Here is a 503,566-nt window from a genome sequence, read left to right as displayed (position 1 = left end):
GGTCTTCAGGGGTTTACTGTGGAGTTTGCCATGTCAAGCCTCACTTACTGTCTCCCTCTGGCTCCATTTCATTGAGTCACGTGTCCAGCATAAGGTCATCTCACAGAAATGACTGAGTTTTTTTTTTTTTTTTTTTTTTTTTTTTTTGCTTTGGGTTCTCTAGCAGGTGGGCAGTTGGAAAGGGCTGACGGGAATGAGTTACGTCCTTGAGGCTAATTGCATGGAGAGCTTTAAACAGATCCTGGCATTGGAGAAAGATTCATGTTCTCTGACTTTCCTGTGACTTGGGGCAGGAAATGCAGTTGAGTGTTGGTAAGGAAAGATAACAGGCAAGACAAGGGTTGTATTAGGGCTCAGTGGCACAAAGCCACAGGGGACAAGAAATAGTGGGCATGGAGCCATTGACAAGAATTGTAGAATCCTTGTCTCCCAGGCTCTGATCTCTCAATGCCCTGGGGGAAGTGATACACTCAGTAGGAAACAGTGCTGACAAATGCCCAGAGATTTCACTTTCAAGCGAATGGTGTCTGGGGTGAATTAATAGAACACACAATACCCATTCCCTTCCCTCCCCTCAGTTAATTTTCTAGAAAATCTTTCTGGAGAATGAAATGCCCAGACACTCAGTAGCTTAAAAAAGTAAAAATATGAGTGTTAAGCCAACATCCTGGGGAGGAGGCATCTCCATTAGAAGAGCAGACATTTCGAGAGGGTTCCAGCTGTGCCCAGCCAAATGAACAGGCCATGAACTTCCCGGCAGCCCAGCCAGAGGCATCACCAGTTCTTTTGTTCAACGAAATTAAAGGGTGCAATTAACAATTTCCATGACTTGGGCCTCATTGCCTTCAAATTACAAGAGGGTGAACAAGTAAGGAAGAGAAGGGAGGCACCAACATTTCAGAAATTATGACCTTCAAAGGAGGAAGGATAAATCCAACCGCAGGGAAAGAGGGTAGAAATGTGATACCCTTTGTGAGAGCCCAAGGAGACCCCAAATTGCCAAACCACTGTATCTGAGGAGGCATTGCTGGGGTCGAAGCTTCCAAAAACCCATGAATGGATCGTTTATTTTACTGAGGCTGAGGCTGATGGGGTAATTGTCAGGGGAGTCTGTGGGTCTGACTGATGCTCAGGCAGGCAGGCTTTCACCATCAACCAGAAAGCCCTCGGTAATTACCCACTGCTGTGTGCCGTGCTGGGGTGTGTGTGTGTGTGTGTGTGTGTGTGTGCACACGCTTGCAGACATGTGTATGGGTTTGCACGGGGGGAAGGATGGCCCTTCTGTGCTTTTAAATCCAGGCCAAGATTTTTCTCTGCTTGGTGTTTATGCCACAGAGACATCAGAGAGTGGTGAAATCAAAATTTTCAACATGCTAAACCTTATGCTAAAAATAATTTCCATTCTTCCTGTAACTCAAGCTTCCCCAGGCCTTGCTGGTCTAACAGGATTAGATGACGAGTCTAAGCTACACAGCCTTCTTCCCTCCTTCTCTCCCTCCCCCTGCTGCATGTCGCAGAAGCTCCCGCTCCATGGAAGTCTCACCTGTTTCCGCTACTCCCTTGTGGCATCGCACGTGACCTCAGAAACAGCTGTTGTATGCTCCTCTGTTCAAGGCTTCCTAGCCAGGGATCCCATGCCTCTCCTCACCTCCGCCCAGCTTCGGGAATCTTCCTGATAGACCAGAGTCCACGCCAGGAGGGGTACCTGCTTCCAGTGGCCCAAATCAGCAACGCATGGGGTGCTACGAAATGACTATACTTTCTAGAATTCTCACCAGGCTGAAGCTGCCTGACTCCCCCGTTCTGCCACTCGTGCCTACTAGGTAGCTATGACCTTGTTGCCGGATCATGCATAACTTTGTGAGACCTTCTCTTTCATCTGTTACCTGGAGCTCCCTCTTTTCACGCAGTGCAGGTATACCTTCAGGAGGCTGGGTTCAAGGACCAACATTCTAGAATTATGCTTCTCAGACTTTCACATTTATTAGAATCACCTGAAGGCTTTGTTAAAAGTTTCTCGGTTTTAACACCAGATTTTCAGATTTAGTAAGTCTGGAGTAGGATGCAAGAGTTTACATTTCTCATGAGTTCCCAGGTGCTGCTGATGCTGCTATCTGGGGATTACATTTCAAGAACCACATTCTAGATCAGCATTATGCTGTTCCTGGGCTCCTATCCAACATAGTCTTGGAGCTCCTACCCACTGATAGGACGAACATAACTAGCCGTGTAAGGATCTTAGCAAAAGGCCCAATTTAGGTTTAAGGTGGCACTTCATTATTATCATAGAAGGTGAGAAAATACTGATCCTTCCATAGTTTGCATTTAAAGCAGAGTTTACTTGCCTGCATTCTTGCCATATAGGATCTGGCTCAGGAGCTTCAAACATGCACATCCCTTATGTATGAATAGTTGACCAACCTAATTTTGGGGGTAGGGATGGGTCTCCACGAAATGCTGAAGAATGGCATTTATGTAGCTTTCTTCCTTTGACTATAGAAACCATTATACTTAGAGGACACACGTTTTCTTTCCTTGATGAACTGGTAAAGTTAGTTATGGGTGGGAGGTCTGGAGGATGAAATAAGAGGGGCTGTAAAGGTAGGGGGAGGAAATGGGGGAGATGGATGTCTTCCATGCTTAGCCTTTGAGGAGTACTCTCAGAATTAGAGTTTCACTGTGGATTAAATGGGGTTTCAGCCAGGGGCCTTCCTGGGGGTCTAAACCATGTGAAACATTTCTGTGGGAAATGTGTTATGAGAGGATACAAACTACCTTAACCCACCAACTGGAACTCAACTTGTTGCAAATGAGTAAATGTGCTAAAGGTCCGGGCCCCTGGCAGCTCAGTCATTAAGTGACTGCCTTTGGCTCAGGTCATGATCCCAGGGTCCTGGAATCGAGCCCCACATTGGGATCCCTGTTCAGCGGAAGTCTCCTTCTCCCTCTCTTGCTCCCTCCCGCTGATTGTGTTCTCTCTCTCTCTGTATTTCTCTCTGTCAAATAAATAAATAAAATCTTAAAAAAAAAAGAGTGCTAAAGGTCTTTTGTCATAGATGAACATTCTTTTGCTCTCATATATTTATCATCTGTCATGCAAGTACAATTACATACAAGTATAATTATATCTGGCATTTGCTAGACTATTGAATTATTGCTGTTATACTTGGGCTTTCCATGTCTTTCTCATGGAATTACAGAGATCATCACTATGGCATCTGCTGGGCCTGAAATGGATCAAAGTTGAGGTTAAGCTGGAGAAGCCAGGCTCCTGGGGACAGCTCACGCACAGAGTGAGGTTTGAGGTCTTGGTTTGGCCCAACTTCTGAGTTTGGCTGGACGTGGTTCTTGGCAATAATGGGACAAAAGCAGAGCTCTGGGGGAAGGGAAGCGTGCGAAAACTGACTCTCCCAGATTCCAGGAACTCTCGGGACCTTCCAGCGACTTTCATTCAACTCTTTTACTCTAGAAACTGAGGTCCAGAGAGTCTGACGAAGGACGTCACCTGAGTGTGGCCACCTGGGATTGGCTCAGAGCTTCAGTATTAGGGTTGCCTTAAGCCATCCTCCTGCAGAACATTCAGTAGACCAGCAGCGCTTGAGAAAAGCAGCAGGTGCTAGCTGAAATGAGTTTGAGAGATACTATCATTCATCAATCATTAAATGGAGAGCTCGTGAAATAGCAACTGAAAACCCAGACCGCAGTCATTTACTTAGTCAAAGGATGCATGTGCTAAGCACTATTCTAAGTGCTGAGGATCCAGGTGTAAAGAGATAGGAAAAGTCCCTGCCCTCATGAAGTCTACCTTCTAGCTGGTTCCTTCTGCTAAGCAGTATATTTCTAATTTTCATTATTTCCTTGAAGCTACCACTCCCCCCAACCCCCCTTATTTTTGCGTAGAGAAACTGGAAACGATTTGCCCAGATAGACACTACCTCCTCTCACCTTCACTAAGCTCTCCTCCACTGCCACTCAAGGTAGAACCCTCCCTCCTCAGGTACCCTGCCAGTCCGTCCTCCCAGGCTCTGGGTCCCACCTTCTTCTCATTGTGTCTCTGGCATCTTTGTCCCCTTGAGCTCCATCCTTCATAATGTAAACAGAGTCAGTCTCTTCCATTAAAAAAAACAAACAAACAAAAACTCCTTGTTAACCTTATATTCTCCCTCCTTACTCTGCCCTCTCTTTTTCTCTTCACAATCAAGTTTCTAGAAATTACAGTCTTCTCACTTTTTTTCTCCATTTTCTCATTTTCCAGCCTCTTCATTTCCTTAACCCACTGCATCCAGCTTCAGTTCCATGGAAACTACTCTCAGCAAAGTCACTATGTATTTATTGAGCGCCTCCTATGTGCCAGATGGTGAGGGGATCACTGAGGAGATGCAGGGGAACGAGATAGGCATGGTCCTTGCTCTCTGGCAGCATGCAGTCTAGATTTCTGTCCCAAGAGAGATAAACTTCAAACCAATTAACATGCAAATAGAGACACAATTCCAAATGGGGGTGAGTGCTTTGAATACCAATGGGAAATGTTCTTGAGTAGAATGTTAAGGAAGGTCTCTAAGAGGGGTGACATTTCATCTGATAAAATAACTATTTCTAAATTCCTTATGTTGCTTGACCTCCCAGCACCCTTTAGGACTCCTAACCATTCTTTTCTTCGTCAACTGCACTCCAGGATCTCCATCTCTTTGCCCAACCCATCCGTCTTCATCCCCTCTCTCTGCTCATCCTTCATGAGGTATTGTTCAGGGTCCAGCATTCAGTTTTCTCATCTCACTAACATCCTCCCTCGCCAACATCATCCACATCCACAGCTTCAACCCTGACCGGTGTGCTAAAGCTCCCGAACCTGGATGCCCAGCCTACATTGTATCCCAAGCCCTTGGCTCACTTAGCTGGTTTCCTTCCAAGTAACTCCATTTGGGTTTCCCCTAGGAAGTTGGAGTCCAAAGGTGAAGCCAATCTCCTCTTCCTCCCACTCCACGTCTTGGTTAGCATTACTTCTAGATGAAGCCCCAAACCGGGTCACCAACCTAGATTTCTCTATCTTCCTTACTGCTTCCTCACCCACCACACAGACATTTTTCTAAAAATTACTCAGTCCTGATGATTCTATATCCTTGATATCTTCTTTCTTTCTTCTTCCATTTCAATCCCCCCTGTTCTTCCTTTTGTTCAGACACCTAGGCCCCTCAACTTGCCATCTTTCCCTCTGCCACAGGACAGAAGCCTTACTGGACTGCCTGCCCCCAGGTCTTTCCTCCTCCAATCAACTCTCGTCTTTCCTGTAGGAATGACATGTCTAACATTTGCAGTCAATCAGATTATGCTGCTGGTCAGAATTCTCTAATGGCCCCTGCTCTGGCTCCTGCTCCGTGCTTTAGTCCATGCTTCCCCCACTCACATCCCCTCAGCCCTCCCACTTCTGGTCTTTCCCTGAGGACCAGAAGGATATACAGAACTTGTGCTTATGTCCTACCCACCCCCTTGGCCCCCATCTAGAAAGCCAGAAGCCTGGGATTCTGTGTACACACAGCTCAGAACAAGGGCTTCCATTTGTGTTCTTGCACAGGCCCTGGAAGTATTGGGAAGGGCCATTTGCCTCCTCATACCTTCTCCACTACTTTTACCTCCCCTGAATTTCTGCTTCCTCTCCTCTTTACTTTCTGGTATCTGAAACGCCCTCCTGCTCTTCAACCCAGAGTAAAAGTCCTACTCCTCATCAGGTTTTAGCTAAAGGGTCTCCCAGCCACCCCAGCCAACCTGGGTGTGCTTCCCTTTGCATCGTGACTCACCCCTCTGTGGTCATCCTCTAATTTCTCCAGAACACAGCTGGCAGCTTCTCCATTTTCTTTGTATTTCCCGGCCCATCCTGGACCTAAGACACGATGAATAAAGGAAGCTATCTCTACTAGCCAAGAAATGCATCTTGCTTGCCTCATTTCACCATTGCTTGCCTTTCAATGGCACAAGAATTTTAAAAAGGCAGGCTGCAGCATGGGAGAGGGCGTTTGATATAATTAGTAATATTAGCTGGTTCATGGGTTGAGTCTTCCCTGTGTGCCAGGCACTGTGATAGTGTTTTACATACATTATCCTGTTTATCTTCACTATAGCCCTGTGACGCGCACATGATTATGATACCCACTTTACAGATATGGATGCCAAGGCTCAGCGAGTCAAACTGAATGTCTCAGGTCACACAACTAGGAAGGGAAATGCCAAGTCCACAACTAAAGACTCTCTGCGGCCCCCCATGCTGTTCTAACACGCCCCATTAGAGAAAACTCTCAGGGCAAAATGCGCGGTCACCCCGCTTCCAACAGTACAAAGGCATTGAAACATATAGAAAAGTGTTCTAGGGACGGCGAAGTTGCTATACGATCACTCGGGAATTTCCCTTAAGGAAAAAATACAGAGCAGCAGTAAAAAATAAAGATGAGCCATCAACCTGCTAAGTTTTAATCCTAATTTTATTTAGTGCGGGTGTTTATTTAGTGTGGGTGACACATTTAAGGTAGTTTTTAAAATTAAAAGTCCTAATAGGAAACTTGTTCTAAGGAATTATTGTTTTTTCCTCCCCCCACTTGTTTTTAGGTTAAGTAATTAGGCTGCTTCTAGAAGAGACACAGAAAGGGGAGCCACACTCTCGAATTAGAATTTCCTTCTTCTCCTCTGAGGCCATGAATCCTCAGATAGTTCAAGTCACTCATTACTAAAATCGATCATTAACCATCAGAGGACAGATTATCGTGCCATTGTGTGCTCAGCGGCGTCAGAGCCACATCCTCGTCTGTGCATCAAGATCAAACCCCCCCTCGGAGGGGAAGCCTGCCATCACCACAGGCCGCCGCAGAACGAGCTTGCTGTGCTTTCAGGAAATGGATGCACGTTAAGGACAAAGGCAAGAGAATATGTTGGCGACAGACAGAGGCTTAAAGGAGATCTCAGCTTGCCGCTCTGTACAACTGACTCAAAATAGAACCTTTGAAAATGAAGAAGTCAGAGCGAGGGCGGTAGCTCATCAGGGCGGGATTGCACGATGTCACAGCGTTGGGTCGATTTTCTGTAAAGGTTCAGTGGGGGTGGCAGCAGCAGTTGGCTCCTGCTGTGTTTCTTCCCGTGCCTGCTGGCTCTAGGGACATTTGGCACATAATCCAAGCAAACAGGTGCCATTTCCCTAAAGATCAGCAAGAATGGCTCCAAATTCCATAGCACCCAGCTCATGGCTGTTACACGGTCATGGCCCTCCCCGTGGCCCTCGTTTTAGGGTTAGCTTCCAAAGGGAAGGGCTCTGTGCCCTTCTTCCTCTCTGACTCTTCATCTGGCCTGCTGCAAGTCTTAGAGCTTTTTCTGTCTTGGCTAGTTAATTCCCACGTAATGGGTGGAAAAAGACCTCAAGCATGGAGACATTATGAGATTGACTGTGGTTTTAAGGGCAAACCAATAGCAAGGTGAAAAGCTCTCTTCTGGTAGGTTAACAATAAAAAGTATAAAAATAGCTGCCTCTATTTTTATGTGCTCTGTATGCTAAACATTATATGCCTTAAAATGATTTTTGTCTTTGGTTCTCATACCGACCCTGCAAAGCAGGCACTGGCCAATCCTGTTTAAGAAATAAGGAAACTGGGGCTGGAGGAAGCAGAGTAACTTGTCCAAGGTGACACATGCCATAGGTGGCAAGGTGTCTTGGTCCAAAGCGCAAAAGCCCCCACCTTGAGAAGTGGTCTTACCACCAGGTCCAGCTCCTGCTGACCTCACAGAACGGTTGTAGCCTGTGTCACACAGTTATATCATTGTTCCCTTTTTAAATTCCTTCGTGTGCACCAACCCTTTTAACAGAGCTGTCATACCGTGTGCTATCTCTTTAATATCACCCACGGCATATCCCACCGTCTGGGCACCTCCCTGGCTCTTCACCATTGTTGATTAACGCTGTGTATGCTGTGAACAGTCATTCTCTTCATTCGGTCAGTAAACTCTCCTTGAAGCCCACTTCTCTGCTGAAGGTGACCTAGTTTCTGTGGGAAATAGCAAAATGAAAATGCTACTCATCTTGTCCTCAGAGAAATCTAGAAAGGGGATAGAGTTCTAAATGCAGGAAAGGAAAACCCTACTCACATTTTGTCTGGTTTCCTTCCTTGCTCCTTTGCACAAAAGGAGGGAATACTAATCTGATACATCTGGCCCAAGAACATTGACTTGGGCTACACTACTGATGGGCAGGTGTGATGATTAATTGTATGTGTCCACTGGACTGGGTCACAGGGTGCCCAGATATTTAGTGAAACATTATCCTGGGTGTGTCTGTGAGGCTGTTTCAGGATGAAATCAACATTTGAACTGGTAGGAAGATTGCCTTCCGGAATGTGCTGAATCCAATCCATTGAATGCAATCAGTTGAAGGTGTGAATAGAACAAAAGACTGACCCTCTCCCAATGTTTAATGGCCTTCAGAACTAGGACATCGACATTTTCCTGTCTTTGGACTTGCGCCGAGCTGGCTCTTTCTGGATCTGGAAGCTGCTGGTCTTTGGACTAGAACCACACCTTCAGCTCTCCTGGGTCTCCATACCGCCAACTGACCCTGCAGATGCTGGGGCTCACCAGCCTCCAAGACTGTGGGAGCCAGCCCCTGATATAAATCCATATATACATATTGATTCTGTTTCTCTGGAAAGCCCTGCCAAATGGGGCAGGGTTACTCTATTTTAAGAGTTTGTCCTTCTTTTCCTTCCATTGCGAGTGGTTGCAATTGGTAAGCTGAGATAATGCCCCTTTATGTAGCTGGCCTTTTTTGTTGTTCTTATCTGTTTACATGCATACTTTTTTTTTTTAAGATTTATTTATTTGTCAGAGAGAGAGCACAAGTATGGGGAGCGGCAGGCAGAGGGAGAAGCAGACTTCCTGCTGAGCAGGGAGCCCAATGAGGGACTTGATCCTGGGACCCTGGAATCATGACCTGAGCCAAAGGCAGATGCTTAACTGACTGAGCCACCCAGGCATCCCTTAACCTTACTGGTCTTTTGTCTTAGTTTCCATAACCATGTAATAAATTAGAAAACGGGATCCTAAGATTCAGATTCTTTTTTTTCAAAGATTATTTATTTGTTTGTTTATTTATTTATTTGAGAGAGAATGAGATAGAGCACAAGTGGGATAGGGGGAGGTAGCAGAGGGAGAGGGAGAAGCAGACTCTGCTAAGCAGGGAGCCCAACATGGGGGTCCAACTCAGGACGCTGGGATCCTGACCTGAACTGAAGGCAGATGCTTAACCGACTGAGCCACCCAGGTGTCCCTAAGATTTAGATTCTGCCTTGGAGCACAGAAGATGCTCCATAGGTCTTGAGTTTAAGCTGTGCACTTTAACTCAGCTTTACAAAAGCTCTGAAGTAGTGGTCACTGGCCCAGCCATAAATTGTTACTTTGTTTTGCACTTGTTGCTATCCCTGGTATGTAAATTTTATTCTGGAGCTTGGTGGGGAGGGGGTGACCAGCAGGAATTTTTAGGTCCCCGGCTTTAATACCATCAAAGAATACCACAGCTTTACTATCTGACATCACCCACGAGCTACATCACAGACCAACAAAGTGTTGTCTTGGAAGCATGAGCCCTCCACTCTGGGACCTCAGAGCACACTTGGACTTGAGAGCCTCAGGGAATGTATGAGGTTTTTTTTTTTGTTTTGTTTTAAGGTCTCTTTTCCCAAGAGAAGATGTTCAAGAAACATCTTTGGAATATAAAGAACATCGGGAGCAAGCAATGCATATGATAGGGTTAGGTTAGAGTGTATCGTCACTGTTTGAAAAGAGACTGTTGAATGATGTACAAGTTGGCTAAGCCGGGACAACAGCTCTGGCCATATCTACAGGAGGGAAACAATGCTTCTACTTATTTATGCACAAACACCCACATTCCTTGATTAATGTTCTTCATTAGTCACGTCCTTAAAGCCTGCTGAATTCAAGTTACTTCTCAGGTGCCTATTAGAGAATGGGATAAACTACATAGTTTTGTCCCCCACAATACATCCACACATAGTTAAAAAGAAAAATCAGAGTCACATCTAAATTTATACCAGTACTCCCAAACGCTCCTTCCTATTTTGAATACATTTGTGTTTTGATGTGATCTTACCCATTTAAAATGGGCACCGCTCTCCTCTTATACTGGTTTCTGGGTATCATCTATTTGCATCTCTCCTCTGCAAGGGAAAGTCGCTCCCACACAGATGCTACCGGAGGAAAATGACCTTCCGGAGGCAGAGATAAACAAGGCTGCTTTTCATCTCCCAGCCATTGATTTTCTGCAAGGCAAACCACAAAGCTGCTTTGAAGTCCAAGGGAGAGAGGCAAGGGAAGAGGGAGATAAAACTGAAGGAAAGAGAGGATTTGAAATCAAGTTAGTCTCTGTCATTTAGGTGTAGATAGCTATTGGCAGAGCTGAAACTACCAGATTTTATCAAGAGAGAATTTAGATTATTGTAAAAAAAGAGGGCATTTTAAGTTGGTAAAACTGGGTTAGGGGAAGGTAGGGTGTAAAACAAAGAGAAATCTGAAAGATCTTGGATAAAAGTGTATCCATTTAGCAGAAATAGTTGCTTTTGATCAAACAGTGGCCAGTGTGTAGTGTATAATCTATTTTTAACACTGCTCAGGAAGGCTTCCCTCCTGTTTATGTTGCAGAATAGGACCAAAGTATACAATTGTAAGAGCACTTTTTATATCAAAATTTCTTCTTAAAAACCACACAATAGATAAAAATTTTGGCTTAATAGTTTGGCTAGATCAGTTATGACTTTTATAAAAACTGTAAGCATATTACATGTGTTTTTCAGATTTTATTTATTTGAGATTGTGTGTGTGTGTGTGTGTGTGTGTGTGTGTGTGTGTGTGTGGTGGGGGAAGCAACAGAAGGGGAGGGAGAGAATCTCCAGCGGACCCAGTGCTGAGTGGGGAGCCTGACTGGGGGCTGGGTCTCAGGACCCTGAGATCATGACCTGAGTCTAAAGCGAGAGTCTAACGCTTAACCAACTGAGCCACCAGGCGCCCCAAGCATATTACATTTGCACAATACCTTCCTTTTACAAAATGCTCTTCCATGAGCTTCAACATAAGCCTGGGAGTTAGACTGGATAAATGCTATTATCCCGTTTTATGCAGGAGGAACGAGAGTCTTAGAAACCCCTCGGCAATTGCATGGGGGCACACAGAGGGGCAGCAGAGAGGCCAGAAGAGCCTGCTTCTTGGATTCTTGCTCTCCCTCTTCCTGCAGGCTCCCTCTAATTCGTGGTTTCTTAAGGGAGAGAACCTCTAACTCTCGCTTCTTTCTCCTCTTTCATCCTCATTTCATCCTCCTCATCATTTTTCTCTGCGTCTTCTGGTAACTTATTTTCAATGTGTTAGTGTTGGGATTTTGACATATATTTTTCATTCTCGAGGTGTCTGGAGGTTAAATTCTGACCCAGGAGGTCAGGAGGCCCGCTCTGAAGACAGCCCCGGGGGAGGCTGAGCTTCCTGAACAGTGCTGCGACAAGGGGGATTGACCATGATTCTGGTGGGTGTAAGGGTGCTTAGCACTGTGAAATGAAAGATCCTTGAGAAAGTTCAGCGCCTCTCTCAACCATGAATACAACAGTTGCCAGCCAACCAGAAACCCCAGCCCACAGTTCTTCCTCATTCCAGCCCTCTAAGACCTGGGTGAGCAAAAACACACATGGCATTTGAGGGGAAAGCCATCATGGAGGAGTTAAGGTTTGAGCCCTTGAGATCGCTGAATCACTCATGCGGGTCTAGGTTGGGAATGACAGCTTTGGGATTCCAGTAGAACCTTTTTAAAATCGACTGTTTTCATTTGGTTGTTTTTATACAACTCGTTTGTACCAGATACTTAATTTAGGATTTTTTTTTAAGATCCTACAAATCATCTTTGTGTTCTAGCTGGTAAGTAATAAGAGTACATGCCCAATAATCTACTCATATAAAATTTCAATCAGGCTTTACAGGAAATGCCTAGCTGCTTTTAAAAAGGATCTTTAATATTCTGAGCAGGACTAGCTAATTAAAAGAACTAAATAACTACAACAATTAATTTCCTCATTAATTTATCCTTTAATAAAGACTATTCTACTGATTTAATAGAATTAATTTGGCTGACAATAATGACCTTTAATATGAATTTTGATATTACATCACTTAATCAAAAGGGGCAGTTTTAAATTCATTTCAGAATGTCATACAATTAATTATTTATAGGGCACTTAACATAGCTTCTGCTTGAGCTATTGTCATCTTATGGAGTAGTTTCTGTACAAGTATATATCATCTTGCTTTACGTAAGTTATATAAGTCACCACTGAAATTTTAAATAGTTGTTATCTTGCTGCCTAGGATTCATGCTAAAATGACTTTGTCAGAATTTATATTGAAATGAGTGGATTAAGAAGTAAATTACTTTTTAAAACCATCTCTTTTAATTATTTCATTCACCTCTACATTTATACTTTAAAAAATATGTGATTTATAAATAAACATATTTTGAAATGTGTGCTTCAATGTCTAATCAACACATTTCATCTCCAACAGGTTTTGTAAAATATTAGTTAACCAGTAGCTAGGTAAGTATCTATATATTTATTTCTGAAATCTGATCAAATCCTTTTCTATTACCTGGGATGTTGTTAGCCTTACTCTGCTTAGAATTGTTAATTTAATATAAAATGGGGGAGGGGTGTTTTAAAAAATTTCCTTGCTACCCAGAAAATGCTCGTTTTATACCTCTTTTCAGGCACCAGATGATGGCATAAATCAAAATGATTATCTGATATTACAATAAGGCATGTTGATAAGAAAAAAAAAAGTCTTGTTACAAACCAAACATAGATAAACCACAGTTTAAGGGGACTATACAGTCATTGAGTTGTATTAGCCCCAAAGGAGGGTTGAAAACTTTTTAACACCGTTCAGCTGCTATCAGACTAATTTAGGAAAGTAAATAGCTCAAACCGACCTCCAACCTCTGAATTGATATTGTGTGATAACTTTGTTTTTGTTACATAGAAGTAAATGGAGAGGTCCCTGAAACTGAATTCTGCCTGTTTACACTAGTTGCTCAGGGCAGGCCTTCATCCCAAGGCAAAGCTCAGTCATGAGCAGAACACAGTCATTCTAGGGCAGATGGGGGACAGAGTGGCAAACACTTCTGGGACAAGAACCTCTTGAAATCTTTGTAAACAGGAAATAGGCTCAGAATAAGGAGTTAAAATGGTCACACTGGGCAGTGCATTTAGATGCTTTATCCTGTCATTTATATTGCCATATATAATTAATGATAATGTGTGAATGCAGAGATTGTTTTTAATCTTCATTATCCATTAAAAAAAACCAATTCTTCTTCTTGGTGGCACAACACTATGCAAATGCGACTCTGTGTCATTTGGCCTCAATCCAGTAGTCATATTCCTCACATGCCTTTCAGATCCTTAATGACCCTATATGGAGTCCATAGCAATGAATACATGGTCCATGGGATTATTAATGATTTTAAAGATAATTTTAGAAAAGATACTTTATCTGACAAGTAATAAATTATCAAGATAGTTTATCTTAGTGCATAAAAATAATTTTTTAAGTTAGCAAATGACCTAAATGACCTGTTTCTTCTCTTTTATGATTAATAGGCCTAAAAACTAGTTATCTTTCTCCCTCCCCTGATAATCCTCTTCTTTGGCTTTCCACACACGACTTGAAGGCTGATATAAGCATTTTCCAATCCTTTGAGCCTAGTCCCTAGCTAAGGTATAGAAGACAATGATTGAAGCCTAACTTTGACCCTATGTATAAAGGATTTGACTGTAGACAGAGACAATGTGGTTCTCTACCAGGGATATTTTCTGGGTTATGTTGTCCTGGAGGTGAAGAGATAACATACATAGCAAGAGTTCCTCACGTTCTATCTTCAGCTTGAAGACTTACACACACTTTTGGTGGGGGAAGTCTTCACTTTTGAATGGTGAATATACGGGGCAGCAGAGGGGCATCTGCTAGGAGCTGAAGCTAAGTGGCACTTCTATGTCATATAGTCAACGTGAGTTTAGCCAACACTTAGTTTTCATTTCTCTATCCCATGTATCACCTAACAGAGAGCCTGACCTAAGGCTGATCTGTAATGAGTGTATAGTGGGTTGAAATTGGGGTCCTTTTACCTTCTCTATCTATATGTGATGGACAGAGAAATCAATCTGGATTAGGATTCAATCAGGAAAGCAGAATTACAATTTTGGGTCTGTCTTTTACTGGCTATGTGATTTTTACAAAATCATTTCACTGTTCTTATTGTTTGAAACAATGATGGTTGGATTGGATGATCTTTACAATTCCTTTTACCTTTTGATTTTAAACTACAGACAACATAATGACCATAGGATGGTTAAAACCTATGGTTTGCTGGTAAATATAACTGGCTTAAAAAAAAAAAGAATAAAAGGAAAGCCATGATTTGTGATGTTTGCCATTTCTATGCTGTAAATACTCCTGCTGTGGCCAATTTTAAGCTACCAGTGTGAGAACACTGAACATAGAGTTGGAAAGAAATGGGTATATTCAGCTGTCCCAAGCCACTAGGAGTCAGTTCCAACACACTATACGCCTTAAAATAATGTTATTCTACCTTAAAGGACTGAAAAGTATGTTAGTAAAGTTGAGAAAAAAGTAGTAAGAATGGGAAACAAGAATAAATTTCCAGAGTTAATGAGAAAATTAATGCATGGATTGTCAGTTTTTAATGCTTTACCTAGTGATCACACTATTACGGTCTTTCAAAAGAACGGTAAGACATGCACTGTTTTTAAAAAAAAAATCACATTTCTATATAAAGATAGTAGTATTTTCAAAAGCTGTATCTTTTAGAGTGGCAGGATGCAATATTTAGAATCTGATCTAATGCTTTAAATGCATTTGTTATAGCTCTAAGATTAGTCTTAAGCCAAGACAGGACAGTGTTTTAATCTCCACCACCCAGAGGATTAATATATAATATCCAGGAATGTTGGCAATATGGTGCCTTGGTACTCATCCATGCACTGTTTACTGGTGACAGTGAGCATTAGAACAGAACAGTATTATTGCAATGCTGCAGAGAATGCAAACTAAAAATGTGACCTTTGAAGGGAGAAGAAAAAAATATTAAGGAATGTCAATCCAAGGAGACATGAGGCCTGGAAGTCATGTTAGAAGCTACAAATATCACAGTCTATCTAAAGAATACGGAATTTGCCGAGATCCAAGTTTAGTCTACATGTGACAAGCCTGTCTCATAAGACAGTAACAAAAAAATTACTCAGAAAAGATATAAACACATGCAACATAAAAAAAAATACGGCAAACTTTAAAAATGGCTTATTTATAAGATGTATTATTTCCAACATTAAATGAGATAAAACTGGATTGCAAAACCTAAAGTTTGTGTGTGAGCAAATGCTAGTGTCGGAGACACTGAAGGTTTGTAACACTTCTCCGTTATTTCGCCACATAAAAGCTAAGTTGTGAAGGGTACTTGATCTTGAGATTGAACACCCAAACAAAAACGTAAAAATCTGTCATAAATATTCTTGTTCATTTCCACTCTTTGGCTTCATGAATGTTTACCAAGGAAAATGAATTATTTGGTTAACATTAGGCATATAGGGAGCCATCACACATACCCTTGAGGGGACTGTTTGTGACTCTGAAATAGTACAACATCCACCAACTCCACAGCACTCAAGCCAGCCATTCCATCTACTCAGAGTGGGTTTTACCAGATAAAACTACTGCAAAAGATCTTTTAGAGAGGCTGTACCATACTTTTGATATTAATCTACAAAGAAGTACAAATGACCCTTGAACAACACAAGTTTGAACTCTGCAGGTCCACTGAAATGTGGATTTTTTTCAGTAACTACTGTACAGTACTGTAAGTGTATTTTCCCTTCCTTATGATTTCCTTGATGTTTTCTTTTCTCTAGCTTACACTATTGTAACAATATAACATTTAATACATATAATGTACAAAATATGTGTTACTTGATTGTTACTGGTAGGGCTTATGGTCAATGACAGGCAGTCACAGTTATACCAGAATATTTGACTGTGTAGGGATTGTTGCCTCTAACCCCTGTGTTGTTCAAGGGTCCACTGTATTTTTATGGAACTATTTGGAGGAGGAATCAAACAAAGATCTGGTATTATCTATGCTTTCCAAAAGTTTGATTTAATGTATTGTTCTCATTTTTCTTTTTCTTTTCTAAAGATTTTTAAATATATTTACTTGGCAGAGAGTAAGAGACACAGTGGGAGATGGAACACAAGTAGGGGAATGGGAGAGAGAGAAGCAGACTCCCCACTGAGCAGGGAGCCCCATGCGGGGCTCGATCCCAGGACCCCGGGATCATAATCTGAGCTGAAGGCAGACACTTAACAACTGAGCCACCCAGGTGCCTCATGTTCTCATTTTTAAATAGTCAGATGAACACATGCCTTAAAACCTGTTCTAATTTGGGGACTTACTGCAGCCTTTCCACTGAACACCTCCTTCTGTCTACAACAGATTTGTCTTTCTTCACTCAGAATACCAGGACAATCTCTCCTGTGCCTTTCTTGATTTGGTGGGGTTATTTCTAGTCATTTCATGGAACGAAGAGTTCTTTGAGACTGTTACTGTGTAAAGTAGTGATACAAACTCCCCACCAGAAGGCCCAAGGCTGTGTCTTTTAACCCTATGGGCATGTTAAAAGCACAGTTCCCAGGGCCTATATTGATATCTGATATCCCATGGGCCTGACAGTGGTTCAGTTCCTCTTCATATCTGACATCAAGGAATTGATTTCTTACAAACTTGATTAAGTATTAAGACATTTTTAAATTAGCATTTTTATGCTTTGGGAAGGGGATGCAATTAGTTCAGTTTACTTTGTTGTTGGAAAATATTTGTTTCAACTGATAGGATTATAGAATTTTAGAGCTAGGTAGAACATTAGAGATTTTTTCTTCACTCAGTGAATTAAGATTTTGATTTATTTATAAATTGCCAGGTACCAGATAAGTTGGCATTTGAAAAAAACTACATTTCCCCCGCCCCCATCCATTTAGATTCTAAAATCCCTAAGTAAGAGATCCAATTCAGTTTTATACTTAACAAACATCTCCAGTGTAGTGGGTTGTTGAATACAAAAAGCAGTATAAATTATGGTCTTTGACCTCAAGAAGCTCATATGTTAATATGGGTCTCAAATGTGAGCAGATAATTGCAAAATGATGTAATAAGTCTATTATTAGAAGTATGAATGGAATGCTTTGGTAGTTGAGGCTTTTATTTATTTATTTTTTAAAGATTTTATTTATTTATTTGACAGAGATCACAAGTAGGCAGAGAGGCGAGGAAGCAGGCACCCCGTTGAGCAGAGAGCCTGATGTGGGGCTCGATCCCAGGACCCTGGGATCATGACCTGAGTCGAAGGCAGAGGCTTTAACCCACTGAGCCACCCAGGCGCCCCAGGAGCTGAGGCTTTTAATGCATCATGGGGAAGACTGAGATGACTGGAGATGCTTAATGGTGCTGGAGTATAAAGGATTTATAAGTGTGTGTGTGTGTGTATTTGTGGGGCTGGTGGCGGTAGTAAGGGCATTTCAGATAGAGAGGAAGAGACTGCTAATGCCAGAAACAAACAGTGCTGATAGTGATAATGTAGGAGTCAATGATGTATTCCCAAGGACTTCTACTGCCATGAGTTGTATAGGTTTAGTGCAACAAACAGTTGTCAAGGTTAACTTTGTTCAAACTATCTGCCACCGAATACCATAACCAGCATGTCAACATGGCACTGATGGTGTGCTCTTTCTTCTTTTACTGTTGAGAATATTAAATATTCATAATTTGAATGGTTAAAAACTCATTTAAAAAAATAAGCCTAAATATATTGTTTTAAGAAAGATCAAATGCAAAATTCTGATGGAGGTTGGCTACTGTTATCTTCTCACGCAGCTCTCCCCAAGACCCAGTTCTTCATCTTCCCCTACTGCTGTACCAATCCATTCAAATCAAATCTTAACCCCTCATCCTCCTCTGCTTTCTCAGTAAGGCAAACTTAAAACTCAGAACCACTCGTTTCAAGTGATCACCAGTGTTGTATTAGGACTATGAAGTCAGATAAGTAACCAAAGGTTAAAGGATCATGGCAGATGATGACCTCAAAATACTATAGGGAAACAGTTGTAAAATTTTCTTATTAATCTCACATTTTTTCCTTGTATATTATTTAGGGGTCACAGAATGCTATAATTACTAGTTATGTCACTGTCTTGTATCTAATAGGTCTTTGAGACATATTTGGTGAATGAATGACTAAATATAATTCAATTAAGCAAAACAAATAAGATGACACAGCCTCTGGGACAGCTTGAAATCCACATGCAAGAATGAGGTTGGATACTTAACTCACATCACATGTAAACAGTAAATCAAAGACCTTAGGAGGGATTAATGGGGAATGACTGCTAATAGTTATAGGATTTTTTTTTTTTTTTGGAGAATAAAAATGTTCTGGAATTAGGCAGTAGTGATGATTGCACTATTTTCTGAATATACTAAAAACCACTGAATTGTATGTTTTAAAAGGATAAATTTTATGGTATATAAATTGTATCTCAATAAAAAAGTAGATGCAAAAAACCAAAACAAATAGCAACAATAAAACCACAGCCAGAGAGTTGAATTGAGGCTCTTATTGAAATGTTCTACACCTCGGTAGTTCCTAACACTGAAGAGAAATATAAGTTAAAGAAGAAAACAACAACAACAACACTGTTCAGTTAAAATCGAAGATAATTAAGAAAGATACTATAGTCCAATAATTCTAAGATACGTTATCTTTTCACATTTCTGAAATGGGAATGCATCTTATAATTGATGGTATGTCCAGTTGATTGGGTTGAATTGTTGTGATATGTGTTAGATTCAATGAAGTACTTTATTTTTAGAATAATGTGGCAGAGGCTGCTAGTTATCCTACAATATGTGTTCTCCTCTTCCCACACAGTAATAATAAATTTAATAATCTTAATAATAATGTTTCAATAATTTTTTTAAATAATTAAAACTTAAAAAAAATAAAATTTTTACCTGGGTAAATGACCTCCCAGCCAAAGATTATATTCCCAGTTTTTCTTATAGTTAAGTGTGGCCACATGTCTAAGTTCTGGCTGATGGTATATAAGCAGAAGTAATATGTGCAACTTCTGGTTTGTGCCCTTAAAGAGAAAGAGCATTTTCTTCCTTCTCTCCTTTCTTATTTGCTCCTTCCCTATTTCTTTCTTCACCCCCCAACCTCCCCCTCCTCCTTCATTCCCATCCTTCTAAATGGCATATATGGTGTGAGATGAGCAACCATCTTGATCCATGAGCTAGAAACCATGTATTGAGGGTGATAAAGCAATAGGAAGATACCTCAGTTCTTAATGATTATGAAAACAGTATACTAGCCCTAGACCTATTATGCAGACTTTTATGTGAGAAATACAGTTCTAGTTTGTGTAAGTCACTCCTTTTTTGGGTTTCTCTGCCACAGGAGCTGAACAAATGTTCTAATGTGAATGGTTTCTGACTTTCATTTTCCTGGAAGTAAATTATTATTACTTTTTTCAGTGGGCTACATTCTTCTAAACAACCCCCCCCCCCCATCTGCCTGGGTCAAAAATGAGTTGCCAAATATAGCATTTACTTTAAGGAATATATTGCGAATAGCTTTTTACTTTTCACTATCATGGAAAGATTATTCCAACCCCCATTCAGTCTATGTTTCTAAACAATATCTTTGTTAGGACGGTCTGGTCAGTGCAGTTGGAGACAACTTTTCAGTGCAATTGAGATTTCTTGATAATGCTAAATCTGCCTTGTCAGCTGAATTCCTCTGGCTTTGTGTTGCACTGTGGTAAAAATACATGATCAGATTTCACTGTTAAGGACATTCTTTCAGCAATACATGTACAGTCAAGTTTGTGCCTGGATAGCTGAACATGTGGGTTATGAGATTTAAAAAAAAATCTTCTGTGATAAAACTTTATGGAAATACAACAATCTGGAAGTCTAGCTCTGTCTTAGAGTAGCGAGACCGTGAAGAGTTGGGCTGTTGGGAGCTGATATCACTCTGTCCTTTTCATAGTCACAGTTTTGGTTCTTCATATTTGAGGAGATGGGATGGTGAGGAGGCCTGTTGGCTTGATCTTATTAATGCCACCATCTAGAATGCAGATTCTTGGATATTTCATCTTCACAAGATGTGCTGCAAACTGAAAAAAAACGGGGGGAGGCAAATTTATAGAGGATATACAAAATCTGTATTTCTCCAATCCCATTTTTTTTTCCTCAAGCTGTGAAAGATAAAACTTCTTTAATAATACTATTACTATCATTGTTGTATCAGTGAATCACTATTTTGGGTTTTTGACATAAATCAAATCACCATTTAACATGTTGACAGGTTCTTTACACTATAGAATAAATGTGTCTCTTTAGTTCTCTTTTAAGCTTGTTGGAAGAGGCAATAAGTATACATGGTATGTATAATTTTTGAATATATATATTCTATATAATATTTCATAATATATAATATATAATATTTGAATGTAATATTCAAACAGTACAAAAAGTATACAGTGAGATGTAAATTCCTCCTACCTCTCCTCTCAGTTTCCCTCTCCAGAGATCATTACTATTTTTCACGTATCTTTCCAGTGATAGTTAAAACATTCTCAAATCTATATGGAACGATTTTTTATATTACTCTCCCTTTATTAGTTGTTGCAATTCTCGTGTAATGTCCCAGAGAGGGCCATAAACTTGTAACATGCTTCTGGAGCAACTATAATGAACAGTTTGAGACCATAAACTTGGAATGAATTTGAAGGATTCCAAGAGGTCATCCAAGGACATCGAAGAGGTCTTCTGGATGGCTAGCAAAATAGGACTTTGAAAAGTTAATAAGACATACATATATCTTCCTGACTTGGCCCATGTCTACCTATCTAGGATCATTGGTTATCTTTCTCAACTCCTTTGACCTTATGATAAAGCAGTCCTGAACTGCTTGTCAATCCCAACATGAATGAGATCACTTTAGGATGCAAAGCATTTTGGTTGTGCAGGTTGCCCTTTGTTGGGAACATGTACTATTTCTTACCAGCTCCTGGATAGCCTTTAGTTCCTCCTCAAAAGCACCCCCTCCCATCCCCATTTGCCTAATTTCTATTTATTTCCCTATTCATGCAATTTCTTCTCTACATGCTAAGTCTCCATTACAAACCTCTCTTCTTAGCCCCTAAAATTCCTTGGGCAAATCTCTGTCTTTTGCTTACCATGCTTATTTAAATTTAAGAGCCTGCTTCCCTAGGACAGTGAGACTGTTCTCTTTCTTTTTATCCCTAGTGCCTGGTGTATGACAGGGGCTCAATATATGCTTTTTGGACTGAACTAAACCAAGACATAGGACATATAACCTGGGACAAAAGGATGAAGGAAAGAAGGGTTTTCTTGGACTCTGGCGTTCTAATTCTATTCCCTCCCGTTGGGGGTGTTTGTTCTCTTCCTCCTCCTTGGGTACTTGCGCCCTCACATTCTTTTCAATTACTTTGTCAAACTTGATCTCCGGTCCCTCAAGAAAAATAAATACCTGCTGATACTGCTATTGGGAGTGTGTGAAGCTTAACAGATGGTGAAGTCTCAAGCAAGCGGTCTACACTGCATGGTTCAAAAGCTGAATGTTTCGCTCAGGATAAGTTCAAGGCCTCGACCCCAGGGATTCTGCTTTATTGATCTAGGGCTCAAGAAAGAGTTTTTTATTGCGGTGGTGGTAGTCGTTTTAAACAAACACCACTAGATGATATTAAAGCGGGTAGTCTGAGGACAATATTTTGAAACATACCGCCTAGAGCCAACAAGATAAAGATATTAGTAACTAGATGCAATAGACATTGCGGGACTGGGGTCTTTAACAATCCTCAAAATGACTCACAGAAATGGACCTTAATACTGCTGACCCCACTGATCTTTTCCATCATTCTCTGCAGTGCCTTAATAGATTCAATGGCCATTTACATTGCAGAGCCTATACTCTTTTAGCCACCTGGAAGTATCTTTAATAGTAATCAATGTTGAAGAAAGACAATGCATCCGTATTTCAAAAGCTATCAAGTGAGATAGATTATTACTGTGAACTGGTCTTCATGCTGTTCTTGCTTCTTTCTCTTTGAACCTCAGTCCTTAACAGCAGAGGAGCTAGATTCATCTGCTCTGAGTCAAGCGCAGGCAGCACAGTCCCTGGTACCATATGATTACTGAAACATCTTTGCTTCATTCTCCCACATGTAGCAATACAATTAACGCAGAACCAGAACTCTAAGATAAACTACCATTACTGAAAAAAAATCTTGTGGATAAGCAGTCTTAGCATTGAGTACTTCAAAACACTGTAGAAGTCAGAAAGCAAGTAAGGAAGGACTTCCTACTGTACATTTAACTTAATCTCTCTGACACTATGCTGTAGAGCTAGAAAGAGTTCCCATGATTATTTTAAGGAGGGACATAACAACTAGTCTTCCATTAAGCTGGAAATGGTAGAGGCAAAGCAGGCAGAATAGAGCACTTTGGAACAATTAGGGTGGTGCTATGTGGGAGGTCTAAGAAGAAAAGTAGAAGCAGAATACAAGGAGATGGCAAATGTTTTGGTGCCTTGAAAAGCAAGGCTGTGCTTAAGTAAAGACAAAGAGCCAATGTTGAGTTTTCAGTTTAGGATTTTGAGTTCTGCTCTGCTTGTGGTTGCAAGTACCCATGTTAAATAGGGGGCCTAACAGTGAAGGCATAACTGGATCTTTTCCACTCCTACCATGGCAGCGTTTCCTCTTCATTCATTCATTGATCAAACATTTTAGTGAGTACTTACTGAGTACCATGCACTGTTCCAGTTTTTGTGGTGCTTATAGATCAGTGGAGGAGATAGGAACAAAGAACTTCAAGTAGTAGACGATTATACAAGTAGAAGTTTGGGGTACCTCTGAATTTAACAGGGGTTAAAGGAAGCTGTTCCTCCCTCCCATCCCTCTTTTATTGACTCCTGAAGGGAGTGGGTACCCAGATGTGATGGTCACAATTGTGTTCTCTGTGGCTATAGCCTGACAGGTTAGGGAGGGAGGAAAGGGCTGTGAATGTCCAGGGGTGGTTTCCCTGTGAAAAAAGGCACATCACTCATGGAGAAGACAAGTGGTGGAGTAGAGGAGAACCAGGCACGTAGAATTCTGGGTTTCATCCATCTTTCACTCTTCATCTGGCAGGGCTCTGGCAGCTTTAGGGTGTTAACATACAGGGTACTGGACTTTGGTGATTAAGAATCTAGAGTAGCCTGCAGATGCAGCTTTGGGAGAGGCCGAACTTCAAACAGAAGTCACAAACCTAGACTCATTGAGCAATATCCCTGGCAGAAGTGGCAGGATGTCATATTGGACCAGTGGTTATGGAGCTGTCAGACTCATCTGGGTGCTTTTTTAGTCAACAATGATACCCAGACCCACTCCAGATCAGTTATAAGTAGAATTTTTGGGGGCTATCGCTCCCACATCAGGTTCTTTATCTGCTGGTTTTGAAGTCTCCTGGGTTATTCTATTGTGTAGCTAGCATTGAGAATAATTTTACTAGATAATGGGATTCATTTGCTGGTCAGGTTTGTCTGAGACCTCAGGCTTCAATTTTAGTAAGTATAGTCCCATGTGGAGAGCAAGTCATCTTGCGCTAAAGAGGCTAGCATGTTTGGAGGGCTGGAATTTGTGAGACCAAGTCCTACGTGTAGAGAATGGGGTTCTTCCAACTGCACAACCAGCTGAGATCTATAGGTCAACATCCCATGTGGAGCTGGCAGGATCTGATATTGGCTGGGATAGGATTTTGGAACTCAGAGATGGCAGGGACAGTTGCATTTCTTGTGGGAAGTATTCCATGTGGAAAAGGCAAAGCTCTTGCATTTTTGTCATTCCTCTGGTTAGGAGAATCTGGTGTTCTTTTCATTTCTAGGGCTTAGGTAGACACACATCAAAAGAGCACTGTCTGAAAGTGGCAGGCTCTTGTGGGTGGCACTCCTTTTTGTTTTTCTCTGTCTTTTATCTTAACTTGGATTAAGAGGCTGGCATGTTTGTCCAGTGGAAGTCAAGATCTGTTATAGGAGGAGAATGAGTGGAGGAAAGGGATATTTTGATCTGCCACAGAGTGGTATAGCATAACTAAGGCCAAGAAATTAAGGCTGAGTATGGGTAAGATTTAAGAAAGACAGAGAACAGGATCATGTTGTTTCTCACTGGGTGTCCTGGGTCACAGGCTTGGGTAGAACCCACAGGCAGCTAAGAAAATTTGGCTTCTGCAAGATTCTGAAAGGAGCACATTGCAGGACAATTAAATTTCTTGATGGGAAACTTTGGCCTCATGAGTTTTAAGTTTGTACTGGGAACTGGACAATTACCATGAACTAACACACACTCTGGTAAAGCTCAAACGGAGGTCCTTTTCCCTCTTCCATTCTATTTGTCCATTCCTTTCCCTCCAAATATTGCTAAACTTGGGACATGGATATATTACTTTTGGTTGGACACAGAATTGAATAAGGGAACTGGCAAATTATCCTGTAATGAATAGCTGTAGTAATTTTATTTTCTTGGTTTTATGGTTGTGAGGCTGATGTTGTATTAGTCCTATGTATCCTCTTGAGCCCCCGCAATTCTGAAAATATGGTGTCCATTTAATATTTCTGGCACTATGTGGTTGGGGCTGGACTGGTACCTCACACAAATTATTATTCTAAGCTTGGCTTGACAACTCTGTAAGTGTGGGATGAGATAAGATGAGAAACAGAATATGGGATTATTTCCACATCTAGAGTACAGTGTGGCCTTGGGTTAAAAATAACCAAAGTGCTGTCTTGTCCTGATTATTTCAGAAATTCTGAGGTCATTAATAAATCTGAGGTCTTGATCACTTGAAGGGGTCATCTCAGTGCTCCCAGTTAGAAACATGAGAGCTGTGACAAGGAGTACTAGGAAAAGTTAAGAATGATTTACCCAATATGCCACTGATCTTTTCCCTTGCTTATATAGTCAAGTATAATTTTGAAATGTCATTTTTGTTTCAATCTTTGTTGTGTTCTTTCCATAACTGAGATAAGTGTTCCATCTTCTGCTAGTCTTCTGTATTTATTTTATAATTAATACACTAATGTTTATTTTCTTTAAAGTATTACATAAGTTTACTTTCTTAAATAAGTTACTTAAGGGAGCCCTTGTATGCATTTAGTAGGAATGTATATTGGTTTGGCCATTATGGAAAACAGTGTGGAGGTTCTTTAAAAAACTAAAAATAGAACTACCATATGATCCAGCAATCCAACTTCTAAGTATGTATCCAAAGGATATGAAATCTGGATTTTGGTATCTATACTCCCATGTTCATTGCAAAACTGGTCACAGTAGTCAAGATAAGGAAATAACCTATACCCATCAATGGATAATGGATACACACCCATGAACACACATGGGAATATTATTGAGCCATAAAAAAGGAACTCCTGCCATTTGGGATAACATGGGTATAGCTAGAGAACATTATGCTATATGAAATAAACCAGACACATAAGGACAAATACTGCATGATTTTGCTGATATGTGGAATCAAAAATAGAGTCATAGAAGCAGAGAGTAGAATGGTGGTTGCTAGGGTGAAGGGGTTTGAGAGAGGAGATGGACAGATATTGGTCAAAGGGTACAAAGGTCCAGTTATGCAAGATGAAGTCCTAGAGACCTAATGTACAACATGGAAATTACAGTTACAAGTATAATAATACTATACTGTTTGCTGAAAATTTGCTAAGAAGAAAAAGAAAGAAAATGGTGGTTATGTGAGGTGATGATATGTTAATTTGTTTGATTGTGGTGATTATTTTATAATGCATACATATACCAAAACATCAAGTTGTATACTTTTAATATATATATATATAATTCCTATGTATCAGTTATATCTCATTAATGCTGAAAAGAGAGTACTAAATAAGGTGCAAAACTGGTTTTCATAGTAATAACATCTAATAATAATTAAGCAATAACATCTAATAAAAATTAAGCAGTGATTACACTCTCATTTGACTCACAAAAGTAAAGTCTGCAGCAGAGTAAAAGCAAGAAGGTGAACATAAGGTCAGCAATCATCTTACACCTTACCATAGGCACTTGTGACAAGTAAGGAGCAGAACTGTTAATTCCAAGGTATTAATGTAGAATGTTATATATTGTAAGATGGTTATTTATGCAATAAGAAAAAAAATGGGAGCATGTATATAAACAGCCAATATATGGCCTAGGATTAAATTAATTAAATTTTATTAAATCCATGTTTATTTTGTTAAGGATAGCTATCCTAATGGTGTGTGGGATATCCACAATCCATACTATGTTGTATATAAGACTGTATCTTAAAAAATTTTTTTAATAGCTTGTGTTACATAAGTAGATATATAAATAATTGTTTTTTTCTAAATAGTTGTAGTTTTATTGAATTTTCTGTTGCCTATATAGTTTCTATCTCCATCTTATGTCTTCCCATTCTCTCTCTCTTTACCTTTTTTATTAAAAAATGTCAAAAAATATATATAAAAATAGACAAGAATGGCATAATGAGCCCCTAGGTACCCAAAACCCAGTTTCAGTAATTACAGCTCAGATAGTTTATTTCATTTGTTCCTTCCATTCACTCCTCTTGACTACAACCATTATTTTGAGGTAAGTCTCATATATCATTTTGTACACAAATATGTATCACTGAAACAAAAATACTTAAAAATATAACCACAGTATCATTATACATCTAGAAAATATTAACAATAATCCTTTAATTATTTAGTAAGTGTTCACATTTCCAATTACTTCATAAATGTCATCTTTGCATTCATTCATCCATCCATCCATCCATCATCCACTTATCTATATTTACAATCTGTTTATTTGCATCAGGATCCAAACAAGATTCACACATTATGACTGAAGGATGGCTTTTAAGTCTCCTGTAATCTATACATTTGTTTTATCTCTTCATTTCTTTGCGGAAAGCCTATTCTCTCTTGAATCTACTCCAATCAGACTTTTGTCTCCATCACTCCCCTAAAATACTCTTACAAAGGTCAGTAACAATCTCCACTTTGTCACACTGCCACATCCAATTTTTAAGACTCAACTTGAATCTTACTTGACCCATCAGCATCATCTGACATATTTAATTATACCTTCCCCTTTAAAAACTCTCAACTCAGGTCATGATCTCAGGGCAGTGAGATAAAGTCCTGAGTTGGGCTCTGTGCTTAGCAGTGAGTCTGCTTGAGATTCTCTCTCTCTCCCTCTTTCATTTGCCCCACCCACCCACCCACTAGTGCTCTCTCTCTCTCTTTCTCAAATAAATAAACAAATTTTTAAAAACAACTTTCTGAAGGCCCATGGTGCACATGTCAAATGGTGTTTTCCTTCCTTCCCCTTCCATCTTCCTTTGATCTCTTGTTTTCTTTGTTGATCTTTTCTACCAATCATGTGCACTAAAGCAATTTTTTAAAAAAAAATGTATAAGCTAGTTTATAATGGAGACAATGGATTTTTACAATTTCCTGAAATAAATTTTAGTTGTATCTTTTAATGGTCTTTTGACAGTCTGTTGTTGAGCCCATCAGCTGGAATTTGTCTTCCATTCTGGAATAATGCATTCATAAGCTATTATATTTAATTATAAGAAAGAAAACCCTACTTTTTTTCTGTATTGTAAAATACTAAATGCTTATTTCATAAGTGGAAGGATTCTATGTGTTTACACATCCTGTTTTAATTCTCCAAATTCTAGTCTAAACCTCTAAACCCTTAATTGATGTTTTAGTCCTCATTTCCCATTAGCACTTCAAACTCAGTATGTCCAAAATTCAACAGACTCCCTCCAAATCGACTTTCTCTCTTCCTTATCTCTACTAAAGGTATCAGCAACCTCCTCAAAAAAACCCAATCTGGAAATTTTAAGGTTATCTTTGACTTAAAAAAAACCTTTTAAAAAAGTTTAAATTCAATTAGCCAAGGCATATTTTTGACTTTTGACTTTGGCTCCATGTTCATTTAGGTACAAAGCTGTGTCAGTTCTCTCAGCGATTGTTTTGGATTCATTCCTTCTTTTCCATTCCTCGGCTCCTACTCCATTTTAGATCCTAATTACTCTTGGATTAGTTCCTAAATGGTTCTTGTGCTTTTAATTTTTTCTTTTCCATTTGCTTGGCACTCTGCTGCCTACACAGAGCAATATGGAGGCCCTCAGGAAATCCTGAGACCCCTAACACTATTGTGTAGAGATGTTTTCCTTCCTAAGGGGGATTACCATTAAGCAAGGTGACTCAAGATCTATGGATCCTTTCCAAGGAATAGCTTGCTTCTCTAAAGTCAAAAAGGACAACACATAGTACCCAAAAAGTCCTTACTGAAAATTTCATTTTGATAATATTAAGTCTAAAATTTCTTTATATTTCAAGGACAAAAGAAATTCTTCATTTTAGATTTATGCTTATTTACTCATTTTATAAATACATGCATTTATTAACATGTAAGTTAAAGATTTTTTTTTTAACATCTAAGTTAAAGATTAATGAGAAGACTGTCTCTTAGTGTCCTAAATAAAGTAAGAAAAGATAGTGACAGACTGTTACCAGATGCCTTGAATCACATAACAAAAGCAGCAAGGCCATTTCCCCAATGTCCTTTTGAAAGTTGCAGGACTTTGGCTATCAGTCTCAGACAAACTCCATTTCCTTTTCTCAGAGCCATAAGAGCTTTGCTAAATGGGGGCTTATAAACTATTTAGACAGGAGATTGCAAGCTTGAGACAAGATTGGTATAAAGGTAGAATCTGGGAAGAACCTAGCATTGGAATATACTGGGAATACAGAGAGAGTGAAATTCTTTAACTGGTCTCTGGTTTTTGGTGTTTAAAATTTCTATTTACTGGGATCAAGGGCAAAGGAGAGGGAAGACACTAAAAGTAATTTGCCAAATAACTTTCTAAAATACAGCTGTTAGTATCACTTTCCTTCTTAAAAACCTTTAATAGTGCCTCACTATTACATGTAAACTCCTTGGTATAGCATTCAAGGCCATTTACTTCCAGACTCTGCTCCTAGCTTTCCAGCTTGTCTATAGCTAGAATGCTCTTCAAAGAAGCTCTGTGCTTTCCAATAAGCATGTGCTATTTCCTTTGCCTGGAATGTTCCTGAGCATGGCCCTCCTCCCAATACATTTCTCCATGAAGATTTAGGAAACCTTCATTTAACTGGAAGAAATTGCTTCCTTCTCATTGATTTTCTAGAACTTTAATTATAAAGTTCACATAGCACATGCTGCATTCTGCTTTGAGTTTTAATTGGTTGCATACACGTCTTATCTTCCTAACTAAATTGTAAGTTTTTTGAGGGCAAAGGACTATGCCTTTCTCCTTTCTGTTTTCTCATAATAGTTCCATCATGTAAGCACTTAATGTTTGTTGTCTTGAATTAAACTAGTAGCTGATATTAGTATTTTTTCTTTTGCCTTTCTCTTTTCACTAATTTCTGCAAATGTGCACTCAACAGCAAACAATTATTTTTCATGTGTTCATTCATTAACTTAGTCATTAATTCAAACATCAAATATTTATTAAGTGCTTTCTACTTCAAAGGCACGATGCTGGGAGCCAGGGGGTACAACAATGAATATAATATAATCCTTGTCCTCAATGAGCTTGAAGTTTAGTTGGAGATGCAGAGAAGGGAAGAGGCAATTAAAATACCATTTGATAAATGCTATATAGAGCCATCATACATGGTTGGATAAATTGTGCACTGCATGAGAGAACCTGGAAAAGGGGTAAGTGGAGCATGAAATGTAGCCCATCCTCTCCTCTCCAAACTTTGTGCCCTTATGTTGTACTGTATTCACTAAAGGAAGGATGGGTTCTTATCTAATGCACACAGAAATTCTATATATTATAATCGTCCCAATGTTATTATAAAACTAAAAGATATGAGCACTTGGGAAGGATATTTAGTACAAGATCTGAGGAGTTAAGAAATAGTTCTTTATATAAACAGCTATTTAAGACAAATGGGAATTACCCAGGTGAACAGAATTGGGAAGAATGCTCCAAATAGAAGTACAAAAAGACAACAGATAGGAACTACAGGCTGGAATCTAAGAGGCTGAGGAAAGAGCAGCAAGGGATGAACTTGGAACACAAAGCAGAGCCCTGATCATGAAGGGTCTTACAGATGGTGAGTAGGATTTGAATTTTATTTTGAAGGCAACAAAAAGTCACAGAGGCATTTTGACAATGATCCGATTTACATTTCAAAAAACTCACCTTAGTTGTGGGGTAAAACTGGGGGAAGGGGATTGCAGTTAGAGACATTGGAAGTTGTGGTAAGTCAGGCATGAGGTACAGTGATACGACTTAAGATAGGTGGGTAGTAGGGATAAGAGAATTCCAGACCTAGCTAGCAGGGTGATTGGACAAATAATAATTCTCTATATAATTTGTTGTCACTAGTCAACAATGTGAAATAACTCATCAGTTCATTCAAACAGACTGGGTGGTATGGAGAAAAGTGTAGGAACTTCGTAGTTAGCACAGTTTGAATCAGGGTTCTGCCACTGGTTAGCTATGGGAACTTGGGTCAATAACTCAGCATTTTTGGCCTTAGTGTCCTCACCTGTTAAATATGTAACAATAATACACTTGAATAGCATACATACAGTGTTGTTGGGAGGTTTAAATTAGATATCGTATGTATAAGTGCTTGATTCATATTAAATACTATAAGCTAGTTTCCTTCTTTCCTCTCTTCCTCTTCCCCCTATTGATCCATTAATAGGAGAGCCATTTATGACACCTCATAATTGTACAGATTTAAACTTAAACAGCATATTTGTCCCCAGATGGACTGTAAGGTAGGGTTCACAGTGTTTATGATGAACTGTTTATAACAGTGCAGTAATGTATACTAGTAACTTTTACTGTTTACTGGGTTACATACACTTTCAGCAATTAGATGAAAGGTAGGGATCTAGTCTCTTTCAAAAAATGACACACTTGTATAACATTTTACAGGTAATTTTAATTAGTTAAAAGACTTTCTAAAACTCATGATGGACTCTTGGTTTAGAAGTTTTCCTTTATACTAATCTATTTAATTTTTAATTTATGAGAGTTGATAGTGTTTATCTATATGGTAATTGGAATCTAGTGTTTATCCATATGGTACCTGGGGTCTTCCTCTAGATTTACAGATTAGGTTTAACAATAGCTTATAATTTCAAACAAGCCCTTTTAGGAATGGCTTTGTGGAACGTTTTTTTGAAGTTGATAGTAAGAAAACAGGAGAAAATGTTTTTAGACATGACATAAAGTTGTTTTGTTTTGTTTTTTGAAAACAGTTCTAATTCTAGCAGAAAAAAAGCATACTGACTCATATCAAACGCTAAGCCTCTTCTGATAAAATTCCACCATCTAATACCACCATGTGTCAGGAGCTCTAATGAGCCTTGTGGTACCTTTTCCTTTGAGCTGCGATATTTGGGACCAGAATTTCAGCAACAATCATTTATCAACTTACATTTACACTAGGCAACTGAGAACAGTAAACCCATACTGTGTCACAACCACTGGCCATATTACACACAGTATACTATGCTCTGAAAAGAATGTATACAATAAAAACTCAGATTCAAAACAGTTAGAGCTCTGATGGATCATGGCCAAGTTCCAACCTCTGTAGGTCAAGTGGGAGGGCAACTATGGTTAGTTTGTTATTCAGCTAGAACATTCCTGTGGTAAGGAGTAATTAATTAAACGGTGGGCTGTGGAGGACCGGGTGGGTACGTAGAATAACACATACTGAGACAAGATAACTTTAATCTTGTGACAGGTCATGAATATAGGTGCCAGAGATCACAAGAGTCAGATGATGACTTGGCAGTTTTTCCTAAAAACTTGAAATGAGTTCCCTCTGTCTTTTTAAAAACTGCTTGTACACATAATACATCCAGTGGAGATGTTTAAAAAACAAAGTCTGGTTAAGAGCATAAAGGCTCTCTTTACTACAACTTCCACACTGCTTTTTACTTCACAAAACCTTTGAAAAGCTATGAGAACTGGGACTCTATTGGGCAGGTTGTGGCTGGGTGGTCTTTTAGAGTAAGTTATCCCCTAACATTTAATAAATGCAGAGCTATACAGAAGACGTTTCACTGTTACTTGTAAGCATCATATTATGTCTAGTGTGTTCAAGCCACATTAATATCTAAAATGTTTCTTTATAATCTGATGTAAACCCATAGACCAAAACATTTGCTGACAAGAAGGTGAAGAATAAGCCAGGAAGAAAGCCAAGTTTAATGATAGCCAGAGCTTATGTGTCTAACAAGACCAAGAAAGAATTCCTTGCATATTTGGAACTCATAAAAGAAATTCACTTTCCATTCTTCACCAGAATGCTTAAGGTAAGGTACAATATAAAGAGGCCTAATACATTTTCTGACAGGTAAGAGATCTCATACAAAGTGGTTTAAAATTATTATATTAATCTGAAAAACTAGGTAGATATCATCTGGAGCCAGAAAGGTTTACTATGGGGACAACACATACTGAATTGGCTGAAAGTGTTTTCAGAGTCACCTGGTCCCCTGTGAGCACTCTTTTTTTTTTTTTTTTAAAGATTTTATTTATTTATTTGACAGAGAGACAAATCACAAGTAGGCAGAGAGGCAGGTAGAGAGAGAGGAGTAAGCAGGCTCCCTGCAGGGCAGAGAGCCTGATGCGGGGCTTGATCCCAGGACCCTGAGATCATGACCTGAGCTGAAGGCAGTGGCTTAATCCACTGAGCCACCCAGGCACCCCCCCTGTGAGCACTCTTGCCATGGGCTGAGAGTGTGGAAGCTTCCTATCACTGCAGTACAGACTGACTTCCAACCTAACATTCCCAAACCAAGTAACACTGGCCTACAGGGAAGGCTGAATAAATACAATTGGACTGTTCTCTTATATAAAAACATAGCTACAATGGGATGGTTTCCTATCACAAATCTGATTATCTGCAGTTGATAACAGATGCCGTATTATAAATTTAATTCCTACATGCCACATGTAGAAAGTATCAGGCACTCACATTGTTCGGTCATAGAACCTTCACAAAAGTCATCTCTCATCTATGTTTCGGAATCAACTGTTACTCAGAAATATATGTTTGGTTCTTTTCTATTTCGTTTTGTTTTATTTGGCTTTGTTTTGTTTTAAAGGAAAGAATAATATCAATAATAGCACACATGGCTTATTATTGCCACTGGCTCTTGTGTTCTCAGATGAATAATTTTTTTTTTAAGATTTTATTTATTTATTTGACAGAGAGAGACACAGCGAAAGAGGGAACACCAGCAGGGGGAGTGGGAAAGGAAGAAGCAGGCTCCCCGCCTAGCAGAGAGCCCAATGCGGGGCTCAATCCCATGACCTTGGGATCATGACCTGAGCCAAAGGCAGACACTTAACGACTGAGCCACCCAGGCACCCCTGAATATTTCTTTTGATGACAAAAGAAAAACACTGATATTATGCCAAGAGTATACCATTTTAAGGGAAAGACAAGATGTTCCTAATATTTTCCAAAGGGTTGACAAGACTAAGTGAAATGCAAAGATTCCTTCAGTTTTTACTTAGATAACCTTTTGAATGTGGTACACTGGCAGGGATGAAATTTTAGTGGTCTTATAAGCACAAAATAGAATCCAGCCAGGGTAATTATTTATAAAGTCTTACGCATTTCAGTGACTAACACAGCAATATGATGTTTACAGTTTTTCTTAAGAACTTTCTAAAGATAGAGAAACACCAACTTTCATTTTGTTCTGGTCCCTGTTGTTGGCCATTTTCTAGTCTGATAGTCATCACTAGCCTTAGAGTTGGATCTCAGTACATTCTTGCCCCACAGGGAAGAAAAAAAGTAACCACTAACACATTAAAGCATGCCACTGTGGTGTTAACATTCTCCTTAAATATTATAATTTACTTCTGGGAAAGAGGTGTATGCATGATGGTATTTTGTCCAGCGGAGATACATGGGACGTTGACCTTGGGTTGGGAGTGGGGTAGTGAAATGGTTGCTGTATCAAAATAACCCATACATTTTTCCTTAGGTAATATCTGTTAATGTTAAAAATAAAAATTTCCTTTAATCTGAGTAATCTGCTCAAGGATATAACAATGCTCCTTCTTGTGGGTTCATTTAATCTGTAATTTGAATGATGGACTTATCTCGCCTCCCCCTATTGATCTGAATATATACAGATTTGTACATGAGCTCTCTGAGATTAATTAAGCACATGTCAGTTTCGTAAGAGTTGTCCTTTATGGTACTTTCTGTACTGATCATGCTGGTATGTTTTCCTTCTATGCCCAAGAAAGCGAATTCAGGTTTAGTAATCAAAGATGCAGTTTCTCATGCGAGTTTTATTTTTTATTTTTAAATTTTCATTTATTTATTTATTAAATATTTTATTTATTTATTTGACGCAGAGACAGAGATCACGAGTAGGCAGACAGAGAGGGGGAAGCAGGCTCCCCGCTGAGCAGAGAGCCCGAATGTGGGGCTCGATCCCAGGACATTGAGATCATGACCTGAGCCAAAGGCAGAGGCCTAACCCACTGAGCCACCCAGGCGCCCCTCTCATGTGAGTTTTTTTTTTTTTTTAAGATTTTATTTATTTATTTGACAGAGAGAGATCACAAGTAGATAGAGAGGCAGGCAGAGAGAGAGAGAGGGAAGCAGGCTCCCTGCTGAGCAGAGAGCCCGATGTGGGACTCGATCCCAGGATCCCGAGATCATGACCCGAGCCGAAGGCAGCGGCTTAACCCACTGAGCCACCCAGGCGCCCCTCTCATGTGAGTTTTAAAAAGATGATTATTTCTGCAGTGAGATAAGAATGAGACCTTGCCATCTTTTTCATTTCAAATGTTACATGAAGCCTGAATTGACTTTACACTTGTTTTGATAGAGTGGTCTTCATATTCCCATTAACCCTACCAATACATTCAGTCTGCATTTGTTTAGCTTGTCAAATTAAACTTAGTCACACAGCAGCAAGGATCAGGACAAAATCTGACCCACCCTTGGAGCAGTAGTATACAACTCAGAGACTTAGGACTGCACTTAACTCACTTGAGACTACCTGACATTCTTTGATGCTGACATGATATTGTTCTCAGAATATCTGGATGTGCTTGATTATATAATAGCTCACTTCTTTATTTAACCTGTAGTATAAGGTGAGTTAAAGATTATCTGGCAAGTGAGATTCAGTATGACTTAGAGAAGTCCTATGTGGTACTCTAATTAAATTAGGATCTTTGTAGTCCTTTTTTGCCCTGTTCAGGGGAAAGCAATGTTTTAGCTAGCTAAGAAATGGCAGGTTCTAAAGGTTTCCTACTGTAATTAGTGTGGTAGCTAGGCCAAATACAAGAGACTTATGAAGTGGTAATTACAAAGAAACCAATAAATTGCTAATCAGTTGTAATTACAGGAAATAGTGAATACATAAGTAAAATGGGATCATGTATCTTCCAATTATAGTTAGTCAGGTACACAAATAAGCTATAATTCTCAGATCTATTTTGTTTTCTCCTATGTCATTTTAGAAAATATATTCAATACACTTGGCCATTATAGAGTAAATCTTTCATATTTGTATTACAAAAGACACTCTGGTTCTAATTTGTATGTCAAACAGATGATTTTAATACTGTCACACACTAGATAAGTGGCTCATTTTTTCCTTTCTTGCAGTTGCTCAATGATATTTTGCTACTTGTTAAATTAAATATTAAGGACCCTTTTCTTTTTTTGAGCTATAGTCTATTTTACTTAATATTTTTATTTGTTGGATTTTCAGTCTAGCTCTTTTATTAGATTGTAACAGAAGATGTAAAATTGGGAAAATTACAATCAGCATCTACTGTTTCGTGAGTAAAAAATTCCCTAGTCCATTTATAGCAGCAATGTCTACAATAGCCAAACTATGGAAAGAACCTAGATGTCCATCAACAGATGAATGGATAAACATGTGGTTTATATACACAATGGAATACTATGCAGCCATCAAAAGAAATGGAATCTTGCCATTTGCAATAACGTGGATGGAACTGGAGGGTATCATGCTTAGTGAAATAAGTCAATCGGCGAAAGACAACTATCATATGATCTCCCTGATATGAGGAAGTGGAGATGCAACATGGGGGATTAGGGGGATAGGAGAAGAATAAATGAAACAAGATGGGATTGGGAGGGAGACACACCATATGTGACTCTTAATCTCACAAAACAAACTGAGGGTTGCTGAAGGGAGGTGGGGTTGGGAGAGGGGGAGGGGGATTATGGACATTGGGGAGGGTATGTGCTATGGTGAGTGCTGTGAAGTGTGTAAACCTGGGGATAAAAATACATTATATGTTTATAAAAAAATAAGAAATAAAAGTTTTACTGTCTGTAAAAAAAAAAAGAAAAAAAATTCCCTAGTCCAAATATGGGTTTGGCACAGAAACCATAAACTTTTGCAAAGATAATCTGTAACTCTGCTAACTAGAATTGGCACCTCCACTTCCTTTTCACAGCATTCAACTGGGACTCTCTTAATCTTTTCAAAATCGGACTCTGCCAGCGGCAGTGCACTGATTTCAACTCAGAAGAAACCTTACTTGCTTGGAAATCACTGTGTGTGTGTGTGTGTGTGTGTGTGTGTGAGCGCGCGCGCGTGTGCGCACGTGCGTGTTTCAATACTAACAAGGGGAAAAGATGAGCCCTGATCAGAAGAGCTCTTATGAAAGAATCTATACTACTGTGTGACCGAAAATTGTAGGGCTCAGATGAACTGTTGTCAGTAGGATAGTCTGAACATATCAAACCCTCGTACTTTTCAAAAACTGCTATTTTAACCATTTTTAGGTGTACAATTCAGTGGCATTAGGTACATTCACAATAGTGTACAATTGTCACCAGTAGTTATTTCCAAAATTTCTTATCATCCCAAAGAGAAACTCTGTACGCATTAAGAAAAACTCCGATTCTCTCCTCTCTCAGCCCATTAGAACACTAATTTACTTTCTGTCTCCATGAATTTGCCTATTCTAGATGGTCCATTTAAGTGGAATCAAAGAATATTTGTCCTTTAGTGTTTGGCTTATTCCAACTTACCGTGATGTTTTTACGGTTCATCCATGTTGTAGCATGTATCAGAACTTCATTCCTTTTTAAGGCTGAATAATATTACACTATATGTATATACCACATTCTGTTTATTCATTCATCTGTTGATAGATACTTGGGTTGTTTCCACCTTTTGGCTATAGTGGTGCTATAGACACTGGCATACAAGTACAATCTGTTTGAGCTCTTGTTTTCTATTCTTTTGGGTATTTACATAAGAATGGAATTGCTGGTTATAATGTAATACTACATTTAAGTTTTGAAGGAATTGACAAACTCCTAAAGTGATTTCTATAGAAGGTGCATCATTTTACATTCCTACCAGCCTTGAGCTAGAGTAACTTTCCAACTTCTCCATATCCTTGCCAACAGTTGGGTGGTATCTCACTGTGGTTTTGATTTGCGTTTCACTAAAGACTAATGATGTCAAGTATCTTTTCATGGGCTTACTGGTCATTTGCATATTTTCTTCATCTTTAGAGCCAAAGAAATTAGCAGCTGGAAAAAGGGAGTAGTTAGAGAAGGCTTTCTGGAGACAAGTGTTAACTTTCAGTAAAAGAATATAGCAAACTTGAGATAATTTTTGAGTGAAGAGTACAGAGGGATAAATATTCTTGACTCTTTCCCTCTGGTAACTTGTCAGAACTCCCCATTAGCTCAACAGCTTAAAGCCAGAGAACATGGAAGCAAGCCTCCTAAGGCAGAGAACAGGGTGAAGAAGTGTAGAGAATGGATCTAGAATGAAAGGTGGAGCAAATAAAGGCTATCCACAACTATGGATACATAGAATTCCAGTAAACAGATTTTAAATTGAGATGCTTCTATGGTGGTGGTGGGGAAGCATTAGTAAAGTCATACAGATCTGGACAGTAGATAAAAAGATGATGGAACAGCATAAGCAAATAAATAACTGAAGTTCTTTTTAGTTCCGTGGTGAGAAAAATTTTTAAGATACATCTCTATACAAATACTTAATTTGTTTCTCAAAAATAATTTCCTGATGTTGGACTGAAGCGTGAATAGCTGAGTATACAATTTGTTCAGTCATTGTTGTCTATAAGCACTAATGACCATGCAGTTTGAAGACATTGGCTAATTTATTCATAATGTGATGGCTCTTCATGTATTACTTTTCTTATCATATATTGTTATTACTTAACTATATTCATGCTTCCAGATTTCCTTCATATTTTGAAATTTTAAATTTATTTGCACTATGATAGATTATAGCATGTTATGGATTTTGCATATAACAAATGACAGATGCTTTGTAATTGATTATTTATTCATTTTAAAAAGATTTTATTTATTTATTTGCCAGAGAGATTGAAAGAGAACAAGTGGGGGGGATGGCAGGCTGAGGGAAAATCAGGCTCCCCAGTGAGCAAGGAGCCCGATGTGGGACTCAATCCAGGACCCTAGGATCATGACCTGAGCTGAAGACAGACACTTAATCAACTGAGCCACACAGGCATCCCTATAATTGGTTATTTAATGAAATAAATTAGTTATCTATTTATTTAAATATATTTTTTAACCTTTGTGGTAAAATTAAGACACAATTCTAGAGATTTGTACAATGAGTAGGATGCTTGAAAATATCTGGCATATTTAAGAAGATTAAATCATAGGGTCTATTACTAGATAACCATCTTTCAAATGGTGAATGCTTTATAAAAATAGAGTCATAAGCTTGTTAGCCTGAAGAGCATAAAAGTTTATTTCAGGTCTTGGTTTCATACGGAAAGAACTATTGGGATCAGTAAAAAGTCAGAACAAGCCTACCTAAAAAAATAAAGATAAAAAACAGGACCAATGGCAGCATTCAGACTCAAAAGCCTTAAGAATTCACTGAGTTACGGGGGTGACCTGTAGAGTTCATATGGATTCATGTTTCAATCATGGCATATTAAACTTTGAGTCTAAGTTTTTCTCAAATTAACTTTGAGTCTAAGATTTTCTCATGTGTAAAATGCATAGAATAATGTCTCCCTAATAGAAGAATGTTGAGAAGAATGAAATGACATATGAAAAGTACTTGCTACTTATAAAGACCAGTCAATAACTGGGATTATTATCATTGTAAGGATTTCTTCCTAAGGCTGTCTATTACTTGGAACCCAGAAATATGTGCTTTTCCATACTATTTATGTGGCTTGAATGTATTGATATGCATTATAATTGAAAATTGATATTTTTCATTGGAATGCTGTGACAATATAGATTAATGTAGCAACCACAGTATTATGTAGCAAAATAAGAGTAGTAATTATTGTCTAACAACTTACATAAAAACAATTTAGATACCGTGACGATTTTAGTTCTAAAATGTTCTGTTTTACTAAAAATTGCACATTTGTCATTTAGTATACTGACTTTCTCTGAAATAGGTGTATTTAAATTATTCCCTGTCAGATACCAGTTATAATATATAAAAGAGGGGGTAAATGATATATGACATAACTAATATTCACTCAGATACTTCTTTGGTATGTTCAATTTAACTTTTTCATCAAGGATGACCTTCATTTAGTGTCAAAAACTATTGTTACCATTAGCCCTATACTTCTGAGACAAGGATTATTGGATGCTTAGAATAGTCTATGACCAAAAGTTTTATATTAATATTCTCATCTGACTATATTTCTAGATTATTCAGTATATATAGACATTAAAGAATATATATATTAGAGGGGAATACTTTATTTCCACTGGTGATTTCTTTGAAAAAGAATTTTTCTAAGTATATTCCTAACTTTCTTTTTGTCCCTCTATTCACTCTGCCCAGGGTATTGGACGACTGATTGATTTGATTGGTAAATTTGGGAAGGCTGTGCCTTGCCCTTCTTCCTTTTGGGAATAAGTTACCTGCAGGGAGCAAACCACGTCTGCTACTTTTCCAGGAGCAGATTCTTCCCTCCCCTTAGAAAAAGGGCCTGTCCTGGTTCAATGTTGCCTACATCTGGGTATGTTCACCAATTCTGGGGGGATTTATGAGGAAACCCATTCGGCTCTCATCTTAAACTATATTCTCCAATTTGTCTTTTATAAAAAATAACTGATATTTTTGACCTCCATAAGCTACTCTTTGTTTTATCCTCAATTTGCTAAGAACATACTTAGGGAAGAGGGAAGACTTTTTATTTTTTCATATACTCTTCATATCTGAAAGTTGCTATCCTTCCTGAATTCTCTGTCATCAAAAAGCTTTGAAGCTATAGTAAACAAAATCCCCAGATCCAATAAATTCTATCATGATCAGCTTTCAGAGCCCCCAATCAAGCCCCAGTGTGCTTCTCCCATGGAAGGAATTGAAGCTACTTCTGTGCAATTTCAGAAAGAAGTTCAAAAACAAAAACAAAAAAAATGTCTTAGGCTATCATTTGGCTCTTTCTAAGTTTATTACTGATCTTGATGTTGCACACTGAGGAAAAGTGTTAATTCTTTTACTGGGAAAAGGTGAACAAACTCTTCAGTGTAAGAATATAGTCAGAACTTCAAAGCTCATTTGATTTGTGACCAACTCCTAAAGAAATATACTCTTAGACAAACCATTATGATAGACAGGCAGATAATACATCATTATGTTCATATGCCGCTTCTAAGTCCACTTACCTCTGCTGTGTGCTTTGCCACATGCCCCACGATGACAATGACCTTCCCTTTGAAGCTCTGGAGCACAGCAGTGAAAGGGCCCTGGGTAAGCTCCCCTTCTGCAGTGAAGGCAGAACTAAATGGAATGTTGATGCTGCCCGAAATATGACCCCGAATAAAACTGAGAAGGAAAGATTAAGGAAAACATTTATTTGTGTGTAGACTTGAGTGTGTGAGGGGAAACTCACAGAGGGAATTGATTCGCAGAAGATAGTAGGTTAAAATCAAACACAGAGACCAGATTTAAAAATTCCCTGAGCAGGCAAAACTAGTTTAGTCATACAAGCAAAGTTTAGTTTGGCTTATTTTGCAAGACAAGTGAAGCTAACTTAACATTGGTCACTCCTTGCTTATGCCTCTGAAAATTATAAACAAAACATAAATTGTTGCCCCAAATTGATATGAGATAACCCCTAACCAATTCGCTTTCATTTAGGAAAATCCTAATATTGTAACCAAACTGAAAAATAGTTATTACCTCCACATGATATAAGCTTCTTTATAACAATATACCCTTGAGGCTCAGTCCATCTTTTTGTTTTGAGTGCTCCTACTTGTAGACTGTGTTTTTTAGTATGCAGATAATAAGCTTTTACTAATTATTACTTCAGTAATTCATTTGGTTTACTTCTGGTTTTTGTTTTCCCCCCCCTGAATTTTTGATGATTTTTAACATCTTGAATGCTCATGTGAGTATTTTATCTAAATGAAGCAAGATACTGCTAAGAAAAAAAAAAGTTAAATATGAAAACAGAATGGAAAAAGGAAAGGAAGAAGATGAGTGGAAAATTTAAAGAAGACTTTCCTGAGGGGCGCCTGGGTGGCTCAGTTGGTTAGACATATGCCTTGGGCTCCGGTCATGATCTCTGGGTCATGGGACTGAGCCCCACATCAGGCTCCTCACTTGGGAAGAACCTACTTCTCCCTCTCCCTCCCCCTGCTTTGGCTCTCTCTCTCTGTGTCAAATAAATAAATAAATCTTAAAAAAAAAAGAAGACATTTTTGATTAAATGAAGTATTGTAAAAGGGATCAGGATGCAGGAAATCAATGTCAGTCCTGGGGGTTGCACAATATTTATGGCTTTTAGTTCATTACTAAAACCATGATTATTTTACAGCTCTGAGAGTAATATAGTCAGTCAGCAGTTCTCTGATCTAAGTTGATAACTGCAAAACCTATCAACTTTGGGCAAGTGACTGCTAAACAGGACTCTCTCTAGAGTTGTTAGATCATTAGCATTGATTGGAAACCCTTTTGTTGTGGGCTATTTCTCAAGTGAACTTAGCTGACATTTCCATTCTTTCCAACTTCATGCTTTCTAAAGGGGTCGTGTGTTCTTATATTTGCACTTTAGAAGGGTTCTTATGGTTTCATTGAGTATTTTAGTTTTGGAATTAAAATCATAAATTAATTTAAAATATTTAGTAATATCATATGATCTTAAAGAAAAAATATATGCCTCTTATTAAGCCATAGTATATTTCAAGAAGTGGTAGATGATAAAACCAGAGAGGTAGATTAAATAATAATTATGAACTTAGTCTTCTAATTATTCTCAAGGTATTTAAATTTGTTTGAAATGTGAGATCCCATTTAATGTTATTATTTATTATCTGTCATTAATATCTGTTCCTGCCAATAAATGCCATGATGTTTAATACATTGTGCTTCCTGAACTCTCCAGGTTTGCCACAGTAAATTTTGAAAATAAAGGCCCATATATCTTTTTTTTTTTCTCAAGATTTTATTTATTTATTTGACAGAGAGAGATCACAGGTAGGCAGAGAGGCAGCCAGAGAGAGAGGAAGGGAAGCAGGCTCCCCGCCGAGCAGAGAGCCAGATGCGGGGGGGCACCTGGGTGGCTCAGTGGGTTGGGGCCTCTGCTTTCAGCTCGGGTCATGATCCTAGGGTCTAAGGCCCATATATCTTTAAAAAAAAAAAAAAGAAAAAATATACACACACCCCTACCCCCCACCAAATAATTTCACAGTACAATTAAAAAGATGATTCTTCATATACAGTCTACAGAGGAAGACTTTTTTTTTTTTTTTAGATTTTTATTTATTTATTTTAGACAGATTGCGGGGTGGGGCAGTGAGAGTGAACGTGCACACAAGTAGTGCAGAGAGGCAGAGGGAAAGGGAGAAGTAGGTTCTCTGCTGAGCAGGGAGCCCAAGGTAGGCTCCATCCTGGGACCCTGAAATCATGACCTGTGCCAAAGGCAGGTCTTAAACAAATGAGGTCTTAACCAACTTAACCAACTGAGCCACCCAGGTGTCCTGAGGAAGACATTCTTAAATGTTACTATTAATCAAATAACTCTTCAAATAAACATAAAAGAACTGTGAAAACTATTCTGAAAGAGATGGATAGAATACTCTGATAGATTATATCAACTTACGGAGGACAGGGAAGGTTTTCACTGAGAAAGCAAGTGATAGCTGAGTTAAAATCAGAATTAACAAAACTTAATTAGGCAAAGGGATGGAATGGAGGTGGGACAGGGTGGTTGAAGAGATAAACATTTCAAGCAGAATGTTAGGCTAATAGAAGTGAGGCACATGGTCCATAAGGAGAAATAATGAAAGGCCAATGTCAGCAGAATTTATAGGTCAAAGTATACTATGAGATAAGATGAGCTTGGAAATCAATGCAGAGGCCAGACCAAGCAGAACCTTGATAATATTAGTCTTTATAGTAGAACAATAAAAATCAGAAATTATTTTAAGCAGAGAAGTAATAAATCACATTTGTACTTTGGTAACAATGTGAAGAAAGGTTAGAAGGAGAGTGAATGTGAAGACTAGTTTGTAAGAAGTCCAGGCAATCTGTCTTCCCTTCCTTGACAGTCACTAACTGATGACCATAGAAGGGATATTTATGTGCTCAATAGAGGCATTTCCCCTAGACTTTTTTTTTTTTTTTAAGAAAATGGAAGAGTCATAGGGTTTTAAAGGGTTATGCCACAAGCAACTAATATCCTCCCCCCCCAACTGATTAGTCATCACTGTAGGAGGGGGAAAATAGAATTATTTATTGACATAACAGTTTCTCAATTGTCCCAGTTTGTAGTTTCATCTTTAGAATTCTACTTCTCTCTTTCTGTTTCTCTGCCTGTCTCTCTTTCTCTCTCATTAATGATGAGAGGAGAAACTTGAGTGTCCTACTCTCAAGAATGATGGTGAAGATTGACCACATATCTTACGTTTGAAATTTTCTAGTCATTTGCTGCTTCATCATGTTTTTTTTTTTTTTTAAAGGAAAGCATTTGGCATTAATAACAAAGGAAGGAACTACAAAAAGTTTCAAAAAATCAAAAAGAGACGTAAAGTAAACATTAGCATCCCAGTGTACATAGTTTAATTAAAGTCTTCTAGAATGGACAAAGAATTTATGATCATGGGCACATCACCCCTAGATTTCATCAGCACTAGTTTCTCAAACATTTATAATTATTTAATATTCTCAACTGCAGTTTTCATGACCTGTCAGGGCTTTGTTCTCAGCATGTTATTACTCTGATAGTACTTTTATCTTCAGTTAGGACATACCTTAAAATGAAAAATTTGGATACCACAAACTAGAACCTAACAACTCAAAATATTCTCAGCAAATTATTCTACATCTCTCAGGCTGAATCAGTTGCCAGAGAAAATTTCTGTGTTTATCAAACAGCCCTTATTGACTGTGAACATTTTTTTCTTTCCAGAGTTTTTATAGTAGCAAAAATAATACAAGTCTATCCTAGAAATATTTAGGTGGTTTGCCCACTTCCCACTCTCCTGTTTTAGAGTGCTTCAACTACCACTCCCAAGAAAGGGTGAGCACAGATTGTCATATCTGTATCAGATGATCCTTCTACAATCATGCCTGACAGGACAATAGGGAAAGGAAGGGTGCAGGTAGATATCTGATGGAGGCAGAGCCAATCAGATTCTCTCCCTTGAAAATCAGAAATAAAAGTTAAAAGACAGTGCTTAGACTGTGTTAAGCATTACAATGTAAGTTACATTTGTGTACCTGTTATATGAAATTTGTTCAGCTACATATTAGAAAATTGGTAACTCTGAAAGTAATATTTATTTTACAAGATAAAGTCTATAAATATTTAGTTTTAAAAAGCACTCATTTGTACCCAAAAATCCAATATCTAAAATCTGTACCTAAATCATTGAGGAACATCTAGATGATTTTGTGGATCCAGCATCACCAATTTCTTATGCACTTTTAAAGATTTCAGTCCAAATTTCTTTTTAGTCACTAGACATAAGTCATAAGCTTGCTACTATCCTACAATTTTCTGTTGGCTGTGCTTTATAGTTTATGTGCTCAATAGAGGCATTTCCTCTAGACTTTTTTTAAAAAGTGGAAGAGTCAGAGGGTTTTAAAGTGTTATGCCACAAGCAACTAATATTCCCCCCCAAATTCATTAGATTTAAAAAATATATATAGATTTAAAAATCTATATTAAATGTTAAAATGCTTGACAAAAATATGATGGCAGCAGAGACTTTTTGGGAATAAGAAAGTTATAATCCAAAGTGCAAAAACTATTCCAATCCCTTTTTAGGCTATCTTAACGTTTTGAAAGATAAGGGACAACAGAAATAAAACTTTAAGCCATACATCCCCTCTCCTTACTTTAGTTCAATCAAAAAGTCTTGGAAAACATTTAAAAGCACTCATCCAAGAACATGCTTGTTGTAAAATTCTAGTGCAAATAAGATTAGGTAAGCATGAATGCTCTTTGTGTGGTCAAACCTCTAAATAGCTATCCTTAACTCTGTTACTGGCAAATAGCAGAGAAAAATGAGATTGACAAAAGGATTTAATAATTGCTTTAAAATATCCAACAGCTCAAAATTGAACACAGAAACAATCTCATATTTTTCTAAACCCTACAAGAGCAGGGCATTTTTGTTGGGTACCACACTTGGTGACTTCATACCTCTATATACGAAGTACACCAGCATTTCATCAGACCACTTTGTGGGCTTGTTTGGTTGCTATGTTAACTAATTATAATTAATGCTATAGAGTCCAAAGTAAAGGCTATGCATTTAGTATATCAATAGCCAAAAGAGAGTATGGAATTAAGTCCACAGTTTCCTCATATATAATGTAACTAAATAGATAAATTAATATAAAACTATATCTTTAGGGATCACTATTTCTTCTTGCTAAATCTATTGCTGCTTTCTTTGAATAGCATCACCATCCACCAAAATCAGTTTAAACCACATCAGTGGCAACATCCAACACTCTAGAGCACTAATAAATCCCATTCTCCTATCTCTATTCCCATGACCACTTATCTATTTTACACACTAATTCTTTTAGTGCAGACTATTGTGGTAGTTTTTTGTTTTCTTCAACTCTTATCTTTTCTCTTGGAAATCCAGTCTATCCACAATATTGTTAGATTAAAAATTTAAAAACCAAGTTCTGATTATTCACGTCCTTACTGAGAAACCTTTTATGGCTGCCCAATTTTCTCAGTTGAGACCTTATGACTAAGCACTAACTACTTCACTACCAACCAAACCAAGTCAAACACTGTTTCCTGTATATGTGCTGCCTTGCTCCTGCAGCTTTCTCTGCCTAAATATCCTTTCGCCATTTTTTTTGAGTGTTCAAAAGTTATCCATCCTTTAAGTATTTCCTCCATGAAAATTTCCCTTCCTATAGTATCTGCATATCTCTCATGATAGCAATTTGACCTTGTATAAAACACACTAATGCTAATGTACTTGACTTCCATCAAGACTTTAAACAATTTACAGGATCTGTATTTATCTCATCTATGGACTCTTATAATGCTTCAATACAGTGCTTATGTGTTTGCTGAGTAAATGAATTTCAAAATTGTGTCAAACCTAGAATAACTTGTGTCAGTGTCAAATATGTTAAATATATCCTGGCTTCCTAGCTAATGGAACCAGCACCTACCAATACACCGAGTGGCATAATTATCTTTTTTAAATACATAGTATGAGAAAAGGGAAAGAAACAACAATAAAAGGCATTTCTCTGGACTTTTCTCCAGCATGGGTATTTACCCAAAGGGTTTACTAAAACTGATGTATTTTAGGGCAAAGCTAGAGATCCCACCCTTTGTGACTACAAATATAGAGAAATTTTTATGCATATCAAATCTCTGGGTGATTCCATCCTTCTGGTCCTGCTTGCACCATTACCTCCACTCTTATCTTGTTTCATACTGCACTAATCCCTACAAAGTACAAATGTGAGCATGCTACTTATCTGATTAAAATTCTTTAATACTTTCTCAGTCTTTGGAATAAAACCCAAATTTCTTAGCATGTTATATTCTCCATGAAGCTGCCTTTGCCTACTGTAGTGTCATTTTCTACCCGCATATATTCTAGCCATGCATATCCAGAGTACTTGAAATTTCCTCAATGTGTCCTTCTCACCCTCTCTGTGCAATCATACAGTATGGTTTTTTTTTTTTTTCTTTTTCGGTCTAAAATGTCCTTTTCCTCTTCATTCCTGGGGTAACTTCTATTTCTCTTTCAAGACCCATCTCAGGTATTACCTAGTTTGGGTCACCATCCTTATATTCCATGGCCTTCTGGGGGAGCCTCAAACATAGACCATTTCACACTGTGTTGCAATTATCTATTTAATGGTCTCAGCCATAAGACTGTGAACTCCTGGTCAGCAAGGGTTCTGACTTAAATCTGTTTCCTCATTGCCTGGCAAAGTAAGTCATTATGACTTAATTCAGGATTGACTGGTTGATTGAATAAGACTACATGATACTCCAGAACTGGGGCAATGGGTGGGTCTCAGAACAAATGGGAGCTCTTCAACAGTTAATGTACCTTCACAACTCACTGTTAATCCAGACAGTAGAGACATTCCAACAGTGACGACCATATACTCCCATATTATACAAGGTCTATTGACATATAGGAATACAACTAGCTAGAAATTTTAATTCAGGTAGCTTGAACCTAGACCCAAATAGGATGAAAAAAAAATCTTACTAAACTTCTTTAATATCTATTCTGTTCTGAACACAAGTATCTCTAAATTATTTTGAAGAAATTTTAGAAACTAATTCTTCAGGACATAGAGACAAGAGCAATACATTTACGAAGGATGAATAATGTGGTATAATAATAAAAACAACTGAGTTTATGTGTTTTTTAAATTAAAAAATTTAAGCCTGAAGTTGTTTTTCCAATAGATTTGGATATTAAAAAAATGTAAGTGCTTTACAAATAAGGCTGCAAAAAACTCAGTCTTGAGTTCAAGGATATGAGAAGAATATTCCTTCAAAGTATTTCCATTTACAGATAGTATCAGTTGGTGCTACATTTACATGACTGAGACCACTCTTAATATGAACTCTAGAAAATTTGAAACTCTATTTAGAACCATTAAAGAAAACAACAGTTTAGCTTGTGTATTATCTTTGAAGTTATTAACATTATTTATGAAATTTATGCCATTATATGAGAAACACTTTCTATTGCCCCTTTAAAATCTGCACTTACTGGGTTTGCTCAGTGCCTCACAGGGCAACTTGTGTTGGTCATCGTGCGGCTGAACCTGAGTTTCATGATGCCAGGTGCAGGGAAGGCCCAGAGGCAAGGAGAGCATTAAAGGACAGGAGGAAGTGAATTTCCACTGAGCGGGCAGGTTTTCAGGCCCCGAGCCCTGCAGTTCGCAAGACTCTGGCGCTCCTGGATGTTCTGTGAACATTGATGATGTTCCTTGATTCAATCCAGCACATGTGTGATTATTTAGATTATCTGGATTGTGACCTTTGTTGGTGTGGCTGTGGATTGCACCTTGGAGGAGTGGACTTTCTGGATTCCTCTTAGAGAAACTTATACAGAGATGCAATACTGGAGACTATAAGAGCCTGAGCATAATGGGTTATTAACTCTTTAAACCCAGCTGGATCTCATGTTGGAACAAGAAGAGTGAAGACCGTGGAGAGAGGTTGTCTTAAGGCTCCACACCCACATGGAACCCAAGGCAGGGCTTGAATTCCCTGATCCTGAGATCAATACCTAGACTGAGATCAAGAGTGAGAGGCTTAACCAACTGAGCCTCCTAGGTTCCCCTGTGTTTATTATTCTTTTCCTATCTCAAACCAAATGCATAGCCCAGTGGTGCCTGGATGGAACAACTGGTTCAGCTTGGAACTCTTGGTTTCTGCTCAGGTGGTGATCTCAGGGTGGTAAGACTGAGCCCTGCATTGGGCTCTGCAGTTAGCATGGAGTCAACTTGAGATTCTCTCTCTCTCCATCTCCCACTGCCCCTCCTGCTCATGCTCTCTCTCTCTGAATTACATAAATAAATCTTTTTAAAAATGCACAGCCCATTTCTAAGATTTTCTTCTATTATAGAAGCTTTGGCTATCTCTTTATTATTATAGTTGAATCTCTAACAAAGTTTGGATAATTAGTCATTTTGTTAGTTTTCAATCATAAATATTTAATTTGCACTACAGTATGTAGTTTGACATTGTTTCAAATGTGTTTATATATTTCCACTATATGTTGTATTTTTAATGTTTTTGTTATTGATCATAACCAAGCTTCATTATCTTTATAGAATTATATTAAACTTTTGAAATATTTAGATATGCTTTCTGGTCCTGCATGTGGTCAATTTTCAGAAGTGTTCCATGCAAGCTTGAAAAGAATGTTTGCAGCCAGCAGTGCTCTGTGTCTCTGGGTGCAGCTCATTAACTGTTTTGCTCAAGCCTTTGTGGTTATTGAATGTTCCTCTAGTATGTTCCAGAGAGTTGTGTATAAAAAATGTTCCACTCTAATGATAGCTTTTAGAATGCTCTTTTAATTTGATCCATTTTTGTTTTCTATTTTTGAAAGCTGTGTTATATTAGCTGAATACCATTTTGGAATGGTATTCCAAAAGCTGTAGTTTTTTGGTGAATTAACTTTTAAGTATTATGAGTAACATTTATCTCTACAAATGCTCATTTCATTAAAATATCTCTTGTCAAAAAATATGCAATTATTGTTTGATCTGAAATCCCTGTAATTTATTAGAACAATACAACTGACTTAAATCTTTGGCTAGATTTACATTTCATGTTTCTTTCTTATAAAAACAAAATACAATTTCAACATAAACTTAGCTGTTTAGCTTCTCTGACATAAATTGTTCAGCTCTAATAATAAGAACTTAGATTAGATTATCTCTAAGTTTCCCTCTTATTTGTAAGTTGGGATTATGTCTTTATTGTCACGTGGGTAAAGTCTGTCTTCATGTTCTCCAGCTTTCCTTTTCTATATTCCTTACTTGTACTACTGGGCCCTACTGAAGTTAGGGGTAGTTCCCTCAGACTGTTGATATGCTTCTCCTTACCCACTATCACAAAAACTGATAATAGATTAAAGTATTACCTCTTACAGGGTATTTGTATTTTAACTGAGAATACTTATAAGCTAAATAACTAAAGCGTTAGCAGAATTTCAGGTAATGGGGTTCAGGGTATAATATCCCCAAAAATGGCATCTCGGTATACTAAATATTTTAAGCTGAAGGAATGTGAGAAATGGCATGTGCAGAAAAGACTTTCTGACCTTTCCCTGAATCAAGAAATAAAACTGTCAACTGAGGGATGCCCTCCCTATTCTCAGGGGATGGGGACATCCTTATCTCTAAGACAGAGGGACACTAAAAGGAATCTGAACAAACAGGCCTTGCTAAGTTTCCCTTAGCTTAACTAAATTTAGCTCCTATGTTCTTGCCCTATCATGTGTTCTTGCCACTGTCTACTCCTCATCAAGCCTAGCATAAAAATTCTCAGGTTTAACCACTTCTCCAGATCTTCATTTCCTTATGAAGGCTCCCATGTCATGTAAAACTTATATAAAATAAGTTTGTATGCTTTTCTCTTGTCAATTTGTCTTCTCTTACAGAATCCCAGCAAGAACTGAGAAGGGTAGAAGAAAAAGATGTTTTTACTCCCTTATATACATAGGAGGGTTCTAGAGGGTGCTAAGGCTAACTCTTAAATTCATTGGTAGACAGTAAATTAATTTGCTGGAAAGTAAATTCTTCCCTCTCTTTCATAAATAATCATTTCAATTATTTTACAAAGGTAAATGAGGTGAGATAAAACTTAATTTTAGATTCTTCTCCTGAAAGAACAAATTACAAAAAAATTTTCATCATATGAAGACATAAGAATTGTGTTAGTCAAATTTTCCTATCTAAATGATCTTATTATAAAAGCAAAATAGAGGATATAAATTATATACAGAGACTATAAACAATTTGAAAAATATTATAAATGACACTTCAAAAATAACTTTCTTTGGAAGAAGGAAAAGGTATTAGAGTTTCTTTGTTGTTTTTGTTTTTCTCTCTACTGTATAGTACTACATTTTGTTGGCAAGGAAAAATTAAATTATTTTAAAAGTACACTAGTATTAAATACTTATTAATTTAATAAACAGAGAGATAAAGTCACATAAATCCCAGAGTTTAATTGCAAATATTTACCTTGGTCAGAATTAAGAACTACCCTACAAAAATAATTCTTTTAAAAAATATTATAAGGAGGGGCACCTGGGTGGCTCAGTGGGTTAAGCCTCTGCCTTCAGCTCGGGTCATGATCTCGGGGTCCTGGAATTGAGTCCCGTGTTGGGCTCTTTGCTCAGCAGGGAGCCTGCTTCCCTCTCTTTCTCTGCCTGCCTCTCTATCTACTTGTGATCTCTCTCTGTCAAATAAATAAATAAAATCTTTAAAAAAATATTATAAGGAATATAATAGGCTTTCATTTGTTAAGTTTTTTTTTTTTAAGATTTTATTTATTTATTTGACAGACAGAGATCACAAGCAGGCAGAGAGGCAGGCAGAGAGAGAGAGAGGAGGAAGCAGGCTCCCTGCTGAGCAGAGAGCCCGATGCGGGGGCCCGATGCGGGGCCCCGATGCGGGGCTAGATCCCAGGACTCTGGGATCATGACCTGAGCTGAAGGCAGAGGCTTTAACCCACTGAGCCACCCAGGCACCCCCATTTGTTAAGTTTTAAAACACCAGAATCTAATGATAGTTTTTGGGAAAAATTAACAGAAGAATTTTTTAAAAAGATTTATTTTAGAGAGGGAGAGAGGGAGGGGGAGAGAATGAGAGAGCAAGCACAAATGTGTTGGGGGGAGGGCAGAGGGAGAGAATCTCAAGCAGACTTCCTGAGGAGCTGAATGTGGAGCCCTGTGGGGGTCTTGATCTCACAACCCATGAGATCATGACTTGAGCCAAAATCAAGAGTCAGATGCTTAACTGACTGAGCCACCCAGGTGCCCCAATAGAAGAATGTTTTTAAGGCATTAAATTAAGTCATTTGGTAGAAAAAAAGCCTTTCTAACATGATTCCCTCAAAATATTCTAACTTTGCTTTCCAATATTCAAAATAGTTCCATTTTCTCAAGTGGGATTTATTCTGGGAATGCAAGGGTCATTCAATAACCGCAAAATCTATCAACATGATACACTACATCAACAAAACGAAGGATAAAAATCATTTGATTTTCTCAAGAGATGCAGAAAAAGCATTTGATAAAATTCAACACCATTCATGATTAAAAACTCAACAACGTGGGTTTAAAGGAAACGTGTCAATATAACAAACGCTATTTATTGGTTGCTATTAATGATGACATCTAAATAAAATCAACCAGCACATTCTAATATATTAATTTGAAGTACTAAATTAATGAATCTCTTAATTACCATGAAACACACTTTTCCCTTGCCTTTAATTCCTTGAGAACAGAATTTAAGATTAGTAGAAAAAATGTTATTTATTTCCTCATAATATAATCAAATGCATCATTAGAGATTATAAAAGGTTTTTTAGCCTTGGAAGGTGATAGGCAGGTAGTTTAGATACTTCACTGAAAAGGATTCTTAGAACCCACAGCTCTCCATTCTTCACTGTGTTCTTGGTACTAGAAGAGACCTAATGATACCCAATGACTTTTGGAAGAGCTTATCTTGTGGTTCTCCTCAAAGCACTGTGATTGATACACAGGGGCCAACATTTGGTATTTAGAGGTGAGATAAAGCAGCTATGGGATAAAATAAGAGGATACTGGAAAAAAAAAACCCTACATCTTAGGAATGTTGTGAGGATAAATAACACAACTTAAGAACACTTTGGTTTTAAAGTAGGCTTTCAAAAGGGGGCTTAGAGAATTTCACAATTTGAGTCCTTTGGGAGGATTATAAATGATGGGTGACTTTATTTTTCTTTCTTCATTCCCTTGGGACTCCCCCCAAATAGCACAAAGCACTACTGATTCTCTTCATCCTGCCTGTGATTATAAAGACTAAAACAATCAACCCAGGTCTCTATCCAGTTGTAACTATGAGCCATGTATTGTCAGATGACATAAAGGCATTCCTATGTTAGGCAACTCATCCATACTCATCAGAGAACAATGATCAGGCTAGATTCTCTGCTTTCTGGTGTTCTATATATATTTATCCTGAAGAAAATAAAAGAGAGTAGCAATTTAAAAATCAGCCTATGAGGTTTGAAAAACTTTGGACTGAATGTCACTCTCATATTGTGTGTATTTTAAAATTTCAACTAGCTTTTAAAATTATTTGAAAGGAAGTTAAGTGGTGTGTATATAAGCTATTTAATTATTTTAGAAGTAGTCTTTAAAATTAAAACAGGGTGGGGAGCCTGGATGGCTCAGTCAGTTGAGTATCTGACTCTTGGTTTTGGCTCAGGTTGTGATCTCATGGATTCTGAGATGGAGTACTACCTCAGGCTGCACACTCAGTGGGGAGTCCATTTGGAGATCTTTCGCTCTGCCCCTCCCTTCTCTCTCTGTCTCTAAAATAAATAAATCTTTAAAAAATAAAATTAAAATAGGGCAGTATAATGTTACACTTTTTGATGGTTTTACGAGACTACGACTAAAGTTTCAACCGAAAGAAACAAGCTAAAAAGTTAAAAAATTAAATGTATTTTAAACCCTTGAAATAATAGATAAAAATGTTTACAGCAGGAGTTCCTGGACCTGCCAACTGGAATTTAATGCTTCTTTTGGGAATCCACTCATCTCTTCTAAGGAACTTCCACTATCCCTGAAGACCTAACAACGAGGGACATAAACATTTAGGCTCTCTCCAAACTCAGTAGTCTTTCACAAGTGAGGGAAAATAAAGAGTAGTAAATTTTAACAAAAAGGTGGGGATGTATCCTTTGAAATATCAGGCTCCCAAACTATATTCTTAGTAATCTAAGATTCTATGGATTGCTTCAGGAGTTCAGTAAATGTACAGTTTAAATTTCATTTTAAAGTTTCATTTCAAAAATTGTGACTACAAATAGGCACATGAAAACTCATGTGCCAATTTAGGATAAAAGAAACCACTAGTATATTAACACTTATTTTCATATAACTCTCATTTATAGTTAGTAAATGATATAAATATTAACTTATGGAGAAAATCACTTAAAACTTATTCATTTATATTTTATACAATTAATTTCTGAGAAAGTATTTATTTTAAAAGGAGTTACCCTGTTAAAAATTTTTGAAAATCATTTACCTAGATTCTAGAGTATAGAGAATCAAGGCATGCTTCACAAGAATCTGACAGATGAAGAGATAAGCAGAAAGATTAAACTACTATTTTGTAACTGTTTATACTTTAATCCCAAGCAAAATCCCAAGAAGTTACGGTACATTTAACAGTAAAATGTCAGTAAAAAATACTTTAATATATACCCTAAAGACAAATTAAGAAAATTATAATAAATATAAGTTCAAATTTGAGATCTATCAATCTCTTTTTCTACGGTATGAAATAGACCAGTTAAATACTCTTCATTTTTCCCCAAATTTTATCTATAGCAAGAAGGATTCAAATACCCCCAAGAACACTGGAGAAACTGAAAACCAAGAAAATGTCCCAATATTCTGGTGTTATTTGAAAAGCATTTTAAGGTCATGCAATGTTACTATGAATTATGCGAGTCTATTCTGACATCTACTTTGAGAGTTACTTAGCTATTTGAATTAAGAGGAATCCCAGATATGTTCATTGTTTTTACCATACACCCTCAAAATGGAAAGGAAACAGTATGAGTAAGGCAGTACCATCATTTAAAACCACATGTGAAAAGGATACTCTTCACTATTCCGGATGTCAACTACCAGGAGCTTTGGTTTACTGGACTTTGTCTTCTTGGGGGGTGTTTTGAAATGGCCTGTCACAGTGAGTTCACACAAGTCAATCAGGTCCTCTGCTGAAATCCGGGGCGATACTTCTGACTTTAGGTCACTTAATGGGATAGATTCTCTTGACTGAAAAAAATATACAAACAACACAAATATTGAGAATAATACAGAGAAAAAAACTATAGCCAATACAGATTATTTGTAGGCTCTTGATATCAATCATTATAGCATACAGGAGAACAGGAAACTGAATCTCACTTTAGTGGTCTACTGTGTAACTGTATTCCTTACTATTGAGGTTTACTTATTCACAGAGGAAAGAACTGTTCTTGAGCTCCTGGCTCAAATTTGATACAATGAGATGAGGCAGACTTTTCCTTATGAGAGTACTGTGTATCTTTAAAGACAGTTCCTTTAAGTACATTTCACTTTTCTTCAAGTATAATTACTATTGTTGTGATTCACATTAATTAAAACTCTGGTAATATAAGAAATTGCATTGTAACTCAGTATACATACTAATTAAAGAACCTGGTACTAATATACATATTCGATTTTATAACATAATTTATGTCCCATATGGATAGTTGAGCAGAAATTAGATTTTCAGAGATGAATGCAAGGAACATAACACTTTCTTAGATAGTAAACAAAAATGGCAATGTATCTTAATTGTTAAGGAGTTAAAATCAGACTCCAGACAATCAAACCAGTGCTTTGGTCCATGTGACTATTATATGGTGTAAGACTGATTCAGACTAAGGGCTGTTTACAACTGTTCTCTCCATTACTTAGTAGGGAGAGGGAATTTCCTACCTCCATAAAAGGCAATGCAATACAAATCAACTCAATTCAAACTAAATTTATGGAGCACTAGTAGTCACTCCTGAAAACTTATTTACCGTAACTTGAGAATTTAAGAACTTTCAAAATTCACTTGATTGAAAACATTGGGATTGAAAAGAAAAAACATTTATATGCTTAAGTTTTCAAAACTGAGTCTACTATCTCATTTACTCATTTTCTCTGTTTTCACAGTTTCATTGTGGGATTCATTTATAATTTCCAATTCAAAATTTCTAGGCAGGAGAGAGCAAAGCATATAGATCGTTTATCAGACAGACTTTTTTTTTTTAAAGCTTTTATTTAAATTCTAGTTAGTTAACATACAGTGTAATATTAGTTTCAGGTGTAGAATATAGTGATTCAACACTTCTATACAACACCCAGGGATCATCACTACAAGGGCACTCCTTAATGCCCATCGCTTATTTAACCCATCCTGTGCTCCACCCCCCCTGCCCCAGCCCTCCCCCACCACAAACCAGCAATTCAGACAGACTTATTTTGAAAAAAATTGTTTTCAGTTGTAGTTTCAATGTGAGCTCTCAACCTTTGGGTTTCCCTGACTATGCCATAAATTCTTCAGTGGTAAAACACATTTTCTCCCACTTCATTAGTTTTTAAATAGAAATGGAAATTGCTAAGCTTTGTGGGTTTATGGCTCTTAATAAAAGACAGACATCAGACATTCTATTTTTTTAATATTAAGAATTAAATCTACTTAAATATTCTGAAATTAAAAATGCTTCAGAAAGATAAAAGAACTTTAAAATCAGCTAGCCTTACAATCAATGCTTCAATCTCCTTTTCTGTTAGATTGCAATCTCAGTATTTTTCCTAGTCGTCACATGAAGTTGCACATTTATGAAGATAAAATAAAGAACTTTTGATTACCCTAGTTCTGCTTTTAGTCATTTAGTGATGAATGCAGCATTTCAAGCAGAGGTTTCGTCTGAATGAAATATGTGCCCTGCCTGATGAAGAAGAGAATCTGACAGAGAATTTGACCAGCGTATTCTCTATGAAGAACTGATTTAAGAAAGATGTGACCTTAGCATTAGTTCCAATCAAACATATCACGTATAAGGAGTTTCTCAAAGGAAAGAGCAATTGTTACATGTAATGGTAAGAGCAGCAGAAGAGAGGAATCACTGACAAATTCATAACCTTCTGAACTTTTGAGAGTGTATATATCAGTGAAGAACTTTAAAGATTTTATTTATTTGACAGATAGAGATCACGAGTAGGCAGAGAGAGAGGAGTAGGCTCCCTGCTGAGCAGAGAGCCCGATGTGGGGCTCGATCTCAGGACCCTGAGATCATGACCGGAGCCGAAGGCAGAGGCTTTAACCCCCTGAGCCACCCAGGTGCCCCTGTCAGTGAAGAACTTCAATAAGACATGCAAATTCCTCTGCAAATTAATTTTAAGAGATTAATAAATCAGATTTAGGATAAATTGTACTACTTTGCTTTACGAAGAAAAAAAATACCAAAAATTATAGAACCTAGTTCTCTTCTATTAAGACAATCTTATATGCAATTTTACTATTCATTGTGCAATTTCTATTTCGAGGTATAAAAATAAAACCTCTGTACTTTTGTCTCATTTAGAATTATTGACATTGGGATTTTCCTGTGTGACTGGGTTTCAAATTCATGGGACTTTGTTTATGGTCAGCAGACAAAAATCTATTTATTTATTTATAGATTTTTTATTTATTTATTGGAGAGAGAGAGACAGAGATATGGGTCCTCAGGTCAGTAAGACTAGTCTATACATTGTCTTATTCACATCTATTGATTATAAGTTCTATAAGAACAAGTGTCTTTGTTTTGTTCATTACCGTATCCCACTTACAATGTGTGGTACTTAGTAAGTACTCAATAATTATTTATGGAACATTTCCTTGTTCATTCACACTTGAGAACTCTTAGAGTTATACACTTAACACACCACTCTTCTCTTTTCTACTTATCTAAACCCTACTGATTTGAGAAAAAAATCTGATCATGCAACTTTTATAATTAAAAACACCTCAATGGCTTCCAGACATTGATAGAATGAACCTAGAATTCCTTAGTATAGCATGTAAAGCCCTTTATGAATTAAACCCTGTCTATAGGCAGGAGACCACAGACCTTGGAGTTAGACTCCCACACTGAGCTGAGCACCCATGCTGGGAATGAGAAGGAAACAGTATTGAATAGGTGGGTAGGAAACAGATCATGAAGGCTCTGAAAGATGAAGAAGCTTGAGGCTATAACAAATAGGTAATTGCTGTAGGATTTCTGGATGAATGTGTTACATTAACAGCAATATCTCAGGAAGACTAATTTGGCTGTATTTTGAAGGATGAAATAAAGATGGGAAAAATGACAACCAGCAAGACTTGTTAGAAAGTGAATTTTATGATTATTTAGAGTGATGACACTGTAAATAGAGAGCTTTGCTTTATCCACTCTCCTCTATTTTCCTTTAGTCTTTCCCTTTCTACTATTTTTTCTTGGCCAATTCTCTCTCATCCACAGTGAAAGATATGTTAAAACAACATATAATAAATAATAAAATTACTCTCCAAGGGTGAGTCCTTGTTTAGCTACTATCCTTGCCATTCACTCCTGAAATCACTGAAACTTGGTTTCTGTCATGATACAGAGGAAGAAATGATTCATTTGTCTAGGCGAAAGTAGACAATTTGGCAACACTTCTTCGAAAAGGTAACATTTGGGTTGAGAATAAAAAAGGATGACTAGGAGTTGGCCAAGTGAAGAACTGGGGTTTTCACGCAATTCTGTGTAAAGACATTCTAGCACACACATTGGAAAGGTGTTTTGATTCTATTTCTAGGATTTTGGTTCTACCTTGAGGAGAAATGCTGAATAAAGCTAGTTTCATTTAAAAATCCATTATTTCTTCAATTCAGTCTGGAATAAATGGAGCAGAAATGTTAGTCAGGATGCTATTTTCATTTTGAAAGAATTTTTAACAGTTGAGTTCACAAGTATCTAACCAGAATTTCTCAGGTTTACAGTTCCTGCCTCATTTTGATGATGGTCTCTTCCATATGCCATGAACTCTGAAAGCAGGGAGCAGAACTAGTTTGTTTTTATACTTCTACTACCTAGCAGAGAGCTTAGAACCCAGTCATTACTCAGTAAACTTGGGTGTATTCATGAAAGGCTAAATAATAAAAAAAAAAGACATGAAAAACACGATGAGAAAATACAGAGAAAATAAAGGAGGGGTGTCAGGGTGGCTCAGTTGATTAAGTGACTGCCTTTGGCTCAGGTCATGATCCTGGAGTCTAGGGATCCAGTCCTGCATCTGGCTCCCAGCTCCACAGGGAGTCTGCTTCTCCCTCTGAACTTCTTCTCTTTCATGCTTTCTCTCAATCTCTCACTCAAATGGGTAAATAAAATCTTAAAAAAAAAAAAAAGAAAGGAAAGGAAAGGGATGAGTAAATGGTGGCTCTTAAATTTTGAATATGGGTGAGTAGGGAAAAATGGTTAACAGTGGCAAACAGTAAATAAGATAAAGAAAAGTTCTGACTTGGGTATGTGAAATTGAGGCTGTAAAGGGTCTACGAAAGATGAAGCATTGAGAAGGCACTTAGAGATAGAAACTGGTGTTTGAGAGAAGTCATGGCTATAGTTATATTTCTGGAATCATCAACATAAAAATTATAGTTCATGTTATGAGAAAAGATAAACAATTTGAAGAAAAAGGAAAAATGGCAGGAAAAAAATCCTAGTTTTAGTAGGCACATCTATACACTGCTGAAAAAATTAAATTATATAAACTATTACTAAGGCTTAGAAATACCTGAAGTTGAGATTTTTTTTAGGGTAATACCCATCAATTCTTATTATTGCATATGTCTACAATAAAGAGATGCTTGCTTTCATAGTGTTAGATATTTTGAACTTTTGTATGAAGAGGGACAGGTTTTTACAAATGGCACGGGCAGACATTAACTATCATTCTCAAAGGAATTTTAACAAAGAAAAATGACCTTTGAAAACATTATCAATCTACAAAGATATTTTTGTCTATATATTTAAGCAATACATTGTTTCTGTGGCATTTTGGTGTTTCTGTTTCTCTTTCATGTTTTTAGAGAGAAAAGGGAGGGGTTATTATTTCTAAGATACAGAAATACAGTATCTGAAATGGAGTTTGAAATAAAACTGTCACGCTCCGGAAGCTGCATAATATAGCTCTCACACTAGATAGAATATTTTTTCTCCCTCAAATAAAAGAGAGATAATGTATATGAATATGAAACACAAAGAAGAGTAGAGATAGAAATTTTTTCAGTGATTAGAGATTTTTTGCTAAAATTTTCCCAGATGTGCTCCTGGAAAATTACATGTAAGCTAAATTTCTAGAAAGAGAGTGATTCTTCCTTTTATATGTAGTTTCATTTTGGAGATATTTCATTTCTCTTGGCCACAGTTTTCTTGTGTATAAAATAAAGGAGCAGATATCTTATGCTTCTATTAGCTCTAGGACCCTATGACCTTATTTCTGATAGATTTTCAACCGGCAATGTGTCCTAAAACTTTTACTTACCTTTTGGGACAAAAGTTAGGCATCTGTAGGTAATACTTAATTACATCTGAGGAGTTTCTACTTAAAGAGATTCAGCAATGATTCTAATTGGGAGGCTTAGTAAAGTGTTGTTCGTACAGCGTGACTTGCTTTTGCAAATGTAGATGAGTGAGGACTTAAGCATTTCATAGATAGGTGGGAAATATTTTATATTTCACATTGGTTGAAGTGAAGGCAGAGAGATGGAAGTTACAGTAACAGAACTCTAACATCAGTGAATTACAGGGAAAAACAAGGTCAATGAGGCAATGTGTGGGAGATGGTGGTGCTGGTGCTGTTGTAAATGTTTCTAAAATCTTCTGGAAATAATTTTTTAAAAAATTTTATTTACTTACTTGACATAGGGAGAAAGATCACAAGTAGGCAGAGAGGCAGGCAGAGAGAGGAGGGGAAGCAGGCTCCCTGCTGAGCAGAGAGCCCGATGAGGGGCTGGATCCCAGGACCCTGAGATCATGACCTGAGCTGAAGGCAGAGGCTTAACCCACTAAAGCCACCCAAGCGCCCCTGGAAATAATTTTTGAAATAAAACCAGAACCTGGTAAATTTCCCAGGCTGAGGTAAACAAGATGAAAGTTAAACCAGACAGTGGTTTCACTCAGTCGAACTCCTAAAAGTGGAACTTATGACACCTTCCTTCTGGAATGTGATTGAGCTGCTATTCCACATAGGATGTTAAGGTCAGCTTCAATGGCAGCAGAGCTTCGGGAAGTAGAGCTAGCTGGTGACTAAGAGGTCACAGTATTTTAGTTAGTACAATAGATATTTTCACCTCAAACTCTAATGTCAAGGCAGCCGTCATTTGAACTAGGTTGCTGATTTCATCACCCTACTCTTTCATTCTTACCCTTTTCCTTATACACTAAAGTGATCAGCATGGCTATTTTTGCTTAGTGTTCCTTGTGACTTGGGAAATTTCCCCATCATTCTCCTCACTATACAATGAACACATGTCAAATAAATGCCCAAACAATACTCTCTGGCTGGAAGCTTCAGTAAATCCCTGTGGAAGAAAGTCTTCCAGACTGCCTTTCTCATCGTTATTGCTGTGCCAAGGACAAGGTAAATGAGCTCTCTAAAGTGCTTGTGGTATAAACATTTATTACCATGATTAATATCTAGTGGATTGTACAGCTAATATCATGCATCAGCCAACCATTTTTATCTTAATATAATTGAGATGTCCAAGTGAAGGGAAATCAGTTTTCCCTGTGAAGACAGAAGACTCTCAAAAATCTTATGATGAAGAAAGGATACTCTTTTGTCTCTAATCTCAAACCATTTATTTTGACATACTACAAACTATCCAAGATAATTCTTATGAGAATATAGATACAGAAATACCAATGCCCATAATATGCTTACTGTATTTCAAACTTCTAATTTAATGAATTCAGAAAGTTTACATACATGTCCCAACCAATCTAATGCCAGGGGTCATGGAGATGTACTTTAGGTTTATAGTATATAATACTTATTTTGGAATATGAACTGATAAGTTCAAATGGTTCCTTTCCAGGTTAAATTGGTTAGAGCCCATTTTTTTTCATATTTTCTGACAGAAAATAAAAGCGTTTCAGGGGTAAACTAATTTTTCAATTCATTAAAGATCTGACCAGAGTTCTAGATTCTGAAACATAAATTGGACATAAATGAACAGAATTTTAGAAGAAAGTCTAATAAATTACTTGATGTACAAAGTCTATATAAATAAAACAAAAGTCTGTTGAATGTAACAGCGAAAGTCTGTTAAATGTGACAACTAACCAAAATTACCAGCAATAGTGGAATATATAAATTACTGAATATTTATTCTAGATATAATCTATTTTGAAGTATTAACTTAGAAAGTCTTCATAGCCTCCATTTGGCTTAATACAAAATGATACGCAGTTAAAAAGTTATCTAAGAATGGGCGCCTGGGTGGCTCAGTGGGTTAAGCACCTGACTTGATTTTGGCTCACGTCACGATCTTGGAGTCATGAGATTGAGCCCCACTGAGTGTGAGCCTACCTGGGTGGCTCATTGGGTTGGGCCTCTGCCTTTGGCTCAAGTCGTGATTTCGGGGTTCTGGGATCAAGTGCTAGGTTGGGCTCTCTGCTCTTCAGGGAGCCTGCTTCCCCCTCTCTGTCTGCCTCTCTGCCTACTTGTGGTCTCTCTCTATGTCGGGTAAATAAATAAAATCTTAAAAAAAAAAAAAAGAGTCTCTCTTCCTCTCCTTTTACACCTCCCTTCTGCTTTCTCTCTCAATCTAAAAGAAAAGAAAAAAGAAGGTTACTTGGGGCACTTGGTTAGCTGTCAGTTAAGCACCTGCCTTCAGCTCAGGTCATGATCTCAGGGTCCTGGGATTGAGCCCTGCATCAGGCTTCCTGCTCAGCAGAGAGCTTATTTCTCTCTCTGCTTCTCCCCCTCACTCATGCTCTCTCTATCTCAAATAAATAAGATAAAAAAAATAAAGTTATCTAAGAAAATGGAAAATATTTCATAAAGGAGTTCCAGGCAATATTTCTTGTGGTGAAGTACCTCTTCAAAAAACTATAATGACTATCAATGTGCAGATAAATTTCAACAATTATATACCCTATTAATTTTTAAAAAATCTTTGGTACGTCTGGCCATAGTGACAGCCATCTAAATGTGTTCACAAGTATTTTTTAATAGAAAAAAACAGATACTCTATTGTAAAATCAAATGACAAATTTATCATTAAAACACATGAGGTGGGGCACCTGGGTGGCTCAGTGGGTTAAGCCGCTGCCTTCGGCTCAGGTCATGATCTCAGGGTCCTGGGATCGAGTCCCGCATCGGGCTCTCTGCTCAGTGGGGAGCCTGTTTCCCTCTCTCTCTCTCTCTCTGCCTGCCTCTCTGCCTTGTTGTGATTTCTCTCTGTCAAAAAATAAATAAAATCTTTAAAAAAACAAAAACAAAAAAAACACATGAGGTTACTTTAATTGAAATGATAATAATGCTATAAATGGTAAGAATACCACATAGGATCAAGAATTAACTAACAAATGACAAATGGACATACAAATACACAAGTTGGTAATAGCCTTTTAGGAAAGATAATTTAAAATTACTTATTATCACATACTATGAGAAATAACTATTTCCTTTCCAGTCAAACAAGATACAAATAATTTCTTGGTATCTTAAATTTAACTGAAATTTATGTTTTAGCTTTGGCTGGTGAATTTTCAGTAAGTTTTCATTGCTCTTTAATCTAGTTAATTTGTTTTTTCCAAATACCTCTCAAAATCACAGGATTTTGCATTCCATGACTTCTTACAGTATTTCCACCCAATCATGAACAAGGACTTTAAAATATCTCTGGCTTAAACTAAAGGTTTCTGATAGAACTGATAGAGCCTTTACATTAGCAGAAATTAGGACAGACTTAAATTTAGAATGGACTCCAAAAGCTGAAACATTATAAAAAGACAAAGCTCAGGAGTCAATAGTCATGGGCTATCTTTGCTTCCTACTGAATATCAGGACAACATGTTGAAAGACATTTGATAATATTTTTAAGATAATATTTTAAATCAGAATGCATAATTGTATACCACAATGAAATTTATCTCTCAAGCCAAAAGATAATGAGATATTAGAAACACTGCCATTAAATCTAGGTGTAAGATAAAAATACTATTATCACTGTTGTTTAAGACTGTTCTGGAGAATTAGGTGAAGTAACTAAGTAATAGAAAGGTAGAAGATGTATAAAATTGAAAGAGAGGTAAAATTATCATAATTTGAAGATGACATATAAATGGAAAATCTGACTAATCCAAAACTATTACAATGAGAGAACATTACCGTTATCAAATAAATGATAATAATAGTGAAAACTTATAGGTGCTTACTATGTACAGCAATTACATATATTAACTCATTTAATCCTCTCAACAATTCTATATAATATCATCATCTCTATTTTACAGACAATAAGTAAACAGGTCACATAGCTGGTGTGGCAAAGGTGGGATTAAAAAAATTTGAAGCTGTATTCTTTTTTTTTTTTTACCATTTTATTTATTTTTTCAGCGTCAAACAGTATTCATTGTTTTTGCAAAACACCCAGTGCTCCATGCAAAACGTGCCCTCCCTAATACCCTCCACCTGTTCCCCCAACCTCCCACCCCTGACCCTTCAAACCCTCAGGTTGTTTTTCAGAGTCCATAGTCTCTTATGGTTCGCCTCCCCTTCCAAATTTTTTTTTTATAAACATATAATGTATTTTTATCCCCAGGGGTACAGGTCTGTGAATCGCCAGGTTTACACACTTCACAGTGAAGCTGTATTCTTAATCACTACACCAAACTGTTTAAAAAATCAGTACTGCTCATAAAATCTTTCTACTGGTATTTAAAAAATAGCTAGAAAATATAATATAATGAAAAAATATCCCAATTATAATAGCAACAGAAAGGTTAACACAGAAATAATCCTATCGGAAATATGCAAGAAAACTTGAATATACCATAGAGGATCTTCAAAAGACGACAGAATGGTATAACTTGTTTTTGTAAAAAATAAAACTCAATATCATATGCTAGGTTTTCCTATTGTAATTTTAATTCAATGATAATATAAATATCAAAATGATTTTTTTCCCAACAAATCTGTGATATAATTATAACTTTAATAACCATTTGGTATTGGAAAATAAATAACCTGAATGAAATGAATACAACTGAAAAAAGATTCAGAAATTCACATAAATTCATGTGAGAACTACCATAAGGGCATTTGGAATCAATGGGAACCATTTATTTAAGTAAACAAACATGTTAGTAACCTTATTCAAATATTTATTTGATAAGTATAAAAGTTTAAAATCTATTAAATCAAGTCTGTCTGGACTCTATTCTTTGCTAAGTATTTATTTTACTTAATTTCTTTAGGATTTCTGAACACTAATCTTTAATTCAGATACATGTATTCTGGAATAATAACAGCTTAACAGGGGTTTCTAGGTCATTTTGGCTTTGGGGGGAATGAAGAAAGAAATAATCTTTAGCAATGATTCTCTAGCAGAGGGGAGAATGCTGCAGATAAAAGCTGCCTTTTCTTTTTTCATTATGCACCTCACTTTCTTAAATTCTGTGCTAGCATCTGTATAAACCAGGTTAACAAGCTGAATTTTTAGCAGATTTACTTCTAATATGTCTTGTTTATTTATTTTGCATATTTTATAGGATATCCTGGAAGAAAAGCCAGGAAAAACAAGGACAATGGTATTTTGGGATCATGAAAATGATTAGCATCACTGAATCCTGTATATAACAACTGGGCCTGTTGTTGCTAGTCCTTTGACAGAATTGTGCCAGAATCCATTTCTCTTTAAATACCATGGAATGTCACTGATACATGAAATGACATCCTTGAACTTTGAGGTTGCATAAGGAAGACCTCAGTGCAGGACCCCAGATATTCATTAGCAAGTTGGAATTGTGCCATCTGTGCCCATCACTCTTTGTGAAGAAAATATGTTCTATAGACTTACTGGTGGAAAAACATTGCTACAGGAGCTGTCTCAAATCAATACTGAATTAAATCAGGCTGCAAAGGAATAAATACTGTCACCAGTGTACTTTCCAAGTAACTGCAATGTGGATATGTTAATGTTGTGTCAAAGCATCGCCTGTCCCGATGTCTGTAGGGAACTGTGCCATTGTCTCAGATCAGATCAGCTGCCAGCTTGGGCCAACCCTAAATGGGATACTCTACCCTATATCATAAGAACTGTTATTTTCACCAAAGGGCAGAATAATTCATATTTATTTTCTTTTTGTGTTTCTCACCAAGAAATCCACATCCAATACCCTCTTACTCACAACTTCTAAAGATCTCTCTTTTCCTTCTTAAGAACCTTCCCCTCCACCCTGGTTCCTCAATCTTCCTTAATATAAGATACTCTAGAACTCTGTTAGTGTTCATTCAGTCATTGTATGATTCTTTTTTGTCTGGCTCTGGAAATTTTTTTTTGTTCTTATTTCACTTGCTGTGTTTACAGGGCACTGCTCCATTCACAACATGTGCATACTGAAATCTTGTGTGAATCGAAATCTCCACATCTGAGAGGTAGCATTTATTAATTTGATGATTTAGTATGAGGAGACCCATGAATTTCTGTAACTCAGAGGAAACAAATATTTTTAATATGTAACTATGAATTTTCATTTCCTGGGATAACTACAAAAAAAGGATAATAGTAAATGTTTAAAAATACAGTGACAAAAAAATAAATAAAAATAAAAATGCAGTGACAAGATATGTAATCATGTAAACATTTCATGCTTCAGAGAGCTGCAGTGAAATACTCAGATTTTTTTTTTAAAGATTTTATTTATTTATTTGACAGACAGAGATCACAAGTAGACAGAGAGGCAGGCAGAGAGAGAGGAAGGGAAGCAGGCTCCCTATTGAGCAGAGACCCCGACACGGGGCTCAATCCCAAGACCCTGAGATCATGACCTGAGCCGAAGGCAGAGGCTTTAACCCACTGAGCCACCCAGGCACCCCGAAATAATCAGATTTTTTTAAATGAGAAAAATAGGAAGGGTCACCGAGAAAAAACAATGATAAACATGTATCACTAATTTAGTTTCTTGACCTGCAAATAAAGAATTATCCTTGAGTTATTTTATTACATCTATTCATTTATTCTGTTTCATTCTGCAAAACATTTGAGAGTTTGGTTCAGTTTACCCTTCTAAACAACCTAATACATGTTTTTATCCCTTCCTGATATATTATTTACAACTGCCAAAATAGTTTTCCAGTGTGCTGAATTAAATTACACCCAAAATTTGGAACCAATATACTATGGGAAAAGAAGTTTGGATAAACTGATAACAATCTTGCTAACTCTGGAATTAAGATTGTCTTAAATAATACTTGAGACTGGAAAATGAACAGCGTGGTTGTAATGGGGGCAAGGCTGGGGCATTGCTGATCTTTCCCTTCATCTGAACTAAGTATTCTCAGGCACCTTTCAGCATGCACCCTCAATCAGTAAACTGTTTTGAAAAGATGCAGTATACACTACTATGAAACAAAGAAAACTTCTCTGTAACTGCAAAAGAAAACTTCTCTGTAACTTTGTAACAAATTAAGTCATCAAGTCCTTGGGATGTACTAGGTGCTCAATAAGTGTTTACTGAATGAATAAAACTTAGTCAAAAGTCTCTTAAAATGGAGAAGAAAAAAGGAAGAATAAAATTAAAGTTTTTTAAAATTATTACTTTTTTTAAAAAAAGATTTTATTTATTTATTTGTCAGAGAGAGTGGCAGAGTGGCAGGCAGAGGCAGAGGAGGAAGCAGGCTCCCCACCGAGCAAGGAGCCTGATGTGGGACTCGATCCCAGGACGCTGGGATCATGACCCAAGCCGAAGGCAGCTGCTTAACCAACTGAGCCACTCAGGCACCTCTATTACTTTTGATCTTGGCCTTTCCTTTATCCCTTCCAACCTTTCTCTTGGTTCTTTACATTTATTCTCTTGAAGAAAAACTGTTCATACTTTTCAGTTTTCAGGGCAGATAACATTTTGTAACTTTCAATTCCTGAAGCTGTCCATGTGGTATTATTACAATTGTGTTTCTGTGTTTATGCTCATATATACTCATGTGGTGGTACTCTCTAATTATTACTTCAATCATGACACATTTTCTCAGTTGATTTAATAGGGTTTTCTTTTACTGATTTCAAGGGGGAAAAATACCAAAAAGTATTAGTAGGAAACATAGGATTTTTGGGTCCTGGATGAATTTCTTACTCTAATTTATTTCCACATGATGGCCTTTGAAATTTCACTGTTGTAGGTCAGTATCTCTGATTAGGAACTGCTTTCACAAAGCAGAACAAGAAGGGGTGGAGGAGACAGACAGATTTTTAAGCAGTAAAGAAAACAAAAAGAAGTTAAAAGAATGGATAGGCTGAGATTGTGGAGTAATGAAAACAGGTGGTGGTTTTGGTTCATGAAAGGTAAGTTAACTTGCCAAAAGAGGTTAGACACAAATAACTAAGACATCAGTAGAGTAATATAAAAAATACACAAAGAAATCAATACAAAAAATAATACCATAACCACAGATATGAATTTTTATCATAGAGATTTTTTTCCCATTATGAATGAACACTCCTGTTTACCCTCAAAGTCATGAAAAAATTGTATGCACATATTATGTTAAGAATCACTTACAGACTTTAGTAAAAGCAGATTCCAGAAGCCAACCTTCAGAGAAATTATTTAGTAGATATTTGTGAAGTCTCAAATATGCACTTTCAATAAGTATAGAGGGTTTTGGAGACCACTCTTCAGATATGTTGTCTTATAGGAAATAAAGTAAAACACTGGTTAATTTGAATTAACCTTTGTTAATTCACTTAAAAAATAATGATTATTAGATAAATAATTACTAATGATTATTTATTGATATACCAGGTATGACAGGCATTGGAGATATAGTCAAAAATAAGAGATAAACATATAATATATAAATATGTAATTAGAAATACAATGCATCCTATGAAGGAAAATTAGAATGCTTGATGAATAAGGAGCTGTGACTAAGCAATTGAGGGCTTTGTTCAACTGAGAGATAACTGGTGTAAACTTATTTGCGGTAATTAATTCAACTAAATACACATATGTTGAGAACACAGCATTTCCCAGGCACTGAATTAGGCCCTGGGGGTTGAGAGATAAGAATGGTTCTTTCCAGAACCAAGATGCCCTTCAATGGAGGAATGGATAAAGAAGATGTGGTCCATATATACAATGGAGTATTATGCCTCCATCAGAAAGGATAAATACCCAACTTTTATATCAACATGGATGGGACTGGAAGACATTATGCTGAGTGAAATAAGTCAGGCAGAGAGAATCAATTATCGTATGGTTTCATTTACTTGTGGAGCATACGGAATAACATGGAGGACATTGGGAAATGGAGAGGAGAAGAGAGTTGGGGGAAATCGGAGGGAGACACAAACCATGAGAGACTGTGGACTCTGAGAGACAAACTGAGGGCTTTGGAGGAAGGGGGGGAGCCTGGTGGTGGGTATTGTGGAGGGCACATATTGCATGGAGAACTGGGTGTGGTACATAAACAATGAATCTTGGAACACTGAAAAAAAATTAAATTAAATTAAATTTAAAAAAAAGAATGAGAGATTCTTTCCTCAATGTATCCATAAACTATTAGAGAAGAAAATATGTTATCATTTTATTTATTAAGAAGTTACAATACATCAACCATATGCTAAGCAATGAGGACACAAAAATGAATAAGACACAGTCCTTACTCTTCAGGATTTCTTCTAATAAAGGAAATGGAAGGCAAATATAGAGAATTTAAGTAGAAGTATGTATGCGCTATTCCTAGAACTAAAAGAAATCTAAAGCATAGAAAAATATGAGGGCACAATACTGATGGAAGAACGTAGCAAAGTTGGCAAGGGAAAAGATCATGCAGGGCCTTGTAGCTAGGAGTCTTGGTAAGAATTTTGGTTAAAAAAGATTATGTTGAGGGTTGGCCAGAATCCAATATAGCTGGTGTCCTAAAAGGGAAATCAGAAATTTGGATACACAGACATTCAGAGGGAAGTTGATGAGGGACAAGATGGCCATGTGACTGGAACGATGCATTTACAAGACAAGAAACACCAAGGATTATTGGCAAATACTAGAAGCTAGAAGAGGCAAAGAAAGATTCTCCTCATGAGCCATCAGAGAGTACATGGATCTTCCAAAAACTTGATTTTGGACGTTTAGTCTCCAGAATGTGTGAGATGATGAATTACTGTTGCTTTAAGTAAAATTAATAATAACAATAATAATAATAATATTATGCTAGTTTAAGTGTGAAGAATAGAGAGGAACAAGAATGGATGCAGGAAATTATTGTAGGAAAGAAGGTAAAAGATGGCAAACTTGACTAAAATGATGCCATGAGAGAGAGAAGTGAACAATATTTACGAATAGGGCTTTTTGACTGATTGCATTTGGAAGAAAAGGCAGGAGTTAAGTATGAATCTTGCTAATGACTTGAATAAGTGGGGGAATGATAATAGTGATTACTGATATAGAGATTGCTGGAGGAGGAGCAGCTTTAAGGGGGAAAAATTCAGTTTTCAATTAGAGGATATGTTCAATTAGAGGTTACTTGTAAAACATCCAAGTGGAGTGTTGAGTAAGTACTGGATATGTAGGTCTTCTAGAGCTAATGAGAGAAGCTTGAGCTGGAGCTAAAAACTGGAAGCCATGGTAACTACATGATATAAATATAAAATACCGTGTAATATTTTTCTTGTGCGGGAACAGAAGGAGGCCTACACAAAACCTGAGGAATGCCATATTTAATGACATAAAAGGACAGGTGGAGACAGCGAAAGATAATGAGTAGAGATAACAGGAAGAAAACAGGAGATTGGGGTGTATGAAAAAAACTCAGGAAAAATAATGTTTGAAAACTGGGAAGAGTTAATGGTACTGAAGGTTCTTAAGAGATCAAGTAAGATCAGGGCTGAAAAAAATAATTTGTGATTTTTGTCAGGGGGATGGAGAAGGTAGAGCGCAAAGTGAAGTGAATATAAGAATAAGATAGGTGTTGGGGTGCCTGGGTGGCTCAGTTGGTCAAGCGTCTGCCTTTAGCTCAGGTCATGATCTCAGGGTCCTAGGCCTGAGCCCCACGTGGGGCTCCCTGTTCAGTTGGGAGCCTGCCTCTCCTTCTCCCTCTGCTGCTTCCCCCCTCCTGCTTATCCTCTCTCTCTCTCAAATAAATAAAATCTTTAAAAAAAGAAGAAGAAGATAGGTGTCATTGAAGGTAAGATACATAAATTTGGTGTGTCTATATAATGGAATAATTAAGTCATAAATAAAAAACTATTGAAGAATGGTGATTATCTTTAGATCTACATGCATGTAATTGAGACAATAATAAGATTAATCTTGCAATCATCATTCCTTTTTTAAGAATGTGAGGAATTTATCACCAAGAACTTAAGAATTTGCCCAGGCATCTTATTTATTTTTTAAGATTTTATTTATTTATTTGACAGAGAGATCGTAAGTAGGCAGAGAGGCAGGCGGGGGGCGGGGTGGAGCAGGCTCCCTGCTGAGCAGAGAGCCCCATGTGGGACTCGATCCCAGGACCCTGAGATCATGACCTGAGCCGAAGGCAGTGGCTTAACCCACTGAGCTACCCGGGTGCCCTGCCCAGGCATTCTAATTCAATGGTCAGGTATAAAGAACTAATTGAATAATAACTGAATAAATATGGTAATTTCCTGATAAATGGCAATCTCCTGGTAAATGGATTAAAATATAATGACACATTTTTATAAATGAAAAACAGAAGATTAATTGTATGTAAAGAAAACAACCAGCTATACTATTAAATACTGAGAAATAACAAATAGCATAGATTTCAAAAACAGCAAGCCTTTATCCATTAAACTTTTTCTTTAATATGATGGTAATAAATATAGCTTTTCTATGTAGTTTTAACCCAAACGGTCCTTGATGAAGTGTCAGATTCGGACAGACTACTCAATGTCAGTTGTTCACTTCCTTAACTTGAGAAACAAGTTCTCATTAGCTCTATCCAACTTGGAGGAGTTCTCTCTTTGACTAACAGAAATAAAACCTGACTTAGTTTAGAGAGAGATCAAAGAAATTCTCTCTCTAATGATTAGCTCTGCTTAGGGATGACTGTTCATATCAAGATTCTCTTTTAAACATTAGACAGACTTCAGGAATCTTGCTGGTGGAATTACTGTCCTCTTAACCAACGAAGGCATTTCTTGCCAAAGAGTAGGAGCTTCCACTAACACCATTCTTCTCAGTATAAGGGGTCAAAATTAGTTAATATATAGAACTAATAAAATCAACTGAAGTTCATAGAGTGCAAGGATATGTTTCCCTGGCTTTGCCCTTTCTTTTGATCTTCACTCTTCCTTCAGCAACTTATATAGCTTTATTTTATAAATATGAAGTTATATACTTTTCCCTATATTTATGACAGAGTAGAGCACATTTTTGAAATGCCAAAGCTCATCATTTAAGTAAAATGTAATAGAAATTATATACAACTTGCACACATACTACAATGATGTCAATAACAAGGAGGAAGGATTTCTGGTAGGCTTAGACTATAGAATTCAGGAAAGGTATATTCACAGGAAAAGATAGTTAGATACATGACTACAGTAACTACATTAAGTTATTAAAATATAATTTCAGGTCTGCATATTTAAGAACTCCTTTATTATAAATAATTACAACTACCCAGATTCTTTAAGCTCTTAAAAACTTAATATTCATAAAGTTACAAATTTTGTATTGTAAAATCTTGGCCCCTATATACCAAAAACACCAGAACAGTAACAGAGCTCCATGTGTTGCAAATTCTCTTGTTAGCAGAGGAAATGGGACCTATTCCAGTGATTGGGCTTTTTACCAAAGTTCAGTATGCATTAGAAAGAATAAATAAAATAATATTAGATAAATATAAACCCTATTATATAGGGTTTATTACATAAATTCTATCTTTCAAAGGCTAATTGAAATTAAATGAGTTGATAAGGAAAACTGATAAATATCTAGTATGTGTAAGGCATCATATGTTAAGAAAAATGCCCACTTTAGCTTTACCCCATAGGTTCTGATTTGTAGGGTTCTCATATTATTTTCTAGCTACTCTAGAACTTTCAATTGGAATTTTTTCCTTACCTGAAGAATTAAGAACTTGTTTAATTTTGGGGGGTTTATTTTTAGTTTCTAAGTCATAAGAAGTTACTTTTATTTTTATTGCTTTCTAGTTTCACAAATAATGATTTAAGGAATGTTGTTATTATTATTATTATTGGTCAAAGAATCATGATCACTTGAACAGATTTATTTTTGAGTACAGATGTATAATATCTTAAAAATAACTTCTGTCCAGGGGCGCCTGGGTGGCTCAGTAGGTTAAAGCCTTTGCCTTCCGCTCAGGTCATGATCTCAGGTCCTGGGATTGAGCCCCACATCAGGCTCTCTGCTCAGCAGGGAGCCTGCTTCCTCCTTTCTCTCTCTGCCTGCCTCTCTGCCTACTTGTGATCTCTGTCAAATAAATAAATAAAATCTTAAAAAAAAATAACATTTGTCCAATAAGTATTATACAGATACAGCAACAGGAATGTCTTTTCATTACATGAAGACTTAAGAGGAACTGGACTCAGATCTATTTTGTAAAAGCTGCTGATTCTATGACATTTTGAATCTCAAAATGATAATGGAAGACAGTAGTTAAAAGTACAATGTAGTAGCTTTCACTGTGGTGATGTTTGTACTCTCAAAAGTAATCTAAATCTGACAAAAAAGTATAAGTAACTAAACAGAAAACAACAAATTAAGTGATGAAAGTGGCCTTGGAAAACACACAGTCACTCACATTCACAATACTTCTCTCGGATTCAAGAGACCTAACGTCTCTGATATACTTTTTCTTTAGTATGTCTATAAATTTCCTGAACAGTTGAAAATCGCACATGTAATCATATTGTTTTTTAGAGTTAATCCTGAGATTGAATCAGTAGCAATTCTTTTTCCCCCCAAATAAATCATCAATAATTCAATGGTGGTGAGGAGGCATGGCCAAATACGTCAGTGGAAGAATTCCAAGAATTTCCCACCTCCCCCAAATCTTATACTCAAAGCACTAAGTTATAATGGTGACTTCCGATCATTCCACTTAATGTTTAAACATTTATCTGAATAGATGAGAGCATAAATATATATATATATATATACACATATATATACATACACACACACATATGTGTATATATATGTACATGGAACACAGCAGAGCCTTAAATAATTCATCTCAGAATAAGTAAAGGAAAAAAAAAATTCAGCTGGCTCAACTATGCTTCACTTTCACTTGGGTGTATATCTTCAAGCATGGACATATTGAAAATAGAGATCAGAGAACAACTAAAGAATGAAATCTGCTCTTTTAAAATGTAGACTAGGGAAAGGATAAGAAGAGGTTGGTAAAGTATATTAATAATTACATAAATTATCTATATACCCCCCCAAAAATTATCCATATACCCTACAGAGACTTTGGTGGTGAGAGACAAAAGTTTTGTTACAAATTGAAAATCACTATCTCTATCTCTATATCTGTATCTATATAACCTCTACTAGCAGAGAAAATAATTATTGAGATTAACTTTCATAGCTTATACCACAAAAATTTTCCCTCAATAAAGAAAATTATTAATTTAATGCAGAGTATATATCTTCCAAACTTAAATTTCCCTTGAGTGTGTAATTTTCCATTCCTTTCCCATTGTTCTCCCCATCCCAATCCCTTAGAGTTTAAGCTTATTTTCAATCTAACATGTCATTAATCCATCTATTTTCAACCTACTAGTTCATTTATCTATTATAAGTAGGAATTTCAAAATAGATTGTTTTAATAAACCCATTTCATTCTATTCATCAGTTATATACCTTTATATATACATACCTTTATACAAATATATATGTATGTATCTATGTGTGCATATATATGTATATACATATTTTTACACATAAATCTATCTACCTATATATTTTTTAAATTAAGCTGTGGTTGGAAATGTAAAACAGAATTTTAGCTATTTAAGGAAAAGCTGATGGGAAAGACATTGGCACTAGATGAAATGATTCTTTTGGCAATTCTTTAGTATTTTCCAGATCAAAATAGTATTAAAACTAAGAAGTAAAGGTCAAAGTGAAATCTTAAACTTAAATTACTGAGATAAAACTGCCAGAAAGATTCCATCTTTGGAGAGCCAGTCTCCATCTCCCTCACTCCTCTTACTGTTTGTAGTGACTTCTAAATATAAAGTGATAGTAATAAAGCTAGCATAGCTGAGCAGAAATGAAATACCAGGACATCTCTTCTTTTGTATATATTATTTAGATATAGAAGACTGTCCTAAAATTCTTGAGTAGTTTCCAAAGTTGAAACCTTTAATCTTTAATTATTAAACATATAATAATAATTCTTACCATTTTTGACTGCTAATTACATATCAGAGACTGAACAAGGTACTTTACAGATATCATTCTTGACATAATTCTGCAAGGTAGGAATTATAATTATGCCTGCTTTTACAAACAGGAAACTAGAGCAGTTATGAAGATTATAAGATTATTAAACCAAAGGAGCAGGGTGAAATTTAAAACCAAGTCCATGTAACAGCATACTTTTTCTACTACAATGGGTCTGCTTCAGGGAATAAATATGATACATGCATGTATAAATGTTAATTAGAATTCTCCTCTCATAGTTGTTTTCAAGCTTCCATTCTACTCGTCAGAGTGCAGCTTATGTTTCAATTTTAAAAAGCCATTTTTTATCTGAATTGTGATTATCCTAAATGTAATGAATATGCTTTTATAGTACATGCACACATTCTTTTTTTGTATCTGCTTTATATTATATTAAACATTTAAATATGAACCAAGAAGACTCCAAATAAACAGAAGGACAGAAAAAGGGGGAAAATTTCAGATAAAATGCAAAAAAAATTATTTTGAAAAAAGAATTCTATAAATACAAAATTCTAACAAAACAGATATTTTAAAAGAGAATTCTGATAAATGAGTATGGTATTTACATGGATAATTTTAAGAAAACCATAAAGTTATAAAAATTGACTTGAGAAGAATGATCAAATATCTCCCTAATTAAAAAACAATAGACTCAGATGGTTTTATAGACAAGTTTTACACAATCTATAAGAAACAGACAATTCCTCTTATACAAACTGATTGGACACCAGAAAAATGAAATGAGAAATGCAATCTGTTTTCTTTTTTAAAGATTTTATTTATTTGAGAGAGAGAGCACACAAGTGGGGGAAGGGGCGGGGGAGGAGGAAGAGGGAGAAGCAGACTCCCCACTAAGCAGAAAGTCTGCTCTTGAGCTTGATCCCAGAACCCTGGGATCATGACCCAAGCCAAAGGCAGATGCTTAACCCACTGAGCCACCCAGGCACCCCAGAGAAATACAAGAAGAGACTGACAAATATATAGGAAAGATTGACAAGGACAGATAAGAAAATTATAAATTTATTTCACCTATAAATGCAGATGCAGAAATTCACTATTAGCAAATATTAGCAAATCAAATATAGTCAATATTTCTTTTTTTGTAGTGACCTAGAAGAGTTGATGTCAGGACTGCAAGGACCACTTAACATTAGAAATTTTAATAATGTTACACATTATCATATTAAAGGAGGAAAATGGATGATCCTAATCAATCCTTACTAGTTGAATAAGTATTTGATAAAATTCAACACTCATTCATGATAATCATTCTACTAAGAGAAAAAGAAGGGAAAAATTTCTATGTAAAAAATTACCCATCACAGGGGGAGGGAGGAGTCAAGATGGCGGAGAAGTAGCAGGCTGAGACTACATCAGGTAGCAGGAGATCAGCTAGATAGCTTATCTAAACATTGCAAACACCTACAAATCCAACAGGAGATTGAAGAGAAGAAGAAAAGCAATTCTAGAAATAGAAAATCAACCACTTTCTGAAAGGTAGGACTGGCACAGAAGTGAATCCAAAACAACAGGAAGATAGACCGCAGGGGGAGGGGCGGGCTCCCGGCAAGCAGCGGAGCAACGGAGCACAAAATCAGGACTTTTAAAATCTGTTCCACTGAGGGACATTGCTACAGAGGCTAAACTGGGGTGAAGCCCACGAGAGGTCAGCGTGGTCCCAGGTCCCGCAGAGTCACAGAAGGATCGGGGGTGTCGGAGTGTCGCAGAGCTCGCAGGTATTAGAACGGAGAAGCCGGCTACAGAGACAGAGCCAAGGACTGAGCTCTCAGCTTGGGGTTACCTTAAACCGGTCACAGGCTGGGTGAGCCTGGAGCGCAGCCGGAGGCCGGGGATACGGGAGTGATTGGGCGCTGTTCTCTGGGGGTGCGCTGAGGAGTGGGGCCCTGGGCTCGCGGTTCCTCCAGGCCGGAGACTGGGAGGCCACCATTTTCATTCCCGTACTCCGGAACTCTAAGGAAAGCGTTCAGGGAACAAAAGCTCCCGAAAGCGAACCCGAGCAGATTACTTAGTCCGGCCCTGGTAAGGGCGGTACAATTCTGCCTCGGGCAAAGACACTCGAGAGTCACTACAACAGGCCCCTCCCCCAGAAGATCAACAAGAAATCCAGCCAGGACGAAGTTCATATACCAAGGAAAGCAGGTTCAATACCAAGGACAGCAGTGGAATTCCAGAGGAGGAGAAAGCAAAGCACGGAACTCATGGCTTTCTCCTCTTGATTCTTTAGTCTTGTGGTTAATTTAATTTTTTTTTCAAATTTCTTTTTCTTCTTCTGCTAATTTTTTTAAATTTTATCCTTTTCTTTTTAACCGTTTTTTAACTAGTTTATCAAATATGTATATTTTTCTATCTTTTTTATATTTTTTCTTTATTTGTTTTCTTTTTTTAATTTTCTTTTTTTTTCTGAACCTCTTTTTTTTTTTTTAAAGATTTTATTTATTTATTTGACAGAGAGATAATAAGTAGGCAGAGGCAGGCAGAGAGAGAGGAGGAAGCAGGCTCCCTGTTGAGCAGAGAGCCTGATGCGGGGCTCAATCCTAGGACCTTAGATCATGACCTGAGCCGAAGGCAGAGGCTTAACCCACTGAGCCACCCAGGTGCCCCCTGAACCTTTTTTTATCCCCTTTGTCCCCCCCACGATTTGGGGTCTCTTCTGATTTGGTTAAAGCGCACTTTTCTGGGATCTTTGCCATCCATCTAGTATTTTACTTGCTCCTTCATATACTTTTATCTGGACAAAATGACAAGGTGGAAAAATTCACCACAAAAAAAAAAAAAAAAAAAAAAAGAACAAGAGGCAGTACCGAAGGCTAGGGACCTAATCAATACAGACATTGGCAATATGTCAGATCTAGAGTTCAGAATGACGATTCTGAAGGTTCTAGCAGGGCTCGAAAAAGGCATGGAAGATATTAGAGAAACCTCTCTGGAGATATAAAAGCTATTTCTGGAGAAATGAAAGAACTAAAGTCCAACCAAGTTGAAATTAAAAAAGCTATTAACAAGGTGCAATAAAAAATGGAGGCTCTCACTCCTAGCATAAATGAGGCAGAAGAAAGAATTAGTGATATAGAAGACCAAATGACAGAGAATGAAGAAGCTGAACACAAGAGGGACAAACAGCTACTGAACCACGGGGGGAGAATTCGAGAGATAAGTGACACCATAAGACAAAACAACATTAGAATAATTGGGATTCCAGAAGAAGAAGAAAGAGAGAGGGGAGCTGAAGGTCTATTGGAGAGAATTATTGGAGAGAATTTCCCTAATATGGCAAAGGGAACAAGCATCAAAATCAAGGAGGTGCAGAGAATCCCCCTCAAAGTCAACAAGAATAGGTCCACAGCCGTCACCTAATAGTAAAATTTACAAGTCTTAGTGACAAAGAGAAAATCCTGAAAGCAGCCCGGGACAAGAAGTCTGTAACATACAATGGTAAAAATATTAGATTGGCAGCAGACTTATCCACAGAGACCTGGCAGGCCAGAAAGAGCTGGCATGATATATTCAGAGCACTAAACAAGAAAAACATGCAGCCAAGAATACTATATCCAGCTAGGCTATCACTGAAAATAGAAGGAGAGATAAAAAGCTGCCAGGACAAACAAAAACTGAAAGAATTTGCAAACACCAAACCAGCTCTACAGGAAATATTGAAAGGGGTCCTTTAAGCAAAGAGAGAGCCTAAAAGTAGTAGATCAGAAAGGAACAGAGACAATATACAGTAACAGTCACCTTACAGGCAATGCAATGCACTAAATTCATATCTCTCAATAGTTACCCTGAATGTTAATGGGCTAAATGCCCCAATCAAAAGACACAGGGTATCAGAATGGATTAAAAAACAAAACCCATCTATATGTTGCCTACAAGAAACTCATTTTAGACGCGAAGACACCTCCAGATTTAAAGTGAGGGGGTGGAAAACAATTTACCATGTTAATGGGCATCAGAAGAAAGCTGGGGTGGCAATCCTTATATCAGATCAATTAGATTTTAAGCCAAAGACTACACTAAGAGATGAGGAAGGACACCGTATCATACTCAAAGGGTCTGTCCAACAAGAAGATCTAACAATTTTAAATATCTATGCCCCTAATGTGGGATTAGCCAACTATATAAACCAATTAATAACAAAATCAAAGAAACACATCAATAATAATACAATAATAGTAGGGGACTTGAACACTCCCCTCACTGAAATGGACAGATCATCCAAGCAAAAGATCAACAAGGAAATAAAGGCCTTAAATGACACACTGGACCAGATGGACATCACAGATATATTCAGAACATTTCATCCCAAAGCAACAGAATACACATTCTTCTCTAGTGCACATGGGACATTCTCCAGAATAGATCACATCCTGGGTCCTAAAACAGGTCACAACAGGTATCAAATGATTCGGATAATTCCCTGCATATTTGCAGACCAAAATGCTCTGAAGTTAGAACTCAATCACAAGAGGGAATTTGGAAAGAACCCAAATACATGGAGACTAAACAGCATCCTTCTAAAGAATGAATGGGTCAACCAGGAAATTAAAGAAGAATTGAAAAAATTCATGGAAACAAATGATAATGAAAACACAATGGTTCAAAAATCTGTGGGACACAGCAAAGGCAGTCCTGAGAGGAAAATATATAGTGGTACAGGCTTTCTCAAGAAACAAGAAAGGTCTCAAGTACACAACCTAACCCTACACCTAAAGGAGCTGGAGAAAGAAAAAGAAAGAAACCTTAACCCAGCAGGAGAAGAGAAATCATAAAGATCAGAGCAGAAATCAATGAAATAGAAACAACAACAAAAAAATAGAACAAATCAATGAAACTAGGAGCTGGTTCTTTGAAAGAATTAATAAGATTGATAAACGTCTGGCCAGACTTATCAAAAAGAAAAGAGAAAGGACTCAAAGAAATAAAATCATGAATGAAAGAGGAGAGAGCACAACTAACACCAAAGAAATACAGACAATTATAAGAACATTCTATGAGCAACTCTACGCCAACAAATTTGACAATATGGAAGAAATAGATGCATTCCTAGAGACATATAAACTACCACAACTAAACCAGAAAGAAATAGAAAACCTGATCAGACCCATAACCAGTAAGGAGATTGAGACAGTCATCAAAAATCTCCAAACAAACAAAAGCCCAGGGCCAGACGGCTTCCCAGGGGAATTCTACCAAACATTTAAAGAAGAACTAATTCCTATTCTCCTGAAACTGTTCCAGAAAATAGAAATGGAAGGAAAACTTCCAAACTCATTTTATGAGGCCAGCATCACCTTGATCCCAAAACCAGACAAGGATCCCACCAAAAAAGAGAACTACAGACCCATATCCTTGATGAACACAGATGCAAAAATTCTCACCAAAATACTAGCCAATAGCATTCAACAGTACATTAAAAGGATTATTCACCACGACCAAGTGGGATTTACTCCAGGGCTGCAAGCTTGGTTCAACATCCGCAAATCAATCAATGTGATACAACACATTAATAAAAGAAAGAACAAGAACCATATGACATTCTCAATAGATGCTGAAAAAGCGTTTGACAAAGTACAGCATCCCTTCCTGATCAAAACTCTTCAAAGTGTAGGGATAGAGGGCACATACCTCAATATCATCAAAGCCATCTATGAAAAACCCACCGAAAATATCATTCTCAATGGAGAAAAATGGAAAGCTTTTCCGTTAAGGTCAGGAACACGGCAGGGATATCAATTATCACCACTGCTATTCAACATAGTACTAGAAGTCCTAGCTTCAGCAATCAGACAACAAAAGGAAATTAAAGGCATCCAAATCAGCAAAGAAGAAGTCAAACTATCACTCTTCGCAGATGATATGATACTATATGTGGAAAACCCAAAAGACTCCTCTCCAAGACTGCTAGAACTTGTACAGGAATTCAGTAAAGTGTCAGGATATAAAATCAGTGCACAGAAATCAGTTGCATTTCTGTACACCAACAACAAGACAGAAGAAAGAGAAATTAAGGAGTCAATCCTATTTACAATTGCACCCAAAACTATAAGATTCCTAGAATAAACCTAACCAAAGAAGCTAAGAATCTATATGCAGAAAACTATAAAATACTCATGAAAGAAATTGAGGAAGACACAAAGAAATGGAAAAATGTTCCATGCTTCTGGATTGGAAGAATAAATATTGTGAAAATGTCTATGCTACCTAAGGCAATCTACACATTTAATGCAATCCCTATCAAAATACCACCCAATTTTTTCAAAGAAATGGAACAAATAATCCTAAAATTTATATGGAACCAGAAAAGACCTCGTATAGCCAAAGGAATATTGAAAAAGAAAGCCAAAGTTGGTGGCATCCCAATTCCGGACTTCAAGCTCTATTACAAAGCTGTCATCATCAAGACAGCATGGTACTGGCACAAAAACAGACACATCGATCAATGGAACAGAATAGAGAGCCCAGAAATAGACCCTCAATTCTATGGTCAACTAATCTTTGACAAAGCAGGAAAGAATGTCCAATGGAAAAAAGACAGCCTCTTCAATAAATGGTGCTGGGAAAATTGGACAGCCACATGCAGAAAAATGAAATTGGACCACTTCCTTACACGACACACGAAAACAGACTCAAAATGGATGAAAGACCTCAATGTGAGAAAGGAATCCATCAAAATCGTTGAGGAGAACACAGGCAGCAACTTCTTCAACCTCAGCCACAGCAACATCTTTCTTGCAACATCGCCAAAGGCAAGGGAAGCAAGGGCAAAAATGAACTATTGGGATTTCATTAAGATCAAAAGCTTTTGCACAGCAAAGGAAACAGTTAACAAAACCAAAGACAACTGACAGAATGGGAGAAGATATTTGCAAACGACATATCAGATAAAGGGCTAGTGTCCAAAATCTATAAGGAACTTAAAAACTCAACACCCAAAGAAGAAACAATCCAATCAAGAAATGGGCAGAGGACATGAACAGACATTTCTGCAAAGAAGACATCCATATGGCCAACAGACACATGAAAAAGTGCTCCACATCACTCGGCATTAGGGAAATACAAATCAAAACCACAATGAGATATTACCTCACACCAGTCAGAATAGCTAAAATTAACAAGTCAGGAAACGACAGATGCTGGCGAGGATGCAGAAGAAGGGGAACCCTATTCCACTGTTGGTGGGAATGCAAGCTGGTGCAACCACTCTGGAAAACAGCATGGAGGTTCCCCAAAATGTTGAAAATAGAACTACCCTATGACCCAGCAATTGCACTACTGGGTATTTACCCTAAAGATACAAACACAGTGATCCGAAGGGGCACGTGCAACCGAATGTTTATAGCAGCAATGTCTACGATAGCCAAACTATGGAAAGAACCTAGATGTCCATCAACAGGTGAATGGATAAAGAAGAAGTGGTATATATACACAATGGAATACTATGCAGCCATCAAAAGAAATGAAATCTTGCCATTTGCGATGACGTGGATGGAACTAGAGGGTGTCATGCTTAGTGAAATAAGTCAATCGGAGAAAGACAACTATCATATGATCTCCCTGATATGAGGACGTGGAGATGCAACATGGGTTGGGAGGGTAGGAGAAGAATAAATGAAACGAGATGGGATTGGGAGGGAGACAATCCATAAGTGACTCTTAATCTCACAAAACAAACTGAGGGTTGCTGGGGGAGTGGGGGTTGGGAGAGGGGGAGGGGGTTATGGACATTGGGGAGGGTATGTGCTATGGTGAGTGCTGTGAAGTGTGTAAACCTGGCGATTCACAGACCTGTACCCTTGGGGATAAAAGTACATTATATGTTTATAAAAAATGAGAAATAAATAAAAATTAAAAAAAAATTACCCATCACCCAAATAGAGAATTTATCAAATATATCAAACCTAGTGGTGAAACTAGAAGCATTTTCATTAAACTTAGGTACCAACAAATCTATCCACTTTCCCAACTTCTAGTCTATTTTATACTAGGGGTCTTGTCCAATGCAATAAGACAAAAAAAAAAAAATAAAGAAGTAATCATAAGGGGAGCCTGGATGCCTTAGTGGGTTGGGCCTCTGCCTTTGGCTCAGGTCATGATCTCAGGGTAGTGGGATTGAGTCCCGCATTGGGCTCTCTGCTCAGTGGGGAGCCTGCTTCCTCTCTCTCCCTCTCTCTCTCTCTGACTGCCTCTGCCTACTTGTGATCTCTTTCTGTCAAATAAATAAATAAATTCTTTAAAAAAGAAGAAGTAATCATAAAAGTAGTAACTAGAAAGATATTTTAAATATATTTATATGATTGAATTAGCTTCACAAAATCCAAGAGAATCCACAATCTATTATATTTAAAGAGAGAATCAAGTTCAAAATAGTTGGTGTTTACTCAAAGGAGTTTTCCACACAACAATTGCACATGAATGTTAGTGAAGTTTTATTTATAAATGCTAAAATTTAGAAGAACTAAGATGTCCCTCAGGAGGTAAATGTTTAAAAAACTGGTATGTCCAGACAATGAATCCTTATTCAGCACTAAGAAATGAGCTATCAAGACACGAAAAGACACAGAGGAAACCTAAATATATATTATCAAGTAAAAAGTCAATCTGAGAAGGTTGTACACTGTATGATTCCAACTCTATGCCATCCTAGAAAAGGAAAAAACTATGGAAATAGTAAACAGATCTGTGTTCCTAGTGTTTGGGAGAGAGGACAGGATGAATAGGTAGACCACACTGAATTTTTAGGGCTGTGGAACTACTCTGTAGACCAAAATGGTGCATAAATGTCATTATTTATTTGTTCAAACCCAGACAATGTACACCACCAAGAAACAGAAGGTCAAACAAGTTTGTTAACTATAAAATGAATCTTAAATACATAATAATAATAATCTTTCTATTATACCAGTAATAATCAACTAGAAAACACAATATCATAAAAGATATTATGCATAAAACTAATGTATTTATTCTTTGTTATAGACAACTAATAATTGCTAAATCCACATGCTCAAATTAATTTCTACCTTCCAACCTGTTCCTCCTATGGTCTTCTTTAATTAGTAAATGAAAACACCAAAACACCATCCTTCTAGCCTGGGCCAAAAACTTTGGACTTATCCTTGATTCCTCTCCTTTATACCTCACATTTAATCAGTCGGCAGCATATTTTAGATTTCTTTTCAAAATATATCTACTTCTCATCCCCTCCACTGTTAGACTCTTGGATCCAAACCACCATATGGTCTCTCCTTAGTTTCTGTTTTGACTTTGTCCTTCTCTAGTATCCTTTCCATGTAGCAGACAAAATAATCCTTTCACATGTAAGTCAGATGATGTCATTACTCTGCTCAAAATCTTACAATAGCTTTTCATTATTATTTGGCATAAAGTCAAAGTCTTAAGGTTTATACAAGATCTTACCCATTGACATGTCTTTACATTTATCACTTTCTACTCCCCTCTCCACTCATCCCATTCTATACATAGCCTCCTGACTTGTTCCCTACAAAGTGTGCTAACATTGTTGCACTTGCAAGATGGAACATATTTCCTCAAGAAATCTATACAACTCACTCTTTCAATTCCTTTAGGTTCTCTTCTTAAATCTCTCATTATTAGCTAGACCTTCTTTAAGTCCCTCACATAAAATAGTAATTCTTCTTAAATGTTCTCCCAACTCCTCCTCCTTGGCATACTCTATCTCCCTTATAGCTCTTTATTTTCCTCAGTGGAACCTATTCCCAAGTAACACACAAAGTGTTTATTTATTTATTGTCTGTATATACTCCATTAAATGGAAATTCTATGAGGGCAGGTATTTTTTTTTAACTCCATTGCTATATTCCCAGCAACTACAATACAATAATATCTGTTTTGTAGTATGTATTAAAAAACAATATTAAAATATAATGTATTGGTTTTTATGTCATTCATTATATCTTCCTTTATGGCTGAAACACATAAAGAAGGAATAAAATAAATTCTAAACAAAGGTGAACTAAAACTTGAATATTCTCCAGGTAGAACATTTCATGTAAATAATGTAGTATATTTTTCTCTTCTGTTTCTCAGCATTGCTCTTGAAGGGGATAACATATCTGATTGAAGAGTACATACAAAAGTTTGTTTTGCATCACAAAGCTTTAGCAAATTGACTTACCATCATTAGGAATACAAAAAGGAATTTGTGTTTAGTCAGATTCAGCTATTAAACCATTTAAACAAAAATCTCATTTCACTGAAGGATGTAGGGGAAAAGATTTATTTAAACTTCCTCAAGATTAAAATAAAAAGCAACTTTTCTTAGTAAAATTTTACTTTATCACAAAATGAAAGTGCCATATTTTTTGAACTGCTAATATTCATATCTGATCTTTAAAAATCAACACTCTCCCAAACACTTTGTTTCATTCAAGAATTAGAATGCAGTAGACAAATAGCATAGAATATGGTTGACGTCAGTAAGAATGGCAGAAAAAAAATCTCATAAAAACTGCTCCTCCAACATTCCTGAACTTCATAAAATCTATCTATGAAAGACCCACAGCAAATATCATCCTCAATGGGAAAAAGCTTGCAGCCTTCCCGTTGAGATCAGGAACATGACAAGGATGCTCACTCTCACCACTCTTGTTCAACATAGTATTAGAAGTTCTAGCAATGGCAATCAGAAAACAAAGAGAAATAAAAGGTATCCAAATTGGCAAGGAAGAAGTCAAACTCTCTCTCTTCGCAGATGACATGATTCTTTATATGGAAAACCCCAAAGACTCCACCCCCAAACTACCAGAACTCATACAGCAATTCAGTAACGTGGCAGGATACAAAGTCAATGTACAGAAATCAGTGGCTTTCTTATACACTAACAATGAAAATACAGAAAGGGAAATTAGAGAATCGATTCCATTTACTATAGCACCAAGAACCATAAGATATCTGGGAATAAACCTAACCAAAGAGGTAAAGGACCTGTACTCGAGGAACTACAGAACACTCATGAAAGAAATTGAAGAAGACACAAAAAGATGGAAGACTGTTCCATGCTCTTGGATTGGAAGAATAAACATTGTTAAAATGTCTATACTGCCTAGAGCAATCTATACTTTTAATGCCATTCTGATCAAAATTCCACTGGTATTTCTCAAAGAGCTGGAGCAAATAATCCTAAAATTTGTATGGAATCAGAAGAGACCCCGAATTGCTAAGGAAATGTTGAAAAACAAAAACAAAACTGGCGGCATCACGTTACCCGATTTCAAGCTTTACTACAAAGCTGTGATCACCAAGACAGCGTGGTACTGGCATAAAAACAGACACATAGACCAGTGGAACAGAGTGGAGAGCCCAGATACGGACCCTCAACTCTATGGTGAAATAATCTTCGACAAAACAGGAAAAAATATTCAATGGAAAAAAGACAGTCTCTTCAATAAATGGTGCTGGGAAAACTGGACAGCGATATGTAGAAGAATGAAACTCGACCATTCTCTTACACCATATACAAAGATAAACTCGAAATGGATAAAAGACCTCAATGTGAGACAGGAATCTATCAGAATCCTAGAGGAGAACATAGGCAGTAACCTCTTCGATATCAGCCACAGCAACTTCTTTCAAGATATGTCTCCAAAGGCCAAGGAAACAAAAGCAAAAATGAAATTTTGGGACTTCATCAAGATCAAAAGTTTCTGCACAGCAAAGGAAACAGTCAACAAAACAAAAAGGCAACCCACGGAATGGGAGAAGATATTTGCAAATGACAGTACAGACAAAAGGTTGATATCCAGGATCTATAAAGAACTTCTCAAACTCAACACACACAAAACAGATAATCATATCAAAAAATGGGCAGAAGATATGAACAGACACTTCTCCAACGAAGACATACAAATGGCTATCAGACACATGAAAAAATGTTTATCATCACTAGCCATCAGGGAGATTCAAATTAAAACAACATTGAGATACCACCTGACACCAGTTAGAATGGCCAAAATTAGCAAGACAGGAAACAACGTGTGTTGGAGAGGATGTGGAGAAAGGGGAACCCTCTTACACTGTTGGTGGGAATGCAAGTTAGTGCAGCCACTTTGGAGAACAGTGTGGAGACTCCTGAAGAAATTAAGAATACAGCTTTCCTATGACCCTGCAATTGCACTGCTGGGTATTTACCCCAAAGATACAGATGTAGTGAAAAGAAGGGCCATCTGTACCCCAATGTTTATTGCAGCAATGGCTACGGTCGCCAAACTGTGGAAAGAACCAAGATGCCCTTCAACGGATGAATGGATAAGGAAGATGTGGTCCATATACACAATGGAGTATTATGCCTCCATCAGAAAGTTTGAATACCCAACTTTTGTAGCAACATGGACGGGACTGGAAGAGATTATGCTGAGCGAAACAAGTCAAGCAGAGAGAGTCAAGTATCATATGGTCTCACTTATTTGTGGAGCATAACAAAGAACACGGAGGACATGGGGAGATGGAGAGAAGAGGGAGTTGAGGGAAACTGGAAGGGGAGATGAACCATGAGAGACTATGGACTCTGAAAAACAACCAGAGGGTTTTGAAGGGGGTGGGGTGGGAGGTTGAGGAACCAGGTGGTGGGTAATAGGGAGGGCACGTACTGCATGGAGCACTGGGTGTGATGCCAAAACAATGAACACTGTTATGCTGTAAATAAACAAATGAACGAATAAAAAAAAAAAAAACAACTGCTCCTCCAGAAAAACAATGAGGCAACTGGCAAAGATTATCAAAATAAATGTTTTCAGAAATTAGGGAAATTAAAAAAAAAAACTATAGCAATGTGAGGAGTGCATATTTAAGAAAAATATCTGAATCTTAGTAAGAATATGAGCTTTGTTTTAATTTGCCCTACTCTCATTCCCCTCTTCTCAGCTCCACAGTCACCTTGAAAACCAGGAGTTCCATAAACGAGCAGACTAGCAACCTCTGGAAGAGGCAAAAATGTTTTAGATGTTTAGAAGCACCATTTCAAGGAATTGTGGTTATTTGGCCTGTCTGCCAGTTCCCTAAAAACCTTTCTTCACCATGCTTATCTTTATTGGATCTGATTCAGAGCTGTCTTAAGCAGCCTTTTTGGTCAAAAACAGTCAGCAGTGACTGTTTAACATTGCAGCTGTCTGCGGGGGCCATAACCATAAAAACTGGGGTAGTTAACAACAAAAGTTAAAAATTAAAGTTAAAAGCTGAAGAAGGCAATGTCCACATGGGTCTTTAAAAACTCTGACATGTTCCTGGAAATTTAGAAGGCTATCCACTCATATGTAAAACTCTTTGCATTGTCTAGAAAGATCTGAGAAAGCCTTAATCTCTCATCTTTGGCTAAACTCAAGGCTCTGAGCATGTGGGAAGCAAAGGCTAAGGCAATGTAGACTGTTGCCTGAATATTAAATATGTGCCCCAACATGCATACACAGCTCATCACCAAAGGTTGGAAGTCTTACTGAGTACAGAAATTAAGGGTATCTTTGTCTAAAAATTAGATGACCATTAAGATGACTAAGCAGGGATCAGAGTTGACAAAGAATACAAACTATACAGGTTTAGTTCAGAAAAGTCACTAAACAAATACCAACAACAATGACCACCATCAAAACAAACAGCAACAAAAACCCCTGTGGTGGGGGCAGAATCTGATTTCCAAAGTTGCCACATCATATTCTTTAACATGTAAAGTTTTCAACCAAAACAAGTATGAGATGTTGGACTTATTGGACAAAGACTCTAAATCAGCTCCTTTAAATATGCTCAAAGAACTAAAAGAACCATGTCTAAAGAAATTAAGGAAAAATGTCTCATTAAATACAGTATACTATTAAAGACAATTAATGAAAATGAACCAAATAGAAATTATGGGGGTGAAAAGTACAATAAATACAATAAAGTGAAAAATTCACTAGAGGGGCTTAAAAGCAGATATGAGCCAGCAGAAGAATGATCAGTGAACAAGAAGATCGGTCAAGTGAAATTATCCAGTTTAGAGAGCAGAAAGAAAAAAGAATGTATAAAAATGAACAGAGCCTAAGCAACTCTGGGGCACCATCAACCACAGCAATAAGCAGATAATGAGAATCCCAGAAGAAGAGAAGAGAAGAGAAAGGAAGAGGAAAAAATATGTGAAGAAATAATGGGTGAAAACTTTTAAAATCCACTGTAAAACAATCTACACATCCAAGAAACTTAATTAACTCCAACTAGGATAAAGAAAAAAAAATCCCCATTTAGACACACTATAATCAAACTATCAAAAATCAAAGACAGAGAACCTTGAAAGTTGCAAGAGAAAAACAACTCATAAATTGGACATCACCAAAATCAAAAACTATGTGCTTCAAAGGACATTATCATAAAAGTAGTACGATAATGCATAGAATGGAAAATAATAAGTACAAGTCATTTACCTGATAAGGGGACCTGTATAGAGAATATGTAAAAAAATTCTACAGTTCAACAATTAAAGATAACTCAAATAATGGGCAAAGGATGTAGACAGACATTTTTGCAAATGATTAATAAATATATTATTTATTATTATATAATAATATATAATATAAATATAAATAATAAATATATAAATAATAATGTAATTTATTATTATTATATAATAAATATATGAAAAAATGTACAACATGATTAGGGAAATGTTAATCAAAAGCACAATGACATGACAATTCAACACTCACTAAGATGGCCATGATCTAAAATAGTGACAGGTATTGGCAACATGAGGAGAAATTGGAACACTCAGACACTGCTAAGGGGAAGGTAATTAGTATAGGCACTTCACAGAAAAATTTTTCAGTTCTTCAAAAAGTTGAAAACATATGACCCAGAAAATCTATTCCTAAGTATATATTTAAAGAACTGAAAACAAGTACCCAAATACTTACACAAATGAATGTTTGCAGCAGGATTATTCATAATAGCTAATAAGCAGAAATAACCAAATATCCATTAACTAATGAACTGTTAAATAAAATGCAGTATATCTACACAATGTAATATTATTCAGCCATAAATCATCCAGAACAATCCTTAGCTGATAAGTGAGTTTTTGTACCAAAATCCATTACGTAGTAATAACATTTGGTTGTTTGATATTAGTAATATCTGGTGGTAGAACATTTCCACTGTTCAAGAATTTATTTCTCCTTGTGAGGCCTCATCTACTTTTGGGAAACTATAATGCAAATATTTATTTACTAGTGTAGGTACTTATTCTAGTTTTGTTTTTTAAGATGTCCAAAATATCTTACCATTTTTCATGCAGCTGCTTTCCTCTTTACCATCAATATTTCTGCAGGGACTGCAATTACTAAAACTACATCGTATTCAACTACAGAGTCATGTTCATAACTACCTTTAATAAATATAATTTGATCATAATGGGATAATGGGATAATGAGCATGCTCTCATATTTTGGTAACATGAAAAAGCACAGAAAGAACAAAGGGGTGAAAATTGCAAATTCTTGCAAAACATCTAGTTTCAAAAAAGCAAATAGCAGCATAATCTATTGTTTTACATATATAAGAGAAAATTTGAAAAAGTTTTATCATTACAAGTTAGAGCCTATCCTATTAAATTGAAGATATCTAAAGTGCAAACTCTCTCTCTCTCTCTCTATATATATATTAAATTTCCATATATATGGAAATTATTAAGATATTGTGGTAATATTGGAATATTTGAAATATATGAATTATTATAGTTGAAAGATTAGTCAACTCATATTTATAAAGCCAAGTATTTAGAAAGAATAAATAATGTTAAAAAACCTGACTGGCATAGATTTTCAAAATGCATTTTTTTTTTTTTTGGTCAATCAGCACTCAGTAAGTATATATTCTTATTCTTATGTATTAAGAACTCTGAGAGAGAAGAATCCAAGATGACAGAGGAGGAGACCTTAGTTTAGTCTGATCCTAGGAATTCAGCTAGATAGCTATCATTTTGAACATCTGCAAACTCAACTGGAGATCTAAGAAAAGAATTGCTGCAATTCTACAAATAGAAAAGCAACTACTTTTTGCAAGGTAGTAGGTGCAGAGAAATGAATCTGAGGTGATCTATGGAAAAATAAATTGTAAATTGGGGGAGAGAGCCTCCATAAGCTGGCTCTCTGGAAAGTGATATAGTGATATAGTGGAGCACAAAATCAGAACGTTTAGAAGTCTACTCCAGTGAGGGACATCCCTGTGCCTGAAAGGCTCTCAGGTGGCCAAGCAGGGTGGAATCCTGGGTGGGACAGTATGGTCTCAGGACTGCCAGGGTCACAGAAAGAATGTGGGTGCCTGACAGCAGCAGAGTTCACAGGCATTGGGGTGGGGAAGCCCTTTCCAATCATCAAGCCCAGGAGTGGTCTTTCAGCTTGGTGTTGCCATAAACCAGGAACTGTGGCCTTGTCAGGTGACCACTCTCCCAGCAGGGGACCCAAAAAATGGCAGAACCATGGGGAGACCCTCTGCCCTCTCCCAGGAGCAGCAGTGTGTATGCGTGCCACAGAAGTCTACAGGATCTGGGGACTCTAAGTGGAATCATGTGTCCGCGTTGGAAAGTGCTTGGTCACAGGCTGGGTGAGCACAAAGTGTGGATGGAAACCAGGAAGATAGGAGTGATTGACTGCTTTTCCCTGAGGACTCACTGAGGAGTAGGGAGCATGAGCTTTTAGCTTGGGAGATGGGAGGTAGCCATTTTCATTCTTATCCTCTAAAGTGGGTGTTAAGTCTTCAAGGAACAAAAGCCATACAGAGCAATCAGAGCTGCTTACTTAGCCCGAGCCCCTGGGAAGGGCAGTACAATTTGCCCAAAGACACCAGAGAATCAGCACAACAGTCTCGCTTGCCTGACCCAAAGATCAGCAAGAATATCCCACTAAGACTAAGTTTACTGGTCATACAGAACTACAAAACTCCAGAGTTGCAGGAAAATAGTATATAGAACTCATGTCTTTTTTTTTTCCTCATGATTCTTTAGTCTCAATTTTAATTTTTTTCTCTTTCCTTTTCAACCAATTTCTTATTTTATCAACTCTTTTTTTTAAGTCTTAATTTTTCATTTTTATAATTATGTTATATCCTTTCATTGTATTTAATTTTATTTTTGTACATATATTTTTCTTTCTTTACAATTTTGGTAACTCGTTTCTAACAAACAGACCAAAATACACACAGGATCTAGTGTATTTCTCTGCTCTGTTCACCTGTTTGATTATATTCTCGCTTTTTTTTTTTTAAAGATTTTATTTATTTATTTGACAGGGATCACAAGCAGGCAGAGAGGCAGACAGAGAGAGAGGAGGAAGCAGGCTCCCCGCCAAGCAGAGAGCCCGGTGCGGGGCTCAATCCCAGGATCCTGGGATCATGACCTGAGCTGAAGGCAGAGGCTTTAACCCACTGAGCCACCCAGGCGCCCCATGCTCTCTTTTTTTAATTTTAATTTTTTTTTTTCAGTTTTGGGTCTCTTCTGATTTCTTTAGAGTATATTTCTCTGGGGGCCTTGTTGAAATTTTAGACACTAGAGAATCCACTTCTGGAAAAGTAAAAAAACCTAAAATCTAATCAAAGTTGAAATCACAAAGGCTATTAATGAGTTGCAATTAAAAATGGAGGATCCAGCCCCTCAGTGGGGAGCCTGCTTCTCTCTCTTCCTCTGTCACTCCCCCTGCTTGTGTGTAATCTCTTTCTCTCTCTGTCAAATAAATAAAATCTTAAGCAAATTTAAAAAAATACTTAATCCCTCCCCACCCCCTCCAAAATGCAGGCTCTGACTGCTAGGATAAATGAAGAAAGAATTAGTGATGTAGAAGACAAAATGATGGAGAAAAAGAAATTGAGAAAAAGAGAGATAAACACTACTGGGGAGACTTTGACAGATAAGTGATACCATAAAGCAAAACAATATTAGAATAATAGGGGTCCCAAAAGGAAGGAGAGAGAGAGAAGAAGAAGGTATACTGGAGCCAATTGTAACTGAGAACTTCCATAATCTGGGGAAGGAAACAAGCATTCAAGTCCAGGAGGCACAGAAAATCCCCCTCAAAATCAATAAAAATAGGTAAAAACCTCAACATGTATAGTAAAGCTTGCAAATCTCAGGGACAAAGAAAATCCTGAAAGCAGCCTGGGATAAGAGGTCCATAACCTACAAGAGTAGAAACATCAGACTGGCAGAGACCTATTCACAGAGACCTGGTAGTCCAGAAAGCAGAAAGGGGTGTTAACTGAAAAAAATATGCAGCCCAGAATGCTTTATCCAGTATGGCTGTCATCCAAATAGAAGGAGAGATAAAGGACCAACAGAAACCAAAAAAATTTGTGGTCACTAAACCAGCCTTGCAAGAAATATTAAAGGCGATCCTTTAAGCAAAGAGAGCCCAAAAGTAACACAGACAAGAAAGGAACAGGGACAATATACAGAAGCAGTGACTTTACGGGTAATACAATGGCATAATTCATATCTTTCAATAGTTACTCTGAATGTAATGTAAACTATATGTCCCAATCAAAAGACACATGTATCAGATTGGATAAAAAAGCGAGACCCATCAAAATGCTGTCTGTAAGAGACTCATTTTAGACCCAAAGACATATCCAGATTGAAAGTCAGGGGGAGGAAAATCATATGCTAATGAATATCAAAAAAAAGTTGGGGTAGCAATCCTTATCTCAGACAAATTAGATTTCAAATCAAAGACTGTAATAAGAGATGAGGAAGGACACAATATCATAATTAAAGGGTTTATCCAACAAGAAGATCTAATAATTATAAATATTTATGCCCCAAAGATGCGAAGAGCCAATTACATAAACCAATTAATAATAAAATTAAAGAAACACATTGATAATATAGTAATAGCAGAGGACTTTAATACTACACTCACTGCAATGGACAGATCATCTAAGCAGAAGATCAAGGAAACAAGGGTTTTGGATAACAGATTAGACCAAATGGACTTCACAGATATATTCAGAGCATTCCATCCTAAAGCAACAGAACACACATTCTTCTCGAGTGTACATGTAACATGCTCCAGAATAAATCACATATTAACTTACAAATCAGGTCTCATTTGGTACCAAAAGACTGGGATCATTCTTTGCATATTTTCAGACCACAATGCTTTGAAACTGGAACTCATTCACAAGAGAAAATTTGGAAAGAACTCAAATACATGGAGGTTAAAGAGCATTCCACTAAAGAATGAAAGGGTCAACCAGGAAATTAAAAAGAATTTTTTAAAAGTCATGGAAAGAAATGAAATGAAAAAACAACTGTTCAACATCTTTGGGATGCAGCAAAGGCGGTCCTAAGAGGAAAGTATATAGCAATACAAGCTTTTCTCAAGAAACAAAAAAGGGCTCAAATACACATCCTAACCTTACACTTAAAGGAGCTGGAGAAAGAACAGCCAATAAAGCCAGTAGAACAAGAGACATAATAAAGATCAGAACAGAAATTAATGAGATAGAAACCAAAAGAACAGTAGAACAGATCAACAAAACTAGGAGTTGGTTCTTTGATGAAAGAATTAATAAGTTTGATAAACCCCTGGCCAGACTTATCAAAAAGAAAAGAGAAAGGACTCAAATTAATAAAATTAAATTAAATTAATAAAAGGACCCAAATTAATAAAATCATGAATGAAAGAGGAGAGATCATAAACAACTCCCAAGAAATACAAACAATTATAAGAACATATTATGAGGAAGTATATGCCAACAAATTAGGCAATCTGGAAGAAATAGATACATTCCTAGCAACATATAAACTACCAAAAGTGAAACAAAACAAACAAACAAACAAACAAAAAACAGAAAACCTGAACAGACCCATAACCAATAAAGAAACTGAAGCAGTAATCAAAAATCTCCTAATAAGATTCCAGGGCCTGATGGCTTCCCAGAGGAATTACGTATTCTTCTGAAGCTGTTTCAAAAAACAGAAATGGAAGGAAACTTCCTCTTTCTATGAGGCCAGCATTTCCTTTATACCAAAATCAGACACAACGCCACCCAAAAGGAGGATTACAAACCAATATCCCTGATGAATATGGATGCTAAAATTCTCACCAAGACACTAATCAATAGGATCCAACATTACATTAAAAGGATTATTCACCATGACCAGCTGGGATTTATTCCTGTGAGGATGGTTCAACATCTGTGAATTAATCAATGTGATACACTACATTAAGAAAAGAAAAGACAAGAACTATACAATCATCTCAACAGATATAGAAAAAGCATTTGTTGGGGCACCTGGGTGGTTCAGTTGCTTAGGTGGCTGCCTTCGGCTTGAGTCGTGGGATGGAGCCCCATGTCGAGCTTTCTGCTCAGTGGAGAGCCTGTTTCTCCCTTTCCCTCTGCTTGCTACTCTGCCTACTTGTGCTCTCTATCTCTCTGTCAAATAAATAAATAACATCTCTCACAGAGCTAGAACAAACAATCCTAAAATTTGTATGGAACCAGAAAAGACCCCAAATAGCCAAAGTAATCTTGAAAAAGAAAACCAAAGCTGGTGGCATCACCATTCTGGACTTCAAGATCTGCTACAAAGCTGTAATCATCAAGACAGTATGGTACAGGCATAAAAACAGAGACAAAGATCAATGGAACAGAACAGAGAACATAGAAATGGGCCCTCAATTCTATGGTCAACTAGTAGGAAAGCTAGTTTGACAAAGCAGGAAAGAATATCCAATGGAAAAGACTGTTCAACAAATGGTATTTGGAAAATTGGACAGCCATGCGCAGAAGAATGAAACTGGACCATTTCCTTACACCATACACAAAAATAGACTCAAAGTGGTTGAAAGACCTCAATGTGACAGACATTTGATAGACAGGAATCTATCAAAATCCTAAAGAAGAACACAGACAACAAACTCTGTGACCTTGCCCAATGCAACTTCTTGCTAGACATGTTTCCAAAGACAAGGGCAACAAAGGCAAAAATGAACTATTGGGACTTCACCAAGATAAAAAACTTTTGCACAGCAAACAAAACAGTCAATAAAACCAAAAGACAACCGACAAAATAGGAGAAGATATTTGCAAATGACGTATCAGATTAAGGGCTACAATCTGAGAAACAAACTGGGGGGGTGGTTGGGTGAGCATGTTGGTGGGTATTATGGAGGGCACGTATTGCATGGAGCACTGGGTGTGGTGCATAAACAAAGAATTTTGGAACACTGAAAAAAAATTTAATAAATTAAAAAAAAAGAACTTATCAAAACACCCAAAGAACAAGTAATCCAATCAAGAAATGGGCAAAAGACATGAACAAACATTTCTCCATAGAAGACATACAAATGGCCAACAGACACATGAAAAAAATGCTCAACATTAGTCGGCATCAGGGAAATACAAATCAAAACCACAATGAAATGCCACCTCACACCAGTCAGAATAGCTAAAATTAACAAGTCAGGAAATGACAGATGTTGATAAGCATGCAGAGAAAGGGGAACCCTCTCACACTGTTGGTGGGAATGCAAGCTGATACAGCCACTCTGGAAAACAATATTGAGGTTCCTCAAAAAGTTGAAAATAGAGGTACCCTATGACCCAGCAATTATATTACTGGGTATTTAACCCAAAGATACAAATGATCTGAAGGGGCACCTGTACCCCAATGTTTATAGCAGCAATTGTCCACAATAGCCAAACTATGGAGAGAGCTCAGATGTCCATTGACAGATGAATGGATAAAGAAGATGTGGATATATAGAATGGAATACTACTCAGCTATCAAAAAATGAAATCTTGCCGTTTGCAATAACACAGACGGAACTAGAGGGATTTCTGCTAAGTGAAATAAGTAAATCAGTAAAAGACAATTAGTATATGCTCTCACTTATATGTGGAATTTAAGAAAGAAAACAGGATCATAGGGGAAGGGAGGGAAAAATAAGACATAAAGAGGGGAATGAGGAGTTGGAATAACTGGATGATGGGCCTTGAGGAGGGCATGTGATGTAATGAGTACTGGATGTTATACAAAACTAATGAATCTGAACTCTACCTCTAACTGAACTCTACCTCTTAAACTAATAATACATTATGTTAATTAATTTAAATTAAAAACTCAGAGACAAAAATAATAAAATAAATAAGTGTAAAAAAAGATGTCTTTATTTATTTATTTGAGAGGGACAGAGAAAGAATGAGCACAGGAGCAGGAGAGGGGCAGAGGGAGCAGCTGACTCCACCTGCTCCCCTCCCCTAGCAGGGAACCTAACTTGGGTCTTGATCCCAGGACCCTGGGATCATGACCTGAGTCTAAGGCAGGCAGACAGACACTTAAACAACGGAGCCACTGAAGTTCCCCATCTTTCTCTATTTTTGTAATTCTTCCTTTGCTTCTGTAACTCTTTTAGCATATGACAAGTTGAGATACTACAATTATATAGACAAAATGTGAAGCTTGCTACCTGAAGGAATATATCAAACAATATTCTTAACTGTAAAACTAAGTACACATAAAGGTTTTCTAAAGTTGCATAAATATAATCCTATATTAGAAAATAGTTAAAAAGACATAAGTGATAACATTATTATGAGCAAAAATTATGCTACACTACATTTTTAACAACTGTCTGCCTTCAGAGTTTGTAAATTAAATCTGTAGATACATACCAAATCTGTTTTTGGAGGATCTGGACACTCAGTGGAGAAAAAAGGTGTCGAACTTCTGACTCCACTGCTATCAGGAATTGGCTTTGGAGGTTGAGCATGCTGTCTGTAAGTAGCACTTTTAGGAGTCCAGCAAAACAGGTTGATTGATTCCCGCACACAGCGTTCAATGTCAATTTCTAGATAGGAAATTTTTTTTAAAAAAGCAAACATTTAGAATTTGAATTGGTATGTTCATTAAAAAGCACAATCTTTCCTAAATGCATGCATCCAATATGGCTAAGATGATAACCAATTAGAAAAGACATCAGTGAAGATACAGTGTAGATATTAATCAGCATATATGATTATAATGTGGGAGTATTTTATGTTATTATATACCTTCAGATATATATACATTTACATATGTGAATATATACATATATTTTATGTGGATTTTGTTATCACCTATATCTATACATATATACGCATATATACATACATATATACATATACACAGTAGACATGTTTGGATCGTTCAGTATATCATTATTTAAACATCATGGAATTTAACACATCTTATTTAAGAATCTTCCTCATTTACTCTGATAATAGTTTACTTTTTCAAAGTAGAATAGATATTGGGAATTTCATTTTAGAAAAATTCCAATTAATATAGTTAAGATAAAAATTTGAAGCTAAAGTGAGAAAACCCTGTCGTTTAAAACAAAGTTGATCCATTTAACACTGTTAATTTCCAAAGGAAGAATTTCAGACCATAGGTTTTGCATCTGCAGGGCTCAACTCAGTCTGACACATCTGTCATCCAGTAAAAGCTTGGTCAAGTCAATGATCCAGATCACAGGTTGTAGTTCAGTCGTTAAATCACTAGCAATAGAAAAGCCAGTTGTATCTGCTTCCAAAACACCCTACCAATACCATAAAAGGTTTACAATGAATCTTGAGAATTTACTGGCATCACCTCAATTCTACCCCGATGATTAGTACTGGCAGATACCCCATTCTCATTCACTTGACCCATGTCACCGCTCCATCTCAAAATCCTTCCAAAGTCCTTTATTATAACCAAAATATTATGCAAAAAGTATTTTGTAAACTGTACATCAAAATAGCAATTATTCTTAAAAAGTCATCTCTTATCCTAAGGCACTACTGTTTTTTTTATTTTGCATTATAATTTTGATTAATGCATTATGAATAAATCATGTACCCTGGACTATGGTTTCTTAGGTTTGATTTCAAGCTCCATGAAGAACTTTGTGATTCTGAAAAAAATAACTTCTCTAAATTCTGATTTATCCTCATACATTACTATCATATCTCTCAGGAAGAGTGAACTATTTCCAAAATAATAAAATACATCTCATATTTCATTTGGGCCAGAATAGGTGGAAAATACATCTCTCCTGAAGACTTCTGTTCTTTTGCTCTAATGCTTCCAAGATCTAGTACTTCCAAGATCTAGTGAACAGCTGTTGTCCTGGCACTTCTCTTTTCTAGCATCCATTCGCTTTGGCTTGCCCCTATATTTGATCCCTAATTTGAGAGACAAGACATTATTTACCCCTTGATTTACTCCATCACTTTGGTGGAACACATTTTCCAGCAGCTTCTATGAAAGGATGCACAGAAACCAAATTATTTTGAAATCTCCATGTCTTTTAATATATTTATTCTGCCCTTGACTAAGAGTTAGAGTAGGCATAGCATTCTAGGGTTAAATTTTTTCAGTTTAGAGTTATGCAAAACAGTGCTCCATTGTCAACGATTCTCAGTTGAAATCATTTGTATGTGATTTTCCCATTTTCTGTAAGCTTTTAGGATCTCTGGTGTTCTAAAATTTCATAATGACATATGTAAATATGTTACTTCATTATACAAGGTATTTGGTGGTCCTTTTGTAATCCTCCACCTAACAGAGAAAGTTCTTGCTTGATGTCTGTAGTAATTTGCTTTTTCCTCTTCTCTCTAATTAAAAAAAAAATCCTGAACATCCTGAATTTATTTTCTAATAATTTTGCATTTTCTTTACTTTTCATCTGTATTTTTGTTTTATTTTCTGAGACTTTTCCTAGATTGTATCATCTAACTCTTATTAGAAAGCTCACTGCATTTCCAGATTTTTAATTTCCAGTAAATCTTTTTTGTTCTTTGTTACTTAAAAAAATCTGATTTGTCATAGTTGCAATAACTTCTCATAATTATCTTCTGAGGATATTCCTCTATTCAGCTTGTGTTTGTCTGTGTTTTAGTTCAGGAGATTTTCTTTAGAGGTTTGGCAATCTATGACTCTACCTATTTAAAAGAACAGCACTAAAAATGAGATTGGAAGTATTGTGTATGTGGCAGGTATTAGTGACAAGTAGATTCACTACTGGGTAGCTTGAAGACATGGTCATTTGTTAAAAGGCTGCTAAGTAAGTACTATCTGTTCAATTTTTTCTGTAAACTTAAAACAGTTCCCTCAAAGTCTATTAACTAAAAAACCAAAGAGCAGTGACAGAAGTGACATCAGTAAATAGCATAGTAGAATAGTAGATAACTCTAAGGACATTTCTTCTCCATGGAGGTTTTTTTTTTTTTTTTTTTTTTTTTTAAGAACTAATATGGCTCCTGGGTAACTTAGTCCCTTACGCCTCTGACTCAGGTCATGATCTCATGGGGTTGTGGGATCCAGTCCCAGTTCTCTGTGTTCAGCGGGGATTCTGCTTGAAGATTCTCTCCCTCTGCTCCTCTCCCCACTCACCAGCCCCCAACATGCCCTCTCTCAAATAAATAATCTTTTAAAAAGTTAAAAAAAGAGAAAGAACTAATGAAAGAAGTTAAAAATGTGTAATCATGTCATCTCTGTATTATATTTATTTCTTGACTACAGTAAAAAATTGAACTTTTCATCCACATGCAAAACAAATGCCGGTGCCAGAAAACATTAAGAAAAATCCCCTTGCATGTTACTGGACATAAAACAGAAACTGGATTTGCAAGAGTTAAAATATTAATAATTTTTTCCTAACCCTGCAAGAGGGGCCACTGAAGCTATTTCAGAATACCTTGATTCACACAGGATATTTAACATACTGGGCAATTTGAACCATTTCTCTCTCCACTCTGAAATCCTCATCTGTAGTTAACAACAGTATGGTTATTATTTCATCCCAACCTGTGTTTGAGATAAATTCTCAATTGTCTCTGTGAGGCAGCTAGAAAATTAAGTAGCCAGGAAAACTGCTAAGGATAGGAAATAAATAATATTTTATATCCAAACCACTATTGTAAAACATGCTTGCTTAAATAAGAGCAGATAAATTGTAGAGATAATGTTTAACTCATATTTAAAATGAGTTAAAAATTTTATGAAGTTGAGTTTTTATTTGCTGTTCTCTGAGAAAGGACTAACATGAAGGAAAAAAAAGAAGAAATGGACAGTAGTTTATCTAACAACAGGTTTTTAATCTAACACCAGGTACCGTCATTACTGTAGTTAAAAATAAGCTTCCTAAAAAGTTAGAAGTAAACTTCTGAAGATACTAGATTGGACCATTTGAAATTGCTGATATGGAAACCTACATGGTAAACAAGTAACATATTCCCCTGTAATAGTAAAAAGTCTAGATTTGGACTCCAAATGCCAGTTACTAACTTATACGATAATGAGCATTGCATAACATCATCATGCCTCAGTTATTTCAAGAGCAAAATGAAGATAATAAGAAAATCTACTTAACATACTGTGATATTTATACAAGATAAAAAATTTTTAAAACTTTGTAAACCCTAAATGATTCACAGCCATTATAGGGATTATTTATACTGTCAAATGTACAAATGTACAAATTTTCTATTCACAATTTTGCTTCATAAATGAAGCTTACTATAGGAGAATTAAAAATGTACAAAGAGGTTTTGGTTTGAATAATGTTTCTCTGTGCCATTGTGTCCATAAAGGCCACTCTGTTGTTTGTTTAGTTGAACTGAACTAAAACTGAATTCTTACTACGTTTAAAGTATGGTATTAAGTTCTGAGGCATCATAAAGATGAGTAGTTTTGGAGAAGTGGCCCAGTCAGGGTGAGAGTTTCCACTGAACATCTTGAGTATTCATTCAGTTAAGGACCTTGACATGTCACATTCTTGGACTAAATAAAAGGTAAAAAGACCTGCATTAATAAATTAAAAAATTTAATATAGGCAAAAGGACCCACCAGTTATTTAACTGTCTAGCAAAACAAAACTCAACACTGTTTAAAGGAAGATAACAAAATCCAGACTCTTTTCAATGTATCTTCATCAATATCCACTGTATAATAAATAACTACACATGCAAAGCAGAAAATTGTGACCTATAATCAAGAAAAACAGAAGTTCAAGCAAATAGACCTATAAGATGATCCAGAATTAGAACTGTTAGATAAGATTTTAAGGAATTACTATAAATATATTCAATGACTTAAAAGAAAATACTGTAAAGTGAATGGACAGAGAAATGCAAACAATAAAAAAGCCTGAAATACTAGAACAGAAAAACTCATTATTTGAAGTGGAAATTTACTGAAAGTTCTTAAAAGCAAAATAAATAAAAAGAACTATATTGGGGCACAGCACAGTCAACCCACTATAAAACAAAATAAAGAGGAAGTACAAATCTATAAAAAGGACTGAAGAGCACTGATAATGGAAAAATATGGTGGTAAAATACAAAAAAATTATATGTTAGCTTCTTTTAATATGGTTAAAAAGTAACTACTTAAAATCAGAATAACAATAATTTATCAAGGAGTTTATTATAAATATAGATGTAAACTTCCAAAAAGAACAAGCCCTCCCAACACCTTGACTTTTGTCCAGTCAGATGGATTTTTAACTTCTGACCTGAATGTATAAATCACAAATCTGTGTTGTTTGTGATAGTTTTTTATAGGAGCAATAGGAAACTAATAAACAAGGGTATACCCTAGGTGTAAACTGTTTTTCTATTCACAATATTTCTTTCTTTTTTATTTTATTACTGTTTTCCACATTGGCTGTACCAGTTTACATTCCTAGCAGCAGTGCATAAGGGATCCTTTTTCTCTATATCCTTGCCAACACTTCTTAATTTCCTGTCTTTCTGATTGCAGCCATTCTGACAGTGTAAGGTGATCATCTCATTGTGGTTTCAATTTCAATAGGAATTGATTTGCATTTCCCTGATGATTAGTGATGTTGAACATCTTTTCATGCACTTACTTGCCATTTGTATGTCTTCTTTGGAGAAATGTCAATTCAGGTCTTTGGCCATTTGTTAATCCGATTATTATTATTATTATTATTATTATTGATGTTGCTTTGTATAAACATTCTTTATATACTTTGCATATCAACCCCTTATTGGATATATCATTTGCAAATATCTTCTCCCATTCAGTAGCTTGCATTTCAGTTTTGTTGATGGTTTTCTTTGCCGTGCAAAAGCTTTTTATTTTGGTAGTCCCAATAGTTTTTGCTTTTGTTTCCCTTGCCTGAGGAGACATTATCTAAAAAATGTTTTTATGGCCTATGTCAAAGAAATTATTGCCTATGTTTTCTTCTGGGTGTTTTATGGTTTCAGGTCTTACATTTAGGTCTTTAATCCATTTGGAGTTTGTTTTTGTGTATGATGTAACAAAGTGGCCCAGTTTTATTCTTTTGCATGTAGCTGTCCAGTTTTCCCAGCACCACTTATTGAAAGGACTGCCTTTTCCCCACTGTATACTCTTGCCCCTTTTGTGTAGATTAATTGGCCATATAAGCATATGGCCATATAAGCATATGGCCAATTAATCCCATATAAGCATATGGGTTTGTTTCTGGGCTCTCTATTCTGTTACATTGATCTATATGTCTATTTCTGTGCCAGTACCATGCTGTTTTGATTATTACAGCTTTATAGCAGCATATCTTGAAATCTGGGACTGTTACACCTCTGGCTTTGTTCTCTCTTAAGATTGCCTTAGCTATTTGAAGTCTTTCATGGTTGCATATAAATTTCAGGATTATCTGTCCTAGCTCTGTGAAAAATGCTGTTGGTATTTTGATAGGGATTGCATTAAATCTGTAGAGTGCCTTGGGTATTTTTAACAAATTTTAACCATATTAATCCTTCCAATTCACGAGCAGGAAATATCTTTCCCTTTGTTTGTGTCATCTTCAATTTCTTTAATCGATATTTATCAGAGTACAGTTCTTTCACCTTCTTGGTTAAGTTTATTCCTAGGTATTTTACTCTCTTTGGTGTAACTGTAAATGGGATTTTTTTTCTTAATTTATCTTTCTGCTCCTTCCTTATTAGTGTATAGAAGTGCAATGGAGTTCTGTATATTAATTTTGTGTCCTGCAGCTTTACTGAATTCACTTATTACTTCTAATAGTTTTTTGGTGGAGTCTTTAAGATTTTCTGAGTATAATAACATGTTGTCTGCAAATAGTGAATGTTTAACTTCTTCCTTACCAATACAGATGTCTCTTATATTTGTTTTTCTTGTCTCATTGCTGTTTCTAGGACTTCTAGTACTATGCTGAATAGAAGTGGTAAGAGTGGACATCCCTGTCTTTTTCTTGATGTCAAAGGAAAAGCTCTGTTTTTAATCATTGAATATGGTATTAGCTGTAGGCTTTTCACAAATGGCCTTTATTATGTTGAGGTATGTTCCCTCTAAAACTACTCTGTTGAAATTTTTATCATGAATGGATGTTGAATTTTGTCAAATGCTGTTTCTGCATGTATTGAGATGATCAGATTTTTATCCTTCATTTTGCTAATGTAACATGTTGAATGATTTGTGAATACTAAACCATCTTTGCATCCCTGAAATAAATCCCATTTGATCACAGTGAATGATCCTTTTAGTATATTGCTGAATGTGGTTTTTTAATATTTTGTTGAGGATTTTTGTTCACCAGGGCTATTATTCTGTAGTTTTCTTCTCTCTCTCTCTCTCTCTCTCTCTCTCTTTCTTTCTTGGTGTCTTTGTCTACTTTTGACACCAGGGTAATGGTGGCCTTGTAGAATGTAAAAAAGGCCTTACTTTTCTAATTTTTTTGGATAGTTTGAGGAGAATAGGTATTAAACTCTTCTTTAAATGTTTGGTAGAATTCATCTGTGAATTTACCTGGTTCTGGACTTCTGTTGTTGATAGTTCTTTAGTTCTTTCTTGTTTTATTTTTTTGTTTTGAGAGAGAGAGAATCTTAAGCAGGCTGTACACTTAATGCAGAGCCTGACATGGGGCTCGATCTCATGACCTCTAGGTCAATACCTGAGCCCAAATCAAGCATCAGACACTTAACTGACTGAGCCACCCAGGTGCCTCTGTTGGTAGTTTTTGCATTAGTAATTCAATTAATTTTGTTACTAGTAACTAGTTTGTTCAGATATTCTACTTCTCCCTGATTCGGTTTTAAAAGATCCAGTTTTTAGAAGTTTATCTCTATTCATAGTATTTTTGATACATCAAATGTGAGGGATTTTCTCTTAAACCCACAACCAATTCTCCAACTCTCTGGATACCAGCTGGATGTCCTACAATTTAATTCAATTCTGAACAGTAACTAGCCAGAATTTGCACAGACCCGACAAGTTAAGGGCTCAGTCTCATAAGACTGCCTCCATTTCAGATGCCAGTCACAAGTCCCAGGTTGTCACCTATACTCCTGACCTACTGGCTATAAACTGTGGGTCTCATAATCCATTTCTCAGTTTAGTTTGCTGTAACAGTTCACAGAACTTAGGGAAACACTTTACTTAAGTTTACCAGTTTATTATAACGGCTACAAATGAACAACCAGAAGAAGAGTAGGGCAATGTCTAGAAGGATCCTGTGTGGGAGCTTCTATCCCTGTGAAGATGAGGTGAATCTCCCAGCAAGCGGATATGTTCACCAATCAAGAATCTTCTCTGAACTCTTTACATACTTCTATAAAGAATTCATAATATAGGCATGAGTGATTACTAACTCAATTAGCAGTTCCTCTCCTATCCTAAGAGGATAGGCCAAGTTTCCAACCATGGTTTGGTCTTTCTGATTACCAGATCTTATCCTGAATCTCTCTAAGAGCCCACAAAGATTTATCTCATTAAAACAAACATTGCTCCTATCACCTAGAAATTACAAGGGACTTAGGACCTTTGAGTCAGGAACCAAAATCAAATACCAAATATTAGAGTAAAAGATGCTCCTAGAGTCCCTGTCATCCAGGTAATTAAAAGTGTTTTAGGAACTCATCTCAGGAAGTAGGGGAAGAAACCAAATATATAGTTCTTACTCTGTCACACCTGGGAATTTGAGGTTGGTTTAACAAAATGGGCTATTAATTAATGTAATTCTTCAGATTAACAGAATAAGAGAAGAACACTATATGGTTAACATAATAAATGCTGAAAAAAATGTGACAAAAATTCAAAACCTATTAATGATAAAAACTCTCAACAAACTAGGAGAATAAGGGAACTTCCTTAATCTGATAAAGGGCATTTATAAAAAAAAATCTACAGCTAACATAAAGCTTAATGGTGAAACATCAAAAAAAGTTTTTTTCTCTCCTAAGAGTGAACCAAGACAAGGATGTGTTTTCATCAGTTCTATTCAATGTGAACTGAAGGTCCTAGTCAGTGCAACGAAGCAAGAAAAATAAAAGAAAGGCATAAAAATGGGAAAGGAAGACATACAGCTATCTTTTTTCTCAGAGAATATGGATTTTTACACTTAGGAAAAAAACCCCTAAGGAATATGCAAAACTATTAGAATGAGTAAATGAGTTTAGCAGCTTTGAAGGATATCATGGTTCAAAACTCAATTGAATTTCTATATATTATTGATAAATAATTGGATAATAAATTTTAAAATTTGATGTACAATAGAATGAAAAGCACAAAATACCTAGGAATACATTTAATAAAAAATAAGCAAAATGTGACAATAAAAACTATAAGCATTGCTGAGAGAAATTAAAGAAGACCTAAATAAATGGAGATATACCATGTTCGTGGATTGAACGATTTAATATTGATAAAGCTGCAGTTACATCTAAATCTGATCTATTGATGGTGGTCAAAATACCACCAGCTTTGTCACAGACTTAACAAATTGTTGAACACTACACCAAAAACTAATGATGTATTATATGTTGGCTAACTGAACATAAAAACAAAACAAAACAAAAACACCAGGTAATTCAATGGGGAAAGGAAAGCCTTTTTAACAAAAGGAACTGAAATAACTGAATAAATATATGAGACAATAAATGAACCTCCATAACAAAATCATACCACATAATGAATTCAACTGGATCATAGACCAAGAAATGAAAACTAAAATAAGCTTCTGGAAGAAAACTTAGGAGAATACTTTAATGATTTTTGGAGCAGGCAAACATTTCCTAGGGAGGGCACACTATCTGAGGATTCTGGCTCCAGGATAAAAATCCATAAATGACTTTTCAGGCTCAGCCATAGGCAATTACAAATGCTTTACCTGGAGGCTTCATGGGAGAAGGCGGCCCTCGTCATACCAGACTTTGTAAATAGCCAGTGCATTGTAGTCTCTGAAGGCAGTTGCTGTCAAGGACTCAGATCTCCCTGGCTGACCACACTGTTACACATATCTACATTTGTTATCCAGACCCCCAAACAGATGTCTTTTATCAGTTGCCTTTAGCAGAGGTCTTCTTCAGATACCTTTCAAAGACTTCATTTTTAGAGGAAGACGAACATGGAGATATTTCCTCCACTCTAGTTGAGTACTAAGTACTTTCTTCCATTCATTCATTCATTCATTCATTCATTTATTTATTTATTTATTCTAACTACTTTTCTACTCCAGTCTGTTTCCACTCTGCCCTTCCTGGGCTTCCAGTTCCATTAGACTGAAGGAACTTTTACTCCACGCTTCCTTGGTAGTTAGACTTCCATGTTTGTGCTGATCCACCTGAGCCTCCACTATTCCATGCGGAAAAATAAAACATGGAGGAGTTGGTTCTTTCTTCTCTTTAGCCTCTTTCATATTCTATGGCACTAAGTAATTATAGACTTGACTGTTAGTTTAATTTTGGCTTGTTGTCTTTTTTTTAAAAATTTATTTATTTGACAGAGATTACAAGTAGGCAGAGAGGCAGGCAGAGAGAGAGAGGAGGAAGCAGGCTCCCCGTTGAGCAGAGAGCCCGATGTGGGGCTCGATCCCAGGACCCTGAGATCATGACCTGAGCCGAAGGCAGAGGCTTTAACCCACTGAGCCACCCAGGCGCCCCTTGGCTTGTTGTCTTAATTGACTACTATTACAACAAGTGGTTATCAGCCCACTTCAGCTCAGTCCATCCCCTGACAATATCCATAAAAGAAAAAATTGATAAACTTTATTAAAATCAAAAGTGTCAACTTATCAAAAGATATAGTTGAGAAAACAGAAAGGCCAAGAACAGATAAAACTCATACACATTAATAGAACAGCAGTTGCTAAGAGGGGAGTAGAGATTGACAGGGAAGTGACATGAAGAAATTTTCTGGGGTAATTCAAATATTCTACATCTTGATTACGGTGTTGTTTACATAGATATTTATTACTGTCAGGTGTATTGAATTGTGTAATTGAGGTCTATACATTTAACTGTCTATAAACCTTTTATCAATTAAAAATATGTTAAATATTGAGAGAAACAAACAAAAAGAAGAAGCACAAGGTCTTTGTATCATCTATACATGCAAGGTTTTTTTGTGTAAAATTTTCAGTTGGACTAGAATGGAGAGGCTAAATATAGAGTTATATTCCATTTGTTCAATTACACAGAATTATTTATTATCTATTAAACATTTTAGAACATTTGAATAATTTTCTTAACATCCAAAACCGTAAGGGTGATCTGCAACTTATTTATCTATCTCAACCACAGATATTTTTGACACAAATTATTTATAAGAAGATGAGAATTATTCTAAGTATTGATGTTCTAAGACATGAAAACATTCGCTGAACAAAACAGCTATGAAGTTGCTTATCTTACTAACAAAAAAAAGGGTGAATGGAATAAAATATGCTTATTATGAAGCATTCTCTACAAGGTAAATCACAAGAACACCCTGACATCCTTAGGCTCATGGAACTGTTACCACCATTTAATTTACTGAGAGGAATTATATTTTAGTGGGTAAAGCAGCACAGACTCAAGACTCAATAATTTTGAGTAACTCATCTCACATTTTAACATTGTTTGTAATGAGTATCATCTGTAGTCCAAGTAACACACAGATAGAATGTTATTACTAGATAAGAGGATTCCAAAATGTGCAGTTAGAGACCAATTTACTAAGATTTTGTCATTGCTAAGGAGAGATAGCATGGGAAAATTCCCCGGGGACTTTGCCATATAAATTCTTGTTGTAAAGATCAATAGGTACACTTTACCATATTCTTGAACTTATTGCTGGCCAGTTGTTCTTTTTCCATTCTTTGGAATCATAGCATTTTAGAAGTGTCCAATCCATTTTGCACATTACAAACATAATAATTTTTCTAAAATATAAATCTAAGCATGCCATTTTTCTGTTTAAAACTTTTGAATTGCATATGGAATAAAGCCAAAATTCCTCAGCATATCATATAAGGTCCTCATACTCAGGACTACATTTCATCAATTTTTATCACCATTATCACTGAGATCACGCCAGTCCATTCACTCCAATATCTTTATCTCTCATTCTATCCTCTAGTCACTCAATTAGTACCCTACTTAGAGTCAGATGGTCATACAGTTGCATACCTCTGTGTCATCCTTATGGTATGTTTTAAGCTTCCAGTGCTTTTTCCTCATCTGCCTGTGGGGCTGGTATTGTCTTATCCTTATGTTTATGGCCTCAGTGCATAAAACTGTATCTGTCATATAATTGTTTTTTTAGACACGTGTTGAATGAATGACTTAACTTATCCTAAGTTCTCACAGGAAGTGGTCAAAATTTTCCAACTACCAGTTCATCCACTTTAGGTGATTTCACAGCTCAGAAACATTAAAGCAAAGTTGCTAAGTCTCATTGATCAATATTATTGGATGTTTTCCAAAAGTAAGTCACTCTTGCCTTGACTTTTTGTTCTAAACATGGTATTTTTAACAAGCCTACATTTACTGGGGTTTAGCTTTACTGACACCATTATGTATCTATATAATATTTCTGGATGATTTGTCCTTGTTTTATGCTCCTTTCACATTTCTTAGTTCAATTCAGATGGACACTATAGCAGAATAATATTAGACAGGGCAGAGGAAATCTGACAGACATCATCCTGTAATTGAGCTTAAAAGGTGGTGACATTGGAAGCTGTCCTCATAACACCAGTAGCCAATATCTAGTACTGGATGGTACCATGAAAAACTCAGTATTTCTTCTAAAAATACCTTGCCACTATTTTTAGATTGTATGAGAAATGGCAAATATACTGCTTTCATATTTATTTCAACTAGTACTAAAATGGCACACATAACAATACATGTCAAGAACTTTTAGCAACATTTTCTAGCATCATTTGCACTTCCTCAGAAGGTAACATCCCACTATATAATCTATTACAAGGGAATAGAATTTGGGAGCAATTTTTGGCAAAAACAACATCTTTCTGCTATGTTCTCTCTTCAAGAATTAAAGAGTTAGTATAAAGTGATGGAAAGGAGGGAGAAAGGAGAGGGAACTTACAGAGATTGAATGTTACATGTTCTTTATGTATTTTTCAAATACTAAATGCTACATATACTTTAAAGGAATAGTTACACATACTGCATACTCAGTACCAGATTTTGTGTCAGGTGCATTATGTATATTATCTTTGGTGCTTGTCATAACACTAAAGCAGAAATTAATGTGCCAGAACTGGGATGTGAGCTTACATCTATGTTACCTAAGATAGTTTGTTCCAGTAGGAGTACCACACTGAAAGCTTCCCAGTTCACACAGGCAGTGTGTGGTGGAGCTAGGACTTAATCTGTCTTGACCACAAAGCCTGTGCTATCTACTATACTACACCGTCTCTCAGCAATGAAAGGAAATATTCTTCTTAGTCATAATATGTACTTAACACAGAAAGCTTACTTGACTTCTAAAGTAATTCCTCAATTGCTTTCGCTAACAAGGAAACCTATATGATTGATATCTATTTTAATAGTTTATAGAAAGAGCCAAATGGGGGTGATTGCTGCATTTATAACACCAATAGGAAAGCCTGTCATGATAGAATGGAAAAGTGAGAAAAAGCAGAGTATTGATGACAACAATGTTAATAAAAATAATCACATCTTATTTGCTCTGTGCCAGGTACTGCTTTAAGTTATTTAGATATATTTATTTAACACAACAACTCTATGAGGCACGTACTATTATCATTTTCATGTAATAGAGTTAAGGAAACAAGGAGGTTCAGTCATGACCCTAAGGTCACACAGCTGTAATTGGTAGAGTCACACACCTGAAACCCAGGGGATTTGGTTCCACATTCCACGCTCTTTAAACTAAAGCTACTGAATGTCTCTTTGTAGACAGAAACCACTAGGGATGTCTGGGTGGCTCGGTTGGTTAAGCATCTGCTTCAGGTCAGGTCACGATCCCAGGGTCCTGGGATGGAGTACAGCATCGGGCTCCCCGCTCAGCCGGGAGCCTGCTTCTTCCTCTGCCTGCCACTCCCCTGCTCCCCTTGCTTATGTGCTCGCTCTATCTCACTGGCGTATAAATAAATAGAATCTTAAAAAGCAAACCAAAAAACTAGCAAAAACTCAAAAAAATTGCAACCCTATTTTGTTCCCAAGGTTACCAACTGAGCAGTGTTTCCATCATGTTACTGCCAATTGATATTCTGAAGCCATCTGCGCCAGCAAAGAATTTAGTTAAATTTGCTCTTTGCTTATGCTTTTAAATGCAGATGAATGGGGATTTCAGTAAAGTACAATGTATTAATGAGTTCAAATCGATGTTTGATTCTATCCTGTCTTTATCTACAGTCTGTCTCAAGAATTAAAGTGAAATATAGAGTTAGTCTATCTATCCTTTTTCTGTAGACTTAAAAAGATTGTTTCTTTTAAATATGTTCCAAGCTTATGTCACGTAATATTTTGCTTAGAAAACACACATTCAGTGTGTTTGTGTGTGTATTAATTTGGATTCACTTCTTAGGATTTCCCAGGATCACTTCCAGTTCCTCTAAGCATCAAGTACAGTTAGGAAAAGCTCAGCATGATGGAAAAAGAGATCTCTTTAGATCTATTTAGGAAAGACATCCCAAGTAAGTGTTCTTTGATTAAAAACAAAACACAGGTACACTTTAGAGCAAGGTCTATATTGAGATCCCTTCTGGGCTTTTATAAGTCATATTTTATTATAATATCTTTCTTCCCCAGCAGGAATTATATACAGTGACCAAGGAAATGATGAGCCAGAATAATGGCACAAAGGATCAAGGCAATTCACATCAATAGAAGGCATCCTATTTTCAAAGTAGGCAGAGTTCACCTTTTCAATGAGTCAGTTCTAACGAATGTTTTCTTTCTTTCTGATTTCAGAAAAAATGATTTTACTTTAATGGACAAGCAGAGTTACTGTTAATATAGGCATATTAATATAATGTATAATTAATATACATTATTATATTATATTATATTATTATATATTATATATATATAATATATATATTATATTATATTATATTATATATTATATTATATTAATATAATGTATAATTAATATAATGTATAATGCCTATACAATCTGACAACAGATTCTTTCACCAGTGTTTAACGATACTTTTATGTATGAAATTGAAAAGGTATTAAGTTTGCTTGATTTCAAAATGCACAATCAGCATTTCCTATTTTTTTTTTTAGAACTGACCGGAAAAAGTCTTTTTTTTTTTTTTTTTTTTTTTCGGAAAAAGTCTTTTAATCCTAATTAACCATCCTCCATTTACTTTGGCCTCTGTTTAAGTTGGGAGTGAGAGGAAAACATCTACAGGGTACAGACAGTATTCCTAGTTTGTGAAACCTGCTTCTTTTTTGCTATTCAATGCCAAAAGAAAAAATTTAATTTGATTTTCAAAAGGAATCTCCCAGAAGCAAATATAAGAACTAAACTACTATTTGCTCTTATAAAAAAATTATTTAAGTTTGGTAAGTTAGATGATGGTGATGCTTTGAATTTGGGGGAAAGAAGGAAAGAGAAGTTTTAAATAAATCTAAGCATTTTTGTTATTATTTACTCAAAAGGATGAAGATTTTTCAACAACAGACAGATAGTGAAGTACCAAATACAGACATCCACTAAAGATAAAAATCAGGGTAGGTAACAGTTTGCTTATTCTTCTTGAGAGTGCTTAATAAATGCATAATCTTAAGGTAACTTTTCTTTTTTTTTTTTGAGGATTTATTTTTTTCTCATTTTTTAAAAATTTAAATTCAATTAATTAACATACAATGTATTATTAGTTTCAAGGAGAGGTCAGTGATTCACCAGTCTTATATAATACCCAGTGCTGATTACAACACATGCTCTCCTTTCTTTTGTTCTTCGTATTTAGGCAAATTCATCTCTTGGATAACTCTAAGTGTATTTATTACCAGCAGTCACTTGTGCCTGCCTAAAAGTATGAACAACAATAAACTCAGCAGAAGGGTTGGAGCCAATGAAATGCTGTTTTATCCTAGGTAATCACATTATATTCATCTTTGCAACCACAGCAGCAAAGCTTAGACCATAGTTGAATTCCCTATTTCCACACTTATAATTTAACACCTAGATTTACAAACTCTTCGCTTGTGAATATAATATATAACTTAACCTCCTATCCCACACTACATGGCATGGAATTTCCCAGGAGTGTTATGTGCTCTCCCAAGGGCACTGTGTTTCCTTTCCTCAAACTGTCAAATGGTTAGTAAGCAGCTATGGATAGGAGAGAGCAAAGTTCCACATGGACTACATCTTTGTGAAAATACAGATTCTCAAACAGCTAACCAAGTAGCCCATATTGACTTTCTAGCAACTGAAGATAAACAGGCCTGTCCCCAGATTGAAGGCAAATATGTTACTGCCCCCAGCTCATTTGCCCTTTTGGTGGTATTACTGACTTAAAAGTAAACACAGCCATCTAGTATGACCCAGGTGTGTATACCTACAATACTGGAACAGCAGTTGTGGCAGTGTATGAGTGACAGAATCCAGAGAAGGAAGTCAGGGCTCAAGAAGAGATTTTGAAAGCTTAGATGATTATTTTTGCAAATTACTATAAGACTGTCTCGTTATCTTATAATTACATTTCATTGAGTGATTCTATTTATTTATTCCTGTACCTGGTAAATCAGAGAAGAGAAGAATGCACTCATTAAAGCCATTAGCCAAAAGCCGGTCCCGTAGCTGCTGGAGAATTGCTACTCCAATACAGAATGGGAAAGAGGAATTCCCAAGGAGTAAGGTATCCCAGAGGTGGAAAATTTTGTGCAGTGGAAATACATCTGTAATACAACAACATATAAATACATTAATTACAATAAAAAAACAAAATAACAGAAATTAAAACAATAACAAGTTGTTTTACTAGACATGGCAAATGCCTTATGGTCAAAACTGTTTAAGAACACATAGTACCAAACTGTTTTTAGAAAATGTTTATAAATGCTATTTTTGGTTTGGTTTCATAAAATGTTTATATAATTCTTTTTATACAATATTTATTGTTTCCTAAGGCATCTTTAAAAATTGATAATCAGATTGGTCAAATAGATGACATTTTCTAACCTCTACCATCAATCCTGGTATAGTTGTTCCATCCATTATATTTCTTCCTGGAATTTTCTTGTTATACTATTTTCACAAGTTTACTTACCTAGATGAAATTTATTCTTATTTTAGATTGAGTGCTATTACATTTTCATTATGCATTCTAAATAATTGCTTTATTAAATTCCCATAAAAAGTTTGTCCCATTTTTTGCAACTTTATTTTTTTACATTTAATGATAGTGCAGCTATCTTTTCAGACTAATGCATATAGACCTACTCTAACTATGGTATTCCATATATCATTTGTATGCATTTAAGCATAATGTCCTCCATATTAATATCTGCAATTGATTAAACTATTACACATCCACATAATCTGCTTAATTTCTAGAGGAATTCTAGGTTTAGAAATAGCAAAAATATTAGTTACTAGAGGAGCTCTAAAAATTGAGTCTCATTTGGTTTGTAAAAGTTGCCGTCCCAAAAACTCTATATAAATACTATAGTTATTGTTAATTTCTTTTTCAATAGAGGACAGAGATTGTATGGATGTCATGACATGTCAGATAGGCATCCTATGCATCACTATGCAACACTCATCCTTTGCAATACTCTTTTTGATATTCACCCTCAAAACAATTCACATTTCTCCCTACCCAACTCTATCACATTAGAATTACATACGGATGCTTATATAAATATATCTTTTAATATAACTATAGCTATAATATACCAGGAAAAAATGGAACTGTCCTTTTACTAATACGATATTGAAAGAAAAGGGAAAATGATACTTACGAGTAAACATGGTGAGAAACCAAGGGATGGCATAGAGCTATGGGTGGAAGAGGACAGGGGTGCCAGGGATGGATAAAAAAGAAAAAAAATATAATTCAATGATTATCAATAGCTGAATGGTAAAAAATATTCGATGCTTTGGCCTACCCCACTGATTAAAATATGAGTGAATGTTGATAATTATAATTATTACCACAAATACTCTTTTAAATAATATTATCTCTTACAAATGCTGCAGATAACACTTCTGCCAAGGATTATTCCACAGAATGTCTTCATTTCATCAAAGAAAATACTCAAGACAATGTCTAACCCAAACACAATACTAGCAAGCCAATTCCAAGGGTGTACTTTCAGATTGTACAAAAACATTTCTGGGATTTCAATGGTCCTTATCAGTGTGAAGTTACCCTTAGTATTTTTGAGAATTGATAAGATGGTATTTGAAAAATGTCCAAAATGTCTTACAAAAAGCTGCTATGAAGCATATGCTTTCTATAACCACTCTCTAAATTAATACGAAGTTTCATAACAAACTAAAAGTAATAAGATCTAGAAATGAAATAATTTGGGTCAATAATTTGGGTCTATAGCTGAGTGACAAATTTATTTTCCTAAGTTTACTGCCTAGGATGAAAATAAATACACACACACGTACACATACTTTCAATTAATTTTTTGACATTTTGAAAGTTAGAAATCACTCCTAATTTCTAAAAATAGAGTAAAATCACCTTTGTCAGTATAGTATCAAAAATCAGTAATAATTTATAGAAAAATATGAAAAAGCTCTAGTTTTATTTTACTTTCTGTATGAATGCTGTCTACCATTAGATAAAGATTTCTGCACTACCTATAGGGTTTAAATAAATATTCTTTCAGTACCTATCATTTACGATTTTATCAGTAGAGTTGCATACGTCTTTGCATAGCACACGACTGAATATTTATGCTATTAAAATGCTGGTCAAGAATCCTAGGTATAATTATACACTACATCAAAAATCTAAGTACTGTATGTGGAATAAAACTCATTGCTCTCCACAAGATCATTTATATACATTGACACAGAGAGAGTTCTTTCAAGTGACATTATAAAAGGAAAAACTGAAGAGTACCAAGGTATGTGACTTCACTGTAAAGAATATGGATTGTAGAAAACAAAATACAACAAAATTAAATATTAGTTTCATTATTATTGTTTATCTTTTCTTTCTTTAAAGGACATGACATAAATTAAATTATAATACCTCTATCCTCCTGATCAAAACCAATTATTTGCCATTGGGAATCTTAACTGAATTACTTCAGCAACACGCTAGTTATCTGTTTTCCCACATAGGGAAGAGGGTATCATTGTATGAGGAATCTACACAAAGTAGGGAAGGAATCACTTCAAAAGATCAGAGGGAAAACTTGCCAGGCTCACACAAAGCCAGGAAAAGTTCATCTTACCACCAGTCAGAATAAAGAAACAAATTAATAAACAAACAAAAAACCTGTAATAAACAAGTAATTCGGTAGAGTACTCAAAAGAGAATATTGCCTTAGTAATATTAGCAAAATTATGGTCCCAAATTATGCTGTTATGGTCTTATTTAATAAACTGTAAAAGCAAGCTTTGAAAGGATCAAATTATTTAAATGTTAGTTAGCTACATCCCAAAATAAAGCTCAAGAATATTTATAAGAACATATAAATATCCAATATTCAACAAGGTAAAATTCACAATGACTGGGACCTAATAAAAAATAAATACTGATAGTAAAAAGTAGCAGAAAAAAGTGATCCATAATGAAGAGAAAAATAATTCAATCAAAACACACACAGAACTGATATAAATGTTTGTAATACCAGGCAATGATGTTAAGATACTTTTTATAATGGTATTTCATATGTTCAAAAAGTTAAGGATATTTATATTAAGGAGAGACATGGCAGATAAAAAAAATCAAACTTTTAGAGATGAAAAGTACAATGTTTGAGATAAACATATACATACTGGATGGGATTAAGAGCAGATCAGACACTGCAGATGAAAAAATTAGTAAACTTGAAAACCTCGAAATAAAAAGTACCCAAAATGAAACCAAATCAGGAAAAAAAGGACCGGGGGAAAAAAAAAAGCCCTAAGCATCAGTGAGCAACTCCAATCAGCTAAATATATATGTAATTAGAGATATGAAAAGAGAGAGAGAAAAGATGAGGGAACAGAAAAAAATATTTCAAGAAACAATAGCTCGAACATTTTTCAAATTTGATGAAAACTATTAGCTAATAGATCCAATAATCTCAAGATCCCCCTAAAAAGAACCATGAAGAAAACCACATCAACGCACATCATATTCAAATTTCTCAAAATCAGTGGTAAAGAGAAAAATCTTACACCGTAACTAGAGAAAACACACACACACACACACAGACACACACACACACACACACACAAACACACACACACTATGTAAGAGTATCAATTGAGAAGGTTCTTCTCAAAAAATATTTTCTTGTCAGTGCCCACCAAATGACAGTGTAGTAACATTTTTAAAGTATAAACATTTTAAAGTATTAAAAAAATCTGACTATGTAGAATTGTATGCTCAGCAAAAATCTCTTTCAAAGACAAAAGGTAAAATAAGGACTCTTCCACACATACACGAACTGAAAAAGTTGATCACTACCAGAAATGCCAAAGAAGTCTTTCAGGCAGAAGGGAAATGATACCAGAGGGAAACCTAGATCTAGAGAAAATGAACAGATACAGGAACTGTAAATGGTGTATGTGGTTGAATATAAGACTTTATTAAAAAATATTTAAAATAGTTGGCTCTTTAAAGCAAAAATGTAATTTATTGTGGGGTTTATAATATATGTAGAAATAAAATTTAGGAAACTATAACATAAACACTGGGAGGGGAAAATGGAAGTACATACTATCTCTGAAGTGATATAATATTACTTGAAAGCAAACTGTGGAAAGTTAAAGAATTATAATATAAACCAGAATTTCTTAACTTCACCACTATTCCCATTTTAGGTTAGATAACTTTTGGTTGGGAATGTCCTTTGCATTTTCAGATAATGCAGCAATCCAGCCTCCACTCACTAGATCCCAGTAGCATTCGCCCAGTTTCATCAAAAATGTCTTCAGACATTGCCAAAAATCCTCTGGGAGGCAAAACTGTCTGTTTGAGGACCACTGTATCAATCCTAAGGAAACCAATTAGAAAACACAACAGAGTCATAGCTAATAGAAGACAGAGTAAGGGAGAACTCACTCTCTGCCTGACAGACAGGAAATAGCAGTGAATAAAACATAGCCCCAGCCTGTAAGGAATTCACTGTTCATTACATATTCTCTCAATTCATTTCATTTAGGTTCTTATCTCCACCTCACTACCAAAACTGTTCTTATCTTTGTCATAAAAGATTTGCACATTGCTAAATCTATAGCCAATTCTATTCTCAATTCCTTTTTACCAATCATCAGGGTCTGCCAGTTAACAACTCTTCCCTTCTCAACCAGCCTCTCCCATTTGACTTCCAAGATCACATTCATCTCCTTTTCTTCTCACCTTTTTGACTGTTGCTCCATCTCCTTTGCTGGTTCTTCTTCATCTCCCTGACTTAAATATTGGTGTGCCCTATTTTCAGTCCTTGGACTTTTCCTCTTTTCTACTTTTCTCCAAATGATTATATAGTGTGAGGACTCTCCCATTTTTGTAGCTCCATCCCAGACCTCTACCCTGAATTCCAAACCCACATGTCTAAACCCACATGCCAGCTTGACATTTCCACTTGTGTGTCTAACAGATATACATTTAACATATCCCAAACTGAACTCCTGAGACTACTTCAAAAATCTGTGCCTCCAAGCATAGTCTTCCAAATCTCAGTGAAGAGCAACTCTGTTCTAATTGCCCAGGTAAAAAATTCTGGAATCATTCTTAACTTCTCTTTCTCCTACACTGTACATCTATCATCAGCAATCCTGCTGGCTCTACCTTCAAAATTTATCCAGAATGTAAAAACTGCTTACCACCCCTACCACGAATTTCCCGATTCAAGCTACTCTTGCCTAGATTATTACAATAGTGCATGATTAACTTTTTAAATTCCATCTTTGTTCCTCCTTGGGTTTCTCTTATCCTAACAGCCGAATGATCTTGTTAAAATGTCTAAATCAGAACATGGCATTCCTTTGGTCAACAGTATCCAGTTGCTTTCCACCACTGTAAAAGTTTAAGTCAAAACTATGCAGTCTGGTTTGATGTAAAACCTGGTCCTCTTTGACTCTCATCTTCTTGTTCATCAAGTTCCTGTCACATGGGTCTCCTGGCTGCTTCTCCGACATCCCTGACTGACATGCTTATACCTCAGAGCTTTAGCACTTGCTGTTGCTTCTGCTTCGATTGCTCTTTCACTCAGTTCCTTAAGGCATTTATGTAAAAGTCACTTTTCTCATGAGGCTTTCCCTGACTTCCTTCCTTTCTCCTTTCTTTCTCTCTTCCCTTCCCATCCCTTCCCTTCGTCCTTTTCTGTTCTCCTTCCTTCTTCCCTCCCTTCCTTCTTTCTGTCCCCACTTCCTTTTTCTCCTCTCTCTCTCCCCCTCGAGTTTTAAATTCCAGTTTACAGTGTTATATTAGTTTCTGGTGTACAATACAGTGATTCAGCACGTCCATACATCACTGGGTGTTCATCACAAGTGTGCTCCTTAATCCCTTAACCCCCAACCCATCCCCCCAACTCCCTTGTCTGACTATGTTATTTAAAAATTCACTTTCTTCTTCATCTGAGCACTTCACATTCATGTCCCTACTTTAGTTTTTTTTTTCTCTTTAGTACTTACCACTACCCAACATATCACACAGTATATTTATCTTTTTTATTATCTATCCCCCACTAGAATATGAATTTAATGAGGGCAGAGATTTTGCCCGTTTTTTTTTTTTTTTTCCCATTGACATACCTACAGCCTAGGAAAATGGCACTCAAATATTTGCTGAAAGAAAGAATAAAATATATAATGAGAATAACTGAAAGGGATAGATTAAAAGATCCAAATATGAGATTATATACTTTCTTGAGAAGTTTTCAATAAATATGAAATAATAAGAGAATGAGCAAATCTTCTTTGATAACAATTACAAAAAGAGTTATTAGAAATAAGTGAAATGAAGCATATTCTAATAATATTGAAAAGTAAAAATTCAAGTTGAAAACATTTCTTTAATATATAACAACTCCTAAGTGCTCACCAGCACCAGTCACCTCTTACCAACTAAATCCAGGCAAATAAGTAGGTAATATATTCTGTGAAATGGTAGTACCTGTTATTTATTCTTTCTTTATTTCTTCCTTCTAAAATTTTAACTGACATCTTGATCTTAAGTAATTTCTTAGGATATTGGTACATCTTCATAATATAGTCTAATACATGAGAAAGACAGCAGTATAACATAATTTTGAATACTAGGCTAGTTCAGATTTTATTTAAAAAAATAAATAATGAAATATTTCATTTCAAATACTAAAAATATACAAAATTAGTTTTATTAGGTTAGAGATATTATTCTCTCTTCCTGATTAAAGATGGAAACTGAAACCCAATGGAAAAAACAAACAAACAAACATGCTTTAGCTATTTCCTCCAGATCATTAAATTATTTTGCTCTGTTTGGCCTAGTGGTAGTCTACTTAAGAGTCAGCTGAGTAAATACTGCCCCCTAGCTACATCAAGAAAGAACAGTGATATTTAGCATTTCAGGACATCTTTCCAAATGGTTTGGTAATATCAAAATTACAAATATCAATAGGAAAAACAAAGGTCGGAAGCTCACTACCTTGATTTTAAAAAGTAGAAAATTATGGCCTAAATAACTGTAAATTTACACAAATGTAAAAGCTTAAAAAAAGGAAATATTTCTTATAAACTCTGGATGAATCTTTTTGTCAAATGTGTATTTATTTACATATTACATATTCTCTCTTTATTAATATTAATAACAATAAAATTGTTATTTTCATTATCATAGTGTATGTAATATAATTGTTATTATAAAAGGGAATCCTTTTAGTTGACTTTCTTAATCTACCTTCTTATGAGCATATAGGGTACTTTCTGTTTGCCTCAAGTAAGAAGTATGTTTACATTTAAGTTACCTCTATAAAATACACATTGACCATTAGTCATGCCTCATACTGACTCTGCATTAGGGAAATAAATATCCACCCACTCACAAAAGAATGCTTAAGAACTAACAGGTTTTTGGTGGTGATTTTGTTTAGCAGGGATAGAGACTCTCACATATTTTCTTGATACTTTAGACTTAGTGATCTCTTTATACCTTTATGATAGTTGTGAAGATTAGTTAATGGACCTAAAACACCTGGCAGAGAATGTATCAGACATCAGTATAGGAATTACAATGATCATTCTTAATAACAGTCCAGAAACTCTTGTAATAAAAAATGTATTTTAAGAACCCAAAGGGCTGAGGTCTCACAAAGCCATCTAACTAAAGATTCACACACTCTGGAATAAGGAGTGCAGGAGTGGAAGGTAAGGAGAAGGAACTCTAAGCACTGGGAATTGTACATGTTTTACAGGTTGGGGTAGATTCAATAAAGGCGAAGCATAACCTAAGAAGGCTAAAGTATTTACCCTCCTGCTGGCTTGCAGAATCAACATTCCTCAGTCCCATGACACCTACTCTGAGTAAAAAAATATGTCAAATTTCCTTACATTAGTTCTGTTTCTTTTACTTTACAAATTCTCCATCCTTTATTTTGTCTATGTCTGACTTATTATCATCCTCTTAGCTACATATAGTATAACAAAGGTTGCTACAAAAGAAAATATTTGAAAATCAAGAAAATGCTCTATAAGACTTAACCGTTGTATTATGCCACTCATGTTCAAAAGACCATCATCTCCTTCAATGATGAATACAATGATGCTTTATGTTAAATCAGAGTAAATTCAGTAAAACAGGAAATTCAGTGGAATGGGAAAGGGTTTCACATGAACAACAAAAAATATATAGTAAAAGCAAAAGCAGTACTAAACAGCTCTCCTTCTTTAGCAGTACTCCCCATTTTTTATTTTTTAGAATTGTGGGGAAATACCTTATACTTCTAAGAACAAAACCCACCTTCACTTCCATAACTGCCTTTATGGAATAATAATCCAGAGATGAAAATTATAAATCTATTAAGATAACAGAGTGATTCACAGAGCAACTCTTTAGGATATTTTAAATAGAAAAAAAAATTACATTCTGGTATTTTTGTAAACCAGTAATCTTTAAGCAAAAGACTGTTCTAAAATAAAGCAACCAGTATTACTGCCTTCTTATACAGGAAAACAACTGTGCTAGGTACTGTGGCAGATCCAAAGAAATGTAAACACTTGGCTCATATATATGAAAAGATAGATGAAATAAAGTAGTATGGAACATGGTGCTATTGAATCAATACCATTTGACTCCTTGCTAGGGTATGAAGTCAAACTTAAATTTCCAGGATATGTATTCCCTGTTCTCTGACAATAAGAAAATTTTACCTATATCCAAATCATCTGACATTCTTTGACAGATTATTGATGGTGGATTCCCTCAATGATAATGCAAGTTTACTTATTTATTTTTAACTATTATGATAATTTGTTTGGTTTGAGGCTTGAAACTTCCTAAGAATCCAAATCTTTTTTCTCTATCTAACATGTGCTCACACTGCATCATCACCATTTTTTATAAAGCATTTTCATAGATTTCAACTTTTTTTTTTTAATTTCTTTTCAGCGTAACAGTATTCACTGTTTAGATTTCAACTTATTTAAGGCTCACAAGAGTCCTGTGGCTAGTCAAGGTAGACATCATTTATTTTTTCTAATTTACTAATCAGCCACCTGAGGCTCAAGTGAGTCACTATGCCAAAATCACAGGTATATAACTTTTAAAGCAGGCACTAGACTCCAGGGCTTCTAACTGCCAGTCTATTGTTCTTTATACTACACAAGGATAGTAGAGAAGATAAAATTAAGTTGAGTTATAGGGCTTTTTTTCGACATAACTTATTATGTATAATAAGTTTATATACTCATACATATACTCTTAATATATATATTAATCACATATAATTATAATTATATATAATACTCTTCATTGTGTATACTCTTAATTGTATACTCTCATATACTCTTTTTATTTATTTATTTATTTATTTATTTTTTATTTATTTATTTGACAGAGAGAGATCACAAGTAGATAGAGAGGCAGGCAGAGAGAGAGAGAGAGGGAAGCAGGCTCCCTGCTGAGCAGAGAGCCCGATGTGGGACTCGATCCCAGGACCCCGAGATCATGACCTGAGCCGAAGGCAGCGGCTTAACCCACTGAGCCACCCAGGCGCCCCTATACTCTTTTTTTTTAAAAGATTTTATTTACTTATTTGAAAGAGAGAGATCACAAGTGGGCAGAGAGTCAGGCAGAGAGAGAAGGAAGCGAGCTCCTTGCTGAGCAGAGAGCCTGATGCGGGACTTGAACCCAGGACCCAGAGATCATGACCTGAGCTGAAGGCAGAGGCTTAACTCACTGAGCCACCCAGGTGCCCCATTATATTCTGTATACTCTTATATATTATTTTTACATCATTTAAAATTTATAACATTTTAAATTCTATATCATTACATAATTAACAAAGTTGTTTAATCTTAATCTTTCATTTAAATGGAGTAAACAGTTCCTCAGAGAGAAAGTTTTAATTTTTAAAATGATATTTCTACACCAAAGTTTCATACAACTTAAGTGGATAAATGCTAAAGGTAGGTGTGTTACAACACAACTGGAAGGAAACAGATAATTAGAAAGAAAAAATCATTATATTTATTTATCTAATTTGTATTTATTCATCTAAAATGAAACTATATTGCAATTATTGAATAAAAAGGATAGCTGTTCTCCAACAAAGTTATGAGGTTTATTAATGTTTTGTTTAGATAACTGTGCTTTATGTTTTTTATTTTTTATTTATTTTTATTTTTTTTTTATAACTGTGCTTTAAACATGCAGGTACAAGAAGAACCAGGAATTAGCTAGAATCAACTGGAGATGTATTTGAAATCTAGAACCACTATTTACAAGATAGATATCTTCTAGATTCATGCATAAGCAGTAAGTTCAAACCACATAGCACACTTCACAAATATATACTTTCAAAATAAGGAATATATAGATTAAAATTTTGAGTTGCTATGTTCATATTCTTACTGAAATTTTAATAATTTTCTGCTATGTCTTCATTCTACTTCTACAAATTACTACAAAATGATTTAAACATATAAAAACAATTAAAAAGGTCCATTGGACTCAGATGGTAAATGATTTTCTTTTGTATACAAAAGGTTATATTACATCTTTTGCAAGTATTTATTTCCCTAATTCTAAAAAAAAGAAAATCAAATTAAAAAATAAGTAACTGTATAATCATTTCTTTCTCTATTTTTACTTGACTTAAAATATTGAATTGAAAAACTACAAAGTAGAAGTTAGTAATAAAATCAGTTGGATAATTTAACAGTTCTGAGATCCACAGTATTATTTTAGGGAAGGATTAGGTACTTTTCAATTTCAGAGTGCCATTCCAATTATCTCAGTACTAAAAAACTTTTTAAAAATTTCAAACAAAATTAATTTACCTTAAGTAAAAGACTATAAGACCTGTTATGTAGCACTTTCTGGGAGATAGAAAAACACCTTAAAACTCAAGCAAATTAAAAAAAAAATCAAGCAAATAAAAACGGTTACAATTCAAAGTGATGAGTGGCAATCTCTCCAAGTAAGGCGAGCAAGAAAGTCTTTATTGTTATTAATACCATGCTGCCTTTGACAAAGTATTTATTCATTAACTGATGTAGCAAAATAATACATATAGTACAATTTGTAATAACATGCTTTTCTAAACGTAAATCATATTAATCTAACCAAAGAATTAGTATGTGATCAGACTTTAACAGTAAGTAGAACAAGAATAGTTTATATGTATTATCTCATTTAATCATCACAATGATCCTTTGAGGTAAGAGTTATTATAATCAACATTAATAGCAATAGGACTATGAACAAAAAACTAACAAGTATTTAGCTAGTAAGTTGAAGAGTCAGGATTAGAACCCTGGCCCATTTGATGCCAGTGTCAGAATGTCTTCTCTCTATACCAGTTTTCTCAAGTTGTGGTCACAGACTTCTGGGGAACTTCAAGACCCTTTAGGGGTACACATACTCAAAGCTGCTTTCACGATAATACTAAGGTACTTTTTTGTTCTTTGCAAAGCCACTGGTGGATAAAATTGCTGGTACCTTATTAAAAATCAAGGTCATGGCACTAATGTGTAACAGATTCTTGTGAAAAGATTAAAATTAATAATTTTATTAAGTACCTTTTTAAATGTTTCATGAGACAAAATGGGAAGTATGCCTAAAACACATACTATATTGAATTATAAAGATTGTTTTGAGAAAAAGCACTTGCGCAATCATTTGAGATGTGAGTTAAGGCAGGTGCTTTTTTCCCCCCCAAGAATACAATTTTTTTCCTTGCAAGCATGACATATAAACAATTATTTTTTCCAGGCTTTTATATTAGGCAACTATTCCTCAAAAATGAATGAAGTGAGCCTGTCACTTCAAGAAAAAATTCTAGCAGTCAGGTGAATATTAAAATTTTAGAAAACTTGTTTCTGCCACTGTGAGCTTGGCAGCCTTCCAATACTTAATGATTTTTTTGGATGAGATCAATGGTCATATTAATGAATGTGATTTTTAAAAAATATTGTATAATGAAATGTTTCATAGTTAGATTTGCATAATTCAGTGAACTAGTATTTTAAATGACCAACACATGACATAACAAAATCATATGTGGGTAAAAGTCAAAGTGCAAGATACAATGATCAATTTGAATGAAACAGAGTATTAAAAGTTCATTGGTATGGTTTTAGATTGTACCTTGCAACTAGGCTTTTAAGAAACTACCACTGTCTGAAAAAGACCTTTGCCAATTACATGTCTGTATAAGTCCTAATTTTCTTCATACATTTCAACCAAAACAATGATTCACAACAGACTAAATTCAGAAGCAGATATGAGAATCTAGCTTTTTTCTATTAAACAGAGACTGCAAAAATGTAAAATAATACCACTCCTCCATTATTTATTTATTTATTTATTTATTTATTTATTTATTTTGGAAAGCAATTATTTTTCAGAAAAATACATTATTGTGGTTAACATGCAGTGGCTTTGCTGCCACTTTAAAACAAATTAATACATAAATATTTTTTAAATGTCTTAGTAAATATTGGTAGATATAACCCACATAAACAAAACTCTTTGGTATCCTTGATCCCTAAGAGGTCTCAAGATCAAAAAGTTTGAAAATCACCACATTATGCCATACTTCCTTTCACTTGTCTCTCAACCAGTAGAAAGATACGTTAGATTGGCAACAGACTGAGGGAGATTCAAGAGAGGATTTACTAAGAGAAACTTCCTGGGTATTTAACTTGTGTATATGTGTTCTTAGCAAGAAGTTACCAAAATATTACTTTATCATGTCCTGTGAAATTAATGTCTTTGATTTCTAAGAAGAGAGCCATTTCTGAAAGGTCATTAAACTCTTGGGAGAAAAGTGGCTCAATAAGCCATTTGTATTCAGGGGCCTTAATGAATCCAAAGTCAGTAGAATGTGATTAGGACTAATATTGGGTACTTCATAGCAGTAGCCAGATTTTGTCTGGCTGGACTAGAACATTTTGTCTAGATGGACTAGAACAGGTCAGTGGGGACGCCTGTAATGGGAGATCCTAAATAAGGTACACTTTCCTAATTTATCCTGTAACCATATCTTGATAAAATCTAAAAAGCTCATTACCAGTAGTCTCTTTAGATTAAAATCTAAAATTTCTTTCTGTAGCATTAACAACATGAAGACCAGGAATAAATCAAAGAACAAACAAACAAAATAAACAAATAAATACATAAATATCTTTGAACAATCCTTTCATGCTTTCTGTTAGTACAAACTCAGCTGAATATACATTTTGAAAAGGAAGGAGAAAATCAGTATTAGGATAGCATCCATTAAGACTGCAGTTAAATGACCATGGTTTTGCCAGCATACTTGCTTATAACTGAATTGTTAGCTTAATCTTTAGCAGTGACAGTAGGTTCAAAAGGCACATATAGTACTGAGATACAGCCCTTAACATTAATGGCCACCCGATAACTTTTCATAATTTTCAAGCTGAATGCTATTCATAGCATTTTAGAAAGTAGTTTCCTTAAGAATGAAGAAACACTTCCATGTTATCATTTCAAAGTCCACATATATTTTCAGAAGCAGAAACATACATCAAGACAAAAATGATAAAAATCACCCTGGCCCCAATTTTGCCAAATACACATTACTCACCCTATTTATATGGAAATAACATAACTCCCGTGACATATATAATCTAAGCATCACATCAGTGCACAATATTCCTAACTATTCACGCTACTACAGTGCTCAATATTCAGAGTTCTGTGACCCACAGCAAATGGAAAGGAGACAGAAATCACAATCTTTCCCTGCAATGGGAGCCTGCATTTCAATGATGGAAGATTAATGAAGGCTTACTTTGATAGGATTAGTTACTGAGTAGGAAACTCTGTTCACGATCTTATTACAAAAGTGCCCACCCCTGCCCTTGATGAACCTAGCCTGCATTTTTAGAGGTGCAGAAAGTCACCTAGGTAATTATTTTAAAGGTAGAACACTGAAGATAGTAATTCAAGGAAAAAGACAAAAACAAAAACACACTGCATATACAAACTACTAAATGCAACTAAAAATATGTGATTATTAATAGAGTAAGAAAAATGTTAGAAAAGTCCTTCATTTCATCACATGCCTTCCACCACTATCCACTGTCAACAATCTCTATATTAAAAATATCAAATCTGTTTTCAAAACTAAATTTAAAAATAGTCTTAACATTATCTACAGACTTGAGAAATAGGCCAACAAAATACATCAAACCAAAAAGAAACAAGATGAAATATTTCCAAAATAACAATCTTCTATTAACATTTTAACTTTATTAAATACCTTTCATTTTGCTTATTCGTTGAGACCAGAGAATAGTTGAACAAAGCAAATTTTCTCCAGGTTAAGATATATCCTCCTTTCCCTCATTTTTCTTTGTTTACTCTAGGATTCTAAGTAGTGAAGGACCTATTCTCTAGAGGATGCTTGGAAATATAATGTTGAGTCACTTTTTAGAAATACATGCCCAGCTTTAGTTGTCACCATAATTAGGGGATTACTACAGGCAATCAGTGGATAGGGGCCAGCGAGGTTCAGCATTTGCCATGTGCTAGACATTCTCATCACACAAGGAACTGTCCCCTATCCCACATGACTTATAAATATCTCATAAGATTAATCACAGTACATAAATAAATCAATATTACTTCATAATAAAACCAGTATTAAAGAATTTTTATAAGAAATTACAGAAAATGCCCCATTAATTATAGGAGGGGATCATAATAAAGAGGGCAACATAAATCAAAGATAGCTTATATAAAGTATTGAATTATTGAATAATTAACTCACTCTATATAGAAGCACATTTAACATACTCCAATGTACTGTCCACTCAGACTTAACAAAGATTAACATCTTGTGACAATTGTTCTGGAAATTTAAAAAATCAAAATAATGCATAATCAATAGAACGGAAGGCCTCTTTGTACCACTCCTCAATTGTAATTCTTTCTTTTTTAAATATCATGTTTTGTATTTTCTGTAACTTCTGTAAAAATTCCTTCCTAGATGTAAATAATGAATATGACACTCCATATTCAGGTCTTCTAGTTGATCTAGAACTTACTTTTACGTACTGTATGAACTTGGATTTGATTCCCACCTCCCCTCCATGTAGTTACCCAATTGTATCAGGGCCATTTATTCAACAATCCATTCTTTTTAATTTATTTATAGAGCCATCTCTGTCACATACCAAAACTATTTATGGGTAGGTCTGTTTTGTGGGGGGTTTTTGTTTTGTTTTTGTTTTACTGGTTTATATCACTGCATTAGTTTTCTTTTGGTTAATATGTGCCTGACTTAAGTTTTTTTATCTACTTTTTTGACTAATATCCTTAAATTTTTATTTCATAAATAGCATACAGATAGATTTTTTTAATGACTAAAAATTTCCTTTATTAGGCAATCTAATTAGCTCCCATTCTATGATCTTTTTATGTTTTTACAGGATTGGCTGACTTTTCTTTACTGCATATCCCCATATTCCCCATTGATTTAGAAGTTCTACATTCTCTTTCTATTTTCTTAATGATTACCATTAAAATTTTAATATGCATCCTATACTTCTACATTTCCGGTGAGTGGAGACCGTGACTACTCTTTGTTCTGGATTATATTTTCCAAGGCTGTTGTTATACAAACATATTGGAAAACGTATGTATGGTTAGAAAACCAAAGCAAAGATGCTAACGCTCCTGCTGCTTGTTATGCTATGAGTGATAATGTCCTTTGTCTCTGACCCAGGAGTCCCGGGTTTTCTGCCAGTGCCCATGAAACCGCAACAGGCTCAATCACTAGCTTTAGAGTAGTAAACAAATCCAGATCTGAAAAGATCTCTGACTTAATGCCCAAGTATAATGAGTATTTTTATTTTCCCCTCATACAACACAAAACATTACAATACTTTTAAGCTGAGTTCTCATCTGCTCTTATCTTTTATAATATTGCTAGCTAAAATTTTATTTCTATTCATCTTTTAGCCTTTTTAAAATTAATTTTAAGTATAAATATTCAATAGTAATTGTTAATTAGATTTATAAGCTTGTGAGGATTAGATGAGTAGTTTATTTAAAGAGGGTGGAGCAGTGCTTGGCACAGAGTAAGCACTTAGTATATGTTTGCATTATTATGTTTTAACAATGTTTTTTGCTCACCCTTTTATACCATACTCATTCAGAGTTTAATTTTTCTGATTAACTAAAGCAAATACAAATTATATATTTCCTTTTGTGAGCCCTTTCTTAATACTCTATATTCATGAATATGTCTAAAATTTTTAATCAGGCTGTCTTGGTAATTCCACACATGATTTTCTACATAAATGTTTGTCAATTTACAACTTTGCCTGACCAATGTCATTTTCTGTTTTACTACTGAGAACAATTAGGTCCTTTCAAGAGAGTTCTTTGAAAATAATTATCTCTTCTTTTAGTCTATGTCTTAGCTATTAGTAGTTTTTTCCCTCAAATATCTTATTCCATTACCAACTTGGCAGTCAGCTCCTCTATAATTTTTTCAACTCCTGCCATAATATTTAATGTAGTTTTGTATTATATTTTCCATAATGTGAAGTAAGAAAGGTGGGGTTATAAAAAAATAAATACTTAATATGATAATATGTATACTGGTTAATTTTTTTACAAGGTCTTCTATCTCCATTTAATTATAGAGCTTGCCCTTATTTTATTTGTTTCCTAATCTGTATATGTTCTTTTTGGAGCCTTCACTGAACAAACCATGTACTCAAATAAAAGGTATTTCTCCAGAAGCCTAGAAGCAAATGACACTGTAAATGTTGAGGATAGTTACTAAAGGCCTGATCACATCACACAGTTATATACAGCACAATACAAAGAGCAATGAACTAGAAGTAAGTATGTCTATGTTTTAGTTCCTATTCTCCAATGGAAGATGAACTAGACTATGGGCAGAGGGTTGTCAAATGATGTAAGTTAAAATTTTAGTTCTGTGACTAATTAGTTTTGTTATCTTCTCAAACACTGTATTTCTTCAATTAAAAACGCTGAAATTATCTGCTTCATATGCCTTGCAGGTTTATTTTGAGACTCAAGTGAAATAATGTTTATGAAAGTATTTTTAAACTTCAAAGCACTCTGCAAGTATTTATACTAAAAGTATTATTGTTAACACTTCAAATAGATTAGTCGAGTGTTAATATAAACATTTTTCATCTGTAATCTTACCATCAATAAACTGGTCCCTTAATATGAGACGTAAGAGGAAAGGCATGATCAGGAAACAAAGATAAGTTAAGATGGAATAAGAAGAACTCTATCTCAAAAATGTTTTTTTTGAGGTTAATAAAAAGCTATGATACTATACTCCAAAACACTTCCTATAGAGGTTTGACTGCATATCACACACCACAGATGAGTAACAGGCTAATCATGGCTAACCTTTAAGAGTCAACTCTGACTTTTGCGTTGATATGGACTATTAAGAAGCTAATGAAGTAAGCTAAAATCTGGCAAAGCTTCTGAGGTTAATACACAGAAGCAGCTGCTTAAAAATTCACTAAAGTTCAAATTTCTTACTTCTTCAAAAGCAGGCCTGACTATCATAAAATCCATGTGAAAACCCTTACAGCACAGTTTAAAACAACACTCAAACTAAAAGGTTTTTCAAAAAAATTTGATAGTGCCAAAAAAATATAAAATAACATACTTTCCCTTTACTTAAAGTGAGAATATGGAAGGTAATCACACAAACTTTATAAAAGAAGGCTTTAATTAGTAACAGAAACTTGTTCAGCTACACGGATTTCTTATGACAACACAACTTTAAAACCAGTACTCTTTTGTGTTACCAGTGTTTGCTTTATTTTTTACCTAGGATCTATTAATGTCCCAAGTACTTACATCTGGGATAAATCCAATCTCATTGAGATGATTGCTCAGCTCTGGATCATGGAATGCAATCATCTGTGAGAACACAGTCAGATACTCTGAAATAAAAATAAAGTTTAAGACAAGCACCATTTTTACAGAATACTATTAAATTCATATAAATTTGTTTTATTTACATTTTGAACAATATTTAATTTTTTCTATGAAGAAAATATATTTTAGTAAGCTAATTTTGTTTTATCACCATTTTAATTACTTACTGCCAATTATTAAACACACCAAAAACTATGGCACAACTTACTTTCTACCTTCTGAACTACTGGTTCATTTCTTAAATCCAGATTACACACGTGGTATTTTCCTACTAAATTCATCATACGTTTTTGCTCAAAATATTAAATCTGTCTTGTATTTATTGTATATTCAGAAAGTGGAATAGATACTTAAATAAGGAACAACACTTTATAAGCAATCACAAGTAGAACAATTATGCTTTAATTTTTTTACATACAGAGATATAGGCATTTGTTCCAGTTCTAATGTATTTCCATCTAAGGCTCTACATTACCCTATTTAGGAATAAGAATTGGCAAAATCTTAATCCGAAAATAGGCACACAATACACAATTAAAAATACCTGTTGCCGATTCTAATCCTATTGTAATTCATAAATTTCAGTTAAAATATGAGGAATATTTGCTTATTTTCTCCATTCCTTCAACAAATTGCTTTTCTTGTCAATTTACTCACTATGTTCTAACCTGAAAAAGATTCTGGCAACCCTCAACTCAAGGGCAAATAAACCATACTTTTACAAGGCAAAAAGATAAAATTAACACATATTTTAGGAAGCTCAACTTTTTTTTCTTTTTGAAATTAAATGACAATAACTCCATAAAATGAATAGAATTCTGCCTTACTTAAATCTAATGGTTACTATGAAGACAAATAATAATAAAGGACTAAATAAATATGACTTATTTTCGGTAGTTAAGAACAGAGGGCTCAGGGAGGTTTCATGACGTATTTAGTATTATTCTCTATGACAGAGCCAGGCTCCTAATTCCTAGTAGTGTTTTCCTGCTGTGCCATAAGGAGGCATTATTTCAAAAGAGCAGAAAGTGTGAATTGTAGGAATATTGGAGAATGTGGTAAGAAAAATTCCAGGTTATCTCTGTCTTTCTGAAGGAAGACAGACATTCACTATTTCCCAGGGATTCCCCTGGATATGGTATGAAAGATGCTGAGGAATTCAGCATGATGATGGATGATACATTTGTAATGCAGAGAAGAGAAAAAGACTGAGATCGGAAATATTTAAGCTTGTTTTCAACTGCAGTTTCATTATGTGAATAAACTGTACCTTGTTATATTTGGTTCAAAACAATAGTTCTTTTAAGGAAACAAGAGCTATATAAAATTATATTTTAAAACTCTGGCAAATCAATAATCAAAACTGTTATCCTTTATCAAATAAGGTCAATACTTGAACTACTAGTATTGTTCTTTCTGAGCCATCTCCCATATTCAAATCTACATGCAGTTAGATGCCTGTAAATATGGCTCTTACATGCTGTCACATGATAAAATAAAGTACTTCCCATATCTTTAAAAAAACTACAATAACTCAATGAATCTTTTCTCTTAATAACTTCAACTCCTTCTTCCAATAAAGTAGATCAAACCAATTATTTGGTAAAAATAACCTACAAAAACAATGCCTGCTTTGAAACTCAAACTCAATCACAGGAAGAAAGTTGGAAAGAATTCAAATACATGGAGGCTAAAGAATGAATAGGTCAACAAGGAAATTAAAGAAGAATTGAAAAACTTCATGGAAAAAATGAAAATGAAAACATGACTGTTCAAAGTCTTTGGGACACAGCAAAGGTGGTCCTAATAGGAATATAGAAAGCCTTTCTCAAGAAACAAGAAAGGGCTCAAATACACACCCTAACCCTACACCTAAAGGAGCTGGACAAAGAACAGCAAATAAAGCCTAAACCCAGCAGGAGAAAATAAATAATAAAGATCAGAGCAGAATTCAATGAAATAGAAACCAAAAGAACAGTAAAACATATTAATGTAACTAGGAGCTGGTTCTTTGAAAGAATTAATGAAACTGATAAACCCCTGGCCAGACTTACCAAAAAGAAAAGAGAAAGGACCCAAATGAATAAAATGAATGAAAGAGGAGAGATCACAACCAACACCAAAGAAATAACGATAAGAACATATTATGAACAACTATATGAACAACATCCATAAGAACAACTATTCGCCAGCAGATTAGACAATCTGGAAGAAATGGATGCATTCCTAGAGACATAGAAACTATCAAAACTGAACCAGGAAGAAATGGAAAATTTGAACAGACCCATAACCAGTAAGGAAATTGAAACAGTAATCAAAAATCTTCCAGCAAAAAAGAGCCCAGGGCCAGATGGCTTCCCAGGGGGAATTCTACCAAGCATTTAAAGAAGAATTAATACCTATTCTTTTGAAACTGTACCAAAAAATAGAAATGGAAGGAAAACTTCCAAACTCATTCTATGAGGCCAGCATTACCTTGATCCCCAAACCAGACAAACACCCCATCAAAAAGGAGAATTATAGACCAATATCCCTGATGACTACTGATGCAAAAATTCTCACCAAAATACTAGCTAGTAGGATTCAACAGTACATTAAAAGGATTATTCGCCACAACCAAGTGGGATTTATTCCTGGGCTGCAAGGTGGGTTTAACTTCTGCAAATCAATCAGTGTGATACAATACATTAATTAAAAAAAGAACAAAAACCATATGATACTGTCAATAGATAAAGAAAGAGCATCTGACAAAGTACAGCACTCTTTCTTGATCAAAACTCTTCACAGTATAGGGATAGAGGGTACATACCACAATGTCATAAAAGCCATCCACAGCAAGCATCATTCTCAATTGGGAAAAACTGAGAGCTTTTCCCCTAAGGTCAGGAACATGGCAGGGATATCCACTATCACCAATGCTATTCAACATAGTACTAGAAGTCCTAGCCTCAGCAATCAGACAACAAAGGAATGAATGGCAACTGAACCAGCAAAGAAGTCAAACTCTCACTCTTTGGATGATATGTTTCTTTATGTGGAAAACCCAAAAGACTCCAACTCAAAACTGCTAGAACTCCTTTAGGAATAAATCTAACCAAAGATGCAAAGAATCTGTACTCAGAAAACTACAGAGTACTCATGAAAGAAATTGAGGAAGACATAAGGAAATGGAAAAATATTCCATGCTCATGGATTCAATGAACAAATATTGTGAAAATGTCTATGCTACCTAGAGCAATCTATACATTTAATGCAATCTCTATAAAATGCAATCATCTATCTATCTATATAAATAAAACTTTTTTTCAAAGAAATGGAACAAATAATCCTAAAATTTGTATGGAACCAGAAAAGACCAGAATAGCCAGAGGAATGTTGGGAAAAGAAAACGAAAGCTGGTGGCATCACAATTCTGGACATCAAGCTCTATTACAAAGCTATAATCATCAAGACAGTATGGTACTGGCACAAAAATAGACATACAGATCAATGGAACAGAATAGAGAACGCAGAAATGGACCCTAAACTCTAATTGTCAACTAATCTTTGACAAAGTAGGAAAGAATGCCCAATGGAAAAAAGACAGCTTCTTCAACAAATGGTGTTGGGGAAATTGAGACAGCTACATGCAGAAGACTGAAACTGGACTCCTTCCTTACACCACACAGAAAAATAGACTGAAAATGGATGAAAGATCTAAATGTGAGATAGGAATCTATCAAAATCCTTGAGGAGAACACAGACAGCAATCTCTTTGACCTCAGCTGCAGCAACTTCTTCCTAGAAACATTGCCAAAGGCAAGGGAAGCAAGGGCAAAAATGACTATTGGGACTTCATCGAGATAAAAAGCTTTTGTGCAGCAAAGGAAACAGTTAACAAAACCAAAAGATAACTGACAGAACGGGAGAAGATATTTGCAAATGACATAACAGATAAAGGGCTAGTATTCAAAATCTATAAAGAATTTATCAAACTCAATACCAGAAGAACAAATAATCCAATCAAGAAATGGGCAGAAGACATGAACAGATATTTCTGCAAAGAAGACATCCAAATGGCCAACAGACACATGAAAAAATGCTCAGCATCACTTGGCATCAAGGAAATACAAATCAAAACTACAATTAGATATCACCTCACACCAGTCAGCATGGCTAAAATTAACAAGACAGGAAATGACACATGTTGGCAAGAATGTGGAGGAAGGGGAACCCTCCTACACTGTTGGTGGGAATGCAAGCTGGTGCAGCCACTCTGGAAAACAGTATGGAGGTTCTTCAAAAAGTTGAAAATAGAGCTCCCTACAACCAAGGAATTGTACTACTGGGTATTTACCCCAAAGATGTATGTGGATCCAAAGGGGTGCATGTACCCCAATGTTTATAGCAGCAATGTCCACAATAGCCAAGCTATGGAAGGAGCCTAGAAGTCTATCAACAGATGAATGGATAAAGAAGATATGGTATATATATGCAGTGGAATATTATGCAGCCATCAAAAAACTGGAATCTTGCCATTTGTAACGGCATGGATGAAACTCTTAGAGGGTATTATGCTAAGTGAAATAAGTCAATCAGAGAAAGATAAATAACATATAGTCTCATTGATATGAGGAATGTGAGAAATAAGACAGAGGATCATAGAAGAAGGGAGGGAAAAATGAAACAGGACAAAACCAGAAAGGGAGACAAACCATAAGAGACTCTTAATCTCAGGAAACATACTGAGGTTTGCTGGAGTGGAGGGGATTGGGAGGGATGGGGTGGCTGGGTGATGAACACTGGGGAGGGTATGTGCTATTGGGAGTGCTGTGAATTGTGTAAGACTGATGAATCACAGACCTGTATCCCTGAAACAAATAACACATGATACATTAAAAAAAATTAAATGAAAGGAAAAGAAAAAGAAAAAAGAACATCAAGATTTTTCGAAAATCCCCCTAGACTTCACATGAAGTTTAATATCGCACTAATGAACAAAACCATGTCTAATATACATTTTTTGTGTGTTTTAATGAGACTTCATACCTTTTAATTTTCTGCAATGAGATATAAAATAAAAAGTCTTTTCCCTTTTAATCTTTTAAAATTAAAAAAATTCTTATATGTCTCTTTTAAAACAGTTTCTTAATTCATTACATACTTTTAAATGACAGTGTAAGGCTTTTGTATGACACTATCGTATTTTTGTACAGCTATTTAAAAATAAGTCATCTGTTTTCAAAAACAATTTCATAAAATGGATACAAGATGAAATTTCAGTAAGTTCCCACATGTGGGTATCCTTACTTTTTCTTTTCTAATTAGTCTTTCTTCTTTCATTGCCTTAGATGGGGTAAGGAGAAGGTGAAGGATGATAGGGGAGAGATTTAAAGCAAAAGATTTCCTCAGCTCACAAATCAAAAATACCATTTTTGGTTCTAAAAGTTCTGTAATTGTATGTTATTTTCCATTAGGCATTAAAGATGCTAAGTGTATGTAAATATGCAGAGAGTCATAAATCTCTTGTCAAATAAGATGTGCCTAAGCTAATTCATTTGGTGACATTTGGATGCATAGCACTCAAAAGAAGTCAAAGTTATTCTACTGCAAATGAACCCATATTAGATTATCTCACATTACAAAGTTTGCCAGTTGTAAAATTTGGCTTGCTATCTAAAACCACAAGAACAAGCATCAATCTTTATGTCAAAAAGAAAAGAGGGTTCAAAAGAAGAGAAAGATAATTTTCAGGCCTATACTTGTCAGCTATTTTCTTTTTGGTTCATATACCCTGCTCTGGTAAATATACAAACAAGTTCACTCAACAGTTTTCATACTATTTCTATTAAAGGCAGAACATTTTCAGTCTCAGGAAAAATCTCCTTAGTCACAAGATGTAAGACATTCTGGAAAACAGCAAGGTTATAAGTTCAATGTACTTCCTCCTCTCTCCCAATATGCTATCATTAAAGCCATCCATGACAAAGATGTTTATTCAATCCAAAACAAGCAGTGCACCGTTTTTTCCAAATGCACCCTTTAGGTGAAATTGCTTATCTCCCTCTTTCTTATTTTTTGATGGGAAAGGACTCCAACTTTAGTCTAAAGACTCCAACTTTAGTCTATATCTTCCTTCTTCCTTTTCTCCTCAAAAACTTAATGTCTGTGTGCAGCGTGACCATACAGCCTGATTACATGGAGAGTTCCTGTTGCCACCTGTAGGTGCAGTGTCCGGTGCAGTTAGTGTGCCTTTTAAAAAACTCTGAAAAATACCCCAGTTTAGTTATACAGCCATCCTAGCTATGTGGTGCACTACATTAAATATTACAGACATTACAGAGAAGATACCATCCTTTTCCCCAAAGGATTTAGAAACATATACAGGAAAACAGAATATTGGGAAATTTTTCATGCAATTTTATTTCCTAGGTTTATATGGTTATTTCTCTCTCTCTTTCCCGTTCTGACTTGTAGAAACCACATTTTCCACTTGTCCAAGTGTGAATATGCCTTAGTTTTGTAAACAGTACAAGAGGGACACCTAGGTGGCTCAGTGGGTTAAGTGTGTCTGCCTTCAGCTCAGGTCACGATCCCAGGGTCCTGGGATTGAGTCCCGCATCCGGCTCCCTGTTCAGCGGAGAGTCTGTTTCTACCTCTCCCTCTGCCTGCTGTTTCCCCTGCTTGTGCTCTCTTTCTCTCTCTCTCTCTGGCCAATAAATAAAATCGAAGAAAATAAGTAAACAGCAAAAGAATGCTTAAAGTTGTAGCAAAATTCCAATGGCTGTTTTGGTGGACAACATAGAGCAGAATGACTCTGAAGTAGTATAGTTTAAAAGTTTATAGGCCAATTTTCTACATTGTTCCTTTCTTAATTGAAAAAGACATAAATGTATATGTAATAAGGACCTATTTAGCCAGAGCGCTCCCATCCTGTTAAATAATAACTTTGTTGTTTATACAGTAAAACTTAAACTGTCCCTGCCCCCTTTCCCCCCAGGGGACTTACTGAAAAACAAGTCCTGGAAACCAGTCCCAGGTAACAAAGCCCAAATACAAGGGTGGGTCAGGCCAGGTGGAGACATCCGATCAGTGGGGGGGGGCACATACTGTCTCCCTAGCTACCAAGGAGTATGGGCCCCACCCTTTGGGCGCCTTTTGGGCCAATTCTGACCAAGGTGATAGGCTAGTTCAAATGTCTACTGTAGGGCAAATTGTAATTCAATTGGTCACTTATGTGTGACCTAACATGACTGTGCAGCTTTCTCTGTGTGTTACAATCTCATTGGCCCATTGTGCGTGGCCAGGCCCAACCACATGGCCTTTGCCCTTAAAGGCTAGTCTGTAAGGCAGAGAGGAGAGAGGGGTCGTGCTCTCTGTAAGAGGTGTGGTCCCAGCCGGTAGGTTTGATTCTTCATGCTTGGTGCGGAATAAAGCTTTGCTTGACCTTTGCTTTGTATCAGTCTCGCTCCTTTAATCACAGACCCATCAGTGAAGGGCCTTTCAGTATAGTTGGGTTTTCCATATAGGATTAGTTCCCATTTTTAATAATTAAATGACTGCCCCTCTTCACTGGCCTAAAGCTGCCCTTTTTTTCTCTTCAATAGCCTAAGGTATGTCTGTCCTGCAAGTTATAAGCCTGTTTTCCAATATCTCTGCAACTCTAACCAAACTATCCCTTTCAGATCCCTCCACCTTTTTCAATCCAGCTGGTACTCTATGGTTCTGAGTCTAAGAGTAATTTTAAGGATCTTAATTTAGAAGTCCAACCTTGAGCTGTTTAACCAGTATATTTTTTTTTAAAAATTCCTGTGTATTGATACTTTATCCACTTGATAGTAACATTACTGGGGATTAATTTGATAGTGTCAAAAATGATAAAGACTATTCATTTAGTCTAGAAGTAAATTTTTTATCTTCTTAAAAATGTCTGCAGGTAACAAGTTAATAGGATCATGGTAAACAAACAAAATAGGGTATTTTGACTAAACAGATAATTTTTGTTTCTTCTGTAAGAGGCAAAGCATTTTAGAGTCCTATGAATATGTAAATACTGTATTTTATGAAAAACTTTAAAATAAAAAACTCCCACATTCTATTAGTATATAGTTATAAAAACAAATAAATAACATTTAAAAGTGCTATCCAATATAGAAACTGGTTTCTGTAGAGACAATTCAATGACTCAATGAATATGCAATTCTGCAAATAGCTATTGAGTTGATTGATTTCATATGATATACGGCTTTTCCAAGTCTTATGGGGGAAAAGTGTGCATGTGTCATTGATGCTAATCAAAAATCAGTGTCACTTTGAAGTTTAAAGCTAAAAATACTACATAACAAAAGGGGAGGGGAGGACACACAAAGAAGGAAAACAATAAAGTGAGAGCCGAATATTTCTAATTCTAAGTCTAAAATAAACATTTTGAAGAAAAATAAACTACTGTTCTTCCATAAACTTTAGTAACCAATAATCAGCATCCTGTTTCATCCCATTCTTCAGCTTTTTTTGGCCTTCAGGCATCAGATTTGACTACTGGTTATTTTATCAACCTATTCTGGACTTTTTTACTACAGTTCTCTTCCTTGTTCTGTCTTAAGAATTTCTTTCTCCCTTTTGCCAAGCAAATTCTTACTCTAATTTCAAATTCATCAATAAATATCGCCTTTCATGAAACCTTTCTAGACATGCTATCTCTTTCCTTTGCTACCAAAAAGAAAAGAAAATTTGAAAAACCCCCCCCACAAAATAACTTCCCCAACTTCATCCTCTGTGCTAATATAGCAGTATGTATATTCATTTCATTGATTTATAAATAGTTATTTTCATATTTACTTCCTATATTACACTATGAAATCCCTTGGAAAAGGACTGAGTGTTAATTACCTTAGGAACTTCTATTAAGTAGTGCCTGGCATAGAGTCAGTGCAGAGCAATTACTTACTGAATTACTTACTTGAAATTGCTTTTTTTCTTTTTCTTTTTTGAAACTGCTTTTTTCTTATATAACATATGGTCAATACAAAAACTGAACAAATAGAAACCTTGTGTATGTCTCTTGGGAAAATATACATGCTACGTTTTTCATCATAATATTAAAGAACATTTATTGCAGGTTTGAAAAGTTTTAAGATTAGTTACCAATTCAAGATTTCAAACACAAATTTATAGAAATTATACATGAGAAAATATTAACATTAACAAAAATAAACTTTAAGTAATTGTATAGTCTTTTAATTATAATATTAAATGTTAAAATATATTACTGAGTAATCTAACAAATTAAGAGTGGTTTTGGCCTTTCTGACTCAGTCCAAATTCACGTTGTGGATATTATGGTTTCTCTTGTACTTACATAAACAAGATCTTGTCTTGCTTATTTGTATAAGCCTTTTTAAAGTGTATTTAAAAAGTGTGCAGCTAAAAAGTATAAGAACTTACCTTTTTCAAGTTGGAAATTCATTATCAATATAAAACATATACATTCACCTGTATTTTAAAACAATTACTGGAAAAATGAAACTAAATTTTTAGAGGTAAATCATTTCTGTATTTTGAAATAGGAAACTATAAAGAACCAAAAAAAAAAAAAAAAACAAACGAATATAATAGAAGCTATGTAATATGGCCCTCTGAGAGCTAGCCAATTCATTTTATAAACTCTGTTTTTTGTTTTATTATTATGTCATGTTAGTCACCATATTTTTTTTTTATTATATAAACTCTGTTTTGATTGCTTTTATTTGAGGATTCTCCAAATATCTTCATCTTTCTTAAAGTACAGTAATCTGGCTACGTACTATGCTTTAATAAAGGCCTGATAAATTTGGGAAAAGATGTTTTCCAGGCTTTATATAGGAAAGTTCAATTAATATTATCAGTTCATGTTAGCTTTAAAAATAATAGCATTATTTCTGACTTAACTAAAGATTAAGGAAACACATTTTGTGATGCACAAATACTTACATGAATATTTTCTATCTTTAATCTTTTTGGTTTGTTTTGGCCACTATTTGGTAAATTATTTGCATTGTATAGTCTCTGAAATCTCTTGGTATCATTCAAGGTGTTACTAAATCCATTCATTTTTGGATTTTGCTGGAATCTTAGAGTATACTGCCAATTATATAATAAACATTACTAATAAAGGTAATAAGGAAACTATGAATAAGTATGGAACATATCTCAATAATATACAAGATACACTCTAATAATACATAACTTCATAAATTCTCAGAAGTTGACATTACATGGCTCTTGAAGTTGGATGGCTTTACTAAATTAACATAAAAGCAAAAAGCAACTTCCTTCCTATAAAACATATTTGTCTTTGGTTATAGTAGTCATTAGAAAAATACCATAATTCTTTATGGACTTGGAAGAAAGACCAAACCTAATGGTCTCTTTATGGGTTTTAGTGACGGACTATTACCTCATTTTATTGGGTCACAATCATAAATTTAATTTAGTATTGGTTATTTTTGACATAAGAACTTACTCTGTAAAAAGACAAGTAAAGACATTTGCTTACCTTGTATTACATGTGAGTTGTCTTTTAAGAAGAAGTTATATAGGTATTTGGGGATAAAAGCAGACATACATGCATAAGCCAAGGCTAAGAAAGAATAAGGCAAAGATATATAGCAAATTAGTTAATGGGGTAAATGGTCAGCAGTCACTCAGCACACGATCCTTGAATCTACTCTTAAACAAGAATAATATTAACAATTGATGGAAATACAAAACTAAGCGGAGAAAACCCTCTATCTTTTAAAACAGAAAATATTTTGGATGAAAAAAAGATAACCATCCAAGTAATTTTTCAGTTTTGAATTAGTATGGCAATCTTTATCCCACAATAATAAAAATTTTTATTATCAGAACTTCATACTTAAAAAAATATCTAAACTTGGTCATTATTAATGACTCATACAGACCTCAAGATCCTTAATTTTTTTGATACCAACAAAAGAGTTTGAGAACTTTGGATTTAGGAGCTCTAGTCATAAACTGTTCTTTCAAACAAAGATCTCTCAATATTCTTGGATCAGTATGTGTAATAATAGACTATGTTTAACTAAACATAGCAAAATCTCTGGTCTAGATTAATGAGTATTGATGTCAGAGAACAGTGCATTTTAAAAATCACTCAAATAGCGAAATTTTAGCTCTCTGGGATTATGCTATCTCTAGACTCAATTCCTGAAATCTTTGTAAATTCTGACCTGAAATAGAATTCATAAAAATGGAAATCCAAGACTTGGCCTTCTAGAGATTTATGCTATATAGGGTAGCAGTCTAGATGTGATATCATTAGTGATTAGAGTCAATTAAATTTAACAAATATTTCTTGAAAAACCTACTATTAAAAGAAGCATTATAAGAGGGGGAGAGAAAATAAAAAAGCTGCCATTAAAAAAAGCTTTTAACCAAAGAAAGGGTTCCTATGTTAGTATATAAATAACTAAAATATAAAACATATACAAGATGAACTTCCAGAAATATAAGGTGCTGTATGAGTTCAAGAGGGAGAATAAGAAAAGTCTTCATTAAGGAATGATTGAAATGATCAGCTCTGGAGAAAAAGATCACTATTTCTTTACAAACTGTTTAGAAAGAATACATAGGCTAAAACTAGTTTCTAAAAAAGTCAAAATTTTCTCCAAAGCTCATTAAATGGCACAAAAGAAGATGAGGGGCGCCTGGGTGGCTCAGTGGGTTAAGCCTCTGCCTTCGGCTCAGGTCATGATCCCAGGGTTCTGGGATCAAGCCCCGCATCGGGCTCTCTGTTCAGCAGGGAGCCTGCTTCCTCCTCTCTCTCTGCCTGCCTCTCTGCCTACTTGTGATCTCTGTCTGTCAAATAAATAAATAAATAAGAAAAAAGAAATCTTAAAAAAAAAAAAAAAAAGAAGATGAATTCATAATCAGATTCCCCCTAAATTTCTAGTCACTGTCTTGTTACAACTGAAACTCTAGTAATAAATTAATCCTTTACATCCTCTAAAATGAGTCTAACAGATTATTTCACAGAAATTTCTGGTATGTAGGGGTGCCTGGGCAGCTTAGTCGTTAAGAATCTGCCTTTGGCTCAGGTCATGATCCCAGGGTCCCTGAACTGAGCCCCATATTGAGCTCCCTACTCCATGGGAAGCCTGATTCTCCCACTCGCACTCCCCCTGTTTGTGTTCCTGCTCTTGTTATCCCTCTCTCTGTCAAATAAATAAATAAAATCTTAGGAAAAAAAAAGAAATTTACAGTATCTACTAGGAAGAGATCAAGTACCTTACAAAAAAACAAAAACCTGGGTGCCTCGGTGGCTCAGTGGGTTAAAGCCTCTGCCTTCAGCTCAGATCATGATCTCAGGGTCCTAGGATATAGTCCTGCATCAGGCTCTCTGCTCAGCAGGGAGCCTGCTTCCCCCTCTCTGTGCCTGCCTCTCTGCCTATTTGTGATCTCTCTCTCTCTGTCAAATAAATAAATAAAATCTTAAAAAAAAAAAACCCAAATATATGGATAAGGAAGATGTGGTCCATATACACGATGGAGTATTATGCCTCCATCAGAAAGGATGAATACCCAACTTTTGTAGCAACATGGACGGGACTGGAAGAGATTATGCTGAGTGAAATAAGTCAAGCAGAGAGAGTCAAGTATCATATGGTTTCACTTATTTGTGAAGCATAACAAATAACATGAAGGACATGGGGAGATGGAGAGGAGAAGGGAGTTGAGGGAAATTGGAAGGGGAGATGAACCATGAGAGACTATGGACTCTGAAAAACAACCTGAGGGTTTTGAAGGGGCGGGGGGTGGGAGGTTGGGGAACAAGGTGGTGGATAATAGGGAGGGCACGTATTGCATGGAGCACTGGGTGTGGTGCAAAAACAATGAATACTATTACGCTGAAAAGAAATAAAAAAAAAAAACACCTTTCCTGTTTGAATAAAATATTTTAGGAAAATATGTATAGTGATTATTTACATGATAAATAGGCTTACCTTCATTATTGAAATTTAAATAGAGGAATGGAGCACAAAGTGAATCAAGACCTGATGGAAAGGAGTTGGGGGTAAATAATTCAGTAAATAAAGATCAATATAAGTGTATATACATACCTTATTAAGTTCCCTGAATTAGTTCTATATAGATTAAGCATTTTAAGTATTACTCATCCAGAAATATATTACACATCATGGAGTAGTGTGAGGAGTAATTGACAATGACTGGCACATAGTATATGTCCAATACAGATCAGATACTGTTATTATTATCTATTATTTTGAGTTAAAGTGAGAAATACAGTAGTCGAAAAATATAAAATTGATAGAAGGTTTGGATTATACAGTCTCATCTCTGACCCTAGGTGATCTTGGCAATCATCTCCAAGCATGTTTCCTTATCCTGGAGATGGGAATTTGTCTTACAAGTTTCTCTGGGATGATGAAAAGCAAACTTTCTAAAATTGTGCAGTAAAATACAAATATGTTACATATGTCATTTATTGATAATAATGCTGTTCATATGTTATCATGTTGAAGGGAGGTACATAAATCTATAATTGTTAGGAAGATACGGAACTCTAAAAGGGACAAGGCTAGGAAAAATAATAGCTTTGTTTTAAGTTTTGCCAGAAATTGAGATTTAAAATAAAAAAAAACCTACTGTTCATTACAGCAAATTAAAAAATAGAACTGGGAAGAATGGGCATCTCATTCATGAATTTATCAATGACTACAAAAATAATGAGAAGGGTTAAAAATGAAGGACATGAAACATTAAAGTTATTTAATAAAAGAGAGTTAATAAACAAAATAAGCAGTGTAGGGTGGCATCCTATTCTCCAATTCCTAATAACCATGATAACCAGGTTGTAAATCATTAAATGACAAGAATATCAATTAACCCCAAATTATTTATGGTATAATATAATTTTATTATTTGCATAGCATTAAAAATAGTGTCTCTAAAGATTACAATAGCACAAAGTATTCTTCCTACTTTCCTAATCAGTATTATGGCAAATTGTTTCATTAAATATCATGCATTTAAATGATATCCACTATGCATTTAGACAAAGTTTTAAAAAAAGTTCTCTCAAAAAATGGAAAACCAGTAATAGCTTTCCACAAAGCTAATTTTGATAATTTGTTTTAAATTTTTAAATTGTCAGTCATGCAACATGCTTCTGGTACTTCAGAAAGAATCTTAATAATGGGGGAAAAATGTTACCTTGCCAATACACAAGATCAGGATGAGACACAACCCAGGCTTTTAATACACGCCTAAATTTTGCATGACCTTCTGGTGATGATAACAGTTCATCATATTGATGACACCGAGGAATATCCACTTCAATCTGTAAAACAGCAGAATAGTAAGGTGGAACTGGAATAGAGTGATCTCCAATAAACCTCAAGATAAGGAAAAGGAAAGAGTATATCCTGAGTATCAGAATAGACCATCTACATAATCCCGGTGTCTAAAGTTTTTAAAGTTTATATTATTCCTCTGGAAACACCAAGAAAGTTGTATGTATATTTAAAGAAAAAAAGACAGACCATTTTATTGAAAAGGCACATATTAATAAAGTTTTCAAAAAACCTTCCTTTACATCCTGGCCTAAATAAAGGGCAAATTCTTCAGATAAAAAAGTACAATTATTAGGAAAAGTTACTTGGTCTATATACTCCTTTGGAACAATTCTAACTCATTAGCTTGTGAGTAAAATAAGAGCATGCATATATATACATATGAAGGCTGCTGAGTTTCATAATTAAGAAAATTCCTCTTGCTTTTCTAAAATTTAAAGATTTGGCAGAATTATCTTGGGTTGTTTAAGAAAATCTAAATCATACTTGTCTATCTGTAGGAATTGGAGTATCTTTATCAATTGCATCATACTTGGCATGAATAGCCCCCTGCAAAAAACAAGAGAAGATATATTAATTTATCATATCCTTAACAAATTATTGACTTAGACAAAACACAGTTCTTAAAAACCTCTATCTTTGAAAATACACCCAATTATAGAAAGGCACATTCAAACCCAAAGCATCTTCTTAGAAAATTCTTCATATCTTTTACAATCTGTGATGAAAGTCTATGACAATTTACCATTTTGCTAAGGCAGTCATTTGAATTATATGCACAGGAAGACAAGTACGTTGAAAGAGTCACTTAATGAATATGCTTAGCTAATCTCCTAGTCCCCACAACATAACACAGCCTTGTTGTGCTCTCTTCATTGCCCTCTCACACATAGTAAGTTACATGAAGAAATTTAAAAAAAAAATGGGGGGAGTCATCCCTTGAGAAATTTTCCTGTTAAAGTTGGAAATGAAAGCAAAAATAAAATAAAATTGTTTAGAGGAGTTCAGCACCAGAAGGAAGAGGTTTGGGATAAATTAAAGAATGAAATAAAGAGACCACTTACATTTTCCATTTATACCGTTACAGAAAGAATAATTACATAAACTACTTCAAATTTTGGTCATGTTCTACAGGATCAAGCGCAGAACAATTGTTAATTCTCTGGTTTACTGTTATGATAGAGAAAAGAGCTAGGAATTTGGAGTTTAATCTCTGACATTATATGCTATTATCAGCATCTCGGGCACATCTACTTTATGAGACATTTGGACAAGTTGACCTTGGAAGTACTCTTGAATTTTAACATTTTATGGTTCTACGATTCTAATTATTACCATATGGTAGGAAAAATAGGCATTCTTATTAAGCAACCAACAAAACTCAAAGATATTTGTAGACTTTCACCAAAGAAATCAGGAATAAAGGAAGGAATTTTTTCAATAGAGAGTTAAAAGGATTAAAAATACTTGGGAGAATTCACACACAAAAAATTACGTGATGTAAACATTCGGGTACACGTGCCCCTTCGGATCACTATGTTGTATCTTTAGGGTAAATACCCAGTATGCACTTGCTGGGTCATAGGGTAGTTCTATTTTCAACATTTTGAGAAACCTCCATGCTGTTTTCCAGAGTGGCTGCACCAGCTTGCATTCCCACCAACAGTGTAGGAGGGTTCCCCTTTCTCCGCATCCTTGCCAGCATCTGTCATTTCCTGACTTGTTAATTTTAGCCATCCTGACTGGTGTGAGGTGATATCTCGTTGTGGTTTTGATTTGTATTTCCCTGATGCCGAGTGACGTGGAGCACTTTTTCATGTCTGTTGGCCATCTGGATGTCTTCTTTGCAGAAATGTCTGTTCATGTCCTCTGCCCATTTCTTGATTGGATTGTTTGTTCTTTGGGTGTTGAGTTTGCTAAGTTCCTTATAGATTTTGGATACTAGCCCTTTATCTGATATGTCGTTTGCAAATATCTTCTCCCATTCTGTCAGTTGTCTTTGGTTTTGTTAACTGTTTCCTTTGCTGTGCAAAAGCTTTTGATCTTGATGAAATTCCAATAGTTCATTTTTACCCTTGCTTCCCTTGCCTTTGCCGTTGTTCCTAGGAAGATGTTGCTACGGCTGAGGTCGAAGAGGTTGCTGCCTGCGTTCTCCTCAAGGATTTTGATGGATTCCTTTCTCACATTGAGGTTCTTCATCCATTTTGAGTCTATTTTCATGTGTGGTGTAAGGAAGTGGTCCAATTTCATTTTTCTGCATGTGGCTGTCCAATTTTCCCAGCACCATTTATTGAAGAGGCTGTCTTTTTTCCATTGGACATTCTTTCCTGCTTGGTCGAAGATTAGTTGACCATAGAGTTGAAGGTCTATTTCTGGGCTCTCTATTCCGTTCCACTGATCTATGTGTCTGTTTTTGTGCCAGTACCATGCTGTCTTGATGATGACAGCTTTGTAATAGAGCTTGAAGTCTGTAACTGTGATGCCACCAACTTTGGCTTTCTTTTTCAATATTCCTTTGGCTATTCGAGGTCTCTTCTGGTTCCATATAAATTTTAGGATTATTCATTCCATTTCTTTGAAAAAAATGGGTGGGATTTTGATAGGGATTGCATTAAATGTGTAGATTGCTATAGGTAGCATAGACATTTTCACAATATTTATTCTTCCAATCCAGGAGCATGGAACATTTTTCCATTTCTTTGTGTCTTCCTCAATTTCTTTCATGAGTACTTTATAATTTTCTGCGTATAGATTCTTAGCCTCTTTGATTAGGTTTATTCCTAGGTATCTTATAGTTTTGGGTGCAATTGTAATAGCCAAACTATGGAAAGAACCTAGATGTCCATCAACAGATGAATGGATAAAGAAGATGTGGTATATATACACAATGGAATACTATGCAGCCATCAAAAGAAATGAAATCTTGACATTTGGGACAACGTGGATGGAACTAGAGGGTATCATGCTTAGTGAAATAAGTCAATCGGAGAAAGACAACTATCATATGATCTCCCTGATATGAGGACATGGAGAAGCAACATGGGGGGGTTAGGGGGATAGAAGAATAAATGAAACAAGATGGGATTGGGAGGGAGACAAACCATAAATGACTCTTAATCTCACAAAACAAACTGGGGGTTGCTGGGGGGAGGTGGGATTGGGAGAGGGGGAGGGGGTTATGGACATTGGGGAGGGTATGTGCTATCGTGAGTGCTGTGAAGTGTGTAAACCTGGCGATTCACAGACCTGTACCCCTGGGGATAAAAATACATTATATGTTTATTAAAAAAAAAATTGGAAGGGGAGGCTAACCATAAGAGACTATGGACTCTGAAAAACAACCTGAGGGTTTTGAAGGGTCAGGGGTGGAAGGTTGGGGGAACAGGTGGTGGGTAATAGGGAGGGCACGTATTGCATGGAGCACTGGGTGTTGTGCAAAAACAATGAATACTGTTACGCTGAAAAAATAAATAAATTAAAAAATGGGAAAAAAAAATTACGTGATGGATACCCATACGATATCTATAAGAGAATATAGGAAGGCAGGATGACAAAGAAATTGACAGGAAATGCAAACATATTGGCAAAGATTTGGCCCATTACCATGACTGCTGTCACTAGAGTCTCTGTTAGTACTTCAAGTCACTCTAATAATGTGACACCTTGCCTCTTCTCACTGCCACCCATAAGGTACCACAGATGACAAAGTACCATTTTTCCTGGCAGCATGGTGCTGGGAAGACAGATGTGCCAAAAGGAACTAAATTATATTCATGATTATTGACACGGTTCAAATTAGAGTGGAATACTTCTCCTTATAATAAGCAGTCCTATTTCCTTTTTTCTTTTTAAGATGTTATTTATTTATTCATGAGAGACACAGAGGGAGAGAGAGACACAGAGGGAGAGAGAGACACAGGCAGAGGGAGAAGCAGACTCCCCACTGAGCAAGGAGCGTGATAAGGGACTCGATCCCAGGAACCAGAGATCATGACCTGAGCCGAAGTTGGATGCTTAACCAACTGAGCCATCCAGGTGCCCAGCAGTCCTATTTCTAAATGAACATACTTTATAAGCAGAGCTGTATATTTATAACTGATATGTATATTAAAATATTCAATTATTAAAATGAATAATCAATATAATTTGAGTCCCATTAAATGAAATATTAAATAGCATAAATCTAACAAGACTTCAATCATATTTTCTATTCTATCTATTCTATTCTTTTCCTCCATTCCTTTCACTAAAAATTGCAAAAATAATCTTAATACTCAAATTTTACTACATAATTTTCTAATAACTTGGAAAATGTATATCCAGAAAGTACTTTCCTTCTTCTTTCTTTCCTAACACGACTGATCAGCTTCTAACCTCTTCTTTCTTACCTCAACTCCCAAAAGAGCAGCCCAGGTTAAACCTCTCATAAGAGGAGGAATGTCAACTCTTGCTTCTTTCCAGATTTGATTTTTTTTATATGGATAAGCCTATAGATAAAAAAAGATATGAAAAATACCTCAAGTTACTAAATGCCTTCTTTTAATCTAAACAATTCCAAATATACCAGTGATAAAGTTGAAGGTGACCTGCAATAAAGTTCCAAGTATCTGAAATTATTTCACCTGATGTTATTAATACATACTAAGTTAGCAGTGGAATAGTTCCCTACCTCTGTAAATCTTATATAGTACAATCAAAGAGAGGAGCTGAATTTACTGTTTTTAATCATCCCTCTCTGTTTTGTGCTCTGGAAAAATTATGAATGGATCCTATGGAGAATAATATTCTGAACCTCATATGTTAAATAACATATAAGGCACTTTGTAAAATACCTAGTAATATAGAAAGTATTCAGTAAATATAAGTTATTATTATGGTTACTTCTATAAGCTTGCATGTAAATTTGTCTTTTTATAAATTTGTACTTCAGGAGGAATTTCTAGAACAGAATTAATAGGACACAGGGTATGGATCCTGTTAAAGGCTCTTAATACAAAATTTAAAATAGCTTTATAGAATGTTTTAACCAATTTATACTTATTCCAGAAGAATGAGAGTTCCAATCTCAATATATACTTTCTCACTTTGCTAATTCAATATGGAAAAAAAGTTTACTTTTTTCAGTCCTAATAAGGATACATATTTGAATAGATTTACTGACTAGTTTTATTTCTATTTTTTTAATCCATTTCTCTGTTTCAATGATAGTCCTTTTTCCCTATTGATTTTTAAATGTTTTTTAAATATTAAAAAAGATATTAAATATCTTTTGTCTAATGTGGTTTTGCATAGATTCCTTCATCTTGTTTTTACTTTTTAATTTTATTTACAATTAACATGTGTCATTTTTACTATTAATCAGATAAAACAGGTCATAAGAATTAGTGTTCTCATGACATCAAGATTCCCTAAGAATTACCAATGAAATAAAAAAAATTAAGATTGCATATGGACTCTTTACACCTTATGCTTTAGAATCCTACCTTTAGCAGCCTGTCAAAGAGAATGATTCTGTTTAGTTGGTACTCTGTGTCCCTCTCTCGGATGATTAAAGGGAGAGTGGCAGCTGCAGACAACTCATTATTGCTGTTTGAATGAGGTAAATTAGACTGGCTATAATAGAGAAACAAGAGCAGAAAAATTGACAAAACATATAAAAAAACCCCGAACATCACATTTTTGTATCCTCCTTAGGAAACAATTTTCCAAAAAAATATGCAAGCTTCTTATCAATCTAATAGAAAGAGAAAAGAAAAATAATGGTAAAAAGAATATATACATATATATATACTCACTCATCTTCAAGTAGTGGGTAAAATGCTTCTCCACCAACATCTTTTAATCTCTGAATTTAAAGAGAAAATATTTATGATACTTAAGATCTGAGACAGAAAGATTGATCTTTATTTAAAAGGAAGAATAAGGTAAAATTATATATTTATAAAGATACTAGGAAAACGACAACAGAATTTAAAATTCATTTACTGTAAACATGCAAATACACCATGCCTGCAGTGACTAAGTTTAGCTGTAAAGAATATTCTTTGCTTTTTTATTTTTTTACCTTCAGGGATTTCTCATAAATGTTACAAACCTATTATGATAGTTTTCCAAACAGGATGCAGAATTGCTAAAATTAGTATAAAATTGAATAAATGGATAAAACATTTTTTAAATTATGTGAAGATTATATTAAAAAGTACTTTTTAATACACATCCCTTAATTTAAAACTTGAGTCCAATTTACTTCTGCCTTGACATTAATACAAACTAAAACAAAAGTAAGGTGCTTAAAAAAAGGATTCAGGAGAATTTCTCACATCATACTTTGAACATGCATGACTCAAACAGCTGGTAAATCAGCTGACAAAACTCAATTTCCTTAATTATTTTTTCACAAACTTATTCTAATAATGTTACTCCAAATAATACCATTGCCAGGATTATAGATATTCTTCAAAAGCATAAGGCAGCAGGCAATAGTAAAGTAAAATCTAAGACACATCCTAAGTAGGGTGATTAAAGTTAATGCCATCTTGCCTGCTGCTCTGCTCTTCAATTCAACTTCCAACTTGAAGGCAGAGTATCTGCTCCTATGGGGATTGACACAGAAGTTCAAGCGCTGTGTGTAGCCAGCATTGATCTTCTGTTGATTGTGTACTCACCCACATGAGTTGGCCTCAGAATTTATTTTTTTTTTTAAAGACTTTATTTATTTGAGAGAGAGAGCATGAGGGGGCGAGGGGCAAAGGGAGAAGCCGGTGCCCTACCCAGCAGAGGGCCCAATGTGGGACTTGATCCTGGGACTTCAGGATCATGACCTGAGCCGAATAGCCTCAGAATTTTTAAAAGCCAAAGAAAAAATCTTTTACCCACAACTGAGAATCTGGCAAACACTGATTCTACGCCTGGCTTTTTTCTAAGATTTGATGTGCTATAGATTTATGCCATTTTTCCTCTAAACTTTAAGGTGTTTCTTTTGTGGATTAAAATTGTAAGTAGAAAAATAAGATTTTCTCAAATTTTACCCCATTATTAATATGCACATTGTTTTAAAATTTGGGTTTTACTGTCCTGAAAGTCATAAATATTGTAAGTAACTTTTTGCCTTTTTTTGTATTAAAAATGTAGCATATTAAAAGTACAAAAAGGGCAAAAATACAGAAAAGTAGAAACAAAAATTATTTTGTTTCCATATTATTTTTAAAATCATCAACATAAACATTTTTTAAATAATCATAGATAAAAGTATCTTAAATTTCAAAAGTGGAAATGTAAGGTCATTGAGAAAGTAAAATTGAAGACTTGTATTTATTTAACTGATGTTCATACACTTCGATTATATTTAAAGAAGCAAATTAAGAGTAAAACCAAATTGGTGAAAACCATGTATTTGGATGTAATTTATTGTTTGTTGTTTTGCACTGCTACTTACTTCATCTACTATACACATTCTTTCTTTTCAAAGAGATGATAAGCTTAGTGTATCATGTAGTAATTACAGATTTAGATTTTCTATTCCTTGCATTATGCCAGGTAAGGGATTCTAATTCCCTCCTACTACATAATATGTAAAATACTAACAGGAAAAGCCTAAAAATATAAGGAAAATCAATGATGCGAGACCCAAAACTGGGCTTAGAGATAAAGGATATAAGCTAGAAATAAAATATATTGATAATCGTGGCCTAGGGTTTTAAGCACAATGGGACAAAGACTTGGGCACCTGATTAACAGGCAGCCAGACTGGAAGAGACCCTGCTACATTCAAGAAAGAACTGGGTTTGTTGGGGGCGGAGGGGAGGATATCCAACTTTACCCAGTCCAAGTGATTGATGTGGGGAAGAAAAATACCCAATACAGATTCCTTTTAGCCCTCCTGTCTCTCCTAATAAGGTAAGGAGGGAAGCTGAGAAGCTTTATATAAAGGTCACAGCCCAGAGACACAGGTTCACTAAAGGGCTGAGACCTAACATAAGACTACAGAACTCCTTCCCTTCCCTACCTTACCTCCCATGTCAATAGAACTCCAATATAAAAGGGGATTCCAGCTGGAAGAGCTCCAGACTCTATTTTTAAAAGTCTCTAGGGAAAAAAAAAAAGTCTCTAGGGAAACCCAAAATCACCAAGGGGAATAATAGCAAGGATAGTAGAGGAAATTTTAGTCTCTGACAAAAAAGCACACATAGTAAACAGCTAGATAAACATGACATTGTGAGCTAAAGGCCTATTTACCATAGTTCTTTTTACTGGTAAATCATGTTAGGGTTTCAACAAAAAATGGCAAGGCATGCTAATATGTGAAAAAGGCACTCTGAAGAAACAAAGCAAGCCACAGAACCAGACTCAGATTTGTCAGAGAGTTGGAAATTATCAGGCCAGTAATTTAAAATAACTCTGATTAATATGCTAAGGGCTCTAAGGAAAAAAGCAGAGAGCATGCAAGAACAGGTGGGTAATATAGGCATGGAGATAGAAATTCTAATAAAGAATCAAAAGATGAAACCTATGTGTTATAGAAATCAGAAGAAGGAGAAAGGAGGAAATTTCTGGAAATTTTCAAAATTAAAGACATGAAATAACAAAGATCCAGGAAACTACCAACATCAAGCAGGATAAAAACCAAAAGAAAAAACTATGCCTAGTAATATCATATTCCTTAAAAAGAAACCATCAAAAATTAAAGGAAAAGCCACAGATTAGAAGATATATGCACTACGCATAGCCAACAAAGACTCCATATTTGGAATGTATATTTTGAAGTCCTCAAATCAATAAGAAATCACCCAGAAGGAAAATTGACAAAAGATATGAACTAGTAATATATAGAAGAGGTAAACACACTACCAAGAAATATGGAGAGATTCATAACTGCATTATAATCAGGGAATTAAAATTAGTATTATAGCAAAATATTATTCTATACCTTTTAGAGCAATATATTTTTTTAAGGTTTATTTATTTAAGAGAGAAAGAGACAACAGGTGCAGGGGTTGGGGTAGGGAGGGGCAAAGGGAGAGGGAGAAGCAGACTCTCCAATGAGCAGGAAGTTCCATGCAGGGCTTTATCCCAGGACCCCAGAATCATGACCTGAGCCCAAGGCAGAGGCTTAACCAACTGAGCCACTCAGGTGCCTCTAGAGCAATAATTTTGTAAAATTTGATAATATCATGTGTTACCAAGTATATAGAAAATGAGAAACCTTATCCAATAATGGAAAAAAAGATACAACTCCTTTTGTGAATGATTGAACAGTTTGTACTAAAGCTGAAGATGTACAGATCCTATTTCCCAATAACATCACTCCTGGGCATATATCTTAAAGAAACTCTGACATACTTTATGATATCAGGGAGGAATTCAAGGCTTCATGTATATCTTTAAGGTTTTATTTAAAAAAAGAAAAAATCTGAGGTAGATTTGTCAAAACACCATCTTACATTTCTTAGCTGGCATAAGGACAATGTCACGGTGGTGTCATCTAATAGTGAGCTTCTATCTCGACCTTGTCCAAAGCTTTCACCATCTTCAAATAAAAAACTAAAAAGAGATTTAAAAAAATAATCATTTTAATGAGAACACAAAAAATGATTTATTGCTTCTTCTAGAAAATAAAATTTATTCTAAATCATCATTCCCTCATCAAAGAAAGAAATTTTAGACAAATGGATTTATTAAAAATATGTATTTAATATGTTTATATTTCACCAAACAATTCTCATTTTTAAATATAAATTGAGTTCATATGAATACAGTATACAATTAGAAAGCATTTTAGGAATACAAGAGTGTGATTTGATTATTCTCCTTGTTCATGCAGATTCAATGCTAAAATTACTCTCTTGACAATATGTGTATGTGCTCCTGAGGAAGTTTATATGAGTGAGAAATGATAAAAAAAAGAAAGAAAAATCATGATAGTAACTTCTCAGAAGAAAGAATAGTGAATAATAAATGCATAAAATTTCTTTAGGATTTCAGAGAAATAATTTTGAGAATTTACATATACCTTGAAATTTCCATCATCTTATTTCCTGGTGTTCTATTTAATTCAATGTGTGAGAAATATAATTGACTGAAAAATCAGTTTAAGGGGGAAAAATAGAGACCCAGTAGTCTACTTAAATAATTAACCTAAAAATTTAACATGTGAAGAAAAAAATGATCAGCAGGTAATTTTTATTGTTATCTACAATGATCAAATCTAGTACTAAAATCTAAAATTAAAAATTTAAAGCATTGGTGGAAATTTAAGAGATTTAGGTTCACATCTTTACAAATAAATACAAACAGCAATGGAACAGTAACAATTTTGGTCCTTAGAGTTGTACTGTTAATTAACTGTCAGTCTAATTTATATGATGATGTCCAAGATCTTATGCGATTCTGCAGTTTTCATAACAGTGATTTAGTACCATGACGATCCCTAGGACAAGGAGGCCATAGAGTACATTTACAATTATAATTGGAAATAAAAAATAGTTACTTATAATAGGCACACTAGTCTACTTTATTAACTCTCTTGAATATTACTATTCTTTCTGACTTGTACATTTTTCATTTTTGAACATCAATTATTAAAGCTATTCCATAATAATGGATCTACTTCAAATAGATCAGAAAGCAAATTATGTATTAAAATATTTAAAAATTTATTAAAAATAATAAAATGTTAATGCGAATTCTTCAAATAAAAGCTTTAGCCAAAAAAACAAGGTATTGACTTCCAGTTGCTTTCATAATCACTTAATTGGAATGTCTAGCAAAGAAATCCCAAATTAAATAAAAATGTTATGACTAAATGTTTTTCTCTTCTAAGAGAAACTTTCTTTCCTTACTTGGGGAGTGTGCAGATAGGTGGTTTAGACCGAATGATCTCCTTGTTGACAAGCTCTTTCTCCAAGTCACCTCCAGCTAAACACCAAAGGTAATATACTTCTTCAATAGATCTTTCTGCCAGGTAATCACTGTTTATATCTATTAACAACAAATGAAAAAGAATCATAGCTATCATACTTTTTGTTTTTATCAAAAGGCAATAGGCAACAATAGCTGATATTCTCAAAATTAATTGAAGAACACAGCAAGAGTCCCTTTAATAAGAACATTCATACTATAAACTGCACAAAAGATGAAATGCAGATATACATATTGGATGTACATTCAATTTCTTTGAGAAACAGAATTTTTACCCTCTATATTAGAGTTATATGGGAAATATATTCTATATATCAGGCTCTGTGGGGAATGGATAAGGGCAGAAAAAAGCACTTGGACACTTAACTAACACAAACTATCCTATCCTTCATGTCTTGGGCAATTGCTGCCTCTTCTGAAGAGTCTTTCTTAATATCTCAGGCACACTATGATTCTACTGTACTATGTTCATATTGAATTTATGTATAATAGTAATATAAATGTTTATCTGCCTCTCCATTTGGCATGAATGTTACCTGAAGTTATAGTGCACGGAACATAGCAAGAACTCAAAAAAATATTTGACTGAATGAATGCTTAGTAAATATTTCCTGCCATGACTTACATCTTGATAACTCTTCAATTTAAGAATATCATTGCTGCCACTAAAACACACAATCTGAGAATGGTAATCTTTATAGATGAATGAAAAGAGAAAAGCTGATATTCTCTTACAATGAGGAAGATAATGTTATGGAATTCTACCTACAATATAATTTTTAGAGATCATTTATAATAAATTATGTAGAATATGATATATGTATGCTGTAGTGGAAATTCCACTGGGAATTAGAAAGCAATTTTGGCATTAAGATTTGAGATGAAAATAGGACTTTGGTTTGTATAACAAATTTTTTTTGGTGCCACTTCCTCAATCCTTAAAAGTTCTTCCTCCAAAGCAAGTTAAATTTAAAGAATTAAAAAGTTGGGTGGTATAAGAGACTCTTAATCTCACAAAACAAACTGAGGGTTGCCAGGGGGAGGGGTATAGGGAGAAGGTGGTGGGGTTTTGGACATTGGGGATGGTATGTGCTATGGTGAGTGCTGTGAAGTGTGTAAACCTGGCGATTCACAGACCTGTACCCTTGGGGCTAATATTACATTATATGTTTATAAAAAATAAAAAATAATTATTAAAAAAAAAGAAAAAAAAAAAAAAGAAAAAAAAAGTTAAGTAGTTATATTTTAAGCAAATCCAAAATTATCTCTGAATTCCCAGACAGGTATCCATAAAGCCTTATTAGTGTAATATATATATTATTGGCAAATGCAAAACTGAAAGTAGGATAAGGGTACTTTCTTTAAAAATAAAACACTGTTTTTGGTCTTATTTATCATTACCTTTACATAGCTGACTGATATCCTCAGGCAGAGTCAAATCAGCACATCTCAAAGAAGATGAAAACAGACCGGCAGGTTGGGTAAAGGGAGTATATAAAGGTGACACTTCACTAAATACCTTGTCCTGCATTAATTCATCGGCAGTTGGCCTTGAGAAAAATTTAAAACACACAGTAGGAATGAGATACAAATTTCATCATTAGAAATTCTTGGCATCACTTACTTAAAAAGTTATAAAATGTAGAAAATTAATTTTCAAATGATTTAATTATCATTTATGTTTACCAGGGTAAATAAACTTTCTTTTTTTCTTAAATTGCTGTGTAACGTTGACCTTTTAATGTTTATTCCCTGATTTGTGTGTCTCATTACTCTCTTCAAAAGTAAAAAATCCCGTATATCACAGTGGCGCCAAATTAGCCAGTGCCTTACCTAATTTTGAAAATAGTGGTATGAAAAAAGATCACTGGAAATATGAATAATCTTCTTATATTCAAAAATCTGATAAGAGGGGCGCCTGGGTGGCTCAGTGGGTTAAGCCGCTGCCTTCGGCTCAGGTCATGATCTCAGGGTCCTGGGATCGAGTCCCACATCAGGCTCTCTGCTCAGCAGGGAGCCTGCTTCCCTCTCTCTCTCTCTGCCTGCCTCTCTGTCTACTTGTGATCTCTCTCTGTCAAATAAATAAATAAAATCTTTAAAAAAAAAAAATCTGATAAGACATTTGTAAAACTTTCATAATACATGGCTTTTGTATTATATGATGTAGGCCTGTTTCTGAATATGGTGTAAAATGAATCTTGTGGCTTTGGAAAAAAATTAGGAGAAAAATAAATTTCTACAGAGCTTCTTAATGTAAGAAAAAAATGATTAAGAGCTAGCATATAGTTTATATCAGGAGCCAGATAACTATGGTTCTTGGGATAAATTCACCTACTGTCTATTTTTATATGGTTCATGAGCTAAAAATGGATTTTGTATTTTTAAACAGTTGAAAAAATCAAAATACTATTATTTTGATATGTGAAAAATATACAAAACTCAAGTTTCAGTATCTAAAAGTAAAGTTTTATTGGAACACAGCAACACTGACTCATTTAAGTATTGTCTTTGGCTGCTTTTAAGCTACAAGATCAGTGCTGAGTAGCTGTGACAGACTATGGTCCATGAAGTCAAAAATACTCGCTATCTGGTCCTTACCAAAAAGAGTTTGTTGGTTCCTGAGTTAAATAAACACAACAGAACATCAGTCTTTTTTTTTTTTTTTGGTAAAAATATGATTCGAGAATATATTTTATGATGTGGAGTTTAATATATCTATGTTTAGAAACATCTGCACCTACATTTAGAAGAATATGCTTGCTTCAATATGAAAAAAAGAATCATACTTTACAATATTTCATGTGCATTTTTCTTTTTAGTTTAGTTAACCATGATTATTTCCCTGGTTATCTGCCAAATTTTCTTTTTATTTTATTTTATTTTATTTTATTTATTTGACAGAGAGAAATCACAACTAGGCAGAGAGGCAGGCAGAGAGAGAGGAGGAAGCAGGCTCCCTGTGGAGCAGAGAGCCCGATGTGGGGCTCGATCCCAGGACCCTGGGATCATGACCTGAGCCGAAGGCAGAGGCTTTAACCCACTGAGCCACCCAGGTGCCCCCAAATTTTCAATTAACATTATTGTCAGTGGGCCCAACCAAATTAACTGTGGCAAAATGTACTTAGAAACTTGTGTCATGGATGATGTTACAGCACACTGAAGGAACTATCACTAACTCAAATTGCCCATTAAATAACCAACAATCAACCATAACAAAACCAATGCTTCTTTAAGTTACTTAAACATGGATCTGTAGCTGACAAATGTGAAGTATATATAATCTTAAATATCGACTGGCAATGTGTTTGATTTTTCTAAAGCACAAAAATAAACACTGGAAAGTGCTCCTTAAAAAATTTGCTAGAAAAGCAATGTCTACAATAGCCAAACTATGGAAAGAACCTAGATGTCCATCAACAGATGAATGGATAAAGAAGATGTGGTATATATACACAATGGAATAATATGCAGCCATCAAAAGAAACGAAATCTTGCCATTTGCGACAACGTGGATGGAACTAGAGGGTATCATGCTTAGTGAAATAAGTCAACAGGAGAAAGGCAACTATCATATGATCTCCCTGATATGAGGAAGTGGAGATGCAACATAGGGGGTTTGGGCGGTAGGAAAAGAATAAATGAAACAAGATGGGATTGGGAGGAAGCCAAACTATAAGTGACTCTTAATCTCACAAAACAAACTGAGGGTTGCTGGGGGGATGGGGGAGGTAGAGGGGGGTGGGGTTATGGACGTTATGGGGAGGGTATGTGCTATGGTGAGTGCTGTGAAATGTGTAAACCTGGCGATTCACAGACCTGTACCCCTAGGGATAAAAATACATTATATGTTTATTAAAAAATTTAAAAATTAAAAAAAAATTTGCTAGAATAATGGCACACATTCAAAGGGACAGTTGAAAGTCTTAAATACACCACCAGTACAGAAAGTAATAATAACCTATCCTTAGCAGAGTCTAGATGAATACTTGTATATAAAAATGAAGTGACTATATGCAAATGTTGAATTTTTTCCCTTTTGTGCTTTTTGCATCGTATAATCTATCAAAGATTATTATATATGAGCATCTTCATTTTTTACTTTTACCTTGACTATGATTTACCTGTGTTACTGAATATCTTAATTAAAATTCTAAACTAATAATGCCTTTTGGTTTTCCTCCTCCTCTCTTAATGTGGCATTAAACATAAAAACATAAAAATTATGTTTTTAATACCATTCCACTTTTCCTAACATGTATTGATAAAGATGTTTTTCTAAAGACTAATTAGAATATATTATTTTCAAATATCATATACTTAAGGAGTCTAGGAAAGACAAGTGTAAGGCTAACAGTGATATCACCAAATGAAAACAAATAATAATACTTATAAGAAATCCTTTTATATTACCAATAACTATTAGTTGAGCTCACCATTTATTGAAGTTCTAGGTTAAATACAATTGCCAATAAGCTTTTATTGTAATTTCTCTTATGTCATTCATGTTTGGGAATATCTACAATTTAGCTGATTTTCTAATTGGAGAGTAGGAAATGAACTAGTAATTTCTTTGGGAATGTGCCAGTTTTCTGACAGTGGTTTAATTACTGTTTTCTTCTTTTATTAATACATATTAGTGCCATAACTAACAGTTATGATACTAGTGTCAATTATGTATTCTTATACATATGTAAATATTCTTATCTAATCCATTACTATTATAAGTAATAAGAAAAAGCACAAATACTTATATACTAAAGATATCAGCATAATCTCTAAGTCTTAATAATATCAACCTCTTGGAAGGGTGGAAGGTCAGACACTTCTTCAAAAGATTTATCACATTTTCTGGAAGGTCCTGGTAAACATAAAAAAAAAGAATTATTTAAAATGATCCATTTAAAAATATATTTTACTCACACTAGTCAGAATGGCTAAAATTAACAAGTCAGAAACAACAGATGTTGGCAAGGAGGCAGAAAAAGGAGAACCTTCTTACACTGTTGGAGGGAATGCAAACTGGTGCAGCCACTTTGGAAAACAGCATGAAGGTCCTCCAAAAAGTTGAAAACAGAGCTAACCTACAACCCAGCAACTGCACTACTAGAAGTTTATTGAAAGGACACAAACACAGTGATTTGAAGGGGTACATGGACCCCAATGTTTATAGTATCAGTGTCCATAATAGCGAAACTATGGGAAGAGCCCAGATATCCACCAATAGATGAATGGATAAAAAAGATGGGGTATGTATACATAATAGAATATTACTCAGCCATCAAAAAATGAAATCTTGTCATTTGCAAAACGTGGATGGAACTAGAGGGTATTATGCTAAGCGAAATAATAAGTCAATCAGAGAAAGACAATTGTCATATGATTTCACTCATGTGGAATTTAAGAAACAAAACAGAGGAGCAAAGGGGAAGGGAGGAAAAAATAAAACAAGACATAATCAGAGAGGGGGACAAACCATGAGACTCTTAGCCATAGGAAATAAACTGAGGATTGCTGGAGGGGAGGGAGTGGGGAATGGGGAAACTGGTTGATGGGCATTAAGAAGGGCATGTGATATAATGAGCACTGGGTTTCATATGCAACTGACAAATCACTAAATTCTACCTCTAAAACTAATAACATACTATATATTAATTGAATTTAAATAAAACATTTTTTAAAAAGAAAATAATTATTTTAAATGATCCATTTAAAAATATATTTTATTCAAATGCTTGCTATTCTAGGACGTTTTGATTTTTTAAAAAGTCTTTTTATTTGGACTTTATACTAATTTATATTAGCTTATCACTCTGTGAAAAAACAAAACTCTGAACATAAATAAACACAGCTTTAAAATAGCTTGCTGTTAGATCTCAAGTATACAAAATACATACATTTCAATAACAGATTAATGACAAACCTTTATGATGTCCAGACAACCATGCTCTTCGGCCAGAACTATTATAGTGTCATCTACACAATCTATAAATCAGAAAAATTGTATGAAGTAATGTTACTTTTCTTATCTATCAGAACTGAACTCAAATAATTTTTTAAAAAATTGTGTTATGCAGTTTTGGAACCTAGAATATTAAAAGGCTTGTGACTTTGTTAAGTTTTGTTACATGTTTTGATAAAAATAAAGACTTTAAACACTAAATATTAATTGAATTATAGATTAGAAGATAGCCACTTAATAATGACAAAAAGCAGTGGTTCAAGATAAAGATTCTTTTGCTCTCCCTCCCTATATATGTAATACATATATACATATTACTCTTTTGCATTTACATAATTTGGAGAATGTACACATATCTCTGGGGATTTAAAGTATACATTTTACAATCCATATCAAAATATTAATATCAAACTTCAATGAACTAGAACAAACAATCCTAAAATCTGTATTGAGCCACAAAAGACCCTGAATAGCCAAAAAAATCTTGAAAAAGAACAAAACTGGAGGTATCATGATCCCAGATTTCAAGAAATACTACAAAGCTGTAGTAATCAAAACAGCCAACAAAAAACCCCAAAATCTTGCCATTTGCAACAACATAGATGGAACTAGAGGGTATTATGCTAAGTGAAATAAGTCAGTCAGAGAAAGACAAATATCATATGATCTCTCTGATATGAGGAATTTGAGAGGAGGGGTAGGGGGCCATTGGGGGAAGGGAGGGGAAAAACGAAACAAGATGGGACTGGGGAGGGAGACAAACCATAAGAGACTCTTAATCTCAGGAAACAAACTAAGGGTTGCTGGGGGTGGCGGGGTTGGGATAGGGTGGCTGGGTTATGGACATTGGGGAGGGCATGTGCTATGATGGGTGCTGTGAACTGTGTAAGACTGATGATTCACAGACCTGTACCCCTGAAATAATATATTATATGTTAATAAAAACAAACAAACAAACAAAAACCAGTATGATACTGACACAAAAACAGACACACAGATCAATGGAACAGAATAGTAAGCCCAGAAATAAATTCATGCTTACAGGGCCAAATTTATCTTCTACCTAAGAGGCAAGAATATGCAACAGGAAAAAAGACAGTCTCTTCAACAAATTGTCTTAGGAAAACTGGACAGCCACATGCAAAAGATGAAACTGGGCCACTTTCTTACACCACAAAAATATACTAAAAATGGGTTAAGGACCTAACTGTAGGGGTGCCTGGGTGGTTCAGTCAGTTAAGCAACTGCCTTTGGCTCAGATCATGATCTCAGCATCCTGGGATCGAGCCCCTCAGTAGCCTCCCTGCTCAGAGAGAGTTTGCTTCTCCCTTTCCCTCTGCTCCTCCTCCCCAGTTGTGCTCTCTGTGTGTCTCAAATAAATAAATACAATCTTTTTTTTTTTTTTTTTTAAAAAAAGGACCTGTGAGACCTGAAACCATAAAAATCCTAATAGAGATAACAGGCAGGAATTTCTCTGATGTCGGCTGTAGTAGCATCTTTCTAAATATGTCCCCTGAGGCAAGGGAAACAAAAGCAGATAAAAGATAAACTTTTTATTTTGATGTAGTTGGGACTACATCAAAATAAAAAGTTTGTACAGTGATGGAAAAAAACAACAAAAATAAAAGACAACCATTGAATGGGTAAAGATATTTGCAAATGACATATCTGATAAAGGGTTAGTTTCCAAAATATATAAAGAACTTAAACAACTCTTTAATCACTATATTATAAACTTGAAACTAATATAACACTGTATGTTAACTATACTGTAATTTAAAATAAAATAAAAAGAATTTATATAATTCAACATTTAAAAAAAAATCCAACTAAAAATGGGCTGAAGACATGAACAGACATTTCTCCAAAGACATACAGATGGTTAACAGACACATGAAAAAAGTGTTCAGTATTACTCATAATCAGGGAAATGCAAAGTAAAATCTCAATGAGATACCACCTCATACCTGTCAGGCTAAAATAAAAAAACACAGGAAACAATAAATGTTGGCAAGGATGAGGAGAAAAAGGAACCCCTGCGCACTGTTCGTAGGAATGCACACTGGTACAGCCTCTGTGAAAAACAGCATGGAGGCTCCTCAAAATATTAAAGATAAAAGTAACATGATCCAGTAATCCCAATACTGGGTATTTACCCAAAGAATAAAAAACACTAATTCAAAAAGATATATGCACCCCATGTTTACTGCAGCATTATTTATAATAGTCAAATTATGGAAGCAGCCCAAGTGTCCACTGATAGATGAATGGATAACAAAGATGTGGTGTGTATATACACAATGGAATATTACTTAGCTACAAAAAAGAGCAGATTTTTGCCATTTGCAGCAACATGTATGGGTCTAGAGAGTAAAATGTTAAGTGAAATAAGTTAGAGAAAGACAAATACCATACAATCTCACTCATTTGTGGAATTTAAGAATCAAAACAAATGAAGAAAAAGAAATTTAATAAAACAGACTCAACTATAGAGAAAAAACTGATGGTTACCAGAGAGGAAATGGGTAGGGGAGCAGGTGAAACAGGTGAGGGAACTAAAAGTACATTTATTATGATGAGGACTGAGTAATGTCTATACATTGTTGAATCACTACATTGTACACCTGAAATTAATATAACACTATATGTTAACTACACTGAAATTAAAATTATAAAAATAATAAAGCCTAAGTTTAGTCTGTAGACCATATTAAGAAATCTCTAAGACTCCTTAAAAGCCTTATTATCAATATTTGAAACTAATCATTGTAAATATGGTAACATTTTGTGCAATTATATTTATAATTCATTGTTATTTGATATTTATTGATATTTTCCAGTACATATTCTTATTTGTAAACCCTATTAACATGGACATCAATTTGTCACTCTTTTACATAAAGTGCTCTATCAGTTCTTTTCTCCTTTATTACCACATGTGCTTAATTTATTCTACTCTGAGGTAGATTACATAAATTTACGTAAACTTGAATATTAAGATCTAATATACATGTAAAATAAATGAGCTTGTTATAAGGAAAAATAAATATTCTTCTCAGTCATTATTCACACATGATTCATCAAATAGAAACTCAAAACTTAAGCTATTTTGTCTGAAGGTAAACTACTACAGAGAAGTTTATTTATTCTCATATTTTGATTTCAGAGCTTGGTTTACTTGGCTAGATCATGAAGCTAAGAAAATACTTATCTACATTATAATTTCTTAATGAGTAAGGAAAGCACTACAATAATACTTCAGAAGGCACTTCTTAAGTTGTACTATTAATGCTTACCATTGATCATTAGAACATTAAAGAAATTCAGGATATTTCAGTGTATTCACTTTTTTTGAACACATTCTTAATATGCATGATTACTAACAGCACTAAAGATTATATTTGTAGTTGAAACATAATCATTTGTGAGACACTTACCTAATGTAAGCAAAAATTTTAGTCTTTCAGAAATATCCAAGCTCTGAAATAATTTTCTTCCCTGAATAAAACAGGAAAACAAATTCATGTTAACATTTACATCTTTTTTTCAGGGAGGCATTTTTCCCCCCAGAGATGAAAATTATTTTATCAGCTATCTCTTTTTTTCTTCAGAGGTTTTATTTGACTTTTAAAGTAGCGCCACTAAAGAAAAATTATCAGTTTGACATTCAAACATTTCATATATTTAAGGATCATTACATTCTAGTTTAGAATCAAACATTCTTCACTTTTGAGAGCTATATATATCTGGTTGTCTAGAGAGATTCCAGGCCACCAGGAGCCTTATGTAAGAGACTAAGATGACCCCAGGAAAGATTCATATTATCCTTACATTTACCCAACTAATTCTTACTTATATATCATGATCCAGGTAATCTGCAGTCTCCATTAAGAAACATTCAATGACATGCCTTCTTCCTCCCACAATGAATTAGACAACCATCCTTTGTGCTCCCATAGCACCTGCTATATTTATTTTAAGATACATATATTGTTTTTTAATTATTTCCTTATTATTCAGCTTCAGGGTGCTGCTTAAAATAGAGTCTGGAATCAGTCATAACTTCAACAATTACTGTGTCAAGCAACATTTGTGTGCCAAATTGGACTTCTGGCCACAAGCTATATAACCTGGGCAAATACTTAACCACCTTAGGTTACACTTTTCTCATTTATAAAATTGGAACATTAACTGTACATGCCATAGAGGTTGCAGTGAAGATTACAGAATGTATAAAAAAGTGCCTCACATTTTTTGCACATAGAAAATCATTCATAAATGTTGGCTATTATTCTTTTTTTTACAAACAAATTAAACTTATAGGATCTTTTAAGTAGTCTTAGAAGGAAAGTCTTAAGAAGATAGACTGGTTTTTATGTGGAGAAAAAAAGACTCTTTTTTTTTGAAAGAAATTTTTTCAAATTTTTTTGAAAAAAAAAATTTTTGTTTTTTTGTTTTTGTTTTTTTTTTTTTAATAAAGAGAGAGCAAAAAGATTTCTTAAAGTGTTGCCCCCTGCTCCCATTCTCTTGGAGCTGACTTGTTAGTGCCTCATTCTTCTCCCGTGCCCGTCAGGAGGCGGCATTAAAGACTTATGAAATTAGGGGCACCTGGTTGGCTCAGTGGGTTAAGCCTCTGCCTTAGGCTTGGGTCATGGTCTCAGGGTCCTCGGACTGAGCCTTGCATCAGGCTCTCTGCTCAGCGGGGAACTTGCTTCTCCCTCTCTCTCTGCCCGCCTCTCTGCCTACTTGTGATCTCTCTCTGTCAAATACATAAAATCTTAAAAAAAAAAAAAGACTTATGAAATTAGAACTACAGGTAGAGATCATTGAAAAAAAGTTGCCACTCTTCTCTCAATTTTTTACATTACCTTATTAATCTTTAAGAAATACAGGTTTGATTTTATCAATATCTTGTTTAAAAATTTAAATGGTCCCAGGGCGCCTGGGTGGCTCAGTGGGTTAAGCCGCTGCCTTCGGCTCAGGTCATGATCTCGGGCTCCTGGGATCGAGTCCCGCATCGGGCTCTCTGCTCAGCAGGGGCCTGCTTCCCTCTCTCTTTCTCTGCCTGCCTCTCTTATCTACTTGTGATCTCTCTCTGTCAAATAAATAAAATCTTTAAAAAAAAAATTTAAATGGTCCCTCCAAGCCTTATATATCAATATCTTGTTTAAAAATTTAAATGGTCCCCCATGCCTTATGTAACTTAAATATAAACTTTTCAATTTAGCATTCAAAATCTCGTAGGATACAACTCTAAGATATCTTTTCAATCTAGGTTCTTACTATGTATCTACCCGTGATGAACACACACACACACACACGCAAAGCAGTTCAATTTGATTACTTGCAATACAGTGAATATACTCTGCCTATATGATGATATATGATTGATGATTACATAAGATCATATGATTTTGACTTATGTTATTTTCCTACAGTAATTTTTCTTCATTGTTATCAAAATTTTATATATATCCTTAATTGCATTGCCACTCTTGAATGTTAATTTTGTGAGTTAAAGATTTCAAAATCCAAATTACTTTCTCTCAGCATTTTGATGACATTGTGCCACTGTTTTCTTACATCCAAGTTACTAAGAGGTTTAACGCCAATCTCATTCTCGGTAGGTAGTATGTCTTTTCTGACACATTTTAAGATTTTCTCACTGACACTGATAAAGCCATCATAGCTTACTAAAGGCAGGCTGGTGTGTTAAGAGTATAGCTTTGGGTATAGTTGATGGGTATAAATCTGCTCAAGTACTTACTATGATGTAACTTACTAAGACAGGCTGCTTAATTTTTCTGTACCTCAATTTCCTGATCTGTAAACTAAAGATAACAATTAGATAAATTTTATAAGACTGTTGTGAGTACTGATTAAGATAATAGAGATTAGAAATGTATCTAACTTTTGAAAAGTTCTTAATAAATGTTACCCATTATTTCATTATTGGTCGTCTCGTAGAAGTTTAGTATGTGATTTCTAGGTACTTGTTGTATGTTGTGCTTTTTCAAAAAATTTGTTCTACAAGGTAATTAGAGGGTTCTTTCAAACCAAGAAATTTACACTCAACTTCTGATACTACTATATGACAGATATGAGAATATCTGGCTCCATCCTCCCTATTTATTTATTTAAGATTTTATCTATTTATTTGACAGAGATCACAGGTAGGCAGAGAGGCAGGAAGAGAGAGGGGGGTAAGCAGGGAGCCCGATGCAGGGCTCGATCCCAGAACCCTGAGATCATGACCTGAGCCAAAGATAGATGCTTACCAACTGAGCCACCCAGGCGCCCCTCTCCCTGTCTTTTAAAATTTATATTTTCAATCTCTTTATTTCTTTGTGACATAATCTAGGATAATTACTCAGCTTTACTTTCTACTTTCAGTGTGTCTAGTTTCCTCTGATCCATCTAGTTATTTCAACAGTTACATTTTTTTCTCTTAAAATTCTTAACTGGTTCTTCTTTTCAGTAAATATTCTTGATGAAGTTTCTATAATTGTTTCATAAATGGAATTGTTTCCTTTATCTCCTAAAGAACACACACCTTTATATTAAAGTCCTTTCAATGGTGTAAATTCTTCTATTTGTTGTTTCTCTTTTATTGCAGATATATGTACTTACATCATATATCATATTACAGATATATTGTTTTATGTGTTTGGTATTTCTTAGATATGTACTCACCTATATACATCTTCTGGACTATGGAAACTTCTGGGCGGCAGGGTGGCTATACAGCCTTCTGGTGACATAGCAAGAATTTCCTAGCAAACCTGTTTTGGTATAGTTTTCCTCTATTTCCTAGGATTTCTAGTGTACAAACATTCCCTTTTTGTTATTAGTGTGCTATTAATGTATATCTTAATATTTTATATCAATTCTAAAGCTTTGATGAGGTAGAGGGAGATTTAAGCTTATGTTCAATATGCCATTCTAAAACTAGATGGTCTAAAATTAAGTATCACTTAAAATGTCATGAAGTCCCTATTATGAAATTAATATTTCCTTTCTTGGAATTCACATAGCTCTTCTGTGTTTATCTTCGAAGTTTATGTATTTGAATTAAATTATAAGGTCTTTGACAATGTGTCTTTTTTTTTAAATATTTTATTAATTTGACAGAGAGAAATCACAACTAGGCAGAGAGGCAGGCAGAGAGAGAGGAGGAAGCAGGCTCCCCGCGGAGCAGAGAGCCCGATGTGGGGCTCGATCCCAGGACCCCGGGATCATGACCTGAGCTGAAGGCAGAGGCTTTAACCCACTGAGCCACCCAGGCGTCCCGACAATGTGTCTTAATCACAGTTTACCGCCTATTGCATTCATCATGATGTTATACACAGAGTAATTAGTCATCTACATTTGTTGAACTGAATTACTCATATAAGACACACCCTGGGGGTGCCTGGGTGGCTCAGTGTGTTAAAGCCTCTGCCTTGGGCTCGAGTCCTGGTCCCAGGGTCCTGAGATGGCACCCCGCATCAGGCTCTCTGCTCAGCAGGGATCCTGCTTCCCTTCCTCTCTTTCTGCCTGCCTCTCTTCCTACTTGTGATCTCTGTCTGTCAAATAAATAAAATCTTTAAAAAAAAGACACACCCTGATCATTAGTAAAGAGTTTAGATATATGTGATGTAATAAAAAGGAAAAGCTGTATATTTCACATGTACACTTACACTTCACATTCAGAATTCCAATAAGAGTTTTCATCTAGACTATGATTTTAAATAAAGGTGAGATTTGCTATCATTTAATATCAATGAAAAGTAAAATGGCATTTTCCCTTAGAAAAAGCAGTGCCAATATGTAAATTATTTTATGATTAAAAGTATAATCATAAAATATTATAATCATATTTTTCTTAATCATAAAATATTTTAGTATAATAAAAGATAACAGTGATGGACTATTTGTTATGTAATACCATACTAAGTACTTTGTATATATTATTTAATTTAATTTTTCTAACAACTATATAATATAGACAAAAAATTTCTGCTTGTAAAGACCTCAATGACCAAGTAAAGTACACAAATGTGACACATGCTATAATAGAAGAGGACAGCAAGGAAGATAAGGACCTAATGCTGGCAGGTATTGGAAAGTAGGACTGAGAGACTGTTAGTTGTCCCTCCAAATCCATTAACATTGCTTTCTCAATATTTATGTGTCCCAGCTAAAGACGTATTTTTAGTGTCCCTTGTACAGATGCACAATCTGGCCACATAAATAAATTGTCACCAATGAAATGTAAAGGGTTGACCTTTGCACTTTTAGATCACCTTCTTAAAGAACAATTACCATGAACTCACTTATCTCCTTCCCTTATGCCTAAAAGGTGATAAAGAAACAACTTTGGAAACCAGATGTTTGAGATTGGTGGAGCCATAGCCTAGCTTTGTGCATGACATGGACTGCTGTTAAATCAGGGAAAGAACATCTGTGTTCTTTAAGCAACGATATTTTTAATTTCTTTTCAATAGCAACTTAGTCTTTGCCCTAATAAATATAGAGAATGTCTGAGAAAGATCTCATAAAACACAACTCAACTACTAAGTGATTCTTGTAAGAAAACAACAGGAGAGAAGAAGGTATTTAGGGAAAAAAGAATACCACAGAAAGGGGGACCATGAAGATATCAAAGAGTATACATAGCTTTAGGGTAACTCTTTCTAGAACTGTTTAATTTTTTATATTTAATACATTATAAATTCTTTATATTTAGTAAAGTATAAACACTTTATAAAGATACCAAAATGATACGCAAATAAATTGTCAAACAGGATTTTTTAACAAGTCATACTGAGATTTAAGCCTTTTTTCCCTTATATCTAGTCAATCCACAAAGCAAAAACATATTATTAAAATAGCTTTCTTATCAGAAAACTTATTTTAGGGGTTCCTGGGTGGCTCAGTCATTAAGTGTCTGCCTTCGGCTCAGGTCATGATCCCAGGGTCCTGGGATGGAGCCCCACATCAGGCCCCCTGCTCGGTGGCATGACTGCTTCTCCCTCTCCCACTCCCCCTGCTTGTATTCCCTCTCTTGCTGTGTCTTTCTGTCAAATAAATAAATAAAATCTTTAAAAAAAAAAGAAAAACTTATTTTAATAAGCACACAATTTCTTTTTATCAGTTTAATATTTCTCTATACATACCACACAAAGCTCAAATAAAATGATTCCAAGAGACCACACATCTGATTTGGGGCCAGAAGGCAAAGGTTTTTCACTTGACACATGATCAGTGGTTTTGAAAATTCCTTGTGCAATTACCTCAGGTGCTAAGTATGATGGATACCTACAATGATATATTAAACAAATGAATAGTTACTACAAACTACAAAGGGAGAAAAAGTAGTACTACATGTTTACTATCTGTTTGATAAGATCTATGTAAAAGTCTGGTGCAATTAAATTAAAAATTTTTGCTAAGAAGAATTTTAAACTAACCATAATACAGGTCTTTCATGTTCAGAAATCAAGAGAAAATATATATGCGTCTTAAATAATTTTAAAACTATTGTGTCTCTCTGAAGCATTGATTCCTTTCTTTGCTTTCCTCTCTTTTTAATACATTGCCATCTTGTAGTAGTCTGTTTTCAGGTGTTTTCTTTTCCTCCTTATTACCTGTCTTCTCCTTACACTTATTATTAATTAAAGTGTATTTTATCTTGGAAAATAGTACATATTCTTTTGAGTAGTAGAAATGTCAACATCCATAAAGAAACATAAACTGAAAACTAAAATTCTCTCCCATTTCTGTGCTCTAGGCACACATACATATTTATAGATATAGATAAACTTGACCATCCATCACCACTACCCCACAGGGCAGCATACTATATACATTCTACTCTGCACAACTTTTTTTTTTCACTTAAAGTATATTTAAGAGATTATTCTATAAAAACAAGTCTAGACTGTCTTATTCTCTTTGAAAACTGCCAACAATTTTATTGTACTAATAATGCACTTAATTAAAAAAATGCACTTTTTAATTTATTTGACCGAACTCTGAAGAACATTTTGGAAGTTTCATTCCTACATGGATAATCAATTGAGCCCTATTCCATTTACTGAAAATGCTATCTACTCCCAACTAGTCCACAGTATCAGTTTCTACCACAAAGAAAATCTCTACATACATGTTGATTTGCATCTTGGCTCCCTATTTTGTTCCACTGGTAACCTTGCTGACACCATATCATTATACTATCTTAAGTCTATAACATTATATAAGTAATTGCCAATAATTGCTAAGACTAGTCCTCTCAAAACACACACATCTTTTTTCAAAATCTATAAAGAACTTACCAAACTTAACACCCAAAGAACAAGTAATCCAGTCAAGAAATGGGCAGAAGACATGAACAGACTTTTCTCCAAAGAAGATGTACAAATGGCCAACAGACACTTGAAAAAATGCTCAACAACATCACTTGACATCAAGGAAATACAAATAAAAAACAATGAGATACCACCTCACACCAGTCAGAATGGCTAAAATTAACAAGTCAGGAAACAAGAGATATTGGTAAGGACGTGAATAAAGGGAAATCCCTTTATACTGTTGGTGTGAATGCAAGCTGGTACAGCTACTCTGGAAAACAGTATGGAGGTTCCTCAAAAAGTGAAAACAGAGCTACCCTATGACCCAGCAATTGCCCTACTAGGTATATACCCCAAAGTTACAAATGTAGTGATCTGAAGGGGCACATGCACCCCAATATTTATAGCAGAAATGTCCACAAGCCAAACTATGGAAAGGGTCCAGATGTCCATCAACAGATGAATGGATAAAGAAGATGTGGTATGTATATATACAATGGAATATTACACAGCCATAAAAATGAAATCTTGCCATTTGCAACAACGTGGATGGAATTAGAGGGTATTATGCTAAGCAAAATAAGTCAGAGAAAGACAACTGTCATATGATTTCACTCATATGTGCAATTTAAGAAATGAAACAGAGGAATAAAGGGGAAGGGCGGAAAAAATGAAATGAGATGAAATCAGAGAGAGGGACAAACCATAAGAGACTCTTAATCATAGGAAATAAACTGAGGGTTTCTGGAGGGGAGTGGGGTCAGGAATGGAGAAAATGGGTGACGGGCATGAAAGAGGGCATGTGATGTAATGAGCACTAGGTGTTATATGCAACTGATGAATCATTGAACTCTTATCTCTGAAATTAATAATATATTATATGTTAATTAATTGAATTTAGATTAAAAAATAAAATGCTGACTCTCCCCCACCCCCCCAAAAACCACATACACCTTTTAATTTCTCTGTAGGAGTGTCTAGGTACTTTTCAGATGTTTGTTCTCTCTACACATACATTTAGAACTATTTTGTCAACTTGTTTCTCTCTCTCTTTCTCCCTCCCTTTCTCTTTCTCTCTCTCTTACACACACAGAGAACTGGAATTTTTATTGAAATTAGATCAAATGTAACACAGGTTGGGGAGAATTGGCATTTTTCTGATACCTACCCTAACAATCTATGAACAAGTATCTATATTTATTTAGGCCTTTCATAATGACTTTTTTTTTTTTTTTTAAAGATTTTATTCACTCATTTGACAGACAGAGATCACAAGTAGGCAGAGAGGCAGGCAGCGAGAGAGGGGGAAGCAGGCTCGCTGCTGGGCAGAGAGCCTGATGTGGGGCCCGATCCCAGGACCCCGGGACCACGACCCGAGCCGAAGGCAGAGGCCTTAACCCACTGAGCCACCAAGGCGCCCCTTCATAATGACTTTTAAAAAAAAGATTTATATTTCTTTCACAGAAGTAAAATATCTGCTTAGATTCTTATTAGGTACTTCACATTCTTTTGCTGATGTGTAAATAATTTCTTTGTATTAATTTTGTATCTAGCAACATCACTAAACCCTCAACATTTATGGGAGAATTCTTTTGAGTAGGCTGTAGATAAGCAAATCAGTTACGCTTAACTGATTTGTTTATAGTGACAGTTTTGTTTCCTTCTTTCTATAATTATAATTTTTAGTTCTTTTGCTGCCTTATGTGGTAAAATTGCTAATATGAAAATAACTGCTGATAGTTGACCTCTTTGTCCTTTTTTTTTTTAAAGATTTATTTATTTATTTAGTTGACAGATGGAGATCACAAGTAGGCAGAGAGTCAGGCAGAGAGAGAGGAGGGGAAGTATGCTCCCTGCTGAGCAGGGCCTGATGTGGTGTTTGATCCCAGGACCCTGGGATCATGACCTGAGCTGAAGGCAGTGGCTTTAATCAACTGAGCCACCCAGGTGCCCTGATCCTCATCTTTTAAAAATACTTTTAACTTTTCACCATTATAGTTTCTCTGCAGAAATTTCTGTCAGTGTTAACCATGAAGAAATTTTGAAAATTTTGAACACCTCTTCTTTTTATTACAAAAAGAACAAATGATTCTTTTCCTTTTATATGTTAATGAGTTTAAATACATTAATTAATTACCTAATGTTTAACCAACCTTGCATTCCTGGACTTTTTGTTTCTATTAATTTCACTTTGAAAATTGAAATTTTATTTTCTTTATATATAATTTATAATATGTATAATAAATTATAAATTTTACAAATAAAATTTCATTATATATCTATATCTATCTATATATATAAAATTTCTTTTCCTTGCCCAACTGCATTCATTAGTAACTGGCAAATGATAGTGGTGTTAGTAAATATTTTGTTTTAAACCTACTAACTTTGGGGTTGAAATCTATCTATTAACAGGGAGATATAAATAGATGGGTTTTTTTCACTACATTAAGGAAATAGCTACATAGTCCCTTTTTATTAAGAATTTAATAAAGAATGTTATGATAAATCTGTCAGTTGTTTTTAAGAGACCACAGAAATGATTACTTGATCTTTTCTACTTCTGATATATTGTCCTATTGAATTGTTTATAGATTGCCTAAACCATCTGTGTATTGGTAGAATAAGCCACACTTGATAGTATCTTCTATATGCTTCTGGTTCTTTCTAACTTTTCTATTTAGGATTTTTTATATTAATAGAGCATATTTATACTATATAATAATAACAGATAATCAAATATGGGTATGATTTATATTTAAACATTTTATGTGGTACCTAGGGAAGACCAGGATTAATGTTATACTAGCTTATGAAACAGGATATTGCAAGCTTTTCCTTTAAAAATAAACTTGAGGGCGCCTGAATGGCTCAGTTGGTGAAGTGACTGCCTTTGGCTTAGGTCATGATCTTGGAGTCCTGGGACTGAGTCCCATATCAGGCTCCCAGCTCCATAGCTGGAGGGAGTCTGCTTCTCCCTCTGACCTTCTATCCTCTCATGCTCTGTCTCACTCTCTCTCTCAAATAAATAAATAAATAAATAAAGTAAAAATAAGCTTGAAATGTATAGTATTGTAATTTAAATGGCAACAAATTTAACCACTAGGTACAGGTTTGGTAGAATATGCCTGTGAGTCAATCTAGGTATCTCTGTAGGGAGAGGCAATATCTTCTACATTTCTATAATTGGTATTAGATTTTAAAATTTTCTTTGGGATTAAGTTTTGGTATTTTCATATTGTATTTCCCTTTCTTTTATTCTAGTTTTCAAATTTGCCCAGAGCTAAGCAAAAAATAATTTATTGAGTATTCTAATGTTCTCTACCTCTCTAGTTATTTTTCCTTTACTATATCTTACTTTGTGCATTTGAGTAAGCCATCTTTTTTTGCTGATTAGGCTAAATAATAAATGTTTTTATTACAGATGCATTTCTTTTTGTTTCTCAGTACTTTACTATAGTCTTGTGATAGATGTTATAGAAACTTGGTATAGGTTAACTTCAGTATACTTTACTAAAGATAAAAATTTGTATTTTTAAAGTACAGGAAATTTTTAGCAGGAAATTCAATGGTAAATATAAAGGAATTGGTAAGAAAATCGTGTTATTGTATAAAATATTTTCCTATAACACTAAAACACTGTTAATGTCTTCTGTCTTCTAAACTCATAAATGTAAGCCATTTTATTTGATAAAAAAGACAAAGCCTTTATAACAGTATATTCTATAAAATGTGTCAAACTGCTAACTTTAATTTTTTAATGAATTCATTTTATGACTAGTTCCACAAAACCTTAAGTTGATCTGCTGACATGGAAATTATTTCTCCTCTCAGTAAATCCCCATGGTATTTTATCTGTATCTTTCTTATAGTTTTCAAATGATTATAAGATACTTATTTTACTTGTTTTATATATGACCTAACAGTCTGTACACAATATGTAATACTATACATTTTTATGTTTTGTTTTTGTTTATGCTTATACTTAGTATACAAAAATTTACTCTCCTTTAAAACAAACAAAGTTGAGGGCACTGGTGTATCTTATTCATTTTTATAAACCCTCAACAACTACCAATAAAATTTAAATATAAGATACGCTCAGTAAATTTTTGTTAAAAAACAATATTTCTGGGTGTCTGGGTGGCTCAGTCCCTTAAGCATCTGCCTTTGGCTATAATCATGATCCTGGGGTCCTGGGATTGAGTCCCCTATCAGGCTTCCTGCTCAGTGGGGAGTCTTGCTTCTCCTTCTCCCTCTTCTCCTCCCTCATGCTTGTGTACTCTGTCCCTCTCTCAAATGAATAAATAAAATCCTTAAAAAATAATAACATTTCCTATCAAAAATGACAATTAGGATGGCCTTACAGACAACTTAAGCAACAGTACATAAGTATCAGACACATCGACAATTATTATATTTAAATCCGATAGCCTAGAAACAAAAGAAACAAAAACAGCTTTAGAAGAGAAATGAAAATGAGGGAAATTCTGCCTACTTATTGCATATGTGCATATCCTTTCTTCATTTATCATCAAATTTAGTCATGAGCATAATTATCTGTATTTTTTCAATCCCATGGACATTAGATTACTATGACACCCAGCAATAATGACTATAATCAAAATATATTTAAGTATATGGTACACCTATGTAATATATGTAATGTAGGCATTCAAATATTACTTCCATTTCTCTTCCTGAATTTTTCTGTAGCCACCTCCTCACACTATGATTGCTAATACTTAACACTTAAAATATGTCAATTAAGTCAGAGAATATAGCTTAAATTCAAATGGGTAAGTTAGGCTTTTACATATCTTTACACTTTAATGCAATGATAATGATGACAGTAATATATACTTTTAATTTGCTCATATACTTCTCTCATATATAAATTTGTATTGAGTCATTTTACCCAAAAGTGATCATATTGCTCTTCTAAATGGCATCTCTGGAGACAACTAAAGCCTAGTGGAAAAAGGATGGACTTGATGTTATAATATTTGTATTCTAGTTTCAATTCTAGCACGTATTCTATATGTGATCAGGGTTTCTTAATCTGAAAATAGGAATAACGATGTTTACCTCACAAAACTGTTATAAATATTAGTGAGTACTATTTTTATAAAAATGGAAAATATGATATAAATTCAATGTTGTCATTGTAATCACCATCACCTTGATATACCTAGAAGGCAAATTGTTTATTTTCAATCCTGATTTCCAGTACACCTTATCCAAAAATAATGGTGTGGATTGTGAAAGGCCAAGCAATACTATAGGTAAATTGTTATACCTAAGATTTCTGACTGTGATCTCTAGAAGTATATAGGTGAGCTTTGCTCTAAAAATTCTTATTTCCCTTTTAATCAAGAATTAATTAAACTAATAAAAATAATAAACCCTAGGATTGTTTTTAAATGTAGATTATCTCTTTTCAACAAATGTCTCTTTAGCATAGCATTTTAACACTCAAAGAAAATTACCAGAACTTTGCTGTATGACTGGTGAGGCTTTCATCATCTGTTTGATCTTTTAACAAGGTATTAAGCTACTGGCCAACTGAAACGAATGTCCAATTTCTAACTCTACAATATTTTGAAACAGATGTTAACATTTTACTTTGTTGTTCCTTAATATTTGTCTTTTGAATCAACTGCAAGCTTCTTTTGGTGTAAATATTTTCTTTCATGCCTTAGCTGTTTGATCACTTTATTTTTCCTGGCTAATGTTTCACATTTTGCTCTTTGATACTTTCTGGTCAGACCCTTTGGGTCCAAGACTTCAAAGTAACCCAGACCAAATGGCACACAAGACCAATTCTATCCAAGCATTTTTTTTTTTTCCATTTTATTTATTTTTTCAGCGTAACAGTATTCATTCTTTTTGCACAACACCCAGTGCTCCATGCAAAACGTGCCCTCCCCATTACCCACCACCTGTTCCCCCAACCTCCCACCCCTGACCCTTCAAAACCCTCAGGTTGTTTTTCCGAGTCCATAGTCTCTTATGGTTCGCCTCCCCTCCCCAATGTCCATAGCCCGCTCCCCCTCTCCCAATCCCACCTCCCCCCAGCAACCCCCAGTTTGTTTTGTGAGATTAAGAGTCATTTATGGTTTGTCTCCCTCCCAATCCCATCTTGTTTCATTTATTCTCGCTCCACGTCACTCGGCATCAGGGAAATACAAATCAAAACCACAATGAGATATCACCTCACACCAGTCAGAATGGCTAAAATTAACAAGTCAGGAAATGACAGATGCTGGAGAGGATGTGGAGAAAGGGGAACCCTCCTCCACTGTTGGTGGGAATGCAAGCTGGTCCAACCACTCTGGAAAACAGCATGGAGGTTCCTCAAAATGTTGAAAATAGAACTACCCTATGACCCAGCAATTGCACTACTGGGTATTTACCCTAAAGATACAAACATAGTGATCCGAAGGGGCACGTGTACCCGAATGTTTATAGCAGCAATGTCTACAATAGCCAGACTATGGAAAGAATCTATCCAAGCATTTTAAATTCAAATGTAGTTCTTCAAAATACTTGATGTGCTTTATGAAAAATCACTTCCTTTCTTTCATTCATCACTAGTAAACCTAAAGCATCTGTAAGTAAAAGGCGAAAAAATTAAAGCAATTTTTGTTTGCATTATGTTTTTGGAGTTCTTTCTCAGAAAGCTTGATTTAGACAACATGAAGAAGCATTAGCAATCACATTTACTTCCTGTGAGACCACTGCTCCTTAAAAGTTACTTCAAAAGGCAATTATCACATATGAAAGAAGACACTGGAGCTTTATAGTGAACTTATTTTTATTATATTCAAAAGTGTTTTTTTTAAACAAATAAAATGTAGGATATTTTTTCAAATTGTTGTTTTCATCCTTGTTAAACAATTTTTTTCCTATGACCAAAGTGTTGGTATGCAAAAATGCAAGAATATTAATTTATGTACCTTAATAAGTATGCCATCAAAAGGGAAAATTTAATGAGCTTCTTGAGGATAGGAATCTATCTTACCCATTTTTGCACATCCAAGCATCCAGAAGAGAAGGTGTTCAATGAATATTGTCTTAATAATTAAAGGAAGGAATGATAAGCAATTTATTTTAAGATTATTAGCAATGGCCTAATAAAAATTTTTGGTAAGAAATCTATAATCTATTCATAAAGATAAAAGGGTAATTTATAAATGAGTCCCTTTTTAAAAACATCTAATTAAGCAATGTTCCGCAGAAACACATTCCATGACTTCAAAGCACAATTCTTGGTAATGGAGTGACAGAACTAATTTCAGAGAGCCCAAAGAGCAAAACACAAATAGGTACTATTAAAAATGTCACAAAGCAATTGAACAATATGAATAAGGTCTCTAGATGAGATAACAGTATTATATTAATTTTAATTTCCTTTTTTGATATTTGTTTTGTGGTCATGTAAGAAAATTCCTTACTTTAGGAAATACAAACTGAAGCATTAAGGGTAAAAGGTCATCATATGCACTAATTATTCTTAAATGATTCAAAAAGTATTAATATACACATATACCTATATGTGTAAGAAAAAAGAAATAAAGCAAATGTAATGAAATGTTGACATTTGGGGAATCTGAGTTAAGGCTATACAGGGTTCTTGTACTATTTTGAAACTTCTATGTACTGAAAATAATGCCAAAATTAAATATGCAAAAAATAAAAGAATTATATTATTAAAATGTCTAAAAAGAAACCATACAATAAATGTAACACAAAAATATGTATCAAAAGCATCTGATTAATAAAAGGATAAAATAAACTTTCCTTTCTTAGAAGCCAACATAAACTAGAATTTCATAGCAGAAGTGATTAAATAAACCTCCCTAAACTTAAACATAGACTTTCAGGTATAGACTCTACCCCAATACCTCTTATACCTACAATGACTTAACTTGAGTCTTAATATACGATTATATCTTATGGAACAAGGAATTTGTAGAAAATACTATAAGAATGCTTTTTCTCAGCCTTTTAAGGAACACGCATTATCATTGTAAGAATCTGATCAGCCTTCTTTCCTTAAATTTGCCCAATTCTGGATAAAATGAAATTAATCAGTAAGCATTATAAAGTGAAGAAGGTTGATAATATGTTAGCCTCTCTTCCAATTCAATGAAATATCAACATTAGATATCTTTTGGGCACTGGAAAAACTCACCGTCTGCTCTTTAAAAGTATATGGAAAATTAAAACATGCTAATAAAGAAGAGCTAGTTTTGTGGAGAAAGTAATATCACTAATAATTAATGAAATATATATTTTATCAACTATTACAAAGTTTATGACACAACTCAGAAAAAAAGAAAATATATTCTTACCCAATTGGGAAATCAACATCATCACCATGAGCTGTCATGTGATAAAGTCCAAATTTAGCCAATTTAACATGTCCCTACAATAATAATAATAAAAATCACCATTAAATGTTTTAATACTAGTAATAGCAAAAAGTATCGTTATACATTTCATAAGTAAGGAAATCACCAGTCAGGTATATTAAGAAAAACAATTAATTTGCCATAATTTTAGTTTATCATAATTTTATTTAAGAAGTATTTGCCAATGTCTGAAACCTGCTTTACACTCATTACAAATTATGTATAAGTATATGCATGTGTGTATGTATGTATATACACATATATATATTACTTACATATAGATCTCAAAACAACAAACGCTTAAAAATTTTTGTTTATATTTTCCAGGTTTTTTTTTTTTTTTTTAAGATTTTATTTATTTATTTAACAGAGAGAGAGATCACAAGCAGGCAGAGCAGCAGGCAGAGATGGGGGGAAGCAGGCTCCCCGCAGAGCAGAGAGCCCGATGCAGGGCTTGTTCCCAGGACCCTGAGACCACGACCTGAGCTGAAAGCAGAGGCTTAACCCACTAAGCCACCTAGGCACCCCAATATTTTCCAGGTATTTTGACAAAACCAAAAAAAGCAGAAATGTTCTCATTTGTCTTGAATCTGCTTAGAATTTTTTGATAAATTAACAAAATTCTTTTTCAAGGACTTGCAAGTCTATTCAAAATGTTATAATGTAACCCTGACATGGGGGTTCTCAACTTGAAAAGATCAGTTCACAAATCAAGATATTAGTGAATCTGCTAGATTTCTAATTTTTATATTGTTTGAGAAAGCCATAATTATCACAAAAGTGAGGTTCTTAATAAAAAGCAAATATAAATTTTATAAGTCTCTTAAGTTTTCCTCCTTTTTGATATTTAAGACTTTAAAAAAAGTTAAATTGATTTTAAGATTTGTTTTCTTTTTCTCAAGAACTTTACTTCCCAGCACTATAAAACAGTTATATATTAAAACAATCAGATTGGTTAGATACTCCACTGCTATAAAAATGCAATTAATGAATACCACTATAGCTTTTATTTTTAATATCATAGGGTAATTTGGTAAACGTCTGGGAATCAGAGGAAAAGAATAATCCTACTAATATAAAAAATAATTCCCCAGAAAAAATTCTCTCAAAACTAGTTTATATGCTTATGGAAAAATAAACGTATGATTATTTCTGAAAACATGCCATCTTGCTACCCATAATTTTCTTATGAGGGTTGACCTGCTTATTTAATCACCCACAAGATTTCCAGGTAGAGAAGTGGCATTCCAATGAGAAAAGAAGCTAGGTATGAACAGCTGGTAAATAAAGAAGGTAAATGGAGAATAAAATAAAAAAGAAGAAATAGGGAAGAAGAAAGATACAGAGGAGAAAATACAATGCAGCTATGGTATAACAAAAATACTCTATGTAAATAGAGAAACTTTCTTAAAATGAAAGCAAATTCAGAGGAAGAATGGACTGGGAAGGTACCATGCCTATTTTTCAGAAAGCAAATGAAAGGAAAAACCAAACATGAAGTTAGAAAATGAATCTTGAGAAAAAAAAGAATAATGCATGTGAAAAACTCATGGATTTATATAATTTAAAGATAAGATTTTTTCTAACTACTACAAAGATATCACTTTCATAGAGCCATTTCACTATGAATATTACTAAAATATATTTGTATTCTATAGTCGCTCTGAGTGGGTCTGATTTCAGTAGCTTCCAACCACAAACAACAGACAAATATTTAGTGTATTATTTGACAATTACCTTTCGGTCCAAAAGAATATTATGAGAAGACAGTGCTCGGTGTACTATACCATGTTTATTCATATACTGCAGACCTTGAAGTACCTCAAATGCAATGCACAAAACCTTTGAATAGCTATGAAGAAAACAAAAAGTCATAGATCAACAGATCAATTACAAAGCAGAAACAGAATCCGTTTTAAAGAATGAAATGAGATTATTAAAATTCAGTTATATTTTTATTATTCTTCCTCCATTCAGAGAAAATACAAGCTATCCAATTTATAAAATACCCACTATATACATATTTTGGATTTTCTCATTTCATTGGAATTGATCTGGCAAAATCCTACAGTTTCATGAGGCTACTCTAATAGCAGTATTTGTTTTTCCAGGGAGGGAGTTGAATTTTGGTGGTGTGCGATTAACCTTCTGCAGGTTTGGATTTGCCAAATTATGAGAAAATTTTCAGATATATGGCAGAACTAAATCAAGGAAAACCACCACTACTGCTCAAGACAAAATACTTAAGTCCCTGAAAAAGAGCTAAAATATATTTTATGGTAGATATACATGAGGTTATTTACATATCAATCCACAAAGCAACCTCCAGCAATTCACGATTTAGCAAACATTTCTCTTCCATTCTTTCTAAGCCATCTTTCACCCCAGTTTCTCTCTCTCTTTCCCTCTCCATCTCTTTCCATTTTTCTTTTTTTAATCCAGCACCATTCTGTGGGAAGTTAGAAATGAGATACAGAAAAGTAGGAAAGACTAGTTCAAACCCAATCTCCCAAACTATCAATATTAACATTTTGATATAGAATTTTCTACCCAATTTTTTTGCCATTTTGAATTAGACTTTTAAAAATTAAATTAATATCTATAGGAAGTCACTAAAAGTAATTTTTTTTAAAGATTTTATTTATTTCTTTGACAGACAGAGATCACAGGCAGGCAGAGAGAGAGAGGAGGAAGCAGGCTGTCCGGAGAGCAGAGAGCCCGATGCGGGACTCGATCCCAGAACCCTAGGATCATGACCTGAGCCAAAGGCAGAGGCTTTAACCCACTGAGCCACCCAGGTGCCCCTAAAAGTAGAGATAAAATGGAATTATTAAAAAAAAATAGACAATCCCAAAGTTGGCATAATAAAAGGAAAAAAAGAACAGAGAACAAATGGAACAATTAGAAAATAATAGATTTGGGGGCACCTGGGTGGCTCAGTGGGTTAAAGCCTCTGCCTTCGGCTCCGGTCATGATGCCAGAGTCCTGATCGAGCCCCACGTAGGGCTCTCTGCTCAGTGGGGGGCCTGCTTCCTGCTTTCTCTCTGCCTGCCTCTCTGCCTACTTGTGATCTGTCAAATAAATGAATAGAATCTAAAAAAAAAAAAAAAAGAAAACAATAGATTTTAATTAGGATATATCAAAAACTATATTAAATGTAAATGTAAACATTTAAACTCACCAATTCAAAGCTAAGAATTGTGATATTGGATAGGAATTGAGACTCAACTACCTTCAGATTATAAGCAACCCACATTAAATAAAAAATGTAAGTTAAAAGTAAAAGAATGGAGTAATAAGTTACTGATTATCATGGGCTTGCTTGGTAGGACAGGTTGACTACAAAGGAGTATGTGGAAATCTTACCTGACAGAATTGTTATCTTGATTTTGATGATCATTACACTATTGAGTTTATCAAACTGACTAACCTGTACACTAAAAAGGCTGTATTTTAAAGTATGTTTAAAGTATGCAAAGTATAGCTCAAAACATGTGATGTTAAAAAAAGTAAGCTGAATAAAATTAAAAAAAAAATACTTGCAATACGACTCCCTCCTCTAAATTAAAACCATAAGAAAGAACAAGACATGAAAAGCAAAAATCCCTCTCTTTTCATTCTAGTCTGACTTTCCAGAGGTACCCACCCTTAGCAGTTTCTGTTTTCAATTCTTCTTGTGGTTAGACTTTTAGTTAATATAATTAAATCTTCTTTGCTATGCAAGATGATACAATTAACATACTTTTACAACTTTCCCATTTTCCTTTCCCAACTCCTGATTTTTTTAGCTGTATTATTTTTACATTATCAAATTTTATAAGTGAAATAAAAAATCTACATTTCTTTTTTGATGGCTAAACAAATAAATAAATACATAACATGACATGATGATTAAGTGGTAAGGAGAAAAAGTAAGGAAGAGAGAATATGGGGTAGCAGGATGCTAATACATACAAAGTGTGGTCAAGGAAGACCTCACAAAGGTGATATTTATGCAGAAATCTAAAAGAAGTGAAAAAAGACATACAGCTCTCTGGGAAAGAGGTGATTCAGGCAGGCACAGTAAGTCCTGAACTGGAAATTGCACAGCAATTCAGAAAGTTCAATGAAGCCACTATGCATGCAATAGAATGAGCTAAGGGTAAAGTATTAGGAGATGAGGTCAGAGACATAACAAGGAGCCAGATCATGTAGGCCATTTAGGCCATTGTAAAGACGGGCTTTCACTCTGAGACAAATGGGAAATGACCATCATTGCCATACTATGATTAGTAAATATTCACTCTAGAACGAAGAAAAATATATATACCTAAGCCACTTAACCCCTAGTTCTCAAGCAAAAACATCTCAGTCATCAGGATTTAATATGTAATATTAAAATCATATAATCATAAAATCAGAATTTTATGATTATAATTTTCATGAAGGTTATCATCAGCTACCATTATTTTTAATACCTCCTATTATTCGTTTTGTATTTATAGTTTTACTTAGCTAGAATACAACCATGAGAAAATTTTTCATAAGTGTGGCATGAGTAGGACATTTTAAAGCATGACAGGTCTTAAAATATCTTACTCTTATCTTTAAACTTGAAAAAGATTTCTCCATTGTCTTCAAGTCTTCTTTATGAATGGTAAGAAGTTCCATATCAACCTAATTTTGTTGTAGATAGCTTCTTATTCCCCTTTGGAAGCTTGTGATTCTTTTCACTTTATCCTTAGACTTGTAAAATTTTAGTTCAGTGTGTCTACAGTGTGGGCATTTGTGCATTTATGTAAGTAAGCCACAGGTGTGCTCTTTAATCTGAAGCCTCATATGTTCTATTAGCAGAAGAATTAACAAGGAAAAGTTGATTTGTTAGGTCTTTGTTTTCTCCCTCTACTGTATCTTTTAGTTAGAACTCTTAGTGGGCAGGTAAAAATTAGATCCATTCTCCAGACCAACTTTCTGTTTTATTTCCTATGAGCATGGCCTTTAGTCCTATCTCTTCTATTATTTAATTTCCAGATTCTTTGTCCTGTTCTGTAGCTGTTCCTTTTCAATAGATCCTATTCTGTGGTATCGATACGTTATTCTTTTAAGTCTCTCTCAGAATTGTTACTAGAATTCTACTGATTCGGGCGTGGGGGCGGTGTTATCTTCATTTCCTCTAGGGTAAATTTTTTTGTTTTCCTCCCTTGGTTCTCTTTCTCTCAGACTATCTTTTTCATCAAATGTCAGATAATCCCTGGTTGTCGGTCATATTTTAAAATAAATTGATATTATCCATGAAATATGTAAAAAAGAAACAATAAAAGTTACTATTTGTAAAGAATGCTTCTTTAAAGTATTTCTCTTTATCAAATAGTTTCCCCATATTAAAGAGACACAACAGTCAATCTTAGGCAAATAGGGAATGTGTGAAACAAAAACAATTTTAAATTAATGGAGGTTTCATAAACATACACAAAAAAGAAACCAACTATGGAAAGGAAAAGATCCCAAACTTTAAAACAGCCATAGTAACATTGATAAATATGTGCGTATGAAAGAATACAAATGTCTCCCCTTTTAAAAACAAAAAAACCTTTTCTTGAGATTGACTAATAAAACATAAGAACCTAGTTTTCCAAGCTCATTTGGCTGTATGAATCAAGTTTACAGTAGTAATCTTTTTTTTTTTTAGTAGTAATCTCTTTTGTCCTTCTTCCCTTTCTCTGACATGCACACATACAATTCACAAAATCTTAAAAGCTGATGCCATATTTAGTCGTGACACTAGAGGACCTCAGTTGCACACTGCTTCAATACAGAAATCTTTCTTAAGAAAACCAAACCTTTAAAGCGATTTTTTCCATTAAAACAGTTCTGAAACAGCTGAACACAGAAGACTGCATGTTCTATACTGTCTACTTGCTTTTACTGATTGTAAAGTATAACTGGAAAATACTTCACGTCAAAAAGCACATTCATGCTATTATCAAGTTGATGCACATATATGTTGAAATAATTTTTAAAATTCAAACACAAGAAAGCTGAAGCTCATGATAAATCTTAGCCATTACTTGAAACTATACATGTATCACAGCTAATGGACTAAGTATTCTTCAGTATAAATTAGAGTAAATCAGATTTGCTTATCTGCCCTTTTGTATTCTTAGGATTTAATTATAAAATTTATTTTAAAAAATAAGGTAAAGGAGGAGAAGAAAAAGATTCCTTCCATAATGAGAAGAGAAGGAATCATATATGTGAAATTCCGTATACTCGTTTTGCTTTTAAAACTATATTCTTTAATACTGCCAATAATTTGTATTACAAAATCTTTTAAAAATTATTTTGAAGTAGCTAATGTAATTATAACACAACAGCAAGGTAAAAAAAAATCATATGTCCAGTAATAGCATGTCACAGTTAATTAGAAGGAGAGTTACAATTAAGAGAGTGGGATTCTCCCAATTAAAAAAAAAAAAAATGTTTGCAGGGGATAACAGCATTTCATCCTACACAATTTCCAAGTTAGAATCTCATTAATAAAGAAATCCATCACTAATCTAGAAAATGTAAATGAAACTTCAAGTCAGAAAATACTCTTCCTTTTCAAATTTTCAGTTACTACCTTACTCCCAAAGATTGTGAGAGTAGAATTTACTTTGTTACCATTGTCCTTGACACTCTGAAAAGTTTAATGAGCATAAAAATCTTTGGTGATTATAAATACATAGAAATGGCTAAAAGGTAGCTTTCAAAATAATATGACTAATGATTTTTAATAAAGCAAGATGATGTTTTAAAATACTTCCGTTTATATTTAAACATATCAATTAAGTGGCTATTATCTACTTGGTATTGTGTTTTCACACCACTGTGTTAGGTCCATGGCTATCAAGAGAAAGAACTGATCTCTACGATCAAAAAACCTACAGTGTAAGTGGAAAGACAGTTTTATAAACTGGTAATTTTAATGCAATTGAATTGAAAAGAATTTCAATGTAATTCTATAATTAAGTCAGCAGAAGAGAATTAATCATCCATTTCCTCTGTGTTACAAGAAAAAGAAAACATGAACATCTATTTATTACACTGGTGAAACCAAAACAGATCTACAAAAATAAATCACTGTACCCTGAGGCAGTTACTAACTTATTTAACTTGTAATCCCTCTAGCTATCACAGTTACTGTAAGGTAGGAGTTCAATAAACACGTATCAGTAAGTGTTCAATACATGTATGTAATGACCCCATGATAGTGCAAGAGGGTGCAGTAACAAGATTAAATTCTTCACCATTAATGAAATAACAGCTCAAAAAAGTATATTACACTTGCAGTGGATCAACAGTAAGTTGACTTAGAGGGTTTTTTTGAAAGAAAGAAAATCCTGCCATTTGCAACAATATGGGTAAATCTGGAGGACATTATGCTAAGTGAAATAATCTGGACATAGAAGGACAAATATTGCCTTATTCCACTTAAATAAGGTTTAAAAAATAGTCAAATTTATAGAAGTAGAGAATAAAACATTGGTTATAAGGGATTAGGGAGAGAAGAAAATAGTTACCAGGGAATGGGGAGAGGAAAATCAATTGATTTAAAGTGTCAGTTGTGTAATATAAGTCCTAGAGATCTGCTGTATAACATGGTGTTGATAGTTAACAATACTGTATTGCGCACTTAAAATTTTGTTAGGAGGGTAGATCTCATTTGTTAAGAGTGTAGATAAGTGTTCTTATCACACACAAAAATAAAAAGGACACAGGGGTGAAACTGTTAGAGGTGATGGTATGTCTACTACCTTGATTGCAGTGAAGGTTTCACAGGTGTATTCATATATCCAAACTCAAATGTATACATTAAATATTTGTAGTTTCCTTGTATCAATTATACCTCAATAAAGGTGTTAAAAAAAAGAAATAAGGACAAATTCCTATCAGCCTCAAACCATCAGTTCGTTTTGGTTATTTGCAGTGTTTCTGAGAAGAGATGTTATTCAGACTGCAAGAAATGGAGGCCAAGAAAGAGAGTGAGAGGTCAGGGTTGCTGAGATAGATTTGGAAGTCATTCACAATAGGTGGTAACTAAAACCACACATGCTATTTCCTCTAATCCATAATCCATGATATTTCTAAGGGCCACTCCACAAGCCAAAATACCCATACTGTCAGCAAACCAAGGGAGGAAACGCACTTCTGGATTCTATGAGTTCAAGATGTTCTTTCACCTTATAAAACTTGATCACTCCCACAGAAATTTTCCTTTTGGTCTAAAACTTTCCTTACTTGGTATCAGCCTGAAGTAAAATGTTAAAGGAGAGTAAACACAGAGGAAAATTAGTTAACTACTGTGTGATTTTGGAAATGGAGAGGAAAAATGAAATACTAATGACTAATGTTCAGATAATAATACAACCATATAATCCTGTGTTATCTTCAACCTAAACTCTCCTTCTGTAACTTCTAGACAATAGAGCTCAAGTAGTATGTAATTTTTAATAGCTCACTAGTCTATTATTTTGAATTTGGAGAGGGGGTATTTTCAGTGCTGAGCTAATGTCTTTGAGGCTCTTAGAATTTGCCACTTATCACTTACTAAATTTTAACATGTTGTTAAAAATACCACACTATTCAACAGAGAAATTTTTTTTTTATAAAGAGAAAAAAAGAAAGTTTTTGGAATTGAAAAAGGAAATAACTGATTTCACTACTGGGTACATATGTTTTAGACCGAAAGGTTATCTATTTATGCTAAATTTAACAGTTCATTTGCTTCAGATTCAGATGTTTTGAAATGGAAGTTTCATTGATTAACTGCTTACCTAAAGATTGTTTTGTATTAGGCCTAAAAAAAAAAACCCTAAATTGTGAGATTGAGCATATTTTACAGTTTGGTTCTCACTCAAAAAAAAAAAAAAGTTGAAAGCTATTAATCTGGAATGTGACTAATTCTCAATGGGATACAATAAATTGGGGAATTAATTTTCCAACTCGAATACTAGATAACTTTCCTTTCTTACCACAGATGTAATTGGATAAGATCAAAATACATATGGAAAGCATAGTCTAGTGGTTTGAGGTTCAGACATAATGGAGACTCCGTCACTGATTTGCTTTGCTTGGAGAATGTTCCAATTTCATCCTGCCTCAGTATGCAAATGCATAAAGGGGGAATGTAACACCAAAAAGGGGCTGAATGGAGATCAATGAGCTATTGGTCCTACACAGAATCCTGGCCGTTCGTAAAAGCAGAAAAGAACAAACAAAAAGTCCAAGACATTCTCAAAAATACTCTAGGGTTTCTATAGTAAAGTATATAACATTTTTTCTGTCTGTCTATCTATCATCTATTTCTCTATTTATACTCCATAAATTAACAAAGATTATAAAATGAGCTCTCCAACCATTTCCACGACACAATAAAATCAGCAAAACGGTTTTCTAATCTATCTGTGAGGAAAAAAATTGACATTTGGTAAGCAGGACTGGAGGACCCCGGAGTGAGCTGGTTATTTCTGCAATGTCAATTTTTCTTTTCCCAAGCAGCTATACTATCCTGGGACTGACACTCCAAAAACCTTTTTTTACCATAGTTACTGATACTGTCAATGAAAACACACTGGGTAATAAATCTCACTTTCCATGCCCTGGCAGCATTTGGGGCCATATAAAGTTGTAACTTTTCTCTAAGACAGAACTTATAGAGGCTCATGTTTGCTTGTATCTGTATCCTAGCTCATTCTGAAGTTTTTTTTTTTTTTTAAGCTTAAATTTATTTAATATTACTGTGTGAAAAAGAAGGAACAAATTCCTATTATTGTTCAGAATTTTGATTTGAGATCAACATTTTACTTTTAGGCAATCTGCCACCCTACCCCCAACCCATCACAACAAAGTGAAATGGAGAGGGCTTGCATTTTATGCACATGTTTAGTTCAGTGTCTGCAAGACAGCATAGCACAAACAAAAGTCAGTCAAACTGAAATGTTCAGTTCAATGATGTGTTGGTCTGTCTTAAGCAAATTATAAGAGATTTGGTTGTTGAAAATTTCCTATTCACAGTTTCTATTCTATTTATCAGAACTGGGGTGATATAGTGATGATATTTTGATCAAAAAACCCCCCAAATTAAAATTTTATTAAGTACTTCTATCAACCTTGCAAAGTTCCTATGATATATTCATAAAGAATGCAGAATAAAATAAGACCATATTGTTGGGCCTTTATCTCCAAACCTAATGTAGAACTCTAGGGAGCTTCGCTTACCTATGCAGTTCCTTTTTCCTAAGACAGGTGACCTGAATGAGTGAATTCTATTTCTCCTAAATTTCAACTAGAGTCACTGATCTTAACTCTATGACACAAGGAAAATTAGATTAATTCCAGAAGGCTACAGGAAAGAAAGACAGATGGATAGATAGATCGACTGATCGATCTCCAAAGTATCCCATAATGATACCATGACACTGTTAAAAAAGTAAAGGACAATTCTATTTTACTAACTGATGGAAAAGCATTATATTAATGAATAATATTAGTTGATATAGTCTAAATGGGGCTCCACTCCCCTTGCCCCAAAATGTCCACATCCTAACCCCCAGAACCTATGAATATTACCTTATTTGGAAAAAAAAAATCTTTGCATATGATCATCATTGATCATTCAGCCAGGCACAAAATCCAGTGTCAAGTGTTCTTATAAGAGACACACAAAGGAGGAGATATGAAGATGGAGACAGAGATTGGAGTGATGTGGTCACAAGCCAAGGAAGCCAAGGAATGCTGAAAGCCACCAGAGGTTGGAAAAGGTAGGAAGGATTCTTCCCAGGAGCCTCTGAAGATAGTGGGACCTGTCAATAGCTTGATTTCTGACTACTGATCTCCAGAATTGTGTGAGAATAAATTTCCAGTGTTTCAAGCCGCTCAATTTGTGATAATTTGTTTTAGCAGCAATAGGAAACGAATAGAGTTGTTTGTAAGGACACACATGACATCAAGGGGACTTGTTTTTCTCCATCATGACCTGACTATAACGGAGTAATTCTCCTTCATACTTTTCTTTAAATGATCTTTATTTAGATTAAATTACAAACAAAAAACTCATTTACAGTGTACCTTAGAAGAGTTTTGACAAATGTATATATGACCCCAAGCACTGCCACAGTCAAGAAACAGAGCACTTCCAACACCTTGAAAGGATTCTCTTATTCCTCTTCCCAGACAATCTCCATATCCTACCCCTGGCTTGAAGCAACCACTGGTCTGTCTTCTATCACTCTAGATTAAATTTGCCTTTACAAGAGTTTCAAATAAATGGAACATTATGGCATTATTTTGTGTCTATCTAGTTCTTTGTACTCTGCATGATGTTCTTAGGATTCATCCATGTTGCTGCCTGCATTATCAGTTCATTTTTTTTTTATTGCTTAGTAGTATTTCACTAACTTCTTTAACCATTCATCTGTTGAAGGGCATCTTCTCCTTCAGAATTTTAACAGGTAAGCACAATATAGTATTTTGCCAGGAAAGCGGTGGACACATTTAAAATGAAATTTCACAAGGAAATAAACAACAGTATAGAGTGCCAGATTTTGAGCAGTGTTATATTCTTAAAACTGTTATTATGAGAGAACTGATAATTTGAGGCATAAAGTAACAGGGAAGTACACTAAAACTTGAAATTAGGATTTTTTTTTTTTTTTTGGTCTAAGATATATGTGGCAGATTTGGGAATGTCCAGTCCTTATCATGATGATTTTGAAGCACCTATCTGCATTTGGACACTGATGTAAATGCTATAAAAACAGACATGAATGCTTTCCTTATGTCCTATTACCTAAGACTGGTGACACCAACACTTGACAATGTCTAGCTAGTGAATAAACTAACATGAACAGAGAAAGTAGAGTTAGCATATGGACAACTACAGGATGCAGTGACCAGAAACAGATTGCTTGCAGAGGAGAGCTACGACTTTTGCTAACTCAGATGATTAGGAGAGGGAAAACCACATTTTTCTCTTTTCTAGGTAATCTGGGAGGAATTTCTAAGTAGGATATCAGTCATTCTTCATATGACCACTTCGTTTTCATCTTAAGTCATTGTCTGAAACAGCAACCTGTATTTATGACTCGTCTTCTTAAAGTGCCCCACTTTTACCCTCCAAAACTGTTTCATAAAGAAAAATAGACAAAGCAATCTCATTGCTCTCTGATGGATGCTTTTACTACTTAGCTCCCCAAGTTCATCTCCTTCACCTCTCCTCCCATGCACCCTCCACATCTGCTTTATTCATCTGCTTACATATCAATGCCTTTTTGCACATGCTGTTTTCTCTGTCCTTCTATTTGGTCCACATGGATGACACCTAGACATTCTTCAAAATTCAACACAAGCATTATTTCTTTAGTAAAACTTTTCTAGATTCTCATGGCTGTGAGGTACAATGTCTCCAAGCTAAACTGCATATTCTTCTGGTATATACTTATCAAAAAATGCTGTATTGTAATTGCTTATTATAACTCTGTCTACTCACTAGCCAGCAATCTCTCTAAAGATTAGGACTTTACATTTTCATATTCAGATTCACTAGCATCTAGCCCAGTGTCTGAAACATACGTACTTAATGAGGAAATATGGAATGGTCATTGCATAGGCTAATTATAATCTAAATCATAATTGGTCATCAACAGGGAATTCTTATTGATAATATTCAATAATCATTTAGTATATTATAGTACTTACAAAAATACTATTACCATTAGAGTTAATAATAGGAAACACTTAGATAAAGCATACTATGTAAGTGCTGTTATAAATAATTCACATCTATTATTTCACTATCCTAGAAGGTGATAAGATAGAAACACAGAGGGATTACATAAATTAGCCAAGTGAGTAAATGGTGGAGTTGAGCTTCAGACCCAGCAGGCTGGTCTTCGAGTCCCTGTTTTTACCCACTACATTACATTGCCTCTCAGTGTTTAACAGTATAGTGAAGTCAAAAGAGAGGTTTTGAGCTCCAGCTATATCACTGTGACAGATGTGTTAAAGTAACTGCTCTGAGCATCAATTCCTATACCTTAAAGTGGCTATTTATTGTTTCCCTCCCTGGCATCCATGTCCCCTTCTTCCAAAGACAATTTACAATTTTAATTTCAGACTCCGTCTCCCTCCTATTCTCCTTTATCTTATACGTTCCATCTTTAGGAATAGAAATGTGACTCAGGCCTTTATTAGTCACTTTCCCCTGGCCACAATAATTGTTCTTAAGCGGTCTGATTGAAAATCTCAGGACTTAAATGGCAACTGATAAAAATGGCTCGCTCCTCTCCGGAAGACTGAGAGGATACGAAGTTAGAGTTGTTATGACCATTTTGCCACCATTAGGGGAGGATATGGAACTCTTACAACTTTTTACAGGCATGTTTCATTTTATTGTGCTGTGTTTTATTGCACTTTAGATATTGTTTTTCTACAAACTGAAGTTTTGTGGCAACATTGTGTTGAGCAAGTCTATTGGCAGTGTTATTTTTTCAATAGCATTTGCTCACTTCATGTTTCTGTGTCCTATTTTGGTAATCCAAACTTTTGGTATTTGGTATTTTGGTAACCTAAACTTTTCCATATAGACAAACTTTTTCAAATGTAGTATTTAATAAGAGGAAAGGAAAAGTTATAAGTATAAATACCATACCACCAGCCATGATCTTAGTTTCTATTAAAATCAGTTTCTGTTAATAAACTTTTCCATAGAAATTTTGACATGTCATCTGCTTTTCATAACACAGACAATAGTCACTTATGTGCCATACTATATGACACAAATATTATCTCAGGGCTTTTTGACATCCTCAAAAAGCCTTTAAGGATGTATTATTGTACGACAAAGAAAAAAATGAGCACTGAGTAATGTATAGAATTCCCAACACCATTTGTTGAAGATATATAAATTGAATATATAAAAAGGTATAGAATTGTATGGGCTCAATATGTCATATACCTGAAACTAAAATGATATTGATAAATTATACTTCCAACAAAAGAAAAAAAAAAAGTAGCCCTCTCCGTCAGGGCAAACATCTGCTCTAAGAAGAAAAGACAAAGAGCCAAGGAAATTTCTTCCCTTCTTAGTGTGAAAAGCTTTTAGAACTAGATGTGTGCCTCCTGATGTTGCAGAGAGAGGTCCTCTAACATACTGATGACATGACCCTCCATCCAGAAATAGCTTCAAGAAATTTTGGCCAATTACTGTTTGAAAGAACTTCTAACCTTTAATTATGTCAAAACTGAAATAGTTTTGGAAAGCACAGTAACATCTAGAGCAATAATTTTAAAAAAAATGCCTTTCGACAAGTAACTCATTTAGGTATCTAGGGGATAGTTTTGATATTTTGACAAGTTCACCGAGCATACTTGCTCAAATTTTAAAATTTTATGGGGGACACATTTGGCTTATTCTATGATAGAGAAGTACATTTGGTGATTTCTACTCTCAATTCTGTTTTAAAATAAACATAATTTCTCCCATGCTTTATTTTGCTGCCCAATGGGGCTCAAAGAAAGTACCTGTTAAAGCAGTTGATCAGATCTAATGTTCTATGTTAGCAATTACGACTACAAAAGTTAGTCGAAGTTCTGATGTTGTTAGCAATTATGACTACAGCCTACATCTATACAGAGACAGGATCATCATCCACTCAATCAAAATGATTGTCTCTGATTAAAACATTAAATAAATTATATTTTTAGCTTTTTGAGGAAAATCCTTTATTGTTCTCCAGAGTGGCTGCACCAGTTTGTATTCCCACCTACAGTATAAGAGGGTTCCCCCTTCTCCACAACCTCACCAACACCGGTTATTTCTTGTGTTGTTGATTTTAGCCATTCTGATAGGTATAAGGTGATATCTCTCTGTAGTTTTGATTTGTATTTCCTTGATGACAAGTGATGTTGAGCATCTTTTCATGTGTCTATTAGCCATCCATATGTCTTTGGAGAAATGTCTATTCATGTCTCCTGCCCATTTCTTAAGTTGGTTGTTTTTTGGGTGTTGAGTTTGAGAAGTTCTTCACATATTTTGGATATTAACCCTTTATCAGATATGTCATTTTCAAATATCTTCTCCCATCCTGTAGGGTGACCTTTAATTGTGTTGCTTGTTTCCTTCACTATGCAGAAACTTTCATTTTGATGAAGTCTCAATAGTTTATATTTGCTTTTGTTTCCCTTGCCTTGGGAGACGTATCTAGAAAGAAGCTGTTATGGCTGATTTCAAAGAGGTTTCAACTGTGTTCTCCTCTAGGATTTTTATGGTTTCATGTCTCACATTTTTGCCTTTAATCCATTTTGAATTTATTTTTTGTATGGTATAAGAAAGTGGCCCAGTTTCATCCTTTTGCATGTTGCTGTCCAGTTTTCCCAACACCATTTGTTGAAGAGACTCCTTTTCCCATTAGATTCTTTCTTGCATTGTCAAAGGTTAATTGACCCATATAATTGTGGTTTATTTCTGGGTTTTCTACTCTGTCTCATTGATCTGTCTATTTTGTATCAGTACTATACTGTTTTGATCACTAAAGCAATTGCACTACCAGGTATTTACCCAAAGAATACAAAAATACTAATTCAAAGGAATACATGCACCCTGAAATTTATAGCAGCATTATCTGCAACAGCCAAACTATGGAAAAAGCCCACATCTCTCTCTCTCACACACACACACAAACTACAGTATTACCAATCCCTAAAAAATGAAATCTTGTCATTTGCAATGACATGGATAGAGCTAGAGAGTATTATGTTAAGTGAAAAAAGTCAGAGAAAAATACCATATGATTCCACTCATATGTGGAATTCAAGAAACAAATGAGCAAAGAGGAAAGAGAAAGAGAGACAAACCAGGAAACAGACTCTTAACTATAGAAAACAAACTAATGGTTACCAGAGGGGAGATGGGTGGGTGCATGGTGGAAGAGGTGATGGGGATTAAGGAGTGTGCTTGTTAAGATGAGCACCAGGTGTTATACAGAACTTTTGATCACTATATTGTATACCTGAAATTAATATTACATTGTATATTGGCTAACTGGAATTTAAATAAAAACAAAAAGCATTAAAGAAATATTTATCCACAATAAAGAACTTAAACAACTTCATATCAAAACAACAAACAATCGGATTAAAAAATGGGCTGAGGACTTGAGTAGACCTTTTCTTCAAAGATGACATACAAATGATCAACAGACACATGAAATGGTGCTCAAAATCATTTATCATCAAGGAAATGCAAATAAAACCACAATGAGTTATCATCTCACACCTGTCAGATTGGTTATATTTAACAGAAAACAAAAAAATAACAAGTGTTGCCAAAGACGTGGAGGAAGGGAATGTAAATCGATTTTACCACTGTGGAAAACAGTATGGAGCTTCCTCAAAAATTAATAGAATTGCCAATGATCCAGCAATTCTACTTGTGGTATTTATCCAAAGAAAATGAAAGCACCGATTCAAAGAGATATATGCACCCATTGTTCATTGCAGCATTATTTATAATTACCAAGATAGGAAGCAACCTAAGTGTCCATCAACAGATAAATGGAAAAAAAATGTGGTATATATAAAATGGAGTTTACTCAGCCATGAAAAAGAATAAAATCTTGCAATTTGTGACAACATGGATGGATAACACGGAAGGTATTATACAAGTGAAATAAGTCAGACAGAAAAAAATACAGTATTATTTGTATTTCAATCTAAAGAACAAAACAAAACAGAAACAAACTCACTTATTATTGATATTTTTATATTGGTCTTGTTTCCTGTTACCTCACAAAAGTCATTTATTAATTCAAAGAGTTCTTCTGTACATGCTATAGGATTTTCTACACAACCATGTCATCCTTGAACAGAAATATATTTATAACTTTTCCTCTTTCTCCTCTCTTCCTTCTCTTCTTATTTTCCTCCTCTACTTTTCTCTTCCTTCTTATAATCTTTATGTCTTATATTTTTTCTTGAACTATTTTATGCTTGTATTTTTATATACCATATGCCTATGCTGCTTGCATCTTTCTATACCAGCAGCAAATAATTGGAAGACAAAACACAGTTTTGTCTACAATTGTATCAAAACATAAGATACTTAGGAATAAGTTTAACAAAAAAGCAAGAACTCTACTTTGTAAACTATTAAATATTGCTGAGAGAAACTAAGGAAGATTTAAAAATTTGGAGAAAACAACATGTTCACTTATTAGAAGTTTCCAAATTAAGATTTCAGTTGTTGCCAAATTGGTCCACGGGAGCAATGTAATTCCAATCAGAATACCAACAGACTTTCTCAGAAACTGGGAAACTTACTATAAAATTTACATGAAAATGTAAAGATCCAAGCATCACTAAAGCCATCTTGAAACAGAAGACCAAAGTTGGAAAACTTATATTTCCTGACTTCAATATTTACTATTAAGCTAAAGTAATAAAGATAGTACAGTGCTGGCATAAGGACAGAAAATAGATAAGTAAAACAAAACAGAAGGCCAGAAATAGACCCACATTTACATGGCCATTTAATTTTTAATAAAAGCATCAAAGCAATTCAATGGAAAAAGGAAAGCCTTTCAAGCAAATAGAACAACTGAATATCCATGTGACAAAAACAGAGTTGAACAACACAAATATTAAACTGAGAGAGATCAGAGATTCAATATAAATTTTAAAACTATAATTTTTTTTTTAAAGATTTATTTATTTGACAGATAGAGATTACAAGTAGGCAGAGAGGCAGGCAGAGAGAAAGAGAGAGAGGAGGAAGCAGGCTCCCAGCCAAGCAGAGAGCCCGATGCGGGGCTCGATCCCAGGACCCTGGGATCATGACCCAAGCTGAAGGCAGAGGCCCTAACCCGCTGAGCCACCCAGGCGCCCCAAAACTATAATTTTCTAAAAGAAAATATATGAGAATATCTTCACGACTGGGGAGGAGACAAAAGTTTCTGAAAAAAGATACATGGTAATATGTATAAAGAAAATTTGATACATTAACCATCACAAACAATTTCTGCTCATCAAGATAAACATTAAAAAATAACTAGGCAAGGCAGACTGGCAGAAATATTCACAAAAAAAATCTTAAAAAGTATATGTATAGAGAACAGAATATACAATGAATGCCTCTAAGTCAATAATAAAAAAACAAATAATTTGCTTAAAATGGGACCAAAAGACTGAACAGACATGTATGTCATGATATGAATGTACAATGAACACATGAGAAACACCCAACATCTTTAGTCATTTAGGAAATGTAAATTAAATCTACAATGAGATACCACTTTATATTCATTACAGTAGCTAAAAGTCAAGAATTAAAAACACCAACTGCTGGCAAGGCTATGGATGAACTAGAACTTTCATACATTGTTATTAGGTCTGGTGGTTTCTAACAATCATATAGTTACCCCATAAGCTACCCATTTTATTGCTACATATTTATCCAGGGATAAGAAAACATTTGCTCACAAAAAAAAAGACATAAGAACATTCACAACTTCAATTATAAAGACCAAAAACCTGGAAATATCTCGGAAGCTCATAAGCAGAACATTGCTAAAGAAATTGTGGCATATTCATAAGCTGGAATACACCTCAGCAATAAAAATAGATTATAATACATGAAGCTACATAAGTGAACCCCCAAAACATTAGGGTGTATGAAAGAAACCTTAGATAAAAAGTATATACTGTATAATTATATAAGGTGCTAGAATAAAACTAATCCAGGGTGAAAAAAACAGTGAACTGGTTGCCTCTGGGAGTTGGGTTGGGGTGAACAGTAAAAATTTACTGGGAAGGGGTTTGAGTGAAATTTCTAGGATGATGGTGATGATCTAATCTTGATGTGTATTTGGGTTACAGAGGTAAATACTTTGTCCAAAATTCATCAAGTGACATACAAGTTTTTGTACTTTCACTGAATGTAAAGTTTACTTAAAAAGAAAACATAGGGATTTGTCTCCCTCCCAATCCCATCTTGTTTCATATCCCCTGACCCCCCACGACCTCCCGCCCTGCCTCTCAAATTCTTCGTATGAGGGAGATCATATGGTAATTGTCTTTCTCTGACTTATTTCGCTTAGCATAATACTCTAGTTCCATCCATGTTGTTGCAAATGGCAAGATTTCTTTTCTCTTGATGGCTGCATAGTATTCCATTGTGTATATATACCACTTCTTCTTTATCCATTCATCTGTTGATGGACATCTAGGTTCTTTCCATAGTTTGGCTATTGTGGACATTGCAGCTATAAACATTCAGGTACACGTGCCCCTTTGGATTCTAACATTTTTATCTTTAGAGTAAATACCCAGTAGCGCAATTGCTGGGTCCTAGGGTAGCTCTATTTTCAACTTTTTGAGGAACCTCCATACTATTTTCCAGAGTGGCTGCACCAACTTGCATTCCCACCAACAGTGTAGGAAGTTCCCCTTTCCCTGCATCCTTGATCTGTTGTTTCCTGACTTGTTAATTTTAGCCATTCTGACTGGTGTGAGGTGGTATCTCATTGTGGTTTTGATTTGTATTTTCCTGATGCTGAGTAATGTTGAGCACTTTTTCATGTGTCTGTTGGCCATTTGGATGTCTTCTTTGCAAAAATGTCTGTTCATGTTTCTGCCCATTTCTTGATTGGATTATTTGTTCTTTGAGTGTTGAGACTCAATCTCACAAAACAAACTGAGGGTTGCTGGGGGGTAGGGATGTAGAGATAGGGTGGCTGGGTGATGGACTTTGGGAAGGGTATGTGCTATGGTGAGTGCTGTGAACTGTGTAAGCCTGGTGATTCACAGACCTGTACCCCTGGGACAAATAACACATTATATGTTAATTTAAAAAAAAGGAAAACATAGGGATTCCTGGATGGATCAGTCAGTTGGGTGTCTGCCTTCAGCTCAGGTCATGACCCCAGAGTCCTGGGATAGAATTTTAAAGACATCTTTTATAGCAAAAAACAATAACAATGTATAGTCAGATTTATAATACATATAAAAGTAAATATAAATTGCACAATGAATGACAATAATATCTAAAGGATGGGAGGAGGGTGAAGGGAAGCATATTATCTAAGATCCCTACCTTATATGTGAATTGCCATAATATTAATTCATGGAAGTTAGATAAATTAAGGATGCACAATTGTAACCTCTACTATAATCAAATACACATCATCTATATGTGTGTGTGTATTTGTAAATAAATACACACACACACACACACACACACACACACAAAGACTAAGACAAAATAAAACAATAAAAAAAACCCCTGAACCTCTGACTCCAAGTGCTTATTTAATTGTAGTTCTTTTATGTGTTGAAATCTTATAATTTATCAACTCAGGAGTTTCTGCCTTTCAAACATTTCCCAATAGGAAAATGTGCTACTTTCATTACTATTTTGTTGTTCTTTTGTCTTTTATGAGTATAGATACTACACAGAATAAAATTCAAAGTGTTCCCTTGAAGTCAGTGCAACTCCCGAGTTAGTTTATTAAAGTGTTCTCAACTCACTAAAGAAATTGATTTAATGGGGGCAGAACAATAAGTAAATGAAAAAAAATGCTCTGACAGTTGGCCATTAAGGTTATACATAGGTGATTTTTTTTAAAAAATAGATTTCCATAGGTGCAAATGATTTCCCACACAGATAATTCCTTTCATTCTTAGATCATTCTGCTATTTAAAAAACAATTACATAATTTCTCACCTTGCTAGTAAAGTCAGGATACAAAGATATTTCACCTTTTCTTTCCAAGGTGTTAAAATAAGTGAATGATTCTTAAAAGTTAAAAACCCACTACTTTTCACAGTGACCCCATACATTTAAGTGAAAGCATAGAAGAAATATACCTTCACCAATAATTTAACTTCTTACATCAGATAGTTGCAAACTTGACTGTCCATTGGCTAATTTTAGCCCATTACTTAGTTTTGTTTGGATCATGATTTTTAAATTTTTTAATTACTTGAAAATGTTTATGAATTCAGAGATTTCAACTAAGAATCTAAATTCTGAATTCTTTTGAAAACTTTATTTATTTGACAGACAGAAATCACAAGTAGGCAGAGAAGCAGGCAGAGAGAGAGAGGAGGAAGCAGGCTCCCTGCTGAGCAGAGAGCCCGATGCGGGGCTCGATCCCAGGACGCTGGGATCATGACCTGAGCCGAAGGCAGAGGCTTTAACCCACTGAGCCACCCAGGTGCCCCTCTTTTGAAAACTTTAAAGAAATGGTAATACCTGGACACTCTCTGACATAGCAACAACAGCTGGAGCTGATTACTAACTGCTTCTTTTCAGTGTGTTCCCTGCCTTCCAGTTTAACTCAGTTCAGCCCAGAACACTTAAATTACCCATCAGGACTCAAAGAGTTCATAACTTCTCTTACATATATTCCTCATCCCAAATCCAGTCTCCTTTCTCACTCTAGTCCCTACTCATCTTGTCCACCTGTCTTCCTCTCTTTCAATTAGTGCATCTAATACATCACTAACATTTTCAGTTGAGGATGCACTTGGCTAAATGAAACTTTCTCTAATGGAAAATAACAGGTCAACATTCGATATCAACATATTTATGCATTCTCTGATCATTCTTTTTGTATATGGACATTGAAATAGTCCCCTTTCCCAACAGGAATTTCATTTTAATAAACACAGGGTTTACTTTACTCTTGATTATTATTCTGGAGACCAGAAGTTTTAAACAAAGTTTGAATTTAAACTTTATTAAATTTTGATTATTTTTTCTGAGGATAACTGGCAACTTGAGTGACTCAAAAATTTCATCAAGAAAACAGAGGTTAAACATGCTTATAATTGTTAAAAGAATTATTATTGCTTAATTAATTATTTCTCTCTTTAAAAATTGAGGTATAATTAATAAAAAATTTAGATTTAAATGAGGAGGAAAAACTTCAGTATTTACCTGTATAAAGAATATGATAGGTATAATCCTCCCAAGATTCTTGTCACATAGGTATTCAATCACTAGGATAGGTACTGCTGTGAAGGGGCTTGGCAGATGGATTTAGATTGCTAATTCATTAACCTTAAAATAGAGACAGTCCCTTGATTTATCCAGGTGAACCAATGTAATCACACAAACCTTAAGGTAGAATAGCAGAGCAGAAGAGTCAGAGAGAATGCCAGAAGAAAAGACAGGAGGGGTCAGAGATTCATTTAGCTTGGACTGGACCTGTTGTCACTAGCTTTGAAGATGAAGAAATGGGGCCATGAGCCAGGAAATGCTGGTGGCTTCTAAAATCTAAGAACAACTCCTAGCCAATAGTTAGTAAGGAAATGGAGCTCTCAGTACTACAGCCATATGGAACTAAATTCTACCAATAACTGGAATAAGCCTGGAAATGAATTCTCCCTTAGTGCCTCCAAAGGAAACACAGCCCTGCTGACACCTTGGCTTTGGCTTTGTTAGACCTGCAGCAGAAAAACCAGCCAAGTCCAATAGACTACTGACCTACAGAACTGTAAGATAATAAATGTGTGTTTTAAACTGCTAAATTTGTGGCAATGTTAATAGCAGCAATAGAAAGCTAGTACCTTATTGGTGAAGGAAAAAAAGTCTTTCCACAAACCCAACTGAACAAGACCAGCAACTATTAGTTTACAAAGTCTTAACATACTTCATGAATCTGTCTTAATACCCCTTCAAAAAAGAATCCCATCAGTCCCTATGTGCATTTCCCCAAAGTGCCTATTTTCCTATCTGGCCCTTTGTGGGCTCCTGGGAATTGTACTCTTAGAAATATTCTGATAAGAGTGTTTTGCCCATTTCAGGCCCTGAACCACTCTAGCTTATCTAGAGAGATAGTTTGTGCAAACAATGTGATTTATGTGGAACACCTGTTTTCCTTCTAAGGGTCTAGAGCATCAGTAACTGCAATCAATCACACAGGCCTTATATGCCTATGTGACCAAACCCTAATAACCCTCCACTTCCAGACTCAGACAAGCTTCTCTAATGGGCAGCACTTGCACACACTGTCACAATTTGTTGCTCTTGGAATTAAGTACATCCTCTACAGATCTCCCCGGAGAGGAATCTGGAAAGCATATGGCTGCTTTCCTCCATTCTATGCCCCTTTTTTGATTTTATTTTGTCTCCTTTTGCCGTATGGTGTAACCGTTGGGTATATGACTTCTGAGTCCTGTGAGTGCTTCCAGTCAATCAGTGACTGGGAGGGATCTTGGTGATCCCTGACACAGCTCATTTCCCATCATCTCAGCCACAATGACTTACTAATATAAAAAATAACACCAAGTGTCATACTTCTGTAAGACTAAAAAATTTTCCCCCAATCACCAAACTGTAGTAGGCAGAATCCTATGGTGGTTCCCAAGATCCCTGCTCCCTGATATACACCCTGTATAATCCCCAATGCTATGATGGACTTTACTCCCATGATCAAGCAGTTATATGGCACAGTTGACTTTAAGAACGGGAGACTGTCTGGGCACCTGGGTGGCTCAGTGGGTTGAGCCTCTGCCTTCGGCTCAGGTCATGATCCCAAGGTCCTGGGATCAAGCCCAGCATTGGGCTCTCTGCCCGGGGGAGCCTGCTTCCTCCTCTCTCTCTGCCTGCCTCTCTGCCTACTTGGGATCTCTCTGTGTCAAATAAATAAATAAAATCTTAAAAAAAAAAAAAAAGAAAGGGATATTGTCTGGGTGAGCCTAACCTTATCCATCAGTCCTTAAAATCTGGATCTAGAGCTTAGAGACAGAGGAAATACAAAAGATTCCAGGCATGAGTGAGATGTGATGAGGGAGTTTCTCCATTGCTGACTTTGGAAATGGAGAGGGCCGCATGACAAGGAGTACAGATGGCTTCCAGAAGCCAAGAGCAGCCTCTGGTTGATAGTAATCAAGGAAATAGGAATGTCAGTGCTATCATTGGAAGAAACTGGATTCTGCCAACATCTTAAAATGAATTTAGATATTTTCTCCAGAGCCATGAGAAAGGAAATGAACAATTTTTTTTTTACTTATTCTATTTAAAAAAATATTCCAAGAAAATAATAAATAAATCACCAAGATAACATTTACATCAGACTTTCACCAAAACTAATTTATCTGGGAAATAAAATTATGGTACATAGTTAAAAGGAAGATAATAGGGAAATATAGTTTGAACTGCATGACTAAACTAAAAACACAATTAGTTCACTTAATTATTCATTTATAACACACTAACTATATGCAAACTCTTAGGCTGACAATTTTAGGAGATAGAAAAATTAAAATATTATAGTATGCATGTTAAAAATGTATGGTTAGGGGGCGCCTGGGTGGCTCAGTGGGTTATGCCGCTGCCTTCGGCTCAGGTCATGATCTCGGGGTCCTGGGATCGAGTCCCGCATCGGGCTCTCTGCTCAGCAGGGAGCCTGCTTCCCTCTCTCTCTCTCTCTGCCTGCCTCTCTACTTGTGATCTCTCTCTGTCAAATAAAATAAAATCTTAAAAAAAAAATGTATGGTTAGTTAGGGAAGGCAAATCATAGCTTCCATAATTCTATGATTGCAAGCAAACAATTATTTTTATTTTATTTATTTGAAAGAGAGAGAGAGCGTGCACACAAGTATGAATGAGGGGAGGTACAAAGGCAGAGGGACAGAGAATCTCAAGCAGACTCCCCATTAAGTGCACAGCCAGACGTGGGGCTTGATCTCACGATCCTGAGACCACGACCTGAACTGAAACCAAGAGTGGTGCTCAACCCCTGAGCCAACCAGGTGCCCCTACAGGCAAACAGTTACAAGCTAAAAGGGAAAAGGCACTTTACAACTGGAGAAGATTTAATGTAATAAAGAAATTTGGAGTAGGAAAATATTTTTGCTTTGGTTCAGTGGTATGGTCTACAAAGATGGAGGTAAGTGAATAATTTAAAAAAGTGCTATACATCCTGCCAAGGATTGGAGATATACATTTGGACAGAAGGACAAAAGCTCAGTCTTCATATTATATTTCAGTTCCCTGGTGCTCCATCTACTCAGTAATCTATGGGTAAGAATAAAAACTACTGGCATAATTTAGACACTATTTGGTTTGATTGAAGTTAGATCCTATGCCTATAAAATGCACTTTTTCCCCCCAAACACAAAAATGAGAGCCACCTAGTGTTTCTGAGCAAGGAATGGACTGATCTTTAAAAATAGTAATACTGCAGCAGAAAGTAGTGACGGAGTACACTAATGACTAAGGAAGACCAGTTAGGAGAATGTTGTAATGCAATAGTCAAGCAGTTTGTTAATGAAGGCCTAAACTAAAGAATGTAAAAAACAGTAGAGATGTGAGAAATACCACCAAGGTTGTATTAATGATACTTGATGGCTAACAGGATATAGGGTACAAAGGAGGAAGAAAGCAAAAGATAACTGCAAGATCCCAAGCCTGAGAGAAGTGCATCTTTGGTACTATTTTCCATGCTTAAACAAAACAAGTAAAATAGGAAGAAAAGTATACATCAGTTATATAAATCTCTAAGTTACTTGACTATGCTATAATAATTTCAAATGAATTTTTAAATGAGGGCTCTTGAAGGAAAAAAAAGGTACACGAGCTTAAACTTCTACTATAAGGTTATTTTCTAAAATAAGAATATCTAGTATCCATTTTTGATGACTGTGAGACCTGTGGGTCATTATGCATCTATAGACTGTGCTCTAAAATGTGCCCAAAATTCTTTAGAGTATCTAATTCAGTGAGTAGACAATCTTTTAATAGGGGCAAATAAAACTTACTCATCCAAGTAAGTCAGATCATGTTTTCCATCAAGCCAGTGAACAGCTGCAGACATAGCCTGCTTCCCATCAAAGTCTCCATGTATAACCATGTATAACCTCTGCTATGCTGATGGTTCTCTGGTAAATTTTCAAAACCATAACCCTAAAAACATATGACAAACATTTTATTAAAGAAACATGCCTGCACTACTCACCCTGCCTTCACTTGCAAATTTAGGGACAATGCAGAAACTTTACTCCAAGTGCCAAAACTCTGCTGAGTATCTATCTGTCTATGAACTACACTTGCTGACACTGCTACAGATTAGGCAAAAGTACATGCTCTGAATAAAACTAACACAAAAGGGAAATATTTTCCAAAGAGCACCTAGACTTAAAAGGCAAACCATTTTCTCATGCTTGCTTTAACAGGAGCGATGAAGGTATGTTTTAACATTCTTGGAAAATATTTCTGAAAGGAGTTGAGATTTAAATTTCCTCACTTTCAGTATCTTGAATATGGCTTTAGGGTAGCAATTAAATAGATTCACAGGCACCAAATATGAGAAGACTTCAAACAAACCTTCCAAATGCTGTACTTTGTTTCTTGAAACCTTCTGGTTATAGGAATTTAATTGAATTCCATGCTTCTATGTTTCCAACAAATAATTCTGATCATTAACTGAAACTGGAGAGAAATATTAGCAAGATCAAACTCTGGCACAAGTAACATATAAAAGCCACTGAAGAGAGAGCAGTATTCTCCAAAAATTAATTCCTCATATTTGAGCTTGAATAAACTATAAAGAAAATGCTGAGTTTTCTCTTTCAAACCAGATCAGCAAGCTATCTGTACAAATAACATTATTTTATAAGAGACTGACTTGATAAACACCTCCAGGTCACAGCACAAAATCACTATTTTCTGTTTGGATAACATAAATTCTCAAAAAAGTTTTAGGGCCATTAATATTAAAAAAGAGAAGATGCTTGATTTTCTAGTGCAATCTGAAACCTCAAGATAGTTTTAAGTTATATTTGTAATATGAATTACTATGACGGTTTTAGTACAATACTGCTTAGTTCAATGATATTAAATGTGTTACAAAATACGAAAGTAAATTGACACTAGACGCTTCTCTAATTTTCTAATTTTCATTTCCCTACTCTCCGTCTCACCAATTTTACAAGACTTAAATTTTTCTTCAAAATATAAATCCAGTAAGATATATGCCTTGGATAATGTTTAAATTTAGACAATGAGCTGCAAGTAACCACCAGACAACTGGCAGCTTACAGTTTTACAACAGTTAGAGACAGATGGACAAGTAAAAATCATGGGGGTCTCACATTGCAAGCCCATCTAAATAGATTTCCTGTTTACTTTGCATCAGCCTCTCTTACAGGTGCAGGGTGCTTACTTTTGGCAGTAGGGGAAATTTATATGATTTATAAGCCATAAGAACATCTTCTCACTTTCCATAAACAGGTTATAGAATTAATTAAAATTACAGCACAGCAACTCTGCACATGAAATCTGCTCTGTTACTGGAGACTAATGTAATCCAAATATGTGGAAAGTCAAATAGTTTTCAACAAAGCTAATTTAGATGGATGGATCAGATAACAACTTGGAATTGAACCTGACAGAATCAGATCTACTCAAAGGCAGTAAGTGCTGAATGTTATATTCCAAAATGAATGAAGAAAACACTGAATTTTAGTCTGTGACCAGAAGGATTAGAAAATAGTACTTTACTTACAAAAATGTTTAAATATCTTACTTGAAGAAATTACAAAGACCCATAAATACTATCGTTCTATTTTATGTAAATGAAACAGACTATTAGAAAAGTAAATGGCACGTGGATGGAACTAGAGGGTATTATGCTAACTGAAATAAGTCAATCAGAGAAAGACAATTATCATGTGATCTCATTGATACGAGGAATTTGAGAAACAAGACAGAGGGTCATAAGGGAAGGGGGGGGTAAGATGAAACCATAAGAGACTCTTAATCTCAGGAAACAAACTGAGGGTTGCTGGAGTGGAGGGGAGTGGGAGGGAGTGGGGGCGGCTGGGTGACGGAAATTGGGGAGGTTATGTGTTATCGTGAACGCTGTGAATATTGTATAAGACTAACGAATCACATACCTGTACCCCTAAAACAAATAATACATTATATGTTAATAAAAATAAGTAAATAAAAAGAAATGTAAATGGAATGAAAGACTATGAAATTTGCATTTAATCCTATTCATGTTTATCTATCTACTCAAAGAGTATGCTTCCATCTGCAAGATTTTATCTTCATGAAGACATATTGAAAAAAGGTGGCTTCTTTACACCTTCATACTATTGACACTACTAGTGTTCAGTGCTATCAGATTTATATCTAAAACAAAGATAAAGCTTGAGGAACACAGGAAAGTAAAACCTTTCACAAGCTAATGGTTTAATCTTACTGGCAAAGCAATATCAACTGTATCCTTATATATAGTACAATTGAAAGTTAAAAAAAAAAGTAAAAGGAGAGAGTTGAAGTAAAATGATGAAAATGGAAATTTGTCTTCTGAGTCACCAGATTCTCTCTTCTGCCTCAGTTTTTTCAGTAAGCAAAGGAAGGACAAGTATGGGCAGAGGGTGGAATTTCAAGATCAGAAGGAACATTCTATCGTTACTACCACTCTGATGACCAGAGAACTACTCTAGTTGTAGCTTGTAGGGTCCTCCGGAATGGTGGGAGCACAAGCCCAGGGGTAACATCAATTTTCAGAATGTGGACCAATTCTGATCTTAGTATAGCCATGTCCATTCCACCTCTAGTACTCTTGGATATTCCCTTAATACTCTACCTTCTCTTCATAGTGTAAACATCTTCCTTTCTTCTGTCACAAGTAGCCTAAATCAATACTGAATAATTTTAAGAACTTTAGTTATTTTTCAATTAGTATTAATGTCAGTTAGTATTTCACTCCTTTTTTTTTTTTAAGTACTTGTATGATCTCTAAGACTTCTGTGATGGCCAGCCTCTAAGGTGATCCCCAATGACCCTTGACTTCTGAGATTCACATTCTTAGGTAGTCCCCTCCACAGTGAATAGAATTAATGGTTGACTTCTGTATCCAGCAGACAACTGCAGAAATTGATAGGTGTGTGGTTCCTGATGGTGGGTCATAAAATGCATAGAAGCTTCCACCTTGCTTTCTTTTCTCTCTTAGATTGCTCATTCTGAGAGAAGCCAATCCCATGTTGTGAGGATAGAAGAGACCAGTGTTAAAAGCCTTCAAGATGGGAAAGAAGTATAGCTTACAGTCAACAACTGGCACCAAATAAGTGAGCTATCTTATTGGATCATCTAGCCTGTCAAGCTTTCAGATGATTACAGCCCCACTTGACTGCAACCTCATGAGATCCTGAGTAAAACCATCCTGCTAATTCATTCCTGAATTCTTCACCTATAGAAATTATATGAAATGATAAACGTTTATTGTTTTTAAACCACTAAGTGGTGAGGTATTGGCTAAGCAGCACAACTAATTCATACTATTTCTTCTTAAAGAAAGAAATACAAATAGGTATGCCACTGGATCAACTACCTTCGTTAACAACATAATACTGCTGCCATATGAGGGATTTAGAACTCAAGCTAAGTAAATAATGGATCAGGTTTTTGTTTTATTTTAATTGAGGCATAATTTACATAGGTGAAATACATAAATCTGAAGTGTATATTTCAGTGAATTTTGACAAGTTTAGCAAGAATATGCACCACATAAGTAATACCATGATCAAGAGATATAAAAAATTTCCATTACTCTGGATAGTTTTCTCAAGGCTATTTTGAGTCAGTTCTTATATTACTCCTTCCCCCAACCAGAGTTGAGTACTGTTTTTATATATCTATCACCATAAGTTTTGATCATTCTAGAACTAAATAGTAAACAGAATACATTCTTAAAATCATAAAATTTTTACATGTAAAAATTATAAAAACATATTCACTAAAATAAGGTTAAGGTATTTCTAAATATATAGAGAAGTCACTTTTATTATGGATGGTCAGATCAGACTCTGTTCCAAAGAAGCAAGTAAATGGGTATGCCTGGTATCTGCATCTTTCATTCTAGAGATCACTTAAAACCAAATCATTTAAAGTATCAAGGAATGTATTTTTATACAGTTATTTGGTTTTGCTTTTATTAAATAACTACCATTTAACAATATACGTATTTTTTTCCTTCCTCAAAAAAAATTTGTTTTCATCTAGGATATAGCAGTGATTAAAAAGCAATGACCAAGAATGAGAATATTTCCTTAAAAGAGGATGGATAATTATAATCCTATAAAGACTTATGGCAAGTATTTTTCATTGGCTTAGTACAACTTTCTTTATTCATTAAAAGGATATTTTTTATGATTTTAAGATAATTTCAGAATATTTATAAAAATTCATTTAGTGGTATTATTTGTAATAACATATATACCACATACTCTTCTTGCCAAGAATGCCTGAGACAGAAAGTCAAGTTACTGAGTCATTGAAATAATTGAATTTAAACTATATCAGTAAATTCTATCTAAGCCATGGTTATTATTTCTCTCTACCCTTCAATATGGCCTTTCCTTAACACAGTTCACTATGTCCCTAGGAATACCAGGATCCTGTTAGTAGTTACTATGTACTACTTACCGAAAAATACTCTTAATCTCAGTGAGAGAAATACTTAGTACTGGAAAAACATTTCAAATTTTCATATATATCCTCTTTAGGAATTTTTTTTTTGATCAAGTACTTTGTAGAATGCCTACCTCACAAAAACTGAACACTGGACAATGTCAATTTTGAATTCTATGGGGCCTGTGAATTAAATTTCCTAAAATAAAAATTTGCACCTGGATTTTATCATTAAACAAGTAACAGAAGAAACGAAAACTGCAGTTTCTTGTTATGCCTTTTTGTTTGCCAATTTCTGCTTTTCATTTAATTGCCGTGATATTACACAGTACCTCACAGGTTTCCTCTCTCGAAGCAAGTCTTCTAGACTCCGTTCACAGTGTTCAGCTACCACCACCAGTCTTTCTGAGTAAAACAAAGCAAATCCACTTTATATTTGATTAACAAAATGTTTAATAACAAAATAATATAGTCCATTAAAGATATTATAGTACTAATAGCACTGTAAGAGTTTTTTAGACTCTACATTAACTACATTATTACCAGATCTATACAACAGAATAAATGTGTAATAAAAGAGCACATTAAATAACAATTTCACGTCATCTTGTGTTTTTGTCTAGAGTTTCTCCCATGTGCACCAGGAAAAACAGATGGAAAGTTTTACCTTTGGAAGAAAGAAGTGACCCTTCTTCTGACACAGATTAGGAAAAGGACAAACTTGGATGAAGATACAAAGAAATTTTGATGTGAAGGGGAAATTGGGAGCTAGGGACAAATCGTCCTGGCAGTCTGGTTCAAACACAAGGTTTTGCAACTGAGTTCAGAAATTTGAGAAAAGTAGAAATGTTCTGAATCATGACTATGAAGAAAGAACAGAAAATTGGTTTGGGATTATTTGTAACATCATGGGACCTGCTGAGATTAATAATATAAAATTTTGGTGGGCACCATCAATATTATGATGTAATTTTTATTTTCCAACAGATAAAGAATTAGCATAGTTCTGAGGGTCAGACCATACATTTTTTCCTCATCATTTATCCCTAATGACTAACACATTGTTTGACACATTTTTTAAAAAGATTTTATGTATTTATTTGAGAGAGAGAGTGAGAGCTCTCCCCACTGGGCAGAGAGCCTAATGTGGTGCTCAATCCCAGGACCCTGAGATCACAGATGGGGCTGAATGCAGACACTTAACCAACTATGCCACCCAGGCACACCCCTCATTTTTTTAAATCTTTTTTTTTTTTTAGTTTTTATTTATTTATTTGACAGAATGAGAGACAGTGAGAGTGGGAACACAAGCAGGAGGAGTGGGAAAGGGAGAAGCAGGCCTTCTTCCAAGCAGGGAGCCCGATGTGGGGCCCAATCCCAGGACCCCAGGACCATGACCCGAGCCACAGGCAGATGCCCAACAACTGAGTTACCCAGGTGTGCCCCCCCAATTTTTTTTTTTTTTTTTTTTAATGAATGCATGTAAGAGGAGTGAGAGAGTACAAATGAGCTTACAAGTGTTTGGGAATGTGATTTCAGGAGAGATCACAGGTTTAAAAGAAATTGTGGAGTTTTGTGAATATCTATGCAAATAAGAAAGATGAGGATAAGATTAACACAAAATATAGGTGGCAGACTAGGATGAAACAAAGGAGAGTGCAAAGAGATTGGGAATACTGATCACTGCAAAGAGTTTTGATGAAAATGAAAAGTAGGAAAGGTAGAAAAAATGAGAGAACAGAATATGGGAAAGGAGAATTCCAGAGTAGGAGATCCAGCAAAAGCAACAACTCTCAGTAACAACTGGCTCAAGGTAAGGTCTTGCATGTGGGAGTAGAAAAGAAGCACAGTGGTACACAGGCAATCATGTAAGGTATGAGGGCAGTATATTACATGGGTCAAATCTTGGAAGCTGAAACTCTCTGAGGGGGTAGCATTATACAGAATGATCTGAAACAGAAAACGAAAAAAGCTCTAAATTAAAATGATCACTTTCAGATGAAAGACTGCAAGTGATCTAAATAAGAACTTAAAGAAAACTAAATTTGAAAGAATATTTAACAAGGGGGGAAAAGGGAAAAAAGAATAAGAAAGAAATTCAGTTCTTCAATAAAGAAAAAAACACAAAGTTGAACTTGAAGCAATTGTGTACAACTGTGAAGTTATAGGAGGAAAAAGCAAATACAATCAGAAAACAAGATGGGAAGCTGCTACATTCCTTTGCTTTCATCTTACAACATTATGCCAGTTTTCCTAATACCTATCTGGCTGCCTCTCCTGAGTCTCCTCTGTAAATGGCACCCCTACTGAAATGCTTCTAGTTCCTCTACTTTTGATTCAGGGTCTTCATACTGTGTTTTCTCTTCATTTACTCCCACGGCTGAAAATTTGCAAATTTAATTCAAGTCCTAACTCCCTTCTGCACTCCAGGCTTTTATAGAAAATTTCTCACTTTAATATAAAAGTCACCTCTAACTTGACAGAACTCAAACTGAACTTATACTTTGCTCCCGAAACCTGTTCTTGAGTTTTCAGTAAATGGTATCACAATCCTGCCAGCTCCATCAGCTAGAAATTTAGGAATAATCCCCCTTTCTCAAATCCAAACAAAAGTCCTGCTATTTCTATCTCCCAAATGTTTCCAGAATCTGTGGTTTGCTCCACACACCACAAATTGGGTCCAAGTTAGGATCCTCTTAATATAAGATGAGAGTACAATGTACCTTAACTTATCTCGCATTAATTCTTATTACCATCCATCATATTTCCATACTAAAGTCTCAGTGATAAAATAATAATAAATCCAAATGTCTTCTTTAGTTTCATCTTTTGTTACTTTGGCTTACCAACTTCCAGTCATGCTAGCCTTCTCTTCCCTTTCTTGCTTAAGGTATTAGCACATAGGTTCTCATTGTCTGAAATGATCTTCCTCATTCTCATCTCCCAGCTAACTCCTACCATAAAACACAGAGGTTAAAAGCACAGACTCTTCCATCTAAGCTCAAATTCCAGGTTTACTACTCATTAGCTATGTGACCTTGGAGAAGTTTGCTTCTTTTTCTATGCCATAGTTTCCTCTTGTATAAAATGAGGGAAAAAATAGCACCTACCTCATAGAGTTGTTGTTAGGTTGAAATAAGTTAACACGTAATAGGGATCAACAATAGTGCCTGGTACAAAAGTATTTGCTATTATTATTATTATTCATTCCTTGGTTAAATATGACTTCCATAAGGAACACTTTACTGGTGCCCCCAAATCAATTTGCTCCTCCTATAATATAATCTATTCTGCACTGTACTTTTCTTCAGTAGCACTTACTTCAACTCTAAGGATTTGTATACATTTCTATTTAATGTCTTTTTTAAAAACATTTTATTTATTTATTTGACAGAGATCACAAGTAGGCAGAGGCAGGCAGAGAGAGGGGGGAAGCAGGCTCCCCGCTGAGCAGAGAGCCTGATGCGGGGCTTGACCCAGGACCCTGAGATTATGACCTGAGCTGAAGGCAGAGGCTTAGCCCACTGAGCCATCCACCCAGGTGCCCCTCTATTTAATGTCTTTTTTCCTCCACTACATAATACATTTCATGATGGCAAGAACATGTTGTTCTTGCTCTAAATGTATCATCAGTGTCTAGAACTGGCACCTCAAACATATTAGTATCTAATATAAAAATACTTGTTGACTAAATGAGCTCGAGCAAAGGTATGATGTAAACATTAGAAATGAATAAGAGTCTTATGTGAAGATAGTCATTATCTAAATAGAGTTCTGTCCTGTGTACAAAATTATATGCCTACATTATAAATTAGTCATAATAAGACCTCAATAGTGCTGATTTTAATATAAAACAAAAACATCTGAGTTCATTAATATGTGTATTTTTCATTAATTTATAATTTTAAGTTGGATATTCATAAATGTCCATATCCATGAGAGATTTTTGAAGTGTTTGGCATTAGCCTAATTGGTCAGACTTAAAATAATTTAGAAAAAAAAACTGTCAGGCTTTTTCTAGAAACTCCTTCAAAATATCATAAAGCAGAGTTTGCCAAAGTTTCAGGATTCTATGGAACTCTGAACCATTATTTTAATACAGTGGAAACATAATCCTTGGCAAGATATCAAAGTTTCTCCCAGAGGTAATGGAATGTACAACAAAACAATGTTTCCAATATGAACCATTTTTTCAAGAAATCATTAGAGAGTCTTCATCCTGAAACTCTGGACCACTGTTTGAAAATAACTTCTGTTTGTTATAAAAACAATATAGTTTCACAGAATAAAATATGACAAAAATATCTGGGAATCACAATGTGCCAAACAAAAGTCAGCAATGTAGTGGCATTATTTATAAAAAACAAATGTGACATGAAGATGAACTTTAAAGAGTGGAACATACAAAAACTGTGTGAATAATCTCTCTTCTAACAAATATTTGATGAATGCCAAGTATCACTGTAGTGTAAATACAGCCTGAACTGTATGTTTTAAGTCAATGCTAAAAAACTGAAGAGAGTACAATATTAAGCAAGAAAGATTTAATAAAGGAGTTGAATGAGGAGAGGAACTAGAAGAAAGATTTAAATAAATTTTTTTTAAAAGACTTTATTTATTTATTTGACAGACAGAAATGGCAAGTAGGCAGAGAGGCAGGCAGAGAGAGAGGAGGAAGCAGGCTCCCTGCGGAGCAGAGAGCCCGATGTGGGGCTCGATCCCAGGACCCTAGGATCATGACCTGAGCCGAAGGCAGAGGCTTTAACCCACTGAGCCACCCAGGCGCCCCTAAATAAAATTTTTTTAACTTAAGAGAAAGAAAGGTAAATTGTGAGTGTGTTAGGTTATTAGATAATAGTAACTATATCATTCTATTTTATCTCTAGAATAGAGACTATATCATTCTTTTGTTACAATAAAAATTGAGGCTAGCTCATCACTTTTTAAATATAGTATCTAAATAAATGTTTAGATAGTAAAACTGACAAATACAAATTCTGTTCTTAAAAACCAGTACTGTGGGGTGCGTGGGTGGCTCAGTGGGTTAAGCCTCTGCCTTCGGCTCAGGTCATGGTCTCAGGGTCCTACGATCAAGCCCTGCATTGGGCTCTCTGCTCAGCAGGGAGCCTGCTTCCCCCCTCTCTGCCTGCCTCTCTGCCTACTTGTGATCTCTCTCTGTCAAACAAATGAATAAAATCTTTAAAAAAACAAAAAACCAGTATTGTTACTAGGTCACCGGATGGTTAGTTTTATGAGTCAACACAACTCTGCTATAGTTTTCAGTTACTCAAATGCTAATCTAGGTGTTACTCTAAAAGTATATTGCTATAGGGGCGCCTGGGTGGCTCAGTGGGTTAAAGCCTCTGCCTTTAGCTCAGGTCATGATCCCAGGGTCCTGGGATCGAGCCCCACATCGGGCTCTCTGCTGAGCAGAGTGCCTGCTTCCCTTCCTCTCTCCCTGCCTGCCTCTCTGCCTTATTGTGATATTTAAAATAAAATTTTAAAAAAAGTATATTGCTCTAAATGATCAAGATCTATAATCACTTCAAGGAAGGAAGATTATCCTAGATAATGTGGGTGACTCTGATTCGATCCTTTGCAATGATTAAATAGCAGAATTGAGGCTTCTCTGAAGAAAAAATTCTGCTCATGGACTGCAGCTTCAGCTTTTGTCCAAGAGTACAGCTTATCCTTGATAGCTTATCCTTGATAGCCCACCCAGCCCCACAGTCATGACTATCCTACTGGTTCTATTTCTCTGATGAAACTCTGAACCAACAGACACACTAAGGTTGAAAGGTATATGCAGCTAGAGATACAGAATAAATTATCTTATAGGTCCTTAACAATGCTATTATTCTTTACCTGAATTTTCACATCTATTAATTAAAATAATTTTATTTTTTATTTCGCTAGCAGCCACCAAAAGATTTCTGGGTAAATAACGCCAAATAAGGGATGCCTGGGTGGCTCAGTCAGTTAAGCCATTGCCTTCAGCTCAGGTCATGAGCCCAGGGTGCTAGGACCGAGTCCCGCACCAGGGTCCTTGTTCAGCGGGGAGCCTGCTTCTCTCTCTGCCTCTGCCTACAACTTCACCTGCTTATGCGTGCGCACGCACGCTTGCTCTCTCTCTCTCTCTGACAAATAAATAAAATCTTAAAAGAAAATAATGTCAAATAAGATGGGAAGAGGGGTGCCTGGGTGGCTCAGTTGGCTAAATGTCTGCCTTTAGCTCAGGTCATGATCCTGGGGTCCCCCTTGTTGGGCTCCCTGTTCAGCAGGAAGCCTACTCTCCCATTCTCGCTGCAGCTCCCCCTTCTTGTGGTCTCTTTCTCTGAATGGATAAATAAAATCTTTTAAAAAATAAACAAAAAAAAACCAAAGTGGGATGCATTATAATTTATAATCGTCATTCTGCTTCTAAACACTGCTAAGATTTCAAGCTCAAAAGAAACTGAGGGTTTTAGAGGGGAGGGCGGTGGGATGATGGGTTAGCTCAGTGATGGGTATTAAGGAGACCACATATTGCATGAAGCACACTGGATGTTATATGCAAACAAGGAATCATGGAATACTACATCAAAAGAAAAAAGAGAAAATTTATTAACTTAAATATTTTCATGCTTCATTGTTTTTTCTTTTAAAGATATTTTGATCAACTTTTCTTTTAATAAGTCAAGTTCCTAAATTTTAATAAAATGTCCACTATTCTTGAGATTCAATACTTCATCCTGAGTTAGGGATAACTGACATCACCTTGAATCAGTTTTGAATAATTTACGGAAAACAGTGAAAGCCTGACTTCTGAGCTAACCTAACATGTGAAAACATGTTACTAAAATAGACCACATGTCACACATAACAGCAAGTGAGAATGGGAAGGTAGGGGAATTGACAATGACAAGATATGAGATAGCTGCATAGCAAGAACAAAATAAAAGGGGAAAAGAGAAACAAAATCAAAATTCTTTGAGGAGGCAATGAAGTGGAGTCCAAATCAAAATCATGTGGTGTTACATCATTAATAAATACATGTTGTTCAAAGAGATTGTAGAAGGGAAACTTCTTCTATTTTTTCAACTTAATGTAACTGAAATTACAGAATGCTTTGGTACAAACAGACCTTTATATAAACTTACTTTAATTCAGTGATTTATTCCTTATGCATACAATTTTTCAGGACAATGAACACTGCCAATATAAACAAGACAATCAAATTCCCTAACCTTTTAACAATCACTAATATCTTCATTCTAGGCAGCCAAACTTAAAATATATGACTACTATACATATCTATGATGCACGTTACCCTAGAAAAGAGGACTACTGAGATCTAGGAGCAGGGGAAGCATAATAACCAGCAGTATGGGACTACCCAGATTATTCATCAAGCTTCAACACTAACAGAGTCTAATAGTGTCAAAGGAGATCAGTTTTTACCTGACACTGATAACTAAAAAGAAAGAGGGATTATGTCATAAGGTTCTCCCAAGTTCAGTGTTTACAGAGGCTCATTTAGGTAGAGGGAGGAAAACAAGGAGCTCAAGAAGTATCTAGGACAATTAAATGAATTATCCCAAGAAAACAAAATCTAGGGAGAACTGGATAGAAGCCAAGAGTCCAGTCAAATGATGTGAAGCTCTGCATAGGCTTCTAGACACAGTGGAAAAAAATAAAAGTCACTTTAGGATACAAGAATGAAGAAATCCTAAGAACTAAGTGGCAAGAGTTTGGGAAGACAGGCTACTTCAAAACTGCAGATGGAAAACAGCAACACTAATTATGGTTACCAGCTACAAATGATAATGAGGATCTAATACTATTTCCAAGCTTTGCTTGGAGTGGTTTTGACACTGGGCCAACGTAACAACTGTAAATTCTTCGGAATTTGTAATTAGATTGGTAGTGGTGGAAAAGGTGATTGAGGCATTCAGGTCTTGACAATATCAATTGTTCAGTGATATAAAATACCCCAAATGATTCCTATAATTTCAAAATATTTAATTAATGTCATTGAAGCCATTTATCAATAAAAACTTTAGTAAAGAAAAAAAATGTTTTTAAAAAACAACAACAAACTTGCCAAAAGTTCCTTTCTAAATGTTTGGCAAATGGCTAGAGCTATCTATAAAGTCTCCTGTGGGTACAGCTACCATTTGTCTTCATGGCTATATATAGGCAAATCAGAAAAAGCACCTCTTCTCTCAGAATGAAATAGAGAAAAAGATTTCAGCTCTTCCTTATTGAATTAGCCAGAAGGTCTTGTGCAAAACTCTATAGTTCAGTGGCTCTGAATGTGGGTCTCTGGATTGGTAAATACTTGATATGGCACACCTGTAGATACTGGTCAAATCTACTTTGGAGGGCTTACTGCCTACATTAGAATTTCTCCAGATCGTCTTTAAATAAAGAAGAAAAATTCTCTCCATGTAGTTGATACTCTGCATAAGTGCTTTTAAACCCTTTCTTTACATTATGAATCCTTTTTGAGAAACTGATTAAAACTTGGACTCATCATCCAAAAAAATGGCTGTGCATAAATATACACACACACAAAACTGTCTATATAATTTCAAGGTCCATAGATCTCCTCATGCCCATTCATAGGCCCCTGTGACCCTCAAGTTCTATTTCAAACTGTCAAATTTATTTTACCTAATGCTCACCACAGAAAAATTGGGACAAGAAGCTACAGAGGTTTCCACTCAGAGATCAACACAAGAAAGAAAAATAAAGCAAATTTAGCCAGATGTGTTGAGAACACTGCCCATAATAACAAATATCTCAGATCTCCATAACATAGAAGTTTCCATATAATATCTCTGTATATCACCTGAACATACAATATATTGTACGAACATTATGAAGCTTGCAACTGATCATTTTTCCAGATTTAAGTAAAAATTTAGAAATTACTTAATATGTTGCTTCATTATGAATGTAATTTGAAGCAGATCAATTTCCTTCTTTGCCTTGACCTATAAGAAGTCAACAAAAAAATTTATAGTCCATGTGAAGAAACTAAGAATTAATATTATCACTTACTATCTGACACTGTTTCCTTTCTCCCCATCCTGATTATATATATTTTTTCATGTATATACTGTATACATAAAATATTATGTATATGTATATATAATATTGTATGTATGTCAATTTTTTAAGAAAAATTATAATAAGAACTGTAAATTCCTTTAAAAAGAATAAAAATGGGGGTGCCTGGGTGGCTCAGTGGGTTAAGCCTCTGCCTTCAGCTCAGGTCATCATCTCAGGGTTCTGGGATCGAGCCCTACATCGGGCTCTCTGCTCAGCAGGGAGCCTGCTTCCCCCCCTCTATCTCTGCCTGCCTCTCTGCCTGCTTGTGATCTCTGCCTGTCAAATAAATAAATAAAAATCTTAAAAAAAGAATAAAAATGATTATGAATACTAAGATTTGCTTTCTTAGGAATATGTCAACAGTAAAAGGCCAGCACATCTCTTGAAAATCTGCTATTCCTTTAGGCCACTGGTACCATTAAAATAAATGAAAGTAAATAAAACTTCACAGACAGAAAAGCTACCCCTCTGTGTTCTGAAGTCTCCTATCCCACTAAAACTCTCTATATGGGGGCGCCTGGGTGGCTCAATTGTTAGGCGTCTGCCTTGGGCTCAGGTCATGATCCCAGGGTCGTGGGGATTGAGCTTGCATCGGGCTCCTTGCTTGGCAGGAGGCCTGCTTCTCCCTCTCCCACTCCCCCTGCTTGTGTTCCCTCTCTCACAAATAAAATCTTAAAAAAATAAAATAAAATAAAAAAATAAAACTCTCTATATGAGAGTCTGATGAATATCTCCATTCTTCAATGTAGAACTCAACATTCTTTCCTTTATACTCCCATGGCATAGCATAGCACATTGTACATCATCTGCTGTAACAACTATTACTATATTAAAATCATGTTTATATTTTTTTCCTCTACTACTTCTAGAGGGATCCTATCTTATTCATCATATATCTGGCATCTAGCACAAGGAGGGCCATAATATTAGGCATAAGACTGTTAAAGTATTTTAACACCAGTGGACTGGCATTATGTATGTCAAAGCACAGGGTAAAAAATGCCAGAGTAGACAAGAAAGACTGGTTCCTAAACAAATCTTCAAATCATCAACATCTTTAAAACTTTACTTACATCCTGGTTTTCCATCAGCTCTGCCCTCCAAGTTTATTCTTTGTGGAGAGAGACCCTTAGGTTAGGCCAAGGCTGGTAAAGATTTGCTGGTATTTGTGAATAAATCAATCAAAGGCAATCTTGCACAGTAAAGGTCCCAACAGAATAATGTATACTTTAACTTGTCTGTGTTTGTGTGTGAATGTATATGTGTACATACATATGAATACGAAAAAACACAATTTTTTATCATCTACAAGACAAATCTTTTTACCACCCTCTTTCTGAGACCTCCTGACATACCTAAATATTCAAGACACTAGATATATGATAGAGCTCCATAGTGTTTAAGGCACTGAATAGCTCTGACTGGTACAGGTATCAATATTTGCATTACAATGTACACTTATTTCAGCTTCAAAAATCTTTTGAAAGATGATAAAATGTTTAGTATTCCAACTCTTCACTGGTTGTATGACCTTAGATAAGTTACTTAATTGCTCTGTATCTCAATTTCTTTATCTGTAAAATGTGAACAATAATAGTCCCTATCTCACAATGTTATGAGGATTAAGTTCATTAAAATATGTAAAGCACTTAGAAAACAGCCTCAAACACGATACTCCATAAATATTAACTTAATAATATTTATTACAAAAACATTTTCTACTCCAAGTCTATAAAATGTAAATGTCTTCAGAGCAAATTTTTGTTTTGTTATTAAAGACTATTTATTTATTTGAAAAAGAGAGAGAGCGAGCGAGCACACATGCAATGGAGCAGACAAGCAGGGAAAGCAGCAGAGGGAGAAAATGGAGCAGGCTCTCCGCTGAGCAGAAAGCCCTCCTGGGGTTCAATCCCAGGATCCCAGGATCCAGACCTGAGCCCAAGGCAGATGCTTAACTGACTGAGCCACCCAGGCACCCCAGGGCAAAGATTTTTTGAAGGCCATTAACCCAGACTAATTGAAAGTATCATTTAGCCTATCTTTCAGCAAAACAAAGAAAACATTATTTGTGTTTCTTTTTTTTTTTTGTAATATTAGGTTCAAACACATGAAATTGCCATTTTTATAGGCAATATCAGCAACTATATATATATGTATATATATATATATACATATATATATAGTGTTAACTTTCACAAAGTATTTTGTTAGAAAAATTAAATATATTTCATTGAAATCCATTTAAAATAATTTTAAGCAATGGAACCTCAGCATGCAATTAACTTTCCAAAAATAATTTTAAAATAGTTAAAATATTGCCATCATAAACATGTTTAGGGGTGGTATAAATTGAGTAATTGTGTCTCCCTGCTCCACACCATTAATATGTTAAGACCTAATCCCCAGTGCAGTGGTGATTAGGGATCTTTGAGGTGGGACCTTTGGGAGATAATCAGGTCCTGAGAGCTCTGTGCTTTTGTTAAGAGACTGAGAGAACACCTTGGCTTCATCCACCAGGTAAATAAAGGTAACTGCCAATGAGGAAGTGGGCCTCACTAGATATGAATCTGCTGGTGCCTTGGTCTTGGACTCCCAGCCTCTAGAACTGGGAGAAATAAATGTTTGTTGTTTATTAGGTTTATGATATTTTGTTAAAGCAGTCCAAATGGACTAAGATATGGGATATGGAAGAACCTGAGTATATTACTAAAAATGCAGTAAACATTTTCCCGGTGAAACACTGACTTTTTAACCAATAGGATTCAACTTTTTTACTTTAGTTTTCTAAATGGAATTTTATATAAAAAGACTAATGCAGCTCCAAAAAAATTAGTGACTCTCTTTACATTTGGAAATAGCCCAAATTACTTTCAATCATAAAATACATTTAAATAGATACTTCCAAAATTTCTGACATTAGCACTTTCATTTTCTTTTTATAGAAGGAAAGAAATATGCTTAAGGATAGGTGGTTTCCCTGAAAGAGAAAATTAAAAATCCTTATTCTCAGATCTGAAAAACATGAATCCCTCAAAATACAGTCATCCGTTATTTTATTCACTCAACCAACATTTATTGAATGCCTCCTGTGTGCTCAGTGCAGTTCTGATTCTGAGGTTAGAGATAAAAGTCATTAGCCCCCCCCCTTTAAGATTTAATTTCTTTATTTTAGAGAGAGAGAATGCACACACATGCACATGCAGGCAGGTGGGGAAGAGGGGAGAGGGAGAGAGAGAATCTCAAGCAGACTCCTGGCTGAATGTGGAACCCAACACAGGGCTCAATCCCAGGACCTGAGACCATGACAGGAGCCAAAATCAAGAGTCAAGACACTTAACTGGCAGCAACACGGGGGCCCCTGTTTTGTCTTTTTTCTTCAAAAAACTAAGAATCCTCAAAAGAGACAAATTAAATAGAAAATAAAAAAATATGATAAAAGCTATAAAAAATCTAAGAAAGGGACTAAACTGAGATTGTACAGAATGGAGCATAGTATAATCCAAGAGAGAAAATAGCAAAAGTATTAAACTAGGGACATGTGAGGGGCCAAGCAATCAGGAAAACTTGAAAGACTGAGTTTGGCTGGACTGAAGGTGAAGGCATGCATACACACATACTGATTACTGTATGCAGTCACTGCATATCTGTAACCTAATCAAGGTAACAGAATAAAGGACACAAAAACAGAAAAAAAAGAACAACTTACCATGCTTTCCCCTAGAAATATCCACATATTGGCAAAGTCTGGGATGGGTGATGGTCTTAAGGATTTGAAATCGCCCTAAAATTTTGATGGAATTTGGTGTGAGAGGAAGCCCATTGCTTCCACAAACATCATGTGGCAGAGCCGAGGCAAAAAAAGTAAAGGCACCCATTTCGGCATCCTTCAGTGGAAACATTTCCAAATCCTAGATCTTCTAAGATAACCTGGAAGAGGAGAGAATTTTATGACAGATCAACCAAAAATTAAGCCAGTGTTTTCTCACCTTAAATATGATTAATAATATATAACTTGGAGGAAAATGCCAATCAGAACACTTCACAGTAAAAAATATCGAAGTTAAAAAATTCCAAGATAATATCAAAGAGGAAAAACCACCTAATCACAAATTTACACTGTAGTTCTAAATCACAATCAAAGATTTTCAACGGCATAAAAAAGAAAATATGGAACATTCTCTCTTCAATGACACCTGACAGTTTTAAGAGATTAGAGGAAGTTTGTTATTGCATAATTATATCAATAAGTATCTTCTCTTTACCTAAAGCTTGAACAGAGAAGAGACCATCAAGACTATTAAGAACTTTTCCTTCTCACAGAGTGAGTAAAGTCAGGAAAGAGGAAATACAGATACCAACCATTAAGTTAAATTATCAGGGTCTCTATTTTAATAGTAGTAAAAATTAAACTAGATAACAGAGGCCTCTATAATGTTACTTAACTAATCAATTTTTGTTTTTGTGCTAGATACTTTACATGTGACCAGTTTTATTTTTTTAAAAGATTTTATTTATTTCATATACTGTTACGCTGAAAAAAATAAATAAAATGGAAAAAAAAATTTAAAAAAAGATTTTATTTATTTATTTGAGAGACAGTGGGAGCACAAACGGGTGGGTTGGAGGAAGAAGGGCAGAGGGAAAGGGAGAAGCAAGCTCCCCAATGTGGAACTTGATCCCAGGACCCCAGGGATCATGACCTGAGGCAAAGGCAGATGCTTAACCGACTGAGTCACCCAGGAACCCCATGTATGACCTGTTTTAATTCTCTCAACAACTTTCACAGATGTTACTGCCTCCGGTTTATAGATGTTTCATACACACACACACACACACACACACACACACACACACACACATATATTTGGAGTGGTCCTATTGACACGGCCTCCAAAGCAAATAATGCCCCAGACAAAGTAAACTGGAGATTAAGGAACTTGCTCCAGAGCAATCTGAATCACATTAAGGTAATCGCAACAAAAATGGTCCCTAGGCAAGGAGTTATGGAAGTTGAGGAAGTCTGTCTGTCTGAGAGCTTTGTGTATATGGATAAGCTTATTGACTGCTGTACTCTGCTTTAGAGTGTAGATAGTTGGATTTTAACTGGGGTCCTACAAATTCTAGAATTAATAATAGTTTGCTTTTGTTACCTTTGCCCATACCAGCTTTTTATTGTAATTCTCACACAGTTGGTTTAATTTCTAGGGAAGAGATTTAACTTTTTTTCCTTTGAGGGTAAATTAACTACCCAGTATTGGGGAGGACCAATGGCAGAGTTAACTCTCATTCTTCATCCCTTTAAATTATTATTCTCATTTTAAACCTTCTTTTGACTTATGATCCCCATTATTCTGCTTCTCTGACCTGAAGGTGTCAGATTCTCTGAATCTGAGGTGGCCGAATGCACCTCTTGACTATAACATAGGTTGTAGCTTCTTTCTTTTGCTTTTTATGACAATACTCCTCTATGCAACTCCAAAATAATGAACTATCCAGATATCATGAGATAGTTGAAGAAAGACTACATTTTAACAGGCAAAGAATAAAATAAATAAATAAATAAATAAATGTGCCCTGGAGGCAAATGAAATAACTTATGGAAAAGAAAACAACAAAAACCAAAACCAGCTGAAATATATTTTAAAAGATTTGAGACAACATTATATCAGGATGTATGGCAAAATATCTTCACAGAAGAGTAAAAAAGGAATTGCTGATACAGATGAACAACCTCATTAATACTCACAAAGCTGTTCGTTGAAACTACATGAGAACTTATACCTGCCAGATAGTAAAAATTAAATTTGATAATATATAATGTTAGGAGGATATGAAGAAGTAGCATGTAAACTAATACAATCATTTGGAAAACAGTTTGACACCATTTTGCTATTCCATTCCTGCAGAAACTCCGTCACACATTCAGAAAGGGATACATGTGAGAAAGATCAGCAGGACAGAGCTCCTATTATTCCCAAACTAGAAACTTAAATGTCCAAAGACAGGTGAATGGTTAAGTAAATTGCAGCACATTCATCTGATAGAAAAGTATACATGAAAGAAAATAAGCAAATTGTAGCAACATTTAATTGAATAGATGAATCTTGAAATATAACCTCAAGTAGGAAAAAGACAGCACATAAAATGTATGTCAATATTCATAATATTCAACAAGAAAAGCTAAATAATAATTAAGGCATATGTTCATATGAGATAATATTATATTTAAAAAGTGAAGGAATAATAATAATAATAGTAGTAGTAAAACCTGAGGATAGGGTTACACCTGTATGAAAAACAGGAGTGAGATTCAGGAAGAACCCATAACAAGCTTTAAAAATCTTGAGTAATACATTAGTTCTTAATAGGTGGGTTAATGGGTGTTCATATTATTATGCTCCATAATTTATATATTCTGTATCTATATATGTGTGTGCTATAAACCACATATTTCATATTTTTTAAATTTTAAGATGAAAAAATACAGGAATTGATTTTCAAGACCAAGAAAATCAATAGGGAAAGTAGGGAAAGGATGGTCTTTAGCAAATGGTACTGGAAGAACAAGATATACCTACGGAAAAAAAAAGTAAAATCAATTCCTACTATTACATCCATGAAAATGTGAGTTGGTTTATAGACCTAAATATAACATAAAAGAATATCTTTGCAACCTTAGGGTTTTTAGGCAGGATTAACAAAACAAAAACAAAAACAAAAACAAGCACTAACCGTAAAAGACAAACTGGATAAAGTGAAATTCACTGACATTAAAAAAATACGCACATCAAAAGTCACCCTTGAGAAAATGAAAATCCAAACTGAAGACAAGGAAAGTGTTATTTTACTTATAAATATATGTATATATATCACATTATATTTATTTATGACATTTTTACCAAATACATGTATGTATATATATGTATGTGTATGATAGCAGACTTATATCCAGAATATATATACAATGCCTACAACTCAATAATAAAAAGAAAACAAATCAATACAGAAATAGTCAAAAGTCTTAAACATATATTTTCACAAAAGAGAACACACAAATAGACAATAAGCATATGAAAAAGTTCTCAATCATTAATCATCAGGGAAATACAAAATTAAAACCACAAAAACATTCAATTTCACATCTATCAAAATGGCTAAAATTAGAATGACTGGAAATACCAAGTGTTGAGGAAAATGTGAAACTGGAGGTGATATACTGCTGCTGGTGGGAGTGTAAAAATGACACAAGAACTTTGGAAAACTTTCTGGAAAGCGTTCTAAAGTTAAAAATACCCTAAGCTTATGTCTAAAGTTAAAAATACCCTAAGCTTATGACTCAGAAATCCCACTCCTACTAGATATTTACTCAAGGAAAATGAAAATATTTGTCTATAAAACTTCTTATATGATAATGTTCATAGTAGTTCTATTTACAACAACCCTGGATTGGAAGCAATGCAAAAGTCACAAAAGGAAATGGATAAATAAGTTGTGGCTTATTCATCCAATAGAATTCTACTCAACAACAGCAGAAAAGGAACAAACATGCCAAAATATAGGTATCTCAAATACATTGTGTTGCTGAAAGTAACCCTAGATGAGTTCATATTGTATGACTATGTTTAAATGTAGTTTCAGAACTATACTTCTAAACTAGAATGATAAAATGATAAAATGATAAAATGAATGATAAAAATGAGTACATAGTGTGTTGGGCAGGGAGGATGAGATCAGACAGTGAAACATAGTAAATTTCTGGGAATAATGAAAATGTTCTACCTCTTGATAGGGATTGTGGTTGTCACATGGGTGTTTACTTGTATCAAAACTCATCAAACTATTCACTTAAAATCAATGCATTTTAACATATGTACATTTTATCTAATAAAAAATAAAAAATGAAATAAAATTAAGATATTATGAGAAAGGAAAATTAAAAATGAGTGGGAATTAAATGATTACCAAGTTATATAGAAGTGCTGGAAAATAAAGCTGAGACAACTGCTCAGAATGTGGAACAAAAAGCAAATGGATAAAAACATAAGACGAAAGATAATAGACATAGTGAATCAAACCAAAAATCCAAAAACCACCTTATAGGAGTTTCAAAAAGAGAACAGAGGAAAAAAAGGGAGAATAAATTATGAAAGAATAGGCAAAAATTCCCGACAGTAGAAGGGATATATGTACTTAAAATTAAAAAGGCTTATAATATTAACGAGGATAAATGAAAATACCCACACTGAGACATATATCCTAGCTCCTTTCAATGAGTTCACTGCAAGAAGAATAAGCTCACAAGGCATATCATCATAAATTTTCAAAGCATCATGCAAAACTAAAATTCTTTAATCACTCCAGAGAGAAAACAAATAGTTCAGACAGCAACAAATTAAGATAAGACTGTCATTCTCAACATTTCATGGCAATAGTGGAAGTCAGAAGACAACAAAACCTTGTGAGACCTAAAGAGACATAATTCTGTTTCTATATTGTGCCAAACTATCAACCTTCATAATTGCAAAAAATAATTTACAGCCATATGAACATTAAAAAATAGAATTATTATCCACATACCTTTTATGAATAAGTATCTTAGGATATATTCTACCAAGAGAGGAGAAAAACAAATAACAGAATGTGTGGTTAAGAAGCAATGTAACTTACCAGAATGTAATCTGTTCAAATTAAACAAAAGTGACTGAGCTTCAAGGGGAACATCTTCAAGCACAGAAATGGAATGGAAGCTTCTCAAACAAAGAATGAGAGGACATGGTGAAGAAAGCATGTGATGGGAGGACTTGGTGAAAAAAGCACATGTACCTTTCTCCCAAAAGAAAACAGGAAGTCCTTTGTAAAAGTGAGGAAGGTTAAAACTAAACAGGAAGTATACTATCCAAAAAAATAAATCACACTTAACTACAGAGTAACTTTTTGTCATCATAGAGCAAGAAAGAAGAAATCAATTTGATGTTAATATTACAAGCCTTCTCCTTAGTGTGGCATAGGGTCATGAAATTAAGACATTGGGAAGGAAATGTATCATGGCATACTTTTTGGCCCTGGATTTAGGAATATTTACAAAGTCATAATACTTTAACATTTTATTGTTTTTTGGCACATAAAAAAGCAATAAAAATTGTATTTAAGAAATATAATGTAAATATTATTAACATTGACAACGTGTAAGTAAAGGTCCAGATAAGGGAGGGTGGGAGTCGTAGATGTAGTTTCTGCAGTGATAAAGGTGGTAGAGTCATTACTTTCCTCATTTTATCAAATAAAGAGCCCAAATATATTTTTGAAAATTGACATGAAAAAATAATTTATATATACTATTTAAAATTATAACATTAACCAATATGAAAACTAAAAATTGTAATAACTATTCAAAACTTTGGAGGAGAGAGGCTGGAGATAGTGTGAGTTATCTTAAGAAGTCAATTAAAAAAAAAAGAATGAGACTTTCCTAAAGTTAGGAAAGGTTAAAAGTGGTCATTTCTGACAAAGAGGACTAAGGGTAGAGAGGGAGACACTATTATTATTTTATCATGCAATCCTTCTATATTATACTATTTGACTTTCAATTAGATGGCCTCTATCAGACAACTGAAAATCAAATAACCAAATAAAGAAAATGCAAAGTCTTCAAAAAGACAAGATACTGGTTAGCATGAAACATTTCATCAATGTTCCACTTCAACTACCTCCTAGATGGGTGCACATCAAAAGGTTCATATATACAAAATACACACATAGATTTGCTCACATTTGGGGAGTGCAAGAAAGCTAATAAAAAAAAAAAGACATCTGAGGCGAGAGATTAGTTGAGTAAAAACAATGTAAGCAGAGGGCTTTGAAAATTCATTCATTCAACAAGTATCTTGAACGTATTTTAAGTCAGGTGTTTTTCCAGCTGCCCGGCAAAGGACAGTGAATAAGATGCAATCCCTGCCCTCAAAGAACTTGGAGTCAAAATAAGAAAGGGGTTGGGACGGGGGAATGCCGATTTCATCATGAATAGTTCACACATTTCTTCAATGGGGGAATAATACTAGTTCACTTATTTTATATACATTCCCTCAAAAAAGTTGTCTTTCCGTCCCAAATAAAACCAGGAACCAAGAGACCTTGGAAAGCAACCACTGACAAGTCCTACTGTTCACATTCTCCCACTCCACAGGGAATGTTACGTCTCGACAATTGACTAAACCTTTGAAACCAGAAACAAAATTAAGACTTTGTATCTATGTTGAGTAATGGAGAGCTGATTCCACATTCTCTAGCCTCCTCTTTAAATCTTCTTTTGAAGCAGTGATCACTCTCAAGTAGCTGTCTACTGTTCCCAAAGGACTCGGGTCAACGTGCGGAGCGGGGAAAGGCGAACATTAGCTAGGGTTGGGCACAGTTTTCAACAGCAAGCAGCTCCACAGGTTGGCTCCCCTTACTGCGGAATAAGCCGGGCCACTCGCTGCACCTGACTTTCCTCTACTCCCACCAGCCCCACCCAGTACGACACACAAAACTGATAAACCCAAATACCTGCCTCTGAGTCTGGGGACGCAGGCGGACACAAACACAAGGGGATGGAGCGTCTACACAGGGCCCCAGCCTGTCGCAGTGGCTGCTGCTGCTGCCGCTACTGCTTAGTGTACCAGACCCCGCATTTCAGGTGCTTCTACAAAAGAAGCCGCTCCTGGAGCGCTAGGATTGCCCTTTGCCTGCTAGCTAGATCCGCCGAAATTTCCAGCTCGGAATCTAGCCAGGAGCGTGAGTCTCCCTCCACTGACAGCTTCCGCCTTTCCCCGCCCCCACCTTCAATTCAGTCGGCGATTTCTTCTGACCTCACAACTTCCACGACACAAGGTTGAGGGAAGACCCAGACGTCCAGTGTTTTTCCCCTTGCCCAAGCTGATGACAAAATGTAGCCACCAAGGAAGAAGGGGCGGGGAGGATTGCATTATTGGCTAAAGAAACAGAAGACGGAGAGCGCGGTGTGGCTGCGCACAGGAAGGGGGAGACGGGATTTAGAGTTAAATCGGTGGTAAGTTCAGGCGTTTGGTGGGGACACCTCGTTGGGTCCTTTCTCAGTGCTGTCGTGTGCGGGAGGCTGTTCCTTACGGCTCCATGCTGAGGCTGCCCTGGTGAGGGCCGCCTCGTTGCTCTGTACGCTGGTTCATGTGAGTGACGCCCGCGGAGGGTCCCGGGTAGGCGAGTTGAGATCGAAGGAGTTCCCCTTCTATTACTCGACGTGGTGAGATAGGACCTGGCATGCCGATACTAGTGGGAGATATCAACACCGATCTTGGCATGTGGAAGTAGAGAACAGCTCGGGACCTTTTGAAGGAACCATGTTTGAGAAATGGGATGCAGGGCTGAGGGAAAGGATGCTACTGTAAAAGATATATTCACAAACACGTTTACTGTTGCGTTTGCGCGCGCGCCGGTGTTGTGAAAGGACTGGGGTGGGAGTGGGGCAGGAATTAATCCCTCGAGTAGGTAAGCTGCCACTCTGTTTCCGGTACCGTTTCAGGCATTGGGTAAAGAGCAATGAACAAAACAGAAACTCCTGTCTTCCCGTAGTTCACGTCTTATTGGTGAAGGCACATACTAAACACAGTTAAGAAAAACATGACATATTGTGTGTTGTAATGGGCGTTGAGGAGAAAAATAATACCGCAGAGGAGGGTGTAGTTTGAAATTTTAGTGTGGTGAGGGAAAGTCTTGCTAAAAAGACGACTTTCAAGCAAGAGCTGACGTCCTTGAGAGAATTAACCATACGTGTGTCTTGGGGGAAGTGTAGTCAGCTAGAGGGATCTGCCAGTGCAAAGGCCATGAAGCAGAAACTCGCCTGAAGAGCAAGGAAGCTTGTGGGTTAGAGTTGGGCGAAAGGGTTAAAGCTGGGGACAAAATCACAGAAGGAACAAATCATGAAGGATATTGAGGGCATCTAAGTTATTGGAGAGTTTTGAGCAGTGGACGGACATAAGCTGGATTCCTTTTTAAAAGGATCTTACTGGGTGCCATGGTGAATAGATTGGAAGGGGTGGGGTGGAAGAAAGACCAGTTTGGAGGCTTTTGTAGTAATCTAGAGGAGACACGATGGTGGTTTGAGTAGGCATGGTAAGAAATGGCTGGCCAGGTTCTAAGTGCTCTTTGTTTAGATGTGCACGGGCATGGGTGGATGATGAGTTAATTTAATTAGGATTGGGAAACACTTTAAAAATGAAGTGTAGTGTGAGTTTTGGAGTAACAAACACATTAAAATCACAACTTTGCCATTTAATATTCAAATTTATAGTGTTTAGATTATAATATTTGGATTTAGACCAGTTATGTAATTTCTCTGAATTTTTCTATAAAATGGAAATGTTATCCCACAAGTTTATAAAACTTAAATGACCTTGTATGTAATGTGCCTGGCCTATTAAACTAGTGGCTGTTGTTATTAGCTGTGTTCTTGGATAAGAAATGGGAAAAAGTACTGATTACTTCTGTGGATGGAAAGAGATGGTTAAACCCTATTGAAGAAAATCTGAGACCTAGACGTACCCTTTTTAAAAATTTTATGCATATTTCAATGGACAGAAAGATTTTCTATGTTAATGGCCATAGTACCTGAAATAACATGGACTGTCTTCTCATAGCCATCCCTAAAGCCCTCCAGGTCTCCCTGTGCATTTATGAGTAAAGGGGAAGAACGCATTCTGTTGAGTACAGAAAAACAAGAATAAAAACAAATTTCCAGTTGTAAAATGAGTAAGAGATATAATGTACAGCATTGTGACTATAGTTAAAAAATACTGTATTTGAGTATTTGGAAATAGGTGGGAGAATGGATCTTGAAGGTTCTTCTCACAAGAAAAAAATCTTTGTGACTATGTATGATGAAGGTTATTAAATGGGCTAATGGGATCATTTTGCAGTTTATATAAAAATGGAGTCTTGTGCATCTACAACTAATCTGATAATCTGTCAATTATACATAAAAGTTTTTTAAATAGAAAAACTGACACAGGTAATAATTGGCAGAGGTAGAATTTGAATTCATTCCCTGAATACATGCCAAGTAAATAAATAAACAAACAAAAATAAATATTCACAAAAAGAATATTTTAGGTCTGTCTTCTATAGTTTGGGCAAAGGTTGCAAAGACACCCCTGGAGGTATTGACAGTTACCACTGCTATAGAATTTGAGTATCTCTGGGATGCATTATTCTCGGAATATTTGATCTTATTATTTACCTTTTTAAAAATTCTGTCAGATGTTTTAAATCCTAGTAGGAGTTTTAAACTAGTTTTAAAAAGTATCACATTATGTAGCATGATAATAAAGATGTTCCCATATGGGTGATTTGGCAGTTAGATTATGAAGCAAATAGAGGAACAAAGATTGGAAGGTTAAGATTAGGAATTGGTGGTGGGGAGAGAAGAAAGTGATTAATTACTATAGTTTATTAATCTGGATATATATATATGTAATTACATTTCTAAAATTGTCATGCATTTTGTAATTGTTGTCTTAAAATCACTATGAACTAAGTGGCACTTGTGAGATAGTTTTCAGTGCCCCTGCGTATGCATACTTGTTCATAACTGTCAATCTTGTCATCAGTTCAGTTATGTGTAGTGTTAGTATATAGTAGTTGACTTTAAGCTCCATTTTAAGTATCCTTTATATGATTTACCATTAAAATGAAAAGTTAGTGTGTATGCAGAAATATAGGGAAACAAAAGAGTTATATAAGATAAAAATAGGGTTAAATTTAAAAGAATTTTCAAACAATACAGGATTGTGTTTTTTCTTTTTTTTTTTTTTTAAAGATTTTATTTATTTATTTGACAGAGAGAGAGATCACAAGTAGGCAGAAAGGCAGGCAGAGAGAGAGAGGAGGAAGCAGGCTCCCCGCGGAGCAGAGAGCCCGATGCGGGGCTCGATCCCAGGACCCTGAGATCATGACCTGAGCCGAAGGCAGCGGCTTAATCCACTGAGCCACCCAGGCGCCCCGTGTTTTTTCTTAATGGTACATAAAATGACAGAGCATCTTGTGATTGGAGCCATTTTACAATTGGTGGCATCTTAGGTTTGATGAAATACAACACTTAAGGCATCTAAGAAGAATATAAACTTTTACCTAATTGAAGTTCTGAGACAGTGAAATCAGGTGTTTTGGAAAGTGGAAAGACACTTCCCAATTTTTGTGGAATTCCTATATTATAAAGGAAGATTGAAAACCTGCACTTAAAACTTCCATTTCAAAGTAATAGCTTATTTGTTTATATTTGGTCCCTAACATTGAAAGCCTGGGGCAGGGAATTTGTTATTTAAAAGGAATTACTGGATATAAGACTAATGAATCACTGAACTAGATCCACTTCTGAAACTGTAATACACTCTGTTAATTAATTGAATTAAAATTTTAAAACAAGGAATTATTGGCAATTTAGAATCAGAGTGGGGAAAGACTACTGGGGAAATTGCTGAGGTAAAGGGAAGCCATTTGGAAATGACAAAAATCTCAGGAATAGCCTTTTGTATATTTTAATGATTAAGATTTCCAAATTCATGTATGTAATAAAATCAGCCTCAGTTTTTATTAGTGGCATCTTACGATGACTTATTAGGTCTAATGAAATATAATGAATATTGTGAACAAAATTAATGTTAAGAGGCAGAATAGTTCAGATAATACTTTTCAAATGCTTTTTGTTGTAAAAATAAGGTCATTATTTTTCAATTTAGTAAAGGAAAGAAAGTCTAAACTATCCAACAATTCCTACTATCCAGACACAATTAACATACTTATGTACTATTTTTTCTTTTTTTCTCTATGTGTTTTACATTTGTAATTACTGTGCATGCAGTTAAGTATTATTTTGCTGTGTAATTTTTTTACTCTATGTAAGTGTTTTACATTTATGATCACTGTGCATGCAATTAAATATTATGACTATTTTATCTCTTAGTCATTAAATAAAATTTAGTACAGATTAAGCCAGTATTCCCAAACTGTTTTAGAGGATATTAGTTCTAGTAAATGTTAAAAGGTGTTCCTGGTTAGGATTCTATGCTTAAATACATTTTGAAATTCTACATGATTATGTCTTCTACAGAAATTACAGCTTTGACATTAAAAGAGCTAACTCCAGAATAAGACAGACAGAAATTTTTATTCCTATTATTTACTAGTCACATGACCTAAGGCAAATTAATATTTTATAGTATTCATAGGTAATCTGTGTAACATATTTAGCCAGCCCATAATAAATACTCTGCAGGGGCACCTGGGTGGCTCAGTGGGTTAAAGCCTCTGCCTTCGGCTCAGGTTGTGATCCCGGGGTCCTGGGATCGAGCCCCACATCGGGCTCTCTGCCCAGCAGAGATCCTGCTTCCTTTCCTCTCGCTCTGTCTGCCTCTCTGCCTACTTGTGATCTCTCTGTCAAATAAATAAATAAAATCTTAAAAATAAATAAATAAATACTCTGCAAATATTATTTGTTACTGTTATTATTAACGTTGTCATCTCTGAGAAACCCTAAGTCTATTAACACATTGAAAGCTCTGAGGAGACTAGGGTAACTTAAAAGTTATGAAATTCAATAGATAGTATAAAATAGAAAATCACTATGGAGCAGTTGGCACACAATCATGAAATGAGCACTAGGTTGAATGGTTTAAGATTTGTCTGAGCTTTAAGCTTTAAATTGTTACCACACTAGCACTGTTGCTCTAAACATAACCTCATTTAAAATTTTTTCCCAATTTACTGTGTTTCCCTCATTTATCTGAAAGCTTAGTGAGTACAAAGAACATGTTAATTTTTGCTCTTTACTATAACCCCAGCATATGGTTTAAAAAATCAGGAAATACAAGTAAAATTGGGGTCATGAACTTAGGTTCTTTTATAGGGACCTGGCAGGTGGCATAAATGGCAGACAACGGGGAGTTGTGCAGTCTTGCTTAAAGCATTCACCTTCAACTATTTCAAACATTGGTAACCCTGGAACACAAAGGCATCCCTGATCTCTGTGGTGATAGTTTGTAATCCCTAGAAGAGACTAGAGATCTGGACCAAACTCTGAAAAATATAAGCATTAAAGGGACAAGTCAAGAAAAAAGCCCTAAAAGGAAGTACCGAAGAAGTAGGAAGTGAAACTATCCTCATTTTATAATTAAGAAAATGAAGCACAGAGAAGTAACTTTACCAAAGTCACACAGCTTATTAAGTATGTGATTCAACCAAGATTTGTCGGCTGTAAATACTTTAAGAAAGAAAAAAAAAATGCTCTTCTGCTGGTGCTAGTGATTAATATCTGCATATTGCTAGAAAATATGCACATAAACTTATGCATACTTCTTATATTTTTGAAAGTTTAAAGACAGTTAACAAGTTACAGAAAACCTATTTCCAGAGCTTCTAATTCTAAAAACAATAAATAGCTCTTGACATTTGAGAAAAGTTGTGTCAACATAAAGACCTGACTAGAAGCTAATCCTATCTCAAAAAAGCATGTTAATTTTGACATCATGAATAATATTGCCAAGATAACCAGTTATCTAGGAGTAGAGAAAAAGCAGACGCTGGTTAACAGCTAGTGTGTTTTATAATCATCCTAAGTTTTATTCTGTCAAGAAAACTTGATTTTTACCACAAAAATGACTGTGCTATCAAAAGATATTTCCTCTCTTCTTTTACTGAGGCTTCCTTTATTGGTATTACTGATATTGTGGCAGTTGTAGTTACAAGTAACTATCACTACATTACATATGTAATAATTGTTGGAAAATTGTTATTTATTGCATAACTAAATACAGACTTTGTTATAAGTAATTAGGATGTAGAGTATTTTCAGGGTTTTAAATTCATACACTCTAGTTTGTGGTTGACTGATTTTTTTTTAAGACTTTATTTTTTTTTTTAAAGATTTTATTTATTTATTTGACAGAGAGAGAGAGATCACAAGTAGGCAGAGAGGCAGGCAGAGAGAGAGGAGGAAGCAGGCTCCCTGCGGAGCAGAGAGCCCGATGCGGGACTTGATCCCAGGACCCTGAGATTATGACCTGAGCCGAAGGCAGCGGCTTAATCCACTGAGCCACCCAGGCGCCCCAAGACTTTATTTTTTAAAGCAGGTTTAGATTTGCAGCAAAATTAAGTAGAGAGTATTTAGTGAATTTTTATTCTTTTTTTCTTTTCCTTAAACTAGAATAATTTACATCATTTTCATAAAACGGTTTTTCTCTTGGTATTCTTGTTTGCCTTTGGCGAAATGGTAATGTATGGCTCATGCTGGATTGCTTTGCCTTCTGAGCTAGAGCTGGGAACTGTTAATATTGGTTCTTGGAAGACTTTCACAAGGCATTGAGAGGGAAATTTCCTGGATGCCGCAGAGTGTTCCTTCTTTGTATGCCAGTTGTTTAAATAATCTTGAGTCTGTTACCTTTAGAGTTTCTGTAATTATGATGACAATATCTATTCATAGGGAAAAGTGCAGAGTTTCAGTTAGTTAGCTGTTGTCTTATTGTATTCCCTTGGACAGGAGTCCTTGGATATATTTTATACACTATTATAAACACAAAATTTAGAATTAATATAAATATATTATTATTTATCACCCCTATAGACTGTCTACCATTCAAAAAGAAATTAAGGTGTGGCTTAGCAAAATTATCTAAATATATTTTAATATCAATCTGTAATTTGTATTTTTATTATTTTTTATGTTCTTAACCTTTAAGAAAATAGAAAAGTCATACCTAAGTAATAGGTAAGAAAAGTCATCTACAAAATATCATGCCCATAGGTAACCTACACTACTATGAGCTTTTTGAAGGTGGGGATTGTACATAAATCCTTTGTTGTGTTCCCAAAATTGTGCTCAATGCCTGACATTTTTTAGCTATGTGCCAGATATCTTGAGTATTATTTATGGTGTCTCATTTTGCAATATATCAATGCTATGAAACACATAAAATTATCTCCATTTTACAAATGAGGAAACTGAGGCTCAGAGAGGTTAGGTAAGTTGTTAAGGGGCTAAGGTAGGATTTGATTCAAGGTATTGTGATTTCCAAGTCCATGTTCTTTTTATTAAATTACTTTTATCTCATTACTCTTGTAATAAGTTCTTAATGTTCTAAATAAGGAGGAGTAATAATAATATGTACCTCATGGTGTTGTGATAATTATTAATTAAGTTAATATTGTGAAGTGAACCTTAATATTGTGAACCTGGGAGACACCAAAGACAAAGTAAACACTTTCAGTAATACCTATCAGAAAATTTGAGATGACTTCTGTCATCCATAATTATTTTGTGTATCAGTGGTTTGTTAGGATCACTGTCCTATTTCCCTATTCTCAACAACTTAAGACTTCATGGCCTACGGGGTGCCTGGATGTCTCAATCATTTACACATTGGACTCTTTATTTAGTTTCCGGTAATGATCTAAGCGTTGTGACATTAAGCCACACATCCAGCTCTGCACTTAGCACAGAGTCTTTCTCCCTCTGCTCCTTTGCCCCAGCTTGTGTACTTTCTATCTCTAAAATAAGTAAATAATATCTTTTAAAAAAAAAGACTTCATGGCCTAAATTTGTTTTTCAGTAATATTTCCCTTTGTTACATGTTTCCACTTTATTTTTCATGTTTTATTTTATACAGTTATTTGGTTAAAAATGAATCCATTTTTACTGAACATTTCAAGTGATGTACAATTCTCAGTCCTAGTTTTATTTTACAGTTTAAAACTAGACCTTAATCTAGGCAAGTATTTGTTGAGTTATAAGCAAGTATATAAAATACAGAGGTATGTATTTTTTATCAGTATCATTCAAAGTATTATCATTTCCTTTTATCCTGTTGTTTCCTCTTAGTGGCTCTATGTATGTGTTTGATGTATTCAGCTCATTTGTGTTTATGTTTTGAAACACTCTTATTAAACTTATGCCTATGCTTCAATACGTATTACAAAAGTCATGTTTTATTTAACTCACTTTTGTAACTGTATTTTGCAAATAGTTAATAGATTAATCAGCTCAGTAAAAGTTGATCTTTTTTTCTCTCTCCCTTTTTTTTTTTTTTTAAGATTTTATTTATTTGACAGAGAGATAGAGTGAGTGAGAGAGGGAACACAAGCAGGGGGAATGGGAGAGAGAGAAGCAGACTTCCTGCTGAGCAAGGAGCTGGATGCCTGGTTCGATCCCAGGACCCTGGGATCAAAACTGAGCCACCCAGGTGCCCCTCTTTTTTTTCTCTAAGCCCAGGAATTATGATCTATGTTTTGCAGATTATTGTTAGACTTAGTTTTGAAACTGTTTTTGTGTGAGTCAGCACATGAATTCCATGTTTTACTTACATTTGTGAGATAACTTTTGTACCTGTTGGCAAATTCATGACAGCTATTTTATACTTAAATCTATTTGTTTCTTATCAGTTATTAATTGACTAGGGATTTTTCTATAGTGTATCACTAAGGTCACATTTATTTTAGTATTAGCTCATCAAATTTTTCTTTGCTACAAAAGTAAAAGCTAACAAATTATGCTAAATCAAATACTCATTACTTTTCTTGGGATAACTATTTTCATCTATTGAATATATTTGATTATGTTAGACTAAAATAGAAAGACATTAAACTAAAACAGTGCTGTAAGGAGGAGGTTAAAAGTCCACGAGAACATAGCTTTTTTTTTTTTAACTTTAACTTTTTCATCTGTTTATTTGTACTTTTCTCTAAAATTCTAAAACATTTAAGGAACAACAGACTCTTTTGTGTTCACGTTGGCAAAAATTGGCTGAATTTGAAGTTGATATCTTTATTTTCAATTTTTGTACCTCTTTATTTTTTGCTCTTTATTTTTTAACTGTTAAATAGTAGTCTATATAGAAAATGAACAGTTTACTGTGACTTTTTCAGATTAACCTCATTTATATTTTCTTCACTTACTAGCAACTTTATTTTTATCAGGTTTTTATTTTTTTGGTTGTTCTATATTATAAATTGTCAACTTTAGCATAAAATGTTTTAAAAATTGGCTCCCTTTTTATAAAAAAGTAAACATTTCAGAATGTTCTTTTTTTTTTAAGATTTTATTTATTTGTCAGAGAGAGAGAGAGAAAGCATGAACAGGAGGAGGGGAAGAGGGAGAACCAGGCTTCCTGCTGAGTAGCGAGCCGGATGTAGGACTCCATCCCAGGACTCTGGGATCTTGACCTGAGCTGAAGGCAGATGTTTAACCCGCTGAGCCACACAGTCATCCCCAGAATGTTCTTTATATAGGATGGATATTGTATAATATGAAATTTTCAAACAGTTTTGTATTATTTGTTCATTTTAGCCAATTTTTCCTTTATCAAAAAATTTTACCATTTTAATGTGTATCACTTGTTTAAAGTCAGAATTGCTTCAGCAATGCTTATGTCATTGTTATGCTTTATATTATAAATTGAAATCAATCAGGTAAAAAAACAGTTTGTCCTAATATTAATGATTAATCTCGTCTTTTGTTAGTTTTGACTATTTGTCTTAATATTCAGCAGTTTAAACTTCAACATTATGAGTTAATCTTAGAATGTTACTTATATGCATTTTTCTGCACACTGACAGGATGTTTTCTAATTTCTCTGAATTATTATAAAATTAAAATTATAATAATTTTCTTTTTCAAGAATCACAGTATATATGCTGATGTTATTTCTGAGTAGGCATGTCATTAATATTTATATATTCCTAATTGTTAAACTTTTAATTTTGTCTTTCTTAATTCACATGCTTCTCCTTAAAATTGGACATAGTTAAATAAGCAGTAGAAATACCCACTGTACAAAAAATAGCACTAAAAGAGGGAATTCAGCAATTCTTAACTTTCGAACACAGGGGTGGCACTCAGTTATAGCATACTTAAGGTTATTGTTACTCTTTTAGTGTTCCTGCTTTGCGTCATAATACTCTTATTTTAAAGCTTCTTTAAAACTTTCCAACCTAAAATGTGGTTAAATAGCAACTTTTTTGCATGTAGGGAAAAAAATTGATTGCCTCTTTCAAACATATTGAGGAATTAGTTGTTTAACACTTCTGCCATTTGGTTTGTTGCTCTATATCGGGAAAACTGTTTTCCTGGTGTATTGATCTCTGATATTTTTTCCTTTAAACTGCTTGCTCATAGTGTTGTGTATAATAAATTTCTTCCTTCTGTGGTATAATTTACCACTTATTTTTTCACTTAGGATTTTCTGCTGTTTCTTGGCAAAAATGGCAACTAATGGTGCTGTTCTGAAGAGACTGGAACAGAAAGGTGCAGAAGCAGATCAAATTATTGAATATTTAAAGCAGCAAGTTGCTCTTCTTAAGGAGAAAGCAAGTAAGAGATCTTGCATTTTTGGAGGAGATACCTAAAATGAATTCCTATTTGGACAAGAGCACAAAAACTGTGTTTAGCCCGAATATATACTTCATCATCTGGATGATAACTTTTAGATCCTTTAATATTTTAATTTTGAGTGAAATAATATTCTGGAATTGAGATAAATTAGAATTGGTATCTAGTGAATGTAATGCAGAGAAAACAATATAATTTTAAGAGTGTTAAAGGAAAATTAATGTTTAAAATAAGTTCCTATAGAATTAAAGGTTAAAATGAAGAAAATTGAGTAAAATCAAATATGAATTCAAATTTATGTCCTCTATAAGAATATATACTTATATTACCCTCTACTAAAGCATTTTCTGACATTTACATTTTTTCCAATATGTCTTTAAGTTTTACCTAGAAATTGCTATGACATATATAAAAAATATCAAATCCGAATTTCTGCATTTAGGATTTAGATTAATTTTTATTTGTTTAAATATATTTTTTATTTTTCAATAACCAGTGTTAATGGCATAATGAAAATTCCCAAGTCTTTTAGAATAACTAATAGAAATAAATGCTTTTCTTTGCTGCATGAGACTGAATGGTTACAGAATCATAGTTTTACTCTTCAAAATATTTTTTCTTCATTAATTCTTTTTTCTTAATTTTAAAATATTTTAATTATTTCCTTTTTATAATGTTTTATAAATATTTTTCTTAAACTATTTAAAGAATTTCTTGTTATTTTTCTTAAAATTTTTAATAGTTTTTTTTTTTTCCATTAGTAAGTTAAAGAAGTGATCAGTGATTCTGTGTGAATTTTTCTCCTATGGGTGACTACTAGCTTGACTAACATTTCAATTTTGCTAATCAAAAAAAAAAAAAGGAACCCTTCTATACTTACTGCATATTTATTTTTCACCTTTATCATTATTTTTTGGTATCCTCTCGTGCGTGGTTCTCAGTCCCTTGTTCCTACATTACAATAAACATTTTGTAAAAATCTCTTAATACCCTGTAAAGAAAATAGTTCTTAGGTACAATAACCTACCTATACACATAATATCAAAGTATATAATAACCCTGTATGGAAGATAGAGGAAAATTAAAAAGAATGTAATATAAGTTGTAGTAATAATAAAAATGTGTATTTTAGTGAATAAATACTTAGACAGCATTGTCCTACCAGACATACGAGAGAGTCCTTTGCTGTATGGTTCCCATTCATGGAATCACCAAGAATGCAATAGATAAAATGCTAATTGGTATGAGTGTGTATTTAGTCTGCCTTTGTGTCGGCAACTCTGATACCACAAACAGCTTTTAGTTGTGTTTTTTATTTACTCAGAATGATGAATAATTCTTTAGGGAAAGCTGTGAACAAATAGTGCAATCTACTCTTGATTTATAAGATACTTGATTTATAGAAAATTCAGGGTATAATGAAAATGTTTAAGAATATTTTGTGTTTATATATAAAAAATAGGGTTGAGGCTCAAATAATGAACCTATACAAATGTGCAGTGGGTTACAGGAAAATTCTGCGGAACGTGAGACAGCTCTTCATTTTATAGGTATATCTAACATGTTTTAGGACATCTGGCATTCCTGACTCCTGCCCAGTAAATGCCCAAGAATGACTCCTATTATTTGTGACAATCAAAAATACTCCCACAGATTTTAAAAATACTATATAGAGAGCAGTACCAACCCCACCGAGAGTCATTGCTATTCTTTTATTCTTTTGTATACCTTATTTCTCACCTTTAATACATATATCTTGAGGGGAATCTTTGAAGCTATTTTACTCATTGAATGTTTAGCCAGCTCAACGTGTGAGACATTAAGACTAAAAGATTATTCAGGTACTTTTACAAGGTAATGATTAAAAAGAAAGAAATGAGAGTAGTTTTTTTTTTTATGGTTGGCTATCATTAGATCTCCAGCTTTAAAAAAATAATAATGTGTCTAATACTTGCCTCATTTTGATAGTTTATCTATTGTTGACACTTTGAGTCCAGTTCTTAAGTTGTGATTAGCATCTTTATGGAAGTTAGGAAATGATTCATAACACTATTCTGTTCCATTATTATTTCACAGATTTTCTTGCTTTTTCTTATTTTAATTACCATGTTATTCTAATAAATATTAAACTAATAATAAAGAAGTTGGCAAACATTTGGTTATTGGTAGTATCCTAGTTATGTTTATACTGCTGTTCTTAAATCAGGTAATATTCATAAGAAGCCTTTTAGAAAACATGTCTGTATCTTACCTGGATTTTCTTAATCCTAGTTTTGCAGGCAACTTTGAGAGAAGAGAAGAAACTTCGAGTTGAAAATGCTAAATTAAAGAAAGAAATTGAAGAATTGAAACAAGAGCTAATTCAGGCAGAAATTCAAAATGGAGGTAATTAAATGTAGAAATGATAAGTTGTTTTGATTTATAATAATTATTGTATCATTAATTGTTAAATTAGGTATTATGCTTGATTTCTCATTTTATCCTCACAGTAGCCCTTCTCATGCAGTCATTCTCCTTTACAGAAGAGAAAATGGAGACTTAGGAAAGGCAAATGATCTTTCCTGAGCTCATGCAAAAAGTGCAGATCTGGGGTGCAAACGCCTATGCTTTTAGTGATGTTGAGCATGTTTCCCTGTGTTTGTTGGCTATCTCTATGTCTTTGAAAAAATGTTCAGGTCCTGTACCCAATTTCATAGGATGATGATGATGATGATGATTTTTGGTGTTGAATTTGTAAAAGTTCTGTGTATATTTTGGATATGAAGCACTAAACAGATATATCATTTGGAAATGCCTTCTCTCATTCAGTTGGTTGCCTTTTTATTTTGTCTGTGGTTTCCTTTGCTGTGCAAAAGCTTTTTATTCTGTTGTAACCCTAATAGTTCAGTTTTGTTTTTGTTTCCCTTGCCTCAGGAGATATACTTAGAAAAATGTTGCTGCAGCTGATGTCAAATTACTGCCTGTATTTTCTTCTAGGAATTTTATGATTTCAGGTCTCACACCAGGTCTTTAATCCATTTTAAGTTTACTTTTATGTGTTGTGTAAGGAAATGGCCCAGTTTCATTCTTTTGCATGTAGCTGTCCACTTTTCCCAACACTATTTTTTGAAGACTGTCTTTTTTCTATTGTATGTTCTTACCTTATCAGGGAAATCCTATTGTATGCCTGAAACTAATACAGCTACATGATTAGTATACTTGAATTGAAAAAAAAACAAACTATGCTCTTTAATCTCTGTGCTACATACTTCAACTTGATCATCACCTATTAAATAGTTATTGGAAATAAACTGTAATAATATATAGCTGACATTTATTACGTTTTACTATATGCCAGGCACTGTGTGCAAGTGCTTCACGTACATTATATATTTTATCCTTAAAATTTTATGTGTACAAATGTCCTTGTTTTATACATGAGGAAATTGAAGCTTACAGATACAAAGTAATCTGCCTGAAATAATATTTAAGTTAATCAACTCAGCAGGTAATTATCATTTCAATTATTAATGTTGCAAATAAAATTTAAAATTTTATTGAATTATTTAAAGGTGGGTAAATTTACATCATTTTAAAACAGTTGTAATAATAGCTCTATTACAATTTCAGAGTACCATACAGAAAGGCATTTGGTTGTATAATACAAAATCCTTCCTAGGTGAGTTAAGGAAGCCCAAGTATAGGGAAGGTCTCTCTTACTACTTTCTTTTTTTTTTTTTTTTTTTTTTAAAGATTTTTATTTATTTATTTGACAGAGAGAGAGATCACAAGTAGGCAGAGAGGCAGGCAGAGAGAGGAGGAAGCAGGCTCCCCGCGGAGCAGAGAGCCCGATGCGGGGCTTGATCCCAGGACCCTGAGATCATGACCCGAGCCGAAGGCAGCGGCTTAATCCACTGAGCCACCCAGGCGCCCCTCTTACTACTTTCTTTAGAATTATGCTATCAGTGAATTATTTTGAATGCTATAGTAGGAGCTCTACCTTTAGTGAGCTAAACAAAAGTAAGGAAAAATCAATATAATATGTGCTTACAGCTGTCGAATGAAGAGAACTTTGCTTGTCAATGGAAAATCTGATCTTTTCCAAGGCAAGGAGATTTAGAATACAGGTACAGAATTAAATAAGCAGTTAAAATATTAACAATGTAAAACTGCTTTCCATTTTACCAGTTCTAAGATTGCCTTAGAACATTTTAAATTCTGATCTTATTAATGAAATGCTAAAGCAGTTCGACAGTTTGAATTAATGTATTGCATTCTGTCAAATGGTGAAACATTAAATAAGGGTAGATAGAGTGTCACATTACTGAAAGAAGCAAGAGCCTCCAGAGAACTTAAAAATACCTCAGAAAAGTGGTCTGAATATTGGCCAGAATTTAAGCCACATCAAAATCCCTCATGAGATTTTATTTTTCCATATTCACTAGGCTATGAGAGTTTTTAACATTGCTGAAGGAATTTTCTTCCTTAAAAGTTGTTTTTTGAAATAAAATTATGGACACGTCTCTCCATTAATTCTGATATTGAAATGACTATTACTAAAGCACTTTACAGTTGATTGTTCAATATAAAAGAAAACCTGAGTGAAAACATGCCATCTTGCCAAACCGTGAGAGGATAGTCTCTGGAGACAGACTGCCTGAGTATAAATTCTTATTTTCCTACTCACTGTGTGTGTGATGGGCCAGTTTTTTAAGGTCTTTGTGGCTCATGTTGATCATCTGTAAATGGAGATGTGAATAAAACTTACTGCTCTAAGGGTATTTATGAGAATTACAAGAGTTAATTCATGTAAAGCATTTTGAAAAGTGGGACTAATAAATATTAGTTATTGTTATCCATAATTTTCTCAGTTACTAAATGAGAATCATTTATTTATTTAACTTGTATCATGGTTAAATGTACCTAATTTCTTGGCAACCTTTTTATAAATCTCAGAGAGTAGAGACTTGATAATTATATACAGTGAACTTTTCTTTTAAAAAGAACTCATCGTGACTTATTTTATTTTTTATATCAGTGAAACAAGTACCATTTCCATCTGGTACTGTGCTGCAAGCTAATTCCACAGTTTCTAAAAATGTGATACAGTCTAGACCAATAACAACTATGACTTCTGGTGCCAAAGAACAGATAGGAAGAGGAGCAGAAGAAAAGAAGATGAAAGAGAAAATTGAAGTGAAAGGTATTTTTTTTTTTAAAGGTATTTTTTTTTCCCTTTTATTTATTTTTTCAGCGTAACAGTATTCATTCTTTTTGCACAACACCTAGTGCTCCATGCAAAACGTGCCCTCCCCATTACCCACCACCTCTTCCCCCAACCTCCCACCCTTGACCCTTCAAAACCCTCAGGTTGCCCCAACATCCCACCCCTGACCCTTCAAAACCCTCAGGTTGTTTTTCAGAGTCCATAGTCTCTTATGGTTCGCCTCCCCTCCCCAATGTCTTTTTAACCTTTAAGGTTATTTGGTTCTTGACTGGTTTAACAGATGTCAACATTTTTGATAATAATTATGGTGTCAAAAAGAAAGTTGAAACCTTTATGAATAAGAATAAACAGTAGGATATTGGAACATAGAAACTCGTCCTAAAGGATGTGTGAAGATTGACCAGGTTGATAGGGTAAGAATGTGGTATTTGAGGTAGAATATGTTTTAAGATAACTAAGAACACAGAAAGTAGAGATTAAGCGTAAGGACCCATATGTAGTTCAGTATGACTAAACTTTAGTGTATATTCAGTTTCAAAGAAGTCACAGGTAAAAAGCTAGCTTGGGACTAGTTGTGATGATATGGAAGGGATTTTCTAGTCAAAGGAGAATGTCTGAACTAGGCATCAGGGTGTAAAGATCTTAGGAACTCCTAAAATATGGAGTAGAAAGTATGTCACCATCTGCTTAGACAGCCAAACCAGAAATCTTGTAGTTAACCTTACCCTGTTGTCCTCCCACAATTTGCATACCTAACTGACCACCAAAACATATCTAGACCCCAGCTCTGTGGCTCCATTTTGTCAGGTGCTACCTTTGTTCAAATTCTCATGATCTGTCATTTGAATTAATATTAAAGCCTCATCTTTTCTAATTTATCTTTACCTTGCTGCTAAAGCTATTCTAATCATAAATCTGACTCCTTTTTTACCTAGTGTTCTTTACTTCTTTATAGACTTTATTTTTCCAGGTATGTCTTAAAAAAGTGCTTTTATAATTCATTACACATACCTCTCATAACACTTATAATCACTTAAGAGTTTTTGGAAAATATAAAATGGCTGAGGAATTTGTGAATTAACCTAAGCCAATTTAGCACCTAACACTTGTCAGTTCCTTTTAGTAAATATCAGTAAATTTTCTTAGAAGTAGATAGGAATTGTACATCTTCTACATAACTACATCACTAGTTGGTACGGTTACAATGAAAGTAAGTCAAACTAATTCTTTCACTTTATAAATTATAAATTTATTAAGAAGTAGGCATAAAATCAGACAGCCTGTTGTAAGTATGATAAAGTTCATACCCAAAGGAAGCTCTCCTGCATTTGTGACTAGAGGGTTAGTGAATCTTCTAGTCAGATGAGACAGCGGAGTCTTCCTTTGTGGGAGGAGGAAGCACACAAGACCAAATGGAGCTCTATGTGTAGAATGCCTCTCTTCAGTGGTACTTTTCTGTGATAATGGAAATGCTGTATAATTGCATTATTGAACATAGTAACCAGTAGTCACACATTGCTACTTAACATTTTATAATTTATCTAGTATGACTAAGGAACTGAGTTTTTTTTATTTTAAATTTAAGTGTAAATAGCTATATGTGGTTGGCAGCTACCATATTGGACAGTGCTGGAATACAGGGCTGTTCCACTGGTGTTTGGCTGTTAGAATTGCCAGATTCCACAATTCTGCTCATGCTGAGGCTGTGGTTACCGTACAAGCTTTCTAGATGTGATGTGAGCATCACTAATTTTTTAATGAAATGTTCTTAAAGTCTCTTATGATGACTAAGTTCTCGGTACAGATTTGGATATTCGCAGTCACCTCTGGAATGTGGATTCCTGATAAAAGTATTTCAAATGCCTGGGAAGTAGATCAAAATTTAAATACAAGTTGATATATGGATGTTCTGTTACACTGCATTATATCAAATACATAGATTATCACTCAAAGGTAACTGTTATTTAAGATTTTTAGTGTATTCTAGTAATTTGTATATTCTATATCATTTGGGTTTTTAACCATTTAAAAAAGTCTTTGCTATTATTTTACATGGAAAATGGAATTTTTAAAATTTGTTAATTAGATTAAAAATTGTCTGTTATTTTTGAGCTAGCTCTACCTATTCTTTTATAAAATGTCTTTGTATAAATTGTGAATGTCCTTACACAAACTCATTCTTCCCCACTCCAGGCAGAATTATTCATCTCCGTGTTTCTACATTTTTTTGTCTATATAATGTTTGTCACATACTCATTATGCATATCTTCTTTAAAAGATGTTTTCAGTGCCTTAGATCTCAGTAAATATTTGTTCAAAGATTAAATAAATAAAGATTTAGTTGAAAAAGAGTGCTTCTAAGCCACAACTGCCTCCTTATCTCTATCCTGTAGATTGCAGGTAAATAAGTTATTTTGACTTACACTTTTTTCTCCTGTAGAAGCTAGATTTAAACTGAAGGAATATGAACTCTTTTTTTTTTTTTTTTTAAGATTTTGTTTATTTACTTAGAGAGTGAGAGAGAGAGCATGAGAGGGGAGAGGGTCCAAGGGAGAAGCAGATGCCCTGCTGAGCAGGGACCCCAATGCGGGACTCCATCCTGGGACTCTAGGATCATGACCTGAGCCAAAGGCAGTCGCTTAACCAACTGAGCCACCCAGGCACCCCAGAATATGAACTCTTTACAGGTTGCATTTCGACTCAGTGGCCAAAGTAATAAAATGATAATAAGAGTTAGATTATTGACATATAAGTAAGAGGAGGATTTTAAAAACATAGTCAGTCAGTGCTCTGGTTTCTCTTCAGATTGAATAAATCTTTCGCCTTTTTAAAAACATAGTCAGAATAGGGGTGCCTGGGCAGCTCATTTGGTTAAGCATCAACCTTTGGCTCAGGTTGCAGCTTCACAGTACTGGAATCAAACCCCACATCACCCCACATTTGGCTCAGCAGGGCATCTGCTTCTCCCGCTGCTCCTCCCCACTGCTCTGTGTGCGTGCTCGCTTGCTCTCAAATAAAATCTTAAAAAAAAAAAAATCAGAAGAAAATGTTCTCTTCTGCTCAAATAGTTGCTGTGGCTAAACCTAAAGCCCTAGTAAGTCTTCTGAAAAATACGAGAAGTGGAGAAATTCATTGTTTACTTATTGGTGTGTTTAACTGAAGAGAGAAACATTTTATCAGTGAAATTATATTTGATTGTCATTCATTCTCTTAGCTAGTACTGATTGTGGTGTTCTTCCTAAATAAAGGATTTTTCCCTTTCTAAAGAGTCACAGTAAAAATTTTAAAGGATTTTCTCCAGCTCTGTTTCAGGGAAAGGTAGACTTTCTCAATAAAGGTCCGTTTAGTAAATATCTTAAGCTTTGCAGACCATAAAGTCATTGTTATAACTACTCTTCCATAGTGTAAAAGCATCCATAGACGACAGTGTAAATAGGGCACCTGGGTGGCTCAGTGGGTTAAAGCCTCTGCCTTCAGCTCAGGTCATGACCTCAGGGTCCTTGGATCTAGCCCCACGACAGTCTCTCTGCTCAGCTGGGAACCTGCTTTCCCCTCTCTCTCTGCCTGTCTTTCTGCTTACTTGTGATCTCTCTCTCTCTCTCTGTCAAATAAATAAATAAAATCTTAAAAAAAAAAAGAACTCACTTCATCACTCCCTCAAGTCTCCCCCCGACTCCCTCAGACTCTCCTTCTAACTTAAAAAAAGAAAAAAAGTAAATGAATGAACATAGTTTACCAACTTCTACTCTGTTTTAAACTAGAGATTTAGACAGTTAATTCAACGGAGAAACAGCCAAAATAAGTTTCAAGATGTTATGACTTGAATAATTCTTTCCTTTGTTATTAAGTGAAGGTAGGAGATAAACATTCTTTCTTTTAAAGCTCATCAATAACGATACTAGGGAGTTTTCCATAGTTTGTTTTATTTTTGTTCTACTTCTGATGTTCAACCATTTATAAATATTTTTTTAGGAGAGAAAAAGGAGAAGAAACAGTCAGTAGCAGGAAGCATTGACTCTAAGCCAGTAGATGTTTCTCGTCTGGATCTTCGAGTTGGTTGTATCATCACTGCCAGAAAACATCCTGATGCAGATTCTTTATATGTGGAAGAAGTAGATGTTGGAGAAACAGCCCCAAGAACAGTTGTCAGTGGCCTGGTGAATCATGTTCCTCTTGAACAGGTAATCTGTACAGTTACAATTGCCTTTCCATACACGTCACTTTTTCTTAATGTTTTCCTATATAATTTTGTATTATGTGACTATACAACATAAGCCAGTATTCATTAGTTCATTGATTAATTTTAATAAAATAAATTTCACTAAAAAAGTACATGAAACTACCCAAAACTTGGAATAGCATTGTAAGTGAGGATCAAATTCATGAAGATAGAAAGAAGAACAATGCATTATTTTTTCTCAGTTTTTAAAATGTTTTTAGTTTGGTATTTTACGTGTAATACAGTATAAATATTTTTATCATCATCATTCTGTCATGGAATTTTATTACTCCTTGATTTTTTAAGTCACTGTTAATATAAACCCAGAAAGCATCAATCTAAAATGTAAAATGTATAAAAAGTCTTTTTTTTTGTAATAACTCAAATATTTTCATACTTGAAGCAAAAAGAGGAAAGGGGCTCATGGAGCTTAACCTTATAATTTTTAATGGTATTTCTTTATTTTTAAAAAGTGGATGTTTTGTATTTTGTTGTTACTTAGTTATTTAAAATTGCGTGTGTGTGTGTGTGTGTGTGTGTATAGATAAACATGTGTGTATTTCCAGTGACAGTGGAAAAAATTAGGCAGTAATGATTTTAATTTGGTCTTTCAGGACATCTACAGTAATTTGAGTTATCCGTCTCTTTTTTCTGCCCCGTGGTGCTTTGGAAATACTGCAAAGGCTGTAAACTTCAACAGTAAAATAGTTGTGCTTCTCTGTTCATTGCCAGCTCTGTTGCTTATTGGCTTTGTGAATGTGGATAAATCCCAACATACATTCGTTCATTCATTCATTCATACTTTCAGATGCAGGTATTTCTTGGACACTGCAGGCACTGCAGTGATAAGGGATATAACAGTGAATTAAAATGATAGGTAGATTTGTTAAAAAAAAAATACCTGCCTTTGTGAAGCTCACAACCCTATGTAGGAGTCAGAAAATGACGATATATAGTATATTAAATAGTGATAATTATTAAAAGGAAAAGTAGAGAAAGAATCTAGGAGTTTTTGGAGTTACAATGATGTTTTATATAAGGTGGTAGGGAAGGCATCATAAAGAAAGTGATATTTAAGTAGAGGTCTAAGAAAATGAAGAAAAGCCCTATGTCTCCCTGGTAAAAGAGTATTACAGACAGTTCTAAGTCAGATGCTTGTCTGGCATGTTCAGAGAACAGCAGGAAGCAGTGTCATTATAGCAGTGTATATAAGGGGGAATGTCATGCAATATGAAATCAGAAATAAGGATAGGATGCCAAATAACATAGGATCTTATAGATCATTGTAAAGACTGGCTTTTATTCTGAGTGTGTTGAAAGCCATTGGAAAACTGTTAAACTAAGGAGAAATGTGGACTGCCTCATTATTAATAGGATCATCTGGCTGCTCTGTTGATGGGAGAAAAATGGAAATAAGGAGATTAGTGAAGAAGTTTCTGTCTATATAAAAAGAAAGAGTTGGTTCATTTGTGTGTGCTTCCCGCCCTCCCCCTCACCCCACGTGCTAACATTGGTCTTGTGTAGGCCCAGGACTTCTTCATAACTGTTTATGAAGTTAGGCTCATAAGAAGTCCTGGAGAAAAGAACCAATTGATCTTGAGCCAGCTCAAATTGGAAAAACTTCTTCTCCTTTGGGCTTCATCTTTTTTGTTCCCATAAGTTGCAGACAATTTCTTCCTTCCAAAAGCTGTCATTCATAGCCTTAAGCAAAGCTATTTTTATACACATCTGTATCTAACCTATCAAGGCAGTAGTATTAAACATTCTGTAAAGCAGGAGGGCTCCCCCTGCCCCCGATTACATACTACACTGTAGATTTGTGTATTTTTCTAAGGTAAGGGCCGTGGGTATCATCTGATGCCCTAACAGTTGCATATAGCTAACCCTTTTGTTTTTTCTTATATATATTTGCTATAACTGTTTTTTCCTAAAGTGACATTTTAAAATTATTTGTATGAAGAAGATCTTATTCATGAAGACGTCCGAAAAGGGGGCTTCTTGAATTTGAGTCTTAGGCCTATTATTAATTATTATTATTATTACTATTATTGTTATTATTTTAAATCATAGGATTTGGGGGTAAATTTGCCATAACATTTGTTTATAAAACAATCTTTTATTTAGAATGTGCCTTTTCCCTTCCCCAGCAGTGATAGTTCTCTTGAATGCCATTTTATTTTAAGCCTATTGAAAGAACAGAAAAACTGTGTTCCTTAGTTTTGCTAATTAGGGATAAAAATTAAGACACTTCAGCTTTTGAAGATTGAAGAAGTTTCTGTTCACTTCTATAACAAATTGTAGAAATAGCCCTAAGTGTTAATTGCAGTGTACTTAATGCTTGAATAGTTAAATGATCAATAGTGGGTTTTTTTATATTTATTGTTGAGGTGTATTTGACTTGCAGTGTTACATTAATTTTAGGTGTATGGTTTTAGTGATTTTAGCATTTCTGGCATTACTCAGTGCTCACCACAATAAGTGTAGTCACCATGCAAATATACTAAAATATTGACTATATTCCCTATGCTGTACTCTTCATCTCCATGATGACTGATTTATTTTATAACTGAAATCTTGTACCTCTTAATCCCTTTCACTTATTTTGTCCATCCTCCCATCTACTTCCCCTTCTGACAACAAGTTCGTTCTCTGTATTTAAGAGTCTGTTGTTTCTTTCTTTTGTGTTTTAGATCCTACATGTAAGTGAATCATATGGGATTGTTTTTCTCTGTTTGATATATTTCACTCGGTGTAATACCTTCTAGGTCCATCCATGTTGTCTCAAATGGCGAGATCTCATTCTCTTTTGTGGCCAAGTAATATTCCATCATACCTATATTCCACATTATATACATTCCATGCGCGCATGCACGCACACACACACACACCCTTTATCCATTCATCTGTCTGAGTACTGGGATTGCTTCTATATCTTGGCTATTATAGATAATCCTGCAGCAAATGCAAAGGTGCATATATGTTTTTGATTAGGGTTTTCATTTTCCTTGGGTAAATTCCTTGGGGGAATTACTGTATCATATGGTAATTCTATTTTCAATTTTTTGAGGAACCTCTATACTGGTTCTCACAGTATTTGCACTGATTTATATTTCCACCAACACTGCATGAGAGTTCTTTTTTTCTCCACATGCTTGCCAATACTATTTCTTGGCTTTTTATAGTAGCAGTTCTGCTTCGTGTGAGGTGATATCTCATTGTGGTTTTGATTTGCATTTCCCTGATGAATAGTGATGTGGGCAGTTTTTCATGTATCTGTTGGCCATCTGTATCTCTTCTTTGGTATCTACTCAGGCCCTCTGCCCATTTTTAATTGGATTGTTTGTGGGAGTTTTTTGGTGTCAAATTGTATAAGTTCTTTATATATTTTGGATATTAATCCCTTATGGGATATATCATTTGCAAATGTCTTCTCCCTTCAGTAGATTGCCTTTTTGTTTTGATGATGGTTTCCTTTGTTGTGCAAAAGATCTTTATTTTGATGTAGTCCCTGTAGTTTAATTTTGCTTTTGTTTCCCTTGCCTGAGGAGACATCTAGAAAAAATGTTTCTATGGCCTGTGTCAAAGTTGTTACTGCCTATGTTTTCTCCAATATTATGATTTCAGGTCTTAGAGTTAGGTCTTTAATCCATTTGAGTTTATTTTTGTGTATGGTTTAAGAAGGTGGTCTAGTTCCATTTTTTTGAATTTTCCCAAATTCAAATTTGGGAAATTTCCCAAATTTTCCCAAATGTTGAAAAAAACTCTTTTCCCCATTATATATTCTTGCCTCCTTTGTCGTAGATTTTCTGGACTCTCTATTTTATTCCATTGATTTATGTGTCTGTTTTTGTGTCAGTACCATACTGTTTTGATTACTACAGCTTTGTAATATATCTTGAAATCTGGGATTATACCTCCAGTTTTGTTCTTTTCAAGATTGCTGTGGCTGAGAATATGCTTATGGCTAGAATGACTTTCTTTGATGCCTGTTCTTGCCCTGGGCAGGGTTTAATTTTAGTGCTGTTGAGGGGCTTCTGAGCTCGCTGGTGGGCCAGCACTCATCTAAACTCATCTAAACTGTTTGCAGTTAGCTTCTTGTAGGAATTGTGGTTATGCTGGTGTGTAGGGTTATTGCCTCTTCTTTCCAGGGCAGTAGTCACTTTTGAATCACATGACTTACCTGCCTTCTGTGTTTGAGTGGTAGAATCTGCTTTGGAAGGGCACTTCCTGAGGGTATGTGGCTGCAGGCAATGCTGAGATGGGGGCATGGGGTGTAGGTAAGTTAGATGGAGAGGGATAGCATCAGCTCCTGCAAACCTCAGGCCATCAAGGAGGTGGAGGGCAAGAAAAATGATGCCCTCTAGCACTTCTTTCTTTCCCAGAGATATTTCCTGTAGCTCTTTATCTCTCTAGCTCGTCCTAAAATTAGTCCATAAATCTCCTTCACATATACCTCAAGCACTTTTCAAACTGCTGCTTTTTGCACTGTGAGACTCGATTTACTATCACGCCCTGGTTTTCCCAATTAAGCCCTGTTTATTTTTCAAGCTTCTGGAATTAAGTCCTGCTGATATTCAAAGAAGTGGTTATGAAGACTCATTTTCCCAGTTTGGGTCCATCTGACCCCCCTTACTCACCTGTGTTTGTGATATCCCTCCTGTTTGTGGTTACTCGCCAGCGTTCCTGACTGTGTCTCCACTTCTGTCCTTTTATTCGGTGTTGTCTTCTCCCTAGCTGTGGATGATCTATTCTGTCAGTCTTGAGGTCGATTTCAGAGTTAATTGTAATAGATGCAGTTATTTAATTGGTGTGTCCATGGGAGTATGTAAGCTTAGGATCCTCCTACTCTGTACCTATCTATCTGATAGAGTCCCAAGAGTAATTTTTAAACTAAGAAATGGATCTTGCATAGTATTGGAAATGATGAAATATGTAAGGATTTTTCATTATTTTAATGCTAACACTAAGCTAAATGCTTTACATACATATTACAATTTAATCCTAGACTTGGCTTTTTAAATTTGCTATCATTTTCCTCATTTTGTGAGGAAAAGCAATTCAACTTTATATAATCTCATCGCTAGTACATGACAGCTAAATTCAAAACCAAATCTGTTTCGTCTAAAACTTATTTAACTGAAAAGTCTTGTCTCTGCTCCTTCAACTATGATGTACTCTCAGTTTGTGGAATTTTTTTTCAGGGTTTATGTACAACTTCTTAACAACAATAAAAGATTTTGGACACGGAGACAAATATACATTGACAAAAATAGACATTTTATATTTAGCCATTAGATGTACCTTAATGTATTCTAGGTATGATAATCTAAATCTCTGTATATCATTAATCACTAATTTATGTTTCACACAGATGCAAAATCGGATGGTGATTTTACTTTGTAACCTGAAACCTGCAAAGATGAGAGGGGTAATATCTCAAGCAATGGTGATGTGTGCTAGTTCACCTGAGAAGGTTGAAATTTTGGCACCTCCTAATGGGTCTGTTCCTGGAGACAGAATTGTTTTTGATGCTTTTCCTGGTAAGTATTTATTAGTCATTATTTAAAACAGTTTGGGAACCATTGTTTTCTTCTAATAATTAGTTTTAAAATCAATCTTGTGTATGACTCCAGGGCTTTACCTTAAGTGACCATTATTACTGAGATTTTATTACTGAGTTTCTTGAGATTGGTCCGAGATGGCTCATTAAGCACAGCCATCGTACCATCACCCTCCCCATGAATGCACACATTGCATAAAATACTAGAGAGAGTTTACTTTAGGGAAAATGCTATTAATACTTACATAGCAGAAGAGTGTGATATGAATAGAGAACTAATTAATGTGCTGCAGAATCTTCGAAGCTATAGATTATCTCAGAATGCAGTACAGAAAAACAGAAGAAAAGTTCATACATGGGGAAGAAATCTATAATTCTCAAAGTCCATCTAATAAAGTATTTGCATATGCTATTACTTTAGGATATAGAGGGAAATCTCTGAATTAAAACTTGTATTTATTACAATCATCTCAAAGGAGATTACTTTTCATTTTGCTTGTTTTCTCCAGTAAAATGCTTCTGAGACAGGTAAAGCTTCATAATGTGTGAAAAAGTTTCTTCAAGTAGGTCTTTGAAGCAAAAGAACTTACCAGATACAAAATAACTCTTCCTTCATAAAAGGAGGTGGAAATAGTTAGAAATCAAAAGATTGCATTTACTTAAAGGATGTTCATTTGATTAGAGTAATGGGGAAAGTAGAAACAAAATAGGCTAACACAGATAATCAGATCTAAAAGTCAGAATTGATTTAGAGATAGATTCACAGAAACAGCTGAGTTTTAATAGCATAGTAAGACTGATGTGATTAGATGAACCTGCTTTTTTAATCCTATGTTAACTGTATTGTGTTTGATAAAATATTAGGATATGAAGAATTTTAACTTTGGACTAAGATAGAAAATATGGATGAAAACATGGGTTTAATTTTCTTGAAATTTGCTCACCCGTCCTAATCAAAAGTAGACTAAACTAAAAAACACAGGGATTGTTTAGCAAGTATCTGTGGCTTTGAATGGATGTAAATGTCTTGATTATCTAGATTGGAAACCATAATGGCCTGTGCTCTAAGACTCTTTCTTGTTAAACTAGGTTTTGGGAAAATCATTTCTTAAAGCAGCATAATGGCTTTAGTTTCTAGGAGCGTATGATTCTCACTCTGCTACCACAATATCAAAACACCTCTCCAAACCTCACACTTGGGGGTAAATCATCATTTGTATACCTGACAAACCTGAAATTCTATTGAGAAGTCTTACTCACTAAACTGGGATAGAATCTATGACAATAAAAGTAAACTTTTTCTTTTAAGATTCAGCATGCATTTCTTAAAAAGGAAATTCTGTTTACCTTTCCAAGTTAACACTTGCCTTCCTTTCTATTTAAACATTTAAGATTTAGTATGTTTTCTTTAAGTTTTATTTTCTGATGTAAATTGTAGAGTTACATGCTTAGAACTGGAAGAAATAACCTGTTATTAACCCACTATTTTACAGATTTAGTTTGAGGCATAACAAAATTTAGCTACTTTCTTAAGGTCATACAGAGTTTAGTGAAGGGATCAAGCAATAAATGTGCCGGAATTTCTAATACTGTAACATTTTTGTTTGTTGATTGTTGCTTGCTGTGAATTAATATGGATTATTTCATTAATGAAGGCTTATATTCTTTTATTTCTGTGACTGTTTTCATTCCCTTATTCAAGAGAATTAACAGGTGATAATTCAGCCATTGAATCAGCTTTATCTGAATGCTATTGATGAGTAAATTCAAAAATTTTCTTTAGTTAGTCAGTGACTTAGCATTAGAAATGCTAATAGCCCCATATGTATTTCTTCTCACTATATTCCTTAATCTATCCGTTTGGCTCTTTGTGTGTTTATATTTACATTGTTCCAAAGTCAGATATTTCCTGCAAATTCATAATTTCCCCATGTGCTTCAGCACATGGATTTGTGCAGAAGATACGAAAAATAGTTGTAAAGTGAAAAGAAACAATAAAATGAAATGAATAAAATGAAAAAATAAAAATGGCCCATGAGGTAGGTTACTTTCTTTTCACTTATAATAGCTCAGCCAAGGTAGACAACATCAAGTAATTGATAAATTTTGGAATACGAGGCTTGTTAATGCTCATTTTGCTTATGCATCCACATCAGTTGCTTCTGTAGCAGTAAATCTGAAAGGAAATAACAGTTAATACAACACAAAAGGCTGTTACTTTCACTGTTGTTTTTTTTCTTTTTCCAGTGAGAGCCATGATTTATCAGTGCTTTATTTTTCAGCATCTGTTTTACATTTTAGAGCTTAAGGTGTCTGCTGGACATTTTGATGTTCACTTGCTGTGCTTAGTGTCTGGAGACTTAACATTTCATGTTATATAAAGTGTGGTATAGAAATTGAAGTTGGGGCTCAAACTTTTGAAGTGCTATTTGGCCTTCAAAAGGCTTTTCCCTAACAACTGTTTATTCCAACTACAAATCCAAAAAGTACATAGAGTTTAGAAGATGCCAAATAATACTTTTATAACAATGACTAGAAACCCTCACCACCCAGTACTTTTTAAGTTTTCAATGTGTGAAGCTATGCATTTTAGTATTTAAATGTGGTAACTAGTCCCAAAGTACCAAGCAAAAATAGCTTGAAAATAATACTATAGCTAGAAGACAATGGTAGTGACAGCCACTTTTTGATAGTGCACTGTTTTGTCTAGTAATAAATGAGAATTTGTATTCAGACTTTTAACTTCCAAGATCATGCTTATTTTTACTGATACTGTCTTAGTAATAAATGTAATTAATGGTTAATCACAAAGCATATATGATATATACAAGAGTGTTGAATTTTTTGATCCATTTATTATTAAAAATATATTTGTCTAAATTTGATTTTTCACACTTGTCTATATTTGATTCTTCTCTCCAAAGCTCCTTTTAGTCAGGTTTCTCTGCTCACTTTCCCCAGAACTGTTCTGATCAATATCATGAATTAATCTCCGTAGCTAAATATTCATGGCTAGTTTTTAGTCTTTTTCTTAATTAACTTGGTTTTTGGCACCACATTCTCCTGGTGGTCCCTTCATTGGCTGCCCTTTTTATCCCTTTTGCTGATTCTTCCTCACCTCCATGACCTAGCACTGAAGTATTCTAGACCTTGGTCTTTGCCCTCTTATCTTTTTTCCCCCCCACATTTGGCCTCTCTTGTTTTCCTTCCCATGTTTCTGTTTTCTTGGCTATTTTATGCAGTCATTTGCCTAGCTGCTTGCTAGACTTTTTCACTAATATATACCAAGGAAGAAGAGATATCCCCATCATTCCCCTAGAATTCCCTTTTTCCGTAGTATTTCCCATCTTACCTCAAGGAACTCCTTTCTCCCAACTTCTTTTTATTTTCTCAGATATCTTCTTCAGCAAATCCTAGTAACTGTACCTTTTGAGCATATCTAAAATCATTTTCATCTACGCCACTACTGGTTTGGTCCTTGTATTAACTAACATCTTTGGTTGGGAAGCCAAAACCTTCCAAATGATCTCCCTTGCCCTTCTTCCATCTACTTTCAGTGATAGCAGGGAGATGGATGTAAGTCAGATTGTATTAGTCCTTTGCTCAGAACTATTAAAAAGCTTTTTATTTGACCCAGAGTACAAGGCCAAGTTCTTACAGTGGCTTCCCATTATCTCCATTTACCTCATGTACTCTACAGATCTTCAGTAATCACTCCAATCAAGCCATTGGCTCTTTCCCCAATTAGCTACATGACTTGGTTCCTCATTCTGTTGAAATCTTTTAAATGTTTTTGTTTTTTCCTCAAAACAATTAACATGTAATATGCATTATTTATTGTCGGCCCACACAAAAATGTAAGCATCGTGGAATCAAGATTTCTGGGTTTTTTTTGTTCTGTGGTGGTGGTTATTCACTGCTATATTCCTAGCATCTGGAAAAATGCCTGGCATAGAGTAGGAACTCAATAAATTGCTTAATGAATAGACAGAAAGAAATGTACTTTTAAAACATGTGAAAAAGCAACAACCCCTGCCCCCAAGTATTTGGAGAACAGGCCTGAGCATCTGCTTTCATTATAGTTAGGATCATTCCTGGAACCACCAAACCACTTTTCTCTATTGACTAGCTTTGAAAAAATTAATTCCCTTTTTTTCTTTTAGATTTTATTTATTTATTTGAAAGAAAAAGAGCACAAGTAGGGGGAGGGACAGGGAGAAGGACAAGCAGACTCCCCTCTAAGCAGGAGCCTTGCCACAGGGCTAGATCCTGGGACCCTGAGATCATAACCTGATCCGAAGTTTAGATCCTTAACTGACAGAGCCACTCAGGCACTCCAAATTAATTGACTTTTATTTGCAAAGTTACACTTTAGTTTTTGTGCCACAGTTGGCAATAGTTAAAATTACTATATCTGAAAAACTCAGTTAAACATAAAATAATTCAGTTAGTGTTATGCTTTTTATGAACATGGCAGATATCAAAGAGAAGCTGATAATCAATGAGCATCCTGTATAAAAGAGTATCCTAATTAAAATGAAGTTTCTGGTGCTTATTCCAGACTTGTGAATAACTGGGACTTTGGAATTTGTATTTATTGCTTTTATAGGTTTTAAATTCTAAGGTGGTCACAGCATTTTACATCTGTACAAACTCTTCTCTGAACTATTTCCTGTTCCCTGTATGCTTTGTTTACAGCGAGTTGGCCTAAAATAGTCTCTGAAGGATTAGTTCTATTACATTATGTGTAACCATTTCCAAATGGTGATTATTGGCATGTGTTTAGGAATTTCAGAGGCTCTGCAGTTTTTAGGTTTAAGAACTTTTGTTGATATCATTGAACTTCTTTGGATAGCCATGTCAAAAAGGGGGAAAAAAATAGGAAAATAATATTAGAAGGACATAATACACAGGAATGATGAAAGACTTCTCTGGACAATATAGTTTATTAAAAAACAGTTATTTAAAATATTAGGTATGTTTTTCATGGCAGGTGATTTAAACTTTTATTTCAAACTAGCTTTATACGCTACCAAATAATATATTATTGAGAAATATTTTGAGTAAGCCAGAAAGTTAACACTGCATTTAAGACTTGTCAACTCTAATTTATATTCAGTTATAATGTGACGGTTTTAGTTATAATCTCAAAATTTTATTTGTCTGAATCACATTTCATTTATTGATTAAAGTCTCACAACTACATTCAGAGTGTTCAAGTATTGGTCTGGTGTGTTGAAAGTAACAGCCATGCTTTAGAGGTTTCTCTTAGTAGTTTCTAGTTTAGATTTAGTTCAAGTATTTGTTCCTAGAAAATTATTAGTCTTTGTTAAGAACTTAAAGCGTCAGATCTTGACTCTGCAGTGCTGGGTGACCTGGGAACCTTTCTGAGATTCAACTTTTTTATCTATAAGAAGGAGTTTTTAATGGTATCTATATTGTGTGGGTTTTGTGAGGTTTAACTTTTGCAACACTTAGCTACCTGCCTGATATTTTAAGTTCTTAGCTGTAACCTTTGTACCTCAATTTCCTCCCCTGTAAAATGGGGGTAATTAGTAGTATTTATGTAGTGTACTGAGAGGATTGAGTGAGTAAATACATGTAAAGCACTTAGTGTACTGATGGCATAGTAAGCACTATGCGCTATGTATTATGAGTATTATTTTGTATACATGTCAGTATCTTCCTAGATCTGAGAAGCTTAGTTTTGTCCTGCATCACAGTTTTATGTCTGCATTTAGTAAGAACTCACAATATATACTCTTGATAAGAAGCTTTCACACAAATCTGGGATGCTCTGCTTCTTGAATTAATCCATTATTCTTTTTTGGGTGGGCTGGGGGAATTCGAAGTTAGTACTCCAGCTTTCTAGAATTCTGGAATGCCCACTTCCCCACATGCTCTGTATATAAGCAAATTAGGATTATGTTTGCTTGTAGACTAAGGAATAGTTTAGAAACAAAAAATAAAACTCTTGCAGATACTTTATATATTGATATTTTTTCCTATTGTTTATCAATTAGTTCTCTGTTGTCCAATCAAATGCTCCTAAAAGAATAAAAGAAATCCTTATCTTTTATACTAGTCTTTCAGTTTTAGTTTCATTGCATGTTCTTCTGGAATAGATACATCATTTAACTATTCTGTCATCTCTGAAAACCTGCATATCAGAGGACAGTTTTGTGTGTTCTTGCCAGTTTCATGGCAGTTTCTGAAGAGCTAATAAAGAACAAAATCACTGCGGCCAACCAATTTCCTCAGTTTTGTTGTTCCTGTTGTATGAGTGGAGAATAAAAACTACTGTAGGTAATGAGATATAATCAGAATATAAAATATAATTCAGTAATGTTAAAAGATTCTTTTTAAAGTAATTGCAGAAGATTTGAAGTTGGTATTCACTTTAGAAAAGATCTAGAAGGTTGTATTTCTATCATTACTGAATTAGACTTTAGAAAAACTTTTTATTACCCTCAGGAAAGCAGTTTTTATTTCACACTAATGCTTAAGAGATATGTTGCTTTTCTTCATTGTTTCTTGAACTGATTCTCTTTCTTTTTTTTTTTTTTTTTTTAAGATTTTATTTATTTGCTAGAGAGAGAGAGCGCATGCAAGTAGGCAGAGTGGTAGGCAGAGGAAGAGGGAGAAGCAGACTCTCCACTGAGCAGGGAGCCCGATGAGGGGCTCCATCCCAGGACCCTGGGATCATGATCCAAGCCGAAGGCAGCCTCTTAACTGACTGACCTGCCCAGGCACCCCTGAATTGATTCCAAGTGTTATTGAACATCCCCAGCTACTAAAATAATGTTGTATTAAACTTTCATTTCTGCTTTCTTATCAGTCATTAAATAGAGGGATTGTTTGGTATATTGGTGCCCCTAAGTAGACCAGATGGATTTTACAATATTATTTGTCTTTTGTTGATGATAAACTTTTAGTGTGGTTTATGATAAAGAGAGAGGATGGGTTATTATCCACATGTGAGAATGTTATTTCTTTTCTAAAGAATAGTTTATCAGGAGGCAAGATGCTGTACTAGCAGAACACAGGTTTTGGTGTCAAATTATAATTTGTTGATCATGTAGCTTTGAGCAGCTTATCTTCTCTGAACACGTTTCCTTATATTTAAAATAAAGAGTATTATGTGCATTGTTTGCAACAGTATATATTTCTTATGCTTAGCAAATGCTTGTACTTGTCTCCTTACTAACCCTTTTTATCTCTTTCCATCTCGTCAAATGGAATGGGCAGCAGATGAAACCCAAAATAGTTATTATATTTAGCTAGATAATCTCAATATTTAATCCATTCTCTAGTATCAGTAAGAAATCTTTAAGCACTGTAGCTGCAATCTCTTTGTTTATTTTGTACATTGAAACAGAATAAAGCATAAGCTGTGCGACATGTAAAAATATAACACATCAAATTATGCTCTCATCTTTTCACAGTTTTTCTGCCTATATAGTGACAAAATGAGTATCTTATATTTTTGTTTCAATAATTTGGGGAATAAATTCTTTTAGCTGCATTACCTGTAGAAATATTTATTATAAGAGTAAAAAATAATCTTTCACATTTGTGCAGAAATGACAAAATATTTGTGTGTGTGTGTCCATATTTAGTTTTGTTTTAACAAAGCAAATTGTACAATTTAATGTTTAAAACTGAGCATCATCTATCTTTACAGTGAAACAAAAAAAATTTTTTAATTTTTATTTATTTTTGTAAATTTATTTTCAGTGTTCCAGAATTCATTGTTTATGCACTACACCCAGTGCTCCATGCATTATGCGCCCTAATAAACAAAATTACAATAGAGAATATCAACTCTAAATAATATCCTACAGGTTGTGCTGATAGTCCCATTAGTGGGGCTCAAGCCATCATTAGGAGAGAATTTTATTTTAAAAAGTCATCTTAAACTGCAAGGGTGTCCATTAAACATCACAGTTAAACATATCAAAGGAGAAGCCATGTTAGGAAATGACATTGCTTTATTTTACCAATCAAAAATATAAACTGTTGATGACATAATAAAAATAAGTGTTAATAAGTAAGTGTTAAAATTCTGATCAGGTTTAAAGATCAGAAAGTGTTGCCTAGACAATTCAACAGAAATCTCTATAGCTAATTTATTTAATATGTTAGCTATGTAACTTTTTTTTCCCCCCCCCAATAGGAGAGCCTGACAAGGAGCTGAATCCTAAGAAGAAGATTTGGGAGCAGATCCAGCCTGATCTCTTTACTAATGATGAGTGTGTGGCTACATACAAAGGAGCTCCCTTTGAGGTGAAAGGGAAGGGAGTGTGTAGGGCTCAAACTATGACCAACAGTGGAATAAAATAAAATTAAATGCTTCATTTACTGAACTACATTGGAGAAAACTTTAATAACAATAAAAAGAAATACATTTGTCAATATAATATAACAATAAAAAGAAATACTTGTACCTAAAATATAACTGGCTTTTTTTTGTGTTATTTCTCTTGTAGACTTGACCAGTCTTTTACTGGTCTATGTTGTTTTTAATTGGTTAAAGAAACCTACATTTTTACCTACGGTTTTTGCTCCCTTATAAGGTAGGAAGGAAATCACCTATGTTTTGTGAGGATGTATTTTTTTGCAGGGATGTTGGTTATCAGATCGTTTTTCTTGAAACATTTAGATCATTTGAACTAGATGAACATTCAGTTTCCTATTTGTGGGCACATGGTACATGAAATTTTAAGCTTTTGGATTTTTAATATATTGTATATCTGTATTATAAACGTCTTCTCTTCAGAAATAACAAGTTAGAATTTTCATCAAACTTATTAACTGGTCATATTGTAATAATATTGAAAAGGACCAACTGTTGATTCTAGAAAGCCAGATATAAAAGCTCAGAGACATGGCATTTGAACATTATTGCTATTGCTTACCTAAGTAATCAGACAGGTGTACTTAAGGTGACTTTTTTAAAAAGAATGAGATTTTGAACTGTGTACTGAACTTTTTCTTTCCATGTGGCAAAATAATTAGTAATAAATGTCAACTAACTATAAAGAGTAAATATATGGCAAAGTGTTCCAGTGCAGTTTCCAGTAAGTTGATGTAAAAGCAATAGTCTACTTTTTAAATTCTAGGTTATTATAAACTGGCTACCTAGCTGGTTTATAGGCTACTATACAGTTTACTGGCTACCTAATTAAAAAGTATTTGTAGGTTATTTCTTTTAGAAGAGCATTTAAGATCGATATATTTCTGTTCGTGTACTATCATACTTTCAGTATATTAAGAAATTGTTATCAAAGTTAACATACATCTGTATTAAGGTGTCAAATGACTGTTTTTCACTCATCTTAACAGATATTGTAGGAACAGTGAGAATTAACTTAGGAATTAGGAGCTTTCAAGTTCATCAGCCTTGAGATGATGACTGATGATTTGGGCTGCTGAAAGATAATGTTTAAAAGAAAAATTACACAATATTTTAGCTGTTCATAGCCTCTGATGGAGAGGCAAAACAAAAAAATTTAAAACAACCCTGCATGCCAGATTCTAAAAGGTCTAATTAAATTTTTGTCGTCTTTCTGAAAAACTAACTATTAACAGCATCAATAATAACTGTTGACAACTAAAGACAAATGAACGTCAGAAGTTATTTTATACTCAGGATATATTATTCTTTTGGAAATAAGACTATGACAAAGTCTTGTGATTCTGTATTTTCCAATTTTCCCAATTATATTAAATTTCTTTAATACAAATTAAAGAATGTGTCAACTACTTAGGTAATTGAAATACTTCTTCTCAATTTTTATTTATTTTTTTAAGTTTTTTTGTTTGTTTTCTTTTGTTTTTAATTTGAGAGAGAGAGAGAGAGAGATCACGAGCAGGGGGGAGGGTAGAGAGAGAAGCAGACTTCCCTGCTGAGCAGGGAGCCCTTTGTAGGGCTCCATCCCAGGACCCTGGGATCATGACCTGAGCTGAAGGCACGTGCTTAACTGACTGAGCTGCCGAGGCACCCAGTTCCCAATTTTTAAAGTTACATAAAGCACTAATCAAATTATCAATACAGGCCCATTATTAGTCATTGTTTTTATAGAAAAATAGTTGTTTGAATTGTATTGCTGGGATGAGAGAGCTCTTATAGGATTAACAACAAAAATGGCATTGTTCGTGAACTAGACATAAACCTTTTGGCTTTGACTGGTATTCAGCCCTTTAAGGATTTCAACAGTAGAAGATGGTGTTAGGTCACAGTCTAAATAGCTGGTGCCTCTTGACCTCTGTTTATGTTGTGTGAAATTAGCAGGGGGGAAAAAAGTTAACCCTCCCCCAAGATGCTTTCTTATGCCAGGTTGGTGTACTATCTTACAGTGAATGTTGGGAGTACTGATTTTTCTTATAGTTAGAAATTCCATGTGTATTATACTTTTGAGATGAGTCATTTTCAGGAGATGTTGATTTTAACATAAAATTGAAAATTTTTTCCCCTGCCTTGCTCTTACCAAGAACATTAAGTACTGTATGGATACAAGAACATTAAGTGCCTGCCAAACAGATATGTAAGTTCCTATTTAGACTATTTACAAAATATTCAAAGTAACTTGTGAATGTTTAATAGCATGTCAGCAAGGTAAAGGGTGTGGATAGGGCTCTGAAGAGCAACATTAGTAACTTTAACCGGGTCCCAGAATCTTTGTTTGCCTTGCCTTTGCAGGTTCAGAAACCTGCATTTGTAGATGGCTGTCAGAGATGCTAAGATATCCATAGAGCTTAGTATTGGTTTTGAAGCCAAATTACCTAGTTTTGATTCCTGGCTCTACAAGTTAAATGTGTGTATAAGCTTGGGCAACTCCTTAGCCTTTATATACTTTACTCCCCTCATTTAAGATGGGTGTAATAAAATAATTATCTCCGAGTTATGAAGATTGTGGGAGTTAGTAGCCACAGAGTACTTAAAACAATTTCTAGAATATAATACATATTATTTTGATACTAGTTTATGGTAGGGATGCTCCTTTTCCAGAAATTAGTGTTCTTGAGATTTCCTGAGAAGTTGAACTCTTGTTCAGAACATTACCTAGTGTATATGAAGCCCCAGGAGGCTGTGGTCCTCTTTTTCAGTACCTCATTGTCCCTCTGTACCAGATGTATTTCATTCCTTGCTGAAGATGTTCTTTATTGTATTACTGAAATTTTCTCTTTTATCCATGCACTCCCACTGAAATCTGTTGTTTAAATATTTAGATACTGACCATCCCTGTTCATCGATGCCCTTTGACTGGTTTAGTATTAATGATAGCTTTAAATAGTTATGCAATTTTCTTTTTTTTTTTAAGATTATATTTATTTATTAGAGAGAGGGAGAGAGTATGAGCTGGGGGAGAGGCAGAGGGAGAAGCAGATTTCCTGCTGAGCAGGGAGCCTGACATGGGGCTCTATCCCAGGACCCTGGAATCACAACCTGAGGTGAAGGCAGATACTTAACTGACTGAGACACCCAGGAACTCTTAGTTTTATAATTTTCTTAGACTAGGAAGACAGTATTTCTCACTGTTGTATTTTAGTTTAATATAAATAGAAACAATTCTGTTTTTAAGTACTTGGTCAGTGGGGAAGCATTTCACTCTGAGTTGAATAGGAGCGTTAAAGGGACATGAGTATACCTCAGCTTTCCATGGAAATTTTATGTTGTACCTTTAAAAATATAAAAATAACAGAAGTACTCAGTATTAACTGTGTACTTTAGCTACATGAATTGTGACACAAGTTCTGGTTCTAAGTCCTGTTGCAACAGTGTGAAACTAAAGCTTTATTACCAAGATACCAAATAAAAACTCGGGGAGAAAATTAATGTAACTCAACTAACAATAATACTACAAATTGCTGTCTGTGGAGAAGGCTTTACTCTCCAAAATTTCAATTAAGGGATAAACCATGACGTTCTCCATCAAAAGGGGGGAATAAATTAATATTATTATATTAAATATAGTAAATATATTTAATATACTAAATATATATTAATATATAATATATATTATATATTTATAATATATATTTGTATAACATATATAATATATATTAATATAATATAATGTTATATTAATATTTATTATTATTTAATTATAATCATTAAAATAGTAATTAATTAATAATTGATTAATATGATTATAATATTAATATATAATATATTAAATATACATTAATATATAATTAAATATAGTAAATAATATATTAAATAATATAATAATTAATTGGAAATATATTAGTACCTCTCTGCTCTCATGGATTTTATTATAGGATTATTATTAAGATATTTAGTGCTTTATAGCTAACAAAGTACTTTTACACATCTTACCTATTTTTTAACTCCACAGAAGTAGACCAGCCATCTTATTTTACCCCAAAGAACTAACAAAAAATTTAAATAAATGCCTGTGCTAAGGTGTAACTGGCTGAAACCTAGATCTTACTAATCCTGTGTTGTTCTCCATTATAATACACTTTCCATGTGAGTTACATGTCATGTGTTTTATTTGGGTGAGAAACAACTTTTTTGTTTAAATTTTAGGGAGAGATAATGATAAAGTCCCTAAACTCTAGTGGATCATGTAAGGACATTAGGATGACTCCATTAGTGGAGTATTTAAGAGACTCTAAAAGAAGAGGTGAGATTATTAAATACTCCTTTGGGGTGGTTGGTTACAAAGATAATTAATCAACTTTTTCTTTTTGTTGCAGAAATTCTTAGACCTCTTGGTAAAACCAGGCTACTGCTGCTGGCAGCAATTACCTTTTTTTGTTTTTGTTTTTTGTTTTTATTAACATACACTGTATTATTTGTTTCAGGGTACAGGTCTGTGATTCGTCAGTCTTACACAATTCACAGGACTCATCATAGCACATACCTTCCCAGTGTCCATCACCCAGCCATTCCATCCCTCCCAGCCTCCCCCACCCCCCAGCAACCCTGTTTCCTGAGATTAAGTGTCTTTTATGGTTTGTCTCTCTCTCTGGTTTCATCTTGTTTCATTTTTCCCTCCCTTCCCCTATGATCATCTGCCTTGTTTCTCAAATTCCTCATATCAGTGAGGTCATATGATAATTGTCTTTCTCTGGTAGATTTATTTCACTTAGCAAAATACCCTCTAGTTCCATCCACACCATTGCAAATGGCAAGATTCGGGTTTTAATGGCTGCATAATATTCCATTATCTGTATACATATATAATGGAATATTATTTATCCATTCATCTGTTGATGGACATCTAGACTCCTCCCATAGTTTGGCTATTGTGGACATTGCTGCTATAAACACTGGGGTGCATGTGCCCCTTCGAATCACTACATTTGTATCTTTAGGGTAAATACCCAGTAGTGTGATTGCTGGGTTATAGGATTGCTCTATTTTCAACCTTTTGTGGAATCTCCATACTGTTTTCCAGAGTGGCTGCACCAGCTTGCATTCCCTACACCAAGAGTGTAGGAGGATTTCCCGTTTCTTCACATACTCAACACATGCCAACACTTGTCATTTCCTGACTTGTTAATTTTAGCCATTCTGACTGGTGTGACGTGGTATCTCATTGTGTTTCTGATTGGTATTTCCCTGATGCCGAGTAATATTGAGCACTTTTTCATGTGTCTGTTGGCCATCTGGATGTCTTCTTTGCAGAAATGTCTGTTCATGTCTTCTGCCCATTTCTTGATTAGATTATTTGTTCTTTGGGTGTTGAGTTTGATAAGTTCTTTATAGATTGTCTTTTGGTTTTGTTGACTGTTTCCTTTGCTGTGCCAAAGCTTTTGATCTTGTTGAAGTCCCAATAGTTCATTTTTGCCCTTGCTTCCCTTGCCTTTGGCGATGTGTCTAGGAAGAAGTTGCTGCAGGTGAGGTCAGAGAGGTTTCTGCCTGTGTTCTCCTCAAGGATTTTGATGGATTCCTATCTCACATTTAGATCTTTCATCCATTTTGGGTCTATTTTTCTGTGTGGTGTAAGGAAGTGGTCCAGTTTCATTCTTCTGCATGTGGCTATCCAATTTTCCCAACACCATTTATTGAAGAGGCTGTCTTTTCTCCATTGGACATTCTTTCCTGCTTTGTTGAAGATTAGTTGACCATAGAGTTGAGGGTCCATTTCTGGGCTCTCTGTTCTGTTCCATTGATCTATGTGTCTGTTTTTGTGCCAGTACCATACTGTCTTTTTTTTTTTTAAAGATTTTATTTATTTATTTTTTGACAGAGACAGAGATCACAAGTAGGCAGAGAGGCAGGCAGAGAGAGAAGGAAGCAGGCTCCCTGCTGAGCAGAGAGCCCGATGCGGGGTTCGATCCCAGGACCTGAGCTGAAGGCGGAGGCTTTAATCCACTGAGCCACCCAGGCGCCCAGTACCATACTATCTTAATGATGACAGCTTCGTAATAGAGCTTGAAGTCTGGAATTGTGATGCCACCAACTTTGGCTTTTATTTCAACATTCCTCTGGCTATTCGAGGTCTTTTCTGGTTCCCTATAAATTTCAGGATTATTTGTTCCATTTCTTTCAAAAAAGTTGATGGTATTTTGATAGGGATTGCAGTAAATGTATAGATTGCTCTAGGTAGCATAGACATTTTTACAATATTTGTTCTTCCAGTCCATGAGCACAGAACATTTTTCCATTTCTTTGTGTCTTCCTCAATTTCTTTCATGAGTACTCTGTAGTTTTCTGAGTACAGATTCTTTGCCTCTTTGGTTAGATTAATTCCTAGGTATCTTCTGTTTTGGGGTGCAATTGTAAGTGGAATCAACTCCTTAATTTCTCTTTCTTCTGTCTTGTTGCTGGTGTACAGAAATGCAACTGATTTCTGTGCATTGATTTTATAGCCTGATAATTCACTGAATTCCTATATGAGTTCTGGCAGTTTTGGGGTGGGGTTTTTTGGGTTTTCCAAATAAAGTTTCATTTTGAAGAACCATGTGCCTTGAATCTTTGCATAGTGCTCTGTTGAGGGCACTGATCTGATAGTCCATCCCAAAAGCCAACCTATGAGAGAAGTCACTTAAGTTCCAGATAGATAGATAAATAGACAGACAATATGTATTTATTTAATCCAGGAGCAACTCCATAGTTAGGCCTCATTTGCAGTACTACTTAGATGATAACCCCAAAATTTGCAGTAATAATGAAAAGAAGGGTAGCTGCTGACAGCTAATATGCCTTTATACAAAACCAGGTCTTCAGGTACCAACTTGTTGGAATAGAAAGGAGTTAGTGACTTATACATTCTTGCTTACTGTACTTTTTATAGTTATGGTTTTTCCTTTGGATAAGTCTTGGCAGAGATAATTCATAGGGGTATAACTCCAAAAAAAAAAAATTTGGAAAAAGGACCCAGAACAATGAAATAATTGCTGGTTTGAAAGTGAGCCATCTGGAATTTCAGAGTGTGAATTAATTATTGCATATTATATTTTTTCATCCTTATGTATTCCCTTGTTTATTTTTTTTCCTTCCCTTTCCTGACTCTCACCCCCCTCCTAACACACTATTCCCAGCTCTCTGGATATTTGAATAAAATGTGTGTGTTAAGTGTTATTTTATGTCATCATCAACATCATTTCCTATCTGGCAGGCTATTGTCTGTAGCAACGGCAGCAGAAACAAGCCTCGGCTCAATAATTGCAAAAAAAAAAAAAAAATCCTTTTTAATGAAGGGGTAGCTAGTCTTCTTGCCTTTCCCATTGCTACATAATACACAGTATTGTTCAAATAGTAATATTAATGTCTGCTCATTTTACAGTGAAATATTTGTGATGAGCCTTCATATGAAGGCTGCTCTAACAGAATCTTACTTTTTTTTGGTAAATTACCTCATTAGAATATTATACATCCCAGTAGAGAAATGCTCTCAATATATATATGCATCCACTTAAATTTTCAGCTCTAAGATTGCATATTTGGCTGATACTTAACTAATTTTAAACCCATTCAGCTTTTTACACCTGGGGAATTTGGAAAGAATAGTGTGGGAGTTATCCAAAATCAACACCACAATTTGATTTCTCTTTGAAAAAGATTAAGAAAAATGCAAACTAAAAGTTAGTTTCAATAGGTTTAGCAAAAGAGAATGATGTTGGTAGAAATAACTTTTTTCTGTAACCTTAGTTTTCATATAAAAGGATAGCATTTTCTCTTAAAACAGCACATGCTTTGAAAAAAACTTCAGGTGCTTGTGAAGACACTAATTTTTAAATAAAGTTTAAGAATTTGGGAAATAGGGGTGCCTAGGTGGCTCAGTCAGTTAAGAATTTGGGAAATAGCAGTGCCACTTAAAAACATTAGCCTTTTGTAAAGAATTATAATATCCCTGAAAATCAGTAGAACAGAAAATCTAAGCAAATTCTTTATGGAAAACATGGCACAATATAGATAAACGTAACTAAAATGGAAGTCTGAAATTGCTAATTGAGGTAATATACTTAGGAGAATAAACCTAGTAAAGGTCAGAGTTAGTATTAGGGCTGAATGGATATACATGCACAGTTATCAAAAAAAACACAACCCAACTTCCAGTAGAGTACAGCACAGCAACAAGATGTTCACTTCAGTGTCTCATCATTCTTGTGATTCAACTACCCTGCTACCAGCTAACGAATTAGTTTTCTACATCCAGTATGCTGATTATTGTAAGGTGTAAGGATTGCTGCTACATAATGGTACATAGAAGAACATGTCTAGGTAATTTAATGCCTCTTGGATACTGTGCTAGAATTAAAAGTATATCAGGAGTATATATAACACACTAATTATGAAGATGAGGGAAGATGAAAACAGTGTTAAGGAATGGACCTTCTAATATTTATATATTAAGTTAAAAGAGCTAATGGTAAGCTACTGGGAATGGTCAATGCAATTGTTAAGAAAAGACTTTTGAACAGAAGGGGCAATCTGCCTGGGAAGTCTTTAATTAATTGTCTTAGCAAGGTCTGGTAATGGGGAAAGAAAAACATTTCAAAGCCCTCTTCCCTAAGGAGGACATGGGAAGGATAAAAGGATAGGGAGGAAATGAAAGTGTTCTAAAGGTCTATTTTAGTAGGTGAGGGCATGATGCTATGTAGAAAGTTTTTGGCTAGGGAAGTAGTTGTTACTTTGTTATGACACAATAGTGCTTGATTCTAAATTCAGGAATAAGGAGATAATCCTTAATGCATATCAGAACTTTCAAATTATCAAGGATCAGCAAAGCTGATTTAGTAAAGGAAAAGAAAAATGCAAGAAATATGGTAACATAAAATAAGAGAAACACGAGAAACTTGTTTTAGATGTCAAGAAATAATATAAAGCCATTTTGATTAAATCATTCTGGTATTGACAGTAATATAAAATTGGTAATGGAAAGATATAAGAATCCAAAGTAGATACAGAAATAGATACAGGAAATCTCTCTCTATATGTAATCTACCTCCCTCTGTCTGTTTACCTTTCTTCAGTAGGAAAAAGGTGAATTATTTAATAAGAGAAAATATATTGGTTACCCATCTCGAAGGAAATGAAACTAAACCCGTATCTTGTATGATGTACATAGAAATACATGAGTATAAGAAAATTCACAAATTTAGTTTGGCAAAAGTTCTCATAAACAAAGTTAAAGGATAAATAATATAATTGACCCCAAAAAGCAACATAAAAGACAGATGGAAGACTAATATCTATAGTATACATTGAGCTCTTCTATTTTGCCAAGGAGGGAGTGTTAAAAAAAGAAAAAATTCAATGACAGTTGTTAAAGATGGTAAGGCAGTCTTTTTATAGGAACATCAAGATAGGTATAAGGACTACTGCAATGGAATTTTAGAGTTGGGAAAGAGATTGGACTCATCTCCCAGTGTAGCGTAGTTAAGTGGGAATTCACAAGTAAGGAGCAGGGTGGGGATCAGGGGTCACTTGGGAGTTGGTGGAGATTAGGAACCTGATCAGATACTGAGAGTGGGAGGGTCTTGGTTAAACTGATTTACCAGAGTTCTTGCTGAGACTAGAAGAGTTGACATCACATGAATGAAGGATACGAAGGGCTTAAAGCCTGAATTTCCCCCCCTCTTCACCACTCACTTCAGTTTCAGCTTCTCAGCCTCAAATCCCTGGGGGCACTTGGGTGGGTCAGTTAGTTAAGCATCTGATTTTGGCTCAGGTCATGATCTCAAGGTCCTGGGGTGGAGCCCCACTTTGGGCTCACTGCTCAGTGGGGAGGCTGCTTCTCCCTCTGCCTCTGCTTCTCCCCCCAACTTGAACTCTTTCTCTCTCTCTCTCAAATAAATAAATAAATTCTTAAATATGTAAATATCTTTTTCAGTTACCAAGTGACCAACCCCTAGGGAAGTGTCAATTTTTTATTTAGTTCTTAAATCAGCTCCATTGTTGAAGCTCTCACTTTACAATTAAATTGGTTCTAGGTTTTCTAATACTATTTATGCTAGAGCTCAGGTAAAATTAAGCATCAAGTAGGCTTTTGAGAGCTTACCAGGGAGAATAATCATAAGCTATAATCCTATTTCTAATAGGAAATTAGTGTACTGCACACTTAAAAAATATGAAACCAAGCTGTTTGTAAATTAGGAACTATCTTAGTTAAAGAATTTTATAAATTATAAAGCTCATGTACAAATGTTAAACATGGGTGATGCAGTTTTGATTTAGTGGTAGTCTTGGGTGTTATGATTGACTAGAATTATTTTCCTTCAGTCCTCACTGCTGCCTTTGAGACCATCCTGGAGCTCTCTACTAAGCCAAAGTGACAAACCTTATAAGGTAGAGAAGGCTCTTCTTCAGTCAAGGTTTTATTCATTTTTGATTATTGTTGCCCTTGTTTCTACTGCAAGGCTAGGCTCTGAATTTTTATCGCATTTCCGATCCTAAATAGGAACCACAGGTCATAAGAAGGTGGGAAAAGAAAGTTAACATTTATTGAGCATCTACCATGAGCCAAGTTGTTTAATCATTACAGTAACTATTAAGAGGATATTCCAAATGAGGATTTCACAGGATTAAATAATTTTCCTTGTCTAGCATCAAGTAAGTAGTGGAGATAGTTTTTAAAATATAGGTAGTAATTTTTCATTTTAATTTTATTTAAATATAACAGATATACCAGTTTATGAATCAGAAATGTTCATTGTTGAATTTTCACAAAGTGAACACTCTGAAACCAGTCTCCAGGTCAGAAAATGAAACATCACCAGAATCTCAGAAGCTGCCCAGAGCATGCTAATTATCCTCTCCAAGGAGTGACCTCTCCTGATTTCCAGCACTTCGTTTAACAACAGAGTAATTTATATTACATCAGTTTTGACTGTTTTTGAACTTTATATAAATGGGATCATACAATATATCCTATTTTATGTCTGGCTTCTTTCAACTTTCTGTTTCGGCAGTTCATTGATATTGTTACATGCAGTTGTAGTTTGCTCATTCTCATTATTGTATAATACTCCATTGTGTAATTATACCTCAATTTGCTTATCCATTTAACTGTTAATGGATGTTTGGATAATTTCCAATAGCTACTTAGCTATTATGAATAGTACTGCTATGAGCATTCTTATACACACATGTCTTTTAGTGCACAAATGTACACATTTCTGCTGAATGTATACTTAGGAGGGCAGTCACTGTGTCATAGGATTTGTGTTAGGAATTTTGATTACTTTATATTCTTCTTAATTGCCAAACAGTTGTCCAAAATTGGTTATACCAATGTACACTCTAACCAGCAGCCTATGGGAATTCTGACAGTTCTCATCCATTCTAACAGGCATTTTGAAACAAGGTTTCTGACTCTAAAACCCAATGCTCTTTTCCTTTTATCTAAATTTTATTTAAAGGTAAGAACTTGGTAACAATTTTCTTTTATAAATTCCATGATTCTTTCTAAGATTATTATTCTTTGTTCATTAAGTGAGTTTCCTTTTTTATACTGGAAAATATATCTGCGCTGAACAGAATTTAGCAGGGTCAGCAGTGTATCGGAGGCCTCACGCAAGTATTTATCTTCACTGTACCCAGCTTCTTCTATTTTCTCTGCATGGGTGAAAAGAATGGCAGTGTAATTCTTCCAAGCATGTCCCAGAAGTTCCTGAAAGAAAGAAGTTAAATGGCTATTTGACTTGGCCCATAGTCCTCAAATACAAGCAAAGGATAGTTTTTAGGCATATATTAGTTATTAGACATATATCAGACATAGTCAACAGATCTGGATGTCATGTTACTAAAAGCTGATATATATAATGGGAAGTGAAGATGGGGTCAAATAGTGGAAATAAATAGAGAAATGGGCGGATTTTGTTAAAAAAAGGCTTTCTTCATTTTAATTTGCTCTTATAATTTATGTATATACAACTTCAGAGCTGCGTATTATTAATGATGCATATGATACAATTTCATTTACAACATTCAGCAATAAATTTATATTTACCTGCCAACCTGAAGCTATTAGAACTACAGTTCCTTTAAGTCCAAGGACTTTGACCAAGGGAATTATCTTATCTTTTTTGGTAGGAATGTTGTGTTATTATCATAACTAAAAGTATCTTCTGAGGATTTATAATTATATAATCTGGTTATAATCTATTGATTAATCAGATGACATGTAATGGAAAAGCTAAGATCAAATTACATTTAGCGATTTGGAACAACTACAAAATATTACTGTGATTCAAATCCTCTTCACTTCACATGCCAGAATCAAGTCCAGTTTATCAGATGACTTCCTCTAATGTGGTTGAAAAACACTGAAGACTGGTATTCCCTTGTTTAGTAATGTGTGGAAGCTGGTTATGGAATAGAGTCTTGTTTGATTAATGAAAATAAGCTGATATAAAATGGAAACAACAGAATGGTGGCAAATTGTTCACACAATGTGGAAGATGTCTAGAAATAATCATTTAACATTTTTAATATTCCAAAAGTTATAGGAAATCATGACATTGTGGAAGTAAAATGACATTCCTTTCATTCCAAATATTCTTGTTACCAAAATATTTTCAAAGGTGCTACCAGTTTATAATAGCAATTTGAAATTTAGACCCTCACCATCATCTCAAATAGAAGGTTTGAAGTATTTTATTTTTGAGTCTTCAGAAAAATATGAAATACTTAGGAATAAATAGAACAAATATCCAGGACCTCTAGTAATCAGAAGGAAGAAAGAAGGGAGAATAACTAATATTTAGTGGTAGATACTATGCTGGTCACTTTACACACTTTATTCCTTTTCAAATTCAACATAATGCTTTGTGAGAGATAATACAAACTCGGACTTAAAAAATCTGAAAGACTGTCCCCCTCCTCTCTGCCTGCCTCTCTGCCTACTTGTGATCTCTCTCTCTCTGTCAAAAAATAAATAAAATCTTAAAAAAAAAAAAAAAAAGGGCGCCTGGGTGGCTCAGTGGGTTAAGCCGCTGCCTTCGGCTCGGGTCATGATCTCAGGGTCCTGGGATCGAGTCCCACATCAGACTCTCTGCTCAGTAGGGAGCCTGCTTCCCCCTCCTCTCTGCCTGCCTCTCTGCCTACTTGTGATCTCTCTCTCTCTCTGTCAAAAAATAAATAAAATCTTTAAAAAAAATCTGAAAGACAGGGTGGAAACTATTTTCAATGTATATAACAAATGTAGGATTGGTATTTATAAAACTGAAAAACTGAAAATGAAGAGAGAAAGAGGAAGAGAGATAAAGGAAGGAAAGGAGGAAGAATCCAGACAGGTAAATAATACGGAAATATGGCAACTGTGGGACAATATATTTAAATTTAAACATACCTAGACCATGGTTACCAACTACGATTCCTAATACAGTTTGTCATTTATCAGAGCTATGTATTTATGTATTTATCTCTGTAACTTGACTGTGAACTTTTGGAAGTCAGAATCTATGTCTTTCTTATCAAAGCCTCACATTGTAAACTCTCAATAGAAATTGGTTGGACTAATTTGGAGTTTGGAGCCTCACCATCACCTCAAACAGAAGGCTTAGGGTTTTATTTATTTGTTTTGAGTCTTCAGTTTTGAAGTTTAATCTTTGGGACACAAACTTTACCTTCCTGTAAAATTTCTCTTTTGTTCTATAGTTCATGCTCATGGATTTGCAGGTAATCTGTACTTTCTCTTTTGCATTCAGACCCTCTCAATGAATAAGTCCAAAATTTTTCCCCATATCTGTTTAAAATTTGTCTGCACCATAGAATAATTGTATATTTCTGGTTCTCCTAAAAGTGCCCTCCTGAAGAAAATCTGAATTGAAGTTTCAGGATCAGTACATTAAATGAATAATTATTTTTAATAGATTCTAAACCTTACAAAAGAACTTTTAAAAAGGTATTTTAATTGGTATATCCTTATGTGCCCTCAAAACGTGTTAGCAAAACTTAAATTAACCCAACTTTTAAAGAAGATAGCTGTTTGTAAATCTAAGTACATGTGTAATGTCAACATCACATTTTAGCTAATAGTGACACAGCATCACGTGTCATACTCAGTATGCTGTAATGTATTTCTTGTGAAAAGATCAAAGAGTCGCAAAATAAACAGGTGTTATGGTTTGAATTGTGTATCCTGCTCCAAGCTCATATGTTGAAATCCTAACCTCTAGTACTTCAGAATGTGACTTTATTTGGCAATAGGGTTGTTGCCAATATAATTAGTCAAGTTAAGGCCACTAATGCAATACGATTGGTGTCCTTATAAAACAGAGAAAGATGGACAAACATAAGAATACAGGGGAAAATGCCATAAAAACAAAAAGAAAGAAAGTCAAGACCCTTGGATAGATTCTTCACTTACAGCCACAGAAGGAATTAATCCTGCTAAAGTTCATTTCAGATTCCAAGCCTCCAGAACTGAGAGATAATACGCTTCTGTTGCTTAAAAGACACACAGGTAGTGAAATTGGTTATAGCAGCCCTAGCAAATTAATACAAATAGTTGAAAATTTAATGAAGAGCTAAATAGACCTAGATTCTGGGAATAAAGAGATTCCTGGGTTATGTACATCAGAACCACTTGAGATGCTTGCTACAAATGCATCAGAATTTTTAGGGATGGAGCCTGGGAATTTGAATTTTAAAAAGAATTCCAGGTGATTTATTTTTTCTGCAAAGATTTACTGAGGATTGCTTTGTCTCAGGAGCACAGAGTGGACCATGACATACACTTTTCTGCTTATGTCTAGTGGAGATTCTTTTGTACTAACTTAGAACTGAGGAAGAGGGACAGACAGGAAAGAAAATACTTTCCATTTGTTGTAACTGCAGGTATTGTGATAGAAAGTATATTGGTGCTATAGAGGCAGACATCTGGCCCGGTTTGGGGTGGAGGTGGAAAGTGAAGGAAAAGGGAGGAGTCAGATGCAGTTTCTAGCATGTGATAATGCTTCAAGCATAGGAATCAACAAGAGAGAGTTATAGGGCAGTGAAGATGTACAAAGTAAGGAGAGTGATTGAGCCTTACTGGGGATTGTATAGTGTATAATATTGGGACTTCTCTAAAGTGAAACTATTGATCCTTGAACATTCTTATCTCTGAAACTTTCTCAAATTTAGAGCCAGTTCTAATACTCACCCAGTATTGACCTGTTTATTTTGATTGTTATAATATTGAAATGTATATTTAACTATATTTATAGTTAATAAATAGACACTACCCTTAACCTCTTGAGTGCTACCCCCAGGTCTACCCCCTCAGTTTTGGTTGATGCATGAACCACATTTGTCATTAAATATTTTTTGAAACATCACCATAATAAAAATTCATGCTCAATAAACTGTTTGGCCCAAGTGATCCCTTCCTGAGTTATATATTATATATATATTCAATGGTATAACTCTATAACTTTCACAGTTTATCTTTAGTTCCTGGTTTTCTGGGTTGTAACATTAACACATTCCCTTTTTGTCTCCGCCAGATATTTCCTATACCTTAAACTATAATAACATTCAGGGAAAATGAGTTAAACCACCTAAGGAAAATAGATTTGTAAGCTCGACACCACTTGCAAGCCCATGTGTTCAGCCACTGGGAAGTTTTTACATGTTGATAGTTATTTATGAAAGGATGCTCATGTCCTAAACTGTGAGAGAAATTGCACTTTTGAATTACTGCCAAAAATAGAAGAGAATGGTTGATTTAGCTTATAATCTTTAGATTGATTTTTGGCTGGAAAATAGTTGACTATTTGAAAGTAGTGTCGCTTGGTGTATAGTCATCGTGTTAGTGGCCAAACGTGTTCTCTATGGACCCAGAGAAAGAATAATCACAGTTGATTGATACCTCACATAAAAATCCAAGAGTAAGATGAGTTAATGTAAGTTATCTGGCGTTAATAATTTAAATAGAGTACTAAGCTAGATGGAAATTTTATAATCAATCATGAATTGTTTGGTTTCAGAGTGCTAATGGGTATGAGTCCATCTAGTCCTTTTGGGACAACTAGTTAGGATATAAACTTTGTTTTCCAGGAATTATGTTCATTTTCCCAGGACCTCACCAGTCCTGCCCCATTTGTTTGTGGTTGATGAAATCATAGCATCTGGACTTTTTAGGGGGAATTTTTTAAAAAGCCAACTATTACATCAACTGAGAAAAAAATTATCATGGAACAGGAGGACAATAAGGACCATTCTTTATATTTCATACTATTCCCTTACTCTCATCCCACTTAAAGCACCACATTTCTTTTGCCGAGAGCTGAATGATAAGACTTTGTTAGATCAGATTCAGTAAATATTCAACCTTAGAGATCTTTTGTCCAAACTGGCGTATTTTATAGAAGGGAATATTGTGACATGTGATGTTAAATGGCCAAAGCCTCACAGCTGGATTGTTGGCAGGCCTGGGCCTATAATAGAGGTCCCCTACCTGCCTAGACCATGTCCTTCCCACTAAATTGGAGCTTCTTTTTTTTTTTTTTTGTTAAAGATTTTATTTATTTATTTGACAGATAGAGATCACAAGCAGGCAGAGGGGCAGGCAGAGAGAGAGAAGAGGAAGCAGTCTCCCTGCTGAGCAGAGAGCCCGATGCGGGGCTCGATCCCAGTGGGATCATGACTGGAGCTGAAGGGAGAGGCTTTAACCCACTGAGCCACCCAGGTGCCCCAAATTGGAGCTTCTTACTTTAACCTTTACTAAGCCAGTGAAATTTCTTCCTGGATTTTTTTTTTTTTCTAAATTAATAGGGAAGTTCTTACACATCAGGGTTGTGTAAATTTGATTTCACTCTGATCAAGATAATCCTGAAGAAGTTTACAAATAATATGTCCTAATTTTAGCACAAGACAAACATTAACAATAAAAGTATAGTGACCATAGCTGACAATTACTGTGCACTCATCTTGTGCTAGTGCCTGAGTTAATTTACTATTAAGTTAATATGAAATTAGTCCTGAAAATAACCCAGTCAAGTAGACACTATTATTTTTCCCAATTTACCAATGAAGAGATTGAAATTTAGAGAAGCTACTTGCCCGAGGTCCTGAAGCAAACAAGTAACTAAGTAGGAGCTTGACCACAAGTATAACTTACTCTAGAAGCCATGCTCTTATCTATAATAGATTGCTCATATCCAGTAATTCATTTGAATGAGGTACTCATTACAATCTGCGTAGTGATAAAAACAATAAAAATGTTAACAATGATAGTAATTTTCTATGAATCTACTCTAAGTCAGGCAAAATGCAAAGCATATTACATCATTAAACAACACCCTTAAAACTCTTGAACTAGGTAAAATTATCCTCATTTTAAAAGTGAGGAGCCGAAGCCAAGAAACTCGTAGTAATATTTATAGTCACATACTTAGAATTGTAAGAAGGCTTATTTTTCAACTAAATTCTATCCAAGAACTAAGCTCGTTATCTTTGTTAAGTATTTTCAGGCCTTGCATTCGCCTCTCTGAGCCTTTTGTGTACACACCCACCTGTAACACCAACATTTGAATTGTTCATTCTAAATAAAAAATATCTGCTTGAAGCCTGATTATGTACAGTAATAATACATAATACCATGATAGTGGAAAGAATTTGGACTTTAGTCAATTCCTGGATTCAATTCCTAGTGCAGTTTGGCTGATTGCTAGCACTTTTCTTAAGGTGATTTTATTGTCTTCTCTTATTCATTATTTGTGGATTTTTAAATAACATTCAAATGATATTCAGATAATATTTAGATGAATCATTTCCTTTATTTCCCAATTTTGGGGAGTTGACTCACATCTCCACCATTTTGCTATAAATTATGAAGGCCTAACATAAATTTAAAAAAAAAAGGATCATTTGGGGAAATGTTTCATTTGTCATTGCTGGCAGCCTATAACCCCTCTAAAAAATATTAGAGCACAAATTAAAAGAGATATTTGACGAGACCACAGGGAGGTACAAGAAAGAAGAGGTCACTTCTCTGGCACTGGCCTTGTAGGCTCCTTCCAAGGCAGGCATGAGTGCCGCCAGAAAGGAGGAAAGCAAAAGGGAGAAGGCAGATATTCCATCCCCCATTTTGCATAAGCCAGGAAGAAAAAGAAATCCAGGGTGTGTCTGGAACCAAGAGGACCTTAACAACTCCTTGCTCGTCCTAACAGCTGTTGGTCCTGCTGAATATTCAGACATTCTGCAGCTGCTCCTAATCTGTGAGCACATCCAGATGGCTGCCACCAGTAACTGAAGCACTTTCAGGAAGAAGGTCATAAACAGCCAGCTTGTGCATAGGCGATCTTCAACCAAAAATTATGATGGAAGCTCAGAATAGGACTGCAGTGCCTCCCAGGGGTCATGGGCCCCTCTGAAGGTTACTAAATCTTGGCTTCTCAGTTTTCCTGGGAGGGAAAGGATATTTATTTTAGAAAAAAAAATCTGGATCTGAGTTTAACTGTAGCCCATCTCCTCTCTGCCTTTAAGTCATGAACTGGACACTGAATTAAAAAAGCAGTGGTAAGAGAAGGCGGCTGTATGCCAGGGACTTTTTAAAAAGATCAGAGGCATGTATGAACCCAATTCACTTGTATAAAAATAATTAAGGGATTACAATAGAGCTCTATATCCTAAAACTGGAAAAAAGTCTATTTTTAAAATGTATGTCTTTTTTTTTTTTTAAAGATGTTTTATTTATTTGGCAGAGAGAGAGAGAGAGAGAGCGAGCAAGCCCATAAGCAGGAGGAGTGGCAGGCAGAGGCAGAGGGAGAAGCAGACTTCCTACTGAGCAGGGAGTCCAATGATGCAGGGCTCGATCCCAGAACCCCACCATCATGACCAGAACCGAAGGCAGATGCTAAATTGACTGAGCCACCCAGGCACCCTTAAATTGTATGTCTTTTAAAAATACCCTTTTCAGCTAAGCATAGGACGAGCACAGAGAACATTCTGGAGACATAAGGAAAGAGGTTAGTTTTTGAGAAATATTTGTGCATTTACTGAATTTACTGAGTTATATCCATCTGTACCTTCAACTTAATAGCAGCTTTAAATGAACTTTAAAACTTATTTAAAAAAAATTACACTGGTGGAATGGCAACAGGTTTTCCCTCACTTGATTTCCACCAGAAATATTGTTTGAAATGTAGTCTTTAATAGTTTGGGGGAAGTTTGTGGGTTGTCTTAGATTCCACATTGTTTCTTAATTGCAATCATCTTCTCTTCTTTGCTTTTGCACAGCATGTCCTTGATTTTTCAGGAGTTAGATGATGAAGAATATTTTTTATACTCTTGTCACCCTAATTTTTTCCGCTAGTTTGTTGTGATTTCACATATGGCTCTTTTTTTTTTTTTTCATTTTTAGAAACAAGCAGTTACTGAAAAAAAAAAAGTGTGTCTGTCTTTTAGAACAATCTTATGCCTTAACAAGTTAAAGGGAAAAATATTTATTTGAATCTAAGTATGCTATCTTTCTAAGTGTAACAGATCTTGTATCTATGTGATCAGAGATTGGGCTGAAAGAAGAGTAGCATTTATACAAATTCTTGAGTGAAAAAATGTCTGCTCTGCATTCTCCCTGTAGTTTACCTGTGGAGCTTCTAGTAGTGAAGAGTTCTCTTACCTTGGTGACTTAATGAGGCTACTGAGTAATACTAGTCAAGTCCAGCAGTTAAATGTGGGTGGCCCCAGACTGGAGAATGAAGAGATGAGTAGAATGGAGCAGCTCAATGAGCAGTTTCCAGGAGTTGTTGGTTAGAGATGGACCTGGGTCATACATGTGTATGTACCATATGCAAGTATTACTCCCTCCATCTCCATATTCATAAGCCCTTCCTATTCCCAGATCCTTACCTAGACTGGCTAAACCAGCTTCCAGTTTAGTGACTTCTCATAAATGAACGAACAAACATGGACGGACCACTAGGCAAAGGTGGCATGTGTTATTCATGTTCACGCTGAGGTCCCTGTGGTCTTTCCTTGGCTACAGTGAATCAGTTGCTGACCCTACAGATGATGAGGCACTCAGAGCATCTAAAATTCCTGATGTGTTTCCTATCAATAAAGCACAGCTCACCATGATATAAGTCACAGTGAAACCTGCCTTTTCCCAGGCCATACGTTATACTACTTTGGCACTTAATGCATTGTCTTGTACTTGTTTATCTATTTGTCTCTTCTAGACTATAAGTTTTTTAAGGACAGGGCTGATATATTTTTCATCAGTCATTAAGCTCTGTATAAGTAACTGATACAGTTTTCAATGACTAAATCAGTGAATGAACACCCATTTGTTGGTAAACTATAAGAGATTGTGCCCTTGATGTTAAATGGATACAAGTTTTAGTAGTTCTTAAACTTTGCTATTTAAAAAAAAAAAAATGGACCATTTATGCAAATGTAGGTATGCAGGTTCTACCCTTGAAATTCAGTAGGGCTTGGATGAATATGCATTTTTAACAACAGCCCAGTTGATTCTGAAGCAGATGATCTAAAGAACACATTTACAAATTCACTCACGGGTCAGTTAACCTCTGAAGTCTAGCATCTTACTTGGGGGTGCGGAGGAGTTTGTCTGTGACCTAGATATAAAATGACTAACTGAATTCCTGTAAAGGAAATTGTAAAAATGACTCTTGATAGGGAAAATCAAGTAATTTTTTACCATTTCTATGTGACCAACACTTATTTTTTTGTCTCTTTCTCTCTTTTTTTTAATGTTACGTTTGTCACCATACAGTACATCATTAGTTTTGGATGTAGTGTTCCGTGATTCATTGTTTGCATATAACACCCAGTGCGCCATGCAATACGTGCCTTCCTTAATATCCATCACCCAACAGGTGTTTTAAACTTGCTCTAAACTAGTCTTTTAAATGGATTGTCATAGGATAATGTTCTCCAAATAGAACTAATGACATTAGTGTAATTGCCTTTTTGTATTACCTGAATCATCTGGACTGAGGAAGATGCTTCCTGTCCGCAGAGAGGCACGTCTGCTCTCTGGACCAGCAGTGCAAGATGGAGACCCTCTTGCCCGAAGTGATGTGCCAGGGCCTCCTTGACTTCCTGTTTCACATGCTCCTGTTTCAGCCTGCTGTGTGGATACCCTGGTGTGTCCAAGACCTGGATCTGCAGGGTTATCTCTTGCCCCCCTCGACGCATGAAGCCACAGAGGTGACAACTGCGGCCCAGACAACAATCTTTGGTTACAGAACATGGAGAAAAGCTGCTGTGGAAGTCAGTGCTTCCCAGAAGAATGTTCCCAGCAGAACTTTTTCCACTCTGAGTCATCCCAAAGAGGGCCAAGTTGATGATCATCTTGTTAGAGTCTGTCATGTCTGTGGGTAAACAAAGGTTCAGCATAAGCAGTTAGGCTTCAATATTCACCCAATGTAAGCCTTCTTACTTGGCCTGGAACATTCCTGGTACTACTTTTGGCTTACTTACCCCTCATTCATAGTGGCTAAAGCATGGAGGAGTGCTCCACTAAAGTGGAGACACTCCAGTGAGAACAGGAAGATTAAAATAATATCGGTAGTTTGCAGTGGGAGAGGAGGGAGAAGTCAAATACAGACAAAGACACGAGGAAGCAATAATTGCAGGAAAATGAGTGGGAAAAAAACAAATTACATGAAGATGATGTAAACCATGTTTAGGAGGAATGTGTTAACTCATCAATGTGGCAGGTGAGTTGGTTTAGCAATGGGTGCTGAGGTTTCTGGTTCATTAACGAGGCTAGCATCAATATTAGAAAATCAATCACTTTTGGAGAAGTAGGAACAGAAGAGTAGAACAAATGGATCTTTCTGGCATTTTAAAAAACATCCCCAATTTCCCCATCTCCCCACCACTGGAATACACACACAAGTGGCATCTGCAAAAAATTATCTTTCCTGACTTCCTGAATGTTTGTCTCCTATGAAGCATGAATACTGTTAAAGAGATTTCTGTTTTTGTTTACTTTTTCTTTTTTTTACAACCAGCAACATTCTGATGAAAATGAGAACTGCTTGTAATTTCTGTTATGAAATAATTAATAAATCATTTCCATGATATACTATAGTAACTTACTGGCTTTTGAATAAAGGAAGTAAAGCTCAACACATTGTGTAGCTCAGTTATGAGGGAGGAGAATCTTGGGAGAATCTATTCCATTTACTGCCCCCTAAAATGGAGATAATCTTTTGTGCAGAACACAAGAATTTTTCCTAAAGATTTTATTTATTTGTTTGACAGAAAGAGACACAGTGAGAGAAGGAACACAAACAGGGGGAGTGGGAGAAGGAGAAGCAGCCTTCCCATGGAGCAGGGAGCGCACGCAAGGCAGAGCTTCATCACAGAACCCTGGGATCATGACCTGAGTTGAAGGCAGATGCTTAAGGACTGAACCACATAGGTGCCCCTAGAACATAAGAATTTTAAAGCATTGATCATTTTCATTAGACCAGTAAGACAGAGCTATAGGCCAATTGCCAAATGAATTCAACCTGCTGATTCAGAAGTAAGGACATTTAATTAAAATTGCCTATTTAGGGGCATCTGGGTGTCTTAGTCCTTAAGCGTCTGCCTTTGGCTCAGGTCATGATCCTAGGGTCCTGGCATGGAGCCCCACATCGGGCTTCCTGCTCTGCAGGAAGCCTGTCTCTCCCTCTTCCATTCCCTCCCATTCCTCTCCCACTCCCCCTGTTTGTGCTCCCCCTCTCACTGTGTCTCTCTCTGTCAAATAAATAAAAAATCTAAAAAATAATTGCATATTTATTATTTTTGCTTATAACTTGTACTTCTGTTATTCAGTTTTATATACCTTTGGCCTTTCTTGTCCTCTATTGTCCCTCACCCCAATCTCCCTAGACTCTAATATGAACATTTTGAAGTAACCTTACACCCCCACACACAAGACACTCATTTTTGGAGTTCCTCAAGGTGACCCCAATTTACCCAGCTCATTCAGCTGTGTCGGCTGAACCACAGTCACTCCTTATTCCTTAAGGAGTAAGGAATAACTTATGAAGTTTCTTTTTACTCCTGAACCAAATGCATGATTAAAAAATAATTATTATAGAGTCCCAGTAACTTGCTATATGTCACCTACCTTTTCCAATCTTAGAAATACTTTTTCCACAAAGACTTCCCTGGAGCTGGTACAGTTGTTCTTTGGTATGAACTTTAACCTTCTGACAGTGTCACCGTACCACTCTGGGACTGATACTGTATGTATTTTATTAGGTTAATCTATTACCAGAATCCTCTCCATAAATGGTTCATTGTCTTCCTCTAATCAGCACTGAACTGTTTTTGTCATCTAATAGGCTGAACATTTCAACAGATACTTCCTGAAACTTTATTTTCAAGATTAAATTATTTGTTTTAGGGCATTGCTGATAGGTAATACCTTATTTCTAGCATAAATAAATGCAAAATTGACAACTATTTTTTTAAGCCATCCTTTTCTCTCTTTTTCTTTCTTTTTTTAAAAAAGATTTTATTTATTTATTTGACAGAAATCACAAGTAAGCAGAGAGGCCGGCAGAGAGGGGGGGAAGCAGGCTCCCCGCTTGAGCAGGGAGCCCAACGCAGGGCTCGATCCCAGGACCCTGGGATCACGACCTGAGCCGAAGACAGAGGCTGTAACCCACTGCCATTGGGGTGCCACCCAGGCATCCCAAGACTGACAACTATTAAACACAAACTAGACGTTCAAAAGCAATGGTCACAATATTTCCATTGAAAATGATGGAACGTTTCTCATTTACACTACATCAAATGTTTCAACAAATAGATATGCAATGTAAATGCAATCAAAAGATTTTGAGTTCGTAGCAGTATTTAGTTCATAAATTCAAAAATTCTATAAGAAAATGCTTTGCTATTTCCATGGAATTGAAGTTATCTTATCCTAACTGATGCTATCACTAACATGCTCATATCTATCTGCACATGTAGTTTCCATATCAATTAATGATAGCATATTTCAGAAAAGGAGTACGACTAACTACAAATTGAGGCCAAATACGTTTTGCTTAAAATTGGGGTTTCATCTTGTTATTGAAAGCTTTAATTTTTTCTCTATATGACGTATACTTTCTAACTACCTCTTTAGTGTGTAAGATGTAGAAATCTTAGTATGGTTATATTCTGGTTCATCTCCTATACCTCTCAAAAAGTCTGTGAAGTATGTATTTCTGTGTGAAGGAATCTTGGAGACATCTGGAATGCCTTATGACTTCATGGGCAGAAAGTTAAAAAGTCTTCCTGTGTGGATATAACAAGGAAAACATGAACTGTTTTCATTCATCTGACAAGCACATTTGGCCTTCTTGAATGAAGCAGAAAGAATCTCCCCCAGGTGGCAGTAGTAGCCTGTTTCCTAAGAAGTAATTTTGAACCAGAATTTATTTCATTTTCTTCTTCAAACCATAAACTGACATTCTTCAAATAGGCAACCTACATCAACACATATTAATTGTGTGGAAGATTTTTTGAATAAAGGTAAAATGAAGCCATCTTTCCCTTGTTTTGTATAAAACGTTGACAAGTGTAGAAGGTTCTTAGTTTTCCAACCCTCTACTTAGCAATCATAGCTTAAATCATTTGCTGAATGCAATAGTTGACAGTTTAACAAATAAAGTTCAGAGTTCATATGTGTGGTTAAAAGTTCCAATGAGGCTGAAAATTTTAAAAATAATTTCCAGCACGTTTAATGGTAGTTTTAGATCTAAGCCAATTTAGAGATTATATAGAAGGGTAGTGTTGTTACTAGATGATGTTAAATAATCGATGCTAATTCCTTTTGGATCAGAGTGAAAAAGCAACTTGAAAAATTAGCTTCACTCTTTACTGAAACTTGGCTAAATATAAGGTAGCTGGGATAAAACTGTATGACTTTAATGGCTGGCTCTAGGATATCTCTGACAAAGGAAATTGTCTTTGAGAAGATAGTTGGATTAACTACTTGAAGTAGAAAAGGGGATCCTGATAACATAAGCCAAACTCCAAAAAAGTGATCGCCAAACTGCTGGGAATGAGGGAAGAGCCAAGAAGAGAGTAGAGAAGATGCAGGTATACCAAGAAGGGATGGAGGGAAGGAGGGAGAGAGAGATAGAAGGGGAAAGGAGAAGGTAATGGGAGACATTAGAACATGGCTGGACTCTGGATTTTCCACTTATGAAATGATTAAAGGACTTTGTTAGAGCAGAGATAGCTAATGTTCAATTTTAAGTTCTTTGCATTTCTGAATATAAAGTGAGCTGTGTTCATGATTATTTTGTATGAGGGTGGATATTTATTTTTGTTTTGTTTTTGCTTGTTGTTAGCATTTTACTTTATTTTATTTTGTTTTGATGGCAAATAATGGAGAAACCTGAGGTCCTCCCCAGGTTAGCACAGGATGAAGACTACAGAACGTGGATATTGGAAATGACATCTGAAGTGAAGTAATTGAGGAAAGGGAGGAGGTTGAAGCTAGGAGACTAGTCCCTAGGAGCCTGCAAGAATCTTGGGAAGGATCTTAGACTTTACACAGTCTCTGAAATGAGATATTATATGGTAAGGATGACTCTAGTTGACATGAGTAAAAATTATATTTCAACTTACACACATAAGCACAGTATTAACTATCATAGCAAAATATCATAGACTGAGTGGTTTAAATAAGAAAAGTTGATTTTCTCATAGATCTTGAGGCTAGAAGTGTGAGATTAGGGTGTCAGTAGGGTTGGTTTCTCCCGAAGCCTCTCTCATTAGCCTGTCATGGTCATCTTCTCCCTGTCTCTTCACATGGTCTTTCCTGTGTATGTTTTGTCCAGATTTTTTTCATTTTATTAGGACACCAGTCATAGTGGATTAGGGCCAACCATAATGACCTAATTTTAACTTAATTACCTCTTTTAGAGGCCATGTCTCCAAATACAGTCATGTTCTAAGGTACTAGAGGTTAGGATTGTAACATATGAATTTGGGAGATACATGATTCTGCTCGTAATACACATGTGCACACATATTAACATTTGTGTATATATGTATATATTATAATTATATAAATTATAAATCTTTATACTCACTAAAATTGTGTCTCTATAATCCATAAAATTGAGGTTTATTTTAAGCAGTTCTTGATTTATGGCAATTTGACTTATCAGATTGTAAACAAATTACAATTTTCATTGGCTTGAACTGTGAACACATTGCTCATTTGTTTTTTTCTTTTCATAATAAAGAAGACCCTTAGAATAATAGCCAGAGACTATAATTATGATGTCTAAATGACCTTAACCTTGACTGACACTGTTGTAAGTGTAGGGGAGCACTGATAAGCTGGCTATAGTTGGTGGTAACTTAATTTTCTTTGTCTGAACTGATCTTGGACTAAGACAACAGATCTTACCTTTCCAAAAATTTCAGAGAGCACTGGCCAGCAGTTTCCATTTTGGGGACAGTCCTAATTTGAATTCATTTTGAAGGTTCTTGGAGTCACAAAGAATGCCCATGTCTGCCCATTCCCAATGGGAATATGAGAAGCCTTCGGTCCAAACTTTGTTGGTTTCTCATTTTATTTTATTATTTTTTAAAAAGATTTTATTTATTTATTTGACAGAGAGAGATCACAAGTAGGCAGAGAGGCAGACAGAGAGAGTGAGAGGCAAGCAGTCCCCCTGAGCAGAGAGCCCAACTCGGGACTCTATCCCAGGACCCTGAGATCATGACCTGAGCCGAAGGCAGCGGCTTAAACCACTGAGCCACTCAGGCGCCCCAGTTTCTCATTTTAAAGACTGTACCAGTCTCATCCTCCCTCAGGAAAATTTTTGATGTTGTTTTTTGTTTTGTTTGCATTTTGCTTCTGAGTATTTCTGATTGATTCTTTTTAAGGATTATAAACGAAATAAGTGTATTTCAAAGCATCTAGGAAATTCAGAAAAGAAGAGGGGAAAATAGGGTCATTTAAAACATTTTATTTCCTGGCCCACATGGGACAGTGGCTTCGCTTGGGGAGTGACACAGTAGGCACATTTCTTTTTCCAAATTACTCCTGTCCTCCCCCTATTTACTCCAGTTCCTTAAGCAACACTACTGTGATGAGAGGCCTTGATGATGGGATTATGTTTAGCATGTGGTGTGGGGGCAAGAGTAATTGTTGGCAATTACTTAGTGTATGGTATTCTTTTGCTATGCTACTGCATTCAGTTTTCTAAGATTTACTTATAATTTTAGCAACTTCATTAATAGTAAAATTACTTTATAGGTTTCTATTTTTTAACCTGTATTTGTTAAGTTTTCAGATCAAGAATATACTAACCTCTTGAAATAGAAAAGTTTCTTTCTTTTGTGGTCCTTTGCAGTAATTCAGATACTTTGGCAATTACTCATATCTAGTAGATTTGAAGAAACTTTCACAAAAACAATTAGGCCCAGCAGCTTTCTAGAGGTCATTCCAGAATAACTTCAAAAATTTCTGCCATAGTAATTTGACTCTTCTTTTGTTAATTTTGATAATTTTTATATTTTGTATTTTAGCATCGATCCCTCTTCTTATTCTGTGATGACTTATATATTGGATTTGACTTTACATGCCTAGTAAATGTTTGCACACATGTGTATGTGTGTACATGTGTGTACATGCATTAAACTCTCATACTCATATAGTTTCAAATGGATTCCCATTAAAATAAATGAAATTTATAATCTGATACCTCTAGGATATAATGAATGATGTGACTTACAATAACTAAACTTTTGGTTACCAGCTTTGAGCTCTTTAGGTTGAAAACTAAGAATCACAGGTATACTCATGTTATCATTTACAATTATAATATAGTAAGCCATCATATAAATATGTGTCACTATTAAAAAATGAATGCAACCTTGAAAATAAGAGAAAAATTAGTAGGCTTTTTGTTTGTTTTTAAGTTTTTATTTAATGATGCTCTGGTCATCACAAGTGCACTCCTTAGTCCCCATCACCTATTTCACTCATCCCCCGCCACCTCCTCTTCCCACAACCATAAGTTTGTTCTCTAGTTAAGAGTCTGTTTCTTGAATTAAAAATAGAGCTTCCCTATGACCCTGCAATTGCACTACTGGGTATTTTCCCCAAAGATACGATGTAGTGAAAAGAAGGGCCATCTGTACCCCAATGTTTATAGCAGCAATGGCCACAGTCACCAAACTGTGGAAAGAACCAAGATGCCCTTCAACGGATGAATGGATAAGGAAGATGTGGTCCATATACACTATGGAGTATTATGCCTCCATCAGAAAGGATGAATACCCAACTTTTGTATCAACATAGACGAGACTGGAAGAGATTATGCTGAGTGAAATAAGTCAAGCAGAGAGAGTCAAGTATCATATGGTTTCACTTATTTGTGGAGCGTAAGGAATAACACGGAGGACATGGGGAGATGGAGAGAAAGGAGTTGAGGGAAATTGGAAGGGGAGATGAACCATGAGAGACTGTGGACTATGAAAAACAATCTGAGGGTTTTGAAGGGGGGGGTGGGAGGTTGGGGGAGCCAGGTAGTGGGTATTATGGAGGGCACGAATTGCATGGAGCACTGGGTGTGGTGCATAAAAAATGAATTCTGGTACACTGAAATGAAATTAAAAAGAAAAAAGTCTGTGTCTTGGTTTCTCACTCTCTCTCTCTCTTATTTCCCTTTGCTTATTTGTTTTGTTCCTTAAATTCTACATATGTGTGAAATCTTATGGTATTTGTCTTTCTCTGACTGACTAATTTCAATTAGCATTATACTCTGTAGCTCCATCCATATTGTTGCAAATGGAAAAATTTCATTCTTTCTTATAGATGAGTAATATTCCATTATACATACACACACACACACACACACACACACACACACACGATACATATTCTTTATCCATTCATCAATTGATGGACATTTGGGCTGCTTCCATATCTTCACTATTGTAGATAATGCTGCAATAAACATAGGAGTGCATGTATTCCTCTGGATTAGTGTTTTTGTATTCTTTGAGTAAATACCCAGTCGTGTGATTGTTAGTTGTAGGGTATTTCTATTTTTAACTTTTTGAGGAACCTCCATGTTGTTTTCCAGAGTGGCTGCACTGGTTTGCATTCCCACCAACAGTGCAGGAGTGCTCCTTTCTCCACATCCTTGCCAACACCTTTTGTTTCTAGTGGTTTTGATGTTAGCCATTCTAACAGGTGTGAGGTGATATCTCATTGTAGTTTTGATTTGCCCTTCCCTGATGAGAAGTGATGTTGAGCATCTTTTCATGTGTCTGTTAGCCATCCCATATATCTTCTTTAGAAAGACATCTATTCATGTCTTCTGCCCATTTTTTTAACTGGATTTTTTGAGCGGGGGGGGGGGTATACGTGTGGAGTTTTATAATTTCTTTATATATTTTGGATACTAACCTCTTATTGGATATGTCATTTGCAAATATCTTCTCCCATTCAGTGGGTTGCCATTCAGTTTTGTTGATTGTTTCCTTTGCTATGCAGAAGCTTTTTAGTTCCAATAGTTTATTTTTGCTTTTGTTTCCCTTGACTCAGGGGACCTATCTAGAAAGAAGTTGCTATGACCAATGTGAGAGACATTACTGCTTGTGCACTCTTCTAGGATTTTTATGGTTTCAAGTCTCACTTAGGTATTTTATCCATTTATTTATTTATTTTTGTTGTAGGGTGTAAAGTGGTCCAATTTCATACTTCCGCATGTTGCTGTCAAGTTTTCCTAATATGATTTGCCGAAAAGACTGTCTTTTTTCCACTGGATATTCTTTCCTGCTTTGTTGAAGATTCTTTGATCATATAGTTGTGGGTCCATTTGGGTTTTCTACTCTGTTCCATGTGTTTATTTTTTTGCCAGTACCATACTGTTTTTATAAAAACAGTTTTGTAATATAATTTGAAGTTTACAATTGTGATGCCTCCAACTTTGCTTTTCTTTTTCAAGATTGCTTTGGCTATTTTGGGTCCTTTGAGGTTCCACACAAATTTTAAGTTTCTTTGTTCTAGTCCTGTGAAAAAAAATGCTATTGGTATTTTGATAGAAATTGCATTAAATGTGTATATTACTTTGGGTAGTATAGACATTTTAAAATATTTGTGTTTCCAATCCATTAGCATAGAGTATCTTTCCATTTCTTTGTGTTGTCTTGCAATTGTAAATAGGATTGTTTTCTTCATTTCTCTTTCTGCTGCTTCATTACTGATGTGTATAAATGCAACAGATTTCTGTACACTGATTTTGAAGCCTGTGACTTTACGGAATTCATTTATCAGTTCTAGCAGATTTTGGGCGTGAATCTTTCAAGTTTTCTATATATAGTATCATGTCAGCTGCAAATAGCAGAAGTTTAACTTCTTCCTTACCAATCTGGATGTCTTTTACTTCTTTTTGTTGGCTGATTTTTTGTGTGATTCCCAGAGCTAGGGCTTCCAGTACTATGTTTAATAAAAGTGGTGAAAGGGGAAACTTTGTCCTGTTCCTGACTTTCAGGGAAAAGCGTTCAGTTTTTCCACATTGAAGATGATGTTAGCTGTGGTTTTTCATATATGGCCTTTATAATGCTGAGTTATGTTACCTTTAAACCTATTTTGTTGAGGGTTTTTATCATGAATGGATGTTATACTTTGTCAAATGCTTTTTCTATGTCTATCGACATGATCATATGGTTTTTATCCTTTCTCTTATTGGTGTGATGTATCATGTTGATTGATTTGTGAATTTTTTAAAAAATTTTTTTTTAAAGATTTATTTATTTGACAGAGATAAATCACAAGAGAGGCAGGCAGAGAGAGAGGAAGAGAAGCAGGCTCTCCGCTGAGCAGAGAGCCCGATGTGGGACTCGATCCCAGGACCCCGAGATCATGACCTGAGCTGAAGGCAGCGGCTTAACCCACTGAGCCACCCAGGCGCCCTGATTTGTGAATATTGAACGACCCTTGCAACACAGGAATAAATCTCATTTGATCATGGTGAATGCTTTTTTAAATGTATTACTGGATTCAGTTTGCTAGTATTTTGTTGATGACTTTTGCACGTAAGTTCATCAGAGATACTGGCTTGTAGTTCCCTTTTTTGTGGTGTCTTAATCTGGTTTTGTTATCAAGGTAATGCTGACTTTATAGAATGAATTTGTAAGTTTTTCTTCCTTTCCTTTTTTTGGAATAGTTTGAGAAGCATAAGTATTAACTCTTGTTTAAATGTTCGGTAGAATCCATCTGTGAAGTCATCTGGTCCTGGACTTTTTTTTTGTTGGGAGTTTTTTTTATTACTGATTCTATTTCTTTGCTGGCAATTGGTCTGTTCAAATCTTGTATTTCTTCCTATTTCAGTTTTGATAGGTTATATGTTTCTAGGAATTTATCTGTTTCTTTTAGGTTGTCCAATTTTTGGCATATAGTTTTTCTTAATATTCTCATAGAATTGTTTGTATCATTGTGGTATTTGTTGTTATTGCTCCTCTCCCATTTGTGATTTTATTAATTTAGGTCCTTCCCATTTTTTTATTAGTAAGTCTGACTAGAGGCTTATCAATTTTATTGATTCTTTTTAAAGAGCCACCTCCTGGTTTCATTGATCTGTTCTATTGCCTTTTAGTTTGTATATCATTTATTTCTGCTCTAATCTTTATCATTTCCTTTCTTCTGCTTTTTTTAGGTTTTGTCTTTTTCTTTTTCAAGCTTCTTTATGTGTAAGGTTAGATTGCTTATTTGAGACTTTTCTTGCTGCTTGGGGTAAGCCTGTATTGCTATAAACTTCCCTCTTAGAACTGCTTTTGCTTTGTCCCAAAGGTTTTGAACCATTGTGTTTTCATTTTCATTTGTTTCCATGTAATTTTTAATTTCTTTTATTTCCTGATTGACCCATTCATTGTTTAGTAGCATGTTATTTAATCTCCATGTATTTGTGGCCTTTCCAGATATTTTTCTTGTGGTTGACTTCTAGATTCATAGTATTGTGGTCAGAAAAGATTCATGGTGGGGTGCCTGGGTGATGCAGCTCATTAAGCATCTGACTCTTGGTCTCAGCTCAGTTCATGATCTCTGGTTTGTGAGATTGAGCCCAATGTCAGGCTCCACACTCAGAGCAGAGTCTGATTAAAATCTCTCCCTCTCACTCTACCACTTCCCATTGCTCTTTCTCTCTATCTCTCTGTCTCAAATAAATAAATAAAATTAAAAAAAATTCATGGTATGACTTTGTTCTTCTTGAATTTGTTGAGGCCTGTTTTGTGGCCTAGTATGTGATCTATTCTGAAGAATGTTCATATGCACTTGAAAAGAATGTGTGCACTGTTTTAGGATAGAATGTTCTGAATATATCCATCAAATCCATTTGGTCCAGTGTGTTGTTCAAAGCCATTATTTCCTTGTTGATTTTCTGTTTAGATGATCTGTTCATTGATATATGTGGGGTGTTAAACTCCCTTACTATTATTGTATTATGACTGATTAGTTTCTTTACATTTTTTATTAACTGTTTTATGTATTTGGGTGCTCCCATGTTGGGTACATAAATATTATAATTATTATATCTTCTTGTTAGATTGTCCTCTTTATTATCATACGGTGTCCTTCTTTGTTGCTTGTTACAGTTTTTTTTTTAATTTTAAATTTTATTTATTTATTTTATAGGGAGAGACACAGCAAGAGAGGGAACACAGGTAGGGGAAGTGGGAGAGGGAGAAACATGCTCCCTGTGGAGCAGGAAGCCTGATATGGGGCCCAATCCCAGGACCCTGGGATCATGACCAGAGCTGAAGGTAGATGCTTAATGACTGAGCCACTCAGGTGCCCCTACAGTTTTTGTTTTAAAGTCTATTTTGTCCAATAAAAGCATTGCAGCTCTTTCTTTTGACATCCACTTGTGTGATAAATGTTTCTTTAGCCGCTTCTGCACGTGGCTTTAGGTCTAAAATTAGTCTCTTATAGGCCCCATATAGATGGGTATTGTTTTTTCATCTGTTTTGTCACCTGATACCTTTTGATTGGAGCATTTAGTCCATTTACATCCAAAGTAATTCTTGGTAGATAGGTATTTATTGCCATTTTATTATTTTTTTTGTTTGAAAATTTTCTCTGATCTTTCTTGTCTTTCTCTTCTTCATGATTTGCTGGTTTTCTTTAGTAATATATTTGGATTTCTTTCTCTTTACTCTTTGAATATTTATTAATGGCTATTGATTTGGGGTGGCCATTAGATTTGTATGTAATGTCTTCTGCACATAGCAGTCTATATTAAGTTCATGGTCCTTTAAGTTTGAACCCATTCTTGCAGCACCTGGGTAGCTTAGTCAGTTACGCATCTGACTCTTGATTTTGGGTCAGGTTGTGATCTCAGGGTCATGGGATTGAGCCTTGATTTGGGCTCTGTGCTGAGCAGGGAGTCTGCTTGAGATTCTTTATCTCCCTCTTCCTCTGCCCCTCTCCCCATGCCATCTCTCTTTCTCAAATAAATAAATAAATCTTTAAAACAAAAGTTTGAACCCATTCTTTACTCCTCCTCATGTTCTAGGTGTATGGTGTCATATTTTACATCTTTTTCTTTTGTGAGTTCCTTGACTGATTTTTTTAGGGAAGTATTCATTTTTACTGCTTTTCTGTTTCTTACCCTCATATTTGTCATTTTTGGTCTTTCTTTTCTACTCAGAGAATCCCCTTTAATATTTCTCACATGGCTGGATTAGTAGTCAAGAACTTCTTTAGTTTTGTGTGTCTGGGAAAATCTATCTTTCCTTCTATTCTGAATGATAACCTTGCTGGATAAAGTATTCTTGGCTGGAGATTCTTCCTATTTAACACTTTGAATATATCATGTTACTCTTTTTTGGCTTGGAAAGTTTCTGCTGAAAAATCCACTGATAGCCTTATGGGGTTTCCTTTGCATGTAACTGTCTTTTATCTTCCTGTTTTTAATATTTTTTCTTTATCATTATATTTTGCTATTTTAATTGCAATATGTCTTGGTGTGGATATGCTTTTGTTGATTATGTTGGGATAGCTGGATATCCTTTTCCTCCTGGATCTGGATATCTGTTTCCTTACCCAAATTAGGCAAGTTTTCAGGTATTATTTCTTCAAATAAATTGTTTGCCCCCTTTTCTCTCTCTTCTTCTAGGGCTCCCATAATACACGTGCTATTATATTTGATGAAATAACTGTGTTCTCTAAGTCTATTCTTGTTTTGCATAATTCTTTTTTTCCTCTTGTGTTTAGCTTGATTACTCTCCATTACTCTGTCTTCTAGGTCATTAATTCATTCATTCCTCAGTTTCTTATAACCTTCTTATAGCCTTCTAGCCTGTGGTTCTGTCAAGCATGTTTCTCATTTTATTAATTGAGCCTTTTATCTCTGCTATGTTATTCCTTATCTCTGTCTTAAGTCTCTAACTCATGTCTTACAACCTTTTCTCAATTGCAGTGAGTAACTTTATGATCATTGATTTAAATTTCCATCAATTGTGTTACTTATTTCTGTTTCACTTAGATCTCTGGCTGTGGCCTTGTCCTGTTCTTTCATTTAGGATACATTCCTCTGTCTTATCATTTTGTCTAAGTCTCTGTGCCTGTTTCTCTGTGTTAGAAAAGCCAGCTATGTCTCTTTTCTTGAGGGTAGTGGGTTTATGAAGAAGAGATCCTGTTGGGCCCTACGGTGTTATGTCCCCTGTTCTGCAGGGCCTGGCACTTCCAGGATGTATGCTGCATGTACTTTGCTATTGTGTCCTGAATGCTTTATCCTTCAGGACAGTTGTCTGCAGAGGCTCTCTTTGCCTGTTGTGGGCAGTGTTTATTCTCTGGCCTGAAGTTGTCATGTTTTAACTATGCATGCTCTGGTCTGCTCATGAAATGAGACCTGCTTGTGAATGAGGTCAATGCTGCCACCAAAATTGAGGCCTTGAAAAACTCCTGGGTCAGGAGAAACACTTGTTGGCCTGGGTTTGGCTCAGTCATCTGGGGAAGGGAATCTACTGCACAGGGACTGAGGTAAACATGACTGAGAAGGATGGTTCCACAGAGAGTTGTGGTGACAGGGCTTGGTATAAACTAGTTAGATAGTGCAAGTGGGCCCTGTGTTGGTTCCCACAGATGGCTCTGTGTTTATGCTGATGGACAGGGTAAGGAAATGGTGCTGATTAGTTCCTTTGTTTCTGGAAGAATCTCCCCATTAATGTTGCCTTTCTGGGACATACTCAGAGAAGAGAAAAAACTTCTCCACTGTATGCCCAAGGGGCTCTTCACAGTTTCCATGCTCTATGTCTATAGGCTGTTTGCCTTGCCTTCTCTCTGAGAGTAGCCCCAATGTCCTCTGAGCTCTCCCATAGCCAAGCACACTGACCTTTAAAATTCCAGGCTTTAAACCCCACTGGTTGCAAGAATCCACAAAGTTCCAGGTCCTCTCATGTTCAATGCCAATTGCTATGGGAATTCATTTTCTTCATGAGCTCACCTGTGTGCTAATCTGTCTCTTGCCCTTTTCTATAACTGGAGCTCCCTCTCCACAGCAGCTGCCTTAATCTATTTCTCTCCCAAGGCATGTCTCCACATTCCTACCTTCTTTAAGATGGCCTCTTCTCTACCTATTTTGTGGAGTTTGTTCTGCCAATCTTTAGGTCAATTTCTGGGCTATTCAGAAATTTCAGAATTCAGAAACTCTTTGATAGTTATTTAGTAGTTTTCATGGGATGAAGCAAGCTTAGGGTCCTCCTACTCTGCCACCATCTTCAAAATTGGTAGAGATTAAAATTCAAAGGATCTCAAATCTCCCCAAATTTATTTTTTTCCCCAAAATTTATTCTTAAAAAACTTCTGCTACATTCTGTTACCCCAATTTAGATCCTCTTTGATAAAAGAATTTTCTTACATAATTTTGAGAAATAAGTCTGATATAAATAAATGATATATTATAATAAGATGATATAGTATAATACAGAATATTATTGAAAATATATTAATATAAAAATAATTTTATATGTCAAAGATTTTATATGCTTTATTCTCCTTACTTAGGAAATAAAATACACTCAACCTGTATGATAAGACATTAGGTTGACTTCAACTTCTAAGAGATTCTAATTTGTCATCTATTATTCAATTTCAAACATTTATGTGTTATCAACTCTAGTAATGTCTTGGGAAACACTAGGAAATTCTCTTATCATAATACAAAGCATCATAAATTGCCATGGATATCAGATGTCACACCTGATATATCCTAGACTTGATGCCACAAAATCTCCCATTTTATGGGAAATGCCTTTTTTCCCTAAAATAATTGAGAATCTCAAGTCAAGAAAAATAAACCCTGCATAAAAATAACTAACTTATTTAATATACTTATAGTCTTCCTAGGATACTTAATTTTTCTTTTCCAAGAAAATGTAAGCTTTTTCTCTCCTTAGTAATTGTTGTAGTAGGGAACTAACTTCCTAAATATCATCATTAGAATTTGTTAATAACAAAATATCTGAAACATAGAGGCCAATAAAAGTTACTGCTAATTACTTTAGAAAGGTCAGAAAATTCTCTAAAATCTTTTAATGCTTTCCTGTCCCAATTTGAAGTTAGATAGGGTGTGTGTGTGTTGCTTGCCCAGTGATGGACTGTTATCAACCACTAAGCTATGCAAAAGACATAATACATGACATTAGTATGGTCTTATCAGCTTAGAATGTCAGCTACATGGGAGGTACAGTTATTAGTATTAAATTTAAGTCTTAAGTAATTTCTGGGTTTGAAATACTGGATGGCAATTTACTACCTTAAAAAAGAAAACAACAGCAGAGTACTAATGGTATTTGTGGCCTAAAGCAAGAATCTTAGATTTCCAAATTCCTAACAATACTGAGGAGTGACTGAGATACCAAGAGAAGGAGAATCAAATGGGGGTCATCCTTTGTAGATTTCTGTGCAATGCAGATTACCTAATGGCATATCATAGAGAGGCAGTAATTATGCAGAAAAGGAAATGTTAGTGTTGTGTTTGTGTGTATGTGTACATGCGTGCTATATGAGTTCAGCATACTGTAATAGAAAGCTAAGACATATGTAGTACATGTGACAGACACTGTTCTAGACACTTTTAATACATTAAGACACAGCCCTCTGAGTTGGCTAGTATTATTAACCCCATTTGAAAGGACATTAAAGCACAAAGAGGTTAGGTAACTTGTTCATGATCGTGTAGCTGGTAAGTTTCAGAGTTACTCTTGTTCTCAATGTATAGTTATTGATACTCATCTGCTCGATTAGTTACTATTTTTATTTCAGCTGTAGCATTTGGCCCGAATAATAAGATTATATGCCAAAGTGTAGAGAAGGGGGAAAGGCACATCGGAATAAGGCGAAGGGACACAGGGAGCATGATTTATCCGTATATGTAAACTGGTACTTTATTTTTATACTTTGTTCCCCAAAAATGTTTTGGGAAAACAATTAAAACATAAATAAAGAAATAGTGGATTTTCTAAAGGAAAAGTTAAAGTTGTCCAAAGTTAGTTGACATTTAGCTACAGTGGTTTGTTTCTGCTTTGGGCCCAATCTTATTGATCATCCAGGCTATTTTAATCATAAAGACCCCTCCCCCCAAAAAATGCAATCAATAGCAGCAATAGTAGTGATAATGACAACAGCTGTACTTTTTTGGGCAATTACTGTGAGACAAGCATGTGCTAAGTGCTTTATGTGAAATTTTTCATATAAGTCTCATAACAAATCTGTGTGGGAGGCACAATTATTGTCACTTTCTCCATAAGGAAACAGATTCAGGAGAAGAATCCTCTAAATGTCACACAGCTTAGAAATAGCAGAAAGGGAATTCCAGCCTAGATCTACCTGAGTCCAGAGACCATATGCTTATTCATTATACCAAAAAATGGATAAGTACAAAAGGAAAATGCTAAATGCTCTGCACACGTCCTTTGCTTATGTTCTACTTAATTCTGATCAGACTCACCAACTATCATAAATAACCACATTGTTAAAATCATACACTGACCTGGTATTATACTTCTGTGATCATGGCCCCACACAGTACATCACATCCTGCTTGTCAGCCAAGTCTCCACAAAAATTAACAAGCATGATTTGAAAGTCAGAGGCAGAGCAGGCGAGAAAGTGGGTGGTAAGCTTTGAGAATGGTTTTCAGGTGCTCACCACATGAGCTAAGCGCAAAAAAGACATGCTAAGGTCTATGTGTTGTGTGGTCTATGAGAGATGAGGTCAGTAATATAACACTGTAGTGTAGTGGTAAATTTCAAAAAGAGACATATGATATTTACATAATTCCTGAAAGGTGAAATTAAATAGGTCTGGATAAGAGCCACTATCTGTGCCAAGCATGATTATATGAAATTGAAGTCATTGCTTTACAGTATTGCTATAAAATTGCTGGGCTAAAAAACAAACCATAGGCCCATAGTATTTGGAGACATTCATCTGAAACACATTGTTGTAAGCTTAGATGTGGTGGAAGAGTTGAATTTGGTCTTCTAGCCAATTTGGGAAGGTATACAGGATATTACAGAATAGAATAAAGATCACGTTTACGTAGTCCAATTGTAAGCTTAATTTGGCAGAGGAAATGGCAAGAGGTAGACTGCATGAAGAAGTGGCAAAACAGCTCTATGGTTCAAGGTGGTCCTTTGTATGATATTAATTTTATTGTCTGTCCTGTTTTATAATACTGTGTGGTTTTTTTTAAAGATTTTATTTATTCATTTGATAGACAGAGATCACAAGTAGGCAGAGAGGCAGGCAGAGAGAGAGAGGAGAAAGCAGGCTCCCTGCTGAGCAGAGAGCCCGATGTGGGGCTCCATCCCAGGACCCTGAGATCATGACCTGAGCCGAAGGCAGAGGCTTTAATCCACTGAGCTACCCAGGCGCCCAATACTTTGTTTTTAAGCTTGATATTTTTTGAAGCAATTTCTAAACTCTGTGGTGTGCACAAATTTACATTATAATCAAAGAGCAAAATATAACATTTAGAGATGGTATTATGCAACATAAATACATAGATGACATCACAAGCTGGTGTGACAATAAGGTATCATGGATGGTGTTTAGAGCATAATATGAAAATATATATTTCTTCCTATGGTTGTTTCTTATGTTCACCAAAGAGAAATGAAATAAATATTGCTATTATTAAAGATAAAGTAATTATTTTTAAAATAGTTTTATTTTTAAAAATATCATGCAAGTGTGTTTGTTAAAATTTATGCCAGCAGTGTAGATATTAAAGAATGTATGAATCTTATTCAAGTTGAGCTCCCCAAATAGCTAATTAATTAGCAATTCAAAACATATTATTGAGTGACCAATTTGTGCTGGGTACATCACTTATTTTCCAGAAGTCAGAGGTTTGATAAGATAATTATAAGGCAAATTAAATTCTACAGGATTTATTGTTATATTTCCTTCTTTTTTATTTTGAGTATAGTTGACACAGCTGTACAATGTAGTGATTCAATAACTCTCTACTGTTTTGGCTGTATATTTCTTTTTTTTTTTTTTTTTAAAGATTTTTATTTTATTTATTTGACAGAGAGAGAGATCACAAGTAGGCAGAGAGGCAGGCAGAGAGAGAGGAGGAAGCAGGCTCCCCGCAGAGCAGAGAGCCCGATGCGGGGCTCGATCCCAGAACCCTGAGACCACGACCCGAGCCGAAGGCAGCGGCTCAATCCACTGAGCCACCCAGGCGCCCCTGTATATTTCTTTTAATCTCACATGTGTTTCATAATGTAGAAGGTCCTCAAAAACTCAAAAGTGAAATATTTTCAGAATCTGGACACACCTAGACTCCAAATCATTGCCATAAAACTAGAGGGCTACATTGCTTGTTTCTCTCCTTTATTAGCACATAAATGAGTAGTTATAGTCCCTCAAATAAATGATTATTGAATGAATACATTTATATGAATGTGTAAGAACTAGAAACAAAAAAAAGAAAGAACTGGGTTGAAAATCTAGAAAGTCTCTGAGAGTAGTTACTTCTTTACAAAACAAAAAAATTATCTACTTCAGAGGATTGTTGTAGGGTTTAGGATAATCTATATGAATATATTATATTACTCTAAAAGTAACTGATTGCAATCATCATTTGTTCTGTTTTAACTTTTAATTCCCCTGGGGAAGAAAATAGTACTTTCTTTCTCAAATTTGGAAAATTGAATAGTGACTTACTGTGCAAATTGACAGTCTAAAAAAATTCCATCATGCTGATGATTAAAATAATAAGCACTGATTTTCTTTTAATTTAATCTCTCCTTTGCAAACTGTCAGTCACACTAGTTTTTTCTGATTCTCCTACTTATAGATGAGAAAGCTTTTGCTACTCATCTCCCCATTGTTTGTTTTAAGTAAACTAAGTCTTCATTATGGCAATAGTTGTAAGAGGATTTTTTGAAGCTTTGTATGATGCCATAAAATAATTTAAATCATGATTAATGTTTGTGCATGTTTATCATTCCTGCTATTTTAGTTACATCATCACTTAGTAGATCTTATTAAAACAATATAATAACAAAATACTGTTAGAATACCCACTAGCTAGCCTTCTAAGCCTTGAAAAAATTACTCAAAGCCAAAGCATTCATTTTCTTCAATTTTGTAGTGTAACAGATGCCAGAAGTCCTGGATTCTAGCCCTAGTGTTACTACTAACATATTCGACAAACTAAGGCAAATCAGCTGACTTTTTTGGATTTGACTTTGCCCAATAGAGAACTTGAAAAAGATGAACTTGGTGTTTCTAAGGTTATTTCAAGCTTTAGAATTACAATTCCGATCTTACAGAAAGAAAATGATTATTCAAATTCAGACTCAGAAATTAACATTTGGCTGGTTTTAGTCTTAATAAATAGCAGTGTCTAAGATTAATGAGAATGTATCTAGAGTAGGTATATGGAAGAAATCCTGATTCCTACAAGGATGTGACTTAGCAATTCACGGGCTCTAATTGATACTAATGCCTATTAAATAGAAGAGGAAAGGGAAATGTCTTTCTCCATATTGGAAAATGATGGAGCGGAAAGAACTAATAAACTATCCCCCCCCCCCCTATTGACCTCCTCTTTCCCACCCAGAATCTGCCATCAGCATCTTGCTGATGTAGAAGGGTCAGCTGTTGGGAATTAGTGACAGGGGTGGGATTTTGCAAATGAGCTCACCTTGTTTTGAATTTCTGTTTTCCATCTGTTTTTGGCAAACATTCCTGAATTTTTAAGAAGTCCATCTACTTTAATATAATTGATGAACATTTCATTCTCTTTCTAGTGCAATACTGAGATTACTTTATACTAAGAACAACGAAGCCTGGCTTCCTTCCCCATCAGGTCCTACAGGCCCTTGCTGTCATTCATAAGAACTCTTTAAGTTACTTTTGCCTTTATTCCCACTTAGGTAGCATAAACCTTTTCTTGTGGCCCCTTTCTCTGGTTTTTGGAATCTCCCTCATTCTCTCTTTTTCCCCTTCTGTTTCTGGTCTTTGCCATAGAATAAAAGATGTGTGTGAGCCATGGAGCTCTCACCAGTTCTCTTCTAGGGACAGATTATACAGGAAGCTGGCATGGGCCAAGGCAGTCAGCCCTTCCATTTGAGGATTTTCCTTACCATTCTGTTAGGAGGGAAAAAACAGTGTTAGTCATTCTCTCAAGGGTTCTTCCCATATTTTTCCTGATGTTTAACTCCCACATTACTTCTCTTCCTTTCCTTTGAAGATTTTCAAGCTGGTGGGTACACAGGATTTATCTATGTGCCAATTCCTGTTGGCTATGGTTGCTTGGCATATTGTTTGAACAGTAATTCAGGGCTTAGCAGGGTTGACTGCTGTGATCTCTTTAGGTTTAGCAGTGGGAAAGGAGGGGAATGGCACCTTGAATCAACAACTTTCTTAGGCCTTACTTTTTACTCAGATTGAATTGGTCCCAATCTTTTTGTATACTGACTGTTTCTAAGAATTATACCATGCCACATTTCACATTTCATTGCTAAAGGGTTCTGGGCCCCAATTCCAATTTGGTGGTGGCAGTGCTGGTGATGGGCTTTCCCCAGAGCACCATGCAAGTCTCCAGCACCAATGGGGTGTCCTACAATTTCACTAAATTTTTATACTATCTATCTGGAGATAGCACTCAGTCCTGCAAGACTGCCCTCCACCCTTTTAGATACCAGTCCTAGGCTTCTGACTAACTGTTATGTATCTGAGATTTCGTATGATCCCTTTCTTGGGTTCAATTAATTTGCTAGAGTGGCTCATAGAACTCAATGAAACATTTTACTTATTAGATCGCTGGTTTATTATAAAAGGATATAAGTCAGGAAGAGCTTAATAAAAGAGATGTATAGATCAAGGCATGGAGAAAGGGCACATAGCTTCCAGGCTTTCTCTGAGTACACCACTCTCCTCAAACCTTTAACCTGGAAGCTCTCCTAAACCTATCCTTTTGGGTTTTTATGGAAGCTTCATTACATAGGCATGAGTTATTAAATCATTGCCCATCAGTGATGGATACCCCTTTGAGTAAGGGGATGGGTCTGAAATTTTCAACCTTTTAATCACATGGTTGGTTCCACTGGCAACCAGCCCCCATCCTTAGGTGAGGTCCAAAAGTCACCTCATTTACATAACAAAAGTCACCTCAATTGCTCTCATTGCTTAGGAAATTCCAAGAGTTTTAGGAGCTCTGCGCCAGAAATAGAATGAAAACCAAATATATATTTCTTATTTTTAGATTACAATATTGCAATTGAACTTGCTTTTAGAAAATCTTCTTGTACCCTCTTCCCATGACCCCAACGTTAACAAAGTTTTTATGAACAATGATAATATATTTTTCATATTTGTATGCTTAGGTCCTACCCAATATTTGGCTTGGCATATGTTAAGTGCTAATAAAATTACACAAATACAGAAATGAGATTGTTTTGATTCTCTTTAGTCTTTTTCCCTCTCATCTCTTACATCTGATTAGCAAGTGCTGTTTCACCTTCAAGTATCTCTTAAATCTGTCCATGCTTCTTCATGCAACCTGAAAGTTTTCCTTTCTTCTCCATCTCGTGAATTCCCACTTAACCTTCAGGTAATCTAGATCTGCTGAGAATAGTTTTCTCATATCATTTTGCCCTTACTTTAAGCCATGTTAAGTTCTCCTATGTTCTTATTGAACTTTGGGCGTAGACCACTCAAAGCAATCACAACTTTGTTCCACTGCTATTGGTTTTCCCATCTAGTTCTCTTTAAGATCCTGAGCTCCTTGAAGGCAGAAGTGTAAGCCTTGGCAATATACTAGGCCCTTAATAAATGGTTTTTAAATTAATGATTAAAATTATTCTGTATTAAGGGGTGGAACAGTGAAAAACTCAAATATTTTATTACCCAAAGTGTATCCAAGACAAACTTCAGTTATGTGCTACATTATTGTCCTGACAGTTCATTAGATAATGTTGTAACTTAACAAAATATTTTTCTAGGAAATGCACTGCCATAGATTTGATTACTTCACATTCAATTTTCATTATCATCCTTGTCTTCATTGGGAAAGGTCATTCACTCTTTTCTCTAGAGAGCATGCAATGAGTAAATTTATGCCATTCTGATAAACTCATACAGTTTACAGGAAGAAAATTCTAGTCAGAAATTCAAGAGTCCAAAATGAAAAATTTTATAATCCACAGGGCTAAAATTTCTCAGAGAGAATATGGTAGGTTTCTGTGTACTCATTAGTTTTCCCACACCAAAGAAAACTGTTTGCTCTGAGTGGTGATCATGTTCTATAACATTATTTGCATGGAAATAGAATGGAAAACATACATAAGAAAAGCAAAGAAGATCTGAGACACACTCTTTCCTGTACAGTTTAATCTCTGCCCACATGGAAGTTTTGCTTTACAAATGATCTTGAATCTATGTTACTAAGATATGTCAGACATTACTTAGGTGAGGGGCACCTGGGTGGTTCAGTCAGATAGGCATCAGCTTTTGGCTCAGATCATGATCCCAGGATTCTAGCATTAAACCCTACATTGGGCTCCCTGCTCAATGGGAGTTTGCCTCTCCTTCTCCATCTGCCTCTCCATTAGCTCATGTCCTCTCTTGCTTTCTCTATCTTTCAAATAAATAAAATCCTAAAAAAAAAAAAAATTACTAAGTTGAATGATGTGAATATTTAAAGCCAAAACATATGCTTAAGAAATATAAAAACAGTTTTCTGTATTGTACTCACTTTTAGTTTCTATCTTTTATAAAGTGAGCAAATAAAACCAATTTGGAAAATTGAGATAAATAAATAAATAGATAAATAACAAAAAAATGCATGTATGTTTATATTTATGTACGTATGTATAAAGTTTGAGTCTTTGCACTGGTCCATAGGGTGTTCTCATTTTTTTACTTGATTGAGCTCAGATTGAAACAAACTACATTTTCAAAGTCCAAACAGCACATATAAAAAATTATTTATATATGCTTTAATTTTTTCTTTTTTCCCCCATATTTTCTCTAAAGGAAATAAAAATAATGACATTGCTAATTTATATTTCACATACTATAAAATAGTGGTATCTCTTTTTTTAGTTCTTATTTATTTATTTATTTATTTTTTATAAACATATAATGTATTTTTATCCCCAGGGGTACAGGTCTATAAATAGCCAGGTTTACACACTTCACAGCACTCACCATAGCACATATCCTCCCCAATGTCCATAATGCCACCCCCCTCTCCTGACCCCTCTCCCCCCAGCAACCCTCAGTTTGTTTTGTGAAATTAAGAGTCTCTTATGGTTTGTTTCCCTCCCGATCCCACCTTTTTTCATTTATTCTTTTCCTACTCCTCAAACCCCCCACATTACATCTCCACTTCCTCATATCAGGGAGATCATATGATAGTTGTCTTTCTCCAATTGACTTATCTCGCTAAACATAATACCCTCTAGTTCCATCCACGTCATCACAAATGGCAAGATTTTGTTTCTTTTGATGGCTGCATAGTATTCCATTGTATATATATACCACATCTTCTTTATCCATTCATCTGTTGTTGGACATCTAGGTTCTTTCCATAGTTCGGCTATTGTGGACATTGCTGCTATAAACATTTGGGTGCAATTGCCCCTTCAGATCACTATGTTTGTATCTTTAGGGTAAATACCCAGTAGTGCAATTGCTGGGTCGTAGGGTAGCTCTATTTTCAACTTTTTGAGGAACCTCCATGCTGTTTTCCAGAGTGGTTGAACCAGCTTGCATTCCCACCAACAGTGTAGGTGTTTCTCCACATCCCCGGAAGCATCTGTTATTTCCTGACTTGTTAATTTTAGCCATTCTGACTGGTGTGAGGTGGTATCTCATTGTGGTTTTGATTTATATTTCTCTGATGCGGAGTGATGTGGAGCACTTTTTCATGTGTCTGTTGGCCATCTGGATGTCTTCTTTGCAGAAATGTATCTTCACGTCCTCTACCCATTTCTTGATTGGATTATTTGTTCTTTGGGTGTTGAGTTTGCTAAGCTCTTTATAGATTTTGAATACCAGCCCCTTATCTGATACGTCATTTGCAAATATCTTCTCCCATTCTGTCAGTTGTCTTTTGGTTTTGTTAACTGTTTCCTTTGCTGTGCAAAAGCTTTTGATCTTGATGAAATCCCAATAGTTCATTTTTGCCCTTGCTTCCCTTGCCTTTGGTGATATTACCAGGAAGAAGTTGCTGCGGCTGAGTTCAAAGAGGTTTCTGCCTGCGTTCTCCTCAAGGAGTTTGGTGGAATTCTTTCTCACATTGAGGTCCTTCATCTATTTTGAGTCTATTTTCATGTGTGGTGTAAGGGAATGGTCCAATTTCATTTTTCTGCATGTGGCTGTCCAACTTTCCCAGCACCATTTATTGAAGAGGCTGTCTTTTTTCCATTGGACATTCTTTCCTGCTTGGTTGAAGATTAGTTGACCATAGAGTTGAGGATCTATTTCTGGGCTCTCTATTCTGTTCCATTGATCGATGTGTCTGTTTTTGTGCCAGTACCATACTGTCTTGATGATGACAGCTTTGTAATAGAGCTTGAAGTCCGGAATTGTGATGCCACCAACTTTGGCTTTCTTTTTCAATATTCTTTGGCTATTCGAGGTCTTTTCTGTTTGCATATAAATTTTAGGATTATTTGTTCCATTTCTTTGAAAAAAAAAAAAGGATGGGATTTTGATAGGGATTGCATTAAATGTGTAGATTGCTATAGGTAGCATAGACATTTTCACAATATTTATTCTTCCAATCCAGGAGCATGGAACATTTTTCCATTTTCTTGTGTCCTCCTCAATTTCTTTCATGAGTACTTTATAGTTTTCTGAGTATAGATTCTTTGCCTCTTTTGTAGGTTTATTCCTAGGTATCTTATGGTTTTGGATGCAACTGTGAATGGGATTGACTCCTTAATTTCTCTTTCTTCTGTCTCATTGTTGGTGTAGAGAAATGCAACTGATTTCTGTGCATTGATTTTATACCCTGACACTTTACTGAATTCCTGTACAAGTTCTAGCAGTTTTGGAGTGGAGTCTTTTGGGTTTTCCATGTATAGTATCATATCATCTGCAAAGAGTGATAGTTTGACTTCTTCTTTGCCGATTTGGATGTCTTTAATTTCCTTTTGTTGTCTGATTGCTGAGGCTAGGACTTCTAGTACTATGTTGAATAACAGTGGTGATAATGGACATCCCTGCCATGTCCCCAACCTTAGTGGAAAAGCTTTCAGTTTTTCTCCATTGAGAATGATATTTGCGGTGGGTTTTTCATAGATGGCTTTGATAATATTGAGGTATGTGCCCTCCCTACACTTTGAAGAGTTTTGATCAGGAAGGGATGCTGTACTTTGGCATATGCTTTTTCAGCATCTATTGAGAGTATCATATGGTTCTTGTTCTTTCTTTTATTAATGTGTTGTATCACATTGATTGATTTGTGGATGTTGAACTAACCTTGCAGCCCTGGAATAAATCCCACTTGGTCGTGGTGAATAATCTTTTTAATGTACTATTGGATCCTATTGGCTAGTATTTTGGTGAGAATTTTTGCATCTGTGTTCATCAAGGATATTGGTCTGTAGTTCTCTTTTTTGATGGGATCCTTGTCTGGTTTTGGGATCAAGGTGATGCTGGCCTCATAAAATGAGTTTGGAAGTTTTCCTTCTATTCCTATTTCTTGAAACAGTTTCAGGAGAATAGAAATTAGATCTTCTTTAAATGTTTGGTAGAATTCCCCTGGGAAGCCTTTTGGCCTGGGCTTTTGTTTGTTTGAAGATTTTTGATGACTATCTCAATCTCCTTACTGCTTATAGGTCTGTTCAGGTTTTCTATTTCTTCCTGGTTCAGTTGTGGTAGATTTTATGTCTCTAGGAATGCATCCATTTCTTCCAGATTGTCAAATATGTTGGCATAGAGTTGTTCATAATGTGTTCTTATAATTGTTTGTATTTCTTTGGTGTTGGTTGTGATCTCTCCTCTTTCATGCATGCTTTTATTTATTTGGGTTCTTTCTCTTTTCTTTTTGATAAGTCTGGCCAGGGGTTTATCAATCTTACTGATTCTTTCAAAGAACCAGCTCGTAGTTTCATTGATTTGTTCTATTGTTTTTTTGGTTCCTATTTCATTGATTTCTGCTCTGATCTTTATGATTTCTCTTCTCCTGCTGGGTTTAGGCTTTCTTTGCTGTTCTTTCTCTAGCTCCTTTAGGTGTAGGGTTAGGTTATGTATTTGAGACATTTCTTGTTTCTTGAGAAAGGTTTGTACCGCTATATATTTTCCTCTCAGAACTGCCTTTGCTGTGTCTCACAGATTTTGAACCGTTGTGTTTTCATTATCATTTGTTTCCATGAATTTTTTCAATTCTTCTTTAATTTCCTGGTTGGCCCATTCATTCTTTAGAAGGATGCTGTTTAGTCTCCATGTATTTGGGTTCTTTCCAAATTTCCTCTTGTGATTGAGTTCTAGCTTCAGAGCATTGTGGTCTGAAAATATGCAGGGAATGATCCCAATCTTTTGATACTGGTTGAGACCTGTTTTAGGACCCAGGATGTGATCTATTTTGGAGAATGTTCCATGTGCACTAGAGAAGAATGTGTATTCTGTTGCTTTGGGATGAAATGTTATGAATATATCTGTGATGTCCGTCTGGTCCAGTGTGTCATTTAAGGCCTTTACCTCCTTGTTGATCTTTTGCTTGGATGATCTGTCCATTTCAGTGAGTGAAATGTTAAAGTACCCTTCTATTATTGTATTATTATTGATGTGTTTCTTTTATTTTGTTATTAATTTGTTTATATAGTTGGCTGCTCCCATGTTAGGGGAATAGATATTTAAAATTGTTAGATCTTCTTGTACAGACCCTTTGAGTATGATATAGTGTCCTTCCTCATCTCTTATTATAGTCTTTGGCTTAACATCTAATTGATCTGATATAAGGATTGCTACCCTAGCCTTCTTCTGATGTCCATTAGCATGGTAAATTGTTTTTCACCCCCTCACTTTAAATCTGGAGGTGTCTTCGGGTCTAAAATGAGTTTCTTGTAGGCAGCATATTGATGTGTTTTCTTTTTTTTTTAATCCATTCTGAATACCCTGTGTCTTTTGATTGGGGCATTTAGCCCATTAACATTCAGGGTAACTATTGAGAGATATGAGTTTAGTGCCATTGTATTGCCTGTAAGGTGACTGTTACTGTATATTGTCTGTTCCTTTCTGATCTACTACTTTTAGGGTCTCTCTTTGCTTAGAGAACCCCTTTCAATATTTCCTGTAGAGTTGGTTTGGTGTTTGCAAATTCTTTCAGTTTTTGTTTGTCCTGGAAGCTTTTTATCTCTCCTTCTATTTTCAGTGATAGCCTAGCTTGATATAGTATTCTTGGCTGCATGTTTTTCTCGTTTAGTTCTCTGAATATATCATGTCAGTTCTTTCTGGCCTGCCAGGTCTCTGTGGATAAGTCTGCTGCTAATCTAAGATATTCACCATTGTATGTTACAGATTTCTTGTCCCGGGCTGCTTTCAGGATTTTCTCTTTGTCACTAAGACTTGTAAATTTTACTATTAGGTGACGTGGTGTGAACCTATTCTTATTGATTTTGAGAGGGGTTCTCTGCACCTCCTGGATTTTAATGCTTGTTCCCTTTGCCATATTAGGGAAATTCTCTCCAATAATTCTCTCCAATAGACCTTCTACTCCCCTCTCTCTTTCTTCTTCTTCTGGAATCCCAATTATTCTAATGTTGTTTCATCTTATGGTGTCACTTATCTCTCGAATTTTCCCCTCGTGGTCCAGTATTTGTTTGTCTCTCTTTTGCTCAGCTTCTTTATTCTCTGTCATTTGGTCTTCTAGATCACTAATTCTTTCTTCTGCCTCATTTATCCTAGCAGTGAGAGCTTCCATTTTTGATTGCACCTTATTAATAGCTTTTTTGATTTCAACTTAGTTAGATTTTAGTTCTTTTATTTCTCCAGAAAGGGCTTTTATCTCTCCAGAGAGAGTTTCTCCAATATCTTCCATGCCTTTTTTGAGCCCAGCTAGAACCTTCAGAATCGTCATTCTGAACTCTAGATCTGACATATTACCAATGTCCATATTGATTAGGTCCCTAGCCTTCGGTATTGCCTCTTGTTCTTTTTTTTGTGGTCTGTTCTTCTGCCTTGTCATTTTGTCCAGATAAGAATATATGAAGGAGCAAATAAAACACTAAAAGGGTGGCAAAAACCCCAGGAAAATGCACTTTAACCAAATCAGAAGAGACCCCAAATCATGGGGGAGGAGAAAGGGGATTAAAAGAAGTTCAGGAAAAAAAAATGAAAATAAAGAAAACAAATTTAAAAAAATTTAAAAAAGAAAAGTATATTAGACTGGTGACTAGAACAGGGTCACCCACTTAATTTTGGGAGTATTTTGGTCTCTTAAAAGAAACTATCTCCCAAAATCTTAAAGAATGAAATATATATATATATAAGGGTAAACACAATGAAGGGGTGGAATATGCCTATAAAGTTAAAAAAAATTTTTTTTTAATTTCTAAAAAAGGAGTTGTTAAAGTAAGTTGGTTGGGAGAATAAAGAAAAAGAAAGTGGTTAGATTTTGCTCAGGCTGGAGACTAAAACTAGCCCGGAGCTAGATTTAGGGTATATTTTGATATATTAGAAGTTGTACCCCAAATTTTTAGAAGAAAAAACCCTATGTGTATATGAAAAATAAAGTTACATACAATGAAGTATAAAATATGGCTATAATAATGAAGGTTCAAAAAAGATTATTATTATTTTTTTCTGAAAGATATTGTTAAGATAAACTAGTAAAAAAACGTTAAAAGAGGAGAGGGTAAACGTTAAAAATAATTTAGAAGAAGAAAAAAATTAAATTAAAAAAATTAAATTAACTGCAGGAATATAGAATCATGGGGAGAAAGCCATGAATTCCATGCTTTGCTTTCTCCTCCTCTGGAATTCTACTGTTCTCCTTGGTAAGTGAACTTGGTCCTGGCTTGATTTTTTGTTGATCTTCTGGGGGAGGGGCCTGTTGTAGTGATTCTCAAATGTCTTTGCCCCAGGCAGAATTGCACCGCCCTTACCAGGGGTTGGGCTAAGTAATCCACTCCGGTTGGCTTTCAGGAATTTTGTTCCCTGAACACTTTCCGTAGAGGTTCGGAGGATAGGAACGAAAATGGCGGCCTCCCAATCTCTGCCCCGGAGGAGCCGAGAACTCGGAGCCCCACACCTTAGGTGCCCTCACAGAAAAGCGCTCAATCACTCTAGTCTTCCTGGCTCCGGCTGCCCTCCGAGCTCACCCAGCCTGTGACCGGTTCAAGGTAACCCCAAGCTGGTAGCTCACTCCTCGGCTCTGTCTCTGTAGCCGACTTCCCGCTCTAATACCTGAGAGTTCTGTGGCACTCAGACACCCCTGATCCTTCTGTGACCCCGTGTGGACTGCACCCCGGTTTAGCCTCTGGAGCAATGTCCCTCAGTGGGGCAGACTTTTAAAAGTCCTGATTTTGTGCTCTGTTGCTCCACCTCTTGCCAGGAGCCGGCCCCTGCCCCCGGTGGTCTATCTTCCCGTCACTTTGGATTGACTTCTTTACATGTCCTCCCTTTCAGAAAGTGGTTGATTTTCGGTTTCTAGAATTGTTGCTCTTCTTGTCTTTGGTCTCCTGTTGGATTTGTAGGTGTTCGCAATGGATTGATAAGCTATCTAGCTGATCTCCTGCTACCTGATGTAGTCTCAGCCTGCTATTTCTCCACCATATTGACTTCTCCCTCAATAGTGGTCTCATTTTTAACACCAAGTATAATCTATTGTGAAGTTATTTTAATGACTATTTAGATTCTTTTTTGCCACCCCCTCATGTGAAATCTAACATGATACACGATTTCTTGTGCTTTGAGTTGTATTTCTGCTTAAATTCAGAAGCTAATTAATTATAGAAAGGCTTTAAGAACAATTTCTTGCCACCCCTTCAGTTACTGATGTCACAAAACTACATCTTCATACATTGTGTGTTCCAAAAACATAAGGATTGTGTTTTTTAATATAGTAGCTTCTCAAATTATGTAGAAAGCAATATGTGGCATTATAAACTATTATTACAACAATACTAGTTTTTATAATTGCCCATATATTTACCTTTACTGAGAACTCTATTTCTTCATGAAGCTACTAGTGTCCTTCCATTACAACCTGCACAACCTCCCTTTCTTGCAGGGTGGGTCTAGTTTGAATGAATTCCCTCAGCTTTTGTTTATCTGGAAATATCTTAATTTGTACCTCACTTTAGAAGAAAAGTTTTGGTGGATGTAGAATTCTTGGTTGGCAGATTTTTTTTCTTTTCTTTTTTTATTAACATATAATGTATTATTTGTTTTATGGGGACAGATCTGTGATTCATCAGTCTTACACAATTCATAGCACTCATCATAACACGTATTCTCCCTAGTGTCTATCACCCAGCCACTCCATTCATCCCAACCTCCTCCACTCCAACAAACCCAGTTTCATGAGATTAAGAGTCTCTTATGGTTTGTCTCCCTCTCTGGTTTCATCTTGTTTCATTTTTCCCTCTCTTCCCCTATTATCCTCTGATAGATTTTTCTTTTAGCACTTTAAATATTTCAATTCATTGCCTTCTGGCCTTCAAAGTTTTTGATGAGAAATATGCTGATTATCCTACTGAGGACCCCTTCTATGTCTTTTGCTGTGTTCAAGATTTGCTCTTGTCTTTGTCTTTTCTCAGTTTAATTATAATGTATCTTGAAGTGGGTCTGTTTGAGTTTTATCCTGTTTGGTTGTTGAGCTTTTTCCGGTGTTTATAAAATATCTTTCACCAAATTTGATGCTTTCAGCCATTATTTCCTCAAATAATCTCTACCGTTTTCTCTCTTTCTTCTCCTTCTGGGACTTCTACAATACATATGTTGATTTGACTGATGGTGTCCCATAGGTCCCTTAGATCTTTTCACTTTACTTAGGTTTTCTTCTCTTATTTCTTCAGACTTGATAATTTCAACTATCCTAACTTCAAGTTTGCTGATTATTCTACCTGCTTAAATTTGCTTTTGAATCTTTCTAGTGAATTTTTCATTTCAGTTATTAAACTTTTCAGCTCTAGAATTTCCTTTTAGGTCTTTTTTCTCTTCATTGATATTTCCATTTTGTTCATGTATTATTTTCTTGATTCTCCATGTCTTCCTTTAGTTCTTTGAACATCCTTAAGACAGTTGTTTTAAAGTTTTTTTCTAGTATTTCTGCAGTTTGGTAGTTCTCAGGGACAGTGCCTATTTGCTTGTTTCTTGCCTTTAAATGGGCCATACTTTCCTATTTCTTTGTATGTCTTGCTATTTTTATTATTGAAAACTGAACATTTGAATCTAATAAAATGATAACTCTGGAAATTAGATTTTCTTCTTTGGAAATCAAAAGCTCCCCAGGGTTTTCTTTTTTGTTATTGTTTTCTTTTTGATTGTTGTAGGCTGTCTTCATGGTAAGGATTAGCCTAAGGTATAAACATAAGGTCTTCTTAGGTCTTTTCTAAGCCTGGGCATGTGTGGTGACTTTTTAATTTCTGTTATATATGCAGTTGCTTTCAAATGTCCTGGTCTTTTAGATCTGGCTTCCAGAAGGAGAAAAAGAGAAAATGAAGGGAGAGGGGGATATAGGACTAGCACTTTAAATTCTCCAGAAGTCATTTCAGCCAGTGTGGGAGAGGCCTGCAACAAATGGTGGGTGGTGGGGGTTTTGGGGGGTGGGAAGAGGTGGGGAGGACAACAATGGCTGCCTGCTTCTGTGTCCACACCTCTGTGATTAGAAGCAGCAATCAGTGGCCTGAATACAGATCTCAATATTTGGAAGATAGGATCTTTATTGCTCACCCTGGCTCTTGCACACTGTATGTGTGCAAAGCGTTCCAGGAACACATGCATAGATGAATTCAGTGGGTTAGATGTGGGAGATGGGTGCCACTGATGGGCTAAGAGCTGAAATTAATCACAATTTACTGTCTAAGCCTTCCCCTGAAAGTGGAAAACATTCAATAGTCTCCAGAGTTCCAAGACAGTTACATCAGACAGATTCTGGCAGTGCAATTGTTGTCTAGATAGGGAGCTGGATTTCTGGTACATCCTACTTTGTCCCAGAATGCTTCTGGGGAAATCCTTTAAATCAAAATATGTATATAATACACTCTTAGTTGGCTCAAATCATATTTCTCATAAATATTACTATATTATACTCAATAAGTAATTTCTTTTCATACTTTGCACTCATAAAGATATATCTTTCAAAGACTTTTCAGGGACAAAAATTTTAAAGTCTTTTTTTTTTCTGAATATGTTGATAAAGGGAGAACTGTTCAAGCAACATTGTTATTGAGATTTCATTAACTGAAAGAGAAAAGTGAAATTGAAAAGGAATGTGAAGATGTGTACTATGGACTCATGAATAAATGTGTAGTGTAAAGAGGGGAGATTATAAAGTGACCTCTGTGCCTTTAAATCATCTAAATGATTAAATAAAAAGCACTGATCAGTATGGTCTTATAGGCAGATTAGGCATATTTTTTAGTTTGGGAACATGCTTTATTTCATAGGATTTAATATTTCATTTCATAGGATTTAATATATAATTATTTTTTTTAATTTTTTTTTAATTAATTTATTTATTTTTATTTGCTTATTTACAGCATAACAGTGTTCATTGTTTTGGCATCACACCCAGTGCTCCATGCAGTACGTGCCCTCCCTATTACCCACCACCTGGTTCCTCAACCTCCCACCCCACCCCTCCCCCTCCCGCCGCCCCTTCATAACCCTCTGGTTGTTTTTCAGAGTCCATAGTCTCTCATGGTTCATCTCCCCTTCCAGTTTCCCTCAACTCCCTCTCCTCTCCATCTCCCCATGTCCTCCATGTTATTTGTTATGCTCCACAAATAAGTGAGACCATATGATACTTAACTCTCTCTGCTTGACTTATTTCGCTCAGCATAATTTCTTCCAGTCCCGTCCATTTGCTACAAAAGTTGGGTATTCGTCCTTTCTGATGGAGGCATAATACTCCATTGTGTATATGGACCACATCTTCCTTATCCATTCATCCGTTGAAGGGCATCTTGGTTCTTTCCACAGTTTGGCGACCGTAGCCATTGCTGCAATAAACATTGGGGTACAGATGACCCTTCTTTTCACTACATCTGTATCTTTGGGGTAAATACCCAGCAGTGCAATTGCAGGGTCATAGGGAAGCTCTATTCTTAATTTCTTCAGGAATCTCCACACTGTTCTCCAAAGTGGCTGCACTAACTTGCATTCCCACCAACAGTGTAAGAGGGTTCCCCTTTCTCCACATCCTCTCCAGCACACATTGTTTCCTGTCTTGCTAATTTTGGCCATTCTAACTGGTGTGAGGTGGTATCTCAATGTGGTTTTAATTTGAATTTCCCTGATGGCTAGTGATGATGAACATTTTTTCATGTGTCTGATAGCCATTTGTATGTCTTCGTTGGAGAAGTGTCTGTTCATATCTTCTGCCCATTTTTTGATATGATTATCTGTTTTGTGTGTGTTGAGTTTGAGAAGTTCTTTGTAGATCCTGGATATCAACCTTTTGTCTGTACTGTCATTTACAAATATCTTCTCCCATTCCGTGCGTTGCCTCTTTGTTTTGTTGACTGTTTCCTTTGCTGTGCAGAAGCTTTTGATCTTGATGAAGTCCCAAAAGTTCATTTTTGCTTTTGTTTCCTTGGCCTTTGGAGACTTATCTTGAAAGAAGTTGCTGTGGCTGATATTGAAGAGGTTACTGCCTATGTTCTCCTCTAGGATTCTGATAGATTCCTGTCTCACGTTGACGTCTTTTATCCATTTCGAGTTTATCTTTGTGAACGGTGTAAGAGAATGGTCGAGTTTCATTCTTCTACATATCGCTGTCCAGTTTTCCCAGCACCATTGATTGAAGAGACTGTCTTTTTTCCATTGAATATTTTTTCCTGTTTTGTCGAAGATTATTTGACCATAGAGTTGAGGGTCCATATCTGGGCTCTCCACTCTGTTCCACTGGTCTATGTGTCTGTTTTTATGCCAGTACCACGCTGTCTTGGTGATCACAGCTTTGTAGTAAAGCTTGAAATCGGGTAACGTGATGCCGCCAGTTTTGTTTTTGTTTTTCAACATTTCCTTAGCAATTCGGGGTCTCTTCTGACTCCATACAAATTTTAGGATTATTTGCTCCAGCTCTTTGAAAAATATCGGTGGAATTTTGATCGGAATGGCATTAAAAGTATAGATTGCTCTAGGCAGTATAGACATTTTAACAATGTTTATTCTTCCAATCCAAGAGCATGGAACAGTCTTCCATCTTTTTGTGTCTTCTTCAATTTCTTTCATGAGTGTTCTGTAGTTCCTCGAGTACAGGTCCTTTACTTCTTTGGTTAGGTTTATGCCCAGGTATCTTATGGTTTTTGGTGCTATAGTAAATGGAATCGATTCTCTAATTTCCCTTTCTGTATTTTCATTGTTAGTGTATAAGAAAGCCACTGATTTCTGTACATTGACTTTGTATCCTGCCACGTTACTGAATTGCTGTATGAGTTCTAGTAGTTTGGGGGTGGAGTCTTTGGGGTTTTCCATATAAAGAATCATGTCATCTGCGAAGAGAGAGAGTTTGACTTCTTCCTTGCCAATTTGGATACCTTTTATTTCTCTTTGTTGTCTGATTGCCGTTGCTAGAACTTCTAATACTATGTTGAACAAGAGTGGTGAGAGTGGGCATCCTTGTCGTGTTCCTGATCTCAACGGGAAGGCTGCAAGCTTTTTCCCATTGAGGATGATATTTGCTGTGGGTCTTTCATAGATAGATTTTATGAAGTTCAGGAATGTTCCCTCTATCCCTATACTTTGAAGCGTTTTCATCAGGAACGGATGCTGGATTTTGTCAAATGCTTTTTCTGCATCAATTGAGAGGACCATGTGGTTCTTCTCTCTTCTCTTATTGATTTGTTCTATCACACTGATTGATTTGCGAATGTTGAACCAACCTTGCAACCCAGGGATGAATCCCACCTGGTCATGGTGGGTAATCTTTTGAATGTGCTGCTGGATCCTGTTTGCTAGGATCTTGTTGAGAATCTTTGCATCCATATTCATCAGTGATATTGGTCTGAAATTCTCCTTTTTGGTAGGGTCTTTGCCTGGTTTGGGGATCAGGGTAATGCTGGCTTCATAAAAAGAGTCTGGAAGTTTTCCTTCTGCTTCAATTTTTTGGAACAGCTTCAGGAGAATTGGTGTTATTTCTTCTTTGAAAGTTTGGTAGAATTCCCCAGGGAAACCGTCAGGTCCTGGGCTCTTGTTTTTTGGGAGGTTTTTGATCACTGCTTCAATCTCATTACTAGATATTGGTCTATTCAGGTTGTCAATTTCTTCCTGGTTCAATTTTGGGAGTTTGTAGCTTTCCAGGAATGCATCCATTTCATCTAGGTTGCTTAGCTTATTGGCATATAACTGTTGGTAATAATTTCTGATGATTGTTTCTATTTCCTTGGTGTTAGTTGTGATCTCTCCCTTTTCATTCATAATTTTATTAATTTGGGCTTTCTCTCTTTTCTTTTGGATTAGTGTGGCCAATGGTTTATCGATCTTATTAATTCTTTCAAAAAAACAGCTTCTAGTTTCATTGATACGTTCTACTGTATCTCTCGTTTCTACCTCATTGATCTCTGCTCTAATCTTGATTATTTCCCTTCTTGCATGTGGAGTTGGTTTGATTTGTTGTTGATTCTCCAGTTCTTTAAGGTGTAGAGACAGCTGGTGTATTCTGGATTTTTCAATGTTTTTGAGGGAGGCTTGGATGGCTATGTATTTCCCCCTTAGAACCGCCTTTGCTGTATCCCATAGGTTTTGGACCGAGGTGTCTTCATTCTCATTGGTTTCCATGAATTGTTTAAGTTCATCTTTGATCTCCTGGTTGATCCAAGCATTCTTAAGCAAGGTGGTCTTTAGCTTCCAGGTGTTTGAGTTCCTTCTGAACTTTTCCTTGTGATTGAGCTCCAGTTTCAAAGCATTGTGATCGGAGAATATGCAGGGAATAATGTCAGTCTTTTGGTATCGGTTGAGTCCTGCTTTGTGACCCAGTATGTGGTCTATTCTGGAGAAGGTTCCATGTGCACTTGAGAAGAATGAATATTCTGTTGTTTTAGGGTGGAATGTTCTGTATACGTCGATGAGGTCCATCTGGTCCAATGTTTCATTCAATGCTCTTATTTCTTTATTAATTTTCTGCTTCGATGATCTGTCTATTTCTGAGAGAGGCGTATTAAGATCTCCTACTATTATTGTGTTCATATCAATATGGCTCTTTATCTTGATTAATAGTTTTCTTATGTAATTGGGTGCTCCCATATTGGGGGCATAGATATTCACAATTGTTAGATCGTCTTGGCGGATAGTCCCTTTAAGAATTATGTAGTGTCCTTCTGTATCTCTGACTACAGTCTTTAGTTTAAAATCTAATTTATCTGATATGAGAATTGCTACTCCGGCCTTCTTTTGAGGCCCATTGGCATGAAAGATGCTTCTCCATCCCTTCACTTTCAGTCTGGGTGTATCCTTAGGTTCAAAATGGGTCTCTTGTAGACAACATATGGATGGGTCCTGTCGTTTTATCCAATCTGCAACCCTGTGTCGTTTTATGGGCGCATTTAGGCCATTCACATTGAGAGTGATTATTGAGAGATAGGTTTTTATTGACATCGTGTTGCCTTTGAAGTCTTTCTGTCTATAGATTGTTTCTATATTTCTGTTCAATGATATTCTTAGGATTTTTTCTCTTTTATAGGACCCCCCTTAATATTTCCTGCAGTGTCGGCTTGGTGGTTGCATAGTCTTTTAAGCCTTGCCGGTCTTGGAAACTCTTTATCTCTCCATCCATTTTAAATGTCAGTCTTGCTGGATAGAGTATTCTTGGTTGCATGTTCTTCTCATTTAGTACTCTGAATATATTTTGCCAGCCCTTCCTGGCTTTCCAGGTCTCTGTGGAAAGGTCTGACGTTATTCTAATGGGCTTTCCTCTGTATGTAAGAAGCTTCTTTGTCCTAGCTGCTTTTAAGAGGGTCTCTCTTGAAACATAATTCCCCATTTTAACGATAAGGTGCCGTGAGGACTTTCGAGAATCTAAAATCTTGGGAGGAGATCTTTCTGCCTCTAGTACATGAACATTGTTTCCATTCGTGAGATTGGGAAAATTTTCATAGACAACTTCTTCCACTATATCTTCTAGACTTCTTTCTTTTTCTTCCCCTTCAGGGATTCCAATAATTCTGACGTTGGAACGTTTCATGGCATCGTTTATTTCCCTGATTCTGTTTTCGTGGCTTCTGAGCTGTTTGTTCCAGGCTTCCTCCTGATCCTTTCTCTCTATCTGTTTGTCCTCGAGATCACTAATTCTATCTTCTGTCTCAGTTACCCTAGCTTTTAGAGAATTTAGATTGGACTGGAACTCATTGAGAGCATTTTGAACATCATCCCTGGTGGCTTTCAGTTCTGCCCTAACATTGTGAACATCATCCCTGGTGGCTTTCAGTTCTGCCCTAATCAATTCTGTTTGGTCATCCATGGCTTTCTCCAACCTAGCTATTGCCTGGATAATTGTTAGTCTGAATTCCTTTTCTGACATATTGTCTATGTCGATAGCCATTAGTTCTGTTGCAGAAGGCCCATCCTCTGTATTTTTCTTCTGTTGGGTATTCCTCCTCCTAGTCATTTTGGTAAGAGATGACTAAACAGATGCAGCTGGACTTATCGTTTGTGGTGCAGTCAATGTGCACCCTGGAATGCTTCTGTGCAATCAGGATTCCCCACCCAAATGAGAGAAAAAAGAAAAGAAAAAGAAATAGAGAAGAAGAAAGAAAAAAAAAGGGGAAAGAAAAAAGGAAGAAAAAAAAAAGAGAGAGAGAGAGATAGGAAAAAAAGGGAAGATATAAGAGAAGGCTCAGCCCAAATGGGCCACAAGGTAAGATTTGTGGAGTATACAAACAAAAACAGACAGACAAAGAGTGATAAAAGTATATGACAAGAGAAAAAAATATGTATATATAAGCCAAAAAAAAAGGGAAAAACCTCCTCAGAAAGAACCCCAAGTATAAGATTTATATATTGTCAGGACAGACACAAATTCACAGAAACACTGACAGAAGGAAAAATTGGGAGAATGGTTATAGATTCTCAGTGTGGGTGAGGAAGGTTATTTTGATTCTTCCTGAAGGTATCTTGATGTTTTTGTTAAGGGACTCAACTTTCCTAAGTTACAGGGGGATTAGAAACTGGTTTGCCTATAGGGGTAGCATTGATTGGGGAAAGGGGGTTACCTTGAAGTTTAACTCTATATGTATAGTAGAAAATAAAAATTAAAAAAAGAATAAACTAGACTAAACTAAGTTAAAATTAAAAAAATAGAAAAACAAAAGAAAAACACGGGTGTATGTATCAAAAATTTCAGGTTAGAAGGTTATTAAAGAATTTGATGTACTGGACATCTCAGTGTGATGGTAAATAGGTTAAAAAATTATCTGTATGTATAAAAAAAAAAAGAACCAGAATATTGGTAAAGAGTTAAAAATAAAAGTTGTATTTATGAAGTAGTGGTGGTTGTTCTCTTGTAGTCTTTTTTTTTTTTTTTTCCTTCCTTCCTGGTTGGTTTTCTGGGGGAGGGGCCTGCCACGTGGGTTTTCAGACAATGATGTTCCCTGAGTTAGGTCCTCCCACTCCCCTCAAGGGGGTGAGCTCTTTTTTTTTCAGGAAACTGTTTTTTTTTTTTTTCAGCCTTTTGTTCTCTGGGGGTTTTTATGTTCTTTCATCTGCTTTCTCTCGCCTTGACAGCTTTTGATGGTTTTTGGAGGTTTAGAGGAGAGCAAACAGCACCCCAACCTCCCTCTCAGAGAGAAGCCTCAGACTGTTTTGCAAAAGCTGCTGGCAGAGTTGGTTCTGGGTCACTGTCCCTGGGGATGCAGGAGCTCCTCGTTGTGCCCAAAACCAGGGCAGCTGTGGCTGTCTAGGCAGCTCCAGACCGCCAGAGAGGTTCCGAGCAGAGATCGCGCACTGAAATTTTCCCGCTGTCCCGGGCTGGGAATGTCTGGTTTTTCCTGCTGCCAGAGCTCCAGGCTAGCGCCTATGAGCACCTATCCCAAGGGAGGGTGTGGGACGCGCGTGTTTCAGGATTGCCGTCAGGCCAGGCTCCCAGCCCCTCACGGGAGACAGACCCCACTCGTTCTCAGGCGCGCTGGCGTTCAGGTGCACTCGTGGCTCAGGGACCGAGACCTGATTTCTCTGCCGCACTCTCTCTGGCTCCGCGCCAGGGGAGGCTGTCCTGGGTCGGGGGACTTAGGTCCCTGACCCTAACCGCCCAGGTTCCCACAACCGCGATCCTTTGCTGTTTGTTTTTTGAGTGCTTTCAACCAGACTCCAAGTTAATGCTGGTCCCCAGACGCAGAGCACTCTCGTGTTGGGGTGTTACTTTCGGATGGGTCACCTCTGGTGGCTCCCTCCCCCTTTTGTTTATCTTCCGATATCAGTCCGATGCTCCCAGTCTGCTTTACCTGCCACTGGCGTCTTCTGCTCCAGTAGAGATCCAGACGTGTATAATTCTGATCTCAGGCTGATTTCATGGGTGGTCGGAGTTCTTTGGTAGGTAATCAGCTCACTTTAGGGTACAGGTTGAAATGGTGCCTCCTCCTACTTCCCCGCCATCTTCGCTATCATATAATTATTTTTGTATGCAAAATCTTATTTACCCTCTCCCACACAAACTATAATCATGAACTCCAATTTTTCCTTTAAACTAGAACAAGACATAGCTTGCCTCTTATGATATAACAGAGTAAAATAAAATGTGAAGTGTTTCTAAAACAAAAAAAATCAATGATAATTGTAGCCCTAACCTAGTAACATTTCAAGCAGAAGCATCAAATCATGGTTGTACACAAATTTATTAATGATAAAGCATTGCTTTGGTACAAATGCAAACTGGTGCAACCACTGAGGAAAACAGTGTAAAGATTCTTCAAAAAGTTAAAAACTACCCTATTATCCAGCAATTGCACTATTGGGTGATTACCCAAAGAATACAGAAACACTAATCCAAAGGAATACATGCATGGCCTATGTTTATGGCAGCATTATTTATAATAGCTAAGATATGGAAGCAGACCAATTGTCCATCAACTGACAAATGGATAAAGAAGAGGTGGTTATATATACAATGAAATATTATTCAGCCTTAAAAAGAACAAAATCTTGCCATTTGTAATGACATGGATGGAGCTAGAGAGTATAATGCCAAGTAAGATATAAGTCAGTTAGTGAATACAATATTATTTCATGCATATGTGGAATTTAAGAAACAAAACAAATGAGCAAAGGGAAGAGAGAGAGCAACAAACCAAAAAACGGACTCTCAACTATAGAGAGCAAACTGATGGTTAACAGAGGGGAGGTTGGTGGGGATTGGTGAAATGGTTGATGGAGATTAAGGAGTACACTTGTGATGAACACTGGGTGATGTATGGAAGTGTTGAATTACTATATTGTACACTTGAAACTAATATAATATTGTATGTTTACTATGTGGAATTAAAATAGAAACGTAAAAAAAGTAAGGAGTTGGTTAATACTAGTTTGTTTTTTCATTCATCCCATTTAACAAAGTGCTTTTGGTGCTTATTATCTGATAGACACTGCAGAGGGCACTGTGTATGGATGTGTGGTTGGGAATAAATTTGAATATAGGTGAGCCTTTCTTTCCCATATTTAATTTAATTTTTTTTAACCTGAGTATAGTTGATAAACAATTTTACACTTCTTGCACGGGTACAACATACTGATTAGACAAGTTTAAACATTATGGTACGCTCACCACAAGTGTAGCTACCATCTGTCACCATACAAAACTATTATAATATCATAGATTATTTTCCCTATATTGTGCCTTTTATTTCCATGACTTAATTCAGTTCATAATGGAAACCTGTATTTCCTACTTCCCTTCACCCACTTTGCCCATCCCTAGTCACCTTCCCCTGTCCTATATTTAACTTTTGAAAAGCTTATATTCTTCTGTGTTATTCATTGATATTCCTAAAATATAATTCCAAAATGAATATGGATATTGATCTGTAAACTGATAAACCAACCCCACAAAACATGTAAGTCATTGTTCAATATTCTCCTCTTTAACTTCTGACATACACAGATACAAATTATACATAAAATTAGAGGAATACTAGTAAAACAAAGTCCTACAATCCTTTTCATTGTATTATAATCCATATACAAGATTGGATTTATATTCTGACAATTGCAATGCAAAAAAAATATATGTATGGTTCCATGTAGATATAATAGTAACAGCACTTACTATATGGTTCCATGTAGATATAATAGTAACAGCACTTACTATATGGCAGACACTCTTCTAAGCACTTAACTCGTATTAAATCATGAAATCCTTAAAACTATCCTTTGAGGCAGGTACTATTACTACTCCCATTTTGCGGGTGAGAAAATTGAAGCACAGAAAGATAAAAGAGTTTGTCCAAGATTATTCTAAGTTTTATTTCAAGTTTATAAGTTTGTGATTCAAACTCAACCATTCTGGTCCTAGACACTCTAACTCACTTTTGGCTAGGATGACCAGAAGGAACTTCATAAAATAAATTGACTTTGAGTAAGGAACTAAACAAAGATTTCATTTAAAGGAATTTTGTTTTTATTTTGAAATAATTTTAATATTTAGATGTAAGTTACAAAAATAGTACATGTAGTTCCTATATACCCTTCACTCAATTTTCCCTGATGTTAACATTTTGTATAACAATAGCACAGTTATCAAAACCAGGAAACGAACACTGCTACAATACTATTATTTATTTATTTATATTTGTATTTATGTAGAGAAATCTGGTTTTATTTTTGTGAATTGTTTCAGAAATATTCTTTTTCTGGTCCAGAATCCATCCAGGCTTCCCCACTGCATTTGATTATAACATTTATTTAGTCTCCTCCAAACTGTAACAGTTCCTCAGTCGACATGTCTTTGTCTTTTGTGACTTTGACAATTTTTTAAGGGTCATTTGGATCATTTTGTAAAATGTTTTTTCAACTTATGTTTGTCTGATTTTTTTCTCAATATTTTGTTGAGACTATTCATGAATGCAAAAATACTGCAGAAAGAATGTGTCCTTGGTGCATCATATGAGCAAGTACCTGATGTTGATATATCTTCCTAGTGATTGATGTTAACCTTGATCTCTTGTTAAAGGTGGTGTCTGCCAGTTTTCTCCAGTCAAATTTCTTTTTTTTCCCCTGAGAAAGATACTTTTCTAATAGAGATATATATTGAGACTGTGAATATCCTATTTTTTATCATAATTTTGCTCACTGATTTTGTCATTCATTTATCATCTGCCTGCAACCAATTATTAATCTGGTGTTTACTTAATGATAGTTTGTTCTCAAAAGTAGCTATTCCTCTTGTCCTTTTATTCATTTATTGAATCATTTATTCATATCAACATAGATTATAAGCTAATAGTATTTTTATTTACTTTGTTGTTCAAATTGTTCCAGTATTGGCCATTGGGTGTTCCTGTGTATTTTAACATGTCTTTGTCATTTCTTGAGTTATTTCAGGCTTTTGACAGAAGGAAATCAAAGCATCCTGGAATGTAACAGTTTAGAAAATTCCTTTTATATTTGTAAGCTTTGTGTATTGAATAAGCTTCAAAAAATATTTTTCTCACAAGTAGTGAGATTAATAAATTTTTATGTATTTTTAGTTAGAGTTAAATATTTTTCATAACTCATTGCTTACTTGGACCTAACCTAACACCAAGCTTTATTTATACCCCAATGTAATACTGGGTTGACTAGTATAGCTTAAATGGGGGAAAATAAGACATAGAAAAGTTTTTGAGTTTTAGATACAGTTTGTAGTGCTTTCCTGCCTTAACCCAGCTATACCATTGAGGCGCGAATCACCAAAATTCTCTTTATGCAAATTCTAGGGCATGAATATGGAATACCTTTAACCACATCAAGCCATAAATAAAAAATTACAAACTTAGTCAGCAAACTTTTACTGAGTGCTTTCAAGCAGTAGGCATTGCACCAGGCACTATGCATTTATAAAGAATATGTTTGAAAGAAGTTAGTTAGGGAATTAGGAAATACTATTTCCATTTAAGAAAAGGAATCATAAACAGTGGATCTATGGGAAATTAAAAATATTCCATAGCTAACGGGCTCATAAACAGAGGGGAAAAATGTACATCATATAATCGATACATTATTTAGGAAGAACCTTGTATTAAATACATATTTGAATGGTATTTCATAATAGAAATATTAATAAAGCTGTGAGAATTTTAGAGGAGAGAAACCCAATTCTACTTGTAAAGATGAGTAGTGTGAGAGAACGCTTCAGAATTCAAGAAACTTTTTAAATATAAGTTAGAAATCACTTGGTGAGAAAAAAATTGGAAGGACTTTCCAGGCTGAAGCAAATCTTGATTGAATATATACATAACTTTGAAAAACAATAGGGTTAGGGAACCACTAGGAGACTGAAATTCCAGTTGCATTGTCAGAGGAGAAGTGGGAACACTGGTAAATGAGAGGCTGGCAAGGTAGTTGGGAGCCAGATTATGATGTGTGTTACAGCCCTGGATAAGGAGTTTGGCTCTGTCTTAATCACTGGAAATTTTTGGACAGCCACATTTGGATATTTTTGTGCCAGAAAGATAACTAGAACAAAATGAAAAATGGAGTGATTTTATGTTATTATCCCAAACAGGCGATTGAATTAAACATGTAGATCTCATTTCTGGCTCTATTTATCTTGACCCCATATTATCCTCTGGTATTCTTTTTCAGGAGGAAGATCTTGAGAAAGATGGGAAATTGAATGAGATTGAATGTAATCAAATAAAGAAAGCATTCTGTGCACTCAATGTTAGGACCACATTGTCCATAATTACAGTGTTTTGTCGTATAAAAGAAATGTGCCTGATTTTCGGTGTAGGAGTAAATATTCTGAGATATATATATATGTGGAAAACTATATGTAGCATGCACTTAAACTAAGGAGGAATTGACTGATTTTTGGAACTTTCTTTTAAAATAAATATAATCTTAATTTCCCAATCAATATTTTTTCAAAGATTTCATAGCTTATATTCTTTATAAATACTAAATATAAAATAAGTCAACCAAAGTATGTATTAAGTATTCTATTTGCTTAAGAAATTTAAGAATTTCTTTTGTAAGAAAAAGACTTTCTCATATTAGAACAAAAATATCCAAGTGTGACCATAGTTAAGGGCCCTAAAGAAAAAGAAACTGATATTGCCTTAAGAACATTTGATGTCTTTACTTTCAAGCATGGCTTGCCAAAAGGACATGGAATTAGTAGAAGTACTTAAACTCATCCAATACTGTAATTTGAAATGCATAAGCCATCTCAGCAATGACTGAGACAGAGTAACAATGTTTATGTTGTCTTGGATCTCTTACTGTAATGGAATATTTGTGGAATAATTTTGCAAACAAGAACTATAAATTTCTTATTCTCTACAGAAAATGAATAAACCAATGAGCTGAATAAATAAATGAAAACTGAGTGTACATTGCTAATTTTATTTTATAAAATTTCAATTAGGCAAACTCTAATGTGTAAAAAATAAAGCAAGATATTATGTCTAGAGAGCTTCCTTTTTAAAAATTTTTTTAAAAAAAGATTTTATTTATTTATTTGACAGAGAGAGATCACAAGTAGGCAGAGACATAGGCAGAGAGAGGGAGAAGCAGGCTCCCTGCTGAGCAGAGAGCCCCACATGGGGCTCAATCCCAAGACCCTGGGATCACAACATGAGCTGAAGGCAGAGGCTTAACTCACTGAGCCACCCAGGCACCCCAAGAACTTTTAATTAAAGTTTGGATCCAAAGCTATATGTTGGAGAATACATGAAATTATGAATATAATAGTCCTTTGGATTAAGCCAATAAATTTAATCATATTGATGATTCCTGCCTTTTGGGATGGTATCTGTGAATGAAGATATATGTCTATAACTATATCTATATCTACATATATTTCTCCACAAATTTGGGGATTATTAGAATTGAAATTCAAAACTTTGAAAATATTCATAAGCTTCTGCTTTGATACTTTTTGGAATGTTGAAAGGCAAAATTAATGTTAAATTAATACTTTTTCCCCCTGGGCTCTGAATTCATTAATTTGATCTATGTCTCTGAAACAAAGGAAATTTTTAAATTAGCAGTTATGAAAAATTATACATCTGCACTGTAGTAAATCAATGAAGTTGTACTTTGGTGGAGAGAATGCTAATGCATAGCACTCTGAACTATTTATGCAAATTATAGTATATTTTGGGAAACCATAGAGGGATAATAAAAAGGATGAGTAATTCTCTGGGATTCAGAGCTATAGTTGCTCAATGACTGGGGAAGAGACAATATGTTAAAATGTTTTATTTATAAGTTCCTAAAGTACCTTAGGTTAATCTTAGTTGAATTACCCACTCCGTCAGTAATCACTTGTCTATAGTCTTAAAAGAAGATAAAAGTATCATTAACCATGATAGCCCTCCTCTTCTTAAAGTGATCCAAAAACTACTTTTATGTAATTTTCATTGATATGGGACTTCATGGGCTGGAAGAGTTTGAAATGAACATTAATTAGTTTCCTCTTGTTATAAATCATGTAAAAATAACATCTGAAATCTATCTTATTTACCTTCTTCCAAAATGAGGAAAGACTCACAATAAGCTGTTGTATTACGGAGCTCTGGTGTTTGCCTGGGTTAACCCACCGGTACAGGAGAAATGTTTCCCTGATATCTGGGATTGTGCTAGAAGAATATTTCAAATACAAGTGCCTGGCCATCCTGAGATGGGAAGAGGAGTTATAGGACAAAGTGGTAGGGTGTTTTGCATGGCCCCCATATTCCCAACCCATGCCTATCATTCTGCATTCTACTGTTAACAAGCTTTCTGTAGGCTCATCAACCTCATCCTGACTCATTTTTACTCTCACCACTAAAAAAATATTATATATTGCTATCATCTATTCTCCTACTGTAATTTAAGAACATTTTAAAATAATTTCCACTTGTTTGGTTCTCAACAGAGAAGAAGAGCTAATTAACAATTTCTAAGCAACAATTCATTAGATTTCCTTTTCCATGATACATAATAGACCACAACTTTGTTTTCATTCATGTTTTGACTAACAGAAATTTCCTGCCTCTTTCATGAGGATGTTGAAAGGATTCACCAACTAGTGTACATAAGATTCAAGTTCCATAAGGAAAATTTATTACATATAAACATAAATTTCACTGGGAATAGAAATTAAGAAGAGAATGTCTCTTTTACAATACTAACATGGTCATTTTTAGATGTCAAAGTTGTATTTTTTGCAATATGGATCTCAAGAAAGTAGAAATGATGGATTAAGCAAGAATGAGATAAAGCCTATATTCTCTGTGCACTCAGTAGGTAACATTCATACTGATTTCAATGATATTTTAAATGATATGTAGTTTTTTTTTCCCTCTGCAGTCTCATTTCTTGAATATTGTAAGAAATATTATCTCAGTTACACAAGATCGGGAACATGTGCTTTAGGCCTAATAATATTGTTGTTCTATAAAGTCAACTCCAAAGACTCTACATAAAATTTGACCGATTTAAAATGAAATAGAAGCAGCTGTTGTAAAGAATGCAATGTATAAGCTCTCATTTATGGTCATAGTTTAGGTCTCTTATTTATTTTAATTGTGTATTTTGAATGAAAGAAAGAAAGAAAAGAAAACCTGGTTATAACTATACTAAAACAGTGCAAGAAATCATAAAGCTCAATTGTAGTCTTTTCCTTTTACAACAAGGAGAATGGATTTGTTGTTGTTTTGCAAGAGGTTATTATAATATTCTTTTTTTTTCTTCACAACTGACTACAAAAAAAACCAGTTAAGTACTGAAAATTATATTTCAGATCTTATCACTTCAAGATTGATTTGAAAAACCAAAGGAAGCTACATTGTTTTTTATAGGCTTAACACACTCTTTCCCAGAACATGCAGCTGTGAGTTTAATTATAACCACAAAAGTACAGACTAGTGGCACATTATTTAGAAAACTCATCAACCAGATCTTAAAACCTTAAAAATGGATTGGTACTGACATTTTCTTAATTTCAAGTTAAGATCTATCTTGGCTCCCTCTTTTCCACTTTTTTCATATATGTGTATTATATATATACACACACCCTACATATAGGATAATCCATATATATGTGTATATATATGACAATTATAGAGTACACTCTAGTGTACTGTATGAAACCTGGATACCCATCTCAAAATTTATTTAGAATTTTATACAAAGAATGTATTTTTATTTTGTTATGAGAAAAAGTAAACATGAATGTAACTACCATATAGATTTAGAAAATCCATTTTTAGAATGTTTTTGTGTGAATCATTTAACTATTATGGGAAGACCACAAGGATTGAAATAGCTATATACATATGATTGATTTTAATATTTTGAAGAATGTTTTCTGGGATATGAATGATGATATAGCTTACAACATTATTATTATATTCTACATATATTGAATTGTTGAATATCTATGATATATTTGTGTTAATAACTAATTCCTTCTAGGATAATATTTTGAAGATTGTAAGCTCTCAATTAAACCAATGAATCAACCACAAATAGAGACTACTTTACCGTTCTATTTATCATTTCTATAAGAAATATAATCCACCTTGGATAGTGGTCTCTGATTAGCCCTATGTTGTTCAAATGATTATGAGATGACAGTGTAGAATCTAGATGTATTAAAGACCATGAGTTAGAATATATTACAATGATTATGTAAATATTTATGTTCTGAGTGATGTAAAGGCCTATGGCCAGATAATTTTCCTCAAATAATGTTCTAAAAGAGCCAGGATGGATTGTTGTATGAAATTACTGAAATTACAACTAAGCAGGTTTTTTTTCATGATCTTACTCCATGTTGCTATTTATGACATCCACATTCCTAGAGTGAAGAGTTAGGGTGTAGTCAGGAAAGCAATAATAGGTACAGTCTTTCTTCACTCACCTCTTAGAGCAATGCTCTTGAAGCAATGATACCATTCTTTCTGCTCTTGATGTGTCTGTAATCAGTCCATCTTGAGTGTTCTTTTGGTTTTTATAATTGTAGTAAACTCTTTCCTAAAAAAAAGTCATCAAAATGATATTGACTATAGGTTGAGCCTATTTGTTAGGAGTTTGGACTTCAAGGATGTTTGGATTGTTTTCCTTCAATAAGATGGTAACTCTAATTTCATATATTTATAAGAAAAATATATTTTATATAGCTTTTTGATCTTTTTAAAAAATTTTAACTCATTAAAATTAAAATTTAATTAAAATTAAAATTAAAAACATGTAGTATTATGTATTATATGTCATACATATAATTCTGGGTATTGGGGATTTAACATTGAATAAAATTGCCAAAGTCTCTGACCTGGTGTAGCTTGTACTTTAGTGGGAGTAAATGTCTCTGGAGTTTGGGTCAATAAACAAGACACTTAATATGGAAATATGTAAAGGGAATAATGTTTAGGCTGGGGAACAGGTTGCAGTTTTAAATAGTGCAATTAGGATAAGACTCATTGAAATGCTGACATTTGAAAAAAGATTTGAAGGAAGTGAATTATGTGAATATCTGTGGGCATTGCTTTCCAAGATTCTAAGTGAGGAACTTGCTTATAGTGTTGGAGAAATAGCAAGACCAGTGGAATGTAACAGGGGGAGAGTGCAAGGAGATAAGGTCAGAGAACTAAGGGGGGAGGGTTCTCAGAGAACTAAGGGGGATGGGGCCTCTGCATCATATTCATGTAGAATTAAATGACCTTATGTTATGTCTAGGACATTGTAAGTACATTGTTTTTTTAATAGCTTAGGGAAATGTGGAATCACTGAAAAATTTTTAAGTAGAAAATTTATGAGCTCTGACCTATATTAATTAGGATTGTTGTCTTTAGAAAAGGCATGGCAAGGGGTAAGAGTAGAAAAAGGGAAAATATTTGAAATGTTATCAGCTAATCTAAGACATAGATTATTGTGACTCAGACCAGAGTTGTAGCAGAAGTAATAAATGGTCAGATTATGAACACATTGTGAGGGCATAAACCACAGGATTTCTTAAGAGATTGATTGTTCAATGTGAAATGGTAGCACTAGGGTGAAATGGGTTGATGAGGGAATAGCAGGAGTTCAATTATTAACATGTTAATTTTATATTTATGTATACATACAATAATATAAAATATAATGTTATGTTTATATTAACATGTAAATATCTTTTAGATAGCTATATAGAGACATCAAGTACTAAGGTATATATGTGAATCTGGAGGTCCAGAACCAAGATGGGATTGGTCCAGAACCAAATTGGGATTGGAGAATTAGAGAAGAGAGTTATTGGTGTATAGATGGCTTTTATAGTTATGAAACTGGGTGAGATCACTAAAGGAGAGGTATAGATAGAGAAGAAAAAGGGATCAGAGAGTATCCCAAATCTGCTCCAACATTAAGAAATCAAGAAAAGAGAACAATCAACAAAAGAATTTGAATATGAGAGATAAGTGATTTAGGAGGAAAAAACAAGAGAATGGTACTTTGAAATTGAAATGAAGAAAAGTCCCTTTTTAGGAGGACAATCAACTAAGTCAAATGCTGCTTATAGATTCAGAAAGAAGAGTATGAGTATGGACCATTCATTCTAATATCATTGAGGTTGTATTAGGTTTCTCCAGAGGAACAGAATCAGTAGGATGTATGTATGTATGTACATATGTACTGAGAGATTTATTTTAAGAAATTAGCACCCTCAAGTTTTGAGGCTGTCAAGTACAAAGTTACTAGGAACTTGCATCAAGGACAGAGTGGCCATAAGGGCAGAGATAGAGGCTCTATATGGACCCAACAGCCTGGACCCAGTAAGGTCAATCTAATTACTATCCCTGAATGTCTAAACTATCAGCAATAGAGACTAAACTAGTCCTCAATATACCACTATTCTTAGAGAAAACAGATAAGTCACTTTTTGGCAAGTCAACTACATTGGATCTCCTTGGTCTAGGAAGGGCCAGTAGTTCATTCTCCCTGAGATAGATGCTTTTGATAGGAGTTTGCCTTTTTTGCTTGCAGAACCTCACCCAACACCACTATCACAGGCCCTATGAAATGCCTGATCAACAAGGCAATATCCCTTTTCAGACATTACCAGTTAGTGATTATTGGGATCCCTTTTCGGACATTACCAGTTAGTGATTATTGGAAATCTCATGCAACATTACATTAGACCAGGGACTCACTTCATATTACAGAAGGTGGGTCCACAACCATAGAATCAATGGGTCAGATGTTACCAGATAATTACATTCAGAAGAAACTGCATTCTTTTGGGACAGAGGATGGGTCTCTTGAATTATAAGCTATGGCTGCCACAGGGTTGGATTTCTTCTATTCAGAGATTAACAAGCATATTGACAGGGGTAATTAACCTTGATCAACAAAGTAATGATGAGGCCCCTTAAGGATCTTTCACTTTTCCTCATAGCTATAGCTAGGGTTAGGTCACAACTGATGTGCTAGGCTTGATAAGGGATGTGCTAGGCACACTGAATGAGCTGCAGGACCAGCCAACATGTACTGGCAGGAGAAAGGAAGACTGATACTAAATATATGGTAATAGATATACTAAATATACTACACATATTTAAATATATAGTACTAAGTTCTGAGAGTATTAGATGAGAAGGTATGGAATGTAAGTTTGATTAAGGGAGAGTTTATTAACACAAGAGTACTCTCACATGATGAGATATTTATCACCCTGGCAAAGGCCCTAGGAGATAGTGCTTGTACAGTGAGAATGGTGGCCTAACCTAGTGGCAGAACTCCATGGAAGATGGTAGAAAGGATCAAAAGGCCTAGAAAGGTAGACATGTTGGTGTGGATGTACTACCTAAGAATAGACCAGAAAACCGATAGCCTGTGTTGTGTGAGAGAGCCCAGAAGATACCCCACACAGCAAAGTGGTAATGACTATGCTGGGAAGGTGGTGGTTATCTTCTGTAGGCCAAGGCTGATGGTAGAAGATGCTGTTACAGAACTGGGCTCACAGATACCTTTGCTTGAAGTGATAGGGTTTTGAATTAGAGAGGCCAAATGCCAACATTTACTAGTAGAAGCAATGTATGAACAATACTTATAAAAGGTGTCTAGGTCAGAATAGCAGCCAGGGGAACAGATCCACAGAGAGATATGGATATGGTTAATGGAATAAGACATTCCTAGGGGCAAGATAGATGGGTGGCCAACCAGAGCATTTCTGAATCTATATAATCAAATGAACTTGAGGATGGATGAAGCTAAGGAAAGCCACTCAGTAAAATAATCACCATCCCTTGCTTGCTCTTTGACATCAGTCAGGTTTCATAACTGACTCACTGACTAAAGAGAGGTCTCATCCCCTTAGGAAGAATCTTAAAATATCAAGACAGGTCAGTACGGTAGTCCATCCCCAGAAATTTTTGGTCATTTTACTGGGGAAAAGGCTGTTGGCACAGGGTCCAAATTGACACTGATAATGGGGGACCTAGAAGATCTGAAAGAAGATCCGAAGTAGTGTATATGTTTTTTTCCTCTGGCTGTTTGAAGATTTCTTTTCTCTTTGTCTCTGGTTTTTAGAATTTTTTTCTATCATGCATGTAGTTGTGATTTATTATGTGTTTATTCTGCTTTAGATATCCTGTTTCATGGACATTTTATAATTTATTTATTAGTTTTGGGTAATTTCCCGCAGTTGTCATTCAAGTATCAATTCTGCCTCATTCTTTTTCTTGCCTTGTGGAATTTCAATTAAATATATATATTAGATTTAATTTTTTCCATGTATCTCTATGCTGTCTTCTATATTTTCTATCCTTCTATTTTCCAGTGCTCCAGTATGGGTATTTCCTGTATTATCACTTTGGCTGACAAAATACTCCATTTATAATTATTTTGAAACTTATATATTGTAGGAACTACATTGAATGAAGGAAACAAAAGATTTGAAATAGCATAAGTCTGTTTTTTTCTTCATGTGATTGTGGTGATGTTTATGTTTATTGTTACTACTGAATTTTTATTTTTTTTAAAATATCATATTTCAAATTGTGCTATAAGCCCCATATTGCAGAATTCTCTACTAGAATCCTTAGTTGCCATGCCCTAGTGATGTGAACTCTAATTTTAAACAAAAAACCTTGGGCACACAAAACCCAAGTCTGAATTTTAATACAGCCAAGTTAACAAGTCTCCACCTAAAACAGCTTCAACTAGAAATTGAAAAGTAAATTAAAGCATCATGAATAAACCACTCCTAAGAGCAAAAAGTAAATCTAGTTAGATAAGTCTGTGGCTCATATTTTCCATGGTAGGCAGAACACCAAGTAGTCTTGGTTAGCTGACAAAAATTTTGCCTCCACCTGGCTTACTGCCTTGCACGTGTTTGTGCACTAACGAAAGCCATGTTTAAGTCTCAGAGAACTGAATAGCTTCACATAGTTGTTCCAGAAATATAGATAAGTCAAACAGAAAAACATTCTTCTACAAATGTAGAAAAAGAATGAAATGCAAAAACTGTACTCTTTCACCATATCACATGTCCATAACCCCACCACCCTCTCCCTGTAAACCTGGCGATTCACAGACCTGTACCCCTGGCGATAATAATACATTATATGTTTACAAAAAAATAAAAATACTAAAAAAATAAATAAAATAAAATCTTAAAACAAAAACAAAAACTGTACTTTTTCAGTTGGTAGTCCAGGAAAAGGGAGTGTAGTAGACTAAATAGTGGCCCCTAAACATACTCAGGTTCTAATTTCTGGAACCTGTGAATGTTACCTTATAATGCAAAAGAGACTTTATGATGTGATTAAATTAAGAATCTCAATTTTGAGGGGTGCCTGGGTGGCTCAGTGGGTTAAGCCACTGCCTTCAGCTTGGGTCATGACCTCAGGGTCCTGAGATTGAGCCCCACATTGGGCTCTCTGCTCAGCGGGGAGCCTGCTTCCCTCTCTCTGACTGTTTCTCTGCCTACTTGTGATCTCTCTCTCTGTCAAATAAATAAATGAAATCTTTAAAAAAAAATAATCTCGATTTTGAGAGGAGAGATTATCCTGGGTTATTGAAAAAGAGTGTCCTTAATAGAGGGAGACAGGGAGCCTGGGGGGCTCAGTCTTTAAGCATCTGCCTTTCGCTCAGGATGGAGCCCCCCATCTGGCTCTCTGTTCTGCAGGAAGCCTGCTACTCCCTCTCCCACTCCCCCTGCTTGTGTTCCCTCTCTTGCTGTGTCTCCGTCAAATAAGAAATAAAACCTTAAAAAAAAAAAAGTGGAAGGCAAAGGAAAATGTGAAGCAAAAGAGAAGATGGCCATGTGACAGAAATTAAGGGAGGGAGAATCAGAGAGAAAAATCCTATAATGTTGGCTGTGAAGATGGAAGAAGGGGCCATGAGCCAAGGAAAGCCAAGAATGCACTTAAAGACATTGGAAAAGATAAGAAAAAGGATTCTACCCTACAGCCTCGAAAGGCAGCTTGGCTCTGCCAATACCTTGATTTTACTCCTGTCAGACTCATTTTGGGCTTTGGGGCTCAAGGATAGTAAAAGGTTAAATTTCTATTGGTTAAAGTCACTAGCTTGTGGTAATTTGTGATAACAGTAATAGAAAACTACCATGTGAAGGTTTCTAACTATGCTAAATGTTTTCTAAGAAAAGATGTACCAGTGTAATACTATATAATACTTGTGAAATTCTAAGAAATATCCATAAATTATAAGATCATAATTGTCCAGGATTCCTCTAAAGAAATGGTTCTTACTTAAATATTCCTAAGCTTATGCTTTTCTACATCCAGTTAATAAGAAGAAGGCTTGTTACTGATATCTATGATCCATAATTCACTTACTATAAAACGTTGTTGTTATAAAACCTAGAGCTAGCAATAACTGTAACTTTCTGCTAGTTTTAGATCAAGTGTCACATGTGGATGGAAACTCTAGGTAATGGTAATTTCATAGTCATAAAACAAAAATAACAACTTTCAGAAAGTTGTAATATGATAAAATACATGTTCTAGAGATCTATTTGTACCACTTTGATTACTTTAAATAATAGTTATGCCAGTCTGGCAACAAGCTATCCATCCATCCATCCATCCATGCATCCATCCATCTACCCATGCATATATTTAGTTAGACAGTCATTCTTCAAACAACTAGTCTATAGAAGCTTCAACAGATAAACATGTATTATTGATTTTTTAAAAAAATATTTTATTAATTTATTTGAGAGAGAGAAAGAGAGACAGAGAACAAGTGGGGGAAGGAGCAGAGGGAGAAGGAAAAGCAGACTCTTTGCCAAGCAGGAGCCTAATGGGGGACTTGATCCCTGGACCCTGAGATTATGACTCGAGCAGAAGGCAGAGTCTTAAGTGACTGGGTCACCCAGGTGCCTCTATATTATGGATTTTAAGAGTAGAATTTCTTTAGTAGCATTTCTAAGCATATTTTATCCCAGACCCTCTTTTTATGGAGCATTTTATGGCACCAAGATTCTGAAGTGATATCCTAAATGTAATCCATGCTGTCTTTATTATATACTTTAACAACATATTAAATATTTGACAATATATATCTTTTATAATACTCAACATAATCTCTCTCATTATATCTCTAACTCACTTTGCTATTCTTAGCTCTTTCTCTATATTCTTTCTGATACTTTCTTATAGTCTTAATCTTCCCCTCAATTTTATTTATTTTATGGTGGGTGATACAGTCTTTCTGATAAGTTACAGACAGAAATCTCTCTCTCTCTCTTCCCCCCCCCACACAGGTAAAAAGTTTAGATTAAATTCCTGAATTATTTACCAAGGATACAAAATCTTATCTACATGAGGTGGTTACTCAGGACAAGTACTATGAAGCATATTTATTAGACTTTTAAATATGTATGTGAGGTGGGCAGCTGGATATGTAATGAATCAGGAGAATAATGGAGAGGACAGGTCCAGATATAAAATTTTGGGAGTCATTTGTATATGAATTATATTTGAGCTATGGAACTAATGAAGTCACCTGGAAGGATGTATAAAGCGGCAATGAGAAGGTATCTAATGAGTCGTGGATCACAGCAACATTTAGCTACTGGGCAGAGAAAGAGTCAGCAAAGACTGAGCAGTTGTGAGCATTGAGATAGAAGAATCAGTAGAGTGTGGTGTCACAGAAGCCAAGAAATGAGTGTTATAAGGAGTGTTTGGCCACTGTCTTGAATTCTGCTGAGAGCTCAAGTAATATAAACATACTTCACCACCTGGAGGCATTATTAACTGTGTCAGAAACTACTTTGTTATTTCCCTTTTTCCTCTCAGACACACAGTTATACTTCATCTCCCAACTTCCCTTGCAGTTTGATATGGCCATATATAAATAAGCTCTGTCCAATGGAATCCTCCCACATATGATTCTACTTCCCAATTTTGCAGATGAGTGGAGGTGGTATGTGTCCTCAGAACTAGAAAGGTCCTGGGTCCTTGAGTCTGTGGAAGAGAGAGATTTAGGAGAACTTTGGTCCAGGAATTCCTCCTTTAGACTGCTGCGTGAGCAAGCAGTAGACTTTTATTGTGTTAAAACTCTGGGATTTTGGATCTGTTTGTTACATCGAACCTACATGCACTAATGCAATAATCTTGACAGTAATAGACTACTGGGAGTGGTGGACTCTGAAGTCAAATTAGAGATGTGCAGAGTATCCAAGGGCATTTGTGGACTTAGTTTTGATAATCTACCAGGTAGCTGTGGCAGCTTACAGTTAACCATTGTGAATGCTTTAATTTCCTCATTGTTTGAAATAATGCATCTTTGTGAGTGGTCTAATCAAATATTAGCCAAACGAAATCTATCTAGTTATTTTCTCATACTTTCTCTTCTTCTTGACTAGTTTACATGGTAAGTCTTAACAGTTAAATTATCAAACAATTCACTAGCTAGTACAATAGTAAGCAATATGCTTGATAGTGTTAGTACTCCAGCAAAGATTGTCTCCCCTGGCTCTTTAGTCTACCAGAACGAGGTTTCCTGATACAAGCCAGCATTTACAAACAAATTCCATTCAGGATGATGCTAAGAGAATTTCTGTTGTTTCTTTTCCTACCTTGAAGAACATCAATAAATTCCTTCTTGTTTTCCAAGGTTGAGAATATTCCAAGCTTCAAAGAAGGGGTCGGAGAGTAGGAAAAAAAAAGTTGATCGATACATTTTTATGAAATAAAACTTGGAAAAGAGATAGATGATTATATTCATGCATTCTAGATGCCAATTTTTCACATTTTAACAGCAAACTGAGATGCCTCTTACACTCATGTAGTTAGAAAGCATTATAACATTATGTCATAATACAATTGGCACCAATTTTTCTTTTTTACCTGTACTTAAAATAATGATCTAACAATGGATTGAGATTTTCCCCCCTTTCTTAGTTGTACTTAAAATAATGGTTTGTCTTGGGGCGCCTGGGTGGCTCAGTGGGTTAAAGCCTCTGCCTTCGGCTCAGGTCATGATCCCGGGGTCCTGGGATTGAGCCCCACATTGGGCTCTCTGCTCCGCAGGGAGCCTGCTTCCTCCTCTCTCTCTGCCTGCCTCTCTGCCTAGTTGTGATTTCTCTCTGTCAAATAAATAAAATATTAAAAAAATAAAATAATGGTTTGTTTTATAACTGACAATGTCTTTGAAATATAGTCATCATTGCATATTTTATGGATTACCAACCTGTCATTCAAATTTATATATTGAAAAAACTTGTTGGGCTATTTTTTGTTTGAATGTGTATGAGCCACACTTTGCAGCATTATGTATTGTTTCAACATTGAGCAGACTTCTGCATATTTAAAGATCTAGCATCTTTCCTACAACAGTGCAACCACTTCAGAGATTATTAAAATAGTATCATTAGTATTGAGGGTAGCATTTTGGCTTCTAAATCTGTCATATTTATGCAAAATATCTCACTCAAGTCCTCCCCTCACCTCATTAATTCTTTTCTCCAAAAAGAAACAGATTTCCCATTGTTGTTTCTTAGAAAACTTGTTTTAGAATTTGAGAATGTGATGTTGTGACAAAAAGGGATAGTAGTCTTCTCAATGAGTTGAGACATTTGAAGTTACTCAAATAGCTTTAAAACCAGTATTTGAGTATATAGTAACATGTGGCGGGATATTCTTTCTTTTAAAAATTAAATTAAATTAGTTTTTTTTAACCTTCTAACTGTATTCCATTATGACTACTGGATCCATATGTAGTTTGATCCACTGTGATGAAAGACATTTTATCACACAACAACCCTTTCATGCTTAAACATTAAGATCTGAGATGAAGATGAACCATTCCAACCTCAATATAGAAGGTATATTCACCGTCCATTTATAATAAATGATGGGCCAAATACTTTTGGACACTTGTATCATTTCTATTTTGAACATGAGAAGAAAAATCATTCCATTGAAAGATGAATCAGATTTCCCAAAGTCGTACAACAAACCAGTGTCAAAAGAACATAAGTAACTCATCATTTTTTTACTCCCTCCTAACTCATCAATCACACTTTATTTTAAGATTTTATTTATTTTTTTGACAGAGGGAGAGAGAGAGAGTGAGCACAAGGTGGGGAGCAGAGGGAGAAGTAGACCCCCAACTTAGCGGGGAGCCTGATATGGAGCTTGATCCCAGGATCCTGAGATCATGACCTGAGCCAAAGACAGATGCTTCACTGATGGAGTCACCCAACTGACCCTCACCAGTCATATCTAGAAACCAGAGTCTTCCTTCTAGGGTAGATTTATGAGTACCTATAATGGCCACTTATTACCTTTAATCATTCAGGAAGATCAAGCTAAAATGGTTAAAAGGGGACAAAAAGGAAAATTCAAATATATCAAGAAATCTCTGGAGAAATAACATCTTGTATAACATCTGTTTCTCACTTGACAGATGAGAATGACAGCATGGCAAGATGGTTATAAAATACTGATTGAGAAGAGGTAGATCTTAACCCAAATTATTCAGGTTTAGTAAAAGTAGACTCACTTAGACTCAATTTCAGCCCACATAGTGGCTAAAGAAAAAACACCTACATGTTTTATGTTAGTTATGGTTTCCTTAAAATGTTTTAGAATTTTGGCAGATTAATATTTTCAAAAGTCTACAAGTTTGCAAAGTTTAGTAAAACCAGTAATGAGGAGAGGTAAAATTAAGAAAAGACAGGAAAAAGAGGAGACGGGATAAAAGAACTAAAACACATGTCTGACCTGTAAGCTCTAAAGGCAAGCAGATACCATAAAGAGAACAAGGCAAAAAAGGAATTGCTTTGTGCCAAAAGTTTGCGAGTTTAGTTCTAGACTAAAGAGTCTAAATGTGTATTGACATGAAAATGGAATTTTGCATGAGAGGGACAATGTACCACTGGCTGAAAGGGAAGCAATTTTATTTTTTCTCAAATACTCAGAGTGATTCTTAAAGAACTTCATCACTCTGAGTTAGAACAAAATGGAACAAATATTTTCATGCTGCTTAGTGGATTATTTCTCATTGCTGCTCATTCAAATACATTTCTCCCTTTCAATAGACAAGATGAAAGTAAACATATTTAGGGCATGACCTAGAGCAGGGTTTCTCATCTTTGGCACTGTTGACAGTTTGGGCCAGATAACCCTCCTTTCAAGGGGCTATCCTGTGTCATGTAGATGTTTAGCGGCATCCCTGATTCCTAGATATAAGTAGCGGCCTCCTACAATAGTGACAATAAAAATGTCCCCAACATTGTTGAGGCAGGGGGTGCAGGATAAGGCAAAAATCACCCCTGTATGAGAACCACTATGCTAGAGGCAAGTCTAACAAAATTAGCGTATTGCCTCTTAAAATTTTTCCATTATCTCCACTTCTACACATTTTTCTCTAGAATTGGAAACATATGAAAGGTCCATCTGGTCATGTGAATGGTCTGATTATTTTGTAGCTGCCCACATGTGAGATTTAAGTGCACAAGTTCACACAGAAGAGACTAGCGAGTCCTGAAATGACCACTCATGGTAGGATCTGAGGGCATGAGGTGGGAGCTAGGGGGTGAGGCATCAGAATAAAAGGATAACAGATTGAGGAAACATGAAAATGGGAAAAAAAGAGGAAAGGGGTCTACATTAGTTTTTTAGGTCTACTAGAGCAATGTGCCTCAAAACTGAATGACTTAAAACTGAAATTTATTCCCTCTCAGTTAAGGAAGTTAAAAGTCTAAAATTAAGATGTTGTCAGGGACGTGCTCTATCTGAAGATTCTAAGGGAGAAGCTGTTGCATGCAATTCCCTTAGTTTCTGATGTTGCTGGCCTAGTGCTCTGTGGCTTGTAAATGCCCGACTCCATTCTCTGCCTTTGTTGTCACATGGTATTTTCCCTGTATCTGTTTATCTTTCTCTCCTCCTCCTCTTAGAGGACACCAGTTGTATTAGACTAGGGTCCACTTTAATTGAAAATGACCTCATCTTAACTGGATTATATCTGCAAGACTATTTCCAAATAAGGTCACTTTTACAGGTACTGGTGGTTAGAACTTCAGCATCTTTTTTTTTTTTTCTTTCTTTTCAGCCTAACAGTATTCATTGTGTTTGCACCACACCCAGTGCTCCATACAATACGTGCCCTCCTTAACACCCACCACCTGGCTCCCCCAACCTCCCACCTCCCGCCCCTTCAAAACCCTCCGGTTGTTTTTCAGAGTCCATAGTCTCTCATGGCTCACCTCCCCTTCCAATTTTCCTCAACTCCCTTCTCCTCTCCATCTCCCCATGTCCTTCATGTTATTTGTTATGCTCCACAAATAAGTGAGCATCTTTTAAGGGACATAATTCAACCTACAATAGAGTCCAAAGGGAAGCAATTTGTTCTCAAATGATTCCAAAAGAAATGGTTATCAGGGAAGTTTCAAAAGCATTAATCAAAGACCAGGCCCATTTAGGAAATGGGTAATGCATAAAAGTAAAAAAGATAATACTGAAGCCTCATATCATTGTGGTATCTCTAAGGGTTGAAAGATACAACTCAAGTTGGAAATTCTGTTGTTTGTGACTTTCATGTATGTGTTGCCAGCTAAAGAGAAGTTGATTAATGATGGACAATACCTCCTTCCTGTTCAATATTGGGGATGTCAAATTGAAGATACTTAGGTAACAGATGGGTATTTAAATTAGGATATTTGAGGAAACTTAAAATTAAAATTATGACAAAGTTGTGGAAAGAGTATAAGGAGACCACAATGATTGTGTGGTAGTCTGCAAATAGTAAGTAAATAGAACTTTGTTATTATCACCTATAGACCTGATGGGGGAAGTGTTTATTTGAACAAAAAGAGAGACAGAAACTGAAAGAGAGAGAACACTTTGTGGAGTTGGAAGCCTGGCAGGAGACTTTGGTCAAGGGATATAGCTATCCCATGGGCACCCTACTGGGAGGCAGCCTGAGCTAATAAATATCCTGATCTCTTTCCTTCCTTCTCCTTTTACTGCTACCTTATCTGTCAAACCCAACCAAATGCCAGAGGGCAACCTGTTCATATAGTACATATAGTTTAGTCTGCTGCCACCAGCTCCCCCATACTCCTGCATTCCCATCAAGCCAGTGTAGAACAAATTTAAGAAGGCTGAAGAATAGATCTGAAAGTCTAAATGAAATATATCTAGAGCATATAAGGAATTTGTTGAAATGTTTTTTCTCTATATTATTTTGTCTATTAAAAAGTAAAATTCAATTTTTATTAACCTGGCCATATTTTAGTGTTTGTATTTGAAGGGGATCTCCTGCTTGGTTAATGTATTTATTTATTAGTTCTTGAATAAAAACAAGCAAATAAAAAAATACCACAGTGGATTAGACCAGATATATATATATATATATATATATATATATATATATATATATCTATGATTTTAGAAACATGTGACATTTTATAGAAAAAATTATAGCATTTTATCATGCTACTGACATATTTGGGGATGCATCTAAAATAAGGACAAGATGATAACTAAGAGTCAGGAGATCTTAATTCTAGTTTTAGACTTACAGATAATTTGAAGAGGAATGTTCATGTAAATCATTAATTCCTTTATTTTCAATTGTAAAATTAATAAGTTTGGCATTTCTTTTAGCTAGACTATTTTATAGACTCTAACTTCCCTTATCTTGGGTTTATTACTCATGACCAATAACACATTCATCAGTATATTTGCCTTGATTATATATTTTCCCAAAAAATGGAGCAATGAACAAAACCTTATTAATTTGTGAGATTGTAAAGAATGAGAAATATAGCCAGTTGTAGTTAACAGTTTTCACAGAGAATTTGAGTGATTCATGGCAAGGAGACAAATGTATTCCAAAATCTCAACTATTTAGATGGCTCAAGCTTTTTCTGACCTTAAAGCCCTGAAACATGCTATTTTTCTCTTCTGGAAAGATTCCCAGCCTGGCTAACTGGTACCCTTCCCTTAGGTCACAGCACAGCTGTCAATCAAAGAAGTCTCCCTTAATCCATCTCACCCCTTCCCCAATTTTTAAATAAGGTCACTTTAATTATTTTTATTCTTAGAATCTATTTCTTTTCATTTATTGCACTTGTAAACATAATTTGTAGTTATATATTTATCTGTACAATTTTTGTTTCTTTGTTTGCCTTCTATCCTTTTCTATTTGACAGTAAATTCCTGGGGATAGAGATCATATCTGGATTTATATTAAATCTTTCTCCCCAGTCCTTATCACAGTGCCTTGCCCAAATTAATTAACCAGTTTTCAAATGGTCAAGTGAATAAACTTACCTATATTGTCAGTGGACCTGCAATTACTATATGATGAGGAGGAATTCGGGCTTGTGAATCTTTTTACAACTTAATATAATATGTCTTTTTTCGTCCAGAGATTTGTCAAAGGAACAGATACTGGGGGCTAGATTGCCAAAGGGTTGAAGTTGGCCAACTTCCCTTGCTCAGTGCATGGAACATTCTCATAGATGTGACAAGGGGATAAAATATAGAAAATGCACATTGAAAATAACAAAACAATGAAAATAAAATGATGATACAATAGTAATATAACTACTCTAAAAAGTTTATCATTCTAAGAGTGAGGGTTTTTCAAACTCTGCACAGTTGGCATTATTTGAACCAAATAATTCTCTGAGGTGGCAGAATGCCCTTTGCATTGTACGATGTTTAGCAGGATTGTTGGTTTCTGCCAAGTCAATTTTGGTAATCCCCCTTCAGTTGTGACAATCAAAGTTGTCCAGATGTTGCCAAGTGTCCCTTGGGAGACAAAATCGCCTCAGTTGAGAACCATTGCACCTAAGAATTAATAAACAAAAACCCAAACCAAATCAACCAAAAGAAGCAGTTTAATATACCATTCATTATCATTTCACAGTCCCAAGAACCTTAAAAATCTCATAAAGAAGGGGCACCTGGGTGGCTTAGTCGTTCAGCATCTGCTTTGGCTCAGGTCTTGATCCCAGGGTCCTGGGTTCAAGCCCCGCATTGGGCTCCCTGCTCAGCGGGAAGCCTGCTTCTCCCTCTCCCACTCCCCTTGCTTGTGTTCCCTCTCTCACTGTGTCTCTCTCTATCAAATAAAATCGTTAAAAAAAAACTCATAAAGAAGATTAGTATTGTCTCCATTTCATATATAAAGAATAGGAAAGAGGACAAATTAAGTGGTAACTTCAAAGCCATGTAAAGGCAGAGCAAAGATTATGAATTCAGTTCTTTTAATTCTGAAGCTTGTGTGATTTCCACAAATCTGTTCTGCTTCCTTAGTAAAAACACCCACTGGAGGGGTTCTAGAGCAGAGATGAGTACCCGCCCCTGGAGTCAATGAGGATTCTGGGAGATGAGTGGGCCATAGCTATATCCACCACCACTCCCAAGTCTGAATGCCACCTCTAAGGCTTCCAGAAGCAGAGACCTAATTTGGGATACTTGGTGGCCATCATCTGAGCCCTCCAAACTGCACATTCTCAAGCCTGAGAAGAGAATTTCCAAATCTTTCCTGATCCCTTCTTTTATGGGAGACACTTAGGAAAAAGGACTTAGATCTATTTTCCTTTTCAATATATATTTGTATTAACACTGTAACATTTAAAAGCAAAATTAATAATATCAGTGATTGATGTGCTTTTAGAAACAGTAAATTTTTTTTTTCAACTCAATCAGGGATGGTGTGGGGAAGAGGGCAGGGAGGAAGAAATAGAAAGAGAAAGAGAAAAACACATAGCACAGAACAAGAGAGACTGAAACCAAAGTCAAAAAGATGTAGAAAGGAAGACAGAAAGAGACACAATTAGACATAAAGGTGGAGCCACGGGGAGGAGGGGCATGCAGGCGTGCTAAGAGTTAGGAGGGAGGTGAGAGAGGGGGACTTGGGGAGGGAGGAAGAGGCCGAGGGATAGGAAAGGGTCTTGGGTGTGGGGGTGTGGGAGTTGGTAAAGATGGAAGGTGACTGGTTACTCTCCAGGGACTTGACCAAGTAACATACCTGATTTCTGTAATGCAGGCATTATTGGTGAGGATATTGAGGATCATTTCTCACACAGTGAGTCTGTACAATGTCCTGAAAGAACTCTCAGACTTATCCAAATGATAACCCCTTGAGGACACAGGACATGAAAACCACTATTTCCCTCTCTCTCATTTTTCTGTCCCCTCCTCTATTTCCCTCTGGCCCTGCAAATCCAAGAGCAGCTGACTTAAGTCTATGTCGGGAAAGGTGGCTATAAGCAGCTGCATGCAGCCTGGGTGGGGGTGGGGGCAGCTGTGAACTCTATGTTTGGGAAGGCCTCAAAGGTTTGCTCCCTGGGGCCATTTGGACCATTCTAGACTTCTAGATTGAGGCACACAGCACCTAGGCGGCTACTATCCAGTTTGTAGCATCACAATTACAGTGGAAACCTGACTATTCTGGGAAGGGCTTTAGTGCCTGATCCGCATAATATCTGATACCTCCCTCTGGATCAAAAAGCCAAAGTCAATGTCCAGGATCCAAATATTTTCTAACTGGCTTCTCAGCTCACAGCCAGAGCCAGCCATCAGAGGTTTAATCAGACTGTGTGCAGCTGACAGTGAGACCACAGAACAGTTAACCTTCAGGTGAGAAATTGAGTTGACATTGAACATGGAGGAAGTAGTTGTCATAGTTTATGATAAAAATAATTTCTTAGTCCATGGCCATGGTGTTCACCCCAAGTGATCCATGCTTCCTCTTAGTCAGTGGATGCTGAAATCAACATATTGTGTGGGAATTGTCAAGAGCACAATTGCCATTGGAGACAGTGATATGAGATTATATCATAACAGTGCACTGTTCTGTGAAAAAGCCACAAGTCTCAGCACCAGAATAACCTTAACAGTTTTCTGGTCCAACTGCTTACTTGACTCAGGAGGATACCCAGCACCACAGAGGTTAAGGGACTTGTCTAAGATCATGCAACAATTGAGTGGCAGAACCCAAGATTCCTACTTTTCATCCTGTGCCATTTTCACTTATGGTACATGATAAATAATAATATTTTCAATAGAAATATATGGTCTTTTTGAAAAATTTCAATTAATAGTCAAAAGAATGTCATAGAGTGAATGGTTATTAGACAGTAAGAACTAGAGGGAGAACTAAAAAAAAATATCCAGCTAAATTTAGCCTAATATGTGTGGAATCAACACTTATTGAATGAAAGGAGTGGGGTCAAATTATTAGTGTTCTTCTCAGGAAGTTCCTGTTATGAAACAGCCACAGAATGATTTACTTTAGTGAAGGATACAAGGCTCGCACCTCAAAGGGTACCATTTGGGAAAGTTATTTTTTTTAATTAAATGATTAAAACTAATAGAAAATTCACTAAATAGTGAGATGTTAAAGATATAGGATGCTCAAGAGATGAACAGATGCAAACCATATGTAACTACTTAAGAAGTACACTCTCAGCAAATGGGAAGTTCCTCTGTTGTTCCTGCAGAATGAAGCAAGTTGTATTTCCCAAGTCTCTTTGTTTTGGATTTTCTCCCAATGTAAAAATCCTTCTTCCATGTAAAATTCAGCAGCATAGACTACAAAGCCAGATTTCATAGAAATGGTAGGTTATTTGGGGAGAATCACCCTCCCCCAGTACGTTACTCTTAAATAGAACATTTCATTAAACGTTGCCACTAGCAAAGTGGGGCAGGGGGCAGTGTTCCTCCTAGAAGTTGAAATAGCATTGAAAGGTTGAATGAACCAGATTTATGTGCGCATTTTTCAGATAACTAGATTCTCTGGGGACTAAAGAGTGGTAAAGATTTAATATGATCTCAATGAATCTTTCAGGTCTTCTTGTATTTCATTGTATTCTGACCATGAATCATGGGAAAGTTCATCAGATCAACTCATTTCTCAGCTGTTTGTGTCTTAAGACCTTCCCTCTTGTTTGGCAGATCTGATGTGATGATCTGTCTGTGGTTCCAGGTCACCTGAGCATTTAGGCTGCTGTTCTGTTTACAGCTCCCAAAATGTCTTCTTTTCCCAGAGGCTACATCATCCTGGCTTTTTGACGTATTGGAAGGATGGAGATATTACAAAACAGCTCTTTGAGCATCTCTATTTCAGGCTATAGATTGCTAAGTGAACATAAAAGCCAAGTATTCCCCTTTACAATTGCTCCCTGTATTAGCACAAGCCAAAATGTTGCTTGCCAGTGTCATTTTTGCCTAGTCTTGATGAAAAACAATTTCAATCCAATAACCTTCATATGTAAAAAAAAAAAAAAAAAGTTTTTTAAGGTTGTTTAGAAGAAACTAAATTAGCCATTATATTTAACAGAGTGAAAATTTACTTATTAAAAAAAAAAACAAAGATTCCTATGGGATAGTTTATATTGTAGCAATGTATAGTTCAAAGTTTCTTATGTTAAATGATTCTAAAAGAACACTTTTGAAAGCATTTGAATGTTCTAGATTTTTAAAAGCCATACCTTTTGGCCATATAGCACATAAACTAAATTTTACCAAGACTTTACTATTCATTATACCATCTGAGCTCATAACATTTAGAGAAAGGTATGATTAGATGTATATTAAAAGTAAGAAATGTATTTCAGAAAGATTAAGGGTCTGGTCTCAAGACATTCAGCTAGGAAGAAACAGGGTAAGACAAATCTAATTCGAGCACTTCAAGACAGTAAAACTATTCAAAAATATATTTCTACCATGTTGTCTGCTAAATGCTTGATCCTTCGGGAACCATCTAATGTTTTTTGGATTCACATTAGAAGGAGAAGACTTACTTATCAAATTATATAGGGCTGGAAAATATATATTTTTGTGAAAATTATATTTATGAACTTGTAGACTGAGATCAGAAGATAAACTTGAAAGTAATGTATATCTTTGCCATTTAATTGGCTTGCTTGTAAACCATCCCAGAAGAATCTATTTAAGATCTAAAAAAAACAAAAAACAAGAAAACGTATGCACATTTTTGTGTTAGCCATCTCATTGCTTAGCAAATCTACTGAACTAAAGTTCTATGTTCTAATGTAGAACTATTGACCTGTGGAGAAGGATTTTTGGTTAAGAAATCTGTTCACTGGAATCTGTTAAGAAAAATTCTTTTGAATCTTCCCAAAGCTGATTTTTAGTTTACTTGATCTTTCTATTATTTCTAATGCTTGGTATTTATTTAGATAAGGTCCCAAATAAGTAAAATGTCATGTTTCCCCTTAATTCCAAAACTTTAGACTTCACTCGATATTAAAGTAGAAGTTTAAAAAGTACTGAATGCAATAATAACATTGTTTTATAGGTCAAGTTGAATACATATTTAAGTATTATAGCTATAAAATATTAATTTATTAGTCAGTCCATTGTCTGCAACTATCATCTACACTGTTCCATCTTGTTGCTACTGCCATATTCTCAAATCTTTATCATCTAGTAGGCATTTTTGTTCCCCAGGTACCCCTTCTCTGTACTTGTCCTTAGTCTACAGCAGTGATTCTCAAATATCAGCAAGTTTCAGTATCATCTAGAGGGTTTGATAAAACAGGTTGCTTGAATTTCTAATCAGTAGGTCTGGAGAAGGCCCAAGAATTTGCATTTGGGGCTGGTTCCCTGATGATGCTGATGCTGCAGATCCAAGGCCCACATTTTTGTGACCATATAATCTGTGTCTTTCTGGTGATTTCCATTTCTTCAGTTTGTCTTTGGTGCATTGGAAAGACATTTCAGTTTCAATTACCCAAGGTTCATTGTAAAAACATCTCAGTTTCAAGTATCCAAGGAAACAGAATTTTCATTCATCTATTTGCCTCCAGCCAGCATCATGATCTAGTAGAGATGGCTGTTCACAGAGAGAAGAGATTCTCCCTTAGGCCATTCCTAATATAAACTGCTTTCTACCAAGGCTGGTCCCCTGTCTTCTGGGACTGAGAAAGATGTGAAAACAGCTCATCCTTCTTTTTAAAATAGTCTCTAAACAAAATCAGGTGATATACCAGGGATATAGAGGATTGTTGGCGCCCTACATGACTTTTACCTTTGTATTTTCAGAAGTATGTGATAAATTATTTCTCATTTCCACTATGTCCCGAAAGGGTGTTGTGAGGGCAGAAAGCTGTTGGAGTTACTGGAACGATTCCTCCTCTTGCTCGCAATCCTCGTAACTTAAGTTCTGGAAATAGAATGATGATTTTAATCCATTAGGTTGCTCACTGAAAAATGGAGGAAACGAAGAAGATTTAAATCAGGCTTGGATTGAGAGTGGTGGAGCTGGAGTTCGTCTTAATATAATATCGAAAACACCAGCTGTTTTTTCTTTGGTTATAGCAAGTCTTATTCATTTTTGTATTGAAAAGGCTCTTGGCTTCTGATTTTTATGTTCTTTCTCTTGAATTGTATAAAAGCAGAGTTTATATAAAAGGGTATTTTATTTTACTCTACTATCTGAACATCAGTCAGATGCCAGATAAAAGGGTTGATGTTTTAAAGACACGGCTCCTATCCTTTGAAATCTATATAAAATGTGGACACGGCAGAGAAACATCAGACATTGTTCTACATAATTAGAGCTACCTAGGGAAAGTGTATCCATCACACATCTATGGAAGATTCTTTGGCTGAGGCCCTTTCATAAAGGATTAACCTTCAGATGCATTTTCCTTCCTCCCACCAGATGTGTGTTTCTCTTACAAGCACTCCCAAATAATTCAATACTTTATATAGTGAAATAATTTCACTGGAGTGGAGAATTCTCTCTCTATCCCAAGGACTGATTTTTCTATGAAACACTTACTCACAGGAGGTCAATATCTCTGTATTTCTGTGGATGGTCAGAGTACTGTGAAAGAGGCAATGGGGACCATAATGCAGGAGAGGCAGCCGTGCTGGTAAAAATAAATAAATGAAAATATAGACAAAGTAAGTCTTTCTTCCAGCCCTTGCATTTGCTAAACTGTCAGCTGTATTCACCGTATACTGGTCTTGAGCTCATTAATCCTTAAACACATTAATTATCACTATTTTGACCGACTCTGTGGGATATTTACACGCTGTAAACAGTTCGGGTATTCTTTGCAAACAGATGCTGTGAAGGACCCCTTGGGTTCCAAGTTGCTCTTCCTTACCAAACATTTGTTCTTTTGTAAACTGAGAGCATGACCATTTTCCTTATACCACTCTCCTGTGTATGCCAAAAATAAAGATATATGCCAATGGGGAAGATAAAGTGTCTTTCCGTCATTCAGCATCGTTACACAATAACAGGTAAACTATGGGCCTTTTCTGCATATCATCAAGGGATTCTCATTATCTCTCTGGAAGGAACAACTTCAGACTTCCTTATTCCTCTAATTAGTATTGAATCTGCAAGGCAAAAGTCTACTTTTTGTCACCAAAGCAACTAGTTTAGTCTTCAACATCCTAAAAACTAATTCTACCACGTCTGGCCACACTGAGGAGGTTTCTTCCATCTCCAGCTCACAATGTATACTTATGAGCAAGCAGCCTGAAAGGAGAAGTGCAGGGGATGCTAACATGGTCCATATTTGTTAACGGGAACCTCCTCCTGCTGAATGAGGGAAGCTTAATTCTGTGGAAGTATGGTTTCAATTTTTCATTGAAATTACAATCAAACAAGTTGCCAGCACACATTTTTCTTTGTCAGATGTTTCCCTTATGGTAGATTTGGAGTACCCTTGGGCCGGCTTATAAACCTTATCCTCTGCCAGTGTTGCTACAGACTCTTCTCTTTGTTTTCAAATTAATTATGCCTTTTTCTCCAAGAGGTGGATACATTTGATATACAGTAGTACCTGACAGGAAAATGCCTCTTCAACACTGACTTTTTGCAGGACTCTGATGGAAAGGATGACACATTACTGGCTCTTCCTTTGCTCTCTGTAGGGAACTCAGTATGATAAAAATTACAAGAGCCAAGGGCCTGCAATTTCCTGACTTTCTAGCACTTATTAAAATTGTATTTATCAAGGTTGACTCTTGGCTGCTGGTTGAACTGGCTCTCGTGGAAGGAATGGCTTTTAGAGCTCTGCTTTGGGAGCAGGGGATCCAATGCACACTATTGGATAAAGTAGTCTTGGGAATGATTGTACTGTTTTCAGACTCACAAAACCACAAGTTTCTCAGGAGAGCTGAACCCAAGTTGGAAATCTTCCACCTCCTTTCCTTTGCGCAAGCAGTGTCAGAGGGAACAAGCAAAGGATAATAAAGGCTAGTGTTTTTTTGATCTCTGGTCCTAGAACAGTGTCCCTAATGGGTGAGATTCTACATCAAAGAAATGAGAGTAAAACTGGAAATTGACCATGTTTTTGTTTTCAGCCCATCTCCAGGCAAAGGTGCCATGGAATTGATTTGGCCTAGAGTTCTGGCCGCATGAATCTTTTGGCAACTGTCAAACATTGCCATCTGGACCAAATCATTGTTTTTCCTCTATCTTTGCAGGTGTTATTTTCTAAGGTGACTGCCTCTGCTTTAACTGGGGAAAAGGTGGGTCCTAAAAATAGAGATAGTGTAACTACTATTAATGCTATGTCTTACTGGAGGAGGATTGTTCTCATAAGTACTTAATACCACATATAAAAAAGACCCATCAGAAGAGAAAGAAATGAGGTATAAGTTAACATGATTTTGTGAAGGGAGAACTAGAAAGGGAGCAAAAACGCTTGAGCTCAGTCTGGGCTCTGCTCCTGAAATAATGTGTAACTGAAGTAAGGCATTTTTGGTGTTCCTTCACACATGTAATTATACTTCACCAGCATCATCACACCATTAAATCTTAGGAATGGAAGGGAGCTTGGAGTGCTAATATTTACCTATTTTAGTGTTGTTTAGTAAATTAAAGGAATGAATGAATGTTAAAGCTGTCCTTTGAATTTATTTTTCTTCCACTGTTACAAAGCACTTACTCTGTAGAAAATATTGGGAGATGGACAGAAAAAGCTAAGATGAAAAAGATATGATGTATTCCTTCAAAGAAACCCACCATCTTATAGGAAACATTTATTCTTTCTTTAATCCAAGTATTCAACATTTATTTCACTCTGTGCTAGATGTTGAGAATACAGAGATGAAAAAAGCATAATTTTTGTCTGTCTTCAAGGATCTTTTTTATTTACTGAAGAGATACGTAGATAATTTAAAACTGTGATAAATGGTTGCTGAGTGGAAAGCCCTGAGGGCTATGGTGGGGTGGGTGTCAGGGGAGGTTTCTCAGAGGGAATGACTTTTGGTTTGAGTACTCTACATAAATAATTAAAGGGGTGAATGAAAGTGTGATGTGTATAGTCTGAGGGGAGTGAGGAGAGTGAGGGGCAGATGGCATATAGCATTCAATAAGAAATGATTTTAACAGATCTGAGCACCATGTTTTGGGTACCATATCACCTCAGTATAAATAGAAGACTTTTTCTTAGTATTAACTAAATATTCAGTTTTTCTTGCATATTTGTGGAGAAGTTTTGTCAGAGGCTTGTTCAAAGGTCATCCCTCATAGAGGCAAACCATAGGATTCTCTTAACTATAGAGAACAAACTGAGGGTTGCTGGAGGGGAGGTGCAAGGCCGGATGGATTAAATGAGTGATAGGCATTAATGGGGACACTTGTGATGAGCACTGGGTATTATATGTAAGTGGTGAATTACTAACTTCTACTTCTGAAGCCCATACTACACAATATGTTAAGTAACTTGAACTTTTATTTTAATTAATTAATTAATTTTTAATTTATTATTTGACAGAGAGAGAGATCACAAGTAGGCAGAGAGGTAAACAGAGAGAGAGGGAAGCAGGCTCCCTGCTGAGCAGAGAGCTCAATGCAGGACTCGATCCCAGGACCCTGAGACCATGACTTGAGCCGAAGGCAGAGGCTTAACTAACTGAGCCACCCAGGCACCCCAACTTGAATTTAAAAAAAAACAAACAAAAAAACCAAAAAAACAAAAAAACAAAACCTTGGGAAGGAAACAGTAAATTATGAATGAGTGTTGAGTTTTCATGGAAAAAAACTCTACCCTCTTAGATATAAGTCAGACAGAAAAAGACAAATGTGACTTCCCTTATATGTAGAGTGGAAGGAAAAAAGAAAATGAAAGGTCCAAATTCAACCCAAAGAAGGGCCTGGCCCTGTGCAGAGGCCTACTTCTACACATTACTTAGTGGATTAAAACTGTCCCCAGGGACACCTTGGAACGGATGACCGGAGTGTGGCAGGGCCATCTAAGAAGAGAAAAAGTCACCATGTCACCCCCGAGCAGTAGAGTTACTTCTTCCAGGAATACTTGGATTGAATGGGGAAAAACTGGCTCCACCGAAAATTCATAAAATTTTAAGGACTTGCCAAAACAAAAGAAAACAAAACAAACAAAAGCCACCTCTGTTGGTCTTTCTCTGAGTCTCTAAAATACTAAACAGAAGGAACACTTCTACTCTATCCATGACCACCACCACCACCATCACTATTATCATTACCACGACATCACCACAATAACTACCACTAAAATATTACCATTGCCACCAACAACAACCACTACCAGTCTGACCACTGCTACTGAGGCTTTAACTACCACTATCATCATTACCACTCCCACCACAATTACTCCCAACATCTTTCCTATTCTCATTCCTGAAGTAATTTAGCTAGATCTTCTCAAACATCTTAATGGCCCTTTATGCCCTAGGTCACAGTTCTTGCATGTGTTAAATGGGTGATATTGGTAGCCACTGTAATGTCAATTAAAGGGGCACTCTGATAAAAGCCCTTTTTTTTTTTTTCAATGACTTAAGAGGATTCTCCAGGCTCACACAGGAAAACTGAATTTTAAATATATTCTTCCCTAAAAGAACAAACAGCAATATCACATACTGCTGTCCTTTATTTGAAGTATATTCCCACATGGATCCTCAACACAGAGAGCAATTTGAAAGATATTTCCTGAAAGAGTAGAGAAGATAGGATAGCATATTACTCACCTATGATGATAATCTCATATTACTCTAGTACATAGTCTTACTCTACAACTTCGTCTTTCTAAAAACTTTGCAGTTCAGGCTGAGAATAGGAGAAAATATTTTTTTTAAAGATTTTATTTATTATTTATTTGACAGAGAGAGATCACAAGTAGGCAGAGAGGCAGGCAGAGAGAGAGGAAGGGAAGCAGGATCCCTGCTGAGCAGAGAGCCCGATGTGGGGCTTGATCCCAGGACCCCAGGATCATGACCTGAGCTGAAGGCAGAGGCTTTAACCCACTGAGCCACCCAGGTGCCCCAGGAGTAAATCTTCTAAGAAGGTAAGAGATCCATGGTTAGAAGTGTCTCACTGTTTATACTATATTGATTATAGAAGCAGCTAAAGCCAAAAGAAGTGTGCCCAGAACAGAGTTGATGACGGAGGAAAAATAAGAAATGGTTGGGAGTAGTGATTTTCAAAACCTGTTTATGTGGTTAAATTCTAGCAGTTGTAGTTTAAGTTAAATTTGGAGCATTTTTTCCCAGGAAAAACATGGGAAAATAATTATACAATTTGTATACAATATAAAAATCATAATCACAAGCATCTATGGAAGAAAAACTACTGGACTAGCTTAATAATTCTTTTCAACTTTTTAAGATTTGTCTGCAATTTCTTCAGTTTTATCATCTGTTAGCGCTCTTTCATGTCACTCAAAGAAAATCTCTTAAGACAAGTATGTCACACTACTGAATGAATGCTAGCTCTTGAGGATACCATGAAGACCATACCTTCAGTATCTGCCTTGGAGTTTGTTACATACCAAAAACAATAGTAAGCAAGTAGTGCCATTACAGAGGGATCATGCTACAGTACATTTATGCACCTGGTCCAATTAAAACACCTGAGATAAGTATCTAAATCAAGTTTGGCATCATAAAGGGCATAGTCAGAAAAGGAGGCCAAGATCAAGTATCACCTATTTTGTCATTTGAACGATAGGGTTTTATTAGAGCAAGGAAGGTGGGAAGTTAAGGAAGAAGGGTTATTTTAGGAAATAGTGTGTGCAAAGACAGAGGAGTATAAAATAAAGTATAGTTTGTTCCAGAAATTGCTAAAGAAATTGTGTGGGGATATCACAGTAGATAAATAGTAAGCTCTAACTGTGGATGAAAAAATATCTGAGGAAAACTAATCGCTGAGAAAATTCTATTTGTTAGAATGTTTTTCCCGTTGTGAACTGAAAAAAGTCATTGCTTTTTGGATCATTCAGATCCAGTTAACTGGTGAAACACCAGTATTTCATGGGACCATACATAGCTGGGTCAAATAGCCACTCTGGCCATACTAGAGCTAGTATGTCCATATCTGGTTTTGGGATAAGGTCTAACTTGGGATTAAATCTAAACCTTGAGGTTTGGACTGAAGGCAGAGTTAGAAGGAAGCTGCAGTGAAGATGGGAGAGAGATAATAGAGTTGTAAACATATTTTAGAAGATGTGTGTGTGTGTGTGTGTGTTTGTGTGTGTTCCCTGTTATGCCTTTTACTCGGGTTTCAGATCTATTAAGCACATGCAAAATGAAAGACAAATATTCATAATGAGTTTCTAGGATGTATTAGAGGGTAATGACAGAATCCTAGTCTTGTATGTATTTTATTCTTGCTATAACTATGAAAGCATGGAAGGAGAGGCAATATTAGTGGTAGAAAGCAAATACAGAACTAATCAGCTTCAACAGTCCAATTTTAAATAACACATTTTCAGTATTAGACACCAAGTAACCATACTTCCATTTATCCAAAGGGAACTATAACTTCCCTGACAGACTGAAGATATAGAATTCTTTGTAAAACATCTAGTGTTTTTCCATTTAATTTCAAAAAATTTTCCTAGCTTTCTTAAAAATAGTAAATATTTTCTTATTTAGTTGAACTGTCATTTCTTTTTGTTTATTTTATTATTTTTAAAGCTATCTTGCATGATAGAGCCAAGATTTTTAGAACATATTTAACTGCCAGAGGGAATGGCTCAGAAGCCCAAGTATCAGCTTCAGTACACATAAATTCTCTGGAACAACATCTTCAAATCCCAGAAGTTTTCTTCTCAGGTTGCCAAAATAAGGTCAAGGAAACCATAAAATTTCTCTGTTACTGTACACACACACACACACACACACACACACACACACATTCTCTTTCCTGACACCATTGTGAGATGATCTTACAAAGCATACTGAAGCAGACTATTTTTAAAGTTAATATTCAAGGGCCTGAAAAGTTAAAAAGCTTTTACTATAAGAAGACAGAGGACAACAGTTTTGGAGGAAAGTTGTTACTGATTTTATTGATTTTATTTCTTCTACTATAAAATAAAATGAATAAAATGCAAATTCAAGTAGGACAGGCTTTGAAAGTATGGATTGGAAGCATGGCAGTCACTTTAAAAAGTCAGTTGGTTCTTTCCTCTTGAACATTTAAACAAAAATATTCTATCGGTTACTTTTAAAGAGTGGTAATAAAAAAAAGTATTGGCTCCATGGCACTATTTCAATCAATTCATGTCAAGACAAGAAAAGAGAAATCACAAGTAATAATAGTTATTCTTATTACATGATAATACTAATACAGTTGACACAGGTGTCAACTGTTGACAAGTTTTATGTTTATTCATCATTTTCTTTCTTTTTTTTTTAAAGATTTTATTTATTTATTTGACACACAGAGTTCACAAGTTGGCAGAAAGGCAGGCAGAGAGAGAGGAGAAAGCAGGTTCCCTGCTGACCAGAGAGCCAGATGCCAAGCTTGATCTTAGGACTCTGGGATCCTGACCTGAGCCGAAGGCAGAGGCTTTTTTTGTTTTGTTTTGTTTTGTTTTGTTTATTTACACCATAACAGTGTTCATTGTTTTGGCATCACACCCAGTGCTCCATGCAGTACGTGCCGTCCCTATTACCCACCACCTGGTTCCTCAACCTCCCCCCCCCACCCCTTCAAAACCCTCTGGTTGTTTTTCAGAGTCCATAGTCTCTCATGGTTCATCTCCCCTTCCAGTTTCCCTCAACTCCCTCTCCTCTCCATCTCCCCATGTCATCCATGTTATTTGTTATGCTCCACAAATAAGTGAGACCATATGATACTTGACTCTCTCTGCTTGACTTATTTCGCTCAGCATAATCTCTTCCAGTCCCGTCCATGTTGCTACAAAAGTTGGGTATTCATCCTTTCTGATGGAGGCATAATACTCCATTGTGTATATGTACCACATCTTCCTTATCCATTCATCCGTTGAAGGGCATCTTGGTTCCTTCCACAGTTTGGCGACCGTAGCCATTGCTGCAATAAACATTGGGGTACAGATGGCCCTTCTTTTCACTACATCTGTATCTTTGGGGTAAATACCCAGCAGTGCAATTGCAGGGTCATAGGGAAGCTCTATTCTTAATTTCTTCAGGAATCTCCACACTGTTCTCCAAAGTGGCTGCACTAACTTGCATTCCCACCAACAGTGTAAGAGGGTTCCCCTTTCTCCACATCCTCTCCAACACACGTTGTTTCCTGTCTTGCTAATTTTGGCCATTCTAACTGGTGTCAGGTGGTATCTCAATGTTGTTTTAATTTGAATCTCCCTGATGGCTAGTGATGATGAACATTTTTTCATGTGTCTGATAGCCATTTGTATGTCTTCGTTGGAGAAGTGTCTGTTCATATCTTCTGCCCATTTTTTGATATGATTATCTGTTTTGTGTGTGTTGAGTTTGAGGAGTTCTTTATAGATCCTGGATATCAACCTTTTGTCTGTACTGTCATTTGCAAATATCTTCTCCCATTCCGTGGGTTGCCTTTTTGTTTTGTTGACTGTTTCCTTTGCTGTGCAGAAGCTTTTGATCTTGATGAAGTCCCAAAAGTTCATTTTTGCTTTTGTTTCCTTGGCCTTTGGAGACACATCTTGAAAGAAGTTGCTGTGGCTGATATCGAAGAGGTTACTGCCTATGTTCTCCTAGGATTCTGATAGATTCCTGTCTCACGTTGAGGTCTTTTATCCATTTCGAGTTTATCTTTGTGTGTGGTGTAAGAGAATGGTCGAGTTTCATTCTTCTACATATCGCTGTCCAGTTTCCCAAGCACCATTTATTGAAGAGACTGTCTTTTTTCCATTGTATATTTTTTCCTGTTTTGTCGAAGATTATTTGACCATAGAGTTGAGGGTCCATATCTGGGCTCTCCACTCTGTTCCACTGGTCTATGTGTCTGTTTTTATGCCAGTACCACACTGTCTTGGTGATCACAGCTTTGTAGTAAAGCTTGAAATCGGGTAACGTGATGCCGCCAGTTTTGTTTTTGTTTTTCAACATTTCCTTAGCAATTCGGGGTCTCTTCTGATTGCATACAAATTTTAGGATTATTTGCTCCAGTTCTTTGAAAAAGCAGAGGCTTTAATCCACTGAGTCACCCAGGCACCCCTATTTATCATTTTCTTATTGGGAATTATTCCAACACATCAGTTTTCATAAAATTTTAATTTAAATTTAATACTTCAAGAGAGAAAAAGGGAAATAACACTTAATATGTACCAACTGTGCCAGGTACTCTAGTACATGCTTTGTATATAACAGTTTTCATAGAATATTATGAAGCCTATATTATCAAATATATTTTATTTATGAAAAATAAAGGCTCAAGTAAGTTAAATTAATTGTCTGTGGTCACAACTAATAAGTGGTAGATTTGGGATGTGCAGATTTGTAGTTTGGTGGTAGGTTTGGAGCTTGTAATCAGATTTCTCTGACTCCACTGAACTTGATATATTCCCTTTGTTACATTTCTAGCAAAAGTCCTGGTACATTTTTTAGGTTTTACAGAAGGGAAAAAATTGTCCTTTGTACATATTTAAATAAATAAAACTTTAGGTTGAAGCTTTACAATTCTGTTTCATTATCAGGAGCATGAAATTTCAAAAAGTCCCTGCCTAGGATCTTGTACTAGGGTTCTAATACCATTTAATTTTTGAAAGAAATGTTTCCATAGGATTAAGGAAAAAACACTAGCCATTAATCCTAACCTGATTTGGAGGGTACAGAATGAAAGCCCTGAAGGAATAGTTTTTCTGTGTATAGAATTTGATTATAAGGAATTCTCAAGTCATTTTTAACTTTTGAAAGGATGAGAAAATTTTTTCTCTTTTCCTTTGTTCTTTCTAATTAAAACCAAACTTTTCATTTTTTTAAGAACATGAAATTTGAGAAATGATTAGTTCATGCTATGGTCAAATTATTTAAAAATATATGGAAAGAAAATGTAGACAAAAGAGAAGGTAAACATTATAGTTTTTGTCACAGGATGCAGTGGAGGTAGGAATGGGGAGTCCAATTTGTTCATTTGACTGTGTCTAGCCATGTGCTGCTCAGTGGGATGCATCTTGGAAAATTTGCCCTGAGATCCACAGAAACTAATTTAATTTGTGATGGAAGTACAAGAGAGGACTTTAAAACAATTATTTTATCTAAAGGTAGATGTGGAGAAACTTTTATGAAGGACACTTCATTCATCTTTGATTCTTTGGTTCAAATTGCTTCTTGAATTCTCATATTCATTCATTCAACAATTGTTTTTTGAATGAGTATTACAAATATGAGCAAGAAAGAATCTCTCTGTAAAAAGTTATTAGGCCAGTGATAGTGTTTTGTTTAAACAACAAAGCTACAATACCCATAATTGTGAAGAGCAGAGGAGGAGTGCCTACCTAGCTCTCTCTCTCTGGAAAAGGGGGCTAAAGAAAATTACAAAAAGGTGAATCCCCAGCTAAATCTTTTTTTTTTTAAAAGATTTTATTTATTTATTTGACAGAGAGAGATACAGAGAGACAGAGAGAGAGAGAGAGAACATAAGCAGGGGAAGTGGGAGAGGGAGAAGCAGGCTTCTTGCTGAGCAGGGAGCCTGACATTGGGGGGTGGGGGTTTGATACCAGGACACTGGGATTATGACCTGAGCGGAAGGCAGATGCTTGACCAATTGAGCCATCCAGGTACCCCTCCTCAGCTAAATCTTAAAGCAAATATTTTTCAGGTAGGTAAGGCAGAGAACTTAATCCAAGAGTGGCTATGGAGTGAGAATCTCAACATTGGATGGGATGGTTTGCTCTCACAATTTTGCCCCAGGATTCACCTTTAAGTTGGGCAATGGTTCAACACTGCCCTGAGGAGAATTCTCTTTAACTCTTGAAACCCAAGTTTTGACACATTGACAGACCCCTAATTCCCCACATTTCTGCAGACAACAGACAGTGGCAATTAGGCTTTCCTAAAGATGTGGTGATAATGGCCTTTCAAATAAGGACATAACTAATAATTAAAAACAAAACAGTCTGTCTTATCAGACACCTTGTTCCTTGAAGACCATTCAACCTATCCTATCTTTATGTATTCTAGGAGGAGAGCTTACACAGAGTTTCAATCTTTTAGTTCTAAGCTTCAGTAAAGTCTTATTTAATATTTCTTGATCTTTGTCCAACTAGAGACAAAGAACTAGATCTTTGTCCAACTAGAGAAATAATGAAAATGTTCAAGTTTGCAGGACAGCAGTAGCCTCTGAACCTAAAAAAGCAGGAGGGTTCATCATTCCCAGTATGAAATTATAATAAAACCTTCCTATTGCAGAGTGTAATGGTACAAGGGTGATCAGCTTTTTTCAGTTTTCCTGGGACTGTTTTTTTTTAAATTGTGATAGAAAATATGTAATATAAAATTTACCATCTTAACCATTTTTAAGTGTACAGTCCAGTTGTATTAAGTATATTCACATTGTGTGAAATAGATCTCCAGAACATTTTCATCTTGCAGGTCTAAAACTCCTTATCCATTAAACAACTCCCCTTTTCCCACTTTCTCTACCCTCTTGTAACAACCATGCTTTCTGTTTCTATGAATTTAACTACTTTGGATGCCTCATGTAAGTGGAACCATAGAGCATTTGTTTTTTTCTAATTGACTTATTTCACTTAGCATCATATCCTCAAGATATATCCATGGTGTAGCATGTGACAGGATATCCTCCTTTTTTAATGGCTAAATAATGTTCCACTATATGCATGCACCATATTTTGTTTGATTCAGTCACTCCTCAGTAGACATTTGGGTTGTTTCCACCTCTAGGTAATTATGAATAGTGTGGTTATGAAGATGGATGTGCAAATATCTCTTTGAGATCTTACTTTCAGTTCTTTGGATATATATCCAGAAATGGGATTGCTGGACCATATGGTAGTCTATTTTTAATTTTTGAGGAAACCCCATACTGTTTTCCTTAACAGTTGCACCATTTTACAATCCCATCAATAGTACCCAAGTGTCCCAACTACTCCTCCTCACTAACAGCTTTTTTTTTTTTTTTTTTTTTGCTTTTTTGGTAGCAGTCACCTTCTCTTGGTATGAGGTAATATCTCATTGTAGTTTTCATTTCTCTGATGATTAGTGATGTTGAGCATCTTTCAGATGCTAATTGGCCACTTATATGTCATTTTTGGAGTTCTTTGCCCATTTAAACATTTTTTTTTTATTATTGAAGAATAGCTGAAATACAATGTTATGTGTTTCAGGTGTACAACACAGTGATTTAACAATTCTATACAATTCTCAGTGCTCACCATGATAAGTGTCATTGCTGTCTGTCACCAAATTTATTAAAGTAGCATTGACTATGTTCCCCAATGCTGTCCTTTTCATCTCCATGGGTTAATTATTCTATAACTGGAAGTTTGTACTTATTAATCCCCTTCACTTATTTCACCCATCCCCTCCACTCACTTTACTTCTGGTAACCACCAGTTCGTTCTCTATATGTAAGAGTCTGTTTTTATTTGTTCATTTGTTTTATTTTTCGGATCTCACATATAAGTGAAATCATATGGTATTTGTCTTATTTACTTCAATTAGCTTATCTCTAGGTCCATTCATGTTGTTGCAAATGGCAAGATTTCATTCTCTTTAATGGCTGAGAAATATTTCATTGCATGTATTTATGTTTCTGTCTTGATGGACCCTTGGTTTGCTTCCATATCTTAGCTCTTGTAAATAACATTGCAATATATATAAAGTTGCATTTATCTTTTCAAATTAGTGTTTTTATTTGCTTTGCATAGATACCCAGTAGTGGAATTACTAGATCATATGGTTATTCTATTTTTATTTCTTTGAGGAAACTTTGTTTTGTTTGCCACAGTGGTTGCACCAATTTACATTCTCACCATGAGTATTTGGGGATTCCCTTTTCCCCACATCATCACCAACACTTGTTATTTCTTGTCTTTTTGATACTAGCCATTCTGATTAGTGTGGGGTGACCTCTCATTGTGGTTTTGATTTGCATTTTCCTGTGGCCATCTGTATGTCTTCTTGGGAAAAATGTTTCTTGCGGTCCTTTGCCCATTTATAAAACAGATTATTTGTTTTTGTTTGTTTGTTTGTTTTGTGCTGAGTTGTGTAAGTTCCTTATATATTTTGGATATTAACCCCTTATTGGATATATCATTTGCAGGTATCTTCTCCCATTCAGTAAGTTGGCATTTCTCTTTATTGATGATTTCCTTTGCTATGCAAAAACTTTTTATTTTGGTGTAGTCTCAAGATTTTATTTTTTCTTTTGTTTCTCTTGTCTCAAGAGACATAGCTAGAAAGATGTTGCTAAGGCAATGTCTAAGAAATTATTGCTTATGTATTTTTTAAGGAGTTTTATGATTTTGGGTCTCATATTTAGGTCATTAACCCATTTTGAGTTTATTTTTGTGTGTGTTGCAAGAAAGTGGTCCAGTTTTATTTTTTTGCATGTAGCTTTCCAGTTTTTCCAAAACCATGTATTGAAAAGAGTGTTTCATCCCCCATTTTATATTCTTGACTTCTTTGTCATAGATTAATTGACCAAATAAGCATGGGTTTATTTCTGGCTATCTATCCTGTTCCATTGATCTATGTGTCTGTTTTTGTTCCAGTACTGTACTTTTTTGATAAATACAGGTTTGTAGTATATCTTGGGATTAGTAGTAAATTAGTAGATAAGTAGTAAATTAGTAGATTAGTAGTAAATCTGGGATTATGATCCAGATTTGTTCTTTCTTAGATTGGTTTGGCTATTCAAGGTCCTTTGTGATTCCACATGAAATTTGGTATTTGTTTTAGTTCTGTGAAAAATGATGTTGGTATTTTGAGAGGGATTGCAATGAAACTGCAAATTGCTTTTGGCAGTATGGACATTTTAACAATATTAATTTTTCTAACCCATGAGCATGGAATATCTTTCCACTGGTTTGTATCTTTAATTTCTTTCATCAATGTCTTGTAGTTTTCATAGTATAAGTTTTTCACCTCCTTGGTTGAATTTATTCCTAGGTATTTTATTCTTTTTGGTGCAGTTGCAAATGGGATTGTTTTCTTAATTTTTCTTTCTGCTACTTTATTATTAGTGTATAGAAATGCAAAGTATTTCTGTATATTAATTTTGTGATCTTCAACTATACTGAATTCATTTATTCCAATAATTTTTTGGTAGAGTCCTTAGGATTTTCTATATAATACTATGTCATCTTCAAATAGTGACATTTTTACTTCTTCCTTATCACTTTGGAAGTCTTTTTTTTTTTTCTTGACTGATTGCTGCAGCTCTGACTTTCAGTACTATGTTGAATAAAAGGTGGTGAGAGTAGACATAGTTATCTTGATTCTGATCTTAGAAGAAGTTTTCAGTTTTTCACTATTGAGTATGATGTTACTGATGGGTTTTTCATTAATGACCTTTATTATATTAAGATATTTTCCCAGTAAACTCACTTTATTGAGAGTTTTTGTCATGAATGAATCTTGTACTTTGTGAAATGAATTCTACGTCTCTTGAGATGGTCAAATGGTTTTTTTTTTTTTAAATATTTTATTTATTTGACAGAGAGAAATCACAACTAGGCAGAGAGGCAGGCAGAGAGAGAGAGAGGAGGAAGCAGGCTCCCCCAGAGCAGAGAGTCCGATGTGGGGCTCGATCCTAGGACCCTGGGATCATGACCTGAGCTGAAGGCAGAGGCTTTAACCCACTGAGCCACCCAGGCGCCCCGGTCAAGTGGTTTTTGTCCTTCCTCTTGTTAATGTGATTTATCACATTGATTGATTTATGAATATTGAACCACCTTTGCATCTCTGGAATAAATCCCATTTGATCATGGTGAATGGTCCTTTTAATATATTGTTGAATTTGGTTTGCTAATATTTAGTTGAGTATTTTTACATCTATATTCATCAGGGATATTGGCCTATAATTTTCTTTTTTTTTTTAAGATTTTTACTTATTTATTTGAGATAGAGAGTAGGAGAGAGAGAGAGCATGAGCATGGGAAGGGGAAAAGAGAAAAGGAGAAGCAGACTCCTGATTAAGCAGGGAGCCCAATGCAGGGCTCAATTTCAGGACCCTGGCATCATGACCTGAGCCTATGTCGATGCTTAACCAACTGAGCCATACAGTTGCCCCTTTCTTATTTTGAAAGATTTATTTATTTATTTATTTATTTATTTATTTATTTATTTATTTATTTATTTTAGAGAAAGAGAGAGAGAGAAAGGTTGGGGGAGAGGTAGAGGGAGATGGAGAGAATGTTTAACAGACTCCCCACTGAATGTGGAGCCTGATGCAGGGCTTGATCCCATGACCCTAAGATCATGACTTGAGTGGAAATCAAGATTTGGATGCTTCACAGACTGAGCTATCAAGGCGCCCATATAATTATTTTCTTGCAGTGTCTTTGTCTATTGTTATATCAGGGTAATGTTGATCTTATGCAATCAATTTGGAAGCACTCCTTGCTCTTCAATTTTTTGGTAAAGTTTGAGAAGTATAGGTATTAACTATTCTTTAAGTATTTGGTAGAATTCACTAGTGATGTCCTCTGGTCCTGGACTTTTGTTTGTTGGGATTGGGAGTTTTTTGATTACTGACTTAATTTGGTTACTAGTTATCAATCTGTTCAAAGTTATTATGTTTCCTGGAGTCAATTTTAGAAGACTGTATGTTTCTAGGAATTTATCTATTTCTTCTAGATTGTTGTATTTTATGGACATGTGATTTTTTATAGTATTCTTTTATAATTCTTTGTATTTCTTTTTTTTCCCATTTTATTTATTTTTTCAGTGTAACAGTATTCATTCTTTTTGCACAACACCCAGTGCTCCATGCAAAACGTGCCCTCCCCATTACCCACCACCTGTTCCCCCAACCTCCCACCCCTGACCCTTCAAAACCCTCAGGCTGTTTTTCAGAGTCCATAGTCTCTTATGGTTCGCCTCCCCTTCCAAATTTTTTTTTTTTTAATAAACATATAATGTATTTTTATCCCCAGGGGTACAGGTCTGTGAATCGCCAGGTTTACACACTTCACAGCACTCACGATAGCACTTACCCTCCCCAATGTCCATAGCCCCCTCCCCCTCTCCCAATCCCACCTCCCCCCAGCAACCCCCAGTTTGTTTTGCGAGATTAAGAGTCATTTATGGTTTGTCTCCCTCCCAATCCCATCTTGTTTCATTTATTCTTCTCCTATCCCCCTACCCCCCCATGTTGCTTCTCCATGTCCTCATATCAGGGAGATCATATGATAGTTGTCTTTCTCCAATTGACTTATTTCACTAAGCATGATACGCTCTAGTTCCATCCACATCGTCGCAAATGGCATGATTTCATTTCTTTTGATGGCTGCATAGTATTCCATTGTGTATATATACCACATCTTCTTTATCCATTCATCTGTTGATGGACATCTAGGTTCTTTCCATAGTTTGGCTATTGTAGACATTGCTGCTATAAACATTCGGGTACACGTGCCCCTTCGGATCACTACGTCTCTATCTTTAGGGTAAATACCCAGTAGTGCAATTGCTGGGTCATAGGGTAGTTCTATTTTCAACATTTTGAGGAACCTCCATGCTGTTTTCCAGAGTGGTTGCACCAGCTTGCATTCCCACCAACAGTGGAGGAGGGTTCCCCTTTCTCCACATCCTCTCCAGCATCTGTCATTTCCTGACTTGTTAATTTTAGCCATTCTGACTGGTGTGAGGTGATATCTCATTATGGTTTTGATTTGTATTTCCCTGATGCCGAGTGATGTGGAGCACTTTTTCATGTGTCTGTTGGCCATTTGGATGTCTTCTTTGCAGAAATGTCTGTTCATGTCCTCTGCCCATTTCTTGATTGGATTGTTTGTTCTTTGGGTGTTGAGTTTACTAAGTTCCTTATAGATTTTGGATACTAGCCCTTTATCTGATATGTCATTTGCAAATATCTTCTCCCATTCTGTCAGTTGTCTTTTGGTTTTGTTAACTGTTTCCTTTGCTGTGCAAAAGCTTTTGATCTTGATGAAATCCCAATAGTTCATTTTTGCCCTTGCTTCCCTTGCCTTTGCCATTGTTCCTAGGAAGATGTTGCTATGGCTGAGGTCGAAGAGGTTGCTGCCTGCATTCTCCTCAAGGATTTTGATGGATTCCTTTCTCACATTGAGGTCCTTCATCCATTTGGAGTCTATTTTCGTGTGTGGTGTAAGGAAGTGGTCCAATTTCATTTTTCTGCATGTGGCTGTCCAATTTTCCCAGAACCATTTATTGAAGAGGCTGTCTTTTTTCCATTGGACATTCTTTCCTGCTTTGTCGAAGATTAGTTGACCATAGAGTTGAGGGTCGATTTCTGGGCTCTCTATTCTGTTCCACTGATCTCAATATTATCAAAGCCATCTATGAAAAACCCACCGCAAATATCATTCTCAATGGAGAAAAACTGAAAGCTTTTCCGTTAAGGTCAGGAACACGGCAGGGATGTCCATTATCACCACTGCTATTCAACATAGTACTAGAAGTCCTAGCCTCAGCAATCAGACAACAAAAAGAAATTAAAGGCATCCAAATTGGTAAAGAAGAAGTCAAACTATCACTTTTCGCAGATGATATGATACTATATGTGGAAAACCCAAAAGCCTCCACTCCAAAACTGCTAGAACTTGTCCAGGAATTCAGTAAAGTGTCAGGATATAAAATCAATGCACAGAAATCAGTTGCATTTCTGTACACCAACAACAAGACTGAAGAAAGAGAAATTAAGGAGTCAATCTCATTTACAATTGTACCCAAAACTATAAGATACCTAGGAATAAACCTAACCAAAGAGACTAAGAATCTATACACAGAAAATTATAAAGTACTCATGAAAGAAATTGAGGAAGACACAAAAAAATGGAAAAATGTTCCATGCTCCTGGATTGGAAAAATAAATATTGTGAAAATGTCTATGCTACCTAAAGCAATCTACACATTTAATGCAATCCCTATCAAAATACCATCCATTTTTTTCAAAGAAATGGAACAAATAATCCTAAAATTTATATGGAACCAGAAAAGACCTCGAGTAGCCAAAGGAATATTGAAAAAGAAAGCCAAAGTTGGTGGCATCACAATTCCGGACTTCAAGCTCTATTACAAAGCTGTCATCATCAAGACAGCATGGTACTGGCACAAAAACAGACACATAGATCAGTGGAACAGAATAGAGAGCCCAGTAATTCTTTGTATTTCTATTGTGTTGGATGTATGTATTTCTTCTTCATTTCTTATTTTATTTGGATTCTTTCTCTTTTTTCTTAATATGTCTGGCTTATTAATTTTGTTGACATTTTCAAAGAGCCACCTTTTTGTTTCATTGACCTTTTCCATTTTTAGTTTCAATTTCATTTATTTATGCTTTAATCTGTATTATTTCCTTCCTTTACTAACTTTGGTCTTTGTTTTTCTTTTTCTAGCTCCTTTAGTTATAAGTTTAGGCTGTTTATTTGAGATTTTTCTAATTTCTTGAGATACGCCTGTATCACTATAAATTTCCTTCTTAGAGCTGTTTTAGTTGCATCCCCACAATTTTGGACTATTTTGCTTCCATTTTCATTTGTCTGAATATATTATTTTATTTCTCTTTAACCTCTTAGTTGACCCATTTATTGTTTAGTTGCATGTTATTTAGCCTCCATACATTTGTAGTTTTCCAGTATTTTTAATAAAATTGATTTCTAGTTTCATACCATTGTGGTTGGAAAAGATGCTTGATATGATTTTAATCTTAAATTCATTGAGACTTGTTTTGTGGCCTCACATGTGGTCTAACCTGGAGAATGTTCCATGTGTACTCAAAAGAATGTGTGTAATGCTACTTTTGGATGGCGTCCTAGGTGGACTTTCTGATTCTACTTGCATTACTTTTTTCTCACTGCTTCTCCAAATATAAGAAAATAAACACATAGGATATGGAACATCATGAAAAAGAAGAAACCAAATAGTGTTACAAAATTTAAAAGAATTTTAACCAAATATAACTAGGCCACTGTTTGGTTTCAAAAAACTCTATATCCTCCTTTGGTGGCTAAAGTAGTGTTAGATGTTGGTGTGCCTGGGTGGTTCAGTTGTTAAGCCTCCAACTCTTGGTTTTGGCTCAGGTCATGATCTCAGTGTTTTGAGATTAAGCCCCACATTGAGCTCCATACTCAGTGGGGAGTCTGAGAGTCTTTCCCCTTCCCTATCCCTCCCTCTTTTCTTCTCCCCATTCCCACTCTCTCTATCTCTAAAAATAAATAAATCTTTAAAGTAGTTTTAGGTGCTATAAACAAATGAATCTGAAATCTCAGTGACTTAATACCATTCTTTCTTGTTCACGTAAAGTTCAGTCAGAGGTGGTAATAATAGAGGTTGGTCTCTGCTCTATGCAGTCATCCAGTGACCCAGGCTGAGTGAGACTTATATTCAATTCATGGCTTCCAAGGCTTTTGGGCACCAACTCCTGCTGGTGAATTGGGAAAAAGGGAAAGAGTGTATGATCATGTAGGAGTTGTCTATGGGCCAAATCTGGAAGTTATATACCTTATATCACCCATGTTTTATTAGTTAGAAATTAGTCGGATGAAAACATTCAAATATAAAGGAGACTGAGAAATGTACCATAGCTTTATGACTAGGAGAAAAAAGAAAGAATTTGGTGAACAGCTATCCAATTTGTGCCTCACATTATTTATCCACCAGAATCTTTATATAGTGCACCTATGGTACCAGTGGTCATTTAATAAATAACTATTGCCATATCCCTTGATTTCCTAAGTTGTTGTGGCAAAAAACTTTGTCAGCATTCCTAAAGACTATGAATGGGATTATAATTTCACTGCTACAGCTAAATTTCAAAAGAAGTCATTGACTATGTTGGCAATATTAAGTGATGTCTAACACATAATTAATAGGGCATGTTCTCATTTAGGGATAAAAAAAAAGACTTCCTTTGTGATAATGAGTCCAGGTAGAGGAAGTGAGAAAGGATGCCAAAAGTCTTCTTCAGTGAAAATGATTCAGAACTATTGGATAAAAGCAGTGTTTCCCAAAATTCCCTTGTAGAACACTAGTACTTGGATATACACCAAAAGAAAAAGAAATGATCTTTTACCCATTAAAGTTTAGAAAATGATGAAACTCAAATCTGTCTTTGAGTATTCACAATGCATATGAACATATTAAAGATTCCAAAGAGCTCTATTATAAAAAAAATCTTTGGTTTTAATTTACTTTCCTAATATTTGTCATGGATCATTGTGTTTTAGTACCATGCACTACTGTGATAAGTCTGTGAAAAAATCTGGTTGATTCCCACTGCAATCAAACATCCTAGTTTCTAATGCCATTTTCTCTACTGAAAGCTTTACATGTTAAGTAGAAAAGCAATATTCTCATTATTCATAGTGTTTTATAGCATTTTGAATATAAGTAGAATAAAACTTGGATTTAGCCACAATTTTTCCCTATTTTATTCTTCCCTTCTTCATTTATCAGAAAACTTAGTACTGGTAGGGTAAACATCACCTTAAATAGTTTTTCCTTATTTTCTCTTAAAAAGATCTTGAGATATATATATATATATATATACACACACACACACACACATATGTATATACACACACACATATATATACACACAACAAATATATATTTATTCACACACACACACACACACACACACATATATATGTTTAGTTTCTCCATAGGCTACCAATTTCACTTTACAAATTTTGAAAGTCCCTTTTTCTGTTACCAGTATTACTTATTTTCTGTAGAAATAATTTTCATTCTGGTGTTCACTTCAGGTGAATAATCTTGGGCCCTTCCTTCTACCTCCAATTCTTCAATTTTGTTTTTACTTTTTTCTACATTCTGAAACTGACCCAGAGACCAAATCTGTCTAAAGCATTTCTAATGGGAACCTTTTTTGGAAAGTGGGAGCAATTTATATCACCTAGGAGTGGTAGATGTAACCACAAGATGGCACTCATTTATTTTTACTTTCTAACTTGATGAAAAATTTGAAATTTTTATATTGGCATGGAAAACAAGAATAGATCTTTGACTACATTTCAAAAATGATCTTGCTTACCTTATATGCTGCCACTTTTTATTCTCTTTTACAAATATAAAAATAACTTTACTGGACTTTTGAGATATATCATGAAGGTATGGCTGCCAAACATTATAATATTTGGAGTAAGTTAAAATTTCTTATCTATTTCATTATATACTTTTTTTTAAAAAGATTTTATTTATTTATTTGACAGAGATCACAAGTAGGCAGAGAGGCAGGCAGAGAGAGAGAGAGGAGGAAGCAGGCTCCCTGCTGAGCAGAGAGCCTGATGTGGGGCTCGATCCCAGGACCCTGGGATCATGATCTGAGCCAAAGGCAGAGGCTTTAACCCACTGAGCCACCCAGGTGCCCCTCATTATATACTTTTTGAGGAAAACTTTTGCTCTTGCTTTTTTCCCCTTCTCTCTTTTCCAGCATAGTGGCCAGTAAACTCTAACGGTATATGAACTGATGTTTACACATTGAGATTCACTTATTTTGTGCCAGTATATGTCTGCTTTTACAGAATTGCAGGCTCTTCCTTTTCCTAAGGGCTGTCAATCAGTATTACTTATGCAAATGAACTACTGCCAATCTCATACACTAGGTTATTTTTTAAATGACTCTTAAAAAAAATCTAGTCAATGGTGTTGGAGTAGTCTTTATGCTGGTTAAAGCTGAAATTTTGGATTAAGACCAGAAGAAATGAAGATTTTGGGGGGACCATATGGTTGTATTGGTTTGGCCTTCAGGAAATCCAAAGGCTTAAACTATGCATCTTATTATAATGTGTTTCAATAAAGCAAATCAAATTATCTGGGGCTGTGTTTACAATATGTAGTTATAAGACTTATGTGGCTACATAGAATAAAATTAATTAAAAGTAAACAAAATTAAATACTTCGTTTCTCAGTCACACTAGCTACATTTCAAGTACTCAGTATTAAATAGAACAGATTATAGATTTCCATCACTGCTGAAAATTATCATGGACAGCGTTAATCTAGGTGCTATTATTCCAGTTCATATACGAAGGACAAAAAGCTGTAACTGCATCTTTGCTTATTAGTCACTTCACTTTATTTAAATCATCCTTAAGTTGCTTGGGTATCAGATGCTTTTCTGAGCAGCTGTATAATCTATTAGAAAGAGTATTGGGTAGGGAACTGGGATTTGGCCCAACCAGAAACTCCTGATTATGAGAAAAGAATTTGGCTTATTTAAGTTGCTTTTACCTATGGAAAATCAAGCTAGGAAACATGTGCAGGAGAAGAGCAAGCCTGGTGCTATCATTAGAAAGGTCTGCTTATAGGATGGCCCTTGACTGGTATCTGGGAACATGGATTTTAGTAAAGTTCCTTCTATTCCCTCATAAAGAGTGGTTCACTGTGTCAAAAATGTTTGTACAAGTAATACGGTGTATGTTGAACACCTGTTTGCCTTCTGAGAGTCTGAAGTTTGTGTACATGCCAGGCTTAGGGCACTTATATGACTAGATCCACATAAAAAACCTGGTACTGAGCCTAACTGGTAGATAGCATTTCACATTTGTTGTCACAACTCATGTCTCAGAGGAATTAATGTGATTACACCATGTGATTATACCAGTAGATGACTCAGGAAGCTCATGCCTGGTTTCCCCTAGACTTTACCCCATTTGCCTTTTAGTTTTGCTGATTTTATTTTGTATCATTTTGTTGTAATAAATCGTAACCATAAGTAAGACTATATGTAGAGTTCTGTGAGTGCCTCTAACAAATCCCCAAAATGGGGTGATCTTGGGGATCACACCTCATCTTGGGGACCACACCTCATAATTATGTTGAAAGAGTAATATGAAGTAAAAAACTTGGAAATAAGTTTGAGTATATACTTGCATATTACTACTAGTAATTGTAGTGAATCTGGCAAAGAAGAAAAAATCAGAAAAAAGTATTTATTATAAAATAAATAATAATATATAAAATAAATAATATATAAATAAATAAAAATATTTATTATAAAATAAAATGGTTTAAAATGAAACTAAAAAGCTATCGGCACCTGAATAATTTTATCTAAAATGTTTAAGACATAATTGTTGTGATTTTACTGAAATTAATTAGAAATACAATAATATATTGGGACTAGGGAAGATATAACCTGGTGAAAGAGGACCGCATGCCATTCTTGGACTTTTGAATATCCTTGGAAAAACTTCCAAAGCTGTCTAGAAATGTGAACTGCAATGACTAAGATAAGAATTTCAGTGAAACAGAATAGCAGCCATTTTTTCCTGGATCAAGTTTAAAGAAACTGAAGAGTCCTCTTAACACAACTCCCTGGATGTGAATTTGTCTTTCCACAGCAGGTTTAAGTGACTAAATATCTCAGACTTGACACATGTCGGTGGATCTTGGCAGCAGCTAAGAAATATGGCCTTGGCTTCCAGTGTTGGAATGGGAGCTGAACTCTCTCTCCTTTATTTTAAAAGTTGCTTTTATAACATATCCTCTTGCAGTGAATTATCTTCTAGCTCAAACATCATAATCTTTACACAGACATGAAAATCTTTTTTCTCTTTGTTGTGCAATTCAGTCATCTCCAAATTCCAAATATCAGCCACCCTCTCTTCTGATTTCCACCACCCATTTTCTACAGCATGGGCCCAGGAAGAATAAACACTTGGTTTCTTACCAAGGTGTCTGATGATAGTACTTGGTTCTTCCTTCTTTTTTCTCCTTATTCTTCTATCCATAAGCATTCTTATTCAGACAACCAATTCTAGAAAGTTTAGATCAAAACACTCCTGAGTATCAAAGAATCTGGGGGGCCTAAATTCATATATAAATTGTGTGTGGGAAACACCCGAAAGGTATCCTCATGGCAACATGATCATTTAAAAGTATAACAAAGGGGGAGAAGGAAAACAAGTATCAAGCCTTATGGAGCATAAACTAGTATGGAGGTTAAGGCCATAGATGAATGAAACCAGACTGCTCGGATTCAAATTCCATTCTAAGTATTTGTTTGACCTTGGACAATTTTACTAACCACTCTGTGTTGTGATATCCTTCTCTATAAGACAAGAAAACAACAGCATTTATCTTATTAAGATGTTATGGAGATTAAATGAGTATATATATATATATGTAAATTGCTTAGAAGACCTAGTAAGTGTTACATAAATATAGTGACCATCTAATTGACCACCCAAACTAGGAGGTATTTGAAGATGAAAAGGGACATTATGAATAATTATGCTAGGATAATAGTTGTAATGTAACTCTAAGTATTTTGGTATTATTATTTTTAAATTTTACTTGAAAGCAAACTTAGATTTTTAAGAAACTAGATCTTTATTCACTGATATAAACTTCCCTACTTATAAAAGTACAGAATGTGATAAAACAGACACACACGCACATACACACAACTATACCCCTGTATGATAGGATTCCAGAAGAATGAATTTAGTTGGCACAGGAGCAATAAATAAATATAGCAAATAAATATAGCACTGCATTATTTAGTGGTATCTGAGAAGTTTTTTTTCAGAGAGGCAAGCTTCTGATATCAGGTTGTTTATTGTTTTATAACTGACATACTGCAAAGGCTTATAAAAGGTGTATAGTTAGAAAAGCAGATATTTTAGCTGATTAAATGGCTTGAAACAGTGGATGTAGAACTATTTCTTTAATGAAATCTTATCCTTCAGTCTGGTGCCTATCACAGATAAAAGCAGAACTGTTCTAGATGAAAAGAGGAAGGGCTGGAGGCCCAGAACTCCAGCAGCTAGGTCTCCTTTCCACCCAGGGAACACTTAGGTAGACCCAAGGGAACATGCTTTACATGGCTAAGACTTCCACAACACAGTCTGAAAGTAGAACCCATGAAAATGTGTGGAAACAAAATCAAACTTCAACTAAAAAATTATATGTTAAGCAGATAAAATTTTAACCAACTTTATTTATGACTCTACATCATTGGATTTCTACATTTTCCCAAATTTAAGCTTTCTGTGTTGCTATATAAGGAATCAAAATATGTCTATTAAAAACAAAAACACACAAAAAAATCCCAAGACTTTAGTTAGCTTAACTTCTTTTGAAGAACTGATATTACTATATTACTTGGTAAACATTATTGAAGCTAATCTTCAATATCACCAAAGTATCAGATCTCCATCAACATTTTATGGAAGATCAAAGAAAGAACTTAGCTAGAAATCCTATGGAAATAAAATTCCAGAGCTGACTCTTCATAGACTGAACTGTGGGACTTCTACTGTCTTCCTAGAGTTTGATTTCCTAATATGAACAGAGAAGATCATATGTATTCTTCATTTATAAGTTAATAAAATTCTGTGGTTTTCAAAGAAAGCAATTATTTAAGATGAATTTGAGTCAACTAGTGTATCAAGTTTATAAAAGGCTTAAAAGTAAATCCAATTGTGACTCTTTCTTTTAATCTCTATGGGGAACATGTGGAGATGGTGCATATTTAGGGGGAAAGAAAGTTTCTTTCTTTAGTTGTAATCACATACAGTGAAGGCTACAGCTCTGATAAGATTTATATACGGGAAATCAAAATATTGAATCGGGGTGGTGTTAGAAACCCAGTGGGATGCCCTTCTATCTTCAGAATTGTAGTTAAGCATCTACAGCTGAGAACAAAAGGCTAATATTCCACATTTTGAGTTTGGAGACACTCAAAAGTGCTGCCACTTTCCAGCAGTGCGCATACTAACTTCTGCTCAGCCTTCTCACCTGATTGTGAGAATTAAGTGAAATCAAACAGTAAAGTAATGAGAATAGCACTTGACACATCATAAAAGCTCCATAAAGGGGACGCCTGGGTGGCTCAGTGGGTTAAGCTGCTGCCTTCAGCTCGGGTCATGATCCCAGGGTCCTGGGATCGAGTCCCACATGGCCTCCTTGCTCGGCAGGGAGCCTGCTTCTCTCTCCACCTCTGCCTGCCTCTCTGCCTGCCTGTGTGCTCTCTCTCTCTCTCCTTCTCTCTGACAAATAAATAAAATAAAATATTTTTAAAAAACAAAAACAAAAACAAAACTCCATAAAGTTTAGTTATTATTTATTTAGTCATTATTATTGTCATTATTTATTTAGTCATTATTATTGCTAATATTTATTTAGTCATTGTTATTGCTAATACTGGTTTTACTGAGGTTACTTTGTATTTCTGAGAAGACAACTGTGTTATAAACTTGGTGACATCAGGGACTTGTGTGATAATTTCTCCCCAGTACATAATAACATGCTTTTACAAAGTGTTGGCTCAATGCATTTTTCTCACAAATTAAACAATTTTGGTATTTAATAAATCTGAGTTTTAAAATGTATCTATCTTCTTAAACTGTGCTTCATAATACTGAACAGTTATAAATATTATGTAGTAGCCCAAATAGTAAGCTTGAAGAATACATACATATGGCATATCTATGATATGTTTATATATATACAAGGATATATATTATATACATGAAGATTACACACACATATAATCACATAACAAACACTGAATTCACTCTTTTCAAGTTTACATGACACATTTACAAAAGTTGATATTGTATCAGGCTAAAATAAATTCTCAATGAATTTCAAATAATTGAAAAAAGAAATTCCTATTTGCTGAGCATAATGCAATAAAACTGAAACCAAAAAGAAAATAGGAAAAAAATCCATACACTTAGAAAATAAAAAAAAACTTCTAAATAATTAATTGGTTAAAGAAGGAATCAAGGGAATTTTTTAAAGTACACCACAAATTGAAACTTGTGATTATGTACTCAAAGCATTTCTTAGGAAAATTTATAAGACAGGGTAGTTCAGTGGTGCTCAGAAGTGAACTTATGTATACATAATAAAATGAGAAGATTGAAAGTTAATGAGCCACAATTTTTCTATAGAATCTGAAGGAAAAGTCTGAGTCCTATAAAAGGAGAAAAAAGGAAATAATAAAAGGTAAGAGCAAAAATTAAATAGGAAACAGTTACAATGATCAATAAGACCAAAAACTAAATGAAAGAAAAAGAAGCACTAATAAACATCTGGAAAACTGATCAAGTGAAAGAAGGCAAAATAGATATGGGGAAAATGGAGTTAAAACGATGGTTTCCATCATTTTTAAACTCTCAAATTCAATAAGAATATTATGATCATTTTTATGACTACATTTAGATAAATTGGATCATTTAAAATACAATTTACCAAAATCAATTCAACAAAACAAAACAATAAAAGCCCACTTGAACAGACCAATAACATTAAAATACTTAATTGACAATCACAATTCACACTCTTCCCATAAAGGCACCAAATCCAGAGAATTTTATCAGGAATTTTTAGCAAAACTTTAACTTAAAAGTAATTCTGATTTTGAAGGGGCAAAGTTACTTGACTCATTTCTTAATGCTAAACTTTAACTTAAAAGTAATTCTGATTTGAAGGGGCAAAGCTACTTGACTCATTTCTTAATGCTAGTAAAATTTGATAAACTTGATATCCAAATTACATGAGACATGTATAATAAGAAAATAAGGGCTAATCTCATTTCTAAACATAGATGTGGAATTATAATACTTTATCTCTTTCTCTGGATCAGTTTTGCTAGAGAGTTGTTAGTCAAATTGAATACACTGTTGTTACCAAATAGCATTTAATCTTAACATAGATGAATTGTTCAACAATAGAAAATATATTTATGTATTTGGCTCATTAATAAATAAAACATGATAAAAAAATCATCTCAATAAATGTAAAAAAAAGCATTCAGTGAAATTCAGTATTCTTTCATAGTGAGAACTATTTTACTAAGCAATTAGTAAACATAAGAAATGGATAAGAAATATGATTAGGCTTCCTCAAAATCATTGCTATTACCAGGGCAACTGGGTGGCTCAGCCAGTTAAGCATCCAATTCTTGATTTTGACTCAGGTCATAATCTCAGGGGCTGGCTGTGAGTCTGCCTGTGATTCTCTCTTCCTGCTGCTCCTCCCACCACTCTCTAAAATAAATAAATAAATCTTTTTTTTAAAAAAAACTGCTATCACTAATATTATTTATGTTGTGCCAGTGGTTCTAATAATTATAGTAAGAAAAGGAAAGGACATAAAAGATATAGAGATTACATATAAAAAGACAAAACCACAATTTTTAGACTATCACCTGGGTGGCTCAGTGGGTTAAGCCTCTACCTTCAGCTCAGGTCATGATTTTAGGGTCCTGGGATCAAGCCCTGCATCGGTCTGCTTCCCCCTCCCTCTCTGCCTACCTCTCTGCCTACTTGTGATCTCTCTGTCAAATAAATAAATAAAATCTTTAAAAAAGTATACAGAAGTATCTCCTGTTAAATTATTATGGTGGGGATAAAATTTATATATAAAATCCATAATGTTCCTGTAATGACTGCAATCAATGCTTTGAAAATCTTATAGAAATTTTAACAAGCATTTGTTTTAATAAAACATTTAAGATAACTAGAAATTGAAATTGAACACAGTTATTTTAAGTTTTACATGGGTGAAATTATAAAATAGTTTTGAAACATTTACAAAGAGACTTGATTAGCTGAAGATGTATACTTTGTTTATAAGTAGGAAGATTTAACATCATAAAGATTTCAACTCTTCCAAATTTATCCATAAATTCATTGTGATTTCAATAAAGTGTCAACAGTGTTTTTCATAGAATTTGAGAAATTGATTCTAAAATAAATATGAAAGAGTATAAGTAAAAAAATAACTGAACTAATTGCGAGGAGGGAGAAGGAGCAAGACACACTTGCAAAGCTAGTTATCAAGACTTACTTATATATTTACAGAATTAGATATTTATTTATATATTTGTATATGTATAGGATCTACATACTTATGGTGTTCGCTCAGTAAAGGGCAAATATATCAAAAGGACAAAAAAGAAAGCCGAAGCAAACAAAATCCCAAAGCACATAGATCTTACATGTATGGGATTTCACTTCATGAGTGTTGTTTCATTACTGTATGTTAAACTATAGTAAATGGTGGTGGAACTACTACCTATCCAAATGTGAAAAAAAATATGCATGTGTTCAATTCCATTTACAATCTTTCCTCTTTTTTTCTTTTTTAAATTTTATTTACTTACTTGAGAGAGAGAAAGAACAAGTTGGGGGAGGAACAGCAGAAAGAGAGGGAGAAGCAGGGAGCCCAATGCAGGGCTCAAACCCAGGACACCAGGATCATGACCTGAGCTGAAGACAGATGCTTAACCGACTGAGCCACCCAGGTGCCCCAAGATCTTACAATCTTTTCAAAGAATATAAAGAATATCTTCATTACATTGAGGTAGAGAAGATAACTTAAACAAGTGACCAAAAAGTATATCATAAAGGAATATATCAATATATTTAATTACACTGAAATTATAAAATACTAAACAATAAGAGATACAATAAATAAGAATGAAAAAAGATGTTTACGACATAGAGAACAAAGGAGTAACATCAAGAATACATATAGGACTTACAAATCAATAGAGGAAAAACAACAAAAAGATAATGGACAATTATGGATAGATACCTGCTTCTTTTGTAGGATTGAATACAAATGATTAAGCTTACATATCACTGTGAGCAAATAAATGGTTTCTCTTCCTTTAAAAAGGTACAGAAGCTATCCTTAGAAGATATGGAAAAGGTATTGCATATCTGAAATTGCCTTTTTTCCCCTTCCATCTCAGGATCCTACAAATCTGTTTTTGGAAGAGTCAACTTGAAGGATAAAAGGTAATTTGAGTGCCCTTCTTCTGAGTAGTGCATCAATCTTTACATCACCTCTGTGTGTGTGAAGCACAGGTAATGCTAAACAAAGTTATAGGATGCATTTAGCACATTTAGCCTAAGAATATGCACATTAAAATTTAACAGATACGTCTGAGCATGTTTAACTTATTTGTAACAGCTGATTATTGTTAATTTGGTTTATAGTTCCAACCTGTTCTTCATATAACCTCCTTTTAAACTCTGTAACAATGAGTAAAAGGACATGAAGAGGCAGTTCAGGAAAGAGGAAATTCAAATGGGTAATCCACTTTGGCAAGGTTAGTAATAAGTAAAATACAAGTTAAAATAATAATGAAATACTATATCACAGCCATTGATAAGCAACAGCTTTAAGATCTGAAAATTCTAAATGTTTGAAGTCTGAGAATACCAGGTGAAGATTTAAAAAATAGGACTTTTACACAGTGATGGAAGGAGTGTACATTTTGGAAAGCATTTTGACAACAACAGTATTATTAAAAAGGCACTCACCTGACAATCTAGCAGTTCCACTTCTTAGTATATACCCCAGAGAAACTGTGGGCATGTGTGCATAGGGAGACAGTTATAAGGAACATTGATTTTACTAGTGAAGACGGGAAGCAATCTAAACACAAATCAGTAGAGAATAAATAAATAAATAGTAGTGGTAGATTTAACTAATGAAATAGATTATTGTAATTTTTAAAGAGGAGCTACATAAATGTATTGACATTGATAATGCAAAAAAAAATCTGAGGAAAAAGTAAGAAGTGCATATATGCTCTGATAAAATTGTCCTATACATTGGAACTGGTTGTCTCTATTTCCATGGAAAGAAGGAATAAAAACCTGTATGGTAAAGATTCATACCAAAGGTAAGATAGAGATAGGCTCTGGGAGAGAGGCAGGCAAATGTGGCAAGATAAATACACAATGAAATTTTCAACTAATGAGTTATTTTCAAATAATGAGTCATTTCCAAGTGATGAGTCACTGAATTCTACTCCTGAAATGAATATTATACTATATGTTAACTTACTGGAATTTAAACAAAAACTTGAAAAGAAAAACAAGTTAAAAAAAATAAATGTCTTTGTATATACATATATATCTATTAAAAAAAGCAAATGAATAATAAAAAAACCCAAATATTTCTTTGTTTTGCTTTCTTAAATTCCACATATAAATAAAATCATATGGTATTTGTCCTTCTCTGACTGGCTTATTTTGCTTAGCACTATACTCCAGTTGCATCCATGTTGTTACAGATGGCAAGATTTCATTCTTTTTTATGGCTGAATAATATCCCATCTATCTATTGAAACCAAAAACCAGACTCTTAACTATAGAGAACAAAGAGATGGTTACCAGAGGGGAGGCTAGTGGGGAGATGGGTGAAATAGGTGATGGGGATTAAAAGTACACTTATCTTGAAGAGCACTGAGTGATATATGGAATTATTAGATTACTACACTGTGCACCTGAAACTAATACAATAATGCATGTTAATTACACTGTAATTTTAAAAAGACTCATATCACCAAAGCCAAAGTAAACTTATTCAACTGTTAACGTTTGTTAACAGTATATGGTAGATAAATGGGTGTTTGTTATTTTATTCTCTGTAATTTTACATATTAAAGGTTAATAAAGAAAAGGGTGTATACAGTATAAGGAATCAGCCTATATTTGTAAGTGAACTGTGGAGTGCCCTGATTGACCTGAAAACTATTGGCACATGTTTTATAGACTATGTCTGAAGCAGCCAATTTGTTTTCCTCCCTGATACATTCTGAGGCAGAGAATTACAATGGTCAGTCCAAAACAAAGAGTGAAGGTGCTGGTGCTGAGTTGGTTTTTAATAATAATAGACATTAAAATGAAATGTTCAAATCTAATAAGTTAATACAAAAGTTTTCCCATCTCTCAGGCTCTATTTAGTTTTTCAGGTCTAATTAAAATCCAGGATAAAGCATTCAAAGCATATGGTGTCTTACAGTGAGTTTTGACAGCAGGACAATTGTCAGTTTATTTTAAAAGAAATAAAAAAGGACAGAAAAAAACCATTTTGCAATGCATTAATGATTATGATTAAATTGTTCCATGTTTCAAAAAAAAAGCATTTGATGTACTGAGTAATCTGTTGTGTAATAGGAAGTACTTTCCAAATATCACAGTATTTTAATTAAGACTTTTTGTGTTCTTTCCTTTATTCACATTACAGAGAATTTTATGTCCTTGCTGTCTCTCTTGGACAGGGCTCTGTAGTGTTTTTGGATATGGTTATTTTCAGTAGTACTGAGAGTAACATGCCTTGATGAGCCAAAATCTCAAAAGATGAGTTCTTGAGATTTTCTTCAAAATGAGGATGTTATAATCTTGAATGATGGCCAACAATCTCAACAAGCTCTCTTTGGAGAGCTGCTCATGGGATTTCCCTAAAACTTGTTGCTATGTCATTAACAAGGCATTGAACTTCTTGGGATAACCCAGCTGTATTTTCTGGGCTGATGCCACATTTGCATGAGGGGCACTTGCAACTTTAATTTTCCAGTCTTAAAAGATGACTTCATGATATCATATCAGAGGCTAACTTGAAGTCTAGAAGATGATGATTAACGTGTTTCTTTCTACTTTCATTTGTTCAGCTTTTATTTTACTCTGGTAATTGTTGGAGCTTGGATATTCACAAAGCCAATGATTTTCCATTCTCTGAGGGACTCTAGCCAAACATCCATGGTCAAAAGCACTTAAAGGTGAAGAATGGAATGAGGAGTCTTCCAAGAGGATGACATTGGATTGTAAATAAAGAGGGCAACCTTTAAGATGTTATTAAAGATTTAGATAGGGGCGCCTGGGTGGCTCAGTGGGTTAAAGCCGAAGCCTCTGCTTCAGCTCAGGTCATGATCTCAGGGTCCTGGGATTGAGCCCCACATCTGGCTCTCTGCTCAGCAGGGAGCCTGCTTCCTCCTATCTCTCTGCCTGCCTCTCTGCCTACTTGTGATCTTTGTCTGTCAAATAAATAAATAAAATCTAAAAAAAAAAAAAGATTTAGATAGTTTAGTGTTAAGGACTACAGGGAGGCTTGTGCTAGCTTAGGAATATGCTGGGACCTGCTATATTCTCAAGGGTATTCCTTGTATCTCAACACCTTTGGCCAAGATCAAGTTGTTTCTTCTTATTCATGATAAATAGTTCAGTGACTCATCTCAATCCTCAAGTAAACAAATGTAACCTTTATTTATTTATTTATTTTAGATTCTGATGATGGATGAAATGAGAAGGAAGCACTGCTAATAAAAAATACATATTTTTCCATTATGAATATTTGCTAACTCGGAGAGGTAGAGACAAGGTGGGAGGTAAGGACACATAGAGACAAGATCTTAAAAGTTTTCATCACAAGGAAAAAAGGTTATAACTGTATATGGTGGTAGATGTTAATTAGATTTATTATGGTGATCATATGTTATATACCTGAAAGTAACATAATATGTCAAGTAAACCTCGATAAAAAAAAGGAAGAAAAAAATATCGAGGTAGAGAAACATGAGAGATGAGAGGGAGAGAGAAAGAGAAAGGAGGGAAAAGGGAGATAGGGGAAAGGAGAGGAGGGGAGAGGAGGGAGAATGAGAATCTGAGAGACACTTCTTGTGCTTGGGCACATATGTGGACACATCTAAAAGATTCCACAATTTTGTTTGTTTTCCAGTTAAATTGAATGTTTTAGTCTTCATCATGGTTTTTCAGGCATTTTAAGTCTAAGTCGTCAGACCACTTCAGTTGTTTTAACACCCCAAATCCAAATGATTGGGCAGCTAAAACAATCCAATTGGGTCAATCATTTAGCAATCCTAGGGACTGAACAAGTGATTGATGTGGTATATGAGGCAGACTCAAACTGTAATTTGTTACTTCAGAGAAAGAAAGCTAACAAATTCTTTTGGGAAACCCAAGAGGGATTGAGTAAACTTGTGTTAAATGATAGGATAACAATATTACATTACTTGGGTGGTTAGTCCTAAGAAGAGTCTTCCACACATGGAAGGAAAAAGACTACAAAAGTAAGCCTGCCTAAATATATTTCCAGCTCTGTCTTTCTGTAAAAGACAAATAGCCTCCATATGTTGGGTTTGAGGGAATTAATCACATCCTTTGCCCTCAAAATGGCAGCTGCTTGAAAACTAAGCACAGGAATCAGAAAATTGTAATGTCAGTTTTACTGAAGGTAAAGCTGGATTGGCAAGTATAGCTTGAATATTGCTATCTAGCTTTCTAATATTTCTTTCCAAAATTATATTTACATTCACTTGAGCAGTAAGAACTTCACATCAGTAACGTATCCAACCAGCAATGCCTCACCATGTCCACCCAGGAAGCCCAAGTCAGAGACACGAGAAGGAGGCTTTCTCTATGTGTGCAGTGACTTACCATGTTAACCCTAACCACCAGAAAAATATGGTTTAATAAATATCAGACTCTTTAACATATCAAACAGATATATTACAGATCCTCTTATAAAGAGGAACAAATGAAGGGTGCCTGGGTGACTCAGTTGACTGAATGACCAACTCTTGGTTTTGGCTCAGGTCATGATTTCAGGGTCATGAGATTGAGCCCCTCATTGAGCTCTGCAATGAACATGGAGGCTGCTTGAGATCCTCTCTTTCCCTCTCTCTCTGCACCGTCCTGTGCTCTTTCTCCCCCTCTCTCACACAAACACACAGGAACAAATGAGATCTAGAAGGAAAGGTAGATGCTTTTCACCAACACTTCTGAGAGAACAGAAGCTCTTATTTTATTGAGCAGTAAGAAGAGAGTTAGGGAGACAAAGTGGTTTCCTCCAAACTTCCTCCAACACTTCCTCCAAGGGTACACTAAAGGTACCCTTATTTTATTCATAATATTGATGAAACAATCCATGTGAATGTGGGAAGTTTGGGCTCAGCATCTGGGGATGCTGTAAGTTTATTACAGAGAACAATAGAGTGGAAACGCACTGTGGAGCATCTACTCTGTCACATACCATTCTAGGCTCTTAATACCAAAAAGTGTGAAGTTATCCTTAAGGTCAGGCAGCTCAAAAAAGAGAGAAAGTAGGCATATTTTCAAGTTATTTTGGTGTCAAATCTGATGATTTTTTCTACTATAATGCTCTCCTACTATAACATACAGTAACATGCTTGGACATAACCTTTGGACATAGCCTTTCAGAGGGTAGCCTCTAACTACCATTGCAAGAATGGGGAGCCCTGCTAAAATTATTCACAACAGCCAAATACTGAAAACTGCCCAAATGTTCATCAGTTGATAAATGGTTAAGCAAAGCGTGGTATATCAATACTATAGAATACTGTTCAACAACCAAAAGGAATGAACTACTGATATATACTGCAACATGAATGGACCACTAAAAAATTATGCTAAGTGAAAGAAACCAGACACAAAAGACCAGATATTATATGACTCCATTTATATAAATTCCCCAAAAGGCAATCTAGGGAGGCAGAAAACAGATGAGTGGTTGCTTGGGGCTGGCTGTGGGGTTGGGGATTGACTGCAAATCTGCAAATAGGCATAAGGGAACTTTTGGAGATGATGGAAAAGTTTTAAAATTAGATTATGGTGATGGTTGTGGAGCCCTATAAATTTTCTAAAAATAATTGAATTACACACTTAAAATGAGTAAGTTTTATGCTATGTAAATTATAACTCCATAAAGTCATTTAAAAATTTATTTTTAGCAAAGGGGGTATGAATTGTATGTGCTCCCTATTTCCTCAACATAATTAATATTTACTATTAAAGTTTTCTTGAGAATTTTTGATACCTACTTTTTTATATTACTAAGCATGGCATTTAAGATTATGTATAAAAGGAAATACTTCTTTAAAATTTATTGCCCTCATATGAACGTTGGATAGTTATTCTGTTTCAGTAATATTGGGGAAGGTGAGTAGAAAAGGTCTGGGTTTCTACTCATAGGAGGAGACAGCTGGAGAACTTTTCTAAGACCAGCTTTCCTCCAACCAAAGATGCAGAAATTACTCGAATTAAATGGTGGGAGAAAGAATATAATGGTGTGGCTTTCCCTTTCCCCTGTGCATTCTTGAATTAATGACAACAACTACTTTTTTTAAAAGATTTTGTTTATTTTATTTGACAGATAGAGAAAAAGCACACAAGTAAGGGGAGTGGGAGAAGCAGTCTCCTCCTCAAGTCCCAATGCGGGACTTGATTCCAGGACTCTGGGATCATGACCTGAGCTGAAGGCAGACACTTAACTGGCTGAGCCACCCAGGCACCTCAAAACAACCATTTATTGTGGCAGGTATTGGGGTAAGTGTCTCCAACTGTTATCTTACCTAACACACCCAATAGTCCCTTTGATAGAGATTAATAATGGTGAAGACGGATCCATCTGCTCACAAAACACATTTCTTCTTTTTACTTGGGCACACAGTGAGAGCAGATATCCCAGCACCCCTGTAGTTAGGACTGATGGTGAGACGGATCATCTGAATTCACTCATCAGGGAAATGAGGTAAGAAATGGTCGTGATGGGGCACCTGGGTGGCTCAGTGGGTTAAGCCTCTGCCTTCGGCTCAGGTCATGATCTCGGGGTCCTGGGCTCGAGCCCCGCGTCAGGCTCTCTGTTCAGCAGGGAGCTTCTTCCTCCTCTCTCTCTGCCTGCCTCTCTGCCTGTTTGTGATCTCTCTGTCAAATAAATAAAATCTTTAAAAAAAAAAGAAAGAAACGGTCGTGATGCTTCCAGGTCCACCCTATTAAAAACTTCAAACCAGGGGGAATCCGGTCATCAAGACACACTTATGAGAATGAGAGAAGATGTTTATGACATAGCGAACAAAGACATCCTTTCAGAGATAGTACTGTAAGTGATTGGAAAGGAAAAAAAATGATAAGCCCCTTAGGTGGTGAAGGAAGATGAAACCCTCCATGGCCCAAGTAACTCCAAACCGTCTTTCAGTGAAGGTAGCTCAGGCTAATCACAGTGCTGAAGATTGGTTAGCACAGCATTGCTTAATTACTCAGGACAACAGGGTGGAAGGCCACAGCTGCCATTAATTGCCTTCTTTCTTTGATCTTACCACAGGCAGTGTTCTGTCTCTTATAAATAAATATGTATTTACTGACTCTCCAAATATTTATTTAGCACCTACCTTGGCAGACTTGTGTACTGGGAATGTATCTGCAGATGAGAAAAAGTCCTTGTTTTTGTGGAGCCTACATTCTGGTGGAAAGAAGCATATTATGAGAAAACAAAACAAATAATACTTAAGATATTGACGTGTACTATGAAATAGAGTGATATGCTACAAAAAGGGGCAGTAGTATAAAGGGAAACTGGGGAGGATGGGAGCAGGGTGGAACCTTCAGCCACAGAGTGTTAGCAAGGGCTTCTTTGAAGACATCCCATCCGAACTAAGGCCAAATGATAAGAAAGAGGTTGCCACATGAAGGAGAACACCGCAGGGTTAGGGAGTACAAGTTCAGTGGCTGACATAGTGTGAGTTTGGCAAGACAACAGAAAGAAGGCATGCGTGACTGTATTGTGGTGGGAAAAGGAGAGGTGCATTTGGAAATGCGCTCAGAGGCCTGAAGGTATAGGGTTTTCAGTCATTGTAGGGAGATTATATTTAATTCCAATGGCAATGGGGAAACTTTGGAGAGTTTGGATGTAGAATAATTGAAAAGTGCTTTCAAAGTGTGCCAAAGCAGCCTGTGGAAAGCCGCTTCACATCTCAGTCTAACATTGACTGCAGATTCCCCCACTTGATTCACAGGCAATAGGTTGCAGGAATCTGGCCGGCCTTACATTCATTCATGGAAAGAAACTCTTATCACAACTCTGAACTTTATAGTCAGGGTGACTATGAAACCAGGGATCATAGTTTTCCAACTACTTGAATGTTGTTAGGAATAAATGTCTAGTTTAAAAAAAAATAATCTTCTTAAACAACTCACCAAGTAAACCTGAATGGCTCAACTGACATTCAAAACTTTGCATTATATGGCTAAGCAAATTTCTTTTAAAAGAAAGCACTTTAATGATCCACAGAAAGCAATCAACACACTTAACATCCAAAAGAAGATAGTCAATAGTTAGGGAGGCAAGTCCAACGGAAGAGTGTGATAAAGAAATAAGCTAGGAGTTGTCTGACAAAAAGACTTGGTCTTATGATAAAACACAAGGTAATGCAAACTAAGAAGGAACATTAATAAAATAGCAATGTAAGCTTACAATTAATCAAATGTCACTTGAGTTGGAGGAACTGGGAGGATGATCAACACTTGTGAGGATAGAATGCCAAAAGGAATTTATTAACAGCTCAATCTCTTAGTCTCTGAGGAAGCAGTATTTGGGACAAGCACATTTAATAGCTCTTGTATGAGCAGCTTATTACCAAATCTAAAACAATAACTTTTCAAGTCTCCAATACTGAGATGTCTTTGTATTTCTTCCCCAGTGAATGGCACTGGGGAGAGGAGTACAGGAAAATCTGAAGGTTAATGAAAAATAAGTCCCAAGTATTACACAGAAAAATTCAATCCAGAAATGTATAGGGATATGGATGCTCCAAATAAGGATGGGCCTGGGGGTTGTGTTAGAAATATAATTGAGTTCTTCGAGCTATGAATAGCTCAAATCTAAACATGTTTGTTCCATGAATTTTTAGGGAAGGGTCTTATTTTTCTGTAAAGCTATATTTACAGGACAGATAGTCATCTAGTATTTATTAAGTTTTTGTAAGCATAGTCTCTTTTCTCCATCTTGTTGATGTAATATTCTGATGTATGTCTGTTTCCTGGCACATATAGAATTTAATAATTATTAACTGAAATCAATGTTAGGATTAGTTTAAAATACATGTCTGTCCTCTGCCTTAAAAATTCAGAAATAATAGGGTCATAATGCAGAAAAAACAAAAACAAAAACCCAGAAAACAAACAGACAAAAAACCAAGGAAGCTAACTTTAGTCAGTACATTTGCTTTGTTGGTGCTGGAGGTGGAGATGGGGATCATGCATGAATTGGAGAGCTGTGGAACGGACAGTTAGTTCCAGCTGATCCTCTACGTTCAGAAGGTAGCAATGAAGGTAGGGACATTACAGAAGAGGTCAAAATATGAATAAAGGTAAAATGTTGGGAAAATATGATATATTTTGGGGAAGAGTTGAGTCTAGTTCAGCTGAAGAATAGAGTGTCATAGCAGAGTTTGGTACAGTGGGAAGAACAAGGATTTGTGAGTCACGTAAAACCCTGGCACCACTAAACTTTGGGAAAACAACTTAACATTTATTGTCATCTGTTTCCTCATTCTAAAGGAGAGATGTCGATGTTCTCTTTCTCTATGTTCTTCTAAATGTTAATAAATGCCTACATTCTATTGAAATCTTACCATGTGTTATTTCTATTAATTTTATTAATTTGAATACCTGTGTGAAGTATTTGACATTAATTACCTTATTCAACCCTCACAGTAATTATGCGATGAAAGAGTTGTGAGGATAAAGCGGGAAAACATAGTATAGTGCTTGGCTTATACTATATCCTCAGATACATGAGATTCTTTATCCTTCTCATCTCTTTTCTTGTCAATTAATTGTGGGAGCTAAGCCTCGAAAGGAAACGTGAGCGCAGCTGCAGAGGAATCTTGCTATTAGGACTCTGTTTAGCCAAAAACTTTGGTCTTTGAAGGTTTTGGAGCTGGGAAGTGGCATGTTTAGAATTGTGATTTCCTTTTACCAACAATGAGGTACTGTGAGTTGGATTTTCTTCTCATTGCTTTATCAGCTTTCTGAGAGATTAAACTTCCAATGCAGGTTGAAACATTATCAGACATTCTTCTTTCAGAGGAATGAACAATCCCTTGGATGACTAGAGCATCTCATAACATCACTGAGTTCTGCTTATTAACACGTTAAGTTAATAACATGTTTATCCACAGTGATACAGACAGCTAAGCGGAAAGTATTACTCCTAACTATCTTTCATGCTATTTTGCCCCGAGAACCACTGGGACTTCTTCACTATCTATTGCCCACCCCATTCAGTGAAACAGTTCTATTTGTTTTTTCCCCTGGCTATCAAGTGTCAACTTAAGCCCTCTTTAAACAGCCCTGCTATTTTTCTAGATGGTATCAATTAGTACTGATTTTTTTTACTGCCAGATGAACTTTAGTCTTCTCCAAGCAGAGACCACTGGACACATTTCAAAATCTCTCAAAACGTCCCCCACATCTCTTTTCAATCTCTTTTATTTTAGTCCTTTATCATTGCTATGTGTACAAACCATGAACTAAAATTAATAATAATAACAACAATAATAATAATAAAGCAAAAATGAATATCATCATCCCATGCTAAGTCTCTTCATAAATCTAAGGTGGATTAAGGCTAGAATACTTGTAGATTCCCACATTTTTTAAAAAGTTTACCTCTTAAAGAATTTGCCAATTCTAATTATCAACTGTAGTATTTAAACTGAGGATTATGAACTCAAGATTAAAATTAAAAAATATATTTAAAACTATAGTAAGTCACAAGGCTGATTAAAAATTCACAAATAACTTTTTTGGCAGTTTAAAGCAAAAGGATAGGAGTTATGATTTGGGGTTTGCACATAGACTATCCCTTTCACCACATTTTAGAATACATGCAAAATAGTAAGATTGTTTGAAGGCAGTTTATAAGAAAGGAAATGCCCTGATCTTATTCCTGAAGACCCTTGCTTCTACAGACAGACTCAGGTCTCTCTATTCAAAAGAAATACAGTCACCACAGGTAACGCATGTGTTCCCAAACATCGTTTCTGTACGTGAGTCTACACGAGTGGTAGTAAAGAGGCCCAGAATCTAAGATTTTCAGTCCACACAATCAGGAGGCAATGAGATTTAATGGAAAACACTGGACTCTCCATGCTCAGAGCTTGTTCGCTTATTTATTGCCTCATTCTCTTGTAAGCTCCATGAAGGCATAGACTATTTCTGAATATGTGGCCCCTAACACTGCACTTGACACATAAAAGGTACTCATGCTAATATGTGATTGTTTGTAGAATGACTTTGAGTCAAGGGATCAGTATTTTAGTTCAGTGCTTCCCAAACTGTGGACAACTAGGTTTTTTGACTTTCCAGTCTGTCTCAGACTGATTATTTTATAAAATACAAAAAGTGAATTACTACAAAATAAAACATAAAGACAAAAAACCTCTAAGTTTTAGTTATTGAATGGAATAGGTGTAAAACTGCTCTGTCAAACTGCTTTCACGAAGTTTCTAAATGTGTTTTCTTAAACTCTTCTCCTGTTGAAAACGAGAAAGAAAAAATTGCTCTCAGAGAACCACACCTTGAACAGCACTTTTTAGTACTTAACCTGCCACTGATTAAACTCGGAAAATTTGTTTTAAACCCTTGGAGGTCTGTTTGGTCATTTGTAAAATGGGGAACACTACTGATTTTCCAGAGGCTGCTCCCTGAAGATGTTCTATCCCTCCTGCAGGTCTGGTCAGGACTTCTGAAGGTGGAGTAACTGACGATGGTCAACAAATGTCAGGCTCAGGCTTCCCTTTCACCATCTCCTAATATGACATAAACCCATAAAGCCTTTGTCCTGGGACCAAGCTACTCTAAGCCTAAAACTGACCATTCACTGGACTGATGTTTGAAAACTGATAAATACTTTTAGCACAGTAGTGGCCTCTCCCTCCCGTGAAATACTTTATATCCCTGGTTCTGCTTTATATTATCTTTGTAGTACTTAGCAATAACATAATATATGTTTTGCTTATTTTATTTTTAATCTGTTTAAATGTTAGTTCAGTCAGAGCTAAAATAGTTATCCTTTTTTTTTCATTACTGTGAAAAAAACCCATGAAACTGGGCTTGACACAAGATGGACAGCAAATATTTTTTGTTAAAAAATGAATAATGAATTAACTCATTTATATTGTCTCAATAATTTAATCTGAAGAAAGAAAATTCTTACATGTTTCCTACTTTAAGAATTTGGAGTCTTAGTATAGTTTTAGTGGAAGACTTAGTATTTGAGGTAATATGAACTCTGAAGATTTTTCAGCTTGGCTATTTATAATTCTAGGTATATTTTTTCCCTCATTTATCAAAGAGGTTTTTAATGAGGGTAAAATTCAAAGTTCTCTTTCAAAAGCATAGTTTGAACTCATCTGGGTATAAAAAAATACACATCAAAACTGTTTTTAATGTAAGATGTATGTTTTAAAAATAGATAAATCACAGATGATTGAGTGGAATTTTTTCCCATTTTCTAAGAAAATTTTACCTTTAAACTTAAAAATGATATGAAAAATATCAGCCCTAAGGATATATGTATATACATACATGTATATCTCTTATGAGAAAAATTCTATCTGTTTCCAGATACATATTCAATTTTTTCTCAACCGCAGTTACACCATGACACTATAGTACTGTCAGCAATAAAACCAAATTGAATTTTATTATAGTACATTTATAGTATGTTGGGGGAAAGCCCCAAATCTTATTCATATTAAACAGTCTTTACTTTTCCTTTCAGGAAACTCAAACTATGCAACTAAATAAAACACAAATCTGCCTTCTGATGTTACCCACTACAGAGAAAAAGGAATGCAAATGTATTTAAACATATACAAACTTTTATATTTAATTTTTTGGCCACATATGCCTTAATAATTAAAACACACACACACACACACACAGTTTACATATGTTTTCTGTTCTTTCTTGCTCCCTTTTTGGCCAGTCAACTTTTTCAATTTTTTTCCTCTATTACTTGATTGTTTCATTTCAGTATTTTCATTTTTAATACAGTTTTTATGTTTAGCTATACTTTCAACTTTTACACAGAAGGACAATTTGGTTTTTTTATGCTCATTTTAAGATTTCAAAGTTAAACATTGAAAGGTATGGTATAGATGTGACCATGTTTTCTCTCTTCCAGTGTTTCTGCCCTCATGTACTCAAGAAGTAGAAACTCTGATCCTTCTGTAACTAATAAAGGTGAAACTTGACTGTTCTCCCATTTGCTTCTCACGCCCACCCCCAAGAAGACTGACATAATTGATTGGTGAAATTGAGAAGAGAATCATTGCACCTGTTTGGCTTTAGTATGCTTCCTCCCTCCCACTTTGAGATCTCTTTACCTTGAGGAAGTTGTGTTTTTTGCTAGGCTCCTCCATAGCATAAATGTCATTAGTTCAAGGCATGTGACCAAGAGCCTGCATTTCAGAGGTCCCAGCTCCAGGCCCTAATGGGTATAGGAGGGATTCTGGATAAGCATGTCTGTTCTGAAGACCTCAACTCTCCTCAGGAGTAATAGTTCTGGTCTGGGAGAAGTGAGTTAAAAAAAAAAAAAAAAGACTTTAGGGGCACCTGGGTCATGATCTCAGGTTCCTGGGATTGAGTCCCATGTCAGGCTCTCTGCTCATCAGGGAGCCTGCTTCCCCCCACCTCTCTCTCTGCCTGCCTCTCTGCCTGCTTGTGATCTCTCGCTGTCAAATAAATAAATAAAATCTTTAAAAAAAAAAGACTTTAATTCTGGTGATGGATCAAGCTGCATTCTTTAATCCAATATTACCAATAATAAACTAATATTTTAACAATGTTTAAATGTCTTTTAGACTAAACATGTATCTGACTGATTATCATATCTAGTCCCAGTCATTTCAGTACATGGAGAAGAATGCAGAGTTGGGATGACTAATCATTCCCATATCAGAACAGTGGGTAGGTGAATATAAGGAAAGAGGTGTTTTAGATGAGGGGCATGATGTGAGTAGAAGTGTATAGAATGTACAGTATGTGTACATAAAAACATACATGCAAACACATATGATCTACAGTATGTGTTTGTGAACAATATGTCCTTTTTGGCTGGAGCTTAAGATTTTGTTTGCTTCAGTGGAAAAATACATTGGATAAACTAGAATGGGAACAGATGTTACTTTATATTCCTTACAAGATAGGACCATGATAGCTCTTTAATTGACATGGTCAGATGCTAAAAGTTTAAAAAAAATATGAGTGGTGTGAAAGAAAGTCTAGAAACAGCAATAGGAATAGTAAGAGAAGATTGGAGGGAAGAAAAACAGGAGAAAATTATTGCTTGCTTGATTAATTAATCAAGGCTCAGAGATCTCCAAAGAGAGCTTGTTGAGATTGTTGGCCATCATTCAAGATTATAACATCCTCATTTTGAAGAAAATCTCAAGAACTCATCTTTTGAGATTTTGGCTCATCAAGGCATGTTACTCTCAGTACTACTGAAAATAACCATATCCAAAAACACTACAGAGCCCTGTCCAAGAGAGACAGCAAGGACATAAAATTCTCTGTAATGTGAATAAAGGAAAGAACACAAAAAGTCTTAATTAAAATACTGTGATATTTGGAAAGTACTTCCTATTACACAACAGATTACTCAGTACATCAAATGCTTTTTTTTTGAAACATGGAACAATTTAATCATAATCATTAATGCATTGCAAAATGGTTTTTTTCTGTCCTTTTTTATTTCTTTTAAAATAAACTGACAATTGTCCTGCTGTCAAAACTCACTGTAAGACACCATATGCTTTGAATGCTTTATCCTGGATTTTAATTAGACCTGAAAAACTAAATAGAGCCTGAGAGATGGGAAAACTTTTGTATTAACTTATTAGATTTGAACATTTCATTTTAATGTCTATTATTATTAAAAACCAACTCAGCACCAGCACCTTCACTCTTTGTTTTGGACTGACCATTGTAATTCTCTGCCTCAGAATGTATCAGGGAGGAAAACAAATTGGCTGCTTCAGACATAGTCTATAAAACATGTGCCAATAGTTTTCAGGTCAATCAGGGCACTCCACAGTTCACTTACAAATATAGGCTGATTCCTTATACTGTATACACCCTTTTCTTTATTAACCTTTAATATGTAAAATTACAGAGAATAAAATAACAAACACCCATTTATCTACCATATACTGTTAACAAACGTTAACAGTTGAATAAGTTTACTTTGGCTTTGGTGATATGAGTCTTTTTAAAATTACAGTGTAATTAACATGCATTATTGTATTAGTTTCAGAAGATCATGCTCTTCGTTTCTAAAAGGAAACTGTTCCTTTATTCACATAATTCTGGTATAGTGGACCTGTTATTGGAACTTCAGGTGTGCTAATTTTCCACACCAACAAACTCCAGTTCTCTGTGGACATCAAATGGCTGTCCTACTATTTAATTCATTCTGAAACTAACAACCCAGAATTGGCACAGACAGGTTAAGTGGTAAGTCCCACAAGATTCTTCCTCACCCCCTTCCCTTTAGTTGCCAATCACAATTAATGGATCTCCACATTATTATTAGTGGTTACTCACACTTCTGTCTAACTTGACTACAATTGGGGGTTCCCATGATCCCTTCCTTAGTTTCTCTAATTTGCTGTAATGGCTCACAGAACTCAGGGAAATACTTTACTCACTATTACTGTTTTATTATAAAGGATATTTTAAAGGATACAAATAGTCAGATGATGAAGTACATAGGGAAAGGTCTGGAAGGGTCCTGAATGCAAAAGCTTCTGTCCTTGTGGAATTTGGGGTGCACCACTCTCTTGGCACATGGTTGCATTCACCACGTTGGAGTCTCTGAATCTCCTTATTTAGAATTGTTTGTGGAGGTTTCATTAGTTAGGCACAATTGATTAAATCATCAGCTGTTGGTGATTAACTTGATCCCCAGCCTCATTTCCCTTTCTGGAGATCTGGGGTGGGGCTACAAGCAAGTTCCAATCCTCTATCTCACAGTCAGTTCCTTTGGTAACCAGCCCCCATCCTCCAAAAGTCACCTCATTAGCATAAATGCAGGTATGTTTGAAAGGGAATTATGAATAATAAAGAATGTTCCCTTTATCCTTAGTGGTCTTTAAATTCCAAGGTTTTTAAAAAGTTCTGTGTCAAGAAGCAGAGATGAAGACCAAATCTATATTTCTTATGTCACAGCGGCACAACGTTTACATGACAATCATATTTTTAGAAGAAGGTGATTTCCATTTGAGGGGCCTGCAACACTGCAGAGACACCCAGCAAGAGCTGGTGGGAATGTAGGCTTGGTGCTCAGTTTGGCAGTCATCTGTGGAGAAGTGAGAGTAAAACTAGAGTAGTGGGCAAGATCATCAAGAGAATGTCTGCAAAATGAGCTAAAGGAAAAATGCCTGTGAGGGGAATTTAGGGAATGCCTACATGGAAGGGCCAGGAGGAATACTCACAGTTATTTGGAGAATTTCTAGTAATTTAGTCCAGGAATCACTGAATCACTGCATCAGTTATATCTAATATCATAGAGGATTAAAAAAGGTGTTTTTTAAAATCCCAGAGAAAATTTATTTGGGATTAAGAAATTATTGGAGATACATTTATGATAAATAAACCTTTGCATTTATAGAATTACTAGAAGTATATTTAGTTATATAAAATTTATATATAATTTCATCATGACCGCTGATATGGTGGTTTGAATATTGCCATACCAGTGAAAATTTATTTACTCAATTTATTATTTCATTGATTAGTTCGCGACTCTTTAATTGTGAACTATTTATTGATTTCATACTCTGCTCAAGACAAGAAATCTATATATTGATGAAAAGTAAGATTTCAAGGTTACTATGAATCAATAACTTACAAACTCCTGCTTAGTTTTTAAATGTCAAGTTCCTCAAGATATACCTAACCAAATGCTTGTCTGGCCACAGCTCCTGGGATGGAGTGTGTGTGATATTGATGTAAAGAAGTTAAATTATGTATTATGGGCTCAATTATGTCCCCTTTCTTCAGATTCATATGTTGAAGCTACAACCCCCAAATGTAACTATATTTGGAGATAAGATCTTTAAAGAAGTGACTAGGTGAAAATGAGGCCCTAGGTATGAAGCCCTAATTCAGAATGATTGATGTCCTTGTAAGAAGAAAGAAAAACACCGAGCACTCCTGCACAGAGAGTATAAGCTAAGGAGGCCCCAGAATAGTCAACTCTGCTGGTGTCTTGATCTTGGACCTCCAGCTTCCAGAACTGCACGAAAATAAATTTCTGTCATTTAAGCTACCTAGCCTATGGTATTTTGTTATGGTAGTTCTAGCAAACAAATATACTATGAAACTAGGAACTTACCTTTACAGCTATCCAGCTGTAAAGAAGGGATTTTCAAAAAATACTGGTTAGATTCTGACAAAATAGACCAGCCTCTTGAAAAATTTATGCTGAATGTAGGTTTTGTGATTCACTGGGTGGAGGAGATGGGCAACACCAGGTCTCTGACCAGTTATATTGGTTTTGGTTATTGAAGCAGTGGGCAAAAACCATATTAATGTTTAATTGTGAAATATCTTGCCTTTGGTGCATAGAGGGGAAAAAAAAGGCCATTAGAGAGACTTTGGCTTCTCTCTTCTGATTTTATAACCATATCTATGGTGATAGGCAAGGCTATTTTGAAATAATGAACATATAAAATGCAAACTACCCACATTTATCCTTTCCCAAGAACTTGTAAAGATGCCTGAAAAGCACACAAGAATGCTCCTTTTAATGTTTTTAGAAGGATAGCTTAAGGTTGTTTTCAAAGTTTCAAGATCCAAATGCGAAGGACTCCACTTCTTTACAAGTGGTTTAATCCCGTGGGTAGTGTGGTTATAATCCAGATGACTCTCTTGAGGGGCACAGAGAAGCAATGCCAATTTTTTTGTGTGTTGAAAGGACCATAAAGAAGAAACAGATCATACTTTGTGGGTTGATAAATAGCTCAACACACACAGCCAGAAGAATGAACACTATGCACATTGCACAGCTAACTTTTTTTTTTTTTTTAAGGCTGAAATGGGGGAGAAATGTTGTGGGTTTTGTTTCTTTGCCTGACCCCTCGCTTGGAGAGATGGCAAGGACAAAAAGGATATGTTAGAATTTAAAATGTGACATTGAAAGAAAAAGTTTAAATATGATAAATATCTATCTTTTCAATTTCTGTTTTAAAATGAAAAAAATTGAAAGTGGCTTCAGAAATTATTAGAAGCAAAACTTTGGTGGTCTCCTTTAGACACATGAAAGGAAAATTGCTAGAAACAAAAGCCAAAAGTTCACTTTGCTTGGGTTGATTTTATACTTGATAGATGACTTTGGGAAAGTTCCATGTGCAGAAGAGCTCACTCTAATAGTGAGTAGGCACTGCCGGAAAGCAAAATTTGTAGATACTAAAAGTATACCAGTTGCATGTGAAAGCCTCAGTCATGAATTCTCTGAGGCTTTCAAGTTTATTCACACACAAACTTTTCCACTCTCCCTCTTTTATCTTATCTTCCTCTTTGTTGTTGTTGCTGTGTGAGGCATTCATTAATAGTAACTGAACCTGCACTCCTAATAGATAAGATCTTTGTAACCCTGGGAAAAGATCAGTGATGATACTGTCTTCCTTCTTATCCTCAAGAATTGTCTGTTCTAGATTGGGCTGAATGAAATTTTTATTTTCTCACATAAGTAAAAACACTGTTTCTTAAACACATCAAAGCCCATTTGAATTGGGTCACATCATAATTTATTTTATCAAACAGATTTTAATTTTTTCCAGACTTAAAAAATTTCCAGATTATTCCAAATTTTATGTGCCAAATTCCGTCCTCAATTAGGCACATGCAGCTAATTGCACACACATAACTGAGGACAGAGTTTGGCATTGGGAGTTGAAAGTCTCTGAAGCTCTGAATTTTTTTTCTTGGAAAAGCAGACTTTAATCAATGAATTAAAAAAACCTTCAAAATTATTGACATCACTTTTCCAAAGTTGCTTTCAAGCACTGATTAGTTAATTCACCATGCCCTGGTGTAATCACTCTTTATTATCTTTTTTGCAATAAGACAGTAGTCATACAGATGACCTTTTTATTTGCTTGCACCCATGCAAGCAAGACCATGATAGAATTAAGGTTAAAAGTTGGCATTCTAAGTCTGTGTCCATGATGATAGCTGGAACTATGCATTAACATTATATAATTGCGTAATAAGTTTATTTTCTTGACCATTGCCTCTTTTATTATTTAAATAATAACGGCTTTATTATACTTTTTCAAACTATAAAGCTAATATTGGAAATAATGTCAGCATTACAGAAAGGTATAGGGAATAAGATAATGACTTGAATTCTTACCACTATGAGGAGGCCATTTATATTTTGTTGCATATTCTTTTAGGAATGTCATCTGACTTTTTCTCTAATTCAATATTGATAGAATAATAGACATATCATGGTAACCAGCTTTTTCACTAGGGAAATATTGGAAATCTTTTTACGTGAAGGAATACAGATACCTCTTTTAAGGTCCACGTACTATCTTGTTGGACCAGCAAATCTCCAGCCAATCAATTATTTTCACAAAAAGAACTGCTCTTTCTTTCTGTGAACTTTGTCATTATGAACTTATTTGTTTAACTGTGATAAATAACTGGAACTCTGTTCTTTTTTAGCTATATCAAAGATCCCAGATTTCCAACAAATCTATTTGTTCTTTTTAAAAACTATCATTTTGAGTCACATATCCATAGAATTATACTCAGACATGAAACTTAAGAATGTCATGGCAATGGAAAATTGAATAACATAAGTATGTGAAGTCCTCAGAAAATTGTTGAATGTATCTTGTGGTCTCTTATTCCGCATCTTTAATCTGATGATCTTCTAAAAATGTTCAAACTGATATGGATTTGAGTTCTATCTCCATTTCTTTTTCTTACCAATTCTTAGGAGCTTAGCATAAGCAGGGGAACAGAAAATCTTGGGTAATGTATACTTCAAGTTATCAATTACTAAATACTAAATTTAGAGTGGAGTTCTTATGCTCATATGAATAGTGTTTGAAAAATTGAGAGAAGCTCCATACAGGCTCTTTACATTACCATTCTATTCTTTGTTCCTCCCACTCTTCATCTCCTAAAATCTTTCCAATCTACTGCCCTCATAAAAACTCAGATGCATTAACAGCCTTGTTTTCTTCATCCTTTAGATCTTATTCTCTGTTGTCTACTCAAAGACATTGCTCTAGCAATATTCCCTTTTCTCTCCCTCATCATCAAATATTTTTCTCTACTGAATTTTTCTAATGAACATATAAATATACAATTTTTTCTTTTTTTTAAAAATATTCCTCTTAACCCATTTTCCACTCCACTTACCTCCCCATTTCTTGGCTTCCCTCTGGAGCAAAAGAGTTATCTTTCTTTACTCCTTGATTTCAATTCTTCCTTTTTCTTTTAAAGTAATCTAAGCAGGGTTTCTCCCTCATGAGTATAAAAATTGCTCTTGAATCACTAGTGACTTCCATGATTTTAAATATGATGGTCAATTCTCAATCCTCATCTAGCTTGACATGTCAGTCTCATTTGACACATATGATCACTCACTCTTTCTTAATAAACCATTCACTCAGTTTCCAGAATGCCATTCTCTTTTAGTTTTCTTCCCTTTGGTGTGGATTTCTCCTTCTCATTCTCCTTGAACTCAATCTTCTTTTTCCTGACTTCTTAACTTTGAAATGTTAGATTCTTTTCTCTTTTTTCCTCCTTTTTATCTACACTCATTGCCATAATTGTCATCTATATGATAATTATTCTCATATTCACAACTCTAGGACCATCTTTTTGCCATACCTAACATTCATGCGTCCATTGTTATTTCAACTTGGATGTCTCATACCTCTCAAATTCAACATGTCCAGTAATGACATGTTGACATGAATCACCCATTCACAATTGTGCTTCACTAGTCTCAGTTTTAGCAACTTTATCCCCACTGTTGCTTATGACTGGAAAACCATTATTGAGTACTTTTGTCCATTCACACCCCACTTTCATCTTTCAGGAAATCTTGTTACCTCTAATTTCAAAATATATTCAGAACCTACCCATTTATCACCCCCTCCACCAAGTCACTAGAATCCCCAATCAGGTTTTCCATTACCCTGGTCCCTTTGAATCTATTGTCAACAAATAAACCAGAGAGTCTCTTAAAACTCAAATTATACCATTACACTCTTCCATTTAAAATCCTGAAATAGGGATCCATCCACTGGGTGGCTCAATGGATTAAGCCACTGCCTTCGGCTCAGGTCATGATCTCAGGGTCCTGGGATCTAGCCCCACATCGGGCTCTCTGCTCCGCAGGGAGCCTGCTTCCTCCTCTCTCTCTGCCTGCCTCTCTGCCTACTTGTGATCTCTCTCTCTGTCAAATAAATAAAAAAAATCTTTAAAATCCTGAAATAGCTCCCCATTTTACTCAAGGTGAAAACTAGTCCATACAACAGCTAAAAGGCTAGAAACTTCCATTTCCTCTTTGACTTCTACTCTCCTCCTTGTTCAGTCTCCGGCTATCACAGAAGTTTCCTTGCTATTCCTCACATATACAAGGGACTCTCTAACCTTGAGATCTTTCCTTTGGATATGCCTTTTACCTGGAATGTTCTTTTTCTAGATATTTGCTTGGATAACACTTTTGTCTCCTTCAAGTCTTTGACTAAATCCCACTTTCTAGATGAAACCTACTCTAATTTATTTAATACTACATCCTCTCTTGCCCATCTTTGACATTTCCTAGCTCCCCTATTCTGCTGTGGTGTGGGGTGTGTGTGTGTGTGTGTGTGTGTGTGTGTGTGTGTGTCTTTCAAAGCATTTATTATCTTTGAACATCCTTTGACTTAAAATATATTTATTGTTTAATTTCTCTGCCCCCATTAGAAGATTATTTTTTAATAATCCTTGAGGATAGAAATCTTTGTTGTGAGTGGTGGAACTGGGGGTAAATATTTCATTATTAAAATTATAAATGAAATAGCTAACTAAATAAGTCAAACTTGATTACACTAATGATGAGCTATGTCATGCTGAATAGATTTGGTTAATTCAATTCTATGCACATGAAATTAAAAAAAAAAGACAAATCAGAAGGAAAGGGAAGAATACTGGGAAAAGAAAAAACATAGTGTAAACTTAGTGTTTTTAGTTTATGAATTTTCCTCCTCTTAAAAAGATTTTGGGAAAACAATGAAGAAGCTACAAATGTTGCTGTTTGAATCTTAACTAAGATTGGTTAAGGATTATGCTAATTTGGGGATAAAAAGGGAGAATTTTTGGCTTTGAAATATAAATGTATATACATCATTGGCCCATCCCATTAACGCTTCTGAAATTTCCCTTCAGCTGTAGCTGATTAGCAACTAAAAATGTCAAGGTTTATTTTGAGAATATTGGAGACTCCTATAGGGCCTTGAAACAATTAGTTGCTCAAGGCCTCATTAAGAAAGAGAGCATATAATATATAAAGCTATAAGACTTGGCTGGTCAAGAAAGCAAAATAGGTTTGAACATTTTATTCAGTGAGGTAAATTAGTGTGCTTTGTTTCAACTGGTTAACCAAATGTTGGAAGTATGGCAGACTACTTTGGAAGGAATGAAAATTTCTATAGTTGAGGGGAAATGTCAGGCTCATATAAAGTTATTTTGTTGCAAAGACTAGTTGCTATGTCTACCAATTTTGATGCCAATTACTTGTAATAAAAAAGAGTAGTCTTTGAGTGCTTATTTTAAAAATAATGTTTAATTCCAGCATTTGATGAAGCAACTAATAATTGAAAGTAAGAAATCTTAAGGCATATTAGTTTAAATGTTGGCTATAAAACAAGAGAAAATATTTAGGTATACAACAAATGAGGGTAAAATTATTTTAAAAACTTTAAACATGAGGCAATTTTGAATACCGTTTGTTGGGGCTTGTGAGGACCCAAAGTAAAACAACCATCTTCTCCTTCGTAAGGATAGACAAAGGAATCATATTGATGGAAGTCAGAATACCAGCTTTGTTACTAATCAAAATCTGGTCTGATGACTGCATTTAGATATACATCCACAATTGTTTTCCTAACACTTAGCTTCCATTAGACACACTTAGTCATCAGGCATCAAGTATGCAGACCTCCCTCAAGGCCCATTTGTTTACCACATGATATTGATTAGACCTTAAGGCAGGGTCCTTGGATAGATGGCTCCAGAAAGAGAGAAAAAGAGGAAAAGCCTGCAGTAAACTTGCTCAGTGATTTCTCCCACATCCACCAATTAGACCAACTGATTCTTCTTTCACAGGGAGGGCTAAGTTCGATAGAAAGATTGAAGGTTTTTTAAAGAGTAAAGCCTCCCTGGCTGGAAGCAGGGGAAATGGAGAATATACTCCCCTACCCATCCCTTCACCCCTAAGAAAACACTACTCATTATGTATGTGTGATCTATTTATGCCATGTGTTTCAAAATGTGTGAGTTAGCGGGAAGAGGAGAATGGGGATTATTGTATTTCACAATTTCCACTGCTATTTTTCAAATAATTACACAGAGAGTTGCAAATCACATACTCACACATAGTTGGAATATACACTGCTATGAATTAATGTTCATGAGTTGATGGCTCGGCCATGAATGAAGGAGAAAGAGGGAAATGCCCTAGTGCTTTTATTTTTTTTTAATTTTTTTTTTAAAGATTTTATTTATTCATTTGAAAGACAGAAATCACAAGTAGGCGGAGAGGCAGGCAGGCAGAGAGAGAAGGAAGCAGGCTCCCTGCTGAGCAGAGAGCCCGACGCGGGGCTCGATTCCAGGACCCTGGGATCATGACCTGAGCCGAAGGCAGAGGCTTTAACCCACTGAGCCACCCAGGCGCCCCCCTAGTGCTTTTATTAATGAGCAGAGACCAGAATGTTGACAAAATGTTCTGCATCCACTGAAGACAGCATTGCTGCCATCTGCTGGACTGTGAGTAGGTGTAACCCAGGAGGAAGGCGTGGGTTGTATTTATCTCCCTCCCACTTCCTAGGCTTTATGCTAGGTGTCAGGGTGGGGCATCTAAAGATAGCAGCTCAAGATAGCAGCTGGAGGTCTCGGCCTTCAGGGAGCTGGGGATTTAGCAGGGGAGAGACATCTCACTCAGAAGACTATGATAAGGATGGCCCTAATGGAAGAGCCATGAAATGGGATCCACTGCCCTGTGAAGTAACAGACAAAGATTTACAGAAGAGGGGACCTGACTTTATGCTGGAAGCAAATAAAGGTAGAGTTTGACAGGGAGAGATGGAGACAAGGGAATTCTGAGTGGGCACTGGTCCAAAGAGCTTAATTCTACTGGTTCATGAAGATTCTAATGAAAGTTCCTACTCTTTTTAGGAATAATCTCTTTCTTATTTCTCTTGTATGATCAGCCTCTCCCTAGTCTGTAATTGTTCTCAACTATTTAGTTAGTAATCCTAATCAGAAGAAATGGCTCTCTAATAACTGAAGTAATGGGTAGGCTATAACCAGCATGACATGGCCCTCCCTCACAATGCCCCAGTGGGGTTATCGCCCATGTTCTGCCTTGAAAATAACAGGAAACTTCATTTCAATGAATTTCTTTGGTTTGTGGTTTACCATAGCATAAGTTTATGAGGTTGGACTTTACAAATTCCATTTTAATCAGATATTATTTTTGCCCTAAGCAAACTCTAAATGCCACAAATAAAGCTTTCACCAATTTAGAGATCATCTATAACTCATAAGTGTAATTAGGTTTAAAAAGATCCTAAGATTTCACACAATCCTTGTTCAACATTTGTGATTTTTATACTCCGTGCTTCTAGTCCCTGAAAAGTGGTCAGCAGGATATTTCCCTATCGTAAACTGTGGTATGTTAAGGACCCAGCAAGTGAAAAAGTAATAACTTTGATTTGGCAACAGCAGAATAAAATATAGATAATTGAAACTTTTGTCAACATTAAGTTTGACACATGACAGATGGAACTTTCAGGTTGCAGATTTGAATGTATGGAAGAGCTATTCCATCTGAATTTCATTTGACTTTCCTGTGGTTGTCAAAATGGGTTTCTTTCAACCTTTGTGTCAGTGGAGGTTGGTTTGTATGGGACTTGAGTGATAAACCTGTCAAATACAGCAAAGTTTGTGATTCCATTGGGCCCTATCATAAAAATCAGGATTGAAACCTGCCAAACTTAGTGAAATTGGCTGATTCTGGGACAAGGGCTTATTGCATAGATTTGGATAATGTCTGCACATATGTATAAAAAAAAAACACCTCTTGTTTTAAATATGTTTGTGTTTAAGACTCCTTCAGTGATGGATTTGTGACAGTAAATAAATACAATGGAAAATGTTTAAACAAACATTTTAAATTTATTTATCCACTTTAGTGTATAAAATACCCTATTCTCCACCCAAAGCTACATTTTCTTCCACCACAATCTCTTCTTTTTAAATCCAAATGTTCTTAACATTAATTTAGAAGATATGTAAAGCCGGGCCAAGGAAGATGAGACAAAACTATAAAGTCAGTTAGGAAGTGTAAGGAAATGAACCAAACTGGAAGCAGTGCCAGCATCCAGAACAATGTGGGAAAACTGGACAAAGCTTTGGAGAAGTAACAGGCTAAAAGTGATCATGTCTATTGGTTGAGCCGCAAAGAAGCATAATATTATCCTGGCCTTCGGTATCTTACAGTTTATCTGAGGAGATACAGCCTTTTCAGATGGAAATAAATGATAATACAAAATGACAGGCCCTGGGTGGTGTAGGCAGCAGAGGTACATTACCGCCTACTGTGGTTGGAAAGGGATGGTGAAGAAGGTCGGGTTTAATTTGGGTCTTCTTCCCTCTCTCTCAATCTTTATTTTTAAATTATAAAACATTATAAATATGGGAATTGAATAATGTGTTTATGCAGAACAGATACTAATTATTGCACAATTACTATCATTTATTAAATACTATGTGTCAGACATTGTGGTCAAGTGCTTTGTATGCTCAACCTTTGCAATTCTTCAATGACTTAAATACTATTTCCCCCCCAAATTACAAATGGCAGCTTCAGAGAGGTTAAACAAGGTATCCAAAGTCACATAGCTCCTACATGGCAGAGCCCAGACTCAAAGCAAAACCTGTTTGATACGAAAGCCCAAACTCTAAACCATGGCGTTAGTGCTGACATAGAGCTAATGATCAATTATCTTCATGTTGTGATGACAGTTAAGGTTATGGCACCAAGAATTTCCTCCCTAACATGAAGCATATGTTAGTTTGAAAAGGAATTCCCTAAATGGTAATAGTGAAAACTATTTAACAAACACAGAAGAATGTTTATCACATAATGTCAAACGTGAAAAGAATAATATAATAAAAGTGTTCACTGTGTTTGCCATTATGTCAAAACTATGTATGCATATAGATGAAAGGCTGGAAGAGAAATTTAAAAGGAAAATAGTTTTGATGAAATGATCAGAGTCATAGATAGCTAAGTTTTTCTTCACAAATCTCTTCTAGTGTTGAAATTTTGTCATTAATATTTTTAAAATTATATCAGAAAAATTAAAGCTATTAAACTAATCCAATGAGAGAAACTTAAACTTGGTGCTAGAAAGAAATCATTCTCAAAATTCAAAATTAAAAGTTGTTTTAAAACATGAAATCAGTATAGGAAGTCAGGAAATAAATGAAATTCTCTAGCAGATAGTTTAGTTTTGTGGAGGCCAAGAAAAACAAGGCTGTACCCACCTCGAGTCTAGCCCTGACATAAGCACAGCCATCCTGATGTTCCAGATTATCACAAAATATTTCTTGGGTTCTGACCTACTCAGGTTAGCACTTTAAACAGTCCCTCTCTCCTTTAATGATTGATTTAAACCCCTGGACTCAGATACCTCTGTCTTTCATAACTCCCCTAACATTCTCCAACTGATCAGTGCTGACCCGAGTAGGTAGGGACAACTCTATGCCCATACTCAGCAGGAAGAAGTTACAGAAGATGAGACCTTCCACCTTCAACAACCTTAAAGATTTAAGGGTCAGAATTGTTCAGGGGGAAATGTGGAGGCCGAGAAAATTAAGGCCATCCCACCTCAGGTTTAGCCTTAGCATAAGTACAGCCATCTTAGCTCTGGCAGCCATCTCAGACCCCTATGCCCAAGGGCTGAACTTTCCCCCACCCTGCTTTAGTAACCCCCACCCTGTTTTGGTTTCAGGAAGCCCCACCCTGCTTTAGTTTCAGAGACCCCCACCCTGCTTTGGTTCCAGGAATCCCCACCCTGCTTTAGTAATAGGAACCCATAAATACCCGTGCCTTAACTAAGCTCGGGGTCCAAGTCCCTACTCCACTGTGTCTGGTATCCTTGGGCTCAAGCTTAAGCTTGTCAAATAAACCCTCGTGTGATTGCATCGGTGCTTGGCTCCTCGGTGGTCTCTCAGACGTGAAAACTCGGGCATAACAGTTTATGAATACTTCAATTATTTTACTAGAAAATTGTGGGAGGCCGCGATAAGGCTTGAGACGAGGACCAAACCTGGCCCTGACTTGTGTCTCCTTTAAAGTCCGAATAGCCTAACAAAAGGCTTAGGATGGAAAAGTTGAGTAGCACTGAGAAAGGGTCTGTGCTATGTGTTGTGCGCTCGCCTATGTGACTTCCCATACGTTTACTAGTTAGATGAGAGCAATTTGGGTGGGGACATAAATTCTTAACTGGTCCTTGCTGTTCCAGCACAGCTCAAAAATCACTCTCAGGTTTGTTGTTACTTCTTGTATCAGTACGGAACAATTGTACTAACATCAGCCATTGCCTATAGGTACTTATCTGGAGTGGGCAAAACAAGCCTGGTCAAAAATCATTGTGGGTTTGTGCTGTGCTTGCACGGGCCATAAACTGCACCATTGTAAACTATGTTTTGAGTCACTTTGAAGTCAGTGCAGCTGATGAAGGAGTTATCTGAAGACAAAGACCACTGGTCTTGGTAGATCTGCATTTAGACCTTGAGAAGTAGTTAATGGGGAAGCCTGGAGGGTTTTATGCACATGTAACAAATTCTTTCCTAATTAGTTAAAGATAGATACTTCTTTGTAATTATTTCTGTTAGCTATATAATGCCTTGCTGCCCTGAATAAACTGGGGACTGTTGGACATCCTCCTCAGTGCTCCTCCTGCCTCCATCTCTTTGTCTCTTTAACTTCTTTTCACCATCCTCTTACCCTCTCATTCCTGGTCCCTGGCGTGTTGTCGCCTGCAACAGAAAATAATGTTTATTTTTCCTCTTCAGAAATTTGCTTTAAAGTTGCCATTTCAGTAGATGAGAACATTTATAGAATAGGATTTCATACTACTTCCTTCCTCTTCCCACACCTCGCTCTGTGTCCCATCCTGCTCCATTCTGACCAACAAAAATCTTGTGTTTTGTTGAGTTCTTGTCTACCGCACCTTTTGTCTGAGAAACTCTATGACCTCTAGGACTCACAAAGGAATAAGAGCTTTCCAAAGGAAGACGGAAATTATGAGTTTATTTATTTTTTTTTTAGGCCTTAGAGTTTCTTGAGTGTGAGAACTGATTGATGAAGTTTGGGTATGGTTCAAAGATCTCAATAAAACTAGAGCTCAAACTTGTAGGTAGCAATAATTACTGATAACTTATTGTTTTGTCTTGTTTTCATTTTTCTGTTGGGATAGTGAGAAATTATAAATTCTCTTATCCTACTCTTCTTAACTGACCTAAAAAATTAAGGGATGCTTTCTATTCCCTCTGCAAATGTACTGACTTAGACCTACTTCATTGAGAAGGTCCAAGTGCCATTTATACTCTAGTATACTTCCTCATTTCTTTCTCATTCATCAACAGCCAAATATGTACATGTAAGTAGTACTTATTGTTGAGATTTTATAGTTTAATAAATATTACACTGATGAAATATTACTGCAAAGAAAATGAAAGTGGAAGAAAACTAAGCTGAATACTTTGAAAAGCTTCAAGATACGTGGATAAAAGAAATGATGATGAATTATTTGTGGGAGAGATGGATTTCTAAATATCCTTTAGAAGGATTATGTACTTAGATTGCATTTCAAGGTTAAGGTTTTTCTCTGTTTTAAAGAAACTCAAACTGAAAATTTTAGGAGGGCAAGAAAACCATTTCTTGACATACAGTCAAAGTCCAGACTCTACATAAAAAGATTGGCCAGTGATGTTGAAGGTATATAGAATCTTTAAGGTATATATATTTTGTTATGATTCACCCAAGTAACTGACTTATAGAAAATTATTAACCAGCCAATTGCCAGTCTCATACATAAGAGGTAAGAGCACTTTGTAGAATCTTGTATTCAGTTTGAAGGCAAAGAACATTCAGTAGCAAAATGAGAAGTAAAGAGCTTAGTATTTTGAAATTTTTAACCTTTTTAAGAACTATATATAAATCTACTTTATTCCTCCCTTTCTTCATTAACTCAGGCCTTTTCCTTCTGTGGTGGAAACTAGCTGTTGCACAAATACACATTCTTTCCATTATTATTATTATTATTATTAATTTATTCATTTTTTTCTCACCATAGCACATGTCCTTCCCAATGTTCTATTATTTTTCAAACAAATTGACCCAGAGTTTTCAGCTGCATGTACTGCCACATAGCCAAAGAAAACTAAAGAAAGACCACATTTCCCAACCTCTATTTCTGTTGGCTGACCAGGTATATTAATTTTTGATGGCTGCTGTAACAAATTAATACAAATTTAGTAGCCTGGAACAACAATTTGTTACCTCATTTTTCTATAGGTCAGAAGTCTGCATTATCTTGTTTGATTTCTCTACTTAGGGTTTCACAAAACCAAAATCAAGGTGTTAGCAACTTGGCTTTTAAAGGAAGGCTTTGGCAAGAGTTCACTTCCAAACCCATTCAGGTTGTTGGCAGAAACTAGTTCCTCGAATTTGTAGAACTAGGATCCTCTTTCTTTGTTGGCTGTCAGCTGCAGGAGCTCTTAGCACTTAAAGACCTCTTGCTGGTCTTTGTGTGGGGTGTCCCTACATTTCAGGACCAAAAAGTTAGATGTATTGAGTTATCCCTGGACCCTCCCAGACATCTTCTTACGCCATTGTGTCTTTAAACTCATTGCACAAGTTATAAGTACTGCAGTTGTGCTTAAGTTAAAACCTCAGGTAAGGTGGGTGCCTGGGTGGCTCAGTGGGTTAAAGCCTCTGCCTTCAGCTCAGGTCATGATCCCAGTGTCCTGGGATCGAGTCCCGCATTGGGCTCTCTGCTCAGCAGGGAGCCTGCTTCTCCATCTCTCTCTGCCTGCCTCTCTGCCTACTTGTGATCTCTGCCTGTCAAATGAATAAATAAAATCTTAAAAAAAAAAAACAAAAAACAATCCTCAGGTAAGGTGAGATTTTGTGAAAATGATAAACTTTAGGAATAACCTGCATGGCACCTATATCCAAACAACAAAGAGATGAATTGAAATAAAGGACACATTTAAAGAAGCTGTGGTTTAAACGAAAGACTAAATAACACCACCAACAAAAATAACCAAACCAAATCAAAGCAACACAAAACTGGTGAAAAACTTAAGTTCTTTTAAATACAGAACACTATTATTGTTTTGAAATTGGAGTATTACAGATATACAGACGATATACAGATTATCAGTCTTATAACCTTATAACCTTGAAAATATAAGATTAATGATGTATCTTTCAAAAAGATATATCTTTCAAAATGGGGGAGGGAAGATGGAAAAAACTTATGGGTTTATTTACTACTTTTCCAAAACATGGAGATAGTTGATAATGTATCAAAGCAAAAGAAATAAAAAAAACCCACAAAAAACCAAAAAGCACCTAATGATGTCAGTCTCTTAATGGTTTTTATACTTTTGTTTCTTAATCTTTCAAGCGGTAATATCTATTGGATCTTCCAGAAAATATCCAAAGTTTAGTAATCCACTTTCTTTCCTTTCAGTTCTTAGTTCTGTTACATTTAAATTCGGTTAAATTTGTTGTTTTTATTTTATTTATTTATATATTTATTTTTAAATATTTTATTTATTTATTTGACAGAGAGAGATCACAAGTAGGCAGAGAGGCAGGCAGAGAGAGAGGGGAAGGAAGCAAGCTCCCTGCTGAGCAGAGAGTCCGATATGGGGCTCAATCCCAGGACACTGGGATCATGACCTGAGCCGAAGGCAGAGGCTTTAACCCACTGAGCCACCCAGGCACCCTGTTGTTTTTATTTTAGAATAAAAATTGGAGTGTTTCTTATTTTTAGAAGACTATTTTCATGTTCTATGTATTTTTTTGCATATATGCAGTGTTCAAAAATCTCTATGTGTGTATCAAAAGATGACAAAATGTTTAGTCATTATTAAGGATAAATATGTAATTTACATTACCTTGTATAAAGGTGAACTTGGTGTGATTTATGAGTCTCTTCTTTAAACTTCTGTGCATTATATAACTTTAAACTACCATGAATACTACTAAATAATAATAAAAATGATAAACAACTTTTCTTTTCTTTTTTTTTTTTAAAGATTTTATTTATTTATTTGACAGAGAGAGATCACAAGTAGGCAGAGAGGCAGGCAGAGAGAGTGAGAGGGAAGCAGGCTCCCCTCAGAGCAGAGAGCCTGATGCGGGACTCGATCCCAGGACCCTGAGATCATGACCTGAGCCAAAGGCAGCGGCTTAAACCACTGAGCCACCCAAGCACCCTGATAACCAACTTTTCTTGGGCAGTTGACAAATGTCCAGCATTTTTAATTCTATCAACCATCAAAATAACTCATTTTCTCTATCTTATAGATTAGGAAACCGAGGAATAAATAATTGAGGTGATTTTCTGATAGTCTCACAGCTAACTAGTGGTGGAGTCAGGATGGCCAGATATCATAAAAATAAACATTTAGAATATTTTACCAAAACAACTAAATAATTACTCTGCAAAAAGAAGTGGTGAATTTATGTAATGTATAAGAGTCTTATAACACTTGAATGCATTGAATATATGAAATTAGAGTTTTCAGCATAACTTCATTCTGTTACTACAATTGTGCTTCTATTATTATTACCTCTGGGAAGTAGCTTCTTAGAAAAATTGAACTATCTAGCCAAAAATATAGTAGGATTTTTCATAAGTCATTCTATTTTTCTTTCCCTTCCTTTCTCAAAGTGTAACCATTACCAGTTTTGCCCATCCCCTACTGAAAAAGGTGTTCTGAGGTATTCCAGTAATTGACTTCAGAGTCCAAGAGAGTACATTTTCTTATAGTTATACAGAGCTGTACAATGCCAGAAGGCACTGAGGTCTCAACTGTTTGATATGCAAGTATATCTTAAAACTAGGTACAAAATGCAAATAAGACATTTGCTATTTTTCTACAAGTCAAGAATTCCTCCAGGATGCCTTTAGGATTAAAATTTCCAGTTTCTACTAATCATAAATCCCTTTTGAAAGTTCAAGATTAGCCTACAGGTTTGCAGCACTAGAATCTGTTGTCCATAGCTGCAACTCTGCACAGCTCAATACTGGACAACAAGAATGGCATGTTGGTATCTAATTTTGATACTCAAAGTTATCTGCCATTGTATGCTTTAAATTGTATGATATCGGGGCCCCTGGGTGGCTCAGTGGATTAAGCCGCTGCCTTCGGCTCAGGTCATGATCTCAGGGTCCTGGGATCGAGCCCTGCATCGGGCTCTCTGCTCTGCGGGGAGCCTGCGTCCTCCTCTCTCTCTGCCTGCCTCTCTGCCTACTTGTGATCTCTCTCTCTGTCAAATAAATAAATAAAATCTTAAAAAAAAATTGTATGATATCTCTACACAGATGTGATTGGTTTTGAAAGCTCTCTTTCATCCACATCTGCATGAAATCCAACAATAAGAGTTTAGAGGACTTGAGAAAGAGAATTTGGTGCCACAAGAGACTTAAGCAAATCTGATGAAGAAAAGATCACTAGGACCATGGGTATACTATTTGACACCTCTTCGATGCTACTTCAGATTCTCAGTTTACCTTGTTCAGCTCCAGCTGCTGCTGAGGAAACCCACTCTCCATGGAAGTCGGGGGCACCTCCATTGTCTGACTTCTCAAAGGCATATTGGAACTCCCCATGTGCAAACATTGACCAATAGAAGATGAGGAACAGAGAGAAAAAGTCCCGCTCCATTTCCCTTCTATATCCATTTTGGAACATAGTGTTGTTACTCTATAGTTTGGCCGTTGATGCTGCAATAACAGAGGGAAAGTTTGTATCTATTTATGAAGCACAGACTTCTGAGTAATGCACCATCTTTTTGTTTCTGTTCTTCCTTGCCTTATTTTGCTACTTTGGCATTTTCCCATAAAGCTTAGTGCTCAAGTTGTACTTCAGGCTCTATTTTCTAGGAAACCTGGGCAAAACAGATATTCCAGTGAAGATTTTTAGGGCTGAGTGATGGATAAGATTTGTGTTGTTCTCATTTTCTCAATGTGGTTTTCATGTTCAACAACAGAAAAGGGAAAGAGGAGAGAAGAGAACAGGTTTTTAGTCAGTACTGATTCTGGGTTGGTTACTCTACTCATGGTTTTACATATATATCTTATACACTTGAAACTATCTCACAACTTAAGTAACTTTATCCCTATTTTACAGGTGAGGATAATGATGCCTAAAAAGGTTTTGTAGTACGTGTAAATTCTTATAGCTATTAAATGAAGGCATTGGGATTGAAAGCTAGGTTTATCTGCTTCCAGTAGCATATGTATTGCTCTTTAACCAGTCAATCGGTTTAGATTAGTAATGTTTAGATCAGGTATGATGTTCCAGAAAGGATTTTAAGTGGTGTATAGGTATAAATAACAAGTGATAAAATAATGTATCTGTCAAAACTTATGGAAAAGTTACAAGACAAACATGATTTTTTTTTTATTATTATTTTTTTTAATTTGACAGAGAGAGAGATCACAAGTAGACAGAGAAGCAGGCAGAGAGAGGGGGAGAAGAAGGCTCCCCGCTGAGCAGAGAGCCCGACGTGGGGCTCGATCCCAGGACCCTGGGATCATGACCTGAGCTGAAGGCAGAGGCTTTAACCCACTGAGCCACCCAGGTGCCCCTGAACGCGCCCGATCTCGTCTGATCTCGGAAGCTAAGCAGGGTCGGGCCTGGTTAGTACTTGGATGGGAGACAAACATGATTTTAAATCTGGATGCTACTCTGCTTGAACTTAATGTTACTTTCTGCCTTTTTAAGATGAAAGAGTTAATCTTTGCTAAGAGTAATAGAGTTGGACTTCATTTGCTATAACTGTTGCACAAAACTTGTGTATTTATGATCCAATGTGTAGCTTCACCAGCACGGTCTTGACACTTGAAAGAGAGATATTTCTTCCAAGATAACTTGACAACTGCAATACTTATAGACTTATTTATCATTTTTTGGTGTTGTTGTTTTGCAATTATCTTCAAATAAGAAAGTAAAGAAAATTCTAGTATTCTTCCCTGGTGAGGAGTCACATTATATTACACTAATATGATTTTAATTCAGATTAATTCTGGATAAAAGATACATTTTTGATGCATAAGGGTTATTATGCATTGAGTGAAATGAATATTATGTATCACAAGTGCCCCCTAGTTCAGTGTTAATATAGAGAACTTCCTCTGGGTGCTTGGCTGGCTTAGTTGGCAGAGTATGTGACTCATAATCTCAGGGTTGTGAGTTCAAGCCCCATGCTGGGTGTAGAGATGTCTTAAAAATAAATAGTCTTGAGAGTTTCTTTTGATTTCTTGTTAAATATTTGGTTGTTTGGGGGTCTTGTGGTTTTAAGATGCAGCATTTTAAGATGGGGTTGCAGAGAACTGAGTATACAACGCTTGTCTTACTTATCATTTACCCATTTCCTTTCTAAAGTCAATTCAGGGGTTAATTTAAGTAATGAACAATGCCCCATAATTTTTCCTGAAATACATTGTCTTATTTATGAACTTACATTCAAAAGAGCAAAAGCATCTAAAAGAATTTATTCCCGATAGTCTTTATGGAAGGTGCAAAGTCATAAATTAACAATAAGTATGCCCTAGAGAAATACTATAATCATGCAAGGGATTTCCATGTTATATTATCTGTCCTTCCTTGGCCAACTCTTGCAAAATTTGTCTTTGTGAGAAAGATTAACGGATGTATTCGAATGCGTCTTCCTTTTGGAATAGCATGGGATCAGGATCAGTCTTTTCATTTAGAATGTTTTGTGTGACATTTTCTTTCTCTCTTTGGGAAGTGAAATAATTTATATTAAGCTTACACTCACAATGATTCATTATCCTTTTTCAAGTTATGGAAGTCAGGAGAAGCTGTAAATTATTGAAAAAGTTTAGAAAAGGGTACATGCATTGTGAGTAGATATCAGTAGTTCGCATTCTTTAGGGAAAAATGTTAATGAAAAATCTGATTTAAGATGTTCTAAACATTCAAAAATATTGCTGAATTTCAACATTTCAATGGACATTTATGATAGTTTACACTCCTGATTAGATTATCTAATTCTCTAATATCAATTTTTGAAACAGAAAGTCAAAAAGACAACTTCTATGTGTACCCTGAAACCTATTCTTTCATTCTAATTTTCAAAGATCTAGGAGAAAAAGGTGAGGAGATTACACGTGGAATATATAAAACAAGTTTTTTTCCCCCCTGCCTTCTAATGCATACAGCTATTCTTGTCCCTTTAACTATCCCCCAGTGATAAAGGTGTCAGATCACATTCTATACTAGATGTTCTTGGACCTAATCCTTACAAGTTCTCTTGTTTCCTGCCCAAACACTCTGCTTATAACCCCTCATTTGACTCTACAACTACCTATAAAACATAAGCCGTGTAATTATTTTAAAAGAGATTCCTAACTGTCTTATAGGGAAAATATATTAAAGCAAGTGTGGGGGGTATGATTGTTTGAAGTTTTATCAAATGTGCTTGCAGTTCTTTGTACTTATTTTTCTTATTTCTCTCATACAGTCTCAGTTGAGAAATATGGAGCAGAAAAAAAAATTAAGTTCTCTAAACTTAATTTTGAATCCCAAAAATTTAGTTCCAAAAATACTCAGGAAATATATAATCCAAGATGCTATAAAATAAAATCCTTTTATCTACACTGAAAGATATTCCCCAGGACAAGGGGTAGAGATGGGACAATTAGGGAGAATAAATCATTTTCTGCTGACAGATTATATTTTAAGTGCTCTTCTGTATTGCAGGAGGAGAAAGGTATCAGAAATCCTCAGATTAAGTCAGAATATCTGAAAGCAGAAGGGACCTATGTGGACACTTTCCTCAAACCATCCCAGGTAGAACCTGGGAAAGTTGAACCACTGTGAAGGGCAGATTTTTCTGAATTAGCCTAATAGTTTCCATAGACTTAGAGCTGATGGGAGCAGTAGAACATTCTCATGTGGCAAAGATGGCGAGCGGTAACCTGAGTAAATTAGTATAAGAAAAAAAGGTGGGAGTGAGTATTCCTTAATGGGTGAGCTGTCAGTATGAATATTTTTTTTTAAAAGATTTTATTCATTTATTTGACAGAGAGAGAGATCACAAGTAGGCAGAGAGGCAGGCAGAGAGAGAGGAGGAAGCAGGCTCCCTGCGGAGCAGAGAGCCCGATGCGGGGCTGGATCCCAGGACCCTGAGATCATGACCTGAGCCGAAGGCAGCGGCCTAATCCACTGAGCCACCCAGGCGCCCCATCAGTATGAATATTTGATGTCACCAGTGATCAGTTATATGAACACCTCCAATCCACATTGTGATATTATGGACTCAAATTTAGGTGTAACTTCAGGAGGAGGGTGATGAAGACTGAGGTTAGGTATCCATAATTCAGTGGAATGGGACCCAAAAGAAATATTAAATTCAATTATAAGTTAAAGTAATGTAATTTTATTTATTTATTTCAGACGAGGAGCTATAGAATGAAATTTGTATCATTCCACATAACCCCAACACCCTCCCCAAATTTTACCTCTTTAGACACTGGGCATCTGGACTCCCAACTCTGTTTCCTAGCTCCAGGCGCTCTCAGCTGAACATTTTCTGAGTCTGCAGGTTCCCAGCATGTTCTTCTATATGAGGAAATGTGCAGACAGATCCATTGGCCAGATATGGCAGGCTGCTTGGCCATCCCATGATTTTTATAGTTTGCTTAAAATAAAGTGGCACTGGGGGCACCTGGGTGGCTCAGTAGGTTAAGTGTATGCCTCAGCTCAGGTCATGATGCCGGGGTCCTGGGATGGAGCCCCATATCATTGGGCTCCCTGCTCAGTGGGAAGTCTGCTCCCTCTCCCTTTGACCTTCTCCTTGCTCGTGTTTTTTTTTTTTTCTCTCTCTCTCTCTCTCTCAAATTAAAAAAATATATTTAAAATAAACTGGCACTAATATACAAAAAGAAAAAAAGTTCAGAGGAAGGGAATAAATCACTTGGTTATTGCAGTGTGTGATCATATTAAACACCACCAATTGTTTAATAAGTAGCTCTTCCAAAAAAAATAAAAAGCCTGTAATTTTAACATATGCCAATGCCAATATCCATCCATGAGGTGATTTCAACCTACTTAGGATATATGTAGTAGATATAAATATAGATGTAGATGGTTATATATATGGTCAGTTGAGGGGATGGATGATAGGTAGGTGGGTGAGAAAGTGCATAATGGAAAGATAGATGGACAGATGGGTACCTGAATGGACAGGTGAGTAGAAGGTGGATATATCAATATATGGAAGAAGATATTGGCAGATGAGTGGATGGTTGGGTGGTTGGGGCGACTGAATTAAGAATCTCTAGATACCATTCTTAACCAGTGACCTCGCTAATCTTAAGCTACCAATTATCGCTGAATGTGAAAATGAGAAGGATATGTACAATATCATTCTCACAAATTGGTAACTTCTAGTTCCAGCAGGTCATTGGCTCTTGTCCATTGTACATGAAAAAGATACCTTCCTTCCTTGGTAATTTACAGGTCCAAATGTAGAGCTCTGCTAGTTTCACTGACCGGTGTAGGCTATTCTGAAGCAAAGGAAGAGTCTAACATAAAGAGTTAATTTTTGCAAGAACAATATCCTTGCAAGAAGACTTTCAGGCACAGTCTTCTTCATTTGGAGGGTAACTATGAATTTTATTTCCTTTCACACTTTTTTTTTCCAGATCCACATTCAATTATAACATTATGCTGGGAGATTTCAGGAAAAAAAGGGTGAATAAGATCTACCCAGACAGGGTCTAAACTCAGGGTCAACAGAGTTGGAACATGCATGGAAATCACAAAGGTCAGGGTGAAAGTACAGAGCATGGGAGAAGCTCAAGAAGGAGATGTTGTTGTATATCCAGTGCTTAAGAGAAAAATGATATTGATTCTATCCTAAAATATTAAAGGTCAAAACTTACCTAGAGTTTATATTTATTAGGTTGTTTAACTATAAACTAGAGACAATCAATATACTTAGATTTATTTTAATTTTTTTATTGTATACTTAACTCTGCCACTTTTCTAAGTGTTTTATATGTATTACTTAAGCAATTATCACAAAACATGATGCAGGTACTATTATTACTATCTCTGTGTTAGAGATGAGAAACTAAGGCTTAGAGAAGTTAAGTAACTTGCCTAAGAATGAGGTCTTTCTGCTCTCTGTTGAATGATAAGAACAGCTCCCCAGGGATAGAAACAATGGTGTTCACTCAATTTTCTTTGGAGGAAGGTTTCATAGATTAAGTTTTTGCTCATCAGTTTACTGTATCTTTTCCTGGTATATAGTGAGGTGTTCAATAAATACTTGTTGAGTGAATAAGTTAATCCCTTGCTTTATTCTGGTTTCACCCATTTTGATTTTTTGACACAGTCATTGCAGTTTATTATCCTTCTATCATTTTACTTGCTAGTCCCTTGAACTGTAGTTGCTTTATCAACATTTACAAAAATTCATTATAAAGTTGTATTCTCAGAATTGCAAAGTAAGTTTAAAATAAAAACAGATGAAAAAAAATTATTTTTAAACTATTTCTACTCTGAAAGAATTCTATAGATTATAGAAATGTGTTTTTTAGTTAATACAATTTTTGGATGGGAATATTTGATGAGAGTATGTAGCAGCTTGAAAGATGAATAAAGATGAGAAAAAACAAATATAATCCTTATAGTTTATTATTCCCTTTATACTTAGTGATCACAAAATTTGGTATTAACATGTACATTTCAACATTCTCAATTTCTCGTCTTCTGTAAATTTATAATATTAAAGATTTATTTATTTATTTATTTTTAAAGATTTTATTTATTTATTTGACAGAGAGAGAGATCACAAGTAGGCAGAGAGTCAGGCAGAGAGAGAGGAGGAAGCAGGCTCCCCGCGGAGCAGAGAGCCCGATGCGGGGCTCGATCCCAGGACCCTGAGATCATGACCCGAGCCGAAGGCAGCGGCTTAATCCACTGAGCCACCCAGGCGCCCCTAAAGATTTATTTTTGATCCCTATGAAGTTAATGCAGTTAAAGGAATCACTAAATATTACAGGAGAAAGAATTAACTTCATAACACCTAAAAAAGAAATTATGTTTAGATTAGTCAAAAGAACGGATTCCCATGACCAATTTATACTGGTCCATTTATGTTGACCACATGTACTATAGTCAGCTTATTGAGTTTAGCCACAAAGAACTCAATGGACACTGATTTTAGAATATAGTTGTGGGAAGCTGGAATACAAATCATGCTATTGTATCAAATTGTACCCTGAAATCTGTGTCACTGTGTCTTCCTTTCCTCACACGTTGACGCAACAGAAGTCAACAGAATTTATTCCTTTATTTCTTTTCTAGCTATTCTCCTAAAATAAAGTGAATCATAAATTTAAAGCTAAATTCAAAGTCTACAAAACATAAAATAGACTCAAAGTGCGAATAATTTCAAAACACTTGTGAGTTATTCCATTTCTCATGTTTTGTAACTCTGTCCCTAATAAAACTCTCCCTTCCTCTGCTTTCTAACTATTTTCCATTTTCACCATGCAACTGAAGTTTAGGAATGGATGTTCAAGTAAATGATACATTCTTTCTGTCTTTGCCTGGAATATTCCATCATCTTTGCTGGTAAGCTGATTCCTGTTAACAAACCATGTCTACTGTATTTCAGATATCCAGAATAGAAGTTTTTGGATCCAGCATATGATTAACTACTGGATGCTATTTGCAGAAATTTTACATTTGTGTTGACATGTCTTGTCATCTGACTGAAATCCATTGCTATCCTAATGACAAAATTGTTGGGGAAATCAATTATAAGACTAATTCCACCAGTAAAATAAATGGCTCTTTAATTATTTTCAAATGAGAAATAGGACTCAGATGTTTAATAGTTCAAATGAAAGTTATAGAACACCATTAATGATTTATTTCATGGACTACATGATGCTAAGGTAACACATCATGCAACTTTAATTTCATCACCTTGTCTTTCAGGGAGTCTTGTCAACATTACATCACTCATATCAGTTATGCAACTTAAAATATGTGGAAAAATGCTTTCATAAGTCATCCTGGCAGTAAATTAACAGACTGTTAGTCTATAATTTCATGGTAAATACTGATTGTCCAAGTTCATCTGAAAGGTTGACTATTCCTTCAAATGTGAATTAATATAGAGAAGGAGAACCTTTCATCTCAGGCCCTGAAGCCACTTTGAGGGGGAATATAGGAGATATCCAAAGAACTAGCATCTTTCTTATCCTCAATAACAAATAAACAATGACTCATGAAGCTACTAAATGAAGGAAGTTAGAAAGACCCAAAATAGGAATCCACACTTTTATTTCCTATACTATCAGATAATATTTTGTGTATATGTATGCATGATGCTTTGTTTAAAAATGATTAAATATGCAGATGGAGCCTTGGTGGCTCAGTTGGTTAAGCATCTAATTCTTGATTTCTGCTCAGGTCATGATCTCAGGGTCCTGGGATCCAGCCCCGTATTGTGCTCTCTGCTCAGCATGAAGCCTGCTTCCTTCTTTCTCTCTGCTGGCCTCTCTGCCTACTTGTGATCTCTCTCTCTCTATCAAATAAATAAATAAAATGTTAAAAAAAAGTAATGATGTGCTGTATGGTGACTAACATAACACAATTAAAAAAATCTTTAAAAGAAATAGTGGATTGATCCACTCTTCACCACTCTTCAACATTCTATGAGTTTTTGCCTCAAGTAGTTTGGCACTAACTACTCAAGTAGTTAGACACATACATGTTAAAGATTGCTAAGTCTTCTTGGAGAATTGGCCTTTTATCATGCAATGTCCTTTATCCCTGATAAGTTTCCTTTGATGAGTGTTAGCATGGCATATCTTTCTCCATCCCTTTGCTTTTCATCTTTCTTTTCCCTTTATATTTAAAGTGGTTTTCTTGTAGACAATGTAGAGTTGGGTCCTGGTTTTTGATCCACTCTGACAATCTCTGTCTTTTATTTGGTGCATTCAGACCATTGACATTAAGGTGACTATAGATATAGCTGGATTAATCTACCATATTTGCTACTGTTTTTAATTTGTTGTCATTTGTTCTTTGTTCTTGGTTTTGTCTTCCATTCTTTTACTGCCTTTTGTGGCTCTAGTGGGACATTTTGTATGACTCCTTTCCTTTGCTCTCCGCTTTCTTAGCATATCACTTAAACTTATTTTTCACTTTTTTTGTACTTTTTGCCCTAGAGTCTACAATATATATTTACTATTATTTAAATTCACTTCCAAATAACACTATACTACTTCAGGGGTTGTGTGAGTACCTTGAAATGAAATATTCCTAATTCCTTTCTCTCATCTCTTGTATCATTGCTATCATTCATTTCACCTATACTTAAACATATATAAAATACCTATTATGTGTTCATAATAAAATGTATTGTTGCTATTATTTTTAACTTTTTGATCAAAATTTACCTGTTCAATCTCTTGTGAATGAAAAAAAAGTTTTTATTTTACCTTCACTTATTCCTTTTCTGATACTCTTTTTTTTTAATGTAGATCCATGTGTTTCTCACTTACTATTTGCTCTCTGAAAAACTTCCTTTAACATTTCTTGTAAGGCAAGTCTCTTGGCATCAAATTCCCTCAATTTTTGTTTGTCTACAAAGATTTTTATTTCTCCTTCACTTTTGAAGGATAACTGTACAAAATATAAAGTTCTAGGTTGGCATCTTTAAATATTTCCCTCCTATCTCTTCTTGCTTGCCTCATTTAAAACAATAACAATCTTTGGTAGAATCCCTTTTGAATGCACATGAAATATTTAAACCATAAGTGGTTCATAAAAAGTTCCCCAAATTTCAAAATTGCTTTAGGAGAGCCTGGGTGGCTCAGTCCGACTGATTGAGTTAAGCATTTGACTCTTGATTTCAGCTTTCTGGAAAACAAACAAACAAACAAACAAACCACCAACAACTAAAGTGCTATTGCAATGTGTTAAAGACATTTTAAAGATTTTTTACATTTTTTTTTCTGTTTCAAGTTCTTATTTAAATTCCAGTTAATTAGCGTCCAATGTAATATTAGTTTTAAGAGTAGAACTTAGTGATTCAACACTTAAATACAACACCCAATGCTCATCACAAGTGCCCTCCTTGATCTCCAACACCCATTTAACCTATCCCCTCTGCCCACTTCTCCAAGATGTTCTTTTAAATAAAAGTTGCTGAATTGATTAATTAATTAATATAAATAATTGAATTAGTTAAATAGTGGAACTTGATCACATACCTCACAGCATATACCAAAGTATAAAAACTAAAACAATAGAATTTCTAATATTTAATACAGAAGCATATCATCATGACTTTAGGGGTAGGCCAGGTCTTCTTAAATAGTACATAAAACAGTGAAGGAAATAGTGATACATTGGACTGCATCCAAATTTCCAACTTTTGTTATTCAAAAGACACCAATAAAAACACAAAAACAACCCATGGAGTTGAGAAGATGTGAATATAATTAACAAAATATTCATTTCCTTTATATATATAAATTCTACAAACTAATAGGAAAAAGGCATTAAAATGGACATAAAATCTGAATGGACACTTGACCAAAAAAATCCATACATAAAATATATGTGTTAAAAGATCCTTTAGTGTCATTACTTATTAGGGAAAAGCACAATTTAAAAACCCTATGAAATACCACTACAAGTCTATCAGAATGGTGAAAATTAAATATATATATATATATATATATATATATTCCAAATGTCGGCAATAATGTGGAGTATCTGGAAATTTCATACACCGCTTTAAAAGTCATTTGTGAAAACGATGTCTGGCAGCATCTGGTAAAGCTGAACTTACATATATCCTATGGCTCACTCATTCTGCTACTAGATGTGTATCCAATAGAAATGGACACACATCTGCACTGAGTCAAAAACATTCATAGCAGCATGATCCATAATGGCCTAGAACTAGAAATGACTCAAATATCCACCAGAATTAGAATAGATAAATAAACTGTGGTGTACTCAGGGGAATACAATATAGCATGGGAACATTATGGATTTCTAGTCATGTAACAACAAAGATAAATTTCATAAATAGTGTTCATTGATGAAATTCAGGCACTGAAATTCTTAGATTAGATGCTGGTGGTGACAACTGAGGGCGTTGAGGGTGCTGGTGATGTAATATTTGGATCTGGATTATACACGTGACCATTGTAACAATGTGTACAGCGACATACTTAATATTTGTGAACTTTAGAATATGAATGTATGTTTTGCTTCAGCAAAATGGTAAAATTTGGAAAATATAGTTCTTAGACTTTCCAAAGTACTTTTGTAACTATATTTTACATTTTTAAAGCAGGACTGTGAAAAAAGAAAGTTCTTCTCACAGTGAAGGATTCTTTTTATACTATGCTTTGTTTTTACTACTCAAAAGACCATTTTAAGAAATTATGATTATTTATAATTTAGTAAATTATCAGTCATGTGAATAAGTCTATTTTAGTTTTATAGTAGCAAAATAAATCAAATGCTGTATTTAAGAAATTTAGAGAAACATCTCAAGGAAAACAATAACTACTAAATGGTGGCTTCCCTAGCTAATGCATTTCCCAAAATATGCTCTTCATAACCAAGGGAATAATTATTCATGCTGAATTTTTCTTTAAATTTCACCAGTGTAACTGAATTGTAATTAAAGACCATTGTTTTTTTCCATCCCTCTTAAAATACTTTCTGGAAATGAAAGAACATTTTCTGCATGAAAATAGCAGCCAAGCATTATTAGTGTTTTGATTGCAATAATTTTAAGTGTTATGGAGTTTCATCCAGAAAGAATTTACCAAGATATCTTAGGTTTAAATTACAAAAGGGAGAAACGAGCACTTTAAATTTAGAATCCAACAGAAAATTATGACTTATAAATTCAGAACAAGGGGGGAGGAGTCAAGATGTGGAGAAGTAGCAGGCTGAGTCTACATCAGGTATCAGGAGATCAGCTAGATAGCTTATCTAAACATTGCAAACACCTACAAATCCAACGGGAGATCGAAGAGAAGAAGAACAGCAATTCTAGCAACAGAAAATCACCACTTTCTGAAAGGTCTGACTGGCGGAGAAGTGAATCTAAAATGACAGGAAGATAGACTGCGGGGGGAGGGGCCGGCTCCCAGCAAGAGGCGGAGCAACGGAGCATAAAATAAGGACTTTTAAAAGTCTGTTCCACTGAGGGACATTGCTCCAGAGGCTGAACCGGTGTGAAGCCCACGTGGGGTCAGTGTGGCCCCAGATCCCGCAGGGTCACAGAAGGATCGGGGGTGTCAGAGTGTCGCAGAACAGGCAGGTGTTAGAACGGAGAAGCTGGCTACAGAGACAGAGCCAAGGACTGAACTCTCAGCTCGGGGTTACCTTGAACTGGTCGTGGGCTGGGTGAGCTCGGAGGCTGGAGCTCTGGAGGCTGGAGGCTGGGGATACGGGAGTGATTGGGTGCTGTCCTCTGGGGGCGCACTGAGTAGTGGGGCCCCAGGCTCTTGGCTCCTCTGGGCCGGAGACTGGGAGGCCACCATTTTCATTCCCGTCCTCTGGAACTCTACGGAAAGCGTTCAGGGAACAGAAGCTCCCAAAAGCGAACCCGAGCGGATTAATTAGTCCGGCCCCTGGTAAGGGTGGTGTAATTCTGCCTTGGGCAAAGACACTTGAGAGTCACTACAACAGGCACCTCCCCTGGAAGAGCAACAAAATATCCAGCCAGGACGAAGTTCATCTATCAAGGAAAGCAGGTTCAATACCTAAGACAGCAGTGGAATTCCAGAGGAGGAGAAAGCAAAGCATGGAACTCATGGCTTTCTCCCCATGATTCTTTAGTCTTGCGGTTAATTCAATTTTTTTTCCTTTCTTTTTTCTTCTTCTGCTAAATTTTTTAAAACTTTTACCCTTTTCTTTTTTTAACATTTTTGACTAGTTTATCTAAAATATATATTTTTTCTTTATTTTTTATATTTTTTCTTTATTTGTTTTATTTAAAAAAAAATTTTTTTCTGAACCTCTTTTTATCCCCTTTCTCTCCCTCCCCCCCCCCAATTTGGGGTCTCTTCTGATTTGGTTACAGCACATTTTTCTGGGGCCCTTGCCACCCTTTCAGTATTTTATTTGATCCTTCATATCCTCTTACCTGGACAAAATGACAAGGCAGAAAAAATCACCACAAACAAAAGAACAAGAGGCAGTACCGAAGGCTAGGGACCTAATCAATGCAGACATTGGTAATATGTCAGATCAAGAGTTCAGAATGATGACTCTGAACTTTCTAGCCAGGCTCGAAAAAGGCATGGAAGATATTAGAGAAACCCTCTCTGGAGAGATAAAAGCCCTTTCTGGAGAAATTAAAGAACTAAAGTCTAACCAAGTTGAAATAAAAAAAGCTATTAATGAGGTGCAATCCAAAATGGAGGCTCTCACTGCTAGGATAAATGAGGCAGAAGAAAGAATTAGTGATATAGAAGACTAGAAGACCAAATGATAGAGAGTAAAGAAGCCGAGCAAAAGAGGGACAAACAGCTACTGGACCATGAGGGGAGAATTCAAGAGCTAAGTGACACCATAAGACGAAACAACATTAGAATAATTGGGATTCCAGAAGAAGAAGAAAGAGGGGAGCAGAAGGTCTATTGGAGAGAATTATTGGAGAGAGTTTTCCTAATATGGAAAAGGGAACAAGCATCAATATCCAGGAGTGCAGAGAACCCCCCTCAAAGTCAACAAGAATAGGTCCACACCCCGTCACCTAATAGTAAAATTTACAAGTCTTAGTGACAAAGAGAAAATCCTGAAAGCAGCCCGGGAAAAGAAGTCTGTAACATACAATGGTAAAAATATTAGATTGGCAGCAGAGTTATCCACAGAGACCTGGCAGGCCAGAAAGAGCTGGCATGATATATTCAGGGCACTAAACGAGAAAAACATGCAGCCAAGAATACTCTATCCAGCTAGGCTATCATTGAAAATAGAAGGAGAGATAAAAAGCTTCCAGGACAAACAAAAACTGAAAGAATTTGTAAACACCAAACCAGCTCCACAGGAAATATTGAAAGGGGTCCTCTAAGCAAAGAGAGAGCCTAAAAGTAGTAGATCAGAAAGGTACAGAGACAATATACAGTAACAGTCACCTTACAGGCTAATAATGACACTAAATTCATATCTCTCAATAGTTACCCTGAATGTTAATGGGCTAAATGCCCCAATCAAAAGACACAGAGTATCAGAATGGATTAAAAAAAAAAAAAACCAACAATATGTTGCCTACAAGAAACTCATTTTAGACCCGAAGACACCTCCAGATTTAAAGTGAGGGGGTGGAAAACAATTTACCATGCTAATGGGCATCAGAAGAAAGCTGGGGTGGCAATCCTTATGTCAGATCAATTAGATTTTAAGCCAAAGACTATACTAAGAGATGAGGAAGGACACTATATCCTACTCAAAGGGTCTGTCCAACAAGAAGATCTAACAATTTTAAATATCTATGCCCCTAACGTGTGAGCAGCCAACTATATAACCCAATTAATAACAAAATCAAAGAAACACATCAATAATAATAATACAATAATAGTAGGGGACTTTAACACTCCCCTCACTGAAATGGACAGATCATCCAAGCAAAAGATCAACAAGGAAATAAAGGCCTTAAATGACACACTGGGCCAGATGGACATCACAGATATATTCAGAACATTTCATCCCAAAGCAACAGAATACAGATTCTTCTCTAGTGCCCATGGAACATTTTCCAGAATAGATCACCTCCTGGGTCACAAATCAGGTCTCAACTGGTATTAAAAGATTAGGATCATTCCCTGCATATTTTCAGACCACAATGCTCTGAAGCTAGAACTCAATCACAAGAGGAAATTTGGAAAGAACCCAAATACATGGAGACTAAACAGCAACATTCGACAGAATGAATGGGTCAACCAGGAAATTAAAGAAGAATTGAAAAAATTCATGGAAACAAATGACAATGAAAACACAATGGTTCAAAATCTGTGGGACACAGCAAAGGCAGTCCTGAGAGGAAAATATATAGCGGTACAAGCCTTTCTCAAGAAACAAGAAAGGTCTCAAGTACACAACCTAACCCTACACTTAAAGGAGCTGGAGAAAGAAACCCTAAATCCAGCAGGAGAAGAGAAATCATAAAGATCAGAGCAGAAATCAATGAAATAGAAACCAAAAAACCAATAGGAAAAAATCAATGAAACTAGGAGCTGGTTCTTTGAAAGAATCATAAGATTGATAAACCCCCGGCCAGACTCATCAAAAAGAAAAGAGAAAGGACCCAAATAAATAAAATCATGAATGAAAGAGGAGAGATCACAACTAACACCAAAGAAATACAGACAACTATAAGAACATACTATGAGCAACTCTACGCCAACAAATTTGACAATCTGGAAGAAATGGATGCATTCCTAGAGACATATAAACTACCACAACTGAACCAGGAGGAAATAGAAAACCTGAACAGGCCCATAACCAGTAAGGAGATTGAAACAGTCATAAAAAATCTCCAGACAAACAAAAGCCCAGGGCCAGACGGCTTCCCAGGGGAATTCTACCAAACATTTAAAGAAGAACTAATTCCTATTCTCCTGAAACTGTTCCAAAAAAAAGAAATGGAAGGAAAACTTCCAAACTCATTTTATGAGGCCAGCATCACCTTGATCCCAAAACCAAAGAAGGATCCCACTAAAAAAGGGAACTACAGAACAATATCCTTGATGAACACAGAAGCAAAAATTCTCACCAAAATACTAGCCAATAGGATTCAACAGTACATTAAAAGGATTATTCACCACGATCAAGTGGGATTTATTCCAGGGCTGCAGGGTTGGTTCAACATCCGCAAATCAATCAATGTGATAGAACACATTAATAAAAGAAAGAACAAGAACCATATGATACTCTCAATAGATGCTGAAAAAGCATATGCCAAAGTACAGCATCCCTTCCTGATCAAAACTCTTCAAAGTGTAGGGATAGAGGGCACATACCTCAATATTATCAAAGCCATCTATGAAAAACCCACCGCAAATATCATTCTCAATGGAGAAAAACTGAAAGCTTTTCCGTTAAGGTCAGGAACTCGGCAGGGATGTCCATTATCACCACTGCTATTCAACATAGTACTAGAAGTCCTAGCCTCAGCAATCAGACAACAAAAAGAAATTAAAGGCATCCAAATCGGCAGAGAAGAAGTCAAACTATCACTCTTCACAGATGATATGATACTATATGTGGAAAACCCAAAAGACTCCACTCCAAAACTGCTAGAACTTGTACAGGAATTCAGTAAAGTGTCAGGATATAAAATCAATGCACAGAAATCAGTTGCATTTCTGTACACCAACAACAAGACAGAAGAAAGAGAAATTAAAGAGTCCATCCCATTTACAATTGCACCCAAAACTATAAGATACCTAGGAATAAACGTAACCAAAGAGGCTAAGAATCTATATGCAGAAAACTATAAAGTACTCATGAAAAAAATTGAGGAAGACACAAAAAAATGGAAAAATGTTCCATGCTTCTGGATTGAAAGAATAAATATTGTGAAAATGTCTATGCTACCTAAAGCAATCTACACATTTAATGCTTATCCCTATCAAAATACCATCCATTTTTTTCAAAGAAATGGAACAAATAATCCTAAAATTTATATGGAACCAGAAGAGACCTTGAATAGCCAAAGGAATATTGAAAAAGAAAGCCAAAGTGGGTGGCATCACAATTCCGGACTTCAAGCTCTATTACAAAGCTGTCATCATCAAGACAGCATGGTGCTGGCACAAAAACAGACACATAGATCAATGGAACAGAATAGAGAGCCCAGAAATAGACCCTCAACTCTATGGTCAACTAATCTTCAACAAAGCAGGAAAGAATGTCCAATGGAAAAAAGACAGCCTCTTCAATAAATGGTGCTGGGAAAATTGGACAGCCACATGCAGAAAAATGAAATTGGACCACTTCCTTACACCACACACGAAAATAGACTCCAAATGGATGAAGGACCTCAATTTGAGAAAGGAATCCATCAAAATCCTTGAGGAGAACGCAGGCAGCAACCTCTTCAACCTCAGCTGCAGCAACATCTTCCTAGGAACATTGCCAAAGGCAAGGGAAGCAAGGGCAAACATGAACTCTTGGGATTTCATCAAGATCAAAACTTTTGCACAGCAAAGGAAACAGTTAACAAAACCAAAAAACAACTGACAGAATGGGAGAAGATATTTGCAAACGACATATCAGAAAAATGGCTAGTGTCCAAAATCTATAAGGAACTTAGCAAACTCAACACCCAAAGAACAAACAATCCAATCAAGATATGGGCAGAGGACATGAACAGACATTTCTGCAAAGAAGACATCCAGATGGCCAATAGACACATGAAAAAGTGCTCCATATCACTCAGCATCAGGGAAATACAAATCAAAACCACAATGAGATATCACCTCACACCAGTCAGAATGGCTAAAATTAACAAGTCAGGAAATGAGAGATGCTGGCGAGGATGGGGAGAAAGGGGAACCCTCTTCCACTGTTGGTGGGAATGCAAGCTGGTGCAACCACTCTGGAAAACAGCATGGAGGTTCCTCAAAATGTTGAAAATAGAACTACACTATGACCCAGCAATTGCACTACTGGGTATTTACTCTAAAGATACAAACATAGTGATCCGAAGGGGCACGTGTACCCGAATGTTTATAGCAGCAATGTCTACAATAGCCAAACTATGGAAAGAACCTAGATGTCCATCAACCAATGAATGGATAAAGAAGTGGTATATATACACAATGGAATACTATGCAGCCATCAAAAAAATGAAATCTTGCCATTTGCGATGACATGGATGGAACTAGAGGGTATCATGCTTAGTGAAATAAGTCAATTGGAGAAAGACAACTATCATATGATCTCCCTGATATGAGGACATGGAGAAGCAACATGGGGGGTTAGGGGGATAGAGAAGAATAAATGAAACAAGATGGGATTGGGAGGAAGACAAACCATAAATGACTCTTAATCTCACAAAACAAACTGGGGGTTGCTGGGCGGAGGTGGGGTTGGGAAAGGGAAGGGGGTTATGGACATTGGGGAGGGTATGTGCTATCATGAATGCTGTGAAGTATGTAAACCTGATGATTCACAGACCTGTACCCCTGGGGATAAAAATTAATTATATGTTTATAAAAAAAAAAAAGAAAGGATGAATACCCAACTTTTGCAGCAACATGGATGGGACTGGAAAGTGATTCTGCTGAGTGAAATAAGTCAAGCAGAGAGAGTCAAGTATCATATGGTTTCACTTATTTGTGGAGCATAACAAATGACATGGAGGACATCGGGAGATGGAGAGGAGAAGGACGTTGAGGGAAATTGGAAGGGAAGGCGAACCATAAGAGACTATGGACTCTGAAAAACAACCTGAGGGTTTTGAAGGGGTGGGAGGTTGGGGGAACCAGGTTTTGGGTAATAGGGAGGGCACATTTTGCATGGAGCACTGGGTGTTGTGCAAAAACAATGAATACTGTTATGCTGAATAAATAAATAAATAAATAAATAAAGAAATTTAAAAAACAAATTCAGAACAAAAATCTCTCAAGTCCTCATCTTAAACAGCCATCACAGAGTTCCAGCTCTGAAATATTGCATTAAAAGAATTTATTCCCCAAATCACTTAGAATACCTTTTGCTGTTTGTTTTAACAGAAGCTTCTCTTTATCCAGACAAATGTTCAAAATCAAGTTTTCTTTGAAAAATAATGACAACATAGAAAGAAATTTTTTTGTTGCTCTCAAAATTGAAGTGTAAAAGTGTTAGAAGTTTTATGAAACTTACCACTTCTAATGTTATTCCAATTTGGTCAAAATTGCAGGTACAACTTGTAATCAGGGTGAATTTAATTTAATTCAAAGTGATTGAATTTGGAGGTACACAATCACTTTCTTTTGGAATTTCCACAATTTTAAATAATGATAGTATCTGAGGAAGGAGATTTAAATATACTTGCTTTGGTGGAGGGATAGTCTACTACGGGATATGCTACTTCTTAGTTTAAAATGAGGGGGTGCCTGGGTGCCTCAGTGGGTTAAAGCCTCTGCCTTCAGCTCAGGTCATGATCCCAGGACTCTGGGATCGAGCCCCTCATGGAGACCTGCATTGAGCTCTCTGCTCGGCAAGGAGCCTACTTCCTCCTCTCTCTCTGCCTATTTGTGATCTCTGTCTGTCAAATAAATAAATAAAATCTTTTAAAAAATGAAATTCTGATAAATTCATTCAGATTCTAAATCACAAGTTTTCTTTAATTCTTAAGGATTCTTTCAAAACTACATTTTTAGTGATGCTTAACAAGGTAATCAAGGAAAAATAATCCCTCATGATTATGAATGAAAGCAATAGAGAGAAATTATCTTTTAGCCTAATGAATTAATTCTATACAGGTAATAAACTAGAGTTCTCATGGAAGTCTTCTATATATTTTTTTTAAAATTATTCCATGTTTTATGTTTTAAGATGCTATTACAATTAACACTTAAAAATTGAATTTTCTAGTTTTTTGTTACTGACCTACACAAATACAATTGATTTTCTATACAGTTGACCCTTGAACAACACAGGTATGAACTGTGGTTGTACTTACATGGATTTTTTTCAATAAAGACAGTACAATACTTTAAATGCATGTTTTCTTCCTTATGATTTTCTTAATAACATTTTTTTTTCTCTAGCTTACTTTATTGTAAGAATACAGTACTCATAAAATACAAAGAATGTGTTAATCAACACTTTATGTTATCGGTAAGACTTCCAGTCTGCAGTGGATGATTAGGAATTAAGGTTTGTGAGAGTTAAAAGTTGGAATTTTTGAGTGCATGAGGGTCAGCATGCCTCACTCCCACATTGTTTAAGTATTGACCATGTATTTCATGAGTTGCTAACTGCACTTTTAGCCTAAAGTGCTGTAGTGAGAACATGATGTAGATAAAATTTTAGTAAAAATTCATCGTCTTACTCATATGAAGAGTCAGAAGACAGAATTCAGGGGGGTCAAGGCAACTGAAAGTGAGAAAGCGAATCTAGAAAGGAGAGAAACTGGGATTGGGAACATCAAATTCTGTGTATAAACTCTGCTCCAGATTCCTAAATTATCCAACACCAGACAGACTCCAAATAGACGAGCAAAAAATGTATAGATTTCAGCTATTGGTCATTGTAGGGGAGTCAGAGCATGGACGTTGAGTTTATCTATGCTAACTTTCTGATAAAGCAAAAAAGAATCAAAACTCTGAGAAATAGAGGAGAATCTCCAATTTCTACAATATAGTATTCACAATATCCAGGATTGAGGATTAATTGCTGGGCCTTGCAAGGTTACATTGTAGTTAATCTGGAATACACTGTCTACCTTTAAAGAATGCTGTTTTGTTCTGGCAGAAGTTAATTTATTGATGCTTCACCATGAACCTGTCAAAATTTGGCTCTAGGCTTTGTTAAGGCAGGCCTAGAGCAGCTATAAGGCTTGGAATTATTTCTAATGTGGCACACTTTAGGAGCCTCAATTAAATGATGCTTTGTGCAAAAGAGCAAATCTAATTTGCTTTGCTTTACACAATCATTCCAGAATCAAAATTTCAAAGTGTTTTTATAAAAGTGCATTTAAGTATACTAGACATCTTCTTAAGTATAGATACCAGTTAGCTTCTATTTTACATCTAAACTGAAATCATACCTACTATTATTTTTTTTTAAGATTTTATTTATTTGACAGAGAGAAATCACAAGAGAGGCAGGCAGAGAGAGAGGAAGGGAAGCAGGCTCTCCGCTGAGCAGAGAGCCCAATGCGGGACTCGATCCCAGGACCCTGAGATCATGAACTGGGCAGCGGCTTAACCCACTGAGCCACCCAGGCGCCCCCATACCTATTATTTTTACTGGATTTCCTTTACTATCACCTAGAATGGATGTTCCACAGAAATTCTGAAGAGTCCCTTAGACAATCAGTTCTTCAAATGAGAAAATTTTATCATTAACTACAAGTATCTTGGGTCTAAAAAAGATTGTCTCACAATTGACAAAAAAGTGTCCAGGTTCTGCTCACAGACCTTCAAGGTAGACAAGACTCTTGTCCACTCCACCAAGAAGGGTTGATATTAAGTTTAGGATCCAGTTATTCTAGGAACTTTGAGATCGTTCAAGAAGACACCTCCCCCTCACCTGGGAAGGGCCAAAGAATCAGGGCTGGTAATATTGTTATTACTTAAATATTATAATTATATATATAACATATATATAATTAATATTAATATTATTATTACTTAAAGATATCTTAAGTAGACAATAAAAAGACTTCATTGAAAATCCTATCTTATGTTCCTGTCTCTAATAAAAAATAATTACAATACAATTATGATATAATTACAAAATATAACCTATTAATTAATTGAGGAATGGGAAGGAGGAGGAAGTTTCCCCTGATCTTTGTCACAAAGTACCCTAAATCACCAACACCTCGTATAAGTTAACACTTCAAATACAATTTTATAGGAAAATATTTATCTATTTGCTTGTTTTTTAAAAAAAATGCTAGTGGTGGGTTCATAGAAACATGCCCTGGGCTGAGTTTAGAGTATTTTTCAGTAGCATATTCCAAAATGAGCAAATAAGCAAGCCATTTGGTTTATAACCAATCTCTTTCGATTCAATCCATTAACATCCTATAGCAGGTATTTTAAGAGGAAGATACCATTATTGTTTCTCATGATCTATTTTAAGCTTATAAGAAAATAGGGAAAATGGAAGCAATGGTAAAGAATATTTCATGTAGGAGAAACACTTTTACATTTGCCTTAAAAATTAGTATTATTGTTGTGCTTTTCAAGCTACAGTGTAATATTTGCAGCAGAATGCCTTGGCTTGTGAGCAGGAGCTGTGGTATGGGTGTTTTGGGCGGTAGGAAGTAAGCACTGCCTCCTTGCCAGCAATCCCTTTGACTGCCAATATGCATGGGGTTTTGTTTTTGCCTGGAAGAAGACAAAGAAACTGGGGGGAGGGGGCGGGCAGAAACTCTGAAGGGAACAAAAATGAGAACAACAATAAGGAAGAGTTGACGTTTATTCTCTACCTGGAACAAGCCTGACAGGCAGATTTTAAGCCTTGATACGTTTCAAGACAAGAAGCTTGAGGTATTGTGTGAATGAACAACTGTTAAATTGAGGATACAAAGTAGGTAGGGCCTGAGGGTCCAGGGAATGGATGCCAACATGAAGTTAGGGAAAGGCCAATCTCTGCCTCCTTGAGCCCACTGTTTTAGTACTATAGACCTTATGCTCAGGTGCCCCTGACAGCCTGGCTGTGGGGAGAGATCGCGCAAAGAGTAGACAGAGATGGCAGAATGATACTGGGAGGACTCTGCAGCTAGAGAAGTCCCCTAAAGACCTACAGGAAGTTTAGAAAGGGCCCACATTCCTGTGGAAGGAAAGTTGGTATCCATATAACCTCATTAATGCTCATAGGTTGGAGGCATCCGGAGTTTTTAGGTTATACTTACAAGTATAAATTAGGAGGAGGCATCCATGCATGCACACATATTTCCATACATACTTACAGCACATGTACACTGCCTCTCTTTTCTTCCTGAAAACATCTTGTCTGTCAGTGACCACAGCTAAACATTAGCCCATCTGTGATATTGACCCCCAGGTCTTCCTTTATTTTTTCACAGCTCAACAAATCCTTCCACAGACAGGCCCTCACTCAGAGGTACTCACATGTGTTAGGGTTCTCCAGAGAAACAGAACCTATTTGATAGATAGATCGATAGATAGATATAAGAGGAAATTTATTATAGAATTTGGCTTACGTGATTACGGAAGATGAGAAGTCCCATAATCTGCTATCTGAGCACTGGAGAACCAGGAGAAGGCAGTGGTGTAATTCAGTCCCAGACCAAAGGCTTGAAAATCAGGGTGCTGATGGTGCAGAGTCCTGGTCTGAATCTGAAAGCCTGAGAACAAGGAGGACCAATGTCAAAGGACAGAAGATGGCTGTCTCAGCTCAAAAAGAGCAAATGTGTCTTTCCTATGACTTTTGTTCTATTCCAGACCTCAATGGATTTGATGACACCCACTTATCCTGGTGAGGGCAATCTTCTGGCAATCTTCTTTACTCAGTCTACTGATTCAAATGCTAATCCCTTGGAAACATCCTCACAGATACACCCAGAAATGTTTTACCAATTATCTGGCATCCCTTAGCCCAGTCAGTTGACACATAAAATTAACCATCAGACCTCACTTCCATAATTCCCTAAGAAAAGTATAATTTTGAAATGACAGCAATTTATTAAAATAAATATTTATTGAGTGCAGATGCTGTATATGCTTTACACTTCATGTAACAGAAGTTACCTTCTGCCAAAGAGAAATTAAAAGCTTATAAGGTAAATGGAGTATTAAATAACTAGAAAATAAGTTGGAGTGTGATAACTGAGTTAAAGAGATACCTAATAAAAGAAATCCAAACTAGATTTTTTGGGCATGTGAAAATAAGTAAATTGATCCTAAAATTTATATGTAAATGTAAAGAACATAGAATGGCCAAAACAATCTTGAAAAAGAACTATGTTGGAGGACTGGCATTGTTTGATTTCATGACTTAAAGCTACAATAATCAGGATATTATAATGAAGCCAAATAGCTCAATGGGAATATCCTACATATCTATGGCTAATTAATTTTCAAAAAAGGTATTGAGACAATTCAATTGGGAAAGGAAGATGCTTTTGGTATTGAATCAACTGGATGCCCATCTAGGAAAAAAAAAACAAACAAACCAGTACTGATAAGTATTTCACAAAATGCACAAAAATTGATTTGTGATAAATCATAGACCTAAATGTAAAGTTAAAACCACAAAGGTACTAGTATGAAATGGGAAAATATATTTGCAATCTTGGGTTTAACAAGATTTCCTAATCAGGACTTAAAAGAGAAACAATGATTAAATGGACTTCATTAATATTAAGGCTCATTAAAAGTTGCCCTTACAGGGGCAGCTGGGTGGCTCAGTTGGTTAAGTGTCAGATTCTTGATTTCGGTTCAGGTTGTGATCTCAGGGTCATGAGATGGAGCCCTGAGTTGCACTCCAGGCTCAGCAAGAAGTCTGCTTGAGATTCTCTCTGCTTCCTCACTCGCTCTCCTTTTGCCCTTCTGTGCTTTCACTTCATCTCTCTCTCAAATAAATAGATCTTTAAAAAAAAAGCTTGCTCTTACAAAAATGAATAAAGCTATAGCCTAGTAGAAAATATTAAAGTGCACATATCTGAAAAAGATTTGTAATCAGAATATGTAAAGAATTTATATTACTCAATGACAGATAATAAAGACCACCCAATTAAAAAGTGGGCAGACTGAAATATGCATCACAAAGTAAGGGTGATTAAAAAAATTTCAACCTGATTTATTCATCCAGGAAATAAAAACTATATCCTTGGAAAAAAACTTATTTACAGTCTCAGCATGCTAAAATTTAAAAATATTAAGAATATCAAACACTATCAAGGATGAGAGCAAATGATACTCTCCTACATTGCTGTTTAGAGTATAAAATCACACAACTACTTTGTGTAACTACTTAGCAGTTCCTCATCAGTTAAATATATTCAGAAATTCCTGTAATCCAGCAATTCCACTCTTAGGCATTTACCCAAGAGAAATGAAAATATATATCTACCAAAAAGATAGCTTTATTCTAATATCTAAAACCTGGAAACAAGAAAAATGTCTACCAAAGAAGAATAGATTCTTAAAGAGTAGTATATTCATGCAATTGAATGTTACAGAACAATAAAATAAATGGACAAATAAAAATGAGTGAATATGCAATGTAAATAAATCTAGAAAATGTTATACTAAGTCAAGGAATCTGGCTGCAAAAAGAATGCATACACTTACATGAAGTTCAAAAAATAGGTCCAACCAGTCTTTGGTGATGGAAATCAGGACAAGTGGTTGCCCCTGGGATTGATCAGTGAAAGGCCCGAGGAAACTGCCTGGAGTTATGCAATTTCTTTTAATCTTTTTTAAAGTATAGATTGATAGCTGTATTTATTTCTCAAAACTCATGGATTGCACATTTCAGTTTAGGTAAATGATATCTCACGGGGTACCTGGGGTGGCTTGGTCGGGTAAGTGTCTGCCTTCTGCTCAGGTCATGATCTCCAGATCCTAGGATCAAGACCTGCATCAGGCTCTCTACTCAGTGGGAAATCTGCTTTTCTCTCTTCCTCTTCCCTCTCTTCCCTCTGTGTGTATGCTCTCTCTTGCTCTCACTCTGTCTCAAATAAATAAATTAAATCTTTTAAAAAATGATATCTCAATTAACAACAACAACAACAAAATAACACTTTGGCTAAAATGGCTAAACAATGGCTAAAACTGAAAGCGATATGCACGCATTTAAAGTATATATAGCAACTTGATATTTAATCTAATAAATTCAAAAAATTATTGCCTTGTGAATGTTTATTTTCTTACCTTCGAAGAAGGCATGTAGATAGGATACATTTTTTCTAAGACCTACCTAGCATAGGCTTTTTCTCAAGTTGGAAATATATGTAGATATATATGATATTTATATGTAATATAAATATACATATGTATAAGACTTATTTGTATCTAAATTTAATTTTTAAGCTAGTATTAATAAAAAGAATCAAATTTGCAATAAATTCAGAGCTGTTACACAGATGATAATTCTTTAAATACTTTAGATTTTTCAGTAAATTGTATTATTAGGTCAGTTTATAATTAAATAAGCATAGCTATTGTAAGCAATATATTTCAATAATTTAAAGGGATTTTTTTCTTAAATGATTTGTATGACAAAAAATCCTTCTTTTTATTTTTGGAAAATTTGTTTTATTGTTCTGTAATTTTAATGAGCTTTCTCATCATGTACTAATTATTGATAGAGGTAAGTTTGGATTCTGTGAGTAAATTTAGGAGTAATATAATTTATTTATTTTCTGTATATGAGTGGTTGAAGAAGTACATTATTTCCATGGGTTAGCAGGCAGATGGAACTATAAGTACTGCCAGTGTTTATCTAGGATTAATTATTTTTTGATAAGAAAAACATCACATGCATTCTATGGAGCTAGCTATTCTTTGCATAGTTTCTGCCAGCTCCACAGATGTGACTGAGTTGAAGACAATATTCCCAGGCTAAGTTCCTGTGATGCAGGTGAAAGCCAGTGAAATGTATTTGAGGTATGCTATAGTTTATTTGGAACCCAAACTGCATGTTATTAATGAATTTTTAAATCATCTTATAAAAAGGAACTTATGAGAGAGCTAAACGATTTACAAGTTTGGTATCTGATTGATGTTCAACGTTTATTCTTTCAAGTTTCATTCAACAAATATGCAAATATGGATAAGATGGTGATGAGTTCACTTAAGATATGTGTAGTCTAGTGGGGAGACATTTTTTTGATTGGGGACATTTATTGACTAACTATTATGTGCCAGGCATTGAGAATACAAAGATATAACTATAGCAAATTATATATTTTCATTTCAGTGGGCTCTCAACTTGACTAGAGAGACATTGACCTGACAGATATTATAACAGAGTACAGAGTACTATGAAGGAAATAAGCACAAGGGTGCATATATTCAAGGAATCTAAACTAGCTTTTGGTTGTGAGTTTCATAGGGATTTTTAGAGAGGTGTAACATCTTACACAACCTTTGAAAAAAATACAAATGCATAGGAATTCAGGAAGTAGAAATGAGGGTGGAAACATTTCAAGCAGAGTGAGAAAAATCATTGTAAAATCATGCAGACATGAAAAGAAACTAGACATAGTCAGGAGGTGGTAAAGAGTTTCATTGTGGCTGTAATGTGGGGTACTTGGAAGGGATGCAAAGGATTAAGGCCAGCTGCTAGGTTGGGGACATTAAGGGTATTGTATGTCACGCTACAAAGGTTTGATTTCATCCCTTAACAACGAGAGAGCCCGCTGAAGTTTACAAGCAGGGCGGGATATAATCAAATATGATTTTTAGGTTGATAGTGTGGAAAATTAGCTTGAGTAGAAAAAGACTCATGTTCGGATATACAGTTAAGAATCCATGGTGAGGGGTGCCTGGGTGGCTCAGTGGGTTAAAGCCTCTGCCTTCGGCTCAGGTCATGATCCCAGGATCCTGGGATCGAGCCCCACATCGGGCTCTCTGCTCTGCGGGGAGCCTGCTTCCTCCTCTCTCTCTCTCTCTCTCTGCCTGCCTCTCTGCCTACTTGTGATCTCTGTCTGTCAAATAAATAAATAAAATCTTTAAAAAAAAAAAAAGAATCCATGGTGATAGGCCAAGTAAGAGATGATGGTGCAGGGTTGGGGGACTGTGAAGATAACAACATGAGCAATGAGGAAGAGGGAGTCAATTACTAGGGGGTAGGATCCGTGGAACCTCATGGTTAATTTGGTATGGTTGATAAAGGAGTTGGAAAAGTCAAAGATTGTTTCTGTCAGTTTGGGGTGACTGGATGCATAGTGATACCATTAAATAAGTTACGAGGATATAGGATGAAAACTAGGTCTGACAGAGGAAATTTATTTTGTTAAGTTTGAGGTACCAGTATTAGAAGTTCTATAGATGATTATATAAATTTTTTTTTATTAACAAAATGATACAGTTAGCATCTAATATTTCTGACTCTTATCATTGCCAAGCTAAGGGCTGTTTTAATCCATTGTTATTAAAAGACTACACGGGACCCAAGAGAAGATTGCATAATCTCCTAGGTAAGTGCAAAGTTTATGGGAAAAACATGTTCCTATATGAACATTTAGAAAAGTCAATCTTTTGCAGCGTCTTCTCTATGAATTCCAATTCCTCATAGACTCTTTTATTTGAACTTTTCATCTTTTCTGTTGCTTTTCTCTCATTTCTTTCCAAGTTTCTTTATCCTTCTTTAGTTTCTGGACTTCAAACTGGTTATAGGACTCTAATAAATTCCTGACCAATGCCCAGCGGAACAATTGTTTCAGCGTCTTGCATGTTTTGTTCTTGTTAGTACATTCCTCTACCTTGCTGGTTTTTAAAATAAGAGCAGTGTGCTGACTCATATTCAGGGAAGGATTCTAATCACACCTCTTAGACTTTATGGCAAACCCATTCTTCACCATCCTGAATTCATATCATGTATTTATTTTTATTTATATATTTATATTATATATATATATTATTTATATCATGTATTTTATTTTTCTCCCACCAAGTATTCACTCCTATTTAAATTTGTCAAGATCATTTTGGGTTTCAATTCAGTCTCAAAAGAACTAGGTATCTTTCTCACTTTTGTGTGTTAATCCGACTCCAAAATGTAGTAGCTGCTCCATTTCACTGGTAAGTAGATGGGGTACAAATCCTAGCCACTAGGGCAAGATTCTAAAGGCTGGTAGGTCATTTCCTGAAGGATCCCTGGGGAAGCAACTTTACTCATTGTTCTCTTGTCACATACCAAAGAATGAGGAAAATGAATCAGGTATAATAAAATGTCTTACACTGTAAAAACAAAATAAAGAAAATGCTTGTCACATTAAAGTCTTCAAAAACATGAGTTTCCTTCTCTTTTTACACCTTGAATAAGTAAGCAATGTTATTTCATCTCCACTAAGGAGAAATAGGTGTTCTTGTAAGTCAGAAGTTAAAATACTTTGAATTACTGAATTTTTAATTTGTCAGAATAAAACTCATTTTGATCTATAGGTAAATTTATACCATAAAAGAGAAACTGCATTTCTCATTGTACAGGTAAACCAGTAATCAGGTAAATTATGTTGTATCCAAAGTCATAGAAATATTATGTGACAACATATCAGAGGTATGTTCTTTTAAAAAAATACTTATTTAGACTGTTTTAAGTATTTCTCAATGGCCTTCAAAATCATAACTCTAAATAGATATATAATATTTCCATAATTAAGTATTATCTAGTTTTTTTACATTTAGCTGATTTCTAATTTTCCACTATTAAAAATTGTATAGTAAGCATTTCTGAAAGGGCTAGGTGTTATGATTTCATTGGATAAATTATTATATTGAATAAAAGACATATTTATCCTGTTTAATAACAAATTTGCTAGTCCTGCTTTCTTGTCATAAGAATTAAAATATATACTGATATAGCTCAGATGAAAATTTTGTGATTAAATACTATCTTTTCCACAAAATCTTCTACAAGCACATAAAAAGATCATTCATTCAACAAGTTTTTCTTGAGTACCTACTATGTCTTAGATACTGTGCAAAATGTCAAGGACACAAATTTGCATAAGAAATAGCCATCACCTTGGAGGCACATACAGTCTTGTAGGATGATGTACATATGTTGACAGATATTGAGATAAAATATGAGTGTTATAATAGGAAATGTGCAAGGGTTATGGGAACATCTATGTGAACCTTTCTTCATGCTTGCCTTGTAAAGGCTATCCAAGGCACAGCTTACACATCTCACTGCCCAGAGTACCCAAACACAAATACTAATGCTCACTAAACTCTTGGCTATCTTCCCTCCCTTCCTCCCACCCTCTCTTCCTCCCGCCCTTTTTTTCTTTTCCCAAAATGTCTTTATTAAAACTATGGTCAGACACTACGTACAGTACTCAGAATATAAGAAGAAACAGGTCAGGCAGTTTCTGTCTTCATGATCTTTATGCTGGTGTGAAAGAGTGAAACAACTAAACAAATGATTATGATGTGATATAAGAAAGAGGAGTACAAACCAGAAAGCACAGGCCCCTGGTCTTGCTTTCAGAAGACCAGTTCTATTTTTATCTGCTCAGAGATAAACTTTTGATATTTTGTTTACGATTTCATTAAAAAGTACATACATACATACATCACTCTTTTGCGTAAAGGTAAGTTTGAGAACTAGTTTATTGGGCTATTTAATTTATTTACAAGTACATTTACATGATAGCTACACCTGTACTGAGCATAGCATAATCTACAGAGTTGTTGGATCACTGTGCTGTATGCCTGAAACTAATATAATATTGTGTCAACTAGACTCAAGTAGAAAAAATAAAATAAAATAAAATAATAAAAATAAATAGGATAAAAACATGAATATATTTTCAATGTTAGCAGAGACCCCAATCTATTAAACTGAAATATTGCACAAATTTGCTGATGCTATATTTTGAGTTTCATTTCCCTTCTACTTTGGCATTTAAATTTCAGTCATTCAAAAAAAGCCAAACTTGTTAAAACTTTTGCAGTATGGTTTCCACATGGTAGTTGTTATGCCCTTTGACAGTTACGCCTGGACAAAGGTCTCATCAGCTCAACTATAGACACAGTCATGGCATCACCCTAAGCTCTGTCTCAGTAACATCTCTTTGGTATGGTACAGGGGGCAGTTCCAATTCTTGGGCTCACACTAGGTCCTGTTTTCTGATTTCTAAGCTTTGTTCCACACTGTGCTAGCTTCAGAACACAGAAAAATGAGAAGACAGAATTGATTATCTTCATTTGATAACCACACATCAAAAATCTTATGCAGTTTATTTGCTGAAGTTTCCTTGTTTTAACTTTATATACAGAGGACCTAAACATTTATATGTGGACTTTAATTAACACCATGAATTGGGTTTGGATCAAAGATTCCATGTAGGCATACTCTGAGCTTAAGATGACTTACACCATTGCACTATTGTTAGGAAACAGTGTCTCCCATCATCCTCAGGTAAATCAATAGTACAGTTGATTGCCTAAATAACTTTTTAATCGATTTTCAAAATATTTCTTTTTTAAATTTAATTCATTGTTTTTATTTTGAGATTTATTTATTTATTTTATTTATTATTTATTTATTTATTTTAGAAAGAGAAAGAGAGCACAAGTGGGAGGGGCAGAGAAAGAGTGAGAGAATCTCAGGCGGACTTTGTGCTGAGCATGGAGCCCGATGGGGGCTCGACTAACGACTCTGAGATCATGACCCTGAGATTACAAACTGAGTCGAAAACCAAGGGTCTGTCGCTCAGCCCACTACACCATCCAGGCACCCCGTTCCATTCGCCCTTCTACTTTACCCCTTTAAAGCAAGTGTTTTCTTTTGTATTAAGTGTGAAAATTATGCAGCTTCTTTTGCAGAAGATATCTATCTATTAACTTCTGTCAGTTTGTTCTGAAACATGATTAAAATAAATCAAATAACGTACACTATGCTCTTGGCCCTGCCTCAGTTGCTTGGAGCAGCTTACAGACTTGGCATTGGTTCTGTGAGCCGCAATCAGGAGAGGGTTGGCCAGCACGGGCATCTTCCTGTGACTGCTTGTCCCAAACTCATGAAACTCAGTGATACAAAGGTTTATACTTCAAAATACTTTGCAACTGTGAATTGGTTAATTACATCTTCATTCCCAAGGGCTCTGAGTAACTTAAAGTTTTGTTTTCCCTTTGTAGTTTGTGGTATTCATTATAGCAGTATTTATTTTGAGCTCCTGATCTTGGTTTTATTTGGATATATTTCTCTTGGATGTGTTTGTAGTTATTTTTCTTTTTCCTAATTTTGTTGGATGCCCAAGGGGCTTGGGACAAGGCTGCCTATAAATTAATCTAAAAATGAACTATATTTGTATTCTTTGTCATCTGCCAGAATGCCATTTGGAAGCCTCTCTTGGAATATGAGTCTCCCAAATACTCACCACAGTGGAATTCAGGTGCAAAGTAAACACAGCAGTTCTAGTATCAGCATTCATGTAGCTGGGGGTGGGGGGAAGTGGGGAATTTTTGTGTCTATTATTATTGCAAACAGATTGTTCGCTATACGCTATTTGAAACAGAGAGGGAGTAAGTGATTTAAGAATCTGTATTTTAAGTAATCAACTTGCACACCCAGAGTTTGCCTTCAAGGCTCTGAAACCACAGCCAAAACAGAAAGGAAAGTTTTGCCAGGCCAAAAAGCAGTCCAAGCTGCAATAGATGGCTTTCTCTTTTCTAAGTCTCTAAGATCTTTCTCTTGCTGGTTCGCACCTACACAAACATTATGAGAAGATGGCTTCTTGGTGTTGCTGTGGCTACTTAAAAACAATGAAAGTAAAACAAAACAATGCTTTTAACACCGTGAATTATATAAAATTTATATATAAATTTATATATAAAAATTTGTATATATAAAGATAGATACACACACACACACACACACACACGCACACATTTAGCACTAATCAGTGGTATAAAGATGACCAGATGACCTCTGGACCTCTTAGCACAGTCAGGTCAGAGTGAGTCCCCCACCCCCCAATCTTCTCCTGCTTGTAGTGTTGATCTGGCTGTGGGAGCATTTCCACATCTGCTGTGTTCACACACATGATCTGTGTTCAACAAATAGTTCTTCCAGTTTCTGGGCCTGGATCTTAAATGTGTGTTGTAAGCTAAGAGGAGGCCTTGTTCCAGCTGGCAATGGTGGGTGAATTGCCAATGCAGAATTTCAACTGAACTGGGACTAACATTATCCGGAGCACATTTATGTTGGTGCGGGAAGACTGGAGTCACAACAGATAAATTGAAAGATTGTTTCATGATGGATTATACAAGACACTGTTTTTCCAAAAAATGTTTTCTATCACACAAAGGCCAAAGATCACATAACTCCTGTTCAGGACCATCCATCAAACAGGCTTACTCTCACTAAAAGGCTAAATTGCCAAAAAATGGAGTGTTGGAAGGGCTTCAGCGTTTGGGATTATATGTAATACTTATCATAATCCATTGACACTGAAGATGGCTGAGTGCCCTGCACCTCAGAATGAGATCTTGTTTTAGTGAAATCAAGTATAAAGACACCAGAATGAGTTTACCGAATTCAACCAACAGTTGTTTAATGGCCATCTTAGAATAGAAACCTCTTTAAAAAGGTGTTTTTTGGGATAAATGAAAGAAGTGATTCAACCTCCAGGGTACTTAAGTTTAGCTGAATAAAGATACTGATGATGATGTATACAAAATGCAGTTAAATGTGCTTGCATAATAAGCTCAAGGCCATGTGGTAGTTGTGGCAATGGTAGAAATTTGAGAATGTAAACTTATCAGAGCTGTTGGGAGTTTAATTAGATGGTCTTGTTATTTTTTTGTGTATTCTCAGTTATTAATACTGTTACAGTATAATTATAATGTTACTAAGCACTGAAATAAACTAGTCAGTAAGGTTACTAAGTCCACCGCAGGCCGATTTAAATAGTTGACACGATAATTTGGAAAGGAAGAAGAAAATAGGGTCACCTCAATTATAAATCTAACTTCTAATGATAGTCTTGGAAGCAATCTATGCTTAATTTGAAGTGTTCAAAAAAAATGTTTTTCCTCCATATTCTAGTCAACATTTTCAGTAACTGTGAAAATTTCATTTCTGCATGTACGCATGTTCTAACAGACATTATGGACAAATTAATAAATATGAGTTTGCTTATTTGCCAAAATTACAAAAGGCGAATTTAAAGAGGGCCATTCACAAGCTAGGGTACTACTTTATTTTACCAAATTGACTAAATTGACAAGTAGGAAATGCAAATGATGTCTTGAAAAGAATGTTCATAGCCCTGCCAGACCAAAATACAAATTCCCTCACTAAATTGCATAAATATCCTGGTGTAACCCACTTATCAACACCATTTTAAGTACTCTCAAGTGCTCTATTCCAAATTAGCTAGAGTTTCACATTTATGTAAATATGCTTGAGGGCTCAAGCACAGATTACCAAAATTACTTTCTATGATGAAGAATAAATAATTATTAGAGTTGCAAAATGTCATCTGGTTTGACAAAGAGGTGTTTTTGGCTTGTTTGCTTCTGGATACCCATCTAGTTTTCTCCTGACCTTGTGCTTGAGGTTTTTTGTTTTTTTTTTTTTTTTTAATTTTTATTTGTTTATTTACAGCATAACAGTGTTCATTGTTTTGGCATCACACCCAGTGCTCCATGCAGTACGTGCCCTCCCTATTACCCACCACCTGGTTCCTCAACCTCCCACCCCCCCCACCCCCCTGCTGCCCCTTCATAACCCTCTGGTTGTTTTTCAGAGTCCATAGTCTCTCATGGTTCATCTCCCCTTCCAGTTTCCCTCAACTCCCTCTCCTCTCCATCTCCCCATGTCCTCCATGTTATTTGTTATGCTCCACAAATAAGTGAGACCATATGATACTTGACTCTCTCTGCTTGACTTATTTCGCTCAGCATAATTTCTTCCAGTCCCGTCCATGTTGCTACAAAAGTTGGGTATTTGTCCTTTCTGATGGAGGCATAATACTCCATTGTGTATATGGACCACATCTTCCTTATCCATTCATCCGTTGAAGGGCATCTTGGTTCTTTCCACAGTTTGGCAACCGTAGCCATTGCTGCAATAAACATTGGGGTACAAATGGCCCTTCTTTTCACTACATCTGTATCTTTGGGGTAAATACCCAGCAGTGCAATTGCAGGGTCATAGGGAAGCTCTATTTTTAATTTCTTCAGGAATCTCCACACTGTTCTCCAAAGTGGCTACACTAACTTCCATTCCCACCAACAGTGTAAGAGGGTTCCCCTTTCTCCACATCCTCTCCAACACACGTTGTTTCCTGTCTTGCTAATTTTGGCCATTCTAACTGGTGTTAGGTGGTATCTCAATGTGGTTTTAATTTGAATCTCCCTGATGGTTAGTGATGATGAACATTTTTTTCATGTGTCTGATAGCCATTTGTATGTCTTCGTTGGAGAAGTGTCTGTTCATATCTTCTGCCCATTTTTTGATATGATTATCTGTTTTGTGTGTGTTGAGTTTGAGAAGTTCTTTATAGATCCTGGATATCAACCTTTTGTCTGTACTGTCATTTGCAAATATCTTCTCCCATTCCGTGGATTGCCTCTTTGTTTTGTTGACTGTTTCCTTTGCTGTGCAGAAGCTTTTGATCTTGAGGAAGTCCCAAAAGTTCATTTTTGCTTTTGTTTCCTTGGCCTTTGGAGACATATCTTGAAAGAAGTTGCTGTGGCTGATATTGAAGAGGTTACTGCCTATGTTCTCCTCTAGGATTCTGATAGATTCCTGTCTCACGTTGAGGTCTTTTATCCATTTCGAGTTTATCTTTGTGTATGGTGTAAGAGAATGGTCAAGTTTCATTCTTCTACATATCGCTGTCCAGTTTTCCCAGCACCATTTATTGAAGAGACTGTCTTTTTTCCATTGAATATTTTTTCCTGTTTTGTCGAAGATTATTTGACCATAGAGTTGAGGGTCCATATCTGGGCTCTCCACTCTGTTCCACTGGTCTATGTGTCTGTTTTTATGCCAGTACCACGCTGTCTTGGTGATCACAGCTTTGTAGTAAAGCTTGAAATCGGGTAACGTGATGCCGCCAGTTTTGTTTTTGTTTTTCAACATTTCCTTAGCAATTCGGGGTCTCTTCTGGCTCCATACAAATTTTAGGATTATTTGCTCCAGCTCTTTGAAAAATATCGGTGGAATTTTGATCGGAATGGCATTAAAAGTATAGATTGCTCTAGGCAGTATAGACATTTTAACAATGTTTATTCTTCCAATCCAAGAGCATGGAACAGTCTTCCATCTTTTTGTGTCTTCTTCAATTTCTTTCATGAGTGTTCTGTAGTTCCTCGAGTACAGGTCCTTTACTTCTTTGGTTAGGTTTATGCCCAGGTATCTTATGGTTCTTGGTGCTATAGTAAATGGAATCGATTCTCTAATTTCCCTTTCTGTATTTTCATTGTTGGTGTATAAGAAAGCCACTGATTTCTGTACATTGACTTTGTATCCTGCCACGTTACTGAATTGCTGTATGAGTTCTAGTAGTTTGGGGGTGGAGTCTTTGGGGTTTTCCATATAAATAATCATATCATCTGCGAAGAGAGAGAGTTTGACTTCTTCCTTGCCAATTTGGATACCTTTTATTTCTCTTTGTTGTCTGATTGCCGTTGCTAGAACTTCTAATACTATGTTGAACAAGAGTGGTGAGAGTGGGCATCCTTGTCGTGTTCCTGATCTCAACGGGAAGGCTGCAAGCTTTTTCCCATTGAAGATGATATTTGCTGTGGGTCTTTCATAGATAGATTTTATGAAGTTCAGGAATGTTCCCTCTATCCCTATACTTTGAAGCGTTTTCATCAGGAACGGATGCTGGATTTTGTCAAATGCTTTTTCTGCATCAATTGAGAGGACCATGTGGTTCTTCTCTCTTCTCTTATTGATGTGTTCTATCACACTGATTGATTTGCGAATGTTGAACCAACCTTGCAACCCAGGGATGAATCCCACCTGGTCATGGTGGGTAATCTTTTGAATGTGCTGCTGGATCCTGTTTGCTAGGATCTTGTTGAGAATCTTTGCATCCATATTCATCAGTGATATTGGTCTGAAATTCTCCTTTTTGGTAGGGTCTTTGCCTGGTTTGGGGATCAGGGTAATGCTGGCTTCATAAAAAGAGTCTGGAAGTTTTCCTTCTGCTTCAATTTTTTGGAACAGCTTCAGGAGAATTGGTGTTATTTCTTCTTTGAAAGTTTGGTAGTATTCCCCAGGGAATCCGTCAGGTCCTGGGCTCTTGTTTTTTGGGAGGTTTTTGATCACTGTTTCAATCTCGTTACTAGATATCGGTCTATTCAGGTTGTCAATTTCTTCCTGGTTCAATTTTGGGAGTTTGTAGCTTTCCAGGAATGCATCCATTTCATCTAGGTTGCTTAGCTTATTGGCATATAACTGTTGGTAATAATTTCTGATGATCGTTTCTATTTCCTTGGTGTTAGTTGTGATCTCTCCCTTTTCATTCATAATTTTATTAATTTGGGCTTTCTCTCTTTTCTTTTGGATTAGTGTGGCCAATGGTTTATCGATCTTATTGATTCTTTCAAAAAACCAGCTTCTAGTTTCATTGATACGTTCTACTGTATCTCTCGTTTCTACCTCATTGATCTCTGCTCTAATCTTGATTATTTCCCTTCTTGCATGTGGAGTTGGTTTGATTTGTTGTTGATTCTCCAGTTCTTTAAGGTGTAGAGATAGCTGGTGTATTCTGGATTTTTCAATGTTTTTGAGGGAGGCTTGGATGGCTATGTATTTCCCCCTTAGAACTGCCTTTGCTGTATCCCATAGGTTTTGGACCGAGGTGTCTTCATTCTCATTGGTTTCCATGAATTGTTTAAGTTCGTCTTTGATCTCCTGGTTGATCCAAGCATTCTTAAGCAAGGTGGTCTTTAGCTTCCAGGTGTTTGAGTTCCTTCTGAACTTTTCCTTGTGATTGAGCTCCAGTTTCAAAGCATTGTGATCGGAGAATATGCAGGGAATAATGTCAGTCTTTTGGTATCGGTTGAGTCCTGCTTTGTGACCCAGTATGTGGTCTATTCTGGAGAAGGTTCCATGTGCACTTGAGAAGAATGAATATTCTGTTGTTTTAGGGTGGAATGTTCTGTATACATCGATGAGGTCCATCTGGTCCAATGTTTCATTCAATGCTCTTATTTCTTTATTAATTTTCTGCTTCGATGATCTGTCTATTTCTGAGAGAGGCGTATTAAGATCTCCTACTATTATTGTATTCGTATCAATATGACTCTTTATCTTGATTAATAGTTTTCTTATGTAATTGGGTGCTCCCATATTGGGGGCATAGATATTCACAATTGTTAGATCGTCTTGGCGGATAGTCCCTTTAAGAATTATGTAGTGTCCTTCTGTATCTCTGACTACAGTCTTTAGTTTAAAATCTAATTTATCTGATATGAGAATCGCTACTCCGGCCTTCTTTTGAGGCCCATTGGCATGAAAGATGCTTCTCCATCCCTTCACTTTCAGTCTGGGTGTATCCTTAGGTTCAAAATGGGTCTCTTGTAGACAACATATGGATGGGTCCTGTCGTTTTATCCAATCTGCAACCCTGTGTCGTTTTATCGGCGCATTTAGGCCATTCACATTGAGAGTGATTATTGAGAGATAGGTTTTTATTGACATCGTGTTGCCTTTGAAGTCTTTTTGTTTGTAGATTGTTTCTGTATTTCTGTTCAATGATATTCTTAGGATTTTTCCTCTCTTATAGGACCCCCCTTAATATTTCCTGCAGTGTCGGCTTGGTGGTTGCATAGTCTTTTAAGCCTTGCCGGTCTTGGAAACTCTTTATCTCTCCATCCATTTTAAATGTCAGTCTTGCTGGATAGAATATTCTTTGTTGCATGTTCTTCTCATTTAGTACTCTGAATATATTTTGCCAGCCCTTCCTGGCTTTCCAGGTCTCTGTGGAAAGGTCTGACGTTATTCTAATGGGCTTTCCTCTGTATGTAAGAAGCTTCTTTGTCCTAGCTGCTTTTAAGAGGGTCTCTCTTGAAACATAATTCCCCATTTTAACGATAAGGTGCCGTGAGGACTTTCGAGAATCTAAAATCTTGGGAGGAAATCTTTCTGCCTCTAGTACATGAACGTTGTTTCCATTCGTGAGATTGGGAAAATTTTCATAGACAACTTCTTCCACTATATCTTCTAGACTTCTTTCTTTTTCTTCCCCTTCAGGGATTCCAATAATTCTGACGTTGGAACGTTTCATGGCATCGTTTATTTCCCTGATTCTGTTTTCGTGGCTTCTGAGCTGTTTATTCCAGGCTTCCTCCTGATCCTTTCTCTCTATCTGTTTGTCCTCGAGATCACTAATTCTATCTTCTGTCTCAGTTACCCTAGCTTTTAGAGAATTTAGATTGGATTGGAACTCATTGAGAGCATTTTGAACATCATCCCTGGTGGCTTTCAGTTCTGCCCTAACATTGTGAACATCATCCCTGGTGGCTTTCAGTTCTGCCCTAATCAATTCTGTTTGGTCATCCATGGCTTTCTCCAACCTAGCTATTGCCTGGATAATTGTTAGTCTGAATTCCTTTTCTGACATATTGTCTATGTCGATAGCCATTAGCTCTGTTGCAGAAGGCCCATCCTCTGTATTTTTCTTCTGTTGGGTATTCCTCCTCCTAGTCATTTTGGTAAGAGATTACTAAACAGATGCAGCTGGACTTATCGATTGTGGTGCAGTCAATGTGCACCCTGGAACGCTTCTGTGCAATCAGGATTTCCCACCCAAATGAGAGAAAAACGAGAAGAAAAAGAAATAGAGAAGAAGAAAGAAAAAAAAAGGGGAAAGAAAAAAGGAAAAAAAAAGAGAGAGAGAGAGATAGGAAAAAAAGGGAAGATAAAAGAGAAGGCTCAGCCCAAATGGGCCACAAGGTAAGATTTGTAGAGTATACAAACAAAAACAGACAGACAAAAAGAGTGATAAAAGTATATGACAAGAGAAAAAAATATGTATATATAAGCAAAAAAAAAAAGGGAAGAACCTCATCAGAAAGAACCCCAAGTATAAGGTTTATATATTATCAGGACAAACACAAATTCACAGAAACACTGACAGAAGGAAAAATTGGGAGAATGGTTATAGATTCTCAGTGTGGGTGAGGAAGGTTATTTTGATTCTTCCTGAAGGTATCTTGATGTTTTTGTTAAGGGACTCAACTTTCCTAAGTTACAGGGGGATTAGAAACTGGTTTGCCTATAGGGGTAGCATTGATTGGGGAAAGGGGATTACCTTGAAGTTTAACTCTATATGTATAGTAGAAAATAAAAATTAAAAAAGAATAAACTAGACTAAACTAAGTTAAAATTAAAAAAGAATTAAAAAAATAGAAAAACAAAAGAAAAACACGGGTGTATGTATCAAAATTTCAGGTTAGAAGGTTATTAAAGAATTTGATGTACTGGACATCTCAGTGTGATGGTAAATAGGTTAAAAAATTATCTGTATGTATAAAAAAAAAAAGAACCAGAATATTGGTAAAGAGTTAAAAATAAAAGTTGTATTTATGAAGTAGTGGTGATTGTTCTCTTGTGGTTTTTTTTTTTTTTTCTTCCTTCCTGGTTGGTTTTCTGGGGGAGGGGCCTGCCACGTGGGTTTTCAGACAATGATGTTCCCCCTGAGTTAGGTCCTCCCGCTCCCCTCAAGGGGGTGAGCTCTTTTTTTTTTCAGGAAACTGTTTTTTTCAGCCTTTTGTTCTCTGGGGGTTTTTATGTTCTTTCATCTGCTTTCTCTCCCCTTGACAGCTTTTGATGGTTTTTGGAGGTTTAGAGGAGAGCAAACAGCACCCCGACCTCCCTCCCAGAGAGAAGCCTCAGACTGTTTTGCAAAAGCTGCTGGCAGAGTTGGTTCTGGGTCACTGTCCCTGGGGATGCAGGAGCTCCTCATTGTACCCAAAACCAGGGCAGCGGTGGCTGTCTAGGCAGCTCCAGACCGCCAGAGAGGTTCGGAGCAGAGATCGCACACTGAGATTTTCCCGCTGTCCCGAGCTGGGAATGTCTGGTTTTTCCTGCTGCCAGAGCTCCAGGCTAGCGCCTATGAGCACCTATCCCAAGGGAGGGTGTGGGACGCGCATGTTTCAGGATTGCCGTCTGGCCAGGCTCCCAGCCCCTCACGGGAGCCAGACCCCACTCGTTCTCGGGCGCGCTGGCGTTCAGGTGCACTGGCCGCTCAGGGACGGAGACCTGATTTCTCCGCCGCACTCTCTCTGGCTCCGCGCCAGGGGAGGCTGTCCTGGGTCCGGGGACTTAGGTCCCTGACCCTAAGTGCCCAGGTTCCCACTATTACCCCCCCGTGATCCTTTGCTGTTTGTTTTTTGAGTGCTTTCAACCAGACTCCAAGTTAATGCTGGTCCCCAGACGCAGAGCACTCTCGTGTTGGGGTGTTACTTTCGGATGGGTCACCTCTGGTGGCTCCCTCCCCCTTTTGTTTATCTTCAGATATCAGTCGGACGTTCCCAGTCTGCTTTACCTGCCACTGGCGTCTTCTGTTCCTGTAGAGATCCAGATGTGTATAATTCTGATCTCAGGCTGATTTCATGGGTGGTCGGAGTTCTTTGGTAGGTAATCAGCTCACTTTAGGGTACAGGTTGAAATGATGCCTCCTCCTACTTCCCCGCCATCTTGACTCCCTCTCCCCACATGAACAAAATCTTGAGGTTTGATTCAGTTAATGGGAATTTAAACAAATGAACTATCTAAATACTCTTAATAAATATGTAAAGGAAACTACTAACTACTTTCTTCTAAAAAGTTCAGTTCTTTATATTGAATGATTTTAATACTAGGAACCAGATTATCCCCAGAGCCCAACAGAAGTCCTGAGACTTTCTGTCTCAAACAGGCAAGACCTCATTTCTCATTCCCATCTTCTGGTTTCCACTGACTGAGAGAGATCTTATTTCAAGATTTTGGGACATTCTGTATGACTCAACCTGGGGGATTTAAGGCAAGATAAAGGGAGTCTCTATTATTAATAATTCAATTCATTAGTGGCTTCAGGATCTTAGAGGACCATTTTTAATACCTAGCTTTAGAAATCATTAGGGTCTCACAAATTCCAAATTTCCCCTCAATTCATTCTACAGAACTTTCACCACATTTTCATTTCCGGACTAAGTGACTTAGGAGAACTGTGGCATAAACAGAATGCCATCAGACTGAAACATTGAAGACCTGAGTTCTAGCTCCAGTTCCCTTGCTTACAAACCACTTGTTCTTGGGCAGGTCTCTGAATATCTCTGGGACTCAATTTTACCATATAAAACAAAAACATTACTACCCACTCTCTATGGCTATTGCAAGGGTTAAATGTGTAGAGTGTTCAAAATGAAGTGCTAGGTAAATACCAGGCATTATTTTCTTTGTGGAATGATTGGCAAATAAAACAACATAGCTTCAGTTAAAATTAAGTAATAGACAGATACATTTTTTTTAGTGTCTACCATAAATATTTAATTGCTCTATCAAAATCTAGTTCCTATTTAATTCTTGAGATCAGTATTCATGAGTCATTCTTAAAAGGACTCCGCTGCCCGAACTGAGACGTACTATCTTCTCTCCTCAGATATTCTAATCTCTAACCCATTCTTTTGTACCTAGGGATAAAATGATGAAATCACAAAAATGTTAACAAAGACACTCAACTTTGTGTTCCTCAATCCACCTGCTACACCAGCATTTAAGGGTAGATTTGTTGAAGTAAGTCAGATGGAGGGAAATCGTAAGCCTCTCTATTTAACTGAGCTGTTCACGCTCAGTGGCTGGATGCTGGGTTTCTCTGTGGGTGACTGAAATACTGGCATTAATATTCAACAACTGCAGTGTCCTCTTTGACTGTAAAATCTAGGCTAGACCTCCTATGCTTCTAGACCACTTGGTGATGTTGGGTGGAGTGTTAAGTTTTTGAAATAAATCCTTGACTCTAGAAGCAAAGGAGTGAAATTAGTCTTTCTTAGGTGATGGGCTGGACTGAATTTGACAGAAAAACAGATAAAATAGGGGGGTAAACACCTTGAGAGAAAGAAATAGTCTCCAACTTTGTATAGGTTTACCTGCAGTGGAACTGCTACGTTCTTGCCATCCTCTTGGTGAGAGGACAATATATACCCCCCCTTTCTAGAGTGCACCCTGGCAATGTAATACTCAGAATCTTGGACTCTCAAGTACCTCTTAAAAGAATATGTTTTGGAAGAGTATCCTTGTACTTTCCCATCAGGCACTTCCAAAACATCATCCTGCAGTGACCCATGAACCTCAAGCTCTGTCTTCCCTTCCAGGAGCCTCCAGGTGATATGTCTGCCATCAGATTATACTTGGTTAAGCCAACAAGTTTAAATGAATACATGAAAGAAGTATAACAGAATTTTTTAGTCTGATAGCCTTATTTTCTGTAGAGTGGTACTCAACTAGATGCAATCCATACAAAGTGCAGGCGTTTTGCTTCTGTCATTTCAATAGACAGCAAGACAATTCCATGAAAACCAGTGGCTGGCTGGGTTACAATTTATCAGCTTGTTAATCAATAACTTTAGCTTTCTTTCTTTGAATGTGTGAATGAATACGGCTTATGGATTCCTTTGGGCACATTCTAGTTTGCCAAAACAATTAAACTGGAGGGAAAACATTTTTGTACTTGTTCTTTGGAACCTTGTAGAAGCTTATGAAATGCTAACTGAGAATATTAAATCTGATATTTGAGGGTCATGGTTGTGCTGTGCTGAAGAAAGTGTTCAAAACTTCTTCTGTTTTTGGCATGAGAAACCTATGAAGAAGAATATCTTCCCCTAACATTGTCCAAGTCCTTTGTTTTCTGTCTGTTCTCCTAGTATTTTCAGACCTGGCTTCTTAGCTGAAGAACAGGCCCTTAAAAAAACTCTGCTATTCATCTATCATCATCTACAGGAAGCTTATTTATGTAGTTTTTAAGCTATGGAAAATAGTTTATACTGTTTTTAATATGTCTTTCCTTTTCCACTCCTTTCCACTAATTTTCATTAACTGCCTCCTTTGCTTTTCAGCAAGCTAAAGGAAGGCAAATTGACAGCTGTTACTTCTTCCTAATGCTTGGCAATCCTTTTGGAGAAAAGTTGTGTGGTCCATACTGCTCTTGTTTAGCATTTGCTATAAATTTTGAAATAGAGGAATATGAAATGGCTATTGTATAAATCTATTCTGTAACCCTATTTCCAATGTACTATGCAAATTCTGTTATAAACACAGGAAGCATAAGTCACAGTTTATCTAATACAAGTTATATTTTATTTTTTATTTTTTTTAAGATTTTATTTATTTATTTGACAGACAGAGATCACAAGTAGACAGAGAGGCAGGCAGAGAGAGAGGAAGGGAAACAGGCTCCCTGTTGAGCAGAAAGCCGGATGTGGGGCTCGATCCCAGGACCCTGAGATCATGACCTGAGCTGAAAGCAGAGGCTTTAACCCACTGAGCCACCCAGGCACCCCTACAAGTTATATTTTATAAAATCACTGGAATTTATTCCACTCTTACCATTCCCAGAGAATAATTTCCAAGATGTATTGTTAAGTCTCATAGACAGAAGATCAGTGGTTACCACGGCCAGGAGGTGGGGGAAGGGCTGACTTCAAAGTGGCATAAGGGAATTTTCTGGCATGATGACAATATTGTATATTTTTCTGTGGTGGTGATTATACAACAGTAGGCTAAATTCATGAAAATCTATTATTGAATAATTTCTAATGTTATATAACTAGATTATAAATCCCTGAACAATGCAGAGATTGGTCCTATTAATGTAGGAAAGATACTAATATATGTCATCTTGAGTTATATCTATGTCTGTGGCTCTATTCTACATCTACACCCACCCTACACCCCTGCTGACCTCTGTCTCTACTTCTAAATCCGCACACTGCCATATTGCTGTCTCTGCCTCTACCTTCACCTGCACTCTAGCTCTGTCATTTTGTCTATTGGGAGACAGTATTACATGGTATTTAAACACAGAATCTAGAAAAAAGTTCTCAGATTAAAATTCCAGCTAGGTGTCTTAACTAGCTGTGTAACTTGGACAAATCACTTATATTTTTTCCGTGACTCAGTTTTATTATCTGTAAAATGTAGATAAGAATAATTCTTATTGGGGATCCTGGGTGGTTCAGTCACTTAAGCATCTGCCTTGGGCTCCAGTCATGATCCCAGTGTCCTGGGATTGAGTGCTGCATTGGGCTCCCTTCTCAGCAGGGAGCCTGCTTCTCCCTCTCCCACTGCCTGCTGCTCTGCCTACTTGTGCTCTCTTGCTATCTCTCTGCTAAATAAATAAATAAATTAAAAAATGTTTTTAAAAAAAGAATAATCCTATTGGGATGCTTGGGTGGTTCAGTAGGTTAAACATCTGCTTTTGGCTCAGGTCATGATCCCAGGGTCCTGGGATCGAGTCCCACATCGGGCTCCTTTTTCAGCGGGGATACTTCTTCTCCCTCTACCTATACTTCCCAATGCTTATGCTCTCACTCTTTTTCTCTCTCTTTGATAAATAAATAAATAAACAGATAAATAAATAAATAAATAAAATAAAAAAAAAGAATAGTTCTTATTGGTTTATTATAAAGACTAAGTGACAGCTTTTATTCAAATGTTTGGCACAAATCTTGACATATGGCAATCATTATATGAATTTTGGCTGTTATTGTTATCTATATAAATTCATAGAAATGGTTTGTACAAGTTATCTCTGGTGAGGGCTATGGTATCAGGAAAAGGTGAATGTATCTATATCTATCAATATTTTTAATAATCAGCATATATTACTTTGAATAGGAATAAAAAAATTGAGCAAACCATTAGTTGGAGAACATGTATTCATCTTTTGGTAACAGGAACTTTCTGTAGTTTTGTGCTTTGCCCAGATTAGTTTCAGTCTTCCTGGAGGGCAGAAAGCCAACTTACCTTTGTCCTCATATGAAGCCAATGGGACCAGGGTTTGGGGGTTGTGGGTGTTCCCAGGCAGTCGAGTTCCCCAGGGGTGCTGCCTCTAGCAAGGTGGTTGCTGCTGGTGTCTCTATTCATTTTGGAGGTACCTCTCGTGAGGGCCTTGCAGTTTTAACCAGGAAGCTCTATCCATGTACAGATTGGGATATACAAGGTTCTAAAGTCCAAGAGACCCTCAGGATAATGATTTTCAGATATAGATTGGGCTAGATGGGGCTTGTGCCCCAGACACATTATAGGAAAAATTTGCCATCAGAAACCTTGAAAACACCAGGTTGTAGGAAAGCCTCTTTGGAACAAGGTGGGAGAAATTCCCCTTGGCCTAAAGCTGATGTGCTGATGAGCCACAGAGATGGAAAGCCAAGCTTTACTTCTTAAGTAATTTGATGATTTTACATTTTGATCATTTTATTACACATTTATGCATATAATCCATTTATACTATATAGCTACTGGTCAAAAATCTTGAAAATGCTTATTTTCCATTTTAGGAAGAGGTGCATAGCCATGTGTACTTCTCACTTTCAGAACTCAATGGGAATTCCTAAGCAAGAAGAATACAAAGAAATGACAGTATTCCACAAACAGATGAAAAAGAACAATATAGAGAGAACATGTGATCTAGTTAAACCTTCACTTAAGACTGCCTAATAATTAGTCTTTTCATTTGCCTAAAATGGAAAATAAGCATTTTCAACTAGGAGATACATAATGCCCAAAACGGGAAATTCTTGTGGCAAGAAGTTTGACAGTTTGATATAACAGATGGTGATTAAAATGTGAGTGCAGTTGATCAGAGAACAATGATGACGATGATGATCTGGTTTCAAAGTCTCTATGTGCACAAACTGAGTTCAGAAGATGCAGATGTCTAATTGGATTTACCTCCTGCTACCTTAAAGGTAGCACAGCTTAAGCCATTTGGGTCTTCTTAGGAGGCTGTGGGTTCACAGATTTAATATTGCTGTAAACTCTGGTGAGGAAAGAAAGTGGGCTTCCTTTTTGACATTGTGTTTCTTACATAATAACTAGAATATGGACCAAGGAGCACAAAGGATAAAGAATGGAGTAGGTGACCTCTAGGAATTCAGAAGACCTTCATATCTTCTACATTCAAAGTCTGGGTGTCTTCAAGGGCTTTGAAACAAAGCATCTTAATTTCTAGACATAATTTCATATATTCATTAAATGTTGCATACTTTGCCTAAGTGTGGGAAATGTAATGTGTTCTGAATGAGCTGAAAGCGTTCTATGGCACTAGCGTCCTATATATTTTTAACTTTCTGATTTGGCTGAGTTTTATCCTGTATTAGCCAACTGGTAGCTGGACATGTCAGCTGAGAAGGAACTGAATGGAAGTGGATAGATTAAATAGTTGACTTTCAGCAATGAAAGTTATCTTGGAAAATATATAACATTTAAGTAAATCTAATGTAATTATCTATTCAAGGGGCACTCATAAATATCAATGATTAATTTTCATTAAAAGGGCTGATATCTCATATTTTAAGTGCTTCTACATTTTCATTGAGGCATTAATGATGAGTCCTAAAATATCTGTTTTTAGCTGAATTTAAGCCATTCAGACATTACCTAGGGTTGTCAATTACTAATTAACAACAACAAGTGAATGACTTCTAGGTTTCTATGAAGGTTTTATTGAACAGTTTAGCCTTTGCCAACACAGACTGAATTTTTATACCGGTCTTAGAATTTATTTATACATTTGCAAACTTGTGGGAAACTCATGTTAGAGGCAATGCTAGCTTTTAAGATAATCACCTAGATTGATAATGCAAAGCTATTTTTCCTATAAATTTACTTGGTGTGTTTATTCTACTCTTATTTTTGATGGATCATGTACAATGTAGCAGATTGTCAAGAACTCAAAGGATGTGTTTTCTGTTGATTCACAGCTAGTGCGGAATTGGTTGAAATTTGAGCTCCTTCATTTGACCTTAATGTAACCCTGACCTGGGAGGACAGTATGTCTCTAGGGCTGGAAGATAATTTAATTTCCATGCATGTCAAGTCCTCAGTTTCTTCTGTGAGGAGACTGCAGAGAAGTGTCAAATTTTGCAGAATCAGGTGTTCTGTGTTGGAGATGTGGAATACATTCTCCAGGGGTTAGAGTTGAGACCACCAAGTAGACTTCATTTTAAAGCCTTAGGGGAGCCCTGAAACCATAGATTGTGAAGATGGAAAATATTTCTTTACCCTGTAAACTATTCATCTTCCATTTCACTTTTAATATGTGTACCCATGATAGCATCAACAAAGAAATTTCCAAAGGCCACACTTAGAACATCTAAGTTTATTATTTTATACTTTTCCAGCTGAAAACAATGGTTGAAAATTCCAGTGTGTCAAGCAGTGGAATTTAAGTTTCTAATGCATTCCCCGTGTTTTTCATCCCCAAAGGGTTGTAACACACTGCTTACAAAGATTAAATGTAGGAAACTGCAATATCTACAAGATAAGGCTAATTCTACTCAGCTACTTGAATTTCCTTCTTTTCCCACATATCTCTGGTTTGTGGAATAGTTTATTATACTGTATAGCAAAGAAAATTTCCAGCAAGACCCAAGTTAGTGGCATAACAGGATTTAACACTTCTGTGATTCTGAAATCATAGTTATGTAGCTCAGTATAAGGTGACCTCATCTCTGTTTCATATGACTAGCCTCTCTGTGGAACTCCAAAGTCATTAACCTCTTGTAAGGACTTCTCCATCCTTGCAAGTGAATTATAGTAGCAAAGAAGAAATAGTTTTAAAATGGCCATTGGATGAACCATGAGTGAGAAAGAAGCAAAAAATAACTCCAGCTGAGGGGCACTTTGTAAACTTCCTACTGATTTGATCATGGTAGATTCCTTCCATAACAACAAAATAGTTTTTTTTCTTAGAAACTCAAAGGGTAAGATTATATAATTGACTGTGTCCATACTCTATGGGAGAAGCTGTTTAATCAGGGTATGCTAAATGCTATAATGAATAACCTCCAAACTTGAGGAAACATAACAGATTAAGAGTATATTTTCTGCTTTTGTTGAAGTTCAATGCAGGCAGAGGGAGAGAGACTCTGTTGCATGTGGTGACTCAGGGACTTAGGCTCCTTTAATACTGTGGCTCTGTATCTCTCATCTACAAACTTATAGGAGTTTGCTGGGTTTCTTCCAACTCAGTAGTCAAAGAGAAGAGCAGGCATGAAGAAGACATACTTGTCTTAACAGGGTGTGAGCAGAGATGGAAAAACATTGCAGGAATTCTAGAGAACTGAAGTGTAGTTGTAGTACTTAGGAAAAGGGAAAGCATCAGTGAGCATATACCAATCTCTGTCATTCATAGCCAGCATGTAGGATGGGAAGAAAGTATTCTGGAAAGGGTGAGCTTTTTCCTGTGGGGGTAGGATGGGTAGATGGTGCTGGGAAAATATCAAGTATGTATGCTTCATTTTTCTCCCAAACCATGACAGTGTTACAAGATTTGTGTCTCAGATAAATTTTGGCCATTTGGGGTGGCAGTGCTTTTTCTGTGGTAATCTTTTCAAACCATGGCCAGTATTTTCTGGTCAGATTCATGTAAACTCCTGCTCACTTTTGTGAACCCTGACTAAAATTGATGAAGACTCTGCCACTTGTTTGGTAAACTTATCTTTTCAAATATTGTTAGGTACTGACTTATAAGACCAAAACCTGGGGATGGATAGATGGATAGAGATTGAGCCTCTGTACACATGCCATGGGTTAGTATGGCCAGAAGTAAAACATTGTGGTGACACCATCTTTTTATGGTGTCACCATAAAAAGGCCTTATTAAAAAGGCCTTATTAGGCCTGAGGTTCAGCTGAAGCCTTTCCAGAAAAGAGCCCTTGAAGAGGACAGAGGGATTTACCAAAGACCTTAAGTTCAAAATAGCAGCATTGCGGTGCCTGGGTGGTTCAGTGGGTTGAGTCTCTGTCTGTGGCTCGGGTCATGATCCCAGAGTCCTGGGATCAAGTCCCGCTTCGGGCTCTCTGCTCCGCTGGGAATCTGCTTCCCTCTCTCTCTGCTTGCCTCTCTGCCTACTTGTGATCTCTCTCTCTGTCAAATAAATAAATAAACTCTAAAAAAAAAAAAATAGCAGCATTCACAGAAGACTCTTAGTGACATTCATATGGTGTCACTGGAAAAAGGTTTTAATCCTTTACTTTTTGCCTGTTAAAAGTCATTGTCATTTAACCCTAGAAATTACGAATTTGAATGATTCATTTGTAAGGTACTGGGGAAATTAGGATCTGTTTAAAGGCACCAGAATGTCTACTTATTTTAATTACAGTTTTCAAACACCAGGAGAAATGTTCTGAAGTTGTTGATGCTGTGGAAAAGTTACCTTCAGTAAAAATCTTAGGTTTTGGGAAACTAATCTGATTACTATTTTTTCATCATACACATGTGATTTAGCAAGCAGCTGTGTGCCTTCATGTGGTCTCTAGCACATGGTTTTGGGTAACGAATTTACTTTTGCTTTTTGGAATGTGCATTTACTTTTTATATGTTGATAGTAAACCAGTATTGAATATTAAATTAAAAACACTCTTTTTAAGAAAAAAAGTCTCACTTTTTCAGTCATAGTATTGTGAAAGCCATGTATATTATAATTTGAGGGGAAATATATTGCCGGTGATGTGATATAAAAATATTAGAGCAAAGTCTTTTTTTAAGTAATTAATTTTAAAATTCAGAGAAGAGTAAGGGTTGTGTCTATAATGCAGTAATTTTTACTTACTAGAATTGTTAAATATTCACTTCATGGATGAGAAAGCAATAAGGCTATATTTGTCCCAGGGAAAAGAGCACATAACTCAGATACTGATACATTTTTTACAGCTGTGTAAACTTTTTCCATTCTTAGCAAGCCACACTGATTGAGCAAATCATTGTAACAATTTGGCTTATAAAATTTAGTGCTTATAATTGTGTTTATAGCATTGCTGACTTTACCTCTCCACATTTTTTATTTTTGTTTTTTTACTTCTATTGGAGTCTGTGAGTAAGTGACTAATGTGAAGATTATACATAATGTGTGTCATTTCAGAAAACAGATCTGGACCTGCTGTTGTAAGATAGATGTTAGATCTCTGGGAATATGATGTGTAGAACTGGAACTGAACTTTTAATGGACAACACTCTACTATGCTTCTGTGATTTACATTTAAATTATACTCCTCAATAAAAAATTGTTGCTGTCCACTTTGTTTTATTATCCTTTGTTTGCTATTGTTGGTTATAAATCAAAATATTTGTATTCATGTGGAAACCAAAACTGAGGAAGGGTAATATCTTTGAAATATGTGAAAATTGTCCTTCCTTTTGAATTTTGAGAGACCTTACCTCTACGTACATTCCTCTTTTTAAAAATTATATATAGCCGAATTGGGGCGCCTGGGTGGCTCAGTGGTTTAAGCCTCTGCCTTCGGCTCAGGTCATGATCTCAGGGTCCTGGGATCGAGCCCCACATCGGGCTCTCTGCTCAGTGGGGAGCCTGTTTCTCCCTCTCTCTCTGCCTGCCTCTCTGCCTACTTGTGATCTCTCTCTCTCTGTCAAATAAATAAATAAAATATTTAAAAAAAAATTATATATAGCCGAATAAACGAAAAACAGTTGTATTTAAAGTAAAAATGTAAAAATTGAAAGTGAAAAATAATGAAAGTACTTACTATTTTAAAAGTTCCTTATACTTAGCCTATTTTGAGTCCCAATTTGATTATTGAAGAAAATAATATTTATGATGGTAAAATTTCCTAATAAGTTTTAAAATGTTATCAGGGAAGCTTGTTCAGAAAAACCAGCAACTACAAAAACTAAAAATGCTTTTTAAAAAAAGTATCTTCGGAAATGTCTTTGTTAAGTTTGAGTCAATTCCTCAAACACTCAGATTTAGTTGTGGAAGTAAATTTTCACTTCTGGGATGTTTATATTTGCCTTACAAATCTCTTATTACCATCATTGTATGGCTTATGTGAAATACATCCATGTGGATTATAAAATAGAAACCTGTTGGATTGCTGGATTGCTGCAAGACAAATAGATAAATAACACCAACCCCACCCTTTTCTCCACGTGGATGCAAGGCCGCACATGGCATGAGATATCACATAATATTTGAATGTAATTAAATACGTCTATGTGAGTAATGTTTGCATGAAATTGTTTCTATCGTTTTCAACCGCGACAAAGCGTAAGATCTAGAGAGGGAACATGTGCCAAGGAACTCTATAAACTTTCGTAGCAACCATTCTGGTTCCTTCTGTGTTGCTCAGGACAATGAAGATCTTGGTGCCAAAGCCCATTTTCTAAATAGCAAAATGGAACTTTGATTTATACAGTGTAACTTACTGGTTTCCCATATTGTCTTTTGGTCTGCCTCCTGACACTCTTCTGGCAGAGCTAACATTTCATTCCCGTTTTTCAGGCTTTCTTCCTGAGGCAGATCCCCTTGTAAAAGTGGTGTGACTCACATATTCTGTCGTGAAAAGCACTCGTCGTCACATGCCGTGAAGTGTACATCCAAACACTTACAATTTTACAACCATCATCTCGAGGCCCAGAGGTGCAAGTTAATGCAATGCAGTGACTTTACCGGCCTCTCTGCGGGCCTTGAGATGAAGTAACTGTTTTGCATTATCTGGAATATAGAAATGAAGGGTCTGTGGTCTCTGTGCTGCTGATGAAACTTAAATCCACAAAGGCATCCTATCATCCGGAGACTCCATCAGTGTTTGAAGGAGGTACACTTTAGTAAATTATTACAATATTTAGACCTGCAAGAAAAGGTATTTGCATTGCCTCAGCTTGTGTCCTTGAAGCATTCCATATTCTTTTGTTCAATCATTCTAAATTTTAAGTGGTCAGACTCTAGGTCTTCCTTAAATCACATTTATTATTTTCAGAGAGTTCAGGCATTGTGCTGTAGAATATAAAAGTGAATGGACTTAGACAAAAACAGGCTACCGATACTGGGAACTTCCTGGCATGGGTACCGCGAGATGTGAGGGCAAGCGATCTAGAGATACAAGAAACTTGGTATTAAAGGATGAGGGTAATATTCATGGTGTTGGTGCTATAGGACTGATGTGGAGAAGGACAGGAATGTGTCATGTAAGAAAATTGAGGTATAGTCTGGCGTGAAACTAATGAAATGGAGTTTTGACTTAGTTCTTTCTTAGTTCTCTACACTTGGGGCCTGGTAAATGAGACTCAAATTAGATGAACTATCCCTTTCCCTGGAATTTTACCTCCTTAGAGAACTGGACACCATTTCAGATGACCTGACATAGCTGTTCTCCCCCCTGGTTCTCTGGTAAGCTCTCACCCAGTTTGATTGAGGCCAGATGGATTCTTTGCTTAACCAGAGCTTTTTGAACATTAACTGAATCAGATGCTTGCTGTTATTCAGTGCTATGAAATCTTCAAATTATATGCCACAGAATCAAGAACAGGGTGATCATCTTGCCCTAGAAATATAATTTCTCCGGTGCCAAAATATAGAACTTACAAAAACAGAAATAGACTGCTGATTCCGAGTATTTTTCTATCTTTTTCAAATATTAAAAATTGGCCTCTGCTGTGCCTCTTGATGTGCCATTGAAATAAAATAAAGTCACCTGTCTTTGCCAAGTAGGGTTTGGCATTTTTCTTCCGAAAACATTCAAAAACACTTGGTTCTCATTGTATATATTCTGTTACAGGCGTATTTTCCATTATGTTTCATAAAAGAAGTCTAAAACTCTTGAATCATTTAATCAGACAGTGCGAAAGTATTTCTCAGCAGCCATTCGTATGAATTAAGCACATGGTTGTGCGACATTTAAAAGCATACATGGAGTTGCTTGGGTGGCTCAGTCGGTTAAGCCTCCAACTCTTGATTTCAGCTCAGGTCATGATCTCAAGGTCATGAAATTGAGCTCCACATGAGGCTGTGGCACTGGGTGTGGAGCCTGCTTAAGCTTCCTTCTCTCCCTCTTCTGCCCTTCCCACCGCCCATGGCCCCCCAGCCCCACTCTCTCTCTTCCTCAAAGAAAAAAAAAAAAAGTTAAAAAAAAAAAAGAAGAAGAAGAAAAGCATACATGGTTCCTGCTTTCCAAAGCCTTACAGTTTAAAGGGGGGAGATTTAAAAAAAAAAAAAAAAAGAAAGAAAAGAAAAAGAAAAAACAGAAAGAGAACCATCATCCAACCTCTTTCTTTCTAATCTATCATCTCTATCTATCTATCTACATCATCTGTCTATGGAACAAAAATGAATGAGAGAGAGGAAGAGGGGAGAGAGGGAGGGAGGAAAGAGAGAGAAATACAACAGAACATCTGCACAGATAGGTAGAGGGCTCAAAGATAGTGTTGGTAGGTTGGAGCGTGGAAAGGATGCATTTGAATCTGTGCTGATTACAGATTCATAACTAGCTTTTGGACATGCCTTTCTAAAGAGACCAGTGGAATCCCATGATTAGCTTCCTAAGAATGTCCACCTCCTGCAATTCCTTTGTGGATCCACAGATGATCCTGTTTAAAATGAGGCGCTTTTGACCCTTCAACTGCACTCTGGTTCTGAAACAGGATCTCAGCCTGTCTCGAGCTTCCTCCCTGGAGCTGCCACTCCACTTTGTCATATTCTGTCGTCTACTGACTCCCTCGTGAATGATTTATTTTGAAGCTTTTATTTTAATTTTCTCCTCTTACTTCAGCTTTAGATTGATAGTCCTCCTCTCTTGACATCTGGTTTGCCTCACAGAGAAGGCTGTCCAAATGTAGCACGTTACAGTGTTTCTTTATTATCTTTATAGAACAACAGGGTGTAGATGTGTGACTAAAATTCAAAAGCTTGTTGGAGGGTGCTAGGGACTTGATGGGGAAAAGTGCAGTACATCAAGGACTCTGGAAAGCCGCTGACTGCGTGGCGTGGCAGACAGAGAAAAGCCAGTACACTTAGCAATCATTTCCCAGCACGTACCCCACCCCCCCACCCCCCGCCGCCCTCCCAGTTGTCAGACCCTCCCAACAGTGTGGAGAAGTTTCCTGAGTCCTAGTTCTATGTAAAGGGAGAAGCATCTCATGCTAACCATGGTGGGCACATCCAGCAGAGATCAAAGTGCCTTCCCAGACGTTTCCTTTGTGACTCCTCTATTGGCCAACAAAGCTACTCTTTAGCTACCACTGTTTCAGTTTTGTTTGGTGGTTGAGACTTTTTTTTTTTTAATGTGGCAGAGAAAAGTTTCGTCACATTTCATGCTGAATAGTTTAATAGTTCTTTTTATTTTTCTTTATTTTATTTTATTTTTTTTTTAGTTCTTTTTATTTTTTAACTGTGTAGTTAATGTTCGATAGAGTTGTAATGGGCATTTACCGAAGGACACTGAAAGGACACTGTATGAAAGGACACTGTCAAAAGACTTGTAGGGAGCCTCAGTCTTTGAACGATAGGCCATATGGAAGCCTATGTTAGATATATGCCAACCCCACTGGTAAGTACTGGGAATTAAGAAAGAAATGCTTGAGTAGTCTAATGGAGTATTTCTTTGGTAACAGTTTTTAGAATAGATATTTTGAGAGTTTTCAGATAATATTGGCAAAATTAAAATCATGTTATGCATCATATAATACAACTTGTATTAAAACATAAGCCAACATTTATATATACCCATATATTTGTATGTATGCAAATATTTCAATTCTTTTTTTTTTAAGATTTTATTTATTTATTTGACAGACAGAGATCACAAGTTGGCAGAGAGGCAGCCAGAGAGAGATGGGAGAAGCAGACTCCCTGCTGAGCAGATGTGGGGCTCAATCCCAGGACCCTGAGATCATGACCCGAGCCAAAGGCAGAGGCTTTAACCCACTGAGCCACCAAAGCGCCCCTCTATTTTTCTTGATTATGAGGAATGATGGTATATAATCTTGGTGGTTAAAGACTTAACATTATTGGTTTCAATTTTTTGTGTTGATCCTAAAGGTTATGTTGTGTCATCATCAGTGATTTTGTGAAGGCTGTCATTGAAATTGTATGCTTAGAGAGGCCTCATATGTATGAAAGAGACATTCAACTACTGAGTGAGCCTGGTTGACCCCCTACCTTCTTCACTGCTTTATGGTGTTATGTTGTTTCTACTCATCACCCTATATGAAATAATCAAAGTGAAGTGGGAACAGTGTCATCAGTTTGTGTGTGTAATAAGTCCCTGTGTATAAAAATGGTTTTGGAAAAAAGCCAATTACCAGGCTTCGTAATGGATAAGAATAAAAGGGAAGAGGTCTAAGAAAATTTTTTTTGCTTCTTTTTCTTAACCAGGAAATAGAAATTTTGGATACGTTAAAAAATGGAATGTTGCGTTTGGCAGTAGCTCTAATCTGTTTGATGAACAATGAAGCATATTTTATTTTATGGAAAAGTTATATGGATATATCATATTCATGAATTTAGGGACTTTTGAAGGCCTTAGAATGCACGCATCTAAGTTTTCATTGAATATGAATTTAAATTGATAATTTAAAAAGACATAATTCAACTTTTCTGATTTTCAATTACAATGGAAATTATATGAACATGCCTATGCCATATGTCACATAGGACATACCTAATCTGGTCTAGCACTGAAAATGGACCAACCAACCAACAAATAAATGAGCTTTGGTAGATTGAAAAAAGTGGCCATAAATAATCTTTCTCCTTTTATCCATACTACTGGCAGCACGTTCCAGTCTGGCCTTAGGACTTGCCTTGTGTAAGCGGACATTAACAAACATCATGCAGGCAGGTGTTTGAAAAGAGATTGCTCACTGGGACTTGTACTCTCTTGCTTCTCTTCAGAATCTTGTGACTGCCACCATGGGAAGAAGCTAAGCTAGTCAGCTGATAGACACATTTTCCAGTTGCCCTAGCTGTCCCAGAAACCAAAACAAACAAAACAAAACAAACACAGCCAATGTTAGGTAACTTCTGAGTTATCCACAAATGCAGTGGTGACCCCAGCTGAGACCAGTACTAGAACCAGCCAGGTAAGCCCAGCCCAAACTGCTGACCCACAGGAACTTCAGGTAAATAATTGGTTCTTTAAGCCATTAAGTTTTAGGGTAATTTGTTATTCAGCAACAGATAACTGATACATTCAAGTAAACCAATTATATAGTTTTAAAAAGCAGCAATATGAATACTTTAAGGGAAAAAATAAATTTTATCAATAAGAAAGAAGTCATTAAAATGTTACATTTATATTTCAGGCCCAAGTTTTTAGTGTGTCTCCCAGATGTGAATTCTGAGTCCCAAGTACATTTCAACATGATCACTCTAAAGAAGAAGAAACATCTGAAGGAGTCTCAAGGGCTTCTGGAGAGTTCTACTATTAGAGCTCTTTTCCTCATGTACTTTTTTCGCAACTTTAGGTGAGACCAACTCAGACTAGTTTCATCTCCAGCAAATAGACAGTATGTAGAAACTTGCTAATCTTTTGCCTGTTATATACTACCACTTAATACTATATTTTGGAGAAAAATGTATGTGATCCTATTAAAAAAACAAGTTGAATGGGCTGCCTGGGTGGCTCAGTGGGTTAAAGCCTCTGCCTTTGGCTCAGGTCATGATCTCAGGGTCCTGGGATCGAGCCCCGCATCGGGGGGGTCTCTGCTCAGCAGGGAGCCTGCTTCCCTTTCTCTCTCTGCCTACTTGTGATCTCTCTCTGTCAAATAAATAATAAAATCTTTAAAAAAAAACAACTTGGAAAACAGATAATATCTATAGTGTTCCTAATTTAATATAAATTAGTTTCTATTCATTATTATATAAACTCCATAAATCCAGGGACTTGGCCTGATTTTTATTTGACTCACTGCTATATCCACACTCACTTAATGCTTAAACTCTGAGATTAAGAAGATTCCTCTCCAAGGCACAGAGACTGATAAGAATCAGTATACTTTATAGGTGCAGGCTGAGAGGTCTTAATTCTGCCTTAGAGAAACAAAATAGACAAGAATATGCAATATTCTTGGGAGATTTTGTAAGATTATTAGACTCAAACATCTATCCCATATCTTTAATAATTCTTCTGAGATTTAGGCTTTTAAACAGAAATATATTACACATTACAGACACAATTGCATCTTTATTGAATTTTGGCTGCCTAAATCGTATATCTGAGAGCTATCAACTCTTCAGTATGGGGTCTTTCCTGAATGACACATTAAGAACACGATTTTTGTAACATTTACTATGAGATCTTCTAGACAGAGCCTGTTAATAATATAAAGAAATGAACTTGGACTGTGAATTAGAAAAACTTGAGTTTGCTTCCAGTTCTGGCATTGCCACTTGCATGACTGGGAAATCTACTTAACCTCTGTAAGCCGCTATTTCCTCATCTATGTGATATCAACAGAGTAATCGGTATGGTCACAATTTTCTTATACAATATGAAGTGCTGTAAAATGCAAGGCATTATTATTACAATGTCTCTTGACTTAACAGAATTTAATATTTATAATGGCCAAAAAAGATGCCCTTGCAAGTGAAACTATATCATCACATGTAAGAAAAGTAAGAAGGGCATTTTTAAAAAAACTTTTATTTATTTATTTTTTCAGTGTAACAGTATTTATTGTTTTTGCACGACACCCAGTGCTCCATGCAATACGTGCCCTCCCTAGAGGAGAAGGAAGTTGAGGGAAATTGGAAGAAGGGCATTTTCTAATATAAAGTTGTTTGTAGTGTGGAAGGAGAGCAGAATAGTTCCAGATGAACTACAGGTTGATTCATATATTTCAACACCCTGCAGGTAATAGTCCTCGTGGAGGATATGATTCCATTCAAATGGATGTGGCCAACATAGTTCAGAAGACTCCCATGTTTATGACAATACTCATAAATGTCCAGGAATGAAATCCATGTTGATTTAAATTATTGCATATTGTGTCAGTTGGAGTTCTTTGGTAAGTAAGTTAAAAATAAAAAGAATTTATGGGAAGCATATGGGGTAGCCCTTGGAATCTAAGAGGAACAACTAGGCCTTGGGGCAGACAGGATCCAGGTCACTCCCTCTCAAATGGGGCAGTAAACAGAAAGGATAGTAGAGATACCACTTATTATTTTACTAAAGTCATTCGGATTGGGGGAAGATGGTTTTTAAAAGATAAATTAAGCTGCCATTTCCTCCAGAAACGAATGGTTGCTGGACAAGCAAAAATAAAAGATAGTAGATATACTTCATGATTAATAAGGACAATAAATATCAATAATAATTAATACTAATTATAATGACCTTTAAAAACTTTTTGAGACCTACATCAAATTTACTTAAGCCACTATGCAATATTTGTTTCAAAAATGATACAGTTAGTACTGGATTTTCCAAAGGCATTTTCACAAGGAATGGGAACTTTCTCGGGAAGTTCGTGTTATCCCAACTGGATCCAGATCCATATTCCTGAAGAGATAAAGTATATTTTTTACTTTTCTTTATTATGGGAGGCCTTTGAAAAATTTGATACTGTTCAGGTCGGTCCACAACTGATTGTCAATGATGCCATTGTAGGAGGTTGAATACTAAACTGTCATTTAAATACTTTCTGTATTAATCATGTTTAGTTTGGAAGCTCTGAGGTCCCTGGAGTTTTTCATGTCCTTTTGGAGATATAACATTTTATAATTTCATGTTTGATTCTACATTTTGATATGAAAATACATCATGGAATCAACAAAACACAAACTCACAAAACAATCATGAACTCACAAAAAAATCTCAAGAAGTCACATATCATCTGATGTCATCCTATGCTTTTAGGTTATTTGTTGAACAGTTCACCAAGTTTGTAATTTTTGAATAAAAGTCTTAATTAAGCATTTCTATATGCAAATTTAATTCCATCATATTTTTATACTAAAGAATTACAAAGCATAATTCTATATTACTGTATATCAAAATAAGAGTATTTCCCCCTAGGATTATAATTAACATCAGAATTTATATTCATTTTTTATAATGAACAGGAAAATGGAAATGTGGTTTTTGAGTAAACTGGCAAAAAATGTTCTGAGACCCACCAGACTACTTGACAACAGTGTGACATATAACGTATAATTATATACATTTACAAAGAAATCTTTGGTATTGGGCCATGTCATCAACATAAACAGGAGTGAACCTGGTTGAGATAACATTTAGTAATTGATAACTCCTTAGCTGAGTTACTTTTCCTAGGCACCAGCATTGTGACGTCCATTATCACTTGGGGTATGCCCAACACCCAAGGTGTGCCATGACATAGCTGAAGATTTTTTTAACTTGTGATCTTGTAAAACAAATGAATTGATTAGAAATAACCAAACAGGGCACCTAGGTGGCTCAGGCTGTAAAGCGGCCAGCTCTCGGTTTCGGATCAGGACATGATCTCAAGGTGCTGGGTTTGATCCCCTTGTCAGGTTCCATGCTTCAGGATTCCCTCTCTCCCTCTGCCATCCCCCTCTTACTCTCTCACATGCCCTCTCTGTCTCATAAATAAATAAATAAACAAACAAATAAATCTTTGTATTGTTTGTTATATTGCTCACTTTAAATTGAATACTTGAAAAGTTATCTTGAAATATTTTCTGTATTCCTGATATAAATTCAATTCATTTCTTCTAGCCATTTTCAATGGCTATCACTCTCCATAGAAAATGCTGGTCAGGGCACCTGGGTGGCCTGGGTCACATAAATAAATAAAATATTAAATAAAATAAAATTAATTAAATAAATAAATAAAATTAAATAAATAAAATATTAAAAAAAAAAAAGAAAATGCTGGTCAAATGTGATGAGGCAATATGTCTTCACTTAGCGATCATATGCTTCAGTGATTTTTCTTTTTTTTTTTTAAAAGATTTTTATTTATTTGACAGATAGAGATCACAAGTAGGCAGAGCAGCAGGCAGAGAGAGAGGGGGAAGCAGGCTCCCCACCGAGCAGAGAGCCCAATGTGGGGCTTGATCCCAGGATCCTGGGATCACGACCTGAGCCGAAGGCAGAGGCCTTAACCCACTGAGCCACCCAGGTGCCCCTGATTTTTCTTTTTTGTTCTGCCTCTCCCAAATCCATGCCAATTATTATTATTATTTTTTAAATTTGTTTATTTTCAGCGTAACAGTGTTCATTGTTTTTGCACCACACCCAGTGCTCCATGCAGTACGTGCCCTCCCTATTACCCACCACCTGGTTCCTCAACCGCCCCCCCCCCCGCTTCAAAACCCTCTGGTTGTTTTTCAGAGTCCATAGTCTCTCATGGTTCATCTCCCCTTCCAGTTTCCCTCAACTCCCTCTCCTCTTCATCTCCCCATGTCCACCGTGTTCTTTGTTATGCTCCACAAATAAGTGAGACCATATGATACTTGACTCTCTCTGCTTGACTTATTTCGCTCAGCATAATCTCTTCCAGTCCCATCCATGTTGCTACAAAAGTTGGGTATTCATCCTTTCTGATGGAGGCATAATACTCCATTGTGTATATGTACCAATTATTATTTTTTAATAAAAATTTTATTTATTTATCTGAGAGAGAGCAGGAGAGGGTGAGAAAGAGAGAGAGAGAGAGAGAGAGAGAGAGAAAGAGACCATGAGCAGGGGGGAAGGGTAGAGGGAGAAGCGGTCTCCTTGCTGAGTAGGGAATCAATTTGAGACTTGATCCCGTGGGATCATGACCTGAGCTGAAGGCAGACACTTAACCGACTGAGCCACCCATATGTCCCAAATCCATGCCAATGAGACTTAGAATCATTTCTGCCCTACATAGAAGATATAAATTCAAGTTCACAAGCTTAGAAATACAATGGGGCTAATCTTTATTTTTCATGTAACTGCCTTTACTCAAATGCATAATAAAATTAATCTTTTCTTGGGTCTTTTTACATTATCTCAAAATTTTTTTCTAGATTTTCCAGTGGGAGCAGGGTGGAGTATTGGTGCATACCTCATTTCAGGTGTTGATAAATGGGTAAATGTGAGGTAGATATCATGTATTGTCTGAGCCATCATCATTGATTTGTTCTGGCCTTTGCTGAGATACTCTTTTCAGAATGGGTTTAGCTATCTTCCCACAGACCATGGCTATATTTTCTCTTATTACCATCACCAAGGTTGAGATTTTCAATTTTCTGTGCCATGTCAATGTTGTCCTTGGGTTCAAGGAATATATTCAACTGCTCCAACACCACATTTTGCTTCAGGCAACTCTGTGGGGCTTTCTCAGATCTCTCTGCCAGAAAGTGAAAACCACGTCAACTCTACCACCCTGCCACACTGGGCACAGGGAATCCTGGTCTGGCTGCCTCCCCTGGTCCTACTCAGATGTGGAAGGCAGCAATCCCCTTTGAATATTTACAGTGAAATAAACTTCTTCGTATCCTCCAACTCAGTAAATACCATTGTCATTTGCACAATTACTCAGACAAACACTTAGATTTATCCTTGATTCTTCTTTTTTTTCTAATCCCATCGAATTTGTTAAGAAGTCCCCTTTACCTTAAATCATATCCCTAAGCCACTTCTCAACACTCCATTGCTACCACTGTTAATTCAGGCCAACACATGGCTTACTGGGCCCACAGTAATAACCCCTTCACTGGTTTCTGTTAATTCCTTGCTTCTGCAATTGCTGCTCTCCTGCCACCCCCTGGAGTAACCTGTTAAAAACCTAAGTCAAATCATGTTACTCTTCCATTCAAAACTCTCCAGTGACTTAGCATCATGCATGGAATCAAAGCCACATTTCTTATAAAGATCTACAACGTGCTGGTCACTCTGCATCTTCAGCACTGGGCTTCTTGTCATTTCTTAAATATGCCAAACTCATTCCTTCCCGAAGACTTAAAAATTTTTAACTACCTGCTCTCCCACACATTACTCGTAAATCTTTCAGATAGCTTCTCAAATGCCACTTCTTCAGGGCTTCATCTCTCCATTCCCTTACCTGACTTTTTTTTTTTTTTTTAACAACATCTACTACTACTCCAAATTAACTAGTGTTTATGAACTTCCTGCCTGCCTTCACAACTGGTCTGAACTTTATCCTCCCAACTGCAATCTGTAACATATTATACTGCGAAGTACATAGTGGGCCATTAATAAATACTATTTTTCAGGGGATGAGTGCACTTGATATTGGAAATACGGTGTGAATAGGACAGTGCTTTATTTTCACTATGTTTGTTTTTGAGATGAAAACAGTTTCTAGATTAAAACTGAACTCAGAGAAACTTATTTGCTCACTTGGTAAAAGATACAGAAACAGATTTATCTCTTATGTGTGAATATACCATTTTACCTCTGGCTTTAGCAGAATGTGATTTTTTACTATTTAACCATGTTATGTCCACAACTGTATAATATCCAGGAGACAAGAAGATATGTATCATCCTAAATCCAACACCCATGATCCAGAACACTGTTTAAAATAGCAAAAATCAAGAAATTAGTGACTTAGAAATCTTTCTATAACCCATAGTAACTGATACGCTCACCAACCTTGCTGAGCATGTACTACAATACTGGCATAAGGCATCAAGAATTTCTGGAAAATGTGAACAACATACATTAATCATTTATCATTAAGCTGAGGAGGCTTTGTATTACTATCACTCTCTCCTGTTAGTAAGGTTTGACATTTATATACCCCAGGGTTCTTACAGTTGTAAGTGACTGGAACCCAATTTAAACTAGCTTAAGCAAAGAACAATATTTGTTGGCTGATGTAAGCAACAGGTCAAGGCTGGAATCTGGGCTCAAATAATGTCTTTAGCTCTCTCCATGTCTTGGTTCTGCTTTTCACAGCTTCTGCATGCATTGTTTGCCTCTTCTACACAGATAGTCTCACATCACGTAGCAGAAAGGTAATCCCAGGTCTACATCATTAAAACCTGCAAACCAACTTTTGCAGCAGCTGTAGCTCAAGTATCTGTGAGAGATCAAGCTTGGGCCAGGTCTATACTAACTCTACCATTGCGCTAGAGAGATGTTGTATTATGATTGTATCAAACTTAATCAAGTGCCCACACCTTTGGCAAGGAAAGGAAGGTTGGAGCACATGATTAACAGCTCCTCCAGGAACACATGGAGTGGGAGAAATGTCTCTTAGAAGCCACAGAAGGGGAATAGGAAATCGTGTTGAGCCAGTAAAACATTAAAACTATCACCATTCATACACCCACATTGCTTTATACTTCTTTAGGCCAAAAAAGGACAATGAATTTATGAAAGAAAAAAAATGTATATGCTGTGTGTTATTAATCTCCAATTATTGATCCCCTTATGTTATTGATTTCCTTCTGTAACTGGAAGTAATGCACTAGAAATATCAGCTATATTGTGTTGGCTAATTCTAGGAATCCCAACATTATAATAATCATCATCATCTATGAAGAAGCTCTCACAGAATTAAGAATGGCCAAAAAATAAAAACAGTGAGATGAAAAACAATAGAAATCAGGAGGGTAGAAATCAGAGTAATTGGTATTTCTGAAGGAAAGAAAGTAGCAAAGAGAATAATAATCATAAATGTAGGATAAGGAAAATTTCTTGAGTTATAGTTCTTAAGTTAAGCAAATCATATTTGCATCATATTTTATGTATAAGAAAATGTAGCCTCCACTTTGCAGCAACCCCTTCATCGGCTCTCCACACGGTCTTGTTGATATCTTGATTTTCTACCTGTAGTCCACCTAGTTGCCTTGTCTTTTGCCATATTTCTCTGCGAAACTGGTGCCTAGCCCTAAACCTAAAGTTGAATAATAGAGGCTATATTGTGCCAGTTTCCTTCCCAAATCTGGATCTTGATCCCTGTTTCTTTCTTTTTTCTTTTAATTTATTTATTTGACAGGCAGAGATCACAAGCAGGCAGAGAGGCAGGCAGAGAGAGAGGGAGAAGCAGGCTCCCCACTGAGCAGAGAGCCCGATGCGGGGCTCGATCCCAGGACCCTGAGATCATGACCTGAGCTGAAGGCAGAGGCTTTAACCCACTGAGCCACCCAGGCGCCCCTTGATCCCTGTTTCTTATTCCTCTCACACTCTTCACTGTCTTTGTGACCATCCTGCTATGGAAAGACATTCTATTGAACTCACAAGAGTTCAAGTGTTTTCTGTAATATTCTTGAGTCTTGCTCATCAGAGTAACTTAATGGCAACAAAGGTGTTTTGAATAATATTGAAGTAATGTGCCTTGGCTCTCCTAACTGTGTTCCTAGAACCATTTCTATACCTGCTCATTTTCTCTGCCTAGTAGCAGGGCTGATGATAAACTGGTGTCCTTCATTGCAACAAACAGGACAGAGTCTGCTCTGATTGGCTGGGGGCGGGGGTCGGGGGGGGGGGGCGGGATTGCGGCTGGTCATTCCCCTCTGGAACTTCTTGTGTTTTCCTGCTTCTCCCTAGAATCATGGGGGCCCTGGGGAACTGGCCTATATCCGATCTTTTTTTCTTTTCCTCTTTATCACCATTAGCACAATTCGTGGAGGCCCAGAAAGCTTTGCAAGCTAATTGTGGTCACTAAAGTTCATTCCAGAGCCTTTGTTTCTGCAGGCCAAAGAAATGACCAGGACAATGAGCTGAGTGTGACTCCTGCTGATGGCTCTTTCTGGGAACAGCCAGCTTTGCTGGCTCTGTCTTGATTCAGGCAGTGATAACCAAGTCCCAGACTGGGGCAAACTTCTTAAAGGGTGAGTTTGGATTTGCATGTGTTTTTCCAAATTTTTGTTATTTCAAAATGAGGGAGGTGGAAAATACTCACTGACTTTTGGCCCCTTTTACTTGTTTACAGCCTAAGAGGTACATGAAATCTCTTATTAGTTAAGTTACGGTAAAGCTGAATACTGGAACGATTAATTGAAAATATATTTCATAAATCAAATGTTTCCTATGTCACAAATTGAGTCCGTTCTTCCTTTTTCTCCTTAGTTACACATTTAACATCTAACCCCTCTAGCTACAATACCTACTTTTTTTTTTCAAGTTTTCAAAGGTAATTTATAGTGTTGCGATTGTCAGGATTCCGAGGACTTGGGAGTGAGGAGCAGGCTAGATTCACCTTTCCTCAGGAGACTGGAAATGTACCATGTAGTTGACAAGATTTTGAAATTTTTTTTTCCCGTTAGGAAAATTCCAACAGACATGTGGTAATGAGCCATGACCGATTACAGACAACACAGACCACAGTTAACCTCATACACACAGCACCAAGTAGGAACTTCTGACCCTTGCCTCCAACACTCCACTCTCCACTAATTGTTTTGTGTTTTGTTCTTTAAGTGTATCAGTTTAAAAGGAAAACACCTCCTATGTGTTGACAGGGTTTATTTCCCCCTTCAAGGCAAATAACTGGGATAGTGATCTCCATTGGAATTCTCCTTCGAGTTAAATATGTGAAAAGGAAGGCCACAAAAATCCACGTTACCCACATATGACTTTTCAATTGTCAAGTGAAAATTGTAGCATTGTTCTGCGTGATGAGGATCTTTTCAGATTTTGTATTTCTTCTCATTCTCTTCCCAAATTACTAGAAACAAATTACTAGACTTAGCTTTGTTAAAGGAAAATGTATAAATGGCAATAAATTGATCAAATAAGTCATTGAAAAGGGAAAACTGGGTATTACCTTCCTGTGGAACTTTTGCTAGGCATGTGGCCTTCAAGGACAAGACAGCTGTGTTAGAGTTAGTCTGACAGTTTCCTCCACAGTTTATATTAATGGATTCATATGCATACACTTAATAGGTTGTGTATTTATTAGCCTACACTGCTGACAGTTATATTCCATAAGGTTCAGCCTAGGACCCAAGTGTAGAACTCCAAACCTGCATTTTAGAGCAAAGGCTATATATTCAATTAAACTCAAATTATCCAGTACCACACTTTATCCTGTAAAATAGCAAAACCAAACAAAAAAGGCAAGTTGATACCTACAGTGTTTTGCTGTTGCCTGATTCAGTGATTCTCTAGACAGCTATAAACTGAGATCTTGTTGGTGATGCTTCTCTGACCATGTGTTCCCTAGCAGCCCAAATGGAAAAAAAAAAAAAAATTCAAATGTTAGAGGGCTAAAGGTCAGCTCTTATAAGTAGTAGACTTCAGATCCAAGAGTACACTTGGATTCGGAAAGCTCATGCAATGGATTCCAAAGGGATTCTTTGCAGATGTTATTATGGTGTTTATGACATAATGTCTTTCCAGTATAGTCAGATAACTGAAAGTGACCAACAAAAGGAGGGTGATGTTAGGGGAAGAGGGAGGATTCATTGTGTGCATGATTTCATGAGCAGAGTAACTGGAGCATCACATATTACAGAGTGAGGGCCAAATAACACACATTGGGCAGAACCACTTCTTGCTTGCTCTTCCAAGAGAACCTGAAATACAGATGTGGCCTATGCCTTTGCAATGAAAATACTCCTTGTCTGAAAATGAAATTAAAGCTGAACCATTGAGATCCATGAAGCTCTAGTTCTTTGTGGTCCAGTTTCTTCAAGCGATTTTTATAAACAGCTTCCTAAGCATTTTATGAGCTATGAAAATAGTGGGGGGACCTGTGTGGCCACCTACAGGTCACAGGCTAAGTACATTGCTAGAGAATATACAGCAAAGATAAGGAAGCCGTGCAAATTCCTGGCACATACCATGGTCCTCAGGCGGAGTTCTGACTCAGTTTGTGCTTGTTACGTAGCAGGAACACTTTTAAGGTTTCTCTTGTCACTGGCAGTAAAATACTATGTTACAGATATATGGGCAAGAGTCTTCCATTCATGCTGTATCATTTTGTTATCCTTGTAATGTTGAAAGTAAGGAAGAAAGGTATTTTCGCTTCTGAGGAGGATTTTTTTTTCTGTTTCTTCTAAAATATGGGTCTTAGTTTAGTTTCATAGATGAATTATTTGGAAGCCAATTATGCAGTCGCCCTTTTAATCTTTGTATTTATGATGTACTTTCTGTAACACTATGTGTTTTGATCCACAGTTAATTTGAGGTATTTTGTATCTTGAGGACCTCTATGTATCTTTCCTGTTTTTATCTCCAGACTAGACTGCTGTGGGGTTATTTTTAGGATTCAGAAGCTTCAGGGAAGCAAAGCAAGTGAAAGTACGTGCAGAATGCTTATCTTCGTGACTGTCAGTAGCTTATATTTCAAGTTTGCTTGGCATCACAAATATGCCAGAGAATGTGTTTTGATTTCAATGGTAAGGCACAGTTGAGGGAATTGGAGCATTTAAAGAGAAAAAAAAAATCTGGTTTGGGGAACATGGCTGGCTCAGTGGTTAAGCGTCCTTTGGCTCAGGTCATAATCCCGGCGTCCTGGGATTGAGCCCCTCTTGGGGCTCCCTGCTCAGCAGGAAGCCTACTTCTCCCTTTCCCTCTCCCCTGGCTTATGTTCCCTCTCTCTCCCTCTCTGTCAAATAAATAAATATAATCTTTTAAAAAAAATCTAATTTAGGATTCTAGTATCCGACTCCTGTGCTTGGACGCTTCTCTAGAATCCAGGACTCCTGAGCAGCAGGAAAGATCTAATAGACTTTTAGGCCCCTTAGAGATAAGCTCGTCCAACCCTGTTATTTTACAGATGTGAGAACCGGGGGTCTGAGAAGTTAAGTGACTTATGCAAGCATTACCTCTCACAGATGTTTTGAGATATGATTAATCTTTTAAATGGACTTTGAAAAAGATTCAATATTGCACATAGTTTTTCATAATAACTAGATACTTAAGTTCTCTATTAAAGTCAGTCTGACTAGAAGAAACAATTTTGGAAATTAGAAACTTAGCATTTTCAAAGTTCACATTAAAAGAAAAAAAACACAACAGTAAGATTGAACAATGCAGCTATACCTTTATAAGAAGCAGAGGCATATATGAAGTTAACCTGCAATGCAAAATGCCCCAACCCAGTTCTTTGATCAGAGCAGCACGAAGCTAATCTGTAGTAAATGTTATTTTTCTTTCTAGGCATAGGGCTTAGTCTGTTTTAAAAAGGACATTTGTTCCCTGTTAGTCTTTCCTGTAGGCTTATTATTCCAAAGAACTGTTCAAGAAGCAAATAATAAGGAAAAGGGAAAAAGTTGAATATTGTAGAAAGAAAGCAAATTTATTCTGAAAGGGAGTCATAATGGGGGTAAAAATTTCAAAAGGAACAGTCAGAGAAGATGTCAAAATTGGAGATGAAGTTTCTTTGATGAACTCATAGAGCTAGAGAGACCAAAATACACGTGGGTTCTATAGAGAAGAAACTGTCCAATGTCCACAACAGGAAAACCTATTCTAAGCAGAAATTCACAGACATTTTCCCTTAGTTTTAAATAGAACCTAGTGAGGGAACATTGGTGACAACATGAAGCCTGTCATTGACAAAACTGGAAAAAAGTTTTAAAACATACATTCTACGGATAATATTCTTCTATTCACCAAGGAAGGAAACCCAAGACTAAGAGATGGATGGGGAACAAAAATAGGAAGAAATTTTGGGTTTTTTTCCCCACAAGCTTTATAACTGACTGATGTTGTCAATATTCTGAAAAAAGCTTAAACCTAGCTTTAAAGTCTTTCTTTCTATCCCTTCAGGCCAGGAAACTTAGCTACGAGGAAAGCCTTCTTTGGAAAACATGTCTGAGCTGGTGACCTGCTAATTTCTTGGAATTCAATGATCTTTTTCCTCTAAGTTTCCGAAAATATATGTACATAAATAAAAGGTCTTATATCATAGAAGAAAGGAAGTATTTTAGCATATAAAAGGAGTTCCCTGTATATAAGTGTGAAGGAATACAGGGGGCCATGAAGTGGCTTTTAGTACAATGAAAATCTCCCATTCTACAGGTTTTTATTCTAAAATTCGAATGCTTCTTCATGAGTATTCTTCTGTTAGTGTCCTGATATCTCGGAGATCTGAGTCCACAACTCCTGTTGGTTTAAAAACCAGTCATTTTTTCTCTCTGCAGTAACTTCAGAAGAGACAATCCTTTAGTTTTCATGTATTTTGATAAAAACCATTTTCTACATAGATGCCTAATCTTGTCCCCATTTACCTAACTTGAATCCTTGGGTAAATGAACTCCATTTATAGGATACTATTATAAGTTAGTGATGTGTCTAAAGTGATTTTCCAGTGAGGCAAATATCAGATAAAATGGCAAAAAGCAGACTTGTGCAGTTTAAAATTAATGTGGTAATGTTGTCTAGTTTTTCTTGATATCCTTTAGGAGAGCCCAGAAACAGAACTCCTACAAGGGATGTTAAACACCTGATGATAAATGACTTTATAAGTGATGCTCAGGAATCAAAGTTCTAGCCAGAGTGGAGTGAAGGAGAAACTGCACGCTGGTGGGAGAGCCAAAGCTGTTTGGGTCTTGGCCCACCACACTTATGCAGCAAAAATCAAGTAAGTTGAAACTGCTTGTTCTGGCTGACTTTGCTACCACCTCCCACTTCCTCCAACTTCCCAAACTCACTTTCTGAGAATATGGACACAAACTGATTCCCTCTGAAAGAAAGAAGACATGGTTACACATGTCTTGCAGATGAAATGAAAAGGAAATATGACATTTCTGGAAATTAATGACATTCTACTAATACCTCCTTGAAAGAAATCTAACAAAGCAAGAAAAGATGGAGAAGATATATCATAATACATGTGTTATTTTAAGTGGCTCTAGGCCTATAAAATTACTTTATTGTTTGCATAGATTCTTTTTCTTAAAGATTTATTTATTTAGAGAGAGTGCATGCATGTGAGTGTGGAGAGGGGCAGAGGGAGAGCATCTCAAGCAGACTCCCTGCTGAGTGCAGGGCGTGAGGCAGGGCTCAATCTCCTGACCCAAGAGTTGAAATCAAGAGGCCCGTGCTTAACTGACTGAGCCACCCAGGTGCCCCTCTTTGCATAGATTCTTGATGAGGTAGATCTATCTTTAGCATTACCAGGGCTCATCTCTCCAATATAAAAATAATCAAAAACAATAATAATATTATTTACTTTAAGTTAATGTGAGCATAAGTTAATATATTTGTCTTCCACTGTATTATCATACATTTTATTCTATCTTCAATGAGATGTAGAACTAATATAGTACTAGTGGTGATGGCATTGACTAACTTGTCAATAATTCATTTATCTGTTTTTATATGCCAGCTTATAATATATCATGGTCAACAAGATGCCTAAATTCTTTGCCCTCACAAAGCCTAGCATCCTTGAATGAGTTTCATAAAGTCTCTGGACATCTGTGAACAAAGGAGTTGAATTAGATGGTTTTGAATGAATTTCTAAAGCCCTAAAATGGATGTTCCTAATCTCTGCCATTAAAATAGAAAGGAGATGGGAACTGTGGTTTCTACACTTGCTCTGATCCCTTCCTTTTTCCAAGGACATGAGAAGGCTGAAGGAGAGACTTGAATAAAAGGTCAGAGGAAGTGTTTCTTTACAGACAGAAAGGAACTGCTAAAGAAGAGAGTAAGAAAAAAGGAGGAAGAAATCGTAGGATTTTAAAACCTGTGGTTTCAATTTGGAAAGTATTAAAAATCAGGAACATATTTCTTGGTGTACCTCTTTGTGCTGTCTTCAACTAATATTAATCCCATGCTCTATTTGCATAACTGTGTTCTCTTAAGCTATGATTAAGAAGTTCAGGAATAACCACTAGTACTTCTTGAGTTTCAGGCACTGCTGAAGTATTTTACTCACATTAATTCCATAACCAACTTAGGAAGTGAATACCATTATTACCCTCACTTTCCAGAGGAGAGTGGAAGCGGTCAAATAACTTGCCCAAGGGCACCAAGTTAGTAAGCGTAGACCCAGGATCCGAATGGGGATGCCTGGCATCTCTGCCTCACACTGTCTCATCTATCCACTACCTAGCCAAACTGTTACTTGCATTGCCTCATGATTTTTCATTACTCTTCATTAGGAAATGTTACAGTGAAAGCTTCCTTTATAGTCTGTTTTCATCACACACTGATGAATGGATGGTTGAGATCATGTCTTTCCTTCCTCTTTGCTGTCATAAGAAAGAGTACGTTAAATAATGATGATTTCAGTTTTTCTTGTTTTAGTTTTCTAGAGCTGATGCAGCAAATTACCACACACTTGGTGGCTTAAAACAACAGGAATTCATTATCTCCCAGCTCTGGAAAGCAGAATTACAAAATCAAGGTGTTATCTGGGTTAGTTCTTTCTGGAGGCTTTGGGGGGTGGGGGTGGGATGGGGCATCCATTCCATGTCTCTCCCCTAACTTCTGGTGGCTATCAGGAAACATTGGTATGCCTTGACTTGCAAATGCATCACTTCAATCTCCACATCCATCTTCATATGAAATTCTCTCAAATGATCCTTGTGTCTCAAAATGGCCTCCTCTTTCTTTTATAAGAGCACCAGTCATCAAATTTAGGGCCTGTCTTATATCCAGAATTATTTTTAACTTAGTTACATCTGCAAAAACACTATTTCCCAATAAGGTGGCATTCACAGTTACTAGAGATTAGGACTTGGATGGCTTTTGAGGGGACTCTGTCCAACCCAATTTAGCTCTATTGAATGAAAGAGTTTAATGGTCAAGATGTTTTTCTCATGCTGTCAATCAATGCCCATTGCATTCTACTGAATTCATTAATTCAAAAAACATTGATTGAAACTTTATCTATGTCTAAGTTACTGCAGGTAACAGGACAAACTCCCTGTGCTGTTGGTGCTAGTATTGTGATTAAGAGTGTGGTAGAATGAGAGATACACCAGGCAGGACAAGGAGCTCATAAATAAGTCCATTTCAAAGAGAATGAAAAATGATATGAAGGAAATTGAACAGGACAATAGATTCTGCTTGACTTATGAGTCTTAAGTATCTCTGTGAAAATCAGTTATAGCTGTTGATACTGTCAAGAGCTGTATGATTTATTTTCTAAATCAAATTCTGTTTTGAGTTTTATTTATGTTGCATAAAATTCATCTTGGTATGATAAAGGGGTCAAAATAAATAATAGACTTATTTGCCATTACTCAACTAACATGTCAAAAAAGTACTCACTCATGAAAGGAATAACACTACAGTTTCAGATTTCCCTAGGGAATTGGAGGAAATTGAATTGGGAAAACATAACTAAAGCATCAATTCACCAGGCATCAATTTCCTCAATTCCCAAGCAGTACAGCATTGTAAGATTCCTAGCAAAAAAGGACTCAGGGATCTTTTTCTATAGGTACATAAAATTTTTAGGAAAAAAAAAACCAACTTGCTTAATTGCTCATATTTTACTTATCAGTTAAATTGGAAGATTTCCACAGAACATATTGACAAATAGGTTGGATGTTGTTATTCAGAAGGTAAGTCTTTGAGCCTAAGATGGCTTCTTAAAACTCAGTTTGAGTTCAAAAAGTACCAGTACATTAGTCTCCATGATGCATCTGTCTTCTCAGGATGGCCATGGGATAACATGGCTGTATAATCAGTGGTTCTAAGAAAAACCTTTGGTGATGTTTTGTAAACTACTGAGAATTGTTCTGACAGACTTTTCAGATTTGGGGCTGTTATATGTTCATTTTGTTTCTCCACAAATTATATTTCTTCTTGTTCTCCTTGTAATTTCAGTAATTGGGTACAACAGCTGGAATTGTTTAATTTAGTTCATGAACCCTTTTATAATGTTAGAAATTAAAAAGGCACAAACGTTCTTTCTAACTTGAAATATGAATACAAGTAAAGGCCTAGTTTATCCTGATGAAGGAGTTTTGGCTGTGTTTAAGACTAACAAATGCTTGTTTCAGCAAATACTTCAACTCCACACCTTGCTGACTGGCTGGAGAACTCATTCTTTATCATATGGGTAGGAAAGAAAGAGGTTGAAGTCTATCCTTTTATTAGGAGTTTAGACATACACTCTCCCATAGGAAGTGAGAAAATGCTTTTTTGGAAGTCATTTAGAAAAAAGTTTAACAAAACTATTGTATGAGACACTACGTTCAAGCTGTTTTTAAAGATCTGTATTAACAAAAGAAGGTAAAAGAAGCACTTAGGAACCAAAAAATAAGTAAAAAATAGGATATAAAAGGGAAATGGAACTAAGACTATATTTAATGAGTTTGTGCTGATAATCCTTTGGCCAACAATAAGCCTTGATGTCTGCAAGATTGTGATGTTTGCGAATTTGGCTCGGGCTAACTCTTGCGGATTTTTATTTGTATTAAGTTGATCTATGAAGAACACTTGCTGCATGATCAGTGCTGTAGCATATACTTGATGTATGGAGGTGAATTAAACACATATGGTGCCATTGCTCATAGAATCGAATAGAAAACACTAAACGAGAACATACGTGAATAAATAAGCAAATATGTTCATATCGTGATAAGTGCTCTGAAGAAATGAACAGGTTGCAATGATGGACATTAACCAGAAGGAGTCATTTAAGCTAAGTGCCAACTGCTAAGGCTAAGTGCCAATTCAATTTATGCATTGGAAGGTCAACTGGATTTTCATATAACTAGTCGGGGTAGGGGTTATTAACCTGTAACCTTGGAACCAAAGGAGGGTAAATCTTCTGTTCTATGGTAGGATTAAATATGTGATTTTATATATGTATATATCATCATTTACTTAGTGGACTGTTTCTATGAGATGGATTGTAATGGCTTTCCAGATGGGTTCACTCACATTATTTGCCTTTGATCTGCTCCTTTTTGGCTTCCTGATCATAGGAATTCTAACTGGACTGGAAATTTTGCACTATTTAAACTTTGAGAGTTAATCCACTGATCCATGTGTTAAATCACACGGGTTGAACCAAATCCTTTTTTGAGAGTGGGAGGGTGTTTTCAAGAGTATTAAAAGCATTACTGGATGGAATTTTCTGCTTTAAGATGTCCATTTATTATAAAACACTTTTCTGTGGAATCTTTATCACTCTCAATATCCTCTTCTTTTGTTCTTCATCTTTTTTATCTGCACTATGAATATGAGAAGACTACATACTTACTATTAGGTCATAAACTGTTACTTGCATTCCTAAGAACTCTTGAGTTGACAAACCATATTACAACAATTGTTTCAATGCACAAAAGAAGAATTAGAACTGTAGTGTTAGTCTTGCAATTGCTTATTATTTTTTTTGAGGAATTCCTATAATAATATTATATTTTTATAATTTTATACCTATTTATACACAGCTACATATCAAAACAGAACTGAGCAAAAATATCTTTGAGTACATAGAGATTTTCCTTTTCTTTCCCACCACTCTTCCAACACTATTGTTGGCACACTACTTCTTGCATACTCTAATTGCCTGCACTGTTATAATATTGGCCAACATTTATTAAGCACTGACTATGCGCCAAAAATTGTTGTAAGCACATCATGAATATTTTCTTGTTTAATCTTCATAGTGACCCTATGGGGTAGGCATTTTTATTAACCTCATTTTCCAGATATGAGCATTCAGGCATAGGATATGTTAAGTATCTTGCCCAAGTTCACAAAATTGGCTAATGTGACTCTAGAGTGTAAAAGCCAAACATCTCTTGCCTGCAATTGCTACACTTCTGGTTCTTGATTAAAGGATGGAGATCTCCTTATAATTGATTAAGGCAAGCGTGTCAGTACAATGCAAAGAATGTTTCCCCAGAAGCTCTGTCATATTGTATCCGTATGCTTTATGAGAAGCAGACTGGGAGAAATTCCTGTAAAAAAGAAGTCATTAGTGTTAATAAGATATGTTTATAAGGTGCTAACGAACCATTTATAAATACATAAAAAATGCCAATTGCGTCTCTTTTCACTGAAATTCATTCATAAAAGGACATGACCCTTTTGAAAGGTCTTTCCTGTAGATAAACCTCAGAGCGGGGTCAGGTGGTATAGACTGGAGTAAAAGCATGTAATAATTATGGATGAAAAGGGTCTGTAGACAGATTGAAAGAGGCCTAGCTCATTTTTATTTAAATAAATACCATAAAACTTAAAATATGACTCGAATTAGATGGATTATTATTCATAATTCTGATATGCAGGAAGTGATTATTCTGAAACACTCAGTGTGCAGAATCATGCATTCCAAGGGTGATGGTTTAGCTTCTGGCAGCTTAACGATGAAATTCTTCCTCCTTTAAAGATTATATATTCCTGATATAGAGTTTAAAAATACAGAATGGAAGGAAATATCACATATTGTTTATACAATTTGAAAAATATGCCCTTGAAAGTTCTGCCAATAAAGCTTGTATTAGATGTTTCTCTGTTTATAATTTAAAAAACTCACCTAGGGATCAGAAACCATTTTAACACTTGGGGAGTTTTCTTTCCCTAGGCCCTTGAAAAATTGAGTTCTGCTGTGTCAATGTGGCTAAGTCTGCCCTGGGCTACTCTTGATGATAGAATTCCTAGAATAAACATCAAAGATGATGAAAGGTAACCTGAACTGAATTTCTTCTGAACTTGAATGAAGTTGAGAAATCACTCTGCAAATTTGTTCACAGCTGAAAATTTATTTCAGTTGGTGCTATTGCTGTGATCCATCTATGCATAAAATGGGAGGAAAATTAATGGTAAAAAATGACTACTTCATAAAAATGTAAGGAATATGAACATTCGGAGAGACCATTATCCAGGTCCGTGGAAACCTATGAGATGTGTTACAAACATAGACACAATATTGATTCGTATTAGTGATATCCACTTTTGAGAACTTCATTAGTAGAAGCCATTTTATTAAAAGGCATATTTATCACTTGAAATACCCCAGGGTAAATCTGAAAAAATCTAAAGGAAGGAAATTCTATAGCTGAACATTTAAGTAGTATGTTGGTAAATGTAGTCACTAAAGGAAATGTTGGTCACTGGAATTCTCTCCCCTTATTTGTATTCATTCTATTTGAAAGTTTTATGAATAGAATATTAGATTTTGTTGAAGTTGCTGTTTATTACGTTGCCTTATGTAGCTCTTCCTGAATTTTTTGGTTTATTTATTCATTCTTTATTTACTTTTAATCTATTTTCCTCTATTAGAATATAATTCTGTAAGAACAAAGCTTTCTAATTCACTCAGCCCTGTATGGGAACCAGGGGAACCATGATTGATACAAGGTAGGCCTTCAGTCAGGGGAGGAGGAAGATCATTTCTTTCCAGAACTTCCTAGAATATCTGCACAACGCTTTGTACACAGAAAGTCAATAAGCATCTGTCAAACAAATAAAGTAAATAGGGATGATAACACTTCTGTCATCATCAGAGTTAACTTATGCTGATGGTAGGAAAATAACCCCAAATGAGAAGTGCATCTCAGAAGGAATCAACGGATATCCAGGCTTGAGTTTGTCCTTTAGACTCTAAGTCACTGTATAATAGAGTATGGTGCTTTGCAAAAGGAAAAGGTATATGTGCTTATCAATAAATAACAATGACCAGCAACTTCTTCAAACAAAAAGTATTTGAGTGGTTACTCTATATTGGGTGGCCATGGTAGGCATTTATGAAAAAACTGGGTTTAGTCTGAGATCTAAAAAAAAGAGAAGAGAGAGACATTGGTAAACATATTATGTGAAAGAACATTCTCTGTGGGCACAGCAGCTAGTGTGAAGGCCTGGTGACAATATGAGAAAGATGTACAATTGGAGAAAACAGAGAAGTGTTGCCTTGGATTTTTTTACAGTTGTGATCAGAAGTCACTGGAAAAATTTAATAACATGAATCAGGTGATATAATTTAGGTGTACAAGATCACTGTCTGGTAAGTGGACTAGAGGTTTTAGAGGGTTAAGAATTGAAGCAGGGAGTGCTGTCTTTGGCAGCACATATACTAAAATTGGAAAGCATATAAGCAGGAAAAGCATTCTCGATAATGGAAGTGAGAAGATCTTACTTTGGACATGGATCTTTGTGGTGTAGCCGGGATGAAGTAGACAGATTCAGTGTAGGTGTGGAGTTGCTCAATTGATGTGGGAAATGAGGGAAGAAGGAATGCAGGAGAATTCTTAGGATGTGGGATTAGGGGTTGAGAAGGAGCTCCACAGGTGGTTGTAAAAAAATCTCAGGAAAACCTGAGAAGGGAACAGCAGAAGGATCAACATGGATATTACAGAGATAAATCAGAGATGAGATACTGAAATACTAATTGTAAATACCTATTGCATTCTTACTAGGCATAGAGTCAATAACTTCATGTATATGATCTTATTTATTCTAAAAAAAATCACGTGAAGTGGATTATTCCTTCATTTTACAGAAGAATGAAAAGTTAATTAACTTGCCCAGATCATACGATGGAGAGTAGAGGGGTATAAAATCCTTTAGTATGCTAACTGCCCACCTTCCCAGATGTTCTTGACACCACCGCAGGGAAACATATGAATAAGTCCTTAGAGAATGAATGAGAAACCTTACAAAAGAAGCTCAAGGAAAGTTGCTGTAGCCAGGCTCACACATAAATCCATTCTATTTTCAATAATAATATTTTAGAGTATTATAGAATTTCTAATATGTACACTGTACATATAGCAAGAGAGTGACAATGTAATTGAAAGGGATGGAAAGATGAAAAAGATACTACCTTCAAGAACTTATAAGCAAACGTGAAGAGGCTTAACAACAACCTGTTGTATAGAAGGCATTCGACAAATATGTGTTGAATAATCACCAATCCCCCCAACAAAAAAAGGCTAAGATTTTAAGTAAGGCAGTCAACAGAGATGAGTGAGGACTTGAAAGCATGAAATAATAGAAATAGCAAGGGAAGCATGCAGATAGTTGTGGAAACTATTACTTTTATAGCCCTTGCCCAATTACCATGATTGGTAGCTCTAAGGGAGACTAACATCCCCTGATCTTTTTTCCTAGGCATAAACTTCATATTCATGAACAAATAATATTTGGCACTGTTCCTATCTTGGCTTCACCTAATGGTGCCAGTTTGTCTAAAATGCTAAGCAAATTGAAAGCAAAAAACAAAGAGGAGCTTGAAAAACAAATGGAGACTGGGTAAATTTGCATGACTGCGGAGATCCCAGCTTTCTCTTACCTGGTGTATTGCAGTCTGGGATTCTCTTCTCTCCCTGGTTCAGGTAAATATCTCTCTATCAGTATTAGGGATGCTTCCTGTTCTAGGAAAGAGACGGTTGATGTAATCTGAAGCTATTGGATTTCCTCTCTGGTTTTGCTAAAATTTCATTCTACTCACTTTTCAAAAGCAAGGCACTTTCAGTAGGCAACAATGGCAGTGTTCTATCACAGGAAGAGCTTCTTTCACAACATTTTATTATTTCATCTGTGATCTTCAACAATCATGAGCTTCCCATTTTCTGTAGTGAGAGGGGGAGACTAGAAGGGAACTTGACAAAGAGGAAATGTGGTATGACCCAGTGACTCACAAGTTCAACCCTAACTTTTATTGTCAGATAATGTTTAAACACTTCTTGCTTTTTCTTTCTCTCTGGAATTATCTATAACTTTTGTTCTAAAATCCTTTCATCCTTTACCTCCCTGTGCATTCAACATTTTCTTCTCTAACTTCTGTAGGGAATGCAAGGTGTCAAAACACACTATTTAGATGAAACTTTGATATCTTTCCCTGTGTTGAGTTTGTTATTTCCTATTGTCTGTCCATATAAAAAGCCATGTAGGCTTTGATCTACTTTCAGTTCAGGGCACATTTTTGCTTTCCTCTTTTTCCTCTTGTCCCCAAATCAATAGATCTGGATGGACTTCTCAGTGATATTATGCAACCTGGTGTGTAAGATAACCTGGATTTTCCCAGAGTTTTTAACATTTCTCTAGTTTGCAGCCTTATCATCTTAAAACCAAGACTTTTTATTAGTTTAAGTTCTACTTGTCTAATCTCAAAATACAAAGTGATGATTTGTTATTACCTGGAACTCCTGCACATATAATGATTTCATTAAAATTATATTTCTTATCTGTACAAGAGATTTCTTTCCCCACCAGTAGAGAGAGACTTCCATTCTTCTTCATTTGTTTTTGAAATTCAGCACTTCCATGGTCGTTGAGTTGTGATTTTGGTTTATTACTGTGATCAAACTTCCTTTATTGGAGTCAGTTGGAGATTACTGTCTCAAGGCAATTATGGTAAAATTGAGAAGTAATCTCAGAAATAAGATACATAAGGATGGAGGTTTGCTTTATGAAGAGAGAAAACACATAAGACAGTGCCTACTCTCTCATTTCATGGTTCATAAGTAATTGTTCAATATAAGTAAGCAGTAATTTTCTAAACCATACAGACTTAATCTAATTATCAAATATAAGCTGCCCTAAGGTGAAAAGTAAACATATGTCACACTCTCTTAAGTCATTTTACTTCCTTCTCATTAACTAATGCATATGCCAATAAGTCCATTCTTGTTTTGCTGATGAAACTGGGTTGAAAATACAAAGAAACTCATTTATCTAATCACTCTTTAAAATAGAAAGTCCTCCATCTTTCAGCTCTGGATTCTGCTGATTGGACTTGTTGGTTTATAACAAAACATCACTAACTTAAGTAAAGACTCTTGCTTATAATCCTGACATTCTCTGATTTTGACTAGTCAAATGCTGTGGCAGCTGCCAAGAAGCAGATTTTTAAAAAAATCTAAGTGCAGAGAACCTGGGTGGCTCAGTTCATTAAGCATCTGCCTTCGACTCAGGTCATGATGCCAGGGTCCTGAGACTGCGTCCCGCATCCAGCTCCCTGCTCAGTGGGGAGCCTGCATCTCCCCTGCCTGCCACTCACCCTGCTTGTGCTCTTTCTGTCTGTGTCAAATAAAGAAAATCTAAAAAAAAAAAATCTAAGTACAACTCTGACTTTTCCACTTAAACTGTGGTACTATGATAAGAGAGTAATTCATAAGAGTGCCTTGAAAGCCATAGCCACTGTTGTGGACTTAATTGTGTTTCCCCAAATACAAATGTTGAAGCCCTAAATCCCAATGTGACTTTGGAGCTTTTGGAGGCAGTTAAGGTTAAATGAGGTCATAAGGGTAGAGTCCTAATCCAACAAGACTGGTGGTTTTATTAGAAGAGGAAGAAAGGGAGATTTCTCACACTCTCTCTATGCCCATACACCATGAAAACAGCAAGAAAGTAGCTGTCTAAGGTTAAGAAGAGAGATCTTTCCAGAAACTGACCTTGCTGGATCTTGGTCTAAGACTTCTAGTCTCCAGAATTGTGAGAAAATAAATTGCTATTGCTTAATCTATCCAGTCTATGGTACTTTGATATGGCAGCATGAGCAAACTAATAAAACTACTCTTAGGAAAAAAAAAAATGTACAAAAGAAGATACAAATCTTCTAAGAGTGAGGAATATAATTATAATGAAAATTTTCCTATAAGTTTTTTTAAGGGGTATTTTCTTCTATCCTTTTTCACAATATGTATAATTGGCATTTCTGATGAATATATGTTCATAATACTTATCACCTAAAGTAGTACAGTTTTTACAACTATAATCTGGAACCATCTAGGGAAGACTGAGAGTATTGTCACCCTACTTTTAGAGAACTATCAGATGCCAAGATGTCTCTCTGCTCATTCCTGGGGATAATCCCATGTTAAGTGTCCAGTGATGGCTTTGATTGGTAATATTGGGTCATTATCCATTGGTTACTATCACTCTTCATTTTTCTGTGGATATTCATATATTCAGCTGTTACTCCATGTTTGCTGCTTTCCTTCATCACTATCTAAGCACATACAGAGCCAATTTTCCTTTGACACCAGATTAATGTCTACAGAATCTTTAATTTATTCTAATCACCAACTATAAGACAAGTTCTCTGAATTTGAGTATAATTTCTTTAAAGATATGTGATATATTAGTGCAAAGATACTTAGGGCATCTTTCAGAGGCAATGATCAGGCAACAAGCATGATATTCACCAAGTAAGTGTATTAATAAATGATTTGTTTCTGTAAAGAGTAATTTGTAGCCTTGCTATTTTGTAATTTCTAAGGAACATGGGTAGACAATGAGGGGGGAAAATCTCATTTAACAAGCTCAATGTCCTTAACAATGCTTGTAGCTGGACTGTGATAGTTATATTCCACTCTTGAAAGATAAGACAGTTATATGATATTCTTTATGACCAAAGTAGTGTTCTTTAAAAAAATTACATAACCTCTTCATTTCCTCCTAAAAAATAAAAATTCTTTCATTTGATCGACACGTGTTTGGGATATATTTTTATTATTAATGTATTTGTGAATTTTCTATTTCTTTTACCTTAAGTGATTTATTTTTAAAATGTTAAAGGATATTGAGTGGAAAATTCACTGTGTCCCAGAGTTGTGGTTAAGGCCTCAAATTGTGGACAAGAGGCACTAAGTATCCTACTTCGAAAGCAGTATGTAATAGAAGCCAGCCATATTCCCACAGGACTTGTTAAGAGGTGAAAAGTACACACCACCCTCTGCCAACAGTGACTAAGAGAACTGGGGAGAGAAAAGGGAATCATCAGCCTTGTAGGGTGTACTAGTTGAGAGTGATGCTTACTGCTGTAGCTGACAAACCTTTATAATTCAGAATAAAATAAAATTTTATTTTTCACTTATGTAATTGAACTATGTGGGTGTTCCTGGTTGAATAGTTTTTCTTAAAACACTCTTTCCAGCTTGTAACGTTGCCATTTTTAGCACATGGCTTCCATACTAGTTCCTGGGGGAGGGGGGAGGATGATTATCTCCATTCCAGGCAGCCAGAAAGGGAGAATATGCAAGATTGCACATGGGAGGATTTCAGGTTGTATTATTTTGCTAGGGTGGCCATAACAAAATACCACCACAGACTGGGTGGCTTAAACAACAGAAATTTATTTAGTCACAGTTTTGGTGGCTACAAGTCCGTGATCAAGATGTCAGGAGGTTTAGTTTCATCTGAGGCCTCTCTTTTGTTTGCAAATGGCTGCCTGTGGCTGTGTCCTCACATAGTCTTTCCTCTGTGTGTATGCATCCCTGATGTCTCTTTGTATGTCCAAATTTATGCTTCTGATAGAGACACCAGATTGAATTAGGGCCCACCTAATGGCCTCATTTTAACTTAATCACCTCTTTGAAGGTCCTATCTCCAAATATAGTCATATTCTAAGGTACTGGGAGTTAAAGCTCCAACATATGGATTTGGGGAGGATATAATTCAGTAACGTGGGCCAAACATTGAAGTGATGATATATATCACTTCCACTCAATGGAATCTTTGGCTAGAACTCTAACATATGAGTCTGTCTAATTGCAAAGGGATCTAGGAAATGTAGCCTACCTGCATATTCAGGCAGAAGAAGGACAATAAATGGATTTGATCAGGGAGCAATCTCTTCCAGATTCTGCTCACTCTTTTCTCTATATCTAATATATAATAATGAGGTAGGGACAGAAGAATAGCAATAAATTGTCCAAATGAGGAAGAATGAGAGATACACAGCTGTGTCTAGTAAATAGTAATAATGAACTCCTGCAGGGCAGGTCCTCTGCTGTGGCAATTCTTGATTAGACCCTTATTCTGCCCTCTGGGGGACCACTACAGACCACTGTTCCATAAGGCCCCTTTCTTTCCTCTTTAGGTGGTTCCTTTTTGTTCCTCATCCTTCATGCCATGTCTCAAGTGTCCTTGGGTATATTTTCACTGGGACCTGTGCAAATTTTTGCAGTCTGCGTGCTGTTCAGATAAATCTGAGCACCCATGGGTTGTCTGAAGACTTGACAAGCTAAAGGCATATATGGTTTCTTTGGTAATACAAGACCCTCAACACCTTAAGAAGGTTTTGATCCACTTGCTTCTAACCAGTTCCATGTCCAATAATTACCACCCTTCCCCAAATATAACTCTCAAATGTGATGTGTGTCTTCGCTGCCTCCCCTCTATGCTTCTCTCAGCCTGGAGCTTAAGAGAAACTATATCGAGGCCCTAGGAAACAACTCTTTGGAGTGGAAATGAACTATCTTTAATTCAATCTCAAAGTCAGGGCTGAGTTCCTTGTTCAATTAGATCTTATTGTGCCTCTGTTACTCAATGTCCCTATCAATTTATTTTATTTTATTTTTTTATTTTGAGTCTAGAAAGAATTAGATTTTCTGAATTTTTGAGAGCCTGGAGTTCTGAGTTCTTCTACTCCCTTTCATTTCTATTTGCATACTACCTTCCTGATCTCATTTTTCTCTTGCAATAACTTGTTAAAGACAGTAAGTAAAAGCCAAGATGTGCTATTTTCAGTTTTCCAAACCACTTCTAGAATCTAGAATGACTGGGCCAGGTGCCATGTTTTACCTTCCAAGCAGGAGATGGTTCTTCCAGATTATTTTACCACTGCATATTTACTGTGAATCTCCATCTATCTAGCTTCAGAATTGTTTCTTACCACTTGTTGCCTCATTAGATGATGTCTTTGTTTAAGGCAATAATATACTCCAATACCAATTTTATATTAGTTATCATAGGTTAACAGTTATAACAGACAGATATAAAAACTTCAGAGTTTTAAAAGAACAAATGTTTATTTCTGCTGACTTAACTGTTATGTGGTTTGAGTTTGGGGAAAAGAGAGTTGGCTGTTAGAGACTCAGGTATTCAGTTAGAGACTCAGGTACCTGGAGAAACTGCTATCTTCTTTGATCATCCTGGGCATTGATATCCATCCTAAAGGTGGGGAAAAGATATAGAAAATTATTTCTTAGGCATTTTCATGGGCTATGGCTAGAAGTAGTTCACTTCCCTTCTCACTGCAAAGAATTCAGTCTCATGGCCACACATAAATGCTAACAATTCTGGAAAATAAAAAATAGCTTTGTGCCCAAGAAAAATTGAGAACAGATCTGTTAATCAGACTGTTGTTAGTGCTACTGTCGAATAAAATACTTGTGGGCAAAAGATCTTTCTTCACTTTCTTACTGAAGTTAAGTGAAGAGGAATCCAAGAAGATAACTTATGAAAATTGGTGGTACTTTTAAGAAGAGAAAACAGAGTTCTCTTTCTTTAATAGGTGCTTTCTGAACTTAGAATTCTCCATAGCATAAGCATGCTGAGTGTTCTAGGGAGAAATTTAAGGGCACAGGAATATAACATGTAGTCTTAAATTGCTCTACTTCCACTCTGGGAAGGGGAAAGTTTAAGGACCTAGATAATGAAAGACTCAAGGCTCAGGGTGTTGGGGAAGCTCAGTCAGTTAAGCGTCTGCCTTTGGCTCAGGTCATGATCTCAGGATCCTGGGATCAAGTCCTTCATTGGGCTCTCTGCTCAGT

General features: G+C 35.8%; 3 protein-coding genes across 10 annotated transcripts; 1 reads left to right on the top strand and 2 right to left on the bottom strand.

Annotated features, from left to right (window-relative positions):
- Positions 1-18,744: 18,744 nt before the first annotated feature.
- On the bottom strand, positions 18,745-233,144 carry TBCK (TBC1 domain containing kinase). 2 transcript variants are annotated; one of them, XM_045998022.1, is made up of 26 exons: positions 232,887-233,144; positions 226,051-226,271; positions 213,581-213,653; positions 184,544-184,658; positions 182,747-182,820; positions 173,217-173,358; positions 167,496-167,556; positions 164,020-164,081; positions 162,896-162,957; positions 159,501-159,649; positions 158,021-158,159; positions 156,623-156,722; positions 152,978-153,027; positions 152,666-152,795; positions 151,571-151,669; positions 147,669-147,731; positions 147,043-147,169; positions 145,812-145,862; positions 143,345-143,428; positions 132,751-132,836; positions 116,006-116,042; positions 114,779-114,940; positions 98,459-98,634; positions 55,174-55,349; positions 40,974-41,133; positions 18,745-20,322 (listed from the first exon to the last, which is right to left on the bottom strand). In XM_045998022.1, the coding sequence occupies exons 2-26, from the start codon at positions 226,241-226,243 to the stop codon at positions 20,212-20,214; spliced, it is 2,682 nt and encodes an 893-aa protein (XP_045853978.1). In that variant the 5' UTR covers positions 226,244-226,271; positions 232,887-233,144; the 3' UTR covers positions 18,745-20,211. The 2 variants fall into 2 exon arrangements, with proteins under 2 accessions (XP_045853978.1, XP_045853977.1); XM_045998021.1 differs by having other exon boundaries at positions 232,891-233,144.
- Positions 233,145-233,278: 134 nt separating this feature from the next.
- AIMP1 (aminoacyl tRNA synthetase complex interacting multifunctional protein 1) lies at positions 233,279-267,187 on the top strand. Of its 6 annotated transcripts, none has more exons than XM_045997602.1 (7): positions 233,279-233,388; positions 243,575-243,708; positions 245,998-246,111; positions 248,744-248,908; positions 252,905-253,113; positions 258,523-258,691; positions 266,888-267,187. In XM_045997602.1, the coding sequence occupies exons 2-7, from the start codon at positions 243,600-243,602 to the stop codon at positions 267,052-267,054; spliced, it is 933 nt and encodes a 310-aa protein (XP_045853558.1). In that variant the 5' UTR covers positions 233,279-233,388; positions 243,575-243,599; the 3' UTR covers positions 267,055-267,187. The 6 variants fall into 6 exon arrangements, with proteins under 6 accessions (XP_045853558.1, XP_045853556.1, XP_045853557.1 ...); XM_045997600.1 differs by lacking the exon at positions 233,279-233,388 and adding an exon at positions 233,450-233,524 and having other exon boundaries at positions 266,888-267,186; XM_045997601.1 differs by lacking the exon at positions 233,279-233,388 and adding an exon at positions 233,457-233,551 and having other exon boundaries at positions 266,888-267,186.
- Positions 267,188-278,524: 11,337 nt separating this feature from the next.
- Positions 278,525-290,291, bottom strand: GIMD1 (GIMAP family P-loop NTPase domain containing 1). 2 transcript variants are annotated; one of them, XM_045998494.1, is made up of 3 exons: positions 290,214-290,291; positions 288,065-288,459; positions 278,525-278,804 (listed from the first exon to the last, which is right to left on the bottom strand). In XM_045998494.1, exons 2-3 carry the CDS (start codon positions 288,455-288,457, stop codon positions 278,544-278,546), a joined length of 654 nt encoding a protein of 217 aa, XP_045854450.1. In that variant the 5' UTR covers positions 288,458-288,459; positions 290,214-290,291; the 3' UTR covers positions 278,525-278,543. The 2 variants fall into 2 exon arrangements, with proteins under 2 accessions (XP_045854450.1, XP_045854449.1); XM_045998493.1 differs by lacking the exon at positions 290,214-290,291 and having other exon boundaries at positions 288,065-289,141.
- Positions 290,292-503,566: the final 213,275 nt, after the last annotated feature.

The sequence above is a fragment of the Meles meles genome, chromosome 2 (assembly GCF_922984935.1).
Source record: "Meles meles chromosome 2, mMelMel3.1 paternal haplotype, whole genome shotgun sequence".
Taxonomy (NCBI): Eukaryota; Metazoa; Chordata; class Mammalia; order Carnivora; family Mustelidae; genus Meles; species Meles meles.
This window is presented reverse-complemented; position numbering and strand designations above follow the sequence as displayed.

Excerpts from the sequence above, each read along its gene's own strand:
- AIMP1 (XM_045997599.1), top strand. Across the intron at positions 243,709-245,997 it reads TCTTCTTAAGGAGAAAGCAA|TTTTGCAGGCAACTTTGAGA; the intron begins GTAAGAGATCTT and ends TCTTAATCCTAG. Across the intron at positions 258,692-266,887 it reads TGTTTTTGATGCTTTTCCTG|GAGAGCCTGACAAGGAGCTG; the intron begins GTAAGTATTTAT and ends CCCCCCCAATAG.
- TBCK (XM_045998022.1), bottom strand. The coding sequence starts at position 226,243 with ATGTTTCCACTGAAGGATGCCGAAATGGGTGCCTTTACTTTTTTTGCC. Across the intron at positions 153,028-156,622 it reads CCTTATGCCAGCTAAGAAAT|AGATTAAAAGATGTTGGTGG; the intron begins GTAAGATGGTGT and ends CTTTAAATTCAG. Across the intron at positions 55,350-98,458 it reads ATCCTCCAAAAACAGATTTG|TCAAGAGAATCTATCCCATT; the intron begins GTATGTATCTAC and ends TATTTTTTTCAG.
- GIMD1 (XM_045998493.1), bottom strand. The coding sequence starts at position 288,484 with ATGCTGAACCTTTGTTTACCCACAGACATGACAGACTCTAACAAGATG. Across the intron at positions 278,805-288,064 it reads CCTCAGTCCAGATGATTCAG|GAACTTCTGGGACATGCTTG; the intron begins GTAATACAAAAA and ends TCTTTCTTTCAG.